This window comes from Narcine bancroftii, chromosome 4 (assembly GCF_036971445.1).
Source record: "Narcine bancroftii isolate sNarBan1 chromosome 4, sNarBan1.hap1, whole genome shotgun sequence".
NCBI lineage: Eukaryota > Metazoa > Chordata > Chondrichthyes > Torpediniformes > Narcinidae > Narcine > Narcine bancroftii.
This window is the reverse complement of record NC_091472.1, coordinates 216,682,074-217,258,789: the sequence shown is the minus strand read 5'-3', so window position 1 is coordinate 217,258,789 and position 576,716 is coordinate 216,682,074. Positions and strand designations below refer to the sequence as shown.

The following is a 576,716-nucleotide window of genomic DNA, read 5'->3' as shown; positions in this document are numbered from 1 at the left end:
GAGAGAAAAATTGGGTAACTCAATACAATTCCAGCATTCATTTATAATGCTGTTGACCCATATCTCAAATCCATTTACCTATCTTTCTTTTATGTCCCTTGACACTATTACCTAATAAAAATATATTGATCTTAACCTCAAAAGATTCAATTAACCTAGTATTTAATCTGGTGAAATCAATTCCAGGTGGCATAAAGCTTTCTAATTTTTCTCGTTTGTTTAACTTCATGATTATTCACCTTATTTCTGGATCCAACTATCACTAGAGAGCTTTTCTGACCTACTGAATATGAAAATCACTTAAATAACTTTGATTTTTATTACTGATAAACCTTCTGAATGCAAACTAGAAACTATTTTGCAAAGTGCAATGTTTTTTTCTCACTGCACAAGGAAATTTAATCAAAAGCCTTGCCCTTAAATATCTTCTTTCTTCTTCTTTGGCTTGGCTTCGTGGATGAAGATTTATGGAGGGGGTAAATGTCCACGTCAGCTGCAGGCTCGTTTGTGGCTGACAAGTCCAATGCGGGACAGGCAGACACGGTTGCAGCGGTTGCAGGGGAAAATTGGTTGGTTGGGGTTGGGTGTTGGGTTTTTCCTCCTTTGTCTTTTGTCAGTGAGGTGGGCACTGCGATCTTCTTCAAAGGAGGTTGCTGCCCACCGAACTGTGAGACGCCAAGATGCACGGTTTGAGGCGATATCAGCCCACTGGCGGTGGTCAATGTGGCAGGCACCAAGAGATTTCGTTAGGCAGTCCTTGTACCTCTTCTTTGGTGCACCTCTGTCACGGTGGCCAGTGGAGAGTTCGCCAAATAACACGATCTTGGAAAGGCGATGGTCCTCCATTCTGGAGACGTGACCTACCCAGCGCAGCTGGATCTTCAGCAGCGTGGACTCGATGCTGTCGACCTCTGCCATCTCGAGTACTTCGACGTTAGGGATGAAAGCGCTCCAATGAATGTTGAGGATGGAGCGAAGACAACGCTGGTGGAAGCGTTCTAGGAGCCGTAGGTGATGCCGGTAGAGAACCCATGATTCGGAGCCGAACAGGAGTGTGGGTATGACAACGGCTCTGTATACGCTTATCTTTGTGAGGTTTTTCAGTTGGTTGTTTTTCCAGACTCTTTTGTGCAGTCTTCCAAAGGCGCTATTTGCCTTGGCGAGTCTGTTGTCTATCTCGTTGTCGATCCTTGCATCTGATGAAATGGTGCAGCTGAGATAGGTAAACTGGTTGACCGTTTTGAGTTTTGTGTGCCCGATGGAGATGTGGGGGTGCTGGTAGTCATGGTGGGGAGCTGGCTGATGGAGGACCAGTTTTCTTCAGGCTGACTTCCAGGCCTAACATTTTGCAGTTTCCGCAAAACAGGACGTCAAGCGCTGAAGAGCTGGCTCTGAATGGGCACTCCACCTAAAAGCTCCTTTGCGCAGGCACGAGGACAGGTCCACGTCCTCCCTCTCCACGTCCTCCCCCTCCACGTCCACCCCCTCCACGTCCTCCCCCTCAAAAGATGCTCACAAACTCAAGCTAGCATGCTGGAACATCAGAACCATGCTAGACAAGGCTGACAGCCACCGACCTGAACGTCGGTGTGCCCTCATTGCACATGAACTCCTCAGACTTGACATCGACATAGCCGCTCTCAGTGAAGTCCACCTGGCAGATGTAGGCAGCCTCCAAGAAAGCGGCACGGGCTACACACTCTACTGGTCTGGCAAGCCTTTGGATGAACGACGCCTATCTGGTGTAGGCTTCATGGTCAAGAACTTCATTGCCTCCAAACTCGAAAACCTTCCGACAGGCAACTTGGACCGAATCATGTCCGTGCGACTCCCCCTTCAAAACAAGCGTCGCATCACCCTCATCAGTGTCTATGCTCCAACCCTCCAGGCGGAACCAGCAGAAAAGGACAAGTTCTACACTGACCTGCGCAACCTCATCCAACGCACCCCTACAGCCGACAAGGTTGTCATCCTTAGCGACTTCAACGCTCGTGTCGGCAAAGACTCAGAAACCTGGCCAGGAATCCTGGGCAAGCACGGCGTCGGCAAGTGCAACGACAATGGGCGCCTCCTGTTGGAGCTCTGCGCAGAATAGCGGCTTATCATTACAAACACCCTTTTTCAGCAGAGGGACAGCCTGAAGTCTACCTGGATGCATCCCCGATCCAAACACTGGCACCTCCTGGACTACATCCTGCTGCGAGAAAGTGACAAACGAGATGTGCTCCACACCAGGGCCATGCCCAGCGCGGAATGCCACACTGACCACCGGCTGGTTCGCTGCAAGCTCAACCTTCACTTCAACCCAAAGCCCAGGAACAGTAAAGCCCCCAGAAAGAGGTTCAATGTTGGAAACCTGCAGTCAGACGAAGCGAGAGGAAACTTCCAGGCAAACCTCAAAGCAAAGCTCGACGATGCAACCCGCCTCACGGACCCGTCCCCTGAAACCCTCTGGGATCAGTTGAAGACTACCATACTGAAATCCACTGAAGAGGTATTGGGCTTCTCCTCCAGGAAAAACAAGGACTGGTTTGACGAAAACAGCCAGGAAATCTAGGAGCTGCTGGCAAAGAAGCGAGCTGCCCACCAGGCTCACCTTACAAAGCCGTCCTGTCCAGAGAAGAAACAAGCCTTCCATCGCGCATGCAGCCATCTTCAGCGCAAACTCCGGGAGATCCAAAATGAGTGGTGGACTAGCCTCGCCAAGCGAACCCAGCTCAGCGCGGACATTGGCGACTTCAGGGGTTTCTACAAGGCTCTAAAGGCTGTGTACGGCCCCTCACCCCAAGTCCAAAGCCCGCTGCGCAGCTCAGACGGCAAAGTCCTCCTCAGCGACAAGATCTCCATCCTCAACCGATGGTCAGAACACTTCCAATCTCTTTTCAGTGCCAACCGCTCAGTCCAAGATTCCGCCCTGCTCCAGCTCCCTCAACAGCCCCTAAGGCTAGAGCTGGATGAGGTACTCACCCAGGATGAGACATATAAGGCAATCGAACAACTGAAAAGTGGCAAAGCAGCAGGTATGGATGGAATCCCCCCAGAGGTCTGGAAGGCTGGCGGCAAAACTCTGCATGTCAAACTGCATGAGTTTTTCAAGCTTTGTTGGGACCAAGGAAAACTGCCTCAGGACCTTCGTGATGCTACCATCATCACCCTGTACAAAAACAAAGGCGAGAAATCAGACTGCTCAAACTACAGGGGAATCACGCTGCTCTTCATTGCAGGCAAAATCTTCACTAGGATTCTCCTAAATAGAATAATACCGAGTGTCGCCGAGAATATTCTCCCAGAATCACAGTGCGTCTTTCGCGCAAACAGAGGAACTACTGACATGGTCTTTGCCCTCAGACATCTCCAAGAAAAGTGCAGAGAACAAAACAAAGGACTCTTTGTTGACCTCACCAAAGCCTTCGACACCATGAGCAGGAAAGGGCTTTGGCAAATACTAGAGCGCATCGGAAGCCCCCCAAAGTTCCTCAACATGATTATCCAACTGCACGAAAACCAACAAGGTCGGGTCAGATACAGCAATGAGCTCTCTGAACCCTTCTCCATTAACAATGGCATGAAGCAAGGCTGTGTTCTCGCACCAACCCTCTTTTCAATCTTCTTCAGCATGATGCTGAACCAAGCCATGAAAGACCTCAACAATGAAGATGCTGTTTACATCCGGTACCGCACGGATGGCAGTCTCTTCAATCTGAGGCGCCTGCAAGCTCACACCAAGACACAAGAGAAACTTGTCCGTGAACTACTCTTTGCAGACGATGCCGCTTTAGTTGCCCTTAAATATAACCATATAACAACTACAGTATGGAAACAGGCCATCTCGGCCCCTCTAGTCCGCACCAATTTAAGAGAAATCCACTAGTCCCACCTACCCACTCCCTGTCCATAACCCTCCAATCCCCTCACATCCATGCACTCATCCAACCTTCTCTTAAATGACAAAATTGACCCTGCTGCAACTACCTCTTCCAGAAGCTCATTCCACTCAGCCATCACTCTCTGAGTGAAGAAGTTTCCCCTCCTGTTACTTCTAAACTTTCGCCCCGTAACCCTTAACTATGACCCCTTGTTCCAATCTCACCTACCCTCAAGGGGAAGAGTCTATTCATATCTACTCTGTCTATCCCCCTCATAATTTTAAATACCTCTATCAAATCCCCCCTCAACTTTCTACGCTCCAATGAATAAAGACCCAGTCTACTGAATCTTTCTCCATATTCTAGATACTGCAATCTCGGCAACATTTTAGTAAATCTTCTCCGCACTCTCTCCACCTTATTGATATCCTTCCTATAATTTGAACACCAGAACTGCACACAAAACTTGACCTCACAATGCCTTGAACAGTCTCAACATCACCTCGCAGCTCCTGTATTCTATGCTTTGATTTATAAAGGCCAGCATACCAAAAGCCTTCTTCACCACCCTATCTGTATGAGAAATGGTCAGATATTTGATTTTTATGGAATACTGCATACTTCTGCATCTTACATGCCCATGATGCAATTACAGTGAGATTACATGTTCTAATTCCCCTTTCACCACCTTTGTTCACAAACAGAAGCATGCATTCGCAATGATGAGCCCGACTAGTACACAGCTTAAAAGGACAGCCCAACCAAATGTGTACATCACACACACGACCACACATGCAGAGTGATTGAAAGGCAAACCTTCTTTCCCCGCACCCCCTCCCCCAGGCTGCTCAAAATCAACCATTATGGCTATCAAAACATCTTACAAGTGAGATGCTTTCCACTAATTTGGTTACAGTTACCTTGGATGTACTAAGGACAATAGGCAAGGTGCTATCTAATTATGTTTGGATGTTTTTGCTCCTAATGATAGATACAGATACGGTTGATAATGTTGATTTAGCCAGGTCATATGATTTAAGGAAACGCAAATATTAGGGAAAGTCTTGATGAAAGGTCTCGACCTGGAATGCCGACTCTCCATTTCCCTCCATGGATGCTGCCTGGCCTTGTGAATCCCTCCAGCAAATCGTTTTCTGATGGCCTACGTCCTCAGTAACGATTGGTGCTGCACCCTAACGCAGACAAATTCCAGTTGGTGAAAATGTTTTGCGAAGGCAGAATTTTAGTCCTTCACTGTCGTCAAGATCATTGAGTTCCTTGGCCAAATTAATTGACATCAATTGAAGATCTCAGGATACTGATGACAGGATATTCAGCAGTAGTAATGCCATGATAAATGCCAAAGGGAGTTACTTTGTTCCTGACGAAAGGCCCAGCCCCGAAATGTTGGTTACCCTTTACTTTAAATGCATGCTGCCTTGTTTCTCCAGCATGTTTGTGTATTGTGCTTTGGCTCCTATGATTGGCAATACCCAAAAGCTGAAATGTAACATGGTTCTTATCAATCTATGTTTGAGTATCATCCAAGTCCTTCTGCTCATGGGTGCTAACAGCATCCTTTTACAAACCATGATTATATGGAATGAGATCTGCTATAATCATGAACCGCAATTCCTGAGCAAGATATCTAAAGAATAAAGCCAACTCCTGATCTCCTGCCATGCAACCAGCTATTAAGTTGTGTTTTAAAATTGGTTCTAATACTATGGATTTTTCTTCATAATAATCTTGCCATTTACATATCTACATCACCAATATTCATCAAAGCTCCCTCTGGTATCGCATCAGTGACCTTTTATAAATTCAGCTACATTAGCCATTCATGAGCTGGCCGACATAAAATCCGTACAGACTCTCTATGACAAACTATCTCTGTGGTCAGACACATTCGCCAGCACTAACCCTGCCATCACACCTCATGGAGGACAGGGGAGGATAGTGGAGGTGAATGGCATTAAAATTTGGGAAGCATGTGCTGACCAGACATTTTTCACAGCATTGTTGCAAGAACAAAGTCCTGCCTTGGGGAGGCAGGATCGTAACATTAATCCAGTAAAATTCCTAAAATCCAGACTGCTCAGGGATGAGGTCAGTCCAGATTTTCGGATTCTGTGGCACTTATGCACACATGCACGTAAAAGGCAAGAGTTGTCGAGAAGTCCGGACTCTCGGATGGTCCGGATTTCAGGCGAGAGTTTTTGAGAAGTCCAGATTCTCCAGTGATCCGGATTTCTGGCATCCAGATTTTCTGACTTTTACTGCATTTACATCCAGCTGACGCACTGCATATGGGAGCCCAATTTACATTTAACAGCTGCTGATTGAAATCCCTATAGCAAAGAGAAGGGCAGGACACTGGGTTGTGTTGGGTTATTTATATGTGTTTGATGAATTCCCCCATCTCCTAATTCAATATTAAGTCAGTGTGGCATTAAATGGATACGAGCAAGTAAGACATGATGTAGTGACTGCTGCCATTCCTTATTGTATTCATCAATATGTACCTGGTGGGCTTGGATTTGAAAACATGGCCACAATTCACAATGTAGTACAGATGGGAAGATATGATCTGTTTACATATTCGTAGCCTGACCACATGTCCTATTGTGGTTTTATCCTACTTTTTACAATTTTTCTGTGATTTCACTACAAAGACGATGAATGTAAACAGTTGTATGGAAACAATGTGAAGAGTCATCCTTTCGAAACTGCACAGCAGTTTCATTCAAACTGCACAGCATCCTACAGAGTTTGGCAAAATCAATATCAACCTCGATGTATAATAAATGCTGAGAAGCATTTCTGTCCATCAGTATTGATCAAAAGCATTGTTTCAAGTTGCTTTAGATCTATGTAAGGTGATGCAATCAATGATCACATCTGCTCTCTTGTTTACTCCTGTGAACGGATCATTTGGATGCTGCCGACTCTAAATAGAAAATGGGTGAGAAGGAATATTATTGTCACCTTTCACTGTCAAGAAAAAGAATCTGTCATGACCAAGGTTGCCATGTATTTCATAAATATTAGCTCACCACTTCACAAGAAGAGATGCAGATGCTGAAGCTATTATATGTTTATCATTTTCTTTGGGTAAATATTGATACAGTCTATATATAAATATACACTTAGAATTAATTTCTTACATGCACACTACACTTTTGAGGAATATTTCAGTTATCTTTCCATGGTTTTATTGGATTTTTTTTAATATACCACTCCTGTCATTCAAGCTGCAAACAATATGAATCTACTTCTGTAAATTTTGAACACACAGAGCCGATTCTGGCCATCGAGACCCAAGCCTCCCAATTGGACCCATTTAACCTGCAGCCCCATAGTTTTTGGAGGGTGGGAGGAAACCCGAACACCTGGAGGAAACTCACTCGAATCATGGGGAGAACGTACAAATTCCTTACAGACTGCGCCAGGTTCAACCTGGCGGTGTAATAGTGTCACGTTAAGCGCAATGGCCACTGTGCTGCTCTAAATGAACAAGCATTCAGTTCTCCTGTGTTTAGTCAGGGAGTAGAAACTTTGCTTTGACACAGAATAGCTATTTCATTTTAATCGCACTTCTCTTCATAACATTCGTTCCCTTGCAGAGGTACTGTATTTTCACAATCCAACCAAAAGCCAGACTTTGTTGAGACATGTACAAGACAAGACACCATAGAAGAGTAATATTCACCTCAGCTCTCCATATAAGAACCAATCATCTGTAAACACACAGGAGATGCTGTAATCTGGAACGAAACACAATCTATGGGAGGAACTCAGAAGGTCAAGCAGTATCGGTGTGAGACAAAGAATGGTCAGTGTTGCGGGGCAGAACCCTTCATCAGGTCTGACAGTGTGAGGTCAGGGTGGAAAAGGTAGGATCGGTGGGGGATTGATGGACTGGGGAGAGGTGAAGGATAACGGTCAGAGGCAGTTGACTAGCAGATGCCAGATAAAGGGAGAGACAAGCAAGGAAAGCAAAGGAAGATGAGCCATACAGGGCAGGATGGGTGAAAGGTAGAGACAAAGTCTGCCAGTCGCGGAATCTAACCAGAAGATGAGAATAAAGTTCAAGGTTCAGGTGGAATAGCCAGATAAAGTTGGGGGTGGGGGGGGGGGGGGGGGAGGGAAAGAATCCAAGAATCCAAAAGGGAAAGAAGTGGAAGAGAACAGAACCAAAGAGTGGGAGGAATGGGAAAAGGGAGAGGAAGGGAAAAGGAGGGGGAGGAGAAGAAAGAATGGAAGGAAGGGGATTCGTGACCTGAATATGGGAAATTCAGTATTATACCATCAGGCTGCAGACTAGCCGGGCGGATGATGAGGCGTTGCTCCTCCTGTTTACGTTGAGCCTCACCCTGGCCATCAGCTGTAGTGCTCACAGAGGCGCATGATTCAGGTGAAGTTAATGGAACTGAATCTGAAGAGGAAAGTACAACCAACAGCTAAACAAATTTCTCCCCAAACCACATTGTGCTTTGCCGCATGATATCCTGCGAGAACATTAAACCAAAAATGAACACGCAGACAGACTGTATGCTCTGTGCTACCAATCAAAATTGAATTACTTTCCCACCATGCTGTGCCTCAAGTAAATAATCGTCACTTTTGTTCTCGAGTTTCATTTGCAATTTTCATTGTAATAGATAGAAAGTTAATATAATAATTGGTTTTGACAAAATCAAACTGTGGTTAAAGTACCTAACTGAATGTTGAATGAAGGAAATTGGTATTTGAAAGTAAATTATTTCCTTAAAGTAATGGAAAATCATATCTTATTCATAAACATGTGTGACTCATTCACAATAGTATGACCAAACAAGCTCATACTGATTTTGTCGCCTGCCTCAATAAAATAAAATATCTAGAGAACTGATTACAGCTGATGGATTTGATCAATGGAGTCTGCAAGCTTCTTCCTGTTTTGATTTGGGTAAGATTCTAAAACATTTTGAATTATCCTTTTGAATTGATATCCTAATTAGTAATGTGCAAAAGATAGAATTGTTTGTTTTTGCACATACATATCTTGCTTTAATTTTCGGGCTCTTGCACTTCTTTCTGAACATCGAGGAACACTCACTCCCACTATAGTATTTTTAATAATTGACGATGAAGAGAATGATGGAAGTTTATTGTCATATACATAAGTACAATGCATGGTTGAACCACAATAGGGCGACACAATTAGTGTAGTGCTTATCGCAACGTTGTTACAGCAGCAGAGAAATTTTGAGAGGCGCTTCAGGCAATTTCTATCGATGGTGAATCTGTCTGCCTTACTGCAGGCAAAAGCAATTTCGTAATATGACACTGTTTTATTACAATGACAATATATTGAATCTTGATCTTGACGATGTATTTATATTTATTATCTCTTTTTCTGTCTTGGTATTTTGTGATAATTCACTTTCTGTGACTTTGTGATCCTGGGCACTCGAGTATCTAAATCAGGTCATTGAGCTGCTAGTCTTGCTCATCCTGCAACCAAGTCTCATTTATAGCAATAATGTCGTAATCCCATGAGCCAATCCATGCCCTAAACTCGTCTGCCTTACCGGCAAAGTTCCTTGCACCTTGGAACATTTCTATCACGTACAAACTTTTGATTTGTATCTATACGGGCAATTCTCACATGGCCTTTATCCTCCTCCTCCTCACTATCCAGTCTAACATTCTCCCCCCCCACCCCCACCCCCTCCACCGATTAGCCTGATGTAGATGATCCCATAGTCCAAGTGATCTCAAGCAGAGTGGAGGGTTAGCAGATGGGATCTGCTACAAACCTGTTGTGTCATGGGTCCAGGTCCTTTCTGAGACACAACCAAATTCTCAACAGTGGATGTAAGTGGCACCTCGTTGGAATCCAACAGCAGCCACATTTTCATGCACAGTTTCATGCATAAACCACCGAGCATCATTTTTTTATACTCAGTGACATACAAGAAAAATTTATTGTGTTTCTATATCTGAATAAATTGTCAGATTGACTCTTTCTTTTTGTATGTTGTGTCACAAATTGCTAGTTACTGTTCCTGAATCATTCCAAAACAAATATTACTACATTCCACTCATTTTTCACAAAGAAAAGTTCAAGTAGGATGTATTATTTGTGATTCATAAATAAATAAATGGGCTATAAAAGTCAGTATCTCTCTGAGAATGTTGGTGCATATACACGTTATGCAATCTATATGGCAATTCTCATCGAACATTGAACATAGAACGCTGCAGTACAGACCCTTCAGCCCTCGATGTTGTGCTGACCCATATATTCCTTTTAAAAAGTACTGTACACAACCCTCCCTACCCCGTAATCCTCTCTTTTTCTTCCATCCATGTGTCTGTCTAGGAGTCTCTTAAGTGCCCCTAATGCTTCAGCCTCCACCACCATCCCCGGCGAGGCATTACAGGCACCCACAACTCTCTGTATTAAAATTAAACTTACCTCCCCCTAAACATCCCTCCCTTCACTTCATACTCATGACCTCTGGTGTATGCTATTCCTGCCCTGGGAAACAGGTGCTGGCTGACCTCATAATCTTGTATTGTCTCTATTGTCTCCCCTCAACCTTCCTCACTCCAAAGAAAAAAGTCCCTGCTCTGTTAACCTTGCCTTATCGCAACGTTGTTACAGCAGCAGAGAAATTTTTGCTGGTCTCGGAGTAGCCTATGGTTAGGATTAGGGTAGCATGGGAAGTTTCAAGAGCTTGATAACTTTTGGATAAAACTGCTTCTGTACCCACTGTCTGAAAGTACCAAAGAGTTTGTGACAAGGGTGATTGGGGTCCTTGTAAATGTTGGCTGCCTTCTTGAGGCAGCATCTCATCTCTGTAGGAGGTTGGTTTCCATGTTGATACCGTCAACTCCGCACAGGCTTTGAACAGCCCATTAAAGAAGCCAACAGTAGTTCTATTTAAGAGGCAACAGTAGTTCTATTTACCAGGCAACATCCTGGTAAATCTCTTCTGCACCCTCTCCATAGATTCCATATCCTTCCTGTAATGAGGTGACCAGAACTGAACTCTAAGTGTGGTCTTACCAGATATTTGTAGAGTTGCAACATGACCTCTCTACACCTGAACTCAATCCCCTTATTAATGAAGCCCAACATCCCACAGACCTTCTTAACTACCCTATCAATATAAGTTGTATCCTTGAGGGATGTATGGATTTGCACCCCAAGGTCCTTCTGTTCATCCACACTCTTAAGTAACTGACCATTAATCCTGTACTCAGCCTTCTGGTTTATCCTTCCAAAATGCATCACCTCACACTTATCTGGATTGAATTCCATCTGCCACTTCTCTGCCCAACTCTGCATCCTGTCTATATCCTCTTGGAACCTTCAAAAACCTTCAACTCCATCTGCAACTTCTCCAAACTTCATATCATCTGCACACTTTCTGACCCATCCTTCTGCCTCTTCATCCAGGTCATTTATAAAAATCTCGAAGAGCAGGGGTCCCAGAGCAGATCCCTGCAGCACCACCAGTCACTAACCTCCAGGGAGAATACTTTCCTTCCACTCCTACTCTCTGCTTTCTACATGCAAGCCAATTTATTTTATCCCCACAGCCAAAGTTCCATGGACCCCATGCCTCATGACTTCTGAACAAGTTTTTCATGGGGGACCTTGTCAAATGCCTTAATAAAATCCATAAAGACCACATCTACTACCCTACCCTCCTTTGTTACCTTTTCAAAAACCTTAATTAGACTCATGAGACATGACCTTCCCTTCACAAAGCCACGCTGACTATCCTTGAGTAGACTGTACTTCTCCAAATGCTCATAGATCCTATCCTTAAGAATCCTCTCCAATAGTTTACACACCACTAATGTAAAACTATAATTCCCAGGATTCTCCCTATTACCTTTTTTTAAACAAAGGGAATACATTTGCCATTCTCCAATCCTCCAGCATCTTCCCTGAGACCAATGAAGACTCAAAGATCATAGGTACTGCCCCAGCTCTCTCTTCCTTCACTTTTCACAGCAACCTGGGGTATATAGCATCCTTCTTGTTCACACCTGACAAATTTAGCTCGATCTATCCCTCTTGCAGTAAGGAGATACCAGTTCACATAAGGGAGTTGAAATCACCCATAACTACAACCCGATATTTCCCACACCATTGCAAGATCTGTCTGCTTATCCAGAGTGCTTTTTGGGGCCTGTAAACTACTCCCAGCACCATAATAGCTCCCTTCCTATTTCTGACTTCCACCCACAACGACTCAGTGGACACTCCCTCAGCAGCGTCCTTCCTTTCTATAGCCGTGATACTATCCTTGACCAGTAATGCCCCCCCCTCCTCTCTCATCCTATTCCTTTTAAAACACCTAAACCCTGGTACTTGCAACAGGCAATCCTGCCCATCCTCCAGCTAAGTGTCTGTAACAGCCACAACATCGTAGATCCACATATTGATCCATGCTCTAAGTTCATCCCCTTTATTCCTAATACTCCTAGCATTGAAATAGACACATTTCAACCCCTCTAACTGGCTACATTTGAGTTTTGTCACCTGCCTGTCCTTCCTCACAAATTCAGAACACACTGCTTCATGTTTTTGATCTTCTGCCCTATCCCTTGCCCTCACATTCTGGTTCCCATCCCCCGCAAAACTAGTTTAAACCCTCCCCAACTGCTCTAGCAAGCCTGGCCGCCAGGGTATGGTCCCTCTCCAGTTCAGGTGCAGCCCGTCCTTTTTATACAGATCAGAATTTTACTAGAAGAGATTCCAATGATCCAGAAATCTGAACCCCTGGCCCCCCCTTCAGACACTCATTCATTGGCCACAATTACCCTCTCCTGCACATGGCACAGGCAGTAATCCCAAGATTACCACCCTCTAAGTCTTACTTTTTAAGTTCTTTCCTAACTTCCTATATTCCCTCTTCAGAACCTCATCACTATTCCTATCTATGTCATTGGTCTTCTCGTGGACCACAACATTTGGCTGCTCCCCCTCCCTCTCCAGAATGCTGTGAACATGATCAGAGACATCACTGATCCTGGCACCTGGGATGCAACATACCATCCAGGGGCCTCCACCTCATTCACAGAATCTCCTATCCACTCGTTTAACCAATGAATCCCCAATCACCATAGCTCTCCTCTTCCCCCTTCCTTTTTGAGCCAAGGAACCAGTCTCTATTGCAGAGATGTGACTGCCACAACTGGTACCTGGCAGATGATTCCCCCCACCCCTCCCAACAGTTTCCAAAACAATATGCTTATTGTTGAGGGGAACAGCCACATGGGGTGCTCTGCACTGTCTGCTTATTCCCCTTCCCTCTCCTAACAGTCACCCAGTTATCTGCCTCCTGACTTTTAGGGGTGACTGTCTCCCTGAAGCTGCTCTCTATCACTGCCTCTGCCTGCTAAATGATCCAGATTCCATCCAGGTCCAGCTCCAGTTCCCTAGCTCGGTCTCCCAGGAGCTGCAGCTGGATGTACCTCTTGCAGGTGTAGTCATCAGGGACAATTGTACTGCCCCAGATTTCCCACATCCCACAATTGAAGCATTCTACTGCCCTAGCTGTCTCCATTAACCCTTCCTAATTTAAAAACAAATATCTTATCTGGCCTTACCTCACTAGAATCAAGCTCGTCCTCTTCTCGCCAAAACCTTGTTAGCCAAAGCCTCTAAGTCCCACTCCTACACTGGACCACACTCAACTGGCCACTCCACTTGAGCTACACCTCTTTTTATTTGTCACTGCCCCTCATCTTTATTACTCCTCCCACCAATCACCGTTGTGAAGGTCAAAGGCAATAGCATAGAAGTCATTCTGAGTTCTTGAAGCCTTTTGATCTCTAGAGCCGTCACTACCAGGTCAACACTTAATTTTACACCCAACCCCTCCACCTCCTTAACTTGCCCTCCTCTCCATTTTAAACTGCACTCACCTCCAGCTGGTTCCCGACCATCACAGCTCTCCCGAGTTCCTCGCGCCCCCGCTTTCAGCGACGTTCCAGAAATTACAATGGCCCGAGTCCCCGCTCTGCTCCCTTTAAAACTGCACTCACCTCCAGCTGGTTCCCGACCCTCACAGCTCTCCCGACTCCCTTGTTCCTCCTCTTTCAGTGACAGTCCTGAAATTACATATGAATTAAAATGAGGGAAGTAAATCAATGGGGATCAATTTCTCTTCAGGTAACATTATATGCATTACACATCTGACAACAGATCCAATTTTCATTTTCTTTGACTTTAATGAAAAGAAAAATCACTGGGGGTTGAGGCAGAGGTGGAGGAGTTGGGTGTAAAATTAGGTGTTGATCTGATCCAAATCATTAAAGAGCTCAGAATAATTTCTATGCTATTGCCTTTGACCTTCACATCTCTGCTGGAGTTAAATGAGACTTCTTGTCACACTTGTCAGATGGAGGCCCATCAGTTACTCTTTAGACTGAAACCCAAGACCAGACAGACACATAAATGTCATTAACAATAAAAGAGAAAGCCATGTATGATTTTGGGTCCCTTATTACAAGGTGGATATAACAACCCTGAGGAAAATGGAATAACTGTGCACGAAACTTTGGTCCAAAGAGGTGGATTAACAAGGTCATGTTTTTTTTTCAAATGAGAATGAATTTAAGGGCACCCTTGATGTTACTGTATATTCGAGAGAGCAAGGAACAGAAGGAAATATTACCAAAGATAATGAAAAGAAAGGTGACTCCTTTTGATGGCAGACACCAATATAAATCCAATATGACCCTGTTTCTTTTCAAACTTACGAAATGCACACAGTCCAAGGAAAGTTAAATTCTGAATTTAGCACACAAATCCAGTAATATCTTGGAAGCCTACTTACGATGCTCAGAAGTTGTCAGTTTTGCCAGGCTAGCCCCAAAACAAATTGTAAGAGAGATAGATTATTGCTTTGAGCTGCATATTAATTATTTAAGTGCTCCCAACTGCACATTTTCTGTGATACCTTCTAATGTAGTTTCCCAATCTCTTGTTATCCAAACCTCCATAGTTTCCTTCATTGGGATAAACTGTTTAGATTGAATTAAATGACCTTCAGTTTTGGTCTAAATTGTTATCATATTCTGATTACACTTCCCAGATGCCTCATTACTGATTATTATTAATTAACTATTATTTTACAATGCCAGCTCTAATCTGTTCCCTTTTTGATTCCTCGACATGCGGATCAAGAAAAGCATTTTGTATCAACCCCATCAATTTTTCCTTCCATAATATTATTAAGTTGGTTTGCCTAGAATAATAATAGGTTAATGCAGGAGCACATTTGTGTTGTCCAACTTGTGCCAACACTTTATGAGGGAGTTGAGCACCTTCCCTTGCAGGCTCTTCGTGGACCATCCTAACCCATGGCCAAACTGCAGTACTACAACATTCTGCGAAAGGATCTTTTTCTCTAATTCCTAGTATGCATTCTCTCATTCGTAGGGATCCAGATAAAACCAGCAAGGCTTTCACGTGGATAACACAGACAAGATTGAGCGACACAGTTAGTATACCAGTTAGCGCGATGCTACTACCGTGACAGCGACCAGGGTTTGAATCCGGGGTGGTGTTTTAAGAATTTATATGTTCTCTCTGTGTCTGTGTGGGCTTCCCCCGGGGACTTTGGTTTCTTCCCACTGTTCAAAACATACTGGGAGTGTAGGTTAATTGGGGGTTATTAGGCTGCATGGACTCATGGGCTGAAAATTTTTAAATTTAGACACAGAGCATGATTCAATGACACCATATCCATGATTCATTGGTGTATTGGAATGCTTTGCAGTAATAGCCCGGGTAGCAAACTAACACTTCCAACTGAATTTTCAAAAGGAGATCTAATGTAAATTAGATTGCAAAAACACTTCTGCAGGTGTGATTCTGCCCTGAGTGCATTGTTCAAAATTGGTATAACTTTAAAGTGAGTTATTATTAAAGGCAACCTAAGTTACTTGGCCAATTATAAACAACATAAGGAGCTTTCAAAAGATCAGAGCAAACCAAGATGAGGAAATACAGATGGAATTTAATGTGAATAAATGTGGAAAGTGCTTTAGAATACAAAGTACCACATGACTATTCTTTGAGGTTAAGACTCAAATCCAGGTATTTGTTGGATAGATTTTTACATAGTCAAGCAATTGAGGGATATGGGTAAAGGCAGGTTGGTGGAGATGAAACTCTCATCAGATCAGCCATGATCTCATTGAATGGCTGAACAGGTTCAATGGGCCAGATGGCCTTCTCCTGCCCCTCTTTCTTATGTTCTTATGACTCACAGCCTTGGCCCCACCCCTGAACTTTGCAATGCATGTGAATCCCTTATAAAGAAAGCTAAGAAAGTAGAATAATGAAGCAAGGGAGTTTTACACATACTGCACAGTACTTTTAGTTCATAAAACTGAAGTGGGCAAATTTAGACAATTCAGTGCTGATTGGTGTTGACCAGCTATACAAATATTTGAATATCTGAAATCCATGAGCAGTTTGCAAGTAATAATCAGCGTCTCCGTTCTTACGAAGTCCCAACTTTGAACTGCCCTTGTCTCATAGCCGTCAATGGACTGTTGATTGAGAGGCCCTGCTGCTCCCGCTTTCATGGTTGATGAGGCCGGCAGATATTCTCTCAGGGAAAATCTCCTCCCTCACAAGGGCGAGTGAATTGTAGACTTACCACTTCCAACCCACATACCGATGAAGGAGGAAACGTAAAAGCTGTGTATTGAAGTGCTCATCGGAGCGCGGTTCCATCAAGAGTGAGGAAGGATCAACAAAGAGATAGACAACAGACTCGCCAAGGCAAATAGCATCTTTGGAAGACTACACAAAAGAGTCTCGGTGGCCAGTGGAGAGCTCGTCATATAACACGATCTTGGGAAGGCGATGGTCCTCCATTCTGGAGACGTGATCTACTCAGCGCAGTTGGATCTTCAGCAGTGTGGATTCGATGCTGTCGGCCTCTGCCATCTCGAGTACTTTGATGTTGGAGATGAAGTCGCTCCAATGAATGTTGAGGATGGAGCGGAGACAGCGCTGATGGAAGCGTTCTAGGAGCCGTAGGTGATGCCGGTAGAGGACCCATGATTCGGAGCCAAACAGGAGCATGGGTATGACAGCGGCTCTGTACACGCTGATCTTTGTGTGTTTCTTCAGGTGATTGTTTTTCCAGACTCTTTTGTGTAGTCTTCCAAAGGCGCTATTTGCCTTGGCGAGTCTGTTGTCTATCTTGTTGTCGATCCTTGCATCTGATGAAATGGTGCAGCCGAGACAGGTAAACTGGTTGACCGTTTTGAGTTTTGTGTGCCCGATGGAGATGTGGGGGGGCTGGTAGTCATGGTGGGGAGCTGCCTGATGAAGGACCTCAGTTTTCTTCAGGCTGACTTCCAGGCCAAACATTTTGGCAGTTTCCGCAAAACAGGACGTCAAACGCTGAAGAGCTGGCTCTGAATGGGCAACTAAAGCGGCATCGTCTGCAAAGAGTAGTTCACGGACAAGTTGCTTGGGGGATTGAGTTCAGTAGTAGAGAGGTCATGTTGAAGCTCTACAGTCACATTAATCTGAATGTTTATGATTTATGATGAAGATTTATGGAGGGGTATGTCCACGTCTGCTGCAGGCTCGTTGGTGACTGATAAGTCCAATGCGGGACAGGCAGGCACGGTTGCAGTAGTTGCAAGGGAAAACTGGTTGGTTGGAGTTGGGTGTTGGGTTTTTCCTCCTTTGTCTTTTGTCAGTGAGGTGGGCTCTGCGGTCTTCTTCAAAGGAGGTTGCTGCCCGCCGAACTGTGAGGCCCCAAGATGCACGGTTGGAGGCGATATCAGCCCACTGGCAGTGGTCAATGTGGCAGGCACCAAGGTGCTGAGTCAGAATACCCAAGGGAGATTGAAAACTTGGCTGAATGGTACACCAACAACAACCTCACACTCAATGCCATCCAAACTAAGGAGCCAATTGTTGACTTCAGGAAGGGAAAGCCAAAGGTGTAAAATCCTGTGATCCTTGGGAGATCAGAGGTGGAAAGGGTAAGAAAATTTAGGTTCTTGGGAGTCACTATCTTGGAGGATCTTTCCTGGACCTAACAAATTAATGGCATCATGAAGAAATCATGTCTACTTCCTCAGGAGTTTGTGGAGGTTTGGTATGACACCAGAAACCCTGGCACATTTCTACAGAGATGTGGCAGAAAGTATGCTGACTGGCTGCACTATATTCTGGTATGGAGACACCAATACTCCTGAATGTAAAGCCCTCCAAAAGGTAGTGGACACAGCCAAGTTTTCAATCTCCCTTGGGTATTCTGACTCAGCACCTTTCTTTATACAATCCACTACCATGGTATCGTTGGTCCCAGTTTGGAATTAGTATTCATGCTATTTACAAATAGAATAAAAATAGTAAATCTAGAAAATCTCTCTTCCAAAATCTGCAGTCACGTTAATCTGAATGTTTATGATTTATGACATCACATTTCTAACATCTCATTCTAAATCATGGACTGGTTGGACTTTAGGATTTGAACTAGAATTGAACCTTAACAGCCGAGGACTTTACAGGCAAAACCCTCTCCACTATCAAGAGCATCTACAGGGAGTGCTGTTGTCAGAGGGCAGCAGCAATTATCAAAGACCCACATCATCCAACACACACTCCGTTCTCACTGCTGCCATCAGGAAAGAGCTAGAGGTACCACAAGACTCTCCCCCTCCACCATCAGACTCCTCAATGACAAACTCAATCAGGGACTCATTTAAGGACTCTTACTAGTGCACTTTATTGATTTTTTAAATTCTCTCTGCATTGCAGTCAGTTTTTTTACACAGGGTCGGTGCCAAGGGTGGGGGGGGGGGTGCATCTGTGGAAATTGCCGCCCCCAAGTGAGGTGCTATGCCCCCTGTATGGTCACGGCCATCTCTCACCATCAGGCCCACCCCCATCCCCTCCAGCATCACTAGCAGGCATCAAGCTTCACTAGCGTCTAGCTTGACGCATGGTAGCGACTCTCCACCCACTCCAGGCCACATCACTAGCATCTATGTTAACAGCACACCCCCCCCCAAGTGAGTTTATGAGCACTGCACTGTGACCCCATCTAACATGCTAGTGCCCCTCTAGCTTTCATTATGGTGCCAACCTTGTGTTTACATTTGTTGTCTGTTTACATGTATAGGCAGCAAACAGTTTCTTTGCACTACCAATAAGTGGAAATTCCCCCTCACCCACAGATAAAAGGATCTCATAGTTGTATGTGATGTTATGTATGTACTCTGACAATAAATCAGAAATCTGAATCTGAAGCCATTCAGAAATGTTGGCATCAACAAGCAAACAGATCTCAACACTGTTCACAACTGGAATGTGGTAGGAAAGACAGGATGACCAGACTCTGTTGTGGAGTAGAGCTAGGAATATGAACCAATATTAATCTTTGTCTCCTGTTTCATTTGACAAAAGTAGTTGAATAGAGTCTGGTCAATATTAAATTATATTTTCTTCCTTATACCCTAATGGCTTATGATTTCTATATTATTTTTCTGTGGAGTATCTAAAAGTCATGACCATAACAGTATTATATCTGTTTCCTTTCCTTTTATCAGTAGGCTAAAGTCTATGATATCTGGTTATTTCAACGAAATGGGTTGGAACTGGTCAAGTTCACATTTACCAAAAATATTTTGCTTGAAACTCTGCAGTCCCACACCTGTTTATTCTGGCTGCCAAGGATTTACAGTTATGCACTTCAGCCATATTAATTTTGGGAGTTGGACACAAACAGCAATCTCGTAAAATAAAATAAAAGCTCGTAAAATTAAAAAGAAGCTCACAAAATGTGAGTCCTTAACTGGTTAGCTGGAGCTGAACTTCGATTAACAGTTCTGGGATAGCACCTTTTCCTCTAGACATACCTGTAATGGTAGAGATGGCACAAGTCGAGAGGATTCAAGGACAAGGGGTACCTGCCTCCCAAAACATAGATCTCACCAAAATTCCAAGAACTTCATCTCTCATTGCCATTTACCTCAATCTTTGCCAACAAAGGCAGATGGAATAGAATTTGTTTGTCATACATGTTAGAACCTGCATTTCTGTTTAAGGCTCACACTGCTTCTTCCTCTCAGAACTAACTCAATAGCAGTAACATTTCTTATACATCAACATGCAGTGTCTTCCTTGTGTCAGCATATAACCCACATAATTTCAATGTGAACTCTGAGGTCTATACAACTCCCAATTACATCCAGCAATCAATTTTACTCCATAATTGAATCACTCATACAAAACTTGACATGTAGCATACAGAATAGTAATAAATCTCAATTGGATATTGGTCAGATGGAAGCCATGGGCAGACATAGGGCAGATGCAATTTAATGTAGTGTATTTTGGCAGAATCAATACAGAAAGGAAATATCATATAACTGGAGGATTAATTAACCAACTAAGGAGAGATTTGTTTTGTGAGCCAACCTGTTCTTATGAAGACTGAATGTCAACTAACTGATATATCTTTCTAACTCGCCTAAGTGTAACATCAGGCCATAAGTGCTGAAGCTGATCTCTGCAAGGCTTCCATTTTTATAGTGCACTAACGCAACACTTCAGCACCTTCCAAAAATCCACAAACAGGATTTCTTCTGGCAGATTCAAATTTAAGGCTCTTCCTGATGAAGAGTTACAGCCCAAACGTTGACTATCTATTGCTTGCCCAGGGTTGCTGTCTAAGCCACTGAGCTCCTCCACTATTTTCCGAGTTGCTCAAATTTAAGGCAGTTCTTTTCACCTTTATTTTTTTTTATTTGATCCTTTGTCTTATTCTATACCTCTATCTACAATTCTAATCAAATCTGCTACTCGGACAGTTCCTTGATCATATTGGTTTTGCTATGGGGAATCTAACACCTTCAACACCCACTGAGAAGATATGGAAATCCTCTGCTTCATCTGTGACCACTGTGAGCTCCCTATTCACCCAAACAAATGTCTCACTTCTCCAAATAGAGGTAATGAGTGTGGAAATCTGCATGGTCCCTGTTAGGCACTATCAGTTGCTCCATTAATTACAGAGACAAAGACTGAAGGGAACGATAGGCTTTATTACACATGAAACTACTGGCCTGGGTCAAGACAAGGAAAATGAGGAGAGGAAGAGGGGACTCAACCTTTATGGCTTGGGTCACAGGGGAGGAGACCAGAGAGGAGTCAAGGAGAGGATGTCATCAGGAGGGCAGGCCAGTTTGTACACACAACCATATCATTACATTCACCCCTCTTTTTAAATAGAAACCACTGGGAACAATCACAAGAGAGAGGAGGGGAAAAAAAGGGGGCAGGCGGAAAGGCAGATGCTCCCTCAGACTAGAGGTTTAGTCGCACGGGTGACTTCCTCCTTCTGCCAGACCACCGAGGGGCCGGCGTGTCCATGCATTGCTCTTCCAGAGAGGAGGCCATGGCAGGAGAGTCCAAGGCGGGAACCGTCAGGGTCGGGGTGGGAGTTTCGCTGCCTTACGGGGGGGTAGACTCCCAGGAGTCCAGTGGTGAGTCAGGTGGCTCAGACTCCAGCGTTGTGCTCCTGTGCAGTGCGATCTGATCCGCAGTCTGGTCGGTGGCCAGCAGAGCCGTTTTGGGGTCTCCAGCCTTCGCCAGGTCTCGGATCAGTATTGTTCCTCATGGCCATCAGGATACCTCACAAACATGTATTGGGGGTTGGCTTGAATAAGGTTCACCACTTCCACCAGTGAGTAAATCTTATGGCCCCTGACATGCTTCCATAGTAGAACCAGCCCTGGGGTTGCGAACCAAGGGGGATTGATGAACTGTTTCCGATCTCCTCAATCTGCATCATGGAATTTGTAATTGGGTGAGGGCTGGCTTGATCCAGGGTTACTGATGCCAGGACAGGCATCTCATCGTCGTTGTCGGTGGGGAGGCCCGTCCAAGATGGCGACCTCCATGTTGACCACACTGCCCTTGTCGGACAAAAAGGGGGAAGTGAAATCGTTGTGGGCAGAAGTGACATCATTGATGTGGTAGGCCACAGCGTAAAGGTTGGCAGCGGTAACAGGTATGATGGTGCTCCCCCTCTTACCGCGCACGTGGTCAGTACCGGAAGTTCCTCGGGCACACACGCCGTGCTGCTTCTGGATGGGGTTCTGGGCCTGCAGACCTTCTGGTAATGGCCCTTCTTCCCACAGCCCAAGCATGTGGCTCCTTTCGCGGGGTAGAGGCGTCTTGAGTGCTTAGCCTATCCGCAGAAATTGCATCTCGACAATGCCAGCATCACCGCAGCAGTGGTCGGGTCAGTAACTCCCGACGCTGAATCTTAGGATGGCGGCCCTCATGGCAGAACATACGTGATAGGCCCACTTCTGCCAGTGATCGACTCCAGATGGCGCTGGGCCGAATCTAGAGTTCTGATCAGTCGGATCGCCCTTTTTAGAGGGAGTTGATCCTCCTTGAGGAGACATTGTCAGGTATAGTCCAACCTCAATCCTGACACACAGGTGTCTCGGACCAGATCTTCCATACACTGGGTTAACGATATTGTGGCCATGGGGTTCCCCAGACTTTTCCTAGTGTGTCCAAGGATCAGATGAACTCTTCAGCGGACTCACCAGGCTGTTGTTTTCAGGATGCCAGCTGGTAATTGGAGTAGACTTCATTCACCTTTGGCTTGTATAGTGTCCGTAGTTCAGCCATCGCCTCAACGTAGCTCGCGCTGCTTCGGATGGCCTGGAAAGCCCTCTGGCCGACTCGCACCTGAAGGACCTTCAGCTTCTTCTCATTGGAATCGACCACTTCAGCGGCGTCGAAGAAATTATTGAAACAGTTCACCCACTGTTTGAAGAGTTCAGATGTGACCGGTACTTGGGGGTCTACCTCTAGCCGATCGGGGCACAGCAACTTCTCCATTTCTAGAGACCTTAAAAAATCATGTGTAATAAATTTTTGGGCGCTACCAGTTGCCCAATAATCACAGAGACAAAGACTAAGGGGAACGATATGTTTCTTTACACACGAGACTGCTGGCCCGGGTCAAAGCTAGGGAAAATGAGGAGAGGATGAGGGGACTTAAACTTTATGGCCTGGGTCATGTGGGAGGAGTCCAGGGAGGAGTCTAGGAGAGGATGTCATCAGGAGGGCGGGCCAGCCTGTACATACAATCATATCATTTCACCCCCTTCATAAGACATACCATATATTTTGGCATGTGCCAACCCCCATTTTTCAGCCTAACTTTAAGGGTTTTATGGTGTGTCTGGCATATAAATCAACCCCCATTTTTTGGGCCATCCGGGCCTCCCAGAAACAACCAAAATCTTTTTAAAACACCTCAATCGCAAGTAACAATGCTGTAAATTAAGTAAGTAAAAATCTCGGCCTACCAGTCAGCCCAAGAGGCTGGAGCAGCGACGTCATGCACTGAGCAGGAGCAGGAACCTCGGCCTACCAGGCAGGAGTTGCGACGGTGACCTCAGGGTCCCAGGTAGGAGCAGTTATGGCGGTGCCCAGCAGTGAGGAGGTGTTGGCGAGCGACGACAGTGGGGAGGTGCGTCCAGTATTGACTTATACACCAAATTGACATCAATCTGGGATTTATTTTGGTGAATTTAAAGTCTCAAAAGTATATCCAGCATTTAAGTCAAGCATTTAAGCATTTTAAGAATTTTTTTTTTAAGTTTTCATGACTCACGCACCAAAATATACGGTATGTGAAATATTTTGTGTTCTGGTCAACTGGGATATTTCTACCATCTCTTTCCAGCACAATGATTGCAATCACCTTGATCATTGTAATTTTTGTGCAGCCATTCTTTCTCACAAGGTCCAACTCGACTCCCTTCCTTTCCCTTGATTCTCCACCTCCATATCTGGGACTGTCTTATCAATCTATAGCAACAATGCAAACCACATTGCGATCATGTAGTAAAAGCACAATGCTGGAGAAACTTAGCAGTTCAGTTAGTGTACTTTATATAGCAACGAATCAAGCCATTCATTAAGGGAACACAATGAATGGCTGAAGCCTGAAATGTTAGTTATATATCTTTATTTTTGCTATATCAAGGACATTGTTTGACCTGCTGTTTCTCCAGCATTGTGTTTTTACTACAATCACAGTGTCTGTAGGCTTTTGTGTTTTGCTCTTGTGACTGTCTTAATTATTTATTCTCTCTTCTTGCTTTCTACAAGGGAACCAGGGCAGCAGGGTTAGCATTAATGGTTAGCGTAACACCATTACAGCGCCAGCAACCTCGGTTCGAATCCAGTGCAGTCCATAAGGAGTATTGTATGTTCTCCCCATATGCCTGCAAAGGTTTTCCCTTGGTACTTTAGTTTTCTCCCCTCCAAAATGTACAGCAATTGTAGATATTTGGGCAGCATGGGCTCGTGGGCTGGTATGGCCTGTTACTGTGTGGTATGTCTAAATTAAAATTAAAATTAAATCTTTCCTATCCACATTTCTGCACCTGCCACTGTATTCATTCTCACAATATGCCCCTATTTAAAAAAGTGCTCTTGGTACATCTTCCAGTTTCTCATTCGAGGATTCCCTGCCACCTACATTATCACTTTGCTGCCTCCTTCATTGAATGGCCATCAAGTGCACCCCCTGGTTGGATGTTTCGTTCTTCATTCTACCCTTGACTACGTAGCCAAGTTCGGCTCCAACTCAACCTACAGAATCACCGATGTCGACTGAACACCTGGAAATGATAAGACCTAATACCGAATGGAACTCAAAAATCTGGTTGGGGTGGGGGGGGGGGGGGGGGTTCCAGAACAACAATCACCAATCCCAAGCAGCTCATTGTTGATTTTAGGAAGGAGAGGTATGAGACCATGCACCTGTCTACATTGATGGGTTAAAACCTTCAACCTCTCCTGTGAGGCGACCAAGAAGAAGGCACACTAATGCTTCTGCTTTCTAAGGAGTCTGAGGAAATTTTGCATGAACTTCCAGAAATGCACCTTGGAAAATATACTGACTGGTCGCATCTCAGCCTGGCATATGAATGTGACTACCTGGTAATGCAGCAGGTAGCAAACACAGCCAGGTCCATCACGGGTTTGGACCTCCCATCCACTCTAGATGTCTGTGTGAGGCTGCATCAAGAAGGCAGCTGACGTCATAAAGGACCCCCATCACCCTGGCCACAACCTCTTCTCGCTGCTCCCCTCGGGCAGAAGGTACAGAAGCCTGAAGACCAGCTCCTCTAGATTCAAGAACAATTTCTCTCCAACATTGACCAGGCTCCTGAACCTCCCCTTGTTACATTCATAATGATCTGCTCTCACACCACAAAAGGGTTGTCTTCACTATTGCAGTCATTTTCTTGCAGTAGGATTTATGTGGTATTTATTATTTTTTTGTGTGTTTATTGCCTCTGTGTTCTATTGTAGATTGTAAATTTTTGTAGTTTTCAATGACCTGTTCAACTGTAAGAATTTAGGTGCATAAAATCGTACAATCTGTATGACAGTAAACATTATCATTCTCATGTAATGCCATATGTCTGCAACAACTTCCATATTTCTCACCACCTCCAATCTGACAGTGCCACCAACTGCCATTCCACCTTCCAAAGAAACAGTTCTTCTTGTAGGTCTGGCCCTCGCATTCCCACAGCACCTAACCATGCAAACACATGACATGCCACATCCCTGCCATTTTCTTCCTTCCTCTCCACTGATCAGGGCCTACGTTGCTCTAAGTTGAATCGGCAATTTATCTATGCATTTTTCAATTTCATGTATCGTTTCCACTGCACATACTGCAAAACACCAAGGAGGTTAAGTGACCTCTTTGTGGAACAGCTCTATTCAATTTGCAAGCTTTTCCCAGACCTTCTTTGCCAAAGGATTCTAAGCTTCACAGGCTGAGCCAGCATTTAATTGCCTGTTCTTAACTGCCCTTGACAAGGTGGTTGTGAGCTACCTTCTTAAGCTGCCGCAGTCCTTAAATTCTGGGTGTGCCCAGAGTTATGAAACTGTGCACAGAGCGAGTCAATGAGAGACGATTAAAACAGTGGTTTTCAACCTTTTTCTTCCCACTCATATCCCACCTGAAGCAACCCCTTACTAATCACAGAGCCCCGATGGCAGAGGGGTAATTCAAGTGGAATGTGAGTGGGAAGAGAAAGGCTGAGAACCACTGCGTATAAACTGCAACTCACTCTGCATCCAAGGTGGAGAGAATGAATGGTTGTGGATAGGGTGCCTATCAGGCAAGTTGCTATGCCTTGTATGGTTTTGCATTTTTTCAACATTGCTGAAGTTACAGGCAAGTACAGGGTATTCCATCACGCTTCTGATTTGTAGATGGTGGGCAGAGTTACTCTTCACAGGATTGCAAGCCTCACGAGTTTATTGTCACATACATTGTATAATGTTTAAAGGGACTGAAATTCTTACTTGCTGCAGCCACAATAGTATATATTACATTAGTTTTAAAAGAGATAATAAAAAAGATATATAATAAATATTCACATTTACCACAGTGTTACAATATTTCAACCAGGCCTTTTTGTGATGTCGGAGTATTTTATGACTCGTGTGGTAAGGGAATGTTCAAGATCCTGATTGCCTTGACAAAGGGCTCAGGCCCAAAATGTTGGCTGCCATTTACTTCCTATAGGCACTGCGTGACCTGCGGAGTTTCTCCAGAACTCTTGTGTATTGCACTACAATCACAACATCTGCAGACTTTCCTGTTTAAGCGCAGCGAGAAACGCTTATGACCAGGAGGGTAGAGGTTCTTTGTGATTTTGACCGCATTCTTGAGGCAGTGCAGAAAAGTCATCAAGGGATGAGAGAGTAGAGCCGTTGATGGACCTGGCTATCTTTGCTACCTTCTGCTGTGTTCCTGGGCACACAAATGACCAAACCAGGTTGTGATGCAGCCAGTCAATATATTTTCCACAGTGAATTTTAGAAGGTTGATCGAGTATTTGGCAGCACGTCAAAATCATCTCAGACTTCTTAGAAAATAGAGGTTTTGATGTGTTTTTTTTTGCTGTTATCTCGATGTGCTGTAGAAGAATGATTTATATCTCTTATTTTAATGCTTTTGACTTATATCTCAATGCAAAAGCTTTTGCTTTTAACACAAGATGGCTGACAAACCTTTAGTGTGGCATAAAATGGCTGAAAACAGTTAGACAGCTGCAAATATGACCTTGCAAACATGCTTTGAGAATTGTAGTAAACTGGGATTCACGAGAAGTGTACTGTACTAACGACTGGTCCCACTTCCAAGCTCCTCCCTGATGGGCCCGTATATAACCTTGGTTTCCCGCCTAAACCCAGAACCCATCTGAAGTCTATTCATGAACCCTAACTGTGTTGTAAGCTAATAAAAGCATTTGTTCTCCCTCCAGTCGAGTGTGAGCTTTTATCTACGCTACAATTTTATTAGCTTACAACCAAGGATGGAGGCGTTGCTCAAGCCCAGTATGTTGTTAATAGACCCCCAGTCCCCCAATGCTGAGGAGTTCCTATATTAGCTGGACTGCATCCAGGCCTACCTGAATATGACCAGGGACATCTTTCACACAGATGAGCTCCGGAGGTCAGCCCTCATCTCAAGGGTAGGGATGAAGGGGTACGCAGTGGTCCGACACTGCCCAAAGTATGAGGCCACCGTCGAAGCGCTAAAGGCCCACTACATGAAGGCCCCCAACGAGGCTCGCCCTATGCCGCCAACAGCCCGGAGAGTCAATTGATGACTACCTGCTGGATCTGCGGACACTGGCTAAGAAGTGCAGGTATGAAGCCACTTCGGGGCATGTCCAGGAAGATGAACAGATCCAGGACACCCTAGTCGCAGGGGTCCGCTCAAGGTATGTGAGGCAGCAACTGCTTGAGTTGGGAAGGAAGGACCTCGCTAGCCATATCGAGCTGGCCAAATCACTGGAACAGGGCAGTCTTGAGAACGATGATCTGGAGGCCAGCGAACTCATGCTCTCCAAGGAACGGTGGCCCTGCTCTAACGGCTGCCGCTTCCCGAGCCCGGGAGTGCTTTTTCTGCAGCAAGGATCAGCACTTCCGTGCCCGCTGCCCAGCCAAAGACTCGGTGTGTTCCAGCTGTGGGAAGAAGGGACATTGGGTGAGGGTCTGCAGCATGAAGGGAGGTCCGGGGAAGTCCACAGCCTGTACTGCTCCTGGACTCACCCAAGATCACCTGCTGTGCAACCCACCGCCTACGGAAATGGCACGTAAAGCTCAGTGGCCATCTTGAAGCGGCTCAATTTCGAATTCAGCGCCATCATCAGAGGAGGAGAAAGAAGGAGGGCGACCATCTTGCCGCGCCACAAGGTAAGCACCATCTTACCTGCACAGGTCGACTCAGGATGGAGGGGCCACTCAAAGGAAGAACATGACGTCTCCAGCAAACTGGCATTGCTGATCCTCGACCAGAATAGACCTCACCAGCTCAGCAACTCAATGGTGATGGTGAAAGTAAATGGACATTCGACCAAGTGCCTGATTGACACGGGCTCCACAGAAAGATTCATAGACTCATGGATTGTGCGAAAATATAACTTAAAAATGTACCCCTCTAATTACTGAATCTTTCTAGCATTCCAGTCCCATTCGGCGTGTGTACAGAAGCATTGTATAGTTCGTCTGTCATTTGAAGGGGGGCGGGGGAATTTTTTAAATTTTGCATGTACATTTTTAGATGAATTGTGTGCTCCAGTATTGTTGGGTCTGGACTTCTTGTGTTACCTTAAAAGTGTGATCTTGGAGTTTTATGGTCCCCTTCCCCCGATAACGGTTCGGAACAGAGGGCCCTCAAAACCAGAACCCACTTGCAGCCATTCCACGCTAAACATCGACCCTCCCCCCCCCACCCCCCACCTCTGCCCCAGCCCATGGAGAGAGCAAGTGGTGCTTCTAAAGGGGGAAAACAAGTCTAGGTTAGTGATTGACTATAGCCAAACAATTAACTCCTGGACACATACACCCACCCTTGCATTTCGGATATGGTGAACAATATCATGCAGTCTATTCGACCAACAACCTGAAAGCTGCCTATCACCAGCTGCCAATCCATTCCAAGGACTGCCCATACACAGCATTTGAGGCTAATGGTCGACTCTATCAGTTCCGGAGTGTCCCTTTCGGTATTACCAATGGGATCTCTATTGTCCAATGGCAGATGGACAGGATGGTGGACGAGTGCAGGTTGAAGGCTACCTTTCCTTACCTTGACAATGTCACCATCTGTGGCCACACCGTGGAAGACCATGATGCCAATCTCCAGAGTTTTCTCCATGCAGCGAGATCCCTGAATCTCACCTACATTTCTAACAAATATGTACGACTGGCTGTTTTTGGTTACATGGTGGAGAATGGTGTCATTGGTCCCAACCCTGATAGGATGCACCCACTGTAGAGCTTCCCCTCCCTGGAATCACAAAAGCTTCGAGGAGTTGTTTGGGGTTTTTCTCATATTACGCCCAGTGGGTCCCGCAAGACACCAACAAGGTTTGTCCTCTCTTAAAGGCCACCACTTTCCCCCTTTCGGCCGAAGCCCAGATGGCTTTTAATTACCACTGAAGTCACATTGTGAAAGCCACCATGCTGTGGTGGATGAGAATGTATCTTTCCAAGTAGAAGGTGACGCTTCAGACATGGCTGCTACTCTCAATCAGGCAGGAAGGCCAGTTGCATTTTTGTCACAGATGTTCCAAGGCCACGAGCTCCAGAACCCATCTGTGGAAAAGGAGGCTCAGGCCATCATAGAAGCCATAAGGCACTGGAGACACGACCTGGCTGGTAGAAAATTTACGCTCCTCACTGACCAGTACTTGGTTGCATTCATGTTTAATAATGCCAAGAGGGGAAAAATCAAGAATGACAAAATAGCTAGGTGGAGGTCAAACTCTCCACCTACAGTTTTGACATCACCTACCTGCCAGGGCCCCTTAACGACCCTCCAGATGCCTTGTCCAGGGGATGCTATGCCTCCGCATAAACCGGTCAACTGTGGACCATACACAATGAGCTCTGCCTTCCAGGGGTCACCCAGATGGCTCACTTTGCCAAGTCCCACAATTTGCCCTACTCGGTAGAAGACATCAAGGAGATGACCAGGTCATGCCATGTGCGCTGAGTGCAAGCCGCACTTTTTTCACCCCACGAAAGCCCACCTGATTAAATCATCCAGGCCCTTCGAAGAGCTCAGTATCAATTTTAAGGGGCCTCTCCCTGTCACAAATGGGAATACCTGTTTTCTCTCGATCATCAATGAGTACTCCCGCTTCCCATTCACCATCCTGTGCCCAGACACATCCGCCTCATCTGTTATGAAGGCCCTAGACTCTATTTTCACCATTTTGGTATCCTGGCTATATTCATAGCGACTGGGGTTCGGTCTTCATGAGCTGCATCAGTACCTGCTGGTGAGGGGCATCGCATCCAGCAGGACTACCAGTTACAACTCCCGGGGGAACAGGCAGGTAGAAAAAGAGAATGCCACGAGCTGGAAAGCTGTCAAACTTGCCTTGAAGCAAAAAGGCCTTCTCGACTCACACTGGCAGGATGTCCTCCCTATCGCACTACTCTGCACTGCAACCAATGCTACCTGATCTCATGTTTACATTCACTAGTCCTGGTCCGGCCCTTCTCAAGAAACACATGAGGAGAAGCAAGACCCACCCCCTGGTGGAAAGGGTGAAATGGCTCCATGCCAACCCCACGTATGCCCAGGTGGAGTACCCGGATGACAGGGAGGACACCGTCTCCATCAGGGACCTGGCACCCACCGGAACCAAACATCTGTTGCCTCAGGTACCCCACAAGCTACTGAGCTCTTTTTCCCCACTCCCACCCAAGGCCTCAGGGGATCTGGTTCAGGAGGAAAGTGAACCCACCTCTATCATCAAACCAAAGCCCCAGCCCACTACCCTTCCATCACAGCTGGACCAGGAGGTTCAAGGAGCCGACACCCCCCCCCCCCCCCACCCCGGTGCTAAGGTGCTCCACCAGAATCTTCAGACCCCTGGACCGCCTAAGTCTGTAAATAGTATTGTAAATATTTCTATTCCTGGCTTCTGATCCTCGTTCTCTTCTTCCACAGACCCTTAATTCTGAAGGAAGGGGTGAACTGGGATTCACTAGAAATGTCCTGTTCGGACGACTAGCCCCACATCCCCCAGGGTCCCGAATATAACTCTGGTTTCCCACCTAAACCCAGAACGACTCTGAAGCCCGTTCATGAACCCTACCTGTGTTGTAAGCTAATAAAAGCATGAATTCTCCCTCAAGTCGAGTGTGAGCTTTTATCTACGCTACAAAGAACAGGCACCAATTGTGCAGACTTTTCAAGGACAGATACAATGAGAAGCAAAGATAAAGTTAGCATAGCGTCGTCCTATTTTGTCTTATGAAAAGTAAACACCAAAAAGCTAGGTGTCGGGGCTGGGAAGCCATTTTTTTTCATACATAGAGTGATGTAACATTAAGAGTGAGGATCATTCTGCCCCTTACTCACTTGAAACTGTATAAATATAGAAGCAACCATCTGTATCTTTGAAGTGAGAGCTGAGACCTCAGGGCGATGTCTGTTGAGACATCCCCTGACTAGTCATCCTCACTTCCCATGTATGAATTGAACATTTATACTCAGATCTACATGCTGTGAAGAGAGATTTTTGCTGTGTGTTCTTTTGCAGCCTGATTTAATTTCAGAGGTACGGGCTGACTCCCACATTGCTGGCTCTTGGAGACGCCTTCTGGTTTGTGAACACCCAGCAGGAACATGAACGCACCAACCCTCTCCACCTTTAATTCTATTAGTGTGCTGAAGTGTGTGGACCTTCGGCCTCCCCTTCCTAAAAATCAACAACAGGCTCCTTGGTCATGGTGATGTTGAGAGGAAGGTTGTTGTTCCGGCATCACTCAAGCAGATTCTCCATCTCTACCCTATACTCCGTCTCATAATTTCCCGTCAACAACAGTGGTGTGATCAGTCAATTTATAGATTCCTTTGGATCCAAACAGCAGTGTGGTTCCTGCGTGAACGTTCAGCGCGGCGGAGGTTAGGTCATTGATTCACCTTGATATAGGGGCCTGCCAGTGAAGAAGTTTAGTTTGGTCATACAGTGCAATGGAGCTGAATGCCAAGCTGTAGTCAAGGAGCAACAGCCTGATGTAGGCAGCAGGTGATCGAATCCAGAGTGGAAGGCCAGTGAGGTAACGTCGCCCATTGACCTATTGTGACGACAGCCGAACTGAAGTGAGTTCAGGTCCTTCCTGAGGTAGGAATCGACCTGATTCAAAACCAAGCCACTCCTCACAGTAGATGTAAGTGCCGCAGTGGTGACATTCATTGAGGCAGGACGCCTTACTCTCCTTGAGCACTAGTATAGTCGATGCCCTTTTGAACGTCTGACTGTTCCACAAAAAAGCTGTGGCTAATTGGTTCACACAGATTTTTAAAGACAATCTGGGGAGCAATATTGTGTAAATCACCTTATTTGTATCCGTGCCCTGCCTCGCATCCCTGCATGTTGCTTATTAAGCTTAACGTATATACACAAGAACAGCAGCTCAGCTTTAGATCAGGCACCTAATAGCATTTCCAACTCAACATCCAGATGAACATTAGCTAAAACCCTAATTTTCTCCCAGTTCCATTGACGAGAATTGCTGATTATATTTCTCTCCACGGCACTGGCTGTTGTGACACATCAATGATTTATGGTTTCATTTCAAAGTTCCTTCATGATCACTGATTTTCAAGCCATCTTAGCGGTTCTATTCTGAAAGCCAAGCAAGATCAGAGGATATCAGGAGCACCCAATCAGATGTCTCTGAGGATAGTCTGGCAATTTGATGAAACTGCTGAGAAAATCTGGTGGAAATCAAATTTTGGTTTCAAAAATCAAAGAATTCTTGCTGTTTTTGACCTCAGGAAAGGCAATGTGTTCAATTGGGAATTGCCCACTTCACTGAAGTTTTGAAATCCTTGAAGGAAAAAGAGATATTTGGCACTAGGATATCAGGGTCTAGCCCAGTGGTGGATATTGACCCCTGGGGATCAACAAACAGTGGGGGGGCGGGGGGAAGGGATCCATTGCACTTTTGTACTCAAAAGCAGAGGCATGTCTACAGAAAACAGCGCCTATTGCAGGGATGTGACCGACCTTGCGCAAGCGTTGGCCTTGGTAGTTGTATTTGGTTTTGGCCTCTTAATAAATAGAGAGCAAAAGACTGACAGAGCGGAGAAGGAGGAGTATGTGTCAACACTACCATCCCCCCCACTCCTCCAGCGCCGTCCGGTTCCACCACCATTCCCCACCCCCCCCCCCCACCATCTGGTGCCGCCAAACACACCTTGGAGTTGGGGGTCGTTGAGGGATCAAGGATTCCATGAAGGGGTCGATGATTTAAAAAGTGTGGGGACCTCTGGTCTAGCCATTTTATAAAGAAAATTAGAATCTGAGAATCTTCGCCTGAGAGGAGAGACCTGACTGATATATTCAAAATCTTGAGGCTTTTTTCAGTACCAAGCAAGAGGAACCATTTTCTCTGAAATAACAATTGTAAACTTACAAGCTAAAGAACCAGGGAGAAGCAAATGAGATCTTGGACCCATGACCTGACAGCAAGGTGAAATCAGATTCTACAGAATCTTTCAAAAGTAATTGGATTTGTTTCTGAAAGACAAAATTGGTAGGCCATTCAGGCCTTCAAGCCTGTTCTGTCATTCAATATAATCATGGCTGATCCTTCATTACAATACCATTTTTTCCACAATCTCCCATACCCTTTGCCCCTTTATGTCTTCTGCATCTAGAAGTGTATTTATCTTTCTTTAAAAATGACTTGGTTTCTTCCACCTTCTATTGCAGTTTCACAAATGAATAAGGTTCTCCTAATCCCAGTCCTAAATTTCTTTCCATGCACAACCTGAGGCCATTACCTATCTTTCTAGATAATCCAGAAAAGGGACAGATTTTCCCCACTTCAAGACTGTCTTGCCAAGTTTGATCAATATAAGCCTAGTCCACACAATCTCTTCTCATAGACGAGTCTCACATGCTCAGGAATTAGTGAGATGATGCTTTGCTGCGATTCCCCCCCTTTCACAAGTATCAACATCTTAGGCAAGATCAAAACTGTACAGAAAATCCTGAGTGTTGTCTCACCTGGCCCTATCAACCTTGTTCCTGCACTCAAATCCCCGTGCTGTGAATGCCAGTGTGCCATTTGTCATCTTGAATGCTTGCTGTTCCTGTAGGTTTTCTTTCAATAACTGAAGAACAAGACAACTCTAGTTTCTTTATACATTAACGGTTCCAAATCTAACACCCTTTAAGTAATGCACCGCTTTCTTTTTTACCAACTTCACATTATACCATACACATCACATTTTTGCCTGCACACTTAATCGGTCCAAGACTCTTTTCATTCTCCTCACAACCAATTCACTGTCACACAAAACTGTAAAACATTATTGTGTTCCTTTCTGAATGGATGACATAGTTAGCAGAGCGGTGAGCGCACTGCTGTTACAGCACCAGCGGCTGGCGTTTGAATCCAGTGCTGTCTGTAAGAGGTTTTTACATTCTCCCCATGTCTGCATGGGGTTCCTCCAGGAACTCTGGTTTTCTCCCACCCTTCAAAACCTATCGAGGTGTAGGTTAATTGGGTGTAATTGGGCAGCATGGGCTCGTAGGCCAAAATGGCCTGTTACCGTACTGTATGTCTAAATTGAACATTTTTTAAAATTACATTCTATTCCAATATCCAAATCAATGATACATTGATATGCACATTATTATACCTATCTGGGCCATTAAGTCCTAATCTCTGCTTCATGTTGAATTTGTAGTTATTGAGAAATGAGAGAAGGTTGTGGGACAAAACTTCAAAGTGTTTCTAAATGCAGTTTAGCCTCCTTCAGTTCAGTAAAATTGGATGATTCTTGAAGGACTCCACTCTGGATATTTAACAGAGCTCTGTCTTTCAAATGGGAGGTGTGCATTGTGCACAGCCATATAACCATATAACCATATAACCATATAACCATATAGCCATATAACCATATAACCATATAACCATATAACCACTTACAGCACAGAACAGGCCAGTTCGGCCCTACTAGTCCATGCCGTAACAAATTCCCACCCTCCTAGTCCCACTGACCAGCACCCGGTCCATACCCCTCCAGTCTTCTCTCCATGTAACTATCCGGTTTATCCTTAAATGTAACCAATGATTCCACCTCAACTACATCTGCCGGAAGCTCATTCCACATCCCTACCACCCTTTGCGTAAAGAAATTTCCCCTCATTTTCCCCTTATAATTTTCCCCCTTCAATCTTAAACCATGCCCTCTAGTTTGAATCTCCCCCACTCTTAATTGAAAAAGCCTATCCACGTTTACTCTGTCTGTCCCTTTTAAAATCTTAAACACCTCTATCAAGTCCCCCCTCAATCTACGCTCCAGAGAAAAAAGCCCTAGTCTGCACAACCTCTCCCTGTAACTCAAACCTTGAAATCAAGTAAGATGTTGATCCCCAATATTGAATACTTCAATTCTGAAATATATTCAAATACAGAAAGCATGCATTAAAAGTAAAATAGAGAAAATAATTACCTCCATGTAATTGAACATGAAATCAAAATCAGAATTTGAGGTCATGAGCAATTCATGAAATTCAGTGTTTTGCGATAACATCATATAGTGCAAACATTTATGTTATAACATTACTGTATAAAATAAAAGAATCTCAATAATAGAGCACAAAAGTAAGGCAGTGTCTTTGGTTCATTGATTATTCAGGAATCTGATGGCAGCAAGGAAGAAGCTGTCCTTGTGCCACTGAGTGCTCGTCTTTAGGCTCCTGTACTTTTTCCCTGACCATAACAGAGTGAAGAGGGCATGGCCTGGGTGATGGGGGTACTTGAGGATGGAGGCTGCTTTTATAAGACACTACCTGATGTAGCTATCCTTGATGGAATGAGGTCTGGTGCCTGTGATGTCACAGGTCGAGTAACAACCCTCTGGAGTTTATTCTTGGCTTCTCATACCAGGCAGTGAAGCAACCAGCCAGAATGCTCTCCATGGTACACCTGCAAAGGTTTACGAGAGTCTTCAGTGACAAACTGAATCTCCTCGGACATCTCTCAAAGTATAGCCACCAGCAATACTTTGTGCATTGGCACTTCCATACCAGACAGTGATGCAACCAGTACAAGCCTTCTTTGTGATTGCATCAACATGGAGGCTCCAGGACAGATCCTCAGAGATGTCGACACCCAGGAATTTGAAGTTCTTGGCCCTCTCCACTACTGAGCCCTCGATGAGAGCTGGGCCATGTTCCCCTGACTTCCTCCTGAAGTCCACAATCATCTCCTTGGTTTTGTTGACATTGACCACAAGTCAAAGAGCTGATCTATCTCCCTCCTGTTCGCTTTCTCATTGCCATTTGTGACTCTGTTGACAACTGTGGTGTCATCGACAAACTTGTAGATAGCACTGGAATTGAGCCTGGGCACACAGTTATGGGTGTATAATGAGTTCTATTTTGTCTTATGAAAAGTAAATATCCAAAAGCTAGGTGTCAAGGCTGGGAAGCCATTGTATAGAGCAGTGGGCTAAGCACGCATGCTAAGTACAGGTGAATCAAAATTTATTGTCATGAACATGTGCCACAAAATTTGTTGTTCAGCAGCAGCATCGCAGCGACAAAAATTGCTCATTTACGTTTTTTTAATAAATAAATTATTGCAAAAGGTGAGAAAAGGCGAGGTGGTGCCTGTGGTTCATTGTTCATTCACAGATCCAATGGTGGAAGGGAATAAGCTGCTTTTGTTGGATGTTTATCTTCAGGCTCTTGTATCTCCCTCCTTATGGTACCAGTGAGAATTGGGCATGGCCTGGGTGGTGAGGGGCATTGATGGAAGAGGCTGCTTTCTTGAAACTCTACCACTTGTAGATCCCCTTAATGGAGTGAAGACTAATGCCCATGATGCCACTGGCTGAGTTCACAATTCTCCGTAGCCTTTTCCTGACCTGTGCATTGGCACCTCCATACCAGACAGTGACGCAACAAGTCAGAATGCCTCCACAGTGCAAGCCTTCTTTGTGATTGCATCAACATGATGGCCCTGGGATAGCTCTTCAGAGATGTTTACATCCATGAATATGAAGTTCTTAACCCTTTCCACTGCTGACCCCTTGGTGAGGACTGGTTTGTTTCATCACTCAGGTCACATTAGGATGGCATGGTTGTTATAGCGGGGAGTGCAACACATTTACAGTGCCAGCAATTGGGACCAGGGCTCAAATCCCATACTGTCTGTAAGGAGTTTGCACATTCTTCCCAGGTCTGTGTGGATTTTCCTTGGGGGCTCCGGTTTTCTCCCACCCTTCAAAACGTAACGGGGGTGTAGGTTAATGGGGTGTAAATTGGGCAGCATGGACTCGTGGAGCCAAAATGGCCTGCCTCTGTGCTATATATCTAATTTTTTTTTAATTTGGACCACAAATCTTTTTCATAAGGTTAGCTTCCTAAGAAAAACAAATGGGGGATTATGAAAGACATCTTCAAGCTGAACACAAATATAATTTTAGATTTGCTATATCTTTTAGGAAGTTAAGAGAAACATGAAATGAATTTAGCATGTTTAATAGCATAATGACGCTGACACATTGCATTAGTTCAACAGACCTAAAAATATTTTGCTGCTGATTTGTACTCAGCATCTGATGCCTCTCATGTCAGTGTCTAACAATAGTCGGCCAGCAACAATTGATTCCTGTTGCCCTTATACTGCTTTTCCATGGTCCCAATGCCCTGGTGAAACCTTTCACCATGTTCGTCACTGACAGCACCAAGATCAACAGGGAGGAAGTCCAAGTGTAAAGGCAGTGAATTAATTTTCAATGACATGTAGCACTGCATGGTTTTGAATGCTTAAAGGTGACTTAAAATATGACAGGAAATCAGAAAAAATGGGTTATATCTAAAAAATGGTACATGATAGGAAAATGTTAAGGTGATTTTCGTGATCAACATCCCAAAATCCATAAAATACACCCAAAAGTGTTCAGGAAGCAAAATCTTCATTGTCCAGTGTAATTAACAATAGATTAACTGGGTAACAACTGTTTGATGCAGCCTACTGTAGTTTCCAACATTACATCAAGGATTTAATTTCAAAAAGTGCTTTAATGTCGTGAAATATCCTGAGAATATGATGGTGAAAATTACTGCAAAAATATGTCGCTTTAGTTGTCAGATCACCTCTCAGTCTTTTCTAATGAACAGAGTCTTAGCCTGTTCTGTTTTAATCCAAAGCATAAAAATACTGAAGGAACTCACCTGGTCATCCAACATCCAGAGGAAGTTTATAGGTAGAAATATTGCTGACATTTTAGGCCTGAGACCTTCTTCAAGACGTGAGTGAAATAAACAGGTATCAGAGTTAAAGGCTGGGGAAAGAAAACAAGAAGACTGGGAGGGGGAGGAGTCCAGACCAACAGGCAAAAGGTGTTAAATGGACATGGTTAGAGGAAAGGGTCTGAAAGGAGACGGAGGGAAAAGGGAAGAGAGAGACAAGATGGGAGGTTGATTTAACAGAAACCAGAGAAGTTGACGTTAATGGCATCCGTTTGGAGGGTGCCCAGACAGAAGATGAGCTGTTCTTCCAATTTATGTGTGATCTCAGGCTGGCAGTGCATGTGAGACCGTGCATAGATATGTAAGCAAGGGAATGGGTCAATTGATTGAAATGGATGACCACTGGGAGATTCATGTTATTGCAGCGGGCAGACCCAGGGTACTCATCAGTCTCTCTGATGTAAAGGAGACCACAACAGGAGCATCAGGTGCAGTAGAGGACCCCTGTAGGTTCACATGAAAGTTGTGTCAGTTAGAAGGACTGTTTGGGACCCAAAATGGTGGTGAGAGAGGATGCTTTGGTATAGATGGAGCATCTCATGCAGTCACAGGGGTAGGTGCCAAGGGGGAAATGGGTGGCCAGCAAGGAAATGGGGCGGTGAATTGAAATGGGTGGCAACTAGGAGATCCCATCCTCTCTGTCTCTTTCTCTCCCCCCCTCCTTCTCTCTTCTTTTCCCTCTGTCTCCTTTCACAGAGCCAAAATCAAATTTCTCCTTCCCTGTTATAATATCTAAGTAACACCTTTTGTTTGTTGGTCTGTACTTCTCCCCTTCCATTCTTCCCTTAGTCTTTAATTCAGTCATCTTTTTTTTCCAATCGTACCTTAAGGAAGGGCTCAGGCCTATATGTTGTCAGTTATATATGTTGTTACATACCAGACAGCAGCAATAGAAATGAGCTCAGTGCTATATTTAAAATAATATTTTTAATTATTAATAAACTATAACATAACACTTTATCTAATTTAACTAACTTACATAAACTTAACTAAACTTATCTACACTTATCTAACTTAACCTCCAACTAAGCGGGAATATACTGCTGTGTGTGTTGAATACCCCATGCCACAACAGTTCAAGGCACAATACTTGGAAGGCAGTTTCAAAGTTCAGTTTTAAAAATTCAATATTGACACGTACACTTGAAATTGATGCAACACGCAGGCTTTAAGGTGGATGAGACCAGCAGGATTTAAAGGAAATTATCAGTGGGTGGAAGAGTCCGGGGCTGTCAGAATGTTTATAACTCATGAAACCCTTGTTGAGGTGCTTCCAACTAAATGTCCTGTTTGGACGAGTGCCAACCAAAACTCCTCTCTTCTTTGGCGTAGGGAGACACGATGCAAGTGATGATCACAAAGCTTCCAGAACCCTTTTCGTGGATTAGCTGAACTTAACTGACTCTCACTCTGGTCACCATACAAGTGCAGTATTTATTCTACAAGTAGAACCCTTTTCGTGGGTCAGTCAAACAAAAGTGATCTTTACTTTTAGTTAGACACAAAGTGGCTTTCATATTCCTCTATAACTAACAGAAGAAAATCAGACAGATTGCCTATATATTTATTCCTTTATAACTAACAGGAGGAAATCAGGCAGAATGTCTATAACCTTGTATAAGCCAATCCAGCAAAGTATTTCTTCTTCAGAGCTCCTGTGCTGTCTCCTTAAAATGGCCCCCACACAAAGCTATGTATTCAGTCTTAATCTGTAGGTCACATGATCTCTTCAGCTAGGTTTTAGGGACACTGCCTTGCTTCTCTTCTCACTCTGCAAATGCATCCATTTAGTGATATGCCGTCTTCAAAGCCTGCTGCCAGTTCACAGACATTTTTCAAAATGTGCAGACTTTTGTTAAATCTGTTCTCTTCAAGTAGCAGTCCCACACAAATGAAAATGAACTGAAAAATGGGAGCATGTCACAATGTATCTTTATCTCCTATAAACCCTTCAAGTCTGCTTGTGTTTCTCCAACATTTCTGTGTTTTGACTACAATCACACTGACTGAAGACTTTCACGTTTCACTGTTTTAATTCAAATGACTCTTAGTTTGTGAAAGAGGAAAATATTAATGTTTTTGTAAAATCAGAACTGCTTTTATAATGTTTTATATTTACCATTTTTGCTTTGTAGAACAATTGTTTTTGATTTCAGATCCTATTGAGTTCAGAGTATTTGCAATATCAGTATCTTGCCAAATAAAGTATGTGTAGTTGCATTTTGATAAAAGGACAAGACAGAATTGATCTACCTATCCCAATGAATTTACGCAGAATTATGAGGGGCATGGATAGAGTAAATGCAAGCAGACTTTTTCCACTGAGAGTAGGTGAGACAAGAACTTGAGGGTGAGGAGCGTTTGGCAGCTCTTGGGTTATATTCATTGGAGTATAGGAGAATGAGAGGAGATCACATAGAGACATTTTGTATTTTGAAAGGTTTAGATAGGGTGGATGTGGGCAAGAGGTTTCCCTTGGTGGGTTAATCGAGGACAAGGGGTCATAATCTGAAAATTAGAAGTTATCCATTTAAAACAGAGATTAGGAAGAACTTCTTTAGCCAGAGGGTCGTGAATCTGTGGAACTCGCTACCGCATACAGCAGTGGAAGCCAGATCACTGGGAGTATTTAAACAAGAAATAGACAAGTATCTCATTAGTGAGGGCATCAAGGGATATGGGGAAAAGGCCAGAAATTGGAAATAGTGTAGATTAGCTTAGTGTAGATTTACGGAACAGATTCGATGGGCCTAGTGGCTGCCTTCTGTTCCTTGGTCTTGTGAAATGTCAAATGTTTAAAGGGGGAACTTCATCACACAGAGAGCGGTGAGAGTGTGGAGTGAGCTGCCAGCTGAATTGGTGAATGCGGGCTCAATGTTGGCATTGAAGAAAAATTTTACATGAATGGGAGGGGTATGGAGGGACATGGTCTGGATGCAGGTCAGTGGGACGAGGCAGAATAGAAGTGTGGCACTGACTACACAGGCTAAAGGGGCTGTTTCTGTGCTGTAGTGTTGTATGGTTCTGTGGAGTATCATTGTGAATTCCAAACAGGCAATGCCTAAGGCCCATATTATGTTATTCCCTTTGTGTCCACTTATGTATTGATCTCAGCCCTCAATGACTCAATGAGAAAATAACTGCAGCCCTAAGAATAAGTAAAAATTTGCAATACTCCTAAACTGCTAACCCAGAGCTCTGGATTTTTCAGCCTGAAGATACAGCGTCAATCTTATCAGGTTCTCTAAATGATGTATACCTCAATGACATTACTTTTCATTCTTATAAACATCACGCAGTATTACTCTATCTCCCTTTATTGGCCAGTCCTCTCATAACAGTATTTTTTTTTTAATTTCATTTGTAAACTTTATTCATAAAATATATATATACAATACAATCAGTACAAGTCTTTCCTTACATTCACAGTCCCATCAAATCTAATGCGGCAAATCCACCCACTCGCAAATCCACCCACTCGCCCTCTTTCCACTATACTCCCGTGAGATGCCAACTCTTCGGTCGCAAGAGCCTTACTTTGCAATCTTCTCCTGTGATAGCTCCACGCGTTTCAGTGTGTCCCTCCGCGAATAGACCTGCATCTTGAAATATGCCAGTTGGCAACGTTCACGTACGGGTGCCTTATTGTACTTGAAACTCTGGGAAGACCAAAGTGAAGTTGATGATCTTCCTGCAGCAGTTTTGCTTGGTCTGCGGAAATCTAGTGTATCTAAACTACACTGCCTCAAAGGCAAATATGTACCTTCCTGGATACAAAGACAAAATGCACAATGTTTTCTACATGTGATCACATTTTAATAATTGAAGCAACATTTCTTGGACTCCAATATTGTTGCAATGAAAGCTAACATTTTACTTACCTTTCCAACTTTGTTTATGGAGACACAAGAGACTGCAGTTGGTGTAATCTGGAGCAAAATAAATCAAACTGCATGAGGAATTCAGCAGATGTCCTGATGCAGGGTTGTGACCCGAAACTCAAGCATCCCTCTGCTTCCACGGATATTGCCTGAGTTCCTCCATCAATGTGTTTGTTTACATTTCATAAATCACAACACCAAGACTTACTGACAGATGCTGTGCTATCTGCCAATCACTACTCTGTCAGTGGTACCCTTGCGGACCTCAGTTGTTATGCCATTTGCCAGGTGTACCTTACCTTAGGCCTGAGTACACTATTCATTTCCATGGGGATTCTGGCTGCAGATTAGAAAAACTATTCTTTCCTCAATTTACATTTGTTAAATGTTTCTTTGATTACTTAGATCAGTGGTTTTCAAACTCCCCCCCCCCCCTAAATTCACATTCCACCTCAAGCAATCCCCATACCATAGGGTCTCTGTGATTAATAAGGGATTGCTTAAGGTGATATATGGGTGGAAAGAAAAAGTTTGAAAACCACTGTTTTAATCATCCCTCATTGACTCATTATGTGGATGGTTTCAGAACTCCAAAGGAAATGGGCCAATGGCAATTTTTCTCAAGCAAAATATTTCAGTAACAATTGGGTCTAGAGCAGTGATTCTCAACCTCCCCTTCCCACTCACACACCACCTTAAGCAATCCTTCACTGATCTCAGAGCAATTATGGCATGGGGATTATGTGAGTGTAGAGAGGGAAGTTTGAAAACCACCGACTTTGATCAATATTAGTTACAAATATGGGAAATGGGTGGATAGTGTTTAGGGCTGTAGAATGGGATATAGCAAAACACGAAAGTCTGCAGACACTGTGACTGTAGTAAAAACACACCGAATTCAGCCAGTCTTTTCAGCGTCTACAGGAGACAAGGCAAATAGCACCTTTGGAAGACTACAAAAAAGAGTCTGGAAAAACAACCACCTGAAGAAACACACAAAGATCAGCGTGTACAGAGCCGTTGTCATACCCACGCTCCTGTTCAGCTCCGAATCATGGGTCCTCTACCGGCATCACCTACCCAACCCCAACCAACCAATTTTCCCTTGCAACCGCTGCAACTGTGCCTGCCTGTCCCGCATCGGACTTGTCACTCACCAACGAGCCTGCAGCAGACGTGGACATACCCCTCCGTAAATCTTCGTCCGTGAAGCCAAGCCAAAGAAAGGAAAAGAAGGAGACAAAGATATATCGCCGACGTTTTGGGCCTGAATAAGCAGAATAAGCCAGAAACAGAAAATCTCAGGAAGTCCCAGAATTCAGACAATGGGGGAGGAATCCAGACCAACAAATGGCATTAATTGGATGTGATAAGGGATGAGGTGAGAGTTGATCAAGTTTGTGTGAAAGGAGACAGAGAAACAGAGATAGGGAAAGGCAATATGGGAAGTGGTGTGGGGTGGGGGGGGGGGGGGGAGTGGTTTAACAAAAGCCAAAGGAATCAATATTAATCCCATCCAGTTGCAGGGTGTATGGATGGAAGATGAAGTGGTGTTCCTCCAATTTACAGGTGGTCTCAATCTGGCAGTGCATGAGGCCTTGTCAGCAAAGGAATGGAATGGAGAATTGAAATGGGTGGCCACTGGGAGATCCACGCTGTTGTGGCAGATGGAACCGAGGTGCTCAACAAAGCAACCTCCCAGTCTGCGTCGTCTCTCCGATGTAGAGACCACAACGGGAGCTCCGGGATATAGACATGATGAAGAGTGTGACGGAGAAGTGGAAGATGGAGTTCAATGCAGAGAGGTGTGAAGTGATACACTTTGAAAGATTAAATTGGAAAGTGGAGTACAATTTAATGGCAGAATTGATTGTAGAATGGAGGAACAGAGGGATCTTGGGGTCCAAGTCCATATATCCCTCAAAGTTGATACAATGGCTAAGAATCCATGTGGTATGTTGGGCTTCATTCATCAGAGGATTGAGTTTGAGCCAAGAGGAATATTCCAGCTGTAAAAATTACTTTTATACCACACTCAAGAGTATTGTGTTCAGTTCTAGACTCCTCATTACAGAATGGATGTAGAAATGTGCAGAGGAGATTTACCCTGACGCTGCCTGGATAAGAAAACATTGAACAAGGTTAAGCAAGTTAGTGCTTTTCTCTTTGGAGTGAGGGAGAATGAGAGGTGATTTAATACAGGTATACAAGACCAGGAGAAACATAATAGGGTGGACATCCAGCACATTTTTCCCAGGGCAGCAATGGCCAATACCGGAGGACATCTGTTTAAGGTGAGTGGAGGAAGGTTTAGGGGAAATAGCAGAGGTGATTTTTTTTATTTACACAGAGAGAGCGGGGAATCTGAATGCATTACTGGGGGTGGTGATAGAGGCTAATACAATCAGGATATTTAAACGACTGGCAATGTGTACAAGTCCTGGCCCATAGCACGACCTCTTTGCAGAGGCCGTGCCAGACGTACCTGCTCGCCACCATCTTAACAGTAGTCCTGATGGCGGGGTGAGCCATGTTATGGACTGAGTCAAACACTCGCCTCCTCCATGCGGCTGGAACAACAGGCCGAGGTTTACCCACCAAGGTGTCACAGAGCAGTGTGCGATTGCTGCGGGTGATCTGGACATCCTCCAGGTGTAAGCCGATGAGCGCTGTCCTATATGCTGGAATGTCAGGATCTGCCTGCTGTGCCTCTGCCAGGGCCATATAGTCGATGCTAGGGTTAGGGTCGTGCACTGCCGAGATAGCTGGCCGAGATAGGGCCTCAGCCACTACGTTGGATTCAAGGTTCGTAATAAATTCAGAGATGTAGGACAGGTGCCACTGTTGCCTGGCTGACCATGGGTCTGACACCTTACAGAAGGCGAATGTAAGGGATTCCTGCCCTCCAAGAAGCATCTAAAGTGCCGAATTGCCAGGTGTAAGGTTAACAGTTCTCTGTCAAAGGCACTGTACTTAAGCTCTGGTGGCCTAAGGTGTTTACTGAAAAAGGCCTGCAGTTCCCAATATCCATCAACCAGCTGCTCAAGTCCACCCTCGACCTCTGTGCTGGAGGCATCTGTGGTGAGGGCAGTCGGCGCATCTGTCCTGGGGTGAACGAGGAGGGCGGCGTTGGATAGGGCATTCTTTGTGGCCTGGAAGGCCTCGGTGGCCCCTTGAGTCAATTGTAAGTTATTGTTGGGCCTTGCCATGAGGGGAAGGAGTGGGCTCATGATGCAGGCCGCTGCAGGTATGAACCGGTGATAGAAGTTGGCCATACCTGCAAACTCCTGTAGCCCTTTCATTGATGAAGGCATAGGGAAAGAACAGATAGCCTCCACCTTCACTGGGAATGGTCTGGGCCCATGACAATCAATTCAATGGCTCAGGAAATTGATAGTCTCTTGGCCAAATTTGCACTTGGCCGGGTTGCTGGTGAGGCCAAAATTACTCAACCTGGAGAACAGCTGCCATAAGTGGGTGGCGTGCTTGGCACGGGTGTGGCTGGCGATTAGAATGTTGTCGAGGTAGACGAATGCAAAGGGCAGATCCTGCCCACTGCATCCATCAAACTCTGGAAAATCTAAGCTGCGTTTTTTTAACCTGAAGGGCATGAGAAGGATTTCAAACAATCCAAAGTGGGTTATGAGGGCCATCTTTGGGATGTCCTCTGGGTGAACCGTGATCTGGTGATAGCCACTGATGAGGTCCACCTTTGAAAATATCCATGCCCCTGTAAGTTTGCAGTAAAGTCTTAAGTATGGGGCACGGAATACCTGTCCAGAACAGTAGCTTCTGGAATGTCCGGGTGTGTACCAGTTGATGTCCCTTGATGTTCACTAGGAGAGAGTGGGCCCTCAGGAAGTCGGCACCTAAAAGTGGATGCTGTACGGCTGCCACGGTGAACTTTCAGGTGAACCGGCAGTGCCCGAAGCGGGGAGGGCATGGGGTGGGTGCCAAAAGTTTGGATATTTGAGCCATTTTCCGCTCAGAGTTTTCAGCGCATTTTACCACAGCGAGCCTTGAGGCTGGTGGGGAGGATGACACTGTATTGTGCCCCAGTGTCCACTAAGAAGTGTTGACCCGACAGCGAGTCCTGGATATGTAGGAGGCTTTGCAGTTGGCTGGTCGTCACAGCCATTAACGACGGCCGGCCTAGGCATTTCCATGGAACGCGCAGGAAGAGCGGTATCACTGGATATTGGAGCCCCACCGTTGATGATAATAACAGTATCGCTCACCAGTGGAGCATCTTATTTGGTTGGTCGGTCAGTTGGACAGTCGGTGTTCCTCGTGGCCGGGTGCTGTTGGTGAGGTGTCAACACCTGGTCAATCAAAGCAGAGGTGTCGCTATTCACCACCCATAGCAGGTCTGCTCGGGCAGACACCTTTCTGGGGTCCTCGAAATCCTCCTCTGCGATGATGTCCTCGGGCAGCCTCTCTAGGAAGATCTGCTGGAACAGCAGGCAGGAGGTGCGGCCATCACAGAGAGTGAGCAGGTCGCTCGTGAGGGCGGATGGAGCCCTGTCCCCCAAACCATCGATATGCAGCAGACGGGCAGCATGCTCACGCTTTGAGAGTCCACATGCTGCTGGAGAAAATCGATAATCCAGGCTGCCGTGTCCTGGTCAAGGGCGCTGACTACATAGTGGTAGCACGTGCCATCCTTGAAGATCCATCGAATGGCAAACTGCGCCTCGGCTTCCTGGAACCACGCCCATCATTGGGCGGTCTAGAAGCAGGGCAGCTTCAACGCTATGGAATTGATCTTGGGTTGTTGCTCCATCGTCGGGTTCAAAATACTGTTTGGACTGGTCGGGGTCACCACTGTAGCGGGTCGTTACTGCTACAGCCAGGTTACAGCTCATGGTTATAGCTCCTGGCCTGTAGCTCAAAACTTGCAGAAGAAAGAAGACACGTACACTGGTGGAGTGTATTTGACACTGAGTTTATTCAGGGGCACCTCTGCCTTTTATAGTGAGCTCGGCCACATCACCTCTGGGGCGTAGCTTGAGCTGGCTGGCCACTGATTGGTCGGTTCCAGCATCCAGGCCCTGATTGCCCCCCCCCCCTTCACCGCGATCCACCAGCAGAGGTTGACCAGTTTCACTGTTTCACTGGCCTATGAAAATGGGCGTCTCAGCCCGAGCGAGCTTTTGCCAGTTGATGGCCATTTCGGGTGTGGGCCCGAGGTGCAAGTCATGGGTTGCTACACTATAATGTTCCATATCAGAGGAGTTTAAAAACTATTAAAATTAATTGAAGACTTTGTCATAAGGCAGGCTCCAGCTTTGATTCTGCTACAACTTCACCATTGAACTTAGGGTTCATCGCAGAGGAGGATTTCGAGGACCCCCAGAAAGGTGTCTGCCCAAGCAGACCTGCTATGGGTGGTGAATAGGGACACCTCTGCTTCGATTGACCAGGTGTTATCACCACACCAACAGTACCCGGCCACGAGGAACACCGACCGGCCATCCGACTGTCCAACCGACCGACCAACCAAATGAGATGCTCCACTGGTGAGCGATACTGTTATTATCATCAATGGTGGGGCTCCAATATCCAGTGATACCGCTCTCCCTGCGCGTTCCATGGAAATGCCTAGGCCGGCCGTCGTTAATGGCTGTGATGACCAGCCAACTGCACCCTAACAACCCTCTTGAGCCCAATGTGCACATACAAGTTTTCAAACTCCTGGGGAATTGCTTCCAATCAGCAAAACAAACTCGGTCCTAAATCTAAAAGCAAAATATTGAAATCAATACCAAGGGGCTTCCAGAATTTGCACAGTATGAATAAAATGGTGACCTGCATAACCTGCTGCCTTTGAATGCATGAGAAATAAAGATCACAGAGTCAACAGCTTTTGTTCTCAACAGTATTCTTGTTTTTGATACCTCCTTCAATCTTCAATCTGCATAGTTCATGGAAATTATCAGCCTTAGCTGAAGAAAACATCCTGCTTCGTCAAACAGAAATCTCAGGCATAAACATTAAAGGAAACTGAAGAAATATACAGCAATATTTACTGACCATTCTTGTCACTTTTAACTCCCTTTACAGTCTTCCACCTTGCTTCACTGACTGTGGCCGGGGAGGCGGGAGGTTGCTCCCTTTCAGTGCAGTCACCTGCTCTTGGCTATACTGGAATATGGGCCGGCACAGCATCAAGCGCCGAAGCACTGTGCTATGGATGGCCAAACGCACATCTAGAAATGAATGTCCAGGTGATGAGAGTACCTTCCTGAGTCACAGGATCATGGTGGCTGGATGTTGAGGTCATTGCCAGAGAGTCCATCATGGGAAGAAAGATGAAGCATATATCAAGAGAGAGGACAGTGCTTTCTTGCTCCACATTGTCACTAGAACTCTCTTGCACCAAGAGGGCTTGGGTTTAAGGTGAGAGGGGAAAGAGCTAAAAAAAGGATTTGGGGAGCAAACCTTTCACATAAAGGGTGATGGGAACAAGCTACCAGTCGGAGCAGTAGAGACAGGTACAATTGTGACATTGGAAAGACATCTCAACCAGTATCTGGGCAGCAAAGATTTGTCAAACGCAGGTAAATGGATGGAAAACAGTCACCATGGATATATTGAGTCGAAGGCCAGTTTCCGTTGATATAACACTAAAATAAGTTCCCTTTGTTCAGACTAGGTAAGTGCGCATAGAAAGGTCTACAGACACAATACTAGGGAAAGTGTAAGTACTGGAAGGTCCACCCTTCTGCATTTTTTTTCTATATTCTCACATCAAAGTGGGTGGTAAATCTGTGGTTGTGGAGGCCAGGTCATTGGGTGTATTTAAGGAAGAGATTGATAGGTTATTTATTAGCCAGACCATTAAAGGTTATCGGGAGAAGGCCGGGCAGTGGGGCTGAGAGGGACAATGGATCAGCTCATGATTAAACGGTGGGGCAGACTCGATGGGATGAATAGCCTATATCTGTTCCTATGTCTTATGGGAGGTACAGATATCATAGTGGTTAGCGTAGGGTTGTTACAGTGCCAGGGACCGGGGTTCAAATCCGAGTGCTGTCTTTAAGGAATTTAAACGTGTTTCCCAAGTCGGCCTGGGTTTCCTCCCACCCTTCAAAATGTACAGGTAATTGGCGTATTTGGGCTGCATGGACTCGTGGGCTGGAAGAGCCTGTTACTGTGCTGAATGTCTACATTTAACATTTAAATTTAATTTTTTTTAATTGATATAACTTTTTTCCACATGCCATTACAGCTCTCAGCTCATTTTTCAGCCAAAGCCAATTCTATTGTCACCACACTTATTATGTTGTCAATATAAACCGTGAAAGGCTGTGGCCCCAGGACTGAGTCCTGTATGGATACCCCTTGACATCAATGCAGCAGGTGGCAAAGGGTGGTATTAAAGTACTCCGGTAAAACTGAAGTCAAATGCTTGAGTGGTGGAGTTCTTTCCTAACACAGAGGGAGAAGAGTATAGTTGTCAGAGTTCATTCAGTTCAGTTGCAGGATATCAACGAAGAGGTTCCTCAGGGCTGCGACATAGGCCCAACGATCTTCAGGTGCTTCCTCAATGGTCTTCTATTATAAGGGCTGAATTGGCAATGTTCTGTGATGATAGTCCAATGTTGAATTCCATTCAAGAATCTGCAGCAAATAAAGCAGTCTATGCTGACATGAAACATGATCTAGACCACCCATTCTCAATGGGGGGCCATATGTTTCCCCCCCACAACTCCAGGGGCCACAGTACATTAAAGGGTGGCCATGGACTGAAATCATAAATTATTTTCTTTATTTTTTTTTCATGTAGTTGGTAGAAGTAGTGAAGAAACCAACGAAACAAATGCTTCACAGGGAAGGGGGCCCATAAACTTTGAGCAGATTCCTAAGGGGGCCATAGCCGTAAAAAGGTTGAGAATGGCTGGTCTTGACAACATTTAAGGCTGATAGGTAGAAAATAGCTTTTACATGATTAAAGTGCCGGGCCATGGCCATTTCCAACATGAGACATCTAACCCCACATTCTTGGCTTTCAATGACATTAGCATTGTCAAGTCCCCTGCCATCAATATCCTGGGCTCACCATTGACCAAAAACTCAACTGGAGCATCCACATGAAAGCAAAAGGCTATCAGAGGTTGTCTATCTTCTGTTGAGTAACTTGCTACTTGATCCTGCCAGGACTTTCCATCATCCACAAAGAAAAGATCAACAGTTGCCTTGCCTGAATGACTGCCATGATAACGACTCTGTCAAAAACCTCACAGCATTCTGAACAAGAATTTCTGGCACCAATCAACCATCGTAAACATTTCTCTTCACCCACAGAATAGAGTGACTGGTGTGTAACAGCTCAAAAATGTACTATTCTGACAGCATCTCCTGCCACCAAAATAAGACAAGATGCATGAGAACATCGCCAATGTAAGTTCTCCTTCACATAGTGCACCATCCTGACCTGAAAATACATTGCTAGTCATAAATTCTGGAATCCCCTCCCCATCAACACTGTGGGATTAACTCCACCAAAGGGACTGCAGCAGTTTAAGGAAGCAGTTCACCATTTCCTTCAAGAGAAGAACATTAACTACTGGCCTTGTGATACCCAAAATTGAATCTTTAAAAAAATGTATCAGCCTAATAACCAGTTTTCATTTTACACATAGTTTTTTTTTTAAAGCAGCTCTCTATCCACACTAATATGGTTCAATTTTGTCCCCACAACTACCGAGTCTATATCATTAAAAAAATCTTCTCTATGAAAGCTTCTAAACTGCCTTTTAAAAATTCAGAAAGACTACATCCACTGGCTTTCCCTTATCTATCCTGCCATTTACATTCTCAAAAAACAAAAATTGCCAAACATAATTTCTCTTTCATGAGGGAACATAAACTCTGCCAATTAAGCGATGATTTACTGTTACCGGCTCGTGAATAATGTATTGAGCATGTTGTTAACAACAACTAGCCAAGATAATTGGCCAGTGGTTCCCTATGTTCTCTCCATTTTCTTGAATAATGATGTTACATTTACTCCATCCATTCTTTACAGAGTTGCAGCTTCTATGGAATTTTAGGTCATTAATGGTAAATCTTCTTTTACAGCTGCCACTTACATTTCAATTCTTTCTTTTTCAATATTTTTATTAACATTGAAATTTCACATCCAAAACTACAGAATGCATATATTAAAAATCTAGAAGGTACATTGCACTTAAATCATATCATCCAAAGTACCCTACATTTTAATCAAACAGATTATATTGTATTGATATTTTATTATAAAAATGCAAAATCTAAACCCACTACCAAGAAAAAAGCTGTTTAACCAAAGAAAAGGAAAACCAATTTCTTATCAGTGAAAAATTATCTCATTAATCAACCCTTCTACCTTCATAGAAGATCAAAGATATTAAAAGTAATTCAAAAAGGGTCCCCAAACTGTTTGAAATTTGAATTTAAATCAGAAAATGAGCACCTAATCTTACCTTATAATTCTAGCAATCAATTATTTTAACCTCTTCAGTTTCTCCAGTAGTTTCTCCTCAGCCATTTTAATTCCTCACATAAGCAGATTCTTGGTTCCTGATATATTCAATTATATTTCTTCAGTGAAGGCAAATTCCACAAATTGATTAACCCCTCATTGTTTATTTTGAATGATAACTATAATCGCAATATTCTTTATTGCTCACACCTTTCGACTTTCATGTAAATTTGCACATCATTTTCTGTTTATTAATTTCCTCTAACAATCCCCATCCTTCGCCTTTACGAATTTCTGATTATTCATGGCTGCCTCCTAAGTCTTCCAATTCTCCAGTTTACTACGATTCTAAGCAACATAAGAGGCTGGTTATTTTAATCTAATTCTTCCCTTGGCCTTCTGAAATGGCCTCCTGTCGCATCATGCTTCCCAAGAACATGGATTTAGTGGAGATTGTGAGTTACATACTCAAATGTTTATGAGCGATTATCTCCCAGCAAACATTTCAATCGACTTTCACAGTCTACCTCAGCCAGAATGGGTCTTGTGCTGAAATTATGTCATTCAAGTTCAAGTTTCCAACTGAACAATGTCGCATTATATTGCTGGAATCTGAAAGGGATAAATCCACTCTCTCCTAATTGTGAAATCATGCTTAATCAATCAATCATTAGTGGTGCCATACTTATTATTTATGGATGGAATGGCATTATTACAAAGGCCTTGCCTTAATTGCAAATAAGCTTCATGGGATTATGGCTTTTGTGGACAAAGCAGACAAATTTGCAAAAAGTACTATTGACTTTGTGTTAATAGGGGCAATTTGTAACAGTCAGCAAACATATTCATTTTTGGAGATGTTAATAGTTTAATAATTTTTTTTTAATTTGTATGTGGGAGTTGAATTGCAGCTCATTTTGACCCAATCTGCTGTTCTCCAGTTGGAGTGAGCAATTCAGTGAAGCAGTATTTGGCAAAGGTGGATGTGGAAGGAGAGCCATTTTGTTCTTTTGCACCACAACAGCTCCAAGCACTTCCCTGCCCAGCCTTTGAACGGCAGGGTGGGCTGTCTCTCTGAATCCAATGCATGCAGGTCACCAAACTCACCAACATATCCACTGCCAGATGGATTAATCCACCTTTCAATGTCCCACAAACACCAACCTCACCCACCTGCTCCAATCATTCACATGCACTCTTACCCTACCTAACGGATGCAACCTAATGCACCTGCTCCCACCCTACCCACTTGCTCCGACCCAGCCTACCTGCTCCAATCATATCTATCTGCTCCAACCCTACCCATTTGTTTGATCCCTACCCACCAGCTCCAACCTGACCCTCCTGCTCCAAACCAGCCCACCTGCTCCATCCCTACCCACCTCTCCATCCCTACCCACATGTTCCAACCCTGCCCTCCTGCTTCAAACTAGCCCACCTGCTCAAACACTATTCAGCTACTCCAAACCAGCCCTACCCATGTACTCCTTATCGCTCCACTGGTGTAAGACATTGCTGAGTTGCTAAAGGAGGAATAAGTATTCCTTGAAAGCCTTGTCTCCTCTGCTGTTCTGTTGTCCTTTGATCTCTAAATATCATTGGGCATCAATATAATAACTACTCTTTGAGGAAAATTACATCATACCTTTGAAAATAATACAAATGGAATAATTAATGAAAATATTTGATCAAGAGCCTTTGAGCACGTGTCTACAACTCACTGGAAAACCTTTTCACCATATAACAATTATAGCACAGAAACAGGCCAGTTCAGCCCTTCTAGTCCATACAGAATACCTTCTCCCTCCTGGTCTCATTGAACCGCACCCAGCCCATAACCTTCCACATCTCTCTGGTCCATAGACACATCCGACTTTTCCTTAAAATATTAAAATCGACCCTGCATCTACCACTTTGGCCACACTCCCAGCACCCTCTGAGCGAAGAAATCTCACCCCACCCCCCCACCCCATGCTTCCCTTAAATTTTTCCCCCTTCAAACTCAATCCATGTCCTCTTGTCTTAGTCTCCCCACTCTCAATGGTGTATGCCTACCCTCATTTACTCTATCTTCCCCCCTCAAATACCTCTATCAAATTACCCCTCAGTCTCTGCACTTAAGGGAGTAAAGTCCTCGCCTGTTTAACCTTTCTCTGTAATTCCAGCCCTGAAACATTCTTGTCAATCTTCTCTGCTGTCTCTTCAGTTTTCCTATAGACTATCCTTTTTTAAATTTTGATCAGAATATTTTTTTTAAAATATTCAGTGCATTGCATACCCCCAAAATGTGTCGGTCGGGCTGTGTTTGGTTACTTCCAGAAAGAGGTTGAGTGGAGCGTCGGAAAAATTAAACGACAGGGCCTTTCTCGTGCACATAATGCCTGGGACCTCTGACCCTTGTATAGCAGATGACTGATCAATCTTATTAGCTTTGGAACCCGAGTTGTCCATAACGCATCCTTCAGCATGCAGGCCGCCCTTACCATTATACCATGTAATCTATCATCTTACAAAATGTAAGATTGAACGGCAGCGCAAACAAAGAGTAAAATATTGACTGGATATTTCTGGATCGTTACATCGGTGTCCAGTGTTGCCAATCGACCCCAGCAAACTGCACATTTTGCTGCATTTGTGAATCAGGTCTCCAAACTCGCGTCGTGTTAAGGAAGAAAGGGTTTGCATTTACAGCAGGAGCGTGGTGGAGGAACTCAACAAGTCAGGTTAGGGTTAGAGTTTGAGAAGCAATAGGGCAGTCGAGGCTTCTATGGAAGTTATATCATGGTCTTCCTGACATCAGCAAACTACTAATTTGAAGACGATCACCGCTACATAATGAAGCAGCCGGATAACATCGGGCTTTCCCAGTCAGACGACAAGCTGGACTTTCCTTTGGCTGGTGTTCTTGACTGAGAGTGAAGGTTCTTCGGCTTCAGGGCAAACCCGTCCGCGCCCCGTTCTTCTTCGCAGCCCTTCCTCGGACACCTGATGATTGAGGCAGACCTCAGATCGGATCTGGCATATTCCCCCCCCCCCCCCACCCCCACCCCCACCCCAGCTGCGCGACGCTCGCCGCCGCAGGAACCCATCAACCTGGATGACGCGGGGATAGACTTGAACTCAACATCTTCGGACACCAAGAATAGATTCTGCCACGACCGAGGATGACATTGGAAAACTGTGCTTCGCGCCAAAGCTCGCCTCCGACCTCAAGGAGGAGGCCGGTGGTGCGCGGGAGAGAGAGACCCGCCATTCATATGTCTTTCAAAGCAACGGCTTGGGAATGGTATAATTTTACAAGGGAGTGGTTAACGGGCTTTTGAAACCTGTGCGATAGTATTGAAGATCAAGGGTGCTGTTGCAATCTATTCTTTGAAAGCAGCTGTGCCATCCTGGGAAAACCGCTTTTCCATCAAGAGCCAAGTTCAGCCGACCTTTCCCTGCTTCGGCTGCTTCCAGTGAAACTATATCATCGATCCTGGCTGGGAAAGTGTGTGGGCAGATCCGCTGCCTTGCAGCAACTATTCGTGTCTCTTTTTTAAAAAATCCCATACATTTTTTGCTGTAATTGTTATCTGGTTATTAGTTGGCACGCATCCAGCCCTGGCAAACACTGGTGCGGATGTTCGGACACTGTCCGTTCACCGGCCGCATCGTTAGCATCAAGGACAAGGAACGCCCAGTCTTCGCCAGGATCCCTGATAAATACTCGCACCTACCGCGTTGGACACTCCATTCATTCAGCAGCAGGTGCTGCGTCAGGCTTCGTTCTGACTGAGGGAGCGAGCTGATTATTAAAGGCTGGTAAACAGTGAAATTTATCACACTTAGCTGCGGAGGCGAGATACACGGCTCGCAAAGACACTGCAACATTCTTGGCACTCACTGCGTGAATCTTTAACGGCCTAAAGGTCTAAACGTGAATGCTCCTCTCCGACTGTTCAGAACTGATACAGGAGATGAGTTGAGTTCGTTTAAAAAAAAGCAGATGCGATGTGTTATCCCCCGACAATATTCTTCCATTGTTTGTAGTATATGTAGCCAAATCATAGCGTGGGGGAAATTCCTCATCACCTTTATAGGCAGAGAAAAAGCTGCCGTTTTTTTTTCCTCGCAGCCTCGTTTAAAAGAGGTCCTCTTGAAAATTGATCCCTTGGTGTCGTTAACAGTGCGCGCAGTTTCACCTCAATTGCACCAGTCGAATGAGATTGATGCCGTTCAATAGAGCTACGTGTCAATCGCATTTTTCCCTCTGAATTTAACTTACTATGAGAAATACTGTATATAATTGAGCATTTTGAACTGCACCGGGGAACTGGCCACGCTCAAAAACATTGATGTCAGATGCACTGACAGTGGGTCGGGGCACTGGCGTGACAGATTTAGGAGCCGCTTGTCACTCGTTTCTTGCACGGCGGCGGCTCGACTCTGAGCAATGAAAGCGCGGCTTGCAGTGAACCCAACAAGCAAGGCGAGAGGTCAGGGTGGGACAGCTCATTCGCCCTTCCAAAGCTGCGGCGGCCACACCGGCCCGCCCACGTGGAGGACACTGGCTCCCCGCTTGGCTGCAAATACGCGCTCCTGTCACCGGTGCGAGCTGCGAGAGTTCAGGGGGAGCCGCGGAGATGCGACTCTCTGGTGGGGGTGGAAGGGAAGGGGGGGGGAAAGAGAGAGAGTAAAATAAACAAACAAAATTATGGGCTGCACTGACCTGCTCAGTTGAGTTGAGAATCTAAGTTTTAAAATATTGACTGGAAGAGAGAAGCTGGCTGCATTTCCACCTTCTTTCTTGTTAGCTGGAGCTGATAACGACCTCCTTACTTGGTAACCATTGGGTTAGGGACACGACCCTGATTAACGAACCCCAAAAGAATTCTAAGAATCGTGGACTTGTATGGAGCAGTCTGTTCCAATGTTCTGGAAATCAAGGGGTTCAGACTGTCTAAATATATGATTTGTCAGCCACGAGGCAGACTTTCTTGGGGTGACAAGAAAGTTGAAGATCTCCTGCTTTGCAAAGAGATTGCAAACAACCAGAAATCCACTTTAACAGTTAGTTCCATTTTAAGAACAGGGCATTTAGCACCCCCTTCCCAACTGTCCAACCATCCATTTAAATCACGGCCGAGCCCAATACGTTATTGCATTTTCTCAACAACAACAAAAAATTCTTTATGCTAAATTTGAACATTTCAGCCGAACTGAAAAAAAAAACTCCAGATGTCTGTCGAGTGTTTCCTGACATCAGGCGGATCACGCCCTCCGTCCATTCACACCGCCCCTAGATATTTCTCCCAGTAAGTACCTTTACAGGTCACTATCCAATCTGCCACCGCCACATTTCAGGAAGCGCATAGTTAAGTCCCCAAGTAATTTCTCCGCATCTCACCTTTGACCTACAAGACCAGCTCCCGGTCCCTCTGCTCCAAGGAAAGTGGGTTTTTTTGCCCCTTCCTGCGTGGGTAGGAGAAACGGTAAGGAGTCGTCCCTCTGAGCTTACTCCGCCATCCAATAACACAGGCTGATGTTCCGCCTCCGCGCCACTTTCCTCCACACACGCTGACTTTCTTAATAAAAGAAACTCCGTCGATTACTTATCCCGAATGTACTCAGCGGCTGAAACTCTTGAGCAGAGGATTCTACAGATTCTCTGGGTGAAGACTTCATTTTCTGAGCCCCTGATTTTGAGATTGTGAACCCCCCCCCCCCCCCATGCCCATCCCTCTTATCAATAAATAACCCACAGCTTTAATGAAAATTGCTGACCTGCTTTCCCATCAGTAAGTACAGGCTCTTGAGGAGTCACGTGATGGAGTAGTGGCCGGTAGGGTAAAACCAGCTCTCTATAGAAAAAAAGTCTAAAAAAGACAAAGTTCAACAAATATAAAATATAAGAAATAGAAGATAAAGTTGCAGAGAAGATGGCACCCAAGAAGGAAAAAGTAAAAACAACAGGAAAAAAGAAAAATCACTGGAAAAGAAAGAAGAAGGCCTTACCTACATGAAGGAACAGGGAGCCATGGTGGAGAAGAACACCTGATCTCCGATCGGCCAGTGCTGGCCCCACGGAGTGCGACCCCCCCGACCAGTGGACTGCAAAAATGGCTCTCTGAGCCAAACAAAAGTGCGCAATCAAAGGTAGACGGGAGGGGGACTCGGTCACTGCATGATCAGCTGAGGGACGCCCGACACCAGGGCTCACAGCTGGAGGATGAGGAAGGCGGCAGGAGAGGGAGTGAGGTACCAAGCAAGAAAGAAAGTCAATGGGGTGAACAGCAAGAAGAGCAGCAGCAGGAGGCCCGACAGATGAGCAGCCCAGAAGGGGAGGACCAACAGCAAGAGACCCAGCAAGAAGAGGCCCGACAAAGTGATACAAGCAACTCATCAGAAAAATCAGAAGAGATACAGTGAAGAGAAGAAGAACACAAAAACACGTACAGACACAAAAGAAGAAGAAGAAGACCTTTACAGAGAGATAGAAGGTAAAAACAGATGGACAAAATATAGATAAAGCTTTTTTTTAAGAACAAATTAGAGCATTAAAAGAATGGTTGTCATTAGAATTTAGTGCAATTAAAAGAAAAATGAAAAGAACAGAAGATAAAATGCAAAGTTTAGAATGGGTCATGACAGAAATAGGGAAAAGAGGAGAAAATGTGGAAGAACGAGAAACAGCTGTAGAAATGGAAGTAAATGACTTAAGAGGAAAATTGGAAGAAAGTGACAAAAAAATTAAAGAGACACAAGAGTTGTTATCTCAGAAAATTGATAAGTTGGAAAATTATAGTAAGCGAAACAACATAAAAATAGTGGGCCTGAAGGAGGGTGAAGAAGGCACAGACATGAAGAAATTTATAAAAGGATGGATCCCAAAGGTCCTGGGAACAACAGAAATACAGGAAGAAAAGGAAATAGAAAGGGCTCACAGAGCACTAGCTCCGAAACCACAGACACATCAAAAACCAAGATCCATCTTAGTAAAATTTTGAGATCTATGACAAGAGAAAATATACTGGAATGGGCAAGGAATACAAGGGTCAAAAAATATTTTTTTTACCCAGACATAAGTTTTGAACTCTTAAAGAAGAGGAAGGAGTTTAATACGGCAAAATCGATCCTATGGAAAAAAGGTTATAAATTCATGTTAAGGCATCCAGCTGTGCTTAAATATTTATACCCAGGGAGCAAAACAGACTGTTCTCGGATCCGAAGGAAGCACAAGAATTTGCAGAGCGTTTGCAGGACAGAAGGAGAGATGTAATAAGAATGAAGAATGGTGATGAAGTATATATAAAGATGTAAAACAATATATATGTAAATAACTAAAGAGGGAAAAGAGAAGGGAAGGAAGGAAGGGAAAAAAGGGAGTGCTTTGTTATATGTGTTAAAACAGTGTTTTCTGGAGGGGTTTGGGAGGGAGAGAATAACCATCACTGCGAAATCAGTTGACACTTGCGAACAAGATCGCAATCCAAATTGAAAGGGGAGTTGTGGTCGCCCAGCAAGGGATAAGGGGCAACTCAGAGAGAGGGGGCATTTGGGGTTAAGGTAATATTGGGTGTGGGAATTGTTGAAGTGTTTTATGTTTTAAATGTGTTGTCATACATTGAGTTTAAAAAGGGAAAACAGAGATGAAAATGGGGAAAAGGGGGATGGAGTTGGTGAGGATGCGGAAAAGAGGTGTAAGCAAGATATAAGATGTCCACATTGAATTACATGACTATAAACATTAATGGAATACATAACCAAATTAAAAGGAAGAGGCTATTAAATTTACTGAAAAAAGAAAAAAATAGATATAGCATTTGTGCTGGAAATGCATCTAATTGAAGTGGAACATACCAAATTAAAGAGAGACTGGGTAAGACACGTAGTGGCAGCATCCTATAATTCAAAAGCAAGAGGTGTAGCCATATTAATTAATAAAAATGTACTATTCAAAATAGAGGAGGAAATAATAGATCAAGCAGGGAGGTATGTAATGATTAAGTGTCAGATATACTCAGAATTTTGGAATTTGCTCAATATATATGCAACTAATGACCCAGTGGGCTGATATTGCCTCCAACTGTGCATCTTGGCACCTCACAGTTCGGCGGGCTGCAACCTCCTTTGAAGAAGACTGCAGAGCCCACCTCACTGACAAAAGACAAAGGAGGAAAAACCCAACACCCAACCCCAACCAACCAATTTTCCCTTGCATCCGTGCCTGCCTGTCCTGCATCGGACTGGTCAGTCACCAACGAGCCTGCAGCAGACATGGACATACCCCTCCATAAATCTTCATCCACGAAGCCAAGTCAAAGAATGAGGAGGATCAAAAGTTTATGCAGGATATTTTTTTTAAGATTGTAGATACACAAGGAAATATATCGATAGGAAGGGATTTAACCTTAATTTGGATCCAATGTTGGATAAAACTGGACAAAAGACAAACAAAAAGAATAAAGTAGCCAAATTTATGGTTAATCAATGCAGGAAATGAAACTTATGGATATATGGTGGAGGCCACACCCAAGAGAGAAGGAATATTCATATTATTCAAGTAGGCACAAAACTTACTCAAGAATTGATATGTTTTTGTTGTCAGCCCATATTCAAGTGAGAGTTAGGAAAACTGAGTATAAAGCTAGATTACTATCTGATCATTCACCCCTGTTATTAGCAATAGAACTGGAGAACATCCCACCAAGAACATATAAATTGAGATTAAACTACATGCTATTTAAAAGGCAGGAATTTAGATAGTGTATTAAATGCCAAATTGAAACATATTTTGGAATAAACACGGAATCATTTAAAGACAAATTTATATTACAAATGTACAAGGTGGAGAAGAACATAATGAAAACAAAGCAAAAGTATTATGAACTGGGAGGAAAAACACATAAAATATTAGCCAGGCAACTTAAAACAGAACAAGCTAAAAGAACTGTATTGGTATCAAGGAAAAAGGACAAATAAATTACATATATAAGCCAACAGAGATTAATTAAAATTTTAAGGAATTTTATGAACAATTATACCAAACTCAGAATGAGGGGAAAGATGATAAAATAGAGGAATTTTTAGCTAAAATTGAACTGCCGAAATTGCAAGAAGAGGAACAAAACAAACTGATAAAACCATTTGAAATGTACAGGATTTATTTAAAAAGCTGCCAAACTATAAAATGTCAGGAGAAGATGGATTCCCAATAGAATTCTATAAAACATTTAAAGAGTTATTAATTCCTCCTCTCCTGGAAGTAATGAACCAGATAGAAGAAACACAAAACTTGCCAGATTCATGTAAGACAGCAATAATTACAGTAATACCAAAGACGGGGAAGAATCCATTAACACCAGCATCATATAGACCAATATCTCTTCTTAACTCAAATTATAAAATAATAGTGAAATTATTAGCAAACAGATTGGCCGATTGTGCACCAAAAATAGTAAAACAAGACCAAGCTGGATTTATTAAGAAAAAACAAACAGCGGATAATGTCTGTAAACTTATTAATCTAATTCATGCAGTTCAAGGGCATAAGAAACCAACAGTGGCTGTTGCTTTAGACGCAGAAAAAGCCTTTGACAGAGTAGAATGGAACTATTTATTTGAAGTATTACAGAAAAATACTACCAGAAAAAAAAATATTAATTGGATTAAAGCATTGTATAATGGGCCGTTGACGAAGGTAACAGTAAATGAATATGCATCAAGCCAATTTAAATTAAGTAGGTCAACTAGATAGGGATTTCCATTATCCCCTTCACTGGAAAAACTGATAAGAACAGAAAATAAAATAAAAGGGATAAAATTAAAGGAGAAAGAGTATAAAATCAGCTTATTTGCATATGACATAATAGTATTTTCTTTGGCTTGGCTTCGCGGACGAAGATTTATGGAGGGGGTAAAAAGTCCACGTCAGCTGCAGGCTCGTTTGTGGCTGACCAGTCCGATGCGGGACAGGCAGACACGATTGCAGCGGTTGCAAGGGAAAATTGGTTGGTTGGGGTTGGGTGTTGGGTTTTTCCTCCTTTGCCTTTTGTCAGTGAGGTGGGCTCTGCGGTCTTCTTCAAAGGAGGCTGCTGCCCGCCAAACTGTGAGGCGCCAAGATGCACGGTTTGAGGCGTTATCAGCCCACTGGCGGTGGTCAATGTGGCAGGCACCAAGAGATTTCTTTAGGCAGTCCTTGTACCTTTTCTTTGGTGCACCTCTGTCACGGTGGCCAGTGGAGAGCTCGCCATATAATACGATCTTGGGAAGGCGATGGTCCTCCATTCTGGAGACGTGACCCATCCAGCGCAGCTGGATCTTCAGCAGCGTGGACTCGATGCTGTCGACCTCTGCCATCTCGAGTACCTCGACGTTAGGGGTGTGAGCGCTCCAATGGATGTTGAGGATGGAGCGGAGACAACGCTGGTGGAAGCGTTCTAGGAGCCGTAGGTGGTGCCGGTAGAGGACCCATGATTCGGAGCCGAACAGGAGTGTGGGTATGACAACGGCTCTGTATACGCTTATGTTTGTGAGGTTTTTCAGTTGGTTGTTTTTCCAGACTCTTTTGTGTAGTCTTCCAAAGGCGCTATTTGCCTTGGCGAGTCTGTTGTCTATCTCATTGTCGATCCTTGCATCTGATGAAATGGTGCAGCCGAGATAGGTAAACTGGTTGACCGTTTTGAGTTTTGTGTGCCCGATGGAGATGTGGGGGGGCTGGTAGTCATGGTGGGGAGCTGGCTGATGGAGGACCTCAGTTTTCTTCAGGCTGACTTCCAGGCCAAACATTTTGGCAGTTTCCGCAAAGCAGGACGTCAAGCGCTGAAGAGCTGGCTCTGAATGGGCAACTAAAGCGGCATCATCTGCAAAGAGTAGTTCACGGACAAGTTTCTCTTGTGTCTTGGTGTGAGCTTGCAGGCGCCTCAGATTGAAGAGACTGCCATCCGTGCGGTACCGGATGTAAACAGCGTCTTCATTGTTGGGGTCTTTCATGGCTTGGTTCAGCATCATGCTGAAGAAGATTGAAAAGAGGGTTGGTGCGAGAACACAGCCTTGCTTCACGCCATACCTAACAGAACCAGAAATACCAATAAAAGAATTACATAAGAAATTGAAGGAGTATGGAGAAATATCGGGGTACAAGATCAATGCAAATAAAAGTGAAGTGATGCCAATGAGTAATGTGGATTATACAGAATTTTAAAAAAGAATTACCATTTCAATGGCAAGCACAAGCAATCAGATACCTAGGTATCAGGTTAGATAATAACAAGCCACTTGTACAAACTAAATTATCAGCCACTAATAAAGAAATTGCAGGAAGACTTAGAACATTGGAAAGAATTACTGCTAACATTGATAGCAGGATAAATTGCATTAAAATGGATGTTTTCCCAAGGATACAATACTTATTTCAATCATTGCCAATTCCCTTAACAGAGAAATTCTTTAATGAACTAAAGAGAATAATAAGGAAATTCTTGTGGAAAGGGGGGAAACAGAGGGTTAGATAAATTAACAGAGAGGTATAACCAAGGTGGTTTGCAGTTACCAAACTTTAAAAATTATTATAGAGCCACACAGATTTTTACCAGACAAGGGAAATACCAGATTGGACTAAGATATAATTAGATAAAATAGGGGAGAATGTACTGGAACATATACTTTATAAGTGGGATGAAAAGCTGGTGCAATATAAAAGCTCACCAGTATTGCATCATTTACTTAATATATGGAAGAAGATCAATTTAGAAAGGAAAAAAATGAATTACCAAATACCAAAATTGTCAATGACACAAGATCCACTAATCCCTTTTACAATCGATAACCTTTCATTTAGAGGATGGGAGAGAAAAGGAATCAAAAGAATAGAAAATTGTGTTTTGGAAAATAATTTATTAACTAACATTTGAACAAATTAACTACAAATATGTTATAACTCACGGTACAACGTTTGCATATCATCAACTGAAAGCTTATTTAAAGGATAAATTGGGAAACAGACTGAGATTACCAGAAGGAAGCAGCTTTGAATATGTGATTACAGACACAATGATAATTAAAAGATTTATAATGAGCATTAAGCTGCAAGATAAGGAAAATGATGAAATAAGCTATAAACCCAAACAAAAGTGGGAAAAGGATTTAAACATAAAGATAAAAAATGAAACATGGGAAAAGTTATGTTCTGGAACAATGAAGAATACAATAAACACAAGGTTACACCTGATACAGAATAATTGGCTACAAAGGTTATATATTATGCCTCAAAAGTTAAAAGAATGGGATCCAACATTTTCAGATAGATGTTTTTGCTGTAAGAAGGTAATGGGAACAACAATACATGCAAGTTAGGCATGTACAAAAGTGAAAATGTTTTGGGAAGATTTAAATCAGATATGAAATAAAATCACAAAAAATAACGTACCAAAAAATCCAGAGATCTTTCTTTTTAGTAACATAAGAAGTAAGGAATTGGGCCTCAAACTGGATAAAGCGCAAAAAAGATTTATTATGATAGCCTTAGCAGTAGCAAAAAAATCAGAAGAGAGCCTAAGAGTACAGCAATGGTACATGGAAATGAATAAATGTATTCCATTGGAAAAAAATAACAGATAATTTAAAAAATAAAGTCACATTATTTGAACAAATTTGGGAACCGTACATGGAACATAACAGAGAGGGGTTGCTTCAGACCTCCACCCCCTAAAATGATAAGAAGGCAAAACAACTTGATTCAGTGTATAAAAGTAGATGACACATTTTTCTTGTTTATTTTTCATTGTGTGAAGACATTGTTTCATGGTTTCATTGTATTGTATATGTTGAATGTTTATTGGTTTTGGAGAGGGTGGGAAGGGGAGGGAGAAAATGCCACTGCGTATATTTAATGACAAAGGTTTCTATATATTTTGGTTGATAAGGTTCACAGTGTGAAAATTTTTTTTTTAATTTTAAAAAGTAACTACAGGCTCTTGCAAATGTCTCGCTAAATCGTTTTCCGATCATGTCCAGGCATGAAAAGGTCACGGAGTATCAAGTGCACTCGCCTGAATTAATGAACCCAGAAGCCCGAATGTTTTCATTTTAATTTCCAGTTAGGCCCTTGATTTGTTGGCCTCAACGTTTTGGCTCCAAGCAGGTGTATCCGATGCATCGCGCGTGTCTGGCCCTATCCCTGCTTCCTCTCAGGCCTTGACGTCGTTCCAGGACCGGAGGGAAAACACTCGGGACAATGATTCTCCCCTCGCTACCAAAAACACGAGAACATTTCCACGAGGACATGCAGCGCTCGCAGTTCGTTTATTCAAGGTCCTCCACATTATAATCAATTTTTAACTACAAGTAAAACATATGGGTTCTGTCCTCACTCACAGCAGGGTACTCGTGATCTTTTAATGGGGAGTCATTATTGGAAATTATTTAATGCGATATTTGCAAGAAGCCTCATCGCGGGGGATCTGCCGTTTCCCAACTGGGAAATACTATCGCTCTCCACGTGAAAGCCACTAATAAGAAAGCCACTTTCTACATTGCCGTTCTTTCTTCTTCGCTTAGGTCAACTGGTGATCATGGCCAGCAACGATGGAAGCGTGAAGATTCTGGATCTGCCCACTGCCCAGTTGCATCGTCTGGTGGGCCATGAGGATGCTGTGCAGTGCGCACTGTTTGACCACAAGGCCGAGTGTGTGGTATCAGGAGGCTCTGACGGAACGGTCCGCCTCTGGACATGAAACCGCCTCGGCTACTTTCTGTCCGACCTTTAAGTACCTTCCGCTCCCTCTAAAACAGCAAATTTGTTCCTGTTCGGTGGGGGGAGAAATTGAATAATTGGTGGTCCGATCTTCTGAATTTTGTACCGGGAGGTGCATCAATCCGTGTTACTTAATAAAACAAACTTTCTGTAAATTCCCCATGTGTTTTGCGTCGAATAAATCAGCATGTATTTTTTACTGATATTCTGGTTACTCCCTTGAACACTGAATGCACACTGTTATCGTGTACATCCTTTCCGCTATTCTGATAGTTCAACGTGATGGTATAAATTGAAGGGTTCTGGGTTCCAACGCGCTAAAGGGGGTTTCTTGCTGATTATCTCTAAAAGAGTAGGAGGAGTTGTTTTAGAAGCAGCGACCCAAAGAGAATTGAATAAATAATGGAAGGAGAGAACATTTCAGAGCCCTTGAGCATTATTCTGCGATAAAGTGAATCGCCCTTCAGATATGATACGATGGACCGAATGGCTTTGTAGTCCCTGGTGTTGTTAATTAATTCCGCGGCGTGGTATGAGAGAAAGCCAGTAAGCAATTGGCAAAAGAAACATTTAATTGAAATGGTCCTGACTCGAAGACATCTTACGTGAGGGATGAAATATTGTCAACAGCTTGGGCCCATTTTCCAATCGAGTTTATACCTTGCCTAACAATGACGCCGAATGACCGTACTGTATTCCTTGAACTCACTTGTTCCTCGCACCTTTTAAAGGCGCCTTGGCCCAAACCTACAGTATGACCTCGAGCTGATGGGACAAATCAAAAGCGACCGGCAGCAGCGTGCGAATGCAGCCAGAGGCAAACCCAGAAGACGGACGTATCCAGCAGAATTCCCAGGGGAGGGGAATGAGATGTCCCTGCAGCGGTGAAAGAATTTCAACCATTCCTGAGAGCTGAGTTTAAGCTTCGTTACACAGACACATACAAATCGCTTTCCTGAGCGATAGGTTTGGGGCAAATCTTCTCCACGTTTGATCCGCATTCTGTTGGATAAATCGCCAGTTTACACACTCGCTTTGGAAGATCCCGGTACCGGGAAGAGCAGAAAGCAGCTCACGCACAGCCGGGTTAAGGCGTTGGGCTCGGAGCGCTCTCCGTGGTGCTGAAAAGCAGCATTTCCTGCCTCGTCGGGGCTTTATTTAAAGATGATGGTCATTTGGTCTGATCAGATCGAGTCCTTCCTAGCAGAGGGAAGCGGGAGCGTAGAGCGAGAATGCAGGTGGTGTTAGCGTCTCCGGTGGGACTCTGCGCCGCCTTGTACACACTCACAACAGGCATACTTCACAAGGCGTCAGCTTCCACTGACACTGCACCGCTCCGAGATTCCAGTCAAACCTTTCAAACGACAACTTTATTACCGGCTGACCTTCCAATTGGGGGGAAAAGAAGTCAGGGAATGCCTAAGTGATTTAATTACCTGTGTCTTCGGGAGCTGCTGCTTAGCGATCCTTTTGCCTTCATTGGAGATGCGCTGTGCGTGAACAAACGTGAGTTGACCATAAATCATCTGCAAGAGAGCACAGCGTTTGAAGTTGATTCGGACGAGGTACCTTCGATTTATTTCTTTCTTCTAAACATTGTCAATATAATGCACTGCCTAAGGGTGCTGTTTTCGTTAAAGGGTGGATTCTGGTGCCATTTGCGCAGTCGAACTTGTAAGAGGGGAATGCGGTATACTAGCAACTGGTGTCAATTTCGCTCCGGTTTTTATTTTCCTTATCAGTTCTTGGGATTGTATGTTTGCATATTGAAGGTCACTTCCCACGAACAGATCGCAATTACTGCACATAACCATCTCACACTGTCGCTCGCTGCTCTTCCTTTCCCACTTAAACATTGCTGGTAATAAGCAATAGTTTGGGGAAATGCAATAAATCGGACGCAGGGTTTGCCCGCATAGCCAAAACCCGCACATTTTCCACTTTGATGTAACATTGAATCGGGAAATTAAGCATTTCTATTCTCAAGAAGAACGAGGCCTTCTCTCACAACACGAGGGATCTCCCCCCCCCCCCCAACATCCCATCCCACCCCACCTTTAAAAAAAAACACGTTTTACATGCGTGCTGTGGTGAATGGCGATTTTCGAATAGCGACTTTGACCTGGCCCATCCCCGTTCGAAGTTGGTACTGCTGTTCGAACATTGGCTCACCCTTGCCCTGTGCGCGCTCTCGGGATGGAAGGTCGTGAGTTCAAGCCCCCTCCAGAGACTTGAGCGCCGAATCCAGACTCTCAAAGCCGGTGCAATGCTCAGGGGGTGAAAGAGGGTCAGTTGACACCTTGCAGTACTCTCTAGGGAGTATAAAGCATCCATGTCTGCAGGAGCGTTCTCCCGCCGCCCGAACCAACGTTGTTCGTTAAACCAGCTGCTGAGATGCGATCTGTTCATTTGTCGCATTTGGGGATGCCCTCTGAGCAAATTGCTCCCTCTTCGTTTTCTCCATATTAAAACAGTAACCTCACTTTAAAAGTAAATAAACTTCACGGGATGGAACATTCCGGGCTCCAGGCACCATAGGACCAAGTTTTTCTTTTCTGACTGAAGTTATTGTTTTCTAGTGTTTTCTATTGTTTTCATATGTTTTCTAGTCCGGGATTTATGGGTGGCAGGAGCCTGGTCCGGAGCGGGAGTTGATGGCCAAGCGAAGGCACTTGTGGACTATGGTTCCCGGGCTTCAGGCAGCCTGTGTCCTGCTTTTGGTCGCTCCGATGTTGGTCACCCCGGCTGCCTTCAGTCAGGACGATGACTCGGGAGGCGACAGCACGCAGACGGCTGCCATCAACGACAACATGGACTTCGACGACTATCGAGGCAAAGGCTGCGTGGACGACAGTGGGTTTGTGTACAAACTGGGAGAACGCTTTTTCCCGGGCCATTCGAACTGCCCGTGCATGTGCACGGAGGACGGGCCGGTGTGTGAACAGCCGGAGTGCCCTCAAATCCACCCGAAGTGCAGCAAAGTGGAGCACAACGGCTGCTGCCCCGAATGCAAAGAAGTGAAAAACTTTTGTGAATATCGGGCGAAAACCTACAAAGTGCTGGAAGAATTTAAGGTAGGAATCTTGGGCATCAGTTAACGACCGCTTCAATTAGAACGTTGAACTTACAACGGGCTTGACACGTAGAAGTTGGATTAACGTGGTATGTTTGTGTATGATATTATATATGCACACACACACACATGAATATACTGTATATATAAACTGTATGTTCCATATATATAGTATATACTGTATGTTCCATATATATAGTATATACTGTATGTTCCATATATATAGTATATACTGTATGGCTGTACACACACATGATGAATAATCTGAGCCTCGAATATATACGCACGTTATACAACTCCTCCCATTCTTTATTTGGATATATTGGGATGAGAAAAAAAACTTTCTTCTCTAACATCTTCTCCAGCTTCCACCCCCTCCTCCGAGTCTCTCTCTCTCACTCCACCCCCCCCTCCTTTTTTTTCTCTCTCACTCCCGTCCTGGAGCCGCCCCTTCCCTCTCCAGTCAGACCTACGCCCTCTCCCATCACTTCTCTGTCTTTTACCCTCTCACCAATGCTCACCTACGACCCCCTTACCTGCCGGTCTGTGCTCCTCCCCTTGCCCCTTCCTCCCTCCTCTCCACCACCGACCTTTTCATTTTCTTCAGGCTCCCTCCTGCTTTTCCCTCACACGTGATCCTCTGCATCCCTCCAGAAGCTGCGTGACCTACAGTATATTCCAAATACCGTTCTGATTAATATGTGAAAGCCACACCCCCCCCTCCAAAGTTAATACCATCAACAATGTTGTAAATGTATTCTCGTGTTTATGGGTCGCAGTTCGGCATGGAGAGGAAACCTGGCAGATTTATTGATTCTCTTAAAGCTCCCAGCGGTATTAGACACGCGATGAATCAGCTTTGCTGGACAGAGCATTAAAGAACTAGGTTAATTTCTGCTCTGACACGTCCCCATCACTGCAGCCACATCTGCTGCGCCCTTGCAATCCAATCCTGGACATCGTGATTGCCTGCCAGTTTTATGGGTCTGCTGTTTCACTGGGGCGTGGCTGCACAGCGTGCGTGAAGGATTCGAAGCTGGTCTCGGCGAGCAAAGCTTGGGGCCTGGACGCTCAGTAAAATCTCTGTGGTTGTTTCAGCCGTCTCCCTGTGAGTGGTGCCGATGTGAAGCCAGCAGCGAGGTGCACTGTGTGGTCGCTGATTGCGCCGTCCCTGAGTGCGTCAACCCCGTCTACGAACCCGAGCAATGTTGTCCTGTGTGCCAAAACGGTAAGTTGCTCGCCACGTTAACCAGTCTCTCACACACTCACTCTCACACTCACTCTCACACTCACTCTCACACTCACTCTCACACTCACTCTCACACTCACTCTCACACTCACACTCACACTCACTCTCACACTCACACTCACACTCACACTCACACTCACTCACACTCACACACACACACTCCTAAAATTCACCTTTGAAGTTTTGAGTTGGTAATGGACTTCAGAGCAGGTTAAGATTCAGGCATAAGAGGTCAGCCATCTGACCCACTCTGCTTGCTCCACCTTCAATAAGATTGTGGATGAACTGGCCTTGGTCTCAGCTCCACCTGCCTCCCTTTTCTCCAGAACCCTTAATTCATCCATCTATCTGTGTCTTAAACACTGTTAATTAGGGAGCCTCTACTCCTTCACTGAGCAGAGAATCCACAGATGCACCATTCTCTGGGAGAGATTTACCACTGTCTGGGAGAAACACTTCCTCTTCATCCCCATCTTGTATCTACTCCCCTGAATCTTGAGGTTCTGTCCCTTGGCTCTAATAGTTTTGGATGATCTAAATAGTCACGAATGACCTATTTCTATCTTTTTAACTATAGAACATTACACCACAGTACAGGCCTTTCAGCCCACGATGTTCTGCCAACTTATATAAGCCTACTCAACAACATTACCTACCTCCACCTATAACCCTCCATTTTTCTTGCATCCATGAGCCTGTCTAAGAGTCTTGAAAATGTTGTTGCAGCCTCCACTACCACCCCTGGTGATGCATTTCAGGCGCCTACTACTCTATGTAAAAGAAAAAAATGTACTCCTGACATTCCCCCCCATCCCCCCCCAAACTTTCCTCACCTCACTTTATACAGATGTCTTCTGGTTTTTGCTATGGTTGCCTTGGGGGAAAAGGTGCTGCTGTCCACCCTTTCTATGCCTCTCATAATCTTATAGACCTCTATCAAGTCAACTCTCATCCTTCTTCATTCCAAAGAGAAAAGCTCCAGATCTGTTAATCTTGCCTCATAAGTACTCCAGTCCAGGCAACATCCTGGTAAACTTCCTCTGAACCCTCTTTTAAGCTTCCACATCCTTCCTGTAATGAGTCAAACAGAACTGAATACAATATTCCAAGTGTGGTCTCATCAGATTTTTATAGAATTTCAACAGCTCAATCCCCTGACTAATAGAGCCATAGAACACTGCAGCACAGAAACAGGCCTTTCAGCTCTTCTAATCTGTGCTGAACCATTTTATTTTGCCTAGTCCTACTGACCTGCACCCAATCCATAGCCCTCCATACCTCTCCCATCCATGTACCTGTCCAAATTTTTCTTAAATGTTAAAATTGAGCCTGCATTCACTACCTCAGCTGGTAGCTCATTCCACATTCCCACCATTCTTTGTGTGAGGAGGTTACCCCTAAACCTTTCCCTCTTAACTCATGTCCTCTGGTTTGTATCTCAGCTACCCTCAATGGAAAAAGCCTAACTACATTTACTCTATCTATCCCCCTCATAATTTTAAATACCTCTATCAAATCTCCTCACATTCTTCTATGCTCCATGGAATAAAGTCCTAACCTGCTAAACTTTTCCCTGTAACTCAGTTCCTGAAGTCCAGGCAGCATCCTAGTAAATCTTCTCTATTCTCTTTCTATCTTATTGATATCTTTCCAGTAGTTAGGTGACCAAAACTGCACACAATACCCCAAATTTGGCCTCACCAATGTCTTATACAACTTTGCCTTAACATCCCAACTCCTATACTCAATATTTCAATTTATGAAGCCCAATATGCCAAAAGCTCTCTTTACAATATCCACCTGTGACACCACTTTCAGCCAATTTTGTATCTGTATTCCCAAGTCCCTCTCTTCTACTGCACTCCTCAGTTCCCAACTATTCACCATGTATGTCCTTTCTTGGTTTGTCCTTCCAAAATGCCACACCTCGCACTTGTCTGCATTGAATTCCATCTGCCATTTTTCAACTGATTTTTTTTCCCAGCTGGTCCAGATCTCTTTGCAAGCTTTGAAAACCTTCTTCGTTGTCCACAGTGCCTCCAATCTTAGTGTCATCTGTAAACTTGCTGATCAAATTTACCATGTTATCATCCAGATCATTGCTAAATGACAACAAGCAATGTCCCAGCACCAATCCCTGAGGCACACAAGAAGTCACAGGCCCCCAGTCTTGGAAGCAATCATCCATCACTACTTTGGCTTCTCCTGTCGAATCCAGTTCAGTATTTCACCATGAATACCTGCCGTCAGAACCTTCCTGACTAACCTCGCAAGTGGGACTTTGTCAAAGCCTTTCTAAACTCCATGTTGACAATATCCACAGCCTCTCCTTCATCTATCTTCTTGGTAACCTTCTAGAAAAACTCTATAAGATTGGTTAAACACGACCTACCACACACAAAGCCATGTATACCATCCCTAATCTGTTTCTGGCTATCCAAATAATTGTATATCTGATCTCTTCCAATAATTTACCTGCTACTGTTGTCAGATTCACTGGCCTACAATTTCCAGGGTTAGTTTTGGAGCCTTTTTTAAATAAAATGAGCCAGCCCACAATCCTCTGGTACCTCACCCGTGGCTAAAGTTGCCATAAGTCTTCTTAACTACCTTAACAACCTGCCTGGCAGCCTTGAGACATCTGTGAATTTGGACTCCAATTTCTTTCTATTCTTTCATATTCTTTTTAAAATATTTTTATTGAGTGTAGCATAATAATTGTACATGAAAAGTATACTAAGATAACAAAAAGATGTAATATCATATACATAACACAAATTAATATCAATGTAATTCATCCATCCAGATTTGTTGATTTAACATCATTTCTTAAAACTAATTCTGGATAGAAACCAATTGAGTTACATATCCCAACCCTTGGTCAAAACACAGAGTAATATCTCTCTAATTTGATGATATGATCCAGGACAATCATAATTAAACCCATATATAATTCATTTATCTTTTTTTTAAAAAAAGCAATAAATAGAAAAAAGGAAACAAAAAAACACTTAAACTAAATATAATCTGCCCCCTCCCTCTAATCAGTGTTACCTTGTAGAAATGTATGTAAAGATATTGATCTTGAGAAACTAGACAAAGAATCACCGGAGTATCCAAACTTCTTAAATCTTTCAGTCATGATAATATTCTATGAATGGGCCCCACATCTCGTCAAATTGAAAATTCCACACCCTTGAGAAACCTGCCATTAACCAAATACTCCACCTTCAATTTCCACTTTCCAAACTTTACACTTATCTGGGTTGAACTCCATCAGCCTCTACTCCGCCCAGCTCTGCATTTTGCCTGTATCCAGTAGTAGCCAACGACAAACGTTCACGACAAACTATCCACAAGGATTTCTTGCCTCTGAATGAGTAGGGGCTACACAAAGAGAGTGAAGTGCTAAGGTAGCTAGCGGAAGAGGGAGTAACTGGCTCTCTAGTCAGAGACCACATCTGACCAAACAATTGCTTCGCCTGAACCAGTGGAAAAATCTTTGCACGACACGTTTCAGTATGAAGGTGAAATATGCCCCTGTAACTTCAGGCTCATATCAGAGCAGGGTCTTAGTGCCAGAGGCTATAAATGATAACCATGGTCATGACTCTTTATGTCTTGTCAGGCAAGAGCTGGAAATATGGCATCTTACAGTTTAATCTTAATTGTGGGTTATAGGAAATCATGGGCTTCATTAGAAAGTTTGTGGATAATACAAAAGTGCCTGGCTCTGTAGATAGTGAGGACGGTTGCCAAACATTGCAGCAGGATCTTGATTGATTGGGCAGGTGGGCTATGGAATGGGTGATGTAATTTAATACAGAGAAATATGAGGTGTTGCACTTTGCAAGATCTAGCGTGGATTGGAACTACGCAGTGAATAGAACATAGAACAGCATAGTTCAGCCCACAGCCCAATAACCTACTCTAACAACTGCTAAGAATTTTCCCACTGCATAATCCTCCATTTTTCTCAATTCCATTTACCTAATAGTCTATTAAAAGATCCACCAACATAGCCACCAGTGCATTCCACTCTCTGTGTGAGTGTATTTTGGTCAATATGGTTCATTGTGTGAAAAATTAAAAAAAATTTTTAAAAAGAGTTCATCTCTTACATTCATCCAAGCACCTTACAACTATGCTCCATTATGTTAGCCATTTCAGCCCTGGGAAAATGCCTCTGGCCATCCACGTGATCAATGCCTCTCATCATCTTATTCACGTCTATCGGGTCACTCTTCATCGTCTATTGCTCCAAGGAGAAAAGACTCAACCTATCCTCATAAGGCATGCTCTCCAATGCAGGCAACATCCTTGTGAATCTCCTCTGTGCCTTCTCTATAGCATTCACATCCTTTCTGTAGTGAGATACCATGCACCTTACGAAGTGTAGCAGCTTTGAATATCCTGTGGACATGGACCCCAAAATCTCTCAGTTTGTCCACGCTGGTCAGAGACCTCCCATTAACATTGTATTCTGCCTTCAAATTATATCAACTGACGTGAACCACTTCACCCTTTGCTGGGTTAAACTTGATCTGCCACTTCTCAGCCTAGCTCTTAATCCTATCAATGTTCCTTTGTAACTTCAACCAACCCTTCAGACTATCCACAACACAATCAACTTTTGTGTCATCCACAGACTTATTAACCCAACCTTCCACTTCCTCATTCAGGTCATTTTTAAAAATCACAAAGTGGAATGATCCCAGAACAGATCCCTTGGAACATCACTGGTCAGCCCCTGGCCTCCATGCAGTATATGAACTATTTACAATCAACCTCTGCCTTCTCTGGGTTAGACAATTCTGTATCCATAAAGCAAGGCCTCTTGGATTCTATGGCTCATTACTTGCATGGGGAACCTTATTAAGTGCCTTACTGAAATCTAGGTACAGTAATCCACCTTAATCAATGTGCTTTGTTACATCTTCAAAGAATTCAATCAGACTCGTGAGACATGGCCTTCCCCTGACTATCCTTAATCAAATTTTGACTCTCCAAATGCTTCTCAGGATCTTCTCCAACAGCTTTCCCACCACTGAAGTAAGACACATTGTGATATATTTTCCGAGGTTATCTCTACTCCCTTTCTTGAACAGAGAAATAACATTTGTAACCCTCCTGTGCCCAGTGGCTCAGCAATCCCCATCCTTGCCTCTCACAATAGCTTTGGGTAAATTGTATCTGGTCCTTAAAGCATTTCAGTCCACTTTAAGTCACCCTCACGATTGCCAAAGTCCTTTCCTCTGGTGAACGCTCAAGCATTAAAGAGCTTCGTGTTCTCCTCCGACTCCATGCACAAGTTTTCACGATCACCCCCTGATGGGTTCTTGATCTTCACATGCTTGTAGAATGCCTTGCGATTTTCCTTAATCCTGCTTGCTGAGGCTTTCTCATGGCCCTTTTCAGTTCTCCTGTCCTTTCCTGAGCTCCTTTCTGTCTTCCTAGTAATTCTCTAGAGCTTTATCAATTCCTGTCTTCTTAAAACTCTTGCAAGATTTTCTGTTCTTTTTTAACTAGATTTTTGACATCCCTTGTACACAATTATCCTTTCATCTTCCCCCACCTCAATGGAATATAGTTGTGCAGAGTGCCACATTTCTGTTGCACATGCTGGACGGCACAATTGGCATAGCGGTTAGCGCAGCGCCTTTATACCACCAGCGATCGGGAACGGGATTCGAATCCCACGTTGTCTGTACATTCTCCCCATGTCTGCGTGGGTTTTCCCCAGGGGCTCTGGTTTCCTCCCACCGTTCAAAATATACTAGGTGTGTAGGTTAATGGGGCATAAATTGGGCCAAAATGGCCTGTTACTGTGCTGCACCGTATGTCTAAATTTAAAATCCCCAAATACATCTGCTCCCAATCTCCTGCTGAACAACATCATATTTTCCCCGACTCCCAATTAAATGTTTTCACAACTTATAACTTGTCTATTCCTGTCCTTCTCCATCCAGCACTATGGTAAAGGAGAGAGAGTTGTGATTCTCTGAAATGTTCACTGATCTGGGAAGTGTTAAAAGCCAAATAATCCAGGAGCACGGGCATCTCAGGTTGATAGGGAGGTCTAAAATGCTTTGGGCTTTAACAATCAGATGTCGTTTTGCAGTTGTATAAGACATTGGTGAGGCTCCATTTGGAGCATTGTGTTCGGTTTTGGTCGCCAAGGGTCTGAAAGCGACAGCAGGTGAAAATTTAGAAGACCAGCAGTTCGGCATTCTCCTCTACTCAGCTACTGACCTTCAAAACTCCAAAACATGTCAGGGATAATTCTCTCAGCAGTTCGGCATTCTCCTCCACTCAGCTACTGACCTTCAAAACTCCAAAACATGTCAGGGATAATTCTCTCAAGGCATTATTTAACTTCATTTGCAACATTATACCTAATACAGTGAGAGAGGTTCTTCTGTGAGTAGTCTAACAGATTATAGAGCCCTACAGCATGGAAACCGGCCCTTTGGCCCAACCTGTCTACGCTGACCAAAATGTCCCACCCACCTAATACCAGCTGCCTATGTATGGCCCATATCCCTCTAAATGGATCTTAGAATCAGAATCAGGATTTATGGTCATGAATATATTCATGACCATAAATAATTTGTATTGACTGTAGTCTTCCGATATGGAAGTCAAGGGTCCAGTTGCAGAGGGGGTTACAGAGGCCCAGAGTTCGTAGCTTCTTGACCAGCACTGAGGGAAATTCATTGTTTTGCGGCAGCGTCATAGACCAAACTTTCATATATACCCCCTTGCAAAAATAGTGTAGGAAAAGTCAAAGTTAGGCAGTGTCTTTGGTTCATTGATTGTTCAGGAATCTGATGGCAGTGGGGAAGAAGCTGTCCGTGTGCCGCTGGGTGCTCGTCTTTAGGCTCTTGTACCTTTTTTCCTGATGGTAGCAGAGTGAAGAGGGCATGGCCTGGATGGTGGGGCTCTTTTGAGGATAGAAGCTGCTTTTATAAGACACTGCCTCTTGTACATGCTCTCAATGAAGTGAAGACTGGTCCCCATGATGTAGCCGGCTGAGTTAACAACCCTCTGGAGTTGTTTCTTTTTTTAAAATATTTTATTTATAATTTAAAATCATATAATATGAATTATAACATATTCATACATATATTATATATTTGAGTAAACCCCCCACACACCCCCCCCACATTCACCCCACTAACACCCTCCCTCCTCCCCCTTCCATCTACAAAGAAAGAAGAAAGGGGATCATCATTTAAAGACAGCAATAATCAACTTTTTAGCTGTGGAGTCTGAGACATCCACTGGAGCGGACCAAAAGATCAAATCTTCATACCAAGAGTTTTTAAATATGGGCTCCATACTTTAAAAATAAAAGATATTTATCCCTCAAATTATACGTTATCTTTTCTAAAGGAATACAGGATTTCATTTCAGTTTGCCATCTTTGCATTCCTAAAACTAAATCCGATTTCCAAGTAATAGCCAAACACTTTTTAGAAATGGCCAAAGCTAAACGTCAAAATTTAATTTGATGCATCGTCAATCTCAGTCCTAAAGCAATTGACTTAATGTCCCCTAATAAAACCAACATTGGATCAAATGGTAGACTTACTTTTAATACTTGCTCCAAAAACAATTTAACTTGTATCCAATATTTCTTAACTTTGGAACAAAAACAAATCGATTGGGGGAAAAAAAAGTATCTGTCTCTTGTCCCCATCTAAAACACAAATCTGAAGAAATTAATTCAAATTTCTTTAATTTCTGAGGGGTTAAATACAATTGATGTAAAGAATTATATTGTACTAATCTATATCTTACATTTATAACCTTAGTCATATTATCCTTACATGCATTTCTCCAAACATTTTCATCTATCTTTCTATTGAAATCAAGTTCCCATTTCATTCTTGATTTGTGAACATTCAACTTGGGCATTTTATTTTGTAATAAAACTTATATTTCTCAGAAATAAACTTATTTGTTTCTTCCTTAGTAAGCAATAATTCCAAAGCAGATTGTCCAGGTAATTTTAAATTATGATCTAATTTTCCCAATAAAAAAGTTTTAACCTGATAATAACAAAAAAAAATTATTGCTAGGAACTTGAAATTTCTCCTTCATTTGATTAAAAGATTTTTTAAAAACTTCCCTGCTTCAGAACAATCTTCTGGAGTTTTTTCTTGTCCTGTGCGTTGGCACATCCATACCAGACGGTGATGCAACCAGCCAGAATGCTCTCCACATTCACCAGTAGAATTTTTGAGAGTTTTTGGTGACAGACTGAATCTCCTCAGATACTTCACAAAGTATAGCCTTTGGTGAGTCTTCTTCATGATTGCATCAACATGGAGGGTCCAGGACAGATTCTCGGAGATTTTGAAATGCAGGAAATTGAGGTTCTTGTCCCTCTCCACTGCTGAGCCCTCGATGAAGACTGGGACATCTTCCGCTGATTTCCTCCTGGTGTCTTCAATCATCTCTGTGGTTTTGCTGATGTTGAGCACAAGGTTCTTGGCATGACACCACTCAGTGAGCTGATCTATCTCCCTCCTGTTCGCTTTCTCATTGCTGTTTGTGATTCTGCCGACAACTGTGGTGTCATTGGCAAATTTGTAGATAGCATTGGAATTGTGCCTGGTCACACAGTTATGGTGTATAATGAGTAGAGCAGTGGGCTAAGTACGCATTCTTGAGGTGCGCCTGGGTTGATAATAAGTGAGGACGAGATGTTGTTTCCAATTTGTATTGACTGTAGTCTTCCGATATGGAAGTCAAGGGTCCAGTTGCAGAGGGGGTTACAGAGGCCCAGAGTTCGTAGCTTCTTGACCAGCACTGAGGGAATAATGGTATTGAAGGCCGAGCTGTAGTCGATGAAGAGCAGCCGTGTATACGAGTTGCTGTTTTTGAGATGATCCAGAGCTGAGTGGAGAGCCAGTGATATTGTGACTGCTGTGGAGCGATTGTGATGATAGGTGAATTGCAGTGGGTCCAGATCTTTGCTTAGGTACGTGTTAATTCTGGCCATGACCAGCCTCTCGAAGCATTTCATCACAGTGGATGTTAGTGCTACTGGGGAATAGTCAGAGGCAGCTCACACTACTCTTCTTGGGCACCAGAATGATTGATGCCCCTTTGAAGCAGCTGGGAACCTCCAGCTGCATTAATGAACACTCCGGCTCATTGGTTGGCACAGATTTTCAGCGTAGCCTTCCAATTTTATCTTAAACATTGCAATAGGACCAGCCTCGACCACCTCCCACCCTCAGGTACCTGTTAAATCTCTCCTCCCTCACTTTAAACCCATGTCTGCCAGTTACTGATTTCCCCCTACTTGAGCTCTGCATTTTCCTGATTTCTTCCTCTCATGATTGTGCACAGCTCTGTGATGTCATGTCTTATCCTCCTGTGCTCCAAGGAATAAGGTTCTAGCCTGCTCAACAATCTCTAACAATCATGCAACTGTGGAGTATAGAGATAATAAAAAGATAATAAAAAGAAAGATCATTTGATATCCAGGGAGGATACTGTAGTGGGGTTCATTTAAGTGCCCGACTCTCTGGGGAAGAAATGATCTTTAAACCTTTTGGTCACACTTCTGAGTCTTCTTGATGAAGGTCTGGGGTGTGACGGCACCTTCAGTGGTCGGCTGCCTTTCCTCGGCAGCGGGAGATGAAGACAAGAGTTCACAGAGGGGAGGGAAGTGTGTGTTACGTTCCAGGTTGCCTTCACTACCTTGTGCAGCTTCTGATCTTGAGCAGAACAGCTTCCCATCCCAGGCTGTGATGCATCCAGCAAGTCTGCTCTTGAAGGTGCATCTGTGGAAGTTGTTGAGGGACGGGGGAAGGGACGTGCCAAACCACCTTAGTCCTCTAAGAAAGTGGAGACGTTGCTGTGATTTTTTTTTTGGACCGTGGCATCAAGATAATGTAGCAGTTGATAATGGAAAGGCGGTAATGTGTCCACACTCTGTGTCCCTGTGAAGTTAGCAAAACATTCCGAGTCTAACAGTTAATATCAATTAGTAGAGAATGAAGGAGGTTGGTGGTTGTTCAGCTCTGGAGGAACTGTTTCTGAGTTTAATAGTATGTTGGATGGAACATGGCAATTTCATGATTTTGACCATGTGCAAGAGGCTGCTGAACATCTCCATCTACATCAGTGGGTCTCAAACCTTTTCTTCCCACTCACACCCCACTTTTAGTCACCTCTATACCATCGGGGCTCAATCAGGGATTACTTAAGGTGGGATGTGGGTGAAAGAAAAAGTTGGAAAACCACTGTTTTAATCATCCCTCATTGACTCGTTCTGTGCACCATTTCAGAACTCCAAAGGAAATGGGCCAATGACCATTTTTCTCAAGCCAAATATTTCAGTAACAATTGGGTCTAGAGCAGTGATTCTCAACCTTCCCTTTCCACTCACATCCCACCTTAAGCAATCCCTTACTAATCACAGAGCACTGACGGCATAGGGATTACTTAAAGTGGGATGGGAGTAGAAAGAAAAAAAATTGAAAACCACTCCTCTACATCTTCAGAACTTCAATCATGAGATTGTGGAGGGGGTTTCCTGACTCCAATTACCCACTCCCCCCCCCCCCCCCCACATCCCCAACCTACCCATCCCCACTTACTGAGCCAAAATCTTTAATGAAATGCCATGGAATCTTGGCCCTCACTCCAGAATTGCGTCAGCTGGATTGAGTTCCAGGATATCTGAGCTCACTTTCTGCAGCCCACTGTCATCCTGTTTCATCACTGCTGTTTGTAGCCACAACACACTGCAATCAAATATATTTAACAGCCCGCATGAAATTGACATGCTGCCAGCATGTAGAGCAATTGGCAGATGTCACTCCTGCCTCCATATCCCCATACCCATTTTTGAAGGAGGGTCATCAATTTATCCATATTAAGGCCACTAAGATTCAGCTGCTGTTTTAATCCTCCACAAGAGTGATATAAACCAACCTTGTCAATCCACTCGAATGTTTTTCACCGTCAATCATTAATTACCGATGCTCAGCGGAAAACAAGAAAAATCAACCAGCATCAAGATTTCTTCCATAACATCCATAACGACATTAAACAGGACCGAATAGGTTCTGGCAGATACTGAATAAAAGATACACTGAAATTAGCCAGCAGGGCACAGGATCCATATCGCCAATCCATCACTGTTATAAAAGACCTTGCAAGCCAGTATAGGAAATCACTTCTGCACAGAAAGCAAGAGCCTTCTTCACCAACTCATGGAGACTGGGTATCAATACTTAAGTATGATAGATTTAATCGGTGAGGGTGTCAGGGATGTTGAATTGGATATAGCTTAACTTCATTTAAAATTCATCAAATATTAATTATTTTATCAACTAAATGGTGGAGATCTGAATGGCTTCCCATAATGCATCTGTTTCTAACGCTTGAGCAATATCGCCATTAATTAGCTCTCCAACAAAGTATAATTATTATTCATGATGTTTAAGTTTCCTGAGTTAGAGTTCGCCTGGGTTCTTTGGTGATAAGATTGTCGGGAACTATGTAGCGGACTACAAGAGGTTGACTTCTTCGGCATTATCCAACCATTGGAAGATGAATCCCCATGCACAAGGGCAGTGTTCCCTTCCTGTTACAGCTTGTGGATCTTCAAGGCAGTGAATACACAAATTTTAGTCATTGTTTTGATTCCCTGTGCTCTGTAAGAGGACTAAGTGCTTGGGATTTGTTATTCCTTCCTGCTATTATTTTATTCCTGTGTTTATTCATTGTTCATATCAATTATTTTCAGAACTCATCCTGATTCAATATTCGTTTCCAGGAAAGATCCAGCCTGTGATCCATCCTAATGTAAATGCCAGAAACAAGGATTGTAAATCCTGATGCAAAGTGATTATTCAGTACATGGCCTACTTCCTTTATTTTATGATATTGGCTTTTCCTGGGCTGATGTGCCCAGATCATATTTAACTGCAATTTGTAAAGGTTCATGATGGACAAATGAGACTAAAATTACACAAAGGAGCTAGCATTTGAAAGCAGAATTCACTTTTATGGTTTAATTTTTCCTTTAAATGTAGACAGGCAGCAGGAAACAGGCCACTCCAGCCCACAAGCCCAAGCCGCCCCATTATACCCAATTCCTCGGAGCATTTCAAATGGTGAGATGAAACCGGAGCCCCCGGGGAAAGCCCATGCAGACAGTGCTGCATTTGAACCCTGGTCCTGATCGCCAGCGCTTCAGCAGCGTTGTGACAACTGCTACGCCAACCGTGCTGTATTGATTTTTTTTCTCCAGTACACAAACTCTTAAAACCTTAATTCAGTCCATATCTCATTCTCCGGCATGAAGCCGCCCAAAGAACTTATCAAAATGATGTTAATCCACTGAACTTAAAGCGGTACCGTGCAGGAATACGGCTCACTGTGCCTGCGCTGACAGTGATGTCAATCCAAACTAATCCCATTTGCCATTGGATGATCTATGTCCTCCCCATTCCCTGCCTATCCATGTGCCTGTCTACATGCCCCTCTGAAACATGTTTCCAGCTTCCTTGACAGCCCATCCAGGCACCTACCACTCGGTGTTCAAACTTTGCCTTGCACATGTCCTTTCAACTTTCCCCCTCTCATCTTAAAATTCCACCTCGGGGGAAAAAAAAGACGATGTCTCTCATAATTTTATACGCTTTTGTCAGGTCATCCACAAGCAGTGTGAGTGTGCCCAACCTTTTCTGAAGGCTAATATACCTCTTAAAAGCCTACAGGATGCTGGTCATATTGAAACTAGCACTGCAAAGTGGCCTGTCCAAAATTTTATCCAGCTGCAACATGACTTCCTTATTTTTGTTCCCAAATCCATGATTGGCACCGCCCTGTCCACATGTGTGGCCACTCTCAGGAAGCTATGGCCTTGAACCCTCTCTACGGCAATTAGTTTTTTAACCTGAATTTGGCCAAATGTAACACCTCACACTTGTCTGGGTTAAACTCCACTACCATTTCTCTACTCAAATTTCCAACTGATCTATATCCAGTTGGGTCATTTGACTAGCTTCTTCCCTGTCCGCACATTGATCAATTTTCATGTCAACTGCAAACTTGCCATTCCTGATGAAGGGCTTTTGGCACGAAACCAACTATCTGACCTGTTGAGTTCTCCAGCACTTTGTATATTTCTCTTACTAATCAGACCACTAGCATTTTTATCCAAATCATTTTTATATCACAAACGATAGAGATTCCAATGCTGACTCTTTGTTGACCATAGGCCATAGACCTCTAAGCCAGGAAACCCCTCCACCACTATCCTCTGTCTTGTCATACCAATCCAGTTTTATATCCAACCCACTGTGGAACCCATGTGATTCAATCTTCAGCATCAACCTGCCATGAGCGACCTCCTCAAATGTTTTGACTACAATCCATCTTTGCAAAACTGGCAAAAAAATGTTTACCATGTCTTGATACCATTTACCATCTGAATCAGAAAATTGGCATCTGCTCAGATTGTAAATCTGCCGCTGAGCCTCTTGCTGGTCCACTGCTGTGGACCTCTCAGTGTTAACTTGTTAATCCTGTGGATAATTAAGTTACCTATTTTTGTAATCCAATTCTAATTTGTTTCTTAGACAATTAACAGTAACAGGCCTTTCCGGCCCACAAGTCTGTGCCGCCCAATTGCACCCCATTAACCTACAATCCCTGTACGTTTTGGAGGGTGGGAGGAAACTGGAGCCCCCACGCAGATACGGGTGAGAATACAATGCATGCACTCCTTACAGACAGCGCCAGATTCGAACCCAGGTCACTGGTGCTGTAACAGCGCTGTGCCAACCGCTATGCTAACCGTAGTAGATCCAGACTAAGTCTTGCAAAGGCTCAGTGCAAGTCTGCATTCATTTTTGTTATTCTCATCTGCCATTCAATCCATTGGGTCTGTGCCAGCTTTGCACAGCAGTAATTTACTTATTTTTAAATGTAATTTTTTTTAAATGTAACATTTGCACAATAATGCTGTGCAAAATAAAACTTATGATGTTTATGGCATTAAATTCTGATTCTGAACACCCAGTTGTTCCCATTTGTTCAGCTGTAACCCAGTTACTTCCTCTTTTGCTACTCTCTTTCACCACCACCCTATTTGCTGTCTAATCTCTCTCACTTTCGGAAAACTTTCTCTTCATTCTTCTCCATCCTGAAACTTACAGGACCAGTCACTGCAATGGCAAGCAAAAGCATAGTAAAGAAAAATAGGAAACTGGAGGGGCATTAGTGGTAATGCTTGGAAAGTTATGTCTGTTTAAATCTGGAGAAAATTCAGCATAATGTCACGAAAATCAAGATTTCTTTTGATAGGACTTGGGGCGCATTTACAGCTCACTAGCATAATTTGACTAATGAGGTGCGACGATGAAGGTCGCTGGGCGTGCTCGTTTGGATCCCCTGAGGCCACTTGTTCGGATTTAACACTACACACAATATGAATTTTAACCTCGATTACTGTGGGTTTGAATTTTTTTCCTTTCATTTTACATCCTTGTCTCCTACAACACTGTTATCAACACTTAATACACTCTATGTATTATCATTCTTTGGATTTAGAACTAAGTCATATTGCTACTGTACCATATGTTATCATTTGTGAATCTGCAAAGGTTTCATTGCAATTGATTTACTGCTTTTTTGTTTGCTTTTCTGATAAAAATAATTTTTTAAGAACGAAAGGTACGCCTGTTAACAAGCACATCATGTAAAATAGGTTGCTATCCAGATTTGTTTACACATTCAACACAGTAATAGCCGATCTGGCCCACTAGCCCGTACCATCCAAATACCCTATGATGCAAGAATCTATATCTTCTAATATTCTTTTCACATGCCAAAAATGTAGTATTTCCTAACTTAACATTCTGTACGGTTGCACGTCAATTGTTATTTTGAAATGAGCCGCATACACACACATCTGTTAACATTTGTAAATGTAAGATGCTTGTCCCATGTACATTTATTGCAAGTATTACATTGTCTCAGTTTGTATTATTTGAAGAGGACACTTTGTACCTTGCTCGTCAGCCGATTAATTCCCTGCCTGTACTCTTTCTCCATGAAACACTGCGTTTTATTTAGAGTCACGGAGTCATACCCTGGCCCTTCAGCCCAATTTGCCCAACTGATCAAAAAGTCCCACCCACACTAATCGGACCTGGCTGCATTTGCCCTAAATCCCTCTTAAACCCATCCTATCCAGTTTGTTTGTTCCAGTATTTATCCAATTCAGTTCCTAGAAAGATAATCAATATTTGTAGGCTTGGAAATAATTTTTATTTTCCCAATTCAAAATAAAATTAAATTTGTTCAGAATTATTTGAGATAATTTGGACATACAGTGTTTAGATAAAATCTTTGTTCATCCAAAGACTTATTTCACATTGCTAAATTTAGCTTCTGAGGCAAGTGACCATTATTTGAAAAACTGAAATCATTTTTAACAGTAATTAGTGGCAGATCTTATGGAACTTTGCATTTCAAAAGTCAACAGTGAGAGGATTTGTAAAACTCAGTCGTATGAAACAAGCCTCATTTGGGGATGGTTTGAGCCCTGCGTGAAAAAAATTGTCCCCTTGTTTTCTATGTAGATCTAGTTTGAAATGTATTGAGTGGAACACAAAAAGTCTGCAGATGCTGTGATTGTAGTAAAAGCACAAAATGCCAGAGAAACACAACCGGTCACAGAGCATACTTTATGTAGTTCAGATAAAGATACACAACCAACTTTTTGAGCCTGAGCCCTTTGTCAAGGTGTGATCAATATGTAGGCGGGTGCCTGAATAAATTGGCAGGAGCGAAGCAGAAGTCTACAGGCACAAGGTGGATATGTGAGGGAGGAGGGAGGGGGAGGTGGGTTGCGGTGTGGGAGGCCAGAGCATGGAGGTGATGGGTGGGGAAGAGGTCATTGAATGCAGTTTGGCAACATCTATTGGCTGAGGGCAAAGCAGATGATTCATGACATCAGTTGGCACACCAACTTCACACTCTCTTACCGGCCCAACATCTCACGTGAACAGCGAAACAAAGCACCATCCAAACTCCCTTGTAGCTTGCACAGAGGAATATTTTTTCCAGTTGAACTATATGCCCTATGGGTGCTTTTACCTCCTTGCCAACATTTCATTTATTTATACAGTATAGAGAATGCCCTGATTGATATTGAAAGGATTTTCCGATGACTTCCAAGACAAATATTTCTAAGGCCTATTACCTCCAGACACAGCCGTCTGGTCAGGCACAGAAAGGAGAATGACCAGAAGCCTATAGAACAGGGCAAACTAATGGAAGAAGCAGAAGAAAATGGCTCTCAGAACAAGGCTGATTACACAAAATGTTCCTGAGGCAAAACGTTTGAGTGAAAATGTGATTGCTTGAGTGATGTAACTCCCTGGAACCTCCTTTTCACACTGATATTCCATGGCAGCAAGTTGAGCTTGCACATCTGCAGTCGACAGCGCAGATATTGGTACCAACCATCAGATTTCATTTGTTGATGGTTTCAGGGCTATGTTCATGACAGTGACTGCACTTCCTATGTTAGAGAGGAGGGGTTATAATTTACTTTGATATCAAGATTCATTTATTGTCATGTATTAGTGCAGAACATGCAATATTACACAAAATTGCCTTCTCCCTGCTGTAAGGCAGAGTCACCATTAGTATCCGCCAGATCCCCTTACAGTGAGAAAAATAAGCATAAGAGAGTCCCTTCAGAGACACTGAGTGTCTGTGGATTCACCTTCCGCACTCTCACAACTGTGTAGACTACTGCTTGATTCATCAGCGCGAGCATCGGATCCAAATCCCTGATGCGATCAGGGGGCCTTCAGTGCCTGAGGTCCTCCAGGAGCCCTTCTTGGCCTCAGCACCCTTCAAAACCTTGCTCTGATACCCGGTTCCCATGATCCAGCCTCCAGCAGCCTGCAGCAACTGTGGTCCCCTGACAGCAAGTCGCCAGCACCCTGCGTGAGTCCCTCAGCCACTGAGCCTCTTGCTGGTCCACTGCTGTGGACCTCTCAGTGTTAACTTGTTAATCCTGTGGATAATTAAGTTACCTATTTTTGTAATCAATCTATACCTTAGAACATAGAACACTGCAGCACTGCACAAGCCCTTCGGCCCTCGATGTTGTGCTGACCCATATATTCCTTTAAAAGAAAGTACTAAACACCCCCTACCCTGTAAACTCTCTATTTTTCTTCCATCCATGTGCCTGTCTAAGAGTGTCTTAATTGTCCCCAATGTTTCAGCCTCCACCACCATCCCTGCCAAGGTATTCCAGCATCCACAACTCTCTGTGTTTTTTAAAAAAAACACAAACAAACTTACCCCTGATGTTTCCTTTCACTTTTTATTCGAGTCCTCTGGTGTTTGCTGTTCCTGCCCTGGGAAACAGGTGCTCACTGCCCACCCTATCTATACTTTGCATAATCTTGTAGTCCTCTATTAAATCTCCTCTCATCCTTCTACACTCCAAAGTGAGAAGTCCCAGCTCTGCTAACCTTGCCTCATGAGACTTGTTTACCAATCCAGGTAACATCTGGTAAATCTCTGCACCCTCTCCATAGCTTCAACATCCTTCTCGTAGTGAGGTGACCAGAACTGAACACAATACTCTAAGTGTGGTCTTAACAGAAATTTGTAGAGTTGTAACATGACCTCTCTATTCCTGAACTCAATCCCTCTGTTAATGAAGCCCAGCATCTCATAAGCCTTCTGAACCATCCTATCAACCTGTGCAGTGACCTTGAGGGATATATGGATTTGGACCCCAAAGTTCCTCCGTTCATCTACACTCTTAAGTAACCGATCATTAACCCTGTACTCAGCCTTATGGTTTGTCCTTCCAAAATGCATCACCTCACACTTATCCTGATTGATCTCCTTCTGCTACTTTTCTGGCCAACTCTGCATCCTGTCTATATCCTTTTGTCACCTTTGACAACCTCCAGCTCTATCCACAGCTCCTCCAACCTTCGTGTCATCTGCAAACTTACTGACCCATCCTTCCACCTCTTCATCCAGGTCATTTACAAAAATCACAAAGAACATCACTGACCTCCAGGCAGAATACTTACCTTACACTACTACTCTCTGCTTTCTACTGAAAGCCATTTTTTTTTCAAAACCCTATGCAAAATCTGAAACAGATAGTGTAGAAGGCTAGGACAGGAAAATATAAGGGTGCTAGGGGACTTTTGTTGTAGAAAATAAGTTGACATAAACTTGTTAGCATTAACAGACAAAGGAAAATAGCCAGACATCATGCAATAGCATAACTGAAACTGTATGCTCAGCTACAAAGATACGTAACCTGCTTAGTTGACTACAAAGAGATATTGTAAAAGACCTAATGAGAAGCAACCAAGGGATGTTCCGAGCCAAGACCACTGCACAGAGAGTCTGATGTTGACCTTGAAAACACTATTTAAAGTGAATGAAACTCAGTATTAACTGAGTGGGTATAGCAGAAAGAATTGAGTAGCAACAGCTGCTACTCCTTTATGCTCCCCAGTCCCGCTAGCAATGTTTATGTAGCTCATTTGGTCTGCTGTTGTGTCATCCTGTGGCTATACAGCGCAGGCCAAATTTAACATTGGCATAGTCGGCAGGATCTTGCTTGGACCATCGGGACATCTCAGACTGAATAAGAGGCATATGGAGTTATCTTGCCAGTAACTAGATTCTGCAATATAAACAGTAAAATTAAGTTAATCAAGTTTTTGTAATCATGACCTTTGAAAGTATAAAACCTGCACCAAAATCATGCTGAAGAGATCGGCTTTGACTGGTCTCCTGCTGTGCATCAGTTTTAATAAATCACCCATTGTTTCGAACTTCAGCTCCATAGGATATTTCTATTTGCTCCTCTGGTTAATAAAGGGTTTATGAAGTGGAGATGTCAAGGATCAAGAATCAGAATTCCTGGAAGAAAGATGGTGCAGAAGGAGTTCAGGGCAGGGGGAGGGGGAGGAGGAATGCATTAAAGTGTGTTGACTTTGTGGAAATGAAGTTAAAAATGAGGAGTAGTGGCAGAGCTATGGAATAGTGAGACATCCACATGGTGTGAGGTGAACTGATTTTATTGTTTGAATTCACCGTGTTGCCCAAAAGAGATGCCCACTACTGGTGACGTGTGCGCCAGCTTCTGGCAGTGTCATCAGCGCATTGCAGCATCACATATTGGCCAGCGGTGTGCCTCCCGGAAGCAGGGAGTTCCCTTAGTCCACATGTGGCGTCAACTGCGGGCTTCTCCTCGGTAGTGAAGGGGGGCCTACGCTCTCTTGGGTCAGCTGACTGGTGCGGCGATTCGGCCTGCTACAGAGGGATTACTTTAGGTAGCTGTTTATGGTAACTGCAACTCCCCACAATGCAACATGTCAGAGAAAATGCCTTGCTGGTGAGACTACTGCAGTGCTGCCCTCTGGTATATGAGATATCTGCTTGTATGTTCAAAGATCAGTAAGTGCAAAGCAAACAAGGGACTCAGCTGTCCCAACTGTGTCCAATTTTTATTGCCCAGAAATGCCAAGTGACTAAAAATGAAAGGTGACAAAATATATTGATTCTTTCAGAATAAGAATGAGAATTTATTGTCATTAAAATTTGGGGTTTTGTGGCAGCATCACAGTTCAAACATACATATTATAACCATCTTACAACATTACTATAAATTAAAAGATTAAATAAAAAAAAATAGGGAACGAAAAGTAAGGCAGAATCTTTGGTTTATTGGTTATTCAGGAATCTGATGGCAGCGGGGAAGAGGCTGTCCTGTGCCGCTGAGTGCTCGCCTTTAGGCTCCTGTACCTTTTCCCCGATGGTAGCAGAGTGAAGAGGGCCTGGGTAGTGGCAGGGGTCCTTGAGGATAGAGGCTGCATTTTTAAGACACCGTCTCATGTAGATATCCTCGATGGAGTGAGGTCTGGTGCCTGTGATGTTGCAGGCCGAGTTAACAAGCCTCTGGAGTTTATTTTTGTCTTGAGGGTTGGTGCCTCCATATCAGGCAGTGATGCAACCAGCCAGAATGCTCTCCACGGTACACCTGTAGAAGTTTTCGAGAGTTTCCGTGACATACCAAATTTCTGCAGACACTTCACAAAGTATAGCTGCTGGTGAGCCTTCTTTGTGATTGCGTCAATGTGAAGGCTCCAGGACAGATTCTCAGAGATGTTGACACCCAGGAATTTGAAGATCTTGACCCTCACCACGACTGAGCCCTCGATGAAAACTGGGTTGTGTTCCCCTGACTTCCTCCGTAAGTCCACTGTCATCTCCTTGATTTTGCTGACGTTGACTGCAAGGTTGTTGTCGTGACACCACTCAACAAGCTGCTCTATCTCCCTTATGTACACTTCCTCATTGCCGTTTGTGATTCTGCCGACAACTGTGGTGTTATTGGCAAACCTTTAGATGGCATCGGAACTGTGCTTGGGACAATTTATTAATTGCAACATAAATTCCGTAAGAATGAATTTCATTCCTTGTCTCAAATATTTGGGTAGTGATTTGTGAATTCCATCGAGGTAGGATTTCCAACACCTGAAATGCTATAACTTTTTTAAATAATTTTATTTTTTACCATATCAACCAAAATATATACAAACGTTTCTCATTAAATATACACAGTGGCATTTTCTCCCTTTTTTACCCCTACCCTCCCTCCCCCCTTCTCACCCCCCCTCCAAAACCAATAAATATTCAGCATATAAAATACAATAAAACCATAAATCAATGTCTTCACACAATGAAAAATAAACAAGAAAAATGCGTCATCTGTTTTTAAACACTGAATCAAATAGTTTTGTCTTATCATTTTAGGGGATGGAGGTCTGAGGCAAGCTCTCTCTGTAATGTTCCATGTATGGCTCCCAAATTTGTTCAAATAATGTGACTTTATTTTTTAAATTATATGTTATTTTTTCCAATGGAATACATTTATTCATTTCCATGCACCATTGCTGTATTCTCAGGCTTTCTTCCATTTTCCAAGTTAACATTATACACTTTTTTGCTGCTGCTAAGGCTATCATAATGAATCATTTTTGTGGTTTATCCAATTTGAGGCCTAATTCATTACTTCCTATGTTACTTAAAAGAAAGATCTCTGGATTTTTTGGTATGTTATTTTTTGTGATTTTATTTAATATCTGATTTAGATCTTCCCAAAAAGTATTCACTTTCGTACATGCCCAAATTGTATGTATTATTTTTCCCATTTCCTTCTTACAGCGAAAACATCTATCTGATAATGTTGGATCCCATTCTTTTAATTTTTGAGGAGTGATCTATAACTTGTGTAACCAATTATACTGTATCATGCGTAACCTTGTGTTTATTGTTAACTAATATGGCTGCACCTCTAGCTTTTGAATTATATGATGCTGCCGCTACGAATCCTACCCAGTCTCTCTTTAATTTGTTATGTTCCACTTCAGTTAGATGTGTTTCCTGCACAAATGCTATATCTATTTTTTTCTTTTTTCAGTAAATTTAATAGCCTCTTCCTTTTAATTTGGTTATGTATTCCATTAATGTTTAAAGTCATATAGTTCAATGTGGCCATCTTATATCTTGTTTACACCTCTTTCCATTTCCTCACCACCATCCTTTTTCCCATTTTCATCTCTCGGTTTTCACTTTTTAAACTCAATGTATGTCAACACATTTAAAACATAAAATACTCTAACATTTCCCACACCCAATATTACCTTAACCCCAAATACCCCCTCCCCCCTCTGAGTTGCCCCTTATCCCTTGCCGGGCAACCACAACTTCCCTTTCCATTTGGGTTGCGATCTTGCTCGCAAGCGTCAACTGATTTCGCAGTGATGGTTATTCTCCCCCCCCAACCCCCCCAGAAAACTTTTTTTCACATATAACAAAGCTCTCCCTTTTTTTCCCCTTACTTCCTTCCTTCCCCTCTCTTTTCCCTCTTTAGTTCTTTACAGATATATTGTTTTTACATCTTCCTTTTATATATACTTTATCACCTTTCTTCATCCTTTTTACATCTCTTCATCTCTCCTCTGTCCTGCAAATGTTCTGCGAATTCTTGCGCTTCCTCCGGATCTGAGATCAGTCTGTTTTGCTTCTAGGGTATAAATATTTTAAGCATGGCTGGATGCCTTAACATGAATTTATAACCTTTTTTCCATAGGATCAATTTTGCTGTATTAAACTCTTCCTCTTCTTTAAGAGTTCAAAACTTATGTCTGGGTAAAAAAATATTTTTTGACCCTAGTATTCCAGTGGTTTATTATCTTCTCTAATTTTATTCCTTGCCCATTCCAGTATATTTTCTCTTGTCATATATCTCAAAATTTTACTAAGATGGATCTTGGTTTTTGATGTGTCTGTGGTTTCGGAGCTAGTGCTCTGTGAGCCCTTTCTATTTCCTTTTCTTCCTATATTTCTGTTGTTTCCAGGACCTTCGGGATTCATTCTTTTATCAGTTTCTTCATATCTGTCCTTTCTTCATCCTCCTTTAGGCCCACTATTTTTATGTTGTTTCGCCTACTATAATTTTTCAACATATCAATTTTCTGAGCTAACAACTCTTGGGTCTCTTTAATTTTTTTATCACTTTCTTCCAATTTTCCTCTTAAGTCGTTTACTTCCATTTTACAGCCATTTCCCGCTCTTCCACATTTTCTACTCTTTTCCCTATTTCTGTCATGAGCCGTTCTAAACTTTGCATTTTATCTATTCTTTTCATTTTTCTTTTAATTGCACTAAATTATAATGACATCCATTCTTTTAATGACCTCATTTATTCTTCAAAAAAAGGCTTTATCTATATTCTGTCAATCTGTTTTACCTTCTATTTCTCTGTGAATATCTTGGTCTTCTTCTGTGTTTGTGTCTTCTTCTCTTCTTTGCATCTATGTCTCTTCTGATTCTCCTGATGAATTGCTTGTATCACTTTGTCGGGCCTCTAATGCTGACCCTCTCGTTGTTGGTCCTCCCCTCCTGGGCTGCTCATCTGTCGGGCCTCCTGCTGCTGCTCCTCTTGCCATTCACTCCGTCGACTTTCTTCCTCTCCTGGTTCCTCATTCCCTCTCCTGCCGCCTTCCTCATCCTCCAGCTGTGAACCCTGGTGTCGGGCATCCCTCAGCTGGTCGTGCCTCCCTCAGCTGGTCGTGCCATGGTTGCCTGCTCCTCAGCTGAGCTCCCCTCCTGTCGGTGTTTCCTTTTACCTTTGATTGCACTCTGCTCATGTGCAACTCCTTGTGCATGCGCAGTTCTGCACTTTTGTTTGGCTCAGAGAGCCATTTTTACAGTCCACCGGTCAGGGGATCGCAGCTCTGCGGGGCCGGCACCAACCTCGGAGATTGGGCGCTCTTCGCCACCACGGCTCCCTGTTCCTTCATGCAGGTAAGGCCTTCTTCTTTCTTTTCCGGTGACTTTTCTTATTTTTACCCCGTTGTTTTTACTTTTCCCTTCTTGGGTGCCATCTTCTTTCTCTTCTCTGAAACTTTATCTTCTATTTCTTATACTTTATATTTGTTAAGCTTTGTCTTTTCTTGACTTTTTTATCTTTTTTTCTGGAGAGGGCTGGTTTTACCCTACCAGCCACTACTGCATCACATGACTCCTCCCCCTGAAATGCTATAACTTGTAGTTTAATTTAGTGCAATTAAAAAAAAAATGAAAAGAACGGATAAAATCCAAAGTTTAGAATGGATCATGACAGAAATAGGGAAAAGAGTAGAAATGTGGAATAGTGGGTCAACTGTAGATATTTGAAGAAGTTTGAGTTAATTAAAAGAGCCCACATAAATTTATGTTTAATCATCCATTTATTTTTTTGACAGGCTCATGGGTTGATAAAGGGAAGACAGTGGGTGTTGTCCACATGGACTTTGAGAAAACCTTTAACAAAGTACCAGATAAAAGGTTGATTAACAAAATTAAGGCTCAGGTCAGTTTTGGCTTGAAGTTGCACTCTATAATAACTGACTCACAGGAGACAGAGACTGATCCCTGTTCCCTAAGGGTTAAAACTGGCAACATTGTGCCTTTTGATAGTGGAAAATGGTTATGGAAAAGTGTTTGTCAGCAATACAAACTGGGAATGAGATCATATGGATAATAACCATTGATGGAACTGGACGCAGGCTGGAAGAAGAAGCAGATTGGCCAGGTGGAATTAAATACAGAGATAGGTATGGTTGGTGTAGCAGTCAGCGCAACACCTTTTCAGCGCCAGTGATCGGGACTGAGGTTTGAATCCTGCGCTGTCTATAAGGAGTCTGTACGTTCTCCCCGTGTCTGTGTGGGCTTTCCCCAGTGGCTCCATTTTCCTCCCACCGTTTGAAATGTGCCGGGAGTGTACTTTTGGCAGCATGGGCTTATGGGCCTTAATGGCCTGATACCGTGCTGTATGTCTAAATTTGTATGTGCAGTGTGTATGTGGTACAATTCTAAAGAGTGTGCAAGAATACGAGGGACATTGGAGGGGCGGGGGTTCATATGTAGATCTTCAAAGGTGTCAGAACGTATGGCAAATGCGGTCAGCCAAGCTGATGGGATGCAAAAACAAGGAAATTATGTTACACATATGTACTTGATGCTCTGGATAAACAATGCCTGGAGTATTGTGTACAGATCTGCTTGCCACTGATTACATTTAAAGTTTATTTAAAGCATGGGTTGATAGGTTTTTCATTAGTAAGGATGTGAAAGAATAAGGGGAGAAGGTGAGAGAATGTTGTTGAGGGGAAAATACGTCGACCATGATTTGAATGGCAGAACAGGCCAAATGGCCAAATTCTGCCCTATATCTAATCGATTTAATAACCAGGAAGGAAATGGAAAGTTTATTTTTTATTCAGTGAGTTATTAATATTCTGCAATTGAAGAGATGATAGAGGGAGGATCAATTCCACCTTTCGAAAGCAAATGGGGAAAAATAGTGGGGAAACGACAATTTGCAATGATTTCAGGAAAGCGGATGGATTCGGCACTAATTGTTTTTTAATTGAAATAGCCCGCACAGCCACAGCGAACAGAATGACTGTAGAATTCTGTGATTAAGGTATTTCCCAGACTTTAAATTAGCTGCATTAATTTAACGCTCTGATATAACCATGGAGCTGTGCAGCATAGAATCAGACATGTCTCAGTTAGTCCCATTTTGTCTGCATATGGCCCATATCTCGCTAAAGTTATCCATGTGCCTATCTAAATGCCTTTTGTGCTGTCATTATATTTGCCTCTACGGCTTCCTCTGGCAGTTTGCTCAATTTATGGACCACCTACTTGCGTGAAAAACTTGCCTGTCAACTCCCTTTTAAATCCCTCTTCTCCCACCTTACACTTGTGTCCTCTAGATTTAGACTCTCCCTTTCCCCTGGGAAGAACCTCTCGGGATTCAGGAGCTTCCATCAAAAGCCTCCACAGTACCAACAGTCCCTGCTTTACCATCTTACAGGTGTCAGAAATTCATCCTTGCCGAATTTTCAAATCACAACCCAAAAATTTGAGGCCTGGAGTAAAATTTGCTCTCACAGAATTTGTCAGGAAAAACGTAAACACGATAAAAATATATGGTGGCTGCCAGACTGTAATGGCACCGCTGTTACTGGTGCAGACCCGTGGAAGGTAGGGAGCAAAGTCACAGAGGTCTCCGTGGGGTCCAACCACCCAGTCCGACTGCTGCCGGCCCTGTACAAAGGCCTGTTAAAAGAGCTGGCGGTGGTTGATTTTGAAATCCCACAACCCCAAAAATGGGGACGACTGTGGTCAGCAGCGGCGACGTGGGGTTCCAGACTCTGAGGAAGCAGAGGGCTGGCGCAGGACACCAGAAAATGGGGTGAGCACCACCGTTTCAGAAAGAGAGGTATTGGAACCGGAATGTAAAAGGGTGCTGGAGGCTTTCTGATTGTGTCAGAGGTGTGCATGTGGAGGTCCGGTCACTAATGGTTCGGACTGAAGGCTATGTGGGTGTGAAGGCTGCAAGAGCATTGGAGGTGAATCCACGTACACTCAGTGACACTGGGGGAACTCTTTTTTGCTTCTCTTTCTCAGGGTGTAAGGGGCATCGTGCCTAACTAAAGGAAATTTTGTGTAATATCACATTTTCTCTTTTATTACATGACAATAAAATAATCTTGAATCTTGAAACTTTATTTTTCGATGCACATTTCTTAATGCATCCACAAATGGCACGGTTTGGCGTTACTGAAACATCACAATACCTAAGGAACACAATCCCCACCATAATTCAAGGCTCACCAGTATTGATCTAGGATCTCATTCTGGTGCAAGATGTGTTCACATTTAAATGGATCCATTTAATGGGGGCAGGAGATTGAAAACCACAAGGAGACAGGTTCAAGTGAGGTGAATAGATTTTTAAATTTCCATTATCTGGTCTCCGAATAAGTTAGAAATAATTGAGGGGGATGTTCCACTTATTTCAGCAATAGTTTCCTATTTATAACTATTTTATTGAACATTATTATTCCTGCGTATATATTTGATGATACATTTGAATTTATTTAAATTATTTTCTTTGATGATTCGAATTATCCTGAAATGTTTGCAAATTACCGAGGGTTGACACACTTCCCTGGAAAAATTGCCCTCTGCTTCCACTCACGTTGGAAGCTGACAACCGGCTGGTTGCTCACTTTGAACTGGGGGCATCATTTTACTTTCACTGAAGACAGAGAATGCTGGGTGTTCTGGTGTTATCCACTGTTACGGGTTTTCCATCCCACAGAGGATCATAAGTAAACATATTACAATCTCAAATGTATCATTTTTATTTCATTCTAAGATACAGCACGATAACAGGCCCTTCTGGCCCATGCCGGCGAAACGCCCCCATGTAACCAACTGACCCCGTACGTCTTTGGAGGAAGCTGGTAAACCCATGCAAACCTACAAATTCCAAACAGACAGCACCAGATTCGAACCCTGGTCACTGGCGCTATAAAAGCTTTGTGCCACCCATTTTGTTTCTCTGAAAGTTTCTTTACATTTTGCAGGAAACAAGGTAGAAATAAAAGGTAGAGTTTTCTTCCAATTCTGGCTTCAGTTTAATTAGATGGGAGGAGTTTATTACAGTTTGTAATACACATGTATAGAAATCTCTGCTTGCAAGCTTCAGGCTAAATTTGGCGGATGACTGGTGCACACTGGAGAAGTTCAATCTCGAAGATTTAGGATAGATGGACAGTTCATTAACTCTTTTTTTTATTGAGAGAATAGAAATAGTCATAAAATGAACCTGCATTTCACAGTGACACTTTCACAACCTCAGAATGTCTCAAAGCTCTTTAAAGCCAGTCAACATTTTACAAAGGGCAGAAAATTCATTGCGGTAGGAAAGTCAAACCATTAATTGAAAATGGGAATGGAGAAGGTGAAAGGGCCTTGCATCTGACTAACGAGCACCCAGGCTCGGTTTTTGGGGGAAGGGGAAATAGGGGATGTAAGGGGTTGTTTGCATCTAGATTCCAGAAGGGAATTAATGTTGTCTTTCAACAAAGTGCACTGAAACTGCTAGCCATTATCCATAACATAATTACCTTGTCATCGATATTCCTTAGATGCAATCTGGAATTTTATAGCCTCAACAATCTTTATCGTTGGACTGATACATGGAATGAATAATTCAGATGTTTTCAATGACGCATTGCTGGAAAAGAGTGCAAGAATATGTTCCTGCACAAGTCATTTAATAATCTACTGGGAGCTACGTAGCTGAAGAATAAACAAAATATCTCAGTGGAGATGGCAGGTTTTGGGCTGACTTGGGAAAGATGTCATCACTTGCCTTGGGGGTCTGAGTTATCCATCTTGCATAGTTGTAAAAGGATGACTGAGCTTTCTCTACATGACTGGTGGGACGAGTTAACTAATATTTACAACGCTGGTGTACAGTATGTAGTTGATGGCATTAGTAAGTACATATAGAGTGTTTTGGGAGGTAATGGGAATAATCGCAAACTAGAAATATAATCAAGTTCAGATGTAAATATAATTTCAGTGAGGAATTTATGTTACCATTTGAAGATTTCTACCTTTTAAATACTTTTTGCTTACTGGTACTGTTTGCAATACGTATTGTCTGAATTAATCTGAATTTATTTTCATGAACATGTCATGAAATGTGTTGTTTTTCAGCCTAATTACAGTCCAAATATTGCTATAAATTGCATTTCAAAAATAAATAGAAGAAAGTGAGGTCGTGTCGGTGGTTCATTGTCCATTCTGAAATCTGATGGCAGAGGGGAAGAATCTGCCCTTGTGCTGCTGGGTGCTTGTCTTCAGGCTCCTGTACCTCCTTCTTGATGGTAGGAGACTGAAGAGGGCATTGCCTGGATGATGAGGGTCCTTGAGGATACAGGCTGCTTTCTTAAGGCACCGCCTCTTGTAGATGTCCTCAATGGAGCAAAGTCTAGTGCCCGTGATGTTGCTGGTTGAGTGAATAACTCTTGGGAATTTTCTCCTATCCTGTGCATTGGCACCTCCATACCGGAAAGCTGCTTTCCACCTGTAAAACTTGTCAAGAGTCTTTGATGATGGACCAAATCTCCTCAAACTCCTCACCAAGTCCTAGTGGTTGGCGAGTCTTCTTTACGATTGCATCGACTTGTAGGCCATCAGGATAGATCCTCAGAGATGGTGATACCTGAAGTCCTTGACACTTTGTTGCACAGATGTTCCATTCTGCATAACAGTTATACTGGGGTTACACAGTTTGACCACTTGTGTTTGAGGAACTAGGTACATGATGGAGCATAGAGCCAAGCCGTTAGCTAAGCTATTTGGTAAGAGTGTTTATGCTTCGTGTCAGCTTCCTACCAACCAACCTCATCCATCCTTTCTTTCTTCCTCAGGCGCTCTGTTGAAAGGTCAACCACCTGAAACACTACGTCTGTTTCCCTCTCCATTGATGGCGACTGGCCTGCGGGGAATCTCCAGCTTTTCCAATTTAATTTTTTGACGTTAATTTCCATGTTCCTTAAAATCCCTGTTATTTGACTTAGCCACTCCTTTTGGTAACAACCTTCACATGCTAACCATGCAGTCCATAAAGAAGATTCCCTTAAATTTCTCATTGGATATGAGTAATTATATATTTAAAGGTCTTAGTTTCGGAACCCCCACCACCCGCAGAACACAAAAATTGACAACTACAACCAGACCTTATCCTTGTTGAGAAATTAGCTCATTGAACTGATACAAGCCTTCGTGTATTTTGACGATCAGATGGTGTAGATTAAACACTCATCCTATCTCGTGGCCATGTGTGAACAAGAGATTCAACTTATTGCTTTTAAGATTATTCAGTGTAATAAAATCATTTACAGCAGATTTCACCTGATTACCAGTAGTCTGATTTACCTCCACCTCAGAGAGATAATAAAATTACACATACTTAATACATGAAGTCATTTAGGTTTTAGTTAATTGAACCCCATGGAGTTAAAGTATGACAACGTAGATATGAAACAGATTGAGAGATAAAAATTAGCGTGCTCCTTATACATTGTGGCCAACTACTGTATTGCATCACTTCCCTATTCGATTATCCCACTTTCCCAAAAAGACTAAGAGCAGATCTGAAGAACATGTTTATTGACAAAATGTATGGGGTTGTTGGTTAATTTGAGTATAATTAGGTAGCATGGGTTCAAATAACTGGAATCAACTCCTTCTATAGAATATAGAACTATACAGCACAGGAAAAGGCCCTTCTGGTCTGTGCCAAACTATTATTCTTCCTAGTCCCAGTGACCTCCCATACCCCTCTAATCTATGTACCTGTCCAAATTGTTCTTAAAAATTAAAATTGAGCCAACATTCACCACTTCAGCTGGCAGCTCCTTCCACACTCCCACCACTCACTGTGTGACGAAGTTCCCCATAATGATCTCTCTGAATCTTTCCCCTTTCCACCTTAACTCATGACTCTGGTTTGTATCTCACCTACCCTCAGTGGAAAAGGCCTACCCACATTTACTCTATCTAGACGCCTTATAATTTTAAATACCTCTATCAAATCTCCCTTCATTCTTCTACACCCCAGGGAATAAAGTCCTAATTGGTTTAACTTTTCCTTGTAACTCAGTTCCTGAAGTCCAGACAGCATCTTAGTAAATCTTCTCTTTCAAACTTATTGACATCTTTCCTTCAGTTAGGTGACCAAAACTTCACACACTACTCTAAATATGGCCTCACCAATGCCTTATACAACTTTACCATAATATCCCAACTCCTATACCATATTTTCACTCATATAACACACACATGTATATCACATGCACATAACGTGCATAAAATCATAAAATGTGTAAAAATATTTTGATATAACACACATATAATACGTGGTTGTTGTATTCTAAATTCCGAATGGCAAAAGCAATTTGCATTTAAATGGAACATGAAATAAAGCACATACCAATTTCTGCCGCAGTTAATCTCCCAAAATTAACACCCAATTAACTTCCCCAGAGGTATCAATCACACATTATGTAGATGATATCCTGTCGCAACACATTAACAAACTTTAGAGAGGAATCAATTAAATAGATTGAAGGCAGGCTTTAGGACTAAGCAGGATTTTAACTCGAATGTTGTCTCAAATCAGAGGCACTTGATTTTTTAATCTCCTCCCTCAGGGACAGGTCTGGACAATTAACATTGATAAGGTGCAGTGCCCGAGCCAGAATATCCTGTTTATAGGAATACCATGGCATTCAGTACAAAGAGATATTCCCAAGATCAAAATTTCTCACGTCCACTATAAATTGTGACCATTCTTTCACTGCCGCTAATACTTTCTCATGCTCCCAGGCTAATATTCCCAGGCTCATTATAAATTGTCGGCACATCTTTTTCATGGCCACTATAAATTGTGCGCATTCTTTCAACATGTAAAAATGTTCTTGTATAGCGCACATAATGGCATGGGGTAGGGGGGAAGCCTGGTTTGTAAAATAACGCATATAACATGCGCATTATATGCATGACAATACAGTACTCAGTACTTTGATTTATGAAGGCCAATGTGCCAAAAGGTCTCTTTGCCACACTATCTACCTGTAATATGACTTTTGAAAAATTATGTACCTGTATTCCCAAGACCTTCTACCACACCCCTCACTCAGTGCCCGACCATTTACCCTGTATGTCCTTTCTTGATTTGTCCTTCCAAAATGCAACAACTAACATTTGTCAGCATTAAATTCCATCTGCTATTTTTTTCAGCCCATTTTTCCAGCTGGTCCAGAACCTTCTGCAAGTGTTCACTTCTGCAACCTTCTTCTTCGCTGTCCACAACACCTCCAATCAAAGTATCATCTGCAAACTTGCTGAACCAATTGACCACATTATCATCCACATCATTGATATAGATGACAAACAACAATGGTCCCAGCACCGATCCCTGAGACACACCACTAGTCACAGGCTTCCAGTCTGAGAAGCATCATCCACCACTACTCTCTGGCTTCTCCCATCCAGCCAATATTGAATTAAATTTACTACCTCCCTAGCGTTGGAACCTTTCTGACTCACCTCCCAAATGGGACCTTATCAAAGGCCATGCAAAAGTTAACGTAAACAACATCCACAGCCTTTCCTTTGCCATCTTCCCTGGTAACCTCCTCAAAAATCTCTAAAAGATTGGTTAAGCATGACCTACCATGCACAAAGCCATTTTGACTATCCCTAATCAGTCTCTGGCTATCCAAATAATTGTATACCCAATTTTTAAGAAACCTTCCAATACCATAGCTACTATAATTTCCAGGGTTACTTATGGAACCTTTTTTAAACACTGGAACAACATGAGCTACCCTCCAATCCACCAGCACCACACCTGTGGCTAAAGACATTTTAAATATTTCTGCCAGAGCCCCTACAATTGCTATACTAGTCTCCCTTAAGGTCTGAGAGAATATCTTATCAGGCCCTGGGATTTATTTACTCTTATTTGTGTTCAGACAACAAGCAACTCCTCTCTTTAATCTGTATCAGTTCTATGTCTCACTGCTTGTCTTCCTTAGACTCTGTGTCAGTTTCCTGGGTGAAAACTGATGTAAAAACCCCATTTAAGATCTCCCCCATCTCTTCTGGTTCCATACAAAGCTGAACACTCTTATCTTCAAAGGGACCAACTTTGTCCCTTACTAACCTTTTGCTCTTAATATACTTGTAGAAACCCTTAGGATGTTAATTTTTTTAAATTTAGACATACAGCATGGTAACAGGCCACTTCAACTCACAGGTCCATACTGCCCAATTTACCTACACTCCCAGAATACATTTCAGACAGTGGGAGGAAACCAGAGCCCCTGTGGAAAATGCGCACAGACACGGGAAGAATGTACAAACTCCTTACAGACAGCGCAGGATTTGAACCTTGGTCATGATCGCTGGTGCTATAAAGGCGTAACACTAACCACTATGCCAATCATGTTGCCCTTCACATTAATAAATGTGAACCTTCCTGTCTTCTTTTAACCTTCCTGACTTCCTTAAGATTTTTCTTGCATGCTTTACACTCCTCAAGTACCTCATTTGCTCCATGTTGCCTATATTGCTATACACCTCTCTCTTCTTCCAAACCAGATCCCCAATATCCCTTGAAATCCAAGGATCCCTATGCCTGTTAACCTTGCCTTTAATCCTGACAGGAACATGCAAACTCTCTACTCTCAAAATGTCACCTTTGAAGGTCCTCCACTTACCTCGCATGTCCTTGCTCGAAAACAACATCACAATCCACGCATTCTAGATCCTTTCTCATTTCCTTGTAATTGGCCTTTCTCTAATGTAGAATCTCAACCCAAGGCCCAGACCAATCCTTCTCCATAATTAACTTGAAACTAATGGCATTATAATCATTGTGCTGCAAATAAAAAATAATATTAACATTAAAAGAAGTTTGAATGATCTGCAACAAAGTCAAGGGCAACTTTCAAAAGAGAATAGGATAAAAGCAAACAGAAAGAGTTGCAGGGCGTTAGAAAACAAAGTATTTCAAGAGCTTGCATTGTACCACTGCAGGAGTATATAAGCCATAAGACATAGGAGTCAAAATCGGCCCATCGAGTCAGCCCCACCATTCAATCACGAGCCGTAAGGTAAGGGAGCCCATCAAAACCACTGGTACACCAATGTAACCACTTGTCAATATGGGCTCTTGTTAGTCCTGGGTTCACCTGTCAATCAGCACCGGGGTCTCAGTCCCATCTATCAATTCGGGCTCCGCTGGTCCCAATACTACCTGTCAATCAATGCTCGTGCGTGAGTCTGAGGTCTGCCTCCTGCAGCAGAGCACACGTGAGGTTTACTCCTGAGTACCTTGACTGTTTTATTAAAACATTTTATTTATCCTTTTGTAACTAACAGACTTTTCAAATTATTTGGGGCTAGCAGGCGACTTTTGTAAGTTTTGTTGGTTTTTAATGAAGTTTATCCTTTGCTCTCCAATCAACCACCAACTAGTGTACTCCCAGCACATACCTGGCAGATAAATTTAGAGTATGCGAGGGCTTATCCGAATAAGAGTCTTCATTGCGACAGATGTAACAATGGGGATGCTACATGTTTTGGATTTGTTCGAGCCTTAGAAGACAGTGGACAGAGATTTTTCAGACTTTATCAATTATTTTTGACTTAAACTTGGAGCCTAATCCTTTAATTGCTCTTTTCGGCACCGCTGGAGAGAATGGCATGACTTTAATGCCATCTAAATTTCTTATGGCAAGTCGTGCAATCCTACTTGGGTGGAAGGACACTGCCCCACCCACTCACGCCCAATGCTGATGTGAAATTATGTCTTGCCTTAATCGAGAGAAAATCCGATGCTCTGTCATTGATACGAAGATGAATTTTCAAAATATGTGGGGACCATTTGTGAACTATTTTCAGAACTTCTGGAACAGATGATAATTTTATGTTCTTTTTTTTCCACACTTTCTTTTTCTGAAGCAGAGTACCTAATCTTCTCAGCATACAATTCTGGTCTAGGTAGTGGGGATAGATATATATTATGATAAAATATCATTCTTTAATCTAGGGTTTAGAAGCGATGAGTGATCTGGGCACTGATTATTACAGCTCTCTATAAAGTGTTCTGTACTTATTATGTATTCCATATACATCATGTATCATAAAAATTGAAAAAGAAAGAATAAGTGAGGAAATTATGCCCAAAGGCTAATAAATGGAACAATTTCACTTTATTCAACGAAGGATGAGGGGTTATGGGGTGGGGGGGAGGGCTGGGGGTGGACTTACTAAAGCTCAGCCTAGAGCCTGAGTGGTAGATTATCCGCCAATGCCCGGCCTTCTCCTTGTAACCTTCGCTGCCCTGGCTAATCAAGAACCTATCAGTCTCTGTCTTAAATATTGGCCTCCACAACTGCCTGGGGCAACAGATTCTGTAGATTTACCGTCCTCTGGCTGAAGAAATTCCTATGCTTCTCTGTTCTAAGCAGGCATGCATTCCTGGATCCACAGCTCCATAATTCAATTTGGATTTGCCTCAGAGCCCACAGTATTTAAGTGTCCGTTTGCAACCTTAGCGATTAATTGGTGTTTGGTGGAAGAATGTGGGAACGTCCAAATGCTCTATGCCAGTGAACCCCATTTAATTTCATAAGCTAATTCAAATATTTACTTCAATGGAAAACATTAGATTAAATTGTCAATGTTTAAAGACTAGTTTTTCCCATTATATTAGATTTTTCAAATATTTTGAGGACAAGAAGATACATTTATTAAGATTCAAGATTCTTTTATTATCATGCAATAAAACAGTATCATATTACATGAAATGTGCTTTAATCTGCTGTAAGGCAGACAGATTCGCCATCAGCAGAAATTGCCTGGCGCCCATGGCCAGAGAAAGGGAAGCAAAAGAGTTTCCTTCTCCAAAGTCTGTGGTTTGGCCTCCCACTCTCACAGCCCCCACAGCCACACAGACCCAGATCACACCATCAGCAACCCAAGTTCCAGATCTGAACTTCCCACATGATCAGGAAGCCTTCAGCACCCTTGGCACCCTCTCACACCTCGGTTCTGATACCTGGTAGCACTTTCGCCAGTGTCGAGCCAGGTGTGTGTCCTTTGCCATCAGTCCCCAGCAGTCTGCAGTCCACGTGGATTCCTCACCCTCGAGTCACCAGCAGCCCACCGCCTATGTGCTCTTCAGCACACAGAGCCTCTCACCGGTCTGCCGCAGTGGTCATTGTCCCTTGGGATCTCTCCTCTGCTTCTCTTTCTCAGGCTGGGAGTAGTTTCCCTGTTTTTTTGGTGCCTTGTGCTCATCCTCTGCTTTGCCAGAGTCTGCAACCCTTTGAGGCTGTTGCCGAACACAGGACGCCATCTTGGGCCCAGACCCCACGGTTGCAGGATGTTAAACAATTAAGCTCCTGTAAGCATCTTCAAAAATGGAGGCTGTGAAATTTCAACCACTCAAAGCATCAGGCCCCACAGTTAACTACCTCTGTGATTTCTCGTCCTCAGATTTGCGTCGCATTCCCAGTCATTAATTCTCAAAGCATGCGTTTTCTCTTCTTATTTCAGGCCCCAATTGCTTTGCGGGTTCCACCATAATCCCAGCAGGGAAGGAGGTGAAGGTGGACGACTGCACCATATGCCAGTGCGCTCAGAACGGAGACTGGTGGAAGACAGAGCGACAGGCCACTTGCGTCAAACGAGAATGCGAGCGACTGTGAACTGGGTGAACAGCTGCTCCACTTTTAACTAACTGTCAGCAATGCAGCGCCACAGCGTGCTGCGCAGCCAAGACAAATTGCCTAGCTCCATACGTTGAAATAGTTGCCGGAAGATCTAGATTCCTGGTACAAATTCTGTTTGGTGAAACGCTATTTTTTTTTTAACATTTTTCGCCATCTCATATCCGACCTGTGGGTGCTATTTTGGTTGAAAGTTAAATGAGGATTTTAACTGCTGACTACCAATTTTTGTGGTTACTTTTATGTTGGATGCAACTGCTTCTTGTGTCATCTTAAGGATTTTGGGTTTTTTTCACCCTGGTCTTCAAATACACCGCCTGTTTGCACTTAATATTAGAAGCTGCTTGCAGGCAAACTACGAGACTTCCTGTTTCAGCTCTGACTTTGCTTTATCTTAACAACGACCAATGGAGGAAATGCTGTCACATGAAAACTGTTCATTTTATAATCCGATCCACTAATGTGTGCCTGAAAATGTAAATGAGAATATTCCAATGAAAAAATTTACAACGTGGAATTATAGCGCAATTGTATTTAGTGTGGTTAATAAGCATATTCTATGAAATATATTATTTTGTTAATTATAAATGGTGACATTCTGCAGAATCCATTTAAATTGCCTTTTTTAAAGAATTGAGGAAGCCATTAATTTTGAACACTACATTTAGCACATCGCCTACATCTTTAGCAATTGCACCAGGATAGAATTTCCACCATATCCAGTAAAATCCCTGTTATTTAGATTCAAGCAACCAGCAGCCTTAAATATTCAGCAAAAAAAATCACAGAATATAAATTAGTAAAAAAAATACACAAGTTTAAAATTGGCACCCCTACCGTTTCACATAATATGCAATCTCAAACAACCGGAAAATTCAATTATCCGGCATCTACCAATTCCATTAGGTGCTGGATGCCAGGGATTTGCCGTATTATGTTCTGGTAGCATTTTAAAGCGATTTGGACTGAAGACGCCTGATCAGTATCGATGTGAACATGTTACATGATTTTTTTTTGTTTACAGGGTGTAAACAAATTAACGACAAGGCCAGTATTGCCCATCCATAAATGGGCTTGAGAAGATGGTCAGTTGCCAGTTTTGTACTCCAAGGGTGATATTGGTTGGATATGCATTGGGCATGATTTGACTTGAAGCCTGGTAACTATTCACCTGTGAGTCTAATGTCAATGGTAGGAAAGGTACTGGAAAGAATTCTGAGAGAGGATTAAAAAGTTGGGGACTAAATTGGAGACAGCCAACAAGATCTTGTCCAACCAAATTGATTGATTTCTTCAAAGGGTTAACAAAGAATATCAATGAGGGCAGGGTAGTAGATGTGGTTCACCTCGGCTTTAGTAAGGCCTTAACTTGGAAGAATACTGCCATCACTGACGATGGTGGTGAAAAATTTTCATCTCATAATGATTAAGATAGATAGAGAGAGAGAGAGAGAGAGAGAGAGAGAGAGAGAGTGGTGATCTCTTGCACCTTCTGGCCTTGTCCTCAGCAGCAGAGATGGTGGTATTCTTTTTACCATATAACCATTTACGGAGCGGAAAGAGGCCATGTCAGCCATTTGAGTCCGCACTGGTTCACTAGAACAACTCCACTAGCTCAAACCTCCCACTCTCCGCCAATAACCCTCCAATCCACTCACCTCCATGTACACATCCAACCTTCTCTTAAATGACAGAAGGGACCCTGAAGCAATTTGGAAGATCATTCCATTCTGGCACCACACGCTGAATGAAAAAGCCACCTCTAATATTTCTCCTAAAGTGTAGCCCCCTTACCCTTAACTCATGGCCTCTTGTTCAAACCTCCCTTTCCCTCAGGGGAAAGAGTCTGTTTATGTCTAGTATATCTATTCCTTTCATAATTTTAAATACCTCTATCAAGTCCCCTCTCAGTCATCTACGTTCCAACGAATAAAGTCCCAGTTTCCTTAATCTCTCCCTGTAAGACAGACAACATCCTTGTAAACCTTCTCTGCACCCTCTCCACCTTACCTATATCCTTTCTAAAATTTGGAGACCAGAAATGAGCACAGTACTCCAAACCTGGCCTCACCAATGCCTTAAACAGCTGCAGCATCACTACCCAGCTCCTATACTTTAGACTATGATTTATGAAGGCCAGCATACAATATGCCTTCTTTTAACCACCTTCTTTGACATGAGAATCCACCTTCAGTGAACTCTGTACCATAATACCCAGGTCCCTTTGCTCCTCTGTGTGCCTCAATGCCCTCCCCTTAACCGTATATGCCCTATTCTGGTTATTTTTACCTAAATGCAACACCTCACACTTGTCTACATTGAATTTCATCTGCCATCATTCAGCCCACTCTTCCAAACAAACCAAATCCTTCTGTAATCCAAGAAAATCTACCTCACTATCCACCACTCCACCTATTTTCGTATCATCCGTATATTTGCTTACCCAGTTAACCACACCCTTGGCGATGGTCGATGGTCCTCCATTCTGGAGACGTGACCCACCCAGCGCAGTTGGGTCTTCAGCAGCATGGATTCGATGCTTGCGGACTCTGCCAGCTCGAGTACTTCGATGTTGGTGATGAAGTCATTAGCCTTACTAAAATCCAAATAGATCACATTAACCACTCTACCTTCATCCATCTTTTTTGTCACTTTCTCAAAAAACTCAACAAGGTTCGTCAAACATGACTTTGCTTTTACAACCCCATGCTGGGTTCCCCTAATCAATCCCTGCCTATCTAAATAACATCTCGAAGAATACCCTCCATAACCTTCCCCACCATTGAAGTCAAACTTACTGGCCGATAATTACTTGGCCTACACCTACTGCCTTTTTTGAACAATAGAACAACATTTGCAACCCTCCAATCCTGTGGTACCACCCCCTCCTCCAGTGATCTTTGAAAAAGTCCTGGGAAAAATCCCATCAGCACCAGTAGACATCCACCTTAATTGACCCTCGAAGCTCCAAAACTCTCGCTTTACTAATCCCTATCCTTTCCATAACTAACCACTTTGCCTCTTTTATCTTGAATAGCCCAATGTACCTTTCCCTTGTGAATACGGATGAGAAAAAAATTGTTCAATATTTCTCCCATCTCAAATGGTTCCTGACATAGTTCACCTGTCCCATCATCGAGTGGACCTATTCTATCGTTAACCCTCCTTTTACTGTTCACATATCTGTAAAAATCCTTAGGATTCACCTTCGCCTTATTAGCTATGGACACCTCACACCTTCTTTTTGCCTTTCTAATTTCCCTCTTAAGGTTCTTCCTGCAATCTAAGTAATGATCATACATCTCCTCAATCCCTTGTTTTTTATATTTGATATAGGCCTCCCTCTTGTCCTGAACCAACTTCTTAATTTCACCAAAAAACCATGGCTCCCTCGAACCTTTAGTCTTCGCCTTTGGCCTGACTGGAACATAAAGATCCTGTACTCTCAAAATCTCACCCCTAAATTCCCCCCAAATTTCCTCTACATCCTTTCCAGCAAAATAGATCAGCCCACACAACTCTGTGCAAATCCCTTCTCATTTCTCCAAATCTGGCCTGCCCTTACTCAAAGACCTTCAACCTCAGACACAACCTATCCCTTTCCATCATTAAGCTAAAGCTAATGGACCCATGATCATTGGATCCAAAGTTCTCTCCAATGCTTACCTCCATCACCTGCCCCATTGCATTCACAAACAACAGATCTAAAACCGCTCCCCCTCTATTTGGCGTCTCAACATATTGCTGCAAAAAACAATCCTGAACACAATGCCTAAATACTAAGCCATCCAGCCCTTTTACTGACTGCTTTTCCCAATCTATGTTTGGAAAATTGAAATTCCCAAACAACACTCCCCTATTTCTACGGCATCTCACCTATTTCCTTGCACATTTGCTCTTCTAGTTCCCTTTCCCAATTTGGAGGCCTATAATATACCCCCATAATAGTAACCTCACCCTTCTTATTTTTCAGCTCTACCCTGCCTCCCTTGACGAGCCCTCCAGTCTACCTTGCCTCAGCACTGCTGTAATATCCTCCCTGACAAGTAATGCCAGACCTCCCCCTCTTAATCCACCAACTCTGTCACATCTAAAGCAGCAAAATTCTGGAACATTCAACTGCCAGTCACAATCTTCCTTCAACCACGTCTCGCTAATGGCCACAACATCATAATGCCACATGTCAATCCACGCCTTTAGCTCATCCAGCTTCCTTACTACGCTCCTCGCATTAAAATAAATACATCTCAGGGATCTCCTACATCCTACCTTCTGCACATTCTCCTCTCTTCCATTCTCACAATTTACACTACAGCATCTTTTCACTACTTCCTGCTTTTCCTCCCTCAAATTATTTAAACTTGTCTCTTTCCTTAGTCTACAAACCCTCACCCTGCTGCCCTACCTAATTTGAAACCGTCCCCAACCATACTAGTTTAGCCCCACCCCCCCCCCCCCCCCCCCACACCCGACAGCCCTAGCAAGTGCCCCCATCAGGAGACTGGACCCTCTGGGATTAAGATGTAACCCATCATTACAGTATAGGTCCCATCTTCTCCAAAAAAGGTCCCAGTGGTCCAAGAACTTGAAACCCCGTCTCTTACTCCACCCCTTTATGGGAGGTATCTCTGGAATAACATTGGCAAATTGCTTCAGTGGCTCCTCAGGGTGAAGCATCTTCAATAACTATTTGCATAGATGAAAGACAATGCTTAGAGAGATGCTCTGGCTATCAGTCAAGTGGCCTGACTCCAGGGAGGTGTTCAACTTGTTAGTACCGCACTTGGAAGAGTATTCCTGCACATGCCTGACACACAGATGATAGATAGTATGGCAAGTGACATTGGGAACTTAAATAATATCCATCCTCTGTCTGGTTCTTCAAGTCAACTTATTTATGTGGCTGATTACACTTCTGGTGAATGGTGACTCACCCTCGCTAGGACGTTAACGTTAAGTGGATAATGCCCAGCTGAATGTCAGTGGTGGGTACTTAGCTTCTCTTATTGAAGATGGCCACGGGGCAGGTGTTCCTTGACTTCATCAGCATGCCCAGGAACAGGCTGCTGCCTGAACGAGAATGGAGCTGATCGCTCAGTAGGAGCTTTGCAAAGGGAAGGGCATTGATGAAGCGCTGATGGTCGAGCCGGTGGCAGAGCTCTGAAGCATAGCAATATCCCAAGTCTGAGGTTATTGATTTCCAACAACCACAATTATCTTCCGACATGCTTGGTGCAATTCGGGGCAATGGAGAGATTTTCTCCAGATTCCCATTAACTGTAGGTTTACCGGAGTTCCTTGATAGCCCAATGTTAAAGGCAGACGTTCTCACCATAACCTCAGGATTTCAGTCCTTTTATTTTTGTTTACACCTAGTATTTCAATTGTCTTGCCGGAATCCAAACCATTAGGTGGTGTCACCTGCAAATTGCTTACTCGGAGTCATATATTTTTCATCAATATTTGCAGACTTGGGAGCGAGAACTAATTGAAGAGGTAGGTGACAGTCTTGTGCAGGTTTCCATAAATAAAGAGGAGGTGCTCAATACCTTAGTAGGCTTAAAGATGCATAAATCCCCAAGATCATATGGGATTTATCCCAAGCAAATTGCTGGGACTCTGGTAGAATTTTTAAAATCTTCAATGACTGGCAAACATGATGCCCCTTTTAAAGAAAGGTAGCAGGGAAAACTATCGACCTGCGAGTCTAATATCAAATGGTAGGAAAGATTCTGGAAACATTTCTGAGGGAATGGATTACCAATCATTTAGAAAGTTGGGGACTAGGTCAGAGACAGCCAACAAGGCTTTCTCAAGGTCAAATCCTGTCTCATCAAATTGATTTAGTTCTTCAAAGATGTAACAAAGAATACCGGGGGGGTGGGGGGGTGGGGGAGGTGAGAGCAGGGTAGTAGATATGATTTACCTTGGCTTTAGTATGGCCTTGACAAGGTCCCCACATTGGAGACTGGCTCCAAAGATTAAGGTGCATGGGATTCAGGGCAAGTTGCAAACTGGACCCAAATTTAGTGTGGCAGTAAGAGACAGAGAGTGAAGCTTTTGGAATTGTGTGCCTCTAACAGGCAGCGCAGTTAGCGTAGTGGTTAAAGCAATGCTATTACAGTGCCATCCACCCAGGTTTGAATCCAGTCCTCTTTATGAGGAGTTTTCACATCCTCCCCATGTCTGTGTGGGTTTCCTCCAAACAGATTAGGGGGGGGGGGGGGATTGTAGGTTAATTGGGGTATGTGGGCCGCACGGCATCATGGGTGGAAGGGCCTGTTACCAAGCTGTATGTCTAAATTTAAATTATTATCTAGTGGTACCCCACAAGATTCACTGGTGAGATAGTGTTGCTTGCAATGCAAATGAATGAGCTGGATTTGGGCATGTGAGGCTTTATCAACAATTGTGTGATGACACAAAGATTAATGTGGAAGGATTCAGAGAGAGCAATACCTAAGTGAAATGGGCTGAAAAGATGGGGTTTTATCTGCACAGATGAGGTGATGCATTTTGGTATTAATGAGGCCAGGACATGAACTATGAATGGTAGAGTTTTAGGAAATATGGACAAACAGAGGGACTTTGAGATACAAGTCAATGAATCTTTGCAGGTGCCAACCCAGGCAGATAAGATGAGTTGAAAGGCATAAGATCATTGAATACCAAAGCAGAGAGATTATGTTCCAACTTTATAAAGTACTGCCTGCAGATCTGCTCACCATTCCTTACGAAGGATGTGATAATGTTACAGGGAAATTTGTCAGCCTTTCACTGGGATGGAACAGTTATGACGAGAGGCTGGAGAAGCAGTCTGTTCTCCCTGGTGTGAAGGAGGCTAAGAGGGGACATGATTGAAGTACATAAAATTAGGCTGGGTACAGATAGTCTGCAGGAACCTCTTCCCCATATCAAACATAGATTTAGGGTAACAAAGAAGAGATTTAGAGGGAGTTCTTCATCCAGAGAATGGTAAGTCCCTGGAATTCACTGCTTGAGAGAGTGATTGACAGCATTTATCTAGATGAGCATGAATCTACTCAGCGTAGAACCATTTAAACAGGCCCTTTGGCCCTTCTAGTCTATGCCAAACTTTTTTTCTGCCATGGACCAAGTGCTGGGAGATGTGATTAATACAGAAGGATGCCTCTGAATGACATGCATGTTGATCAGAATGCCCTCTGTGTGATTCTATGATGTCTGCTTCTTTATCAGGCCAGACACAGCGTCATCTTCCTCTTCTTCCTGGCCCTTAAGTCCTCAGTCTCTGAATTTGGCCACCACATTTTCTGCTGATACCTGGCCATTTTGCATGACAGGTGTCCAGCAATGGGATTCAGCTCTGAAAACCCCTGGCATTCAAAGACTAACCCCACCAAGACACTGAGGTGGGGCTCCACATAAATGCCAGTTCCATGCAGAATTCGAGGTGACTGTGATGCGAGAAGATTATTGCTGTACAGAATACTTTCTAGGAAAGTATTAATGAACAGAGTGACCTTCAAAGCAGAGGACACAACCTTCCCGGTCACCTCCCCCTCTTCTGGGAGAAGAGTTTGAAAGTACATACCTCCAGATTCAAGGACAAATGCATTTCCCTCCCATTAGTATCGGATGATGCCTTTCATTGCTCATCTATATTTTTTTAATACTATACCCTGCACTTTTGCAACATTATATGCTTTTGTTTTATTGTAACATTATGTTTTTATTTTACTTCAGAGGAAATTCAGGAAAAGGCATGCAATTACCAAGGTGATGGTGCATGGATGGGGCATTGTGGGATAAGGGGCCCTAGTGAATGGATAAAGAGCACAAGAACTGGGAACTTGGCAGATGGAGTGGAGCAGGGCAACCAGGGCCCCAGTGATAGGAAGAGCTCACATGAGTGGAAATTGAGCCAGATGCCAATCCATCAGGATTTCCCAACAGTCCAAGATTATCAATTATCAATGGTCCTTTTATTATCAAGCAATAAAACAAATAATGTACTTTACTCAAAATTCATTAACTTCTTCCTGCCATAAGGTAAGCAAAGAGTCACCATGAGTATTGTTCAGCACCCCTAACTACTGTAAAACCTCATTAGAACGCAGTAGTTGGGGTGCATGATTTCATACCGCATTACAGCTGAGTCGCGGAACAGATGCATATATGTCAGAGTGCCCACAGATGTGACTTCCAGTACCATGGCTTTATATAGTGATTCTTGAACATACTTGTAGTTAAATTTTCACAAGTTGAGCCAAATAAAAGAACATAATTAATGCGGCACTATTTGATCAAACTCCGTGTTAAATAGGTGAGAAGTAAATCGACTCGCAATAATGGAGGTAATTTATGCAGATTAATACCTTCATAGAAACTCAATTCAAGCTGTAAATATACAAAATGTCAGTCAAACACATCTATTAAAATAAGTTAAGTATTTATAATTTCAATTGGTTCCCTTTGTCATCTTGATCAAAGAAACGGATTTTAAGGGGAAAACACATATCGATAATCTGTCAAACCCATCCTTTTTTCCATCAATTTATCTTTCAAAATTTGCAAAGTTTGGGGCCCACAGACACTCGCGCTATAAGTGATTCCATGGATTAATGAATTGCATTCTAATGAGGTTTTATTGCATAAGAGAAAGAGAAGCAAAAAGGGAGTCCCTTCAGAATCACTAGCCCCTTTTCCACTGGAACCTTGTCTCAGGAATTGACGGCCAGTTTACCAGTTAAGGGCCCAGTGGAAAAGGGAAACAAACAACAGGCCGGGGATTGAATGCCTCAACCCCTATTCACATCCCCAACATCAGCTAACTCCAGCATACTGATTAAACCAGTGGAAAAGGGATAGGTTGCATCCCTGGACTATTGTTGAAGGTAGACTCTCCTATCCCCAGTGATGACTTGTGGTCAGTGGAAAACCAGTTTGTGTCCTGGTTAAAAGTGGCCCAGTGGAAGGAGCAAAAATGGCTCCTTTCACTGCATGGCCAATTCACTGGGATGCCACTGGGAAAAGGGCTACTGAGTGTCTGTGGATTCACCTCCAGCGCAGACAATTCGGCAGCCCAATCTCCAGGTCAAAACCTCGGATACGGTCAGGAAACCGCCAGCACCAGAGGCCCTTCCGAAGCCCTTTCTGCCTCCAGCACCCCCTTAAATCCTGGCTCCCACGAGTCAGTCACCAGCACCCCGCAGCCCATGTGGTCATTCAACCACAAGTCACCAGCAGCCCTCAAACTCAATGGATTTTTGGAAAGTTACTGCAGATTGAGTGAGTAAGAAATTAGCAAATGGAGTTTATAATGGAAACATTTCTGGTAATTTATTTCAGGAAGAGGAATCAAAAGGCAGATTCTATCAATGACATAAATTGCAAATGAGGGATCTGTGCCTTCTTGTGTATGAATCAGTTAGCAGACAAGTGCTGCAAGTAGTTGAGAGGGCAATTGTCATCTAAGTGAAATTTAGGGTTGGAAACTAGAAATAGGGAAGTTGTTGACCATTGTACAGGCTGTTGGTGAGGCCACATATAGAATACTGTTGCATTTGGCATGGTTAAATGTAGTGCCCACACTGGGGGAGATGATGCAGTCTCGAGGGGAAATGCAGCAGCCAATCTGGCTGCCAAACTCGCTGCCCACTAGACTCACCTCATAATACCACAGGGAGACAGATTCCTCATGGGGTAGATGGTCCTGCCAGATGTGACAGATTAAGTTGTGTTTGTATTGCATATCGATATGTTTTGGGGAGATAAATTGGGGCAGGCTTCTTAGTGTAGGTCGCATACAAACCCTTCAAAAGAGATCTCATTTAAAATACTGGAGCTCTGCTCAAGCCAGACAGGGCAGCTCCTTAGGGGCTTTACAAAAACTTTGGGGAGTGCCCAAGAGACTTTTGAAAAGCAACAGATGAAAGAGATCGGAGGAGTAGTTCGGAGCCGCAGGCTGTCAGGATCATATGGTTTTTGCAAGCAGAGAGAGATGAACAGCTTTTTCTCTGTCTGTCTGTGTGTTAGTGTGTGTGTGAATGTGTGTGTGTGTGAGAGAGAGAGAGAGAGAGAGAGAGAGAGAGAGAGAGAGAGAGAGAGAGAGAGAGAGAGGGAGAATTCAGTTCTGTAGTTCTACAGTTCAGCAACAGCAGCTGGGACTGGAACAGGACAAGCTGGCAAGCTTGTGGAAAACCCCATTTTGAAGGTAGGTTGTGAGTGCTTAGTTCAGCCAATTCAAAGCCCTTGTGGCTGCCTAATGTTTCACTTGAAATAAGAGAAAGAAAAAGGAACTTTGTGGTGACCTGAAAGAAAGAGGTCATCATCTGGAAAACCCTGATGGGGCAAGTTTCTTTGGCTAGACACTGAATTGGCTGATTAAAAAGGAATTAGTTGTGGGTGTCCAGCGAACAACAGTTCTCTGTCTGAAAACCGACAAGAACCTTCCTGAGCGGTAACCATTTACCTTTCAAGCACCAAAGCCTGGTGAACTTCATAAATGTTAAATGCTTTGCATAGTATAAGAATTGTCTGCAACCAGTGAACTTGGAGGAATGAGAAGTGAGATTGGACTGTAAACCAAAGAACTTTTCTGAATTGACACACACATTACATACACGTGCGCTTAGAATTAGAAGGGGGTTAAATTAGGTTAGTTAAGTTAATAGTGATAAGTTAAGGTGTGATTCTATCTTCATGTTTAAAGATAATTAAAATCAACTTTTGTTTAAGTAACCATTTGTCTTGTGTGAATATGTATTGCTGCTGGGTTTTGGGGTCCTCTGGGCTCATAACATTTTGGGGGGATTGTCCTTTTGGATTGAAAATTGGAGTTTTAGGATCTTAAAATTTTGGTGTTATTGTAATTTATTAGTTAATTTGTTTTTCCAAGCTAATATAAAGCTTGTGTGTGGAAAAACAGCAGCAATGAATGTTGATACATTTTTGTCACAACCATCACCTGCAGAGCTGCAGAGCAAGAGAAAGGAGGAACTGATAGTTATTTCTAAAGCATTAAAGCTGACTAAAGTCAGGCATTGGATGAGGAAAGCACAAATACAGAGGATTATAGTGAAATATATCGATGATGGAAAATTTGCTGAGAAAGATTTAGAACATTTTCCAGAGATCTTTTGAATTGCAATTGGTGTTGGAGAAACTGAGGGTGGAGAGGAAAGAGTGAAACAGAGGGTGTTGGAGGCTAGGAAACAGAGACAATATGAGGCAGACCAAGTTGGAAAACAAAGAGAAGAAGCTGAAAAACAAAGAGAAGATGCTGAAAAACTGAGGATATATGAAGCAGAGGAAGCTGACAAACTGAGAGAGGATGATAAAAGACAAAGAAAATGTGACTTGGAAAAGATTGAAAGGGACAGATGGTTTCAATTAGAGAAGGTAAAAATTGAGATGGAGGGAGGTAAGAGAATTGAGGCTGTAACTCCTCAGGAGAGGTTTTTGGCTAGTAGAGAGGTAAATGTAGTTCCTCCTTTTGATGAGGGAGATATAGATATATAGGTTGCTGAGAGCTCAAGATGACCAAAAGACAAATGGCCTCTTATGCTCCAAAGTGTATTGAAGGGAAAAGCACAAATTGCATCCTCTAGCTTGACTACAGTGCAAGTGGCAAATTCCTTCTTTCTTTGGCTTGGCTTCGCAGACGAAGATTTATGGAGGGGTATGTCCATGTCTGCTGGAGGGTTATTGGTGACTGACAAATCCGATGCAGGACAGGCAGGCACGGTTCCATTGGTTGCAAGGGAAAATTGGTTGTTTGGGGCTGGGTGTTGGGTTTTTCCTCCTTTGTCTTTTGTCAGTGAGGTGGGCTCTGCAGTCTTCTTCAAAGGAGGTTGCTGCCCGCCGAACTGTGAGGTGCCAAGATGCATGGTTGGAGGCGATATCAGGCCACTGGCGGTGGTCAATGTGGCAGGCACTAAGAGATTTCTTTAAGCAGTCCATGTACATCTTCTTTGGTGCACCTCTGTCTCGGTGGCCAGTGGAGAGCTCGCCATAGAACACAATCTTGGGAAGGCGATGGTCCTCCATTCTGGAGATGTGACCCACCCAGCGCAGTTGGGTCTTCAGCAGCATGGATTCGATGCTTGCGGACTCTGCCAGCTCGAGTACTTTGATGTTGGTGATGAAGTCATTCCAATGAATGTTGAGGATGGAGCGGAGACAGCGCTGATGGAAGTGGTCTAGGAGCCGTAGGTGATGGTGGTAGAGGACCCATGATTCGGGGCCGAACAGGAGCGTGGGTATAACAACGGCTCTGTACACGCTGATCTTTGTGTGTTTCTTCAGGTGGTTGTTTTTCCAGACTCTTTTGTGTAGTTTTCCAAAGGTGCTATTTGCCTTAGCAAGTCTGTTGTCTATCTCTTTGTTGATCCTTGCATCAGATGAAATGGTGCAGCCGAGGTATGTAAACTGGTTGACCATTTTGAGTTCTGTGTGCCCGATGGAGATGTGGGGGGGCTGGTGGTCATGGTGGGGAGCTGGCTGATGGAGGACCTCAGTTTTCTTCACGCTGACTTCCAGGCCAAACATTTTAGCATTTTCCGCAAAACAGGACGTCAGGCGCTGGAAAGCTGGCTCCAAATGGGCAACTAAAGCGGCATCGTCTGCAAAGAGTAGTTCATGGACAAGTTGCTCTTGTGTCTTGGTGTGAGCTTGCAGGCCCCTCAGATTGAAGAGACTGCCATCCGTGCGGTACCGGATGTAAACAGCGTCTTCATTGTTGAGGTCTTTCATGGCTTGTTTCAGCATCATGCAAATTATGATACTGTTAAACAAGCAGTATTGAAAGCATATGAGTTGGTTCCAGAAGCGTATATACGAAAATTTAGGAGTTTGGTAAAAACATGGAACAAATCTTATATGGATTTTGCTCTGGGAAAATCTGTATATTTTGACCATTAGTGCATCTCAAAAGGAATAAATAATGATTTTGACAGATTGAGAGAATTGATATTAATTGAAAAGGTGTGTTCCAAATGAGATTAAATTGTACATGGATGAGAGACGTGGGAACATGGCGGAAAACGGCGAGATTAGTGAACAAATTTGCCCTAATTCACAAAAATACATTCCAGAATAGTAAGAATTTTCAGAGAATTAATGTGGAACAGATGAATAAGCCCGTTCAGAAGGTTAATGTGGAGCAGACTTGTAAACCTGAAATTAAGTCTAGAGTGAATGTTAAGAGAAAAAATGAAGGTAAGTTGGAAAAAGACAGAACTTCTGGATTTGTATGTCATTTTTGTAAGAAACCTGTTCATGTTATTGTGAATTGTCTAGTATTGAAAAAGAGATGAGAAAAGGAGGTTTTACCAGAAGCATGTATTCAGACAGTTGAATTTAAGGAGAGCAGATGTTCCAAACCTGGTAAGGGTGTCATGGATGTTTTCAAACCTTTTGTGTCAGAGCACTTGGTTTCAGTAAAGGAGGGAGAATCACAGGTTCCAATTAAAATTCTTAGAGATACTGGGGCTGCTCAGTCACTGTTGGAAAGTGTTTTAATTCTGGATCAAAGGACTGACACAGGGGAGACAACTTTGATTAAAGGTGTTGGAGATGAGGTAGATTCAATATCTCTTCACAACATAGTGCTGAATTTGGAATTAGATAAAGGACCTGTTGTAGTAGGAGCAATTTCAAAGTAGCCCATGCAGGGTGTCTCATTTTTAGTAGGGAATGATTTGGCAGAGGATAAAGTTGGGTCAGTTTTGAGATTAACAAACTAACCTAGTAAGAATGAGATTGAAGAGGATTGTGAGCTATATCTTGCATAAGCTGTAAGAAGGTCTTTGGGTAAGAAAATTATGAGAGCTGAGGAAGATCCATTTGATAGAGACTTCCCCAGAACATCTGAAAGGGCAGGTTAATTGTGAGAGTAAGAATTTCACTTTGTCAAGTAAAGAGTTAATTCAACAACAGAAAACAGATACAGATCTTATTGACTTAAGGGACAAAGAAGTAAGTGAACAGGTGATTAAAGAAATGGCTTGTGGATATGAATGAAGGGTAAATTGTTAATGATCTGTATCTGATCTGTATCAGAGGTGTTAGTTGTTGACAAGGTTGAGGAAGTTATGGATTATAAGATTATGGAAACAGAATCTTGTGAGGGTAACATTAAAGAAACCATGGTTCCTGTGTGCCTGTCTATCTCAGCAATTTTGGAAAATTTGGAGGAAAAGTTAGGCCATCTTAAGTCCCCAAAACAGATGCAGGAATTAATTTTGAAATATACAAATTTGTTTCCTGGTGTGCCAAAAAGTTCATGACGTGGACGTGAGAGAAGCAAGATCCATAAAACAACACCCATATAGAATAAACATTCAGTAGAGTAAAATCATGGATCAGCAGGTGAAATATATGTTGAGAAATGATATTATTAGACCTTTGAACTCAGATTGGAATTCTCCTTGTATTCTGGTACCAAAACCAGATGGAACTGTTAGGTTCTGTATAGATTACAGGAAGGTTAATTCAGTAACCAAAACAGATTCTTATCCTATTCTGAAAATAGATAACCGTATTGACAAAATTGGGAAAGCTAAATTTCTTACTAAGTTGGATTTGTTGAAGGGTTACTGGTGTGTGCCTCTAACTGAGAGAGGAAAGAATATTTCAGCTTTTGTAACTCCATCTGGTTTATATGAGTATGAAACATGTCCCTGCAACATTCCAAAGGATGATTAATTTGATAATCTAAGGGTTAACACATACAGATGCATTTGTCCGGGCACAGAGAGAGCAGCAGCGGCCCCGGCCCCGGTCCGGGCAAAGGGTAGGCGGCGGCGGCCCTGATCCGGGCAGGAGCAAGGGGGAGACGGCGGCCCCGGCCTCGGTCGAGTGAGGCAGGCGGAGGCCCCGATCCGGGCAGAGAGTTGGAGGCGGCGGCCCCAGTCCGGGCACAGGGAGAGCTGCGGCGGCCTCGGCCCCGGTCCGGGCAGTATGGACCGACCTAAGAGGGGAGGCAGACCCCTCCAGCCCGGGTAAGAAACCTGCATAGGAGAAGGCCACTCCGATATAAAACCTACGACCCAAGGACCTCGCTGCCACGTCCCAGCTTGCTCGGCCACGGCACACGAACCATGGGTGTAAAGGGTGGGGCCAGTACTGCGCGCACTGCACTCCACCTAAAAGCTCTTTTGCGCAGGCCCGAGGACAGGTCCACGTCCTCCCCCTCCACGTCCTCCCCCTCCACGTCCTCCCCCTCCACGTCCTCCCCCTCCACGTCCTCCCCCTCCACGTCCTCCCCCTCCACGTCCTTGCCCTCAAAAGATGCTCACAAACTCAAGCTAGCATGCTGGAACATCAGAACCATGCTAGACAAGGCTGACAGCCACCGACCTGAACGTCGGTCTGCCCTCATTGCACATGAACTCCTCAGACTGGACATCGACATAGCCGCTCTCAGTGAAGTCCGCCTTGCAGATGTAGGCAGCCTCCAAGAACGCGGCGCGGGCTACACACTCTACTCGTCTGGCAAGCCTTCGGATGAACGACGCCTATCTGGTGTAGGCTTCATGGTCAAGAACTTCATTGCCTCTAAACTCGAAAACCTTCCGACAGGCCTCTCGGACCGAATCATGTCCATGCGACTCCCCCTTCAAAACAAGCGTCGCATCACCCTCATCAGTGTCTATGCTCCAACCCTCCAGGCGGAACCAGCAGAAAAGGACAAGTTCTACACCGACCTGCGCAACCTCATCAAACGCACCCCTACAGCCGACAAGGTTGTCATCCTTGGCGACTTCAACGCTCGTGTCGGCAAAGACTCAGAAACCTGGCCAGGAATCCTGGGCAAGCATGGCGTCGGCAAGTGCAACGACAATGGGCGCCTCCTGTTCGAGCTCTGCGCAGAACAGTGGCTTGTCATTACAAACACCCTTTTTCAGCAGAGGGACAGCCTTAAGACCACCTGGATGCATCCCCGATCCAAACACTGGCACCTCCTGGACTACATCCTGGTGCGAGAAAGTGACAAACGAGATGTGCTCACACCAGGGTCATGCCTAGCGCGGAATGCCACACTGACCACCGGCTGTTCGCTGCAAGCTCAACCTTCACTTCAAGCCAAAGCCCAGGAACAGTAAAGCCCCCAGAAAGAGGTTCAATGTTGGAAACCTGCAGTCAGACGAAGCGAGAGGAAACTTCCAGGCAAACCTCAAAGCAAAGCTCGACGATGCAACCCGCCTCACGGACCTGTCCCCTGAAAACCTCTGGGATCAGTTGAAGACTACCATACTGCAATCCACTGAAGAGGTACTGGGCTTCTCCTCCAGGAAAAACAAGGACTGGTTTGACGAAAACAGCCAGGAAATCCAGGAGCTGCTGGCAAAGAAGCGAGCTGCCCACCAGGCTCACCTTACAAAGCCGTCCTGTCCAGAGAAGAAACAAGCCTTCCGTCGCGCATGCAGCCATCTTCAGCGCAAACTCCGGGAGATCCAAAATGAGTGGTGGACTAGCCTCGCCAAACGAACCCAGCTCAGCGCGGACATTGGCAACTTCAGGGGTTTCTACGAGGCTCTAAAGGCTGTGTACGGCCCCTCACCCTAAGTCCAAAGCCCGCTGCGCAGCTTAGACGGCAAAGTGCTCCTCAGCGACAAGATCTCCATCCTCAACCGATTGTCAGAACACTTCCAATCTCTTTTCAGTGCCAACCGCTCAGTCCAAGATTCCGCCCTGCTCCAGCTCCCTCAACAGCCCCTAAGGCTAGAGTTGGATGAGGTCCTCACCCAGGATGAGACATATAAGGCAATCGAACAACTGAAAAGTGGCAAAGCAGCAGGTATGGATGGAATCCCCCCAGAGGTCTGGAAGGCTGGCGGCAAAACTCTGCATGCCAAACTGCATGAGTTTTTCAAGCTTTGTTGGGTCCAAAGAAAACTGCCTCAGGACCTTCGTGATGCCACCATCATCACCCTGTACAAAAACAAAGGCGAGAAATCAGACTGCTCAAACTACAGGGGAATCACGCTGCTCTCCATTGCAGGCAAAATCTTCGCTAGGATTCTACTAAATAGAATAATACCTAGTGTCGCCGAGAATATTCTCCCAGAATCACAGTGCGGCTTTCGCGCAAACAGAGGAACTACTGACATGGTCTTTGCCCTCAGACAGCTCCAAGAAAAGTGCAGAGAACAAAACAAAGGACTCTACATCACCTTTGTTGACCTCACCAAAGCCTTCGACACCGTGAGCAGGAATGGGCTTTGGCAAATACTAGAGCGCATCGGATGTCCCCCAAAGTTCCTCAACATGATTATCCAACTGCACGAAAACCAACAAGGTCGGGTCAGATACAGCAATGAGCTCTCTGAACCCTTCTCCATTAACAAGACTGTGTTCTCGCACCAACCCTCTTTTCAATCTTCTTCAGCATGATGCTGAACCAAGCCATGAAAGACCCCAACAATGAAGACGCTGTTTACATCCGGTACTGCACGGATGGCAGTCTCTTCAATCTGAGGCGCCTGCAAGCTCACACCAAGACACAAGAGAAACTTGTCCGTGAACTACTCTTTGCAGACGATGCCGCTTTAGTTGTCCATTTAGAGCCAGCTCTTCAGCGCTTGACGTCCTGTTTTGCGGAAACTGCCAAAATGTTTGGCCTGGAAGTCAGCCTGAAGAAAACTGAGGTCCTCCATCAGCCAGCTCCCCACCATGACTATCAGCCCCCCCACATCTCCATCGGGCACACAAAACTCAAAACGGTCAACCAGTTTACCTATCTCGGCTGCACCATTTCATCAGATGCAATGGTTGACAATGAGATAGACAACAGACTCGCCAAGGCAAATAGCGCCTTTGGAAGACTACACAAAAGAGTCTGGAAAAACAACCAACTGAAAAACCTCACAAAGATAAGCGTATACAGAGCCGTTGTCATACCCACACTCCTGTTCGGCTCCGAATCATGGGTCCTCTACCGGCATCACCTACGGCTCCTAGAACGCTTCCACCAGCGTTGTCTCCGCTCCATCCTCAATATCCATTGGAGCGCTTTCATCCCTAACGTCGAAGTACTCGAGATGGCAGAGGTCGACAGCATCGAGTCCATGCTGCTGAAGATCCAGCTGCGCTGGGTGGGTCATGTCTCCAGAATGGAGGACAATCGCCTTCCCAAGATCGTGTTATATGGCGAGCTCTCCACTGGCCACCGTGACAGAGGTGCACCAAAGAAAAGGTACAAGGACTGCCTAAAGAAATCTCTTGGTGCCTGCCACATTGACCACCGCCAGTGGGCTGATATCGCCTCAAACCGTGCATCTTGGCGCCTCACAGTTTGGCGGGCAGTAACCTCCTTTGAAGAAGACCACAGAGCCCACCTCACTGACAAAAGGCAAAGGAGGAAAAACCCAACCCCCAACCCCAACCAACCAATTTTCCCCTGCAGCCGCTGCAAGCGTGTCTGCCTGTCGTGCATCGGACTTGTCAGCCACAAATGAGCCTGCAGCTGACGTTGACTTTTACCCCCTCCATAAATCTTCGTCCACGAAGCTAAGCCAAAGAAAAAAACACTAAAAAACCTTCCCCAATTTATCTCCCAAAAACATATCTATATACAATACAAACACAACATAATCCATCACATAGACATGAGCTAAGGGCACAAAATGCAGAAGGACATCTCTACCGAGGAACACGATTTATGGAAACGAGAGGGGTGCGCACTCAGGCACCAAGTGGACCTCTGGCTCATGCCTCTTAGACAAGTTTGTGTACCTGATGCATTTTTACCCTTGTTGCTTACATATTTGCATTCGCTGACACATGCGGGAAAAGAGGGAACGATGAGAATGGTGAACGAGATGTGGTGCCACCCAAAAATTCACCGGGAGGCCCTGAAATGACTTCTGAATGCTAGAAAATGAATCCTGGGAAATTAATACAGGTGCCCCAAGGGGGCTACACCAAGGCTATCACGCTTGTGTGTATACAGTTTGATTTCATTGAAATGCCAAGAGTACATAGTCATAAGTATTGTTTGGTAATTTTAGATGTACTTAGTAGATGGATTGAAGCAATACAATACAGCTGAAACTACTGTCCTATTGCTCGAACTGAATTTATTTCCAGGTTTGGGTTACCAGAGATGATCAGCTCTGATAATGGTCCAGACTTTACAGCCAAGGTTAACGAGGAACTGTGTAATCACTTCGGTGTTAAACAGCAGCTACTCACCACCCACAAGCTGCTTGAATAATTGAGAGAGCAAATGGGACCCTGAAGAATAAATCTACTAAACTAACAACTGGAACAGGATAAAATTGGGTTAAAATATTGCCTTTAGCATTGTTTGAAATGAGAGTAACCCTCCACAGTGTTACAAAGTTGTCACCCGCTGAAATACCTTTTGGAAAACAGATGTGGACCCCTTGGGGAGCGAGGATTAAAGTTGGCGCTACTCTCGCCTTCCACGCAATGAATGAAAAGATCATTTGTTATGTCCCACAATTATGCTTTCAGATATGCACCAACAGGTCAGAAATATGCCAAGACTGCAGCCCGAAGGAATTGATCAGCCCATGCTCCGCCCCGGAGATTATGTTCTCGTAAGAAATTGGGAAATCACTGGAAAGGGCCCTTCCAGGCTTTACTCTGCACGCTGACGGCGGTGAAGGTGGAAGGAAATCCGACTTAATATTTAATTTGCCACTTCTCTGCCCATTCTCGTAATCTGTCCAAGTCACTGATCTTTGCAACATCTGCACACTTGGCCACAAAGCCATTCATTCCATAGTCCAAATTATTAGCATACAACATAAAAAGAAGTCGCCCCATCACCAACCCCTGTGGAACACCACTAGCAACCAGCAACCAATCAGAATCTGATCCTTGTATTCCAACTCACCACCTGTCAATCAGCCAAAGCCCTGCCCATGCTCATCTTGTTAAGTTGCCTCCTGTATGACACCTTATCAAATGGCTTTCGAAAATCCAAAAATACAACATACACTACATCTCCCTTATCCAGCCTGCTTGTTACTTCCTCAAAGGATTCCATTATGTTTGTCAGGCAATGTTTTCTCTTCAGGATAGACTTTAGCCTATCTTCTCATGTGTCACCAAGTGCTCCATCACCTCAGCCTTTACAATCAACTCCAACATCTTCCCAACTATCAACATCAGGCCTAACTATCTATAATTTCTTTTCTGCTGCCTCCCTCCCTTCTTGAATGGTAGGGTGCCATTTGTGATTTTCTAGTCCTCCAGGACCATGCCAGAATTTATTGATTCCAGAATGATCATTACCAAGGCTTCCACAATCTCTACCTCAACTTCCTTCAGGAGCCGAGAGTGCAATCCATCTGGTCCAGGAGACTAATCCACCCTTTGACCATTCAGTTTTCAGAGCACCTTCTCCCTTTAAATAGTAACTGTGTTCACTTCCCTTCCCTGATACCCTTCAACATCTGGCACACTGATAATATCTTCCACTCCACACTAAATTTTAAATTTAGACACAGCAAGGTTACAGGCCATTTCAGCCCATGAGTCCGTGTCATCCAATTTACACCCAATGAACCTACAACCCCCAGTATGTTTCAAACAGTGGGAGAAACCGGAGACCCTGGGGAAAACCCACACAGACAAAGGGAGAACATACAAACTCCTTACAGACACCCCTGGATTCGAACCTCGGTCCCGATCGCTGGTGCTGAAATGGAGTTACGCCAACCACTACACCAACTGTGTTTGCTGGAGGAACTTGGAGGTCAGACAGCTTCTGCCCGTGAATCAGAATAGCAAACCCAAGGATCTACAGCTGCACCAAAACAGGGGGCTAATGGAGAGAGGTGGCGAGATGAGGGCTCCTCTGGTCAAGGCACCAGGAACTGGAGATCATTGTCTGAAATAAAGGGACCCCATTAACCTCCCAATCTCTCATCATTAACATAGCTGCCTGCCCTTCTGACCTTCGTCACTAGATCAGATCCCCCCTTGCCATTCAGGTTAGCTTGTTCTGTATCAATTAGACACCATCTTTCCTATGTCACAATGCGGACGAAAATGCTTTTGGATACCGAGGTCACAAAGGGTGCTACACAAATGTAAGTCTTCCCTCACAAAGAGCAGTGCAGGTAACCAGAAATTTAATGAGATTTCAAAGCCACTCACTTCCGAGTCAATTCAACTCAAGTTTAGAAACCGATCACTGGTGCTGTAAAGGCGTTGAGCTAACCACTACACCAACCGTGCTGCCCCTACTAACACCAAAAAGGGTTCCTCTGGGCTTCCATACTATTGAGAATCCTGCCATTAACCATGTATCCTGCCTTCAGGTTTGAACTTCCAAATGCATCACTTCATATTTATCCAGATTGAGCACCATCTCCCACTTTTCTGCCAACTCTGCAACCTGCTGTAACCGTCGACAACCTTCTGCACTATACACACCTCCAACCTTCATGTCATCTGCAAATTGAGTCTAAGAAAGAACTGATGCTGGCTTTTTGGAAGAGCACAAAGGTGCATGTTTCAGGGACTGGATGGGATATATTTCAGGTTATTGAAAGAGGCATGGTTAATGTAGTACATAGCCAATGCTATTATAGCACCAGTAGCTCGGAATCAAATCCACTGCAATCTGTAAGGAGTTTGTACGTTCTCCCTGTGACCTGCTCAAGTTTCCTCCCATTCTCAAAAAAAGTACAGAATTCCAAAGTTAATTGGGTGTAATTATGTAGCATGGGTTTGAACAGCCCAGGCCCAAAACATTAGTCAACCTTTACTTCCTATGGATGCTGCGTGACCTAATGAGTTTTTCCGCCACTCAATGATAGCATCTGAAAATTTTCTTGCTTAATTTTAATGATCAGCTTCTACCCTGTGGTAAATAAATTATTAGAAAGATTATCCCAAACAACATTATGTATATTTAAAAGGAATATTCTGATGAATAAAGATTGATACCCCTCTTAGATTTAGTTTAAAAGAAAGAATGATGGTGCTGCACCTTCCACCATAACATCAGGTATGAATCATCGCTGCTATGAATATGATTCTTTCGTAGAAATATAATCACAGCTTTAAGTTATTTTTAATGTGAGGCCACTTTCCTTCATTTGATTGGACGATTTAGGCCATTCACATTCCAACAGGGGAACTTAATAGGATTAGCCATGGTCATTCAGTTATAAAACATAAGTACTAATAGTAATACCACTTTCAAAAATTTCAGTGCACAGGTTGTGCAGCATGCACAACAACCTCTGGCCTGCAGATGGAACCAAAAAAGCTATAACAATGAAGCACCATGACAACGCAAAGCACCCATGAACCCACCCACCCCCCAGTCTTCTCCAGTCCCACTCTCCTGAGGCTGTTGAATAGACCAATAGCACACCAATTAAATCTCAAAACCCACTATCATCCAGTGAGATTCAATGTTTCTGCTCAAAAGCAGAAAATCTCACAAAAGCTGTTCATACCAGACGTGTTTAGACTAAATCACAGTACACATCAAAAAAAGTTAGAAGACATCTTATAAAGGTTTTAACAAATCTGTTACAAGATTTTAAATTTTTTATCCCATTTTGATAGAAAAGTCAATTGTAAATACAATCAAAGTGTATCGAATTCAATCAATTTGCAATAATAATGCCTTCCCTGAGAAAGCTTCCAAAACAACCATTCAACAGAAAAAGGAGAAAGAAAATGTCATTCAAGACTTGGAGTGGCAAGACAGACAACTTCACCACCGCCAAGAATTGCCTAAGCACCTCTTACAGTCAGAATTACAGATGGAGAGAGAGAAGCAAAAGAGAGGTCCTCCTCCCCACAGAGTCACCAAGTGTCTGTAGATTCACCCCATCACTTCCGCACAGAGTCTAGTCTAAACCATTGGCAACCTGAACTCCAGATCCGAATCTCCGATATGATCAGGGACCCTTCAGTGCCCTCAGCACTTCCTCGCATCCCCATTCAGATACCTGGCACCCCTCCAGCCAGTTCGAGGCAGTTTCCAGCTTTCCCCAGTTTAGCATGAGTCTCCCGACATCAGTCTCCAGCAGTACGCAGCTTCCGCGGGTTCCTTGTCTTGAATTGCCTCCAGCCCGCTGCATGTACTGGTCCCTCAGCCACAGAGCCTCCTCACTGGTCCGTCGCTATGTTCACCATTCCCACGGGTCATCTCCTCCACTTCTCCCTCTCAGATGGGAAGTTATCTTCCCGTCCTGTGGTGCTCTGCTCCAGTCCTCCACTTCTCCGGAGTCTGCAACCCCGCATGTCTACTGCTGATTAGTAGGCACTGCCATTTCAAACGTCTTCCTCAATGGGCCGTTCAAAGCCCATGTGGCTCCAATGTCAGTTGACTCGGTGGCTGGACCCCACAGGAGCACTGCATCTCTGCTCCCCCACTCCCCATAGGTCCACACCAGTGGCAGAGAGATATTACGATATCTTGATTATCTTAAATTATCTTTTTTGATATTAATGTCTCTTTGGAGACTTCTATCTTAGTTATATGGGATACTGTGAAGGCTTTTCGTATACTGTTAATAAAAAAATGAACTGTAATATAGAAAGATCTGAGTTAATTAAACAAATTAAACAATTAGATCAACAATGCGCTCAAACTAAAAGCACAGATGTAAACAAAAGATGATTGAACTTAAAACTAAATGTGATTTTCTCTCAATATATCCAGTCAAATGCCAACTTTTGAAATCTAAAAGTCAATTTTACATTCATAGTGATAAATCTGCTAAACTTTTGGCCAACCAACAGAAAGGATTTCATACTAAGTGGCATATTGTAAAGGTTCTTAAGATAATAGTATCATAACATTGTTGGGATACCCATACAGTAAGAGGGCTGGATGGGCTAGAGTTTGTCACATGTGTGCAAGATAGTTTTCTTAATCAATACGTAGAGGAACCGACTCAGGATGGTGTAATACTGGATCTCCTGTTAGGGAACGAGATAGGTCAGGTGTCTGAGGTTAATTGGGTCTAGTGATCACAACTCTATTGGTTTTAGGGTAGTTTTAGGAAAGAGCAAAGAAGGGCCTAAAGTTGAGATTCGAGATTGGAGAAAAGCAAATTTCGAAGGAATGAGACTTTGGGGAGTATTGAGTGGGACATGATTTTTTCAGAAAAGGATGTAAATGAAAAATGGAGAATATTCAAAGAAGAAATTTTGAGGGTACAGAGTAGATATGTCCCAGTGAGGATCAAAGGAAAGGCTGGAAGTCATAGGGAGCCTTGGTTTTCGAGGAATATTAGAAATTTGGTTAGGAGAAAGAGGGAGGTGTACAAGAGGTATAAACAGCAGGGTGATGAGAAATTGAAAGAGGACTACAAGGAGTGTAGAAAAAAATCTTAGAAAGAAATTAGAAAGGCCAAAAAGAGGCTTGAAGAGGCTTTGGCAGACAGAGTAAGAATAAATCCAAAGGGTTTCTATAGGTACATTAAAAGTTAAAGATTAGTGAGGGATAGAATTGGACCCCTTGTAGATAGGGAGGGTACGCTATGTGAAAAGTTAGAGGAGATGGGGGAAATTTTAAATGATTTATTTTCCTCGGTATTCACTAGGGAAAAATATATTGTACCAGTTGAAGTAAAGAAAAATAGTGGGGAGGTCATGAATCATATAAGGATAACCAAGGAGGCAGTGATAGCAGTTAAAAGTGATAAAGGTGGACAAATCTTCAGGTCCGGACAATGTATTCCCAAGGACACTCAGGGAGACTAATGTACAGATAGTGGGGCCATTAACAGAGATATTTAGGATGTCACTGGTCACGGGGATAGTGTCAGAGGCTCATGTTGTTCCGCTGTTTAAGAAAGGGTCCAAATGTAAGCCTGGAAATTATAGACCTGTGAGTCTGACGTCTGTGGTGGGTAAGTTGATAGAAAGTGTTCTGAAGGATGGCATTTACAAATATTTGGAAGAACAGGGATTAATAGGTAGTAGTCAGCATGGTTTTGTCAGGGGTAGATCATGCTTAACAAACCTTATAGAGTTTTTGGAGGGGGTTACAAAAAGGATTGCTGAAGGGAAGGCTGTGGATGTTGTCTATTTAGACTATAGTAAAGTTTTTGACAAAGTTCCCCACAGGAGGTTAGAAAAAGAGGTGGAGGCATTAGGTATAAATAAGGAGGTAGTGAAATGGATTCAGCAATAGTTGGATGGGAGGTGTCAGAGAGTACTGGTAGAAAATTGTTTGTCAAATTGGAGGCCGGTGACTAGTGGAGTTCCTCAGGGATCGGTTCTGGGTCCACTATTGTTTGTTATTTTTATTAACAATCTGGAAGAAGGGGTGGTGATTTGGATAATTAAGTTTGCAGAAGATACAAAGATTGGTGGTATTGTGGGCTATAAGGAAGATTACCGTAGCTTAAAAAGAGATATAGGAAAGCTAAAGAGGTGGGCTGAGAAATGGCTGATGGAATTTAATACGGATAAGTGTGAAGTGTTGCATTTAAGGAGTGCAGAGCAACAAAGGGATTTAGGAGTTATGGTAAATAGTACCCTCAAGGCTGATACTCAGGTAGATGGTGTGGTGAAGAAGGCATTTGGAATGTTGGCCTTCATAAATCGGAGTATTGAATTCAAGAGTTGGGATGTTATGATGAAATTGTACAAAGCATTGGTGAGGCCAAGTTTGGAATACTGTGTGCAGTTTTGGTCACCAAATTAAAGGAAAGACATAAACAAAATAGAGAGAGTGCAGAGAAGGTTCACAAGAATGTTGACAGGATGTCAGGGTTTGAGTTACAGAGAAAGGTTGAGCAGTCTGGGGCTTTTTTCTCTGGAGCGTAGAAGATTGAGGGGGGATTTGATGGAGGTATTCAAGATTTTAAAAGGGACAGAGAGAGTCAACGTGGATAGGCTTTTTCAATTAAGAGTGGGGGATATTCAAACCAGAGGCCATGGTTTGAGATTGCAGGGGGAAAATTGTAAGGGGAACATGAGGGGAAATTTCTTCATGCAAAGGGTGGTTGGGATGTGGAATAAGCTTCTGGCAGAGGTGGTTGAAGCAAGGACATTATTTACATTTAAGGAAAGAATGGATAATTACATGGAGGGGAGAGGATTGGAGGGGTGTGGACCAGGTGCTGGTCAGTGGGACTAGGAGGGTGGGGATTTGTTCAGGCATGGAGTAGTAGGGCCAAACTGGCCTGTTCTGTGCTGTATATGGTTATATGGTTATATAGATCATTCTGATACAAGTGAAACATTTTAAAGATTCTATTCCAAACTATACTCCTCTGAATGGCCTAGACCTGTTGAATATCCCCAAGATTTCTTCTGACACTCAAATTAGACTGGATGAATCTATCTCACAAGAGGAAATAATGGTTGCTATTTCCTCTTTACAATCTGAAAAGGCCCCTGGACCCTATAGGATTCCTGTGGAATTTTTCAAATTATTTTTTCAATTGCTCATACTTTACATGAGTGTGATGTTTGCAGATTAGTTTAAATTGGGTAAATTCCATATTTATTTAATGAGGCTTGCATATCTTTAATTGTGAACAAAGTTAAAGGTCCTCCTAAATGTTCCTCCCATTCACAATTTCTTTACTAAATGTTCACGCTAAAATTTTAGCCAATAGGATGAACAACATTCAACCATCAGTTATTTCTGAAGATCAATAAAAAACAATATTCCTATTTTAATATACATCACTTAATGAATATGATATACTTGCCCTCTGGAAAACCTTCTGTGTGTATTCTTTCATTGGATGCAGAAAAAGCTTTTGATCAAATAGAATGGGCATATCTATTCACAACTCTTGAAAATTTTGGTTCTGATTTTATTAAATGGGTTAAATTATCATATTCAAGGCCATCTCCCACAATTCTTACTAAACTATAACAATTTCAGCCTTTCAATCTGTAATGAGACACTCATCAACAATGCCCGTAAATTCCCTTATTTTTTGATCTGTCGATTGAACCATTGGAAAATTGCATTTCATGAGTGCAAGGACCTCTTGGGGATACAGAGGGAAGGGATAGAACATGAGGTCACCCTTTATGGAGATGATCCCTTACCTTGCATTTCAGATCCAGTTGCCTCCCTCCCCCAGGTGTCATTTCTTTCACAATTCCATCAATTTTCAGAATATAAATTGAATTTGCATAAAAATGAACTCCTTTCATTGAATATACCTGTATGAATATATGATGGTTTTCCTTTTAAGATTGTTATAAGTCAATTTACCTAACTTGATATTACAATTACAAAGAATCATAAATGATCTTGCCATGCTTAAACAAGTGAAGCATTCCCTGACCCAATGCTCACCTTTGTCTACATCTTTCTTCTTCTTTGGCTTGGCTTCGCGGATGAAGATTTATGGAGGGGTAATGTCCACGTCAGCTGCAGGCTCGTTGTGGCTGACAAGTCCGATGCGGGACAGGCAGACACGGTTGCAGCGGTTGCAAGGGAAAATTGGTTGGTTGGGGTTGGGTGTTGGGTTTTTCCTCCTTTGTCTTTTGTCAGTGAGGTGGGCTCTGCGGTCTTCTTCAAAGGAGGTTGCTGCCCGCCGAACTGTGAGGCGCCATGATGCACGGTTTGAGGCGATATCAGCCCACTGGCGGTGGTCAATGTGGCAGGCACCAAGAGATTTCTTTAGGCAGTCCTTGTACCTCTTCTTTGGAGCACCTATGTCACGGTAGCCAGTGGAGAGCTCGCCATATAACACGATCTTGGGAAGGCAATGGTCCTCCATTCTGGAGACGTGACCTACCCAGCACAGTTGGATCTTCAGCAGCGTGGATTCAATGCTGTCAGCCTCTGCTATCTCGAGTACTTCGATGTTAGGGATGAAGTCGCTCCAATGAATGTTGAGGATGGAGTGGAGACAACGCTGGTGGAAGCGTTCTAGGAGCCGTAGGTGATGCCGGTAGAGGACCCATGATTCGGAGCCGAACAGGAGTGTGGGTATGACAACGGCTCTGTATATGCTAATCTTTGTGAGGTTTCTCAGTTGGTTGTTTTTCCAGACTCTTTTGTGTAGTCTTCCAAAGGTGCTATTTGCCTTGGCGAGTCTGTTGTCTATCTTGTTGTCGATCCTTGCATCCGATGAAATGGTGCAGCCGAGATAGGTAAACTGGTTGACCGTTTTGAGTTTTGTGTGCCCAATGGAGATGTGGGGGGGCTGGTAGTCATGGTGGGGAGCTGGCTGATGGAGGACCTCAGTTTTCTTCAGGCTGACATATGGAAAATGTGCAACAAAAACAACCATTATATCCGTTGCTGCAGGAACCAAATGCAACAAAGCAAGGTTCATGCAATGGATGAAAAAGGGATAGAGGAATTCTATGTAGATGTTGTGAATGAAAACAAGAAAGAAAACAGAGACTAGATGTTGAGATTAAAAGTGAATGACGTATACATTTCAGTTAAATTGGATACTGGAGCACAAACTAATGTAATATCAGAGACTGATTTTAAGAAGATTAGATCCAGACCAAAGATGTATGGAAAAAAAGTGAAGGTGACAGAATATTCAGGTGTCGATACACCAGTGTAAGGAGAATGCCTGGTCAAAGTGAAACACAAGGACAGAGAGAAAATGCAAGCATTCATCATGGTACCAAAGGATGTACAGGCCATACTAGGTTTAACAGCCTGTGAGAAACTGGACCTGATGAAAAGAGTCCTCGCTGTGGAAAGCAAAGGAGAGACAGTCTACGATTAATTTATGAAGTAGTACAATGACCTATTTGAGGGTCTAGCTGCCTTCCAGGAGAACACACAATCAAAGTTGATAAACGTGTACCACTGATAACGCATCCATACAGAAAAGTTTCATTTGCACTTCAAAAGCACCTAAAAGCAGAGTTGAACGGGATGGAAAGCCTGAAAGTGATTCAGAAGATAGATGAGCCAGTGGAGTGAGTGGCTTGTTTCAGCATCATGCTGAAGAAGATTGAAAAGAGGGTTGGTGCGAGAACACAGCCTTGCTTCACGCCATTGTTAATGGAGAAGGATTCAGAGAGCTCATTGCTGTATCTCACCCGACCTTGTTGGTTTTCGTGCAGTTGTATAACCATGTTGAGGAACTTTGTGGGGCATCCGAGGTGCTCTAGTATTTGCCAAAGCCCTTTCCTGCTCACGGTGTCGAAGGCTTTGGTGAGGTCAATAAAGGTGATGTAGAGTCCTTTGTTTTGATCTCTGTACTTGGAGCTGTCTGAGGGCAAAGACCATGTCAGTAGTTCCTCTGTTTGCACGAAAGCCACACTGTGATTCTGGGAGAATATTCTCGGCGACACTAGGTATTATTCTATTTAGGAGAATCCTAGCGAAGATTTTGCCTGCAATGGAGAGCAGCGTGATTCCCCTGCAGTTTGAGCAGTCTGGTTTCTCGCCTTTGTTTTTGTACAGGGTGATGATGATGGCATCACGAAGGTCCTGAGGCAGCTTCCCTTGGTCCCAGCAGAGCTTGAAAAACTCATGCAGTTTGGCATGCAGAGTTTTGCCACCAGCCTTCCAGATCTCTGGGGGGATTCCATCCATACCTGCTGCTTTGCCACTTTTCAGTTGTTCAATTGCCTTATATGTCTCTTCCCGGGTGAGGACCTCATCCAGCTTTAGCCTTAGGGGCTGTTGAGGGAGCTGGAGCAGGGCGGATTCTTGGACTGAGCGGTTGGCACTGAAAAGAGATTGGAAATGTTCTGACCATCGGTTGAGAATGGAGATCTTGTCGCTGATCTTGCCATCTGAGCTGCGCAGCGGGCTTTGGCCCTGGGGTGAGGGGCCGTACACAGCCTTTAGAGCCTCATAAAAACCCCTGAAGTTGCCAATATCCTCGCTGAGCTGGGTTCGTTTTGCAAGGCTAGTCCACCACTCATTTTGGATCTCCCGAGTTTGCGCTGAAGATGGCTGCATGCGCGACGGAAGGCTTGTTTCTTCTCTGGCCAGGACGGCTTTGCAAGGTGAACCTGGTGGGCAGCTCGCTTCTTTGCCAGCAGCTCCTGGATTTCCTGGCTGTTTTCGTCGAACCAGACCTTGTTTTTCCTGGAGGAGAAGCCCAGTACCTCTTCAGTGGATTGCAGTATGGTAGTCTTCAGCTGATCCCAGAGGGTTTCAGGGGACGAGTCCATGAGGCGGATTGCATCCTCGAGCTTTGCTTTGAGGTTTGCCTGGAAGTTTCCTCTCACTTCGTCTGACTGCAGGTTTCCAACATTGAACCTCTTTCTGGGGGCTTTACTGTTCCTGGACTTTGGCTTGAAGTGAAGGTTGAGCTTGCAGCGAACCAGCCGGTGGTCAGTGTGGCATTTCACGCTAGGCATGACCCTGGTGTGGAGCACATCTCGTTTGTCTCTTTCTCACACCAGGACGTAGTCCAGGAGGTGCCAGTGTTTGGATCGGAGATGTATCCAGGTAGTCTTCAGGCTGTCCCTCTGCTGAAAAAGGGTGTTTGTAATGACAAGCCGCTGTTCTGCGCAGAGCTCGAACAGGAGGCGACCGTTGTCATTGCACTTGCCGACACCATGCATGCCCAGGATTCCTGGGCAGGTTTCAGAGTCTTTGCCGACACGAGCGTTGAAGTCGCCAAGGATGACAACCTTGTCGGCTGTAGGGGTGGGTTGAATGAGGTTGCGCAGATCAGTGTAGAACTTGTCCTTTTCTGCTGGTTCCGCCTGGAGGGTTGGAGCATAGACACTGATGAGGGGGATGCGACGCTTGTTTTGAAGGGGGAGTCGCATGGACATGATCCGGTCCGAGTGGCCTGTCGGGAGGTTTTCGCGTTTGGACGCAATGGAGTTCTTGACAATGAAGCCTACACCAGATAGGCGTCGTTCATCCGAAGGCTTGCCAGACAAGTAGAGTGTGTAGCCCGCGCCGCGTTCTTGGAGGCTGCCTACATCTGCAAGGCGGACTTCACTGAGAGCGGCTATGTCGATGTCAAGTCTGAGGAGTTCATGTGCGATGAGGGCAGACCGACGTTCAGGTCGGTGGCTGTCAGCCTTGTCTTGCATGGTTCTGATGTTCCAGCATGCTAGCTTGAGTTTGTGAGCATCTTTTGAGGGGGAGGACGTGGAGGGGGAGGACGTGGAGGGGGAGGACGTGGACATGTCCTCGGGCCTGCGCAAAGGAGCTTTTAGGTGGAGTGCAGTGTGCGCAGTACTGGCCCCACCCTTTCCACCCATGGTTCGTGTGCCATGGCCAAGCAAGCTAGGACGTGGCAGCGAGGTCCTTGGTTCATAGGTTTTATATCGGAGTGGCCTTCTCCTATGCAGGTTTCTTACCTGGGCTGGAGGGGCCTGCCTCCACTCCTAGGTCGGACCATACTGCCCGGACAGGGGCCAGGGCCGTCGCTGCTTTCCCTGTGCCCAGACCAGGGCTGCCACCTCCTTCTTTCTGCCCGCACCGGGGCCTCCGCCTGCTTCGCTCTGCCGAGGCTGGGGCCACCGCCTCCCCCTCGCTTCTGCCCGGACCGGGGCCTCCGCCTGCTTCACTCGACCACCTCCCCCTCGCTTCTGCAAAGGTGAAATGTGACCCGTGGGAGATGGGAGTGGAGGGGGGAAAATTGAACCTTAAGGGACAGGGATGAGAATGGATGGGGTGGGGTAATTTGAAAGGGGGCCAAAAATGAATTTGGAAAGGGGAAGCAAAAAGGATACAGGAGAGAGGGAACTCATTGCCTGAAGTTAGAAAATTCTATGTTCATATCATTGCTTCTTACGGACTGCCCGGGTGGAATAGGAGGTGCGGTTCCTCTAGTTAGGTTCCTTTAGTTAGGTGTATAATTCTATTAAAATGAATATTTTACCTACATTTTTATATCTTTTTCAATTTGTTCCAATTTTTGTTCCTAAATTTTTTTTTTTACTTCCTTGACTCAGCTATATCTTCTTACGTATGGAAGGGTAAGCATCCTCACCTTAATAAAGTTCTTTTACAGAGATCTAAGAGAGATGGTGGAATGGCTCTGCCTAACTTTAGATTCTACTACTGGGCTGTCAATATACAATGTCTTATATTTTGGTCTTGTTTTCATAATCACTCTGACCACCCATTATGGGCATCAATGGAGCTAAATTCCCCCCAAAATTTGTCTAATTGTCTAATTCTTGGCTTTTTGCTTCCATTTTGAATTGTTAATAGATAATCCCTTTGTTAAATATTCTATGAGAATTTGGACACAGTTTAGAAGACACTTTGCGTTTCATAATTCCTCTATTTCAAGCCCCATCGTATCCAATCGCTTTTTTCAACCTTCTTTACATGATGCTAATTTCCAGAAATGGTACAGAGTGGATTCAAAGTTTTAAGGTCTGGTCATTGATGGATATTTTGCATCATATGAGCAGCTTTCTGCTAAATTTAACTTGCCCAAATCTCAATTGTTTAGATATTTGCAAGCCTTGAATCACAACTATCTGATTTTACAGATAATCTGAATCAAATTTTGTAGATGAGTTATTTTATTTTAATGTTTTCTCGTAAAGGTTTAATATCTACTATTGACAAGAAACTGTAACGCTTAAATCAGGCGTCATTAGGTAAAACGTAAAATGCTTGGGAACAGGATTTAAATTTGACTCTACAGATGTAGAGTGGGACATAATTATTAAATTAGTTATGTGCTCGTCATGGTTTATTACAATTTAAGGTTGTACATGTGTTTAAGGATAAATTGTCTCGTTTTTACTCTGATTTGAGTCCCTGTTGTGACAGGTAACAGAGCAGAGAAACGGCATTAATTCATATGTTCTGGACTTGTCTTTGTTTAGAAAAATACTGGAGGGAGGTTTTCCGCATTTTGCCTACAATTTTTAATATAGACTTAATACCGAATCTTTTGGTGGTCCTCTTCACTACAATGGGAGGGAATCCCATTCTCTGTCCCCGGCTCAGAGTCAGGCTATCTCTTTGGGTGAGGCTTGCGATTTTACTTCAATGGAAGGATGCTGCCTCGCCTATTCACCATCACTGGTTGTGTGACATCATGTCCTGTTTGACCATGGGAAAGATTCGTTATTCAGATGCAAGATTTCAGACGTTGTGGGGGGGGGGGGGTATCACTTTCTTACTTTATAATTTCACTTCAATGTAATTGAATTGTCGGACTCGTATCTTTTCCATTTTCACAATTTTTAAAATCTTCCTTTGTTTTTTTATTACTAATATAGCATCAGGTAACATGGTTAGGGAGGGGTATTGAGTTTTTTTGTTTTGTTTTTGTCTCTCCTTTTTTGTTATTCCTTTTTTCTCTTTTAGCTTTTTCTCTTTTTCATATCCTTTTTTTCTATTGGTTTTCTTGTTTTCATAGGCCAATATTATTTGGCCTATGAACCAATTTACATTTGATTGTGATATACTGATTGTTTTATTCATTATGTGTAACAATCCATATCATTTTATTGTATTCTATTAGTATTGTAAGATCTTTATTAAAATTAATCAAAATATTTTAAAAAAGAAATAAAGAAAATTTATTGGAGGAGGGGCTTTAACAGAGATCTTTGTATGTTCTTTTGCAGCAAGACAAGGTCCCATGTGGTACCTTTATGCAAGATGAGAAATAGGACCGATCCAGGAAATTATAGGCCACTGAGCCTCATATCAGTGGTAAGATAACTATTGGAGAGAATATTCAAGGATAGGATTTACACACATTTGGAAACTGTGGTCAGGTTAGGTAAAAATACAATGCTGGAGAAAGTCAGCAGGTCAAATAGTGTACATTATATCGAAAATATACCAACATTTTGGGCTTGAGCCCTTCATCAAGGTATAAGCAAAATGTAAGCAGGCACCCAAACAAAACAGTGAGGGGACTGGGGAGAGAGGTAGGGGGAGGAAGTAATAGGTGGATAAGGGAGGGAGGGCACCTCCAATCTTTCTTGAGCAATCCCAACCTTACTGTCACCCTCACAGACAAGGATGTGCTATTGTGATCTGGCACACTAACTTCTATCTTGCCAAGGCTAGATGACAGCTCTCAGACTCCTCCTACATACACCTTCTGCAGAACCCCACCAAAAAACATCAAGCCAACTACAATCTGCAGGACCATGTTGTTAATCTCAACAAGTTCCTTCGTGCAGTGAACTGCATGAACCTGACTTATGGCAAGGACAAATGTGTCTTCCAGACATCACGACTGGCCATCCTTGACTGAGTTGTTGAGAATGGCATAATTGGGCGCATGTGTCCTTTGATGGAACTACCCTAAAAGCACTGAAGAGATACCTCAAGTTCTTCTCTTACTAACTTGAATGGGTCCACAATGTGGACAAGATTCGGCCACTGGTCAAGGATGTTTCCCCTGACAAAAGAAGCCCAAAAGGCATTTGAACAGGTCAAAGATGACATTACCAAGGCAACCATGCATGCAATAGATGAGTCAACACCCTTCCAAGTGGAGACTGATGCATCTGACTTTGCTCTGGCAGCCACTCTCAACCAGGTGAACAAGCCCGTTGCCTTTTTCCCACATACCTTCCAAGGCCCTGACATTCACCACTCCTCCGTTGAGAAGGAGGCCCAGGCTATTGTGGAAGCAGTATGCCACTGTAGGCACTACCTCGCTGGAAAAATGGTGCACTCTTCTCAAACTCCAGTGAGCAGTCGCATTCATGTTTAATAATAAACAAAGGGGGAAAATCAAAAATGATAAAATCCTCAGGTGGAGAATCAAACTGTCTACTTACAACTATGACATCCTCTACAGACCTGACAACGAACCCCTGGACCTGCTCCGCAAGTGTCACAGCCAATCTAAGACAGACCCACTGGTCGAGAGGGTCCACTTTCTCCATGCCAAACCCCAGTATGCCTTCTTTGCCTTCCCTGATAGGCAAGAAGACACGGTCTTGATCCAAGACCTGGCACCATTGGGATCCCCCTGACCACTTGTGACTTTCAACAGATAATCTCCCCTACTCCATCCTTAGGGGTCCCCGAATCCTCGGCTGACCACCCCTTACCCCAGGCTACTATTGCTACCAATGATGTACCAGCTTCACACCCCCTTATACCACCCCTCAGTGATCTGTTAACAGGCTAACTCCTCAACCTGATCATGATGTTATGGCAACTCCCCTCCCAATCTTTGCCACAGCGCTCACTGTGATAGAGGAGACCCCCAGAGAGACTTCATCTATAAATGTGTTATAGTTGCTTCACTGTTTTTTTTCTCAGCCCGCAGTATTCTTCCTAAAAAGGAGGGAAGAATGTGGCACACTGTGATTGGCTGCTACTGACTGGACACACCTCCCGAGACCGACCCTACCCATAGCCCTTTGCAGGTCACCCCCTTCCTTTTGTTCTGATCAGTCAAGGAGGTGGATGGTGATCCAGTCTTTAGCTATTAAAAGCCTTTACTCGGCCTTTTGTGAATTATTGATGGTACATCAATTTTTGGAGGGTGGGAGGAAACTGGAGTACTCTGGGCAAACCTCCACATATGTGGAGAGAACGTACAAACTCCTTACAGGCAACTGGATTCGGACCCGAGTTGCTGGCAATGTAATGGCATTGCGTGAGCCGCCCTTGGCTGGCGCTAACAAAAGGAGATTGGTTTCTGTAGCCTTGAGAACTATGACACATTGGAGATGTTTTGAAAAGCCTATAGCCATATATTTACCACGATTAGAAAAAAAAACTGCTAACTTTTAAATTTTCCTCTTCAATGGTGAAATGGGTTTGCAATTGTACTGCTAATCACCAATATTTCCACCTGATTGTTTTCAAATTAATGTTATTGAGATGCAACAAATCCCATACCACTTGGACTAAAGAGATAAGCAGGCTGGGTATGATTCTATTGTTGTAATGTTCCTTTTATGGGAACAACCGTTTCCAACTCACCAATTTTTTCATTGAGTTGTCAACTGTGTTGAGATCATTTAATCTGACTGCTAGTTTATCTTTTAAACACAATTGCCAAGTTTACAAGAGGACCAGAGAATAATGAAGACTTGCTGTGAAATCTATGATTCTGTTATTCACAGAGAATTACTATATTTCGTGGAGACGTAATTCAGTGAACGATAAGGCAAAACATTCACACTGGAATTATACAAAGCGCTGGGTAAATCTTCACAATAAAGGGAGTAAAACTGGGCTCAGCAGCACCTGGCTTTTGAATTTGTTTCTTTAGATTGGGGCGGCCCGGTTTGCGCAGCGGTTAGCGCAATGCCTTTACAGCGCCAGCGATCGGGACCGGGGTTTGAATCCCACGCTGTCTGTAAAGAGTTGGTACATTCTTCCCATGTCTGTGTGGGTTTGGGGCTCTGGTTTCCTCCCACAGTTCAAAACGTACCAGGTGTTGTAGGTCAATTAGGTGTAATCGGGCTGTGTGGGCTTGTCAAAAGAGCCTGTTCCCATTTTTTTTTAAATACTAAAAATTTAATTCGCCCATCTGTGTGGATGCGTATTTAGGAAATGGATCCTGCTTCAATCCACATCGAAGCAGTGAGGGCCATGAGAAATACATCAGTAGGATTCCAAGCATTGGGTTGGATAAACTTGGGTGTATAGGATGCTGAGGGGAGACTTATCATATAATGAGAGGTATTGATCGAGTGAAGAATCAGAACCTTATCCCAAGGGTTAAAGATTCACACATCAGAAAACGTGTTCAAGGTGAGGGGAGGAAATTTAAAACAGATGTTTGGGGAAGAAATCATAGAATAATCACTGGCAGGCGTTAAACGAGAAAGTCTGCAGATACTGGGGTCGAGTATTACACACAAATTTGCTGGAGAAACTCTGCTCGACTTGCAGTGTCTATGGCTAGGCCCTTTATCAGGTGTAATGCAAAAACAGGCAGACCCCTGTTCTACCCTCCCACCTGCCTCACCTTTGTCTTCTTACCTGTTAGCCTGTGACCCTCCCTCCTTTCCTCTCCTCCTCCCCATTCCCCCACCTTCTAATTCAGGCACCTATCTGTTATTTTTCTTATGCCTGACGAAGAGCATAATTTGGTAACCTTATTTAGATGACTTAAAAGCCCAGACTGTATAATTTATTTTGATAGTTGTCATTGAGTATACACCTTATTAGAAATTTAATACTTTTAAAATGATGTGACTCCTGTTGCTTTTTCTTTTCTATTTTCTTTTCTTTTATCTCCCTCTATTCCAATGGTTCTCAACCATTTTCTTCCCACTCACATCCCACTTTAAGTAATCCCTCTGCCATCGGTGCTCTGTGATTAGTAAGGGATTGCTTAAGGTGGGATGTGGGTGGGAAGGGAAGGATGAGAATCACTGCTCTAGACCCCATTGTTACTGAAATATTTGGCTTGAGAAAAAATTGTCTTTGGCCCATTTCCTTTGGAGACATGAAACCATGCACAGAATGAGTCAATGAGGGCCGATTAAAACAATGGTTTCAAACCGTTTCTTCCCAGTCTCATCCCACCTTAAGCAATTCCTTACTAATCACAGAGCACTGATGGCATAGGGATACTTAAAGTGAGATGTGAGTGGGAAAAAAAAGGTTGAGAACTACTGCTCTATTCCCTGCCATCTGTCCCCTTTTCTTTCCAATCTGGGGAGGGGGCACTGGGAGAAGAGGGACTCTCCTTTCCTTTTTTTTCTGGACCTTATGAATGTTTTCTATGATTTTCTATTCAATGTATTATTGTTATTACAATAATTGAGTCATATATTCTGCATTTTCTTAAAACAAATAAAATATATTTTTTTAAAACCATCCCATTTCTCTGACCACAAACCTCTCGAGGAAGTGTACAGCAACCAGTCACACATCACTCTTCTGACTGTGGGAGGAAACAGGAGAACCTGGAAGGAATCTCCACAGTCACCAGGAGAGCATGCAAACTTCACATGGAGAGCACTATGGGTCAGGATCAAACTCAGATGGGTGAGGAAATAGCTCTAGACACCTTGCTAACTCTGTCAGCTTTGCCAGTAGCTGCTTCATTGGTTGGCATCCCTCCGATGGTTCTGCAGATCTCCAGAGTGAGTAAGTGGACAAGGGCGTGTAATAGACAAAGAGCAACTGTTGACAGATGGATGGAGGAACCATCCTCCCCCTTGTCAGTGTTATTTTGTGTCTCAATGGCCAAGCCATAGTGGTATATGTAACGTTCAGTTGCTATAACAGTAGCGTGTGACTAATTTCTTTCTGCATGCCACTATAAATACTTCAGAATACAGGTTTCTGGGCTTTCCAATTCTACGGAGAATGCTAGAATAGCAAAATACAAAGTAAGTTCCTTAATTAATAAAGTACCTTCCTTCGATTCTTGAAAATTCTGGCTGAACTCCAGTGAATCTGAGGAAGATGCTGAGACATGGCGTCAGAAGTGTTCATAAAGTTATTAAATTTAGAAATGTGAGAACTGCGTTGTAAGGATGTAGTGATCGTGGTTGCAAGGCAACTAGCAAGGCCTTACTGTCTGATTAGACTTGGCTGCCACCAGGGGCTGACACAGAGCAGGAGACACCATTGTATGCAGAGCAGTGATGGAGACCTGCAGCCTCATGTGCTGTTTACAACAACTTTAAAGTAAAGAAATTTTCCATGTGTTGTCTAAGAACCCACACATATGAATACAAGATGAAACATGGTGTCAGAAGTGGTACAAAGGAAATTAGAAGGAAATACATTAAAAGTTAAAATCTAAAGTCAGTAACTGATCAGTGAAGGGAAGCTAACACAGTGAAAATTGGAAGGATTACATCCACCAGCGAAACTTCAGCTGACAGGTAATGTGGCTGAAAATTGGAACAGATTTAAGCAGCATTTTGGATTGTATTTAGTGGCAGTCGGAGCAGATGAGGAAAGTGATAAAGTGAAAGCGTCAGTTCTCTTACACGCCATGGGTGTTGAAGCCCTGGAGGTTTACAGTAACTTCACAATTGCTGTTGAAAGAGACAAAATGAAACTGGAAAAAAAATAATGGAACAGTTTGAGGCATACTGCATATCTAAACGTAATGTGATGTTTGAGTGGCACAGATTTTTCATATGTATTCAGAAAATGGAAGAATGTATTGATCCGTATTTGACTGAATTGAGAAACAGAAGCAAAATGTGTGAATATGGTGGACTGACCAACTCGATGCTAAAAGATTGACTTGTATCTGGCATTCCAGACAATAGTCTAAGGGAAAGACTGCTAAGAGAGCAAAATCTAGACCTGGAAAAAGCCATAGCACTCTGTAGAGCTGCATAAACTGTAAAATTGCAGGCAAAAGAGCTGTTCAGTGAAACTAGCTGCAACATGGATGCAATGAGCAAGAACAATTGTAAACCGTTTAACAAAAAGCACGTCAAAGTGGAAAGAGAGCCATGGCCAGCAAGAAAAAAGGTAAGGGACAATCAAAAGCCATGTCGTTGATGCGGTACACAATACCAATCAAAAAAGTGTCGACCTGTGGTGAATGTCTGCCAAGTTGCCTGTCTCCCCTCTGGTGAGCCTTGCTGTACTAGCATTGGCTGTGCATTATCTCTACTGTTAAGGACATTCCCCTTGGATATAACTGTATATGCACCTATATGAATACAAGATGAAACATGGTTTCATTATTGTACCATGAGTTTCTGCTAATAAAAGCCATGATTATTGTTTGACCACATCATTTTTGTCTACTTCATCAACTGGCACTTCAATTTTATTAGCAGAAATGGATGCAGCCTTCAAGCCAGAGCGGCTGATAATCGACCAGTCTGCCCCGAGGGCCAGAGAAATTTTCAACCACTAGATTGCTTGTTTCGATTATTACATGGCTCGAAAAAATGTGGTCGATGAGGTGATACAGTGGGGCCACCTGAACTCTCTGCTGGGTGAGGTCCCTTTCACCGTAATGCAAGGAGCTACCACTCTGGCTATACCCTGGGAATGTCTGACTGCTTACTATGTGGTGCTTGCTCAACACCAGTTGCTGGCTAGATGCCAGAAACTCAGGGAAAGTGATGCTGCCAGTGCACTGGCTCTCAATTCACTCAATGTAATGTCAGGCCAGTCAATGTGCAACAGCATCGCAATGCCTTAAAGCTGGATGCTTTTGTCAATGGGATTGACTCCAGTTACATCCAACAGAGGCTGCTGGAGATGGAGCCCTTAACCTACGACCGGGCAGTCACTCTAGCCAAAACGCTGAGAAGTGCCATGCGGTCCAGTGAAATGCTAGAAACCGAAAAGGAAACATCCAGGAGTGTTGGAATCCCAAAGGAAAGAAAAGGACAAACTCCTGAAAAATGCTATTTCTGTGATAAGAGCTGGCACCCCAGACAGAAGTGGCCGCTTCGATTTGCTACCTGCAGCTATTGTGGGAAACTCAGCCACTTTGCTAAAGCGTGTAAGGCAAAAAGTACTCCCACTGATAAGAAGAAGAGAAGCACCAAGAAAATGCATCCTGGAGCTGCAGGAATGGAAGACAACTGTGAAAAGGTGGAATCTTCAGATGAGTAGGCTGAATCGACTTCAAGTGATGGCGAGGTGAGATCCCTGTGACAGCTCAATTGACTCCAAAGCTTGGGGGATGTTACGGCCTGGAATGATCGTCTATGAATGGGGAGGTGAATGGTGAGACTCTTGATTGTCTAATAGACTTGGGGAGTACTGACGGCTACATCCACGAGAGAGTTGCCAGAGCCTTAAATTTGCGGAGATATCCAGCGAACCGAAAGATTTTGATGGCTTGTAGGGAACTTGCAAAAACTATACGGGACAAGTGTAAAGTTACTTTAAATTTGCAGGGATATTGCCTGGCTGATGTGTGGCTCTTTATTATGCCGGAGCTCTGCGCCCCTGTGGTACTGAGATTAGATATTCAATTTCAGATGAACAATGTAGTTTTAAATTTTGGTGGGCCACTACCTACATTTACCATTCCCCGTGCTAGTTACTGCGGTCTGTCCACATTAAAGATCAAAGCTCCTTCCCTTTTCAGTGATTTAACCCAAGTGTCAGCTGATTGCCACTAAGAGCCGTTCTTACAGCAAGTTTATCAAAGCTGAGACCCAGAGACTGCTTAAAGAGGGAGTAATTGAACATAGTAAGACTCTGTGGCAGGCCCAAGTGGTAGTCGTGAAAAATCACTCTAAGAGATGACTGGCTATTTACTACAGCCAGACAATCAACCGTTACACGAACCTGGATGCCTACCCCCTGTCACGCTTCAATGAAATGATTCATCAGATAGCGCAATACAAAGTGTACTCCAGTATCGACCTCCAAGCAACTTATCACCAAATCCCTATTAAGAAAAGGGAATGACTCTATACGGCTTTTGAGGCTGATGGGGGGTTATATCAGTTTAAAAGGGTACCTTTTGGGGTCACTAATGGTGTGTTCATGTTTCAGAGGGAAATGGATAAGATTGTTAGGACGTATGAGTTACAGGGTACGTTTCCCTATCTGGATAATGTCACTATCTGTGGAAAAACACAGCCTGAGCACGACAACAACTTAAAGAAATTTTTAGCAACAGCTAAAGAACTCAACCTTACATTTAACAAGGGCAAATGTGTGTTCAACGCGACAGAGCTTCCCATTCTGGGCTACATTGTCCGCAAGGGTGAAATCCGCCCCGACCCGGAAAGAATGCCCCCTCTTAAGAAGTTACCACCCCTCAAATTCAGCAAAAGCCCTTTAAAGGTGTATGGGATTCTTAAAGGTGTATGGGCTCGGGACTATGCCATGAAGGCACGGCCTCTGTCTGACACAAAATATTTTCCTCTCTCTCCAGTGGCCTTGAAGGCTTTCGAGAAAATTAAAGCTGATATTGCCAAAGCTGGACTCTCGTCCATTGACAAGGATGTCCCATTCCAAGTGGAAACTGATGCCTCAGATTATGCCTTGGCAGGAACCCTTAATCAAAAGGGCAGACCTGTGCAATCTTCTCCCGCACGTTACGCGGACCTGAACATAAACATCCTGCCATTGAAAAAGAAGCCCAGGCTATTATTGAAGCTATTCGCTACTGGAGACACTTTCTAGCTGGCAGAAAATGTGCTCTTGTCACTGATCAGAAATCTCTAGCCTACATGCTCAGTACTAAACACAAAAGTAAAATCAAGAATAATAAGATGGCACGCTGGCGAATAGAACTCTCAACTTATAATTATGAGATCCAGTACAGACTGGGCAGATTAAATGATCCCTTTGACGCATTGTCACGATCTGCTGCTGGTGCTCAGCTGGAGGGGCTAAAAGAGATTCATAGCAGACTGTGCCACCCAGGAGTCATGAGGTTCTTCCACTACATAAGTGCTAACGACCTTCCTTACTCTCTGGAAGAGGTCATGAAACTGACTAAAAGCTGTCCTGTTTGTGCAGAATGCAAACCGCAATACTTCAAAGCTCCGGAGGCCACTCTCATCAAGGCAACCCGACCTTTTTGAGAGGATTAGCTTAGATTTTAAATGGCCGTTACCTTCCAACAACAAAAATGTGTATTTCCTTACTGTAATTGACGAATATTCCAGGTTTCCTTTTGTGAAACCCTGCCCTGACGTCTTGTCAGCGTCTGTCATTAAGTCACTTGACAGAATTTTCAGCATTTTTGGTTTTCCCAATTACATTCATACCGATAGAGGCTCAGTATTCATGAGCGCTGAACTGCAGCGAGCCCTGCTACAAAAGGGGATTGCCACCAGCTGTACCACAAGCTACAACCTGCAGGGCAATGGGCAGGTTGAAAGGGCTAATGCTACAATCTGGAAGACTTGCTTTAAAAACACATGGTTACCCTGTTACCCAGTGGCAGGAGGTGCTGCCTGAGGCATTACATTCTATTCGATCATTATTGTGTACTGCAACAAATCAAACACCTCATGAACGTATGTTTGCCTTTCCTAGGAAATCAGGAACTGTGATGGACTGGCCAGCCTGTTTATCTGAGCCTGGAACCGTGCTGCTGAAGAGCCACGCTCGGACACGTAAAACAGACCCCCTAGTCCAACCAGTTCAGCTACTACATACTAACCCCAACTATGCTCATGTTAAATTCCCAGACAGGAGAACTGACATTGTACCCCTAAGAGATCTGGCCACTCCTGGTTCGCCCCTTCCTTGCACCCCTATTCAGAGTGAGCCTGAGAGGTTGGAATCACCACCCCAGCCTGTGACCCCTAGTAAGCTTTCAGATAGCCATGCTGAGGCTCCACTGCCTCACACTGTCGATTCTTGAGTGGGTCCAGGTCAATCCTTCCCAAACTACAGACCCAGGACCTGTACCAGTTCCCAAGGTTGCAAAGGAGCCACCTGTTTTAAGACAAAGCACCAGAATTCATAAACAACCTGATAGGCTGACATATTCATAAAACATCTCATTATATTTTGATTGCTTGCTAAATACTGGCATATTTTGGCTGTTAGAGTATCTCAAGGGCAAACATGGTATCCATGTATAGCTTGCTTCAGTCTTTCTTAGCAGCTGTCCTTTTGATTTGAACCCTTCTTCTGCCAGGGGAAGATTGTGGTGAATATCTGCCTGTCTCCCCTCTGGCGAGCCTTGCTGTACTAACATTGGCTGTGCATTATCTCTACTGTTAAGGACACTCCCCTTGGATATAACTGTATATGCACCCATTGTCTTTCATTATTGTACCATGAGTTTCTGCTAATAAAAGTCATGATTATTGTTTGACCACATTGTCTTTGTCTACTTCATCAACTGGCACTTCAATACCATATGGTATCTTCTTTCTTTGGCTTGGCTTCGCGGACGAAGATTTATGGAGGGGTAATGTCCACGTCAGCTGCAGGCTCGTTTGTGGCTGACAAGTCTGATGCGGGACAGGCAGACACGGTTGCAGCGATTGCAAGGGAAAATTGGTTGGTTGGGGTTGGGTGTTGGGTTTTTCCTCCTTTGTCTTTTGTCAGTGAGGTGGGCTCTGCGGTGTTCTTCAAAGGAGGTTGCTGCCCGCCGAACTGTGAGGCGCCACGATGCACGGTTTGAGGCGATATCAGCCCACTGGTGGTGGTCAATGTGGCAGGCACCAAGAGATTTCTTTAGGCAGTCCTTGTACCTCTTCTTTGGTGCACCTCTGTCACGGTAGCCAGTGGAGAGCTCGCCATATAACATGATCTTGGGAAGGCGATGGTCCTCCATTCTGGAGACGTGATCTACCCAGCACAGTTGGATCTTCAGCAGCGTAGATTCGATGCTGTCAGCCTCTGCTATCTCGAGTACTTCGATGTTAGGGATGAAGTTGCTCCAATGAATGTTGAGGATGGAGTGGAGACAATGCTGGTGGAAGCGTTCTAGGAGCCGTAGGTGATGCCGGTAGAGGACCCATGATTCGGAGCCAAACAGGAGTGTGGGTATGACAACAGCTCTGTATACGCTAATCTTTGTGAGGTTTCTCAGTTGGTTGTTTTTCCAGACTCTTTTGGGTAGTCTTCCAAAGGTGCTATTTGCCTTGGCGAGTCTGTTGTCTATCTCGTTGTCGATCCTTGCATCCGATGAAATGATGCAGCCGAGATAGGTAAACTGGTTGACTGTTTTGAGTTTTGTGTGCCCAGTGGAGATGTGGGGGGGCTGGTAGTCATGGTGGGGAGCTGGCTGATGGAAGACCTCAGTTTTCTTCAGGCTGACATATGGAAAATGTGCAACAAAAACAACCATTATATCCGTTGCTGCAGGAACCAAATGCAACAAAGCAAGGTTCATGCAGTGGATGAAAAAGGGATAGAGGAAATCTATGTAGATGTTGTGAATGAAAACAAGAAAGAAAACAGAGACTAGATGTTGAGATTAAAAGTGAATGATGTATACATTTCAGTTAAATTGGATACTGGAGCACAAACTAATGTAATATCAGAGACTGATTTTAAGAAGATTAGATCCAGACCAAAGATGTATGGAAAAAAAGTGAAGGTGACAGAATATTCAGGTGTCGATACACCAGTGTAAGGAGAATGCCTGGTCAAAGTGAAACACAAGGACAGAGAGAAAATGCAAGCATTCATCATGGTACCAAAGGATGTACAGGCCATACTAGGTTTAACAGCCTGTGAGAAACTGGACCTGATGAAAAGAGTCCTCCCTGTGGAAAGCAAAGGAGAGACAGTCTACGATTAATTTATGAAGCAGTACAATGACCTATTTGAGGGTCTAGCTGCCTTCCAGGAGAACACACAATCAAAGTTGATAAACGTGTACCACTGATAACGCATCCATGCAGAAAAGTTTCATTTGCACTTCAAAAGCACCTAAAAGCAGAGTTGAACGGGATGGAAAGCCTGAACGTGATTCAGAAGATAGATGAGCCAGTGGAGTGAGTGAGTTCACTCTTTCTTGTGGACAAAAAGAATGCAAAGCTTCCTAAGCTTTGCCTGGATTCAAGAGACCTAAACAGAGCAATAGAGTGAGAACACTTTAAGCTTCTGCTGCATGAATAAGTCATGTCATAGTTTGCAAATGCAAAGTTTTTCAGCAAGTTAGATGCATCATCAGGATTTTGGAAGTTAAAATTGGATGAAGCAAGTTCAAGACTATGCACTTTCAATAGTCCATTTGGCAGATAGATTCCTAAGGTTACCATTCGGAATTGCCTCAGCTCCTGAAATGTCTATGAACACCTGGACGGAGTTGATGCCTCAATGGATGACATCATAGTCTGTGGAACCATGAGAATGGAGCGTGATGAGAGACTAAGGAAAGTGCTGGAAGCAACAAGGAAAGCAATCCTGAAGCTGAACAGAGAGAAATGCCAACTCAGGGTGACAGAACTAACATTTGTAGGAGATATTATTGGCAGTGAGGGCATCAGACCAGATCCCAGAATGGTATCTGCTATTGGGAACATGCCAAGGCCACAATGCAAAAAGGAGATTTAAAGGAATGGTCAACTATATGGGTAAATTCCTATCCAACCTCTCAGAAAAGATGGGTCCATTGCAAAGACTAACAGAAAAGAACATTGAATGGGAGTGGAATCATGAACATGAAAAGTTAAGGAGTTAACTAAAGAAACTGCTCACAGCGGAACCAGTTCTGAGGTTTTACGACCCAGCGAGACCCATCAAGATATCATCAGATGCATCACATAGTGGGCTCGGTGCAGTTCTTCTGCAAAAATATGATGACTGGCAACCCATTTGTGTATGCATCACACTCATTGATTGACGCAGAGATGCAATACGCTCAAATTGTAAAGGAGCTGCTCAGCGTCACATACGCCTGTGAAAGATTTCATCAGTTTGTGTCAGGACAAGTAATCAGTGTAGAAACTGACCATAACCCCTTGATTGCATTGTTCCAAAAGCCATTAAATGAATTTCCATTGAGAATACAAAGAATGATGATTAGGCTCCAACACTATACACTGAATGTAGCGTACACTCCAGGTAAGCGAATGTACACAGCAGACATGTTGTCAAGAAAACTCACAAACACCAAAATGCATGAATATGTGAACACCTTCGTTGTTGAAGACATCATCTACAAAGGAAGCAAAATCCTTATCAAAAATAGTCTGAGAAAAGAGATGCTAAAAAGGATCCATGGAGGACATCTTGGAATCGAAAAGTATAAGAAAAGAGCACGAGAGGTGATGTACTGGCCAAGAATCAACAATTATATTACAAATGAAGTGTAAAACTGTACAATATTCCGGAAATATCAACCACTAAAGCCACAACCAGCACCATACAGACCTTACCAGAAGGTAGGTGCTGACCTATTCGAATATCAAAGGAAAAACTACCTTGTAGTCACAAACTATTACTCCCTGTATCCAGAGGTGTGTAGACTGAACACCACCACAGCAGATGCTGTAATAATAGGTATGAAAGCCATATTCTCCATGGACCCCAGTTTTGCAATTTAAAGTTCCAACAGTTTGGCAAAAAGTGGGATTTTGTACACATCATGTCAAGTCCTCATTTTCCACAGTCCAATGGTGTAGTGGAAATATCAGTACAGATAGTGAAAAGACTGATGAACAAGGCAAAAGACAGTGGGACAGACTTCTACTAGAGCATGCTAGTATTCCTCACAACGCCACTCGACTGTAGTATGTCACCAGCACAACTCCTTATGAGACCAAGATCAAACCTACCCATTCAGGAGAACCTCCTAAAAACAAAAGAGGGGGAGAAAGTGAGGAAATTCAAAGAACAACAGAAAGAAAAGCAAAAGTATTACTTTGACAGAGGAACAAAAAACCGACCGGAACTCTACACTGGTGACCAAGTAAAGCTAAAAGACAAAACAAACTTATGGACTCAGAAGGGAACTATCTTTAGTGAAGTCCAGCCAAAATCATGCACCATTCAGACAGATGAAGGTGCTGTTCTGCGAAGAAATCATCGGGATCAGCCACAGTAGATGGAAAGATTGATATTGTTGAACAACCTGAATGCACAGCTGAGAAGACATCATCTGAGGCAACAACTCAGATTCAAGGACAATCAATCAAGAGATTGTCAAGACACGTGAATCCTCCTAAGAGAATCATTGAGTGAATTTAAAGACTCCTGTTATAGAATGAAGTAGTGCTATCTAATCCGCTCTTCAAGTAAAGGTGAACACACAAAACAAGTTTAAAAAATGTTAACAATGTTGATAATAATGAAAATGTAAGTTCTTGGTGTTAAAGTTAGAATTGCAGAGTTCTACAAAGAAAACATGTTAGTTAAAAGTAAGCTACTTTTGTTTTAAGAATGGGAGATGTAATGATAGTGATCATGATTGCATGCAACTAGCAAGGCCTTACTGTTTGATTAGACTTGGCTGCCACCAGAGACTGACACACAGTATGCAGGATCCGTAATGGAGACTTGCAGCCTCATGTGCTGTTTACAACAACTTTAAAGAACCTTTTCCTTTGTACATGTGTTGTCTAAGAACTCACACATACGAATACAAGATGAAACATGAATGCCCGTTACGATCCTTTCAAATTGAGAGACCAAGTGCACATGCCTTCAGAGACAACAAACTGTGATTCAAGTGACATAGCACTGTGGAAAAATGAAGGCATCCAAACGACAGGATTTCAATGAGAATCAGATCAAAAATGGGGGTCAAGGAAGGAGCAGCTTCAAATGATTTTTGCAGATAAACCAGGTTACCATGGGGAGAGAAATGTATCACGTTATAAAGCCGAAAATATTTTTTAAATACATTAGTGACATCACAAGGACTCACTAGCTGGAGCAGTGGTTCTCAACCTTTTTCTTTCCACTCTCATCCCACTTTAAGTATTCCCTATAACATCGGTGCTCTATGATTAGTAAGGGATTGCTTAAGGTGGGATGTGAGTGGGAAGGGAAGGTTGAGAATCACTGCTCTAGACCTAATTGTTACTGAAATATTTTGCTTGAGAAAAATGGTCATTGGCCCATTTTCTTTGGAGTTAAGAAACCGTGCACATAACAAGTCAATGAGGTACGATTAAAACAGTGGTTTTCAAACTTTTTCTTTCCACCCACATACCACCTTACTAATCACAAAGCACCTATGGCATAGGGAATACTTAAAGTATGTAAGTGGAAAGAAAAAGGTTGAGAACCACTGAGCTGGAAACTGGATTCCTGGAGGGAGTTCAAACTGAGGGGAAGACCACATGAAGTGAGAAATAATTCTGGAAAAGTGCAAGGAAACATCGAATGACCAAGAGCAAGGCATATCAGAGCCAGCACCACCAGGCTGAGGAATAGCTTCTTCCCACGGGCAGTGAGAATGGTGAATGACCAAAGGAACTGCTCATCTGAGACTCTAATCATCACTAAACAATATTTATTTACTTACTTACATGTATATTTGTTAGTCTCTATGTGTGTTATGTCTGGTTGGTGTAATGGAGGATTTAGACCAGCTTATGCAAGAATGTATACATGTGAATCAGAAGACATAATCTAATTTACACCATGAGGCCCAGAGATGCAGTTGTCTTTTGTTGGTCGCAGACTGTCAGGCGAGACCTTGAAGATAAGTAAACCATTTTTTCAAAGTGATAAGCTATGAGTAAACAATTTTTGGGTAATATAAGCCCTGGTCACACTGCTGAAGTTTGAGACTCTCTGAGGGGTGGAAATGTTTCTCAGCAAGAAGAAGAACTTCTAGAGTCCAACCAACGTCCCGGTCGGGGGAGGTGGAGAAGCTGCTACCGGCGCCCCGACAACCTACTCCAAATGTGCGGTTGTTGCCTTGCTTCGACAGTTGGGACCAGTCCAGACATTGATAAGTATAATTGGGAAGGGCTTGCATATTGCAATTTGAAATCAGCTTTAGATTTAGTAATAAAGATTTGTATAAACTTAAGTGCTCTCAGCGTGTGTCTCTGTTTTCTTTCGGTAGCTCAAACACTGTGACCAATCTAAAACGAACAAAGTGAGGGGTTCAAGTTTATCAGAACAGTTGGATACCTACATGTTTTACACTGAGGACCGGAAACACTTCATCAAATAATACTTGAGCGATTGGATGAGAATAAACTTGAACTGTTTTTTTTTCTTATTTTTGATGATGTTACAATCCTAGAGGACCCCAAAGCCCAGCAGCAACAGACAAATGGTCACCCAAACAAAAATTGTTCCTAATCATCTTTAAACATGAAAACATCAACTCATCACAACTGACCTAACTAACCTAACTTAACCCCATTCTAATTCTACATGCATGTATTGTGTGTGTGTAAGTTCAGAAAAGTTCCCAGATCTACAGTCTAATCCCACCCCCCTCCCCACCACCCCTCCAAGTTCACTGGTTGCAGGCAACTCATACTGTGCACAGAATTTAACATTTATTAAGTTTGTCAGACTTTTGTGCTTGAAAGGCAAATGGTTACTGCTCAGGAAGGTTCAGTTTTCAGAGACAGATTTGTTGTACGATGGACACCCAGCCATTTCAGTGATGTGCCAAAGAAACTTGCCCCCTCAGGGGCACCACAGAGTTCCTTTTTATTTCTCTTATTTCAAGTGAAACATTAGACAGCCAGTCCTCTCTTCTTGCATGAAACACAAGGGCTTTGACCAGGCTGAACTAAGAACTCACAACCCATCTTCCAAATGGGGCCTTCCACAAGCTTGCCAGCTTGTCCTGTTCCAGTCCCAGCTGCTGCCGCTGACTGTAACTCTGTAGAACTGATCTCTGTCTCTGTCTCTCTCTCTCTCTCTCTCTCTCTCTCTCTCTCACACACACACACACACACACACACACACACACACACACACACACACACACTCACAGAAAGAAAGCCTGTTTGATTCTCTCTGCTTGCAAAACCACATGACAACGTTCGTTGGATTGGGCTGCTGCCGCTCGGAGGGCAACAGAATTGGTGTTTCCCAAAGCGATCATTGGAGGAGGGGTGAGGAGAGACTGTTAGAGCAGTAAGTAAATTGCCTGAGGGCCAATAAAATAAAAGGAGTGAAAGGTGAGGGAGCGGCCAGTGAGGAGCGGCTCAGTGAGTGAGTGGGGCAGTGAAGGAGTGGAGACTTGAGACTTTGGCTCGAGGGACTTAGGCGCAGAGAAGCTGAGGCACAGGTAAAGGGGTAAGTCTCTTTTTTCTTTTTTCATTTAACTCAATCATAGGCGGTCATTTTAGACATGGCAGGTGAGCTCAGTCCCGTGCCATGCTCCTTTTGTGCTATGTGAGAACTCAGGGTGACTGACAGTGTCCCTGGGAACTACATGTGCAGGAAGTGAGTTCAGCTGCAGCTTCTGATTGACCGTATGATGGCACTGAAGCTGCGCATGGACTCATTCTGAGGATTTGGTGGATAGCACCTTTAGCGAGTTGGTCACACCACAGCTTCATAGAGTTGAGGGAGATAGGGACTGGGTGACCAAGGGTAAGAGTAAGAACAGGAAGGTAGTGCAGGAGTCTCCTGTGGTCATCTCCCTAAAACACAGATATTCCTCTTTGGATGTTGTTGGGGGAGATGGCCCATCAGGAGAAGGCAGCAGTAGCCAGGGTCAGGGCACTGTGAGTGGCTCTGCTGTGCAAGAGGGCCAGAAAAAGAGTGGTAGGACAATAGCCATAGGGGATTCAATTGTAAGGGGAATTATCAGGAGCTTCTGTGGCCGTAAATGGGACTCCCGGTTGGTGTGTTGCCTCCCGGGTGCAAGGGTCAGGGATATCATGGAGCAGCTGCAGGGCATTCTGGATGGAGAGGGTGAACAGCCAACTGTTGTGGTCCATGCTGGTACCAACGACAAAGGAAAAAAGCAGGATGAGGTCCTACAAGCAGAATTCAGGGAGCTTGGAAGGAAGTTAAGGAGTAGGACCTCTAGAGTAATAATCTCTGGATTATTGCCAGTGCCACGAGCTAGTCAGAGTAAAAATTGCAGAATAGATAGAATGAGTATGTGGCTTGAACAGTGGTGTAGGAGGGAAGGGTTCAGATTCTTGGGGCATTGGAATCGGTTCTGGGGCATTGGAATCGGTTCTGGGGCAGATGGGATCAGTTCAAACAGGATGGTCTCCATCTGGGCAGGGACAGGGTCAATGCCCTCGGGAGAGTGTTTGATAGTGCTGTTGGGGAAGGTTTAAACTAATGTGGCAGGGGGATGGGATCAGGAGTAGAAAGGATGGAGGGGTTTAGCATGAGGGAAAAAGTCAAAGATAGGAGGGTGAAAAGCAAAGGAGGCAGGCAGGTAACCTCAGGGCAAAAATGTAAAAGGGGCATTTTACAGCATAATGGTGATAGGGTTAAGGCTCTGGTAAAAATATGCTTGAAGGCCTTGTGTCTTAATGAAAGGAATATTCGTAATAAGGTGGATGATTTGAATGTGCAGATAGCTGTAAATGAATATGATATAGTTGGGATCAGATACATGGCTTCAAGGGGACCAAGGATTGGAGCTTAACATTCATGGATTTTCAATATTCAGGAGGGACAGACAGAAAGGAAAAGGAGGTGGGGTAGCATTGTTGGTTAGAGAGGAGTTAAAATCAATAGAAAGGAAGGATGTTAGCTTGAATGATGTGGAATCAATGTGGGTAGAGCTGCAAAATGCAAGGGGGCAGAAGATGTTAGTGGGAGTTGTATGTAGACCACCTAACAGTAGTAGATAGATTGGGGATGGCATTAAACAGGAAATTGGAAATGCGTGCAACAAAGGCAAGGCAGTTATAATGGGTGACTTTAATCTCCATATAGACTGGATGAATCAAATTGGTAAGGGTACTGATGAGGACGATTTCTTAGAAGGTATACGGGATAATTTTCTAACCAGTATGTTGAAGAACCAACAAGGGAACAGGTCATTCTAGACTGGGTTCTGAGTAATGAGGAAGGGTTAGTTAACAATCTTGATGTGCAAAGCTCTTTGGGCAAGAGTGACTACAATATGGTGGAATTTTACATTAGGATGGAAAGTGACTGGGTTAATTCTGTAACTCAGGTTCTGAACTTAAAGAAGGGTGACTTTGAGGGTATGAGACGTTAATTGATTAAGTTAGATTGGCATATGTTACTTAAAGGATTAACTGTAGAAAGGTAATGGCAAGCGTTTAAGGATCACCTGGATGAAATACAGCGTTTGTTCATCCCGGTTTGGAAAAAGAATAACTCAAGGAGGGTAGTACATCCTTGGATAACAAGGGAAATCAGGGAGAGTATCAAGTGTAAAGAGGAAGCGTATAGACTAGCCAGGAAAGATAGAATACCAGAGGATTGGGAGAAATTCAGAGTTCTACAGAGGAAGACAAAGGGATTAATCAGGAAAGGCAAAAGAGATTATGAGAGAAAGTTGGCAAGGAACATAAAAAATGACTGCAAAAGTTTTTATAGATATGTAAAGAGAAAGAGACTAGTAAAGATAAATGTGGGTCCCTTGCAGTCAGAAACAGGTGAATTGGTCATGGGGAACAAGGACATAGCAGACCTATTAAATAACTACTTTAGTTCGGTCTTCACTAGGGAAAATATGAATAATCTTCAGGAAATAATAGGGGACCATGGGGCTAATGTGACGGAAGGACTGGGGAAAATAAATGTAAGTTATGAGGTTGTGTTGGATAAATTGAAGGGATTAAAGGCAGACAAGTCCCCAGGGCCAGATGGTTTGCACCCCAGAGTGCTAAAGGAAGTAGCCCATGAAATAGTAGATGCATTGTTAATAATTTTTCAAAACTCTTTAGATTCTGGAGTAGTTCTTGAGGACTGGAGAGTGGCTAATGTAACTCCACTTTTTAAAAAGGGAGGGAAAGAGAAATCAGGGAATTATAGACCAGTTAGCTTGACATCGGTAGTGGGGAAAATGTTAGAGTCAGTTATTAAAGATGTGATTGCGGCACATCTGGAAAGTGGTGAATTCATTGGTCAGAGCCAGCGTGGTTTTATGAAGGGAAAATCGTGTCTGACTAATCTTATTGAATTTTTTGAGGATGTAACTAGTAGAGTGGATAGGGGAGAACCAGTGGATGTGGTTTACCTGGATTTTCAGAAGGCTTTTGATAAGGTCCCACACAGGAGATTACTATACAAACTTAAGGCACACGGTATAGGGGATATGGTATTGAGGTGGATAGAGAATTGGTTGACAGATAGGAAGCAAAGAGTGGGAATAAACAGGTACTTTTCGGAATGGCAGTCAGTTACCAGTGGGGTCCCACAAGGCTCAGTGCTAGGACCCCAGTTATTTATGATATATATTAATGATTTAGATGAGGAAATGGAAAACAGTATTTCCAAGTTTGCAGACGACATGAAGCTGGGTGGGATTGTAAGTTGTGTAGAGGCTGTTAAGAGTATGCAGGGTGACTTGGACAGGTTGGGTGAGTGGGCAAATACATGGCAGATGCAATATAATGTGGATAAGTGTGTGGTTATCCACTTTGGAGGAAAGAATGGGAGGGCTGAGTACTATCTTAATGGTATCCAATTAGGAAAAGGGGAGATGCAAAGAAACCTGGGTGTCGCTGTGCATCAGTCATTAAAAGTGGGCATGCAGGTGCAGCAAGCAGTAAAAAAAGGTGAATGGTACGTTGGCGTTCATAGCAAGAGGATTCGAGTACAGGAGCAGAAAGGTATTGATGCAGTTGTATAGGGCCTTGGTGAGACCTCACCTAGAGAATTGTGTTCAGTTTTGGTCTCTTTATCTGAGGAAGGACATCATTGCCATGGAGAGAGTGCAGAAAAGGTTTACCAGATTGATACCAGGGATGGCGGGACTTGCATATGAAGAAAGGCTAGAATGACTGGGCTTGTACTCAATGGAGTTTAGATGATTAAGAGGAGATTTAATAGAAACGTTCAAAATTCTTAAGGGATTTGACAGGCTAGATGTAGGAAGATTGTTCCCAATGTTGAGCAAGTCCAGAACCAGGGGTCACAGTTTAAGGATAAAGGGGAAATCCTTTAGGACTGAGATGAGGAAGAATTTTTTCACTCAGAGGGTGGTGAATTTATGGAATTCTCTGCCACAGGAAGTGATTGAGGCCGGTTTCATAGTTATATTTAACAGAGAGTTAGATTTAGTACTTGTGACTAGGGGGATCAGGGGGTATGGAGAGAGAGCTGGAAGAGGGTACTGAGTGGATGATCAGCCGTGATCAAAATGAATGGCGGTGTAGACTTGAAGGGCCAAATGGCGTATTCTTACACCTATTTTCTATGTTTCTATGTTTCTATGACCCTTCCAGACAGAAGGTGGCTCCGACAAGTACTTTCACCTGTTGCCTTTTTGTAAACAACAATCCATTAGTGAAGCCTCTTGGGCACTCTTCAAAGCTCTTGCAAAGGCTCTGAGGCCCCGATGTGTCCAGCATGAGCAGAGCTCCAGTATTTCAAACAAGATCCGCCTTAAACCCTAACTCACACTAACAAACCCTATCCAATTTATCTCCCAAAAACATATCCATATTCCATCACAATGAAGGGCCCAGACCTTACTCATGATAACCCTTTACTTCCCATGGATGCTGTGTGTCCTGCTGACATTCTCCAGCACGTTGGTGAATACCGAGAGTGTGCTTCATTACTGTAAACACCGATTCTTCTGTGAGATGCTAAACCAGCTCCCTGCCTTGTTTCTCAGGTGCCAACTCTCCACCTTTTTTGTTATTTTAATGATACAGCATGGTAATGGGACCTTCTGGCCCATGAAACCCGTGCCACCCAAAAATTCACCAAATAAACCTACCAACCTGTACGTTTTGGTGGGAAGAAATGAGAGCACCTAGGGGAAAAAAACCCAAAATTTTAGCTCAAAGTAGGGGGTCGCATTATACACGTATATTTATGGCAGCACGAGTCAGACGGGTGAGGGAGAAGAGAGACGGCAACGCGAATCGGGCGGGTGAGGGGGAAGAGAGTCCGCAGCATGAATCAGGCAGGTGAGGGGGAAGAGAGAGACGGCAGCATGAATCAGGTGGGCGAGGGGAAGGGGGGTCATATTATACACAGGGATAAAATCTTTCTCCCTTTTTCCCCTCAAAATTGGGGAGGGTCACATTATACTCCAAACGCATTATACACGCATATTTAGAGTAAGTGATGTGGGCCAGCTATTAGGGTTAGGGATATAGATTTGTGGGGTCATACAGCGTGGAAACAGGCCCTTTGGCCCAACTTGCTCGTACTGATCGAAATGTCCCTCCCACACTGCAAAATGTTAGATGGTGAAGCTGTGAACATAATGGCAGGAGTTTTACACACAATCTAAGGAACAAGTTGTCAAATTCCAGTGTGAGACACCATTGCCCCACCAAACAACAACATGAAAGGTTACAGTTGATGGAGAGTCCACTGAAAACCAAGGAAGGAAATAAAAATCTATTCACGCGTTAGACATTCAATCTAATTCTGCCTGCATTGTGGAGGATGTGAGGCAGCACTGACCTGTGAATTGAACGGGTAGGAGAATCTCAGCAGGTCACGCAGCATCCATAGGAAGTAAAGAGTGACCAACGTTTCCAGCCTGGGCCCTTTGTTGGGAATTGAGGGAGAAAAAAAACAGGTAGGGGTCTGGATAAAAGCATGGGGGGTGGAGGAAGGGGCAGGAGGAGAGGGGAAGAGGGAGGAGTGCAAGGCAAAAGGTGGATGCAGGTCGAAGAGATAAAGGCTGAGAGGTGGTAGGGTGGGGGAGGCAGAGGGATGAGTGATGCAATTGGAAACTTGAAGCAAGACCATCCTATTCCAACCAGCACAAGTGGAACCTCTGGGTGACTTGGAATCACTCACTGTATGCCCAGGGGTTCCAATCACCTTGCCATCATTGCCCCAGCGGTGATCAAAATGAGTGGTTTGCCAGTTCGCTTTTGGAAAGGTGTCAAGCTCTGTGACACAAATGTGGATAATTCTGTACAAGGGTCATAACAATGGCAAGTTCTACGATTACTTGTTAGCGCAGAGGCAGATTGCTTTATTCCTCATTGTCTGATGTTTAATACAGCAGGCTACACCGTCACTTTAAAACTGCACTGCCATATATCCAGATCCTAAATGTGAGTATGATTGAACAAGCCCACTCAATAATTCCTCTCATGGAACCAAGTCAAGGCACTTCTCGGACACCATAAATATATTCCGCAGGGAAAGCTGAACTGGTGAATGCAGGCTCAATTTTGACATCTAATAAAAATGTGGACAGGTACGTGGATGGGAGGGGAATGTAGGGGCAGACCATTGGAACTCAGCAGAATAATAGTTTGGCACAGACTAGAAGGGCTGAAGGGCCCATCTCTGTGCTGTAGTGTTCTATGGTTCTCTGCTTCTAATAGGGTTTTGTACAACTGAACAAGACCAAATTAAAATAACACCAAAAAAAAATCATTAATGGATTGTGAGAAAAAGGAACATTCTGCCACAGAAAAGATTACAGGATGAAGTTTGGAGGTTTAAATGCAACTCACAACATGTTAAGGAGGTGAACCTCATGTTGGCTTGCATTGCCAAGTGGTTGGAGTTTAATCAGAAGGTGTTGTGACACTGGTACAGGGTGTTGGTGAGGCCAAACCTGGAATATTACATTCACCCTTAGCCTCTTGCCTATAAAAATAATGTCATCATATATGATTAAAGAATAATGTTTACAGACATTATTTCCAGTGGTCACAGTTTTTGATTATTCTTAAAGATGTAAGTTACGATGTCAATTTTACCTTTTCACTTTTTCCACCTGAATGTTTTTCTAAAGTTTAGATATACAACACAGTAACAGACCATTTCGGTCCACTGGTCTGTGCCGCCCAATTACACTCAAATAATCTGCAACCCCCAGTACATTTCGAATGGTGGGAGGAAACTGGAGCCCCTTGGGAAAAACCCATGCAGAGATGGAGAGAACATATAAACTCCTTACAGACAGCACGGGATTCGAACCCCAGTCCCAATCGTTGGCACTGTAAAGGTGTTACACAAACCGCTACGCTAACTATGTTGCCCCTATTGGCAAAGTAAGCTGATTGCATCTTGCACCCACATCACCTCCAGCCCCAACACACACATATATTCATTGTGGAATAAAGGTCTGCTTGGTGTAGACTCATATAGATTGATCAATGCTATCGATGCCCACATGTCCCTTTCTGCTTTGTGAAAGAATGCTGAGAGGGTTGTAAATACTTTAAGAGAAGTGAGGGGCCCTATGCCTACCGTTTAATGCATATGACCTATTTAGATTTGCCTATCGTTTAATGCATATGACCTATTTAGATTTGCCTTTCCAAAATGTAACACCTCACACTTATCTGTATTAAATTCCATCAGCCAATTCTCAGCCCACACCTCCAGCCTTCCTAAATTACCTTTTAATCTACAGTAATCTTCCTCACTGTCCACAACACCACCAATCTTTGTATCATCCGCAAACTTGCTTACCCAACTCTTCACCCCTACTTCCAGATCGTTAATATATATAACAAACAATAGTGGACCCAGGACCGATCCCTGAGGAACTCCACTAGTCACCGGCCTCCAATTGGACAAACAATTTTCTACCACTACTCTCTGACACCTCCCGTCCAACCATTGCTGAATCCATTTCACTACCTCCTTATTTATACCTAATGCCTCCACCTTTTTTCCTAACCTCTTGTGGGGAACTTTGTCAAAAACTTTACTAAAGTCTAAATAGACAACATCCACAGCTTTCCCTTCATCAACCTTTTTTGTAACCCCCTCGAAAAACTCAATCAGGTTTGTCAAGCATGATCTACCCCTGACAAAACCATGCTGATTACTCCCTGTCAATCCCTGTACCTCCAAATATTTGTAAATACCATCCCTCAGAACACTTTCCATCAACTTGCCCACCACAGACATCAGACTCACGGGCCTATAATTCTCAGGTTTACATTTGGACGCTTTCTTAAACAGCGGAACCATATGCGCAACCCTCCAATCCTTTGGCACTACATTTACTGGAAGTGCTGTCTAAATAGAGCTCAAGGAATTATAGAAGTCTCTTTCCATCCAGCACACAGCATCCTTGACCCACTACCATCAAGAAGGAGATGGAAGAGGATCAAAATCAGAACTGCCTGGCTGGGGAATAGCTTCTTCCCCCAGGCAGTGAGACTAATGAACCATGAACCATACCAATATTTAAATACCTGTACAGATAAACCCCACTTTACGAATACTTGCTTTATGAAAATTTGTCTATACGAAGAAACCCATGTTCGCATTTATGAATAAATTATAATTGTTTTTTGCTTTTATGAAAAGTTCCTCCAATTGTAGTCGATTATGGTTTTTAGACTGCAATGTTGGGAAAATTGCAGAAAAATTAACATAATTACTGCCTGTGTGGTCATTCACACTGGGTGCCTTTTTTTAAGACTGCAAGTCCCAGGGGTTGGACAGTTGCAGTCGAGTGGATGACAAACAATGAAGTTTTCCAGTACAATTTACACTGCAGGCTTCCTACAAAAAGTTGTCGGGGGTCCTGTAGGATAAATCGCGGTGCAGAAATTGACTCAAAATTCCTGCATTTTCCTTTTCAGACTGCTCGTGTAGCAGCAAAATTCCTCGATTGTTCCGTTACACGTCTGCAGTCTGAAAATCATAATTGGGTCCTCGCGTTACGAATTTGTGGTTTACAAACGGTTTCGCAGGAACACTCTACCTTCGTAAAATGGGTATACCTGTGTATTGATTTTGATTATTTACAAGATCATTATGTATTGTGTGTTGTTGTGCATGCACCATGGACTGGAGAGATGCTGTTTCGTCAGGTTCTAATATGCACGAACAGTTGATAATAAACTATATCTCAAGCTTAAATTTCAGCATTTACAAAGACAGAACAAATGGTATTATGGGCATTTTGGTACAGGTATACTGCATTGCACCGAGTCAAAAAGATATACACAATGGAAATAGGCCTTTCAACCCAACTGGTCCATGTCAAACATGGACCTCTTAGTCCCATTTCCCAGCAGTTGGCCCGTATCCCTCTAAAACCCATGAGGTCATCCAAATTGCTTTTAAACCTTGTAAGCCTAGTTGCCCTGACCATTTCCTTTAACAGCCCACTCCATCTACCCACAATCCTGTGTCTGAAAAAGTTGTCCCCTTTAATTCTTTACCCCTCGCTGTAAACCTGTACCCTCTCTTACTAAACTTCCCTAAGTTGGGAGAATGACAGGAACCATCTCATCTGTGCCCTGGATAATTTCATAGACCCCTATAAGGTTACTCCTCAGCCCCCTACCCGACAGGAAGAACATTCACAACCTCTCCAATCTCTAATTCAAGTTTTACAGTCCCAGAAACATTCTGATGAATATTTTCTGCATCCTCTCTAGCTCCTTCCGACAGCTGGGCGAATGGAACTGCCTACATTACTCCAGGTGCAATCTCACCAACACGTGGAGCATGACGTCCCATCTCTTGTAGTCGATGCCCCGACTGATGAAGGCAAGGTGTCACTTGCAAGCTTCACTGTCCTGTCTTAACTGTGTTCCTGCTTGCAAAGAACTATGTTTCCTATACATCTTGGTCTCACTCATCTACAGCACTCATTGAGGTCCTGCCTTTCATTGAGGAAGTCCTGCCCAAAATGCAATCACTTCGCACTTGCATGAGTTAATTTCCATCTGCCATTCCTTTGTTCACCATCCTTATTGAACTAGATCCTATTGGAAGCTTAGACTGCCCACACCAGCAATCTTGATGTTGTCTGTAGACCTATGAATCATAACAGCTACATTCTCATTCAAATATACACTCGTGTAGAAGTCGAATTTTGTGGACCATTTCTTAATGTTAAATTTGTGGGGTCAACTTTTACATGGATGCTACTTTTGAGGGGCTGAAATTCACACTGGAATCCAAAATACCCCATCAGTAGCAGAAATCCCAATGATCTCTAAACCAGGGTTTCCCAAACGTTTTCTTTCCATCCCCATACCCCTTAAGTAATCCCTATGCCATCGGTGCTCTGTGATTAGTAGGGGACTGCTTAAGGTGGGATGTGGGTGGAAAGGGAAAGTTGAGAATCACTGTTCTCGACCCAGTTGTTACTGAAATATTTTGCTTGAGAAAAATTGCCATTGGCCCATTTCCTTTGTGGAGTTAATTAGGTATGATTAAAACAATGGTTTTCAAACCTTTTTCTTTCCACTCTCATTCTGGCTATCCATGGAATGATGATGATGGCTCCTTTCAGTCAGTTTGTGGGGTTTATACCCTACTCTTCAGAGAGGAACAGGGTGTGTGTAAATGGATTTTAGGTGAGTAGGGTATTGCACAGGTCCAGACCCACCCTCTCAACATCCCCTCCCAGATCCATCAGCATGGTGAGGTCCAAGATAGCTGGGGGAAGTTCTGTTGCAGTGAGCGGACAGACCAAAAGTCAATACAAGGGATGTCCTCCCCATGCTTCGCGGCGCGTGATTGCTAGATGGTCCTATGAGAGAGTTAACGCCCGAGGGAAGTTTAGGGTAAGCTCCTTGTTTTACACAGAGAGTTGCGGCACCAGCCTGTTATCGTGCTGTATTAATTTTTTTTTGAAAATTAGACATACAGCACGGTAACAGGACAATTCAGCCCCACGAGCCCATATGCCCCAAGTTCCACCCCATTAACCTACATCCCCACTATGTTTTGAACAGGGGTGGGAGGAAACCGGAGCCCTCAGAGAAAACCCACGCAGAAGTAGGGAGAACATACAAACTCCGTACAGACAGCGCGGGATTTGAACTCCAGTCCAGTCCCGATCGCTGACACTGTAAAGGCTTTGCGCTAACTGCTACGCCAGCTGTGTCTAAATTTACATTCAAAATTCAAGTTGACCACTTGCTTCAGTGAATGAAGCTTTGTAAATTATAGGCCTCTCCCCCAAATGGTCAAAAAATCATTATAGCAAGAATCCGTAAATTGGATGTCGATAAACTGAGGATTTACTGTGTATTCTGCATATCTTGTTGACAGCAATTCCTTAATATTACTTATTAAAGTGCATGGCAGACAAATTGCATAGTGTTCTCAGTTTTCAAGTCAAAACATTTTTCATGTTACAAGAATAGAAAATATGCAATGTAATTTTCTCCACCTCATATATTCTAACTATGAGGCAATTAAAATACAATTTATATGTAATTTTCCCATGTATACATAATTAATTGTGTTTGCAATTAATGCAGTGGCTTGCTTTTGGACTTTTCAGACGATTATGGAATGATAATCACAAATGATGCAGGCACAACAGGAGAACACAGACAGGAGGTGATTGGCAGATGAATCAACAGGAGATGTGCTTTAAGCAGTGTGTGAGATCCTGAAAGTTTGGAAGGAAGTTTAATTGTAACTTCCAAAAAGGAATTTGGTAAGTGCTTGGAAAGGAAGTGGTGACAGAAAAGGAATTACAGGATGGAAACCATGACTTAGAAGCTATAATTTAGCACGGTAGACCCCAGGAGATGTCACAGAAGCACCATGGAACAAATGTCCGCTACAAGAACAGGGACCTGTTAGTGGCCAACCATTTTAATTCTGCAGCCCTTTCCCACACTGACACAGCCTCGTGCACCGCCAAACCAAGCCCACCTGGAAATTGGAGGAGCAGCACTCTGGGCATTCTCCCAGCTGGCAGCAATGACATCGACTTCTCCGGTCTCGGTTGAATCCCGCCCTCCCCACCCCCCACACTGGAATCTCTCTCTTTCCCTTGTCTCTCTCTCTCTCTGTCTCCTTTCCTCCAGCTCCCATCCCCTTCCCTCTCTGTTCAGAGAGCTACCTCCCCCTGCAGTGAACTAAAACACATTGACTATGCGTAGTTCAGATGGCTGGCTGCTCCCCCGGCTCCAGCTTCACCTAACCCAATATAAACCCTGGTTTTCCCGCCTTACCTCAGATTCACCTGAGGACTATTGTGTCTATCAGCCATTGATTGTAAGCCATTAAAAATGTGTTTGTACTTCTCACTTGTCTCTGAGTGTAATCAGTCGCGTTACATCCCCATACTCTGTTTTTTCCTCCTGCCCTCCCACCTATGACCTCTTACCTGATAGCATGTATTCCTTCACCTGCCCCTTCCTCCCTCCTCTCATCCCCTCCTCACTCACCCCCCCCCCCACCTCTTTATTCAGGTCCTTTCTTTCTACTCATACCTTGACCAAGCCCGAAACGCTGGTTACCTTTTGTAGCACGATCAAGAACCACAAGCAGGGCACCGAAGCACGAGATCAAAAGCTTTAATGTCCTGAAACGTCCAGCATCTAACTGCAAGCTTCTGGCCCGGATCCAAGGCTGGAATTGAGGGAAACTACGGGGTGGAGTTATGAGGTCAGAGGCAGGCCAGCCTGATCAGTCCAGTGAGGTCCACCACCTGCATTACTGTGTTCCACCACATGTTTTACTTCCTACAGATGCTGCATGACCGGCTGAGTTTCTCCAGCAATTTTGGGGTTTTGCGCCACAATCACAGAATCTGTTGACCCTACGAAAATGAAATTTGTAGTAAAAACACACACAGAAATGCTGAAGGAACTCAGCCAGACTTTGAATGTCATGTCTCCAGGCCGCTTCAAGGTAAGCAAGGTGGGAGATGGGTGCAACAGCTGGAAAAATTTAGGAAAATAATTCCTGACCTTCAGGCCCTGATGCACACGCACACATCAACAGTGGGACAGCGTTTATACCTTAAGCAGGACCATCATGCTGAAAGACCGCTTAGAGCAGTCATTCTCAATGGGGGGCATACCACACCCCCACCCCAGGGGCCACAGCACATTTAAGATGGGCAACAGACTGAAATCATGAAAGATTTTTGTATGCAAGTCAGCAAGAGGGAAGTACGGAAGGAACCAACTAAACCTGGCTGCTTCACTGGGAAGGGGGCCCACAAGCTTTGAGCAGAATCCAACAGGGTTGAGAATGGCTGAATTAAACCATGCATTAAAGATCTGCCCACACGTGCAGATCATGGTTCTTAGCTGCCTTCACAACCTCCAGGTCGAGAATGGATGGAAATGAACATAACACTGAGAAAAAGCAGCAATGTTTTAATCTAAAGCAAATGCTTTAACAATCTAAAACCTTGCTAAATACTGAACTGTAGCAAATCCTAGTCCATGGCTTATAGATCAATAATGACACCTTTGCATGCTTGGTAACTAATGACCGCTCAATAATTCACCCAAGGCAGGAATTGATATCCATTAGGCATAAATCATCCTTAAACACAAAACACCATCATGCAAAGCTGTGATCCATTAATATCTTCATGAACAGAAATAAGCCATCTTATTACCCTTCGAACATGAACAGGGAAGTCTGCAGATGCTGTGATTGCAGTGCAATGCACGCAAAGGGCTGGAGAAACTCAGCAGGTCACGCATCATCCATGGGAGCCCATGTTTCAGGCCTAAGCCCTTCGACAAGGCACGAGCAAAGAGCAGGCAGGCACCTGAATAAAATGGTGGAGAGATGAGAGGAGTTCAAAGTTGAAAGTTCAGATTTATTGCCTGAGGGAAGTTTAGGGGAGACATCAGGGGTAAGCTTCTTATTTTACACGGAGATTTGCGGATGCCTGGAATACCTTGCCAGGGATGGTGGTGGGGGCTGAAACATTAAGCAAATTTAAGAGACATGGATGAAAGGAAAATGGAGAGATATGGCGTAGGGAGGGTTTAGTTTTTTTTTGGAAGGAATATATGGGTCAGCACAACATTGAAGGGTGAAAGACCTGTACTGTGTTGCATTATTCTATGTTCTATGACATCATCTACAACTTTGAGATTCTTTCTCCTGTGGGCCGGGTGGAATTTCATATTATCGGTAGAGAGGAAGGGGGATTGGGAGAAGCACAGGCCAACGAGGCATGAATAATGAAAAATAATTACATTACAATGACGTGGTAACAAATATAACTTACGTTGTAGCACTTTGGGTTACTTTCAGTTTTCAATACTCAACACGGACCTGCAATGAATTTAGGGGACCACTTAGAATGATGTGCATACAATTTAGTCTAGAATGGCTAAAGCATAAATATTGGCCCCCCCGAAACCCAAGAAATCCTTTTGTTCTGAGAGGGAAAATATGGGCTCTGTTTGCTGTTCTGTTTAAACATGGGCCACACAGCTGCCCACCTTACGTGGAGCTTGCACCTTCACCCTGTGACCGTGTGAGATTCCCCCCCCCCACCTGGGGGATTTATTAGTTTCCACCCAAAAAGCCAAAGGCATGCCAATTCTTCGCTGAGTTGGCTGGTGGGGAGAGAGAAGGGGTTAGGAAGTGTGGAAAGTGATGGGAGTGTAAGCTGTGAGTGTATTGATTGGTATGGAGTGTTCCTTACCAGAGGCTGAAGGGACAGTTTCCTTGGAGTGATGAAGGATTTGGCAATTGAGAGTTGCAAACATTGGGACTGTTGTTCATGGACACCACCCCTGTTTATACGTTGCCTTATTATCTATGGATGACATTTTCCAAGCTTTCGTATCTCCCAATTTCAAAACGACATCTTCACAGAAATATAAGCGATGATATTCCAAATTACTGTCTTATTAATCCAATAAATTAAACTTCGTAATTGCAGCTCTAAGTAGCTTTAATTCATTGATGAAACGAATAATATTTTGCATAACTTTGCATTGAGACTTTCATAAGATGAGAAAACAAAGCATACTGTACAATAATAACAATATTTCACTTTAAACAGATATAAAAGAAATAATCCAAAATTAAGATGAAATAAAATAATTAAGATACATTCAAAGAAAAGTATCTCGAGCTCAGGAATCTGTCATGGTTCTCTGAAGAATAAGAAAGAAAGCTCCCCGTCCGCTTGGATACTATGACATATGATGTCATAGTAACTATGGTAACACTACAAACAACACTTCCTTAAAGAGGGTGCAGAGAAAATGTTGCCTGGATTGCAGTATCGAGAATACAAAGAAAGATTGAGTAGACTGGGTCTTTATTCAGTGGACCGTAGAAGGTTGAGGGAGGATTTGATAGAGGTATTTAAAATTATGAGGGGGATAGATAGAGTAGATGTGACTAGGCTCTTCCCCTTGAAGGGAGGGGAGATTGAAATGAGGGGTCATGAGTTAAGGGTTAGGGGGAAAAAGTTTAGAAGTAACATGAGAGGGGGCTTCTTCACTCAGAGTCGTGGCTGTGTGGAATGACCTTCCGGAAGAGGTGGTCGCAGCAGGGTTAGTTTTATTATTTAAGAGAAGGTCGGATAAGTGCATAGATTGAGGGGATTCAAGCAGGTAGTAGGACTAGAGGAGATCATTTAAATTGGTGGGGTCCAGAGGGGCCAAGATGGCCTGTTTCCGTATTGCAATTGTTCATGGTTATATGATTATATGGGATAGCCATAAAATTAACAAAAATTTTTTAAAAACCAAGGTTTTAACCTTTACATTATCAAATACTCAGAACTAGTATTTTATGTTATGTTTATTGGAAACACTTCATGGCGCAGGTTAATTTCAATATATTGGCACGGTCTACCCCATTGGGACAGCTTTAAGGCCAGAAATTATGCAATCCTAAACAAAACGAATGAAAAAAGACCCTGAAACAGCTCATTTGTAAGGCAGGGGTTGTATCCTTTAGGCGGAAACCTGGTTATGTATCTTTATCTTTGCTGTATAAAATATACTCTTTGACACTTCTTGGTTTCTCCAGCATTGTTTTTTTACACTAATTTCCTTTGCTACTTCCTGTTCATCTTTTCTTATAATTTTCTTTGTTTATTTCTAGGTTTTGATGTTGACCAAAACTCATTTATCTGCTTAAGGAATGGGAGGCCATTCAGCCTTCAGTCCTGAAACTATCCCTTCAATCGATCAGTCCATGACTGATCGCTATTTCAAGGTTCCTTTTATTGTCACATAATAATACATAAAAATGTAACATACATGATATACATCCACTTTCGTCTGCTGTAAGCAATGCCCTGTACCCCGAATAATAGGAGAAAGAAAAGCAAAGAGGGTCCCTTCGGAGACAATGAGTGTCAATGGGATCCGCCTCTTGCCTTCCCACAGTCTCTGCAGCCACACAGACTCCTGTTGGGTGTATCGGCGACCCAAGCTTCGGATCCCAACCCGCCCCCCCCCCCCCCCCGCACGAGACAATCAGGAAGCCTCTAGCGCCTGAGGCCCTTCGGGAGCCCTACTTGTCCTCAGTTCCGATACCTGGTTCCCACGAGCCTGTGTGGGCCATATGGCAGCAAGTCACTGGCATCTATTTGACCTCCATCTTCTCCTTGTTCCAATCCATCAACATCCATGTTGATCGAAAGCCAAGCAATCTGCTGCTTGAATGTCATCTTTTCAATAACATTCCAGTTCCAAAAGTTTTCAAATGCACATTTTATAGCTGCTGGAAATGAATCCTGCGCTTGAACAGCTGAGATTTTTTTAACATTCCAGACCCTCTGTGACCTTAACCATTTTTACCATAGCTGTAGAATGCATTTATATTGAAGATCTAGAAAGCCAGTTATCTCAACAAAATGGTTGCACAGGGTGTAATATTGGTTTGGAGCAATCATTCTATTAATGGGGTGGTTCGGTTAATGTAGTGGCAGCGCAGCTGGTGTAGCGGTTAACACAACGTTGTTATGGTGCCAGCAATCAAGACCATGGTTCAAATCCCGCACTGTCTGGAAGGAGTTTGTACATTCTCTCCATGTCTGCGTGGATTTTCCCCGTAGGCTCCGGTTTCCTCCCATCCTTCAAAGCATACCAGGGGTTATAGGTCAATTGGGCGGCAGGGGCTCATGGGCCGAAAGGGTCTGCCACTGCACTGTACGCCTACATTATCTGTCGTCCCTTCAAGGCTTTCCACTTTGGCGCAAAGAAGGGTGAGAGGTGACTTAATAGAGGTCTACAAGATTCATAGATAAGGTAGACAGCCAGCATTATTTTCCCAGGGCAGGAGTAGCAAACACCAGGAGACATTGGTACAAAGTGAAGGGGGGAAAGTTTAGGGGAGACATCAGGAGTAAGTTGGGTTTTTTTACACAGAGGATTTTGGGTGCCTGGAATGCATTGCCAGGGGTGGTGGTGGAGGCTGGGACAATAGGGGCATTTAAGAGACTCTTTGATGCATGCATGGATGTAAGAAATATAAAGGGTTACGATTTAGGGAGGGTTTAGTTTGTGGGCTGAAGGGCTGAAAGGCCTGAAACGTGTTGTAATGTTCCATATTAAGGATTGTGCTAACTGACTAACTGTTCATTAGGTTGTAACAATCTGGATAGGAAGTTCTAAAGACCATCTGTGAAGGGCTCTTGAATGAATTACACTCTGCTCTCAATATGTATAATTCTGCATTCCATTGGAGTTTTCAGAGCTAAGCAAGCCCTCAGCGCACACAGACTTCACACAGCTGCAAAGATGAGGAAGGTCAAAGAATTAACACTGACAAGGCTGGTAAGGACATCAAGTTACTTCCCAAATACATTGTGGCAAGACTGACATAAAGAGAAAAGGTAATGTATGTGGAATGAGTGTGAATGAAAAAGATAATCCCAGTGGCAGTCCAGATACTAACTGGTTACATCGGAAGCCTTGCAGTTAACAGTAATAAAAAGGCACATAACCTTTCAGACCAGATATCAAAAGGCAAGAAAGTTGACTGGGATCAAGTGCAGTACATCAACGTGCCTGGAGAAACTCAGCAGGTCATAGGAAGCAAAGGGCAACCAATGTTTTGGGCCTGGGCCCTTCTGTAAAAACAGCCAGATGCTTTGTTGTACAGAAGGTCATCTGACCTTTCCAGCAGGAAACAGGTTGGCAGTCACCTCACCTGTCAATCAAGGTTAGATCCACCCACAGGCGAGGCTGCCACACAATTGGTTCTCAGAGGTCACATGGGTGCACACCCCTCCCAGCCCTATTGGTTCTCATAGATGCACCTCAGAATCAGAATTTATTGTCATGAACATGGCCTGAAATTCATTGCTTTGTTGTAGCATTACAGAGCAAATATTGGTATATAGGATTACTTTTAAAAATAAATAAATTAGTGCAAAAGAGAAAGTGAGATGGTGTCAGTGGTTCATTGTCCATTCAGAACTCTAATGAAGGAGAAAAAAGGCTGTGTTTGTGCCACTGGATGTTCATCTTCAGGCTCCTGTACCTCTTTCCCAATGGTAGCAGTGAAAAGAGGGGATGATCTGGGAGGGGAGGTGAGGGTAGAGGCAGCTTTCTTGAGGCTCCGCCTCTTGTATACATCCTTAATGGACACTGATGCCTGTGATAGTGCTGGCCAAGCTCACAACTCTCAATAGCTTTTATCCTATCTTGTGCATGGGCACCTCCGTACCAGACAGTGATGCCACCAGTTAGACTGATCTCCACGGCGCACCTGTAGAAATTTGCAAGAGTTGTGTTTAGTTCTTGTTCTCCCTGAGCCGGCCACCCTGCCTCTGAGCTGGCTGCAATATAAAGCCCACTACATGGGCCAACTCGCTCTCTTTTAACCTTGAAATGACCCCTGAGCTCCAGTCCGGGTTGTGGGCTGTAGACGATGCTGATGAATCAGTTGTGAGGTGTATGTTGGTGTGGTGAATATTATAGCATGCACCCAGGAGAGACCACTGCCTTTCACCAATTGTAATTGTAACTAGATTAGTGTTCCTGTGTTAATCTATATTCCATGCTTGTGTATTGTAGAGGGGTGGTGGCTATTGTTTGTATAACCTGTGCATAACAATCAGGAATTATGATTATTATTGATTAATGATTAACTCAGTGAATGCTGTGGTTAGCACAATTCTGTTACAGTGCCAACGAGATCAGGACTGGGGCCCGAATCCCCCAGTCTTATTTTTTCAGTCTTTTTATTAACATTTCATAATAAACACAGCATAAGGAGAATAGAAATTACCCAATTAAAATGGTCTCTCCAAATCTGCATATATAAATTCCAAAGTGAAAATATGACATATCAGAAATAATTCTCCTAACAAAGAAAACAGAGATAAAGAAATATTTATAATATATATTAAAAAACCCAACTAATCTTCTAAAAAATATATAATAAAGTAAATTAATAAAAACAAACAACTGAGCAGCCTATCCCAAGGATCTGTCAAATAGTTTAAAACATAGCTGTGGTCCAAACCTACAGGTAACAAAAACGGCAAGAATTATATTACATCTGGAAAGGAAGAGTTAATTCAGTTATCTTTGAATTACCAGGCAGGAAAGTTGCGAAGGGTTCCAGGGAGATAGTTATTGCTTGTTGAACAACCCAAACAGAAGTGTCTTCCAGAAGAAATGTCTTCTTTCCAGGTACTTCTCACGGAGTTCTTCTCATCTTCGCCACACTGGGTAGACTAGCCACCACTCCTGATTTCTACAGAGAGTACACTCAGGCTACCATATCAGAACACTGCCCAGTCTTGAAAAAGGGAGTCTTTTCCGCAGGCTCATCTTCTGTCCAGCTTTTTCTCAGACTCCCTTCAGTTATATCCCATGAAAGTCACCTACATCTGTAATTCCAAAGAGAGCAGTTAAGGGGTTAGGTTGTAATTAAATAACCAGTATCATTGATAGAGTTTTAAAAATATCTTTCCAAAATTTTTCTAACACAGGACACGACCAAAACATACGAGTCAATGAAGCCTCATCAGTATCACAAGTAGAGCTTTATTAGGAAAGATGTGAACTAGTTTATCTTTAGACATATAAGCTCTATGAACTATTTTAAACTGTATTAAAGAATGACGTGCACAAAGTGAAGAAGTCTAGTAATTCTTCCCCATGTTTCAGGAGATAATGTTAGTTGAAGTTCCAATTCCCATGTTTGTCAAATCTTATCCATGGGGGCATCTCAAATTTAATATAAGAATATAAATAATACCAATGAAACCCTTCTGAAAGGGGTTTAACTGAAACAAATTGTCAAGTAAATCTGGTTGATGTAATGTTAGATAATTAGACATTACCGTACTCAGGAAATTTATTCCAAAGTGGAGGAAAGGCTCTAGGAGATGCAAATGGCAGCCGTGGCTAACTAATGAAATCAAGTGTAATATCAAATCCAAAGGGAGTAAGTATAGGATAGCGAAGCGGAGTGGGAAGTTAGAGAATTGGGAAACCTTCAAAGAGCATCAGAGGGTAACTAAGAAAGTCATAAGAGAGGGGAAAATGAAGTACGAGAGGAAATTAGCAAATAATATAATGGAGGATAGCAAAAGCTTTTTTAAATATGTGAAGAGGAAGAAATTGGTTCGGTCTAAAATTGGTCCATTAAGAATGGAAAAGGGTGAAATTATTACCGGAAACAAGGAAATGGCTGAGGAATTTAACAAATACTTTGCAACTGTCTTCACCAAGGAGGATATAGGTTATGGTCAGTTAGGGGGTAGTGGTCATGCGGTATCAAGAGACTTGGGGAACTTTCCTGGGGAAGTAGGGGATCTAATGGATATCCGGATCCAGAAACAGGAGGTTGTGAGTAAATTGTTGGGACTGAGGGCTCTTAAATCCACAGGGCCTGATGGGCTGCATCCCAGGGTGCTTAAAGAAGTTGCTATGGAAATTGTGGAAGCACTGGTCGACATTTTCCAAAGTTCCATAGATTCGGGGGAGGTCCCTGAGGATTGGAGAGTGGCTGATGTGGTGCCGATTTTTAAGAAGGGAGGGAGGGAGAAAACGGGAAATTATAGACCGGTCAGCCTGACATCGGTGGTGGGTAAGATATTGGAGTCTATCATAAAAGGAGTAATAGCAGAACACTTAGGCAGAAATAATAGTATAAGGGCTAGTCAGCATGGATTCCTTAAGGGTAAGTCATGCTTGACTAACCTTCTGGAATTTTTCGAGGATGTGACAAAGAGGGTGGACTTGGGAGAGCCAGTGGATGTGGTGTATTTGGACTTCCAGAAGGCCTTTGATAAGGTACTGCACGGGAGACTAGTGGGCAAGATCAGGGAGCATGGTATTGGAGGTAAGGTGCTGACATGGATAGGAAATTGGTTAAGAAATAGGAAACAAAGGGTTGGGGTAAGCGGGTCTTTTTCAGGATGGCAGGATGTGACGAGTGGAGTGCCGCAGGGATCGGTATTGGGTCCTCAGTTGTTTGTAATTTATATAAATGATTTGGATGAGGGGATTATTAATAACTTGAGCAAATTTGCAGATGACACGAAACTGGGTGGCGGTGTGGGGTGTGAGGAGGATGTCATGAAAATGCAGAGGGACTTGAACAGGTTGGGGGAGTGGGCTGCTGAATGGAAGATGACGTTTAATGTAAGCAAGTGTGAGGTTATCCATTTTGGGGGCAATAATAGGAAAGCTGAGTATTATTTAAATGGAGACAAGCTAGGGAGGGGGAGGAGCAAATGGATCTGGGAGTACTTGTTCACTGGTCACTGAAGACTAGCATGCAGGTTCAGAAAGCTGTGAAGAAGACTAATGGCATGTTGGCTTTCATAAAGAGGGGATTGGAGTATAGGAACAGAGACGCCCTTCTGCAGTTGTACAGGGCCCTGGTGAGACCCCACCTGGAGTATTGCATCCAGTTCTGGTCTCCAATTTTGAGGAAGGACGTACTAGCTATAGAGGGTGTGCAGCACAGATTTACAAGGTTAGTTCCAGGGATGGCGGGATTGACATATGCTGAAAGGCTAGAAAAACTGGACTTGTATCCGATGGAGTTTAGAAGGATGAGGGGGGACATGATTGAGGTATACAAAATTATCAGGGGGATAGACAGGGTGAAGTCGGATTATTTGTTCCCAATGATGGGGGAGACGAGGACTAGAGGGCATAGTTTAAGAATACAGGGTAGGCCCTTTAGGACGGAGATGAGAAAACATTTTTTTACCCAGAGAAGTGTGAATCTGTGGAATGCTCTGCCACAGAGGGTGGTAGAGGCAGATTCGCTGATTATGTTAAAGAGAGTTAGATAAGACTCTAGTGGGCAAAGGAGTTAAGGGTTATGGGGATAAGGCTGGAAAGGGGTACTGATGGTAGTGATCAGCCATGATCTGTAAAATGGCAGTGCTGGCTCGACGGGCCGAAGGGCCTACTCCAGCTCCTATTGTCTATTGTCTATTGTCTATTGAAATTTCTAATCTGTAGATATCTTAATAAATGCATGTATGATCGATTATATTTAATAGAAAATTGTTCAAAAGAGATCAAACCCCCATCAGCAAATAAATCTACAAAATAGATAATTCCTTTAATCTTCTGAATAAGGAAGATTCGGTTAAGATTAGATGATGTAAAAAAAAAAATTAAGATATATAATATTAGCCAAGGCAAAAAAAATTTAGTCCAAAAATCCTTCGAAATTGAAACCCATTATGTAACAAATATTTAATAATTGGATTGGAAGTATATTTATTGATCTTAGATAGTCTAAAAGGTCATGCTAAGGCATAATTTAAATTTTCAAAAAATAAGATTTAATAAATTAACTAGCATCCAATGAGTATGATTTGGATGCTACTGTTTGGTATGTGTATATGCAAGTATTTTCCTTGTTGTGAATTCTCTCTATGTAAATAGAGACTATAGTTGACTATGAACCTGTGTCCAGGACTTTTTAATTTAATTTAATTTAGACATACAGTATGGTAATAGGTTCTTTCGGCCCATGAGCAAATACACCCATTTGCATAACCCTGGTGAAGAATGGTGAAAGATGGAGGAAACAGAAGGATGCAGAGAAAACCCGGGTAGACACAGGGAGAATGTACAAATTCCTTACAGGCAGTGCCAGATTCAAATCCTGGTCGATATAGATGACATTTTCCTTATTCTAATATATCCTAATTTCACAAGACAAAGGAACAGAAGGTGCCACTTGGCCCATCGAGTCTGTTCCAAAAATCTACACTAAGCTACTCAACACTAGTTCCAATTTCCGGCCTTTTCCCCAATTCCTTGATGTTCTCACTAATGAGATACTTATCTATTTCTTGTTTAAATACTCCCAGTGATCTGGCTTCCACTGCTGTATGCGGCAGTGAGTTCCACAGATCCAAGACCCTCTGGATAAAGAAGTTTTTCCTAATCTCTGTTTTATATGGATAACTTCTAATTTACAGTCTATGACCTCTTGTCCTCAATTCACCCACCAAGGGAAACCTCTTATCCTCATCCACTCTATCTAAACCTTTCAAAATACGAAATGCCTCTATGTGATCTCCTCTCATTCTCCTATACTCCAATGAATACAACCCAAAGTATCATCTTCCAAAGCATGAGCTGCGATATCCCAAATTTCAATTTCTTTCATCCAACAAATCAAACTCTGTAGCTGTTACTTTATGTAGTTTTAATTCATTGATAGAACAGATAAACATCTTGTATAGCTTCACAACAAGATTTTCATAACGATGAATAACAAAGCATTTTCTGTATGATACAAAGATATATAGAGATGCACAAAGGTATTTAAAGAGATACAAAAATATGTAGAGATACAAAAGCTTAAAGAGATACAAATTCAAAGAAAAATTTCTCATGCTCACGCTTCCTTCACATCTTATAGAAAAAGAGAGCAAGCACTTAACCTGGGTGGATATTATGACATATTACATCATAGTCACTATGGTAACCCTACAAACAATAGTTCTCTTAAAGAGACAGGGTCAAAATTAACTAAAAATCAAAAAACACAAATGTTAACCTTTACAATCAATGGCGCTGTAACAGCATTGCGGTTACCATTAGCTAACCTTGCCGCCCCTCTACACTAAGCGTGCCACCCCTAGTTACTTCTTAACCCCTTCCAACCTATTGTCACATGCCTGAGTAATAAGGTGGGGAAAGAGGAGGGGAAGGAGGAAGAGGAGCACAGGTTAACAGGTCCTAAGTGGATGCTGGTGGGTAATAGAAACTGAGAAGTGATAGGGGAGAGAACAGAGGGCTAAGAAGGGTACCTATCTGATAGGACAAGGAAGGGAAGGAGGAAATGAGTTGGATAAAAAGAGACAGACTTCCCTTCTCCACACATTCTTCATGACTGCAAAGAGGTGGGCAACCGTTTCCACTCTACCGCAGTCATCTTGGGGACAACTTGTGTTGTGGGTGATATTCCGGTTGTACAGGAAGGATCCGTGAGGGCCTCCTCTCACTGCTAGCCAGGCCAAGTCTTGGTGCAGAGGTGAAAATTTTCCTGTTTCAATACAACTTAAGATATCGAAAACAGAGCAATCACTCTGAGCGCCACTGGAGACAACTCACCGAGACCACCTTAGAAGGATCTATGAACATATGATTCAAAATGTATACTTTAGAGGCAGGCTTGACATTTCATTGCATATGCATAGAACAAGTTTGGAAGACAATGACTCCAAAGGAATGCTGAAGAATGATTGCAAAATTTAAAAAAAGCTCCACTTTGGAGCATAATGTATTTGAAGGTCAGGTGAAGATTTGTCTATTGGCCTGGCCCAGCAAAGGCAGAGGATCTAGCCAGGAGATCCAGTCAATCAGGATTGCAGGGCACAGATTTCTACATCACCATTCCAGACGTCTCCTTCAGGTAATTGAGAAAATTAGGTAATTAAGCTCTTAGTATTGAAGAGGGGATATGGGCACTGTTATGAGCCCAGAGGACCCCAAAACCCAACAACAATAGATAAGACAAATGGCCACTTAAACAAAAGTCACTTTTAATTATCTTTAAACATGAAAACAGAATCACACTTTAACTTATCACTGTTGACTTAACTAACCTAACTTAACCCCCTTCTAATTCCAAGCGCACGTGTTTGTAATGTTTGTGTAAGTTTAGAAAAGTTATTTGGTTCACAATCCAATCTCACTTCTCATTCCTCCAAGTTCACTGGATGCAGGCAATTCTTATTCCGTACACAGAATTTAACATTTATAAAGTTCACCCGGGTTTGGTGCTTGAAGGGTAAATGGTTACTGCTCAGGAAGGTTCTTTTCAGTTTTCAGAGAGAGATTAGTTGTATGCTGGAAACCTAGCCACTTCAGTGCCTTGTTGAAGAAACTTTCCCCCTCAGGGTTTTCCAGATGATAACCTCTTTCTTTCAGGTCACCACAGAGTTCCTTTTTGTTTTTCTTATTTCAAGTGAAACATTAGACAGCCAGTCCTCTCCTCTTGCACTGACTAGGCTGAACTAAGAACTCACAATCCATCTTCTAAATGGGGTTTTCCACAAGCTTGCCAGCTTGTCCTGTTCCAGTCCCTGCTGCTGTTGCTGGCTGTAACTCTCTCTCTCTCTCTCTCTCTCTCTCTCTCTCTCTCTCTCTCTCTCTCTCTCTCTCTCTCACCCCCCTGGGAGAAACCCTGTTTGACTCTCTCTTCTTGCAAAACCACATGATCCTCCTAGAACAGTAAGTTCCCCTCCAGACAGAAGGCAGGTTTGACAAGCTCTTTCATCTGTTGCCTTTTTGTAAACAACATTCCATTAGTGAAGCCACTTGGGCATTCTTCAAAGCTCTTGCAAAGGCTCTGAGGCCCCGATGTGTCCAGCATTAGCAGAGCTCCAGTATTTTAAATAAAATCTGTTTTAAAGTGTTTAAATGTGACCTACATTAAAAAAACCTTCCCCAATTTATCTCCCAAAAACATCTATATTCTGTCACAGCACCAATATTAAATGCTCAACAGAGGAACTAAAATCTTTTGCCACACAGACTTCTGCAAGAAAATCCAGCAGTTAACAATCCACCATTTAGATGGTTATCAGCATGAAAAGAAAGGGAACGGGTCCATATAGCAAACAGGTCTTGAGCATTTGATCAAGTATCCTGAAACACTTGACTGCCACATTTTTCTTCAAGCTGTGAAAGGCCACAATCTACGTCAGGATACATGCTATTGGAAATACTGTCCTCGGGAGACCTAGGCTGTTCATCTCAATTAGGAGGCAGAGTGAAGCCCAGCCCAATTCAAAGAGCAAACATCACAACACAAGCCTCTGGGTGAAGAGCAGCATTCAACACAATGGAACTCGTGAACGAAGACCTCCAGATGAAAAAGGGCAGAAACCATGGAGCTGGATGGTTCTAAGAGTTAGCGTGTGTGGGTTGGTGAGAAACAGCTCCATCTGGATAGTGCTCCAAAGACTGGAAGATCAAAGACGTTCAAAAGGTGAATTGTTGCAGGAAAATGCTCACGGGATATTGTGGGCTGCAACAATGTGTCCAGAATATTTGATACTCGAGAAAACTTCAGGTGAATCCTAGTAACATCAAGACCGAGCTATTAATAGCATTTTTCTTCATGGTCAATTCTCAGTTTCACGCTGTTTTAGCAGTAAGTGCAGCAGGCGTCCCGAGCACAACAAGCTCTTGCAGATAGCAAATGGCAGAGTGATCAGGAGGTGTTGATTTAGGACACCCATTTTCAACAGAGCCCTCCCTACCCCGACCCCCCACCCCAGGGTCCACAACACATGTAATTAAAAGCCTTGTGTTCTATTCACTTCACATAAATATTTTTTTAAATGTCATTGACAGGAGTAGAAATCAAACCGTCTGCTTCTCAGGGAAGGGGAGGCCCATAAGCTTTGAGCAGAGCCTTAAGGGAGGGCCACAGCTAAAAAAAATGGTTGAGAATGGCTGACTTAGGAGATAAAGATAGGCCAGACACCAAAATATCATCAAATTGTGGATTATGTGATAGTAGTTGGCCTCATCTGCAGCAATGATGTGTTGCATTAGAGGGAGGAGGTTGAAAGGCTTGCAAAATGGTACGAGGACAACTTCAACATGGACAAGACAAAATAAGTCATCGTGGATTTCAGGAGGATGAATGTCGACCATTCTCTGCTACACATCAACATTTTGGAGATTGTAATGGAGCACACAAAGTTTCTTGGTGTGCATATAAGGGATGACCCATCCTGGACTCACAACACCTCCTCATTAGACAGGAAGGTGCAGCAGCACCCACACTTCCTAAGGAGGTTGAGGAAAGCAAGCTGACACCATCTTGACAACCTTTTACAGGAGCATAGTTGAGAGGATCCTGTCTGGCTGCATCGCTGTGTGGGACGGTAGCAACAAAGCATCGGACCAGCAGTCCATACAGGGGATTATTAAACCAGCTGAAAGGATCTCTGAGGTCGCCCTTTCCTCATTTACTGGGAGTGGTGTCTAAATAGAGCTCAAGGAATTATAGAAGACTTTTTCCATGAAGTGCTGAGTATCTTCAGCCCACTACCATTAGGAAGGAGGTACAGGAGCATCAAACTCAGGACTGCCAGGCTGGGGAATAGCCTCTTTCCGCAGATCGATGAAGAGTATCCTGTAACTGTGACAATCTTACCAAATATTTAGATATATGGATTTGGATTATTTACATGATCATTATGTACAGTGTGATGTTGTGCGTGCGCCATGACCTGGAGAGATGCTGTTTTGTCGGGTTGTACGTGTATAACCGGAAGATAATAAACTTGTCCTTAAAAGACAATTCTTCCGTTCTTTCAAGTGAGATCTTTGGCATCCACCCAAAAGGCACATGGGTCTTTCGAAAGGCAGCAATGAACACAGATAGTGTGGCCATGCCCACATAAAAGGTTGGTGTAAATGAAAGGTGAATCTCACAAAAGAAGGAGGAAGAGTTCAGGAGGAAAAGCTAATGGCTCAGTTGCCAGCAATAAAGTGATAAAAATTAGAGCTGCAGACAATATCAGAATTAAACCACAAGAAAGGTGTGGCAGACAGGGAATTGATGTACATTGGGCGCACAGCAATGATGAGAGAACTGAACAATGAGAGAGCCATGGAACCATAGAACAACTGCAGCAGAGAAACAGGCCCCTCTCGTCTGTGTTGAACCATTTTTTCTTGCCTAGTCCCACTGACCTGCACTCAGTCCATAGCACTCCATACCTTTCCCATTCATGTGCCTGTCCAAATTTCCCTTAAACAATAATATCTAGCCCATGTCTACCACGTCAGCTCATTCCACACTCCCACCACCCTCTGTGTAAAGAGGTTTCCCCCCCCCCCCCATGTCCCCCTAAACTTTTCCCCTTTCACCCTTAACCTATGTTCTCTGGTTGGTATCTCACCTACCCTCAGTGGAAAAAGCCCTTCTACATTTACTCTGTCTATCCCCTTCATAATTTTAACCACCTCTATGAAATCACCCCTCATTCTTCTACATTCCAGGACAACATCCTAGTAAATTTTCTCTGCACTCTCGCTATCTTATTTATAGCTTTCCTGTAGTTAGGTGACCATAACTGCACAAAATACTCCAAAATTGGCTTCAGCAATGTCTTATGCAACTTTAACATAACATCCCAACTCCTGTACTCAATACATTGATTTATGAAGGCCAATATGGCAAAAAGCTCTCTTTACCACCCTATCTACACATGACACCATTTTCAGGGAATTATGTATCTGTATTTCCAGATCCCTCTGTTCTACCACACTCCTCAGTGCCCGACCATTCACCGTGTACGTCCTTTCTTGGTTTGTCCTTCCCAAATGCAACACCTCACACTTGTCTGCATTAAATTCCATCTGCTTTTTTCAACCCACTTTTCTAGCTGGTCCAGATCCCTCTGCAAACCTCCTTTAATGTCTACAACACCTCCAATCTTAGTATCATCTGCAAATTTACTAATCAAATTTACCACATTATCATCCAGATCATTGATATGGATGCCAACCATCAATGGTCCCAGCACCAATCCTTGAGATACAGCACTAGTCACAGGCCTCCAGTCTGTGAAACAATTATCCACTACTACTCTCTGGCTTCTCCCATCCAGCCACTGTCGAATCCAGTTCACTACTTCACCATGAATGCCTAGCGTCTGAACCTTCCTGACTAACCTCTCATCCAGGACCTTGTCAAAGGCCTTACTAAAGTCCATGTAGACAACATCCACAACCTTTCCTTCGTCAACTTTCCTGGTAGCCTCTTCAAAAAACTTTATAAAATTGGTTAACAACAATCTACCATGCATAAAGCCAAGCTGACTATCCCCAATCAGTCCTTGGCTATCCAAATAATTTTATATCCAATCTCCTAGAACACTTTCCAATAATTTACTTATCACTGACATCAGACTCACCGGCCTATAATTTCCAGGGTTTCTTTTGGAGCCTTTTTTAAACAATGGAAGAATGTGAACTACCCTCCAATTCTCCGGCACCACACCTGTGGCTAGGGACATATAAAAAACTCCTGTCAGAGCCCCTGCGATTTCTACACTAGTCTCTCCCAAGGCCCGAGGGAATATCTTGCCAGGCCCTGGGGATTTATCCACCTTTATTCACTTTCAGACAGCAAGCCCTTCCTCCTCTTTAATCTGCATAGGTTCCTTCTGCTTGTTTTCTTTACTTCTCACTTCCTTACTGTGCCCATTTCCTGAGTGAACATTGAGGAAAAAAAAGCTCTCCCCCAAGTACCTACTTTCTCGATGCAGCCTATACCTGTTGTAAACCTCTCTTCTTCCAACCCAGATCCACAATATCCCTTGAATTCCAAGGTTCCCTAGACCTTCTAACCTTGCCTTTAATTCTGACCAGAACACACAGACTCTGTACTCTCAAAAGCCACTTTCAGGTGGCCAGAACACCCGGCTGTAAAGCCCCCTATTCTGCCCTGTAATGGAGGATTAAAATCATGTGCTCAGATGCTTGTTTGCTTATGTGAAACCGACGACACTGGGGCCACACTCAGGTCACCTTACTTTCAGAATTAGCAGATGTAGTTAAACTCAGCCATGGTGATTTATCTGAAGATACACTTTGAAATGGAATTCCACTGTGAGGCCCAGGGAAAGCAGTTGTCAAATAGGACACTCTGAAATTGACGAATTGGTCACAACCTGTCTTGCTCAAGAAGTTTTAATGAGTCTTTGCAAGAAGTTTTAATAAGTCTTTGTATCTACGAGATAAACCAGGATATCATAGCATCCTGGTTCCATAATAATTAATCTTCTAAATTATAGAATAGTATGTTCAGCTTTGATTTTGACTGACAAATGTTAGAGGGAGTGGGTGCATGATTAATTGTTTTTGGGGTATATAAGCCTGTGGTCCTGCTGCTGAAGTTTAGACTCTCCGAGGGATGGGAACATCCCTTGTCAAGAAGGAAGAACAGCCAGAATCCGAGCAACGTCCCGGTCAGGGGAGGTGAAGAAGCTGCTACCGGCACCCCGGCAACCTACTACAAGTGTGCCGTCATTGCCTTGCTTTGGCAGTTGGGACCAGTCCAGGCGTTGTTAAGTATGATTAGGCAGGGCTTGCATATTGTAGTTTGAAACCTGCTTTGAATTTGTAATAAACATTTGTGTAGACTCAACTGCTCTCGGTGTGTGTCTCTGTTTTCTTTCGGTAGTTCAAACACTGTGACCAATCTAAAATGAACAAAGTGAGAGGTACAAGTTTACCCAAGACATACCCCAATGCGGCTGTCGGGTGGCCACCTGAAAGTAGAGAACCTGGCCCCAAGGAGCACTTAACTAACCCTCCTCTGGTAGGTATATTCTCCTGCTCGGAGCATCCCCCATTGCACCTGAACGCAGCATCATGAATTCAGCCCAAGACACAATCCTAAGATGTATAATATAGATTTAATATCCTATTAAATATTGTTTCTCATGCCACCAGGTAGGTAACAAGTTAACAACAGCGCCTTACATTTAGTTAGTGAGTTTAACGTCGCAAAGCGTTTATTCGGTTTTAAGAAAAAAACTACTTTGGGGCATTAGATTACCTAATCAAAAACTCGGTAAAAAGTAGTACATTGCTTCCAAAACTCAGAACCTTGACAACTAAAGGTAGGGCTGCCAAAGTTGGCACAATTAAATGCTGACATAAATAAGAGGTTAAAATTAAAGGACTGAAGATATCTCAAAAGAGATACATGGCTTGGAGAGGGGAAGGGAACACCGCAGTGACTACGGCCACAGTCCACAGGAGCCGCGTTCACTCGGACATAGCTCTCCTTCAGCTGGCATGTTCAGGTGACAGAAAGGCGTCTTCTCCGTGGCCACCTGAACGTCCCAGCTGCACTCCCCCAGCTGCATCTGCCGGCGCATTATCTTCATCCGAACACTTGAAAGCGGCTAATATTTCATCTTTGAAAGTTCTCCACTTACCTCACACAACCTTGCCTGAAAACAGCTTATCCCAATCCTAATTCTAGATCCTTTCTCATTTCCTCAAATTTAGCCTTTCTCCAATTTATAATCGGAACCCAAGGCTTGAAATTAATGACATTATGATTACTGGGTCCAAAATATTTCCCTCAGTCACCTGTCCTATCTCGTTCCCTAATAGATCCAGTATTGGTTTATAAAACTTTCCTGAACACATTTGACCAACTCCGTCATCCAGCCTTTTTACAGAATGGGAGTCCCAGTCAATATGTGGAAAGTTAAAATCCCCTACTATCACAACCTTATGTTTCCTGCAGCTGTTTTCTATCTCTCTACCGATTTGCTCCTTCAATTCTCATTGACTCTTGGATGGTTTATAATATCATCATACCTTCCCAGTTCTTCAGCTCCACCCATATAGCCTCAGTAGATGCCACTCCTCTCGCTTTCATCCCCCCTATTCTATCGCGTCTAATGTAACCAGAACATTGAGCTGCCAGTCCTGCCCTCCTGCAACCAAGTGTCACCAATGGACACAATGTCATAATTCTACGTGCCAATCCACAAGCTGAGCTTATCTGCCTTTTCTACGATACTCCTTGCTTTGAAATAGATGGACCTGAGAACATTTCCACCATGCTCAACCCATTGACTTCTCATGGTGCATGTATTTTAACGTCATCTTTTCCCTCCTCCACTCCTCCAACTGTTCTGGCACTCTGGTTCCCCTCCCCCTGCAAATCTAGTTTAAACCCCAATAGAGCAGCACTAGCAAACCTTCCCGCAGAGATATAAATCCCCTTCCTGTTTAGAAGAAAACCATCCTGTCAGAAAAGGTCCAACCTTCCCTGGAAGAGAGTCCAATGACCCAGAAACCTGGAGCCATCCCTCCTGAACCATGTCTTTAGCCACGTGTTAAGCTGTATTATCCTCCTATTTCTGACCTCACTAGCACGTGGCATGGACAGCAAAACTGAGATCACAACCCTGGAAGTTCTGTCCTTTAATCTAGTGCTTAACTCCCTGAACTCTCCTTCCAGGACCTCCTCACCCTTCCTACCCACATCATTAGTCCATACATGAACCAGGGCATCCAGCTGCTCCCCCTCCCTCCTGAACTTGATCTGAGATATCTCAGACCCTGGCACCAGGAGGGCAACATACCATCCGGGATTTTCAATCTCCTCCACAGAACCTGCTAACTATGGAATCCCCTATCATTACAGTTCACCTCTTCTCCTCCCTTAGGCACAGGACCAGACTCCATGTCAGAGACCTGATCACTGTGGCTTGTCCCTGGTAGGCCATCCCCCAACAGCATGCAAAATGGTACACTTGTTATTTCAGGGGAATGCCCACAGAGTTAGAATAAGGGAGTAGACTTTTCAGTGGCACATTCAATTCACCAATGCCCAAATGTGAGCCTATTAACCTTTCCATATTGGAGACAAGTGCATCACCTTCGAGTTCCTCACAAGCACTCTCAAACCTTGAGTACTCCTTATGAAGGCTTAATTGGTCAAACACATCCATTCCACCCCCCCACACACACACAAACCCCCACCCCCACACACACACCCACCCCCACCCAGACACACACACATATCCACACCCACACACAGACACACACTCCCCCACACCCATCCCCCCACACCCATCCACCCCCACACTGACGCACACACATCCCAACTCCAATCCCCACACAAACACCCACACCCAGTCACATACACATATCCACCCCTCACACAGACACACACACACACACACACACATCCACCCCCACACACAGACACACAGACACACACATACCCACCCCCACACACAGATACACACACCCCACACCCATTGCCCCCACACACACACACCTTCACACTGACACACTGACACACACACACATCCCAACTCCCACCCCCACACACCCACCTACACCCACACCCACCCCTTCACAAACCCACTCCCACCACCACCTCCCACGCACACCCAGACACACACATATTCACCCCCACACACAGACATATCCACCCCATACACAGACACACACACCCCCACACCCATTGCCCCACACACACAACCCCACACCGACACACACACACATCCCAACTCCCACCCCCACACACCCACACACACACCCTCCCACACACACACCCACACACACCCACACCCACCACTCCACACACCCACTCCAACCCCCAACCCCCACACAACCACCCACATACACACCTACCCCCACCCAGACACACACACATATCCATCCCCACACACAGACACACACACATACCCACCCCATACACAGACACACACACCCCCAGACCCATTGCCCCCACACACACACCCCCACACTGACACACACACATCCCAACTCCCACCCCCACACACCCACCCACACATCCTCCCACACACACACCCACCCACACCCACACCCACCACTCCACACACCCACTCCAACCCCCAACCCCCACACAACCACCCACACACACACCTACTCCCACCCAGACACACACACATATCCATCCCCACACACAGACACACACACCCCCAGACCCATTTTCCCCACACACACACCCACACCGTCACACACACACACACACACACACACACACACACACACACACACACACATATCCACCCCCACACACAGACACATACACACATACCCACCCCATACACAGACACACACACCCCCACATCCATTCCCCCACACACACCCACCCACACCGACACACACGCACATATCCACCCCCACACACAGACACACACACACATACCCACCCCATACACAGACACACACACCCCCACACCCATTCCCCCCCCACACACACACTCATACTGACACACAAACACATCCCAACTCCCACCCCCCATTCAACCACCCACACACACACCCACCCACACCCCCCACACTACCACCCACACACACACCCACCCCCACCCAGACACACACACATATCCACCCCCACGCACAGACACATACCCATCCCATACACAGACACACACACTCCCACACCCATTCCCCCCACATACACTCACACCGACACACGCAACATATACACACACACACCAACACTGACACACGCATAACATACACACACACCCCAACCCCCATCCCCACACACACACACACACACACACACACACACACTGACACACACACATACCCCAACCCCCATCCCCACACACACACACCGACACACACACACACCCAACCCCCATCCCAACACAGACACACAACATACACACACCCACACACACACCCAACCCAACCCCCATCCCACCCCCCCCCCACACACACACACACACACACACACACACACACACACACACCAATCCCGATCCCAACACCCACACCAACACACACACACACCCCAATACCCATCCCCACACGTACACACACCCCCACCCTACCCCCACCTCCACACCTACCCACCCACACACACACAACCCCTCCCCACACACACACCCCAATCCCCATCCCCACACACACACACCCCCACCCTCATCCCCATCCCCACCACTACACACACATTGACCCCCACCCCTCCAGACACCCACTCCCACCCCCATACATACACCCACCCACCCCCACCCCCACCCAGACACACACACATACCCACCCCCACACACAGACATACACACCCCCACACCCACCCTCACCCAGAGACACACACACTCAACTCCCCCCACACCACACACACACACACACATACGTGCATGTTCAGTGTTAATATAACAGTTGCCTTGACACTCCTTTTAAATGGGTTTTCTGCACGCACATACTGTGCTGGACATACCAACAATACACAATGCTTTTTATTTATTCATTTTAAAGGATCTGAGTCCCAAAGCAACATAAATTTATTAAAAGATCTCCAGAAGAATATGGTGAGGTGATTGATTGAGTCACTGAAGTTAAGCAGTCGGTCACCAGGTTTCGACCCTGAGATGAAGAAGGAAAGTGATCCATTTCCAAAGCTTGAGCGGGCTCTGCAGGTGGTGGTTTCCATTCTTGAACTCCATACAAAGGAGCTATAGAATCATACTGTGGGGAAACAGTCCCTTCAGCCCAACTCGCCCATGCAGACAAAAATATCCTACTCACAAATATCCTGACTGCATGTGAGCCATATCCATCTAAACCCATCTGTCCAATTTCCTCCTTAAAGGTTCCAGTACTACCTGCCTCAACTGCCTCCTTCAGCAACCCATTCCATGCACCTCCTGTGTGAAAAGATATCCCTTGGGTACCACCTTGGCCTTCATTAATCAAAATACTGAGTACAGGAGTTGGGATATTACAGTGAGGTTGTACAAGATATTGGTGAGGCCAGATTTGGAGTATTATGCACAGTTCTGGGCACCAAACTACAAGAAGGAGATCAGTAAGATTGAAGGAGTGAGGAGAAGATTTACTAGGATGTTGCCAGTCTTCAGGAGTTAAGTTGCAGTGAAAGATTAAACAGTTTAGGACTTTATTCCTTGGAGCAAAGAAGAATGAGGGGAGATTTTTTAGAGGTTTACAAAATTATGAGGGGGATAGACAGGCTTTTTCCACTTGGATTAGAAGAGATAAATACAAAAGGACACAGCTTTAGAGTGAAAGGGGAAATGTCTAGGGGGAACATCAGGGGGAACTTCTTCACTCAGTGGTGGGAGTGTGGAACAAGCTGCCATCTGACATGGTAAATGCGGGGTCACTCTTAACTTTTAAGAATAAATTGGATAGATACATGGATGGGAAAGGTCTGGAGAGTTAGGGACTGGATGAAGGTCAGTGAGACTAGTGGAATGATGTTTTGGCACAGACTTGAAGGGCCAAATGGCCTATTTTCTGTGCTATAGTGATGGGGGGATGTTGTATGATATTACCGCTGACAGTCAGTGGAGACCTGTAGGGTGTGGGTGATGGGGGGATGTTGTACAACATTGCTGCTGACTGGCAGTGAAGACCTGTAGGGTGTGAGTGATGGGGGAAAGTTGTACGACATTACCACTGACTGACAGTGGAGACCTGTAGGGTGTGAGTGATGGGGGAAAGTTGTACGACATTACCACTGACTGACAGTGGAGACCTGTAGGGTGTGAGTGATGGGGGGAAGTTGTACGACATTACCACTGACAGTCAGTGGAGACCTGTAGGGTGTGAGTGATGGGGGGAACGTTGTTTGACATTACCATTGACAGTCAGTGGAGGCCTGTAGGGTGTGGGTGATGGGGCTACGTTGTACAACATTACCGCTGACAGTCAGGTGGTTAAATGGTCCGTCCAACTCTTCTATCGCACAAAGTTATGGATTTCTTACTAATCCAGGCCTCAGTGTTATTGCGCTATTGCTGCCTGGAAGAGCAGACTGCTTCAATTGCTGAGAGTTGCAAACATGCCCATCTTATGTGAAAGGAAGGTCATGGCTGGATCTGCTGATTATGCGTTTGTGTGTTTGGTTGGTCGGGGTTTGGCAACTGGCCCGCTGAAGGAATGGCACGATTTTTGCATGGTCGTTATGTGTGACAGGATTTTTTTTTCCCCTGTTGTGAATCTACATTTGCATTTCTTCATTTGAGTTAACCCTTTCCTGATGTAGCGCCTCTCAATGGTGCAGCAGGGAGAGCCTTATTAATATTTATCACACAGCACAGCTGAATAAAATTACAGCTTTGGGCACTGGTGCATTACAATGAAGAGAGGACTTGAATTTACATCGGACTTATATATCCTCATAGCATCCCAAAGCACATCACAGCCATCTCAATAACTTCTGAAGTCTGCTTGCCCTTATCACAACAAGTTTTCTGCAACGCCGGATTCTGATTTTAAAAAATGGCCTGATAATCCAAGGGGTAAAAAAATCGATGGACATCGATCACTCCCCACATGAAGCTTTAAGGGTGGCGTGATAGGTGGAGTGCTCAGCACAACCTTGTCACCACTCTAGCGAGCTGGGTTTGAAACCGGGGCTGCCTGCTGGGAGCCTGTATCTTCTCCTCGTGACCGCATGGGTGCTCCACTTTCCTCCCACATCCCAAAGACATGCATGATTGGTCACCTGTGGCATGTCCAAAATTAAAAGCAAATCTGATTAATTTAAAAATGCCGGGGGGCGGGGGGGATGGATCCAAGGGCCAAAGACCGGGAAGAGTTCACACTTGCCTCCTGTTTCCAAGGTACAGAGCGTTTCTTGGAGGGAGGGAGGGTGTTACATTCCAAAGGGGAGTGTCGGTGTTTCCAGGTCACGGTTTCGCAACGTTGGGGGTGCTTGACTGCCAATGAACTTGCCAGTGGGAAGGTAAAAGCAGGTGAAATTGAAAACGGATAATGGTGTCACTATTACAATATTGATGGTCTAGAGCTGGCTGCAAGTGAGATAAGAGAGGCTGAAAGAAGCCCGTGAGCGATTGTGGGATCCATAACTCCTGTGTTCGATGAGTGTGGGGCTATCAAGAGCCAATTGGTATACAAGCCTTGAACCTACTTGAGAAGGGTTGAAACCTCAGGCCCGACAGCAGCAGAAAATCTCAGTTGGCTCTCAGATCTGATTTAATTAAAAATTCAAATAAAGCTCTTATTTGCCTTCTTGGGCAGATATCATGAGCTGCTGGGCACTCTGTAGGGAACAGGGGATCCCTGGCTAACATTCAAGCCCGATCATTTACTGCTGTCTGTGGGAGATGGGGTATCATCTGCTGCCATTCCCACAATGGAATAGTCAGGAGCATGGCAAAGTTCTCCATTGGCTCTGAAGCATGGAGAAACTTGTAAGGTTCTGCAGAACTCAAATCTTCTTATTCCACATGATCCTCCCTTAATCAGACCAAACCTTGCTATTCTTGGCTGTGAGATACCCCCAGAGGTAGTTCACTGCATGGGACCTGTATGCCCATTGCTGATTCTCCATCTGTCTTTTTAGCAGGATGCTATTAATATTCCCTAATGTTAACCCCCTTGAATCCAAAATAATACTGAATACTGGGCTATTATCTGGAAAGATGGCAAGATTAGTTAAGTTTATCGTCATCTAATTGCACGTTCAGCTTTTTTAAATTTTTTTAAATTTTTCACACTATAAACCATATTGACCAAGATACATACAGACATTTTTTCTCTTGAATATATAGTGTGATTTTCTCCCTCTTTTCCCCCTCCCTTCCCTCCCTCCCCCACCCCCTTCCCATTTATTTGAAGTTCAATCTATTAAACCCGTTAAACAATGTTGTCACTTAATAAAATTAACAAGAAATTTTACTGAGTCAGTTCTTTTCGTTGTCTTCTCCTTCTGTCATTTTAGGTGGTGGAGGTTCATGGTAGGATTTCTCTATTGTATTTCATGTATGGCTCCCATATTTGTTCGAATATTGTGATGTTATTTCTTAAATTATATGTTATTTTTTCTAATGAAATACATTTATTCATTTCTATGTACCATTGTTGTATTCTCAAGTTGTCTTCTAATTTCCAGGTTGACATAATACATTTTTTTGCTACAGCTAGGGCTATCATAACAAATCTTTTTTGTGCTCCATCCAAATCGAGTCCAAATTCTTTATTTCTTATATTACTTAGGAGGAAGATCTCTGGGTTTTTTGGTATATTGCTTTTTGTGATTTTATTTAATATCTGGTTTAGATCTTCCCAAAATTTTTTCACTTTCTCACATGTCCAAATTGCATGAATTGTTGTTCCCGTTTCCTTTTTACAGTGAAAACATCTGTCTGATACTGTTGGGTCCCATTTATTTAACTTTTGAGGTGTGATGTATAGCCTGTGTATCCAGTTATATTGTATCATATGTAACCTCGAGTTTATTGTATTTCTCATAGTTCTGGAGCATAGCTTTTCCCATGTTTCATTCTTTATCTTTATGTTTAGATCTTGTTCCCATTTTTGTTTAGGTTTACCGTTTGTTTCCTCGTTCTCCTTTTCTTGCAGTTTGATGTACATATTTGTTATACATTTTTTAATTATCATTGTGTCTGTAATCACATATTCAAAATTGCTTCCTTCTGGTAACCTCAGACTGTTTCCCAATTTGTCCTTCAAGTAGGTTTTCAGTTGGTGGTATCATGAGTTATATTATATTTATCCTTCATTTGTTCAAAGGATAATAATTTATTTCCCGTAAAACAATTTTCTATTCTTTTGATCCCCTTTCTCTCCCATTCTCTGAAGGAAAGGTTATCTATTGTGAAAGGGATTAGTTGATTTTGCATCAATATTAGTTTTGGTAGTTGGTAATTTGTTTTATTCCTTTCTACGTGAATCTTCTTCCAAATGTTGAGCAGATGATGCAATACTGGTGAATTCCTACGTTGCACCAATTTTTCATCCCATTTATATAGTATATGTTCAGGTATCTTCTCCCTTATTTTATCTAGTTCTAATCTGGTCCAATCTGGTTTTTCCCTTGTTTGATAAAAATCTGATAGGTATCTTAATTGTGCGGCTCTATAATAATTCTTAAAGTTTGGTAGTTGTAAGCCTTCTTGTTTGTACCATTCTGTTAATTTATCTAGTGCTATCCTCAGTTTCCCCCCTTTCCATAAGAATTTCCTTATTATTTTCTTTAGCTCCTTGAAGAATTTCTCTGTTAGGTGAATTGGTAATGACTGAAATAAGTATTGTATCCTTGGGAAAATGTTCATTTTAATACAGTTTATCCTTCCTATCAGTGTTAGTGGTAAGTCTTTCCAATGCTCTAAGTCGTCTTGTAATTTTTTCATTAATGGATGATAATTTAGTTTATATAGATGGCCGAGATTTTTATTTAGTTGTATACCTAGGTATCGTATTGCTTGTGTTTGCCATCTAAATGGTGATTCTTTCTTAAACTTTGTGAAATCCGCATTATTCATTGGCATTGCTTCACTTTTATTTACGTTAATCTTGTATCCCGACACTTCTCCATATTCATTCAATTTCTTATGTAATTCTTTTATTGATATTTCTGGTTCTGTTAAGTATATTATAACGTCATCTGCAAATAGACTGATTTTATATTCCTTCTCTTTTATTTTTATCCCTCTTATTTTATTTTCTGTTCTTATCAGTTCTGCTAGTGGTTCTATAGCTAACGCAAACAGTGAGGGAGATAGTGGACATCCCTGCCTTGTTGATCTGCTTAAGTTAAATTGTTTTGATATATATCCATTTACTGTCACTTTCGCCAATGGCCCCTTATATAATGCTTTAATCCAATTAATATATTTCTCTGGTAGGCTGAATTTTTGTAGTACTTTGAATAAATAATTCCATTCTACTCTGTCAAAGGCCTTCTCTGTGTCTAAAGCAACCGCTACTGTTGGAGTTTTATTTCCTTCTACTGCATGAATTAAGTTAATAAATTTACAGATATTGTCCGTTGTTTGTCTTTTTTTAATAAATCCAGTTTGGTCTAGATTTACTATTTTTGGTACATAGTCGGCCAATCTGTTTGCTAATAGTTTAGCTATTATCTTATAATCTGTGTTAAGTAAAAATATTGGTCTATATGACGCTGGTGCGAGTGGATCTTTCCCTGTCTTTGGTATTACTGTAATTATTGCTCTTTTGCATGAATCTGGTATGTTTTGTGTTTTATCAATCTGGTTCATTACTTCCAGGAGGGGAGGAATTAATAAGTCTTTAAATGTTTTATAGAATTCTATTGGGAATCCATCCTCTCCTGGTGTTTTATTTTTCGGTAGTTTTTTTAATATCTCCTGTAATTCTTCTATTTCAAATGGTTTTATTCATTTATTTTGCTCCTCTGTTTGCAATTTTGGTAGTTCAATTTTAGTTAGAAATTCACCTATTTTGTCTTCTTTCCCTTCATTTTCAGTTTGATATAGTTGTTCATAGAATTCCCTGAAGTTTTCATTGATCTCCATTGGATTATATGTAATTTGTTTGTCCTTTTTCCTTAATGCCAATTCCATTCTTTTAGTTTGTTCTGTCTTAAGCTGCCACGCTAGGATTTTGTGCGTTTTTTCTCCTAGCTCATAGTATTTCTGTTTTGTCTTCATTATGTTCTTCTCCACCTTATATGTTTGTAGTGTTTCATATTTAATTTTTTTGTCTGCCAATTCTTTTCTTTTAGTTGTATCTTCCTTTATTGCTAATTCTTTTTCTGTATTTGTTATTTCTCTTTCCAACTGTTCTGTTTCCCGATTGTAGTCCTTCTTCATCTTATTTACATAATTTATTATTTGCCCTCTGATGAACGCTTTCATTGCGTCCCATAGTATAAACTTATCGTTCACTGATTCTGTATTTATTTCAAAGTATATTTTAATTTGTCGTTCAATGAATTCTCTAAAATCCTGTCTTTTAAGTAGCATGGAGTTTAATCTCCATCTATACATTCTTGGTGGAATGTCCTCTAGCTCCATTGCCAATAACAGGGGTGAGTGATCTGATAATAGTCTAGCTTTATATTCTGTTTTCCTAACTCTCCCTTGAATGTGGGCTGATAACAGGAATAGGTTTATCCTTGAGTATGTTTTGTGTCTACCTGAATAATATGAATATTCCTTTTCCTTTGGGTGTTGTTTCCTCCATATATCCAAAAGTTGCATTTCTTGCATCGATTTAATTATAAATTTGGTTACTTTGTTCTTTCTGTTAGCTTTTTTTCCAGTTTTATCCATGCTTGGGTCCAAATTAAGGTTAAAATCCCCTCCTATTAGTATGTTCCCTTGCGTATCTGCTATCTTCAAAAAGATATCTTGCATAAATTTTTGATCTTCTTCATTAGGTGAGTATACATTGAGTAAATTCCAAAATTCTGAATATATCTGACATTTTAGCATTACATATCTCCCTGCTGGATCTATTATTTCCTCTTCTATTTTGATTGGTACATTTTTGTTGATTAATATAGCTACTCCTCTGGCTTTTGAATTATATGATGCTGCTGTTATATGTCCTATCCAATCTCTCTTTAATTTCTTGTGTTCCACTTCAGTTAGATGTGTTTCTTGTACGAATGCTACATCAATTTTTTCTTTTTTCAGTAAATTTAACAGTTTCTTCCTTTTGATTTGGTTATGTATTCCATTAATATTTAAAGTCATATAGTTCAACATAGTCATTTCATACTTTGTTTATCTTTCCTTTCCGTTTCCTCATCACCACCTTCCCTTCTTATCCATTTCTGCTTTCATTTTTTGAACACATTATAAGACAATATTTCTAAAACATAAAATATTTCCACTATTCTCATATCTAAAATTCCTTTAACCCCAATAGTCCCTCCCCTTTCTCAGTTGCCCTTTGTCCCTTGTCAGGCAACCATATCTCCCCTCTCCATTTGGATTTGCAAATCCACTCGCAAGCGTCAACTGATTTCCCAGTGACTGTTATTCTTCCCCACCCAGCCCCCCCAGAAAAGATTTTAATCTTCATATATAACAAAGGTCACTCTCTTAATTCCCTCCTTACTTCCTTTCTTCCCTTTCTTTCCCTTCTTAGTTCTTACTTATACTCTATTTATATATATATATATATATATATATATATATATAGTTTGTTGTCATTTTTGTTCTTGTTACATCTCTTCATCTCTCTGTCTGTTTTGTAGTTGTTCTGCAAATTTTCGTGCTTCTTCCGGATCTGAGAATAGTTTGCTTTGCTGCCCCGGGATAACTATTTTAAGTACCGCTGGGTATTTTAACATAAATTTATAACCTTTTTCCATAGGGTCGTTTTTGCTGCATTAAACTCCTTCCTCTTCTTCAGGAGTTCAAAACTTATATCTGGATAGAAAAAAAAATTGACCCTTGTATTCCAGTGGTTTTTTGTCTTCTCTTATTTTTTTCATTGCCTTCTCCAATATATTTTCTCTTGTTGTGTATCTTAGGAATTTTACTAGAATGGATCTTGGTTTTTGTTGTGGTTGTGGTTTAGGGGCTAATGTTCTGTGTGCCCTTTCTATTTCAATTTCTTCCTGTAATTCTGGCGTTCCTAGGACCCTGGGGATCCATTCTTTTATAAATTCTTTCATAATTTTGCCTTCTTCATCTTCCTGAAGGCCCATTATCTTTATATTGTTTATTCTATTATAATTTTCCATTATATCTATCTTCTGAGCTAACAGCTCCTGTGTTTCTTTAACTTTTTTTTATCAGATTCTTCTAATTTCTTTTTTAAGTCATCTACCTCCATTTCTATGGCTGTTTCTCGTTCTTCCACCTTGTCTACTCTTTTTCCTAATTCTGTCATGATCATCTCTAATCTATTAATTTTTTCTTCTGTACTTTTTATTCTTCTTTTTATTTCATTGAATTCTTGCGTCTGCCGTTCTTTTACTGTTTCCATATATTCTTTAAAAAAAATATCCATGTACTTGCCCTTCCCTTCATCTTCCATTTATACTTGTCTGTTTCAGCTGTGGAGATTTACTCCTCAGCTGGTCCCCCCTCCCGTCAGCGTTGTTTCTGTCTTGTGCATCGCACATGCGCGGTTGCGCACTTTTGTTTGGCTCCGTGAGCCATCTTTGTAGCCCTGAGTTTGGGGTTTCCACTGACCTCAGGGAGCGGGCTTCTCTCTCCACGGCGGGCTTCCTCGTACCGGTAAGGCCTTCACCTTCCTCTTCCGACGTCCTTCCTTCTTCTTTTCTTCCTGTTGTTTTTGGATTTTCTTTCTTTGCTGCCATTTACTCCACACTTTCACTTTCAATTTGTTATGGTTTCTGTGTTAGTGACTTTGTTTTTTCTCTACCTTTTTTTTACTTTTCTGGGGAGGGCTGGTATTTTCTTACCAGTCACTACTCCATCACGTGACTTCCTCCCTGCACAAGTTCAGCTTGACAAAATGACGTTCTCCAGTTCTCGGGGCAAAAACATGCAGGCACACAACTAGACATCGCACACATACAGGCAAGATACAGTTCACATATACAAATAAATAAATAGATATTGTCTTGTACAAATTGGATGGTTAGTTTTTTTGGTCATTGCGCATTCTCACTGCCCATGGGAAGAAGCTGTTCCTCAGCCTGGTGGTACTGGTCCTGATACTCCTCTATCTCTTCTCTGATGGGAGCAGCCAGAAGATGCTGTGTGCAGGTCCTCAATGATTTTGAGCGCCCTCTTCAGGCAATGATCCCAGTAGATCATGTCAAATGGGGTGGTGGGGGGGGGGAGCGGAAGGGAGACTCCAGTGATCTTCTCTGCCACCCTGATAGACCATATCTCTCTTAACTTTCCCTACCCATATGCATATCTAAATGTTTCAGATTATATAGGATTATGAGAAACATTGTTCGGATGTACAGCCACTACCCTTTCCCCCACCATTTTATTCGGGCGCTTGCCTATATTATGCCCATACCTGAATGAAAGGCTCAAGACCAAAATATTGTTATGCATCTTTGCTATATAAACTATGCCAATTGACCTGCTGAGTTTCTCTAGCATTGAGTTTTTACTTCAGTCATTGCATCGGTAGACTTCTGTGTTTTATACCCTTTGTCCAGGGCGACATCAGCAAACACCAGAGGACATCCGTTTAAGGTGAGTGGAGGAATGTTCAGGGAGGTGTTAGAGGTGAGTGTTTTTTTATAGAGATTGGTGGGTGCCTGGAGTGCATTCCCAAGGGTGGTGGTGGAGTCTGATGCAATTGGAACATTTAAAAGACTCTTAGATAGGCACACGGATGTAAAAAGATGGTGGGAAATGGGCATGTGATAGGGAAGGGTTCAATTATTGTGGAGTGGGTTCATACAGGCTGGCCTAAGTGCCTGTAATGTGCTGCACAGTTCTCTGTTCTTAAACATCTCACCTTCACAGGCACGAGTCTACCTCACTCTCACTGCAACCCTCACAGCCCTGTTGCAGGGCAGCACAGCTAACAGAACTAAGATTGGAGGCATTGTGGACAGTGAAGAGGTTTTCAAAGCTTGCAGAGGGATCTGGACTAGCTGGTAAAAGGGCTGAAAAATTGCAGATGGAATTTAATGCAGTCAAGTGTGAGGTTTTGTGTTTTGGAAGGACAAACCAAGAAAGGAGGTACATGGTAAATGTTAGGGCACTGAGCAGTGCGGTAGAACAGAGGGATCAGGGAATACAGATACAGATGACAGTGGCATTACAGGTGGATAGGCTTAAAAAGAGTGCTTTTGGCATATTGGCCTTCATAAATCAAAGTATTGAGTTCAGGAATTGGGAAGTTATGTTAAAGATATATAAGACATTGGAGAATTGTGTGCTGTTTGGTCACCTAACTACAAGAAAGTTATCAATAAGGTAGAAAGAGTGCAGAGAAGATTTACTAGTTACCTAGACTTCAGGAATTGAGTTACAGGGAGAGGTTTAGGGCCTTATTCCCTGGAGTGTAGATGAATGAGGGAAGATTTGATGGAGGTATTTAAAATTATGAGGGGGATTGAGAGAGTAAATGTAGACAGACTTTTTCTATTGAGGGTAGGTGAGATACAAACCGAAAGATGTGGGTTAAGGGGGAAAGGGGAAAAATTTAGGGGGAACATGAGGGGGAACTTCTTCACGCAGAGAGTGGTGGGAGTATGGAATGAGCTTCCAGCTGAGGTGGTGAATGCGGGCTCAATTTCAACATTTAAGAAGAATTTGAACAGGTACATAGATGGGAGAGGCGTGGAGGGTGCAGGTCAGTGGGACTAGGAAAAAAATTGTTCAGCACAGACTAGAGGGGCTGAGGTAGCCTGTTTCTGTGGTGTAATGGTTCTATGGTTCCATGGTTCTAACTGTTGGTCCACATCCCTGCTTCAATCCTGACCCTTGGCCCTGCAAGGGCGTGGGTTTCCTCCGGAGGCCCCAGTCTCCTCCTGCAGCCCAAGGCATTCAGATCAGCAGGGGATGGGGATGGATACCGTAAAGTGGCGTGAGCTTGCAGGCAAATGGCAGAATCTAACACGGGGTCAGTGGAGCCTGCCAGTTAGTGCAGAATCTGTGGGCTAGAGGGGCTGCTGTGCATTCTCTGATTCCGCAATCTCCATGAGAAGCAGGAACTCCAGAAAGGGTAGAAGGGGGTGTCGGACTCTGGCCTTACCTTACTCTTAATTTAGTCTATGTGTGGTCTGAGTCCAGCATGTTCTTTGAATGAAGTGATAGGAGAAGGTATTCAGTTCAACAGTCAGTTTATTACACAGCACAAGAATAAAACTTAACAGAGCTCTGGGTCAGTCGTTAGTTCATAGGTCACCTGCACAGTGAGCTATTCCCCAAGACTGACCCCTATTGTCCAGTTGGCTCAGTTTATATAGATCAACCTTATCATACAGAACAAAAGTTGGCTTCCTTTGCTAGATTTCATTATCATACAGAACAAAAGTTGTCTTCCTTTGCTAGATCTTTTTGCATAAGGGTTATGATAAGTCATCTCCTGTTTTGCAGATATCTGGGGTGTAGCACTCCCATCTTAATCCTCCAGGCCAGACTATCCTGTTGATTGGATCAGAAATTAATTCATCCCCAGATATTTCTAATCACCATTCTGTTCCTGTCTGGCCAATTTCTGCTGTACTCTTTAACACCTCCTCATGCCTTAATCTTCCTCCTAGACTGGTTTTCCATTCCCTTTGTTTCTTGCAGGCCATTCTTTGTTCTGGTCTGGCCTGTGTCTCCTGTGCTACTCCCCACCTCCTTCAGTTTGAGCATTCCTCCTACATCGTTTTATGCATTTCCTCTCCCTGTATTTGGGAGCAGACAATTTTGCTCAGCCAACTTTGCTCCATGCTGTGATTGCCACTTAATCACATTCCTTTTTCCCTGAAACATGCAGTAAATATAAAATTATTAATTAATCATTTCTTTCATAATGTTTTAACCTCTAGATTCCAACAGTCCCCCTTTTGGTCTCATGAAAATGAGACCAACCACCAGTTAACTTATGGGACCAAGACCTCAGGAGTTTTTGCAAGGACCGGCATCTCCGACCCCTTGTTAAACTTAACCTCACAAACTTGGCCATTATGAACACACTTCATTCCAGTGGGGGCCCCAACACAGTGTTCAGGAATGTCAGTCCAATCCGCAAAGTACTGTTTCGGTTCATTATGGGCCTCCCAGGCTGATCACAAACACTTTGTACAGTTGTTTCCTTCTCCAGATGCTTCAAGGGCTAGGAACAACATCACCCATAGTCCCCACATAGTATTCATCGCAGCTCCCTTCATTGTTTTGATGCCAATAAATGGATTATACCGTCAACCACTGGTATACAGTCACCGTAGTCCAATAGTCTCTTTAAAAATGGACGAATTAAGTGTTCTTAGTCCGTGGTTTCTTCACAGAGTCCCAGTCATCTCCGTTCGAATCTGTTCCAGTGTTCGTGTTGGTGGGTCCGTTGCTGTTCACTGACTCCAATGATACCACGTCTCGCCTTTTCCCCTGTAGTCGACCCGCGTGGGACATCCTCTCCACCACTCTGTAGGGTCCTGTCCATCTGGGCTCCGACCACTTTCTCTTGATGACCTTTAGCAGAACCCACTCCGCGACTGAAGGTATCAGTGTTTCCCCTTTTCTGTTGGGACTTGTGACCTGTTGTGAAAAATCTGACACCAGAGCCGTTAGTTTATCATAATGAAGCTTGCATCCCATTGAACTTACCTCATTCTTCGTGGTCTGAATTCCGGCTCCCGGTCCTGGAAACTGGTGCCCTGTTTGTAGTTCATATGGAGTAAATCCTGACACAGAACTTACCGAACTCCTTATTGACATTAATGCCAGGGGCAACGCATCCACCCAATTTAGTTTGGTCCGTGCCTGTACTTTCCCGATCTTACCCTTTATTGTTTGGTTCATCCTCTCCACTTACCCTTGGGATTGTGGATGGTACACCGTTCCAAAGGCATGTTTCAATCCCAACATTGCTTCTACCTCCTGTAGATCATTATTCTTAAAATGACTTCCATTATCGGACCTAATTTTTCTAGGAAATCCATGTCTCGGAATATACTGGTTGATCAGGAATTTACATACCGTCCTTGCATCTTCTCTTTTGGCAGGGATTGCCTCCGGCCACCCTGTGAACACATCTACTGCTACTAAGAGCTATCGATAGCCACTTACCCTCTCAATCATGTCCGTATAATCAAGTACAATTTCCTGCCCTGGTAACTTAGGTAACGGGAACTGTCCTTCATGTGGTTTACAGTCGCCTTGACATTGAAAGTTATACATACCTCACACTCTCTAATATGGTTCTCCACCATCGCCGGCAGGAAGGGGTGCCACCAATGTATCAAGTACCTTATCATCTGCTTCTTTCCACAGTGTGTTAGCCCATGCGCCTCCTCGAGGAGGGGTTTCATGAGTCCAGATGGTAAAACTGGCCTCCCATCTATCGATCTCCATAGTCCTTGATCCTTGGTTGCCCCCCTTTCCTCCCATACCATCCTTTCCTGAGGTGATGCCTTTTCTTATTCCTGTACTATTACTTCTACCCTACACGGTGGTAACAAGTCATGTGATGTTCTGTCTGCCTGTATCATAATAAACTGAGGGCCGTATCCTGCTGCCCTTTTAGCGGCCATGTCCGCTTCCTGATTTCCCCGAGCCACCATCGTATCTGTTCTATCATGTCCTTTACATTTAAGAACTGCTAATGCCCTTGGTTTCAGGCGGGCCTCCGCCAGTTTCCTAACGTCCTTCTCGTATTTAATTGGGGTCATTGCTGCTGTTAAAAACCCACTTCTAATCCACTGACTAAGCTCAACCTGTATCGTCCCTACCACATATGCCGAGTCTGTATATATATTGACCTCCTTCCCTTCTGCCCATTCTAATGCTGCTATCATTCCCTGTAGTTCTGCGAGTTATGCTGACTCCTTTCCTCTCACTGTCCCTGTAATGATTTCTTCAAATCCTCCTGTAGTTTTTCGTACCACCGCATAGACAGCTTTCAATCCATCTGTGGGGTGTCTGTAACAACACCCATCTGTAAACAAGGTTTCATCTGGTTCTGTTAAGGGTGTAGCCTGTAAGTCAGGTCTTATTTTAATATCCTTCACTACACTCTTCTCACAACCGTGTGGTTCTCCCTCTCCCATATTGTCTGCCATGTTAATGCCTTCATGGGTAAACGTAACATTTGGAGCATTCAGGATCTTTTCTAGTCTCGTCTGCCTTAGCGAAGTCATTGTAAATGCTGTCGAGCTCACAAATGCTACAATACTGTGTGTTGTTAATACCGTCAGGGCATGTCCCATCACTATGTGTGCCACCTTTTGTAAAATCTTTGCTACCCCCGCTGCATGTCTCGTGCATGGTGGGTGTCTGTCTTCAGTCGGATCTAGTGTTATTGCCGGGTGCCAACTCATATTATTCCCTTGTGGTGGCTGCGGTGGCTGCTGAATCATCTGGTTCGCACCCTTTGAGGAATTCTTTTTTGTCTCATTTGCCTTTTTCCTAGCCTCTTCCAATTGAAGCTTAAGGAGTTGCACTTGTGCCGACTCCGTAGTTTGTTTGTCCTCCTTTTGCTTAGCCCTGTAACGTTTCATGTGATGGGTCAAATGTTTTTCCCATTGCTCACTCGAGCAGCCAGGAATATCAGGGTTATTCTCTAATGCCTCCCTAACTACAGCTGGCAGTCCGCTCGTTACTGCAGCCCTAAAGAGTGTAGTCTGCAAGGGTTCTGTGGCTGGGTGTACTCCTGCTTTATCCATCCAACTCTCCTTACACTGACTCAAAAAGGTCAAGATCTCCTCATCCTCTGACTCCTTTTGTCTATTGTGAGGAGTGGGGGTGGTGACATTCCTACCGAGAAGGCATTCTCAAGTGTCTGTTCTTACTCTCTCTCATTTTTTTCCAGTCGCATACTAGTTTCCCTCACTTTACATACATCATTCTGTATTTCCTTTGTTAACTCCTTCATTTCCTCCACCCTTTCCTGCATAACTCTCTTAAGTCTCTCTTTCGCCTCCTGGAGTTCGTGACCTGCTAATTCAGTGACATTCACTATTCCCTCATTTATCTGCATCACTGGCATCTGGGCAATAGGATAAGGTGGTGGCAATGTCTCTGGTAACTTTGGATATAGCGGGGCTGACGGCTTAACCTCCCCCGTTTTCTCCTTTATGATAGGGGATCCCTTTTTAATATCATGTTGAAGGTTCGCTTCCACAGCCATGCAAGCCAATGTCATATTGTGTAAATCTGCCCTTCTCTGTTTCTTCACTTCTTTCTGATGTTTAAGCCTTCTTCTATTCCATATAGATCTTTGTCCCTTTGCCTCATGTTCCTGTACCTCCTTGGCTGCTTCCCTCTCTGCTTCTCCTAAGTACAGTACCAGCCGGATTTTTTCAAACCCTCGTGGTACCTTCCCCTGACTCTGCAGCTCTTTCCATATCTGTTCGTAAAGTGCAATAGACTGTACCTCCTCTCCCTTCGGTATTCCTCCCAGTAATTGATTCCTTGTTTTTTCCCACTGTCGGTTTACAGATGGGGGAACTCCTCTGTCTTCCCCAAGCTCTTGCCCTATTTACTCCTTCCATCTCTGTTCTGATTTTTAACCCTTTAGACTTCGTACTTCACTGGGTCTCTCCCCTGGTAGAATTTTGCCACCCTGCAATCTACTTCGACCCTTCCCACGTTATTATAAACACCAGCGGCACACTGTACACAATCCTTAAACAAATACTTATTATAAACTATTATGATACACTATACAATTCTTAAACAGATACTTATACACTATAGAAGCAAATAACTATAACACAATACACCTTATACAGATACTCATTATACACTACTATGGTACACGATCCTTAATCAAATACTTATTACACACTATAGAAACAAATAACTATCACAATACACCTTATTCTAATTGGCCAAGTGTCTAAACCTATCTCTCGAGATCGCTACGAGGGGACTCCAACCCCGTTCTACTAGGGGGACTCCAACCCCCTTTCTACTAGGGGGACTCCAACCCCCTTTCTACTAGGGGGACTCCAAACCCCTTTTTTCTACAGGGGACTCCAACCCCGTTCTACTAGGGGGACTCCAACCCCCTTTTGTTTTATTCTTTGGCTTTAATGAGGGCTTTTGCAGAGTAGTGACAACACACAATTTTATCGTTGCCAATAGCAGAACTTCGTTTAAACAGGCGTCTGCTTACCTCCCTTTGTAGAATGGTCACTTGTTGTTATCACCACACCACAATCGACCGGTGTTTCGTATCTTTTTCTTCCGTCACTTCTCCATCTTCATCACGTCGGGGTCACCAAATTGTCGGACTCTGGCTTTACCTTACTCTTAATTTAGAATATGTGTGGTCTGAGTCCAGCGTGTTCTTTGAATGAAGTGATAGGAGAAGGTATTCGGTTCAACAGTCAGTTTATTACACAGCACAAGAATAAAACTTAACAGAGCTCTTGCATAAGGGTTATGACAAGTCATCTCCTGTTTTGCAGATATCTGGGGTGTAGCACTCCCATCTTAATCCTCCAGGCCAGACTATCCTGTTGATTGGATCAGAAATTAATTCATCCCCAGATATTTCTAATCACCATTCTGTTCCTGTCTGGCCAATTTCTGCTGTACTCTTTAACACCTCCTCATGCCTTAATCTTCCTCCTAGACTGGTTTTCCATTCCCTTTGTTTCTTGCAGGCCATTCTTTGTTCTGGTTTGGCCTGTGTCTCCTGTGCTACTCCCCACCTCCTTCAGTTTGAGCATTCCTCCTACATCGTTTTATGCATTTCCTCTCCCTGTATTTGGGAGCAGACAATTTTGCTCAGCCAACTTTGCTCCATGCTGTGATTGCCACTTAATCACATTCCTCTTTTTCCCTGAACCATGCAGTAAATATAAAATTATTAATTAATCATTTCTTTCATAATGTTTTAACCTCTAGATTCCAACAGGGGAAAAATGTTCCTTCAAAAGGAAAGGAAATCAGGCAGATCTTTTTGACAGCATGGTTGCACCAATTGAACACTTGCTAACTGGAAACCCGTTGGACACTGATGGAAATAAATGAGGATTCTTCCTTCACAAAGTGAGCCTGGTCTTGGAGTTAAAGTGTTTTCCTCTCAGTCACATGACATAATACTCTGGAAAGAATAGCTGCTGGATTAGCATTTGCGGGAGATCAGGTGACAGTCATTGCAATTCATTCACTTATGTTAATTGTGCTGGGATTCATGGGCTGAACAATTACACTTGCTAATGAAAATGGGCCCTTACTGTCACAGTTTGCTAGACAATCAGGCAGGGGGTGTTTTTATGGAATATCCTTCCATCCAAAGAATTAAAATGAGAAATCTGTCCTTTTTAACCTCTTCAGGGCTGGTTTTAACTATAATAGAAACCTCCGGTCAAGTAATGAGATCGGTAGGGAGGGGGTCCATCTGGTTTGATGAATTCCTGATCAGCTTAAGGCCCGGGAGCGGGCCTGTTGAACAGCAAGGCACAAGCTAAAGTCAGGTCAAGGCACCCACTTCACCCAAGCGACCAGAGTAGGGCAGCACGCTGAGCGAGGGGTTAGAATCCATTGTGTCTGTAAGGTGTTCTCCCCCATGACCTGCGCGGGTTCTCCCCAGATGCTCTGGTTTCCTGCCACCCTCCACAACATATGGGGTGAATTGGGTGTCATTAGGCGGCAGGGGTTTCATGGGCCGGAAGGGGCTTCTACCATGCGGCATTGTTAAAAAATTTTAAAACACCAGCCGTCATCCATTATTACTCTGCCCCGACCTCTCTTCTCAGCACCGCTTCTAGATGTTGATAGCCACCTGAACACAGAATCGTCGAAATTACCAGCACAGAAAGAATCCAGTCACTGTGCCCACCTAATTTTTTTTAAAATGTAGACATTACCAACACCAACCAATTTTCCCCTGCAACTACTGCAACCGTGTCTGCCTGTCCCGCATCGGATTTGTCAGCCACAAACGAGCCTGCAGCTGACGTGGACATTTACCCCTCCATAAATCTTCGTCTGCGAAGCCAAGCCAAAGAAGTGGGTTGTATAAAGGAAGGGGATGAGTCACTATACAGGAGGGAGATTGAAAACTTGGCTGAATGGTGCACCAACAACAGTCTCACACTCAATGTCACCAAACCCAAGGAGCTGATTGTTGACTTCAGAAAGGGAAAGCAAGAGGTTACAATCCAGTGATCATTAGGGAATCAGAGGTGGAGAGAGTGAGCACATTTAAGTTCTTGGGAGTCACCATCTCAGAGGATCTTTCCTGGACCCAACACACTAATGGCCTCATCAAGAAAGCAGGTCAGCATCTCTACTTCCTCAGGAATTTACGGAGACTGCAAACCCTGGCAAACCTCTACAGAGGTGTGGTGGAAGGTGTGCTGACCGGCTGCATCATGGTCTGGTGTGGGGACACCAATAGCCCTGAGGGTAAAGACCTGAAAATGTTAGTAGACCTAGCCCAGAACATCACAGGCAAAACACTCCCCACCGTCGAGAACATCTACAGGGAATGCTGTTGTCGGAGAGCAGCAGCAATTATCAAGGATCCACACCACACAGCACACGCTCTGTTCTCACTGCTGCCATCAGGAAAGAGGTACAGGGGCCACAAGACTTGCACCACCAAGTTCAGGAACAGCTGCTACCCCTCCATCATCAGACTCCTCCACAACAAACTCAAACAGAGACTCATTTAAGGGCTCTTACTTGTGCACTTCATTGATTTTTTTTCTCTTTGTATTGCACAGTTTGTTTACATTTATTTATTTCTTTACATGTTCACACGATGTATAGTTTTTATTTGTACTGCCAAAAGGTAGTAATTCTGCCTCAACTGCAGGGAAAAGAATCTCAGGGTTATATGTGATGTCATGCACGTACACTGTCAATAAATCTGTCCTTCCGGCCCATGACCCCATGCCGCCCAAATACCCCAATGAAACTACAACCCCCCCTCCCCATATGTTTTTAGAGGGTGTGAGGAAACTGGAGCATTTGAAGGAATCACACGCAGACACGGAGAGAAAGTCCAAACTCCATTCGAACCAGGGTAGCTGGCGCTGCAACAGTGCTGTACTAACTACTATCCTAACCATGCCACTCATGAACATTATCTCAAGGGATGAGTGGCTAATAAAAATTTATATTTCTTAACCTATCATATGGCAATCAATGTAGAAACTCCTCAATGGGAAAATGTTGCAAGGCTGAAGTCAGAGGAAGAAATACACTAAAGTGCTGGAGAAACTCAGCAGGTCACACAGTGTTCACAAGAAGTGAAGCATAACCAACATTTCGGGCCTGGGCCCTTCGCCAAATATACATCACCCATATTTCATTTTGCTTCTGCCTGGTATGGAGGCACCAATACCTCTGAGCGAAAGCCCTGCAAAAGGAAGTGGGCATTGCCTAGTCACGGCTTGGCTGTGCGAATGAAGATTTATGGAGGGGGCCGTCCACGGCTGCTGCAGGCTCGCTGGTGGCTGACGAGGCCAACGTAGGATGGACGTGCCCGGCCGCAGCGGCTACGAGGGAAATTTTGTTCTGGGTTTGGTGCTGCTGTGTCATGGTTCTTCCTCCGTCTCCTTTGGTCCTCAAGGCCAGCCCTGTGTGCGTTCTCGAAGGAGGAGACTGACCAGTGAATGGCCACACGATCGGAGGCTAGAGCAGACCCCTGGCGAATGTCAAGGTGACAGGCACCAAGGGATTTCTTCAGAGAGTCCTTGTGCCTCTTTCTTGGAGCCCCTTTATCATGGTGGCCAGTGGAGAATTTGCCGTACAGCACGGTCTTGGGCAGGCAATGATCCTCCACGCAGCACGGTGTCGATGCTAGTAACCTCCGCCTGTTCAAGGACTTCAACATTGGTGATGAAGTCACTCCAGTGGATGTTAAGGAGGCAGCGCTGGTGGAAGCACTCGAGGAATTGTAGGTGGTGACGGTAGGTGACCCACAACTCGGAGCCATCCAGGAGGGTGGTCAGTACAGCGGCTCTGCACACACTGACCTTTGTACCTTTCCTCAGGTGCTCATTGTTCCAGACCCTCTTGAATGTGCTGTTTGCCTCTTTATCGATCTTGGCATCTGACGAGATAGTTCACCCCAGGTAGCTGAACTGGTGGACTGTCTTCAGGGTGGGGAGGGTGGCACTCTTCCTGAGGTGCAGGCTGACTTCCTCAAGCTGACTTCCAGTCCGAAGAGCTTGGCAGTCTTGGCATAGCAGGATGTAATGCGCTCCAGGTCTGTCTCTGTGCGGGCCATAAGGGCAGCATCGTCGGCGAAGAGTAGCTCTCGAATGAGTTGCTCCAATGTCTTGGTGTGGGACTGCAGTCGCCTCAGGTTGGACAGGCTGCCGTCGGTGTGGTATTGGATGTCGTCATGAAGGTCTTCTGTAGCCCTTTGGAGCATCTTGCTGAAGAAGGGCTCTGAGAGGTCTTTGTTGTGCCTGACTTGGCCCCTCTGATCTTCATATAGCTGGATGACCATGCTAAGGAACTTTGGGGGGCATCCCAGTCGTTCCATGATTTGTCACAAACCTTTCCTCCTCACAGGGTCGAACGCTTTAGTAAGGTTGACAAACGTCACGTACAGTTCCTACACATCATTTGGAGCTGCCTGAGAACAAATAGCATGTTGATGGTGCTCCTGTTGGCTCTGAAGCCATACTGACTCCCCGGGAGCCAAATGATGGGCAGCAGTCTGTTCGGGAGTACTCTTGTGAGGATTTTCCCGTGACGGAGAGCTGAGTTGGAGCAGTTAGACTTTTCTCCCTTGTTCTTGTACAGGGTGATGATGACTGCATCACAGAGGGCCCGTGATAGTTTGCCTTGTTCCCAGCAGCAAACTCATGGAGTTTGGTGTATAATGCTGGGCCCCCATGCTTCCAAACTTTTGGTGGGATTCCATCGACTCGTTACCTTGCCACTTTTCAGCTGCTCTTTGGCCTTGACAGTCTCTTCTAGGGTTGGAATCTTGTCCAGTACTGTTTCCTCTGGCTGTTGTGGGATGCAAGGAATTGTTGAGTCTTGGGGCTGAAGAGAGTCTGGAAATGTGCCGACCACTGGTTCAGAATGGATGCCTTGTCTGAGTAGAGCGCCTGGCTGTCTGCACTGCACAAGAGACTCTGGACTTGGTGTGAAGGGCCGTACACCGCCTTCAGGGGTTTATAAAACCATCTATAGTCACTGATGTTTGCACAGAGATGAGTTCTCTCTGCGAGGTTGGTCCACCTCACATTCTGAATCTCTCGAAATGTGAGCTGGAGATTGCTGCACTCAAGGAGGAAAGACAAGACGGCTGGTGGGCCAATCTCTTCTTCGCCAGCAATTCTTGGATCTCCTGGTTGTTTTCATCGAACCGGTCTTTGTTCTTCTTTGTGGAAAACCCTAGGATTTCTTCAGAGGTCTGCAGGATGGTGGCTTTTAGGAGCTTTTTTTCCAAAGCACTTCTGGAGAGGGACCTGTGGGGAAACTGGGATCCTCAAGCCTCGAGTGAAAATTCACCTGCAAGTCAAACTGGAATTTCTTCCTTGGAGCAACTCCACTCTTTGAACTTGGGTTTGAAGCGGAGGCCGAGTTTGCAGTGGACAAGGTGTTGGCCTGTAAGACATTCTGCGCTGGACATCACTCGGGTGAGTAAGACATCCTGGAAGGTTCTTGGGAGTGACCATCTCAGAGTCACCATCTCAGAGGATCTTTCCTGGACCCAACACATGTAGATGTAGTCTTTGAGGTGCCAATACTTGTTCTGAGGATGCATCCAGGTTGTCTTCAGACTGTCTTCCTGCTGGAAAAGGGTGTTGGTGAGCTTCTACACCACGCAAATCTCTACAGAAGGCACCCACTGTCGTGACAGCTTCCAACACCATGTTTTCCAAGTCCTCCTTTCCAGGCTTCTGGATCTTGGCCTACTCTGGCATTGAAGGCACCAAAGATGATGTCATCTGCAGGGGTGTTCTGTGTGAGGTCGCGCAAATCAAAACTTATCTTTTTCTGCAGGATCCGCTTGAAGAGTTGGGGCGTACATGCATGCAACTTGGTTCGAAGTGGGAGGCACATGGAGTTAATGTAGCTGGAGTGGCCCACTGGCAGGTTTACAAGTTTGGAGGCAATGGAGTTCCTGGCCATAAAAGCCAACACCAGTAGGGCGTCTCTCAGTCCCTGGCTTACCTGACCAGTACAGGGTGTGGTTGGCGCGATTTTCTTGAAGGCTGCCTTCCTCTGGGAAGTAGATTTCACTGAGAGCAGTGATGTCAATATTCAATCTTGAAAGTTCATGTGCAACTAGAGCGGAGCATCGTTCTGGGTGGCCACTGTCTGCTACATCGAGCATGGTTCTGATGTTCCAGCGCGTGAGCTTTAGTCTTTGCTCACCATGTGAGACAGGTGTGTACCTTTTCTTTTTTTATTGTTGCTTGACTGCATTTGAGGATGTCTGTTGACCACGGCTAACCAACTGGGGGAAATGGAAACAAGATTTGGTTAAGCCACTTTTTCTCGGCTCCTCTGCATGTGGAGCATGTGGAGCCTAGAGAAGGCTGCTTGGTCATTCAGAGAGCTGCCGAATGCTGGGGTTAGCATCAGATGACCCATACACCTGAACGGCCTGCATGCAGGATCAGAACTGTGGCTTCCAGTGTTATCTTCCACCTGCTGTGATGGATGAGAATGTATCTTTCCAAGCAGAAAGCGACGCTTCAGACGTAGCCCTGGTCACTACCCTCAACCAGGCGGGCAGGCCGGTTGCACTTTTATCGGCCACGAGCTCCAGAACCATCTATGGAAAAGGAGGCTCAAGCCATTGTAGAAGGTGTGAGGCACTGGAGACACTACCTGGTGGGTAGGAAATTTACACTCCTCACTAACCAGCACTCTGTCATATTAATGATTAATAATATCAAGAGGGGCAAAATCAAAAATGACAAGATTACTAGGTGGAGGATCGAGCTCTCCCCCTACAATTATGTTATTGTCCATTGGCCAAGGGCCCTTAATGACCCTCCAGATGCCTTATCCAGAGGAAGCTGTGCCTCTGCACACACCAACCAACTGCGGACTCTGCATTATGAGTTCTTCCATCCAGGGGTTACCCACATGGCTCATTTTGTCAAGGCACACAATCTGCCCTACTCCATGGAAGACATTAGGGAAATGACCAGGTCTTGTCAGGTCTGCGCAGAGTGCAAGCCGCACTTCTACCACCCTGCAAAGGCGCACCTGATCAAGTCATCTAGGCCCTTCGAACGGCTCAGTGTCGATTTTAAGGGACCTCCCCCCTCCACGAATGGGAACATTTTCTTCCTCTCGATCATTGATGAGGACTCCCACTTCCCATTCGCCATTCCATGTCCAGACACGTCCACTTCGTCAGTCATAAAGGCCCTAGACTCCATTTTCGGGAATCCCAGCTTTATTCGTAGTGACCAGGGCTCATCCTTTATGAATGACGAGCTATGTCAGTACCTGCTGGCGAGGGGCATCGCATCCAGGAGGACCTCTAGCTACAACCCCTGGGGGAACGGGCAGGTTGAAAAGGAGAACCCCACAGTTTGGAAGGCTGTCAAACGGCCCTCAAGTCAAAAGGTCTTCCAGATTCACACTGGCAGGATTTCTCCTTATGGCACTCCACTCCACCCAGTCACTACTATGTACCATGACCAACGCTACTCCTCATGAGCTCCTATTCAATTTTGAAAGAAGGTCGGCATCAGGAACTACACTCCCAATCTGGCTCACCACTTCAGGTCCAGTCCTTCTCAGGAAGCACGTGAGGAGAAGCAAGACCAACCCTCTGGTGGAAAGGGTGAAACTGCTCCACACCAATCCCATGTACGCCTATGTAGAGTACCCAGATGGCAGGGAGGACACTGTTTCCATTAGGGATCTGGCACCCACCGGAACAGAGGATACATTGCCTCAAGTGCCCTGCGAGCCACTGAACTCATTCTCGCCACCCCCCCCCCCCCCCCCACCCAGTCAGGGCCTCGGGGATCTGGTTCAGGAGAAAAGTGCATCCCCCTCCACTGTTGAGCTGGAGACCCCGCCCACCACCTCCCTCACAAGGGGGCCAGGAGAACATGGAGCTCAAGGCCCCCCATTGCTAAGGTGCACCATCAGGATCTCCAGACCCCCAGACTGCTTAAATCTGCATATTTGTAAATAACGATATATTTTTCAACTTTTTTTCTGAACCCAAGTTCTCTATCTTCATTCACAGACCCAAAATTTACAGGAAGGGGTAAACACAGTGAACTGGGATTCACTGGTAGTGCGTTGTTCTGATGGCTGGCCCCACCTCCCAGCTCCACCTCCATCTGCTCACATGGTTTCCCGCCTAAACCCAGAACCCTTCCAAAGTCGACTGTGAGATCCTACCCATAGTGATAAGGTAATAAAAGCATTTGTTCTCCCTCCAGTCATGAGAGCTTTTCTTTGCCCTACAAATATACATTTGGATGTTCTGGGACATGGCCCCTTGCTGATTGTATCTGAGGCTCCTCCTACTGGCCCCTAAATAAAGGCAACTCTGCCACAGCCCGCTCCTCAGTCAGGGCAGTCAACTAACCTGGGCGGACATCCATTCTGTAGTGAATAAAAGCCTATCAGTTTGAAGTTATTAATGGTGCATCACACGCCATAAACAGATTTCCCCAAGTCAAAATGGCCTGTTCAAGTGACCCATATCGTATGACTGCAATTCGTTCATTTCATTGTGCAGTCACCCTAACACTATCCATAATTAAACTAATGGAATTCATGCTGTATCTGGTCATGAACGTACACCATTAAATATTTTATTGTTGGGGAGGCATGGTTAACGTCATGGTTATTGCAACTCTATTGTAGTGCCAGCATCATGTCTGAAAGGTACATGGTATCAGCGCAGTACAGGCCCTTCAGCCCACAATGTTGTGCCGACCTACTCCAAAACAATTTTTCCTGACCTCGCACCCATAACCCTTTATTTTCCTTCCATTCATGTGCCTGTCTAAGAGTCTTTTGACTGTTCCTGTTGATCCAACTGGCAATGCTCTCCGAGCACCCACCACTCTCTGAGTAAAGAATATTACCTCTCCCATCTCCTCTCAACTTAAACAGATTTGCTATGGTCTGCCCTATCTAAGCCCCTTACAATCTTATATATTTCCATTAGGTCTCCTCTCAGCCATCATCCCTCCAAAGGGAAAAGCCCTGTCAACTTTGTTTCATGTGACATATTCTCCACTGCAGGGAACATCCTGTTCAATCTGCTCTGCACCCTCTCCAAAGCATCTACATCCTTCCTGTAATGAGGTGACCAGAACTAAAGGCAATACTCCAAGTGTGGAGTATATAATGTTACCGTGCTCTAAATTATTACTGGCCTGTTATTTAAGATATCTGACAGAATTTATGTGAAGTCTTCAGTGTTATGATTATTTATAGGCTGAGTAACCCCTGCACTTCTGAACAAAATGCTGAAAATTAGATGACATTTCTACAATCCACACAGATGTGAGCCTGAAGACCTGAGACAGCAGTATCATTAACTGCAATACTTCTATTCTAGATTAGTTCAGTGCCAGGACACCTCGACCACTTCAAGAACTTTCAGTTTCCTGGCCCAGACAGCCTGATGTTCACTCTGGATGTCCAGTCACTGTACACTTCATCCTCGAAGTTCCGCATTTCTCTCTGGATAACAGACCTGTGATAGTACAGACCTATCACCAATGTACATAGTTACAGTATCTAGAGTGTAATGACTGTGCTTACAGCGACGATTGGCTGAGAGCTTAGCCACGCCTACTGTCTGGGCCTTAAAGGGTTGTGTCCCTAGCCAGGTCGGATCATTCCGGACTGGTCGGCCACCTGTGAAGAGCTCCTGTCTTTTGCTAATAAAAGCCTTGGTTTGGATCAACAAGTCTTTGGTTCTTTCGACGAGCTCTACAATTTTATTAGCAAAAGACAGGAGCTCTTCACAGGTGGCCGACCAGTCCGGAATGATCCGACCTGGCTAGGGACACAACCCTTTAAGGCCCAGAGTGTAGGCGTGGCTAAGCTCTCAGCCAATCGCTGTAAGCACAGTCATTACACTCTAGATACTGTAACTATATACATTGGTGATAGGTCTGTACTATCACAAGACCCAAGCAGTCCCCCTCCACCACCACCCTCCTCCACCTGGCTCTCACTCTTAATAACTTCTCCTTCAGCTCATCCCCACTTACTTCACATCGGAGGGGTGGATGCTTGTCCCCCTTCCTCCCTCCTCTCCTCTCCCCCTCGTGGCACCCCCACCTTTTTTCTTACAACAGCAACACAATAGAACACAGTAGAAGTAGATTCCGGCCGTTTCAATGTGTGCCTGCCAGTTACACCCAACTAACCTACAACCCTGTACAATTTATTCTACCTGTTTTCCCTTATTTCTGAAGAAGGGCCCAGGCCCAAGATGTTGGTAACCTTTCAATTCCTATACATGCTGTGTGGCTACAAAAAAAATTAAAATGTAGACATACAGCACAGTAAGAATGCATTTCGTTCCACAAGCCCGCACTGCCTAAATTAAACCCAATTGACATGCAACCCCCCACCCCCCGGTACATTTTGAACAGTGGAAGGAAACCAGAGCACCCAGAGGAAACTCGAGCAGGCACGCGGAGAATGTACAATCTCCTTGCGGAAAGCCCAGTCCCCAATCGCTGGCACTGCGCTAACTGCCACGCCAAACGAATGTGACCTGCTGAGTTTCTCCAGTACTTCACTAGAGTGGGAAGGCAACTGGTTTTGGAGTGGACTATTTGGGCTGCAGGGCCTGTTTCCACACAGAAAAAACTCTCTAAAGGAAATGACATGGTCCAGGTATCTCCCCACTGGAAACAGATTGAAAAGAATGTGCGTTTCCTAACCTGAGCATTGATTAATTCAAAGCATACTGGAATATGGGGATATACAGACAAAATCCTTGACAAATCTTTGCACAGTGCATTTGTCCACACTAGACTGATTGAAAGGATGTAGCGTTTAGATATTTATTGAAAAGAACCTTTAATTAAAATATTCAGTCCAGGCAAAATCATCTCAGGACATCACAAAATGAGGAGGACGAGTAACCATGGCAGTCGGTCCAGTACACAATGTCTCTGTGATTATCTGATCACCTTCGAGAAGCTTGGTAGCTCTTTATGACAGCACTGAAATCTCCAGGCATCTGTCTGGGGCCTCAGTACTCCTGGCAACAGAAAATAGGCAATGACTCATCCTCATTTCAAAGAGAGCCCAGTCCCATTTATTTCACAGAACCCCAAACATTACGGTTGCAACGGTTGCAAGGAAAAATTGGTTGGTTGGGGTTGGGTGTTGGGTTTTTCCTCCTTTGTCTTTTGTCAGTGAGGTGGGCTCTGCGGTCTTCTTCAAAGGAGGTTGCTGCCTGCCGAACTGTGAGACGCCAAGATGCACGGTTTGAAGCGATATCAGCCCACTGGCGGTGGTCAATGTGGCAGGCACCAAGAGATTTCTTTAGGCAGTCCTTGTACCTCTTCTTTGGTGCACCTCTGTCTCGGTGGCCAGTGGAGAGGTCGCCATATAACACAATCTTGGGAAGGCGATGGTCCTCCATTCTGGAGACGTGACCTACCCAGTGCAGTTGGATGTCCACAATAGTCTAACTTTTCCCTACCTCGCACCCATAACACTCTATTTTTAATCATATCTGCATGGTTGTTTAAGTCTTTTAAATGGCTGTCCACCACTACTGCCAGCAACACATTCCAGGCATCCACCACTCTCAGTAAAAAGCTTGCCTCTGATCTCGCCCCTATACTTTCCTCTGCTCACCTTAGACCGATGTCCTCTGTGCAGTGAACTGGGATTCACTGGTAGTGCGTGGTGCTGATGGCTGGCCCCAGCTCCCAGATCCACCCCCATCTGCTCACATATAACCCAAGTCTCCAGCCTAAACACAGAACCCTTCTGAAGATGACTGTGAGACCCTACCCACAGTGATAAGCTAATAAAAGCGTTTATTCTCCCTCCTATCGTGAGAGCTTTTATTTGCGCTACACTCTGGTGCCCCAAGTAAAAACTCCTTATAATCTTATCTACCACTATTAAACCACCTCTCATACTTCGTTGATCCAATGGGAAAAGTCCCAGCTCTGTCAACCTTGCTTCATTTCCAGGCAGCGTCCTGGTAAATCTCTGCACCTGCTCCAAAGCTTCCACATCCTTCCTGTAATGAAGTGACCAGAACTGAGCACAATATTCCAAGTGTAGTCTCACCAGAATTTCATAGAGCTGTAACATTACCTCATGGATCTTGAACCCGGTTGCTGCAGAGATTGGAGGTCAATCCACAGGACCAGAAGAGTGGCAGAGAAGATCCACCCCATCGGCGTGATCTACGGGGATTGCTGCCTGAAGAGGGCTGAGAATTCCTTCCAACTTACTCACAGCATCTTTCAGCTGCTCCCATCGGGGAAGAGATACAGGAGTATCAGAGCCAGCACCACCAGGCTGAAGGAACAGCTTCTTCCCACAGGCAGTGAGAATGGTGAACAACCAAAGGAACTGCTCACACGAAACATCTGAGACTCTCATTTGTACAAAACAATATGTATTTATTTAATTTTATAGATATGTGTGTTATGTCTGGTTATGTGTCTGCATGACGACACAAAGATAGGAGGCATTGTGGAAATCGAGAAAGATTTTCAAAGCTTGCAGAGGGATCTGGACCAACTGGGAGAATGAGCCAAAAAATGACAGATGGACTTTAATGCAGACAAGTGTGAGGTGTTGCATTTTTGAAGGTCAAAACAAGGTAGGAATAACACAGTAAATGGTATAGCACTGAGGTGTGCGGAGGAGCAGAGAAATCTGGGAATACAGATACATTGTTCTCTGAAGGTGGACAGGGTTGTAAAGAAAGCTTTTGGCATCTTAGCCTTTATAAATCAAAGTATTGAGTTTAGGAGTTGGGATGTTATATTGAAGTTGTTTAAGACATTGGTGAGGCCAAATTTTGAATATTGTGTGCAGTTCTGGGCACCTAACTACAGGAAGGATGTCAATAAGAATGAAATAGTGCAGAGAAGATTTACTAGGATGCTGCCAGGTTTTCAGGAGTTGAGTTTCAGGGAAAGATTAAACAGGTTAGGACTTTATTCCTTGGAGCGTAGAAGAATGAGTGGAGATTTGATAGAGGTTTACAAGAAAATGAGAGGTATAGACAGAGTGGTTGTGAGTACACTTTTTCTACGTAGATTGGGGGGAAAATAAATACGAGAGATCGGAGTTTTAAGGTGAAGGGGGAAAGGCTTAGGGGGAACATTAGGGGAAAGTTCTTCACTCAGAGAATGGTGGGAGTGTGAATCCCAAAAACTTATCAATATCCATTGTTGCTGTTTTTACACACACACAAGCCTTTTAATTGGCTTTAGAAAAGGAATTTAACCAAACAAATCGAAAATCAATTGATCAATAAGCTCCAATTTTGGTTAGATCCTGGACGAGGCCCACATTTGTTACATCATAGACTAGCAGCCATAGAAATCCACTAAGACAATGGCATCTTTAAAAATATTTTTAAAAAAATATCTATTGATATAACATCTTGCTTAAATCTAAACTTTTCCCAAACTATGCGCAAATGTGTGTGTGTGTGTGTGTGTGTGTGTGTGTGTGTGTGTGTGTGTGAGTGTGTGTGTGTGTGTGTGTGTGTGTGTGTGTGTGTGTGTGTGTGTGTGTGTGTGTGTGTGTGTGTGTGTGTGTATTAGCCAAAATATTACAGCTTATGCACAATTCTGAAAAGTCCATTCAAAGTTCAGTCTTAGAAATCTTGGGTTGAACCTCAGAACCTTTAAGCTGGTGTTCAGAAGTAATTATGAAGTAGGTGAGTCACTAAGTCACCAGACTTCTCAAAACTCACAAATTCTTGGTGAGTTGCTTTCAGAGAAATGTTTCTTCATACGAATGATTTGTCTGTCTTCCTTGCATAGGGGTTACGAAACTTGTGACTTTCACAATGCGATGCTTCCATGCAAGGGTTAAATGAAATGATCATTAGGATGGTCACAATCCAAATACTGTTTCCTTTACTCAGACATGTGTCAATCAAAAGTGACCATTACAATGGCCAACTGCTCTCCTCTAACAAGGAGAAACAGCTGAAGTGGCCATCTCGCCTGAAGTCACTCCAATTCTGTCTTTCCAGATAACTTTCTGATGAACTAAAATGTTGCTTTTTCAAGTGACTTGTTTGATCAATACTGGTTTTCAGTTTCAATTTCCCAAAAGCAAGTCATAAGCAGGTGACCTTCTCTCTCTGAACAGATGTCTTCTTGAGTAAACATCCATTGTTATTGTCTTTCAATTGAGAACAATAATGCTGTTTACAGCTTTGAATTAGGTGCCAGGCTGTCTGTTCAAAACACTGTTATCTGTGAGAGTCTTTCCCTGTTCCAATCCCCAAGGTAACCTTACGAAAAAGAAACCTTAAATAAAGATTTTTAAAATAACATAGTCTGCAATAATATTCAGATATGCCTGGGATCTTTCTATAATGGGTGGCATGGTTAGTGTAGCAGTTAGCGCAATGCTGTTAGAGCACCAGTGACTGGGGTTTGAAGCCGGCGCCATCTGTACGTTCTCCCAGTTTCTGCAATGGGTTTCCTCTGGGTGCTCCGGTTTCCTCCCACCCTCCAAAAACATGCATGTGTTGATTGGGTGTAAATGGTCATCATGGGCTCATGGGATGAAAGGGCCTGTTACTGTGCTATATGTCTAAATAATTTTTAAATTAATTTTAAATTTAAACCTTTTCAATTTAAAAAAAAAGCAGTCAGGAAGCTCTTGTGACCAGGAATGTTCTTATGTGTACAGCTGATTCCCAATGAATGCCTACAGACAAGAATACTGTAAATATTGTGATCCAAGAATATTCCAATCAACCACAGTTCACTAACAAGACCTAGGGGTCCAATAATAAGGTGTAAACACAAAAATCTGCAGACCATGTGGTTGAAGTAAAAACACAAAGCTGGAGTAACTTAGCAGGTCAAATAGTGTCCTTTATATAGCAAAGATAAAATTACAGAACTGACATTTTAGGCTGGAGCTCTTCATCAAGGTATGGAAAGATGTCAGCAGGCGTCTAAACAAAAGGGTAGGGGAGGAGGGATGGTCACAAAGGCTGAAAGGCAGGAGGGAAGGGACAGCAGCAATCAAGGGGAGGAGGAATGGTGGGGTGAAGGGAGGGGGAAGAGAAGGAGGAGACTGAAAAGGGAAGGGAGGGGGAATGGGGAACAGGTTAGCAGAAACCGGAAAAGTCGACATTGATGCCATCCGGCTGGAGAGAGCCCAGATGGAAAATCAGGTGTTGCTCCTCCAATTAGTGGGTGGTCTTGGTGGAATAGTACATAAGGCCATGGACAGACATGTGGGTTTGGGAGTGTGACACAGAATTGAAATGGTTGGCTACTGCGAGGTCTCTGTCACTGGTGCGGATGGAGTGAAGATGCTCAGCGAAGTGATCTTCCAATCTGCGCCCAGACTTTCTAATGTAGAGGCCACAAAGGGAGCACAGGATGCAGTAAATCAGTCCTGCGGATACACAAGTGAAGTGTTGCCTCACGTGAAAGGCCTGTTTGGGGCCCTGGACCATGGTGAGCGAAGAGGTGTGGGTGCAAGTGTGGCATCTCCTGCAGCTACAGGGGAAGGTGCTGGGGTGATTGGTAGGGAGGGATGAGTGCACAAGGACTCTCAGAGGGAGCAGTCCCTTTGGAAGGCAGAGAGGGGAGGAGTGAGGAAGATGTGTCTGGTGGTGGGATCCTGTTGTAATTGCTGGAAATTCTAGAAGATCATGTGTTGGATGTGGAGGCTAGTGGGGTTGTAGGTGAGGATAAGGAGGATTTGATGTTTGTTGCATCTGGGGGCAGAGTGGGACCGAGGTGTGAGATGATGTGAGGGTGCTGAGGGCTTCCTGATCATGTCAGAGATTTGGATCTGGAGCTCGGGGTTAGCAATGGTTTGGACTGGGTCTATGTGGTTGCAGATGCACTGGAGGCAAATTCATGGACACTCAGTAACTCTGAGGGAAACTCTCTTTTGCTTCACTTTCTCCAGCTGTAAGGAGCAATTTCTGCTGATGGTGAATTTTTGTCTGCCTTACGATGGACTAAAGGAAATTTCATGTAATATTTCATTTTCTATTTTAGTATGTGACAACAAAAGAATCTTAAATCTAATGACACGTTTCTTTGGGTAATGTTTCAAGTATATGAAGGATGTAGTTCTGGCCTTAGCCAGTAGGGGTGCTGCTGAGCTACTCAATGACGAGCTTGATGTTCTCCAGACAAGAGACCATTGTTATGAGCCCAGAAGACCCCAAAACCAAGCAGCAATAGATATTCACCACGACAAATGGTTACTTAAACAAAAATTGTTTTAATTATCTTTTAACATGAAAACAGAATCAAACTTTACTTTTACCTTACTTAACTTAACCAACTTAATCCCCTTCTAATTCTAGGCACACATGTATGTAATGTGTGTGCAAATTTAAGAAAGTTCTTTGATTCACAGTCCAATCTCACATCTCATCCCTCCAAGTTCTCTGGTTTCAGGCAATTCTTGTACTGTGCACAGAATTTAACATGTATAAGGTTCACCAGGCTTTGGTGCTCGAAGGGTTACTGCTCAGGAAGGTTCTTAGGTTTTGTAGAGAGAAATGTGTGGTTCCAGGATTTCCACAACTGAGGTACCACCATTAGTCACCTCAATGTCTTGCTGATGAAACTTGCCCCATCAGGGTTTCTCCAGATAATGTTAGGTCTGCTTTGTTCATGAATGAGTGAGACAAACACCAGGCTGAGTCGAAATCAGGGTTCTTTGTTCTTTATTACCGGATTGTAACACTTGCGACTAACAAAGTTAGTCGGAGAATGCATTCTGCCGTTATCAGCAAAATGGTGATTTTTTATACCCTTGGATATGTGCTTAGAACATCATCATATCATTACTTGTCCAATGACTAAAACTGTTGCTATCCTTTCCCTGCTAGCTTCCTGCCTCTCAATCCATCAATGTCTCTCTTATCTTGTAAGTACAAGGATGCATTCACATCTTGTTACAGCCCTGTACATTCCCATCTCATGATGTTTTACCTAACAGGAGTACAAGGACACCTCCCCTTCTTGTTACTGCCCTGTACAGGGTAACTCCCTACACATTCCCATCTCATGATGTTTTACCTTACAATAATAACTTCTTTCTTTCAGGTTACCATAGAGTTCCTTTCTGTTTCCTTTATTCCAAGAGAAACACTAGACAGCTCATCTTCTCCTCTTGCATGACACACAAGAGTAGGCCATCCTTCACTCTGGAGCTTCTGTTTCAGTTCCAACAGGCTTCTCCTGGCTGACACTCTTCAGTCTCCCCCCCACCCTCTCTCTGAGACACTGAGACTTTCAAACTCCCAGAAAGCCCGTGTGACCCTCTCTCTCTCACTTGTAAAAAAAACCTGTCCTTTCCAGCAAAAAATAGAAGTCAGTCTTGCAGTTCATCTGTTGTTTTTACACATAATCAAGAACTCATTGGTGACCTTTCTGTGATCACTCCAAAACTCTGCAAAATACTATCAATAGACATCATGACTCCTGCTTGTTGCTTGAAAGACAATAGTCCATTTATTTCCAGTTTCTGTAAAGTCACTCGTAACATGAACTCTCCAGTATTTTCAACTAAGATCTGTTTTAAAGTGTGTGTATGTAACCTACTCTATCTTTTCCAATTTATCTCCCAAAAATATTCTGTCACACCATCCTGTGATTCTTCCATCGCAGAGCAGCACAGATTTATCCAGTAAAGGGGAAGGGTAGGTCGCCGTCGGCAGGATATGGGTTAGGTTTGATCAGGTTCCACGGAATATCATGGGGTCAAGGGCATTGCTAGCTTTGTTGTTCTATCCCCACCTGTGATGGGACTGATCTGCCCATAGAAGAAGGCATACCCAGATGGTGATGGAGTGAGGGACATCAAATGGAAGGGGTGATTCTGCCAACCCAACTATGATGACCTGCTGGACAAGCCTATAGAATGCTCCCATAATTCAGGCATATGGCCAGAGGTACAGAGGAACATTTAGTCTTGGCCTGTCATTATTTGGTTTTATTTTTTTGTAATTGCCCAGGATCTTTGATACAACTGAGATGTGGACAAAGCCGCTTCAGGGGTACTGGAGGTATGGAGTCAGCCCAGACTGGTAAGGACAGATTCCTTTATGTAAAGTGAATTTTATAGTCTCATGATCACCACTATTCCCAATCTCTTCCAGAGTAATTGGTTAATTGCATGGCAAGAGATAAAGAGTTAACGATTCTGATAGACTTTATAAAGAAAAAAAATGCACTTAAACAAACCCCCACCCCAGTGAGGAGATTAAAGACTCAGAACGTTAGTCCAGGCCAATGCATTACATATCCAGGGTAATAAGCCACCAGGACTCCTGTACCTTTAATAAATGATGAGCCTTTCTCGTGGATAAACACTTACAGCGGTGGACCGTTTCTCTGAAAGGTCCCGGCGACCTGGGGCCTCAAAGAATTTCACCGATGGTCTGTCTGCTTCAGACTGTGTAGCAGAACTGGCTGTGAACTCACAGAAGCATGCCCCTGTTGAAAACGAATTCAGAATGTGAATTGTTATGAACTTCCTCTGAGCTTTTTTTTTCCCCTGAGGAGTTTAATGCTTCAGTATTTCTGTTTAATTGCCAATGCACTGAACTGAGGATTATATTCGGTCAACAGCATTAAGTGCTGAATTAACATTAACATTTTGTGCTCATGGCCATTTTCATCCAGTGCTTAAGTTTTCAGTGTTTCCCCAGGCAATAGACACTCTCAAATTCTGACAGAATATATGAAAAGCAAAACAAAAGCAGGATCTAAGAATATTAGAAGGTTATAGGTAGAGGGTGGGGAAGATTAGATTAGATTGTTGAGAAGTAGGTTTACACCGTGGGCTGAAAGGCCTGTACTGTGCTGTGATGTACTCTATTTCACATCTTGGAAAATCTGAAATGAAAACAGAGAGTACTGGGAACACTCAACAGTTCAGAAAGAAGGAATATTTATGATGGTCTTTATAATGCGGGAACAAGGAAAATGACAGCAATTAAACAAAGGTTTAGTGTAACACTATTAAAGGTAAAAGTTCTATTATTGTCATGTAATTACTACTGTGACAGATTATGATATATTTTATATTGTATATAGAATGTTTTAAAGGAGATTAATTGTGGCAGGTTTTTTAAAGAGTAGGGCACATACAAAAACTTCACAACAGATCTCATTTAAAATGCCAGAGCTCTGCTCAAGCCAGACAGTTGCCTGAAATTGAAAATAAGTATTATGAGGCAAGGTTAGTGGAGTTAGAACATTTCTCTTTGGAGTGGAGAGGGATGAGAGGTGACAAGATTCTGAAGAGGCATAGATAAGGTAGACACTCAGCATCTGTTTTTCTTGGGGCAGGAGTAGCAAACACCAGAGGGACGTGTGTGCAAAGCGAAGGGAGGGAAGTTTAGGGGAGACGTCAGGGGTGCGTTTTTGTTTTACACAGAGAGTTGTGGGTGCCCGGAGTGCATTGCCAGGGATGTTAGTGGAGGCTGAAACATTTAAGGGCATTTAAGAGACTCTTAGACAGGCACATGGTTGAAAGGAAAATTGAGAGTTATGAGGCAGGAAAGGTTTAGTTTTGTTTTGTAGGAATATGTAGGTCGACACAACATTGAGGGCTGAAGGGCTGTAGGGGTATAAAAAGGTGTTTCGGCCCATGATCTGTTAATTGAACATGATGCCCAAATTAACCTAAACTTTGCACATGATACGTACCTTGCTGTTTCCTTAAAATTCAGCTTTACTCTGTAGTTATGAAATAACGAGCTAATTAACAATTGGCTAATTAGTGTAGCCAATTAAAAGAGGGGTAGCTCAAGCAAAGCAGCTAGTGTGTGTGTGGCTCAGGGTAAGAGTGGGACTTTGAGGTTTATTCTCATCTGACTGTACATATATTCTTTTCTTTGGCTTGGCTTCGCAGACGAAGATTTATGGAGGGGTAATGTCCACGTCAGCTGCAGGCTCGTTTGTGGCTGACAAGTCCGATGCGGGACAGGCAGACACGGTTGCAGCGGTTGCAAAGGAAAATTGGTTGGTTGGGGTTGGGTGTTGGGTTTTTCCTCCTTTGTCTTTTGTCAGAGAGGTGGGCTCTGCGGTCTTCAAAGGAGGTTGCTGCCCGCCGAACTGTGAGGCGCCAAGATGCATGGTTTGAGGCAATATCAGCCCACTGGCAGTGGTCAATGTGGCAGGCACCAAGAGATTTCTTTAGGCAGTCCTTGTACCTCTTCTTTGGTCCACCTCTGACACGATGGCCAGTGGAGAGCTCACCATATAATACGATCTTGGGAAGGCGATGGTCCTCCATTCTGGAGACGTGACCTACCCAGCGCAGTTGGATCTTTAACACCGTGGATTCGATGCTGTCAGCCTCTGCCATCTCGAGTACTTCGATGTTAGGGATGAAGTCGCTCCATGAATGTTGAGGATGGAGCGGAGACAACGCTGGTGGAAGCGTTCTAGAAGCCGTAAGTGATGCCAGTAGAGGACCCATGATTCGGAGCCGAACAGGAGTGTGGGTATGACAACGGCTCTGTATACGCTAATCTTTGTGAGGTTTTTCAGTTGGTTGTTTTTCCAGATTCTTTTGTGTAGTTTTCCAAAGGCGCTATTTGCCTTGGCGAGTCTGTTGTCTATCTCTTTGTCGATCCTTGCATCCGATGAAATAGTGCAGCCGAGATAGGTAAACTGGTTGACTGTTTTGAGTTTTGTGTGCCCGATGGAGATGTGGGTGGTGCTGGTAGTCATGGTGGGGAGCTGGCTGATGGAGGACCTCAGTTTTCTTCAGGCTGACTTCCAGGCCAAACATTTTGGCAGTTTCCGCAAAACAGGACATCAAGCACTGAAGAGCTGGCTCTGAATCGGCAACTAAAGCGGCATCGTCTGCAAAGAGTAGTTCACGGACAAGTTGCTCTTGTATCTTGGTGTGAGCTTGCAGGCGCCTCAGATTGAAGAGACTGCCATCCGTGCGGTACCGGATGTAAACAGCGTCTTCATTGTTGAGGTCTTTCATGGCTTGGTTCAGCATCATGCTGAAGAAGATTGAAAAGAGGGTTGGTGCGAGAATGCAGCCTTGCTTCACACCATTGTTAATGGAGAAGGGTTCAGAGAGTTCATTGCTGTATCTGACCCGACCTTGTTGGTTTTCGTTGAGGAACTTTGGGGGGCATCCGAGGCGCTCTAGTATTTGCAAAAGCCCTTTCCTGCTCACGGTGTCGAAGGCTTTGGTGAGGTCAACAAAGGTGATGTAGAGTCCTTTGTTTTGTTCTCTGCATTTTTCTTGGAGCTGTCTGAGGGCAAAGACCATGTCAGTAGTTCCTCTGTTTGCGCGAAAGCCGCACTGTGATTCTGGGAGAACATTCTCGGCGACACTAGGTATTATTCTATTTAGGAGAATCCTAGCGAAGATTTTGTCTGCAATGGAGAGCAGCGTGATTCCCCTGTAGTTTGAGCAGTCTGATTTCTCGCCTTTGTTTTTGTACAGGGTGATGATGATGGCATCACGAAGGTCCTGAGGCAGCTTTCCTTGGTCCCAGCAGAGCTTGAAAAACTCATGCAGTTTGGCATGCAGAGTTTTGCCGCCAGCCTTCCAGACCTCTGGGGGGATTCCATCCATACCTGCTGCTTTGCCACTTTTCAGTTGTTCAATTGCCATATATGTCTCTTCCCGGGTGAGGACCTCATCCAGCTCTAGCCTTAAGGGCTGTTGAGGGAGCTGGAGCAGGGAAGATTCTTGGACTGAGCGGTTGGCACTCACCGAAACAACGTTTCTCTGGACCATGGTGCATGTCACATGCAATACGTCACATGTAAAAAATCACATATGCACAAAAAAATTAATTGGAAAGCTCTGCTACTGTGCCAGCAAATTAGACCTGGGTTTGAATCCCGCGCTATCTGTAAGGAGTCTGTACGTTCTCCCCATGTCTGCATGGGTTTTCCCCAGGGGGGGCTCCAGTTTCCTCTCACCCTTCAAAACGTACCGAGGGCTGTAGGTCAATTGGGTGTAATTGGGCGGCACGGGCTTATGGGCTGAAAGGGTCTGCTACCATGCTGTATGTCTAAATTTAAATTTAAAAAATTAAAATAAAATAAATAACTCAAAATATTTAGATCTTCGAAAAAAACATACAGGGGTTGCACCCAGCTGAAAATTAAAAGTCAGTACTGAACAATGGATATCTTCAACGTCTCACTCTGGAAGGGCGCGGTGCCCATCTGTGTCAAGCATGCCTCAATCATACCTGTGCCCAAGAACCTGCCTTAATGACAATCGACCAATAGCACTTACATCAGTGGTTTTCAAACTTTTTATTTTTACTCACATATTACCTAAGTGATCCCAATGCAATAGGTGCTCTGTGGTTAGTGGTATATGAGTGGAAAATAAAAGTTTGAAAACTACTGACTTACATCAACAATGAAGTGTTTTGAAAGGTTGGTGTTGAAGCATATCAGCTCCTGTCTGAGCGGTGACATAGATCCATTCCAGTTCACCTACTGTACAACAGGTCTACAGTGGATGCATCTCACTGGCTCTACGCAAAGCCCTGGAACACCTGGACACCAAAGATGCATTCATTAGGATGTTCTTTATCAACTACAGTTTGGCATTTAACACCATCATCCCCTCAAAACTGATCAAACTCCAAGACCTGGGACTTAACATCCCACTGTGTAATTGGATTCTGAATTTCCTCACCTCCAGACCACATTCTGTGGAGATTGGTAAGAACATCTCCATTATCTCCATAATTACTGGAGCACAACAGGGCTGCATTCTTTCCCCGCCCCCCCCCCCCCCCCCCCCGCCACCTATTCACTTTACACCTTTGTCTGTCTGGATCGGTAACACAATCTACCAATTTGCTGACAATAGTACAATAGTGGGTTGTATAAAGGAAGGGGACGAGTCAATGTACAGGAGGGAGATTGAAAACTTGGCTGAATGATGCACCAACAACAACCTTGCACAGAATGTCACCCCAACTAAGGAGCTGATTGTTGACTTCAGGAAGGGAAAACCAGAGGTATAAGATCCAGTGATCATTGGGGGATCAGAGGTGAAGAGGGTGAGCAAACTAAGTTCTTGGGAGTCACTATCTCGGAGGATCTTTTTTCTGGACTCAACTCACTAATGGCAACGTGAGAAAAGCACGTCAGCGCCTCTACTTCCTCAGGAGTTTGCAGAGATTTGGTATGACATTGGAAACCCTGGCAAATATCTACAGAGGTGTGTTTAAAAATGTGCTGACCAGTTGCATCACAGACTGGTATGGGGACACCAACACCCCAAGAGCATAAAGCCCTGCAAAAGGTAATGCATACAGCCCAGGACATCATGGGTAAAGCCCTCCCCACCATCAAGAACATCTACAGGGAACGCTGCCACCCAACATATGCCCTGTTCTCACTGCTGCCATCAGGAAAGAGGTACAGGTGCCACAAGACTTGGACCACCAGGTTCAGGAACATCTGCTACCCCTCCACCGTCAGACCCCTCAACGACAAACTCCAGCAGGGGCTCATTTAAAGACTCTGACTTGTGCACTTTATTGATTTTTTTGTTTTCTCTTTATTGGACAGTTTGTTTACATTTGTTATCTGGTTACAGTTCCTTATTTTTTTACGTATAAGCACTGTACAGTTTTTCTTTGCACTGCCATTAAGCGATAATTCTGCCTCACCTGCAGGAAAAGGAATCTCAGTGTGGTATATGATGTCATATATGTCATCTGACAATATATCTTATATCTGTAGGCTTTAATTGGGCATATCATATTATTCTTGTGTAATAGTTGATCTTAGGTAAACATTGATCTTTTATTAAGCCCCAAAATTATGTATTATCTCTATATCATATGTAAAATTCAACACCCCCCCTCCCATTTTTGGCCCCGACTGCCTGCTCATCTGAACTCCTGATGCCTTGCCTGCCTGCCCACACCCCGACTACTGATCCTTGCCCCAGCCGCCTGCCCAACGCCAAGACCGTGGAGCATTTCCCCAGCCATCTGAGCTCCCAACACCCTAAACGTACATCCTTTTCCCAGTTGCCCGCCCACTGAAGGTCCCGACCCCCCGAGCACGGTCTTACTACCCTGGTCCTGGCCATCCAAGCTCCCGACAGGCTTGAACGACACAGGTACTTACCGTGATCAAAAGTAGTAATCCGTGCAAATGTTGACCACCACCCTGCCCCCCCCCCCACCCCCCCCCGGATTGACCCAAAAAACTGGTCTCCAAAACTTGACTGTTACACGAATATATAAGGTAATTGGGCAGCATGGGCTCGTGCTGTATATCTAAAAAAATAATTTACTTGTTCAATTAACAAGAGACCCAATGTTACATACAGGCTACCATTCCTCAACCTCGCAGCCTGCAGGAAGAAGCTATTTCCTAGCCCGGCAGTTCTGATTTTGATTCTTCCTGATGATAGTGGGTCAAAGATAGGGTCCTCAATAATTCTTTGAACCCTATTGAACCAATGTCCTCAATAGAGGAAAGGGAGAACCCCAGGGATCTTCTCGGCCATTTTGACAATCCTCTGGTTTGACTTCTGGTCCGATCCACAATGATGTAGCTAGACAGACCTCTCATCTGTGCTCCTGTAAAAGGTTGCTTTTTGTATCTGCTGCCGGCCATAGATCCAAATCCAGGTTAGTTGTACATCTCCCAAAGACAGAATAGACCAGTGTTCCTCAACCTTCCCTTCCCACTCACCTGCCACGTTAAGTAATCCCTATGCCATCGGTGCTTTGTGATCAGTAAGGGATTGCTTAAGGTGGAAGATGAGTGGGAAGGGAAAGTTGAAAACCACTGCTCTAGACCCAATTGTTACTGAAATATTTTGCTGGAGAAAATTGTAATTGGCCCATTTCCTTTGGAGTCATGAAACTGTGCTCATAACGAGTCAATGAAGGATGATTAAAACAAGTGTTTTCAAACTTTTTTTTCCCACCTTAAGCAATCCCTCACAGAGCATCGATGAAATAGGCAATACTTAAAGTGGTATGTGAGTGCAAAGAATAAAGGTTGAGAGCCACTGGAATAGACAATGTTTAGCTTAAACAGTGTTTCTGTTAAATAGAGAAGAACCATAAACACCCCAAATCCTGGATTAGTGCCAGTGGGACACATTACAAATCCTCGTCAAACACACAATGCACTCGTACTTATCTGTAGGATATGTTGCCTGTACTAATTGCCTTCTAACGTGATAGCAAGAGATGTAATAGTCCAGCTTCAACTGGGAACTTGTCTAATTGATTCAACAGTCAAAATATTTCAATGTTCTTTTGTGTACTGTGAATGTACCACTTACAACCAATCAATTACTTTTTTTTCTTTGCCAAACGAACAATGCATTGATTGGCACAGATGGTTCAATCAACGCTACAGGGCACAGAGATTTTTATTTTAAACATGTGTCCCTTTAAATGTTTTGAGATTGCCTGTTCAAATCAGACGCATTGTCAATCCACCTGCCATGTTTCCAACTCTCACTAAGTGCAGGACAATCTGGCTAATTATGTACCAAACATGTCATTAAGCAGGTGATGATGAAAGGTCTCTTGGATGGTGTCATACGGAAGATCACCTGACATCTGCAGTAGGGAACAGGTCGGAGGTCACCTCACCTGCCAACCAAGGGTTAGATTGTCCCACAAGTGACGTTGCCATGCAATTAGTTCTCGCAGATCACACCTGAGTTGGCTGCAGTGTAAAGCCCACCATGCAGAGCAACACACTCCCTTTTGGCCTTGAGATGATCCTTGAGCTCCACTCCAGGTTGCGAGCCATGGACCATGCTGGACGGCTGATTGTAAGGGATCTGATCCAGGTGGTGAGGTGCGCACGACACTGAAGAACCAGTTTTGAGGTCTATGCCGGTATGGGGTGGGAGCTATTTTGGCATACACCAGGGAAAGACCACTGCAATTCACCTGTTGTAATTAGAGGTAGATTAGAGTTCTTGTGCTATTCAGTGAACCATGCTTGTGTATTGTAGAGGAGTGGGGGGAGGGGGGGATATTGTTAGTTTGTGTAACCCCAGCATCTCATTCAAGGGTTGCAATTATCATTGTGTGTTTGTGTGTGTGTGTGTTCCATGTAGTGCATTCCCCTGTGTGTAAATAAAGATTATAGTTTACTTTGAACACATGTCCAGAATTTGTTGCCTCCTGAACCCTCCGAGCTTGTTCTCACCATCGCAGACGGTGTTATAAATTGACACCTATTGACCAATACATTACTCACCATTGTACAGTTTGGGTTTCACCAGGACCTCTCAGTTCTGGATCTCTTCACAGCCTGAATCAAGACATACACTGTTGTCCAACTTACATTCATGGTAATATTCAACCACGTGTGGCATTGCAGTCAGTGCAATGCTAGTGCAGCACCAGCGACCCGGGTTCAAACCTGGCACTGCCTGCAAGGAGTTTGACCATTCTCCCTGTGATCTTCACAGGTTTCCTCTGGGTGCTCTGGTTTTCTCCCGCCTTCCAAAATGTGCCAGAGTTGTATGTTAATTGGTACGTTTGGGTGGCGCGTGCTCATGGGCCTGGAGGGCCTGCTACCATGCTGTACGACTGAATTTATAGGGTACCCTGGCAAAAATAATCAATGGGCATCAAAAGGAAATTGAAGTCATATCTCACACAAAGCAAAATAGCTGAGGTTGCCAAATGGCAATCATCGCAGGTTTTATAGAATCACAGCAGTAGTCCTCAGTTCAGTAACCGGAACCCAGCAATCATTGAGCACTTCATCAATGTCCTTCATTGATCACACTACACTATAGGAAGGCTATCAATAAGAGTGAACAAACTCAAACTCTGAGCCAGATGTTATTTTTAGACTGTAATGTCAAGAAAAAAATTAACATAATTACTGCCTGTGTGGTCATTCACACTGGGCACCTTTTTAAGGCTGTAAGTACCTGGGTGCAATAGTCCTGGTGGGTGGATATGGAGTCGAGTGGATGAGCATCAAAGAATTTTTCCAGTATGATTCACACTGCAGGCTTCCTCCAATTAATTGCAGGGGTCCTGCAGGATAAATCACGGTGCAGGAATTGACTCAAATTCCTTTTCAGACTGCCTGTGTAGCGGAAAAATCCCTTGATTATGTGCAGTCTGGAAACCATAATTGATTCATGACATTCTAAGCACAGGCTATTCAAACTATCTCCAACTTGCGTTCTGAATTTGGAATTTTTCTCTGGAAAAACCAGGGGAGGCAGCATTTGGGTCAACATCAATTCATCAGATGTGACGGTCTTGCTCCCCCGACCTAGAACATCTGGTGATCAAGTGTCGCCCATTCTACCTGCCGAGGGAGTTCACCTGGTCTCAGTGTACATTCCGCCCCAGGCTAACATGAGGATGGCAATGCAGGGACAACACATCCAGATACCTTCCCAATTATTGTCAGAGACTTCAATGCATCACACACCAATAGCCAAGTGTAAAGACTTCCAAAAGGTAGTGGACACAGCCCAGGACAATTAAGATAAAACCCTCTCCACTATCAAGAATACTGACAGGGAACACAGCCGTCGGAGAGCAACAGCAATCATTAAGGATCCACACCACCAAGAACATGCTCTGTTCTTACTGCTGCCGTCAGGAAAGAGGTAGAGGGGGCACAAGACTCACAACATCAGGTTCAGGAAAAGCTGCTCCCCTTCCACCATCAGACTCCTCCACAACAAACTCAATCAGCGACTCACTTAAAGACTCTTATTTTGCACTTTATTGATTTCCTTTTTGTTCTCTATTGCACATTCAGATTGTTTACATTTGTTATTTACAGATTTTTTTTACATTTACGCTGTGTACAGTTTATTTTTGCACTAACAATTAGTGATAATTCTGCCTCGCCTGCAGGAAAGTGAATCTCAGGGTTCTATGTGATGTCATGTATGTACTCTGACAATAAATCTGAAATCTGAATAGTTGCATTGTTACGCACTATGTTATTGTGCTATATGAAAAAAAATTAAAGTAGACGTGGCTTTTATACAAGAAACTCATTTAACAGAAATAGAATATATGAAATTAAAGAGAGATTGGGTAGGAAGGGTATTCTCTTCTTCATTTAATTCTAAAGCTAGAGGAGTGGCAATATTAATAAATAAGAGCCTACCAGTTGAAATATTGGATGTAATGATTGATAAAGTGGGGAGGTATGTGATGATAAATTGCAAAATATATTCTGAATATTGGACCTTGATGAACATAGATGCACCAAATGTAGATGATGGAAAATTTATACAGGATATTTTTATGCAGTGGAAAATAATTGTGAGAGGAGATTTTAATTTGACCTTTGATTCGAAGTTGGATAGATCAGGGGGAGTTATGGCTATAAATAAGGTAATAAAAGATGTAAAAAATTTTATGAATGAAATGAAACTTGTTGATAGTTGGAGGAAGATGCATCCTCGTGTTAGGGATTATTCAGTCTATTCTTATATTCCTGTATAGACATGTTCTTAATCTCTGCTCAATTGCAGGCAAGAGTGCATAATATTGAATATCAAGCGAGGATATTGTCTGACCATTCACCTTTAGTTATGTCATTTTTACTGGAGGTGCAAAATATAGGTTATAAATGGAGGTTTAATGCCACATTGTTAAGAAGAAAGGATTTGTGTGAATTTATAAGGCAACAGATAAAACTTTTTATGGACATGAATGAACATTCTATAACTAATAAGTTTGTGGTTTGGGATTCTTTGAAGGCTTATTTAAGAGGTCAAATAAAAAGTTATATGGCCAAGGTTAAAAAAAAGAATAGATGTTTGAAGTTAATTATTTGGAAAATGAAATAATAAAGATGGAAAAAGAATTGCAGAATCAAGTAAATGATGAGAAAAGGAAAATATTGGATATTTAAAAATTCGGACTTAACACAATACAAACATATAGAGGGATATAAGATGAACCTGACAAAAATATTATGAGACCACACAAAGCCATGGTTCTCTATAAATGTGCTGTGACCTGTGTGTGACCCGGCACCAACCCACAGCTAACTTGCTACGAATACAGATACAATATTTTAACTCTATAATTTACTTTACTAAGACAATTTCAAAAACAAAACATACTTTAATATTAAATTAAAAGATTAACACAAATCCTTCCCATGGAGAAAATTTTGAACTTTGAACAGGTCAAAGTTTTAAACTGCAATCTCCCATTTGTATTTCATAGATTTCACAGCCTTAAACAATATAATGTAAATAAATATAGCAGAAACATATAAATTCCACATCTAGATAAAGCAATGACAATGTCATTATAATGTATTTTAACCAAATCATACTCCTGCAAAATTAAACTCTCTACTTATTTTTTAAATTTTACTGAGAGATTATGGTCAATATAAACATTGCTTAATCCCATACCAGTGCCAACATATACTTCAAAATGTTGCAAAGCTAATAGAAGAGATAATCATTATTTTCCAATAGCAGAATAATTCATTTGGGTGCTTCTTAAATGTCTTGGATATATATGTGGTGATAAGTAATTACACCATTAGGGCACCAGGGGTCATCCCGGTGACCTTGTATAAAAATCAGTCCAGAGCTACAGTCTAGCCTTCCAGGTTCGTCTTGCAGAGAGACAAGACCTCTTAGTGTACATATTAGTTTATTAAAGCTGTCTTATATTCACACTGCTGGTGTGGTTATTGTCAGTACAATTTACGCCATTGGATTTTCAACACCATCATAGTCATTTTTTAAAAGAATACAGCACTAGCTGGATTTTAAGCACAGGATTAGGACATACCAGGTCTCTCAGTCTGTCAAATGCTTTCTGACATGTGGCTGTCCATGTAAACTTCTCACTCTTCTTTGAAATATTAGTCAAGTGAAGAGCAAAATCAACAAAGCCTTCACAGAACTTGGCATAACATCCAACCATTCCCAAAAACTCTCCTACCCGTGGGCAGATAAAATTCAAAAATTGTCTGAACATGCTCCAATTTTCCTTGGCCCACAACATAACCAAGAGAACTCACTTGAGCATGACAAAAATTCAATCTTAGCTGAATTAACATTAAAATTGGCTTTCAAAAATTGACCAAACAACTTTTCTTTAAAATGACTTTTACAAGAGGCTTGTGTGTTGTTACATGCTCTCTCAAACTTTTAACATTATTTACCTTAGATGTTATCTCACTGTACCCAGAAAATCTTGCTCCAAGATGACTAAACATTGTTGAGAGCAAATCAACAAGTGTGACAAGCCTTTACAAAATCTCTTAACATTTTTTTTTAATTTGGCCAATAAAATTGTAGGTGGTTTCCTTTCCCCCAAGATGCCACCGAAAAGCATTTTATGAGCCATGTTCAAAACCTCATCTCTATAGTCTCTGGGAACTACAACCTGGTGAGCCACTGCCCATTCTTCATTAGCAATAATCTTGTGTAACCTCATTAATAAACCATCTTTGAAATCATATCCAACTGGCACTTTGTTAAATTCCCTCACCAGAGAGTGCTTTCTCTCTAACAATGCAAGATCACTATCTATACTTTTTTTTCCTATTAATTTTGATCTGGCATCCGACAAATCCTTTTCCAGCTGCTGTGCCCTGTCACAGACTTTTAAATCATTTTGGACATCACCTTGCATTGATCAGGATTTAGGACAGGTCCACCATCGTCCACCAGCCCCTTTCACCCTTGCAAGTGATCCCAGGAATTAAACCGCCCATCGGCCTTTAAAGTGTCTAGTGTGAAAGCAGAATCGGTTCAATGCCAGCGTCATCTCACGCTGGGGACTGACGGCCTCGACTCCCAGTACAATCCCCAACATCTGCAGACGCTGACGTTGCAATCAGGCAAGAGTGAAGTGGGTAGTTGCATTATGGGATTGAAATTACTCATGTTTTCACAGGAGTACAGGAAGAAAAGATTAAAATTAAGGTATAAACTTTGCCCTGGGAAAGTCGCAGTGGGGGAGAGAGAGAGGGAGAGGAAATAAATAGAAATAGCAGACAATTTTAAACAGTGTGGGAAAATTGGTAGCGTTATAGCACACAATTTATAAAGACCGTGGGAAAAAGCAATAGCGGACCTGACTTCCCAGAATGCCGTGCGACGGAAACACCCCTCCATATATGCTCTGTGGCTGCAGCTAGTCATATAGCCCTTTCTCTGCTGCACGGCATTCTGGAGGAGTTTCTCCCCCATGGTATTTATAAATTGTACGCAATAGTGCTACCAACTTTCCCACCCTGTTTAAAAATTGTCTGCTGTTGTTCTTTATTGCTAGCCCTTTCCCATGATCTCGTATAAAGGTTTATATAGGTCGACACAACAACAACAGGGGCTGAAGGGCTCATACTGTGCTGTACTTAAAGTTTAATTATGTTATAATTAGGCATGATTAATTTTGTTCAAATATAAGGTCGTAATGCATTGATCAGGATTTAGGACAGGTCCACCATCGCTCAATGTGTCATGACGTCACCAGTAGAAGGTAGAACAGTCCTAACCCCGGGGATGGCTCCTTGCAAGTGTGAAAGCATTCAGTGTCCCAGTTAGGACTGGTCAAATGTGAAAAGCCAAACCCCCATTCCTATCCCAGGACACTGAACTGCTAATTTAGAGGGATGCAAGTGTGAAAGGGGCTAAAGTCACTACTTTCAAGTTTAAAATCAGAATTCTGACTTAACAAAGAAATATTTAAAATGACTGGTGATTGAGAGTTAATCTCTTTGATCTCACAATCAGTTTGCTTTTGCACCTGATAAATACTGAGGAAACCTGGATCTATTTTATCGTAGAGGATGAACACTAACACTGTAAGAGTCACATCACACTTGAGAGTGGTTCATGGGCAGTGAGACGCATTGTATCAATACACGACCCTGTAGATGAATCTGAGTAATGAAATGTGCTGTTAAACTTACAAGCCTTTCTAGTGTTTATTAAGACCTCCCATGGTACAACCTGGACGCAACATGGTGGCAGCGGTGGGATAGATCGAAGCCCACACCATGTAGAAAAAAAATTGAAACAAACACTGAGAGAAGAAAACAAAGAAAAAAAAAACCATTATCTGATCACCAGTGCACCCAGTAATAGACGGGGAAGCCGACAAAGTATAGAGGCTTTCAGAAAGTTCAAGCAGAATTGCAACCCGGCATCCAAAAGTTCCCTCAAGGGAGCTACACCGGAGGAGAAGGTCAGTTACATCCTTCTTTGGACAGGGGAATGAGCTGGGAGCTGGCTGAAGAGGAAGAAAATAACCCAGAAAGGATATTTGAAAAATGTTCATTTTGTCTGGAATCGCGCCCCAACCATAGAATAAAGCGAGACGAGTTCCAGGGATTGAAACAAGAGCCTGATGAGTCAGTAGATAATTTCCTCACAAGGCTAAAGAACATGGCAGCAAAATGCAAAAGAGGAAAAGACAGCTTGAAACTAGCAGATGCCATAGACACAACTCGGGCCTTCGAGGCCACTAGGAGGCAAATGCAATCTCTCTCCGTGCAGGCCAACACGCAACACAGAGATAGAAGGGTCGATGCCGTAAGGCGCACTCAGAGAAAGTTGCAGACATCTGAGAACTGCAGAAAGTGCGCCAGAATACACCCCTTCAATGACTGCAAGAAATGCCCCACGTATGGTTCAAAGAAGCAAACCGACAATATTCAACTTGAAAATAAAGTTGGACACTAGATCACAAAGCAACATCCTCCCACTCAAACTGTACCGTCAGATGTTTCCCGAGAACATGGTGAACGGGTATCCAGAGGAAAACACACTTGAAGCCGAAATGTTACGCTCACAGGCTACTGTGGCCCAAGATTAAACAACTAGGAAAAGTCCAAATAAAAGGCAAACATAAAGGAAAGAGCATCATACGCACGTTCTTCATGATTGACCTGACGGACCAGCAATCCTAGGCCTGAATAGTTGTCAGGAATTACAGATAATCTCTATAAACAATGAGATGAGGGAGAAGAAAATGTCCAAGCAGATCAATAGTGATACCTCACTTGAGCAATGGCCTCCAATCACAAATAAGTCCGAGCTCAAGGACATGTACCCTGAATGCTTCGATGACACAGTCGGGTGCTTTGGGAACTTTGAATACCACATAACTATAGACCCAAAATACAAACTAATAATCCATGCTCCACGGAAGGTACCAATAGAGTTGAAACAAAGGCTAAAGCAGGAGCTCGAAGAAATGGAAGAAAAACGAGCGATAGCAAAAGTGGTCAAGCCAACCGACTGGGTGAACTCCATTGTAGTAATGGAAAAACCGAATGGCCGCCTAAGGATATCTCTGGACCCCAAAGACTTAAACCAAGCAAAGAGGTCACTATCCAATACCAACACTGGGTGACATCACTTCTGAACTAGTGGGATCCAAAATCATTAGTAAGCTAGATGCAAAGAATAGATATTGGAAAGTGAAGCTGGATGTAGAATCAACACTGCTAACTACTTTCAACACTCCATTCGGCCGGTACAAGTTCCTTTTGGCCTAAAGGTGAGCCAAGATGTCTTCCAGCAAAAGAAAGATGAGACCTACGGTGGATGCAAGGGTGCAGTTGGCATCGCAGATGATATCCAGATCTTTGGTAGAGACGGAATAACCCACAACCTTCACCTACTCGAAGCCATGGAGAGAACAAGAGGGGCCAGCATCATACTCAATGCACACAAGTGCATCATTAAGGAGAGGAGAGCCATTTCTTCGCGATGGTGTACGCACCTGAAGGGGTCGGGCCAAGCCCAGAGAAGGTAACAGCCATTGCTGAAATGGAGCACCCAAGGGGCATAAAGGAACAAAGAATCTTCCTCGGCCTGGTCCAGTACATGAGTTCCTTCATCCCACACATGGCAGAGCACACTGCCAACCTCAGAGAGATGCTGAAAGAGGATGTGGAGTTTCAGTGGTCACCATTGCTTCAATGAAATTTCAACGCTTAAGGAATTGATCTGCAGAGAAGTAGAACTGAGCTACTACGACAGTAAAAAAGCTGTCACATTGCAAGTTGATGCTTCCATCAGAGGCCTTGGGGAAGAGACCACAAAGGACTAGGGGCTGCTGCTGCTCTCCCAACTGGTGATACAGGGATGGCCAGAAAGAATAAACAGGTGCAGCCTACAATACACCAGTATTGGTCTATCAGGGACGACATATCCTTGGAGAATGGGGTACTGCTGGCAGCAGGGTCTTGGCTGATAATACCAGAGACAATGCAAAAGGAAATTCTCCAGAAAATACACCAAGGCCACATGGGAATAGAGAAATGCAAACTTAGAGCCAAGTCAGCAGTTTACTGGACAGGCATGTAGAAGGACATTGAAAACATGGTGACTACATATCCAGCATGCCAGAAATGCAGAGATGATATTCGCAGAAATACCCGCCAGGCCATGGTACACAGTGGGAGCAGACCTGTTCACAGAAAACCAAGAGTGGTATCTCATTGTGTCCTGCTACTACTCCAAATTCCCCTTCATCAGGAAAGTGAAGGACCTGAGAGCACCAACCATTACTGTTGCAGTACGAGAGCTCTTCATGGAACAGGGGATACCCGAACAAGTGATATGTGACAATGGGACCCAATTCACATAGCGTGAGTTCAGAGAAATGGCTGCAGAATATGGGTTCACCATCACTACTTCATCGCCACATTACCCCAAGGACCATGGATTCATTGAGAGGCATGTACAGACAATTAAAGGCACTCTCACTACGGGTCGAGAGACAAAAGAAGACCCTTGCCTTGCTCTCCTGTCACTGCGAGCAATACCCTTCTGCGAATATCATCTCAGCAGAACTTCTGAACGGCAACCCTGCCAAGCAAAACCTGTCCACCAGACGGCCAAGAGGAAGTAAGAAGAAAGTTGACTACCATACAAGAGGGAAGTTGTCAACATTACAACAAACATGCACAAATGTTACCAGAATTCTTCACAGGGCAGCATGTGCATGTTCAAGAGCCAGTGATAAAAACCTGGAGTCCAGCAAGGTTTGTGAGAAAAGCTGAGATGTCATTCAGACAGAATCTGGCAGGCAGATGAGACAAAACAAGATCCACATTTGCCCGACACCAGATGTGACAAAAAGCACCAGAAGCATCAACAGCTTCTGTAACTCCAACAACTTGTGAGGGAACGCGACGCGAAACCCAGACCAACAACTCCACAACGACTGCACAGCGAGCAGCAGGAGAACCGTAAACCAAACAGTCGCAGCAAGGTCCACGAGGTGGAGAAGCAACATCCTACCACCAGTGCGATTCCACTGAAAAGAATATAGAACCACAACTATGTAAATACAATAGTTAATTTGTAGTCGCAATTGCAGATAAAGAAGCAGTAAGGATTTATTTTTAAGAAATTTTAAATTCTACTAAATGTTTAAAACGTTAATTTTTTTCTTAAGAAGGAAGGTTGTTATATACTGAGGAAACCTTGGACTATTTTATGCTAGAGTATGAACACTAACACTGTAAGAACTACATCACACTTGAGAGCGGTGCATGTGCGGTGAGACACATTGTATCAATATGCAACCCTGTAGCTGAAGGTGAGTAAAGAAATGTGCTGTTAAACTTACAAGTCTTTGTAGTGTTTATTAAAACCTCCGATGGTGCAACCCACACACAGCACTTGACAGCTTGTTTGTTTTAATCTTTCTGCTGCTGTACCTTTCAAACTTTCTTTAAATCAATTTTCTTCACAAGGTTTTAGACATAACTTTTAACTCGGGCTGCACAGCTTTTTCTACACTGGCAACAATTGGACACTTTACTGCCGAGACAACTTTATCTCTTGACACAAAAGGTTTGCATTCCTTCCTACTTTTACCAACAAGTGCCTTTTTACTTCCCAGTATTTCACCTCTTTTAACACAAGCATCTGGTGCTACTGGTTTAGGCTCTCTTCTTTCTCTTCAAGAAAAAGCAATGGCCATATGACCAGCTTTCTTAGAACAATTACAAAATGAACCAAAAGGTTTTCCCCACTTCTACCTTTAAAAAAGGTATTTTGGGCACAAATTTCACATTATGATCATTGTCTGAAAACATAGCAGAATTGTGGCCCTTTTGAAAAGTTTCACGGCTTTAATTTAAGATCTGGATTTAACACATCACAACCGGCTGTAACTTTAACTGAATTTTTCCAAATCTGAATTTCTCTCTCCAATTCTTTTTTTTTCTAGCTCTGAGCTTTTTTTAACTCTGGCCTCCCAGCTTCCTCTAATCTGTTTTTCTATCTTTCTTTTTCCCTCCAACTTCCATTTCACTTTCTCTTCATCCACCTCTCTCGCTCATGCTCTGTCTCAGTGGTCCTCAACCTTTTTCTTTCCACTCACAGCGGCCGAAGGACTCACTCCAGGCTGTGGGCTGCTGGCGACTGGCTCATGGGAGCCAGGTATCGGAACCAGGATTCGAGAGGGCGCTGAGGGCAAGAAGGGCTGCCGAAGGGCCTGAGAAGCTGGAGGCTTCCTGATCATGTTGGATCCAGAGCTCGGTGGGGGGGGGGGGGGGGGGGGGAGGCGCAATGAATCGAACAGGAGTCCGTGCGGCTGCAGAGGCGAATCCACAGACACTCAGTGTCTCTGAAAGGGACTCGCTTTTGCTTCTCTTTCTGTCTTACTGTCAGCTGATATTAATGGTGACTCTGTCTCCCTTACGGCAGACAGAAGGCAATTTTGTGCAACATTATATGTTCTGCACTATTATTGACAATAAAGGAGTCTTGAATCTTAAGTGGAAGGTTCTGCGACTGGAGCTAATGCAGAGAATAGATATTCCAATGCAGGTGTTGCTGGTGTGTGTGACCTGAGGGTCTCGGTGTTAATGATCCTTCACACTGATCCAAAAGCACCCTGGATTACAATGAAAAGGAATTGAGGCAGATATCATTTGCTGACTCTTTGAATGCCACTAAGGGAAAAGGCTTTTTTTTGACAAATTTTGATTTTTCCAAAGCAATAACTAAGCCAACTGATCGCTGTGTTCTAACCTTCCCCACTTGCTGGCCAAAGGCTCACACAAGGGCGAGGTGGCTTCTTAGCACAGTGAGCCTACTCTCCTGTTTAATAAGACCCCTACAATTTCTCCATACTCCCAAGCTCTCTCTCATTGCTTGGATGCCCGCTAAGTCTCTGCTTAAAGTTTCTGGCCCCACCTGGGGGGAGGGGGGGGGGGGGGCGGAGGGAGAAAAAAAAGCAGAACGACAAAAGATCAATTTGTTACCAAGCATCAAATGCGTCTCCCCTGGTGGAGGTTGAAAAAGGAGCCCTTTAAAGGTCAAAGTAGCTCTCGAATTACTTGACTGGTGATGGAAAATCAGAGCCAAGTCGTTTCTGTGATGGATGTGGCAATCTGACACCTAACCAAAGTTACTCTGTGGCACCGCTGACGATAATGTAGAGTCAATGGGGTCATGGACTCACAGAGTAACTCTTCAATTTATGAAACCGATGAATTCCCAAGAAACAATTTGCGCCGTGAGGTTTTGTAAATTGAGAAGGATGGATGAAATGCATTTTGGCACAGTTCATTCCTAGGCACAGAGAGAGTGCGCCCTTTCTGCAAAAAAATACTTTTTGAATTAAGTCGCGTTACAGGGAAAAAAACAATAATTGATCCAATATTTGTAGATTGGATCTGGGAGAAGCAGGTTTCTCCCTGACAAGATTAACATTTGCACATGGAGGGAGGAGGTGACAATGCTGTTCCAGTGCAAGCATCCTGGTTCAAATCTGATGCTGTCAGTCAAGAATTTGTTTGTTCTTCTTGTATCTGTGTTGATTTTCCCCAGGTGTCCTGGTTTCCTCTCACGTTCCAGAGATGTACGGGCTATGTTAACCATGCCGCGAAAAGGGAAAGGCATGTTAACTGGGGAGATGAGCAAAGCAAGCAAAGATTTGCCATTAGTATTGCCCAGCAGTGAAAGCACCGAAATGCGGGAGGAACTCAGCTGGTTTATTCAGTATCGATAGGAGACAAAGATATATTGTCAACGTTTCAGGCCTGAGCCCTTCTTTAAATATTAACATTATGAAAAAAAAAACACATATCCCCCCTCAAATTCCTCACAATTACAATATTTACAGTCCATCTTTCCCCCGAATTACATTTAATCCCAGAGCAGTGCCAGGGATCTTACAAAATCCATTGCCTCCCTTGGGTCGTAAAAAAACTTTCCCTTCCCGCCTTCAGTGTGGCCGGGTAAAGGAGGGTGAACTCGATTCCTTTTTGTTTAAGGCTCTTTTTAATCGGGCCAAATTCCCTCCCGCGTTTCAATAGCTTGTCTGGGTAGAATAAAACCTCTCCCTCCTCATATTCCACCGGACCCCCCCCCCCCCCCCCCCCAACCCAGCCTTTGCACCCACCACCACTGTCTGTAAAACCTTCTCTCCTGGTAGTGAAGGAGCCATACCAGGATGGAGTGTGGGCATTGGTTTGGTCCTGGACGGTGGTGGGGGGTGGGGGGGGGGCCGCGGTGGGTAGAGACCAGTGAGCCCATTCTATTTCCAGGTTATTTCCACTTTATTCCCTCCCCCGGTGTATCTGAGATCCACTTTTTCAGAAACTCCACAGTGCCTTACCCTCCTTCACCTCTACACGTTTAACCGTGTTCCTCCTGCTGATATTTTCTAAGGGATCTATCTTCTCCCACATCTTTACCCGATCCCTTTCCCACGCATCATTTTGTTCTTCCTCTTATCCACTCTTTCGTCTATTCTCTCAATTCTCTCTCCCATTTCAGGTCCCCTTTCTATCAGGTTTTCCAGCTTTTCTTGGATTGCCCCCTGCCCTGCCACCAGTGTCTTCATAGTTCTTTTTATCAGGCCACTGGTCTCCAGTATCTCTCTGGCCAAAGGCACCAGGCCCTCTGCCCCCTTTATCTGTCTTTACCCTCCCTGTAATGTCCTTCTTTTACTCTCTCATTCTTTTTCTTTCTCTTTCTCCTCTGCCTCACTTTCTAACTCCAGGCCATCCCACCACATTATTTTCCTGCCAAATCCCCTCTGGCCATCTCGGACCTGACCTCTTTGCATCTGCCGGTTGGAGCGGCCTTACCAGGTAAGACCTTGTCTTCAACTTCACTTTTACTTACAGCCCATGGGGTCTTTCCCTCCACCTCAGCTCGACTCTCCCCGACCTCGGTTCGCCAAATCTCCCGTGCCCGACAGTGCTCCTGCAACACTAGCGTTGCAGTCCACTCCTCCTTGGCTTGGGTCCGCTGACCTCAGTCCTCTGAATCTCCCACGCCCAAAAGCGCTCCCATCGCCGCCCACTTTGCTGTCGACTCCATCTTGGTTCAGTTGCCACCGATCGCGGGCCATCAAATCTCTTGCGTTCCTGCCTCTTTGTTCGCGACCTTCCCCCAGCCTCCTCAAGATCCAACCTTATTGGGGCCATCCTGTTTCTCCCTCCTGGGCGAGTCTTGTCCTCTTGGGAAGTTCAGGGCTCCACTGTCATTGCTGCCCAGCGCCGATGTCTTATTAGGCCGCTGGTTTGCCTCTCCACCTCCACCACACGGTGTCTTTTCCTCCATCCTGTTTCTTTGTTCTTTTTCCCATCTCTTTTCTTTCCCTTCTCACTCTTTCTTCTATTTGTATTTTTGGTTGTCTTCCTTCTTTTTGGGGTCTTTTTATTTTAGGGGACCTCCTTAATTCTCATTTCCTCACAGTGCCTGCAGTCTATCTTGTTTCTCCCCTTACAGTCCCCTTACAGTCAGAGAAAGAGAAGTAAAAGAGATTCCCCCTTCAGAGACATTGGGTGTCTGTGGATTCGCCTCCAGCACTCCAGCACTCCTGCGGCCAAATCCCAAACCTCCGACGCGATCAGGAAGCCTTCAGGGCCTGAGGCCCTTTGGGAGCCTTAGACTGGAATGGCGATCAATGCCCAGGACCTCTGTGACTCTCGAAGCCAGCCGTCATAAACTGGATACCCCGACGAGTAGAAGGGCTCTCTATTGATTGTAATACTGGATCTTAGACACATATTTGTTAGTCTTTCATATTGTTAATCCCATTTACCAGACACCTCGAAAGCCAGCTTATTTCACCGCCATATCCGCTGTCCCCGTAACCACCACTACTTATTCCCATGTGTTATCCAGTGGCCCTGAGCCAAGGGATGCAAAAGTGTTTTCATGTGTTAGGTGTGGAAGTGGAGTGGTCAGGGCCACCGTCACACTGCCCAGGGATTCGGATCTAATCCTGGTGGGATCTCTGTGGAATTTGTACACTCTCCCTGGGAGCATGTGGATCTTTATCTAGGTGCTCCAGTTCCTTATTTCCATGGGTGTACTGGTAAGTTATTTGGCCACTGTAAGTTACCCCCAAGTGTAGGTAAGTGGCACAGACATCAATGGGTTGCTCATAGGCAGTTGAGAGAGAAAGGTGCAAAATTAGCAGGAGGAACAGGACTGTTCTGCTGGTTGGCAGAACTTGAGGGGCTGAATAGCCTCCCTTAAAACCAGATGAAAAGAGGACCTGGCTCTGACCACCAGGCACCCATTTTCTCTCATCCCATTCAACTCTCCCCTCGTTCCCATAAATTCCCTCCAGATCCAACACCACCCTTCCCCTCCCCACCACACTCTGAGGACAATTTATCACAACCAAATTAACCTTCAGAGCTTCACAGGGTGTGAAAGGAGCACCCAGAGAGAAGCCGTGCGGTCACAGAGGGAGCATGCAAACTCCACAGAGACAACACCGGGGTGGGGGTGGGTGCAGAGAGCAGGATCGAACCTGGGTCACTGGAGGCGATGGCTTAAACATGACTGGTCCCATGCCGCGGTATCGTAAGTGGAGTATCCCAAAATGCCGAGGTTCTGGAGAAGACATGCCTGCGGCACGGGAGTGATGCGTGACAAGTTAATCTCAAGTCTGATACATGGGCAACTGAGATCGGGCAATGTGTGAGTGAGAAAAGCAAGCATGAGTGAGAACGCCATGGGATGGGATATTATGAATTCCATTCCCAGACACAAAATGACGCTCTCTTAAATGCTTTGAATAAATCTTCCAGTCTCCCTTGCTCTTGTGTGCAAGAGGTTTGCTGAAGATTTGGTCATGGTGTGCGGCAAGGAATGTTGATTGCTTTGGGAGAGTGCCAGTGAAGCATTAGAATTGGAACAATAAACTTGTCAGGAAAAGCAATGCTCTTCACACTTTTAAATCCCCCTGTTATTCGGAACGCAAACAACCAACCACAAAACAAAAAAAAGGAAACAGTTAAATATTAAAATTAATAAAAGTTTAAAATTGTAAATGTTCTCAGAAGCCACACACAACCCCCTTGCAGTGGAGCACCCTGGCTGTGCCCTGCCCGCAACACTTGTGCTTGAATAAAATGGTGGCAACCAGGATGAAGGGCTGATGCCGCTCCCAACGTGTCTCCCCATTCCTGGCCTGGTAAGACTCTATATTAATTACCTGTAGACACGGGGGGAGGAGGGGTTCATTATGATGGTGGCTGGCACGGTTAGCACAACGCTGTTACAGTACCAGAGACCGGGATTCAAACTTAAATTTAATTGTTGTAAGTGACAGGAATTACATGATTAAAATGAACTTTACATAATCAAGGATGACAATACTGATCTTTTTTTCCAAATGACTTGACACTGGCTTTTTAAACCATTTATTCTTTTTTTTTTTTAATTTTTTTTTTATTTTTCACACTATGAACCATATTAACCAAAATACCTCCTGCTAATTTTGCAACTTTCTCTCTCAAATGCCTATGAACAACCCATTGATGTCTGTGCCACTTACCTACACTTGGGGGTAACTTACAGAGGCCAAAATACACACAAACATTTCCCTCTTGTATTTCCCACAGTGTCATTTTCTCCCCTTTCCCCCCCTCCCTTCTCTCCCTCCTTCCTACCCCCCTCCCTACCCATTAAACTTTTAACATATACAATACAATAAAACCATTAACAATGTCATCACACAATGAAAATAAACAAGAAAATTGTGTCATCTACTTTTACACACTGGATCAGTTCATTTCGTCTTCTTCTCATTCTGTCATTTTAGGGGGTGGAGGTCCGTGGTAGGCCCTCTCTGTTGTGTTCCATGTACAGTTCCCAAATTTGTTCGAATACTGTGATGTTATTTTTTAAATTATATGTTATTTTTTCCAATGGAATACATTTATTCATTTCTATGTACCATTGCTGTACTCTCAGGCTCTTTTCTGATTTCCAGGTTGATATTATACATTTTTTTGCTACAGCTAAGGCTATCATAATAAATCTTTTTTGTGCTTCATCCAAATTGAGGCCTAGTTCTTTACTTCTTATATTACTTAGAAGAAAGATCTCTGGATTTTTTGGTATGTTGCTTTTTGTGATTTTATTTAATACCTGATTTAGATCTTCCCAAAACTTTTCCACTTCCTCACATGCCCAAATTGCATGTACTGTTGTTCCCGTTTCCTTCTTACAGCAAAAACCTCTCTCTGATACTGTTGGGTCCCATTTAACTTTTGGGGCATGGTATATAGCCTGTGTAACCAATTATATTGTATCATGCGTAACCTCATGTTTATTGTATTTCTCAAAGTTCCGGAGCATCGCTTTTCCCATATTTCATTTTTTATCTTTGTTTAGAACTTGTTCCCACTTTTGTTTGGGTTTATAGCTTATTTCATAATTTTCTTTCTCTTGCAGCTTGATGTACATGTTTGTTATAAATCTTTTAATTATCATTGTGTCTGTAATCACATATTCAAAGCTGCTTCCTTCTGGTAACCTCAGCCTGCTTCCCAATTTCTCCTTTAAGTAGGTTTTCAGTTGGTGGTATGCAAACATTGTACCGTGACTTATACCATATTTGTACTTCATTTGTTCAAAAGATAATAAATTATTTCCCAAAAAACAATTTTCTATTCTTTTGATCCCTTTTCTCTCCCATTCTCTAAAGGAAAGGTTATCTATTGTGAAAGGGATTAGTTGATTTTGCGTCAATAATAATTTTGATAGTTGGTTATTTTGTTTTTTTTCCTTTCTACGTGAATTTTCTTCCAAATGTTGAGCAGATGGTGCAGTACTGATGAACTTCTATGTTGCACCAGCTTTTCATCCCACTTATAAAGTATATGTTCCGGTACCTTCTCCCTTATTTTATCTAGCTCTAACCTGGTCCAATCTGGTTTTTCCCTTGTTTGATAAAAATCTGAGATATCTTAATTGCGGTGCTCGATAATAATTCTTAAAGTTTGGTAGCTGTAAGCCTCCTTTTTTGTACCATTCTGTTAATTTATCTAGCGCTATCCTCGGTTTCCCCCTTTCATTAAGAATTTCCTTATTATTTTCTTTAGCTCATTGAAGAATTTATCTGTTAAGGGAATTGGTAACGATTGAAATAGATATTGTATCCTTTGGAAGATATTCATTTTAATGCAATTTACCCTTCCTATCAGTGTTAGTGGTAAATTTTTCCAATGTTCTAAGTCATCTTGTAATTTCTTCATTAATGGCTGATAATTTAATTTGTATAGATGGCCTAGATTATTACCTAGTCCACTACCTCGGTATCAGATTGCTTGTGTTTGCCATTTAAATGGTGATTCATTTTTAAACTTTGTGAAATCCACATTATTCATTGACATCGTTTCACTTTTATTTGCGTTGATCTTGTACCCCGATACTTCTCCATATTCCTTCAATTTCTTATGTAATTCTTTTATTGATAATTCTGGTTCTGTTAAGTATACTATGACATCATCTGCAAATAGACTGATTTTATATTCCTTCTCTTTTATTTTTATCCCTTTTATTTTCTGTTCTTATCAGTTCTGTCAAGGGTTCTATAGCTAAAGCAAAAGTGAGGGAGATAGTGGACATCCCTGCCTAGTTGACCTGCTTAATTTAAATTGGTTTGATATATATCCATTTACCTTCACCTTTGCCAATGGTCCCTTATATAATGCTTTAATGCAATTAATATACTTCTCTGGTAGGTTGAACCTCTGTAGTACTTTGAATAAGTAATTCCATTTTACCCTGTCAAAGGCTTTCTCTGTGTCTAAAGCAACCGCCACTGTTGGTGTCTTATTTCCTTGTACTGCATGGATTAAGTTAATGAACTTACAGATATTGTCCGTTGTTTGTCTTTTCTTAATAAATCCAGTTTGACCTAGTTTTACTATTTTTGGTACACAGTCGGCCAATCTGTTTGCTAATAGTTTTGCTATTATCTTATAATCTGAGTTAAGTAGAGATATTGGTCTATACGATGCTGGTGTTGGTGGATCTTTCCCCGTCTTTTGTATTACGGTAATTATTGCTGTTTTACAAGAATCTGGCATGTTTTGTGTTTCTTCAATCTGGTTCATTACTTCCAGGTGAGGAGGAATTAATAACTCAAATGTTTTATAGAATTCTATTGGGAGTCCATCCTCTCCAGGTGTTTTATTGTTCGGTAGCTTTTTAAATATATCCTGTATTTCCTCCATTTCAAATGGTTTTATCAATTTGTTTTGCTCCTCTTCTTGCAATTTTGGTAGTTCAATTTTAGCTAGAAACTCATCTATTTTGTCTTTTCTTTCGTTCTCAGTTTGGTATAATTGCTCGAAGAATTCCTTTAAGTTTTAAACCATTTATTCTTAATGCAGATGCATTAGTTAGGCATTGTGAGAGTGAGACTCAAGCAACCGGAAAATTTGCATGTCCGGCATCCACAATTCCCGTACATGCCGGATACTGGGGTTTTTACTGTAAAAGGCCATTGGCCAAGAAGCTTCTCCCTCCAGAGACACCAATTGACTTGCTGAGCACTATCAGCATTTTCTACTTTTACTTTTTCCAACAGCCGAGGATTCTTTTCACTTCATTTGTTTTTTTTAAATAGAGATGCAGCACAGTTACGGGCCCGCCTGGCGTACGAGTCTGTGCCATCCAAACACACCCATCAACCTACAAATGCCAACCATGACATTGCTGGTCGAGAGAGGGTAGACGTGGCTTGTTAACTGTGGAGAGAATTATAAACTATTGCCAGAATTGAGTGATGCTGAAGTCAGCTGCAAATGTGAAATAATAGAGGTATTTACAAAGAAAGACATGTTAAAATGGCAGTGCACAAGGTTGCACCTAACACTTCAGCTCCTTACAAGGGTGGAATCCCCAACCCATTACCTACTGTCCATAGCCCCTTTCACACTTGCAAATGATCCCAGGAATTAACCGCCAATTGGCCTTTAAAGTGTCTAGTGTGAAAGCAAAATCAGCTCAGCGCCTGTGTCATCTCACGCCGGGGATTGACATCCTCGAACCCCAGTACAATCCCCAGCATCTGTAGACGCCGGTGTTGCAATCAGGCAAGTGTGAAATAGGTAGTTGCATTGTGGGGTTGAAATGACCCAAGTTTTTGTGTGAGTGCAGGAGTGTGAAGGAAGAAAAGATTAAACTTTGCCGTGGGAAAGTCACAGTGGGAGAGGGAGAGAGGAAATAAATAGCAATAGTGGATGATTTTTAAACAGCGTGGGGAATTTGGTAGCGCTACAGCGCACAATTTATAAAGACCATAGGGAAAAAAGCAATGGTGGACCTGACTTCCCAGAATGCCTTACGGCAGAGAAACCCCCTCCATTAATGCTCCATGCATGCAGCCAGGTATGGAATTCTGGGAGGGCAGGTCTGCCATCGCTTTCTCCTACGGTATTTATAAACTGTACGTAAAATTTATAAACTGTACGTAATAGTGCTACCAACTTTCCTATGCTCTATATATTAAGCAATATAGCACTACTAACTTTCCCACCTTGTTTAAAAATTACCCGCTGTTGCTATTTATTCCTAGCTCTTTCCCCACGGTCCCTTATAAAGGTTTATATAGGTTGACACAACAACAACAGAGACTGAAGGGCTCATACTGTACTGTACTTAAAGCTTAATCATGTTATAATTATGCATGATTAATTTTGTTCAAATATAAGATCATAATACATTGATCTGGATTGAGGGCAGATCCACCATCGCTCGATGCGTCATGACGTCACCAGTAGAAGATAGAACAGTCCTAACCCCGGGGATGGCTCCTTGCAAGTGTGAAAGCGTTCAGTGTCCCAGTTAGGAGTGGTCAAGTGTGAAAACTCAAACCCCCATTCCTACCCTGGGACACTGAACAGCCAATTTAGTGGGATGCAAGTGTGAAAGGGGCTTATGACTGTGAAACACTCGTCCAACTAAGAAACTAAGAACCGGATTTCAAACTCGCGGATCCGACTGGGAAGGTATTGAAGCAGGGAACAGAGACTGCCGCAAAACTCAGAGCGGATCACTAGAGACGCGAGAAAGGGCGTTGGAGATGTGTGGGTGGCTGTCAGAGGTGCTGTGCGAGAAGACAGAAGAGCGGAAAGCGGGCCGGCATCATAATTAGACTGAGAGTTAACCCCCACCAGACCAGCGCACCTGATGATCATACTCTCAAATGGAAGATCGCTGGAGAAGAAAATGGATTACCCGAGGCTGCATCTGAACCAGAGAGAACTGCAGGGTGGCTGAGCTTTGGTGATTACACAAATATGGCTTCAGGACTCCATTCCAGACTCAGCGATCCAGTTGAATGGCCTATCTGCTTCAGGGCAGACAGAGACACTGCTGCTCCTGGCAAGACTCGGGGAAGAGATTGCATTTGCATCAGAGAGCACAAATGTCTCTGATGTAAAGACTTTCTGCTCAGGAGAGTTAAGTAACTGATGGGGAAATGCAGACCCTTCTACCTGCCCAGGGAATTCTGAACCACGCCAACGGCTGCAGTTTACGATTGCCTTCAGCTAATGAGAGTGAATCGTAGATGTCCCACCCATATTGGAGTTGGAGACTTTAACCATGCTAATCTGAAAATAGTCTTACCTCAGTTTCAACAGCATGTCAACTTTGCCATCAGAGGAGAGAACACCCTGGATTGGATGTACACCAAAGTCCCTAGTGAGTACAAGGATGCTCCTTGGCCCCATCTCAGATTACATATCCGTTTGCTAACCCTGGTGTACAGACCGCTGGCAAAATGAACTAAGACAGTTTGCAGGGAAGTCAGGATGTGGCTGGGTGGAGGGGTGGCGAGCACAGCAGTGCTATAGGATACCTTTGAGACCACGGACTGGAGCTGTTTCAGGGAGGTGGCTACCTACAGCAGTCATGTAAACATCAGGGAGTACACGAGCACAGATAACTGGCTCAGTTATCCTTTAGGATGTCACTGAGATCAAACACTTCACAACCCAGGGTTAAATGCAGAGATCTGGACACTTTTCAGAGCTCGTGATGCTGCCTTCAGGATAAGATGTGATTTACCGCAAGAGGGCTCGCAAAATCGTCGAGATCCACATCATCCCGCCCACAGCATCTTTCAGCTACTCCTGTCGGGAAAGAGATACAGGAGTATCAGAGCCAGAACCACCAGCTTCTTCCCATGAGCAGTGAGAATGCTGAAATACAAACCCACCGAGGCTCCACTACTTATTCAACCATATTTATTTTTATACATGTGGATACGAATCGTTGGTCTGTATGTGTGTTACGTCTGGGTGTGTGTCTGCTTTTGCACCGAGGACCAGAGAACACTGATTCATCGGGTTGTACAGGTAATTCCCCTACTTACGATGGTCTGACTTCAATTTTTTCGAAGTTACAATGGCTCGAATCCGTGCTTTCAATTTCGTATTCAAAATTTAATTATAAAATATGGTAGGTGCGGTATTCTTTTTCAACTCACGATTTCTTTTAGACTTACGATGGGTTTGATGGAACATAAGTTGAGGAGCACCTGTACTTGTTCAATTGGATGAAAAATAAAGTTGAATTTAAAATTATAGCACCTCAGGATATCAGGAAGTCCCTTGCAGCCGAATAAACACTTTTAATGTGTGGCCATCAGTGCAATACAGCAAAGCAAACCTCTGCATTACCTGGAACATGGAAAATTTACCAAGTGGCTTCACAAAAGGCCTTATTCGATGAAAATGTTATGCTTGGCTACATCCAAATGTATTAGGACAGATGATCAAAAGCATGGCCAAACACTAGGATTTAAGGACTGTCTCATTGATGGAAAGTGAATTTGAGAGGACAAGATCGAAAGAAAGAAGAGATTTCAGATTTATAGTCAGAGTACATACATAAACAGTAAAGAAGGTTTTCAAAGGGATCTGGACCAACTGGAAAAAATGGCTTTGAAAATGGAAGATGGAATTTAATTTTTAAAATTTAGACATACATACAGCACAGTAACAGGTCATTTAACGCAATTTACACCCAATTAATCTACACCTCCGGTATGTTTTGAACAGTGGGAGGAAACAGGAAGCCCCCACGCAGACACAGGGAGAACGTACAAACTCTTTATAGACAGTGCAGGATTCAAACCCCGGTCCCGATCGCTGGTGCTGTAAAGACTTTGCGCTAACCGCTAGGCTAACCGTGCCAAGTGTGAGGTTTTGCATTTTGGAAGGACAAACCAAGAAAGGACATTCACGGTGAATGGTAGGGCACTGAGGAGTAAGTAGAACAGAGGGATCTGGGAATACAGGTTTTGCACATAGTTCCCGGAAAGTGGCATCACAGGGGTATCAGTTTGTAAAGAGAGCTTTCAGCATAAATCAAAGTATTGAGTATAGGAATTGTGATATTATGATCAAGTTGTATAAGACATTGGTGAAGCCAAATTTGGAGTATTGCATGTAGTTTTGGTCACCTAACTACAGGAAAGATATCAATAAGATTGAAAGAGAGCAGTGAAGATTTACTAGGATGTTACCCAGTCTTCAGGAACTGAATTACATGGAAGGGTTAGGACTTTATTCCCTGGAGCATAGAAGAATGAGGGGAGATTTGAACCTTAAAATTATGAGCAGGGTTAGACAGAGTAAATGTAGATGGGCTTTTTCCACTGAGGGTAGGTGCGATACAAACCAGAGAACATGGATTAAGAATGAAAGGGAAAAAGTTTAGGGGGAACATGAGGGGGAACTTCTTCACACAGAGAGTGGTGGGAGTGTGGAACGAGCTGCCAGCTGAAGTGGTGAATATGGGCTCAATTGTAACATTTAAGAAGAATTAGGACAGGTACAAGGATGGGAGGGGTAGGGAAGGCTATGGATTGGGTGCAGGTCAGTGGGACAAGGCAAAAAAAAAAGGTTTGGTCCAGACTAGAAGGGCTGAAGGGGCCTGTTTCTGTGCTATAAATATTCTAAGATCTTTTTTCTATGGAAGAGGCAAAATTACCACTTATTGGCAGTGTAGATAAACTGTACTCAACATACAAAAGTAAACTGCAATAGAGAGAGAGAAAAAAAATCAATAATGTGTAAAGTAAGAGTCCTTACATGAATCTCGGATTGAGTTTGTCGTTGAGGAGTTTGATGGTGGAGGGGGAGCAGCTGTTTCTGAACCTGGTGGTGTGAGTCTTGTGGCACCTGGACCTCTTTCCTGATGGCAGCAGCGAGAAGAGAGCATATCCTGGGTGGATCCTTGATGATTGCTGATGCTCTCCGATGTCAGCGTTTCCTATAGTTGCTCTCGATGGTGGGGAGGGTTTTGCCTGTGATGTCCTGGGGTTTGTCCACCACCTTTTGTAGTAGGGTTTTACACTCAGGGGTATTGGTGTCCCCTCATGATGTAACCATCAGCAAACTTCCCACCAAACCTCTAGAAATTTGCCAGGGTTTCCGATGTCATACCAAATCTCTGCAAACTCTGAGGAAGTAGAGGCAATGATGTGTACCTTCTTCATGATGCCATTAAGCAATGGGTCCAAGAAAGATCTTCTGAGATAGTGACTCCCAAAAACGTAAATTTGCTCACCCTCTCCACCTCTGATCCCCGAATGATCATTGGATTGTACATCTCTCGTTCAGATCCTTGGTTTGGAGATTAAGTTCAATGATTAACTGGAGATTGAGTTTATTATCATCTGACTGTACATATACTACCAGACAAAACAGTGTTTCTCTGGACCACAAAGCACAGCACATAATAATCACATATATACATGAAGGCATCATTGAAAATAAATACAGGCATGTAATCTTTAATCTGAAATCCAAAAACCAAACATTTTTTCCATGGTTTTGCACACCAAGGCTCACATTTGGTGTCAAACATAACCCGACAGACCCATGTTCAACTCACCCATGAATATCTCATGTCAGTAATTAGTGGAACCTTAGGGAATCCTTACTTTCTCGGTGCCAGTGGAGAAAAAAGTGCCTCTGATTTGCTGCATACAGATACCAGATTTGTCGTAGATGACCTGATGTGTACTTCCTGGACCCGCCCTCCCCCCCCCCCCCCCGCCCCCACGGCCAGCACCGCTGCAGACATCCCCATCCAGTGCTACCACAAACCCCCCTGTCCAATGTCCGAATCGGGAGCTCGGATGGGTGGTAGGTTGTTGGGGTGAGGATCCATGGTTGGGAGTTTGGATGGGTGGGTGGTCAGGGGTTTGGATAGGTGGGCAGGCAGGCATCCAGGCTGAGGATCCGGAGCTGGGAGCCCGGATGGGCAGGCTGCTGGGAGTTCCGGTGGGCGGAGGTCTGGGGTGAGGGTCCTCTAAAGAAGCATTGGGAGCTCCAGTAGGTGAGTGGCTGGGGTGTCAGGAGCTACGGTTGGTGGACTGCTGAGGGGAGGGCCTGCTGTCGGGGCATCGGGAGCTCGGATGGCCACCATAAACCCGCCCCAGCACTGTCCAGTGCTGCCGCAAACACTGCGCCCGCCCCCCCCCCCATCCAGAGACCCTTCTAGTTGGAGTGTCTTTGTTTTGTGCGAATCTGAAATCAGCACAATTACTTAACGTACCATCATTATTATTGTCCGAAAAAGTCCATATTCCGAAAAATGTCTAGTCCGAAGGGTTTCAGATAAAAGATTCTGTATCTGTATATAGAAATATTTTGGGATAATTGGGTTGGTTTACAAGATACTCTTCATCAATCTCACAGCCTGTGGAAGATGCCTGCCAGTCCCGTTCAATCACTGATGGAGAGAAAAAGCCATCATCACAGGTGAACTATGAAATTCAGTGGTGATTGAGTAACAAAAACGGGGAAATTGAAGATTCCTTGGAGAGCTGCGGGCTTGGCGAGGACAGCGTTGGGGACAAAAGAGGCCGTGAAGGAATTAAGGTTGGTAACTGAATGCAGGTCATTGAGGCTGTGGGCAAAATGGATCTTAATATGAGCAAGTGGTTGATGAGATGCTCATGGAGACCAGAAAGAGGAAGGCTGGCCAGGAGAATGCTGGAATGGCTAATAGACAAGAGGAACTGAGTTACAGGAAACCACAGACACTAGCTCACTTTCTCAGCATTCACATTTAAAAAAAATAACTTAAAGCAATATTTACACCTGTGATCGCTGCTGCAAAACAATGAATTTCATGACACATTAAATTCTGATCCTGAGAGTTGCTGGCAACTTCGTGAATCAAAGCATTGAGTATAGGATTTGGGATATTATGGTGAAGTTGTGTCAGATGATGGGGAGGCCAAATTTGGAGTATCATCTGCACTCTTTAGTCACCTAACTATAGGAAGAATATCACTAAGTGTGAAATAGTGCAGGGGATATTTACAAGGATGCTTGTGGGGACTTAAGGAACTGAGTTACAGGGAAATGTTAAACAGGTTAGGACTTTGATAGAAGGCACCCAAAATTAGATAGAGTAAATGCAAGCAGGCCTTTCCAACTGAGGTCAGGCGCAACAAGAAGTCATGAGTTAAGGGTGAAAGGTGAGATATTTAGGGGGGAACCTCTTCACGCAGAGAGTGGTGAGGGTGTGGAACGAGCTGCCAGTGGAAGTGGGCTCGATTTCGACATTGAGGAAAACTTTGATAGGCACCTGGATGGGAGGGGTACAGAGGGGCGCGAGAGGGGAGTAGGTTGATGGGATGAGGCAGACTAAAGGTTCAGCACACTAGATGGGCCAAAGGCCCTGATTCAGTGCTGTAGTGTTCTGGAGTTCAAAAGCGGTTGAGCTGGGAGAGAATTGGATGTAACAATGAAGACGAGCCTCTCATTCCTTCATTTTCCAGGATGGTGGCATTTTGGCAAAGCCAATATTCATGGACCTTCCTTAATTGCCTTTACTGGTGGCGGTGAGTCACTTTCTTGAACCACTTGTCGAACAAATGGCCACGCCGCTAATAGGTGGATGTGAAAGGATGGGCTTCTCACTGAAACCACAAACTATTTTCAGTAAAGCCTTCAAATACAGAAGGCACAACTGTACCTTGAACCATCAGCATATTTAGCTAATATTAAAGGACTCAACAAATCTGGGAATTAAAAGTCTGCACAGTTACCATTCCTGAAGCATGGTGACTGTTTTAAAGAATGGACAAGGACAGGGTAGACAGAGGGATGTAAATCATTGAAGTTTGCCGGACAAAGTTAAGACGATGTAGAAACACAGGTTCTTCAGCATTTTCTTTTTAAGATACTTTTATTAGTCAAGTCGCATTTATTTGTCATTCATACCATAAACCTTGCAGTGTATCGTGAAAACGAGATAGCATTTCTCCGGACCGTGGAGCTGGTTAATTACATGGACAAATTACCTCAGAAACTATTTTATAAATTACATATCGTAAATAACATATTACTTATAACTATCACGTTACTCCTGTGTCCCTGGAGTTCAGAGGCCTCAGGGCTTGGGGAAAAAGCTGCCTCATAATCTGGTCATGAGGGCCCGAACGCTTCGGCATCTCTTCATGGGTGGCAGGAGGGAAAACAGATTGCAGGAGGGGTGAGTAGAGTCCTTCATGATGTTTATCGCTTTCCTCAAACAACGGCTGTTATAAATGTCCATCATGGCAGGGAGAGAGACCCCATTAATCCCCTCAGCAGCCTTTAATATCCACTGCAGGGGAAGAGTCCCCAATAATCCCCTCGGCAGCATTTAATATCCACTGCAGGGAGATAGACCCCAATAATCCCCTCAGCGATCTTTAATATCCACTGCAGGGAGAGAGACCCCAATAATCCCCTCAGTGATCTTTAATACCCACTGCAGGGAGAGAGACCCCAATAATCCCCTCAGCAGGGAGGGAGACCCCAATAATCCCCTCAGCAGCCTTTACTATATTGTATTTATATTATTACAAAAATTACAGTATGATTATATAATGAAATACAAATTATAAGAAAGAAAAAGCAAAAGCCCATAAATTAAAAACTTCTGTCACTATACAAGGATTGGAAAAAAAACTGAAGTGTGGACATCAAGTGATGACAACCTGGAAACAGAGCACAGTAATGAAGTATATGGCAACCCTAAAACTTTAGATTATGATAATAGTCCATTTAATCAAAATTGCACATCTGGCTACCAATGAAGTAAAAGATAAAATTCAGTTTTGAGTTGAAGTCAGTAAAATATCATCTTCTTGACATGATCCAAAAATAACTATTAAAGGACAAGGTTCCAATTGAACTTTAAGAATCACCGATAACGTTTGAAGAAGCATCTTTCCAAAATTTTTCTGAACTAGGGAAAGTCTGAAACGTGAATCAAAGCCTCAGCAATTTTACATTTGTCACATAGAGGATTGATATCAGAGTGAAAACAAGATCATTGAATTCAGACATATGTTCTTCAGCATTTTAAATTAAATTATGGTACAACAGACAGATTTGTGTAAGCTACTGGGTAAGTCACTCACCAGGAAGGGCACTAAAGCCTGGAAGATAATGCAAAACTGTACTCAGTCAACACTTGGTTACCTGCAAGCTATTGTCCTTACATGGCAAAATAATAATAAGAGATGGAGGTATTTTCCAGAGTCCCTTTTTGTGCATTTTGAAGGGGACTCTGATACATTCATGCAAGGATAAATTTGGAGGAATGTGGCAGTTCTCTCAGAGATGACACTGGGAAGGAAGTGACTACTTTCATTGCAACAAGGTGAAATAATATGATTCGAATCCATAAAGTCATTGACCTGACTGACCAACTCATCTCAGGCAATACCGGTGCTGCATCAAGCGGGAACATTTTTCAATCCCTAATCTTGCTCCTGTTCCACGTGATCTACAAAGATGATCTAAATTATCCCAAAATTACAGAATAAACAAGTCGACAACAGTATCAATTATAAACTTTATTGGTTTTCCTCATTTCAGTGATATTTCTCAAGAACATGGGCAGTGAATAGTGTTAATTCTGGGCCAAACAAAGTACATGATTTGATAACCAGTAAATTAACAATGAAAGAATCAGGGCATCTCTACAATATTGGCACAACAGCATGTCCAGATTCAATCACACGGATTTCATTATTCTTTTCATCTTAAAACAAATCTAGTGTGAAAAATCTCTGGAGTGAGATACAAAATAAATCTTTTTATTGAACTAGTTTAATTTAGCATAATGAGAGTTAACATAGCAGAATATAAGTGAAGTTAGCAGAGGAAGGTCATTATAAAGCACTTTTTGCAGTGATTCATTTAAGAAACTTTGACCCACAATTTTAAAGGCACATTAACAATATTTTTCATAATTTTTCATCAATACCACATGTTTTATAAAATAAATCAGTTACCTATTTGGACATTGTTCCACTAGTTCTCAGTGACCGGAAGCAGTTCAAAGGATTTCACACAGTTAATCAGCCAGGCGGAATGGGTCGTCCACACTTTGCCCAGCCTTGTCTTTTCAGGCTTGTAGTTACTGCTTTTGTCATAGATGATGTACTGGGTACAGAATGTCTGGTCAGAACCAGCTCGAGCATGGTAGGCAACAGTATTGATGCTCTGGGTGACGTCACTATCGGGCTTGGGCTGACGGGTGAGGACCAGGCCTCCACCGATCTTGGCCAACTGAATAAGATCTTCCTTCTTACAGCTTTTGAACATGCCCATGAAGTAGAAGTGGCAGCCATCAAACAGCTTTGGCAGCTAACAATCAGCAAGACATAACCCTATCATTACCTTCACGCAAAAGCAGGGAATAATAATGTATTTCAAGCAGCACAAAGACTGAAGGCTATAGGCATAAACAGAAAAGACCTCTTACAGAGAGGTGGCTAAACTCACACAGAGGTATGAGGATGTGGGATAGGAGCACACAAACATATTTAAATGACTTTAAATATTCGCCATCGTAAACACAAGCCCATGGAATAATTTTGAATTCAGTGACAATATTCCGCACAAGGCAGCATAAATGTGACTGAGAAGGAGATGGAGGGAGAGAGCTGCTCAGAGTATGCACACCACTCTATTCGGCACAGAAATTGGGTAGAAGCAGTGGCCCGCCACCACACACCCACCCCCAAACACACCTTTTTCTTTTTCACTCTGTCCACCCTCCCTCGTCCTCCCATTCTCTCTCAATAAGTTGAAGTCAAATACAACATGGCGGCCACCAATGCCAGCTCTCACAAGAGGTTGGCCACCCCTGCCATAGGCGCAGTTACTGTAGATATGCCCTTGTTTTCAAACTCACGAGTTCAATTGGCTATCCCCCCTCCCGGCATTTATTAACCCCTTGGATAGTCCCATCGACCCCTAGGGGTTGATATCGACCCTTTGGAGAGCTTCTGCTCTAATGGATGCTCTGCTATAGAAAAGCACCCAAAGTCATGCAGGGAACAGCAGGTGACCAGCAGCTCAATACAACCAACCTCAACCATCTATGGCTCAAACCTCCTTGACAATAGGGTTAGCATGGGCATTGAGGCTGAATGGACATCAAAGAAATCAACCAAAGCAGCCTCCACATTAAGAACCAACAGAGTACAATGGAGTTCCGTCAGAGGACCCGAGATCTACGGTTGCAGGAAGAAGCAGACTATGCAACGCCTTAACATCATCTCGCTACCCAAGGTCCTAAAGCTTTGCCTTGTGGCAAATGTGGAAAAATCAAATAGAGCAAAAGGGTGTCTCATGATCAGGGTGTACAAGCCACTCTCCAAGTATAGAAGTTTTGCCAGGAATCCCAATCCCCCATAAATTCATCTACTAGTTCTGGACCCAACTTTTGGATCTACCTACGATGGAAACATCTTTTTTGTGTGTACGCATCTGGACGGTTATAATTTTCTAAAAAACAATTAATAGAACATGACAGCACCGTATAGGCCCTTCAGCCCATGAAGATGATGTAAAGTGACTCCACAACAATCTAATTTTTCCTGACCTCACACCCTCTATTTTTCTTACATTCATGTACACGTTGAAGAGTCTTATGAATGTCTCAATTGTCCCTGCCTCAATTATCAGCCCCAGCAAGGAAGTTCATGTACCTACTACTTAACCCTGACTTCTCCCCTAAATTTTTCTCCAGTGTCCTTAAACAGATGACTCTGGTATTTGCCCCGTGAAAAAGGTCCACCCTATCTAAACCCATCATACTCTTCTTGTCACCTCTCATGCTTGGTTCTCCAAAGAGAAAAGCCCTAGTTTTGTCCAGCCTTGCTTCATATGACATGCTCTCTAATTCAGGCAACATCCGGTAAATCTCCTCTGCAACCTCTTCAAAGCGCCTCCATCCTTCCTGTAATTCTAAAGCTATACACTAAATTCCCACATGATCCGCTTTAGGGATTCGATAAATACAACCTTAGACTGTCCGGCGTGTGGTGCAGTTACTGTTGCCACTTCAGAGTTCCAGAGGTACAGGTTCAATCCTGCCCTTGAGGCTGACAGTGTGGGCCAGGACCCCAACAATGATGGGTTTCCCTCAAGTCCTCTGGGTTTCTCTGGGTGCATGGAAATGAGAGCTAAATAGGACTGATAGGAGCCAGTTTCAATGGGCCAATGGTTTCCTTCTATGCTGAATCAAGCCTGGAACCAATGGCACTGCACTTCATGAAAAGCAAGATAGATACAGGCAATATTGGTCAACTAGTTTGGTGCTGGGAGAGTTAGTTTGGGATGTGATGCCCTGCTTCCATCTTGATATTATTGCACATCAGAGGAAGTTCATATCAACATTACTTTATCACTACATCACATTGAAATTAACATTAGCCAAATTACTGAGCAGGGTAACAAATATTTATACTGATATTTTTAAGCTTGTGAATTTATCTTGATGCTATGGCACTTAAAGAAAGCAGAGATCCAAATCATTTTTAAAAGACCTACGGTTGCAGGAAGAAGCACTGCATGACATAAAAAAAAAATGCTCGATGATTTGTCAGCTTAATACTGTAATATCCATTGTTTAAAAAAAAACTTTAATATTACCTGGTGCTCTCGATTCAGGCGCCCACGTTTGGGACCAGTCATGCTGCTTATCTCATAGTCTTCTTCTGAAACTCTGCCTTCGCTCTCCAGACAAGCTGTCACCCCTTGACAATTGAGAAGAAAAGCATTGATGTTAACAACTTGACTGCACATGGAAGCAAATTCCCTTCATGCTTAGTATATAGAGATGATGTTCTGCTGCCCCCGACAGCATACAGAAATGATTTGGAGTAGCAAGGATGCACCATGATTAAAACATAGTCAGACTAAGGCCTTGCTTGCAAAAAATAGGCAAAAGTTGGCTCGCGCTGCCCCATGCAATGAAGTGTTAGGAGGATGAAACGGCAATGTTAATTTATCTTCCTACAATGGTTAATGACTTGCAGCTAATACTGTGAGCTAACTCCAATTACTGGCTGCGAAACAGCACCAAATCCCTGACAGCCTGCCCTCGTACAACAAAGAACAATAATAGAAGTATCAAATGTCAAAAAACAGTCCCTGAAGATCACTAAAGCTTCATATTCTTTGCTTGCTGCAAAAGGTTTCTTTAGAAAACATAGAAAAATTCCATTGACAGAAAAATGTGAAATGATGTGATTCATGGATAGGATGCTTTAAATTTACATTTAAAAAGGATCAGACGAGAATTTTTTTTATTGATTTTATTTTTTAAATTTACAGCATGGCCATTTAAACCATACTACAATCCTTTAAGTTTTTTTGAAGGGTGGGAGGAAACCGGAGCACCTGGGGAAAACCCATGCAGACATGGGGAGAGCATACAACTCCTTATAGACAGTGCTGGATTCACTGGCACTGCACTAACTACTGTGCTAACTGTGCTGCCCACTGAGTGGGCAGGGGTTCAGGAAGGTAAGGAGAGGGAAATGAGATTAATAGGATGGCTCCCCTATTTAATAGGATTGAAAAACTGGCTGCAAAATCAAGTCAATGAAATTAAGAAAAACGGAAACAAAACCAGAAAATGCTGGAAATGCTCAGAAGGTCAGGCAGCACCTGTGGAGAGAGAAACAGCCATTATTTAATGCCAAAAGTCATGATAAATTATAGCATAGATTGTATAGATTTGCTTTATTTTCTTTTTACACATTTCAGCAGCAAGAAAAGGGTTAAAAAGGATATTTTTTTAATGGGATGTGTTAAAGAAATTGTTTTCTTTTACTAGTACAGCTGCAGTACATTAGAACCAAGGCCATGCTGTTTTCAAAACTCATCTTAGATGTTTTGCTGTACAAGCGATTTCCGGTCATGTGAATACTGCAGTTGTGAACAGGCTGTAAAATTAGAAGTTAAGCCATATAAAAAGGCTTGTGCCCATCTGTGCATGGGCTTTCTCGCAGAAAGACCCTGTTGTAAGTTATAACAGGCCTTCTTGCGTTGACAGAGCTTCCACTTTGCAAAGCTAATGAAGTTGTGTTGTGCTTTGATTATTTATCATCCAAAGTCAACAGTCATGCTGATGAAAGGTCTTTGACTTGGAGCTTTCACTCAGATTTTCTCTCCACTGATGCTGCCTGACTTGTTGAGCTTTTCTAGTGTTTTCTGTTTTTGTCCTAAACAAACCACTTTGTTGACTTGAAGTCTGCTGGAATAATGGATCCACCTTAAAATCAGAGTTGTCGAGTAAAGAAAACAACTTGGATTACTTTTCATTTCCCCAGAGTTGGGCAAAATTTGTTCATCTTGCCACAGCTATTGGCGTACTGACCTTTTCTGAAAAATAGCGATGAGAACAATGGAATTAATCATGGCCCTGGAGAGACCAATTTATTTCACGACCAGGCATGGAAGTGGTACATTATTACAGGCTTGCATTGGAGAATAACTCAGTGGTGCTAGTGCACTGACCCATTATTAATGGTGAAATCCAGTGTCACTAGCTCTTGGGCTTTTAAATACCAGAAATCACACACCCAATTTATCCATGCTAAGGAGAGTGGATCTTAATAATGAAGACAACCCTTGTTAATGTCACCCATGTTCTGCCCCACAACCCCCATTTCAATGGGTTGGATATCAGCTCACTTTAAAAAACAGGACATAGTACAGAACAGCCCAGACTCTTCGGCCCACAACATTGTGCCAACCTACGTTAACCTAACCCTACCCTCCCTTACACTACATATACCCCAATCCTGTTTTTCTAACAGTAAGAGTCTCTTAAATGTCTCTATTGTATTGGTCTCAACCACTACCCCTAACAATGCATCCCAGGCACCCACCATTCTTTATGTAAAAATAAAAAAATTCTGACATTTCCCCTAAACTTTCCTCCACTCACCTTAAGTAGATTTCCTCTGATGTTGCCCATTGTCTTGATGGGGAAAAGGTGATGGCTGTCCATTCTATCTAAGCCCCTCATAATCTCCATCCTCACCCCCATCACGCCAAAGAGAAAAGCCTGGGCTGACAGCTGATTATTTCGACTATCTTAATTATGAAACTCTGCAAAATTATTGAGTGAATTTCTCATTCCCTCTAGCCACTTCAAGTACCACACAATCCCCTTTTGAATGTGCTTCGGCCAGCTTTTCAGGCAGTACATTCTGCATTATTACACAGTGGATCTCCTCCAGTTCCTTCTGGTCTTTTGCCAGCTAGATAGATAATATGTTACTGGAAATACTCAGTAGGTCAGGCAGTGGGTCAATTAGAACTTGGCTCATGGTTTTTTTCATGATCCCTATTTAACAAATGCAAAATAGATTATAGGAACAGCAACAAAATGTATATTATTAATTGTGCCACACATGTTAAAAATTATAAAATGCTCTTTATAATCCTCAAAATAATTGGATGCACTTTCCATGAGTATTTACTAACAGGGTGCTCGAATCTAATTTAATCTAATTCAAAGGTGCTCAGGGCAAAAAATGAAACAGGCAGTTTGGGTACAGCAAGCTCTTTAATAAAACAGATGTTATTTTACTATACATAAAAGAGATATTGGCTGAAGGATAATTATTGATCAGAATATTGGGAAGAATTCTGCCATTATTCAATGTAATGCCTTGGGTCAAATGTTGAACTATATTTGTAAATCAGATGGTTGACAATTCAATGTAGCAGAGACCCGTAGCTTGCAGCTACAATTCATCAAACTGTGAAAGGAAATCATGGACGAGCTGATTCCTCAAGACAAAAAGAAAGTTATCAATCACACTTGATGCTAGACTGGAACAGATTAGTCTGATCAATTGATCAAACAATCCATAACGTGTCTCAGCATGCAAGAAAGAAAAGGCACCAATTGAAGGATACTTGTCCAGAACATGGACAATTGACTTGGATTGGTGCCACAAAAGGAAGATTGGGAGTGAGTTTTAGCTCCTTCTGCATATTCCCCAGTATCTGATGTAATATTGGCTTCATTAGAAGCTGGTCCACTGATAAATTCAGTAAGATAGAAGGGTTATTTGGTCTCAAAAAAAAACACCATTAGGAACACCTCACAAATCTTTTCAAGGATAGGAAATAAAACCAGAGAGTTATTGGATGCTGTAATAATGCCACTTAAATATGTTTGTATTCAAATATTCTAGATTATTACAGTGCCCTCCATGTTTGGGACAAAAACACTATTTTCCTTTAAATGCTCTGGTTCTCCAGTTTTAAATTTTCAATCAAACAATTCAGATGTGATTAAAGTGCACATTCCAAATTTTATTCAAGGTTATTTGTATATATTTTGGTCTGACCATGTTGAAATTACAGCACTTTTTATACATAGTCCCCTCATTTTGGCACCATAATGTTTGGGACATCTAACTTCATAGGTGCTAGTGATTACTCAGGTATGTTTAATTGCTTTGTTGGTGTAGGTATAAGAAAGCTAGGCTTGCTTCTGGCTATTTTTCTGTGACAGTAATACAGTAATTTATCACAGTAATAAATCCAAAAAATAATATAGTGAATATTAACTGCCCAATAGTAAAATCTCAAATTTGGTAAGGCCACACCATCATCTTTCTTAGGTTTCTGTAAGTGAAGCTTATTCAATCTGGAACCCTTACCGTTCCAAATATAAGATGAAATCTTAGAATCAATATTATCACAATAAGATTTCAGAATAAAAATTGGGACAGCTCAAAATACGTATAAAAATTTAGGTAATATCATCATCTCAACAGCATTAATACACCAGCCAAAGACAAAGTCAATGTGGACCATCTAGTAAGATTGTTTCACAAAATCTAAAAAAGGAGAAAAATTTAATTTAAACAAATCTTTAAATTTCCCACTGATTTTAACACCTAAATAAGCCAAATATTCTATAACAATCTTAAATGGCATATTATCATAAATGAGATCATGCGAGTTTATTGGGAATAATTCACTTTTGTGAAAACTTAGTTTATAGCCAGAAAAACTCCCAAAAACCGAGTTAAGAGAGCATTGCAGGGATAGAATTAGCAGGATCTGAAATATGGACTGAAAGATCATCTGCTTTTAGAAACTTTATGTACTTCTTCTCCTCTACTAATACCTTGAATCTCATTTTAATTACGGTGTGTAATTGCAAGGGATTCTAACACCAGATTAAAAAGTAAAGGGCTGAGGGGATAGCCTTGCCTAGTACCTCAAAACAATTTGAGTGGGGAAGATTTTTAATTATTAGTAATAACTACAGTTGGTTTAAAATAAAGTAACTTAATCCAGGAATTAAACCCAAAACCAAAATTGAACCTTTCCAAAATTTCAAACAAGTATTTCCATTCAACTCTATCAAAAACTTTCTCTGCATCTAATATTCCAGGAAATCAATGCCATTTTTTCAAATGTTACCTCCTCTATGTCATTCAGCTCCAGTGGCTTTCCTCTCGTTATCTGCCATTCTGCCTCTCTCCATCTTATTGGAACCTTTTATGATTTAACACAGATCTTAGCCCAATTGGTGGGTTTTTCCACAGATGCTGCTTAACTGAGTTCTTAGATTTCGGCTTTTGTTTCAAGTCGGAGCCATTGCAATTTTATTTGTTTTTTTTCAGGCTTCTCCATTCAAGGAAGAGACATCGAGTTTTGCAGCACATTAACAAGTCTTTCAGCCCAAGATCAAGCAATCCTAACCTCTCCAATCTAATTATATCGTAGTAAAAACTTTGTGTGGAACATTCTGCATTCTGTACTCTCTCCAAAGCTGCAACCTCCTTCAGATGAAACTGAACAAGTGTTCACATGGGATTAGTTACTATTTCCTTGGTTTTCATCTTGTGGCTATACTTAGGAAGTCTAGAATTTCACATGCTTCAGTAATCTGTGCTGTCAACCACTGACGGAAAAACGACCCCCAAACTCCCTGCCTTGTACCACTTTTCAAAAATGCACCATTAACCTAACATACAGTGGGAGTGATCGCACAGAATGGCAGGAGGGACCAAGTCCTAGAATTAGTTGAAAAGATTCCTCATTTGTGGTATTTTTCCATTTCCAACACAGACTTCCTGACATTTGGAAATCTGAAGTAAAAAATGCAACATGCTGGAAACACTAGCGAGTCAGGAAACATGCACGGAGAGATGAAATATTAGTGCCTATGACCTTTGGATTGGAAAATGTACACATATGACAGTTAATAAAAAAAGAAAAATTGCAAATACTGGAAATCTGATATAAAAACAGATGGTCCGTGGAGAGAGAGAAAACCACAGATAATTTTCAGGGTCCTGGGCATGAACTCTTTCTCTTTACACAGATGATGCTTGACCTGAGTGTTTGATGACATTTAAAAATAGAGGCAGGAGAGATTAAATAACAAAATGGAAGATGATACAAAAAGAGATGAGAACAGGAAAATAAAGAAATAAAAGATGAATCTCGAGGAGATGTAGGGAGCAATAGCAGAGTTGTACTGATTAGGAAAACAACTATGGTCATAATTTGTTGAACTGAATAGTGTCTGAATGGCTGTTAAAGGAAAGCAAAATTAAATAAAAAGATGTTGTTTGCTCAAGTTTCCTCTAAACTTTATCAGCCTGTCATAGGAACGTGAACTTAGAAGGGGACGACTGGAATTGACACAGAGGCAAAACAGGAAGCTAAGGATCATACATTCAAACTGGTTTTTCACAAAATAACATCCCAATCTTCCAGGTATAGAGAAGGTTGCATCATGGAGATGCAAATGCAGTTGCCCGTTAGAACCAGATTTCCTGAAGATTTCTCTTAACTAATTGGAGGTAAGGTGCTGACATGGATAGGAAATTGGTTAAGAGATAGGAAACAAAGGGTTGGAGTAAATGGGTCTTTTTCAGAATGCCTCAGGGATCGGTGTTGGGTCCTCAGTTGTTTGTAATTTATGTTAATGATTTGGATGAGGGGATTATAAATAACATGAGCAAATTTGCAGATGACACTAAACTGGGTGGCGGTGTGGGGTGTGAGGAGGATGTAAGGAAAATGCAGAGGGACTTGGACAGGCTGGAGGAGTGGGCGGCTAAATGGAAAATGAATTTCAATGTGAACAAATGTGAGGTTATTCATTTTGGGGGAAGTAATAGGAAAGCTGAGTATTATTTAAATGGAGACAAGCTAGGGAGTGGGGAAGTGCAAATGGATCTGGGTGTACTTGTTCACCGGTCACTGAAGGCTAGCATGCAGGTTCAGAAAGCTGTGAAGAAGGCAAATGGAATGTTGGCTTTCATAAAGAGGGGATTGTAGTATAGGAACAGAGACGCCCTTCTGCAGTTATACAGGGCCCTGGTGAGACCCCACCTGGAGTATTGCGTCCAGTTCTGGTCTCCAAACTTGAGGAAGGACATACTAGCTATAGAGGGTGTGCAGCGCAGATTTACAAGGTTAGTTCCAGGGATGGCAGGGTTGTCATATGCAGCAAGGCTAGAAAAACTGGACTTGTATCCATTGGAGTTTAGAAGGATGAGGGGGGACATGATTGAGGTATACAAAATCATCAGGGGGATAGACAAGGTGAAGTCTGATTACTTGTTCCCAATGATGGGGGAGACGAGGACTAGAGGGCATAGTTTAAGAATACAGGGTAGGCCCTTTAGGACGGAGATGAGAAAGCATTTTTTTACCCAGAGAAGTGTGAATCTGTGGAATGCTTTGCCACAGAGGGTGGTAGAGGCGGATTCACTGACTATGTTCAAAAGAGAGTTAGATAAGACTCTTGTGGGTAACGGAGTTAAGGGTTATGGGGATAAGGCTGGAAAGGGGTACTGATGGTAATGATCAGCCATGATCTAAAATGGCGTTGCTGGCCCGACGGGCCAAATGGCCTACTCCAGCTCCTATTGTCTATTGTCTATTTATCTTAAAGCACTCCACTTTTATGCAAAGACATTTTTCAAACATTTTCCTGATGATTGAGACAATATCCAGAATCCCATGCAAGAGAGCCAATATTATGGTGTCAAAATAATATTTACATAATTGGGCTCTTTTGACAATATGCTCAGGAGGATTTGACATCTAATTTAAGACTTGCAGAAGTTGCATGAATTGTTGCAAACAAATCTGTTACAGATTTTAATTGCTCAATATTAATAGTATTTCCCCTTGAATGACAATATGAACGGTTTTATATAAATTTGGGGAAGTTAATGAATATTATTTAGACCCCATGGAGCCATATTGACAATTAACTAATTAGTTAATTAACCAATTAACTAATAAATCACAAAAACTCCAATTTTCAATCCGCAAGGATGAGCCCCCATAAAATATTACAAACCAAGAGGACCCCAAAACCTAGCAGCAACAGATATTCACCAAGACAAATGGTTACTTAACAAAAGTTGCTTTTAATTATCTTTAAAAATGAAAAACAGAATCACACTGTAACTTATCACTATTGACTTTACTAACTTAACCCCCTTCTAATTCTAAGCGCACGTGTATGTAATGTGTGTGTAAGTTCAGAAAAGTTCTTTGATTCACAGCCCAATCTCACTTCTCATTCCTTCAAGTTCACCAGTTGCAGGCAATTTTTATACTGTGCACAGAATTTAACATGTATAAAGTTCACCAGGCTTTGGTGCTTGAAGGGTAAATGGTTACCGCTCAGGAAGGATCTTGTCAGTTTTCAGAGAGAGCTTCGTTGTACGTTGACACCCACAACTGATACCTTTTTTAAATCAGCTACTTCAGTGTCTTGCCGAAGAACTTGCCCCCTCAGGGTTCTCCAGCTAATAACCTCTTCTTTCAGGTCCCCACAGAGTGCCTTTTTGTTTCTCTTATTCCAAGTGAAACATTAATCAGCCAGTCCTCTTTGACCAGGACATCTTCCAAATGGGGCTTTCCATAAGCTTGCCAGCTTGTCCTGTTCCAGTCTCAGCAACTTCTTGCTGGTTGTAACACTGTCAAGTGATCTCTGCTTCCCTCTCTCTCACACATACACACACACTGAGACTGAGAGAAACCCTGTTTGACTCTCTCCGCTTGCAAAATCACGACCCTCTTAGAACAGCTCCAGACAATCTGCGGCTCCGACAAGTTCTTTCATCTGTTGCCTTTCTCTAAACAACAATCCATTAGTGAAGTCTCTTGGGCACTTTCCAAAGCTCCTGCAAAGCCCCGACATGTCTAGAATGAGCAGAGCTCCAGTATTTTAAATAAGATTTGTTTTAAAGTGTTTGTATGTGACCTACACTAAAACTTGCCCCAATTTATCTCCCAAAAACGTATCTATATTCTGTCACACTATGACTGTCAATGACTTGGTGGGATAATAGGATGCACAAAACAGCCACATAAAAAGAGAGTCAACAAACTATAGTGAACAATTCTGAACAGATTGTTAAACAATACAAATTGATTTCTCCATTCAAATACACATATATTTTAAATACAATATGTAGCAATAATGAGAAGTCATCAAATTAAATAATCCATCCTCTCACATTCACCTCCTGCCAGCTACACACACCACTCTACATTACTCTGCCCACTGGCGACATCATTTTATGGCCACAGGTTTGGTCTCCCTCACAAGTACAAGAAGCAGGAAGTGGATGTTGATCTTTTAAAACAAATTACATCTGTTAAATCAGTCTGGGATCTTCAGGTTGCATTTAATTATTTGACCCCCAATAATCAATGATGGAGTCATGTAGCTATCTAGATTCGCAGTCCAGACTTGCAGTCAGGGAACCTGCAGGGGCTGCCTTATGGAAACCAGGAATCGGAACTGGGGCTCGAGAGGGTGCTGAGAGCAAGAAGGGCTCGCCAAGGGCCTTGGGAGCTGAAGGGTTCTTGTTCGTGGTGGCTTGAATCTGGAGTTTGGCATGCCAATAGTTTGAACTGGAGTCTATGCAGCTGCAGAAGCCACGGGAGCTCTGAAGGCAAATCCACGGATACTCAGTGATTCTGAAGGGACTTTTTTTGCTTCTCAATACACATACACACAAATAATACATATGCAGGGCAAGTATTATATCTATAAAAATAAATATTATGTTGTACAAATGAGAGTTTCAGATGGTGAGTGTGAGTAGTTCCTTTGGTTGTTCAGTTTTCTCATTGCCCGTGGGAAGAAGCTGTTCCTCAGCCTGGTGGTACAGGCTCTCATAGTCCTGTATCTCTTCCCGAAAGGACCAGCTGAAAGATGCTGTGTGCATGGTGGAAAGGGTCCTCAATGATTTTGTGCGCCTTCTTTAGACAACGAACCGGGTGGATCACAACGATGGGGAGGGGAGGGAGACCCCAATGCTCCTCTCTGCCACTCTTAAAGTCCTGTGGATTGACCTCTGATCCATTTTTCTGCAGCAACTGTACCCCACTGTGATGCAACCGGCCAGGATGGTCTCGATAGAGCTCCTACAGAAGGTTAACATAATGGTGGCAGGTAGCCTTTCCTGCTTCAGTCTTCTCAGGAAGTGTAGTCACTGTTACGCTTTCCTGACAAATGAGATATTGAGTGACCACAATAGGTCACTAATTAGGTGAACTCCAAGGAACTTAGAGCATAGAACATTACAGCACAGTAGAGGCCCTTCAGTCCTTGATGTTGCGCTGACTCATATATTCTAGTGGTGCTCTCCATCTCTCCACTAGAGTCATTGCTGTGTAGCGGAAGGTGTTCGTTCCTGGTCCTCCTGAAGTCCACGATCATCTCCTTTGTCTTGTCCATGTTGAGACTCAGGTTGTTTCTCTTGCACCGTTCCACAAGATTTTCTACCTCGTCTCTGTAATGCGACTCATCCTTGTTGCTGATTAGGCCAGCCACTGTTGTGTTATCTGCAAACGATGGTACTGTTGGAGCTGGATCAGGCATTGCAGTTGTGGATCAGTAGTGTGAACTGGATCAGGCTGAGCACACAGCCCTGAGGTGCTCCAGTGGTTGACGTGATGGTGCTTGATGTTCTGCTGCCAACCCGGAAAGACTGTGGTATTTCCATTAGAAAGTTAGGATCCAGTTACAGAGAGGGGTGGTTGAGTGCCAGCGAGGACAGCTTCTCCACCAGACTCTTGGAAATGATCGTATTAAATGCTAATCGGAAGTCGATCAACAGCAGCCTGGTGTATGAGGCGTCGTTCTCCAAGTGGGGCAAAGTGACAAAGCTATAGCATCGCCTGTATAAACATTTCCTCTATAGGCAAAATGAAATGCATCCAGCATCCCTTGGAGGTGTGGTTTGAAGCATTCCATCAACTGATGCTTGAAGCATTTCATAATGGTGGAGGTCAGTGCCGAAGGGCGGTAGTCATTGTGGCCTGTTATTGTTATTGGGTACTGAGATGATGGTGGCTGTCTTGAACCCTGCAGGAACGATGGACTGCTGCAGTGAGATGTTGAAGATGTCCATGAAAACCTCCAGCAATTGATCTGCACAGTCCTTCAGTACCCGACCAGCTGTTGTCTGTTCCCACTGTCTTGTGTGGGTTCACCTTGGATAGGGGACCCGCTCATCAGTGGGACACGGAGCTTTCTTTGGCATCATCCTGTTCTTCTCATCACACCGTGTATAGGTTTTCAGACTGTCCAGAAGGGAGGCGTCAGTGTCCTTAATATGCAAAGTAATATGCAAAGTTGACTTGTGATCCATTATAGTCTTGATCCCTTGTCACATGTGCCTCATAATGTCAGTGTCACACAACTTTCTGTGGATCTTCTGTGCGTACCTTCGCTTTGCCTTATGGATTGCATGGGAGAGTTCAGCCCTGGCTGATCTTAGTGCCATCCTCTTCCATTCTAAAAGGTAGCATCATGAGCTCTGAGAAGGGCCCGGGTGTCTGCATCCAATCATGGTTTCTGGTTAGCCCTGGAAGCATTTAATCTTGGAGACATCCTCATTGCACTTGCTAATGTTGTCAGTCACTGAGCTCTGTTTCCATGACCACTGTAGGTGGCTGCCTCCCTGAAACAGTCCAGTAGTCCAGTCTGTGGCCTCAAAGCAGTCCTGTAGCACTGCTATACCATTCCAAACCCCCTCCCCCCTCCCCACCATGTCCTCATCTCCCTGCGAACTGACTTAGTTTGCTTTGCCAGCGGTCTGTACAATGGGGTTAGCAGGACAGATATGTTATCTGAGTAAACAAGGTGGGGGCGAGGCATTTCATAATAGTGCAGCCTTGTATGCACCAGGGACGTAGGTGTGCACGTGATCCAGGGTGTTCTCTTTGGTGGTCAAGTTCACATGCTGTTGAAACCGTTTTTAGGTTGGCGTTGTTGAAGTCACCAGCAATGATCATGGCACCACCAGGGTAGGAAGTCTTGGCTTCAAAGATGGCACTATAAAGCCCCTTCAGGGCTTCACCCTCGTTAGCCAAAAGCAGAATTTAGACTGCGGCAATCAGTGTGGCCGAGAATTTCCTGTGCAGGTAGAAGGGTCTGCATTTCACCAGGAGGTACTCTATCTCTGCTGAATGCACAGACCTTCTCCTTGAGTCTTGCCGATTGCAGGGTTGGGGATTTCACCATTGTGAGGAGCCGAAGTGGCTGCAGCAACCTCGTGTGCCACCATCTTGATTTAGATGTGGAGAACATACATACTCCTTATAGACAACGAATCTTTGGCGCTGCAACAGTGTTGCAAAAACTGTTACACTATATGTGTTCTGCACTACTACATAACAAAAAGAAAAGAATCTTGAAATCTTAAAATTGTTATTGCAGTGTGATTGACTACACACATTATGTGAGGCCATTTTGCTGATGTTCACACGATGGAACAGAATTCCTGAGTCTTAGATTAAAATTGAAGTAAAACACAGCCCCTCACTATAAACTGCCATCCAGTTTCCTCCTTAAACAAAACCTAATATGGGCAACTATATTTTTCCATAATCCATTCTTCCCCCACCCTACGAAAATTGAGAGGGATTGATAAGTTATTTCTAATATTTTTAATGACAATTTGCATCAATGCAGGGAACAGGAAGAATATACATCCCAGTGACTGAGGAACCAACACAGGCTGTGGGCTGCAGATGACTTGTGGTTGAAGGATCCACACATGACACGAGGGGTTGCAGACCCCAGGGCTGCAGTGGACCGGCACAGGGCACCAGAAATGGGGAGACCACACCATGTTGAGAAGGAGAAGCAGAGAAGGTGATGACGGTAGCAGACCAGCAAGGGACTCAGTGGCTGAGGGACCTATAAAGGCTGCGATCAACATGCAGTCGGGAACCAATATGAATTGTGGGCTGCTGGAGACTGAGTCATGGGAACTAACTGGAATTCAAGAGGGCGCTGAAGGCTTCCTGATCCTATTGGAGGTTTGGATCTGGAGCTTGGGGTGCCAATGGTTTGAACAAGAGTTGATGAGGCTGCAGAAGCGCTGGAGGTGAATCCACGGACACTCAGTGTCTCTGAAGGGACTCTCATTTGTTTCTCTTTCTCCTATTGTTAGGGGCAGGGGCGCTGGGTGAAGATTCTGTATTATGGCAGATAAAAGTCGGAGTACAGGTATCCCCTGCTCTCCGAAAGTAGAGGCTCCTATGAAATGTTTCGCAAGCCGAAATGGCATAAAGCGAAGAAGCAATTACCACTGATTTCTATGGGAAAATGTTTCAGCGTTCCCAGACCCAAAAAATAATCTACCATATCACACATAAAACTTAAGATAACACTAACGTAGAGTAAAAGCAGGAATGACAAGATAAATACGCAGCCAATATTAATGTAAGTTTCGCTGCTCAGGGTGTGCGCTGCCTCTATAACAGCTCACTGCAAAACAAGCGCTGAACGCTATTTTCGCTTTTTGCCTTTTCTCATAAAAGTGAAAATCCTCCGGATTTCTTTCGGTTAGCGAAAAAAGGTACTAATGTAGGTCTTTTGTAAAAGCCAAGTGGTGTAAAGCAACCTTTTGAAAAGTGGGGAATACCTGCATATCGGGTTTATTACATTTTAATTGTATTATTATGTGACAATAAAAACAACCTTGAACTAAGGAATGTCTGCTCAGTAGGGTACCAATTATTTTGTACAATTGTTAATTAGCATTGTTTAACAACTCACAGAGAACAAATGGATACAGCTCTTACTTAATCACATAAATAGGTTTGTTACCATTCCCCTCTGAGATCACTGGATATAAACTCATTCTCAGCAATTTGCATGCGCCATTGCCTCTATATGTATTTGTGACTGTATGGAGCCATTTGCAGACAAAAAGCATTGAAAGTGTTTTATGAAATCATTATCAGATATAAATGGGCATCAAACCAAGGAGGTGGGGTGGGGGGGGGGTGGGGGTGGGGGGGGGAGGAGAGATATTTGAATAGGTAATTAAAAGCTTAGTTCAAAAGATGGGTCCTAAGGAAGTGGAGAGACATCATATAGAACAGGGCAGGAAATTACAAGTATGTGGTCAAGACAGCTGAACGTCTGGTCGCCAGTACTGCAGTGTAGGGAAGGGTGGCGGATGCACAATCACTCTGAATCAGAGAGGGGTGACTGGAGGTGACAGGGAAAGGTGGGGTCATAGTTTGACTACAGAAAGATGGCTGTTGATTGGAGGTGTTGGGCAACTGAATGGCGCGGTTCGCAGGGAGCAATGCATTATCTCAATGCATTTATAGGTTTAAAGTTGAAAGGTAAACAGGTCTCTGGTAATAAAGTCATTAAAGATCAATTATCATTAAGCTGGGTTACTGCAGGCTGAAGCCCAAATCTTGGATGTCAGTGTCCCAATAAGTAATTGCAGACCAGTTTGAAGATTAACAAATATGCATAATATTAGTCAGAACCCGCTTGTGTTTCAACTAGGGAAATCAAACGATGCCCGATTTCTTTACCATTACCATTTTTATACAGCCTAGGCCCTCTGGGGATAAATAAGTTTGGCGTTGAAATTTATGGAGCAAAAAATTGAATTCTCCCCATTCTCACTTTAATGGTAAATGTTTTTTGGAATTCAATCTGTGTTACTCGACTTTTTCAATACGAAACAGCCAATTGAATTGGTTGATGTGACTGTCTCCCCTGAACTAAAAGAAATAGCTTATTTCAGCAGACTTTTTTTTCTGTCAAATCTATGATTGACTTTTAAATCTGCTGTAATGGAGGAGGATGAGAATTTTTCGAAGCATTACCAAGGAGGTAGGAAGTTGGGATGAATTATTCAGAAATTGGATTTCATATATTACTGCTGCATTTAATCCCAGTGGGTGAAATCCTGCCCCCGGATCTACTCGGAAAAAAGTGCTGTGCTCTTGATAAGCTCAATGTATCAACCCTTTGCTGTGAAGGGCATCATCTCTTAAAGGCACACATCCATGGCCCTCAGACTCTCTCATCTCTTACCCCCCCTCCCCAACCCAACTCCCCTCTGAGCCCCCCTTTCTTCCCACACCTTTAGCCTTCAGACTTTCTCATCTCCAACTCCCCTCTGAACCCCTGCCCTCACCCTCAGACCTCCTCTACCTGCCACCTCCACCTTAACCTACCCAACCCTCCACCTCTACCCTGAGCCCCCCGCCCTCTCTATTCAATGTTATCCCCTACCCCGATAACTTTTCCGGCGTGTCCTCCTATCTTTATCCACCCATGACCTCTTGCCTGTGGCCCTGTGCTTCTCCCCTGCTCCTTCCCCATCCCCTCCCCACCATTTTCTTCACCATTCGAAGGGTCGAATGACCTACTCCTGCTCCTATCTTCTATGTGCGTCTGCTTTTAGCTCATACCTTTGTTGTGAGTGGAGGAAACATGGCCTCCCTGCCTGTCTGGAATATATGCATTGTGGGTGGTCATATGTCGTCCTCCCTGCCTGAAACGTATACAGAAGTCACATCACCTGTCAATCAAGGTTGGACTCCGGCCATCCATTTGTGCACACCTTGCCACTAGCTAATTTAAATTACTTAGGGTCATTAATGGCTAGAAGCACAGATTAGCACTATATATAACACCAACACACAGCACATTCTTACTCTCTGCCTCATGGTCCAAGCCCCGGATATTGCTCCATGCCAGGTAGCTACTGCGGATATTGCTGGAAGTGTTGTGGGTAAGGTGAGCCATAATACTGTGATAGATCAATACTTGAAGAGAGCCGCACCCCCACTGGTATAGGGAACCGGATGTATGAGTCCCTGTTTATCATGTGTCTACTCAAGTTTGTGACCGTGTCGAGTATTGGTTCACTATTGTCGGAGTCCAACCAAAGTCCGATGTGAATGTCTCTATCATTGCTTAAATGAAACAGTGATCGAGTACCGTTTAACATCCTCCCTGTTTGTCTCCCATGTGTTCATTAAAGTTACATGTGATTATAACACTTGTGTCCAGACTCATCTCTCTGTGAACCCTCCGAACCTGATACTCTTCCCAAAATGACAACCTTGATGAAGGGCTCAGGACCGAAATATCTTTATTTGCTACATAAAAAATGCTACATGATTTACTGAGTTTCTCCAGCATTTTTGTGTAAGCAGCAAAAATATATTATGTCTAAGACAGAGCGAGCTGGGTAAAAGGAAATCCTAGATTTAATCAAAGGGATTCGGTTCAGGAAACACATGCCAGATGGTGGTCTTGGAGTGCCAGTGGAAACAGGAGATCTCTCATGGACATTGTTTGCAGAGCCTGGTTGGAGAGTTATCACTTACTGAAGTGAAGCAGCGTTGAATGCAATTTCATGATTGCACAAGGTATGCTAAGCGGAACACCATTATCCAAACACGCACGCACACACACACACACACACACACATGGTTCTCATTATACAAACTTGCTTCATGCATGTCTCCACTGGTAGGATTAATGCAAAGCTGACTCAACATCTACCTCCTCCATTTACATTAAGACCTTAAGGAATAGGAGGGGTCACCACATAAGAGGCAGACCCTCAGCAGGGGAACAGACCAGTTTCCTCCTCACGGAGTTGACAGCCCAATTACCTCATTATTGGGCCTGCTTGTTAACATTGTGATTATTTATTTCCCTTTAATCACCAAAGACCTGCTCGTTACCATCTGTACTGCTGCGTCTCAATAAAGATGTGTACCCCAATTAACCCACCAACCCTATATGTTTTGAAGGGTGGAGGAAACCCACACAGGTCATGGGGAGAACAGACAAATTCCTTACAGACAGAGGCAGATTCAAACTGGGGCCGCTGCTGATGTATAGCACTGCACTGCTACACTAATCGTGCCACCCACGGTTCTGTTTTGTCTGTTCAGTGGACCACTATTCTCTTTCCTGAAAACATGAGGAAAGTGAGGTGGAGCAGGAGGGAAAGGTTGCATCTTGTGCCTGACAATCACAACACCGTTCGGGATAAGCACAGTGAGGACATGTTGGTGAAAAAGTAGAGAGAGATATCAGGCACTGGTGGGATGCAATCAGGCAACACGACTATGTAATCTGGGCGAGGGGCTCTTCAGAGGGAAGGTCTATGCCACGTGGCAGGGACTGTCACAGGCTGCTCCACCTTGTGGAAGGGCTAAGGAGGGAAGAGACCCCTAAACAATGGATCTAGCCAGTGCTGTGGCTGACGAGGGATGACTTGGAAAAGTCTGAGCCTCTGCCATATCCATCAGCAATTATTTCATAAGACTTCCAGTGCTGATTATCGCCTCAGTTCTCATCTCCTGCCAGATATCATAGCTAATACCGAGGGATAGAATCTGACAACAGGCAGGGAAATCAAGTGGCTTCATAATGAGAGGAGACACTGCTTAACACTGCCCTCTGAGAATCTCCCTTTTATTATGGAGTGTAAAATCTGAGAGCAAGAGTGTGAAATAATTTGAACCAGCTACCACAGGCTGTGAAATGTGCTTCTGCTGCTTCACCAGTTGGACCCCATCATGCTACTGGAGTGGCTAAAATTATCTACAGTTGGGATATCCCAAGGAGTTGCACATTGCTGAAGGACTTCATTTGCTTTAAATATTAGTGCCCTCTCTCCAAAGTGTCTTGTTCTACATTGAATGCCAACATAATCAATACAGTAAAATTCTCATTATCTGGCATTGAGGAAAATCAGATGTCAGATATGTGAATTTTTCATTTGACTGAGACTGGCCTGATAATGCCTAAATAATAAAACTGCATTAAAAATATACCATTTAAAAGACAAAAGACAGTGTAAAATTTCAAGTAATTTGGAAAAAAAAATTATTGTAGTCTTTAATTACGTAAAGTTCACTTTAATCAGCTAATTCCCACACAACTTACAACATTTTAATTTGAACCCAGTCGCTACACTGTAACAGTGATGAGCTAGCCGCTACACTAACCATGGTACTGCCATAATTAACCCCTCCCCTCATGCTACAACCCAAATCACCTCCACCCCAGTGTCCCGGTCAGGCCCTCAATGCTCCTTCCCCGGGCTGACAACCTGACTCACCCATACTAACGTCCTGGTCAGGCCCTCGGCACACCTTTCTTGTTGTGACAACCCGACTCACCCACATGCAAGTGTCCCAGTCAGGCCCTCAGCACACCTTCCTTGTGCTGACAACCTGACTTACCTCCACGTGTCCCAGTCAGGCCCTCGATGCACCTTCCTTTAAATTTGAACCACAGTTGCTGGCACAATAACAGCGCTGAGCTAAGCATTATGGTAACTGTGCCACCCTCATAATTAATCCCCCTCCCCCAAGTTTACAGATAAAGCCTTACTAACATAATAATATACTAGAAAGGATAAAGACTATTTATAGGGAGTCACTTTGGGAGAGTCGCCTCAGAGGGGAGCGGCATCGTCTGGCTCTTCATCTGGGTCACCATTTTATTCAAACACAACTTTATTGAAACAGGCGGGACATGACCAGGGAGCTCCACTAGCTGAATGTTTCCTCTCAATGAGTTGAGTGTTGCCTTGGAGAACATTTACAATTTTAAACTTTTATTTAAAACTTTATTTATTCTTCTTTATTTTAAATTCAATTCTATTTTATTTTGCTAATTGTTTGGGTTTCTGGTTGAGTGAGAGCTGGATAATGGGGATTTTGTTTTACTGTACATAGCAATGTGCATAACTCTCAGCTAATGTGTCTTCAACACTGACTTCACGCCTGACCAATTTTGAGCAGTTCAATGGATTTAAGATTCCGAACAACGCTTACACCTTCAGGGAATACTGATCCAAAGATCAGTGGGATCAGAGTTGCCCATATGGGGTGCCATTCATCAGGAAATGCAGAGATTTTGAAGTTATACTCAAGGAATCATTTGGTGATGAGTAAAATTCACACCAGTGTCACAGGAATTCTCAATAAGTTAGCAAAGAGATGGTCCCGTTTTATACAATGGGGATCATCATTTATAGGGTTCCTAATCTGTACAGACAATACCTTCTTCCAACCTCTCATCCAATCTTCTTTATTCTCTTGCTCTGATTGCTCTTTCGATTGGATCTCACCTCCCTCAGATCTGCCAACTACTCTTCCTCCAGCAATAACTCTGATTCTTATGGCAAGGTGGTACATCTCTCTGGCAAAACTTTCAACATCAAGAAAACAGACAAAGAACGCTGCCGTCGGAGAGCAGCAGCAATCATCAATGATCCACACCTGCCATCAGGAAAGAGCTGCAGGTGCCACAAATCTCGTACCCTCAGGTTCAGGAACAGTTGCTCCCCCTCCACCGTCAGACTCCTCAACAATAAACTCAGAGACTCAATTAAATACTCTCCAATTGCACATTATTTAATACTAAATATTTTTATGTATTTGCAGTTTCTTTATATTTCTTTCTTTGTTTACATTTATCTCTTTTGCATCTTTTTCTTGAGTACATTTTTTTGCACTACCGATAAGTAGAAATTCTGCCTGACCCACAGGAAACAAAGATCTCGGCGCTTAATGTGATGACATGTATGCATTCTGACAATAAATGTGAACGTTGAAAACGTCATGATGAACTCTTCTCACTCGATTGAAATATACAGCAATGTGTCATCAGACTGATTAAATTATAATTTTTTAAATTAAATGGTTATTTTAAAAAAAATTTAGACATAGCGCATAGCAACAGGCCCTTCCGGTCCACGAGACTGTGCTGCCCAAATATTCCAATTAACTTCCGTCTTTGGAACATGGGAGGTAACTGGAGCACCCGCAGGAAACCCAAGCAGGTCAGGGATGAATAAACAAACTCCTTACAGACAGTGCCATATTTGAACCTGGGTCCCCGTCGCTGTATAGCGTTGTGCTAACTGGTTCACTAATGGTGCTGCCCTGATGTAGCCTTTGCTCAGCCCTCGATTGCTGCTGTGGTTGAAGTTGGTGGATACTTGGGGGCATGCCACATGATGACGTGGGGCCAAACTGCAAATCCCTACTCTCCTTGATAAAGTCGAAAAAAAGTGACAGAAAAGGTTACAAAAGTTATGGAAAATAGAAGAAAGAAGTGTTTAAAGATATTTAGAACAGATCAACGTGCCACTAAAGAAAGACAAAGCTGCTACAGTGACACAAGAAACTGAACAAGAAAAAGAGCAAGATAAAGAAGAGAGGTAAACCTTAAGGAAGGATCCTGGAGCTGTCTGGAAGGTAATATCCAAGGGAGATAGGCCAGAAGCTGGGGAGACCTTGGACAATGCTGTTCAGGGTCTCCCCCAACAATGGCTGACTACATCAGGAGAAGTGACTCTGCACATGTGCAGAACACAGAAAAACAGAGGCAATTTTAAATAAGATTCCGGAAGTGTTCAGCTCCAATGAACAATAGGAGGACCTGGAAGAACAAGGAAAATATCTAGAACAAGGAATTTTGAAGAAAAAAAGGGAAAAAAATTACAGATATTTCTATGTCTGCAGCTGAAATGAAGAAGTGCATGGAAGCTTTTCAGCAATCTATGATGACAATGGCAGATGAAGTTAAAAAAAAAGAGAAAATTGAGAGATTAATACCATAGATGGACATGAGATTTGAAGTGGTGGATAGAAAAATTAAAGGCAATGAATTTGAGATTCAAGGCATTAAAGAACAGATGAAGAAAGTGCAAGATGAAGCTGCTCCAAAATGTGATCAATTAATGCAAAAAATAGACATTTTGGAAAAATTTCAGTAGAAGGAATAACATCAAGATTGTTGGACTTAAAGAAGGTGATGAAGGAGGTCAAGACATAAAAAAGTTTTTGCAACGTTGGATACCGGAATCTTTGGGACAGGCTGAATTTCAAGGAGACCTGGAGATTGAGAGACCCATTGACCACTGAGACCAAAGCCACAACGTGATCAAAGGTCTCGTCCAATATTTGTTCAATTCCTTTGACATGAAGTGAGAGAGAAGATTTTGAAGTTGGCAGCAAAGCACGCTAAAGAGAGACAATTTTTAAAAAAAGGGTGAAAAGACCACTGTGTACATTTAATGAGAAACATTTGTACATATTTTGGTTGATATGGTTCATAGTGTGAAAAATTAAAAAATTATATATAAAAAAAGAAAGACAATCACCTGTGATGTATAATGGAAATAAGATTTTCTTTTATCCAGACATATTTTGAATTGTTGAGAAAGAGGAAAGAGTTTAATACAGTTAAAAATGTATTAATCAAAAATCAACTCCACAGAGTAAATATTTCCTGCACTTCGTAGACAAACGAAGAATATTTGCTTACCATTATAAATTCATGTCTCACCTTCTAAAGGATCATTATTTACTTTTGCAACTCTCTCCCTTTATTCTTATTTCTGTGCAGAAGCTCTTTCAATGCCTTCACATTTCTTGCTTCTTTACTGTCATGTTCTTTTTACCTGCTTTCATTATTTTAAGTTATTGTTACTTTCCTTCTCTTTGGCCTCAGAACTACTACTGCCATCTTAATCTTTTTCTTTCAATCCAATCATTTTTGCTACTTATCAATAACTTTTCTAGTGGATCCTTTATTCCTCAAAATTTCTATGAAACATATTATTTATTTAAACCTGGTACTAAATGTCCTTCAATCTAATTTCCCAATGACATTCCTTCTGTTGCACTCTGCTTATTATGTATTATGATATATTATCATATATTAGTATATATTATCATATATTATGATACATTATCATATAATATCATACATATGTCATTACTTTGTCCTTCTTTTAACTTTCTCCCAGTCTGCATACAGTCTCTCCAATGTAGAGGAGACAACAGTGGGAGCACCAGATGCAGTAGATGACCCCTGCAGATTCAGAAGTGAAGGTTGCTTCACTTGTAAGGACTGTTTGGAACCCCGAATGGTGGTGAGGAAGGATGTGTGGGCGCAAGTGGATCATCGCCTGTGGCCACAAGGGTAGGTGCCAAGGGGATGATTGGTGGGGAGGGAAGAGTGGACAAGGGAGTCACAGAGGGAGTGAACCCTGCAGAGGTGGAGAGGGGAGGAGAAGGGGATATGTGTCTGGTGGTGGGATCATGCAGTTGATGGCAGAAATGGCGGAATGGCGGAGGAGCATATGTTAGACACAGAGGCTGTGGGATGGTAGGTGAGGACAAGGGGTTTCTTGTCCATGCTGTGTATGTCTCCTTTCCTCTAGTTCTGTCTCTCTCTTCCTTTTTCTCCACAGAGCCCAAATCAATTCTCACCTTTATCATATCCAAGTAACAACTTTTGTCTGTTGGTCTGGACTCCTGCCCCTCCTATTCCTTCCCCATTCTCTCTCTAGTCTTTATTCAGATGCTGCTTGCTTTTTGCTCACACCTTGAAGAAGGACTCAGACCCAAAACATCCATACTATATCTTTACCTCCTATGGATGCTGTGAGACCAGTTGAGTTGTGATTTTACTATAATCACAGCATTTGCAGACTTCTGTGTTTCACTCCATCTATCTTATCGACTGGAAGTTCTCTCCAGAATAGCAACAAGGAATACAAACTCAAAAATAAATACTGAAGGACTTCCAGTTGGCTACTCATGGGGTAAAATCAACAATCTAATGCTCCTTCTTCTTTACAGTTCTACTATCTACTCAGCTCTTTATTTTACAATTAATGTCCCCCATATTACTTGCCTTTCTTTCTTCTAATTATAATTGCATAAGAAATGGCTACATCAATCAAATTTTGGAAGAAAGAAGTATTAACAAATCTGTCCATGGAATCTATCATGGAGGCACTTAATCAGCACAGACAGATGATAACCGATGATCTTAAAGAAGTCTTGGGTCAGATTAAAACTAAACTTGACCAAGTCCAAAAAATAACTGAAGAACGCAATGAAATTTTGACAACGATTGAGGGGAATCTGGGCAACTTAATTCAATGTGTTGATGAAAGCAATTTGAAACCAATGAAGAAAGTCATTGATCTGAAAAATAGGAGTAGATGACAAAATTTGTGCATCTTGGGCTTGGTTGAGTCTAAATTTTTGTTTGGACTTGCTTTAAGAGGTCTTTGGTAAGGAGTTTCTTTCATTTCCCCCAGTGATTGGTAGAACACATTGCTCTTTATTACCTGAGCTGGCTCCTGGGCAGAGACTTCATTCAGTTGTACTTTGGCTACTTTATTATCAACTGCAGAGGGATATTTGAATATCATAGAAAGTATATCAGAATTGTAGATGATTACTATATTGAAGTCATGAAGCAGTGCGGCGAATACAAAGAAGTAATGTCGGAGCTGTACAAATGCGATTTAAAGCCTTCCTCGTCTCTGCATTACACTTTTTAATGGTTAGAAGATTATGTTATATTCTGCTCAAGAGGCTCGGTTCTACCTAAAAGACTTTACTACTCCATTGTGCCCGGAGGGAACTTCCAATTGAAGATTGAAGATGATGGACTATTGCTATCTCTAAGGTTTTCTAATACTTATTACAAAACATCTTTTGGACATGTATTGGTGGATTCTTTCTCCTGGGAAATTTCTCTCTTTAGTTTTTTTTCTGGGACAATAAACTTACTAGGGTTGTACTGATGTAAGTATTTTTTTCTCTTTTCCTTTTATTAAGTTGTTAAATTAATGAGAAGAATACTTAGGTATACATATTTTTTTTATATAATATTGGTTCAATATTACCTTGATGCATTTCTTTTTATTAAAGATATTGAATTATTAATCTTTATGGGGAAAAGTTCATGAGAATTTTTCAATTAGTTATTGTTTTGATGGTAGCCATAATAGGATTAATCATTGTCTGGAAGAGTAGTTCATATTTGCATTTGTAGCATAAGAATTTATGCCAACAATCCAGTAAGGAGAATTAATTGGGTATAAACTGTTTTGGTTGTTGTAAAATCTCTTGCATCTTTCTGGGTTCAGGAAGGGAGGGGTGGGAGGTTGGGGTATTTTCTTTTTATCAAGGTTGTTATGACTTTAGGAATATGATTGAACTTTGTCTGTATAATGAATTTTTACATCATATCACCAGTTTCTCATTTTTACTGTAAGGCTGCCATCTGATGGCTAAATATTAGTTGTAATCATCATTCTTCATTAATAAGGGAAATGTATGGATAAATTTATTAATTTTCTTACTTGGAATATAGAAGGTATGAATAATCTGGTTAAAAGGAATAAGTTATTTTCTCATATTATTAAACAGCTTAAAGCTACTATTGTATTTTTACAAGAAACATTTGTACTTCTGATAATTCCCCTCTTATGGTAAAGTGGAAGGAGCAACACGTATACTCTTCCTTCCAGGCTAAAGCCCAGGGGTGGGGAGGGGGGGGGGGCGTTGTTTAATTTTTTTTATATGAATCAAAATATTTCTTTTGTCCATCACAAAATCATTCCAGATATAAATAGTCAATATGTTTCAGGGAAAATGAATAATAAAATGGTAGTTTTAGCTAATATTTATGCCCCTAATGCATGATGCAAGGTTTTTTAAAAGTTTTTCTTCTTCCTTATCGGATCTGAGTTTATACTCTCTCATACTTGTTGGTGATTTTAATTGTTGATTAGATCCTGCTTCTCTTAAACCCGCTATAATGAATAAATCAGCCTCAATAATTAATTATTTTCTATCAGATGATGGCATTTTTTAAAATCCAAATAGTAGAGTATTCCTTCTTTTCATGAGTTCCTCGAACTTATTCGCTAATTGATTACTTTCTTATTGATAATCAACTGATCTCATTGACTCATTCCTGTAGTTTTCAAACTATGGTAATATCAAATCATGCCCCTGTTGCGTTACCTATGACTTTTCCTGGCTTTACTCAAACAAAGAGACATTGGCATTTCAATTCGAATTTACTGTCAGATAATGACTGTGAAATTTATGGAGAAGCAGATAACATTTTTTTGATACAATTCGCCAGAAACTTCGTGTCTGTTTGGGATGCTATGAAAGCTTATCTGAGAGGGAAAAGTTATTTCTTATACTGTGAATTTAAAAAGGAAGACCAATAAAGAGAGATTAGAATTAATTAATCAAATTAACCAACAACATGCTCAAATCAAAAATCCTAAAAAAAGTAAAAAGCGAGTTAAACTTCAAACAAAATTTGATCTTTCAATGTATCTGATTGAAACCCAATTGTTGAAGAGTAGGAGTAAGTTCTATAACCATGATGATAAAATCAGGCAAGCTCTTAGCTAATGAGCTGAGACGTTTTATAGCCAAGCAGCAAATTACAAAGATATGAAAGGAGATGGTAACATTACTACAGATCATTCTGAGATAAATGACACATTCAGAATTTTTTTTCTCAACTTTACAGTTCTGATTTTACAAACAATAATAATTTGATGGAAAATTTCCTGGATTGTCTAAATATTCCCATGTTTTCTCTGCATCAACAAATGAGACTATATTGTACGAAGCAATAGTTGCTACTATGTTTTCCACTACAATTCCCTCCTCTACTTTTCTACTTTGTTTAGATCAGCCTCAGGTAATAGTATACTATCTACCCATGGAATGTAGCTTGCAAGTCAAATGCTGCTTCAAAGAAGAAACATACTGTAACTCTATCAAGGATGCATTTTGAAATTACCATTTTAACAGCAGTTTTTTTTGGCGAGGAATTCCCATCTAATAATTTTGCTGGTAAGTTTCTAATTGCTATCTTGAATTAAATACAAGTTGTTTTGATATTTTTGAACTCATGGTTCCCAATATTTTCAGCAGAATATTGACTGAAGGAAGTGTTAAGTCAGAGACATGGAAACACTGACCATTTAACTGTAGAATAAACTTATGATAGAATACATAAACATCTTTGTTAGTGTTAAGAATTTAAAGTGAGAGGGATTTAGTACAGCCATTCAAACTGATTTTTGGCTTTAGCCCCCTTAGGGCTTTGCTCAAAGTTTATGGGCCCCTTCCCAGTGCAGCAGTCACATTTAGTTGGCTTCTTCTGTACATCTCTCCTACTGACTACATGAAAAACAACAAAATTTGTTACGTGACGTAACATAAATATAAATGTAATATGCCCCCTGTCAAAAACAGCTGGTTTAATCAGCCTGGATCCATTTTCCAATATCACTATCAATATTAGAAAGCTGCACTGCAAAAGTTTTATCAGGGGTGTAACATATAAGAGTTCTATAGCACAAAAATAGTACCATGGTTGAAGTAGCAGTTAGCACAACGCCTCTACAGCGCTAGCGGACCATGGTTCGAGTCCCGCACTCTCTGTAAGGAGTTTGTATCTTCTTCCCGCGTCTATGTGGGCTCTGGTTTCCTCCCACCATTCAAAACGTACTGGGGGTATAGGTTAACGGGGTGTAAATTGGGTGGCACAGACTTGTGCGCAAAATGACCTGTTACTGTGTTGTATGTCGAAGTTAAATTTAAAAAGCATTCCTTGGGTTCTCAATGGCAATTATGTGACCAACTGTGCCTTAAGCGACTCAATCTTCAAAGTTTATTTTCTTATTGTGATAGTTAATTAAACTTAAATGGATGCAACATCTTTTGAAATGCTCATGCCTTATTATAGGCAAGATCAAAGAAAGCTCTGAGAAATCCCCAATTCTGAACTGAATCTTCGCTGATGCCAAATAAAGGCTTAGAGCTGGGTGCAAGGTTAGTGTAGCTGTTAGTGTAACGCTAATTACCCAGGTGCTCTGGTTTCCTCCCACCCTCCCAAACATATGAGGTTGTACGTAAATCTGGGTGTAACTGGATGGCACGGGTTTAAATGACCAGAATCGGCTTCTACTGTGCTGTAAATAAAATTTAAATATTTCAGAGTGGCATTGTTGGTGTAGCAGTTAGCATGACACCTTTACAGTGCCAGCGATTGGAACCAGACTGGGACTCGAATCCTGTGCTGTCTGTAGGAGTTTGTATGTTCTTCCCCGAGTCTGGTGTGGGTTTTCCCCGGGAGTTCTGGTTTCCACCCATTGTTTAAAACGTACTAGGGTGTAGGTTAATTGGGTGTAAATTGGGTGACACGGACTCATGGGCCGAAATGGTCTGTTACCATGCTGTACGTCTAAATTTAAATTTAAAAAACAATTTAAACAAAGATGGCAAACCAAATTGCTCAAAAACCCACCAACAGCTTCTATCCACCATTTTAGGCCTCAACAGTCCTTCCAAATGAAGGACTAGGAATCTGCAGGGGTCATCTACTGCATCCAGCACTCTTGTTGCGGAGAGACTGGATGCAGACTGGGAAAAATCTTTGGTGAGCACCACTGCTCTATCCACAGCAATATCGGGAATCTCCCAGTGGCCAACCATTTTAATTCCATGTCCCATTCCCTTACTGATATGTCAATGATTGGCCTTATGCACTGCCAAACCAAGGCCACTGTAAACACCTCATATTCCATCTTGGCATTCTCCAATTGGATGGCATCTCTGGTTTCCATTAGGCCACTCTCCATCTATCTTTCACATCCCTCTGTCCCTTTTCCTCCAGCTCTCCACATCCATCCTCTCTGGTCAGAGAACTACCCCCTCCCCCAAAATGTTCTCAGCATTTCTTTTGTGCCCTCCCACCCATGTCCACCTACGATCACGTGTGGTCCTCTCCCTGCCCCTTCCCTTACCATTTTATTCAGGTGCCTGCCTGCTCTTTGTTGATGAAGGGCTCAGGCCCAAAACGTTGGTTATGTATCTATCTTAGCTACATAAAGAGACAATCTGAGGCGCCTGCAAGCTCACACCAAGACACAAGAGCAACTTGTCCGTGAACTACTCTTTGCAGACGATGCCGCTTTAGTTGCCCATTCAGAGCCAGCTCTTCAGCGCTTGACGTCCTGTTTTGCGGAAACTGCCAAAATGTTTGGCCTGGAAGTCAGCCTGAAGAAAACTGAGGTCCTCCATCAGCCAGCTCCCCACCATGACTACCAGCCCCCCCACATCTCCATCGGGCACACAAAACTCAAAACGGTCAACCAGTTTACCTATCTCGGCTGCATCATTTCATCGGATGCAAGGATCAACAACGAGATAGACAACAGACTCGCCAAGGCAAATAGCGCCTTTGGAAGACAACACAAAAGAGTCTGGAAAAACAACCAACTGAAAAACTTCACAAAGATTAGCGTATACAGAGCCGTTGTCATACCCACGCTCCTGTTTGGCTCTGAATCATGGGTCCTCTACCGGCATCACCTACGGCTCCTAGAACGCTTCCACCAGCATTGTCTCCGCTCCATCCTCAACATTCATTGGAGCGACTTCATCCCTAACATCGAAGTACTCGAGATGGCAGAGGCCGACAGCTTCGAATCCACACTGCTGAAGATCCAACTGCGCTGGGTAGGTCACGTCTCCAGAATGGAGGACCATCGCCTTCCCAAGATCGTGTTCTATGGCGAGCTCTCCACTGGCCACCGTGACAGAGGTGGACCAAAGAAGAGGTACAAGGACTGCCTAAAGAAATCTCTTGGTGCCTGCCACGTTGACCACCGCCAGTGGGCTGATAACGCCTCAAACCGTGCATCTTGGCGCCTCACAGTTTGGCGGGCAGCAACCTCCTTTGAAGAAGACCGCAGAGCCCACCTCACTGACAAAAGGCAAAGGAGGAAAAACCCAACACCCAACCCCAACCAACCAATTTTCCCCTGCAACCACTGCAACCGCGTCTGCCTGTCCCGCATCGGACTTGTCAGCCACAAACGAGCCTGCAGCTGACGTGGACATTACCCCTCCATAAATCTTCGTCCGCGAAGCCAAGCCAAAGAGCTACATAAAGAACTCTGTGTGTCTTGCTGAGTTTATCCAGCATTTTTGTGCTAACTCTATCCATTCCGTTCTTGAATGAAGTACCTTGACAACAGGTACTGTGTAAATGGCACCAATCCTTGCCTGAGTAAGAACATGGAAAATCAGCAGGACGTGACCATTGGCGCCTGCTCAAACCATTGAAGAAGATCGCAGCTGATCTGGCTCTGGACTCAGCTCCACTTTTTACCTGTAACCCTAATTCCCCAACTTTGCAAAAAATCTATCTGCATTTTAAATTTATTCAACGAGATAGACTCCACTACCTCCCTGAGGTTTACCACTCTCTGGGAAAAGCAGTTCCTGCTCATCTCTGTCCTAAGCCTACTCCCCTGAACCTTGAGGCTAATTCCCCAAGTTCTAGACTCACCTACCAGTGGAAACAACTTTCTAGCCTTTCCATAATTTTATGTTTCTAGAAGATCCCCTCTCATTCTCAAGTAGTCCCAAATGACTCAATCTCTCTTCATAGACCCTCATCTCTGGAATCAATTTGGTGAACCTCCTCCGTATCGCCTCCAAATCCAATACACCTTTTCTCAAGTTACCAGAACTTCATGCAGTACTCCAGGAACGGCCTCACCAATATCCTGTGCAGTTGTTACAGAACCTCCTTGCTCTCAAGTTCAATCCCTCCAGCAGTGAAGGCCAACATTCCTTTTGCCTTCTTGATAACCTGTTGCACCTGCAAACTAACTTTTTGTGATTCATGCATAAGAAATTCCATCAGTCTGCATGAAGCATGCTGCAATCTTCCACCATTTAAGTAATAATCTGATCTATATTTCCTTCCAAAACAGGTGACCACTCATTTACCAATATTGCCGGACCTATCCCCACTCACTGAACTAACCTAGTCAAGATCCTTGAAGAGTTTAAGATCATTACCTTACAAGAAAAACTAACTTATACTTTTGAGAGTCCAGAAACATGCAGAGCAATTCATGCCACTTAAAACCTTTTGAAGTTTAATCACATAAAATGTAATAAACCTGGCAATTTACACTGAGCACCATACGACAAATGGTGGTGATTTTGACCAAGTTGTATTAGTTGAAGAATCAATAGCAAAGTAAAGGGAATAATTCTGCTCTTCAGCTAATCCCATGGAGGCCTTTGGCTTCATCTGAAGGTTAGATTGTAGGTTTCTTTTACATTTCATCCAAAACACTGCATCTCTGACAGGCTCCATACCGAATACAACCGCTTATTATACATCTCACCAGGAACCCACAATCTAGCTTGAGACAAGAGCTCTATTTACCACTAGGTCATAGAAGAAGAGAACTAATGGGAAAAGCCTCTGGCAACTGCCTGGCATTGTCCAAACTTGCAGAAAAGAGGTATCACTAACAGAAGCAAGAGCATAGTGAGATAAACAAAAACCAAATATCGACTGTTCTTTTTCTTCCTCTGATGCTGCCAGACCTGCTGAGTTACTCCAGAGGACTATGTTTAGCTTCATATTCCAGCATTTGTGTGTCTTGTGTAGACAAAGGCCATTACATTGCTTCAATTATTAACAAACAAAGGCAAAAGCAGAATGATCAAAGATTGCAGAGAAATAACATTTCTTTTGTCTAGCTGGTCATCTTTGGTGCCTTCCTTGCAGTATCCCCTTGCTCATGGGTGGAACTTCCACCATTAGACTGCAGGCAATGGATGACCATCGACGAGTTTTTACCGTGCGATTTACACTGTGGGATTCCTCCAAAAAAAAGTTGCAGGGGTCCTGCAGGATAAATTGCAGGGCAGGAATGGAATGAAAATTCCCACTCGCTCTCACTGGTATGTAACACCCCTCTCTGCAATCGGATCCTGGACTTCTGAATGGAAATACCACAATCTGTCTGGGTCAGTAGCAGAATATTGATCACAGTCACGCTGAGCAAATACACCTCAGGGCTGTATGCTCAACCTGCTTGTGTTCACGCTACTGATCCATGATTGCATCGCCAGGTCTGGCTCCAAAAATGTCATCAAGTAGTTTACTTCATTAGCAACAACAATAAGTTGCACTACCAAGAAGAGGTGGAAAATCTTGTGAAAAGGTGTGAGAGTAACAACCTGAGTCTCAATGTGGACAAGACGAAGGAGATGATCATGGACTTCAGAAGGACCAGGAATGAATACCCTCCACTACATATCAACAACTCTGTAGAAGAGAGAGGGTAGAGAGCACCAAGTTCCTTGGAGTTCACTTAACTAGTGACCGATCATTGACACTCAACATCTCCTCATTTGTCAGGAAAACCCAACAGTGGCTGCATTTCCTGAGAAGACTGAAGTGGGCAAGGCTATCGGCCACCATTATAGTCACTATCTCAGAAGATTTTTCCTGGAACCAACACACCAATGGCATCATGAAGAAAGCCTCTACTTCCTCAGGAGTTTGCGGAGGAGCTAATGGGAGTTGTTCAAGTGAACTGGTATGGACTTGAAGGGCCGACATGGCCTGTTTCCGTGCTGTAAACGGTTATATGGTTATATGTGCTTAATCTTAATGCAGGTTTTACCAATACTCGCTTTACTCAATTCGCTGTTATTGAGGCCTCGTGCGCATCCTGAGCTGCTCTTCCTCTCTCCCCTACATCCCAGTCTCCTGTACTTCCCACCACCCCAACCTCCGAAGACAGCCTAAATAACTACACGGTACGTACCTTATTTCTTCTTTATAGGCTGTGTAGTCATCTTATAATTCTTGCTTTTGGTTATTTTATGTTTTGGGTGTTATTTGGTGTGATTCGGTAGACTATTTTTTGGGTCTGCGAACAGTCAAAAAACTTTCCCATAGAAATCAATGGTAATCACTTCTTCGAACTGTAAGGTTCTGTGGGAACGCTTTAGTTTCGTAAAGCAGGGTATACCTGTACCTGAAATTTTTGATGCAGTGTATAGTTTTGCTTGATGAACAGAACGGTGCAAAAAAGTAACAAAAATAATACAAACAGATAGAACAGAAAAACAATAAACCAATGCAAGGAAGAACATAATTCGTAACAGAATCACCACACAACACTTTAGTGATATAAACCTGGTCATTTTTCAGCCTAATTTATTACTTCTCTTTGCCGAGTTAAACCGACACAAAATGTAATTTGCAGTGAAACATGAACCGCAATTTATGAAATCAATAATGTTTTCCCACTTTTCTCTGAAAATTGCTGAGCATGTAACTTAAGTGAATATTATTTCAGGACCAGTGTGCTTTTTTATCTAAAGCACAACTTAAATATAGCAGTACACTCTATATACTCTAAAGACAAGTGTGCATTGTTGAAGTAGAAGTATAAATTGCTGGAAACATTCAGGTGGCTGCTGTGGGAAGAGAAACAGTTCAGATTTCAGGTCTGCACTCTAAATTGGACTCAGGAAAGAGAGAAACCAACTGAGTTTTCAGTGGCAGTTAAGATGGAGTGGGGGGATGGGTAGAACAAAGAGACTATCAATGATAGGGTGAGACCAAATGAGTAAATGAAGCAGTGGTCGCGGCAGTTAGGATCAGATTATGCTTCTATGTCTCATATGAACAGCGTGGAGGTGGGAAGTGCCCAGTAGGCCTGAATCAGAATGAATGAAAGACACAAGACTGAAAGAGTGCAGAGATTGACAAGGATGTATCGGGCTTGAGGAATTGAGTAACAGGGAAAGGTTAAACAGGTTACGACTTTATTCCCTGGAGTGTAGAAGAACGAGAAGAGATTTGATAAAGGTACACAAAATTATGAGGGGTAAAGATAGAGCAAATGCAAGTAGACTTTTTCTGCTGAGGTTAGGTGAGATACAAACAAGAGTGAAAGGGGAAAAGTTTAAGGGGAACATAGAATAGTGGGAGTGTAGAACGAACTGCCTGGTGAAGTGGTAAATGTGGGCTCAATTTTAACATTTAAGAAAAATTTAAGCAGGTACATGAATGGGAGAGGTATAGACTGGGTGCAGGCCAGTGGAACTAGGCAGAATAATAGGTCAACACAGACTAGAAGGGCCAAAGGGCCAGTTTCTGTGATGTAATGTTCTATGATTCTATATTTACCAAAAGTTGGAGAATCAGTAAAGAATGCTGAATACCGCACAATACACCAACACAAGTCACATAATTTCCATTTTCGCCAACAAGATACCACCACAGACACACAATCCTCTTCTCTTTAGCATCTTAAAGGGATGATTTCCTTTCCAACTTCCTGAGTCCACTCTTCAATGTTCTACCTACCACTCTGTCTAATCACACCTACCTTCGTAAGCACAGGAGAAGCAACATTTGTCCATTCACCTATTCCCCTCCCACGACACAAGCCAAACTGCTTTTCCACAGAACACAGCAATTCTTCTTCAGATCAAGAGCAGTGCAATTAACTGTTCATAACTCAACCTCCTCTATGTTGGAGAAATCAAAGACAGTCTGCAGGATTGACTCTGAAATTCCAGTTACTTGTCTGCTTAATTCACCATCTTAATCCAACGTGACCTTTCTATCTGTGGCCTCTTGCACTGTTACAGCGAGCTGGAGGCACAACCAAAGGAATTGATCACACTACCCATCTGAGATTCTCGTTGGTACACAATAATATGCATTTATTTATTTTTATAGATAAAATACTTGTCCTGCATATGTATTGTATGTGTGTTATGTCTGGTTGTGTGTCTCCATGTTTTACACTGAGGACCAGAGAATGCCATTCCGTCGGTTTGGACATACAATCAGATGACAATAAATTTTATCTGACATTTGGCATGTTGCAGCTTTTCAGACTCGATAACAAATTCTTTATCTTTAGTCTTATTTATTTTTAACGTTTATTTGAGATATAGTGAAAAACTTTGCTTTGCATGCTATCAAGGTAAGTCAACCCATGCCGAAGTACAATAAGAAATGTAAACATAAAACAAAAAAATCAGAGTATAATGTCACAGAGTAAATGTCAGGCTTTTTGAGTTTCTCTAGCACCTTTGTGTGCTGCACTCGACCTCTGACCATAGACATTCTTGTTCAACTTCAGCTAAAACCGTGCAAGGGCTACAATGAGGCAGGATTTGCAAAATCAAGAGATCTTTGCTTTTAAATGAATGAGTGGTCTGTTCAAGAGCCTTTACACAGCATAAATTCTGTTAGAAGCAGAGCAGATGCAGGTGAAATGGAATGCGAGCTCTGAGCCTGCAATAGTTCATCATAAAATTGTGCAGGAAATATGCAAATGGAGTTTACATTATTTCATGGCAAATACCAGGCAAGAAGTAGATGCAAAAATCACATAATTAGTTAACATAAAGCGCAAAGGATTTCTGAGGAATGCATTTAAAACGGGTTCAAGTTCATTATCATCTGACTATACATTTACAACCAGATGAAACTGTATTTTTCCAGTCCACTGTGCACACACACATCCTACATATTACAGCTGTTACAGTGCCAGCAACACAGCTTTGAATCTGGTGCTGTCTCTAAGGAGTTTCCCTGTGTGGGTTTTCGCCGGGTGCTCTAGTTTCCACCCACCCTTCAAAAACATATGGGGTTGTAGGTTAATTAGGTGGCACTCGGTGGCCGGAATCAGCTTCTAACGTGTTATAAATAGCATTTAAAAAATATAATTTAATATGAAGGCAGTTATGTTTTTCAGTCGTCTTGTGTAAGTCTGGCATTGTTCCTTCTGCAGTTAAACGCTAACATGAATTAAAGTGCAATTACTTTAATAGATTACTTACACTGCAATTCCACAAGCCAGCAACCAGAGATGATCCCCATCAAACACTTCATGGTACAAGGAGCCTGACCACTGGGAACAATAATGTGCGTCACTGAAAACAAATAGAAAATCAAAACTTGTGGTTAAAAATACTTTCAAACAGACTATAACATAATAAATTATTACCTTTCTTTCCCAATGGTCTTCGGTTTGCAGTTCAGGGTCTGATAGTTCAGATAATAGGATTTGTCCATTCATAGAAGATAAAATGGAGCAGCCACAACCAGCAAGTTGAATTACATCAAGGGTACATAGACCTTAAACTATGTTCCATTACATTACTGAATTAACAAGTGATGAGTTACGGAATGTTTCTTGTTCACCTGGTAATATTGGAACTGACAGTTGAAAAGCAGGACAAGCCTAATGGCTATGAAATCTCAAAGAAAACACTGTCTTGATAGAAATACTCAAGTGGCATATACGTATTTGCACAGGAGATGATTTAAGCCCCTCCTAAATTACCCATTAATGGGTGAACAACTGATCAGGCCAATGCTTGGGATATAGTTGATAAAGAGCTGCAGATATAGAAATCTTAAAATTTAAAAATAAACAGAAATAAGCCGGAAACACTCAGCAGGTCAGGCAAGGTCTGTATAAAACAGTTACAGGAGAAGACCATCAGAACTGGGGAAGAGAAGAAACAAGTTAGCCTTCAGTTGCAGAGAGCATGGGGATAGGAAAAAGGGCTTCCTGCATTCATACAGAACTTGAAATGTTCATTAAGACACAAGATGCCTAAAATCCTGAAATCTGACGCCTCAACCCCAATTTCAAACTCGACCTTTATTTTATTTTCATTGTGAAAATATTTTTGCAGTATTTTCTTGATTTCCTTTCAAAATAAAATTAGACTATAAGAATTAGGAGCAGAAGTCCACTCCTCTATTTCATCATGAGCTAATCCATTTTCCAACTCAGCCCCACTCCCCTGCCTTCCCCTATAACCTTTGATGCCCTGACTATTTCAATAACTATCATTCTCTGCAATAAATACACCCAGAATATGTAGTACCAACAGACGACCTAAAATAATAACAGAAAATAAACTCTTGGTTCATGCCCTGCATTTAGTACAGTGAAGCTAAAAATTGTTCATGCTATTGGGGTGGGGTGGGGGCAGTTATATTGAAAAAACATTTTCAGCTGCTAATGGAATTCCCAGTGGGTGCTGAGGACTGAAAACGTGAGTGATATCGTCCTACTGTGAGTTAAGCCTACTTTCAGTACCACAACATTGATTTTCTGTGCACTGGTAGGAAGGAATTTCTAAGCCAGGATGTCAACAGACAAGACCAAAGTTGCCATTCAGCAACTCCCAAACCAGGGCCTGCTGGCTACTCTGGAAGATTAACAAGGAAGGGACTCTAGTAGTTCTGGTTGGAAATGGAAAGAAAATTAACCTTCCAATCACTCTCCAATTATCTATATTTGGGAAACACACAGCACACACTTAGAAATATTTAAAGGCATCAATGGATTCAACTATGACACATCTAAGAATTAAGTCATCTGCGTTGACCAGGTGCTTCCAATTTGACTTGGACCAAAAAAATTAAGGAAAGGCACAGACTTCTAGCCAGTGACAAAAGGAAGATAGGAAAGGAATAAATATGTCCAAATGTGTTAACTGCCATGGTGCTGAGATAGTTAGATGGAGAGTGGCCTAATGGCAAAAAATAAGTCAGTGAGATAAAAAGAACATGACTGCAGTTTTTAATGTGATGGATCAGCCCTTGAAATAAAAATCCATAAACAATTCTTCTCTTGCCACAACAATTAAATCCACAAACAGTTTTATTACCATCCAACAAGTTAGTGAAAAATCTGATTGAACCATCTTCCACCATTATGTCTACACAGATCTTAACATCAGACAGCCACTCAAAATTTTTCATCAGGGAAATACTAATTCATAAGATGACGCCTTGGAATATTTTACAATTTGCCCTACTCTTAATCCAGATTTGTTCACTTTTTTAAAATTTCAAATATCATACATAATTTATATATATTTTTTGTATTATATAGTTAACTTCACTTTATGGATAAAAGTGGTTTGGTATTGATAAATTGTGGGAAATTTGAATTAAAATGATAATTAGGTTTTTTTTAAAAAAATACAGTAATTGCAGTAGAGCTTAACAGAGGATAAAACAATATTCATTTCAAGATTATTTTATTGTCATATAAAACAGAAAATGTGATATGACACGAAATTTCCTTTAGTCTGCCATAAGGCTTTGCTATCAGCATAAATTGCAATCACAGAAAGATAAGCAAAAGGGAGTGCCTCCTTCCCCCCACCCCCCTCCATCAAAGTTATTTCTTCTTTCTTTGGCTTGGCTTCGCGGACGAAGATTTATGGAGGGGGTAAAAAGTCCACGTCAGCTGCAGGCTCGTTTGTGGCTGACAAGTCCGATGCGGGACAGGCAGACACGATTGCAGCGGTTGCAGGGGAAAATTGGTTGGTTGGGGTTGGGTGTTGGGTTTTTCCTCCTTTGCCTTTTGTCAGTGAGGTGGGCTCTGCAGTCTTCTTCAAAGGAGGTTGCTGCCCGCCAAACTGTGAGGCGCCAAGATGCACGGTTTGAGGCGTTATCAGCCCACTGGCGGTGGTCAATGTGGCAGGCACCAAGAGATTTCTTTAGGCAGTCCTTGTACCTTTTCTTTGGTGCACCTCTGTCACGGTGGCCAGTGGAGAGCTCGCCATATAACACGATCTTGGGAAGGCGATGGTCCTCCATTCTGGAGACGTGACCCATCCAGCGCAGCTGGATCTTCAGCAGCGTGGACTCGATGCTGTCGACCTCTGCCATCTCGAGTACTTCGACGTTAGGGGTGTAAGCGCTCCAATGGATGTTGAGGATGGAGCGGAGACAACGCTGGTGGAAGCGTTCTAGGAGCCGTAGGTGGTGCCGGTAGAGGACCCATGATTCGGAGCCGAACAGGAGTGTGGGTATGACAACGGCTCTGTATACGCTTATCTTTGTGAGGTTTTTCAGTTGGTTGTTTTTCCAGACTCTTTTGTGTAGTCTTCCAAAGGCGCTATTTGCCTTGGCGAGTCTGTTGTCTATCTCATTGTCGATCCTTGCATCTGATGAAATGGTGCAGCCGAGATTATTTAGTGTTTGTGGATTCACCTCCAGCACTCCTGTGACCTTCAGTGCAAACCATCAGCAACCCAAGCTCCAGATGCAAACTTCCGACACAATCAGGGAGCCTCCATTCCTCTCGGCACCCTCTTGCATCTTATCTTGGTTTCGATACCTGGCACCCCTTCAGCCAGTCTCCAGCGGTCAACTGCCTTCTGTGCATCCTTTGGCCGCAGTCGCCAGCAGCCTGCGCAGGTCTCAAGTCACCAACAGCCTGCTGCCACCTGTGTGTTCTTCTGCCTCAGACCCATTTGCTGGTCTGCTGCCTTGGTCACCGCCCTTTGGGTAATCGTCCCTGCTTCTTCTCAACGGAGGGCGGTCTTCCTGTTTTCTGGTGCCCTGCGTCAGTGCTCTGCTTTCTTAGAGTCTGCAACCCCTCGTGGATGCTGCCGTAAATAGGAACAGCCATATTGGGGCCCCAACTCTGTGGTCGCAGGGTTTTAAAATGAACTACCTTCAATGGGCCATTTACAGCCTATATGGAGTCGACGGTAGTCGGACCCGGCAGGAGAGCGCTGAGTCTCCACTCCCTGCTTTCCCTGTGACTGCATCAGCACTGCCGTTATGGCGGCACCACCATTTTCTTTGGCCCATGATGTGCTGACCTTTATAAATCTACTCCACATCAGTTGAATCCTTCCCAACTTCATATCCCAGAGACCTCATTTTTCTTACATCCTCTTGTCTATCTAAGTCTTTTGAATGTCCCGATTGTACCAGCCTCTACAACCACCCCCAGCAGTGCATTTCAAACACAGACCACTCAGTGTGAAAAATAAACTTACCTCTGACATCTCCCATAAACTTACCTCCACTCCAAACAGGTGTCCTCTGGTCATCGCTATTATTGCCCCAGGAAAGAGGTGTTGGCTGTCCACTCTATCTAAACCTCTCATAATCTTATGCCCCCCCCCCCCATTAAGTCACCTCTTCTCCTTCGTCATTTTAACTTGCTCCCTGAGACATGTTCTCCAATCCAGACAACATCCTAGTAAATCTCTGCATTTTCTCTGAAGCTTCCACATCCTTCATACAATGAGGTGACCAGAACTGAATATTACAAGTGTGGAAAATCCAACATCTTAGCATATAATTTGACTTTTGATATTACTTAAAAATTTAAAAGTTGGAATTATTCTCTCACAATGTTCCACCTTGAAATTTAATCATTTTTCTAAAGTTGGAACATGGAAGCCAATTTATTGACAGCAAGTTTCAACAAAGAGCAATGTGATAATTGACTAGATTTTTTAATTAATAATTCAGGAATGTATATTGTCTGCTCTTCTTTAAAATTATTCCACTGGGAGAACAGTGCACTTTCCTTAAACATATCTAACACAAAGAATGTTTTAATTAGAGAAATAATTTGAACTTGTTATTTTGAGGACCACCACCAACAACCATCTTGTTAGGCATATATCCTCAACTGAAATAGACACATTCAGTGTCATCCAGTCAAAACTTGAAGGTGTCATACTTACAGATGGTAATTTATCATGATTTATTCAGATTTTCCTGCTTGACTTTAACAATACATAATGGCACCATTATGCATATTTCAGCAATTTCTCCAATTTTAAAAAAAGGTGCTTGTCAGAAAGAAACTTTCAATGAAAGGTGTGGAAATTTAAGTCATATTATAACAGGATCTAAGCATGCACATGATTCAGAAATTGCTTTGCCCATAAAATTCAGGACAAATTCAAAGTGTCCACTCACCATTTCTGCAGTGTGCCTGCGACCATCAGAAAAGTGATAGAAAGTTTCAGCAACAGGAGTAGATTTGTTCCATAAGAACCTGATGAGCGATTTGATTTCCCCAGGGATTACTTGGCTCCAAGACTCTTCATCACATCCTTGGTCCAATCATGCCAGCAGAACTGAATTCCAGAGGCAAGGCAAGAGTGACTACCCTTAACATCAGGGCAATATTCAACCAAGTATGCATTAAGGAATCGTAGTGAAATTGAAGCCAGTGTACTATCCAATAGCTAGATTCACACCTAGCCCAAAGGAAAATGCTTGAGGTTGCTCAAGATTGGAAACAGGTTGTTTGAAGGAAGAGGAATGTTAGGAAAATAGAATGTTTTTAAATGTGTGTTGACAAGAATCTAGGACATGCATATTCCTGTTAGAGTGAAGGGTCCAACATGCATATGGAATTTTGGCTGACTATTCAGGCTCTGGTCAAGAGCAAGAAGGGGGCATGGGGGAGGTATAAGCAGCTGAGATCAAACGTGTACCTGGAGGAGCTTTGGGAACTGCAGAATAAACTAAATCAGAACATTATGAGGGCAAAAAGGTGACAGAAGAGAGATCTGGCAGATAACATTAAAGATGTCCTGAGATTAAAGGGAAAAAGTGCAATCAGAGAAAAATATGGGACCCCTCAGGAATCAATGTGGTCAACTCTGTGTGAAGACACAGGAGATGGGCAAGGTCCTCAACGAGTACCTTTCCTCTGTTTTTACTTGGGGCAGTCAATGGTCAGTATTGCGTATGAGGAGTTGCCGAAGATCCTCATGTTTATGAAGTTAGACATATCTCCTGGATCTGATCAGATATATTCCAAGATTTTATGGGAGGTGCCCTTACTGAGATTTTTGAGTCATCATTAAGTACAGGTGAGGTGGCAAAAGCAAGGAGAAGAGCTGGAGACATATATATATGGATTTCAGCAAGGCATTTGATAAGCTTCTACATGGTAGGCTGCTCTAGTAGTTTAGATCATATGGGATCCAAGGTGAGATAGCAGAATGGCTAGAAACTTTGCTTCATGGATAAAAGCAGAGGGTTGGTGAAAGGTTGTTTATCAGACTGGAGGCCCGTGACTAGTGCTGTGCCACAGGGATTGGTGATGGGTCCCTTGCTGTATGTCATCTTTATCATTGATTTAAATGAAAATGCACAAGGCATGATTAACCAATGTGTGGATAACACTGAAGTATCTGGTAATTTAGATAGTGAAGATGGTTACCAAAGATTGCAGTAGAATCTGTCGGGCAGATGGGCAGAGGAATAGTTGATGGAATTTAATACTGTGACAAAATATACAGATATGTTTTGGGGAGATAAATTGGGAAAGGTTTGTTAGAGTAGGGCACATACAAACACTTTAAAACTTGGTTACAAAAAGGCAACAGATGAAAGAGCTTGTCGGAGCCGCAGATTGTCTGGAGCTGTTGTAGGAGGGTCATTTGGTTTGGGAAGGAGAGAGAGTCAAACAGGCTTTCTTTCTGGGTGAGAGAGAGACATACAGAGATCACTTCTACAGTGTTACAGCCAGCAATAGCAGTTGGGAATGGAACAGGACAAGCTGGCAAGCTGTGGAAAGTTCCATTTGGAAGACGGCCTGGTCAAAGCCCTTGTGGTTCATGCAAGAGGAGAGGACTGACTGTCTAATGTTTCACTTGGAATAAGAGAAACAAAAAGGAACTCGGTTGTGACCTAAAAGAAAGAGGTTATCATCTGGAGAACCCTGAAGGGGCAAGTTTCGTCAGCAAGGCACTGAAGTGGCTGATGGAAGTAAATCAGTTGTGGATGTCAATGTACAACAAATCTCTCTTTGAAAACTGACAAGAACCTTCCTGAGCAGTAACCATTTACCTTTCAAGCACCAAAGCCTGGTGAACTTTATAAATGTCAAATTCTGTGCACAGTATAAGAATTGGCTTCAACCAATTAACTTGGAGGAATGAGAAGTGAGATTGGACTGTGAACCAAGGAACTTTTCTGAACTCACACACACACATTACATACACGTGCACTTAGAATTAGAAGGGGGTTAAGTTAAGTTAGTTAATTAAAGTTGATTCTGTTTTCATGTTTAAAGATAATTAAAATCAACTTTTGTTTAAGTAACCATTTGTCTTGGTGAATATCTATTGCTGCTGGGTTTTGGGGTCCTCTGGGCTCGTAACAATACAGAGAAATGTTATGTTTTGGGTAGAGCCTATAGTGAATGGTAGGGATCTGGGGAGAGCAAAGGGATCTGTGAGTACAGGAATACAGTACCTTGAAAGTGGAGTCACAGATAGGTGTACAAAAAGGATTTCAGCATGTTGGCCTTCAACAGTGAGAGATTTCACTATAGAAGTTAGGAAGTCATGTTGCAGTTGTTCAAGACATTGGTGAGGCCTTATTTGAAATATCATGTTCAGTTTTGGTCACCGTGCTGGAGAGGGTACAGAGGAGATTTACAAGGATCTTGCTAGGACCCTGAGGTATAGGGAGAGGTTGAGCAGGCTGATAAAACAGAATCTTCACTGACAATAAACAGTTCAATTCAATCTTGCTTGGAATATTGTACTCGACGGAGGTCCTAAAAACTAAATTGGCTAAGTAAAAAGAATCACAGCTGCTGTTATTAATGAAGATGTATAGGGAAATCTCATGACTTTAATGCACATCTTCCATCCAACTGCAAATGCCAATCCTTATCTCCATTTAACCATTGCTTTCAGTTTATCTTGGATTTGAGAGCTTGTTACTACTGCTTGCTTAGTGACAGTGACTTTTTTAAAAATTCATTCAAGGAACCTCGGCCTCACCACTGAACCAGCACTAAAATGTTGATCACTGGCTTCCCTTGTGAAGGTGTGGGTATATGCCTAACTCTGTTAGGGAGGGAGGTTCTTGGAGGGAGTTGATGGAGAAAATAGGGTGGTTGGGAGTTACCAGAAATTGAAGGCTGGAGTTAAACACCCTCCCACTCCCATCTCTGGGCTCCATTCCTCCTCCTTTCCGTACTGCTGCAATACCCTCTCTACCTGTCCATCAACAATTCCTTCCTTCCTTCAGCTCCTCACCCTCTTCCTTTTCTCCATCCTTTCAGGGTGCATCTTCCTCAGTCCCCTGCCTCTCCCTCCTATCACCACCTTATAAGTTTTCATTCCATTTCTTTCTGCCCCCACCTGCTCCTCTTCCACCTTCAAATTTTGGCATTGCCCAATTCTTGCCATTCCTGATGTTGGGATTCAGCCTGAAACATTGACTAGTTGCTGCCTTTTAATGACCATCGACCAGTAGCACCTACATCAACAGTGATGAAGTGTTTTAAAAGGTTGGTGCTGAAGCAGATCAGCTCCTGTCTGACATGGATACGTTCCAGTTCACCAAGCGTAGCAACAGATCTGTGGCGGATGCCATCTCACTGGCTCTACACAAAACCCTGGAACACCTGGACAGCAAAGATGCATACATCAGGATGCTCCTTATCGACTACAGTTTGGCATTTAACACCATCATCCCCTCAAAACTGATCAGCAAACTCCAATTCCTAGGAGTTAACACTCCACTGTGCAATTGAATCCTGGATTTCCTTGCCTCCAGTCCACAATCAGTGAAGATTAGTAAGAATTTCTCCTCCACAATATCCACAGCAACCACAGGGTTATGTTCTTAGCCACCTGATTTACTCACTTTACACCTACAACTGTGTAGCTCGGTAAGACAATAAAACCATCTATAAATTTGCCAACAACATCACAGTAGTGGGTTGTATAAAGGAAGGGGATGAATCAGTATACAGGAGAGAGATTGAAAATTTGGTGCACCAACAACAACCTCACACTGAATGTCACCAAAACTAAGGAGCTGATTATTGACTTCAGGAAAGGAAAGCCAGAGATATACAATCTAGTGATCATTGGGGAAATAAGAGGTGGAGAGGGTGAGCACATTTAGGTTCTTGGGAGTCACTATCTCGGAGGATCTTTCCTGGATCCACAAAGACACGGGGAAAACATATAAACACCTAACAGACAGTGGCGGATTTGAACTTGGATCACTTCCGCTGTAATAATGTTGCGCTATCCGGAAAACTGATGCAGAAGTATTAGAGCCACATTCACCAGCCCAAGGAACAGCTTTTCCCCACAGGCACTGAGTCTGGTCAATGACTGTTGAACTTCTGAAACAACTCCCCATGACTACTATTTATTAATATTTATTTTGAATACATGGACATCAGACATTTATATAGGTATCTGTGTCTATGTATAGTTTGCCTGTATATGTGTTATATCTGCACATATTTTTGCACTGTTTCTTGTACTAGGTTGTACTGGTACAATAGGATAATAAATGAACTTGAATGGGAAAGGAAAACAGATAGAAAGGTGTAATAGTAAAGCAATCTTTAGCCCCTTTCACACTTGCAAGTGATCCTAGAAATCAAACGCCAATTGGCCTTTAAAGTGCCAAGTGTGAAAGCAAAATCAGCTCAACACCGGCATCAGATGATGTCATCTCATGCCAGGGATTGATGGCCTCAATTCCTAGTTCAATCTTTGCACGCCGATGTTGCAATCAGCCAATTGTGAAACGGGTTATTGCATTGTGGGATTGAAATGACCCAAGTTTTTGCGTGGGTGCAGGAACGTGAAAGAAGAAAAGATTAAATGAAGGCATAAACTTTACAGTGGAGGAGAGAGAGAGAGAGTGAGAGGAAATAAATAGCAATAGCAGACAATTTTTAAACAACGTGGGAAAATTGATAGTGCTATAGCGCACAATTTATAAAGACCATGGTGAAAAAAAGCAATGGCAAACCTGACTTCCCAGAACGTCATGCAGCAGAAAAACTCTCTATGAATGCTCCGTGCATTCAGCCAGACATACAGCCCTTTCGCTGCTGCATGGAATTCTGGGAGGGGAGGTCCGCCATTGCTTTTTCCCATGGTATTTTTAAATTGTATGTGATAGCTACCAACTTTCCCAACCTATTTAAAAATAGTCCATATTGCTATTTATTGCTAGCACTTTCCAATATAAAGGTTTATATAGTTTGGCACAACAACAAGAGGCTGAAGGGCTCAAAGTGGGCTGTACATAAAACTTAATTATGTTATAATTATGCATGATTAATTATGTTCAAATATAAGATCATCTGATCAATGTATTGATCAGGATTTAGGACAGGTCTACCATCACTCAAGGTGTCGTGATGTCACCGGTAGAAGGCAGCACAGTCCTAACCATGGGGATGGCCCCTTGAAAGTGTGAAAGCGTTCAGTGTCCCAGTTAGGACTGGTCAAGTGTGAAAAGCCAAACCCCCATTCCTATCCCAGGACATTGAACGGCCAATTTAGTGGAATACAAGAGTGAAAGGGGCTTTTATTTTTTGATGAAAGGTCTGAAACATTGCCTCTTCACAGACGCTGCCTTACCTGCTGAGCATTTCTTGCATTTTAGTGCTAGATGAAAGTGAGGGTCATTGAGATAGTGCATGGTAAGCGATGAGCTGGAAGTGAAGAAATAAACAATGATAATCTGTGAATAATTAAAGTGCCAGTAGACAAAAGGTCCAGATCACCTCAGTAATTGATTAAATTCATCGTTTGCCAACTCATTTATCACAGGATGAAACTGGAAGCAGCCAAGACTGCAGAGGACAGCAAAAAAACACTAAAGGTGACGCATCATAAAATGCATTCCACAAATGTAAAATCAGTCACGGAGCTAAACGAGCGGGAGATTTGACTGTAAAAGGCATGATTTCATTAGGACGAGATGACACGATGCCGGAACAGTATTACAACTGCAACGCAAAAATAAAGGTAGGAAAAGCAACGAGGATGGAGCCTTTTACTTTTCCCAATGGATTTTGCTTCATTTAATGCAAGCTTCCCTGCAATACCTGACTTAACAGTAAATATTGAGGAAAGGGAATTAATTAACCTAAGGCTTTTTTGTTACTTTTTAACAATACAGCACAGTAGAAAGGCCTAATGGTCCATGAAACCAGTGGTGCCCAATTGCACCCAATTAACTTACAACCTTGTACAGTTTTGGAGGGTGGGAGGAAACTGGAACACCCAGAAAAATCCCACAGAGGTCATGAGAACGTACCAAATCCTCCCAGACAGCGGCGGATTTGAACCTGACTCCGTAAGAGCGTTATGCTAACCACTAGGCTAACTGTGCCGCCCCTAATTTCCTTACATCCGTCACCTGTGCAGGTTTTTAATCACCCCTTAATAAATGTAAGTGAACTGTGTGTTTAGAATTCCAATTTCTCTAAATCAAAACCAAGTCTGACATTTTAACTCTTTACATGCAAAACTTATTGTTGTTCAAACCAAATAATGAGTTGCTTGGTGAAGATCTCAATTTAAAACAGCGACTCCATTTCTCTCCACCCATTGCTGCCTTGCCTACTAAGTTCCTCCAGGGCTCTGGTCTGGATTCCAGTGTCTTCAGTCTATTGCACCTCTCATTTTGTTTAGTTTTAAATTGGTCTTTCAGCTTAATCGTCCCATCCGTAAAATAATTGTGCTTGTAAATTTCAGTGGTTTTCCTCAGGAATGATTCAAATTCAGATTTCCCTCAAGTGGTCATTACAGGATCAAAGCCGAGAGATTGAGTGATGCAAAAGGTAGCTTAGAAGATGCTGAAGGTTGGTTGTTGGCTGAGAAAGGTGTGAATACTGTATATAATTATGTAATAGTCGATCTCCACCTTTTTTAAAGGCGTTTTCCATATGACCTGTACAAAGGCCGACCCCTTTTGCTTTTTCATAGTTGACCCACTTATTTGGCCACGATCACCCACCCATCCGAACTCCCGACGCCCCAACTGTTGGCCCATCTGAACTTCCAATGCCCTGATCGTAGACCCTTGCTCTGGCCACCAGCCCTCTCAGAGCTACCGACTCCTTGGCAACAGACTCTTCTCTAGGTCCTGGCCACCCGCCCATCTGAGCTACTGACACCCCGAACACGGATTTACCACCCAGTCCCGGCCATCCTCCTGACTCCCCTAACAAGGACTTACCACTTGGTCCCGGTCATCTGAGCAACGCTTGAACAACACAGGCACTTACTGCAGTCAAAAGTATGATTCCCCCCACCCCTCCCCCCAGTATAAAAGTAGACCTGAGAAATTGCTCCAAGAAATTTGACTATTAAACGAGAACATACGGTAGGAGGTAAACAAGAACAGAGAGAGAAAATAATGTTATAGCTGCAAGATGCAGGAAACTGCAGTTGCTGGAAGCCGAACAGAAAGAAATTGCTGGAAATACCACCTGTGAGTCATTCCCTGCATTTTTTAAAATTCCACACCTGTCTCTCAAAGTGGCAGCAATTTATCATCTCTCTCCTGCTGATTGACGTGGGAATTTTCCAGCATTCTGGTTTATCTCAGATTTGAAGCAACTGCAACATTTTGTATTCCAGACCCAGGAGAATGTTTCCTTTCTCTCCTCTGATGTCATTCACCTCATTCTAGTAACACCTTCTCTTGACAGATCAGTTCCACTTAACAAGCTGTCACCATGTGTGCCAGTTGTTGTAATTGTAATAACAATTCTTTTCTTACCTCACCTGCTCTGTGAAAAAAGTCTAACTTTTTGTGCTTTTGCTGAGAGGTCATTAAAGTGGAAGATTAACTATTTCACAGACGCTACCTGATCTGCTGAGAATTTCTCCCATTTTTTTTTCCATGTGCAGCATGACAGACTAACTGGTGAGCTGGAACAAACCAATGCTTTATAGTTAGAAGACTGTTAATGCTGGGATTCAACATGGATTAATATGATGTCTGCAAGTGTATACAACCTAGCACAACCATTTAGATGAGATAACATTTCAAAGTTAAGTGGGAAAAAGCTGAGCAGAAATGGAAACAGTGTACAGAGTACTGATGGAGACTGCAGATGCTGGAAAATGGAGCAAACAAACAAACTGCTGGAGGAACTCAGCAGAATGAGCAGTATCCGTGGAGGGAAAAAGCAGTCGTTTTTTTTTGTCCAACAGTCCTGCTGCAGCTTTGTTTCCTGTATCAAAGGAAATATATCTCTGCTTGGTCCGTTCATCTCTACATGGAAATGGGTTATCACCTGACCTCCTTCATATTTCTAGAATTTTCTGTTTATATTTCACATTTAGAGCATCAGCAGTAATTTGAATTTGGAAAGGATATGCTTACAGTCAAAGTGATGTTAAATTTTAAATTAAAAATTTTAAATTTAGACATAGAGCACAGTAACAGGCCATTTCGGCCCATGAGTCCATGCCGCCCAATTTACACCCAATTAACCTTCAACATTTTGAATGTTAGGAGGAAACCTGAGCCCTCGGGGAAAACCCACACAGACACAGGGAGAACGTACAAACTCCTTACAGACAGCATAGAGTTCGAACCCCAGTCCTGATCACTGGCGCTGTAAAGGCATTGCACTAATCGTGACGCCAACCGTCCCGCCCAAGTTCTTCCACCATTCATTTGTGGGCTGAAGGGTTTGCCCTATAAAAAGGATTGAAATTGCTCTGATTCTGAGAGGAACTAGTGGATAGATTGCTTGTTTGCAGAATCTGGAAGCTTCAGGCTGTAGACAATAGGACCAAGGCAAAGAAACATTTCCTTGAATCTTCGATAATCTCTAGATTAGAGGGCTGTGGATTCTCAAGCACTGAGTATATTGAAAGTTAAGAGCAATATGTATTTGAGAATTAAGGAAATCAGGCCCTGAGTATCAGGTGTTACTGAAAGGTACCCTAATGTACCTAATGTACAAGTTTACCATGATGTACAAGGTACAAGGTACCCTAATGTACCCTAATGTACAAGGTACCCTAATGTACCTAATGTACAAGTTTACCATGATGCACATCTACACTAATCCCATTTGCCAGCATGAGGCTCATATCCCTCCATGACTTTCCTATCTAAATACCTGTCTTTTCAACATAATAATTGTATCTCTCAACCACTTTCTCCGGCAGCACGTACCAGATAAATACTCCCTCTGAGTGGAAAGCCTTACCCCTCAGATCTCCATTGAATTTCTCCCCTCTCATCTTAAACTGATGCCTTCTATGTCTAGACTCCTCTACCTTGAGAAAAAATTATCTCTATTAGCGTAGGCCAGCATGGTTAGCGTGACACTATTACAGTCTCAGCAACCTGATTTTGAATCCACCGCTGCCTATAAGGACTTGTACTTGGACTTCCTCCCACCCTCCAAAATATAAGAGATTTGGAGGTTAATTGGTGTATTTGGGTGACATGGGCTCATGGGCCGGAAGGGCCTGTTACAGTGTTGTATCTCTAAATTTAAAAAATTGAGTCCTATCTATGCCCCTCATTGTTTTATAAACCTCAATCAGACCAACTTATCCAATGTATCTCCAACCCTTCATTCGACACAACATCCTGATGAATTTTTTCTGCACCCTCTCAATTACTAATGGAGTGCAGCATTGTAATGTTGTACACAGTACTCCAAGTGTGGACTAACAAGGCTTTATATAGCTGAAAAATGATGACTTGTGTTGAAAGAGAGCAAAGGTTCCCAATATTGGGCTGCAAAGAACCATTTAAACCACACATCAAACTTCGCCACAAGCAGTACCATTAAATGGATTTTTCAGGAAATTTTTATCATTATGTTCACAAAAACCATTTGTCCTGCATTACTGCAGTACCAATTGCCTGGTTGGATTACAGAGCATTATAAAATGGCCTGGAAATCAACATAATCACATTTCACTTCAGGAAATTGACTTTCCATGTGCATTGTACTAAATTGAAGCGCATTATGCAATCAAATGTTTAGATCACAGTATCACAACCACTTTTTAGCTTTATAAAGCCTAATTCCATACTTTGAGATCTTTCATGTTTGAAATCTCTCTCCCTTAAACTCTGTGACATCAGCCTTATTAACACCTGCTTATTCTTCTTCTGCCAAGTCCATTCACATTTTTTATACTCACAAGAAAGATGCTGTTAAGTTAAAACTCAGTCATCACATAAAAGTTTAACTGACAAAGCATTTCCAAAAATAAATTGCCATTTGATTGATCTTTTTGCCTACTGTGTAAGAACTATAAAATGTGAGCCCTTTGTTTCCTTAAGCCTGCCTTGCCTTTCATAAGATCATGCGTAATTTGATCTAACTCTGACCTCAATTCCATTTTCCAATTCCTGTCACTTCTAGAGACCAAAAATCCTTGCAAATATGGAACAAATTAGAGCGATGCAGCACACTATTACTCAAATATTCATCTGTACCCCTTTCAGAAATCTTCCTTATTTTCAACCTCCAGCAAAAATATGCAATTTCCACCCATTTTTTTTTTAAATTTAGACAATCACCCCTCAAGCCTGTGCTCCCCAAATACCTCAATTAACCTACAATCGCCAGATGTTTCTATATCCCTACATTCATCTTTGACCAAGCCACTAGGATAATATTTTGACTACATTTGCAAATAAACATACCTGAGCTGTTAAATTCAATGCAATGACTGACTTTTCGTTGCTTTATTAATCTGTCAATTTTATTCTTGTCAGCTGGAAGGAGTCCACTTCCCAGTAACACGATAGGTTCATCTCTTCGTTGGCTCATAGATACCTATTTATTGTAAGAAGCAAGAGAATTTCCTCAAATAAGACAAGGCAAACATTTTGCTCTTTAATGATTAAAGATGCATTTACACCAAGGATTAATAATTGCCTTCTCCCAACCCTGCTTATAAGCTTGTCATAAAATAAAATATGTTATCTGATATGAAAATAAGCACCAAATAACTCATACACATTATATAAATATTAGAAAACCCTTCTAGTAATTACCATCCCTTCTAGAATCAATATGTATGATTAAAATTAAAGGAATGTGATGAATAAACTAGAAAGGAAAATACTTAAGACCAGGTCAAGCCCAAGAAATGAAGCATCAACCAGGTATTCATTCCTAATCACTGAGAGCTCATGGACATTGGAAGAAGGAACTGCACTTTTCCATGTGAGCTGCTAAATTGGAAGTCATTTGGCTGACACACAAAAAATTTAAAATTTAAATCATTGAAGACTTTTTTTAAACACACTGAAAGAACCACGGCCAATGCAGAATACGCACCGTAAAGCACGGCTCAACCCCTGGATTTTCATCTTTGGGGGAATGCTGCAGAGCGGCAATCAGTTCTTCAGATCTTGCATAATCGATTGGCCGTAAACCAAAGATATTTCTGAGGAAACAACAAAGATTTCTAAAAACTTGCACTTGTCAGATTTATTCCCCACTGACAAAAAAAAATGTAGAGATCAGTGTTCAATTCTTCATTATTTTTTTGAGAAAAACCACATTTCGTGATTTGGAATAACCAGATTTATCACAAAGAAAATATTGAGCGAAAACTAGAAAGCAGATAGATATCCATTTTCAAACACCCTGCATAGGAAGTTCAGCATGTGTACCAATATTTTAGCACTAAATCTGAATGATCATCCATAAATTTTATCCATAAATTTTAAACAAGTTCTAATATCTGTACAAATGGTTTAAGGAACTAAATGACCTTAAGGTTCTATTAGGTACATGGATGGGAGAGGTCTGGAAGGGTATGGAACAGGTGTAGGTTGGTGGGATTAGCACAGTGGTTTTCAAACTGCCCCCCTAAACTCATACCCAACCTTAAGCAATTGATAGGCCAAAAGTGCTCTGTGATTAGTAAGGGATTCCATAGAGTGGTATGTGAGTGGGAAGGGAAGGTTGAGAACCACTGCTCTAGACCCAATTGTTACTGAAATATTTTGCTGGAGAAAAATTGTCATTGGCCCATTTCCTTTGGAGTTCTGAAATCACGCACTTAACAAGTCAATTTGATACTGTGGTTTTCAAATTTTTCTTCCCACTCACATACCACCTTAAGCAATCCCTTAGGGACTGGACAAAGTGGAAACTCTCTGTCTACCTTACAGTAGACAAAAGTTAAAGAATTTTATATATGTTACATTCTAAGTGTAGTATTGCATGACAATAATGGAACCGTTACCTAATCACAGAGCACTTATGGCATTGGGAGTGCTTATGGTAGAATGCAAGTTTGGAGGGGGGCAGAAAACCACTGGACTAGCGGAATGATGTTTCAGCACAGACTAGAAGGGTCGAATGGCCTGTTTTCTCTGTTGCAGTGTTCTATGGTTTTACCTGTGCCTGTTCGAGAAATCGAGAATTTTTAATGAAAATCTGATCTGATTGATTATAAAGATTTGAACAGTTTATAATTCTGATTCCTTGAATGTATTAAGGCTGCAAGGTAATATCAAGAAATTCATGCATAAAAGGTAACAAATTCAAAGTCCAAAGTACACAATGTTTAAGTAGATCAATATAAAAAAACTATTGATTTTAATATTTAATAAAAATATTAGAGATGAATGGGATGCAAGATCAGCCATTCGCTGGGATATAATTGTTACCATCTAGGGTAACTTGAAGAAACATTGGACTTCACAGTTAGCATAGCAGTTAGTGCAATGTTATTACAGCGCCATGGACCCAGGTTCAAATCTGGCACTGCCTGTAAGGAGTTTGTACATTCTTTCCGTGTCTGCATGGGTTTGCATCAGGCGCTCCCATCTTTCAAAATGCATAGGAGTTGTAGATTAGTTGGAGTATTTGGGGTGGCATGAGCTCGTGGGCCAGAAGGGCCTCTTACTGTGCTGCATATTTACATTAAAAAAAATAAATTGTAAATCTGATTGTCAAAATTTAAGAAAAGGAAAAATTTACTTGTACAAAGCCAGAATTACAAAATGTAATGTATATTAATTAATTTGGCAAACATTTGAATTACTTTAACATACACTTCAGTAATGTAGAAATTTTACTAGTTACACATACAATTTAACAGGGAGAGTAGCAAAGACCCACCACACCGCTTCTAGATGACGGTTTCCCTTACGAGGAGAAATTGAGTGGACCAGGCTTGCAGGGACCTACAGGGAGTAGGTCTAGTAGGGACCAGACCTACAGGGAGTGTAGCAAAGACTCACCACACGGCTTCTAGATGGTGGTTTCCCTTATGAGGAGAAATTGAGTGGACCAGGCTTGCAGGGACCTACAGGGAGTAGATCTAGTAGGGACCAGGCCTACAGGGAGTGTAGCAAAGACTCACCACACCGGTTCTAGATGGCGGTTTCCCTTATGAGGAGAAATTGAGTGGACCAGGCTTGTATTTTCTTGTGTTGAAAAAAAATGGGAGGTGATGATACTGAAACTCTCAAGATTTTTACAGGGCTTGTCAGGGTGGATGTTTCCCCTGGCTGAGGAGTTTAGAATCAGGAGAATAGTGATTAGGCCATATAAGAATGAATGAATGACCAAGAGTTTTTAAAAAACAAGTTTATTGACATCACCATTGAACAATGAACACTTACCAAACTTCTTACTTGCTGCAGCTGAACAGGAAGAAAAAATATAACAGTATACTTGTGGTGTAAGAGCATTCCCTGGTTCGTGTAACAGGGGGAGGTTCAAGAGCCTGATAGTCATTGGAAAGAAACTGTTCTGGAACCGAGGTGCAAGTCCCCAGGCCTCTCCCCAAAGGCAGCAGCGAGAAGAGGTTATGACCAGGGTGATTGGAGTCCTTTATGATGTTAGCTGCCTTCTTGAGGCAGCATCTCACATAGATGTCTGCAATGGATGGGGGAGTCAGAGATGGTCCCAGTTTGGATGTACCACAGGGAAACAATCCAATGAAATCTAAAAGCAAAATCCAGGGCAGCTATTCTCAACCTTTTCTTGGCTATGTCCCCACCCCCTTAAGACTTTGCTCAAAGTTTATGGATCCCTTCCCTGTGAAGCAGTCAAGTTTTGGTTTCTTCCGTATTTCTCTCCGACTGACAACATTAAAAAAAACAAAAAAAATTATGTTACATGAGGCAAAAAGAATACAAGGATTTTACTTAAATGTGTTGTGGTCTCCAGGGGGGAGGGGGGTGCTTTGGGCCTGTAGGGCTCCCGTTGAGAATGATTGCTCTACACTATGGATAAATTCTTGATATGTTACCCACTGCATGCTTATTCTCATAATGTTAACGTTTTTCAATGTACTCTTGTAATTCAAACGTCAGAATGAAGGGGTGGAACGAGCTGTAAAATTTTCTCAGTTCCTTTTAATATTATCAACACCATGCTTACAGCACAGGAGATGGCCTTTGACCAACAGTGCCAGTGACCTAGCTTTGAATCTAACTCTGTCTGTAAGGAGTTTGTACATTCTCCCTGTGTCTACGTGTTTCCTCCCACCCTTCTAAACGTACAGTGGTTGTAGATGAATTGGGGTATTTGGGTGGCACGGATTTGTGGGCTATAAGGGCCTATTAACATACTGTATACATGAATTTGTCCCACGAGAACACTTCATTCTTTTCTTTCTACAGTTATGGTAAAGAAGTTCAATTCAGATGAAAAGTCTCTGCATGGAAAAAGTTCAGTGTGGTTCATACTAAAAGAAAATCAATTTGCGATACAGTACAACTCCGATTATCCAAAATCAGATTCTTCAAAATCATCAGTTATCCAATTTAAAAAAAAATTCAGATAAATGAGGATATCCGAAACAAATCAGAAATCCCCACCTATCCAAAATTTTTCGGAACTGAACTGACCAGGGTTGCTAGGCTCCTGGCGGCAGCAGCGGACCCCCAGCTCCAAGCAGCAGCAGGGACCTCAAACTCCCGGGCAGGACTGGGTCTCTGACTCCCGGCAGGAGTGGGGCATCTATGGGGAGGTGTCAGCAATTGGCGGTGGCCAACAATTATTTTAGTGAGAATTAAGCATTATTTTAATGCTTAAAAAGCCTTACCTTGTTGTTTGTCGTTGTTTAAACACTGTTACAAGTGATTTGCTGTTGTTACTGGGCTATCTTTAAAAAAATGACCAGTTCTCAAAAAAAAACTGGGCTATCTTTAAAAAAATGACCAGTTCTCAAAAAAAAACTGGGCTATCTTTAAAAAAATGACCAGTTCTCAAAAAAAAAGTTTATCCAAAAGAGGCCTGGTGCCGACCATTTTGGATAATCAGTGTTGTACTGAATTACATAACTCAAAATGTGATTTTTTTTTCCCAGTAAACACAGCAGCATCACAGCCACCTTATATTAATACAGTGAACAGAGATGTTGTTTACAGAATCCAAGGATGATGGGTGTGACAGGAATTTGACACAGAAACTGGTTATCAGCCCCCATCTTGACAACCTTTCACAGGAGCACAATTGAGTGTGTCCTGCTTGGCTGCGTCATTGTGCAGCATGGTAGCTGCAAAGCATAGGACCGCAAGTCAATACAAAGGATCATTAACACAGCTGAGAGGATCACTGTGGGCTCCCTTTCCTCTATAGCTGACATTTACTGGGAGTGCTATCTTTTCCATCCAGTGCAGAATATCTTCAACCCACTACCATCAATAAAGTGATTAAGGAGCATGAAAATCAGGAATGGCAGGATGGGGAATAACTTCTTCCCAAGGCTGTGAGCCAGATGAACAGTATCCTGTAAATATGACAATCATCCTAAATACTTATAAATAGTTGTTATGTAGATAAATATTGGGAGATTTTGGTAAAATTAGAGTAGGTTACATACATATACACATTTTAAAACAGATCTTATTTTAAATACTGAAAAATTCATAATCAGTGAACTTTACAGAAACTATGGAGAATGCTATGCACATTTCACAATTAGGCAGTAATTGAAATGATATCAAAAGATTTCTTGGACTGGAGAAACTTTGACTGATTGCAAGGATCTATGAAGTGCTCACAGAAAGGTCACTCCTAGGTTCTTGTTTACCTAAAATAACAGATGGGAACAAAAGACTAACTCCTATTGTTTGCTGGAGAAGGTGGGGGTTTTTGTGGCAAGTGAGAGAATGAAGGACATGTGGCTAGCAGTTTGGTATCTCAGATGAAGAGAGGGAGAGAGAGAGAGAGAGAGAGAGAGAGAGAGAGAGAGAGAAAGAGAGAGAGAGAGAGAGAGAGAGAGAGAAAGAAGAGAAGAGAGAGAGAGAGAAGAGAAGAGAGAGAGAAGAGAAGAGAGAGAGAGAGAGAGAGAGAGAGAGAGAGAGAGAGAGAGAGAGAGAGAGAGACTGAACAGTCACAGCTGAAGCAAGCAGGAAAAGCTTGTTGGAACTGAAACAGAAAGCTCCAGAGCAGTGGATGGCTGGAAGTGCTATCTGTCTAATGTTTCTCTTGGAATAAGTGGAACAGAAAGGAACTCTGTGTAGCCTGAAAGAAAGAGGTTATCATCTGGAGAACCCTGATGGAGCAAGTTTCATCAGCAAGACATTGAGGTGACTAATCATGGTACCTCAGTTGTGGAAATCTTGGAACAACATATCTCTCTCTGCAAACCTCCAAAGAACCTTCCTAAGCGGTAAATAGCACCGAGCACCGAAGCCTGATGAACTTTATATATGTTAAATTCTGTGAACAGTATAAGAATTGCCTGCAAGCAGAGAACTTGGAAGAAGGAGAAGTGAGATTGAACTGTGAACCAAAGAACTTTTCTTAAATTTACACACACATCATACATGTGCGCTTGGAATTAGAAGGGGGTTAATTTGGGTTAGTTAAGTTAATAGAGATAAGTTAATGTTTGATTCTGTTTTCATGTTTAAAGTTAATTAAAAACAACTTTTGTTTAAGTAATCATTTGTCGTGATGAATATCTATTGCTGCTGCATTTTGGGGTCCTTTGGGTTCATAACACAGTAAACTCCCCGTTATCTGGAATTCAAGGAACTGACAGCCTCAAGCAACTGGCAAAAAAAAATTAGCAGAAAATACTGTAAATAAGTTTAAAAAAAGCATCTAAAATTGGCACCCTCTAGTGGTCAGATTGCCAATCTACACAACATGCAATCTCAAGCAACCGGGTAATTCAGTTATCCGGCATCTATAAATAACCATAGTTACTGGATACAGGTTTTAATATATATTAATTTTGATAATTTTGTGATCTTTATGTCCTGTGTATTGTATATTTTTGTGTGTTGCACTATAGTCTGGAGAGACGCTGTTTCATTGCATTGTATATGTTCAATCAGATGATAATGAACTTGAAACCAAGATCCTTCAAGAAAGGTGCAAATTATCTGCTAATTTTTCATGTGATTTACACGATCACAAATAAACACTAATCTTTTAACATATTCATCATTGACACGCTGATGGTTAAAAAAGCAACTCCTTAGTTCTCAAAAATATATCTCACAACAAAGACAACAAAAGACAATGCCTCAGATGTCCCACCTCACCACAGCAGCCACAACTCCAACAGATTCTTGCTGCTGGAACTCAGCAAACCTTCCCTCACCTGTTCCATGACACCCACCACCAAATACATCCCATTTGCTGCTTTCACCCCCACCCCCCCCACCCCCCCCCAAATCCTCCAATGCTCACAATTATAAATTCCATTGTCTCTCAGTGATTGCAAGTTACTTTCCTCAGTTTCCACTGCTGCTATTGAGTGACCTGTTGGGACCAAGGGAGAGAAGGGAGGAGATGGTATTTAGGGAGAGAATAGCTGGAGACAGAAGGAAGAGTGAAAGAGGAAGGGAATGAGGAGGGGGAAAAGGTGGAATGGGAAGGAGAAAAGGAAGAAGGGATGGGAAGAGTTGTCAGAAGGAAAATAGGGAAAGGAATAAGATTGAAGACAGGAAATGGCTCAATCAATATCAAAAAATTAGAAAGGGTGAGTGTGTGAGAGAGAGAGTGAGAGAGAGAGGACAGAGACGAGAGACAGGGGCAGAGGGGTGAGAAGGGAGTCGGGGAGAAATGTGGGAAGTGAGAGAATGGTGGGCAAGGCGAGAGAAAGGCAGGGGGTGAAAGAGAAAGGTGAGGGGCTAAGATTTGTTCAATTCAAATTTTGATTCTTGCTACTGAGTTGCAACATCTATACCACCATTCCCAAAAGGGTTAATATGATATTGAAGCCAACAACAAATTAACACAATAGAATAAATCCAGCAACCTTTGGGTTAGCACCAAGACAAAACCAATTATTCAAAGATTTCTTGTTATCATGAAAAGCCATCTGATACTTTTGCAGGGACAGAAACCAGGCCACCTCCAACAGCATCTGCAATCAGCTCTGGGCTTCTTTCCCCCTTTATTTTTGTAATTTCACCGATTCCATTGTAGTCTTATGGATGCTGCACATCCTGGATTTGCAAAGCAGAGGACACCTAATTCTGTAAAGTGGAAATTTGAGCCCAATGAAGTCGAGAAAGAACTGACAAGGGACGCCAATGAGGATGAGAAACACACAGAATCAGCTGCGAGGAAAGGAAGAGAGTCCTTGTCCGAGGCAATAGCCAGAGCTCCAATTCAGGACGAAAAGATGCTGCGTAAAATTCACAGTGAATTATGATGAGAAAGCAGAATTCTCCTCAAATTTCAGGCTGGTATCCAGTGTCATTAGTTTATTTTGCCTGAGGGATAGAATAATATGTACTTGGATATTATACGGCAGAATGTACTGTAAATTACTATGAGAGGCCATTACATAATAAACGAATTAACGCTGCAAAACAGTTTAGCATTTTTTGCATAAATCAGGCAATTTTACACAGAGTAGTGGGGGCCAGGAATACATTGCTGGAGGGTAGAACAATACGGGCATTTAAATGACCCTTGGATGCAGGGAAAATAGACTGTATGCTTCCTCAGGAGTTTGTGGAGGAGCTAGTGGAGTTGTTCAAGTGAACCGGTACGGACTTGAAGGGCCGACATGGCCTGTTTCCGTGCTGTAAACGGTTATGTGGTCTTGATAAAGGGTTCAGCCACAAAACGTTGACTGACCATTTCTACCCATTGATGCCACCTAACCTGCTCAGAAACCAGGCCTGTTTTGCATACCTTCTTTCCTCACGCCCAAAACATTACACAATAAAATAACCTTGCCAGGATCAGAGTTTTCCTACTAACAAGCAGTTCAGGAGCTCCAGTAATGCAAACCGAATGCATTAATAGGGTAAACAAAACTGAGATAGTGACTTTAATAAAGATTTCTTTCAATTGCAGTATTAAAACAAACCACTCACAAGTTAATGGGAGCCTTAATAATTGTTCTATCTCCGGTCTCTGTTGATTGAGATAAATTTTTCCTGTTAATTTGGAGAGGGTGCTTTTGGTCTGAGCTCCTTGTAGTATTATTTTGATTGGACAAACATGAACTTATTCATAATTTGGCAATTAAGTCATCATAGCTCGCTGCTTAATAATGGTCCTGGTCTGAACAAGCTTTCAGTTTAATGAAGGCTATTTCCAGAACTCTCTCCCAAGTTTGCATTTTTTTTAAATTATCCATTTGTCAGGTTACGTCTGTTAAACCGATACTGATTCCACATAGACCTCCCTCGTCATTCTCAGTTGGTCTCAGAGTCCTGCCACAGACAATATCCTGGACGACAGTTACTGCATCATTGCTATTTAGCTCGTGTACATGGTGACTTTTTAAGGGGCCACTTGGGACATGTAAATTTGACCTCCACTCATCTGAGATAGAAAATTGCTAACACTAATGAACAGTAGCCTTTCCTGTTCGAAGTCTGCACTGTGGCCATAAATTGACTACAATCTACAGGACAAGGTTAAACCGAAGGATTTTTAATTTTTTTTTAATTTTTCACACTATGAACCATATTAACCAAAATACAAACATTTCCCTCTTGTAAATAGACAGTGTCATTTTCTCCCCTTTATCCCCCCTCCCTTCCCTCCCTCCTTCCCACCCCCCTCCAAACCCATTAAACGTTCAACATATACAATACATTAAACCCATTAAACAATGTCATCACACAATGAAAATAAACAAGAAAATTGTGTCATCTACTTTTACACACTGGGTCAGTTCATTTCGTCTTCTTCTCATTCTGTCATTTTAGGGGGTGTAGGCCCTCTCTGTTGTGTTCCATGTACGGTTCCCAAATTTGTTCGAATACTGTGACATTATTTTTTAAATTATATGTTATTTTTTTCCAATGGAATACATTTATTCATTTCCATGTACCATTGCTGTACTCTCAGGCTCTCTTCTGATTTCCAAGTTGACATTATACATTTTTTTGCTACAGCTAAGGCTATCATAACAGATCTTTTTTGTGCTTCATCCAATTTGAGGCCTAATTCTTTACTTATATTATTTAGAAGATCTCTGGATTTTTTTGGTATGTTGCTTTTTGTGATTTTATTTAATACCTGATTTAGAACTTCACAAAACTTTTCCACTTTCTAACCGAAGGATTTTTCAAAATTAAAATGACACAGAAATACAAAAAGATATGGAATACTTAAATAATCAATACTACTTGGTAGAGAAACAAAAAACATTCTTTAATAATAGAATTGCAAGTAATAGGGTGCTTATCGTACTTCTGTTTCAGTCTGCTTCAGTATCTGCATCTGAAGTGACAGGACCATAAAAGTGAGAGAGGATCACTAGGGTCTCTGCCTTCCACCCCCCCCCCCCCACACACAATTGTCGTGATCTACTGGAATCACTGTCTGAAGAGGGCTCACAAAATCATTAAGGATCCCTCCACTCAGCATCTTCCAGCAACAAGTGTTGGGAAAGAGATGCAGAAGTATCAGAGATAGACCCATCAGGCTGAGAAACAGCTTCTTCCCACGGGCAGCGAGACCACTGAATGAACAGCTCACACAATCCCTCCAAGACTCTACTATTTATTTAACAATATTAATGTATTTTTATATATGCACTGTACATAAATCACTTGTAAATCTGTGGCCTATGTCTGTATAATGTTTCTGCGTGTCTTTACACCAAGGACCAAAGAACGCTGTTGTACAATTGAATCATAATAATAAATTTGATCTTGAATAGAATGACAGAAGCTCCTGAAATTTCTTATTTGTGATGAGTTCAGAGAAAATGGTTTGTTTGGAATAAATATCACATACTCGCTCTACTCCTGCAGCCATAAAACAAAACTGCAGGTTTTTCCGGCGTTTCAGCTGTTGCACTGAAGGCTTGGTGCTCCAGCACATTTTCCAATGTTTCAGCTGTTGCGCTGAAGGCTCGATGCTCCAGCACATTTTCCGGCGTTTCAGCTGTTGTGCTGAAGGCTTGGTGCTCCAGCACATTTTCCGGCGTTTCAGCTGTTGCGCTGAACACTTGGAGCTCCAGCACATACTGCATTTCTTCCCCAACTGTTCCAGTAAGATGGAAAATGGGCATCCAACTGACAGCATGGAAAACTGCCCCATCTACAAAACAGCAGGATCATTCAATCCGCCACACCATGAGCCTGCTCACAATCAAAGATGAAGTGGAAACCCATTTCAATTCCTCCCCCCATTCCCATGCTGACATATCTGCCCATCATCTCTTGCACTGGCAGATTGAGACCACCCACAAATCAGAGAAACAACCCCACATCTTCCGACTCAGCACCCTCCAACCAAATGGCATTAATGTCGACTTCTCTGGTTTCTGTTTGCCTCTTCCCCTGTCTCCTGCCTTCCCTTTCCCCATGTCTCCTTTCCTCCAGTTATGTCTCTTTCTCTTTTCCTCTGCTCTGCATTTACAGAGCCACTCCCCTCCCAGATCAAGTCTCACTCCTCCTTCTCTGTTCTCCTATGCATGTTCAGATACGGCCTCTTGGCTGTTCGTCTGTGCTCTTCCTCCTACCTTTTCTCCCCTGCTCCCCCAGCCTTTTTATTCATGCACTTGCTCACTATTTGTTCATACCTTGAAGAAGGGCTCTGCCCGAAAAGTTGGTTATATATCTTTACCTCTTATGGACGTTGCGAGACCTGCTGGGTTCCTCCAGCATTTTTGTGTTTTCACTACAGTCACAGCACCTGCAGACTTTCAAGTTTCACTGAAGTGATATTGTTAACGGTTTTATCATACGTTCACCGGATTAGTTGGTGCTACTGCAGAAGCACTTGCTACCAGATCACTGCAGCCTCAATCCAAATTCAGCAAACACTGCTAAATTTAGAGGGAAGTGAGGGCGGCTGCTTTTTAAACAAGAATGGAGCATGAGATTGAGTATTACATCAAGAAGCCCAATGAAACAAAAATAAACATCAGTGGAAATCAGGAGGAAGGCTTGCCATGGTTTTCAGTTATACCTGGCACAAAGAAAGATGGTTGTGATTAAGGGAAGCCAATCACTGCAGTTCTTCGTGGGAAGGTTCTGGACCTAACTATCTTCATTAATAACCAGCTATCAGATCAGAAGTAGGGAGGATCACTGATGACTCTCAATTTCATTTATAACTCATCTTAAAACAAAACTTACCAATCTCCAACAAGAGCTTAACATTTAGGCGTTTTGAACACCAAATAATGCCTACCCCCAAAACTGCCTTTGGCACTTCATGGCATTCCCATTGCCAAGTTCTGGCGAGCCACATCTCGCCATGGCCAGAATGCTAACTTCATGAGCCACAAGTTGCATGATCACAAGAGCAAGCTCAAGCCATGATTCCCCAAAGCCTTTCTGATACCCATGGGACACATAATGTAATGAATAAGACACCTGCCTTGCTCATTTGACACTTGAACTCAAGATCACAATACAGCTAGTGTGACTTGTATTGCCCACCAAGTTAAACATTCACTCCCTCCACAAAGTCCAGTACTTGCTGTTTCGTTGACAAGATGCAGCACTTCTTAGCTTCTCCAATCACTGGCCACTATAGACTTAAAAGATGACCAAACACACATGAATGACACTACCTGTAAATCTTCCCCCATGTCACGCTCCCCACCCCTCAGTTTGCCTCCATCCTTCTTTATCACAGGGGAAATTTCCTATCGCATGTAAATGTTATATGAGGGTGCTGTGGGATGACCATCAACAATAAAAATGTATGAGCTCAAAAAGGGATCACTCCATTGCCCCTCACAAAATTACAGATATTTTTGGCACCCCAGCTCTTGTCCTGAGAACAAGAACTTTGAGCATTTTCCCTTAAATAGTCCAGGACATACTGACATCCAACCAACAACATGGAAAACTCCCCTCTCCATATAACACAATGAAAGTTGAAACTAAATAATACCCACACACAGGGAAGAAGAATATTTAAGTGTTGAAATTATTTCCAATGCTTTACCTATTAGATTCACTCCTTGTAATTGAAGGCATCCCAATGTGCTTAAATTAAAATTTTAAATATAGAAATACAGCATGGTAATGGGCTCTTTCGGCCCCTGAGCCCGTGCCGGCCAAATATCCCAATTAACCTAAAACACCCATTCATCTTTGAAAAGTAGGAGTAAAACTGGGCACCTGAAGGAAATCAAAGCAGACACGGGGAAAACGTAGAAACTCCTTACAAACAGCGCCAGACTAGAACCAGGTCGCTGATGCTGTAAGAGTTGCGCTAACTACTATTCTAACCGTGCCGCCCTATATGAATTACATTATAAGACACAAAAGTGCTTGGGAAACTAAGGTCATACAGCATCTGAAGGAAGCAAAGGGTTACCAACATCCCTTTGTCAAGATTGCACTGCAATCAGAGTCTGCTGACTTTCCTGTTTCACTGGATTACTTTGTAGCCCAGTACATTTAAACAGCATGTGTCTTATGTTCAGAGATGATCCCAAAACAGCAGTGCAATTATTATTCCATGCAGTTTTGCAGGTGTTAGCTGAGGGAAGAATGATGGGAAAGAATGGCAATAAAGAGAGCTCTTGGCTCTTCAAGCTGGTTCGCAGGGACCTTACACCACAGCCCAAGTTGAACACATTGGCAGCACAGATTCCTTTTCCAATAGCCCTGCACTCATCTTAAAATGTGGTTTAATTCCCGTGCAGCTATAGAAATCTTGTATGTTTTGAATTGGTGGTAAAGTCGCTGAAAAGATAATTTCTAATACAGTCGTGAATGGTTGCCACAAATATCATTTAGTTTGTTGCTTCTGTTAACAATCAATAGCTTTCAGTACGAGGCTGCATAAATAAATGAAGGTTATATAGGACTCCCTGAATAGTCATTTTGAAGGCTAGCATAGAAGCAATGGGCTGTGTAGCCTCCATCAATACAGAGATGATTCTGTTCTTTCATTTAAAGTATGATAAATATCCAAAAATGCAAACAGTTTGGCCAGGGCAATCTGAAATAAATAGAGTAAAAGCCCTGTTATCTGGAATTCAAGAAACTGTCAATCTCAAGCAACCGGCAAAAAAAAAAAAGGGGGAAATAAATAAATAAATAGATGAAATGAAACAAGTAAGAATAAATAAAAATGCAAAAAGTGTAAAGTATATGTTTTATGAAGTAACACATAAATCTTTGATGAAGATGGGAGCAAATATTCAGCCAGTGGAGGGCCTTGGTCGTGTTTTGCTTGTAAGCAGCTGTTTGAATTAAGTTGTGTTTGAATAAAATTACATCTCCCAGGATGAAGAGCTGGTTGATGTCGTTCACCATTGGGGGGGAGACACTCTTAATGTGTCTCCTTATCCTTGCTTTAGTGAGTGTCTTTATTAGTATACTATTAAGTTAGGCTTTATCTGTAAACTTGGGGGAGGAGGGGGTTAATAATGTAAATGTTTGTTTTTCGGTAGGCTCCTTGGAGGGGGAGGAACCTGCAGATGCAACAATGGTTAGTTTTCAAAGAATGTGATTGAAAATAAAGTAAAATGCTTTCTTCTTCTTTGGCTTGGCTTCGCGGATGAAGATTTATGGAGGGGTAATGTCCACGTCAGCTGCAGGCTCGTTTGTGGCTGACAAGTCCGATGCGGGACAGGCAGACACGGTTGCAGCGGTTGCAAGGGAAAATTGGTTGGTTGGGGTTGGGTGTTGGGTTTTTCCTCCTTTGTCTTTTGTCAGTGAGGTGGGCTCTGCGGTCTTCTTCAAAGGAGGTTGCTGCCCGCCGAACTGTGAGGCGCCAAGATGCACGGTTTGAGGCGATATCAGCCCACTGGCGGTGGTCAATGTGGCAGGCACCAAGAGATTTCTTTAGGCAGTCCTTGTACCTCTTCTTTGGTGCACCTCTGTCTCGGTGGCCAGTGGAGAGCTGCATTCACGCAAGTGAAGTCTATTCAGTGCAAGTAAGTATAGTATAGTAGTTTTGTCTTTTAAACTGCTTATTCTTAATGCAGGATTGAAATGACAAAGATGGTTACACATCTAATGGGAGAGTGCTGATTGGTCTCATGAATGAGTTGGCTGAAAGACCGCATTTATGTGATGTACTATTCTATGACACATATTCATTAAAGATGAGGAGAGAGATCTACTTTACCCAGAGTACTCTTTTAATATTTGTACAAAGAACATAACACAAGTGTTCTAATTAGCAATATTATAACTTACATTTATAATTTAGAGATACAGTATGGCAACAAGCCCTTCTGGCCCTTGCCACCCAAATACACTAATTAACCAAATACCCCATGCATCTGCTTGGAGGGTGGGAGGAAACCAGAGCACCCGGAGGAAAGCCATACAGACACAAGGAGAATGCACAAACTCCTTAAAGACTGTGCCGGACTTGAACACGGGTCGGTGGTGCTGTAATAGCATTGCACCAAGCATCAGCTGAAGAATGAGATCGGGATTGCATTGCTGGGCCAACCTTCTGCTTACCCTGAGCATTTTCCACCTTGTGGTACAGCAACATTTCCTTGACTTAGCTTACGAGGCATCACTGTCTGTTTTTGCTGCTTCCTCACTTGTTCACAGGCTCAGAGTAGTCTTTTCGACCATTCATTTACTTCTCTATTATCAGCCCCAACTTTTAGTCTCTTGAACAATGTGTAATATTTGCAACTTTATAAACTTTTATTTCTAACCAAGGCTATTGTTAATTTGAAAATCAAAAAGAAATTGCAGATGATAGAAATCTGACATAAAACAGAGCGTATTGCAAACACTCAGCAGATCAAACAGCAAAACAGGTTGACATTGGTTTCAGTTAGTTTCCTTAGTTTCAGTTAACCATGAATGAATCACAATTTCATCATTTTCCAATAAAATTATTACTTTAGATGTCTGCCATTACTTATCTACATTTATATCTTTGCATCTAATTTTCAAATCCACTCTGATAACTTGTCTAATTGTTTTTAAAGGTTATAATTCTGATTTCAGCCTTTAGTTCATCCACTCTCAATATGTCCATTTATGTTATTATTTCCCAGACAATTCTTTGCAACAAAGTCATTAATCCTGTCTCATTACACATGGCCAGATCAAAATAATCAGCTGTCTGGTGAGATCCATCCAATCTGTTGCTTCAGAATTTAATCTCAAACATATTCCATGAATTTACTTGTAGTACAGCTCAAATCAGAGAAATAAAGGAAAGATCTACAGAATGGAAAGCAAGAAAGACTTAATGACAATATTTGATGGCCATGAGAGGCAAATTATTTAAAACAAAAATATAGATATAGCTTGGGAAAAGGTGAAAATGGAAACAAAATAATTATTTTCCAAATTACTGACTGGATGTGACTGGAATCCCAAAGTCATGGACATCATTTGTCATCACTGCATTTGACCCTCAGACACACAGGAGACCACATCAACAGTGAGCAGTTAGGCCTGTCTGTTAAATTCATAATTAATGACTCGCTGTGAGGAATGTTCAGGCCTTGGTTGAGAAAAAGAACCAATTGTTTGTTGTTCGATTCACATCCTGCATAAAATTAATTGATATTTGTTTAGTTCCAGCAAACCTCGACCCAATATTTCTCCGACATAGATGGGAATATTCTTTTTTTTCCCCTTTTCAAACATGCTTATGAAAACCTGAAAAAAAATGAAAGGGGAAGCTCTACTTTATACTGGAGTACTTGTAAAAATAATGCATGCACAGAACATACAGACTAATTAACAACTTTAGAAATAGTCAGGATATTTCAGATTATCTTTGCTGAGCCAAGATTCTATCTAGCCAGGTTTAGTTCTGCCCTCCAGCATCCAGCCACCTCAACCTTTCATGAAGCCAACTCATTAGTACTGGTATGGAGCTGCTTTCAGATCAGGAGCAAGAAAGAAATATAGCCATAAAATATTCACAGTTGATGGGCCTGCTCCTCTGTTGGATAAAGCTCCCTCTACAGTTTCAAGCTAAATTAAAATTCCAGAAGCAAGTGGCTGGCTATTCAATAAATATGGAACAGTTTCCCCTTGGGGGTGGCAGGCAGTGATTCGTGGATTGGCGCTGCATGGTTCTTGACCTGGGCCACAAATACTGCTGCATTCTGAATTTTTATAACCTCCCATTCTTCTGAAGTCTCCTATGAAACCTTGGGTAGAATGCGTACAAAGTGAAGCATTTGATTCAGAATACAGAGCTTCTGCTCAGAGGCAGATTTTGAAGGGCCCAAGATGCAAAAAAAAGGCACTCTGTACTTTGTAGAATCAGCATTGAAAGTAGATTATCAAAATTAGAGATTTCACCCGTTCCCCTCCCCACAGCATATACTCAAATTGAATAATACACATTAAATGTAAAGTAATAGAAAATTGATTACTTACACAGAAGAAAGTATCATAACAGAAAAAATGGCATTTATATGGGCTACCTGAACATCATGTAAGTTTATAACTGATTCATTGGTTATCATGCATATGGGAACATGGACAACTGAGAGAGGAAATTCTCACTCCAGAAATTATTTTGTAAATGGCCACCAACAAAAAGTAACTAAGAAACAGCAGTAAAGAGAAGAGTGTGCAGAAAAGGTGCAAGGTGATGAGATAAAATAATAGCCAGAGGGATTACAGAGACACAGTACATTCAAAAACGGGTCTAAAAGGTATTGTACTTAAATGCATGCAGCATTAGAAACAAGGTGGATGATCTTGCAGTACAGCTACAGGTTGCTGTGGGCATTACTAAGTCATGGCTAAAAGATAGGTGTCATTGGGAAATGAACATCCAAGGATACACTGTATTTCAAGGATAGGCAGGGAGGTAGAGGGGGCGGCGTGACTCTGATGGTAAACAACAATAGTAAATCACTGGAAAGAAGGGACATAGGATCTGAAGAAGTGGAATCCTTATGGGTGGAGTTAAGAAATTATAAAGGTAAAAGGCTCTAAATTATAAGGTTTTTTTGGGGTCTTTTTTCTCTCTTTTGAATTTTATAATACAATATATAACTACTGTTCAATTGTGCTTAATGTAAACATAATAAAAATATTTTAAAAAGAAAGAAAGATAAAGGTAAAAGGACCCTAATAGCAGTTGTATACAGGCCTCCAAACACCAGCCAGGATGTGTTTACAAAATGCAACTGTAAATAAATAGATAAGGGATGTCAGAAGGACATGGTTACGATAATTATGGAGGATTTTAACATGAAAGTAGATTGGGAAAGTCAGGTCAGTATGGATCCACAGGAGAGAGAGTTTGTGGAATGCCAGCGGGATGGCTTTTTGGAGTAGTTTGTTGATGAGTCCACCAGGGGATCGGCTGCTCTGGACTGGCTGCTGTGTAATGAACCAGAAGTTACGGTAAAGGAATCAGAGAAGTTACGGTAAAGGAATCCTTAGGGCGGTATGGTTGGCAGAGTGGTTAGCGCAACACCTACATAGTGCCAGCAATTGGGACCAAGGCTCAAATCCTGAGTTGTCTGTAAGGAGTTTATACATTCTCCATGTTTATGAGTGGGTTTTCCCTTGGAGGGAGTCCAGTTTCCTCCCACATTCAAAAAGTACTGGGGGTATAAATTAGACTCGTGGGCAGAAATGGCCTGTATGTCTAAATTTAAAAATTAACAAATACCTTAGGAGGCAATTATCACAATATGATTGAGTTCACTTTAAATAGGAGAGGCTGAAGTCCAACGTATCGGTATTTCAGTGGGGTAAAGGAAATTACAGTCGCATGAGAGAGGAACTGGCCAAAGTGGATTGAAAATGCCACACTCATGGTGAAGCCAGTAGATCTGCAAAGGCGAAATGAGGAAAGTGCAGAATGCCAAATAGAAAGAACATGGTGAATGGAAAAATGAGGCTGACGATGTAAAAGCTAAAGAGAGGACATAGAAGGAAGCAAAAATTATTAGGAAGATAGAGCATAGGGAAACATTTAAAAACTTAGAGAAGGCAACTATGTGGTGATTGGGAAGGAACAGATGAATTATGAAAAGAGGTTAGCAAGAATATCAAAGAGGATACTAAAAGCTTTTATAAAAATATAAAAAGAGTGACCAATGTTGGCATAGGACCAATAGAAAATGACACTGGAAAAATGATAATGGGAGACAAGAAGATGGCAGAGGAGCTGAATGAATATTTTGGATCAGTCTTCACTGTAGCATACCCAGACTCTCATGGCTCTCTCGGAAGAGAAATTAGTTGGTTGAGATCACGAGAAAGAAGGTACTTGGGAAGCTAAAAGGTCTAAGGGTTGATAAGTCTCTGGACCAGATGGAATGCACCCTCGGGTTCTGAATGAGGTAACTGTCGAGATTGTGGAGGCATTGGTAAAAATCTTCCAGGAATCAATGGATTCTGGCATGGTTCCGGTGGCCTAGAGGATCGCAAATGTCACTCTGCTATTTAAGAAGGGAGCAAGGCAGCAGTTAGCCCAGTGGTTCCCAAACTTTTTCTTTCCACTCACATACCATTTTAAGTAATCTCTATGCCATCAGTGCTCTGTGATTAGTAAGGGATTGCTTAAGGTGGTATGTAAGTGGCCTGCCTCACTCGACCGAGGCCGGGGCCGCCGCCTCACCTTCGCTCTTGCCCGGATCGGGGCTGCCGCCTGCCTCACTCGACCGAAGCTGGGGCCGCCGCCTCCCCTTCGCTCTTCCCCGGATCGGGGCCGCCGCCGCATACCCTCTGCCCGGACCAGGGCCGGGGAAGCCGTTGCTTTCCCTATGCCTGGACCGAGGCTGCCGCCTCCTTCTTTCTGCCCGGACCGGGGCCTCCGCCTGCCTCACTTGACCGAGGCTGGGGCCGCCACCTCCCCCTTGCTTCTGCCCGGACAAGAAGTGAAGCAGGCGGAGACCCCGGTCCGGGCAAGAGCGAAGGGGAGCCGGCGGCCCCAGCCTCGGTCGAGTGAGGCAGGCAGCGGCCCCGATCCGGGCAAGAGCAAAGGGGAGGCGGTGGCCCCCGTCCAGGCAGAAAGTAGGAGGCGGAGGCCCCGGTCCAGGCACAGGGACAGCAGCGGCGGCATCAGCCCTGGTCCGGGCAGTATGGTCCGACCTAGGAGGGGAGGCAGGCCCCTCCAGCCCGGGTAAGAAACCTGCATAGGAGAAGGCCACTCCGATATAAAACCTACGACCCAAGGACCTCGCTGCCACATCCCAGCTTGCTTGGCCACGACACACGAACCATGGGTGTAAAGGGTGGGGCCAGTACTGCGCGCACTGCGCTCCACCTAAAAGGACCTTTGCACAGGCCCGAGGACAGGTCCACGTCCTCCCCCTCCACATCCTCCCCCTCAAAAGATGCTCACGAACTCAAGCTAGCATGCTGGAACATCAGAACCATGCTAGACAAGGCCGACAGACACCGACCTGAACGTCGGTCTGCCCTCATCGCACATGAACTCCTCAGACTTGACATCGACATAGCCGCTCTCAGTGAAGTCCGCCTTGCAGATGTAGGCAGCCTCCAAGAACGCGGCGCGGGCTACACACTCTAATGGTCTGGCAAGCCTATGGATGAACGACGCCTATCTGGTGTAGGCTTCATGGTCAAGAACTCCATTGCCTCCAAACTCGAAAACCTCCCGACAGGCCACTCGGACCGAATCATGTCCATGCGACTCCCCCTTCAAAACAAGCGTCGCATCACCCTCATCAGTGTCTATGCTCCAACTCTCCAGGCGGAACAAGCAGAAAAGGAGAAGTTCTACACTGATCTGCGCAACCTCATTCAACGCACCCCTACAGCCGACAAGGTTGTCATCCTTGGCGACTTCAACGCTCGCATCGGCAAAGACTCAGAAACCTGGCCAGGAATCCTGGGCAAGCATGGTGTCGGCAAGTGCAACGACAATGGGCGCCTCCTGTTGGAGCTCTGCGCAGAACAGCGGCTTGTCATTACAAACACCCTTTTTCGGCAGAGGGACAGCCTGAAGACTACCTGGATGCATCCCTGATCCAAACACTGGCACCTCCTGGACTACGTCCTGGTGCGAGAAAGAGACAAACGAGATGTGTTCCACACCAGGGTCATGCCCAGCACGGAATACCACACTGACCACCGGCTGGTTCGCTGCAAGCTCAACCTTCACTTCAAGCCAAAGCCCAGGAACAGTAAAGCCCCCAGAAAGAGGTTCAATGTTGGAAACCTGCAGTCAGACGAAGTGAGAGGAAACTTCCAGGCAAACATCAAAGCAAAGCTCGAGGATGCAATCCGCCTCACGGACTCGTCCCCTGAAACCCTCTGGGATCAGCTGAAGACTACCATACTGCAATCCACTGAAGAGGTACTGGGCTTCTCCTCCAGGAAAAACAAGGACTGGTTCGACGAAAACAGCCAGGAAATCCAGGAGCTGCTGGCAAAGAAGCGAGCTGCCCACCAGGCTCACCTTACAAAGCCATCCTGTCCAGAGAAGAAACAAGCCTTCCGTCGCGCATGCAGCCATCTTCAGCGCAAACTCCGGGAGATCCAAAATGAGTGGTGGACTAGCCTCGCCAAACGAACCCAACTCAGCGCGGACATTGGCGACTTCAGGGGTTTTTACGAGGCTCTAAAGGCTGTCTACGGCCCCTCACCCCAAGTCCAAAGCCCGCTGCGCAGCTCAGACGGCAAAGTCTTTCTTAGCGACAAGATCTCCATCCTCAACCGATGGTCAGAACACTTCCAATCTCTTTTCAGTGCCAACCGCTCAAGAATCCGCCCTGCTCCAGCTCCCTCAACAGCCCTTAAGGCTAGAGCTGGATGAGGTCCTCACCCGGGAAGAGACATATAAGGCAATTGAACAACTAAAAAGTGGCAAAGCAGCAGGTATGGATGGAATCCCCCCAGAGGTCTGGAAGGTTGGCGGCAAAACTCTGCATGCCAAACTACATGAGTTTTTCAAGCTTTGCTAGGACCAAGGAAAACTGCCTCAGGACCTTCGTGATGCCATCATCATCACCCTGTACAAAAACAAAGGCGAGAAATCAGACTGCTCAAACTACAGGGGAATCATGCTGCTCTCCATTGCAGGCAAAATCTTCGCTAGGATTCTCCTAAATAGAATAATACCTAGTGTCGCCGAGAATGTTCTCCCAGAATCACAGTGCGGCTTTCGCGTAAACAGAGGAACTACTGACATGGTCTTTGCCCTCAGACAGATCCAAGAAAAGTGCAGAGAACAAAACAAAGGACTCTACATCACCTTTGTTGACCTCACCAAAGCCTTCGACACCGTGAGCAGGAAAGGGCTTTTGCAAATACTAGAGCGCCTCGGATGCCCCCCAAAGTTCCTCAACGTGGTTATCCAACTGCACGAAAACCAACAAAGTCGGGTCAGATACAGCAATGAGCTCTCTGAACCCTTCTCCATTAACAATGGCGTGAAGCAAGGCTGAGTTCTCGCACCAACCCTCTTTTCAATCTTCTTCAGCATGATGCTGAACCAAGCCACGAAAGACCTCAACAATGAAGACGCTGTTTACATCCGGTACCGCACGGATAGCAGTCTCTTCAATCTGAGGCGCCTGCAAGCTCACACCAAGACACAAGAGCAACTTGTCCGTGAACTACTCTTTGCAGACGATGCCGCTTTAGTTGCCCATTCAGAGCCAGCTCTTCAGCGCTTGACGTCCTGTTTTGCGGAAACTGCCAAAATGTTTGGCCTGGAAGTCAGCCTGAAGAAAACTGAGGTCCTCCATCAGCCAGCTCCCCACCATGACTACCAGCACCCCCCACATCTCCATCGGGCACACAAAACTCAAAACGGTCAACCAGTTTACCTATCTCGGCTGCACTATTTCATCGGAAGCAAGGATCGACAACGAGATAGACAACAGACTCGCCAAGGCAAATAGCGCCTTTGGAAGACCACACAAAAGAGTCTGGAAAAAACAACCAACTGAAAAACCTCACAAAGATTAGCGTATACAGAGCCGTTGTCATACCCACACTCCTGTTCGGTTCTGAATCATGGGTCCTCTACCGGCATCACTTACGGCTCCTAGAACGCTTCCACCAGCGTTGTCTCCGCTCCATCCTCAACATTCATGGAGCGACTTCATCCCTAATATCGAAGTACTCAAGATAGCAGAGGCTGACAGCATCGAATCCACGGTGTTGAAGATCCAACTGCGCTGGGTAGGTCACGTCTCCAGAATGGAGGACCATCGCCTTCCCAAGATCGTGTTATATGGTGAGCTCTCCACTGGCCATCGTGTCAGAGGTGGACCAAAGAAGAGGTACAAGGACTGCCTAAAGAAATCTCTTGGTGTCTGCCACATTGACCAGCTCCAGTGGGCTGATATCGCCTCAAACCGTGCATCTTGGTGCCTCACAGTTTGGCGGGCAGCAACCTCCTTTGAAGACCGCAGAGCCCACCTCACTGACAAAAGACAAAGGAGGAAAAACCCAACACCCAACCCCAACCAACCAATTTTCCTTTGCAACCGCTGCAACCGTGTCTGCCTGTCCCGCATTGGACTTGTCAGCCACAAACGAGCCTGCAGCTGACGTGGACATTTACCCCTCCATAAATCTTCGTCCGCGAAGCCAAGCCAAGAAATGTGAGTGGGAAGGGAAGGTTGAGAATCACTGCTCTAGACCTAATTTTTACTGAAATGTTTTGCTTGAGAAAAATTGTCATTGGCCCATTTCCTTTGGAGTTCTGAAACCACACACAAGTCAATGAGGTATGATTAAAATAGTGGTTTTCAAACTTTTTTTCACCCACATACCACCTCAAGCAGTCCCTTACAGAGCACCGATGGAATAGGGAATACTTAAAGTGGTATGTGAGTGGAAAGAAAAAGGTTGAGAGCCACTGTATTAGCCTGACATCAGCGGTTTGAAAGCTGTTTGAGTCTATTGTCAAGGATGAGATTACAGAATACTTGGAGGTGCATGAAAAGATATGCCAAAGTCAACATGGTTTCCTTAAAAAAAAATGATGGCTGACAAACTCATTGCAATTTTTTGAAGAGATCACAAGTAGGATAGACAGGGAGATGTGTATTTGGACTTTCAAAAGGCCTTCGACAAGAGGCCACACATGAAGCTGTTAAACAAGATGAGAGGCCATGGAATTACAGGAAGGACATTAGATGGGTAGAGCATCAGCTAATCAGCAGGAAACAGAGAGTGGGAATAAAGGGATCCCACTCTGGTTGGCTACCAGATATCAGTGGTGTTCTGCAGGGGTCAGTGTTGGGGTCACTTCTTTTTTCACTGCATATAAATAATTTGGATTATGGAATAGATGGTTTTGTGTTTAAATTGACAGATGAAACCAAAATAGGTAGTAAGGGAGGTGGTGCTGAGGATTCCAAAATGCTACAGAGAGACTTGGATAGATTACAAAAATAGGCACAGAGGAGGCAGATTGAATATAATGGTGGAAAGTGTACAGTCATGCACTTTGGTAGAAGAAATAGATGAGCAAACCATTATTTACAGAGAGAAAAATCCAAAATTCTGATATGCAAAGGACTTGGGAGTCAATTCATTTCTAGAGGAATAGCATAGAAGAGCAGGGATAAGGCTCTAGAAAGTACTGGTGAGACCTCACTTGTAGCACTGTGTACAATTTTGGGCACCAAAATTTTCTTATTTGAGAAAAGACATGGTGGTTGTGATGTACTGCAGCAGCAGTAAGCAAACACAAACATGAAGTCTGTACAACGGGCTTTATTTGGCTAAAAGTCTCTGCTACAGTAGTGCCTGTGATGGTGTCTCCCGAGTGACTGGCTCAGGACTACATCCCAGTCGGGTGATTGACAGCCAGCTGGGTGGAGTTAGCCCCCTAGGGGTCTATTCAGGTTGGCTTATTGACAGCTGGCCAGGTGTAGTCTGTCGTCCATTGGTCTTCCTGCAGGTACAGAGACCATCCCCAGCAGTAGCCTAGTGGTGCATCACCACAGTGGCATTGGATCAGGTTCAGAGAAGACTTACTAGACTGATACCAAGAATAAAAGGATTAGAATATGAGGAATGATTGTCATCTCTTGGACTCATTGGAGTACTGAAGGGGCAACTTCATAGAGGCATTCTGAATGCTGAAAGGCCTGGACAGAGCAGATGCGGCAAGGATTATTCCCATGGTAGGAGATACTAGGACAAGGGGGCATAATTTCAGGTTAAAAGGGTGTCAATTTAAAACACAGATGTGGAAAAATGTCTTTAGTCAGTGTGTTGTCAGTCTGTGGAACTTGTTGCCATGTGCAATTGTAGAAGCGAGGCTGTTGGGTGTATTTAAAGCAGAGATTGACAGGCATTTGATTAGGCAGGGCATCAAGGGTTACAGGGAGAAAGCTGGGGTGTGGGGCTGAGTAGAAGGATGGAGCAGCTCATGATTAGAAAGGCAGTGTAAACTGATGGGCCAATGGGCCTACATCTGCTCCAATATTTTGTGATCTTTTGACAATTGCGGCGAGATTGTCAAGGAATCATCACCTTGGGGTTTATCCACAGTAGGATATCAGAGCCTCATTCTCTATGAACTATTAGCCCATTGTTTGGGCATCATGTATTATACTTGTATATTTTTTTTAATTTAGAGACACAGCACAGTAAACAGATCCTTCTGGCCCATGAGCCTTCACTACCTAAATACTCCCATGTGACCAATTAGCCTACTAACCCTGTATGTTTTTGGAAGGTGGGAGAAAACCAGAGCACCCAAAGGAAATCTGCAAGGACAAAGGGAGAACATACAAACTCCATACAGACAGCACTGGATTTGAACCCAGGTCGCTAGCACTGTAATAATGTTGTGCTAACCGCTACATGAACTTTGCTGACTATCAACAATTTCAAATGATAGAATGAAAACGTGAAAGCAAGTATCTAAATCCATTCTGACACTTAATGTTGAAAAACCTCAACTCAATTGTGAGCTAAACTTACAATGAATTTAATAAATAAGAAGTCTGCACAAAAGTAGCTGTTATTTGCAGAGCTGCAAGTGGAAAGCCAAACATTGCTTCAGGGTAAGGCAAGAACAGCTAGAGGCTGAACCTGACAAAGATTTATGAACAGTGTGCAAGTTAGAATAAGGATTTACAGGTTAGAAGTGATCACGTGCATGTTTAATAAAAGAGATATCTGATCTTGCAATGGCTTTCTCCCCTTAGTTTTGACATAAAGAAGCTGAGCTGGAAGACAAACTGTTTATATAAACTTACATTCAAAGACCAACACTGACTAAACTTCGAAATTATTTTTGCTGGGGCAGGTTTTCCAAAATGGCCACATTTGTTTGAACTGAAACCACCCATATTAACATTTGGAAAAAAGAATCCACTTGTGGCACAGTTGGCATAGTGGTTAGTGCAACACCTTTACAGTGTCAGTGATCGGGACTGGGGTTTGAATCTCGCGCTGTATGTTCTCCCTGTATCTGCGTGGGTTTTCCCCGGGGGCTCTGGTTTCCTCCCACCATTTGAAATCTGCCAGGAGTTGTAGGTTAATTGGGCAGCACTGACTCATGGGCCGAAATGGCCTGCTCCCGTGTTGTATGTCTAATTTTTTTTAAAATTGCGTTCTTGAAAACAGATTTGGAGTTAGAATTGTGGAAACATCTTTTGATGTACACATGGTCTGATGAACTGAGCTGCTTAATGAGTATTATAAAGCTGTGAAACTTCATTGATTAGATTATTAATATGCCATGGTTTGAATCTCAGACATACGCTTTCATTCAAATTTAGTGGAACAGTTAAAACTTATTAAATGACTCATGTGGTTTTCAGCAATGATTATAATAATTAATTTAACACTCTTTCACATTCCTGAAAACCCCTGAGCAGCTAATGAATGGAGATTTGGCACATTACCAATCCCTTCAAGCTTCCACTCATATTAAACATAATTGTTTAAAGCATAGCAATGCATAACGGGAATTACAGCTCATTTACTCTCATCTCGTAGCTCAGGGCTTCTACTGTCAGCACACGGTCTCAGGGCATTTGAAGGAGCAACAGGCTCCTCTCGCTTGCTTCCAGCCACTGTGACCCATTCCAGGCTAGCAATGATGATTAAGATTTTCTAAGTGTGTTTACCCTTTCAAACATTCTATTGCTTTATCCTGTCCAAAAATAAAGATACAGCTATAACTATGTGTATGCTGAGTCTGTCAACCAATGAAATGGACTAATATCAGATTAAACATTTGAGATGCTGAGCTTGCATCTTCCTCCAATGTCCTGGGGAAAACGGAATTATTTATTTTCTCCTTTGATTTTTTTCAATCCATCTGGAAATGTGAATTGTCAAGTATCAGGATGGTTTGACATAATTTTCATTAATAAATTATTTTCTGTTAAAAAAAAGTCCCCAGAGAATGATACATTTGTGACTTCATTAGTATTTTTTTTTTCAAAACTGGTGCAACACTTTATTGTGGGCAGAACAAATGGTGATGGAATTAATTGGTTAAAACACTAATAAGTATCACGTTTATCTGGGAACTATTGACTTGAGTAGAATATCCACATTGTTTGGACAGAAGCAGGAATTGTTAATATATAGAAAGACAGTGACTTCACTGTGATAAATGTTCTAGGGTACAAAAACAAGCTTCTGAATAAAAATTATTTTTAAAATGTGTTGTTTATATTCAGTTTTCTGGTGCCCAAGATGGGCAATTTTACTCGGTCAGGGGATATAGCAAATCAATTGCTGGCACTCAGAACCACAGTAAATTTATTGACATTAGAATTATTTGCTGCTACGTAGATTAGAAAGCACACACTAACATTTGGAGCCTGGATGTCAGATTAGCTTCTGCTTAAGCAATAAATATGCCTCTCAAAGTTTTAAGAATAAATTGAATAGGTACATGGATGGGAGAGGTCTGGAAGTTTTTGGAATGGGTGCAGGTCAGTGGGACTAGTGGAATGATGTTTTGGCACAGACTAGAAAGGCCAAATAGCCAGTTTTCTGTGCTGTAGTGTTTATTGGTTCTATGTTCAAAAGGGTTTCAAGCCACTTAGTCCATCTCTCTCTCTCTCTCTCTCTCTCTCTCTCTCATGGCAATCAGAAACTGAACCAGATTATTTCCAAAACTAATCAAATCTGACCAATCACCAAAACCTCAATTGCATGGTTATCAAGGCCCCCAGGAGTTCATATACTGTTTGTCATGTAGTAAAATAGGAATGTAATATTACATGGCATAGCGCAGACAAAGATTCTCCATTAGCATTTGGACTGCCTAATGCTCCTTACAGTCAGAGAAAGAGAAGCAAAATAGAGCCCTCCAAGAGTCATCAGATGTCAGTAGATTCGCCTCCAGTGCTCCCACAGCCTCTGCAGTGGCACAAGACTCCAGTTCAGTTCAAACCATTGGCAACCAAGCCCAGATCCAAACCTCTGACACGATGAGGAAGCATTTAGCACCATGGGCTGCTCGGAAGCCCTCCTTGGCTACAGGATCCTCTTGAATCTCGCTTCAAATGCCTGGTTATCATGAGCCAGTTGCCAGTAGCCAACAGCCTGTGAGTTTCTCACCTGCAAGTCGCCAACAGCTCACTGCCTGTGTGTGGCCTTTAGCACCAGAGCCCCTCACTATTCTGCCATTGTGGTCACCATTCTTAGGGTGGACTCCTCTGCTTCTCAAAGGAAGGGGTGTCCTCCCCGCTACTGGTGCGCTGCGCCAGTCTGCTGTCCTCCAGAGTCAGCATCCCCTTGTGGCTTGTAAGGTAAAACATCATGAGATGGGAATGTGTAGGGAGTTACCCTGTACAGGGCAGTAACAAGAAGGGGAGGTGTCCTTGTACTCCTGTTAGGTAAAACATCATGAGATGGGAATGTACAGGGCTGTAACAAGATGTAAATGCATCCTTGTACTTACAAGATAAGAGAGACATTGATGGATTGAGAGGCAGGAAGCTAGCAGGGAAAGGATAGCAACAGTTTTAGTCATTGGACAAGTAATGATATGATGATGTTCTAAGCATGTATCCAAGGGTATAAAAAATCACCATTTTGCTGATAACGGCAGAATGCATTCTCCGACTAACTTGGTTGGTCGCAAGTGTTACAATCCGGTAATAAAGAACAAAGAACCCTGATTTCGACTCAGCCTGGTGTTTGTCTCACTCATTCATGAACAAAGCAGACCTAACAGGCTCCTTAAACAGATGGTGTAAAGCCTTCATGGAGCCGTTGGCAGTGGACTCCATGGGGGAGGGCTCGGGTCTGCACCCCTAGCAGTGCTGCCACTATAGCAGCTCCTGCACGCTGTAATTTTTTGTTTTGTCTGAGAGTCCCTGGTTTGCTTTTGACTCAGCTGCATACTGCAATCCCATTCCAATCTATAAGCCTCACGAGCAATCTTCCTCTCTCTTGCACTCCCCCCACCCCATTCAATCCAGGGAGTCCTAGTTGCTGACCAAACTCATCTGAGAAAAAGGCCATCCCTTGTGCAAGTCAATGATTGGCACCATCGGTGTTGCCAAACCTGCAGGTCCATATCCCAGAAGTGCTTCTCTGCAGGTCCCATTAATGGCATAAATGTTGATTGGCTTTTCCAAAATATACAGTCAGAAGGAGCTCCTTAGATTTGACCATGTTCTCAGAGAAGGACTGTGTTCTGTGACATCCGTCTAACTACAGTGCAATCCCCTCAAGCATTATGCACATTACTGATACCAAAGTTATCTGGATGGAATTGAACTCTTTTTAAAATATTGGATGTCATAAATCAACTTTATGTCTCAGGTAGACTCTAATGAGCTGTTAAAGATTTGGCCGAGACATTTCTTCCACCATCCCATGCATCCTCAGCTGGTTATCGTCCAGAATGGCTGCCCTCATTATTTTGAACCAAATAATCCAAAATAAAACCCTTCGATATTCATTGATTTAACTGAATTCTGACAATTGAAGCTCTTTAAGTATGAAGATCAATAGAATGAACACATTCAGCGCTCTCTCATACCTGGTGTACAGTTCTTTGACAAAGAGGCAAAAGAAATAATAGTAACAAAGATTATTTCATTATGTGACAACAGCTTTGTCTTTTTGAGGGCACTTTAAAAAAAAGATATGAAGAGCTAAGTAATACTGGCCCCGATTTAACCCAGAATTAACACTCAGTGGCTCCTCCATCTGCACTTACCTGGGTCTGGATCCAGAAGACTAACTTGTTGGCACAAGCAATCTTGACACCCTGTCTATATTCCAGTAGTAGCAGATCAGTCAGGAAGTCCACTCTCCAACTCTTTGTCAGCCAACAAAGTCCCTGCTCCAACGCTGCCAGCTATGAAGGTAATTTTGTTGTTTCAATTGTCTCCAACATTTGGAAACATTTAAAAACCCTTAAATTTAAAGGGTGCATTGGTAGTTTTGTTATTGCACGAATTATCCAGAGGACTGTGCTCAATTCCCACCACCAGAATTTAATTTCAATTGAAACCTAGAAATAGAACAATAACTCGCCTTGGTAACAATGTGAAATAGAATGGGAAGAACATTGAAATTTATTGCTGAACAAGTTTCGATGGTGCAGAGCTTCCACTCCACAAGTTATGACCGTTTCATGGAAGCCTCTACAACCAACTGAGAATAGCTATTAAAAGGAGCCAGCTAGCTACTATAGCAAAACATGAATTGCTACATTTTGAAAATTAGAAATGTACCTCAAAGGACATTTTAAACAGCAATAGAGCAGAGACATCTTGTGTGCACCTGCACATGTGTTATGCAATTTGATGAAACACAGAAATTATTATTTTCTGTCTGGTAGGGCAGATCATAAAAAGTAAAAGTTTGTATGTTTTAATGACCTTTGCCAGCCCACAGAAGGATTCCCTTCCTCAACACACTTTTATTGGAAAGATTTTAAGCAACTGATTGGCTGGAATTTTAGAAGCAGCACAGTCTGGAAATGTAAGAGTTGTTTAGCTCAGAAACAGCACCTTCAGCCCGCAGTCCTCGGCAGTCATCAAGCACTCAGTTATGTCAATCTTATTTTGAAGATTCAAATTTCCTTTAATGTCATGTAAAACAGGTATAATATTACATGAAATATACACAATGCTGGAGAAACTCAGCAGGTCAACAGTGTCTTTTATATAACGAAGATAAAATTACATAACTGACGTTGAGCCCTTCATCAAGGTATGGAAAAATGGCGGAAGGGGTCCAAAAAAAGGGTAAGGGGGGGGGGAGATCTGGTTCCAAAGCCAAGAGGTAATAAGTGGAGAAGGGAAGGAGGGCATTGCAGCAAGCAAGGAAAGAAGGGAGGGCTAGGTGAATAGAGAGGGAAGGGGGTAGAGAGCTGACAGGGAGGAAGGAAAGGCAGGAGGGAAAGGGGAGCAGGTTAGCAGAAACTGGAAAAATCGATGTTAATGCTTTGGCTGGAGAGAGCCCAGAAGGAAAATCAGGTGTTGCTCCTCCAATTTACTGGTGGTCTTGGTAGGATAGTACATGAGGTCATGGACAGATATGTGAGTGTGGGAATGTGACACAGAACTGAAAAGGTTGGCCAATGGGAGTTCTCTGTTACTGGTCCAGATGGAGCAAAGGTTCTCAGCAAAGCGATCTCCCAGTTTACACCCAGTCTTTATGATGTAGAGAAGGACACAAAGGGAGCATCGGATGCAGTAAATCAGAACTGCAGATTCACTTGAAAGCCTTTTTGGAATCCAAGACTGTGTTGAGGGAGGAGGTGTGGGCGCAAGTGTGGCACCTCCTTGCAGCACAGGGGAAGGTGCCGGGGGTTGGGGGGGGGGGCACACGATTGGTGGGGAGGAATGAGTGCATGAGGGAGTCATGGGAGCAGCAGTCCCTACAGAAGGCAGAGAGGGGAAGATGTGTCTGGTGATGGGATCCTGTTGTAAGTGTTGGAAATTCCAAAGGATAATGTGTTGGATTTGGAGGCTGGTGGGGTGGTACGTGAGGACAAGGGGAAATCCTGTGTTTGCTTGGTCTGGGAGCAGAGGGGGCCAGGGCAGATCAGAGGGAAATGGAGGGGATGCAGGTGAGAGCTGAGTTGTTGGTGGTTGAGGGGAAGCCACGTTTGTGGAAGAAGGCAGACATTTCAGAAGCTCTTGGGAACAGATGAGGTGGAGTTGGAGAAATTGAGAGAAGGGAATAAAATCCTTGCAAGGGACAGGGTGTGAAGAAGTGTGGTGTAAAAGAAGTAGAAATAAGTCCCTGTGTGTTCTTCAGCTGCAGAGCTCCTCACCACCCTGTTGGTCGTCCCCAGAGTCTGCAAACCCTCATGGCTGCTATTATCTCTTTTATCTGCTTCCAAACTGTCCCCAGTTTCCATCACTTCCTTTCAGATTCTATCAGTCCACTGGTGACTATGTACAGTGGCCGATTAACCAAACAATCTGCACAACTTTGGAATGTCAGAGAGAAAAACATAGAACCTCAAGGAAACCAACATGGTCTTAGGAAGAATGTGCATGTTACAAACATAGAGCAGTGGAGGTCAAGATCAAATCCAAGTGAGTAGAGAAATGTGGCAGGTCTCCTGGTTGTGCCATCGTGTGGACTTATCAGTACATTCAGAATCAGAATTATTATTATGATCAAGTCAGGAAGTTCATTGTTTTGCGAGAGTATCACTGTGCAAACATTCATTTCAACCACTTTACAAAAATAAATAAAAATAGTCCTCTAAAAGTCTAAGTAAGACAGTGTCTTTGGTTCACTGATTATTCAGAAATCTGGTGGCAGCAGGGGAAGAAGCTGTGCTTGTGCCACTGAGTTGTCGTCTTTAGGCTCCTGCACCTTTCCCCGATGGTGGCAGAGTGAAGAAGGGTGGGGGTCATTGAGGATAAAGGCTGCTTTTTTGAGACACTGTCTTTTGTAGATGTACTCAATGGAGTGGAGACTGATGCCAGTAATGGTGCTGACCACGTTCACATCTCTATGTAGCTATTTTCTTGTTCTTTGCCTTGGCACTTCCATACCAGATAGTGATGCAACCAGTCAGGGTGCTCTCCACGGTTTCTCCCATATCTGTCTTTGGTAACCTACCAAATCTCCTCACAAAGCAAGCTCCAGGACAGATCCCCAGAGATGTTAGCACACAGGAAGCTCTTAACCCTTTCCACTGCTGACCCCTTTATGAGGACTCCCCTCAGACTCCAACACTCTTGAAAAAGCAATGAGTTTGTGCAACCTCTCAGCTGATACACTTCAACCCAAGCAACATCCTGGTGAGACAGAAGTGATTGCAGATGCTGGAGCTTTGATGAAGCGTTCCATCCTGAACACTGACAATTATTCTTCTCCCACGGATGCTGCTCAACCTGCTGTGTTCCTCCAGCAGACGGTGTTTTGCTCCAATATCGTGGTGAACTTCTTCTGCACCCTCTCCAAAACATCCACATCCTTTCTGCGGTGTGGCAACTAGAACTGCAGATCATACTCCATAGGCTCCATAGGGGACCAAACTAAAGCTACAACATGCCAACTTTTCCACTAACCCGACCAATGAAGGCAAAGAGGCCACGCACCTTCTTTACTATCTTTTCCATTTGTGTTGCCATTTTTAGGGAGTTGAGGAATTGGAGCCCAAGATCCCATTGTCACGTCATAATACATTCAAATTGTAACATGCACAATAAATGTAAACTTTTGTCTGCCAAAAGGCAAATGAAGAGTTGCCATGAACACTGCTCCTAACAATGGGAGAAAGAGAGACCCTTCAAAGTCACTGAGGGTCCAGGAATTCACCTCCAGCCCTTCCACACCCTCTGCACCTGCATAGACTCCTGCTCGATCCTTCAGCATTCTGAGCTCCAGATCCAAACCTCGACACCATCAGGAACCCTTCAGTGCCAGAGGCCCTTATGCCCCTCAGCTCCCTCTCAAATCCCGGTTCCGATACCTGCTTCCCATGAGCTAGACTACAGTAGCTGCAACCTGTGTGCATCTTTCGACCATAAGTCGCCAGCAGCCCACAGCCTGTGTGAGCCCTTCAACTGCAAGTTGCCAACAACCCTAATCCTAAAGGTCCTAAACCTCCAAGCACATACTGTAGATTTCCTTCCCACAGTTAACCTTCCAAAATACACCTCCTCATACTTGTCTGGTTTAAACTCAAATGACCTGTACCCTGCTGAATCCTTCAACAACCTTCCTCCCTATCTGCCACTCCAATTTTTATGTCATCTGCAAACTTATGAATCAGTTCACCCATATTTTCATCCAAATCATTTGTACATACACGGATTCACCAGGTTATGGAAGACCTGACTCATAGAAATCTGATTTTCCGGAAAGTCTCCCATAGAACCTGAAATAAGTGCAAACAAATAACGCCTCCGTGAAAACAAACTTGACCATGGATTGTTGTGGCATCCTCAGATTTGAAAGAAACATCAAATAATTTATGCTGAGCATGTTTGCAGGGGTATCCATCCTTGTATTTAAACTCTGGTTGGGTTAAAAGAAACATTTTTTTGGAATTTCATTGATTCTGCTGAAATTTGGCCTTGTTATGAAAGCTTGTGGTGAATGGGCGCAAAGGAGGAAACTTTCCATCATCGACTTGTTTTCCCTACCTGAGAAATTGCTCAGTTCTGACTTACAGCTAAATTAGTTCTCAGAAACGAATCCTTTATGTAACCCCGTGAGTTGCTGTGGTCCCAGCACTGATCCTTGCAGGTCACCATTGGTCACAGATCTTGAGTCAGTAAAACATGCCATGAGGTCTTCCAGGCAAGATTATCCAAGATGTCCAAAAAAATATATCTTCATCTCTGCCATCAACTCAGCCCTCACCTGCACATCCAAGAGGTACCCATTTGATGACAATAATAGGCCTCACTGACCTCCACCATTATGAAATGCTTCGAGAGTTTGGTGATGGAACACATCAAAGCATGGCTCCGAGAGACGCTGGACACAGTTCAATATGCCTTTAGAAGAAATGTTTCTACAGCCTTGTCATTTTTCTCTGCCCTGACCCACCTGGAGAACGATGCTCATCGACTTCAGCTCAGTGTTTAATACAATCATTCCCCAGAGGCTGGTGGAGAAGCTGTCCTCGCTAGGATCCTGGCATTTCAAACAGAAAGGCCACAGTTTGTCTGGACAAATAGCAGAATGTTGAGCACCATCACCCTGAGCACTGGCGCATCTTAATGCTGTGTGCTCAGCCCACTCCTGTTCATATTACAGACCCACGACTTCATCACCAGATTCAGCTCCAACTGTGTCACCAAGTTTGTAGATGACACAACATCAGTAACAATGATGAGTTGCACTACAGAGAAGAAATGGAAAATCTTGGGGAATGGTGTGAGAGTAACAACCTAACTCATGAAGGAGATGATCATGGACTTCAGAAGGACCAGGAATGACCACCCTGTAGTCAACAACTCTCTAGTAGAGAGCTCCATGTTCCTTGGAGTTTACTTAAACAATGACCTATAGTGGACACACATTTCATCACTTGTCAGGAAGGCATGACAGCGTCTGCATTTCCTGAGAAGACTGAAGCGGGCAAGGCTACCAGTCATCATCACGTCAACCTACAGGAGCTCCATTGAGAGCGTCCTGGCTGGCTGCGTCACAGTGTGATACGGTTGCTGTAGAGAAATGGATCAAAGGTCAATCCACAGGACCATAAGAGTGGCAGAGAGGATCACTGGAGTCTCCCTTCCCCCACATCGGTGTGCTCTACCAGGATCGCTGTCTGAAGAGAGCATGCAAAATCATTGAGGACCCCTTCCACCCTGCCCACAGCATCTTTCAGCTGCTCCCGTCGGAAAGATCCAGCACCACCAGGCTGAGAAATTGCTTCTTCCCATGGACAGTGAGAATAATGAACGACCAAAAGAACTGCTCCCACTAACTAGCTGAGATCCCCATGTTCACAAAATGATATTTATTAATTAATTTGTATACATATATGTGTGAATACTTGTGCTGCCTATGTCTGTGTGCATGAGATGCTAGTTCTGTGTCTGCTTGTTTTGTACCAAAGACTTGATATCCTCCATTACCCGTACATCTGCTTTGGGCCCCTCCACCCCAAGCGCAAAGGAGTTCATGGGCAAATGATTGGTTGTATATCTTTACCTCCAATGGATGCTGCAAGACTGGCCGAGTTCCTGCAGCATTTTTGTGTTTTTTACTACAATCACAGCATCTGCAGACTTCTGTGATTCACTCCACCACTCCCCTTCTAAGATCAAGCCAATTTTGCATCCAACTTACCAATTCATCATGTGACAAATGCTGCTGATGGCATGATCATGCTTAATAAACATAGCTGATCTGTCTGGAGGAGATGCAAGTGGAGGAAAGTAAATGAAAGATTTTTTTTTTAAGTTGCTGGAAATCAAAATTAAGAGAGGATTCTGGAAATACTGGTACCATAATGCAATCAGCAGGTTGAGCAGCATCAGGGGCGAGGGAGCATGTCTGGTGAGAAAGCCCGGATAATGGGACAAGCAAAAATGATTTATTTGCAATTGCTGAATTCAATACTGAACCCCAAAGGCTGGTAGGTTGAAGAAGTGCTGTATGTTGAGCTGATATTCTGTAATGCAAATTGCAAGTTCACGGAACAGCATGTTGTAGCAGGCCAAAGTGCAGGAAGTAAGCGTGCAAGCGAGATTCAGATGCTGCAAGCTCAGGAACATCCCTGCGGGCTGAAAACGCAAACTGACTTCATGTGACAGAGCCAAATAAATAAATAAAGGGTTGGCTCGCCATAAGGGGTTCAGACACAAACCAAGGAACCTGAACAATTTCACGAAGAGTATCTGGAATGTGGGAAACGAGAATGACCACGTGCTTCCAATGAGGAGATTTCATGGAACTTCTGCATTCTCTCAAGCTTGAATTGATACTGGAGTTCAGAGGGAGTTGGGAGAAGAGAGGGAAGGAGCTCCAAATTCAATTTAACTTGGCCGCTGCATTTTATGAGTAATTCATTTCAAAATCTTGGGAGTACCCAATTCCCTTTAGTTCCGCATCATAATTTGATGAGCTCCAGAGATGGCTAAAAAGCCTCGTGGCTTAGCACAATTACTGAGAACAAATAGTACCAATGGGTGTTATAAAGAGGCTGGTACATCTATTCAAGTTTGTAGAAAAACATTAATCAACCTGGGAGGTGTTTTATGCAAATATACAAGGATCTTTTAAAAGCAAAAACTATAATTTTGTTACTGCAGGCCCATTCATTTGATGCGCTGGCACACATCAAGATAAATTGTTTGTTATGCTACTACATGATCCATTTTTCTTGTCTTAAGTAACTCAAGGTGCTTGGAAAGTCGACGATTCTCAAGCTGCAAATAAGAATGGAGAGACAAGACACTGGAGGTGCTGGAATCTGGAGCAAAAACAAAACTGCTAGGGGATCTCAGCAGGTTGAGCAGCATCTGTGGAGGCAAAGGAACTTGCCAGAACCTGGACCACAAAACAAGTTGCTGGAGTTTTCTGACCTACTGAGGCCCTCCAGTAGCGACAAATAAGAGAGCGTGGCAGGTTTTCAATTCTGCAAGCCCATAGGCTTATTGACCTCATTCTAAATATTTTTCTGGAGAATATTGTGTTTAATACTGCATGACAGCCCTGTCTGAATCAAGACTGAAATAAAGTCAATCGGAGTGAATGCACTTTCCAATCAGCAAGTATAGCTTCTCCTGCACACCTCCCTAGAGATACTCTCCAAAAAAATAAATGATGGTAGGTGTATTTAAAAGAAACCTGTTAAAAGCACTTAAAGGATTGTTCACCAGAGAATTTGTAATTGATTTTCAACTTTCAGAAACCAGAACCATTTCCAGACTACGTCTAAATCATTTTAATGGACCGTTTCTGCACTTCTGTATATTCAGGCTAATGTACACCTTTTATCAAATCATTTAATGAAATTGTATCATTGCAGCACCATCTAAGCAAAAAGAAAATTTCTGAATATGCTTTTTCTACCAACATCATCAATTTTTTTTTAGTCCTTGACTCCAAAAAAAATCATTTAACAACTGCTGTCCACCAAGTCAGCCCCCACCCCCCCAAAAAAGTGACAAACAATTGGTCAAAATGTTTTTGGATAGAAATCAATCATATTCAAAGTAACTGTGTTGGGTCACTTTAAAAAAAAAACTGAGGGGTTGGCACACGATGCAGTAGAGTCAGGAAGTGGAAATCTGACTCTCCTGGGAATTAGTTAAAAAAGTGCTAAATAAGCAAATTACTTTTAACCAAAACTATTAAAAATTCCTTAAGAGCTACTCTACAATGATATAAGAATGTCGCCCAAAAGAGGAAAAAATGTCGTTGGCCCATCAGGAACACAAACAGAACATCAACAAGATAAAAGAAACAAAGCTTACTGTCTTGATGGATCCGGGAATTGGGGTAAGAACTCATCCCCAGATGACTTGGGCCCCTATGGAGGCTGTCTGACACTCCACAGCACCATCAGAGCCACTTCTTTGGGGTGATGGCGTCAAAGAAGCCGAACTGTACATGCGCTGGAAGGCACGCATGTGCAGAACAGAAGAAATCCAAAATGTCGCTGGAGCCAGCAGTGCTTTTGCTGAATCCAATAAATATCAACCTTTAGAAAGGAAGAAATGTATCTATTTTAATCACAGGCCAGCGATGAGGATAATGATGAAGGTCAAAAAGAGGAAGAAACAAAGCAAACAAAAGTTTCCAAAGATAAAGGTAGGAATCTTAAAATGTTACAGGAAGAAGACTGCACCAATGCTGAGCTAACCAACTGAGAGAGATGAGAGCAGACATGACAAATTCAGATAAATGGATGAAGAAATTCTTTGCTATTGTATATAAACTGCAAAAATAAATTGGACAATGTGGATGAAAGAGTTAAAATTGTGGAGGAGGTACAGGACAAAATGGAAAATGAGAATGATGCATAGGCCATTGAAAAGAAGCAACTATGGGGAAAGTTGATTTATTAGAAAATTTAACTAGAAGAAATGATATTAAAATTGTAGGTCTTAAAGAAGGTGATGATCCGATAAGAGTTTTTCCAAAGATGGATTCCAGAGGTCCTGGGACCAGAAAAATTTGAAAATATTGAAATTGAAAGGGCCTGTAGAGCTTTGAGACCTCAGCCTCCACAAGATCAGAAACCAAGGTCTATACTGATAAAATGTCTTCGATATCAAGACAGAGAAAATATTGGCACAAGCAGCACAAGGAGCTAAAGAAAGACAAAGTGCTTTGGAGTTTCATGGAACCAAGATGTTTTTCTACCCTGATAAAAGTTTGGAATTGTTGAAGAGAAGATTTTAATATGGTGAAACACGCCTTATGACAAAAAGGTCACAGGTTTGTTTTGCGCCATCCTGCCACTTTGAAGGTTTTCTTGCATGGAGGACAGACAAGTTCTTTACAGAACATGCCCAAGCATAGGAACTTGTGGAAACACTGCCAGTTAATCAGCAAGATGGAGACTGAAAATGCTTTGATTAATAAAGTGGTTTTTTTTTTAAACTTCTGCAAATGCAAGATGATATATGTAACCATCTTTGGGGTGGGAGGTGGGGGAGAGGGTAGAGGTGATGATTTGGACTGACCACTATTGACTCATATTTATTATAAATATAAATTGACTATGTATAATTCTTTTATCTTTTTCTTACCTGGATTGCCAAAGAGGACATCCCTTAACACAGTAGACAACAAATATCTAAATTGTCGAGGAGGTGCAAGGAGAGAGGTGAATGGGAAATATTGCTAGATTTGGACTAAATTAAATAACAATGAGTATTATTCTGAGTTTTTTAAGTTTTAATGTTAATGGGATAAACAGACATGTGAAGAGGAAAAGAATATGGACATACATTAAAAAAAATGAGAGTAGATATAGCTTTTTTTACAAAAGACCCATTTAATTGAAACAGAACATCTGAAATTTAAAAAGAGACTGGGTGGGATATGTTACAGATTCTTCATTTAATTCACAAGCAAGGAGAGTGGCAATCATGATAAAGACGACCCTTCCAGTTAAGATACAGAATGTAGTGATTGATCCTGTGAATATATATGCACTGAATGTGGATGACAAAAAATTTATACAAGAAACATTTCTTAATTTGACACGAGCACATTAGAATACAGTTTAAGGAATAATATTGAAATATTTGAACAAATATGGGAGCCTTACATGAAACACAATAGAGAAAACCTACCGGGGACATTCACTACCTAAATTAACGAAAGGAGAAGGAAATGAAAAGAATTGACTCAGTGGAATTTCTTGTTTATTTTTATTGAATGACAACATTGTTTGACTGGTTTAATGTATCCTAGATTTTGTACTTTAAATGGACAGGGGGGGGGAGGTAGGGAGGGTGGGATGGGAGGAGGGGGGGGGGGAGAAAATGGCACTGTATATATTTGTCGATCCTTGCATCTGATGAAATGGTGCAGCCGAGATAGGTAAACTGGTTGACCGTTTTGAGTTTTGTGTGCAGACAAAAGAGTCTGGAAAAACAACCAACTGAAAAACCTCACAAAGATAAGCGTATACAGAGCCGTTGTCATACCCACACTCCTGTTCGGCTCCGAATCATGGGTCCTCTACCGGCACCACCTACGGCTCCTAGAACGCTTCCACCAGCGTTGTCTCTGCTCCATCCTCAACATCCATTGGAGCGCTCACACCCCTAACGTCGAGGTACTCGAGATGGCAGAGGTCGACAGCATCGAGTCCACGCTGCTGAAGATCCAGCTGCGCTGGATGGGTCACGTCTCCAGAATGGAGGACCATCGCCTTCCCAAGATCGTATTATATGGCGAGCTCTCCACTGGCCACCGTGACAGAGGTGCACCAAAGAAAAGGTACAAGGACTGCCTAAAGAAATCTCTTGGTGCCTGCCACATTGACCACCGCCAGTGGGCTGATAACGCCTCAAACCGTGCATCTTGGCGCCTCACAGTTTGGCGGGCAGCAGCCTCCTTTGAAGAAGACCGCAGAGCCCACCTCACTGACAAAAGGCAAAGGAGGAAAAACCCAACACCCAACCCCAACCAACCAATTTTCCCTTGCAACCGCTGCAATCGTGTCTGCCTGTCCCGCATCGGACTGGTCAGCCACAAACGAGCCTGCAGCTGACGTGGACTTTTTACCCCCTCCATAAATCTTCGTCCGCGAAGCCAAGCCAAAGAAAAAATATATTTGAAAAGGAAAAAGTATGTATCATGGTCAATGTGGTTTATGGTGTGAAAAATAAAAAAATTTAAAAAAAACAAAGGAGAATAGTCTAATAGCTGAGGATTTTAATTTTTGTTTTGGTCCAGTTTTAGATAGATCAACTAGAGTAATAACAAGGGCAAAGGCAGCAAAAGCCACCCTGACGTTAATGAACAACTTGAATTTAATAGACATATGCAGAAGAATGCACCCAAGAGAGAGAAACTACTCTTTTTATTCAAATAGACATGATTCTTATTCAAGTTATTTTTAATATTGGCACATCTCCAAGGTAGAATTAATGAAGTTGATTCAAGGCAAGAATTTTATCAGATCATTCACCTTTATTAATGACAGTTAATGACAGATAAAGAAAAATAAATTTATAGATGGATATTTAATTCAATATTATTAAAAAGGCCAAATTTTTATGATGTTTGTCAGAAGGCAAATACATCTTTCTCAAGACTAATTCTAATTCGGTTAATAATACATTTATTTTATGGGATGTGATTAAAGTATATTTAAGAGGACAAATTATGTTATACTTCTAAAATTAAGAAAGAGGTAGACCAATTGGAAAAAGAGATAACGTTTAGAAAAAGAAAAAGTCAGACCTCCGAGGAAAAATGTAGAAAACATAAATAAGAAACTACAGTATAATCTTTTTCTTTGGCTTGGCTTCGCGGACGAAGATTTATGGAGGGGGTAAAAAGTCCACGTCAGCTGCAGGCTCGTTTGTGGCTGACAAGTCCGATGCGGGACAGGCAGACACGATTGCAGCGGTTGCAAGGGAAAATTGGTTGGTTGGGGTTGGGTGTTGGGTTTTTCCTCCTTTGCCTTTTGTCAGTGAGGTGGGCTCTGCAGTCTTCTTCAAAGGAGGTTGCTGCCCGCCAAACTGTGAGGCGCCAAGATGCACGGTTTGAGGCGTTATCAGCCCACTGGCGGTGGTCAATGTGGCAGGCACCAAGAGATTTCTTTAGGCAGTCCTTGTACCTTTTCTTTGGTGCACCTCTGTCACGGTGGCCAGTGGAGAGCTCGCCATATAACACGATCTTGGGAAGGCGATGGTCCTCCATTCTGGAGACGTGACCCACCCAGCGCAGCTGGATCTTCAGCAGCGTGGACTCGATGCTGTCGACCTCTGCCATCTCGAGTACTTCGACGTTAGGGATGAAAGCGCTCCAATGGATGTTGAGGATGGAGCGGAGACAACGCTGGTGGAAGCGTTCTAGGAGCCGTAGGTGGTGCCGGTAGAGGACCCATGATTCGGAGCCGAACAGGAGTGTGGGTATGACAACGGCTCTGTATACGCTTATCTTTGTGAGGTTTTTCAGTTGGTTGTTTTTCCAGACTCTTTTGTGTAGTCTTCCAAAGGCGCTATTTGCCTTGGCGAGTCTGTTGTCTATCTCATTGTCGATCCTTGCATCTGATGAAATGGTGCAGCCGAGATAGGTAAACTGGTTGACCGCTTTGAGTTTTGTGTGCCCGATATATAGGGCAAAGAAAGCAATAATGCAAACTAAGCAGAGATATTATGAGTTAGGTAAGAGGGCCCATAAGGACCTTGCTTAGCAGTTGAAAGCAGAACAAGTTTCAAGAACGATTAATAGAATTGAGTTTGAGTCAAATGCATCTACCTATAAACCTCAAAAAATCAACCAAGCTTTTAAGCAATTTTATTGAGTTATATGAATCAGAGTCACAGAGAGATGATAACAAAACAGAATACTTTTTGTCACAAATAAGTCTACTAAGTTAAGTTTACAAGAGCAAGAGGAGCTGTAAGCTCCCTTCACCCCAATGGAGGTGAGGGAAGCATTGAGCTCATTGCAAAGTAATAAATATCCGGCAGAAGATGGTTTCCCGCCTGAATTAAGAATTTAAAGTTTTGTTGATTTCTCCTTTTATAGAAGTAATAGATCAGGTGGCAGTAACACACACTCTCCTGGAATCTTTTTCTACAGAAATAATGGTAATACCAAAAAAGAGAGCCTTTAAAACCAGCATCATAAAGACCTATTTCATTGTTACATGTAGATTATGAGATAATTGCAAAAAAAATCAGCTAAAAGATTGATAAAATTCATACAAAAGTTGATAAATATGAATCAGACAGGGGTTGAACAGAAGAGACAATTTAACTAGATTACTTAGTATTATACATTTGGCACAAAAGAGGTGAGATTTAAATGCGGCAGTGTATTTAGATGCTGAAAAAGCATTTGATAGATTAAAATGTTTTTTTTTTGTTTAAGGTGTTTGAAAGATTCAGGATGGGACAGCTATTTGCAAATTGGGTTAGAGCCTTATATAATGAACCTAATGCTAAAGTTGTAACAAATGGACAGGTTTCATCACCGTTTCAGTTAACCAGATCTAGTAGACAAGGATGTTCATTATCAACTACTATATTTATTTTAGCAATAGAACCTCTTGCAGAGCTGATTAAATTGATCCTGATATTAAAGGATTTAAAGTTAGTCAAGAGGAATATAAAATAAATTTATTTGCTAATGATGTTTTGATTTATTTGACAGAACCAATTGGTTTGTTACATAAATTATATTTAACATTGGAGGAATATGGGAAAGTATTGAGTTATAAAGTAAATTGGAATAAAAGTGAAATTATGCTCCTTACTACAGGAGATTATACTCAGTCCCAACAAGATTCCTAATTCAAATGGCCGGTGAATGGAATAACATACTTAGGGATACAGGTAAATAATAAATTAAATAATTTTTAAATTTTGAATTATTTACCTTTACTGAAGAAAATTGGGGTAGATACTCGCTATAACATTATTGACAAGGGTTAATTGTGCTAAAATGAATATATTCCCTAGTGTACAATACTTATTTCAAACATTGCCAATAATGTTACCACAAAAGTCTTTTCAAGAGTTAAATAAATATAAGAAACTTTCTTTGGAAGGGTCAGATGTCTAGAGTTTCTTTAGATAAACTGACGTGGAAGTTTGAGTTAGGAGGATTACAGTTACCAAATTTTAAAAAACACTATTATAAGGCAGGTCAAATCAGGTTTCTTGCTTCATTTCTTGATGAGGCAGAAAAGCTGGCATGGATTAAAATAAAAATAGATAAAATAGGAGAGACAATATTGCATGACTTTGTATATAATCGGGAATTGAAATTAATATCTGGGGAGAGGGAAGTACCTTTGTTGAAACATTTAATTAATATCTGGAATAATGTAAACAATGAAACTGGAACAAGGGGGGGTTGTCCTTCCTAAAATGCCTTTGATACAAAATCATCTTATCGCATTCACAATGGATAATCAATTTTTAAACATTTGGTCTCGGAAACAAATTAGATATGCAGTGCAACTCCGATAATCTGAAATCAGATTCTCCAAAATCCTCAGTTATCTGAAATGTTTTTAAAATTTCGGATAAATGAGGATATCAAATATCCTCATTTATCCAAATTTTTTTCGGAGCCCAACTGACCAGGGACCTCAAGCTCCCAGCGGCAGCCGCAGCGGACCTCAGCCTCCCGGTGGCAGTACGGACCTCAAGCTCCCGGGCAAGAACGGGACCCTCGGGCTCCCAGCACGAGTGGGGCCTCAGTGAGGAAATGTCGATGATCAGTGGTGGCCACCATTTTTTGGTAAGAATTAAACATTATTTTAATGCTTAAAAAGCCTTCCATTGTTGTTTGTTGTTGTTTAAACACTGTTACAAGTGATTTGCTGTTGCTATTGGGCTGTTTTTTAAAAAATGACTAGTTCTCCAAAAAAAACGTTTATTCAAAATAGGCCCAATCCTGACCATTTTGGATAATCAGAGTTGTAGTGTATAGAAGATAGTTAAGAAGGAAGAAATTTAATGTCATTTTAACAATTAAAAAATAAATATGGATACAAAATAATGCACTGTTTTATTATTACCAATTAAGGGCTTATTTAAGAGGTAAACTGAGTTTAACAATGTTATTCCAAAATGTGGTGATGTGGAAATCCTGATTCGCAATAGACATATAAAGAAATGTATCTCAGTTATGTATACGTTATTGCAGGGGATACATAGATCCATACAGTGATGGGAGACAGATTTAAATATTTATATTGATGAACAATACTGATCAGTTATATTGATATTATGACAAACACTATAAATGTTAGATACAGATTAGTTCAATATAATTTTTTACATCAATTAAATCTCACACTACAGAAGTTGTTAAATAGATTGTAATCAGACTTATCAGACCAGTGTTTTAGATGTGGCCAGGAGAGATGGGTACTTTTTTTTTTACATTCTACTTGGTCCTGCCCTAAAGTGAGACCCTTTTGGATACATTTGACAATTTTTTAGAACAGGTTACAGGTATTAAATTCCCACAAAAACCAATGTTATTTAATTAGGTAATATTAAATGGATTAGACCAAAATTGAAATTATCTATATATCAAAAAGAATTTGTAAAGATTTCCTTGGCAGTAAAAAGAAAACGTATAGCAGTAACATGGAAATTGGACACCCATCCAAGTGTGGAGCAATGGAACATAGAAATACATTGCTATGTTTCTCTGGAGAAGATTACTTATAATCTGAGAAGTAAATATGAAGTACTTTTGAAAATTTGGCATATGTATTTGTGGGAATTAATTTATAGATGTTTTCTCTAAACTTCAAACCTCGTTAACCTCCTTGGAAGTATTAAAAGATACAAATGATCTGAGCTGTGATTTGAGGGATGTCCGCTTGCAGCCAGGTTTCTACTCTTGTTTTTCTTACTTTTCCTTATCTCTCTTTTTCTATGCTTTATCTTTTTTTCTTTTTTCTTTCCTTGGGGTTTTGTTAAGAGGGAGGGAGTTAGGGGTTGGGGATTTATACCATCACGTATAATGGATTCAATATTAATATCTGACTACTGTATTTTACATTTGGCTATGACCACATGCCCCGGTCCGGGCAGTATGGACCGACCTAGGAGGGGAGGCAGGCCCCTCCAGCCCCCTCCAGCCCGGGTAAGAAACCTGCATAGGAGAAGGCCACTCCGATATAAAACCTACGACCCAAGGACCTCGCTGCCACGTCCCAGCTTGCTTGGCCACGGCACACGAACCATGGGTGTAAAGGGTGGGGCCAGTACTGCGCGCACTGCACTCCACCTAAAAGCTCCTTTGCGCAGGCCCGAGGACAGGTCCACGTCCTCCCCCTCCACGTCCTCCCCCTCCACGTCCTCCCCCTCAAAAGATGCTCACAAATGGCAAAGGAGGAAAAACCCAACACCCAACCCCAACCAACCAATTTTCCCTTGCAACCACTGCAATCGTGTCTGCCTGTCCCGCATCGGTCTTGTCAGCCACAAACGAGCCTGCAGCTGACGTGGACTTTTTACCCCCTCCATAAATCTTCGTCCGCGAAGCCAAGCCAAAGATGACCACATGTATGGATTTTTAAAAATAATTTTACTTTTAAAAATGGACCAAACAGTCGTCCTTCACATCATTGTCTGCAAAACATGTTTAATTAGCTAGTTCTGAAAGTTAAAACTTTGAAGTTAGGAACAAATGCATCTACATGCTTTTAATTCATGAGAGAGTTTAATAGGGCAGATGGAATGAAAGCATTTGCACTTGTCAGGATGCATAAAAATGGATTCACTGAGTCCAATTAAAAAGAGTGAATAATTAATAAAGTAGATACACTACATTGCTCCAAAAGAGTACCAATCTGACAGTGTTGTAATGAATTTCAGCTTAGATTTTCATGTTCATCTCTGGAAAGCAAAAAATCAACTTTGAGGCAAGAGTGCAAGCAACCCAGAAACAGCTGACATTAAAACAAATTTGAATAAAAATTGTTTATGAAACATTTCTTTCAAATCTAAATCAAAATGACATCTCTCACTGGAACATCACAGTACTAAATATCCCAGAACGGAATTGCATTACAGAAACAACTGTAGGGAAAAAATAAAGGCTACTTCCAAACTTATGATAGCCATACCAAGATAGGATCAAAGGCAGGAAGTGTGGGGCACCTCTGATGGAAGGTCATTGACGAGATATTGAGCCAAATTTTCTCTCTACAGATGCTGCCTGCATTACTGAGCATCTGAAGCATTTGGCTTTCATTTACAAAATTGCCAATTGGAGATTTGTGATGCAGTAGATAGAAATGTTATGTTAGCTTTTTATATTACTTTCACCATTGCTTTCTAGTTTTAATTAAGATTTCTAACATATTGAAATTCCCAGGAGGGAAGTCCCCCGATCTGCTCCTTCAAATAATTAATGATGAAAAATCATTTGAGCACAAGATTTGTAGTAAAGCTAGAAGACCATAAGACCATATGTCCATAAGACATAGGCGCAGGAATCGGCTATTCAGCCCATCAAGTCTGCCCCACCATTCAATTATGAACTGATCCATTTTCACATTCAGCCCCCAATACCTGGACTTCTCCCCATAACCTAATCAAGAACATGTCAATCTTTGTCTTAAATACACCCAATGACCTGGCCTCCACAACTGCCTGTGACAACAAATTCCAAAGATTTACCACCCTCTGGCTGAAGAATTCTGACGCATTTCTGTTCTAAGCAGGTGCCCTTCAATCCTGAAATTGTGCCCTCTTGTCCTGGACTCTCCCATCATGGGAAAAAACTTGTCTACATCTACTCTGTCCTCACCTTTCAACATTCAAATGTTTCAATAAGATCCCCCCATATTCTCCTAAATTCCAACGAATACAGGCGAAGAGCTGTCAAACACTTCTCGTATAACTGTTTCATTCTCAGAATCATCCTAGCAAACTTCCTTTCAACCCTATCCAACTTCAGCACATCTTATCTTGAATGAGAATTCACAAGTACCTTATAAAGGCAGGGAAGCAGACAGTTCCTGAGGAGTTTCCTGATTGATACGCACCAAAGTATCCTTCTCATATACAGACAAGGGTGGTGCAGTTGTGGTTTGGCGCACTGACCTTTGACAGCTCTCTAGGCACCTCCTCCTATCAACCCCTCCCACAGGACCCCACCACCACCCATCAAACCACTGTCTGCAAAACCAATAAATAACATAAAATATTTACTTCCACCAGTGTCTACAGAATTTTGTGATTTACTTCTCACATGGCCAAACTTCTCACAATTCTACCCCACTGTCTACGACCATTGAAGGCTTAATACTGAATACAGTTCCTGAAAAAATTTCCAAATGTTTCATTGACAGTCAAAAATCAAGCATGACTATAATACAAAACAGTGTCCAAATTAATGTCTACCAATATGAAGAATGCCATTTAGTCGAATGTGGAGCAGGTGTACAAACGTGGCAAAGAAAATTCAATGAAGTGAAGACAGAATGAGTGGAAGTTAAAACAGGAAAAGGGAATATAAATCTAACATACAGTATACCAAACATATGACAGCCACAAAGGCTGCAGTTTGAAAAAGTTCAAATTTATTGTCAGAGTACATACAACCTTGAGATTCTTTGTACAGTGGGCCAGGCAGAATTTCTACTTACTGGTAACTGTAAACTGTACTCAAGAAGAAAGACGTGCATACAAACAAGAAAAATGTAAACAAGAAAAAACAAACTGACTCTGCAAATAGAGAAAAATATGACATTCAGTAATAAATCATCTGCAAAGTAAGAGTCCTTAAATAAGTCTCTGATTGAGTTTGTTGTTGAGGAGTCTGAGGTTGGAGGGGTAGCAGCTGGTCCTGAACCTGCTGGTGCCAGTCTTGTGGCACCTGGACCTCTTTCCTGATGGCAGCAGCAAGAATAGAGCGTGCACTAGGTGATGTGGATCCTTGACTGTTGCTGCTGCTCTCTGACTGCAGTGTTCCCTGTCGACTTTCTTGATGGTGGAGTGAGTTTTGCCTGTGATGCACTATGCTGTGTGCACTACCTTTTGCAGGGCTTTCTGTTCAGAGGTATTGGTGCCCCTATACCATGCCGTGATGCAGTTGGTCAGCAAAAATAATGAAAGTTAGAAAGCAATTATGTCACATATCCAGGAGAGAATTTAATTTCAATATGTTTTTCAACCTTTAAGGGCAACTAAATGTTAATATAAAACCCATTTGCCTTGTTTTGAGTCAAAAGCTGCAAATCCAATAGTGTCAAGCGAAGCAGATAGTCAGATAATATAACAGCTCTGGAGAGAACTGACTGCTCCTCCTCATCTTCAGTAATGGATTCATTGAAGCTTTTCCAGTTGCATTCCTCCTTGTCTTCCTCTATTCAGTCCAGTTTACACACCATCTCTGCACTGATGTCCTAATCATGCACACTTCTAATTTCTGACTGCAACACCATCAGGCACATACCCCTCTGGGGATAGATAAAGGGGGACTTCTCATATTGGCTACAAATTTATCTTCCAGTTTATTCCATTCTTGTCCTACTGCCATGACTAACTAAAAAATTTGTTCTGGGTTCATATCTTTCCAATTTCAAACAAGCATAATATAATTATGCAAACTTCCTTTCACAATCATCAAAACACTTTGCAGGCAAAGTAATTTTGAAAAGCAGTTGTAACTGTATTTAGGAATGCTTCCATTTGCTTTTCTCCTTCAAGTGTGGAATTTATTTCTTGTAACATACACAGTACACTCAATTGATATATAAAGGGCAGAGGTGTCACTGATTTGCAAACAGGAAAAAATAGCAGAATAATTTACCAATTAGCCATTAAAATAGTCAAGTCTCTTGAAAGCTACAAAGAGTCTTTCAAACAACTTTTCCCCTTACAGTAAAACCCATGGTATTCAGAATTCAAGTAAGAGGAAATTGAGGAAAATAAATTGTAAAAATAAATAAAATAATAGGTTAAAAAATATGCTAGTTAAAATTGTAACAGTACTATTTGCATATCCACCAGATTTAGTTGATATCTTTCAATTGAATCCTTCTCAGAAAGGATTAATTGGAATTATATAAAATAGATAATTAAATTATATCCAGTACTTCATAAGATTAAAAAGGGAACTGGAATTTGCAAGACCCTTATCGGAGGATCTATGGGACAAGATTTTTAAACTGGTAAATACCTCTTCCATATGTGCTGATAATCATTAATCCAATTCAAAGAGGTGCATTGTGTTCACATGCCCAAAGATAAATTGGCTAGTATTTTTTCTATCGTTAACCCTATTTGTGACAGATGCAAATCTGAAATTGCTACATTGACACATACATTTTGGTCTCATTCATCCTTAGAAAACTACTGGAGGAGGAGTCACGTGATGGAGTAGTGGCCGGACGGTGAACTCCAGCCCTCTCCAGAAAAGTCGGGAAAAACGAGAGAAAATACAAAGGCACAGAAATACAAGTTAAAGAAAAGTGAATATAAAGGTGGAAAGAAGATGGAGACAAAAGGAGAAAAATCAAAATCAACGGAAAGAAGAGAGGAAGAGAAGACAACGGAGGAAAAAGGTGAAGGCCTTACCTGTCCGAAGAGGCCCGCTGCGGAGAGAAGACCCCACTACCTCAGGTCGGTAGAAAGAGAACTACAACAATGGCTCACAGAGCCGAGTAAAAGTGCGCAACCGCGCATGCGCGACTCCTCGCGCATGCGCGATGCGCATACAAAAAAACACACCGACGGGAGGGGGGACCAGCTGGGGAGTCGATCTCCACAGCCGGCAACGACAGCTGCAGAACACCTGCAGCAAGAAGACACCACAGAAGACAATGGAAACAAGAAAGAAGAGGAGGAAAGGGCAGCAAAGAAACAACAGATGGTCAACCTAGAGGAAGAAGAAGAGGAAGAGGAAGAGTACAGGGAAATAGAAGAAGAAAAGATAGGCAAGGTAAAGGAGGTACTTGCTCTTGTTAGAGGATACATGGAGTCATTTAAAGAATGGCAAACACAGGAATTCAATGATTTAAGAAGAAGAATAAACAACACAGAAAAGAAAATAAATAAAATGGATATGACCTTAACAGAAATGGGGAAAAAAATGGACAAGATGGAAGAACGGGCAATAGCAGCAGAAATGGAGGTAGAAGACTTAAAAAAGAAATTGGAGGAATCTAATAAAAAAACTAAAGAGACACAAGAATTACTAGCCCAAAAAATAGATATAATGGAAAATTATAACAGAAGAAATAACATAAAGATAGTGGGCCTTAAGGAAGATGTAGAAGGCAAGAATATGAGGGAGTTTATAAAAGAATGGATCCCTAAGGCCCTAGGATGTCCAGAACTACAGCAAGAAATGGAAATAGAAAGGGCACATAGAGCATTGGCCCCTAAACCACAACCACAACAAAAACCAAGATCTATTGTAGTAAAATTCCTAAGATATACTACAAGAGAAAAGGTGCTGGAGAAGACAATGGAAAAAGTAAGAGAGGGCAACAAACCACTGGAGTATAAAGGGCAAAAAATCTTCATTTATCCAGATATAAGCTTTGAACTCCTAAAGAAGAGAAAAGAGTTCAATGCAGCAAAAGCGATTTTATGGAAGAAAGGATATAAATTTACACTGAAGCATCCTGCGGTATTGAAAATATTTATTCCAGGACAACAAAACAGACTATTCTCGGATCCAGAAGAAGCACGAAAATTTGCAGAACAATTACAAAAATAGACTGAGGGATGAAGACGGGTAATGAGAGCAAAAATTATCACGATTGATATGTATGTGGGTAAAGACAAAAATAGACTGAGGGATGAAGACGGGTAAGGAGGGTAAAAATGACCACGATTGATATGTATGCGGGTAAAGAGGTATAAGAGTGAATAGAGACAACGGGCATATGTGAAAGTATCTGTAATTAGAGGAAAACATAGAAAGTATAGACAAGAATTAATAAGGGAAGGTAATGGAATAGAGAGAATAAGGAGGGAACTAAAAGAGTGACCTTTGTGACATATAAAAAACGAAATCTTTTCTGGGGGGGGCTGGGTGGGGGGAAAAGAGCGGTCACTGCAAAATCAGTTGACGCTTGCGAGTGGATTCGCAAATCCAAATGGAGAGGGGAGATGTGGTTGTCCGACAAGGGATAAAGGGCAACTCAGGAGGGGAAGGGGAGATTGGGGATAAAGAAGATAGAAATAGGAGAATAAGGAAAATGTTGGATGTTGTAGGAATGTTGTATGGTAAAGAGTTGAAAATAAGAAAACAGAAATGGAAAAGGAGGAAAGGTAATGATGGAAAAACGGAAAGAGAAGATAAACAAAATATAAAATGGCTACGCTGAACTATATGACTCTAAATATTAATGGAATACATAACCAAATTAAAAGGAAGAAACTACTAAATTTACTGAAAAAGGAAAAAATAGATATAGCATTTGTCCAAGAAACACATTTAACTGAATTGGAGCACAAGAAATTAAAGAGAGATTGGGTAGGACATGTAACAGCAGCATCGTATAATTCAAAAGCAAGAGGAGTGGCTATATTAATTAGCAAAAATGTGCCATTTAAAATAGAAGAGGAAATAATAGATCCAGCAGGGAGATATGTTATGATAAAATGTCAGATATATTCAGAGCTTTGGAATCTACTTAATATATATTCACCTAACGAAGAAGATCAAAAGTTTATGCAAGATATCTTTTTGAAGGTAGCTAATACGCAAGGGAACATACTAATAGGAGGGGATTTCAATCTGAATTTGGATCCAAATATGGATAAAACGGGGAAAAAAATTAACAGGAAGAACAAAGTAACCAAATTTATAATTAAATCAATGCAAGAAATGAAACTTGTGGACATATGGAGGAAACAAAACCCAAAAGAAAAGGAATACTCATACTACTCGACTAGACATAAAACATACTCAAGGATAGACCTATTCCTGTTATCAGCCCACATACAAGGGAGAGTTAGGAAAACGGAATATAAAGCTAGACTATTATCGGACCACTCACCCCTGTTATTGGCAATAGAGCTAGAAGACATCCCTCCAAGAATGTATAGATGGAGATTAAACCCCATGCTACTTAAAAGACAGGATTTTAGAGAATTTATTGAAAAACAATTAAAAATGTACTTTGAAGTAAATACGGAATCAGTGGAAGATAAGTTTATACTATGGGACGCAATGAAAGCATTCATTAGAGGGCAAATAATAAGTTATGCAACCAAGATGAAGAAGGACTATAATCAGGAAACAGAGCAGTTGGAAAGGGAAATAATAAACATAGAAAAAAAATTAGCAATAAAGGAAGATACAACCAAAAGAAGAGAATTGGCGGATAAAAAAATAAAATATGAAACATTACAAACATATAAGGTGGAGAAGAATATAATGAAGACAAAACAGAAATATTATGAACTAGGGGAAAAAACACACAAAATCCTAGCATGGCAGCTTAAGACAGAGCAAACTAAGAAAACGGTATTGGCAACAAGGAAAAAAGACAAACAAATTACATATAATCCAAAAGAAATTAAGGAAAACTTCAGAGAATTCTATGAACAATTATACCGAACCGAAAACGAAGGGAAAGAAGGGAAAATAGATGAATTTTTGACTAAAATTGAACTACCAAAACTACAAATAGAGGAACAAAATAAATTAACAGAACCATTTGGAACAGTAGAAATACAAGAGATAATAAAAAATTTACCAAATAATAAGACACCAGGAGAGGATGGACTCCCAATAGAATTCTACAAAACATTTAAAGACCTAATAATACCGCCCCTCCTGGATGTAATCAACCAGATTGATGAGACACAAAACTTACCAGATTCATGTAAAACAGCAATAATTACAGTGATACTAAAACAAGGGAAAGATCCACTCTCACCAGCGTCATATAGACCAATATCTTTGCTAAACACAGATTATAAGATAATAGCTAAACTATTAGCGAACAGATTAGCAGAACAGGTACCGAAAATGGTAAATTTAGACCAAACTGGATTTATCAAAAAAAGACGCACAACAGACAATATTTGTAAATTTATTAACTTAATTCATGCAGTAGAAGGAAATAAAGCACCGGCAGTAGCAGTTGCTTTAGACGCAGAGAAGGCCTTCGACAGAGTAGAATGGAATTACTTGTTCAAAGTATTGCAAAAATTCAGTTTACCGGAGAAGTATATTAATTGGATTAAAGCATTATATAAGGGACCGTTAGCGAAAGTGACAGTAAATGGACATGTATCAAAGCAATTTAACTTAAGCAGGTCAACGCGGCAGGGATGCCCACTATCACCATTATTGTTTGCGCTAGCTATAGAACCACTAGCAGAATCGATAAGAAGAGATAATAATATAAAAGGAATAAAAATAAAAGACAGGGAATATAAAATCAGTCTGTTTGCGGATGATGTGATAGTGTACTTAACAGAACCAGAACTATCAATAAAAGAACTATATAAGAAATTGAAGGAATATGGAGAAGTGTCGGGATACAAGATAAACGTAAATAAAAGTGAAGCAATGCCTATGAATAACGCGGATTTCTCAAAATTTAAGGAGGAATCCCCATTCAGATGGCAAACGCAGGCAATAAGATACCTAGGTGTGCAAATAAACAAAAATCTAGGCCAATTATATAAACTCAATTACAATCCACTAATGAAAAAACTACAGGATGATTTAGAGCATTGGAAAGAGCTACCACTAACACTGATAGGAAGGATAAACTGTATTAAAATGAACATTTTTCCAAGGATACTATACTTATTTCAGGCATTGCCAATACAACTGACAGAAAAATTCTTCAAAGAGTTAAAGAAAATAATAAGGAGATTTTTATGGAGAGGGGGGAAACCGAGGATAGCACTAGACAAATTAACAGAATGGTATAAACAAGGAGGCTTACAATTGCCAAACTTCAAAAATTATTATAGAGCCGCACAATTAAGGTACCTATCAGATTTTTATCAAACAAGGGAAAAACCAGACTGGACGAGACTAGAATTAGATAAAATAGGGGAAAAGATACCTGAACACATATTATATAAATGGGACGAAAAATTGGTACAACATAGAACTTCTCCAGTATTACACCATCTCCTCAATATATGGAAGAAGATACATGTAGAAAGAAATAAAATAAATTACCAAATACCAAAACTAATATTGACGCAAAATAAGCTACTCCCTTTTACAATAGACAACCTTGCCTTTAGAAAATGGGAAAAAAAAGGGATTAAAAGAATAGAAAATTGTTTTTCAGGAAGTAGATTCTTATCCTTTGAACAAATGAGAGATAAGTACAATATAACGGGAGATACAGCGCTGGCATATTACCAACTGAGATCCTACTTGAAAGATAAATTAGGAAGCAACTTGAGTTTACCAGAGGGAAGTAACCTTGAATATGTGATTACAGATACAATGTTAATCAAAAGATTTATAAAAAATATGTATATTAAACTGCAAGAAAAGGAAAATGAGGAAACAAATGGTAAAACTAAACAAAAATGGGAACAAGATTTAAATATAAAGATAAAAAAGGAAACATGGGAGAAGTTATGCTCTGGAACGATGAGAAATACAATAAATACGAGGCTGCGTATGATACAATATAATTGGTTACACAGACTATACATTACACCGCAAAAGTTAAATAAATGGGACCCAACAGTATCTGATAGATGTTTTCGATGTAAAAAAGAAAGGGGAACAACAATTCATGCAATCTGGACATGTGAGAGAGTAGAAAAATTTTGGGATGATCTCAATCAGATATTAAATAAAATAACAGAAAACAATATACCAAAGAATCCAGAGATCTTTCTCCTAAGTAACATAAAAAATAAAGAATTTGGAATTGACTTGGAGGATGCACAAAAAAGATTTGTTAAGATAGCCCTAGCTGTAGCAAAAAAATGTATTATGTCAACCTGGAAATTGGAAGATAATTTGAAAATACAACAATGGTATATAGAAATGAATAAATGTATTCCATTAGAAAAAATAACATATAGTTTAAGAAATAATATCGAAATATTCAAACAAGTATGGGAGCCTTACATTAAATACAATAGCGAAAACCTACCGGGAACAAACATTACCTAAGTTGATGGAAGGAGAAGAGAAGAAAAAAATGGACTCAGTAGAATTTCTGGTGTATTTTTGTTGAATGACAACATTGTCTAACTGAATTAATGCAACCTAGATTGTATAACTAAAATGGATGAGAGGGGGGAGGGATGGGGGGGTGGCTTGGGAGGAGGGAGGGGGGAGGGAGAAAAAGTCACTGTAAATGTGTGGAAAAGAAAAAGTGTATATCATGGCTATTGTGATTTATGGTGTGAAAAATAAAAAATTTAAAAAAAAAAAAAAAAAAAAAAAAAAAAAAGAAAACTACTGGAAAGAAATTTTTCATATCTTTTCAACTGTACTTCAGGTGGAGCTGAGACCTAATCCAATAACTGCTCTTTTCGGGGTTATTGACCCAGACATAGGGAGTTTTTCTATACCTGTTCAATGGGTTGTGGCCTTCTCTACATTGTTGGCTAGAAGAGCCATTTTATTCAAATGGAAAGACTCCAGACCTCCAACAGTGTTTTAATGGTTCTCTCATATTATGTCTTGTTTAAGTTTAGAAAAAAAATTAGATATCACGTATTTGATTCATTGGTGAAATTTGAAGATACATGGCGATATTTGTGTCTTATTTTCATATAATGGAAATGCTTCTAATATGATTAGATGTACTCACTCTTCCAGACAAGATAGAGTCTTTTTGATTTATGGTAGGAACTAAAAACTACCAAATATGTAACCCTCAGGATAAATTGCACAGCTGTTTATTTTTTATTAGAGTAGGTTAGCTGTGGGTTTTTTTTATATATACGATACTTTTGATTGTTTTTCATTTTCACCCATTGCAGTGGAGATGGAATCGAGTGCATACTGTTTGAAGATTTATATTAATCTATATACATATGTGATATTGTATTTTCAGTTTTGTTCCCTTTTCTTCATTGTATTGTATTTCTTATAAAAACCAATTTAAAAATTGTAAAAGTAAATGTTCTCTGAAATAACACATAAATCTTTGGTGAAGATGGGAGCAAATTTTCAGCCAGTGGAGGGCTTTGGTCGTGCTTTGCTCGTAGCAGCTGTTTGAACAAAGTTGTGTTTGAATGAAATGACATCGCTGAGAATGAAGAGCTGGTTGATGCTGCTCACTGTTGGGGTGACCCTCTTAAAGAGTCTCCTTATACATGCTTACAAAGAGTCTTTATCATTCTGAGTATATTATATATTAGTAAAGCTTTATCTGTAAACTTGGTTGAATAGGGGTTAATTATCTATATTGTTATTGTTCATCTTTCGGGCACTCCGTGGAGGGGGAGGAACCTGTAGATACAGCGACAGTTAAATGTTTTCAAAGAATGTGACTGAAAATAAAGTAAAATGGTTTGTTTTTGATCATTGTAAGTACAGTATAATATTTTTGTCTTTTAAATAGTTCATTCTTAATGCAAGTGTATTTGTTAAGCATTGTAAGAGTAAGTCTCAAGCAACCGGAAAATGCACTTTTACAGAAACCTACCAATCCCCATAGGTGCTGAATACTAGGGGTTTTACTGTATTTGAAGTTCTTTTAGTAAGAGTCTCACACTATAAAAAGTGGCTATTCTGCCCATTAAGTCTTTGCTGGTTTTCATAATCCCATTCTTCTGCTTATTTCTTTGTAATCTATTCATTCTCACACATTAATCAACATCCCGATTCTCCTACCAGTCACTTCTACTAGCGTGACATACAGTAACCAATTAATCTACCAACCAGCATGTCTTTGGGATGTGGGAGGCAACTCAGGGAAAAACCAAGTTGTCACAGGGAGATCACCCATTGCAGTGGAGATGGAATTGAAATGCAGGCGCCAAAAAGATAATCAGGACCTAATTTGAGTAACTGGAGCTATGAGGCACCAGAACAGCTGCATCCAACACACTTTCACCCATTCTTCTTTTCTACTTTTTTATCTTAGATCCAAGCAGAACAGATTATGTGAAGAACTGCTGCATAATTCATAAGCTCCATAATTAATTAATGGCTTGAAATGCTGCAAACTATTGAACTGAAATTTGGAAAATTTACAACGGCCTTCAATTGTTTAACAATGAAAATGAGCTTATTGTCATATACATTGTACAATGAAATTCTTACTTGCTGAAGCCAACCAAGCACCTAATGAAAAAAATAACTACAGTAAAACCCCTGGTATCTGCCACCTATGGGGATTGGTAGAGATTGAGATTGCGTGTTGCAAGATTTGCGAAATAATGGTGAGACGTGCCAATTTTAAACCAATATTTTTATAACTATTTCCTTTCCACAGTATTTTTTCCAGTTGCTTGAATCACATTTACAATGCCTAACTACTACACCTGCATTAAGAACAAACAGTTTAAAAGACAAAAAAAATCTCAACTGTACTTACACTGAACAAATTTTACTTGCATGAATTTATAAACCTTAAAGAATTTTACTTTATTTTTAGCCACATTCTTTGTAAACATTTAACTGTCTCTGCATCTGCAGGTTCCTCCCCCTCTATGGTGCCACCTGAACGCTGAAAAATAACAGTATAGATAAATTAGCCCTCCTCTCTTCCAAGTTTACAGATAAAGCCTCTGACTGGGGAGACTCTTACGAGGCAGGGATAAGAAGACACTTTAAGACAGTCACTGCGTCGGTCAGTGACATCAACCAGCTCTTCATCCTGGGCAACGCCATTTTATTCAAACACAACTTCATTCAAATAGCTGCTATGAGCAAAGTACGACCAAGGCACTCATCTGGCTGAATATTTATTCCCATCTTCATCAAAGGTTTATTTGTGACAGCAGAGGACATTTATTTTACAATTTTAAACTTGTATTTAAATTTTTATTTATTTTAATTTCTATTATTTACCTCTGTTTTGTTTGAGGTTGCTGGTTGCTTGAATTCTGGATATCAGGGGTTTTACTGTACTTAGCAGTTTATCTTGTCTGAAAGATTATTTCTCCAGGTTAAACCTTTCATCATATTTGTCACTGACTACACCAAGATCAGCAGGGAAGAAGCCCAAGAACGAATGCAGAAAATCACCGGATATTTTGGTGGACAAGACGACACTTGAAGCACCCGAAAAAAACCCAAAAAAAGGGCTTGTCATTTAGGCCAGATACATAAATGGTGACTTTAAAGTTCTACTCAAAATACCACTTGATTGGTTTCATGCCGGAGGTGTAAGTTAATGGGGTGTAAATTGGCCAGTACGGACTCGTGGGCCAAAAAGCCACCCAGACTACACCCTACAGCAATTTTTTAAGCTACTGGTATATTAAAAAAAGCTACTGTAGTGTACTCAATTTTTATTTGACCAATAAAAGAAATGTAAAATTTAAAAAAACACATCAAACACATTTAAAATCCTTGAAAAATCATTAGCTTCCTCATCAGAGACAAAAAACTCATCAAGCACCTCCGGAGTCTCACTGTATACACTGTCAACATATGGGTCCCAGTCTGAATATGGTGAGGCGGCTTCGTTGTCAGGGTCTATACCATCAATTGCACTGGAGATATTGCACTTTTTGAAAGATTTTAAAACTGGTTAAAACAGAAGCTAGCAACAGACTGAACTATGCTTTGTGACGGTGCTTCACCTACCTACCGGCCTTGCCCACCAGCTCAGTCAACACACATATCGTACCAGTAGCTTTGGGGAGGGGGTTGTCTTATACGACCGATGAGCTTAAACCATGAAATTCAGACTGAAGTTAACGTCTCACCTTATCTCAAGGTTGCCTTATCCACCAAAATATATGGTAAATTCAATGCATGTTGCACTTCATAGATTTGTATGTTTGAAGTCGACTTAGTATGACAGGAAATCACAAGAAACAGGTTATATCTGAAAAATGGTACAGTACATGATAGGAACATTTTGTGATCAACAACCCAAAATCTCTAAAATACACACAAAAGTGTTTAGGAAGCAAAATCCAAGTTGTCCAGTTTTATCATCCGATTGCACAAGTACCACCTGGTAAAAACATGCACCATCAGATTCCTCAACAACAAACTCAATCAGGGGCTTATTTAAGGCCTCTGACTTTTGCACTTTATTGATTTTTTTTTCTCTCTGTAGTGCAGTTTGTTTACATTGCTTTATTTGTTTACATCTTTATGTTGAGGTTTTTTTTTTGCACTGCTTATAAGTGGTGATTCTGCCTTGCCCGCAGGAAAAAAGAATCTCAGTGTTGTATGTGATGACGTGCTTGTACTGTACTCTGGCAATAAGCCTAAAATCTGAAGCACACATACAGACAAATGACACCTGTGCAGTATACAAATACATATACAAAAATAAATATTGAATAAAAAGACTCAGAGGGATTGTGTGAGCAGTTCATTCAGCAGTCTCACTGCCTGTGGGAATAAGCTGTTTCTCAGCCTGGCAGTACTGGCTCTGATACTCCAGTAGTTCTTTCCCGACAGGAGTAGCTACTGTGGGGTGGAAGGAGTCCACAACAATTTTGAGAGTCCTCCTCAGATTATGATCCTGGTAGAACACGTCAATGGGAGGCAGAGAGAGATCCCAGAGATCCTCGCTGCTGCTCTTATAGTCTTGTGAATCGACCTCCAATCCAATGCTATACCACACTGTGATGTAGCAACCGTAGCACACTGTGATGTAGCAAGCCAGGATTCTCTCGATAGAAAATTGACAGAGGGCGACAGTAGCCTTGCCCGCCTCAGTCTTCCCAGGAAGTGCAGCCGATGTTGCACCTTCCTGACAAGTGAGGAGATGTTTTGTCCAGGATAGGTCACTTCTTTAGTGGACTTCGGGAATCTTGTGCAGTCTATTCTCTCCACTGCCAAGATAATAATGTGTAATGGAGGGTGATCGTCCCTGGTCCTGCATAAGTCCACAATCATCTTCTTTATCTTGCCCACGTTGAGCCTCAGGTTGTTCTTCTTCTTTCTTTGGCTTGGCTTCGCGGACGAAGATTTATGGAGGGGAATGTCCACGTCAGCTGCAGGCTCGTTTGTGGCTGACAAGTCCGATGCGGGACAGGCAGACACGGTTGGAGCGGTTGCAAGGAAAAATTGGTTGATTGGGGTTGGGTTTTTCCTCCTTTGTCTTTTGTCAGTGAGGTGGGCTCTGCGGTCTTCTTCAAAAGAGGTTGCTGCTCGCCGAACTGTGAGGCGCCAAGATGCACGGTTTGAGGCGATATCAGCCCACTGGCGGTGGTCAATGTGGCAGGCTCCAAGAGATTTCTTTAGGCAGTCCTTGTACCTCTTCTTTGGTGCACCTCTGTCATCGTGGCCAGTGGAGAGCTCGCCATAGAGCACAATCTTGGGAAGGTGATGGTCCTCCATTCTGGAGACGTGACCTACCCAGCGCAGTTGGATCTTCAGCAGCATGGATTCGATGCTGTCGGCCTCTGCCATCTAGAGTACTTAGATGTTAGGGATGAAGTCGCTCCAATGAATGTTGAGGATGGAGTGGAGACAACGCTGGTGGAAGCGTTCTAGGAGCCGTAGGTGATGCCGGTAGAGGACCCATGATTCGAAGCCGAACAGGAGTGTGGGTATGACAACGGCTCTGTATATGCTAATCTTTGTGAGGCTTTTCAGTTGGCTGTTTTCCCAGACTCTTTTGTGTAGTCTTCCAAAGGCACTATTTGCCTTGGCGAGTCTGTTGTCTATCTCGTTGTCGATCCTTGCATCCGATGAAATGGTGCAGCCGAGTTAGGTAAACTGGTTGACCGTTTTGAGTTTTGTGTGCCCGATGGAGATGTGGGGGGGCTGGTAGTCATGGTGGGGAGCTGGCTGATGGAGGACCTCAGTTTTCTTCAGGCTGACTTCCAGGCCAAACATTTTGGCAGTTTCCGCAAAACAGGATGTCAAGCGCTGAAGAGCTGGCTCTGAATGGGCAACTAAAGCGGCATTGTCTGCAAAGAGTAGTTCACGGACAAGTTGCTCTTGTGTCTTGGTGTGAGCTTGCAGGCGCCTCAGATTGAAGAGACTGCCATCCGTGCGGTACCTGATGTAAACAGCGTCTTCATTGTTGAGGTCTTTCAGGTTGTTATTCTCATACTATTTCACGATATTTTCCACCCCATCTCTGAAGTGCAACTCATCATTGTTGCTAACGCGGCCAACCTCTTTTGTGCCATCTGCAAACTTGATGACTCTTTTAGAACTGGACCTGGCATTGCAGCCATGAGTCAGTCGCTGAGCACATAGTCCTAAGGTGGTTCAGTGCTTAGCATGACGATGCTCGACGTTCTGCTGCTGACCCGGAGAGACTGCGGTCTTTCCATTAGAAAATCTAGAATCCAGTTAGAGAGGGCTCTGGGATATGACTGTATTAAATGCCAAGCTGAAGTAGATGAACAGCAGCCTGGGATATGAGGCGCCATTCTCCAGGTCGGTCAGGAAAGATTGGAGGGGTGAGGCTATAGCTTAATCAGTGGAATGGTTCCATGTGTAGGCAAAATGAAATGAGTGAGTGTCTCTGGGAGATACGCTTTGATCCGTTCCATTACCAGACACTCAAAGAATTTTATAACGTGGAGGTCAGTGCCACTGGGCCATTATCTTTGAGGCCTGTCTTGAAACCCTCAGGATTATGGACTGCTGCAGTGACATGTTGAAGTCTGTCTGTACACATCTTCGGTCCCCGACCAGGTATGTTATCTGGAACACTGAGCAGATTATAGACTGCAGAATCAAGTCCTCAAAGTCTTATTTTTCTATTTCACTACAAAGTCAATTACAACATCCAGGAAACCCCCTCACGTAACACCATACCTGGAGCCCCACTGAAAAAATGTAATTTGTAATTATTGATAAATGACATTTTCCAGAAAACATATGAATTTAGAAATTTATGATGGAATTGCTGTAGTCGTGACATTTTTCTTTTTAAAATATTTTTATTGAGTTTAACATGTAAGCACACATACAGAATTGACATTTACATAGTAATCCATTTGTATACGAGTAAGCGGGCACAAAAAGTAGATAAAACTACATCAATAATAGCTTATAATAGTTCAAAAACATTTAATTGAAATGATCTATGCAACCATGTTAAACCCATTTGTTGAAGTAACTTGTATAAAAGAAAAAAGAAAAAAATAACTAAAACTAAATCTAATCTACCCCCTCCGTCTAATCAAGGTTACCTTATATAATTAATTTTTAAAAAATCAATAATGTGGAACCACTGGCGACCCCCATAGAACATGTAATGAACAACCAGAAAGATTCAGTAATTGTTAATTCTTCCAGTTATAAAAAAAATTCTAATAATGGGCCCCATAATTTCATAAATTGGAATTCTCTAGCTTTAATATATCTAATTTTCTCTAAACTTAAATAGGACATTATATCAGGTAACCACTATGTATGAGTAGGGAATGAATCATCTTTCCATTTCAATAAAATTGCTCGTCTGGCTATCAATGTGGTAAAAGCTAAAACTTTTTCCTGAGATGTCGATATAGGTTTATCTGGGTCATGAGAGAAACCAAACAGAGCAATTCACAGGCCAGGTTCCAAATTAATCTTAAGAATCGCTGATAAAGTTTGGAATCTCTTTAAATATGGGCACTCCCAAAACATAGAGAAGCTTGAAAAATTGTACATTTCTCACATAGTGGATCAATATCTGCCTAGAAACGAGATCATTTAAGTTTGGACATATGAGTTCTGTGGACCACCTTAAATTGTAATAAGAAATGCCTTGCACAAAATGAGGAATCATTAATCAAGCTGAGAGTAGAGCAGCAATCTTCATATCTGAAAAGTTCAAATCGCATTCCTAATCGTTCTTGATCCCAGCCATGGGAACTGATTTTAAATCCAATAAATTATTATAAATACAAGATGTTAATCCACCATGGAAAAAAAAACATAAATTTAAAAAAAATCAAGAGTATTACTGTTGGCAATTCATGGAAAATCCAAAAACCTAGACTGAACAAAATGTCAGTGCAGGAAACTCAACGGGTAATCTGTGCATGGCATAGATTCTTCCAGCATACATATTAGAACATAGAGCATACAGCATCGTACAGGCCTTTTGGCCCTTGATGTTGTGCAGACCCATATATCCCTCCTTAAATCCTGCCTACCACATAACCCTTCATTTTTCTTTCATTCATACGTCTGTTTAAGAGACTCTTAAATTCTCCCAATGTTTCAGGTACCACCACCATCCCCAGCAATGCATTCTAGGCACCCACAACTCTCTGTATTAAAAACAAAATTACCCCTGATGTCTCCCTTAATTTTGTACACAAGTCTACTGGTGTTTGCTGATGCTGCCCAAGGAAACAGGTGCTGGCTGTCCACCCTATCTATGCCTCTCATAATCTTGTATATTGATCAGGACGTTTTTATGATACCTCTCTTTTGAAACAATTCCTGGAGATCTTTTTGTGTTCATCTGATGGAATTGATAGCCTCAAATTAACATCCTTACCAAAACATGACATTTCAGACTACGTAGCACTCCCTCAGTGCTGCACCATTGAATCTATACAGATTCATGCACTCAAACTTCTGCCGACTCTATTCCAAATGAGTCAGTCTGACAATAATCACAGATAGGCCTTTCCATTTCTCTCATTTGTATATGCATTTTTTCTTGAGTACAGTATATTTTTTATGGACCACCGATAAGTAGAAATTCTGCCTGGCCTGCAAAAAAGAATCTCAGGGTTGTATATGATGCCATGCACGTACTCTGACAATAAATCTGTATTTTGTGAGGTGGCATTATTTCAAAATTCACACCTATTAAGAAGAGCAACATACTTATCCTGCTTCAACTGGAGGATTGCGTATGCTGGTTGAAATGGTCACACTGGAAATAATTTTGCAGGCGTACACATAAGTACAACTCCAAAATCCTCCTTTATCTAAATGTTAAATTTGGATAAATGAGGAAATCCAAAACAAATCAGAAATTCTCATTTATCCAAAATTTTTTCAGAACCGAACTGACCGGAGACGTCAGACTGCCAGCGGCAGCATAGATCGCTGGCTCCTGGTGACAGCGCGGACCTCAGGCTCCTAGCAGCAGCAGGGACATCAGTCTCCCAGGCTGGAGCATGGACCTCGATCTCCTTGCAGGAGCAGGGCCTCGGTGGGGAGGTGTCGGTGAGCTTTAAACAATTTAATGAAATGAAGTTTCTCACATTTTTCATTGCACATTATATCACTAATACTGGCTATCTGCACTACTGATCACTCATAAATATTCAAACAAACAAAGCATTTTCAAAATTATGTTTATTTCTCAATAAGGTCACACTTAATCACATCACCTCTTTTTTAATTTACTGGGTTGCTGAAAGAAACAGCTTGAAAGTTCAGGTGTCTGTCTTGACTGTTTACTTTGAATGCCCTCCCAGATCAAAGGAAAAAAAATGTGCATTCCATTACCTGCAAATTAAGCCATGTAATGAACATGGAGTGTGCAGTGCAAGTCATGGCCTGATTAGCATTCCAGCTTTAAACAGGTTTTCAAGATACGAATTTGAAATGACAGAATATGAGCAAAGGAGAAGATGGAGATAAATGCATGCATCAATAAGGCAAGTTGGATTACATTTTATCCATGTGCGGAAAAAAAAAACGACGAACATCTGAGCCTGCATAAATCAAGTGAAAACCACATTTCGGAACTACTGTTTGTGCTCCAACTTCAGGGCTGAACTGAACCAAAGGGATTTAGACTAAAGCATAAAAATTGAGGACACGGATTCAGCAGTTATGAGGATATTCAAATCTCTGAAGAGCGGTGATCACTTTAAACATGGAACCTTTGCTCATACTTCAAAGCATGGGGAACTCGTGACATTTTACTGTTTTAGCAAATCACTACATGCTAATTCCCATCATTATATTGTCCCAATTCAATGTGGCTCTTCTTCATTGTAACATTTTTACAAAAGTACATCATTCCTGCATATGATAAGCTAATATTGATATTACACACCAAATTCCACGCAGAATTTGCATCAAATTTCTCCATTGGTTTCATCTGAGATGAACTAAGACGTCAGACCATAATAATATAACTTTTTAATCAGCATATTATTTCTGCCATTTTTGGGGCTATCTATTAGTCTTCTGAGGTAAAACACAGGATTCTGTTGACACTGTGGTTAAGTGAAAAACCACACAAATGCTGGAGAAACTCAGCAGGTCAAACAATGCTTTTATTTAGCAAAGGTAAAGATACATCCCCAATGTTTCAGGCTTGAGCCCTTCATCAAGGTGATGTCCTGGGCTGTGTACACTACCTTTTGCAGGGCTTTACACTCGGGTAAATCTCGAAAATTTGTAGAAACTATGGCTGAAGTAAAAACACAAAATGCTGGTGAAACTCAGCCTGCCAATACATTTGAACTTTTGAGTTTTATGACTCTGGTTCTTCAACTCATCTTCATGACCTTTCACCCTCTAATATGGAACTTACAATGCTATAGTCATCACTGTACATCCAATCAGACCTTAGAGAAATCACTATGGATTTTCCTGGGCAAACATCACTGTCAGAAAGGATGCAAACTTCTTAAGGAAGGTATAGGGAAAGATAACAGCTCTCCCCTCCACCTATTTTTTTCTCTTCTGCCCTGCCTGTTGGTCTGTTCTCCTTCCCCTGCCACTCTCCCCACCATTTTCTTCAGGCGCCTGCCTGTGTTTTGGTCACATCTTGATGAAGGACTCAGTTCTGAAGTGTTGGTCACATATCTTTGCCATAAAGAACGCTGCGAGACCTTCTGAGTATCTGCAGCACTTTTTCAATCTTTCTTGTTTAACTCTAATGGAGCATTATCCTAATGAAATGCTGAGAACGTGGTCTTGTAACAAACAAAGAAATTTCACCAAGAGACAAGGATAAGACCTGACAACACCAGCTCTGATAGAGACACCGGCGCCCACTAAATCATATCATTATCCAAACAGGAGATTGGAAAAACCCACACCCACACTGATGAAATGGCTCCAACCTAATCTGATCTGCTGTTTCCAATCAACTGACTCCAAACCAACAGTAACAACAGAAACACTATTGCAATATTGATGGTCTCAAAGATTCAAAAAAGGACACTGTTGGTGCCTCACAGAATGTCCGCCATGTCTATCCTGAAGCATCTGTGAAAAGATTCTTAGCTTCTCTACTGGAAAATGTCAGGACATGCTCAATGAATAAGACCAGAAGATCTAGGAGATAATTAACCACAAGCACAAGACCTTCTTTAATTTAAACTGCACTCCAATTAAACTCCAACAAAATCAAGTTCCAATGAAAGAGCTTTTGAACTAAAGAGAGTTGGATGAAAGAACACAGCAGATCCAACAAATGAGATGTATGGATCCTCCAGTGGTGTGAAGATGGTTCAACAGAAAGGCCTTACCTCGGTGTGAATTGGTAATGGTAAAGTGTAAAAATGACAGAATGATGGTCAATGTGTACTCATAAAAACCCCTTTCATCCAACCAATGACATGTGTGCCCATGTCACCAACACCAAGCATATTATCCAGTTCAATCCTGCTGCTACCCCAGACCACAAAGAGTTGAACAGTCTTGTGCCAACTGTAAAGCAACATCCAGATGCAGTAAAGGAACTGCTTAGCTCCGATTATCCAGCCGTTATGAACCCGGAGAATACTTGATGATCTTTCTTTTTTAGTGATTTATTAGCTGATTTGAATGAGTAACTCTTCCCACTAGCATGGTTATATTGTTAAAATAATCATGTGAAAATCTACATTTTCAACCGTTCAACTTCATAAATTCAAAATGAATCAAATCAGAACAAAATAGTCCATGGTTCACAAAATAGTAGTCACATCCACTATTTCTGAAATTACACATCTGTGCAAACATTTCACTTCCAAGCAAACAATTGTTTGGTATGTCAGGGTGACTGTAACCACTTCACTATTGGAGAAATCTGTTTTCAAAAAATGTGAAGGAAAGCTGAAAAAGTAAACTGTCTGGAGAAAGGTTGTTGACGATGGAGGGAATGAGGCTACAGGGTGGTGGATGGAGAGCCAAGAAAGTGGGCTGCTTTGCCTTGAGAGGTATTGAACCTTCTGGGTTTTGTCAAAGATGCACTCATCCAAATAATGTCAGCTATTCCAATGACAAAACACAGTCTACTGGAGGAACTCAGTGGGTCAAACAGTATCTGTGGGGAGAGAACAGTCGATGTTTTGAGCCAGAACTCTTCATCAAGCCAAGCCTGCGAATGTAAATAAGTGATGCAAGTGTAAAGAGGACATGGTGGGAGGAGGATTGGTGAACCAGGGTGAGCAAAAGCAGGTGTCATAGATTGGCATGTTCCAAAGGGGTAGAGAGAGAGGCAAGAAAAAAAAGGGGTCAGGTGGACTGAGATTAGTCCTAGAGGATGGGTGATTAGAAGTCAGTGTTAGCATCTAATAAGGTGAGAATGGATATAAAGATAGACCAGATGGAAATGAAAGGGAGAGAGGGAGGGCAAGAGAGCAAAGAATCAAGTGGGTAGATAGGAATGGAACCAAAATAGAAGGGAGATGAAAATGGGGATGGGGCTGGCTGGGAAAGGGGACTGAAATAAAAAACAGGGGAAGGGGCAAGAGTGGAAATGGTACAGAAGAAAAGAGAGCTGACTTACTGCATGAAATTAACAAAATATGTTCATACCATTGGGTTGCAGACTGCAATGGCAGGACTTGAAGATCATCCCCCAGTTTGCATTGGGTTTCGTTCTGGCAGTGGAGAAGACCGAGGACAAACAGGTTGGTGTGGACATGGGGAAGGGAGTTTACAACCCTGTTGTTATTTGGATGAGTGCAACTTCAACAAAACTCAGAAGGTTTAATACATCTCAAGACAAAGCAGCCCACTTGCTTTGCTCTCTGTCCACCACTCTGTAGCCTTATTCCCTCCATCAGGGATCTAAACTCCCTTTCCCATTCCCACACCAACCTGTCAGCCTTCTCCCGATGCAGGTGGAAGCACTGGGAGTCCCAAGGAGGTGGATGGGGAGGGATGAACGGACAAGGAAGTCAAGCAAGGAGTAACCCCTACGAAAGGTAGAAAGCGGTGGGGAGAGCTAGTTGTGCCTGACATTGGGGTCTAGTTGGCAAAAATGACACAGGATGACGTGCTGAATGTGGACGCTGGTGGGGTGAAAAGTGAGGACAAGAGGAACCCTCTCCCTGTTCTGTTTGGAGGGAGGGGAAAGTAAGAGTGAAACTCAGAGATGGAGGAAATATGGGAAATAATAGTGTTGTCCACAGCAGAAGTGGTGTTGCTTGAGAAAGAAGGATATTTCAGGCTGGAATGGAAGACCACGTCTTGAGGGCAAATGCGGTGGAAGCACTGTTCCATCACACTCATTTACATGCCTTATTGATGGTGGAAGGTTTTGAGAACCCAGGAGCTGAGTCATACTCAGGATACAGGTAGCAAAAAAATGAGGAAATGGCCAAGCATTGAACAAATATTTTGTGTCAGTCTTCACATGTCCAGCATGCCCAAGTGCAGAGTTAAGGATGCAAATGTTGGGGAGGGCCTTGATAAAATAGTTGTTACAAAGGAAGTACTGATGGAGAAACTAATGGGACTAAAGCCAGACAAATCACCTGGTCCTGATGATATGCATCCAAGGGTTCTGAAGGAAATGGCAGAAGTTATAGTTGATGCATTGGTGGTCATATACCAAAATTCCTTGGATTCTGGGCAGGTCCTGGCAGACTGGAAGACAGCAAATGTCATGCCACTTTTTAAGAAGGGATGTAGGCAGAAGACTGGAAATTATCGGCCAATTAGCTTGACGTCTGTAGTTGGAAAAATGCTTGAAGCCATCATTAAAGATGAAATAGTGAAACTTTTGGAACGTAAGGGTTCAATCAGGCAGACGCAGCATGGTTTTAGAAAGGGAAGATCTTGTTTGACAAACTTGTTAGAATTCTTTGAGGATGTAATGGGTGCAGTGGATGGAGGGGAACAAGTTGATGATGTGTATTTGGATTTCCAGAAATCGTTTGATAAGGTGTCGCACAAGAGACTTATCAGTAAGTTACAGGAAAGTGGAGTCCGGGGAAGTATATTGCCATGGATCGAAAATTGGTTGTCTGACCGGAGGCAGAGAGTCGGGATAAGTGGGAGTTTTTCAGGTTGGCAGAGAGTGGTAAGTGGGGTGCCGCAGGGGTCAGTGTTAGGCCCACAACTGTTCATCATTTACATTGATGACTTGGAGGGGACAAAATGTGGTGTAGTTTGCGGATAACACCAAATTGAGTGGAAGAGCAAATTGTAATGAGGATGTGGAGAGTCTGCAGAGGGATATAGTTAAGCTGGATGAGTGGGCAAAGGTCTGGCAGATGGAGTACAATGTTAATAATTATGAGGTTATCCACTTTGGCAAGAAAAATAAAAGCTAAATATTATTTAAAGGGTGAAAAACTACAGCATGCTGTTGTGCAGAGGGACTTGGGAGTGCTTGTGCATGAATTGCAAAAAGTTAGGTTGCAGGTGCAGCAGGTTATTAAAAAGGCAAATGGAATGTTGGCCTTCATCGCTAGAGGAATTGAATTCAGGAGTAGGGAGGTAATGTTGCAACTGTATAAGGTACTGGTGAGACCGCACCTGGAGTACTGTGTCCAGTTCTGGTCTCCATATTTGAGGAAGGATATACTGGCTTTGGAGACGGTCCAGAGGGGGTTTACTAGGTTGATCCCTGGGATGAAGGGGTTGACTTATGTTGAAAGATTAAATCGTCTAGGATTGTATTCGCTCGAGTTCAGAAGAATGAGAGGAGATCTTATAGAAACATATAGGATTATGAAGGGTATGGATAGGATAGATGTAGGAAGGTTTTTTGAGCTGGCCGGGGAAACTAAAACAAGAGGACACAGTCTCAAGATTCTGGGGAGTAGATTTAGGACAGAGATGAGGAAAAATAGTTTTTCCCAGAGAGTAGTGAATGTTTGGAATTCTCTATCCAGGGAAGTGGTTGAGGTTGCTTCATTAGACATATTTAAAATTTGGTTTGATAAATTTTTACATGATAGAGGAATTAGGGGATATGGGGAGAAGGCAGGTAGGTGGAGTTAGGTCATTAATTACATCAGCCATGATCTTATTGAATGGCGGAGCAGGCTCGATGGGCCATTTTTGGCCTACTCCTGTTCCTACTTCCTATGTTCCTATGTACCCAGCTTCTGACCTGTTCAGGTAGCCACAATATTTATGTGGCTGATCCAGATTGGTTTCTCTGGTCAATGACCTCAGCCCAAGATGTTGATGGTGGGGGAACATTTGAGCAGTAAGACTGTTACTGCTACAGCGCCCACGGCCCGGGTTCAAATATGTAGAGTTTGTATGTTCTCTCATTGACCTGCATGGGGTTCCTCTGTGTTCTCCGGTTTCCTCCCATGTTCGAAAGACATACAGGGTCAGTAGGTTAATTGGTCAAGTGGGTGCATTTGGAAAGTGCAGATTTGTGGCCTGTTACCATGCTATATATCTAAGTTTTTTTAAAATATTGTCGGCAGATGGTTACTCTTTCTTGTTTTTTTTAAAATTTTTTATTTTTCACACCATAAATCACATTAGCCATGATGTACACTTTTTCTTTTTCACACATATACAGTGACTTTTTACTCTTTCTTGTTGATGGTCAGTTTTTCTGGCACGTGTTACTTGCCACCTATCAATCCATGGCGGCATATTGATTTGGTCTTGCTGCATGCAGGTATGGACTTCTTCACTAATTGATGCATTGTAAATAGAATTGAGGTGAGCAACCAAATATTCCTACAACTGACCTTATGATAAAAGATTAACCAACCTCAGACACTGCCATGAAGATCTCCTTCAGTGAAGTCCATTGGCAGGTATGATTTACCTCCCAAAACCACAGCCATTTTATTTTAGAGGAGGTACAACTCCAACTCTTGGAATCCTACTCGCAAAGTCCATCATCTTCATTTTGAGTCTGTTTTCCCAGCGTCACGCTTGATCAAATACTGTCTTAATGTCATGGGCAATGGCTCAATGATGCATATTTGATCCAATGGTCTGATCAGGCCTAAAGCGGAGTTAGCTGTGAGAAATCCAAACTGTACATCGATGAGCAGATTACTAGAGGGTATGTGTGGCTTGACCACATTGGCATCATTGCCTCATTCTTCCGATTTTTGAGAACTGACCCACTGCATCGCAGTTAACTGGATTGGATTTGTTCTGAGATCTGGGCATGTCTGAGCAATTTCCCATTTATCAGGTGTTGTCAGTGCTGTAATTGTCCTGAAACAGGTAGCGGGGTGGTTACTGATGGAGAACAAATTTCAGCACTCCAGCCTGGGTCTCATCCAGTTCCAGTTCCCATTCAGTGATAATTGAAGCAAAATTCACACATCAACTACTTTTTAAAAATCACATTTTCAACATTTCTGTACACAGTACACTAAAGAAAAGGAACTGTCTACGGTGATGCTTTATTGGTCTAGTTTTACTGCATGTTCTTTGTGATTCTTCTCACCCAACGTGTAGCTTATATTTTAATCTAACCTATTTTCCATTGTATTTGCTTCAATAAGCATTTTGAACAGAGAATTCCTTTGTTGCAGCATGTTCTAAAATCCATTTAATCAACTGCATGTGCATTTTCACTGACCAGTAGAAAGAGAGCATCATTGTTTCAGGATTTTCCTTCATAAACTGGAAGAAGCATCTGCACTTCCCACCACAGCCTCTGATTCCTCCAAAGTGGCAATTTCCAGTGGCACAGAACCTCCAGGAAAGGAGACAAGTTAACACAAGAGGAATGGGTATCACGCTGACTGCACTTGTTAAATGATGTGTTCAGTATTGCTCGTTCTTTAAAATGCTCAGAAAAAAAAACCAAGACAGACAAGAGGCTCAGGAAGAGCCAGCAGAATCACAGCACAGTGAGGGGCTCAGCTGTTCAGGCTGCAGGTAACTTGCGGTCGGGGAACAACTGGCTTATGAGAACTGTTGAGCTCAGAGGACCCCAAAACCCAGCAGCAATAAAAATACACCAAGACAAATGGTTACTTAAACAAAAGTTGCTTTTAATTATCTTTAAATATGAAAACAGGATCAAACTCTAACTTATTACTATTAACCTAACTTAACCCCCTTCTAATTCTAAGCACATGTGTATGTAATGTGGGTATAAGTTCAGAAAAGTTCTTTGATTCTCAGTCCAATCTCACTTCTCACTCCTTCAAGTTCACCAGTATCAGGCAATTCTTATACTGTACACAGAATTTAACATTTATAAAGTTCACCAGGCTTTGGTGCTTGAAAGGTTACCGCTCAGGAAGGTTCTCGTCGGCTTTCAGAGATATTTGCTGCTCATTGGAGACCCACAACTGATTCCTTCTGAACAGCCATTTCACCTCTTTCTTTCAGAGTTCCTTTTTGTTTCCCTTATTTCAAGTGAAACATTTAGGCAGCTGGTCCTCTCCTCTTGTATGGACCACAAGGGCTTTGACCAGGCTGAACTAAGAACTCACAACCCATCTTCAAAATGGGGTTTTTCCACAAGCTTGCCAGCTTGTCACATTCCAGTCCCAGCTGCTGCTGCTGATCTGTAGAACCGAATTCTCTCTCTCTCACTCAGAGAAAACCACATGACCCTCTTAGAACAGCACTCTGCATTCAGACAGACTGTGGCTCCAGAACTAATCTTCTGAGTTCGTTCATCTGTTGCTTTCCAAAACAATAATCCATTACTCCACAGCATTCCAATTAACACCTACTTGTGAAATCCTTATAGGCATTCTTCAAAGTTTGTGCAAAGGCACTCGGAGCCTGAACTGTCTGGTGTGAGCAGAGCTCCAGCATTTTAAATGAGATCTGTTCTGAAGTGCTTTTATCTGTATGTGACCTAAACTAAAACACCTGCCACAATTTATCTCCTTTAAAACATATCTACATGCAATATAAAATATAACAGAACCCAAAGGCTCTCAGGCACTGAAAGCTTCCTGATCATATCAGAGGTTTGGATCTGGAACTCAGGTCACCATAGAATCGAACAGGAGTCTGTGTGGCTGCAGAGGCAAATCTACAGATACTCTGACTCTGAAGGGACTCTCTTTTGCATCTCTTTTTCTTGTCTTGTAAGGGGAAACTATCTGCCTTATGGCAGGCAAAAGTTAAAATACATCATTATGTTACATTTTTAATGTATTATTACGTGACAATAAAAGGAACCAAACTTTGGATGTAATTGAAATTTGTTGCAAGGAGCACTAGAATTTTGAGACAAGTTAGTCTGATGTTTGAGTCCTTGCTAACTATAAACTAGCTGCCTACAAAAATCAACAGTAACTACATTTGGACAGTAACCAAATGTATTAAGGCATATTAAGAATGCAAATAAAGTTCCTTCCTATAATTTGGCTCCACTACAAAGGCTGTCAAAAATCTGAACAGAACAAATGTATGTTCTGTCCATGTTCACCATCAATCTACTACTGATACAATGATTTACACAATATCAGCAGAAATGAAAGTTTCATCAAAAGCAATTAAAAATATTCCCATCTGTATTTTTGACTGTTAATGTCAATACTCCAAGTGCAAACTAGATTTTCTCCACGCTAAAATTGAATCAAAATTTCTATTACAATCTCACTTGATATTCTCATACCAACAGAATTTTAAAAACACACATTTCTTTTTTGTAATCAAGCTGTTACCTCAAACCATTTTCAATAAGGAAGAAATGTATTCCGGCAGACTGAAGCATCTTTCATGCATGAGGTTGCTTCAGAGAACCCATTGGCAGGACTGATAACGTGTGATTCAGAACAACTTAGGAAATGCATAATCTCCAAAGCAGATCAGTACAAAACATAACATACAACACTCCAAACATAATGCACACATTATTTCATTTTGAACTTGCAACTCAGACAGTTCTAAAGTTGAACAAAAAAGGTAAAGCCATCTTTTAAAAAAAGTTTTTAAAAAAAACTTTTGCTTCAGAAATATTTTGGATGATAATGAGAGGACATGAATTTAAACTCATTCACCACGTATGTGACGCAAAGTATGAAATTTGGCTTGAAACTATGAGAGTCTGTTGTAAGATTAATGTCTTCTGCTGCTGAACCAACCAGTTAATTCAAAGGTCCAGTGGTCTATAACATTTCATTAGTTTTCAACAGTTCACCAAGAAAACTGAGAAGTAGTAAGCTCTTCAACCTTCTCTGTACCTATTAGGCCAACGATCTCATTGGAATAATTTTACAGGGAATCAAGTTAGAAGCAACTTGCTTCTTACAAGGTCCTTCATGAACAAGAAACGGAGGAGAGTAAAAGATCAAAAGCAGTCATATAAAACTAATTTGGTTGCCTACTGAAGAAGGTTACAAATCAAAATGGAAGCATTTAAAAATGTTGACACTGATTAAATTGAGAAACCTGGTAACAAATACCCAGGAGGAAATTGCCATTTTTGACATCATGAAGGATCAAAGTCATTAAAAACATTTTGAATAATTAATATACTTGTTAATGTTTATCATCTTACTTCTTTTGCATTGCGAGGCTTTACAATATTCTGTATTGGACCAATAGGTATTGATGATTCATTTCTTGGAGCATTATATGTCATTCAATTTGATCATAGCTTATTTTAACTGTACCTGTCTTGCCAACATTCACTTAATAACCATTTCATCAGAAAAATATGATTGGGTGCCATGCCAATTCTCCATTCTGCTAATCCTATTCTCCACTGGTCAAAAAGAAAGCAATATGGAATGAGATTTTGAAAATTATGTCCAAGTCCCCATGGTGATATTGAATCCATGATCTTCTGATAGTGCAATGCAAGAACTGCCACTAAAACAAGATTAATGAGTAGTTCTTGTGCAAATATGAGTTGTCAAACTGTCACAGCTTTCAATCTGGATTCAAGAACAAGGAACTGAGCTTCATGCACATAGATTTAATCATGGGCTGTTGACAGCTTACCTGCTCTTGGGCATGCATAATGTCACTAGATTAGGAAAGTGTGGATGTACGTACTTCAAGTAGCCAGATTCAAAAATGTGCAATGATTACACTGGACAACTAAGGTTTTGTCTCCTGAACACTTTTGGGTGTATTTTTATGGATTTTGGGCTGCTGATCATGAAAATCACCTTAAAATTTTCATATTGTGTACCGAATTTTAGATATAACCTAATTTTGTGATTTCCTGTCATATTTTAAATCTACTTCAGCATATAAAACCATGAAATACAACATGTCATTGAAGAATCATTTTTTGCATTCACACTTGGACTTCTTTCCTGCTGATCTTGGTGCAGTCAGTGATGAACATAGTGAAAGGTTTTTCCAGGAGAATGCCACCATGCAAAAGCGGTATCAGTGCAATGAGAATTCATCAATGCTGGCCGACTATTGTTGGACACTGACAAGACAGGCATCAGATGCTGAGTACAAACAAAAATCAGCAACCAAACAGTTTTAGGTCAGTTGAACGAACGCAATGTGGCAGCGTCATTATATGATTAAATACGCTAAATTCAATAAAAGTAATTTATTGTTTACCAAACTTCCTACGTGATACATCAATTCGTTACGTCATCGAAGACTCTCTAAAACTTCTACAGGTGCACTGTGGAGAGCATTATGGCTGGTTGACTGCCTGGTACGGAGGTGCCAAATCTCAGGACAAGAAAAACCTCCAGAGGGTTGTTAACTCGGCCTACGACATCACAGGCACCAAATGACTCCATCGAAGACATCTACATGAGGCGGTGTCTTAAAAAAGCAGGCTCTACCCTCAAAGTCTCTCACCACCCAGGCCATGGCCTCTTCACTCTGCTTCACCGGGGAAAAGGTACAGAAACCTAAAGATGAGCACTCAACAGCACAAGGACATCTTCTTCCCTGCTGCCAACAGAATCCTGAATAATCAATGAAACAAAGACACTGCCTTACTTTTCGTGCACTATTTTTAAAAAATATTTATTGTTGTAAGATGGTCTATAATGGGCATGACTGCACTGTGATGCTGCCGCGAAACACCGAATTTCGTGACTTGCTCATGACAATAAATTCTGATTCTGAAATTATCTTTGTGTTCAGCTTGACAATGTCTATAATAATCCCTAATTTTTCTTTTCAGGAAGCAAACCTTTTGAAAAAAATTGTTGTCCAGTGTAATTATCATTCTTCTATGGAGATGAAAAGTGATGCATAACTTCAAGAAAATTAGAAACGTCATTTTTAAAAAATAATTATCATCGATTAATTATATCAATTAGCGCAATGCTATTACAGTGCCAGGGACCTGGGTTCACCATTGTTATGGTACTGCTGAGCTCAGCTGTATCAAAAGGATGGTTGAACCTGATCATTATAAATAATCAATATTCTGACTGCTAATCTAGGTGAACCATTAAACTGATGATTTTAAACAAGTCCAGTTCTATAATGCCACTTTAACAAGTGGTTCTCAACCTTTTATTTTATGCTCACATACCACTTTAAGTATTCCCTATCCAATGGATACTCTGTGATTCGTAAGGGATTCCTTAAAGTGATATGTGGGTTTTTTACCCCCTCCATAAATCTTCGTCCGCGAAGCCAAGCCAAAGAAAAGATGTGGGTAGGAAAAAAAGTTTGAAAGCCACTGTTTTAATTGTACCTAATTGACTTGCTATGTGCTCGGTTTCATAACTCCAAAGGAAATGATGGGCTAATGACAATTTTTCTCAACCAAAATATTTCAGTAACAATTGGGTCAAGAGCAGTGATTCTCAACCTTCCCTTCCCACTCACATCCTGTAGAGCTCGTCGAAAGAACCAAAGACTTGTTGATCCAAACCAAAACTTTTATTAGCAAAGACAGGAGCTCTTCACAGGTGGCCGACCAGTCCGGAATGATCCGACCTGGTGAGGGACACAACCATTTAAGGCCCAGACAATAGGTGTGGTTTAGCTCTCAGCCAATCGCTGTAAGCACAGTCTAGATACAGTAACTATATACACTATGTGTATATGGATCGACAATGAGATAGACAACAGACTCGCCAAGGCAAATAGCGCCTTTGGAAGACTACACAAAAGAGTCTGGAAAAACAACCAACTGAAAAACCTCACAAAGATAAGCGTATACAGAGCCGTTGTCATACCCACACTCCTGTTCGGCTCCGAATCATGGGTCCTCTACCGGCACCACCTACGGCTCCTAGAACGCTTCCACCAGCGTTGTCTCCGCTCCATCCTCAACATCCATTGGAGCGCTTACACCCCTAACGTCGAAGTACTCGAGATGGCAGAGGTCGACAGCATCGAGTCCACGCTTATGAAGATCCAGCTGCGCTGGATGGGTCACGTCTCCAGAATGGAGGTCCATCGCCTTCCCAAGATCGTATTATATGGCGAGCTCTCCACTGGCCACCGTGACAGAGGTGCACCAAAGAAAAGGTACAAGGACTGCCTAAAGAAATCTCTTGGTGCCTGCCACATTGACCACCGCCAGTGGACTGATAACGCCTCAAACCGTGCATCTTGGCGCCTCACAGTTTGGCGAGCAGCAACCTCCTTTGAAGAAGACCGCAGAGCCCACCTCACTGACAAAAGGCAAAGGAGGAAAAACCCAACACCCAACCCCAACCAGCCAATTTTCCCTTGCAACCGCTGCAATCGTGTCTGCCTGTCCCGCATCGGACTTGTCAGCCACAAACGAGCCTGCAGCTGACGTGGACTTTTTACCCCCTCCATAAATCTTCGTCCGCGAAGCCAAGCCAAAGAAAGATACACTATGTACATTGGTGATAGATCTGTACTATCACATTCACCCCTTCTTGGAGAACTGACCCTGGGAAAAAAAAACAAAAACAAGGGAGAGAATGAAAGGAAGGGGTAGGTCAAGGACTTGTAGCGGTCAGGGGTTCTGACCATCCGGCGTGACCGCCGTGGTGCCGGGATTGGGGTCGCTGGAGTGGTGTCGCCAGCGGGCTCATCGGGTGCGACTGCTCCGTCGCTCAATTACCCAGTCGTGTTGTCGGCAGGGTGGCCCGGGTCATTGGGGTGCTGTTGGTCCTTCTGTTGCGGCACGGGGTCTGGGGAATAAAGAGTTGGGGAAGGTAGGGTTGGGAGGTTTGCTGGGTCTACCGCGTCCTGAGCTAGGTCCCGCACCAAAACAGTGTCCTCCCGCCCGTCTGGGAAATCAACATAGGCGTAATGTGGGTTCGCGTGGAGTAGAGTCACTCAGTCGACCAAGGGGTCGTTCTTTGAGTGCCGGATGTGGCGTCGCAAAAGGACGGGGCCAGGGACGGTGAGCCATGCCGGTACAGTGGTTCCTGATTCGGATTTCCTCGGGAAAAGGAACATCCTTTCGTGGGGGGTGGCATTTGTTGCAGTACATAGGAGGGAGCGGATGGAGTGTAAGGAACTAGTGAGAACCGCCTGCCAGTGAGAGGTGGGGAGACCTTTAGACCGGAGAGCCAGTGTAACCGCTCTCCATATGGTGGCATTCTCCCTCTTGACCTGGCCGTTACCGCGTGGGTTATAGCTCGTGGTCCTGCTTGAAGCAATACCATACTCCAGAAGGTACTGTTGCAGCTCTGCGCTCATGAATGAGGACCCCCTATCACTGTGGATGGAATTGGGGTACCCGAAGATGGTGAAAATACTGTGAAGGGCCTGTATCACGGAGGTGGCAGTGGTGTCTGGACAGGCCACAGCGAACGGGAAGCGGGAGTACTCGTCGATGGCTGTAAGGATGTAGATATTACGGTTGGTAGACGGTAAGGGCCCCTTAAAGTCTACGCTAAGACGCTCGAAGGGGCGGGTGGCTTTGATAACGTGGGAGTTATCCGGACGGAAGAAGTGGGGCTTGCATTCAGCGCACACCGAACAGGGTCGGGTCATGGAGCTGATCTCCTCGACTGTGTAGGGTAGGTTGCGCCCCTTGACAAAGTGAGCAAACCTAGTGACCCCTGGATGACAGAGCGCCTCATGGAGTTTCCGTAGTCTGTCCATCTGTATGCTGGCACACGTCCCCCTGGAGAGCGCGTCAGGCGGGTCGTTGATCTTACCAGGCCGGTACAGGATGTCATAGTTAAAGGTGGAGAGTTCGATTCTCCATCTGGCGATTTTGTCGTTTTTTATCTTACCACGTTGGGCCTTGCTGAACATGAAAGAGACCGCGCGTTGATCAGTCAACAGTGTAAAGCGCCTCCGAGCGAGGTAATGTCTCCAACAACGCACCGCTTCAACTATGGCCTGGGCCTCCTTCTCGATCGAGGAGTGTCTACTCTCCGGACCCTGGAGGGTTCTGGAGAAGAAGGCTACAGGACGACCGGCCTGGTTCAAGGTGGCTGCCAGGGCGAAGTCAGATGCATCGCTCTCTACTTGAAATGGGACAGACTCATCGATCGCGTGCAGCGTCGCAGCAGCGATGTCGGATTTGATTCGATCGAAAGCCGCTGTGGCTTTGGTCAAGAGGGGAAAGGAGGTGGTCTTGATAAGAGGACGCGCCTTGTCGGCGTAGTGTGGAACCCATTGGGCGTAATACGAGAAAAGGCCCAGGCAGCGTTTGAGAGCTTTCTGGGTATGTGGGGGAGGGGTAAGTCCATTAGGGGATGCATGCGCTCAGGATCTGGCATGACTATCCCGTTCTCCACCACACAATCTAGAATAGTGAGTCGTGTGGTCCGGAAGACACACTTGTCCAAATTATAAGTCAGGTTCAGCCAACGGGCAGTTTGAAGAAATTTGTCTCGGTTGGCGTCGTGGTCCTGCATGTCGTGGCCGCAGATGGTGATATTGTCCAGATACGGGAAGGTAGCGGTTTGCCCGTTCTGGTCCACCATCCTGTCCATTTCCCGCTGGAAAACCGCGACACCATCCGTGACCCCGAATGGTACCCTGAGAAATTGATATAGCCGCCCATTCGCTTCAAAGGCCGTGAATGGTCGGTCCTCGCAACGGATCGGGAGCTGGTGGTTGGCCAAACGTAGGTCAATAGTGGAGAAAATGCGGTATTGGGTGATCTGGTTCACCACATCCGTGATGCGTGGCAGGGGGTACGCATCCAGGAGCGTGAAGCGGTTAATGGTCTGGCTATAGTCGACCACCATCCGTAGTTTTTCCCCATTCTTGACAACCACCACCTGGGCTCTCCAGGGGCTTGAACTGGGTTCGATGATGCCCTCATCCAGCAATCTACGCACCTCACACCTAATGATTTGCCTGTTTTCGTAACTATATTGCCGACTTTTGGTGGCCACAGGCTTCTAGCCAGGGGTGAGGTTTGCGAAGAGTGCTGGCGGGGCAATCCGGAGTGTGGAAAGGCCACAGGATTGGTCCCGGGGCACAGGGGCGGGTTGCTCGGGTGCTTCGGGGGTGGGGCGATGGCAGACCGAGAGGGGGGCGTGGGGTCCCCCAAAGTGTAGGGACACCGTTTGGAACTGACACTGGAAGTCTAATCCCAGCAACACTGGGGCGCACAATTGGGGAAGGACGAATAATTTGAAGTGGGTGACCGTTACGCCCTGTACTTCCAGCGTGGCGATGCAATACCCCTTTATCCCAGTCGAGTGCGACCTCGTCGCTAATGAGATCCTCTGGGTAGTGGGGATAATGTCAAGTCCCCAACGGAGAGCCAGATCTGGCTGGATAAAATTGTCAGTTGACTCAGAGTCAAATAAGCAATTGGTGTAGTGTCCATGCAGTTTAATCAGTTCCATTGCTCTGGTGAGGGGATGAGAGCATTGCAGGTTTAGTGTTATTGAAGCAGTTGACAGGGGAGTTTTGCGCGATGACGTCACGCAACGGGATGACGTCACGCAACGGGATGACGTAGTCAACGCTCGAGGAGCAGGTTGGAGGACCTCCCGGAAGTGCTGTTGTGGCGGCGTTGGCGGGTGAATGGTAAGTAGTGGGGTTTGTAGTTGCTCGCGAATCGCGGTGGGTAGGTCGTTGGTCGCGACGGTCAGGCCCTGGCGGTCTTCGGCGATGGACGCTAGGGTGAGTACCTGGTTGGCCGCAGGGGTGGCTGTGGCGGCGGTAGCAGCGGCGGTAGTGTTGGCCCCGGGGGTGTCTGTGGCGGCGGTAGCAGCGGCAGTAGCGTCGGCCCCGGGGGTGTCTGTGGCGGTGGCAGCAGCGGCGGTAGCGTCGGCCCCGGGGGTGTCTGTGGCGGCAGCAGCAGCGTCGAGTGTTCCGCACGGGGGCGAGAGGCGGGCCAACACTATGGTTGCGAGGGTGGGCTGCCCCTTCTGGGTTCGGCGTCTCCGTGACGTCAGGCGTTGCCGTGCAGGGGAGCCCTCGCTCTCATTGGACGAGAGCTCTGGGGAAGAAGAGTTTGAATGGGATAGTGGCGATTGGACTTCACACGAGGCACTGTGTTTGCTGGCGGCCATTTTAGACCTACAGACTGTAGCAAAGTGGCCCTTTTTAAGGCACTTCTGGCACCTGGCTTTTCTTGCTGGGCACTGGGACCTGCTGTGCTTGTTCCTCCCGCAGAAATAACATTTTGGGTTCGCACAGGGCAGGGTAGCAGCAGCCGACAGGCCGTCAGTATCTCGGGGGGTGGTAGGGTAGAAAGGCACTCTACTCACATCAGAACGAGCTGTCCAGTCCCTAGAGAGCTCATTTGACTTTAAGGCTGCATCCTCCATTGTGAATGCAATCCGGGCCACGTCCTCTAGTTTTTCTACCCATTGTTCGAGTAAGCACAGCCTCACATCATTCGATCTGAGCCCGGCCACATAGGCATCCCGGACGAGATAATTTGTGATCTCGGCAGCAGTTTTGTCCACAGTTACAGTCCTTGCCCAATGCCTTTAATACTTGTAAATATGCCCTGCTGGATTCACCGGGCTATTGCTTCCTCGAAGCAAGCACGAGCCGGGCATGAACTCTGTTCACCGGTTGATCATACAGTTCTTTCAGTACCTTTATGGCTGCGGTGTAAGTGGTCTCATCCTGGATGTTCTCGTAGACTCTCAAGGACACCATAGACAGCAATGCTGTTATCCTCCTCCACCTCAATGAATCTCAGGAAGTTTTCAAAGTTCAGCAGCCAGAAGTTAAAGGCTTTGAAGGCTGTAGCTGACTGTGGGTCGATATCAAGTTTTTCTGGCCGAGTTAAAAAAATTCTTTTTTTGCTAATAAAATTGTAGAGCTCGTCGAAAGAGCCAAAGACTTGTTGATCCAAACCAAGGCTTTTATTAGCAAAGACAGGAGCTCTTCACAGGTGGCCGACCAGTCCGGAATGATCTGACCTGGTTAGGGACACAACCCTTTAAGGCCCAGACAATAGGTGTGGCTTAGCTCTCAGCCAATCGCTGTAAGCACAGTCTAGATACAGTAACTATATACACTATGTACATTGGTGATAGATCTGTACTATCACACATCCCACTTTAAGCAATCCGTTACTCATCACAGAGGACCGAAGGCATAGGGATTACTTAAAGTGATATGTGAGTGATATGAGAACAAAACAAAGGACTCTACATCACCTTTGTTGACCTCACTAAAGCCTTCGACACCGTGAGTAGGAAAGGGCTTTGGCAAATACTAGAATGCCTCGGATGCCCCCCAAAGTTCCTCAACATGGTTATCCAACTGCACGAAAACCAACAAGAGCAGGTCAGATACAGCAATGAGCTCTCTGAACCCTTCTCCATTAACAATGGTGTGAAGCAAGGCTGCGTTCTCGCACCAACCCTCTTTTCAATCTTATTCAGCATGATGCTGGAACAAGCCATGAAACATCTCAACAATGAAGACGCTGTTTACATCCGGTACCGCACGGATGGCAGTCTCTTCAATCTGAGGCGCCTGCAAGCTCACACCAAGACACAAGAGCAACTTGTCCGTGAACTACTCTTTGCAGACGATGCCGCTTTAGTTGCCCATTCAGAGCCAGCTCTTCAGCGCTTGACGTCCTGTTTTGCAGAAACTGCCAAAATGTTTGGCCTGGAAGTCAGCCTGAAGAAAACTGAGGTCCTCCATCAGCCAGCTCCCCACCATGACTACCAGCCCCCTCACATCTCCATCGGGCATACAAAGCTCAAAACGGTCAACCAGTTTACCTATCTCGGCTGCACCATTTCATCGGATGCAAGGATCGACAACGAGATAGACAACAGACTCACCAAGGCAAATAGTGCCTTTGGAAGACTACACAAAAGAGTTTGGAAAAACAGCCAACTGAAAAGCCTCACAAAGATTAGCATATACAGAGCCGTTGTCATACCCACACTCCTGTTTGGCTCCGAATCATGGGTCCTCTACCGGCATCACCTACGGCTCCTAGAACGCTTCCACCAGCGTTGTCTCCGCTCCATCCTCAACATTCATTGGAGCGACTTCATCACCAACATCGAAGTACTTGAGATGGCAGAGGCCGACAGCATCGAATCCACGCTGCTGAAGATCAAACTGCGCTGGGTAGATCACGTCTCCAGAATAGAGGACCATAGCCTTCCCAAGATCGTGTTCTATGGCGAGCTCTCCACTGGCCACCGAGACAGAGGTGCACCAAAGAGGTACAAAGACAGCCTAAAGAAAGCTCTTGGTGCCTGCCACATTGACCACCGCCAGTGGGCTGATATCGCCTCAAACCGTGCATCTTGGCGCCTCACAGTTTGGCGGGCAGCAACCTCCTTTGAAGAAGACCGCAGAGCCCACCTCACTGACAAAAGACAAAGGAGGAAAACCCAACACCCAACCCCAACCAACCAATTTCCCTTGCAACCGCTGCAACCGTGTCTGCCTGTCCCGCATCAGGCTTGTCAGCTACAAACGAGCCTGCAGCTGACGTGGACATTACCCCTCCATTAATCTTCGTCCGCGAAGCCTAGCCAAAGAATGTGAGTGGAAAGAAAAAGGCTGAGTACCACTGCCTTAACACATTTAATGTGTTTAATTTACCGGCAGCATGGTTAACTTAGTGGCTAGTGCAATGCCACCACAGTGGCAGCGGCCCAAGTTTGAATCTGGCATTGTCTGTAAGGACTTTGTATGTTCTCCCCATGTCTGCATGGGTTTCCTCTGAGTGCTCCTGTTTTCTTCCACCCTTCAAAATGTACAGGGGTTGTTGTAGGTTAAAATGGGGTATTTGGGTGGCACAGGTTCATAGGCCAGAAAGGCATGTTACCATGCTCTTTATCTAAATGTTTTTAAAATATCAACATATTCAACCGATTTTGCCAAAATGTGCCCGCAAAATCAGAAATTAAGCAGATGAGACACAGATCCCACTGCTACAACTGTAATTTTTCAAACAGCTTTTAGACATGCTGTGATTATCAGACTGGCTTATTATACACCAAGTCTGGTCGACTGCCTTCCTGATGACAGCTTGGAGGAAAAAAAAATCACTTCCTATACGGCTGAAGAAGAGTGGATTAAATTTTCCTGAGCTGGTGACAAAATACTTTGGAAGAAAGCAGAGTTGTTGAACTTTTAATATGATGGTCACATAATGTCTGCACCTCAGAATCATGCAGGTAAATGTTGGCCTGAGAAGGAGTTTTACAATTTTTTCAATTCCTGCTCTGCACATATTTCAGTACAACTTCACATTCACCAGTTGAAAAGACCCGTTAATACATTTTGCAGCATCAATACCTCTTTGGAAGGTTTATATGCTATCTTATTTGAAAAATCGTGTTCTTTCCTGCACTAACTCACTCTGTGATGTTCAGGGTGCTACCGAATTACCGATCCGTGCATGGATGTGGACTTGAAGCCAGGTTTGTGTTTTTTCAAGTTCATCTGTACAGATACAATGAGGCAAAACAGCATTCCTCTGTCTTCTATCCTCCAGCTCTGCACATCCCCTTCCCTTTCCACTCACAGAGTCATGCCCCCAACACCTCCCCCCCCCCGTTTGCTGATGTGCCCTTCCTTATCCATCTATTAACTCTTGCCTGTAGGACTGTGCTCCTCTCCCTGCCCCACTTTGTTCAAGTGCCTGCCCACATTTTGCTCAGTCCTGAAAAGTTAATTTTGTGTCTTTATTTTTGTTATATAAAGTGACCTGCTAAGTTTTTCCAGCATTGTTTTTATTTCAAGTCTATGCTGTTGTTTTTGCTGTTTTGGTAACCTTTGAATTTCTTCTCCAGTTCCCTTTCCACTTCATATGCTAAAAGTACTGCAACAACCTGACCTAAAAGATGATTTTGAGAATATAATTTTCAATAGTAGCACATTTTTAACACTTAAAGGGAGTCGCAGTGAGGAGCAATCTGATAGTTCACTGACATTGTTTGAGAACAAGAATTTACAAAAAATACCAATGTTTGTCCTTTGCTCATTTGAGATCACGTGTACTTGTTGTTACTTAAAACACATCGATGACTTAATTAGAAAAAACTCTCTGGTCTAGGCTACCCTTACTTCATTTCACACTTGAAGTGAAGAAACAACTTTGAGAACTGAGTGCCATGAATTCAATTATCAGCAAAATCCTATTCTATGAAAAAGCCATAAATATATAAAAAAATGTTTTAGCCCAATACAGCTTCACACCAGAGAAATGCAAGATAAAATCTTCCAATAAGAACACTATGAAAGTATAAATATCCTTTTGTGAATTGAATAACTTCTTAAATGGCGTACAGCAAGACAATTTCTTAAAAAAAGCATGTCCCAATTCAAATATTTTGGAGATGACTAATTTCACAATAATCCAACAGACAATATTCATTTGGGGGAAATCCATTTTCTAGGTTTGCAGTAAACATTTATTTTTACATTTTATGGCTTCTTATGTTATTTGTGTGTTTTATGTAGTATACTTGGGAAGCTACTGCAAGTAAGATTTTCATTGCATTTATACTTGTCAATCGTTCATTAATGCAAGGATATTTTGAAATAGTGAAATAGCAGTCCAACAAATTAGCAGAAGAGTTATAGGGTATCATGATTTCAGATTTATTGCTGGAGTACACACATGACATCACATACAACCCCGAGATTTCCTTTTTCTGCAGGCACGGCAGAATTATCACTCATTGGTAGTGCAAAAAGTAAACTGTTCATAGTGCAAAACATGTAAACAACATGGCTGAGAGAACAAAAAGAAAATCAATAAAGTGCATGCACAAGAGTCCTTAAATGAGTCCCAGATTGAGTTTGCCATTGATGAGTCTGATGGTGGAGGGGTAGCAGCTGTTCCTGAACCTAGTGGTGCATGTTTTGTGGCACCATGACCTCTTTCCTGATGGCAACAGTCTCTGTAGAGGTACTCAATAGTGGGGAGGGTTTTGTCTGTGTCCATTACCTTTTGAAGGGCTTTAAGCTGGTTTTCCGTACCAGACCGTGAGGCAGACAGTCAGCACACTTTCCACCACACATCTGTAGAAACTAGCCAGAATTTCTGATGTCATACCAAACCTCCACAAACTTCTGAGAAAGTAGAGGCACTGATGTGCTTTCTTCACGATGCCATGGTGTGTTGGATCCAGGGAAGATCATCCAAGATAGTGACAACCAAGAACTTAAATTTGCTCACCTTCTCCACTTCTGATCCCTCAATGATCACTGGATTGTACACCTCTGGTTTTCCTTTCCTTTAGTCAACAATCAGGACCTTAGTTTGGGTGACACTGAGTGTGAGGTTGCTGTTGATGCACCATTCAGCCCAGTTTTCAATCTCCCTCCTGTATGCTGATTCATCCCTTTTCTTTATACAGCTCACTACCATGGTGTCATCGGCAAATTTGTAGAAGGTGTTAGTTTCGTACTGAGCTACACAGTCGTAGGTGTAAAGTGAGTAGAGCTGGGGGCTAAAAACACCACCCCTGTGGTGCTCTGGCACTGATGGAGATTGGGAAGAAGTTCTTACCAATCTTCAGATTGTGGTCTGGAGGTGAGGAAATCCATGATCCAATTACACAGTGGATGTTAACCCCCCCAGATCTTGGACTTTGCTGATCAGTTTTGAGGGGTTGATCGTGTTAAATGCCAAATTGTAGTCAATAAAGAGCACCCTGATGCATGCATCTTTGCTGGCCAGGTGTTCCAGGGCTTTGTGAGAACCAGTGAGATGGCATCTGCTGTAGACCTGTTACTACGAAAGGCGAACTGGAATGTACTCATGTCACCGCTCAGACAGGAGCAGATATGGTTCATCAACAATTGAAGATAGATACACTAATAACTATAAAATCATGCTGTCTCCTTGCTAAATATTTTCCACAATCGACGGCACCTGTGCTAGTTACTGGATGTTTGCATCAGGACGGGGTTCAATACTGCAATTTTTTATGCAAAGGGAAAATGGCAAGGGTTTCTTTGGAAAAACTGACTTGGAAGTTTGATTTGGGGAGTTTAACAACTTTCCCATTTAAGAATTATTATAAGGCTCCACAAATGAGATTTATTAATGTACTGTTTGGTGTAGATAAAGTTCCTGCTTGGGTCAGTATAGAACTTAGTAAAATAGGAGAAATAAACTTACAGGATTTTATTTATAAATGAAATTCTCAATTGTTAGTAGGAAGCATTTTGAAACATTTGATTAAATTATGAAATAAAATTGATTATGAAATAGGCATGAGAGGTTTCGTTTCACGAAAGATGCCTTTATGTCAAAGTAGACTTTTTCAATTTTCTATGAATAATCAATTTTTGAGGACTTGGATGTGGATGAGTATTGAGGCTAGAGGATTGTTTTGAAGCTGGAAGATTTATAACATTTGAACGAAGGAAGACTAAATTTAATGTGCTTCATAATATTTTGCTATTATCGCTAAGGCTTTTTGGACTGAAAAAAATAGACCTAGCTGGAGTGAAATGGAATTACTGAATCGTAATAGTAATGAAGTAAATTTATCTTTGTAAATGTGTTATTTATTTCAAAGGAAAGTCCCCAAAATAGGGGTGCATAAGTCAAGATTAAGATGGGAAGTGGATTTAAATAGACAAATAGGTGCGAAAGTTGGATGGAATTATGTAAAGATAATATGACAAAAATTATAAACGTTAGATAGCATTTGGTTCAATATAATTGTTTTTGCATCAGTTATACCTGGCTCCTCAAAAATTAAAAAGATTGAACCCTACATTATCAAATTTGTTTTTTTAGAAGTGGATGAGAGACTGGATCAGTTTTGCATTCTGCTTGGCAGTGTCCTAAAGTTAAACACCTCTAGGTGGAAGTTGGTAATTTTTAGGAAGGAATAATGGGAGTCAAATTCCAACATGATCCAATGCTATTTTTATTGGGTAATATTAAGATTAGAAGACCTAAATTAAAATTAACGACTTATCAAAATGAATTTGTACAAATAGCTTTGGCAGTTTCTAGGAAGTGTATAGCAACAACTTGAAAATTGGATACAGACATTTAGGGATAGAGAGATGGAAATATGGAACTTCGTAGCTGCATTCCACTTGAGAAGATCACTTACAGTTTACAAAATAAAAATCATGAATTTCATAATATATGGTGTTCATATTTGCAAAATGTGGGTATGAATGTTTAATAGACTCTCTGAAGACGTCATTTCTTGGTAACCTCCAATATTAAATTTTATGATATATATAGTTTATTCCCTTGACACTCTCAAGTCCTCCTTTTCCTATCTTCTTTCTTTTCTTTTTTCTTTTTCTGGGATTCTGGGGAAGGAGGAGGGTTTGTATACCACATGTATAATCTTTGAAAGTTTTTTTATTGAATTAAATGTAGTTACTGTTGTGGTTTAAAATGTGTAAATAAAATATTCCAAAAATAATTGCAAGTTCTATTCGGTACTTAGAGGCATGCAGCATTTTCCAAAACAAAGATGAGCTGTGGGTACAACAACCATGGGAAATTGTGTCCTAATCTTACCTGACCTGATCTAATCTAACCTGCCTTGACACAGAATATTTGTCTTGCATGTTCCAGGGCCCAATGAGAAGTTCTGCTCCGACAGCACAAATGCAAAGCCCAGCATGCTGGGATGCCATCCGATAGTTTCCATCAAAGTGCGAGCCAGTGGTACAGAAATTCACGTGGCTGCCACCCTGAATCTGTGCCACTGTTAAGAAGGCTTCACTGCAGTCCAGCCAACTATCCTTCAATATAGTCTGTGAAGTGCTGTGTTACCAATTAAGGGTGTGGCAATGGCTTTGAAGAGTAGGCACCTGGTCTCTGTCATTTTTGCTCCCAATCTGGTGCCTGTCAACAAGGTCTGGGCAGTTAAAACCATGGCCAAGAAGGCCCGAACTACTACACACTGTCATTATTATCGTTAAGAACACGCTGCAGTATTTTTGAGAGAAAATAGACCCCTTTCCATGATCCAAACTGCAGGAACTGGAGAAACGCATAGTCGTAACATCAAATTACATTAATTAATCCAACAGAGGAAAACTGAAGAAATAGGTGAATCATTTTTCTTTATTTAAAGCATGAGACTTTTGATTTAATAAATCTGGTTAAAATTAGATTTGAGAAGCACTGTGTGTTTGGAATTATGAAAGGCAAAAAAAAGACTGGGTGAGAACAAATGCAATGTTGACTACAAGAGAAATAAGGAGAGTGGGGCCAGTGGTGGAGACATAGCTCCTCGAATTGATCTGTGAACGGCTAGTCTCAAAGCTCAGATGAAAGGGTTAATTGCTGCCTCTCTTAATCCTGCTGATTCTAGTGGTGTGCAGGTGGCTGTAAGTGCAAGTTCATTACATGGCAAGGCTGCAACTGTAACATACACGTGTGCTCTTTAGGGCACTGGCAGCTGCTCATGAACAATCTGTCTAGTGAAGCCTCATTGGAGGATGGTGATTATTTGCTTGATTATTTCCCCACACCTCCAACTTTTAGCCATTTGTACATGGCTTCCTGATTGACAGCCAAATTGTAAGCCTTGAACTTGGAATAAAGGTGAGAGAACTGAAGCAGAAAGTTGTGAATGAAAACATCCATTGGGATATTGTGAATGGACAAGAATGATGAACAGAATATAGATGCAAACCAATTTAAATCAAGGTAATGGAATCCCTTCAACTGGTGGTATTTCCAGTGCACTTTTAAGCCATTGGTCATGCAGTCAGTACAACCTTCCATAATGCGAAGCGTACTGAGAAAGTCAAAACTTAAGTAAGTCCTTTCCTCCTGCTTCTTCCAGTCATTTGGGAAGGAGCTGAAGGAAAGAAGCAACAATTTCACCTAGTGCGCTCCTTGTCTTTTGGACATTGACTCCTGCGCTTCAGTGAGCTCATCAGCAATGACTTGGAGCTGAAATCCCAAGGTTGGTGAGATTCTGCTCTGGAAGACAATTCTGTAGAGATTGAATAGTTTTTCATGAGCTAATAAGATTAATTCTACTCCCGTGGAAAGTTATGGTGAGAAAAATTGAATGTTAGATACAGTACGTTTCCGATCATCCAAAACACTCAAAAGCGGATGTGTTTCGGTTAACTACATTTTCTGGATATCTGAGAAATGCCTTTAAGAAGCCCAGTTCAAGCAGCAGAATACTTGCATCGGCCGTCAACGATCTTGACACCTCCCCCCACCCCCCCACTGCTGCTTGGAACCTGCCTGGAGCCCAAAGTCCCCGTTCCAATCCTGACACCTCCCCACCACCATCACTGAACCTGCCCGGGGACCCGAGGTCCCAACTCACCATCCCACCACTGTCTTGCAACCTGCCCAGGGTCTCTGCTCCAATCCCAGATACCTCCCCACCACCATCGCGGAACCTGCCCTGATCCTCGTTCTGATTCCAGCCCAGTAGCATAAGCATTAAACAACAACAAAGAGCAAGGGAAGGGTTTTCAATCTGAAATAAAGTTTAATTCTTACCTTGAGTACACGAGAGCTCCATTGGATTCAAAATGGTGCTAACAGCCTGTCAGAGTCCCACTTGAGCACGACAGGTAAAAAAAAATCAACTATTTTTCCAACTTGTGACGTCATGTCACCACTGAAAATTTTCGCGGCAACTGAGAATTTCACTAAAGTGGCTTTTGGATAATTGTACTGTACTACTCTTCTCTGCGATTAATTCTGCTTAAATTGAATTCAAGTCTGGTGGCTGAAGAGGCTATGGGATTACTGGAGGCAAATCCATGGACACAGTGAATCTTAAGGGATTTGCTTTTCCTTTCTCTTGTACTGTAAGGGGTGCCAGGTATTACTAATGGCAAGTCTTTGCCTTATGGCAGGCAAAAGTTGAAGTATGTTACATTTTTAATGTATTACCTAACAATTGTAGACCTTGTAGACCTGTTGGTTAGAATCATGTCTTGAAGGCCATCATGAATCAAATGCAAGACTGAGACGAGTCAACAAAACACACAATTCAGCTTCCAAAGCATCATATTCCCATCTTATTTCCAAAGGGATATTTCATACTGCAAATGGATCATTGTTACTGAGAATTCATGAAGTACCATTTACATCACAGGTTACTTCAAACCACTCCACAGCTAATGTAATATTTTGAAGAATATTCACTGTTTTAAAAAAAAACATTTGCAGACTTCAAGGCCCTTCAAACAGCAATTAAATATTAAATTGTGCATCATTATGTTTTGAGGGATAAATCTTAGCCATGACATTAAGAACTTCTTGGACTTTGCTGAATTAGTGCCAAGGGACCCTTTATCGAGGACAGCAGTTAAAAAGTCTCTGCTCAGTTTCCCATTCAAAACAGACATCTCAAAAACATTGCAGTAATGATCTAGACAGGTATTTGTCTAGATACCTGTGCTCAAGTCTCTGGAGTGAGCTTTGAACACACAATCTTCTCAAAATAAGGATCTACCAAGGAGGCAAAAATCTTGGTGTGTAATGAATTAAAGCAGCAGCAGTTAAAACACAACTCCTATGAGACAAAATACACAATTGTTTCCTTTATTTGCAGCAAATACTAACACATAGCTCTTCTAACTATAAAAAAGTATATGTATCAGGTATGCATACAAGTTTAACATTACTAAGTTTAAAATATGTTACCGTGCTAGATTTGTTAAAAAGAGATTCCACTGTTATCAAGTATTCTAACCAAAATAAAAACAAATTAGCAAACAGATTCAGCTGGATCATTGACTTTAAATGGCTTTAGCAGGAGAATATATGGAAACTCCCTCTGTATCTGGCATCAATTTGGATTGGTAGATGCCAGATAAATGAATTTTCCAATTGCTTGAGATGATGTGTTGCGTGATTGTCGAACTAACCATTAGGGACCGTCAATTTTAAACTTGCGTATATTTTTATTTATTGTTTTTCTGAGATTCTTTTTGCTGGTTGCTTGGGGCTGCCAGTTGTTTGAATTCCAGATAATGGGAATTTTACTGTATAAGAATGTTAATACATCAAGCACCTTTTAGAACAGACAGATACAAAAACTTTGTCGCTTACATCTTAATTGACACCAACTCATGGTTGCCTATCACTTATGCTCATTAAAGCATACTGATTCCTTATCATACACTAACTCCATTTAAAAATCCATAGATGCTTGGATTCAGAACAAATTATGGCATAGAGGATCAGATGGATGTGAATTGGAAAAAATGGAACAGTCTGATCTTTTGAACTGTCCCTACTTACTCTTGTTTGCAAAATCCTCTAAGACCTATAGATCTAAGATCTATCTATACCTTTTTATTCCTGTAATTTACTCCACTGTTACAACCAAGAAAAACACGAGTTCCTCCAATTTTGGCCTCTAAAACATGTTTAGCTTCAATAATCGAGAGCCATGACTTTCAGCTGCTCAAATCCCAAGACGCAGACGGGTAGGTCGCTTCGTTGAGCACCTCGGCTCTGTCCGTTGCAATAATGAGGATCTCCTAGTGGCCACCTATTTCAATTCCCCACCCTTTCCCTTGCTGACATGTCTGCCCATGGCAGACTTCATTATTTGAAAAATATACATTACACACAGAAGTATTGTCTAAAAAAAAAACCAGATACAATAAACCCACAGTATCCAGCACTTATGGGGATTGGTAGATGTCAGATAAGTGAATTTTCCGGTTGCTTGAGACCTCTGGGTGGGGTGGGGGGGGGGGAGGGGAATTTATAACACTCGGGGTTTTTTTTTAAACCTTTTCTATATTTTTGTTTTGCCAGTCGCTTGAGGCTACTGATTGCTTGAATTCCAAATAATGGGGATTTTTACTGTAGTTAAATCTGAATCCTAGAGAACTTGTACACCTGCTCATTCAATGATATTTCAAGACTAAATAAATAGAAACAAATTGTAAAATTAAATTTGCTTTTCCCTACAGCTTTAATTCATTCTCAGTATATTAGCATTTTGAGCACGATGCCATTTCCCATCTCCAGTTATGCTGAAAAGATTGCTAGGTCTATTTTCTTTTTAATTCACAGAAGTATTCCCAGAAGTGACTTGACAGAAATGAGTGATTGCAAATTAGCTATGAATCAAATTGGTGTAGGTTCATAATCAAACACAAGACTAGCTAAAGATTACAAATATGTTTATTAGTGAATTAGTTGTTGAATTTAATTGGCTATAATAATGCAAGTTGCATCAATGTTATGAGAAAATAGAAAATACAACACAGAAACAGGCCATCTTTGGCCCACCTAGTCTGTGCCAAACTGTTATTCTGCCTTGTCCCACTGACTTGCACCCAGTCCATATCCCTCCCATCCATATACCTGTCCAAAATGTCACAATTGAGCCTGGATTCAGCACTTCAGCTGGCAACTCATTCCACACTCCCACCTCTCTCTGCGTAGAGATGTTTCTCCTAATGTTCTCTTTAAACTTTCCCCCTTAACCCAATTCCTGCAGTTTGTTTTTGTTTTATAAATTGCTCTCAACCTCAGTGGAAAAAGCCTGCTTACATTTTACTCCATCTTCTCTTTCTTTGGCTTGGCTTCGCGGACGAAGATTTATGGAGGGGGTAAAAAGTCCACGTCAGCTGCAGGCTCGTTTGTGGCTGACCAGTCCGATGCGGGACAGGCAGACACGATTGCAGCGGTTGCAAGGGAAAATTGGTTGGTTGGGGTTGGGTGTTGGGTTTTTCCTCCTTTGCCTTTTGTCAGTGAGGTGGGCTCTGCGGTCTTCTTCAAAGGAGGCTGCTGCCCGCCAAACTGTGAGGCGCCAAGATGCACGGTTTGAGGCGTTATCAGCCCACTGGCGGTGGTCAATGTGGCAGGCACCAAGAGATTTCTTTAGGCAGTCCTTGTACCTTTTCTTTGGTGCACCTCTGTCACGGTGGCCAGTGGAGAGCTCGCCATATAATACGATCTTGGGAAGGCGATGGTCCTCCATTCTGGAGACGTGACCCATCCAGCGCAGCTGGATCTTCAGCAGCGTGGACTCGATGCTGTCGACCTCTGCCATCTCGAGTACCTCGACGTTAGGGGTGTGAGCGCTCCAATGGATGTTGAGGATGGAGCGGAGACAACGCTGGTGGAAGCGTTCTAGGAGCCGTAGGTGGTGCCGGTAGAGGACCCATGATTCGGAGCCGAACAGGAGTGTGGGTATGACAACGGCTCTGTATACGCTTATCTTTGTGAGGTTTTTCAGTTGGTTGTTTTTCCAGACTCTTTTGTGTAGTCTTCCAAAGGCGCTATTTGCCTTGGCGAGTCTGTTGTCTATCTCATTGTCGATCCTTGCATCTGATGAAATGGTGCAGCCGAGATAGGTAAACTGGTTGACCGTTTTGAGTTTTGTGTGCCCGATGGAGATGTGGGGGGGCTGGTAGTCATGGTGGGGAGCTGGCTGATGGAGGACCTCAGTTTTCTTCAGGCTGACTTCCAGGCCAAACATTTTGGCAGTTTCCGCAAAGCAGGACGTCAAGCGCTGAAGAGCTGGCTCTGAATGGGCAACTAAAGCGGCATCATCTGCAAAGAGTAGTTCACGGACAAGTTTCTCTTGTGTCTTGGTGTGAGCTTGCAGGCGCCTCAGATTGAAGAGACTGCCATCCGTGCGGTACCGGATGTAAACAGCGTCTTCATTGTTGGGGTCTTTCATGGCTTGGTTCAGCATCATGCTGAAGAAGATTGAAAAGAGGGTTGGTGCGAGAACACAGCCTTGCTTCACGCCATTGTTAATGGAGAAGGGTTCAGAGAGCTCATTGCTGTATCTGACCCGACCTTGTTGGTTTTCGTGCAGTTGGATAATCATGTTGAGGAACTTTGGGGGACATCCGATGCGCTCTAGTATTTGCCAAAGCCCTTTCCTGCTCACGGTGTCGAAGGCTTTGGTGAGGTCAACAAAGGTGATGTAGAGTCCTTTGTTTTGTTCTCTACACTTTTCTTGGAGCTGTCTGAGGGCAAAGACCATGTCAGTGGTTCCTCTGTTAGCGCGAAAGCCGCACTGTGATTCTGGGAGAATATTCTCAGCGACACTAGGTATTATTCTATTTAGTAGAATCCTAGCGAAGATTTTGCCTGCAATGGAGAGCAACGTGATTCCCCTGTAGTTTGAGCAGTCTGATTTCTCGCCTTTGTTTTTGTACAGGGTGATGATGGTGGCATCACGAAGATCCTGAGGCAGTTTACCTTGGTCCCAACAAAGCTTGAAAAACTCATGCAGTTTGGCATGCAGAGTTTTGCCGCCAGCCTTCCAGACTTCTGGGGGGATTCCATCCATACCTGCTGCTTTGCCACTTTTCAGTTGTTCGATTGCCTTATATGTCTCATCCAGGGTGGGAACCTCATCCAGCTCTAGCCTTAGGGGCTGTTGAGGGAGCTGGAGCAGGGCGGAATCTTGGACTGAGCGGTTGGTACTGAAAAGAGATTGGAAGTGTTCTGACCATCGGTTGAGGATGGAGATCTTGTCGCTGAGGAGGACTTTGCCGTCTGAGCTGCGCAGCGGGCTTTGGACTTGGGGTGAGGGGCCGCACACAGCCTTTAGAGCCTCGTAGAAACCCCTGAAGTCGCCAATGTCCGCGCTGAGCTGTGTTCGTTTGGCGAGGCTAGTCCACCACTCATTTTGGATCTCCCGGAGTTTGCGCTGAAGATGGCTGCATGCGCGACGGAAGGCTTGTTTCTTCTCTGGACAGGACGGCTTTGTAAGGTGAGCCTGGTGGGCAGCTCGCTTCTTTGCCAGCAGCTCCTGGATTTCCTGGCTGTTTTCGTCAAACCAGTCCTTGTTTTTCCTGGAGGAGAAGCCCAGTACCTCTTCAGTGGATTGCAGTATGGTAGTCTTCAACTGATCCCAGAGGGTTTCAGGGGACGGGTCCGTGAGGCGGGTTGCAACGTCGAGCTTTGCTTTGAGGTTTGCCTGGAAGTTTCCTCTCGCTTCGTCTGACTGCAGTTTTCCAACATTGAACCTCTTTCTGGGGGCTTTATTGTTCCTGGGCTTTGGCTTGAAGTGAAGGTTGAGCTTGCAGCGAACCAGCCGGTGGTCAGTGTGGCATTCCGCGCTAGGCATGACCCTGGTGTGGAGCACATCTTGTTTGTCACTTTCTCGCACCAGGATGTAGTCCAGGAGGTGCCAGTGTTTGGATCGGGGATGCATCCAGGTGGTCTTAAGGCTGTCCCTCTGCTGAAAAAGGGTGTTTGTAATGACAAGCCGCTGTTCTGCGCAGAGCTCCAACAGGAGGCACCCATTGTCGTTGCACTTGCCGACGCCATGCTTGCCCAGGATTCCTGGCCAGGTTTCTGAGTCTTTGCCGACACGAGCGTTGAAGTCGCCCAGGATGACAACCTTGTCGGCTGTAGGGGTACGTTGGATGAGGTTGCGCAGGTCGGTGTAGAACTTGTTCTTTTCTGCTGGTTCCGCCTGGAGGGTTGGAGCATAGACACTGATGAGGGTGATGTGACGCTTGTTTTGAAGTGGGAGTCGCATGGACATGATTCGGTCCGAGAGGCCTGTCGGAAGGTTTTCGAGTTTGGAGGCAATGAAGCTCTTGACCATGAAGCCTACACCAGATAGGCGTCGTTCATCCGAAGGTTTGCCAGACCAGTAGAGTGTGTAGCCTGCGCCGCGTTCTTGGAAGCTGCCTACATCTGCCAGGCGGACTTCACTGAGAGCGGCTATGTCGATGTCAAGTCTGAGGAGTTCATGTGCAATGAGGGCAGACCGACGTTCAGGTCGATGGCTGTCAGTCTTATCTAGCATGGTTCTGATGTTCCAGCATGCTAGCTTGAGTTTGTGAGCATCTTTTGAGGGGGAGGACGTGGAGGGGGAGGACGTGGAGGGGGAGGACGTGGAGGGGGAGGACGTTGAGGGGGAGGACGTGGACCTGTCCTCGGGCCTGCGCAAAGGAGCTTTTAGGTGGAGTGCAGTGCGCGCAGTACTGGCCCCACCCTTTACACCCATGGTTCGTGTGCCGTGGCCAAGCAAGCTGGGACGTGGCAGCGAGGTCCTTGGGTCGTAGGTTTTATATCGGAGTGGCCTTCTCCTATGCAGGTTTCTTACCCGGGCTGGAGGGGCCTGCCTCCCCTCCTAGGTCGGTCCATCTAAATCCCATGTAAACCTCTGTCAAATCTCCCCTCATTCTCTGACACTCCAGGGAATAAAGTCCTCACCTGTTTAACCTTTCCCTGCAACTCAGTTCTTCAAGTCCCCACAACATTTTTGCAAATCTCTTTCAACCTCATTGATATCCTTCCTGTAGAATTGTTTATATTAAAAAAAACAATGCCACAAGTATAAATTTCATAACCAACAGCTGAAAACAAATTATTTCATCTCCATCCTGATTATTAGCAAATCATTGTCATATGGTCTCATTTGTTTTCTTCAGTTATATTTCTACTTTACCATTCTTCTGATAACCACAAGGCTAAAAGCAAAATTCACTGCTTATGAAAATAACATTTCAAACTTTTAGAGCCTTGCAGTCAAAATGAACAATTGCAGTGATGTGGAAATTACATTCATTTTTAAAACCAGCCTATGGCCCACAAATAAGATTCCAACCAAATTTACAGGAAATTTGAACCAACTAAACAATCAAACAGCTTCGACAAATGAAGTTTGTTTGGGTCTTCTGGAAAATTGTTTGCTGAATGCGTAAGCATTAAATATCTATGAACATGGATGGGACAGGGTTACCATTGACAAAAGCAATTAACAATATTTTTATTCAAATAGATCCACATTTTCTCCCACTGACATTGTTTTAATGTATAAGGTGCTCTAAAAAATGTACTGAATGTTTCAGTTAAACTCCATGAATTGCTGTTGGAATTCTGTTGAACCTTCAGATGATTGGACCCGACTACATGCTCACCTTCGCAAAACCTCAATGAAAATGGTTCTGAACTCGATAATCAATTCTGAACATCTTGATCTGCTTCATACCACTCCATGGGTCAACAGAACATCTTTCAGCTCTTCAAATATCAGAAAGCTTTTCATGAAATAGATTAGAGCGGTTAGCGTAGCAGTTAGCGCAATGCCTTTACAGATCCAGCGATCAGGACGGGGGTTCAAATCCCACGCTGTCTGTAAGGAGTTTGTTCGTTCTCCCTGTGTCTACTTGGATTCTCCCCCGTGGGCTCCAGTTTCCTCTCACTACTTGAAACATAGCCAGGGTGTAGGTTAATGGGGAATAAATTGGGCAGCATGGACTGGTGGGCTGAAATGGCCTGTTACTGTGCTGTATGTCTAAATTTAAGAAAAAAAATTAATTTACTGCATCAGGCTCACAGGCCTATATTTAAAAAAAACAATTAGGAATTTATTCCCCATTATTTAAACTGAGGAAGCAGACTCAACGAAACTGGGGCCAAATCAAAACACAAACATTTGCAAAAATCTGTAGTGGATCTTAGGGGCATCTGCCTCTGCAGCCAGGCCTTCTGCAATGGCTCGAGTTCTTATTAGGGAGAACTTCTGAACAGGATAGTCAAAATTATTCAGGTGCCCGCCTGCTTTTTGCTCATAATTTGGCAAAGGGCTCAGCTTGAAGCTTTGGTTGACCTTTGTTTCTTATAGCTGCTGCGTGTCCTGCTGAGTTTCTCCAGCACTACAATCACAGTATTTGCAGACTTCCCTGTAAGTCAAAATTAGTGCAGCCTTTTCCCACTGCTGCTTTATACTACCTAAACCAACATATAAATGCAAAATATTAAAAACACTAAAGAGTCCGAGGTGATTTGTCAAGTTGTCAAACACTCGACCAAATTCTACAGGTGCATTGTGGAAAGTATACTGACTGGTTGCTTCATAGCCTGGTTTGGTCATTTCAATGCCCAGGAATGCAGAAGGGCTGACATAGGTAGCAAACATAGGTCCATCACATATTCTGACCTCCTATCCACTGAAGACATCTCTAAGGCACTGCCACAAGGAAGCAGCCATCACAAAGAATCCCATCACCCTAATCACAAATACTTTCAAGCCAGAAGACCAGAAAAATGGTAGCACTGTCAGAGCAGTTGTAACAGAAGCACTACTGGTAGTGCGGACCCAAGAGAGCAGCGAGAAAAAAAACAGCGCTGTTCTGCAGGGTCCTACTGCCTGGTCATGTTGTCAACAGCTCCATACAGGCTTTAAACAGCCTGTGAAAGACCTAGCAGTGTTTTATTTTAAAAATCCTGCAACCACAGATGTATGTATCCAGGATGGCGGTGCCTGCGCTGAGCAGCGTACTACAAGGGGTGCCGACTCAGGGGAGCAGCAGTCTAGTGCTGGGCACCAGAAATGGTGAAAGCACCCTGCCCCACAAACCCCCTCCCTCCATTTGAGAAGGAGAAGCATGTGAAATGAACCTACAGGAAGGTGACCATGGCAGCAATCAGCGAAGGCCACAGCTGCTGAAGGATCCGCACTGGGAGCAGCAGGGTGATGACAACTTGCAGACTGAGGACTCACTCCAGTTTTGCAGGCTACTGGCAACTAGCTCATGGGAACCAGGATTCAAGAGAGTGCTGAGGGCAAGAAAGGAGCTCCTGAAGTCTTCCTGATTGTATTGGAGGTTTGGACCTGGAGTTCATGTTGTTGATGAAACCAACTGGAGTCCGTGCAGCTGCAGGGGCTGTGAGAGCGCTGGAGGGGAATCCACAGACACTCAGTGACTCTGCAGGGACTCTCTTTTCCTTCTCTTTCTCTTATTACTAGGGGCGGTGATGCTCATGGTGACTTTGTTTTGTCTTACATACTCTTTGTCTGACATACTCTCAGCTTTTGCAAACAAAAGCTAAGAGTATGTCATGTATATTACAATTTTATGTATTATTTGACAATAAGAGGAACCTTGAACTTCCAAGTTCAAGAACAATGTCTTTTCAACAGCTATCAAGCTCATGAACCTCTCTTTGTTTCACTAATCATAGACTGCTCCAACACCACAAGAGGACTCTGCATTATTCCAAGTCATTTTTATCTTGCACTAGGATAACAGAATATTTATTATCTATCTTTTGCATTGATTGTTTCTCTTTAATTCAGTTTACACATACATTTGAAGTCTACATTTTAAATAAAGAGTACAGTACATGTTTGGCTCCAGCGAGTAGGAATATCAATGCATGTGTACATTGTACAATGCGTATGACAATAAATTCATTTTGGATTCCTTCAGTTCTTGGATTAAACCCAATATTCCCACCCGAGATCAAAGAGGTAAGTCTTGCAAACATTAGTAAACAAAGGAAGAAATAGCACAAGCATTAATTCTTACACTTAGATCTTTAGACTTACAATCCTCTGGACATTTAATTTTTTTTGCCAAATTATGTAAACAATTAAACTTAAAATTACAGCATTAAAATCTGAAATTTCAATAGTATTGATGAAATCATTTGTGTCAGTTCATTCCAAGTTGGTTCTCAAAATTGAACATAATTTTCTTTTATTACTATAACAGAAATGAAAGAACAGTACGAAACAGGATCAAAATTTGAATCATGATTGTAACTGACAGTTCCATTTGGATTTATTTCCAATAACACTGCTACTGCATTGTCCGCCTTGGCTATTCCACCTGTTTTTGACATTAGAATTCTCTCAATTTAATAATTCCCAATTCAGACTGCATCCACATTCCATAACTCCAAATCTCCCTTAAATGTGGAAATATCATTTTGGTGTTGCAAGTCAGGATGGGAAAGTAACTTTTCACACTGGAAAAAAATAATATTCACATTTATCAGGGTCACCTTTGCAAATTAGACATTTTCTCAGTAATTTTCCCTTAATAAGGTTTCAGTAAGGTTGTGATTCCACTAAAGTGAACCTTAATCTGCTGTTTGATAAGGTTGTTACTGTTGAGGAGTGAACAATGAACAGTAATATTAACAGATCTGCAGTAACCCCATTCACCATGTCTTCCAGACTTTTGTGCAACACAGAAAACATCACCAAGCAATAAAGTTTGGCCTTTTTAAAAATTGCAACAATTATTTTGAATTATAAAAATTAAACATACTGTTTAATTCTTACCAACATACAAAAATTGTTTAAAAAACCCTTATTTTATGGCGTTCAGATTATTTGCCATTCATGCTCTCCTGGGCATTGTATATTATCAACACAGTATGAATAAAATTGTCAACACCCCTCTTATTAGTCCTTGCAGCAAATCAAGCTGCTTGTCAATCTAATCTAACTTTAAAAATCAAAAGGCAAGCAGTCGTATCCAATTTTCAGCACTTTCCTTCAGATCAACTCACATTTCCCTCATTAGATGCAATCTCGATAAATAAGACAACTGTATTATAATGAAACAAACTGGATTGACAGGCTGTTATACACTGGAATAAAACAATCAATTCAATTTTACCCTGACAAAATTACATCTATGGTGAATCACGAAGAGGCAGGATGGCATTCTGACTATCTGTATTCTGTAAGCAGCTGTGAATTTATTTAATTGTCTCCCCTGCACTATTTTCAAACCTTCCCACCCTCTGAAACTCTTCTTGCTATCAACGGAAGCCCATTTTTAAAATGAACTTGGAAAAAAACCAAGAGAATAAAGATTAACTTACATAGATTTCAATTGAAATAGTTAATTTTAATAAATTGAAGAAGCTGAGTATTACTATAAAACTGAGGATCCATGTAGAGGAGCAGTCATTGTCAGCGTGGACTGACTCAGAGCAGTAAGACTGGCTCAACAGGCTTTGGCGAGAACAGGTAAGAGATGAGGAGTTGAAATAAGAACAAAAAGGATTCAGCCGGTAGGTACAGGTAGGGGGAGGTTTTAGGTATCATATATTTTACTTCTCTAATCATAAACAGTGGGGCGGGGAATGATCCACTTGCAAAATGTAGGTCATTAGGGAAGCCAGCAGTATCTCTGAAGACTTCATCTGCAAGCAGTGTATCCAGCTGCAGCTCCTAATAAGCCAAGCTAAGGAATTGGAGCTGGAGCTGGAGCTGGATGAACTCCAGATCATTCGGGAGGTAGAGAGGGTGATAGACAGGAGTTACAGAGATACTATCACACCCAGGAGGAGGGTAGATGGTGACAGTCAGGAGAGAGAAGAGGGAGGCAGTGCAGGGCATCCTTGTGGCTATTCCGCTCAATAACAAGTACAGAGCACTCCAATTATCCAAAAGCGGATTCTCCGAAATCCTCATTTATCTGAAATTTATTTTGGAACCGAATCAACCTCACAGGTTGATTTTTTTAAAATGCCAACATAAAATTAGAATGACAATTGTCCTCGTTTCAGGTAACTCCCTCCCCATCTCTTTCCATTTCTTCTTTACCTTCCCCTTTTGACTTTCTCTCCAACACTCCTTCTCAAACTGTGTGCCGCTGTCTCCCAGCCACAAGCGGTTAGAAGAATCCCTTGTCCTGGCATCATCAGGAGAGCGCCCTCCCAGGAAGGAGCAGGAACTTGGGCTCAGTGGCATTCCCTCCCCTTCCTTCCTTCCCTCCCTCCCTCCCTCTTATGCACAATAGAGCTCCCAACACCAACTCTGAACCCTCCCCTAGGCCTACTATTGCACACTGGACACCCGGTGTGAGTGTGCGATAGGCTTAGGGAAAGACTCTGGTGTCAGGAGCTCCGGTGATCCGGGAGACAGGAGCCCACCAAATTGCCAGTGAGTATTCCACCAGCCTGGGAAGCCTCCCTGGGGATCAGTAGCAGTGGTGGGGAGGTCTTGGTGATCAGTGGCGGCAGTTAGGACTTGTCAGGGATCAGCATTTTTTTGGTGAGAATTAAACATTATTTTAATGCGTAAAGGGCCTTCCCTTGTTGTTTATTGTTGCTTAAACATTGATACAAGTGACTTGCTGCTGCTACTGGGCTGTTTTTAAAAATTGACCAGTTCTCTGATTAAACTGTTTATCCAACATAGGCCCGGTCCCAACCATTTCAGATAATCGGAGTTGTACTTTATACCTTTTTGGATACTGTCGGGGGTAAACAATCTACAGGGGACAAGCCACGGCAATCAGGTCTGTGGAAAGGGAAGGGAGGAGAGGTGAGCTGTAGTGATAGGGGAATCCCTAGGGGGGCAGATAAGAGGTTGGTGGTGTGTTCCCTCCCTGGTGCTAGGGTCCCAGATCTCTCAGATTGAGTTCACAGTATTCTCAGGAGGGAGGGTAAGCAGCCAGACGTCATGGTCCATGGAGGGACCAATGACGTGGGTAAGAAAGGTGAGAAGCTACTTCAAGAAGAGTTCAGGGAGTTGGGCGCTAGGTTGAAAACAGGACCTCAATGGTTGTGATCTCAGGATTGCTAGCTGTGGCACGTGCTAGTGAGGTTAAAATATTTTAATTGGCCTTAGCCATGGCTGTGGTGCCAGACAACTGGAGGGTAACTCAAGTTGTTCCTTTCTTAAAAAAAAAGCCTCTCAAAGTAACCCTGGTGTGACAGAGTATATAGATATGTTTTTGGGAGATAAATTGGGAAAGGTTTGCTACCTGATTGGTTGTGCAAAAACTTTAAAACAGATCTTATTTAAAATACTGGAGCTCTGCCCCATGCTAGACATACTGGCTCCACAGCTTTTGCAAGAGCTTTGGAATGTGCCCAAGAGACTTCACTCATCGATTGTTGTTTACAAAAGCCAACAGAAGATCTTGTTGGATCTGCAGATTGTCTGGAGATGTTCCAACAGGGTCATGTGGTTTTGCACGTAGAGAGTCAAACGGCTTTCTCAGAGAGAGAGAGAGAGAGATAGAGAGAGAGAGAATGAGAGAGGGAGAGAGAGGGAGAGAGAGAGAAAGAGAGAGAGAATGAGAGAGAAAGAGAGAGATAGAGAGAGAGAGAATGAGAGAGAGAGGGAGAGAGAGAGGAGAGAGAGAGAAAGAGAGAGAGAGAATGAGAGAGAGAGAGAGAGAGAGGCAGTGATCACTTCTACAGTGATACAGTCAGCAACAGCAGCTGGGACTGGAACAGGACAAGCTGCAAGCTTGTGGAAAGCCCCATTTGGAAGATGGGTTCAGCCTGGTCAAAGCCCTTGTGGTTCATGCAAGAGAGGAATGGCTGTCTAATGCTTCACTTGGAATAAGAGAAACAAAAAGGAACTCTGTGGTGACCTGAAAGAAAGAGGTTATCATCTGGAGAACCCTGAAGAGGTAAGTTTTGTCAGCAAGACACTGAAGTGGCTGTAGGAAGTAAATTAGTTGCTGATGTCCTGGAACAACAAAGCTCTCTTTGCAAGCCTACAAGAACCTTCCTGAGCAGTAACTATTTACTTTTCAAGCACCAGTGCCTGATGAACTTTATAAATCTTAAATTCTGTGCACAGTATAAAAGTTGCCTGCAACCAGTGAACTTAGAGGAATGAGAAGTGAGATTGGACTGTGAACCAAAGAACTTTTCTGAACTTACACACACACATTACATACACGTGTTCTTAGAATTAGAAGGGGGTTAAGTTAGATTAGTTAATTAAAGTTGATTCTGGTTTCATATTTAAAGATAATTAAAAGCAACTTTTGTTTAAGTAACCATTTCTCTTGATAAATATGTAATTGCTGCTGGATTTTAGGGTCCTCTGGGCTCATAACACTGGAAATTATAGGTCGGTGAGCCTGACGTCAGTAAATTTAATTTTTTTCTTAAATTTAGCCATACAGCATGGTAACGGGCCTTTTTGGACCACAAGTCCATGCCGCCCTAATTTACACTCAATTAACCTACACCTGAACAGTGAGAGGAAACCAGAGCTCCCAGGGAAAACTCATGCAGACAACTGTACAAATTCCTTACAGACAGCACAGGCTTCGAACCATGTTCTCAATCGCTGACGCTTGTAAGGTAAAACATCATGAGATGGGAATGTGTAAGGAGTTACCCTGTACAGGGCTGTAACAAGATGTGAATGCATCCTTGTACTTACAAGATAAGAGAGACATTGATGGATTGAGAGGCAGGAAGCTAGCAGGGAAAGGATAGCAACAGTTTTAGTCATTGGACAAGTAATGATATGATGATGTTCTAAGCATGTATCCAAGGGTATAAAAAATCACCATTTTGCTGATAACGGCAGAATGCATTCTCCGACTAACATGGTTAGTTGCAAGTGTTACAATCCGGTAATAAAGAACAAAGAACCCTGATTTCGACTCAGTCTGGTGTTTGTCTCACTCATTCATGAACAAAGCAGACCTAACACGCTATAAAGTTGTTGCGCTAACCGCTACACCAACCGTAGCACACAAAGTTATAGGTAAATTACTGGAAGATGTTCTAAGAGATTGGAGAGCCAGGGACTGATTAGGGATCGTCAACACGGCTTTTGTGCGTGGCAGATCATGTTTAACCAATCTTGTAGAGCTTTTCAAGGAGGTTACCAGGAATGTTGATGAAGGAAAGGCTGTGGCTATTGTTTACATGGATGCCCATACCTCGGAGCTGAAAACCCTGCAAAATAAGGTGGACATAGTCCAGCATATCATAGGAGAGCAGCAGCAACAATCAAGATTCTACACCCAGCACACGCTTTGTTCTCGCTGCTACCATCAGGAAAGCGGTCGAGGTGCCACAGCTGTTACCCCTCCACCATCAGACTCCTTAATGAGAAACTCAATCAGGGACTCACTTAAGGATTCTTACTTTTGCACGGTGTTCTTTTTCTCTCTGCATCGCACAGCTTATTTACATTTGTTTGTTTACATGTATATGTATCTTCTCAAGTACAGATTTTTGCACAACCATAAGTGGTAATTCTGCCTCACTCGCAGGAAAAAGAATCTCAGGGCTGAATGTGATGACATGCATGTACTCTGACAATAAATCTGAACTTTGAACAGGGAAAAAGAGTCAATGCTATAGTTGTAGGAAATTCTAATGAAGGCGATTGACTTGAAACAATTACTGATGATCTCTCCACAGAGACTGTCTAACCCAGAGGATTATCTGTAATCTGTTTTTATTTCAGATTTGCAGCATCTCCAGTTTTTTTTAATAAATTTGGATGAAGTACATATTCTTTGTCCAGTATGGGGATAATTAACTGTAAAAGTCTCAGGCTGTGAAAAAATTTTCAATGACTTTTACAAAGCACCCAGAAGGAAAAGAGGAACATCAACAATGTTGGAACAGTGTGGGAGTTAATACCGAGAAGTCAAAACAAGAATAAAATACCAAAAGAAGTGGCAACCTCCATCAGGTTCCAATGTATATTCGCCAGCAAAAATATATTTTGCGACTCCCAAGACATCTCAATGTGCCTTACAGCCAATAAGTAATTTTAAAATGTACTCACTGGTGCAGTAAAGAATATCATTGTTTATTTGTCATAAAATACCTAGTACAGTGAGAAAGGTTTTTAAAAAAAAAACTCTGTTGATGTGTGCTTTCACATTCATAAGTCTTGCTTGGAGAGGCATGTGTATCCAGGCAAGATGGGTCTTCAGTGGGTTGGTGTTTTTTCTAGGCAATGGGAGATGTAGTCCATGGATGGAAGGGAAACGTGTTATGTTCTAAGCTGCATTCACCACTTTCTGGAGATTTCAGAACACTATTTTACAGAGTTATAAAATGCCAGCAATAAGACATGGCACGAGTAAACCTCTATTTGAAACAGCCTGGGGATAGCAGGTTACTTTTGGTGAAATGTTACACAATGGTGAAGAAAGTTTCCAGTGTAGCTTGTCCACTGTTCAAGAAACTAATAATAGCTATACTTTTCTGTGCTGCAGGCATTGAACAAATAAGCATGGGTGAAAGATCATAAAATTGTTACGGTCGAAGAGACAATTGGAAGATTTAGATGGACCACACACACAGGAAAGTAGTGTCAAGATCAAAGCAGAGGAGGTCAGTGTGCTGGAACAAGCTCAAACATTGCTTGGGAAACATCCCTTTGTATTATTTTTGGAAGGGATTAGAAATAGTACTTCTGCTCAGCAATGAGAGGACAAGAGACGGGGTAGATGTTGCAGGAATGTTCAAGTCATTGTTCAGAGAGCTGTAAATAGTAGTCTGAGAGTTGGTAGGGATTGTGGGGGGGGGGCGCTTCTGCACTAAATGTTGTCTACATGAATAAATGTTCAGCACTGGTTGATGCCGTGATGGTTATCAGGTCCACATATAATGATAGTTCTCTGGCCTAATCAGAATTTGAACCATGGTGATTGTCAGACATTAAGTGTCTGTTTGGGCTGTTTTTAAAGATAGAGGATTTCTTCCTCTTCCAATCTCAGGTAATGATGTTCTGCATATAAAAAAAATCTCCTCTAATCCAATCATCTTAAATCCATTCCCTCTAGTTATTATCCCTTCTGCTGAAGGAGGAAGGTCATTCCTGTTGACTCTATTAAGCCCATGATAACTATTAACACCTCAATTGCATGTTGCCCGACCACCTCTGTTCCAAAGATAACAATGGTAGTCTGGCCAATTCCTCATCATTGATGAATTTTACCAGCCAAGTCAGCATTCTTGGAATTCCTCTTGGATGGCTCTCCATTCATCACCCTAAGCATTTGTTCCCTCTTCCATGACCACACCATGGTAGCAGTACACATCTACACAATGAGCCACATTCAGTTGCCAAGGCTACATCAACAGCATCTCACAAACCCATAATTTTACTGCAGACAAGGAGGACTGATGCATTCCCACAGTGCCTGCAGGCACTCCTTCACCCTGACTTGGACACATACGACTGGTCTAAGTTCCAAAACTCCCCTCCAACTACACAGTGGAAAGTCATTTACCAGAAGGATTTTCAGCAACACAAAGAAACATCTCCAATTTCTGACACAAAATTAGGGAAGAGCATTGAATGATCTTTTTGGCAGTGGTGTCCCATTCCATAAATGAACAGAAAAACTAGCGCAGTGTCCTCTCTTGCAGAACTACATCCTCCAGACAATGTGGAAAGACCAAATTACAGTGTTCATTTCGATTCTATTTCAGATTGATGACCATTTATCAGAAATGTAACAGTTTGACATAAAGCAAGTCTTAAAGTATGGAGATGGGAAAAAGGAAGACAAAGTAGAAATAATAGAGTAGAAGATATGAAAGATTGAAAGACAAAATGAATGATTATCCAAAAGTTGCTTTTTTAATCTTCCTAATGAGAGTTCTGAGTTTCTCCAGCACTTTTCTGTATTTACTACAATCGCAATATCAGCAGACTTTCTTGTTTCACTCTTATGACTGATTATCCAAGGAGGTCACCCGCCAGTGGTAACTGGGAACATTTGAGGTCCAAAAGTGTAAATGTAGAAGAATTATTTGAGGAACGTGCAGTGAAAGCTGGTTTTTACAATTTTAGACAAATACCATACAACATTCTGACCCTTATTCCTCATGCCTTTTTCCTGTAGATCTCTGGGTTTTTTAAACTTTTCTCATCATGTAGGAAGGGCCTTGTCAAAAGCTTTGCTGAAAACCCATATGCGCTGACCTCTTCAAGGCATCTCACCTTTTACAAATTCAATTAGTGCAGACATGACCTTCCCCAACAAATCCAAGCTGACTGTTTGCAATTAAACATATCTTACTAAATGACGATTTATAATGATCCTCAAAATATTTCCATTCACTATTTCACAACCAATATTAGAGTCACTGGCCTGTAATTACCTTGTCTATCCCTTTCTCCATTTTTAAACAATACAATTTCAGCAAAATTCCAGCATCAAGTCCTCATCCAGAAAAGAGGGGAAAATAATTTGCTGAGAAACTGCTATTATCTTTTTTTGTTTCTTTTAAAAGGCTGCAATGCATTTCATCAGGGCCTCGCAATTTATTTTCCTTCAAGACATGGTAAATCTCTGAGCATTCCCCCTCTGCTTAATTCATGAAATATTTCACAAATCTCTACCTTAATTTGGACTTCATAGCCCTTCCCTTCTGCAAAAATGGTGACAAATAATCAAGAGCCATTTCAATATCTTCAGCTACCATATTCATGTGACCTTTTTGGTTTCTTTTCTTAACATCATTTTTTTTAGGTCTATAAAACATCTTCAGGATTTTGAGTCACACATGAGATTGTAAATGCAACAAACAATCTGCTGGAGGAACTCAGTGGGTAAAAAGAATAGTCGACAATTCGGCCAGAGCCCATCGTCACCTTTCACTTCAAATCCAAGTTACAGTCATGGGCATTTGCATACGTCTCATCCTTTTTTTTAGCTACATAGAACAGTATTTGTTTTGAACATACCACCCCCCCACCCCCACAAAAACATTTCCTGGATGGCCCTTTTACACTGCCCTTAAAAGACAGGAATTAACCACCTTTTAACCACTTCACTTACCTGTGTGAACGCGGCAAACACAGGAATGGGGGGGCGGGGTGACTTTCAACCAGGTAATTACCCACCAAGGTAGGTAATATCAGAGCCAATGCCTTTCACATCTTTTGCACCAGGATTCAGGTCCCTATGTAAAAGGTTGCATTGCTTTTAAACATGGGTCGTTCACTCGCAATTCAGTAAAAGGACTGACTGATGACTACATTTGAGACTACTTCCTGCACTTGTGCAGAACTCAACAATTTTATCAACTTCACCACCTATCTCACCACCATCGAGTGACTGAAATGGCCCCTCCACGTGAAGCAAAAATTCACATGCAGCTCCTCTAACCTACTCTATTGTACTCTGTGCTCCTGATGTAGCCTCCTCTACATTAGTGAGACCAAATGCAGACTTGGAAACCATTTGGCATAGCATGTACACAGTATCTGAAATGCACATCCTGCACTCCCAGTTACATGTCATTTCAAATCCACTTCTCATTCTCACACCTGGGATTTCTCTGCTGGCAAAGTGCAGCCCCAACATAAACCAGAGGAAATACACTTCGATTCAGTCTGCACTGTACAGCCCAATGGTATGAACATGGAATTCTCTAATTTCAGGTTATGAGCCCCTTCTCCTCTTCTGTATCACTCTTCTTCCCCTTTCTCTCCCAGCCTGCCCTTTTCTTTGCATCAGCAACCTCCTGTGTCTCTCCATCTTTCAGGTTTGCTTAACTTCACACAATTTTCTTCCAGGTTCTCTTTTTTATTTATAAATTTTCCATTTAATTTTACCCCTGCATGTTCTATACTACTGAAAGGTCAGTATTTTTGGATTTACACTAAAATGCTATAAAAACTCAGCAAGTTACACAGCATTGTTTATGTTGCAAAGATAAAGATCCATAACCAACATTTTGGGCCGGAGACCTTCATGAAGTATCTTTCCAGAATTTCTTTTATCCAACAAAACATATCTCTTGACCTTCTAGATTTCAGAGTTAAACCTTATTTGTTCTGAACCCTCACAATCTGTGGAAATCAAACTTCTGTAATTTGTTCTAATATAAATTCCTAATTATAGCCCAAAAGGTTATGTTGAAGGCAAAAAAAAAAAGTTCCCACCTCTTCACCACATCTAAAATATGGTCTGATTTCAATTTATTTAATTTCCTGATGGCAACAGTGAGAACAGAGCAGGTGCTGGGTGATGTGGATCCTTGATGATTGCTGCTGCCCTCCGTCATCAGCTTTTCCTGTAGATGTTCTCAATGATTGGGGAGGGTTTTGCCTGTGATGTCCTGGGTTACGTCCACTAACTTTTTCAGGGCTTAATGCTCCAGGTGTCCTCATACAACACCATAACTACCTGCAGGATCTGTTATCACATTTTGTACTTTAACTGGGAGATTCTTATGCATCAAAATTGCTATTCCTCTCACCTTAAGGTTAAATGAAGAAGCTAAGACTTGCCCCACCCAGTCCCTCTTTAATTTTTGATGTTCTTTATGAACTAAATGGGTTTCTTGTAAAAATGCTACGTCAATTTTCATTTTCTTAATATAATCTAATTTTCTCTTCCTCTTCACCGTCCCGTTAATTCCATTAAGATTAAAACAAACTTTAATGCAGTGGTTCTCAACCTTCTTTCTTTCCACTCACATACTACTTTAAGCAATCCCTATGCTATCGGTGCTGTGATTAGTAAGGGATTGCTTAAGGTGGAATGTGAGTGGGAAGGGAAGGTTGAGAACCACTGTTCTAGACCCAATTGTTACTGAAATACTTTCCCCATTTCCTTTGGAGTTATGAAACCATGCACATAACAAGTCAATGAGGTACGATTAAAACAGTGATTTTCAAACTTTTTCTTTCCACCCACATACCACCTTAAGCAATCCTATGGCATAGGGAATACTTATAAAGTGGTATGTGAGTGGAAAGAAGAAGGTTGAGAACCACTGATTTCATGTATTATTCATCTTTTCAAGAATTCTTTTTGATATCAAAATACTCTTCAATCACCTCTCGCTTCATATCTTCCTTAACAACTAACCAACTTGCATTCTCCAAAATGACAAATTCAACATGACCCCATTTGAAGATAGGTTTTGAGTTCTGAGTTCAACCTATCCTAAATCTCTGTAGCCAATTGCAAAGGTTGTGGCTGGTTATTGTGTTTCAATAGACAATAGACAATAGGAGCTGGAGTAGGCCCTTCAGCCCGTCGAGCCAGCACCGCCATTTTACAGATCATAGCTGATCACTACCATCAGTACCCCTTTCCAGCCTTATCCCCATAACCCTTAACTCCTTTGCCCACTAGAGTCTTATCTAACTCTCTTTTGAACATAATCAGCGAATCTGCCTCTTCCACCCTCTGTGGCAGAGCATTCCACAGATTCACACTTCTCTGGGTAAAAAAATGTTTTCTCATCTCCGTCTTAAAGGGCCTACCCTGTATTCTTAAACTATGCCCTCTAGTCCTCGTCTCCCCCATCATTGGGAACAAGTAATCCGACTTCACCCTGTCTATCCCCCTGATAATTTTGTATACCTCAATCATGTCCCCCCTCATCCTTCTAAACTCCATCGGATACAAGTCCAGTTTTTCTAGCCTTTCAGCATATGTCAACCCTGCCATCCCTGGAACTAACCTTGTAAATCTGCGCTGCACACCCTCTATAGCTAGTATGTCCTTCCTCAAAATTGGAGACCAGAACTGGAATATGGGAAAAAGAAGAACTCTTGTGGTAACCTGGAAGAAGTTATCCTTTGGAAAAACCCAAGAGGGGGCAAGTTTCTTCGGTAAGACACCTCAGTGGCTGATTAAAGGAGATCAGTTTGTGTGTCCAGTGAACAATGAATATCTCTCTGAAACCAATAAAAACCTCCCTGAGCCGTAACAACTTAGGTTAAAGCATCAGAGCCTGGAAAATATAATATTTGTTCAATTCTGTGCACAGTATGGAAGATTGCCTAGTGATCTTGGAGAAGTGAAAAGTGAATGATTGGACAGTGAAAAAGAATTTTCCTGAACATATAAACATTACGTACACATGCACTTAGAATTAGAAGGGGATTAAGTTGTTAATAGTAATAAGTATTGATCTTATTATTCTGTATTAAGAAAATAAAACCAGTTTTGTTAAAGTAGACATTGTCTTGGTGAATTTCTGTTGCTGCTGGTTTTAAAGTCCTTTGGGATCAAAATTCTTTCTGATTAATAGCAAACAAATATGTATTCAATATTATTTTATTAAACTTATATGTTTTCACTACAAACTACTGTATACATTCAGGACAGAATTGAGACATGGATCGTGGTAAAGGGAATGATACAGTGGGTAAATGTTACACATATATTCTGGCTGTAACTAACAACAATGTAATTAAAAGAGTGAATTTAGCGACTTCATCCCTAACATCGAAGTACTCGAGATGGCAGAGGCCGACAGCATCGAATCCACGCTGCTGAAGATCCAATTGCGCTGGGTAGGTCACATCTCCAGAAATGGAGGACCATCGCCTTCCCAAGATCGTGTTATATGGCGAGTTCTCCCCTGGCCATCGTGTCAGAGATGCACCAAAGAAGAGGTACAAGGACTGCCTAAAAAAATCTCTTGGTGCCTGCCACATTGACCACCGCCAGTGGGCTGATATCGCCTCAAACCGTGCATCTTGGCGCCTCACAGTTCGGCGGGCAGCAACCTCCTTTGAAGAAGACCGCAGAGCCCACCTCACTGACAAAAGACAAAGGAGGAAAAACCCAACACCCAACCCCAACCAACCAATTTTCCCTTGCAACCGCTGCAACCGTGTCTGCCTGCCCCGCATCGGACTTGTCAGCCACAAACAAGCCTGCAGCTGACGTGGACATTTACCCCTCCATAAATATTCGTCCACGAAACTGTTTCATTATCTAATAATTAGAATGTGAATGTCAAGTCTAATAGCTTTACATAAACTATCAGGCACTTTTTTTATATTTAGATATACTGCACGGCAACAGGCCCTTCCTGCCCATGAGCTCATGCTGCCTAATTACTCCCAAATTACCTACAACCACAGTATGTTTTTGAAGGGTGAAAGGAAATTGAAGCTCCCAGAGGAAACCAATGCAGTCACGGGGAGAAAATACAAACTTCTTACAGACAGCGCCGGTTCGAACACTAGCGCTGTATCAGTGTTCCATTAACCATATCACTAGAAAGACAACTTGGTACAGAAATGTAATGCTAGGACACTTTTGAATGCTTTCATGTTGCTCGGGGATTTATGAATCAAAAGTACATTATCCAGGTTCCTTTATTGACATGCACATAATATACATTTGTTTACTTTGATTGCCCGTAAGGGCACAACTCTGATTATGATCTTAAAACCCCACCAGTCAGGTCATTATTCTTTATGAACAATAATACAATTTAAACCTCAAAATATTCAGGAGTTAGAGTATTATCTGACAAAAATTCATGTTGGATATCCTTAGAAAGAATAGCATTTCTCTTTCAATGTTTGATGATACTAGTTATGTCAGCCAATTATTATTACATTCTCTAAGTTCTGTAATAGAGACCAGCATAAAACATTATTATTTGAATTGGATACCTTGTGGGTGGTAGTTGGAGCAGGAATGATAACTTACATTGCATCTTGAGAAGCTCCCTGTAAGACGAGCAGCTTAACGACATCCACGTGCCCATTCTTTACAGCATCATGTAAGGGAGAATCATTTTCATATCCTGGCGTGTTCACAAGTACACCAAATTGCAGTAACAGCTGTACAACTTTTACGTGACCATGATTACAGGCTTCATGCTTAAAAAAGAACAAAAAATTATTAATGACTCAAGGAGGTCCCACACAAAGATTACGATGATAATGCCCATGAATCCATTTTCTAATGCATTGTAGCTCATAGAATTCATCATATAGAGCAGAACCTGGCTGTTTGGCTGACCACGTCCATGCCAACCAACAAGGACCTATCTAGACTATATTTTAATGAACAAAGTTTTGGTCAGATACTTGTTAAATGTCGCAAATCTCTGCCTGCATTCCCCTCAACAAGTTTGTTCCACATTCCAACCAACCTCAGTGAAAATAATTCTGCAAATTCCCTAGACTTCTTCACTTTACTCAAAATCAATATCCTCTCATTTTTGACAGCCCTCCAATGGGAAATGGTTTTCCACTGTCTCCTGAGTGTACGCCCTTCACAATTTTGAGTAGCTCTATCAGGTCTCCCTCAGCTCCTCTGCTCTGAGAAAAACAAAATCCAGCTCAGCTATTTTCTCCTCTTTACTGAAACACTCCATCACAGGCAACATCCTGTTAATTTTCCTCTGCAGTCAGTTACATTAATGGCTTGTTTCGATTTGGTGGACTCTTTGTGCATCCATTAAATACAGTGGCCACCAGCAATAGTTTACCAGTAGCACAGTGTCATTTTGCACATATCCAATTTCTCATGGAGACACAAACCAGGAAATATCAATTGGTCTCAATTATTATTTTACTGCGATAAACCAAAGATTTTCTTATTCAAGGTTCAAGTTTATTATCATCTAATAGTATTCAGTATATACAACCTGATGAAACAGTGTCTCTCCAGACCATGGTGCACGCACAAAAACACAATACACAGTACATAAGGATCACAGAAACAATCAAAATAAATACATATAAATATTTGGTTTGATTGTCATGGTTACAGGATACAGTTCATCAGTCTCACAGCCTGCGGAAAGAAGCTATTCCCCAGCCTGGCTGTCCTGATTTTGATGCTGCTGTACCTCCTTCCTAAAGGTAGTGGGTGAAAGATACTGTGCACTGGATGGAAAGGGTCTTCTCTAATCCTTGAGTCCTATTTAGACAGCACTCCCAGTAAATGTCAAGAAGTAAGAATGCCCCACGGGCTTGCCATTTAAAAAGGTGCCATATAGATCCACATCTTTAGTGGCATCAGCTTTCAATTGATAAACTATGTTGTGTTTAAATAATCGTTTGTTTTTTTTTTGAGCATCTCATAGGAATTTGACACTGGAAATAAAATCCTTTTTTTGGGAGGAAGGTCATTTTTACTCCCTAACATGCTGTGCATTTCGCAGAAGACAAAAGGACTTTCAGAACACATCCTAACATAAAAAACTTGGCATTAAGGAGCAACTAAACCACCTGAATGAATGTTATCCTTCCAATTTCTGATCTGGCAATTCCCACTCAGTTTTTCCAGGCAAGGATTTCTATTGCATTGATTTGAAAAGTTAAGGCTGTTTCTCCCTCCGAAGTACGTTGAATATTTTCACCACTTTCTTCTTTTCACTCTTATGTTGCATAACCTTAACGTATGAGGACCCCCGGGCAAAGTTATTGATATACTGTACGTCTTAATTGATCATACAATGCCACTCTATCAAGGAAAAGAGGTGTTCAGTAAATAAATCAGAGACTAAATATTTAATTGTAACTATTATTGCAGCTTCATCAATGCAGAATAAAATGCCTGGTTCCTGCATAAGTGGCACAATACTGCAAGAAACAATTAGAAAGACAAGTAGAATATTGGCCTTTAACAGGTAGACCTTTAGCTCTATGACCTTTCATCAACCTAATTCTCTCTCCACAGATATTATCTAACCTGCTGATTATTTTCAGTATTTTATTTTGAAGTTTTATGTTCCACAATTGCTGCTACTCCGATCTAAACTGTTTCTCCTTATCTAGTGAAATAAAAATCGGACAATTGCCATGGCTTTTGCTAAAATATGTACATCTCTCCTCGAAGAAACTGTGTTGTAACAATCCACGAAGACATAAATATTAAGCTATTGACAAGAAAAATTTAATGAGTAAGTTCTTTTAAGTTATGTTTTTTTTAAATCAGATGTGAAGGTTCCAGAAAGTGGCTTCACTCATTGGGCAGCAGAGTTAGCATCGCGCTATTACAACGCCAGCGACCCAGGTTAGAATCTGGTGGTGTCTGGAAGAAATATGTACCATCTCCATGACCTAGTATGGGTTTCCTCCCACCCTTCAAAATGTATGGGGGATGCATGTTAATTGGGGTATTTAGGTGGCACAAGCTCTATATGTCGAAATGAAATTATTATTATAATACACACCAATGGTGTCCATCCTGCATTGTCTTTGATGTTTGGGTTGGCTCCATTTTCCAAGAGCTCCTCCACTGTTGCAATGTCACCCTAAAACAAAGTAGTATAACCAGATTAGCATTACACACTACCTACACATATTTAACACACATATTAATACAAGTCCAATAACTCGTGTCGCATGGTTATCTGGTCAACAATTTACTGGCAATTTTGCAAATTATAAACCTCACATTTCATTCCCATTAACATGCTAAGAAGTTCAGATTTTATTATCCTTGCCTTACAAACATTTGACAAGTCACAGACTAAGCCTACTGTCCCATTCAGCAAGACATTGGCTGACCATCAACCTTCCCTCTTCTACCATAATCGCACGGGTCATGCATCGCTCTAAATCAAAAATTCCAATTGTATTCGACCACTGGCAAGAAATTAAAACTGACTGATAGACTGCTTCCTCTTTTCTGTCAAAAGGGCAATGTGCTTATCTTAATACATTTGGTTTCGAAAAAGCTACTCCAGGGGAAAATGTCTTAAATTGATCCTACTGCGTGCTCTTTCAACATAGTCAGGTCATGACTCCCCCCCCCCCCACCCTTTTCTAATCTTCATCCAATTCCCTTTATGATCTTTGAATGTTGGGCAGTGATTTCTAAATCTTAAGGCCTCTGACGGGAGGGATGCCCCTGCGCCGTGGCCTCCAACGGTGGGGGGGGGAGAAAACATCGACGCCCCTGCACCACGGCCTCCGACAGGGGGGACGCCCCTGAGTAGCGTTCTCTTCTCATTTTAGTTACTGTCTCTGTTATTGATTATTAGACTGTTCCAAAATGAGTTTTTTTTAATAACATAAAATGCACTGGGTAGCTTTGCATGAGAGCACAGAATCTCTGCACTAGCTACAGATTATTTGTGCCCTCTTGAATTATTTCTTTGTCAAAAAGCTTCATTTTCACATAATTACAAATATCTTTTGATTTTTTTTTCATTCCCTTTCCTGTGCTTTAAGGCTTTTTTTCCCCCTAGTACCATTAAGCCACTGAGAACCACAAATTACAAGGGAGATGGGTCAATGGAGTGGGTTTGCACTTTCAAAGCCATTTACCGTATTCTAATAGTAAGATACAATTCAGCATGGTTTACATTCATTGTTCAGGATGGACAGTTATCGATCGAAAAGATAATTATTTTTTTCCCAAGTAGGCTTTTGGGGGTGTTTTTAACTGTTTTAAATAAGTAAAACCACTAATATTCTAGGTGCAATTACTGAAGAATGTCAATGAGAATTTGGAATGGGCAGGGCAATTTACAACAAATTTTAAAAAAAAAACTTTTTTTTTTATAGCTTGTTAACCTCCTGCAAGAAGCAAACCAAAAGAATACACTTTTGGGTGCCAGGGTTAGCAATAGCGGTTAGCCCAACGCTACTACAGTGCCAGCAATCCCAGTTAGAATTTGGTGCTGTATGTCAGGAGAATGTACATTCTCCCTGTGTCTGCGTGTGTTTCCTTCAGGTTTTCCAGTTTCCATCCACCCTTCAAAAATGTACAGGGTTCGTAGGTTAATTGGTGTATTTGGGAACCACGGACTGGTGGATTGGGAGGGCCAGTCACCGTGTCATACATCTAAATTTTAAAAGAATTAAATTTTACATTCATGAAAAAGATACCAACAAGTGCTTGAGAGAACAGCAATGCAACGGATTATTCTATTTGAAAACATGATAACCCGAGCACAAACCAGACACCCAGATCTGTCGGCATAAATAAAATGTTGATCGGTATGTAATTAGGGGTGTATTTCCCAAATAGAAGTGCAAAATATGGATCCTCTAAAAATTCTGGTGCCTGTTGACATTGGAGCTACTTCCTCTCAGCCAATGAATGCATGCTCCTACACATTGTGTCAGCTTTCAGTGGTGTACTGTACCTTAATAGAAGCGATGTGCAACGGAGTCTCACCCTTGTGATTTCTTTTCATTGAGGGAGTAAAGGGAGAGATTGGAGTTGTCGCACAACTTCCAGTCAAGTGGTTTTTAGGTGTAGAATGTGGTGTTTGAGGAGACCTCTGTCTCCCATGCCGTTTTCTCTCACTGCTGCCTCTGTTTGATGGGGTGTTACACCTATTTTCTGTGGAAGAATTTGATTGTGTCTCATTAACAGCCACGATCAACTCGGATTTAGCTCGTTGCGGAACAGCGGATTCTTTAAGTGTGTCTGATTCAGTTGGTTCACGAACATTTGTACTGCCACTTGCTGCCAACCTTTCAAGGCAAGAACTTGGATTTTGTTTCATCTTTTTTGAGGGAGTTTTCAAGTTGGAAGCTGTTGACTTTCTTGATCTTTTAGCACTGGTATGTGCTGTGGATAAAGGAACAAGATGTTCCTCCTCCTTGAAGATTTGGTTCAACCGTCCTGGAGAACTACCTTCACAACTGAGAGCTGCTGCATTGGTAAGTGCTGCAGAAGGATCGTCTCCTTGTATTTTGTTTACGGTTTCTACGCTGGAGTCAATGATATTGTTAGCAGTTGAAACTGCATCTGAATGGCCCAATTCTTTAGCAGTCTCATCTTGAACTGATCTTTTCTGATGACTAAAAATCATTGGTTCACTGAAAAATGAAACAACTCTGTCATGATCCAGTTTTTCAGGCCTGTCATTGTCTCTCTCTACCTTCTTGCTTGTGCTTTTTCCAAAACCCCAATCTTTATTGGCATCAGTCAATTTTTTCCTAACACCCCGTTTTGACTTGTCTGAAATTTTCCTCTTTGGAGAATCTTGTGGAGGAGATGGTGATGACAAGAATTCAAATGTAGATGATGTTCCATTAAAATCAGAACTTGGATTTATTTTCTGATCCTTCTTTAAAGCGTTCATATCCAAAACATAATTCATTCTTCTGCTGCGTGGACTAAACGATGTTCTTATTTGCCACTTTTTACCAGTTTCTCTTTCAGCACTCATTTGTGGTGTAGCTGGGTTACTTTCATCTGATAAAAATGAACAAAAAACAATTTTAAAATGTTAAAAAAATTCAATAAATACACTTCTGGAGTGAGGGCTAACTTTCCTTAATCATTGCCCTCTGCCCCATTTCTCCTTCCTTTGCAAGTGCCTTTTTCCCCAAGGAACAGGATTAAGCAAAATATTCTGATTTTATCCAAACCTCTGCCTCGTCTCACTTTTCTAATGCCCCAGAACCCATTTCTTGTCATTCCAACTCTTGCCATCATATCAATTGTTAAAGATGTCTATCCATTTAGCGACTAACCCAAGCTTAAGCTGAAAACTAGGAAAAAACCATTTGGTTATAACTATCTGAAAACCTAGACACATGAGCATATTTTTCCAAATGACCAAGTTCTCTTTTATCCTCCTTAATGCTGGACCAAGCTAAAAAAAAAAGGCCTTTTAAATTTATCAACAAAACAGAATAAATGGAAAGAATACAATAAGCAAGTTCCACCAAAAGCCCTCACTTGTCTTACATGTGCTTCGTTAAATCATATTTGTTTCAACACAATGAGACCATTTTGACCTATCAAGTTAGAGTCACAGAGACATAGATCACAGGAAAAGGCCCTTCAGCCCTTCAAGTCTACGATGACTACCAAGCATCTGTTTTTACTCTCATCGAGCCCATTTCATTTTCTCATAATTCCTATCATGACCCTCAGATTCTACTGCTCATCCACATATTGAGGGGAACTTAGTGGTCAATCAACCTATCAAACTGTATGTTTTAAGAATGTATAACCAGAACACTCAGAAAACACACACAATCTGAATTTCTTAATGTGCTACGTGGCAATGTCACCAAAGTATCAATTGCACAAATAACAAGATGACTGTGATGTGTCTTGCTCCATCCGCAAAAGGTATTTGTAGATATATTAGCAGAATCATTTGTTCTCAAATGTTTGACTCCTGATAAAACTATGAAAAATTGTCTTTAAAACAGTTAAACAAGAAAGTCTGTAAATGTTGGAATCGAGTTCAATACACAAACAAGCCAGAGAATCTACTTTCAGTTTGATTAATGATTCCTCATTTTTTGCAAGACATTGCTTTTTACAACAATTTAAGGTGGTGCATAGAACCCTTATGTCCAAACTTTCTATGCAGATATTGATCCATTTTGAAAGAATAGTAACATTTTTGAAGCTTTTCTTATTCATGTGTTTTAGGAATGTCCAAATTTAAATAGATTCTGGATAGAGATTCTTCAAACACTTACAACAATTTTCAAGATTAATTTGGATCCCTGCCCATCAATTGCTCCCTTTGGTTTCTCTCGTGACTCAGATAAACTTTTATCGGCATCTCAGGAAAAAAGTTTTAGCTTTTACAACATTGATAGTCAAACAAACTATTTTATTGAAACAGAGATTCATCCCCTACTCATTTGCAGTGGTTTATACAATGTAATGTCCTATTTAAGTTTAGAGAAAATCAGATATAATATTCAAGATATAAAGTTTCAATTTATGAAACTATGGGGCCCATTCTTAGAATTTTTTTTTAATTGGAAGAATTAATCATTACTCTGGGTTCCGATGATTCTTTGCATGTCCTCCGGGAGTCACCAGTGGTACCTCATTATTGTTTTTTTTTTAATTACTCAACATACAAGGTAACCTTGATTAGAGGGAGAGGTTAGATTTGTTTAGTGTAGTTTGTAATTTTTAGGTTATTTTCTTTTTTATTTTATCAAATTCTTTCAATAAATGGGTTTTACATGATTGGATACATTAATCAATAGTTTGAGATACCACAAGTAACTATTGATGTAGCTTTATATTTTTTTCTTTTTTTTTTGCTCTGTGCTTACTTGTATAGAAATAAATCAAATGTAATTCTCAATTTTTTTAATGCTGATAATGTGAAAAAACTATAAAAATATTTTAAAAAGAAAGAATCTCAGCAGGTCATTCACCATCTATAGAAACGGTAACCAACTTCTATGGCCTGAGCCCTTTGTCAAGCTATGAGAGAAAAACACAGGAAGGCACCTGGAGAGGAGGAGAGGAGGGAAGAAGAGGCTGGGATAGGAGCAAAGGCTAACAGGTAAGATGTCATAGGTAGATACAAGGCAGGAGGGAGCTAGCTCAGAATTGGGTTTATTGTCATAACCATGTGTCACAAAATTTGGTGTTTTGTGGCAACAGATGCAAAATTGTAATAAATTATGGGGCCCGTTCTTAGAATTTTTTTATAATTGGAAGAATTAATCATTACTATAGGTTCCGATGATTCTATGAAATATTAAAAATAAATAATTAGTGCAAAAAATTTTTTTTTAAATCTGAGGTAGTGCCTATAGGTTCTGAAGACCACAATCATCTCCTTGATTTTGCTATTGTTGAGTGCAGGTTGTTGGCATGACACCATTCAATGAGCTGATCTATCTCCTCCCTTTACTCTTCCTCCTTGCCATTGGTTATTCTGCCAACCACTGTGATGTCATTGGCAAATTTGTAGAGAGCAATGGAATTGTGCCTGGCCACACAGTCAAGGGTGTAGAGTGAGTAGAGCAGTGGGCTAAGCACGCATCCTTGAGATGTCAGTGAGGTAGAGATATGTTTTCCGATCCACACTGATTGGTCTTCCAATGAGGAAGTTAAGGATCCAGCTGCTGAGGGAGGAGCAGAGGCTCAGGTTTTGCAGCTTGCTGACCAGTAATGAGAGCACGATGGTTTTGAAAGCTGAGCTGTAGTCAATGGAAAGCAGCCTGATGTGCATATTGCTGTTGTCCAGATGATCCAGGGTTGAGTGGACAGCCAGTGAGATTGCATCTGCTGTGAAACAATTGTGATGGTAGGCAATTAGAAGTGGGTACAGCTCTTTACTTCGGTGTGAGTTAATTTTGGCCATGACCAACCTCAAGGCATTTTATTGCAGTAGATGTGAGTGCTACTGGACAAGAGTCACGGAGGCAGCTGCTCACTTTCCTCCTCTTGGGCACCCGTATGACTGATGCTCTTTGTGAAGCAGTTGGGAACCTCCGACTGCAGTGAAAATGTCAAGCTAGTTGGATGGCACAGATTTTCAGTACCCTGCCGGGTACACCTTCAGGGCCTGATACCTTGCAAGGGTTCACCCTCTTACAAGGTGTTTTTGACATTGGCCTCTGAGACAGATTCTGCAAGGATTTTCATTTATACCATTGAATTCCCCTTTTCCAAATGAGCATAACAGGTGTTCAGCTCATTGGTGAGTGAGGCATCACAGCCATTTATGATGTTAGGCTTCGCTTTGTAGGATGCAAGTTTTTCCTTAGCTAGTGAATATATGATTCTGTTTCTAACTTAACATGGAATTGCCTCTTTGCTGATAAGGTGGCCTTGCACAGGTCGTACCTAGACTTCTTGTAGATACCAGGTCCACCAGTCTTAAACGTCATTGACCTAGCCCTCAGCAGGTTGTGAATCCTCAGTTTCACCCACAATCTTTGGTTGGGGTACTCACAGAATGAGTGCATGGGAACACACACTCACACAGGTGCCGATGAAGTCGTGGACAGCTGTGGAATATTCATTCAAGTTTGAAGATAAATCCCTGAAATACCCTCCCCCATTACCTTAGCTTTTTTTCTCTTCTACTCTCCCACCTGTATCCATCTATGACATGTTAGCTTGTGCTGCTCCCTGTCCCTTCCTCTTCTCTGACCCCACCGAACCCCAACCTTTTAATTTAGGCTCCTGTTTTTTGCTGATACCTTGATGAAAGGCCCAGGCCCTTGACTTCCTGAAGGTGTAGCGTGACCTGCTGAGTTTCTCCAGCACTTTTGTGCATTGGTCTCCATTAAAACATTTTGACTGTGCTAAAGGTTGGACAAACATTCCTATCTTAGGCAATCAGGAGGGAAAATAAGTAGGCCACTCTCTCTCACTTCATTCGGGTGCATGTTCACAAATTATTTCAAGTAGTAATGGAAAAATATAACAAAAAGAATGATGCAAGGTTGTGTTGTATTATGCAGAAATCTACAACTAGTTCAGTAAAGCACACAGATGTGCTGTAAGAATGTGCTGTGATAAAAATATTTTGCTCCAGGAAGGTTCAAATAATACATGCAAAAGGCAAAATATTCAAACTTGAATGGCTACAACCTTTAATTCAAATCTGGTAAGGTATCTACAATTTCCAAAATTACTGCACTCTGAGCAGGGAGAATAAGAACTCAACAGATCCCATTATAATTCCCACTCAAGATTTGCTGTCATCGAGCTGAAGTAAAACAAGCATTCAGATGCATTGAAGCAATCTCACAGCCTGCAATTCAACAAATAATAAGGCAAAAAATATCAAGCACACTGGCATAAAGCTTTGCTGAAGTCAATTTTCTTTCAACATTTATCAATTGAAGAAAGACTAACCATAAATTAATGCCCAATCCTGAAAGCCTTGGTTTAAATCACCAACCTCCAGTGTTATTGTTCCATGTACTGAATGGTTGGAGTTGAGCAGCTAGGTTCCTCTAATTACATAAAATTACCGCAATTACGCACATTAAATAATAAAGTACAAATAAAAGAACCATTCAAAAGTATGATCTGAGCCTCAAATATATAAAAATGACAGACTACCTTCTGAAGTGTAATTATTTAGAATTAAATACAGGTCATTTCACACAATTGGGTTTGAAATTGGGTCAGGTACTTATTCTGTTCATATTTACTTGGAAATAAGTACAATGAACTGACCCTTTTGTACTCTGCCAACATTTTTCTGTCCAACTGCTACCTGACAAAACATAATTTCCTACTTAATCAAGATACTGCTACAATAAAAGCAATAAATGTAACATGGCAGAATATTTGCTTCTATTCATTATTCCAGTTGATAACTTTTTTTTAAATTATGCCACAGACACAGGATGTCATTGCCTTGATACTTCTGCACAAATACTCACACTATCTAACTTAATCGTACTTGTTTTAAGTGCTTTATCTCCAGACAGGGAAGCAGAAACTTTGAGTTTTTACTATAAAATGTACATGCAATGTTACAGAAAAATGCAATTTTTTTGGACAGGGATGCCTTGTCCAGTTTACTTAAACCATGAATTAGCAAGAAATTTGATTTCAACCTTGTCCTCATTAAACCAGCCACTATGAAACTATATTGGCTCATGGTAGAGAAAATATATGGATTTCAAGTTAACATTTTTTTCAATTTTCTTTCTTCAAGGCTGACTTGTTTGACTAAGGGATGGTGCACTCGTCTCTGGGTTTAGCAGCTAACATCATACCAAAACCAGTGGTAAATAGGATGTACAGACTTTCATTTACATGGAGCCTTCAATTAAAATAATTCATTACAAGTCCTTAATTCTTACTCAACTACTGATCAGACATTGTACTAAGGCATAGTTAAAGTCATATAAAGTTTACACCTTTTCTTAACCATTATTTCTTCTCAAAACTACTATTGAAGACAGTCAATGCAATAATTTCACAAAAAAATTAGAACTTGTATTTAGAACCATAGAACATTGCAGAACAGAAACAAGCCCCTTCGGCCCTTCTAGTCTGTGCTGAATCATTTTTCTGCCTAGTCCCACTGACCTATACCCAGTCCACACCTCTCCCATCCATATACTTGTCCAAATTCTTTTAAATGTTAAAATTGAGCATGAATTCACCCCTTCGGCTGGCAGCTCATTCCACACTCCTAACACTCTCTGTATGAAGTTCCCCTCATGTTCCCCCGAAAAGTGAAAAAAATGATGAAACTTTGAATCAATTAATGTTGCAGACTGAAGTAAGGTGGTTGTCAAGAAGTGATAGCTTGCAAAGACTTGTTGACTTGTATGACTCAACTGTAGAGTTTCTTGCAGATGTGAACCCGTCACTATGTAAGTGTAAGAACCATCTGTTCTATTTGGCAGACCTACTGTATATTCGAAATTTAATGAAGTACAGAAGCATCTGCAAGGTAAAGATATTACAATTATTCAAGCCCGAACAATCCTGAGAGGTTTCAAAGTCAAAATAGGGCTATTTAAATCTTCATTGGCACATAGAGATTTTAAGTATTTTACAAGCACATCAATTGGAAGAAGATGAAAACATTTCAGACTGGGATCTGGAGATATACATAACGCACCTTGAAAATGAAGAGAAGACCTTAAAAAATGTTTCGAGTACCTGGAGAAAATCCATGTAGCTGACTGGATTGTTACACCATTTGATTTGGAAATGGGAAATGCAGACATTGAATCTCACTTAGAAGATTAACTTGTTGATTTGTATGGATCTCTAAACTATTGGAGCAATGTAAATACTGCTGCTAAATACCCCAAGCTTAGTGCAGTGGTTAAGCCATTTTAACTTGCATTCCCAAGTACATACATGGTTAAAGCTGGTTTTAGCCATGGAAATGTGGTTATAACAAAGCAGAGGAACAGACTGAACCTGGAAGAGCGTGGTGACTTGCGACTAAAACTCAGTCTCTGACCAAATATCAATTCTCTTGCTGATGCTCATTGAACACACCCTTCCCATTAATGATGTCAACCCCAATTCATTTTATTTTTGATGTATTTAATATTACCTTTTTTATTTATGAAGTTTTTCTCTCATTATTATTAATGTTGGTTTGGTATCAAAACTGGAGGCAATGAAAATATATAGTATAAGATCCAGGAAGTTCAATTTGTCAGTCTGTCACAAAACTCCTCTGACACAATGGGACCAAATGTAACCAAACGTGGAACATAGATTATACCTATGCCAAATGACAGCAAACAGACATTCTGCTCTCCCTTTCTTTTTGTTTGCGAGGAGTGTTGGAGAGCATTCGGTGAGAGGGAGTTGAATTACATCATAATTATGACATCTGCACCAAAAGGCAGCAAATTGATTCTCCTCTTTGTGTATTTCCCCATATTTCATGGGACAAATTCATTTATCATGCTGTTTTACCACTTATTTTGGTAAGTTTTAACACTTTTATGTGGAATTCCAATGATATTTAATATTTTGCATATTTCTCATGATTTCCACAATGACAGTAAGAAGATTTTCCTTTTGTATCCCTATATTTGAGAGATACTCACAAGGCGGGAGGGGATACAGAAAAACAATCTCGCAGGGCTTGGTATGCAGTTTTCCTTACTAATGCATATGGAAACTGCACGTATACTTATTTATTTGCTTATTTGTTTGTACATGCCTGGGGGTCGATCAAGGATCAAGGATTCCATGAAGGGGTCGATGGTCTAAAATGTTTGAGAGCCCTGTATTAAGGTATTATAATTCACATTAAATAATATCTTCCCATTCTCCTTATTTTCTCATTTTAAAAAATACATGGAATGAGAGAAGGGGTCATAAAACAGTACTCTACTCATCTGTACATTCAATCAGACCACTACATTAACTGGGCCACCCTTCGCTAACTGTGCCTAATCTAGAATTACCTAGTTTCCCCAGTTCATATTCATTAAATTGTGTAAGTTATAAAAGCTTAAGAAATGTTTGCACTATGATCCGAATTTCATGACTTGTTCATGACAATTAATCCTGATTCTGGTTCCCAAATCAAGAACATTATCACAATGTTTGGACCTTTCAAAATGTCCGACGAAAACCAGCTTTTAACATCTTTAGGCCCTTTTATAGAGTGAAAAAATGCAAACGTAAAGATGGAGAATCTCCGCCCTTACATTGTAGAATTTACCATCATAATTGCTCCGTGACACTGACTCCAATCCCTCTTCAACCTAGTGGAGCGGAGTACTCTGCATGCATCATAAATGCATTGCCGCTACAAGCGGTTGGCTATGGGTGGGCAAATTATGCTGTCAGCCCACGACCCAGGAGCCACCACCAGGGTGATTGCTTCTAGGGTTAGGGCTCCCTCCTGCCACCCAGAAATGTCCTCTTCTCAATCCCTGGAGCTGGAGAGAGCCGGAGGCCCAGCGGGGGCAAGGAGAGTCAAAGTCCACCGAGCAGCTGGGGCCTGAGGGCGAAGGGACCCGGGTGCTGAGCTCCACAGCCTGGGAGGAAGGAGGACAGATGCTGAGGAGTGAAAACGGAGAAGCAGAGCCGGGGAGTCCAATGAATGCAAGAGGGGAGTGAAGAGCCAGAGGGGCAGTGCCAGGTAGAAGAGCAGGAAGAATGATCAATAGCCATCTTTGTTACCCATAATCCACCACACAGCTGGAACCATTCTTGGCCATTACTTTGTGTGTTTGTTAGACGTCATGGTGACAGCAGCATTACTGCACCACTCGCCCTGCCTCCATAAGCTCAGAAGGACGCTACAAGGCAACGCTCTTCATAAAAGGGGCACAAGAGTAGCCTTTTAGGGCTGCTCCATAAAAAGGTAAGTTCTCAGTGGATGGAGCTGGCCGCGAGGCGGAGACCTGGCATAAAAACACCTTTTTTTCTTCCTACTTTGCTGTTATTTAATTTACATTTATTATTGTGAATTCCCATGCACAATTGGTTGCTTTAGAATACTGCAAATACTGACACCTAGAAATTATTCAACAAATTCACTGCTTTCTTTTCATTTATAATATTGTAGCTATCAGTTTGCAAGGAGCCTACAGGACTCTGGCCAATCTTAAATTTAAATGCAGTAACAGGACATTTCACCCCATGAGCCAATGCCGCCCAATTAACCTATAACCTTCCAGTATGTTTCAAATGGCGGGAGTCCCTGGAAAAAACCCACACAGACACAGCTTGGGAATTGATCCTGGTCAACCTCTCTGGCACTGTAATGGCACTGCACTAAACACTACGTCAGAGGTGCTGCGCATTTTTCTTAATATAACCATAAAAATATCCCTTGCTTTTTCTTCTCTCCCATTTTTACAAATTTTACTGTTTTAGTGGCACCTTTTCTAACACAGTTTGGCGGGCAGCAACCTCCTTTGAAGAAGACCGCAGAGCCCACCTCACTGACAAAAGGCAAAGGAGGAAAAACCCAACACCCAACCCCAACCAACCAATTTTCCCCTGCAGCCGCTGCAACCGTGTCTGCCTGTCCCGCATCGGACTTGTCAGCCACAAACGAGCCTCCAGCTGACGTGGACTTTTACCCCCTCCATAAATCTTCAACCGCGAAGCCAAGCCAAAGAAAATTTCTAACTATTGCAAGAAATTCACTAGTTATTTCCCTATTTTCATTTTATAATTATCCCTTACTTGATTTGTCAATGGCTTTTTTTTTAATTAAAGAAGCAATATGCTCTTGCCTCTTAGAGGTAGAAACTGGTTTTATATTCCAAATTATTTTTTAACACCTGATTATTTTCTTGTTTTATGGATTAGCTGAATTTCCCCATTTACCATGGCTAGTCTTAAAGCAGCCAATTTACATGTATTCCTTTCAAGCACTACACTGAACACAAATGTCAAATAAATCTGGATCATTAAGTCTAACACAATTTATTCCTTAGTTTTGGCATAATACCTGTATAAACTAAACAAATTCTCAAGACAAAACAATGAACAATAAATCAATATAATTTCTGTGGAAAAACAATTTGAAAAATATAATTATTTCATCATCATGTAACAGAAGATCAGAAAAATAATTGGGCACTTAAACAAGAGCATACTAAGTGCATCAATGGTTCAAACAAATTAGCTTTTGCAAATTCTGGTAATTTGTTTTCTTCACTGAAAGACTACACAGCAATCTCCAATAAGAACAGGATAGTAGCATTAACAATTATCCAGATTATCTTGCAGGTAGACCACTCTTTCAAACATAGTACAAAAACCTGTGAAAGACTGACTGCATGGATTGGATTTTGTAACCAGGCTGAACAATGACATGGGGCAATGAGCTGCTCAATCAATTGCCAGCTGTCAGAAATGCATCCGTGCATCATATGAAAGAAACACGCTGTGAGAATCAAATTTTAGCTTGCAATCAGGGATCGACAAATGTACCAATCTTGTAGTATGTAATTCCTGCTAGCTTGAAAGGAGCAAAAATAGTGGAATAAAATGAAAATGATAGAAGCTAAATTCCATTTGAAGAAAGGGCTCTGTGGCAGATTCTCTAAAAAGAAAATGATAAACTGTTCTGTAGTGCAATAGCTTAGCAGCCTAGTAGCAATCCTAATTATCTTGATTCACAAAGCCTCCTTGAAATCACCAAAGCGAGCCAAGCTGTCTGTACCTTGAAAATAACATCATTTAAACACAGACGTTTATTTTTTTCCCCCAATCAGAGCAGTATCAGAAGGATTTGCAACAATTTTTTTAAGTGCCCTACAGATCTGTGGCTGTGGATGGTAGTCAAGGAATTATCTTTCTCTTCAGAATTTCTCCATTTCTGGGACAATGAATATCCATGTACTTAAAAATATAGAACAAGAATGGAACAAAACATTAAATGGCCTCCAAAGTTTGGAACAATTTTTTTGAACGAGAACGCAAAAAAAGTAAGTAGACCACATGGTCCCTGAGGCCTGCTCTACCATTCAACTCGATCAGTTAATCAAGTTCAAGCTTATTAACATCTGACTGTACATAACAACCAGACGACACAGCATGTCTCTGGATCACAGTGCACACACAATACACAGCACATAATACTAACATATAGACATAATAAAATAAGTATGTACAAATATTTTGCAATGATTTACTCAGTTACAGGATATTGTTCAACAATCTCTCAGTCTGCAGTTAGAAGCTATTTCCCAGCCAGGCAGACCTGATTTTGATGCTCCCGTGCCTCCTTGGAAGTGGGTCAAGGATTCTGTGTGCTGGACGAAAAGAATCCTCAATGTTTTTTGAGCCCTATTTAAGCAATGCTCCAGGGAATGTCATCAATAGCTGATTTGATCATCCTTTATATTGACTTCCGGTCTGATGCTTTGCAGCTACTGTATCACATTGCTTCAACTTTCTTGTCCTCCATCACCCTTAATTATCCAGCCTTTTAAAAACTGGTCAACTACCTCCTTGAGTACCAACATTGAACTGGCCAACATGAGCCGCAGAATAGAATTCCACAGATTCACCATCTCAAAAATTAGCAGGTCTTGAATAGATTTTTAAAAAATTAAACAAGATCCCAACTCAAATACTTCAGCTTTAACTGAATGGGGAGGGGGACATGGTCAAACAACTGATCCCAGAAAGGAATTTTCCATTTAAAATAATTCAACAATCGAATTTTGAGTATATTAAATTGAAAAGAAATATTGGTGGAAAAAGAAACATGGTCAACGCTTCAGGGTGAAGAACCTTTCTCAGAACTCTAAAAGTGAGAAGACATCAGTTTTAAGGTGCAGAAAAAGTAGGTGCAGGGAGAATAGAACCAAAGGAATGTCTTCAAATGGAAATATCCAGAGCGTCTAAAATGGAGATCACTTTACAAACCTGACTGATTCAAAGATTAATGATGGAAGATGAAATAAAGGCAATAAGGCCTCTAGCATTCAGTCTGCCCTTGTGGCTAAGAAGGGAAGGAAGGAGAAGAGGTGAGATGTAGTGAAGGAGATTCCATAGGGGAACAGGTGAGAGATTGTTTGGAAGAGATAGAGAATCCGGATGGTATGTTGCCTCCCTGGTCCCAGGGTTCGAGGTATCTCAAATCAAGATCAGAGAGGAGAGAGGGTGAGCAGCCAGATGGATTGGTCCACATAGGGACCAATGATGTTGGAAGGAAGGGTGATGAGGTCCCTCTAAGAGATTTCAGGGAGTTAGGCACTAAATTGAAGGACAGGACCTCCAAGGTTGTGATCTCAGGATTACTACCTCTGCTACGTGCAAGAGCAGAGGATAGAAATAAGAACATACATGGTAAATGGTAGAGGACTGAGGCATGCGGTAGAACAACTGGATCTGGGAATACACATACATAATTCCCTGAAAGTGGCGTCACAGGTAGATAGGGCTGGAAAGAGAGCTTTTGGCACACTGGCCTTCCTAAATTAGTATAATTAGTATTACACATAGGAGTTTGGATATTATGGTAAAGTTGTACCCGACATTGGTGGAACAAATTTGTAGAATTTTGGACACCTAACTACAAGAAAGATACAAGATTGAAAGAGTGCAGAGAAGATTTACTCGGAAGTCACCCGGACTTCAGGAACTGAGTTACAGGAAAGGATAAACAGGTTAGAACTTTATTCCCTCAAGTGTAGAAGAGGGAAGATTTGATAGAGGTATACAAAATAATGAAGAGTAAATGCAAGTAGGCTTTTTCCACTGAGTTTAGGTGTTTTCAGTGCTGTAATGTTCTGTGGTTCTATTGTTCAATGAAGGGAGAGAAAAATGAGATGTTTAAAAGTTATGGAATGCATACAAGATTACTGCAGAGAAATGAAAACAAACTCAGTGTCCGTAGAGAAAGAAAAATCTGAAATAACATTGTCGATAGATAACGTTAAGCGGAGTATTGTAATGGTCAATGGTCATTTTAAAGATGGGTGCCTTGTATGCAGTGAGTTGTTGCAAGGCCCCGTACCAGAAATTTAGTTTTTTAGGGGTATATCAGTGCCACGAACTTCAACATGAGAAACATGTTTAAAGTTTACTGATGATCAAAAACTAGTCAGGCTTGGAAGAATTTCTCGGCTGCAGAAAGATATTAATTGGTTGGGCACAATGTGTAAAATTGAGTTCAATACCGAGAAGCCGCAGGCAATACATTTAAAGAAGACAAAATGGATGGTAAGAGTAGAAATCTATAGATTCACCGTGGATGAGAGGATAATAAAGGGAATGGATGAAGGGATTAAAAGGCATGCTAGATACTTGTCTTAATCAGACAAGGCACAGAAGAGCAAGGAGCTCTTCCTCTGATTTATTGATAGGCCACAGTTGAAACACTGTGCATTTTGGTAAATACACGCAAATAAAAACATGAAGGCACAGAGATTTAGATGGATGCTACCAGGAATGAAGAATTCTAGTAATGGGGTCAAACTGAGTAGATTTTGATTGCTTTCTTTGGAGCAAAGACGACATTTAATTGAAGTGCGCAGAACTATTTGATATTTAATCAACTTTGAATGGAGGAGAGCTATTTCCCATAGGAGTATCAATTAACTACAGGTTAAAGATTGGAATTAACTGGCAAGATTAAAGGGGTACTGAGGAAAAAGGTTTTCCCCCAGACAAAAGTAAAAACACAATACTGGAGAAACTTAGCAGACCAAACAATATCCTTTATATAGCAAAGTTAAAGATACTTTTCGTGCTTGAGCACGTCGTCGGGGTATGGAGAAATGTCAGCAGGTGTCTTTCTAAAAGGGTAAAGAGGGAGGGGTGGTCGCAAAGGCAGGAGGTAATAGGTGGAGAAGGGAGGGAGGGAGAGCACGGGGAGGAGGGATGGCTAAGTGAATAAAGGGGGAAAGGATTGGTTATCAGAAACCGGAAAAGTCCTTGTTAATGCCATCCAGTTTAAGAGTGCCCAAACAGAAAATCTATTTAAATTTACTGTAGACATACAGCACGGTAATAAGCCATTTCGGCCCACAAGTCCATGCCACCCTATTTATATTCAATTAACCTACACCACCCCCCCCCCCCCTCCACCCTGTACATTTTGAAATCGGAGCCCCCAGGGAAAACCCACGCAGACACGGAGAGAATGTGCAAACTCCTTACAGACAGCACAGGATATAAATCCTGGTCCTGATCACTGGCTCTGCTAACCTCTATGCCAACCGTGCTGCCCAATTTACACTATCCATAAAATTCATAAATCCATAATTAGATGATAATTATTGACTTCAGGAGAGGGAGCAGGTTCCACACCCCAGCCATGTTAATAGTGCTGAAGTTGAAAGAGTAGACAGCTTCAAATTCTTAGAAATAAATATCTCCATTGATCTGACCTGAGATAAACACGTTAACACGATAATCAAGAAACACCTCCACTTCAATGCAAGGAATGTTTAGGAAAGATAGATATATGAAAGGATGGATCAGCATGTGGAGTTATGACATTCTAGAAAAAAATGACAGCACTGCTAGAGCTGCTGTAACGGCAGTGCTGATGCTGGTGAGTACCCGCAACAGTAGTTTTATTTAATACTGCAGCTGCGGTGTCTGTACTCAAGATGGCGGCGCCTATGATTGGCAGCAGACATGAGGGGTTACAGACTCTGGGGAAGCAGAGGACTGGAGCAGGGCACCAGAAAAAGAGACCACCACGTTTGAGAAGAAGCTGAGGAGACGATCCACAGGACAGTAACCAAGGCAGCGGAGCAGTGAGGGCTCGAAAGCTGTTGGTGACAAGGTGGAGTCCATATAAGCTATGGGATGCTGGCGCCTGTAGTTGAGGGTTTCACACTGGGCTGAGGAACGATGCAAACTAGCTGAAGGGGTATCAGATATTGGAACTGGGATGCGAGACAGTGTCGAAGACACTAAAGGAGCTTGGACTGGACTCTATGTGGCTGCATGGGCACTGGAGGTGATTCTCAGGGGACTCCCTTTCATTGACTGTAAGAGGTGCTTCAGGCAATTTCTGCTGATGGTGTATGTCTGTCTGAAGGCAGATGAAAACAAATTTCATGCAATATTGCACTGTCTTTATTACAAGACAATAAATTGAATCTTGAATATTCTGTTGTATTTTAGATGAGATGGAGGGAGAGATGAAATGGAGAGGGGTGCATTGCAAGTCAGGGAAAATATCATGGTGGTGGTCAGGCAGGACATTGAAAGGCTTGTCTACTGAAGCTATAGAGGTTCAAATGAGAAAGGGATGGCAACATTAATGCAATTATATCACAGACTTCCCAATAGTCATTGGGAATTGAACGAACTAAGTTGTAGAGAGATGGCAGACAGTGGCAAGAAACAAAGTTGTAATAGTAGATGATTTTAACGTTCACCAACATCGGATGGCACGGTAGTGCAATGCTCTTACAGGGCCAGCGGTCGGATCAGATCCAAGCGCAGTCTGAAAGAGGTTTGTATATCCTTGCTGTGTCTGCGTGGGTTTCCTCTGGGTACTCCGGTCTCCTCCCACCGTTCAAAACATATCGGGGGTATAGGTCAATTGGATGTAATTTCAGGCAGCAGAGGCTCGTAGGCCAAAAGGGCCTGTGATCCTGCTCCACCTCCAAATTTTAAAAATTAAAATTAAATTAAAATTATCCACAACACTTCCAGCCTTCATTCCATTTGCAAATTTATTGTTCTATCCTTTTAACTTCTTCATCACAAAGAGCATGGGACCTGAGCAGATCCCTGCGAAACACCACTAGGCACTGACCTCCAGGCAGAATACATTCCATCTGATGTTGAATGATTAACTAGGCCAAATGCCACCAGACTGTCAAATATCTTTCCTGTATTCTCTCTGGTCATTATCTGATACATGACCTACCACCATAAGCAAATTTGAAGATAGAGTTGGAACAGTATTTAGCTGTGCAGTTGAGGGCACAGAGTGAGTATATTTGGGGACTAGGTACAGGTCCTTAAGTGTACGTTTACCCCCTGCGTATTGTCGCCGCCGGAGGCCCGAGGTCCTGTTGCTGCCGCCGCCGGAGGCCCGAGGTCCTGTTGCTGCCGCCGCCGGAGGCCCGAGGTCCTGTTGCTGCCGCCGCCAGAGGCCCGAGGTCCTGTTGCTGGCGCTGCCGGTGGCCCGAGGACCTGTTGCTGCCGCCGCCGGAGGCACCACTTGGGAGATGTTGGTATCTACCTTCATAGTTTCAGGTCTATCAGACAAGAAGTCATAGATGCAGTTGAAGAAGTCTACAACCTGAAGTTTGCAAGTGAGTTTGCTGGGATGATGTCTTGAAGGCAGAGTTGCGGTCTATGAACAGTTGTCTAACATTGATGTCATTTGGCATCTAGATGTCTGGGGCCAAATGGAGAGCCAATGATATGGCATCTGCCATCAATCATTTGGGCCAGTAAGCGGATTGAGGAGAGTCAAGGCTGGCTGGGAAACTAGTCTTGATGTGACCCGTGACCAGCCTCTCAAGGCGCATCATGACAGTGGATATCAACGCCTCTGGTTGGTAGTCATTTAAACTTGTTAGAATACTTTTCTTCGTTAACTGATACGATGGTCTCCGTTTCTGGACCAATCCACTCAACTTCAGCAGCAATGATCAGGAATTGCTTGTCAGGGTTGGCGTGAATGTCTTTCTGCTGGCTCCCTGTTCAAAATGAACACGTCGAACCCTTTGGGGAGAGTTTCACTGATGAATGATGTGCTGCTTAGCCTTGCTTTGTACTCCATCATAGCATGCATGCCCTGCCATAGTCACTGTGTTTGTGATGTTCTTTTGTGACACAAACTTGGGGCACTACAGAAATGATGAGAGGATTTTGATCTCTTTTTGCAGTACCCAATATTTGGCATCTGTCGTGACATGATAGAGATGGAGCAGATTTGGAGTACTGGGCCATGCACCAGGTATCCCCATAATCTGGCTGTGACAACTATGTGTCCAGAGACTCACCCTGTACAGTGCAACACTCTAACCTAACAACTGAATCACAATCAATTTTAGCAGGTCATTAGAGTGCAAAGGTGTTTTATCAAGCAATGGTTTATTTGCACTGAGCCTTCTACCACTCTACCTTCCACTTTCTACCCAGCTGGCTTTCCTGGTGGTTGTGAAAAAAAACATAAGGTTGTGGCAGAGGAGTGGAAATGAGATAGGAGGTTCAGATAAGGGAACAAAGTCATCATCAGTTTCAGTCCCATTGTTGGCCACAGCTCAGCAGTACTGCCCCATACAAGTATCCTCCATGCAAATAAGGTGATGCCAACATCCTATCAACTTGCCAGTTAAATTTTATATGTTTTTAATATACAAATTAAATGCTTAAATATAAATTTCGATAGAACACGGTACAGGCCCTTCCATCCCATGAGCCCATGCTGCCCAAATACCCCAATTTTACTAACAACCCCTGTACTTTTCGAAGGGTGGGAGCACCCAGAAGAAACCCACAAGCTCTGTAGGCAGCACCGGATATGAACCCGGGTCGTAATAGTGCTGTGCTAACCACTAAGCTAACAATGCCGCCAAACTGGTATTGTTATTAACGATGTGCTGCCTCCAAGAGAGAAAGGGAGCTGTGTTAGTGGATGTTGCACAAGAATGAGGAACTGGGAGTGTATGCAAAGCAAGAAGCATGCACCAGTACTGAGGGTCCACGAAGCTATGAATGTTCAGTAGGAGGCCAGACTGATAAAACCATAATACATTGGGAAACATCATGATCAGGTTTCTCCTGAACTTCAAAATCATTCAAAGTGCTTTGACTGACATGAAGTTGTCCTCACTATCAGGGGAACAGCAACACCTGCAGAATATGGAGGCCAACTAGCAACAGTATTTGCAGCATTTTGTTTCACCACATGGGCATATTTTAGCAGTTGCTAAAAGTTGAAACAAAAAGTAAAGGAAATGGCACTTTGTCCTGGATAATGCTGCTTTGCACACAGCTAAAAACTATATGCTTTTTGGTCAGTCATTCAATTTCAAAACATTGCATTTGCATAATCTACAAGCATTATTCTCACCATGGAATATAGAGTATTAAACCACAGTCTGCTACACATATTCCATAGAATCCAATTGCTGCAAAAATCGTCATCACACTGCAGTAGTTCCAACTGAATTGCAGAATAAACAGGTAAATCACAAAGAAAGTTGTGAACATTGCTCTGGGTCCATAAGATGCAGAAGAAACAACTGCTAGCACATCAGCCACAAAGCATGAAAAATACATGTCGGGTACAATTATCTTGAGGCGACAAGAATTTAGAATCCTTTAACGGTGTCAAGGTTGGCTTTACAAAAACTCAGTCAATGGGAGCATGCTGTCCCTAATATATTTTTCACAGGAGAAATCAATGGCCCAGTAAGCCCTACATTTCTTTCCAAATCCCATAAGCAAACTAGAAATTGAAAAGGAAAAGAAAAAAACCACAGATGTTGCAAATCTAAAATGAAGTATCCAGCAAATCAGATTAAATCCCAAATTATTGCTCAAGATTGTGGCGCCTGTGCTCAGCATCGACCATGAAGACGTGCAGACTCCAGGGGAGCAGAGGACCGGGTCAGGGCACCACAAATGGGGAGAAACACCCCCTTGTGAGAAGAGAAGCATGAGAGACAACCTTACAGGATGGTGATCATGAGAGCAGCCCAGCGAGAGGCTCTTCAGCTGAGGGACCCATAAAGGCTGTGGGCAACGCGGTTGGAAAATCCGCAAAGGCTGCTGTACACTGATTCATAGTGGGCTAGGTGTCGGAGTCAGGATTTTGAGAGGGTGTTGAGGACAAGAAGACTCTCAAATGGGCTCAGGTGCTGAAGGCTTCCTGATTGTATTGGAGGGTGGGACCTGGAGCTCGAATTGCCGATAGATCGAACAAGATGTAATTCATCATCATGGCCCTTCCCTTCATGAGCGAAGATGAACACTGTGCCTTGTAACTCTTCTGCCCTCACAGAATTTTTTGTAGTTGTTGGCACAATCACGGAACGCCATGCAATGCTATTTTTGCAAGGTCCTCCCAGTCAATATGGTTGACATGGAATAACTGGAGATCACGCTTGATTACATCTTTGTAGCGAAGACGTGGGCGGCCAACAGGTCGGGGAACATCTGGTAGCCCACCGTAGAGGACATCTTTGGGCAATCTTTGGTGCAGGCTGTGAGCACGGATGATTGAGTAGAGGTCTGCACTTCCAGTCTTGGACATTTGTGACTCTGTCGCGCCATGAGTAGCCTAGGATGGATCTGAGGCAGCGGAAATGGTATAATTACATGGCAATAAAAGGAACCTTGTACCCATGGAAAGAGTAGCGACATACAACGGAGGCTAGAACCCTTGTGCTATATTAAAGAATTGCGACATTGCTGAAGATGCCATCTGCAAATGTTAAACTGAAGTTACATTTATGCTTATTAGGAGACACAAAGGATCACAGCACTGTTCAAACCCAGCAGACAAATTTTTCCTGCTGTCCTGGACAATATTTATTCCTTTGATCCAAATCACTACACTGTTAAATGGAGCTTTACCAAATGGCTATCATGCTTGCTACAGAGGCAAACACATTTATAAGGCTGTAAAGTGCTTTAGAACAGGATATGATTGTGCAGGGAGCAGATATAACTTCATCCAAAATGCTATGCCAGAATTAGTTGGATCTTTGAATAAGAAACGTATCATAACTTATAATTATGGCATCATATACAGTAGTTCCTCAAGATCTTATCAAAATGAGCAAGATTATTTGTGCCCAAGAGTCAGCCATTGATCTGCATCAACATCACTTTGCATATGCAATAGAAGCATTCAAAACAGTAGGAAGGGTCTTTCTAAAGAGAACACAGGACCAGGCAGATATACCAGGCAGCTTTGGCCAAATCTTGATCTCAGCCATTTAGGAAATACATTTCAATTAACCCAAGTTCAACAATGAAAGCAAAATTGTCAAAGATTATATCTAACTTAATTAAATTCTTGCCAGTTTTGTGCCCTATGAAGGGAGAGATGTTATATCAATATTCACTAAAATGTGGTAAGCAATTCCGATCAGGTCCTTGCAGAGACTCATGGGGAACAATTTCTGTGATTATCATGGATAATTAAATGCAATTAACAAGTTTAAGCAGCAATGTTACGGAAAAGAATCTCATTTTTAGAGACTATCATTTTGTGGAATTCCTCTGAAAGAGATAACCAATCAATTGTGCAAGGCACACAGTAGCCAGAAGTAACCTTCTCAAAGCTGAAGTGCAGGTAGTCCCCTGACTTACAACCGTAATGGGGGCCAAAGGATTGGTTGTAACTCAGGTTGGTCGTAAGTCCGATTCACTCCACCGCGCATGCCCAAGATCATGCAACATTCAACAAATGAACCTTTAATAGGGGCCTCAGGCTGCCAGGAGGAATGGGGATCTTGGTGAATGAGGAGCAGGGACTTTGGGCTGCCATGGGAGCGGGGACCATTGTTTGCAGTACTTTCAATACAAAATATGTACTTGAACAGTAGTTTTAATAAGATTTTTTTTTCCATTTTGGTCGTATGTGCGGGTGGACGTAATTCGCGTAGGTCGAAAGTCGAGGACTACCTGTATAGTCAAGTTTTTTGTCATCTGATTGAACAAGTACAACTCGACAAAACAGTGCTCCCCAGTCCTCGGTGCAAAAACATGCCGACACACAAAAAGACATAACACCATATAGACAAATAATACATATGAAGGACAAGTAATAGCTATATAAAAATAAATACTGTTTTGTACAAATTAGAGTCTCAGATGTTCAGTGTGACTGGTTCCTTTGGTTGTTCAGCACTCTAACTACCCAGGGGAAGAAGCTGTTTCTCAGCTTGGTGGTGCTAATTCTGATGCTCCTGTATCTCTTCCCTGACAGGAGCAGCTGAAAAATGCTGTGTGCAGGTTGGAAGGGATCCTCAAAGATTTTGCACGTCCTCTTCAGACAACGACCCCGGTAGATCATGCCAGTGGGGAAGGAAGACTCTAGTGATCCCCTGCCACTCTTATGGTTCTGTGGATTGACCTCTGATCTATTTCTCTGCAGCAATCATACCACACTGTGATCCAGCTGGCCAGGACACTCTCGATAGATTTCTTATGAAAGACTGTCATAACGGTGGCTGGTAGCCTTGCCCGCTTCAGTCTTCTCGGGAGGAGCAATCGCTGTTGCACCTTCCTGACAAGTGAGGAGATGTTCAATGTCTACGATAGGTCACTAGTTATGTGAACACCAGAGAACTTGCTGCTCTCCACTCTCTCTACTACAGAGTTGTTGATGTGTAGTTGAAGGCAGTCATTTCTGGTCCTTCTGAAGTCTACGATCATCTCCTTTGTCTTGTCCACATTGAGGCTTAGGTTGTTACACCAGTTCACAAAATTTTCCACCTCTTCTCTGTAGTGTGACTAATTGATGCAATCACAAAGAAGGCTCACCAGATGCTGTACTTTGAGAGGTTTCTGTGGAGATTCAGTATGTCACCGAAGACTCTCAGACTTCTTCAGGTGTACCATGGAGAGCATTCTGGCTGGTTACATCACTGCCTGGTGTTGAGGGTCCAACTCTCAGGACAAGAATAAACTGCAGAGGGTGGTTAACTCAGCCAGCGACATCACAGGCACTAGACTTTACTCCATCGAGGATATCTACATGAGACTGTATCTTAAAAAAGCAGCCTCTATCCTCAAAGACCCCCACTACCCAGGCCATGCCCTCTTCACTCTGCTACCGTCGGGGAAAAGGTACAAGCACTCAGCGGCACAAGGACATCTTCTTCCCCGCTGCTGTCAGATTCCTGAATAATCAATGAACCACAGACATGGCCTTACCTTCCGTGCACTATTTTTTTTATAGTAAGGTCATAAGATGGTTTGATGCTGCCGCAAAAACCAAATTTCATGACTTGTTTATGGCATAAATTCTGATTCTGTACAAGCATCGTGGCATTAGCAAGTGCAGTCTTCACGTTGTTGGAAGCAAGCACAGGTCTTTTGGACATGGACTTATTGGATCCACAATACCGACTGCTGACACAGCTCCAGTCCATGGTCTCAAAGCAGCCTTGCAGCACTGTTATCCCACCACCCCCCCGCCCCCCCCCCCCCCCCCCACATGCCCTGTCCTGATCTCCCTGTGAACTCACCTGGTTTGCTTTGCCAGCGGTCTGTACACCAGGGTTAGCAGGACATATACATGATCCAAATCACTGTTATATAGTTATCATGAATGTTCTCTGCTCAAAATTAAAATCACAAAACTGGCTCTCCTTACAGTCATCGCCACAAATTGTAATAGGTCGTTGACCTTCTCTATCTCAAAGTGCCCTCACAAAAACCAACAAGACAATGATTTCAAATAGAACTTAGAGAAACAACAATGCTGTATTCAATCAGGTGCAAATACAGAAGAAATCATAATCATGCCCCTTCCATTGAGTCCACCCTCCAGCTTACTCATTGTTTTTAAGAAATGTATATAAATATACAAGTTCAAAGTCACGTTTATCATCTAACTGTAGACATGCAACCAGACAAAACAGCATTTCTTGGGGACCATGGTGCACACACATACACGCACAATCCATAGCACATGATATTCACATATATACATAATGATATAATATGAAATAACTATATATATAAAATATATTGAATGTTTATCAATCTCAGAGCCTGTCACAAGAAGCTGTTTCCCAGCCTGGCAGTTCTGATTTTGATGCTCCTCTACCTCCTTCCTGATGGTAGTGGGTCAAAGATATTGTGTGCTGTATGGAAAAGGTCCTCAATATTTCTTTGAGCTCTATTTCAGAAATATTCCCGGTAAATGTCTTGAATAGAGAAAAGCGAGACCCCAGTGATCTTCTCAGCCATTTTGATGATCCTTTGCAATGACTTCTGGTCTGACGCTATGCAGCTAACGTACCGGATAATGACTTGGTCAGACAGGATGCTCTCAACTGTGCTCCTGTAAAATATTTACTATACAATATTTTTAAATTGCAACAATGGAAATGCTTCATTAATTCATATGTTTTGGACATGTCAGAGTCTTGAGAAATATTGGAATGAAGTATTTCAAACTTTCTCTGCACTTTTTAAAGTTAATTTTAAAAATAATCCCTTAACTGCTTTATTTGATGTTGTTGGAGTGCATGACACAAATTTAACAGTATCAATCTGCATGTATTATCTTTAATTTCCCTTAATGCGAGGCAGGCAGTGTTGCTCAGATGGAGGGACATTACCCTGCCTATTCATGCTCAATGGCTTTGTGACCTCATGTCATGTTTAAACTTAGAGAAGATTAGACACTCAATTTCCAATTTGAATTCAAATTTTCAAACACTGTGGGGATCCTTTTTGAATTACTTTAATAATCTCTGATTTGAAGATTAATAAGATCATTTATCACTGATAAGAATTCTGCCTTTTTATTGGTCAAACAGCTTCTTTCTTGGTAGTGGGTTTAGATTTTCTTTCTTCATATATATATAATAAAATATTAATAAAATGTAATTTGTTTCATTGAAAATGTGGAATACCTTGGATGAAATGATATGATTTATAAGTGTAATGTATCTTTTCGACTTTTAACATATATCCTTATGTACTCTACTTTTTTGTGAAATTTTAACATTAATAAAAATTTTGAAAAATATTTTAAAATAATACTCATTTCCTTTTTAATTTCTAAATGACATGTATAATGAGAACCATTCGATCAGAAAATGGAAAGAAATCAAAGAGATGTGAATTAAACATTAAATTAAATTTAAATTAAACCATACAGCATTCTTCTGGCCCATGAACTCTTGTCGCCCAAATACACCCAATTAACTTCAACCCCAGTATGTTTTGGATGGTGGGAGGAAACCAGAGCACCCAGAGGAAACCCACAAAGACATTGGAAGAATGTACAAATTGCTTAGACTGTGCCAGATTCAAACCCAGGTCTCTAGTGCTGTAATAGCATTGCACTAACCTTGCCACCCCCAAAAAGTTGTTTTTTAATGGAGAGGCATGAGAAAACAAGATAAAGAACCCAAACATTAATTACATGCAATTTTCTTCCTTACAAGCAAGGTTTAATAATCTGTTTTATAAATGAATTTTAAAGAAGTGTTCAAATGGAAGTTTGGGTTTACCTGATGACCTGACCAACATTGATTTAAGAAATTTCTTCATGATGGTAGATTAAAAATAGGGATATTTTCCATCTAATTTATCCCTATTTTTAACTCACTTTTTAGTTATCTGTTTAAAAATAGGGACCTTAGAGGGCGAAATGAGGCAAGATAGAACAAAATTAACAGCAAGTTATCAGCTAAGGAATTTTGTGCATTTAAATAAGGGCCCAAATTGTCTTGGGTCTTAAGAAAAAATGAAACATACAAAATGGGTGCTGAGAGGGCTGCTGGAATAAAAGCATTCTGTCAACAAAAGGAACTGTTAAAAGCTGGGAACTCACAGCCAATCTGAAACGTCATTTCAGTGGCATGTCTGGAAGTTTGAAGGCCACATATCACCAACAAGGTGAGGCTACAAGAAGCCATTGAAATACTAATCAAATATTTTGATCCACTGGCATTTACATTTCTTATTAGAAGCAGGCAAAGGTAGCCATTTGTCTATCTTACAATTGGCCTTCTCCTGATCCAGAAGCATCTGTTGAGATAAGTTCTCTGAGCCAGCATTCCAGTGGAATTATCCAGGATCAACAGACAGCCTCGGCCAGCAGCAACTCAGCGTCAATAACCCAAGGCAACGCAGATTGATTGCTGCAAAACCAGGAGGCACATATCTGTGGCAAATTTGGGATGATACCCAAAACTATAAAAATGCACTTTGTTAGCAAACTCCCAACTATGTCAAATAAGCTGCATGAAGCTTATTGCAATGGAACTTAGCTTTCAGTTCCTTTCTTTTGGGGAATCTGGGCATGGCTGGCTTAGCCAGCAATGCCTTTGCGATTGCCCTTGTGGTAGTACTAGCAATAAAACTGCTGCAATCATTCTGGTGAATGATTTCAGAAGGAGCTAAGTGAAGGAAAATCCTTGCAGTTCTAAATCAACATGTTGGATAGGAACTGCATGTTCCCATGTGCCAATTCCCTTTTCCATTTTGGTGGTAAAATCAATGGGCTTAAGAGGTTTTGTTAGTCATCTCGGTCAGCCATTCTCAATCTTTTTCTCGGCATGCCCCTCTGCCCCATGACCTTTAAGTTTATAGGTCCCGTCCCTGTGAAGCACGCAAGTTTTGGTTTCTTCAGTACTTCTCTCCTACTGACTATTAAAAAACAAAAAATACTTCTGTTACATGAGGTGAACAGTGAATAAAGCTTTTATTTTTTTTAGTTTAGACATAAAGCACGGTAACAGGCCATTTCAGCCTATGAGTCGGTGCTGCCCAATTTATACCCCATTAACCTACACCCCCAGTACGTTTTGAACAGTGGAAGGAAACAGGAGCCCCTGGAGAAAACCCATGCAGACACGGGGAGAATGTACAAACTCTTTACATACAGCATGGGATTCAAACTCCGTCCCAATCACTGGCACTGTAAAAGTGTTGCACTAACTGCTACGCCATTTTTTTACTTAAATGTGATGTGGCCCCTGGGTTTTTTTTGGGGGGGGTTGCGTAGGACCCCCATTGAGAATGGTTGTTGCAGGTAGCTAACACTACAGCTACCATGCAAGTGTGGGGAAGGGAATAAATGTTTAAGATGATTTTGGGGCTATCAAATGAACTGCATTGTCCCAGATGAAAATAGACCTTACTGAGTGCTGTGGGAGTGCACGCGGGGAGTATTCCATTGTAGCTCCATATGTATTACAGATGATGGAAAAGGGAAGAATCACTCACTGCAAGACATCCAGACGCTGACACACACGTTGCCTCAGTACTTGCATGGCTAGTTGAGTTTTGGATTAATGGTAACTCTCTGGATAGAGGACCTGGCAAAGATGAATTTCATGGTTTGGGGATGGTTATTACCTATCACTTTCATGTTTTATTTCCAGAGTTGCAGCAAATGGAACTGAATATTACATCCTAAGTGAACATCCCCACCTCACACACAATGAAAAGTAGATAATTAATAAAGCAATTTATTATAGTTATTTTTGGGATAAGGCCACAAGGAACATCCTGCAGCAATATCATGGGATCAAGATAATTGACCTTCAACAAGCAGAGCCATCTTCCCTTGCAAGGTACGATTCCAACTATTGAAATGTCTCCTCCTCAACTGCACGCTCTCAAATGCTGCCTGGACATTAAGGGCACTCACTCTCATCTCGCATCTGAAATTCAGCTCTCATTTGAATCGAGGCAACGATTAGGACTAGAGCTGAGCGATCCTGGCCAAACTAAAGCCCCCAGCACCCCCCAAACCCCTAGCAAGTTGGCCATTAGTAAAAAGATTACTGATGACAACGTACTGCTTGATAGGACTGTCACAATAACTTCCATCACTTTGTGGATGACAGATTTTGGTGGTATTTCGCCAAACCAATGCAGCTTGGGTTTTTCTATTTTTGCAGCCAGGAAGTAATTGGGCAACTTTCCACACTGTCATTCTCTACAAAGGTAATTCATTCTATTGCATTAGGAAATTATTATAGACACGATATTACACAAAGTCAGTCATTTTTAACTGCCTAAAGAATTCCGTAACTTAACATTAACTGTGCCAGCAAGAAATAATACATAATACACAACAGTAATTGAAAAGCCTAAAACTGCAGATTTTTTAATTTTAAATTTTTTTAAAATTTAAACACACAGCACAGTAGCAGGCCCTTCCGGCATATGAGCCCATGCTGTCTAAAAACCCCAATTACTCTACAAGCCTGGTATGTTTTGAAAAGTGGGAGGAAAGTCACACAGACACAGGGAGAACATACAAACTTCTGACAGACAGTACCAGATTAGAACCAGTGCTGTAATAGCATTACACTAACTGCTCTGCTACTGCTAGAAATCAGAAATAAAAACAGAAAATGGTAGAAATACTCTGCATGCCAGGCAGCATTTGTGGAAAAATAAACAGAATTAATGGCCTTCAATCTGAAATGTCAACTTTGTTTTATTTTGTCTCCTGAGTATCCACCATACCTGCCTATTAATTATTTTAATTCATTCTCATAATCCAGGCAGAGCTCCCCCCTAATTGCTCTCGAGACAGTGGTGGAACTGTTTGAAACACGTGAAGGTATTCCACAGTGCTCTTGGGTAATATTTTCACAATTTAGACCCATTTCCAAGCAGTGGATAGGAATTTGCAGACGGTCGCTTCCTCGTGTACTCTTCCTTGCCTGATCCTTCTGCAGATTTGGGATGTGTTGCTGGGAAGCCTGATAGAGCAACTGCCGTGGCACCTTCTGCAGCTGTGCATTGACAGTGCAATAAATGAATGGGTAGGGTGCTGGATGGGATGTCAACTAAGCTGGCTTTTCGGGTGGCAATTTTCAAGTTACTGGAATAACAGATGGCAGAAAGACCCATGACGTCAGAGGATGAGTGCTTTGCCACAGAAGACCCAGCATCTAGCCTTCTCTTGTCACCATAGTGTTTAGAAGGTTAATATAGATGAGTGGCTAATCAATGGTGACAATCCAAATGGTCATTCTTTCATTAGAGATCATCATTACCTGGCATTTTTGAGATAGGAATGTTATTTGCAACAAGTCAGCTCATGTGTGAATATTGACCAGGTCTTGCATGGACTGGTTCTTCGGAAAGGAATTACAAATGGAATTGAACATTGTGCAGTTACCTTATAATGGAAGAAAGATTGTTGATGAAACACCTCGAGTCGATTGGGCCAGTGGCTGGAGTGACAACAACCATCGGCGTTTGTCCAAGGTTTCATGGTAAAACTGAATTTTTTTGACAAAAAATGAGTGGAGTGTTTATCCTTTGATGCCCCTGAACTTCAGTTTTACCATGATACGGTTATCTATCCATTGGTCAAATGTGGCCTTGATATCAAGGAAAATTCATCTCACCTTCCCAATGAAATTTAGATCTTTAGCCCATGGATGTACCAAGGCAGTCATTTCTTTCGTTAGACCATGGATATAAGAGCAGAAGTAGGCCACTCCACCATTCCATCATGAACTGATGCATTCTCTCACTCAGCCCTCTGTTACTCCCAGCTGAGTGTGTCTACTCCAAGTGAACAAACATTATCTGAAGCAAAAGGTAGTAAGAATACTTTGGATCAGCAATGAGCTGAAAGAAAACTTCTCAGCCAAACCAAATGATGAACCCTCCTAGGGAGGGCTGGTACATTACAGTGGCAGATATCAAGGGGCAAGAATATCCAACAGTGAGTGAGTTGGAGGCTCCAATGCTCTAGCCAGAAGCAGGCTAGAAGAAATACGATACACTCAACTTGCTCATCATTTGAAAATCTAGCCTAATAAAGTACTCCGCCTTAAAGCACGAAAGAGCCATACAGAAATGGCAGCAAAGAGCGGCCAGCCAACTCGACAAGAAGAACAATCTACAGAGCGTTGATGGTTCAGGACTATTAGCTTTACACTCTCCCAAAGCAACAGCTATCAAATGTAGGTTTCTAATTTCTCCATTGCCGAAGATCATAATCAGAATTTATTGTCATTAACAAGTCATGAAATTCGGGGTTTGCAGCAGCTTCATCGTGAAAACATTCATATTATCACCATCTTACAACAATACTCTTTCTTTGGCTTGGCTTCGCGGACGAAGATTTATGGAGGGGTAATGTCCACGTCAGCTGCAGGCTCGTTTGTGGCTGACAAGTCCGATGTGGGACAGGCAGACACGGTTGCAGTGGTTACAAGGGAAAATTGGTTGGTTGGGGTTGGGTGTTGGGTTTTTCCTCCTTTATCTTTTGTCAGTGAGGTTGGCTCTGCGGTCTTCTTCCAAGGAGGTTGCTGCCGGCCGAACTGTGAGGCGCCAAGATGCACGGTTTGAGGCGATATCAGCCCACTGGCGGTGGTCAATGTGGCAGGCACCAAGAGATTTCTTTAGGCAGTCCTTGTACCTCTTCTTTGGTGCACCTCTGTCTTGGTGGCCAGTGGAGAGCTCGCCATATAACACGATCTTGGGAAGGCGATGGTCCTCCATTCTGGAGACGTGACCTACCCAGCGCAGTTGGATCTTCACCAGCGTAGATTCGATGCTGTCGGCCTCTGCCATCTCGAGTACTTCGATGTTGGTAATGAAGTCGCTCCAATGAATGTTAAGGATTACAATACTATATAAAATATATATATATATATATATATAGTATATTTTATATATATATTCTTTCTTCTTTGGCTTGGCTTCGCGGACGAAGATTTATGGAGGGGGTAAATGTCCACGTCAGCTGCAGGCTTATATATTATATATATATATATATATATATATATATATATATGCGCTCTAGTATTTGGCAAATACTAGAGCGCATCGGATGTCCCCCAAAGTTCCTCAACGTGATTATCCAACTGCACGAAAACCAACAAGGTCGGGTCAGTTACAGCAATGAGCTCTCTGAACCCTACTCCATTAACAATGGCGTGAAGCAAGGCTGTGTTCTCGCACCAACCCTCTTTTCAATCTTCTTCAGCATGATGCTGAACCAAGCCATCAAAGACCCCAACAATGAAGACGCTGTTTACATCCGGTACCGCACGGATGGCAGTCTCTTCAATCTGAGGCGCCTGCAAGCTCACACCAGGACACAAGAGAAACTTGTCCGTGAACTACTCTTTGCAGATGATGCCGCTTTAGTTGCCCATTCAGAGCCAGCTCTTCAGCGCTTGACGTCCTGCTTTGCGGAAACTGCCAAAATGTTTGGCCTGGAAGTCAGCCTGAAGAAAACTGAGGTCCTCCATCAGCCAGCTCCCCACCATGACTACCAGCCCCCCCACATCTCCATCGGGCACACAAAACTCAAAACGGTCAACCAGTTTACCTATCTCGGCTGCACCATTTCATCAGATGCAAGGATCGACAATGAGATAGACAACAGACTCGCCAAGGCAAATAGCGCCTTTGGAAGACTACACAAAAGAGTCTGGAAAAACAACCAACTGAAAAACCTCACAAAGATAAGCGTATACAGAGCCGTTGTCATACCCACACTCCTGTTCGGCTCCGAATCATGGGTCCTCTACCGGCACCACCTACGGCTCCTAGAACGCTTCCACCAGCATTGTCTCCGCTCCATCCTCAACATCCATTGGAGCGCTCACACCCCTAACGTCGAGGTACTCGAGATGGCAGAGGTCGACAGCATCGAGTCCACGCTGCTGAAGATCCAGCTGCGCTGGATGGGTCACGTCTCCAGAATGGAGGACCATCGCCTTCCCAAGATCGTATTATATGGCGAGCTCTCCACTGGCCACCGTGACAGAGGTGCACCAAAGAAAAGGTACAAGGACTGCCTAAAGAAATCTCTTGGTGCCTGCCACATTGACCACCGCCAGTGGGCTGATAACGCCTCAAACCGTGCATCTTGGCGCCTCACAGTTTGGCGGGCAGCAGCCTCCTTTGAAGAAGACCGCAGAGCCCACCTCACTGACAAAAGGCAAAGGAGGAAAAACCCAACACCCAACCCCAACCAACCAATTTTCTCTTGCAACCGCTGCAATCGTGTCTGCCTGTCCCGCATCGGACTGGTCAGCCACAAACGAGCCTGCAGCTGACGTGGACTTTTTACCCCCTCCATAAATCTTCGTCCGCGAAGCCAAGCCAAAGAAAAAAAAAACAAAGAAGATATATATATATATATATATATATATGTGTAGAGTCCTTTGTTTTGTTCTCTGCACTTTTTTTGGAGCTGTCTGAGGGCAAAGACCATGTCAGTAGTTCCTCTGTTTGCGCGAAAGCCGCACTGTGATTCTGGGAGAACATTCTCAGCGACACTAGGTATTATTCTATTTAGGAGAATCCTAGCGAAGATTTTGCCTGCAATGGAGAGCAGCGTGATTCCCCTGTAGTTTGAGCAGTCTGATTTCTTGCCTTTGTTTTTGTACAGGGTGATGATGATGGCATCACGAAGGTCCTGAGGCAGTTTTCCTTGGTCCCAACAAAGCTTGAAAAGCTCATGCAGTTTGACATGTAGAGTTTTGCCGCCAGCCTTCCAGACCTCTGGGGGGATTCCATCCATACCTGCTGCTTTGCCACTTTTCAGTTGTTCAATTGCCTAGTATGTCTCTTCCTGGGTGAGGACCTCATCCAGCTCTAGTCTTAGGGGCTGTTGAGGGAGCTGGAGCAGGGCGGAATCTTGGACTGAGCGGTTGGCACTGAAAAGAGATTGGAAGTGTTCTGACCATCGGTTGAGGATGGAGATCTTGTCGCTGAGGAGGACTTTGCCGTCTGAGCACCGTAAGCAGGAAAGGGCTTTGGCAAATACTAGAGCGCATCGGATGCCCCCCAAAGTTCCTCAACATGGTTATCCAACTGCACGAAAACCAACAAGGTCGGGTCAGATACAGCAACGAGCTCTCTGAACCCTTCTCCATTAACAATGGCGTGAAGCAAGGCTGCGTTCTCGCACCAATCCTCTTTTCAATCTTCTTCAGCATGATGCTGAACCAAGCCATGAAAGACCTCAACAATGAAGACGCTGTTTACATCCGGTACCGCACGGATGGCAGTCTCTTCAATCTGAGGCGCCTCCAAGCTCACACCAAGACACAAGAGCAACTTGTCCGTGAACTACTCTTAGCAGACGATGCCGCTTTAGTTGCCCATTCAGAGCCAGCTCTTCAGCGCTTGACATCCTGTTTTTCGGAAACTGCCAAAATGTTTGGCCTGGAAGTCAGCCTGAAGAAAACTGAGGTCCTCCATCAGCCAGCTGCCCACCATGACTACCAGCCCCCCCACATCTCCATCGGGCACACAAAACTCAAAATGGTCAACCAGTTTACCTACCTCGGCTGCACCATTTCATCGGATGCAAGGATCGACAACGAGATAGACAACAGACTCGCCAAGTCAAATAGCGCCTTTGGAAGACTACACAAAAGAGTCTGGAAAAATAACCAACTGAAAAACCTCACAAAGATAAGCGTATACAGAGCCGTTGTCATACCCACACTCCTGTTTGGCTCCGAATCATGGGTCCTCTACCAGCATCACCTACGGCTCCTAGAACGCTTCCACCAGCGTTGTCTCCGCTCCATCCTCAACATTCATTGGAGCGACTTCATCCCTTACGTCGAAGTACTCGAGATGGCAGAGGCCGACAGCATCGAATCCACGCTGCTGAAAATCCAACTGCGCTGGGTAAGTCACGTCTCCAGAATGGAGGACCATCGCCTTCCCAAGATCGTGTTATATGGCGAGCTCTCCACTGGCCACCGTGACAGAGGTGCACCAAAGAAGAGGTACAAGGACTGCCTAAAGAAATCTCTTGGTGCCTGCCACATTGACCACCGCCAGTGGGCTGATATCGCCTCAAATCGTGCATCTTGGCGCCTCACAGTTCGGCGGGCAGCAACCTCCTTTGAAGAAGACCGCAGAGCCCACCTCACTGACAAAAGACAAAGGAGGAAAAACCCAACACCCAACCCCAACCAACCAATTTTCCCCTGCAACCGCTGCAACCGTGTCTGCCTGTCCCGCATCGGACTTGTCAGCCACAAACGAGCCTGCAGCTGACTTGGACATTTACCCCCTCCATAAATCTTCGTCCGCGAAGCCAAGCCAAAGAAAGGATATATATATATATATATATATATATATACTATATAAAATATATATACATATATATATATACAACAATATTACATAAAATAATAGTGCACTAAAAGTAAGGCAGTGACTTTAGTTCATCGATTATTCAGGAATCTGATGGCAGCTGGAAAGAAGCTGTCCTTGTGTCACTCAGTGGTCGTCTTTAGGCTCCTGTACCTTTTCCCTGATGGTAGCGGAGTGAAGAGGGCATGGCCTGGGTGGTGGGGTCTTTGAGGATAGAGGCTGCCTTTTTCAGACACAGCCTCATGTCGATGTCCTTGATGGAGTGAAGTCTGGTGTCTGTGATGTCGCAGGCTGAGTTAACAACTCCCTGGAATTCATTCTTGTCCTGAGAGTTGGCGCCTCCATACCAGGCAGTGACACAACCAGCCAGAATGATCTCCACAGTACATCTGTAGAAGTTTACAAGAGTCTTAGGTGGCAAACCGAATCTCCTCAGACACCTCACAAAGTCCAGCCGCTGGCGAGCCTTCTTTGTGATTGCATCAACGTGGAGGCTCTAGGACAGATCCTCAGAGATGTTGACCCCCTTAATCCTCTCCACTATGAAACCCTGGATGAGGACTGGGTCATGTTCCCTTCTTCCACAAGTCAACAATCAGCCTTCTTTTGCTGACATTGAGTGCAAGGTTGTTGTCATTACACCACTAGGGCACCAGGGGTCATCCCGGTGACCTCTAGCCTTCCAGGTTTGTCTTGCAGAGAGACAAAACCTCTTAGTGTACATTTTAGTTTATTAAAGCTGTCTTATACTCACACTGCTGTTGTGGTTATTGTCAGTACAGTTTAATAAACTAATAGGATAGCTACTACGATGGAAGGTGCTTCTGCTCCAACGCGCATTCCCAACCACCTGGAGACTCTTCCTGAGGAATGGAATCTGGGGACGACTAGCTCACGCGTGGTTCCGAGGACAGAGATAGCGAGGAACCGCTGTACTAGAATCATGGTGGAATGCAGGGAAGACCACAGAAGTACGATAGGGCAGGTAAGAAACAGCCAAGAGCCCTCCCTGCCTGCCCGTGGGTTCACCGGTACAGGCGCCCCCGTCCGATCAGAAAGGGACCACTACAAGTGCGGGTGGAAGGATCTCCACAAGTCATGCTCCCGATCGCCACGTATGTGCAGAATTCCCAACCGCTCCAGAGCCAGGGAAAGCAGACACCGCTACCGTCACTCCCCCAGCAGCAGTTTCCCCAGTACCACGGAGACTTGACGCTACCGCTGGGATCCCCCCTAAGCCCGCTGCAAATGTTCCAAAGCCAAAGTCTCAGCCAATAGCCCCAAGCACCCAGGTTATTCTTCCAGCAGACACAAGCCCCACAAAGGCTCTACCAGCAGCTCCCAGTACCCCAGGGTCCACTCTTGCTATACACCTAAGGGACCAGAGACTGCGGCTTAGCCATGTGCTGCGACCAGAGAGGCTGGACCTCAACCCCAGAAATCCCGGAGCAGCACGCATTTCGGCCGCTGGCAGAGATGCTTTCTGAATTACATGGAGGGTGCCGAGGCATCGGATAAAGAGCTATTAATGCTGCAGTTACCCCAGCAGGGAGACCCTTATACAAGATGCTAGGTCCTACCAAGAAGCAATGAGCATTTTACAGAGGCATTACAGTAAGGGGCATAGCGAACTCCACTCCCGGTACAGGCTCATGGCCAGGTCACAACAAGTAGGGGAGTCCGCCAGAGACTTTATACTCTCTCTGAAAGACCTGGTGAGAGGCTGCAACTTTAAAGCAGTATCAGCTCAGGAGTATGCAGAGGACATTATTAGGGACAGAACTGTAGCAGCTGTTGGAATCTAGGGATTAAAACATTATGAAAGAAATGATTAATTAATAAGTTTATATTTACTGCATGGTTCAGGGGAAAAGAGGAATGTGATTAAGTGGCAATCACAGCATGGAGCAAAGTTGGCTGAGCAAAATTGTCTGCTCCCAAATACAGGGAGAGGAAATGCAGAAAACGATTTAGGAGGAATGCTCAAACTGAAGGAGGTGGTGAGTAGCACAGGAGACACAGGCCAGACTAGAACAAAGAATGGCCTGCAAGAAACAAAGGGAATGGAAAACCAGTCTAGGAGGAAGATTAAGGCAGGAGGAGGTGTTAAAGAGAACAGCAGAAATTGGCCAGACAGGAACAGAATGGTGATTAGAAATATCTGGGGATGAATTAATTTCTGATCCAATCAACAGGATAGTCTGGCTTGGAGGATTAAGATGGGAGTGCTACACCCCAGATATCTGCAAAACAGGAGATGACTTGTGATAACCCTTATGCAAAAAGATCTAGCAAAGGAAGACAACTTTTGTTCTGTATGATAATGAAATCTAGCAAAGGAAGCCAACTTTTGTTCTGTATGATAAGGTTGATCTATATAAACTGAGCCAACTGGACAATAGGGGTCAGTCTTGGGGAATAGCTCACTGTGCAGGTGACCTATGAACTAACGACAGACCCAGAGCTCTGTTAAGTTTTATTCTTGTGCTGTGTAATAAACTGACTGTTGAACCGAATACCTTCTCCTATCACTTCATTCAAAGAACACGCTGGACTCAGACCACACATAGACTAAATTAAGAGTAAGGTAAAGCCAGAGTCCGACACAGCCATATGATCCACTGAGACGGGACATAGATTGCTGGAGAAAGGAATGGTGGGACTATTGCAAACGCTTTAGAAAGCAGCAGGAAAGAAATGGAGGAGTACTCACACGACCCTGGGGCTGGGACAATTGTCATACTGCTGGACTCTCTAGCCCCACGAAAAGAAAAGTATGGTGCCTCACAAATTCACAGCAGCAGCAGCACATCTTGAGGGTCCAAAGTGCTTTTTCTGTGGACAAAGTAAGTACCCCAGAGCCCTCTGCCCAGCCAGAGAAAATGACTGTTCCAACAGTGGAAAACATGGGTATCATGCAAAAGTCTGCAGAAGCCCCAAGGCCACAGCCAAGGCCCATTCTCATGCTAATGAGAGGCAGAAAGCTCTACTTTCTCCACAGACAAACAGAAGAAGAATGCCACGTGCAGCCGGCCATCCTGGACAAATGCTACAAAGCAGAGGACACAGTCTTCAGGAGATGAATATGATGCCGAGTACTATCGGATGGAAGGACAGAAAGGACACGTCAGACTTGCTTCCCTACGCATGAATCAGGCGAGTCCACACAATTTATCTGACGCCACTGTGTGCATCAAAATTAATGATGTGAGGGTAAATTGCTTAATAGATAATGGAAGCACTGAAAGTTTTATTGACTGGTATTAACCGCCTTGCCCTACCCACGTCCCCGAGTGAGCACCAGATCCTGTTAGCAGCCAGCAGCCTTGCGGCTGAGGTAAAACAGTTTTTCTGGGTTACTCTAGAAATCCAGGGCACAAAATACGAAGGGTTCAAATTACTAGTACTCCCTCACCTCTGAGCCCTGGGTTAGCTTTTCAGTGCCAGTTAGAAAGCATTACAATAGTGTACAACGGGCCGACTTACGAAGAAACACTGCAGCCTGTCTGTCCTAAACATAGAACCCCCTCCGCTGTTCACACACCTGACCCCAGAATGCACACCAATAGCCACAAAGAGCAGGAGGTACAGCCCGAAGGATAGAGCCTTCATTAGGACAGAGGTCCGCAGGCTACTACAGGAGGGCATCATAGAGCAGAGCACCAGCCCCTGGAGAGCCCAGGTGGTTGTAGTAAAGTCAATCAACAAATTCAGACAATCAACAAATTTACACAACTAGATGCCTACCCCCTGCCACGCATAGCAGACATGGTCAACAACATTGCGCAGTATAAGGTGTTCTCCACCATAAACCTGAAGGCAGCATACCACCAACTGCCCTTTAGAAACAGTGATCGCATTTACACGGCATTTGAGGCAGATGGCAGGCTGTATCAATTTCTGCGACTTCCCTTCGGTGTCACCAATAGAGTATCCCTGTTTCAGAGAGAAATGGACCGAATAGTAGAGGAGTTCCAACTGAAAGTGGTGTTCCTCTACTTAGACAACATGACAATCTGTGGCCACACTCAGGAGGATCATGACACAAATTTAAAATGCTTCTTCAAGGCAGCCGAGGAAAGGAACCTAACGTACAACAGGGACAAATGCGTCTTTAGTGCCAGGAAATTGCCAATCCTGGACTACATAGTGCAGAACGGGGAAATCAGCCCAGACCCAACCTGTATGTGCCCTCTCCTAGACCTCCCAGTGCCACACACACTGAAAGCATTAAAAAGGTACTTGGAGCTGTTCACTTACTATGCCCAATGGGTCCCCAACTACACTGACAGGGCCCGCCCACTTATAAAAGCCTCAGTTTTCCCACTGTGCCCAGCAGCCACCAGAGCATTCAGGGACATTAGGGATCATATCGCTAAAGCTACCATGCAGTCCATAGATGAGTCAATCCCGTTTCAAGTAGAAACGGATACATCCGATATGGCTCTGGCCAAACTAAAACGGATGACCGGTGGCCTTTTTCTCACGAACCCTACAGGGGTCAGAGGTAAGACACTCAGCAGTAGAGAAGGAGGCCTTAGCCAATGTGGAAGCAGTAAGGCACTGGCGACATTATCTGGCGTGAAAACACTTCACCCTCGTCACGGATCAATGGTCTGTGGCTTTTATGTTTGATAACCAGAAGAGGGGGAGAATTAAGAACGACAAAATCCTGCACTGGCGGATAGAATTGTCTACATTTAACTACAACATTCTATACCGCCCCGGGAGACTCAACGAGCCCCCGGACGCTCTGTCCAGAGGCACATGCCATCCTTAACCACACATCCCAGTTGCAGAACTTGCACAATGAGCTGGGCCACCCGGGGGTCGCTAGACTGTTTCACTTCATTAAAACCTAAAACCTCCCATTTTCAGTAGAGGAAGTGAGGTCAATGAACAAGAACTGCCCCATCTGTACAGAATGCAAACCGCAATTTTACCGGCCAGTCAAAGCCACCCTGATAAAAGCTACCAAACCTTTTGAGTGCCTCAGCCTCGATTTTAAAGGCCCGCTCCCGTCCAATTATAGAAATGTCTATTTCCTAAACGTAATAGATGAACATTCCCATTTCCCCTTCGCAATCCCGTGTTCTGATGTATCAGCAGCCAACCCATCTTCAGCATATTTGGGTACCCAAACTACATACACACAGAAAAGGGTGCTGCATTCATGAGCAGAGAAGTACAGCACTACCTGCATGAGAGAGGGATTGCTACCAGCCGCACTACAAGTTACAATCCCAGGGGGAATGGACAAGTCAAAAGGGAAAATGCCACTACTTGGAAAACGGTCCTCTTGACTTTAAAAGCAAAAGACCTGCCTGTTACTAGATGGCAAGAAGTGTTGCCAGAAGCCCTACACTCTATACATTCTTTGTTGTGTACTGCCACTAACATGACCCCACATGACCCTATCTTTTCTTTCACAAGGAAAGCCACGACGGGCACAGTGCTGCCTAAATGGATGATGACACCGGGACCTGTTCTCCTCCGGAAGCACAGCAGACCCCACAAAGTGGACCCGCTGGTGGATCAAGTGGAGTTGAGGCACGCGAACCCTCAGTACACTTTTGTCACATTCCCAGATGGAAGAGAAGACTCGGTGGCCACCAGGGATCTCACACCGGCCGGAAGTGTGAACAACGCGGAGGAAACACAGATGTCTACGGATCAACAAGGAGCGCAGCAGCAGTCACTAGAACAGTCGTCCATCGAATCACCCCAGAGGACTCTACCACCCACCCCAGAAATCAGGACCCTGGGTATGCCCGCCACACAAAATATCACCACCCTAGACGATGGCAGGACCTAATCCCATACAAGAGGATCCCCAGCCCACATGGCGAACCAGTACTCCCACTCCCAGACCTCCACCAAGAAAGGCCGAAAGGCAGACTGCACTCCCCACCCCTATACCACTACCGAAGAGGTCCAAAAGGCAACGGAGCCACGAAAAATTTTAGACTTATGAACTTACAAACAAGGGAAGGAGGACGGGGGGGGGCGGGGCAGAAATAACAATTTTTTAAGGGGGGGGTGAATGTGGTGATATATAATTGCACCAGGGGTCATCCCGGTGACCTTGTATATAAACCAGTCCAGAGCTACAGTCTAGCCTTCCAGGTTTGTCTGGTAGAGAGACAAGACCTCTTAGTGTAGATATTAGTTTATTAAAACTGTCTTATACTCGCACTGCTGGTGTGGTTATTGTGAGTACAGTTACACCATTCAACGAGCTGATTTATCTCCCCCCTGTACGCTTCCTCATTGCTATTTGTGATTCTGCCGACAACTGTGGAGTCATCAGAAAATTTGTAGAAAGCATTGGAATTGTGCCTGGCCACATAGTCTTGGGTGTATAATGAGTTGGGTTAAGCACACATCGTTGAAATGCTGCTATGTTGATAATCACGAGGAGGAGACGTTTCCAATTCATACTAACTGTGGTCCTCGATGAGAAAGTCAAGGATCCAGTTGCAGATGGGCCTAGTTTGTAACTTCTTGACCAGCACTGAGGGAGTAAAGGTATTGAAGGCTGAGCTGTAGTCAATGAAGTACAGCCATATATATGAATTGGTGTTTTCGAGGTGATCCAGAGCTGAGTGGAGAGCCAGTGATATTGCACTGGCTGTGGAGTGTTTGTGGCGATAGATTGCAGATCTGTAAAGCCGATCTAATTTGATGTTAAAACCAATTAGCCAAAATATAAAACTTTGCTCGCCTTCTCCTGATTGTCCAAAGGTGTTAAGGTGCACAAATCAAAAACCCAAAAGAGCAAAGGCAAATTATGTAGTCTACACGACGAGGTTTTAATGAAAATCTGTTGCATTTCTGGAGAGAATATGGTGTGATTGCATCATGAAAATATTGGCAAGTATTATTTGATCAAACCAAAGCAGCCAAGTACAAGTTTTGGAACTGAAAAATTCTCACTGAAAAAGATAAAATACAGTTCTTTCCCCATTCCCCCCCCCCCCACCACCCCCATAACACTTCAGTTTATCTCTTTTCTATAACAGAATCACGCCAAAATATTTAATGACAATTTAAGAAAAAAATGACACCAAATCACATGAAATATCGAAGGCTTGCACAGAAAGGCAAATTTTAAGGAGTGCCTTTGCAAAAAAAAGACATGATTTGGTGGGGAATTGAAGAGCTTAGAACCTTGGCCACTGGAGTCAAGGTTCTCATTTGTGCAATGATAACATTCAGTCTGGTACAAATGGGCAAAATTGCAGATAGCTTCAAAAGTTATAAGCCTGGTAAAGATTACAGAGATAGTGGGGGTGGCGGTGGAAAGAGGTGAAAGGCCATGAGGAATCTAAAAATAAGAATTTTAAAATCGAAGTCCTCCTTACATTGGAACCAAAGTTCAGATTTATTTTCAGAGCAGACACACATCATATACAATCTTGAGATTCTACATGAGTAGTTCTAAACCAGTGGTTCTCAACTTTTTTCTTTCCACTCACATACCACTTTAAGTCATCCCTATGCCATCGGTGCTCTGCGATTAGTAAGGGATTGCTGAAGGTGGTATGAGTGGGAAGGGAAGGTTGAGATCCACTGCTCAAGACCCAATTGTAACTGAAATATTTTGCTTGAGAAAAATGGTCATTGGTCCATTTCCTTTGGCGTCATGAAACTGTGCACATAACGAGTCAATTAGGTACCATTAAAACAGTGGTTTTCAAACTTTTTAAAGTGGTGAGTGGAAACAAAAAGGTTGAAAAATTCTGCTCTAACCTATACCCAAAAAGATAGATGTGTATACACAAAAAAGAATGTAAACAAACTGACTGCAAATACAAAAACATATTAAGTAATAAATAATGTGGAAATGGGTCTCTGAGCCTGGTGTACACGGGTCTCTGAGCCTGGTGTACACGGGTCTCTGAGCCTGGTGTACACGGGTCTCTGAGCCTGGTGTACACGGGTCTCTGAGCCTGGTGTACACGGGTCTCTGAGCCTGGTGTACACGGGTCTCTGAGCCTGGTGTACACGGGTCTCTGAGCCTGGTGTACACGGGTCTCTGAGCCTGGTGTACACGGGTCTCTGAGCCTGGTGTACACGGGTCTCTGAGCCTGGTGTACACGGGTCTCTGAGCCTGGTGTACACGGGTCTCTGAGCCTGGTGTACACGGGTCTCTGAGCCTGGTGTACACGGGTCTCTGAGCCTGGTGTACACGGGTCTCTGAGCCTGGTGTACACGGGTCTCTGAGCCTGGTGTACACGGGTCTCTGAGCCTGGTGTACACGGGTCTCTGAGCCTGGTGTACACGGGTCTCTGAGCCTGGTGTACACGGGTCTCTGAGCCTGGTGTACACGGGTCTCTGAGCCTGGTGTACACGGGTCTCTGAGCCTGGTGTACACGGGTCTCTGAGCCTGGTGTACACGGGTCTCTGAGCCTGGTGTACACGGGTCTCTGAGCCTGGTGTACACGGGTCTCTGAGCCTGGTGTACACGGGTCTCTGAGCCTGGTGTACACGGGTCTCTGAGCCTGGTGTACACGGGTCTCTGAGCCTGGTGTACACGGGTCTCTGAGCCTGGTGTACACGGGTCTCTGAGCCTGGTGTACACGGGTCTCTGAGCCTGGTGTACACGGGTCTCTGAGCCTGGTGTACACGGGTCTCTGAGCCTGGTGTACACGGGTCTCTGAGCCTGGTGTACACGGGTCTCTGAGCCTGGTGTACACGGGTCTCTGAGCCTGGTGTACACGGGTCTCTGAGCCTGGTGTACACGGGTCTCTGAGCCTGGTGTACACGGGTCTCTGAGCCTGGTGTACACGGGTCTCTGAGCCTGGTGTACACGGGTCTCTGAGCCTGGTGTACACGGGTCTCTGAGCCTGGTGTACACGGGTCTCTGAGCCTGGTGTACACGGGTCTCTGAGCCTGGTGTACACGGGTCTCTGAGCCTGGTGTACACGGGTCTCTGAGCCTGGTGTACACGGGTCTCTGAGCCTGGTGTACACGGGTCTCTGAGCCTGGTGTACACGGGTCTCTGAGCCTGGTGTACACGGGTCTCTGAGCCTGGTGTACACGGGTCTCTGAGCCTGGTGTACACGGGTCTCTGAGCCTGGTGTACACGGGTCTCTGAGCCTGGTGTACACGGGTCTCTGAGCCTGGTGTACACGGGTCTCTGAGCCTGGTGTACACGGGTCTCTGAGCCTGGTGTACACGGGTCTCTGAGCCTGGTGTACACGGGTCTCTGAGCCTGGTGTACACGGGTCTCTGAGCCTGGTGTACACGGGTCTCTGAGCCTGGTGTACACGGGTCTCTGAGCCTGGTGTACACGGGTCTCTGAGCCTGGTGTACACGGGTCTCTGAGCCTGGTGTACACGGGTCTCTGAGCCTGGTGTACACGGGTCTCTGAGCCTGGTGTACACGGGTCTCTGAGCCTGGTGTACACGGGTCTCTGAGCCTGGTGTACACGGGTCTCTGAGCCTGGTGTACACGGGTCTCTGAGCCTGGTGTACACGGGTCTCTGAGCCTGGTGTACACGGGTCTCTGAGCCTGGTGTACACGGGTCTCTGAGCCTGGTGTACACGGGTCTCTGAGCCTGGTGTACACGGGTCTCTGAGCCTGGTGTACACGGGTCTCTGAGCCTGGTGTACACGGGTCTCTGAGCCTGGTGTACACGGGTCTCTGAGCCTGGTGTACACGGGTCTCTGAGCCTGGTGTACACGGGTCTCTGAGCCTGGTGTACACGGGTCTCTGAGCCTGGTGTACACGGGTCTCTGAGCCTGGTGTACACGGGTCTCTGAGCCTGGTGTACACGGGTCTCTGAGCCTGGTGTACACGGGTCTCTGAGCCTGGTGTACACGGGTCTCTGAGCCTGGTGTACACGGGTCTCTGAGCCTGGTGTACACGGGTCTCTGAGCCTGGTGTACACGGGTCTCTGAGCCTGGTGTACACGGGTCTCTGAGCCTGGTGTACACGGGTCTCTGAGCCTGGTGTACACGGGTCTCTGAGCCTGGTGTACACGGGTCTCTGAGCCTGGTGTACACGGGTCTCTGAGCCTGGTGTACACGGGTCTCTGAGCCTGGTGTATACAAGTCCAATAATGGAGGGATAGCAACTGTTCCCGAACAGGGTGGTTCGAGCCCTGAGGCACCGATACCTCTTTGCTGATGACAGCAGCAAGAACAGAACATGTCCTGGGTAGTGTGGATCCTTGATGATTGCTGCTGCCTTCCGATGGCAACGCTCCATGTAGATTTTCTCAATGATGGGTTGAGTTTTACCTCTGATGTATTGGACTGTGTCCACAACCTTTTGCAGCCAGTCAGCACACTTCTGACTACATATCTGTAGAAGTTTGCAAAAGTTTCCAATGAAATACTGAACCTCCGCAAACTCCTGGGGAAGTAGAGACGCTGACTTGTTTTCTTCACGATGACAGTGTGTTGGGTCCAAGAAACGTCCTTCATAATAGTGACTCCCAGAAATTTAAATTTGTTCATCCTCTCCATCTCTGATCTCTCAATGACCACTGGATTGTACACTTTTGGTTTTCTGCTACTTGGTCATGGTGACTGAGTGCGAGGTTGTTGTTAGTACACCTTTCTGCCAAGTTTTCCATCTCCCCCTGTATGCTGATACATCATTTCTTTTTATATAGCTCACCACTGTGATAATGCCAGCAAATTTGTAAATGGTGCTGTTGTACTGAGCCACACTGTCATAACCTCCTGCTCTACTCACTTTACACCCAAGTATGCAACCCTGTGGTGTTTCAGTGTTGATGGAAATTGTGGAGATGTTCTTACCAATCTGCTCTGATTGTGGTCTGGAGGGGAGGAAATCCAAGATCCAATTACACAGTGGGGTATTGAGCCCCAGGACATGGAGTTTGTTGATTAGTTTTGAGGGGATAATGGTGTTGAATGCTGAGCTGTCATTGATAAAGACCAACCTGATGTATGCATCTTTGCTGACCAGACATTCCAGGGTTGGGATGGGATCTGCTGTAGATCTATTACTGTGGTAGGCAAAATTAAACGGATTCAGGTTGCAACTCAGACAGATGCTGATCTGCTTCTACACCAGCCTCTCAAAGTACTTCATCACTGTTGATGTGAGTGTTACTGGTTGATAGTCATTTGGGCAAGCTGCCACGCTCTTCTTGGGCGCCGGTACAATTGAGGCCTGTTTGAAACAGGAGGGTTCCACACCTCGATGGGATTAAATGTTGAAGATATCCGTGAATGCAGTGGCCAGTTAGTCAGGACAGGTTTTCAGTACTCGGCCAGGTACTCCATCTGGACCAGATGCTTTCATTACATTCACTCTTGTGAAAGCAGCTCGCACGTCATCCTCGGACACTGACCACAGACTGGGGATGCGCAGTGGTTCTTCCTTGTTCTGGTATTATGAATGAACATTGGAGTGATGGTTGAATAGGCCCAATTGCGAGAGGCATCATATTTAACATGGGTTAAACCTCTAGTTTTGAATAAGGAAAGTCAACCGGGAGTACCTTGGAACAGTCAAATTTCCAAAGGTGCTCCGTAACAAATTATTTTAACACCAGCTGCATACAAGCAAAAAGGATTTGGGCAATATGACAAAAGTGAATGGCACAGATAGGAGAAGAAAGTCGATCTCAGGATCAAATACGAGCCCAAATTTGCAGAGTTGGTTTCACTTTCAAACAGTAGCCAGATTGTGGTCGAAAATATTTCTGCCTTCCCAACATTTAATTAACATTTCTATTCATCCAATCCTGGATGCAATACAGTCTGAAAATTGAGGTCAAGAAGGGTGTTATAGAGGTAAAGTTGAATGCATTTCAATGTTAATAAAGCTAATTAGGTGAAATGTAAAAGTTTGCTGACTTGTACTTCTAATTGTCCCAAGGTTGAGCAAAGGCAAATTATGCTATTTGCACAATCATGTTTCAGTGGAAATCTGTGGCATTTCTGCAGAGAGGTTTGATGCATCATGCCAATATTGGCAAGTGCTTTTTGATCAGACTAAAAGAAACAATTAAGTACAATCATTTTCTTGCTGAACTGAAAAATTCTCTTGTTGGCATACATGTGAAAATTAAAGCCACATTTCTGATTGTTTCGATCTCTGGAGGATACTGGAGTTGATGCTGCAAGGTCAAAAAGAGAAACTGTTGCTATTGATCCTCTTGTGTGTACTGGATAGAGAAGAATAGAATCAAGCAAGTGAAGTACCACTCAGATGGATGACAGTTGAGAAATGCTGAGAATAGTCCAGCGGACTTTGGCAAAGACTTCTGATAGGATGAGAAGAATGAGGAACAGGTCACTTCTGTCAAAATTACATTAAATTTAATTGAGTTGTTTTATTACTGTGGCAATGGTAGAACATGATTGGACAACTTAAAACCACCAGTTCTGAAGAAAAGGAAACATTTTTTTCTAGTGGTTTCAGCATGTCCCAAAAGGTTCAAATGCAAAATTAAATTAATGCAACTTAATTAAATTTAAATTGGATGTACAGCATGACAACAGGACTTTCTGGCCCATGAGCCCGTGCCACCCAAATACCCCCCCCCCCCCCAAAAAAAAACCTACGATACCATCATACTTTCAAGAGTGGGAGGAAACCAGAGAACCAGGGAAAGCCGATGCAGACACAGTGAGATTGTACAAACTCCTTACGGACAGTGCTGGACTCGAACCTGGGTAGCTGGTAAGTAAGTGTTGTGTTAACCACGTCGCCTATTAATTTAAAGAAATTTAACGTGTTAAACTAACACTATGAAATTGAAATAATTTAAAATCAGCAAGTTAATGGTCCACCAGGATCAGAAATCAGAATATTGATTATTTATCGTCATATCACGTTCAGCCATTCTTTCTATACATCTGAGCACATCACTACTGTAACAATAAATACCAGTCTTGGCTCTTTAATTTAACCTTGATTGGTGCTGCTTTAATATCAGTCAGTAGTCAGCAAAAAAAAAATAGGCAGACGACTGGAAAGCGGAAAGTTATTCACCCTTCAAATTACAACCATGTCCAATATCAATTTCCAGAAAAATGATTTAATCAGCTAAAGCAACCATGGAAACTCCATAAATTCATGCAAATTGCAATCCCATTAGAAGATTTAACCAGAAACAGCTCACATATTTCACAGGGCAGCAACACCTCCACAGCTTGTCTACGAGAGAAGATATCCTAATAAAAATAAGCCTAACACTTCTAAAAACTGGGCCCGACAAGGGAGGTCAGGACCTTCGCTGCTCCAGGATTCCTCTGCCACTTCAGACTCCACCTGAAGCCGGCAACCCAATCATTTGCAAGAGAGAACAAGATAATTTCATGTTCCTTAGTCAACCTCTCTGAATTATTCTGGCAGCTGGTAAGCTCGAGTAGAATGGCAGTATTGAAACTGAGCCTCCTGCTACCGACTTATGGGAAAGTAAATTCTCTAGGAAGTTCTCCATGTTAAAATCTGCCCATTGTGGTTTATTGGTCACCTCAGGTCAACCAAAATTTACTAAAGTTTGTCTAAACACCTGTAGTTTCTGAATGAATTAAGTTTTTCAAATTTTTGTTCAAATAAGTTCCAATAACTTTGATCCATTTAAGAGATTCAAGAGGCCGAACTTTCCATGTTCATTATGTCACTTAACACAAATGCAAGAGTGAAAGTGACCTCAGTGTGCTGTACACAGGAAAAGGATCAAACATCATATATTTTTCTCTTCCCCATAGAGAATTACAAATTAGGGGTAGTAATCTTCTCTTAAGTTCACTTTCCACAACAGCAACTGATTGCAAAGCATGTACAAAAAGAATTGAGCACATGTGGTCAGGAAGTTATTTAAGTATTCAATATATGGATTATTTCAGAGTGCAACAATTAGGAAAATTTTATATCTTTAGTAATTTCATGTAATGTTTTATTAACATTTGCAATACTTGCATTTACATTATTTTTATTTAGTGATATTTTGCCAGGTTTTGAGAGTTCCGAGTTAGGCTACTCGCCAAGCATCGTTGATTTTCCCCACCTGGACAGGCTCAGATCACATGCAGCAAAAAGGGGCTGTTATGAAAATATTACCTACAGTGATACAACGAAGAACATGCAAACTCCACGCAGTTAGAGCCAGAGGTCAAAAGTGAACCCTGCTCACTGTAGCAAAGAGATAACAGCTCCACTAGATGTGCCATTGCACAACCCAAACATAACATTAAAGCTGCAAAAGATACGGTTCTGTTTCAGGCAGTTACCAGGGTGAAGAAAAGAGTTACATCATAGAACATTTCAACCAATATATTCCTTTAAAACAGAACGTGGCCCTCCCGAGCCCGTGGCCCTCCCGAGCCCGTGGCCCTCCCGAGCCCGTGGCCCTCCCGAGCCCGTGGCCCTCCCGAGCCCGTGGCCCTCCCGAGCCCGTGGCCCTCCCGAGCCCGTGGCCCTCCCGAGCCCGTGGCCCTCCCGAGCCCGTGGCCCTCCCGAGCCCGTGGCCCTCCCGAGCCCGTGGCCCTCCCGAGCCCGTGGCCCTCCCGAGCCCGTGGCCCTCCCGAGCCCGTGGCCCTCCCGAGCCCGTGGCCCTCCCGAGCCCGTGGCCCTCCCGAGCCCGTGGCCCTCCCGAGCCCGTGGCCCTCCCGAGCCCGTGGCCCTCCCGAGCCCGTGGCCCTCCCGAGCCCGTGGCCCTCCCGAGCCCGTGGCCCTCCCGAGCCCGTGGCCCTCCCGAGCCCGTGGCCCTCCCGAGCCCGTGGCCCTCCCGAGCCCGTGGCCCTCCCGAGCCCGTGGCCCTCCCGAGCCCGTGGCCCTCCCGAGCCCGTGGCCCTCCCGAGCCCGTGGCCCTCCCGAGCCCGTGGCCCTCCCGAGCCCGTGGCCCTCCCGAGCCCGTGGCCCTCCCGAGCCCGTGGCCCTCCCGAGCCCGTGGCCCTCCCGAGCCCGTGGCCCTCCCGAGCCCGTGGCCCTCCCGAGCCCGTGGCCCTCCCGAGCCCGTGGCCCTCCCGAGCCCGTGGCCCTCCCGAGCCCGTGGCCCTCCCGAGCCCGTGGCCCTCCCGAGCCCGTGGCCCTCCCGAGCCCGTGGCCCTCCCGAGCCCGTGGCCCTCCCGAGCCCGTGGCCCTCCCGAGCCCGTGGCCCTCCCGAGCCCGTGGCCCTCCCGAGCCCGTGGCCCTCCCGAGCCCGTGGCCCTCCCGAGCCCGTGGCCCTCCCGAGCCCGTGGCCCTCCCGAGCCCGTGGCCCTCCCGAGCCCGTGGCCCTCCCGAGCCCGTGGCCCTCCCGAGCCCGTGGCCCTCCCGAGCCCGTGGCCCTCCCGAGCCCGTGGCCCTCCCGAGCCCGTGGCCCTCCCGAGCCCGTGGCCCTCCCGAGCCCGTGGCCCTCCCGAGCCCGTGGCCCTCCCGAGCCCGTGGCCCTCCCGAGCCCGTGGCCCTCCCGAGCCCGTGGCCCTCCCGAGCCCGTGGCCCTCCCGAGCCCGTGGCCCTCCCGAGCCCGTGGCCCTCCCGAGCCCGTGGCCCTCCCGAGCCCGTGGCCCTCCCGAGCCCGTGGCCCTCCCGAGCCCGTGGCCCTCCCGAGCCCGTGGCCCTCCCGAGCCCGTGGCCCTCCCGAGCCCGTGGCCCTCCCGAGCCCGTGGCCCTCCCGAGCCCGTGGCCCTCCCGAGCCCGTGGCCCTCCCGAGCCCGTGGCCCTCCCGAGCCCGTGGCCCTCCCGAGCCCGTGGCCCTCCCGAGCCCGTGGCCCTCCCGAGCCCGTGGCCCTCCCGAGCCCGTGGCCCTCCCGAGCCCGTGGCCCTCCCGAGCCCGTGGCCCTCCCGAGCCCGTGGCCCTCCCGAGCTAGTGACCTTCCCGGGCCCGTGACCCTCCATTTTTCTTCCATCCATGTGCTTGTCTGAGAGTCTCTTAAATGCTCTTAATGTTTCAGACAACACCACAATCTCTGGCAAGACATTCCAGGCACCCATAACTTATCCCTGATGTCTCCCCTAAACTTCCCTCCCTCAATTTGTACAGATTTCCTCTGGTGTTTGCTATTTCTGCCCTAAATATCCACCCTATTTACGCCTCTCATAATCTTGTAGACCTCGATTAAGTCTCCCCTCATCCTTCTACACTTAAAGAGAAAAGTCCCAGCTCTGCTAACCTTGCCTCATAAAACTTATTTTTCAATCCAGGTAACACCATGGCAAATCTCCTCTACAAGTATGGCCTCATCAGAAATATGTAGAGTTGCAACGTGACTTCTTAACTCTTGAACTCAATCCCCCTATTAATGAAGCCCAATGTCCCATAGAACTTCTTAACTATCTCTTTCCTCAGTGCCCACAGAAACCTGAGTATATCGTGACTGGCCCAGGGACTAATCAATCTTAATATTTTTAAGGAGATCCAACACCTCTTCCTTAATCTCAACTTTGTCCAGCACACAAGCCTGTTCTATTACAACCTCATCCTGATTGTCCTTTTCTCTTGCAAATACTGAAGCAAAGTATTCATTTAGGACCTCCCCATCTTCCTCCACCTCCAGGTACATGTTGCCTCCTTTATCCTTTAGCGACCCCTCCTTCATTCTCGTCATCCTTCTGTTCTTCACATACACACAGAACGCCTTGGGGTTCTCCTTAATTCTACATGCCAAGACCTTCTCATGCCCCCTTTGAACTCTCCCACATTCTTTCTTAAGTTCCTTCCTGGCTACCATACATTTCCCATGAGCCCTTCCTGTTTCCTGCTTCCTATATGTCTGCTTCCTTCTTCCTCTTGTCTAGCTGCATCATCTGTTTCATTAACCACTGTTCCCTTTCCCTACCACCTTTTCCCTGTCCCATTGGGACAAAACTATCCTGAACCCTGCACAACTTCCTCCACCTTAGTTCTGTACTTTCACCCTTGAACATCAGTTTCCAATTTACTCTCGCTAGTTCCTGCCTCATCCCATCATAATTAGACTTAGAAAGGACTTAGTTGATGCAGGCTCTGAAAACCAGGTTTCTGGTACAAGGTAAACATGCCTGCATACAAGGCGAACAACCATTACAGCTCTGCGTCAATTAACTTTCAGTTATTCAAGCAAAAGTTGTATGAGATAGCTGTTAAATGAACAAGTTTAAACTGTCCATTTCAGAGGAATAAAATAATTTCTTCATTCACCAACTCCAATGTGATTGCATCCATGGAGTTCCATTCTTTAGAGAGATGAAGCAAAGATCCAACTTCCTCCACAGTACTGGCAAACTATGATTGCAAAAATAAAGTGTAGAAGTACTGCAAAGCATGAACAAAAAAAATACAGTATTTTATAATAAAACAACATTAAAACCAAACATTCTAATTAGAAGATCAAATGATATGGTATGACATTGGAAATCTTGGCAAGGGTTTTGTACCAGTCAGCCAAGTTTTCAATCTCCCTCCTATATGCTAACTCATTGCATTTTTTTAAATGCAACCTAGTACCATGGTAGGTGATGTTATTGTCATTCCAAGACACACAGTCATAGGTGTAGTGAGTAGGGAAGGGGGCTAAGAATGCATCCTTGTGGTTCTTCAGTACTGATGGGCATCGTGGAAGGGATGTAATTACCAATCTTCACTGTGCCCTGGAGGTGAAGAAATCCAGGATCCAATTACACAGTAGGGTATTGAGTTCCAGGTCTTGGAGTTTGCTGATCAGTTTTGAGGGGATGATGGTGTTAAATCCCAAACTATAGTCAATGAATGCATCTTCGGTATCCATGTGTTGCCCTCAGGTTTTCTATTTTATCAGAGACAGGAAAGACAAATCTCAGTTGTTTCTACACTGAGACCTGGCTAACAGAGAACACACTGCTATCCAACCAGATGGCTTCACCATTCATAGACTGGATTGGCACTCAGATTCTGGCAAAGAGAGAAGGAGCAGAGTGGTGCATGAACACTGGGGTTATGTCAATCTCCTGCAGTACTACCTTGGAGCAAATCTCGATTAAATGCAGACCCTTCTATCTACTGACTCAAGCAAGTCCTGTCACCGTTCTTCAGCCTTCTGTAACCACCTTCCATCTGTCCTGAACTCCGGAGCCTCTTTTTTTAGGCTCTGTCTGTACGAAAGCAGAAGGAGCACAGCCAGGTGATCAGATTTGCCAAAATGTGATCTCGGGAAAGAATGGTAAACCTTCCTTATCTTGGTGTAGCATTGATCAAATGTGCTTGGACTTCTGGTACAGCAGGTGACATGCTGCTGGTAATTAAGACAGGCCTGGTTAAAGTCACCAACTAAGATTTATAGTGCTTCAGGTTGGGCCTTCTCTTGTTTACTGACCACAACATGCAACTCCACAAGTGCCTGTTTGTAATTGGCATTGGGAAGGATATAAACTCCAATGAGAATCAATTACAAAAACTCTCAGGGTAGATAGAAGGGTCTGCATTTAATCAAGATTTGCTCCAAGGTAATACAGCAGGAGATTGACATAACCCCAATGTTCATGCACCACTCTGCTCCTTCTCTCTTTGCCAGAATCTGAGTGCCAATCCAGTCAACGAATGGTGAAGCCATCTGGTTGGATAGCAGTGTGTTCTCTGTTAGCCAGGTCTCAGTGTAGAAACAACTGAGATGTGTCTTTCCTGTCTCTGATAAAATGTAAAACCTGAGGGCAAGGCTGCTTTATTTTCCAGTGACTGGATATTTGCCGTAATATGGACAGTAAGGGAGATCTCAGACCCCTGCACTTAAGTCTTGTTTGGATCCCAGCCCTCACTCCAGCTTCCTTTAAAGGAAGCACTGCCATTTTAATATTGCCTGTTCTTGTGTGACATTCCTTGAATTCTGCTGAAATCAGGGCAATTGTCTTTTCCAATCACATCTAACTGCAAACATCTTCATGCACAATATTTCTCCAGACTGAAGGAGGCAACAGTGATTTTAACATACAATCGGTTTCGAATTTCATCTAATGTGCAGTAAAATTAAACCTCATGTCTACAATTCAAATCATTTTATACAATAGCCTACCAGTGGGCAGTCAGATAATTAAGAATATAGAGGTCAGCTATTCATCACTGTCTGATGTAAATGTCCATAACTGACACAACATTAATGTCACTCAACGGATCATAGCCCATTGTTTAAATCACAGATTTGATTTAATGAAAGAGATGCAGAAATATACATCATTCACAAATTTAAGTTTGACACATTACTTATTAATGTTGCCACAGAAGAAGAGGAAGAAGACGACCAAGCTCTGCACAGAAGAACAGAAAGTAAAATAGATGGACAGTATATAGATAAAAAAAATTTCAAGAACAAATGAAAGCATTAAAAGAATGGTTGACATTAGAATTTAGTGAAATGAAAAGAAAAATAAAAAGTACAGAAGAAAAAGTGAGTAGAATAGAGCTGGTCATGACAGAAATAGGGAAAAGATTAGAAAATGTGGAAGAACGAGAAACGGCTGTGGAAATGGAAGTGACTAGCTTAAGAAGGAAATTGGAAGAAAGTGACAGAAAAGTTAGAGTCACAGGAGATGTTAGCTCAGAAGTTGGATATAATGGAAAACTATAGTAGGCGAAACAATATAAAGATAGTGGGCCTAAAGGAAGATGAAGAAGGCAAAAAATATGAAAGAATTTATAAAAGAATTGATCCCAAAGGTCCTGGGAATGCCAGAAATACAAGAAGGATTGGAAATAGAAAGGGCACACAGAACACTAGCCCCGAAACCACAATCACAACAAAAACCAAGATCCATTTTAGTAAAATTTCTGAGATACACGACAAGACAAAATATACTGGAGATGGCAAGGAATAAAATTAGAGAAGACAAATCACCATTGGAATACAAGGGTCAAAAAATATTTTTTACCTAAAGAAGAGGAAGGAGTTTAATACAGCAAAATCGATCCTATGGAAAAAAGGCTATAAATTTATGTTAAGATATCCAGCTGTGCTTAAAATATTTATCCCGGGGGAGCAAAACAGATTGTTCTCGGATCAGGAGAAAGCACGAGAATTTGCAGAATGCCTGCAGGACAGAAGGAGAGATGAAGAGATGTAACAAGAACAAAGAACGATGACAAACTACATATAAAGATGTAAAAATAATGTATAAGTAAGAACTAAAGAAGGGAAAGAAAAGGGAAGTAAGGGGGGGAAAAAGAGGGTGAGCTTTGTTAAATGTGAAGATAAAAGTCTTTTCTGGAGGGGGTTGGGTGGGAGAGAATAACAGTCACTGTGAAATCAGTTGACGCTTGCAAGCGGGTTCGCAATCCAAATGGAGAGGGAAGTTGTGGTTGCCCGGCAGGGGAAAAGGAGCAACTTAGAGGAGTGGGGGGACATTTGGGGTGAAGGGAATTTTAGATGTGGGAGTTGTTGAATTATTTTATGTTTTAGAAGTGTTATCATACATTGAGTTCAAAAAAGGAAAATTGAGATGAAAATGGGGAAAAGGGGAAAGTGGTGGTGAGGAAGCGGAAATGAGGTGTAAACAGAGTATGAGATGGCCATGTTGAATTATATGACTATAAATATTAATGGAATACATAACCAAATGAAAAGGAAGAGGCTATTAAATTTGCTGAAAAAAATAGATATAGCATTTGTGCAGGAAACTCACCTAACTGAAGTGGAACATAATAAATTAAGGAGAGACTGGGTAGGGCACGTAACAGCAGCATCATATAATTCAAAAGCTAGAGGTGTAGCTATATTAATCAATAAAAATGTACCAATCAAAACAGAGGAGGAAATAATAGATCTAGCAGGGAGGTACGTAATGATAAAATGTCAGATATATTCAAAATTCTGGAATTTGATCAATATATATGCACCTAATGAGGAGGATCAAAAGTTTATGCAAGATATTTTTTTGATAGAAGGGGATTTTAACTTTAATTAGGACCCAAAGTTGGATAAAACTGGACAAAAGACTAGCAAAAAGAATAAAGTGGCCAACTTTATGCTTAAATCAATGCAGTAAATGAAACTTATGGAGGAGGCAGCACCCAAGGGAGAAGGAATACTCATATTATTCGAGTAGGCATAAAACATACTCAAGGATTGATATGTTTTTTGTTGTCAGCCCATATTCAAGGGAGAGTTAGGAAAACTAAATATAAAGCTAGATTGCTATCTGATCATTCACCCCTGTTATTAGCAATAGAACTGGAAGACATCCCACTAAGAACATATAGATGGAGGTTAAACTCCATGCTACTTAAAAAAACAGGAATTTAGAGAATTTATTGAACGCCAAATTAAAATGTACTTTGAAATAAATAAGAAATCAGTGAAAGACAAATTTATATTATGGGATGCAATGAAAGCCTTCATTAGAGGGCAGATAATAAGTTATGTAACTAAGATGAAAAAGGACTACAATCGGGAAATAGAACAGTTGGAAAGGAAGATAGTAAGTACAGAAAAAGAACTAGCAACAAGGTATGATATAACAAAAAGAAGAGAATTGGCAGACAAAAAAATAAAATACAAAATATTACAAATGTATAAGGTGGAGAATGAAAATGAAAATAAAGCAAAAGTATTATGAGCTAGGAGAAAAAAAAACAAAATATTAGCCTGGCAACTTAAAACAGAACAAGCTAAAAGAACTGTATTGGCATCAAGGAAAAAGGACAAACAAATTACATATAATCCAATGGAGATTAAGGAATTTTATGAACAATTATACCAAACTGAGAATGAGGGGAAAGAAGACAAAATAGAAGAGTTTTAGCTAAAATTGAACTGCCAAAATTGGAAGAGGAGCAAAACAAGTTGATAAAACCATTTGAAATAGAGGAAATACAGGATATATTAATAAAGCTGCCGAACAATAAAACACCTGGCAAGGATGGATTCCCAATAGAATTCTATAAAACATTTAAAGAGTCATTAATTCCTCCTCTCCTGGAAGTAATGAACCAGATTGAAGAAACACAAAACATGCCAGATTCATGTAAAACAGCAATAATTACAGTAATACCAAAGACGGGGAAGAATCCACTAACACCAGCATCATATAGACCAATATCTCTACTTAATTCAGATTATAAGATAATAGCAAAACTATTAGCAAACAGATTGGCCGACTGTATACCAAGAATAGTAAAACAAGATCAAACTGGATTTATTAAGAAAAGACGAACATAATGTCTGTAAGTTTATTAATCTAATTCATGCAGTTCAAGGAAATAAGATACCAACAGTGGCTGTTGCTTTAGACGCAGAAAAAGCCTTTGACAGGGTAGAATGGAATTATTTATTCAAAGTATTAGAGGTTCAACCTACCAGAAAAATATATTAATTGGATTAAAGCATTATATAATGGACCATTGGAAAAGGTGACAGTAAATGTATTGAACCAATTTAAATTAAGTAGGTCAACTAGGCAGGATGTCCACTATCTCCCTCACTGTTTGCTTTAGCAATAGAACCATTAGCAAAACTGATAAGAACAGAAAATAAAATAAAAGGGATAAAAATAAAGGAGGAGTATAAAATCAGTTTATTTGCAGATGACATCACAGTATACTTAAAAGAACCAGAAATATCGATAAAAGAACTACATAAGAAATTGAAGGAATATGGAGAAATATCGGGGTCAACGGAAATAAAAGTGAAGTGATGCCAATGAGTAATGCAGATTACACAGAATTTAAAAAGAATCACCATTTAAATGGCAAACACAAGGAATCCGATACCTAGGTATTAGATTAGATAATAATTTAAGACACCTATACAAATTAAATTATCAGCCATTAATGAAGAAATTACAGGAAGACTTAACATTGGAAAGAATTGCCACTAACATTGATAGGGAGGGTAAATTACATTAAAATAAAATTTCCCTTAACAGAGAAATTCTTCAATGAATTAAAGAGAATAATAAGGAAATTCTTATAGAAAGGGGAGAAACCGAGGATAGCGTTAGATAAATTAACAGTGGTACAAACAAAGTGGTTTGCAGTTACCAAACTTTAAAAATTATTATAGAGCAGCACAATTAAGGTATTTATCAGATTTTTATCAGACAAGGGAAAAACCAGATTAGACTAAGATAGAGCTAGATAAAATAGGGGCAAAGGAACCAGAACATATACTTTATAAGTGGTATGAAAAACTGGTGCAATATAAAAGTTCACCAGTACTGCATCATTTACTCAATATATGGAAGAAGATTCACTTAGAAAGGAAAACAAATTACCAACTACTTATTAATGTTGCTAATACAAAAAGGAAGTAATTTATAAAACAACATTTTGGCTTTCCAATCTCAACAAAAAGAACACTTGCACGTGAACATTTCCAAGTAGAAAGTTCTATCTGCGTGATACACGGAAGAAATATTCCTATTGATCAAGATTCCCTCTACACCTTTAGATTGCTAAATGAACCGTTTAATTGAAAAGACAATTCAACTGAATGCTAAGAAAAAGAAATGCATGAAAGGTTGGCCAAAATGTAAATATATTGTCCAGAAAGGAATGAGAGGCCTCAGAAGCAATGGAAACCTTATTAAATGCGAAGCAGTTAAAAAATGCAGCATTCATTGTGAATATGAAAGTAAAACTACTGAGAGGTTCATGGATTGTACAAGACTCTATTCAAGTGACTTATCAGTACTCAGTTACCAAAAAGCCCAGTAGACATCAGACCACCAAGCAGAACAATTGCTCATTTTAAGTTTCAATTTGTACTGATAATTTAAAGCTTTGATGCCTCACTCTATCAGCCTGCTTGGTTTCTAAGTTAATAAAATCATTGTTTAAAAGTTCAACGTTTTAATTCAACACTACATTTCCAATTTTTGTATAGAGTTGAAAGGGTAAATGTCAAATACCTGACAATACAGATTTCAGATTGTGATATTGAACTCAAGGCAAATCATTTCATTTGCACAAATTTAAAGTTAGACCTCAAACTCACAGAGAGTAATTGTTAGATTAACTCACTACGACACCAAAAATATTTGTCATTATAACATAAAATGCAACTTTTTGTTAAGATCATTTTCAAAGCTTTCTAATTTTGGCAACAGTCTGTTTTAAAGTTATGCTAATATATCCATTTGTGAAAAAAATTCAGTCAACCTAGCGGAAAGCTTTTAAAATAGCAGAATCAAGATAATTTCTTTCAAACTGCCTCATTGTCAGACACAACATGGGAAACAGCATTCTCAAGTTCTTACCTGGAGAGCCTTTGCTATTTAGAAGAGCTTGAAGTTGACTGCACAGTTGGATGATATTGTCCAGCTGTCGATTTGGCTGCAGATCTTTTACCCAGGCCGGTGCACGACATACTGGACAGCCATTCCCAAGACGATCACCAATGCAAGCACTGTAAAGCAGCACAGACTTTAATTTGTACGGAAATGCTCACCATCCCTCTTTATCAGATCATTAGCTTATTTTCTTGACTTTTGTAACGGTCACCTTTCCCCATTTCAAAGATATGCCAAACAAATTATTTTTATGCAAATACAGCTCTGAGAACTGGGCACCCTCCAACTGGAAAAACACATCTTCCTATGGATTCATGCACTACCAGACTGAGACCAGCCACAAATATGAAAAACCATATCTAGGCACTCATCTGGACGGCATTAACACTGACTTCACCAGCTTCTGTTAGCCAATGCTACCCCACTCACCCATCTATCCCGAGGTCTCCTTTCCTCTTGCTCAATCTCTCTTCCTTTTTCCCCTCTCTTTTCCCCCAGCTTTACATTCAGAGTCAAACCATTCCCCCTCCTTTCCTCCATATCAAATTATTATCTTTTGCCTGTTGGTCCTCCCCTACCCTTTAAATTCAGACGTTGGCATGCTTTTTGCTCACACCTTGAAGGCCTCAGGCCCAAAAAGTCAGTTATACATTTTTACCTGCCATGGACTCTGCGAGACCTGCTGAGCTCCTCCAGCATTTTTGTAGTTTTACTACAATTGCAGTATCTGCAGTTTTGGGTTTCACTGCACTGTTTCCATACCAGGTTACTTTTTTATTTCTGCAAAACTATGAGCCTTACAGCTATTCCCTTGAACTAAATGAGAACATTGTGATTCAACACAATGTCTCCCAAGAAGCTGAAGGAAATTCAAAGTTTAAATGTTTCGTCAGCATAAATACATATATCATATACGATCCTGAGATTCTGTTTCTTGTCAGCCAGGCAGAACTTCTTATTTCTGGTAACCGGTAAAGTGAACTTGAAAAATGTACAGACAGGAAAGAAATGTAAACAAATGACTGTGTATATGCAGCAAAAAAGACTGTAATAAATAATGAGCAAAGTTATTGTCCTTAAATGAGTCTCCAAATGAGTCGGTTGTTCAGGAATCTGATGGGTGAGAGGTTGCAACTGTTCCTGTACCTGGAGGTACGAGTCTTGTCCTCTTTCTTGATGGAAGCAGCGAAAACAGAACGCGTCCTGGGTGGTGTGGCTCTTTGATGATTGCTGATGCTCTCTGACGGCAGCATTCCATATAGATGTTCTCGATGGTGGGGAAACTTTAGCCTGTGATGTACTGGGTTATATCCACTACCTTTTACAGAGCTTTCCGCTCAGAGGTATTGGGACCTCCATACTAGGCCATGATGCAGCCGGTCATCATACATTGCTTTCCCAAGGTTTCTGATAACACATGGAACCTCCACAAAACCTGAATTAGAGACGCTGACATGCTTTCTTCACAATTCCATTAGTGTGTTGGGTCCAGGAAAGGTCCTCCAAGATAATGACTCTCAGCAATTTAAATTTGCTTACCCTCTCCACTTCTGAATTAAAATTAAATTTAAAAAAATTAGAAGGAATTCTGCAAATGCTAAATATTCTAAAAAAAACAAACAGAAAATGCTTCCAATGTTCAAAAAAAAAAATTAGCGAGCAGGCACAGGAACAAAAAGAGGGGACCTGGCTTCCCAAGGTAAATGGCTCACATAGCTCATGTATCAGCTCCTCTGTGCCAGTTCCCTAAAGCCCTAAATTCCTCGATATGTTTTTTAAAAATCTGCTTTATGTGTCTCCAGTGATCCACCCTCTGTAGAAAATACAAATCTCTGCTTTAATTGATCCCATCTTGTAACATGCTTTGCTGCGCAACTTCGCATCAATGACAGGGATCTCCCAGCAACCAACCAATTCAATTCTGCTCCGACATGTCCGTCTGTGGCCTCATGCACTCCCAAACCAAGGCTACCCACAAATTAGAAGAGCAACACCTAATATTTCATCTTGCACTCTCCAACCAGATGGCATTAACATCGATCTCCAGTTTCTGCAACCCCACCACCCACCCTCCTGTTCTCCCTTTCCCTCTGTCTTCTTTCTTCCAGTTCTCCACTTCCTTCCCTGTCCATTCAGAGCCATACAACCTTCTCCTGTTGGCTGGTGTGCCCTCCATCCCTTATCCACCTGTGGGCCTGTACCCTTCCCCCTGTCCCTGCAGCTCCCCACCACTATTTTGTTTGGGTGCCTGCCTAAATTTTGCTCATACCTTGAAGGGCTCAAGCCCAAAGTGATGTCTATGTACTTTTATCTTTGCTGAAGAAAGTACATTGTTTGACCTGCTGAGTTTCTCCAGCATTGAGTTTTTAACTTCAATCACGGTGTCCGAAAACTTTCATGTTTTGCCCTTGCTGTCTCATTTGACATTCTCCTGTTAGTAAAGAACATTTCAATACCTGGGGGACACAAAAGATGGCGGTAATGACTGAGGAAGGATATGTGGCTAACTGGTCCCTGTCCAATCCCTCCCACCATGTCAATACAAAGAGGCTTTTTCCACTGAAGTTAAGTGAGATACAAGCCAGAGGACATGGGTTAAGGGTGAAAGGGGAGAATTTAGTGGGAACATTGGAGAGAATGTATTCACACAGTGAGTGGTGAAAGTATGAAACAAGCTGCCAGTTGAAGTGGTGAATGCAGGCTCAAATTTTAACATTTTAGAAAATTTGGCCTGGTGCATGGATGGGAGGGGTATTGAGGGATATGGACTGAGAGCAGGTAGTGGGACTAGGTTGGCACAGACAAGAAGGGCTGAATGGCCTGTTTCTGTGCTGTAACATTCTATTCTGCTCTTATCTGCTGTGGGCCCACTGCAATTTGCCTGCTATCACTATTATTCCACAGCTGATACAATTTCACTGGCTCCCCACTTAGCCCTGGATCACCTGAGCAACTGCAATATGTACTTTTCATCGATTGTAGCACAGCTTTCAACACCATCATCCCTCAGTACTAGTAATGGGATGGAGGTGCTAATGCTCAAGACAGGAAAAAGCTATAGAAGATTGTAAACTCAGCCAGAGCCATCATGGCATTGTCTTCATTTCATTCAGGACATTTTTAAGAGGTGGTGCCTCAAGAAAGCAACATCTATCATGAAGGGCCCTCACCACCAAGGTCATGCCACTTTTTCCATTGCTGCCATCATGGACGTGGTACAGGAGCCTGAAGACGCAACTCAACGTTACAAAAACAGCTTCTTCCCCTCCGCCATCAGATTTATGATACACTATGAACCTATGGGCACTATCTCATTTTTTCTTTATTGCCCTACTCATTTTTTTATCTTGAATTTACACAATTGTAATTTATAGGAATTTTGCACCTTGTTCAATACCATACTACTGACGCAAAACAACAAATTTCACGACACGTTCCTGACAATAAACCTGATTCTGATTCCATCTTCCCTCTACCCCCCTCAGTCTTGATAGTAGTCTTGATTGTTACTCCCGCATTATATCTTCTTTGACTTGGCTTCGCGGATGAAGATTTATGGAGGGGGTAAATGTCCACGTCAGCTGCAGGCTCGTTTGTGGCTGACAAGTCCGATGCGGGACAGGCAGACACAGTTGCAGCGGTTGGAGGGGAAAATTGGTTGGTTGGGGTTGGGTGTTGGGTTTTTCCTCCTTTGCCTTTTGTCAGTGAGGTGGGCTCTGCGGTCTTCTTCAAAGGAGGTTGCTGCCCGCCAAACTGTGAGGCGCCAAGATGCACGGTTTGAGGCGATATCAGCCCACTGGCAGTGGTCAATGTGGCAGGCACCAAGAGATTTCTTTAGGCAGTCCTTGTACCTTTTCTTTGGTGCACCTCTGTCACGGTGGCCAGTGGAGAGCTCACCATGTAACACGATCTTGGGAAGGCGATGGTCCTCCATTCTGGAGACGTGACCCACCCAGCGCAGCTGGATCTTCAGCAGCGTGGACTCGATGCTGTCGACCTCTGCCATCTCTAGTACCTCGACGTTAGGGATGAAAGCGCTCCAACGAATGTTGAGGATGGAGCGGAGACAACGCTGGTGGAAGCGTTCTAGGAGCCGTAGGTGATGCCGGTAGAGGACCCATGATTCGGAGCCGAACAGGAGTGTGGGTATGACAACGGCTCTCCCGCATTATATATGGTTTCTATAAAAGAGAAAAAACCCTCTGAGCAGACAACTTCAAAAACACTGATATATAACAATGAAAAAGGGAGGGAAAATGTGAGCATTCAGACATAAAAATCTGATACAAAGCACAGCAGAGGAGAGTGGGAAAGAGCAAGAAGTCATAGGCAGAATTGTCAAGATCACATGAATTAATGAACTATTTAAAATTGCCTTTTCAGTGAATTTTGAGGCATGTACAGGAGGCATTTAACATGTGTGGGTGTGTACATGACTTGTCTGTATCAGCAGCAGTTTTAATTGCTAAGAAAATTATGATCAATTATCACTGTATTAAGACATTCCTCACTGACCTAATATCTAATTAAACTCAGAATTATCTGAGATTTTCATTTGAAATTGCTTTGATAATGGTGCTCTAGTGAAAAACAATTGTTACTTGTATTCAGTTATGCAGGAGTCAATGCCCAGCAAATTTTTTTATTTCCTAGCTGAGGAGAGCATGAATGTCAGGATGACCTCCTCTGGAAAAAAAACAGGCCATTGTGGCAGCCGATCACAGCGGCGATCGAGCTGGCGCTCTGGGTGGAAAGTGCAACCAAAGGCCAGCAGCCCGTGCAGCAGTACTAGCCCTAACAAGCGAACCAGCGGGTGAATGGCAGGGGCAACTTAAAGGCCAGCGACCGCAAAATGGCGTTGGCCTTGCTGCGCAGCCAACAGACAGGGTCAGTGCGCAGGGAAGGGCATCATTATGCAGAAAAGTGCCCGCGCACGGGAAACTCGCCTTCGTTATGCATGTTGTGATGTCAGCCAAGGGGACCCCTGCGGGAACAGTGCAAGTATAAAAGTTGGGCCTAATAAAACTTAGAGCTTAACATGACTACACTACGTGTATGTCTTCTTTCGAGTAGCTCGCGGCTACAATTGGTGATCCCAAAGGTTTAGACGGCATCTAAACCCAGCGATGAGTGAACAAGCAGCAGTCAACACAGTCACTCTCAAGCTGCCAACCTTCTGGACAAATTGACCACACGTGTGGTTTGACCAGGCTGAGACACAGTTCCAGATCCGGCAGATCACATCAGAATCCACCTGGTACTACCACGTGGTGAGTGCCCTGAACCAGAACACAGCAGGCTGGGAGCCAACTTCATCCAGGAGCCCCCATAGGAAGGCGCATACACCAACTTCAAGGACTTGCGGAACGAATCCTTCGGGCTCTCATGGCGTGAGAGGGGCACATCTGCTCCACCTGGACAGACTAGGGGACAGGCCCCCATCACTTGTCATGAACGAGATACTGGCCCTCCTGGGCAAACATGGGCCCTGCATCATGTTTGAGTAGGTATTCCTGGAGCAACTGCCCGAGAATATCTAACTGCTCCTGGCTAACGTGGATTTCAGCAACCCCCAGAAAGTCGCAGCACGAGCAGATGTTCTGTGGAAACAGAGAGAGTGTCTGGTATCCGTGGGGCTCGTCACTAAACCCCACAGCCCACCGGTGCAGGCTGCCATGCACGTTTCAGGGAAACACCGAGGCCAGCCGTCACTAATGGCCATAATGGCTGGCCACCAAGACAGCCCCCTGTACATTTGGGACCGCCAATCCATACGACGCTTCCTCATGGACACAGGAGCAGAGGTCAGCGTCAGACACAGGAGCAGAGGTCAGCATCCTGCCCCCATCGGGACAGGACACCAGGAACAGGCAGTCAGGCCCCACACTGAGGGCTGCTAACTACAGCACGATTCGTGGGTGTTCAAGTTGGCCGCAGTGGAACAGCCATTCCTTGGGGCAGACTTCCTGCGCGCCCACAGCCTGCTAGTGGACCTCAAGGGAAGAAGATTGGTCCACGCCAAGACTTTTCAAACCTTCCCCCTCAAAGACACCAGGCTCCCAGCACTCCACCTAGACTCCATACCAGAGTTCCCTAAAGTGCTAACCCCCCCGCCTCCAATTCACCAGGGTGATACCCCAACATGGAGTACAGCTCTACATCCTGACCCACGACCCGCCGTTCCACGCAAGGGCATGACGCCTTCCTCCAGAGAAGCTCCAGCTGGTGAAGGAGGAATTCAGGAAGCTCACCATTGTACGGCGGTTGGACACACCATGGGCTTCTCCCCTGCACATGATACCCAAAACAACTGGGGGCTGGAGACCATGCAGCAACTACTGCCAGCTCAACGAGGCCACAACACTGGATCAGTAACCAGTGTCCCACATCCAGGACTTCGTGGCTAACCTACACCTTCTCCAAGGTGGACCTTATATGGGGATATCATCAGATCCCAGTATACTCAGCCTCTTCGAATTCCTCCAAATGCTGTTCAAGCTAAAGAACGCCACACAGACCTTCCAGCGACTCATGGATGCAGTGGGCCAAGACCTGGACAGCACCTTCGTGTACCTGGACAACATCCTGGTGGTGAGAGGGAACCAACAGGAGCACATGGAATACCTCCACAATCTCTTCACCTGACTGAGTGAGTTCAGCCTGACGATCAACCCAGCCAAATGCCAGTTCAGATTGGAGGCCATCAACTTTCTGGGCCACAGGATAACCATAAAAGAAGTCACACTGCTACCCTGTAAAGTGGAGGCCACCCAGAAGATTCCCAGACCCAATACAACCAAGGGACTACAGGAGTTCATGGGGATGATCAATTTCTATCACAGGTTCATCCCCTCAGCTGCCCAGATCATGTGGCCCTTGTTCGCTCGAATGGCAGGAATGCCGAAGGAGATCACCTGGGACAAGGAGTCAGCAGAAGCCTTCGTGAAGGCCAAAGAAGCACTCGCGGTCACCACTCTCCAGGTCAGTCATTCCAATGGCCCTGACGGTGGGTGCCTCAGGAACGGCAATCGGTGGAGTTCAGGAGCAGAAGATCGAAGGAATTTGGTGGCCGCTGGCTTTCTTCAGCAAACATCTGTGGCCTCCAGAACTGAAATACAGCGCTTTCGTCAGAGAGCTACTTCAGATACTTCCTAGAGAGCAGGTCCTTCACACTTTCACAGATCACAAGCCCCTGACTTTCTCCTTGGCTAAGATCTTGGACCCCTGGTTGGCCCACCACCAACGACACCTGTCTTACATCTCGGAGTACACCACAGATGTAAGGCACGTCTCCAGCATGGGCAACTTGGTGACCGATGCACTGACCTGGTAAAGTATCCACGCACTATCAAGGGAGTGGACTTCGTGGCACTGGCGCAGCAGAAAGATGAGGAGATGCCCAATACAGGACTGCAGCTCCAGGACATCCCAGTCGCCACAGGTAACACCACCCTCCTGTGTGACGTGGCCTCCGGTCAGATCAGACCCATTGACCCGGCAGTTTGGAGACGACAGGTTTTCGATTCCATCCACGGACTGGCTCACCCATCCATCAGGACCACGGTCCAGCTGGTGACCAGAAAATACATGTAGCATGGATTGCGGAAACAGGTCAGCGGATGGGCGAAGGCATGCACAAAGTGCCAAACAACCAAGGTACAGCAGCATACCAAGACCCCACCTCAGCACTTCGAGCCTGCAGAACAAAGGTTCAACCACATCCATATGGACATAGTATGACCCTTGCCAGTACCTCAGGGTTTCCGCTATCTGTTCACGATCGTCGACTGTATCACCAGGTGGCCAGAAGCAGTCCTGCTGGCGGACACGTCCACAACCTCGTGCACCAGTGCCCTCATCTCATCCTGGGTGGCACGATTCAGGTTACCGTCCCACACCACATCCTCCGACAGAGGGATCCAGTTCACCTCTAGTCTATGGTCCCACCTCACCAGCCTGTGGGGTGCTCAGTTACATCACATAACGGCTTACCTCCCATAGTCCAATGGGTTGGTGGATCACATCCACAAGCACTCAAAACCGTGCTCATGACCGGACTTCAAGGACCCAACTGGATAGACGAGCTACCATGGGCACTGTTGGGCATCCACATGGCATCTAAGGAGGACCTCAACATCTCTTTGGCCAAACTTGTCTACAGAGCTCCACTGGTGGTCCCGGGAGAATTCGTACTATCCCCAGGTGGACAGCAGGATGACTCTGCAGTGTTGCTCAGAAGGCTAAGGAAAAGAGTTGGCAACCTAGCTCCAATTCTACCTTCCAGGTACGTACATGTGAGGACCAACATACCCAAAGGCCTGCAGGACTGTGAGTATGTTTTCATTCGCAGGGCTCCATATCGTCCACCGCTTCGGAGGCCATACGAGGGTCTGTCTGGGTCATCCGCAACAACGTGGCCACGTTCGAGTTGGAGGTCAGAGGCAAGACAGAGGTCTTCACCACAGACAGGCTGAAGCCGGCACACCTAGACCCCGCGCACCCGGTCGAGACACCAGGTCCATGACGAAGAGGCAGGCCACCGAACGCTGAAGAGAATTTGCCTCCAGGCACCAAGGACAATACCGCCAGTTCTAGGGGGGAGGGGGTCATGTGGAAGCCCGCCACGGCAGTGATCGAGCTGCAAAGGAGTGCTGTGTCTCTGCTCACGGTTATCCGTGGGTTCACGCCAGCAGCTCTGGCACGCGGGAAACCCACTTTTGTTATGTGTGTTGAGAAGTCAGCCAAGAGGGGGGGCCACAGTGGGAACAGTGCAAGTATAAAAGTCAAACCTGAGCCCTAATAAAACTGAGAACTTAACCTGACTACACCACGTGTGTGTTTTCTTTCAAGTAGCGTGCGGCTACATCATGTCACATTTCTTCACAGGGGCATTGCATGTAATATTTAATTTTGAAATGCAGCCTAGAAAATAATAATATGCTTTCATGATTGGGTCATAAATCAATTCGTCCCTTCCTAGTCTTTTGTGGAAACAATTGCAAAATCTGGGAGCATGACTCTAAAGTAGCCATTCTCAAAAAGTTGAGAATAGCTGCTCTGAGGAGTGTTACACAAGTGTTTTTCAAAGTGAACCAAATTACCAACCCAACCAAGTGCACATACTTCAAAATGACTGACATCTTTTATTCAAGTTGGCAAAATTAATGTTACTTTATTTTCTCCAATATGAGATGAGGACATGCTTTTAGTCTCATGCCATCCCAATGCAACGAATACTGTATTGCCACTGTTGCAAATATCCCCAACAGAAAGAGAAAAAAAAAGAACCACTTGTCACTGTAAGTTGAGAAGCTCTGGGTCATAATACTTCTGCATTAATAATTAGAGTGGCATGGTTGGCATATCAGTTAGCGCAACACCTTTACAGCGCCAGCGATCAGGACTTTGGTTTGAATCCCGCACTGTCCGAAAGAAATTTGTACGTTCTCCCCACGTCTGTGTGTTTTCCTGGGGGCCCCAGTTTCCTCCCACTGTTTGAAACGTACCAGGGGTACGGTAGGTTAATTGGGTGTAAATTGGGCAGCATGGACTAGTAGACCGAAAGAGCCTGTTACTGTGCTGTATGTCTACATTTTAAATTTAAAGAGATGCATTGAATGCCCTTGCTCGGCATCAATTACTGTGACTACTACAAGCATTGTAAGGGCCAGCAATCTTTGCATTCCCAGCAACAAAATAAAGTGTTGAAAGAACATCGCAGGTCAAGCAACTGTGGAAGCAAAAGGATCCCCAGCAGGCCCAATGTTTCTGCCTGTTCTTGCCCCACTGAACTGATCTCCTCCTGCCCCAACTGTTTTCTGTCCCCCTTATTCAGTCCCTTTCAATCTATATCCAGGCCACGTCACAGGCCCATCTTCACCACCTTGATACACCTCTACCAAAATAACTTAGCAGTGCCACCAGAGCTACTGGTGCGAACCCACGGAGAGCTGTGAGCAGAGACACAGCACTCCTCCGAAGGGTTCTACTGCCCAGTCCAACTACTGACCGCTCCATACAGGCTTTAAACAGCCTATTAAAGGAGCCTACAGAGATTTATTTTAAAAGTCTGCAACCACGGGGTCTGGACCCAAGGTGGCAGCCTCTGTATTTGGCAGCGGCCTTGAGGGGCTTCAGACAGAGGAAGCAGAGGACTGACACAGAGCACCAGAAAATGGGAAAACCCCGTACCCCAATTGAAAATGAAAATCAGAGAAGACAATCCTACGGGATGGTAACCATGGTGGTGGACCAGCAAAGGGCTCTGTGGCTTAAGAACACACAGGAGGGAGGCTGTTGGTGACTTAAGGAGAGAAACTCGAGCAGGCTACGAGCTGCTGGTGTCTGTAGTTAAGGCGCTCGCACCAGGAACCGGATTTCTGGAAACTGGCTGAAGGGGAGGCAGCTTTCGGAACCGAGATGGTGCAAGGGTGCTGAGGACTTCCTATCGTGTCAGAGGTTTAGATCTGGAGCTTGGGGTTGCCGACAGTTTAGACTGAAGTCTGTGTGGCTGCAGAGGCTGTGGGAGCACTGGAGAGGATCTGCAGACACTCAGTGACTCTGTGGGGGAACTTTCTATTGTTTCTCTTTCTCTGAATGCAAGGTGTGCCAGACAATTTCTGCTGATGGCGAATCTTTGTCTGCCTTAAGGTAGACTAAAGGAAATTTTGTATAATATCACGTTTTCAATCAAAACATCTTGAAGGTCTTAGGGCCCTTTGCTTCATTATGGAATAAATATTCAATCAGTTCCCCATCCGCCAACACTCATCCGCCCGGCAGAACTTGTTCTTACCTTGAACGAGTTCTATTTTTATTCCTCTCACTTTCTGCAAATGAAAAGAGCACTTGTCTGGGCCATTGGTATGTCTGATCAACAAGGTGCAGTCCTTGTTCCAAGCCCACTGACACCACTCCTCAACTCTTTCTCCACTACATCAGTGACTGCGTTGGTGCCATGTCCTGGACTTGTACAGAGCTTATCAATTTTATCATCTGCACTACAACCAAGCCTCAACTTCACATGGACCATTCCTGACCCCACCTTTCTGGATGTCTCCAACACCAAATCAGGAGAAAGTATCCACTGACAAATGCTGTAAATACACCAATGCTACAGCTACCCTGACTGCCCCTCTTCCCACCCAGTCTTGTAATACTGTCACCCATCTTTCGGAGTTTCTCCGTCTCTATTGCATCTGTTCTCAAGATTAGGTTTTCTGTTGCAGGACCATCGTAAATGTGCTTTTTCATGAAACATAGCTTCTCCCTCTACCACAGTCAATGGAACCCTCAGTTCATTTCTTCTACTTTACAGAATTCTACTCTCACCCACCCCCTCTCCCCACCAAGAGAGAGCAGTGTTCCCTTAATTCTCCTGTTTCATCCAACCACCCTCCAAAATATAATTCCCTGCAACCACGAGGTGGAACACCAGTCCTTCTACCAACATACGTCCGCTCTTCATTGACTTCAGCTCAGCCTTCTACAATATTATTCCTTCAGTGCTGGTCAACATTCCAAACCCTGGCATTCCCCTCTACAACTGGATCCTTGACTTCCTCATCAGAGGAAACGTCTCCTCCTCACTGATGATCAATACAGGTGTATCCCAAGGATGCATGCTTAGTCCTCTGCTCTACTCACTATACACCATGACTGTGCAGCTAGGCACAATTCCAATGCTATCTACAAATTTGCCAGTGACAGCACGGTTGTTGGCAGAATCACAAACAGTAATGAGGAAGGGAGAACAAAAGTTCTAGAATTAGTACATTTCATTTACAAAAATTGAAAAAAGATGGAGATATGGCCCCACCTAATTTTAGATTTTATTACTAGGCTGTTAATATTATCTAACTTTTTGGATTTTCTTATTCTGACAAATTGGATCATTCATTATGGACAGATTTCAAATCAAAATCTTTACAGCAGTATTCAGCAGCCTCTTTATTGGGTACCTTTCTTCCATTTAGTTTTTCCAAGATCAATAAGAATATATCTAATCCAATACTCAAACATATATTGTGAATCTGGTTCCAATTTTGGAAATGTTTTAATTTTTAAACATTTGTTTTATCTCATGCTCTCACTCATAATTATTTTTTTCAACCATGAATAACTGATCAATCTTTCTCTACATGAAAAATCAAAGTTATTGTTTCTTTTGCAAATTTATTTTGTTTTTTGAAAAGCTGGCAAGTAAATACAACTTTTAGTATTTAGAGATTATTTTTTTCTTTGGCTTGACTTCGCTGACGAAGATTTATGGAGGGGGTATATGTCCACGTCAGCTGCAGGCTCGTTTGTGGCTGTCAAGTCCGATGCGGGACAGGCAGACACGGTTGCAGCGGTTGCAGGGGAAAATTGGTTGGTTGGAGTTGGGTGTTGGGTTTTTCCTCCTTTATCTTTTGTCAGTGAGGTGGGCTCTGCGGTCTTCTTCAAAGGAGGTTGCTGCCCGCCGAACTGTGAGGCGCCAAGATGTACGGTTTGAGGCGATATCAGCCCAATGGCGGTGGTCAATGTGCCAGGCACCAAGAGATTTCTTTAGGCAGTCCTTGTACCTCTTCTTTGGTGCACCTCTGTCACGGTGGCCAGTGGAGAGCTCACCATACAACACGATCTTGGGAAGGCGATGGTCCTCCATTCTGGAGACGTGACCCACCCAGCGCAGCTGGATCTTCAGCAGCGTGGACTCGATGCTGTCGGCCTCTGCCATCTCGAGTACTTCGATGTTAGGGATGAAGGCGCTCCAATGAAAGTTGAGGATGGAGCGGAGACAACGCTGGTGGAAGCGTTCTAGAGGACCCATGATTCGGAGCCGAACAGGAGTGTGGGTATGACAACGGCTCTGTATACGCTTATCTTTGTGAAGTTTTTCAGTTGGTTGTTTTTCCAGACTCTTTTGTGTAGTCTTCCAAAGGCGCTATTTCTTAAATACCATTTTACTGTATTTTATATACCATTTGTATATCCACCAGATCTACTTGATAATATTTTTCAATTGAATCCTTCTCAGAAAGGATTAATTGAAATTATATGATAGATTATTGAACACGTCCAGTACTTCACGATGAGATTAAAGATGCTTCGGATCCTGAACTTGCAAGACCCTTATTGGAGGATCTATGGAACAAGATTCTTAAACTAGTGAATACATCTTCAATATGTGCCTGACATTCATTTATCCAATTCAAAGTGGTGCAATATGTTCACATGTCCAAAGATAAGTTGGCTTCTATCTTTTCTAATATTAACCCTACTTATGACATGCAAATCTGACATTGCTACATTAACAAACGTCTTGGTCTTGTCCATCCTTAGAAATCAATTTGAAATAAATTTTTCAAATCTTTTCAACAGTATTTCACGGGGAGTTATGACCCAGTCCAATAACTGCTCCTTTTGGGATTATTGAACCAGACATAAGAATTTTTTCTGTACCTGCTGAAGAGGTTGTGGACTTTGGTACATTGTTGGCTAGAAGAGCCCTCGTATTCAAATGGAAGGACTCTAGACTTCCAACAGTGTTTCAATGGTTTTCTCATATCATGTCCTGTTTAAGTTTAGAAAAAAAATTAGATATCATGTATTTGATTCATCAGTGAAATTTGAGGATACATGGTGACTTTTTATGCCATATCTTCATTTGATGTAAATGTTTTTAATGTGATTAGATGCAGTCACTCTTCCAGATGAGATATATCCTTACTTTTGTTTTTTGATTCATGGTACAAATCAAAAGCTACAAAATACTTGTAACCTCATGATAAGCTGCTCAGGTGTTTGTTTTTGATTAACTTTTTTTTTAAAATAGAGTAGGTTAGGTGGGGTTTTTATATATTTTTGATGTTTTTTTCTGTCTTCATCCAATACGTTTTAAGTTTTATCTTGATACATATACATATATGATATTGTATTTTCAGTTTTGTTCCCTTTTCTTCATTGTACTGTATTTATTACAAAAAACAATTTAAAAAGATTTTAAAAAAGAAAGAAAAATCAGCTAGTTGAGTGGTCTCACATCAACAACCTCCACTCAACATTAGCAAAGCCAAGAAGATTATGGACTTCAGGAGTAGCTCAGGAGAACACGATCCAGTCCTCATCAAGGGCTGAGCAGAGAGGAGGTTCAAGGACATCAAATTTCTGTGTGTCAACATCTCTGAGGATCGTTCGTTCGATGCAATCATAAAGAAAGCTCACCAGCAGCTGTACTTTGTGAGGAGTTTGAGACTTGGCACGTCACCGAAGACTCTTGAAAACTTCTACAGGTATACTATGTATACATTCTGGCTCTTTGCATCACTGTCAGGTACAGAAGTGCCAATGCTCAAGACAAGAAAAAACTCCGGAGGGTCGTTCACCCGGCCTGCAACATCACGGGCTCCAGTCTTCGCTCCATCAAGGACATCACCACCCAGGGTCAGAGCCCAATCTTAACTGACACTCCACCTGCAAACCATAACTTTGAGTGAAACAAAAAGCATACCAGGTATTGGCAGGTGATGTGACTTCCGAATTAGTTTCAGGCAGGGTGGCCACGTGACCACCAGAAGGAGGCCATGCCTCCTCCACACACAACAGATGCTGCCACAAAACAACAAATTTCATGTCAGGTTCATGACAATAAATTTTGATACTAACCAGCTCAAGCAAAGGTTCACATGCACTCCCCCTTCCAACATCATTTTGGGCATTCAGTGCCCTCGTTGCATCCTCTACAATAGACAAGCCAATATTTTATAGAATACCTGTGCCCTCCTTAGCTCCTGGTTGCATGCCATCCCAACTCCACTTCCTACACCTGTCTTGCTGTCCTTCACCTTCTGCATTGCCAGGGTGAGGCCAAGTCAAAGAACTGCAACTCGTATTGCGTCAGGAATGCAGACTTATATACTAATCTTAGCTCACTGATATTTTATGTATCCTGAAATTTGAAAAGAATCAACAGTATTTTTCTCCAACATTCATTCTCAGATGGTGGTTAGATCCTGACAGCACACTGATATCGATAGTATTATCTTACCGGCAAAACACATGCTCGCAACCTCCAAGACAGACAGGCTCCTGAAGCAGGCTGCAACTGAAACATGGAGACACAATGATCAAAACTTATTTCACAACAAACAATGTACACACGTGCTCCATGACCAAGTAATTACACAAATTTAAAAGTAGAAACATGCATGGAACAAAAATATTTTATTGCAAAGCAACCATACAAACCTGGTAAGATAATGACCAGACTGTCATAGACCATAGAACAGTCCAGCAGAGGAAAAGGTCCTTCAGACCCCATGTCTGTGCCAAACACAATGCTTAAATTTAACTAACATCTTGCTGCTTGCACCTGGTACTTGTCCCTTCACTTTCCTGTGTCATTTTATTTTTGGCCTTATTGTTAAGTGACTTTCCTGAAATTATAAATGTTGACCAAGAATACAGAATACCTATTGTCCTTAAAGTGAAACACCAGGCCTATTAAAACTTCAATAATCCACTACACCATTTTTCAGAAATTTGGATAGTTTGGCAACTGGTTCCCCACAATCATTTTAAACACCAGAGACCTATTACCACACTTGCTTTAAACTCACCTGCTTCGTGAGAAAAGTTATTATCACTAAAGAAGAAAGGTGAATTAACCATTTAATGTACAAATAGGAATAGCAGCCAACTGTCTAGAAAATCTGCTGGTCAAGCAACATTGTTTGAAGAGTGCTGGATTATGAGTTTTATAAAGAGCGCGTGGAACATATAAAACAGAACAAAAATAGGCCCGTAGGCCAGAATGCATGAACTGAATATGATGACAAATTTAAACAAAAACTCTTGTTGCTTTAATATGATGCATATTCCTCTATTCCCTGCATATCCATGAGAATACCTTGGACCCTCAGTTGTATCTGTTTCCACCACTTTCCCTGGCAGAGCATTACAAGCACATGCCACACTCTTGTTGATAAAAACTCACCCCACTCCAACTTAAAACTTCTCTTCTAGAATATGACATTTCTACCCTGGGTAAAAGATTCTGACTATGCCCAATCAATGTCCTTCATAACTTCTACCAGGTCTGATAATCCGGGAAAAACAACCCAAGTTTATAAAACCTCTTCTTGCATCTCATATTTGTAGATGGTGTTATTGTCAGAGAGCCACATAGTCAAAGGTGTAAACCACCCACTATCCACAACATCCACCTTTAGACCCCCAGTGACCCCCCTCCCCAACTTCCATGGCCCCCCCCCCCGTGACCCTTCTCCCCAACCTCAATGGCCATCCCTGTGAGCCCAACCTCTATGGCCCCCCCAGTGACACCTCTCCCCAACCTCTATGGTCCCCCAGTAATGCCTCTCCCCAACTCCTATGCTCCCCCCAGTGACCCCCCTCATCTACCCTGGAACCCTCACCCAGTGAACACCCTCTCCGGGTCCCCCCGTGAAACCCCCCCCCCCCATTACACCCCCCTCTCCGGGTCCCCCCCGTGACAACCCCCTCTCGGAATACCCCCCCCCGTGACACACCCCTCTCCAGGTCCCCCCCGTGACACTCTCCCCTCTGGTTCACCCCAGTGACAACTCTCTCCAGGTCCTCTCTCCCCAAGTGACACCCCTCTCCGGGTCCCCCCCCCCTCTCCGGGTCCCCCCCCCCCCTCTCCGGGTCCCCCCCCCCCTCCGGGTCCCCCCCCCTCCGGGTCCCCCCCCCCTCTCCGGGTCCCACCCCCTTCTCCCGGTGGAGGTGGCCTGAGCCTGTCAGCTATATCCGGCGGCCAGCGGTCGGGCCTGATTCCGCTCCGGAGCCCACGAACTGTACCCACCACTTGGAGCACTTCAGCATGGCGTGCAGCGCGGCCGCCGCCTCGCCTGTCCTCGCCCACGCCGGATTCAACCCCAGCAAGGCCTCCGGACCAGGCATAACCGGCTCCCCCAACCGCATCCCGGCTCGCGCCAAAACTCCGAACCGGGAGAGGGCAGGAACTCTCCGATGACAGGCAGCCCGAGCGCGGGGGGGGGCCAGGTTGATGGACAGCCGGCCGGACGAATAGTAGCCGCAGGACATCCCGAGGGGCGGAGCCCCGCTAAATGAACAGCCCGACTGGCGAATAGTTACCAGGGGGGCATCCCGAGTGCAGGGGAGGGGCGAGGCCTTTTCGATGAATGACATCTTGAAAGGCGGAGCCTCGGGCCATCGACGGGCGGGAACCACTGAACTGTCTGGCGTTTGGACGTAGCGGGACCTCCTGAAGGGCGAGCGGTTGGGAGCAGGGTGATTGACAGGGAACAGGGTGATTGACAGGGAACAAGGTGATTGAAAGGAGCAGGGTGGTTGACTGGGAGCAGGGTGATTGACAGGCAGCAGGGTGATTGAAAGGAGCAGGGTGATTGACTGGGAGCAGGGTGATTGACAGGCATCAGGGTGATTGACAGGCAGCAGGGTGATTGACAGGGATCATGGTGATTGACAGGGAACAGGGTTATTGACAGACAGCAGGGTGAATGACAGACAGCAGGATGATTGACAGGCAGCCGAGAGATTGACAGGCAGCTGGGTGATTGACGGGCAGCTGGGTGATTGACAGGGAGCAGGGTGATTGACAGGGAGCAGGGTGATTGACAGGGAACAGAGTGATTTACAGGCATCAGGGTGATTGACAGGGATCATGGTGATTGACAGGGAACAGGGTGATTGACAGACAGCAGGGTGATTGACAGACAGAAGGATGATTGACAGGCAGCTGAGAGATTGACAGGCAGCTGGGTGATTGACAGGCAGCTGGTTGATTGACAGGCAGCTGGGTGATTGACAGGGAGCAGGGTGATTGACAGGCAGAAGGATGCTTGACAGGCTGAAGGATGTTTGACAGGCAGCAGGGTGATTGACAGGGAACAGGCTGATTTACGAGGAGCAGGTGATTGATAAGCAGCCATGTGATTGACAGGGAGCAGGGTGAATAATGGGGAGCACAGGGTTTGACAGGTCAGGGTGATTGACAGGGAGCAGGTGATTGACAAGGGGCTGGGTATTTGACATAACAAGGTGACTGTCAAGGAGAAGGGTGAGTAATGGGGACCAGGTGATTGACATATCAGGGAGATTGACAGGGAACAGGGTGATTGACAGGGAGCAGGGTATTTGACAGATCGGGGTGATTGACAAGGAGCAGGGTAATTGACAAGGAGCAGGATGATTAACAGGGAGCAGATAATTGACAGAACAGGGTGATTGACAGACAGTGTGAATGACAAAGAGACACCAATTCATAGGGAGTAGTGAGATTGATAGGGTGTACCTGAAAGACAGAGCAAGATGATTGGCAGGGAGCAAGGTGATTGACAGGCAGCTGGATGGTTGACAGGCAGCCGAGAGATTGACAGGGGGAGGGGTGATTATTAGGGAGCTCGGTAAGTGACAGAACTGGGTGATTGACAGAATAGAGTGATTGACAGAGAGCAGGTGATTGACAGGGTTGACATGGAGAAGGGTGATTGACAAAGAGTTTGACAGGGAGTGGGGTGATTGATAGAGTTTGGGTGATTTACAGACAGCAAGGCAATTGATAGGAATCAAGGTGATTGAGAAAGTGTAGGTGATTGACAGGGGGCAGGGTCTTTGTCAGGCAACAGGGTAGGCATTCAACGAGAGAGGGAGTGGTGTCCTTGAGCAAGTGGCAGGTGACTTTGGTTTCAGTACAGTAGAGTCTGTGGTAATTAATTGAGACCAATGAGGCAGGAGGAGCAGCAGTCTATGGAGGGATTTGGGGCCATGTGGGTGGGATATCCATAATGATCAAAAACACGGATGAGAACTGTTTGTTTATTTTATTGGATAAATTATACATTCGGAAGTATTATAATCTTAAGTATAAAAGTACTGTACTTACTGGGAGTTGCAATGTTATGCACGGCCAACTTCCACCCTGATCTCAAACTTACCTGGTCCATCTCCAACAACATTCACCCCTTGTAGAACCTCTCTGTCTCCATGTTGGTATACAAGCTGTCCACCGACATATATCTCAAAGCCCCCAACTCCCTCAACTATCTTGACTACACTTCCTTACACCCTGTCCCCTGCAAGAATTCCATCCCCATCTCTCAATTTCTGTCTCTGCCTCATCTGTCCCCAAGATGAGGTCTTCCAGTCCAGATCTTCCGAACTGTCTGCTTTCTTCCACGAACGTGGCTTCCCCTCCACCACCACCATCAACTCAACCCTCCTCCATCTCCTACTCCTCTGCCCTGCCCCCTCTACCCCCCAGACACAACAGACACAAAATTCCGCTTATCCTCACCTACCAGCCCAGCAGCCTCTGCGTCCAACACATAATCCTCTGGAACATCCGGCACTTACAACAGGATCCCACCACCAGACTCATCTTTGCCTCTCTGCCTCCCGTTGGGACTGCTCCTGCCGTGACTCCCTCAGGCATTCTTCCTTCCCCACCAATTGCCCTCCCGGCACCTTCCCCTGTGGCCACAGGAGGTTCTGGACTTGCCCCTGCACCTCCTCCCTCACCACTGTCTGGGCCCCAAACTGGCCTTTCACATAAGCAACACTTCACCTGTGTATCTGCAAGACTGATTTTCTGCAACCGGAGCTCCCTTTGTGGCATCTATATCGGAGAGACTGGGCGCAGATTGGGAGATCACTTCACTGCGCACTTTTGCTCTGTCCGCACCAGTGACAGAGACCTCCCAGTAACCAGCTATTTCAGTTCTGTGTCAGACTCCCACACTCACATGTCTGTCCATGGCTTCATGTAATATTCCACCAAGACCACCTGCAAATCGGAGGAGCAACACCTTATTTTCCGTCAACTTTTCCAGTTTATGCTAACCTGCTCTTCTCTTCCTCCTCCCGCCTTCTGCTAATCTGCTCTCCACTTCCCCCTTCCCCTTTCCTTCCCCTTTCAGTTCTCCTCCCTCCCTTCCCCCTCTATTCACCCAGCCATCCCTCCTCCCCTTGATCACTGCTATCCCCTTCCACCCTTCTCCACCCATCACCTCCTGCCTGTGCGAACACACCTCCTTCCCTCTACTCTTTTGTATGGGCACCTGCTGACATTTTTTCATACCTTGATGAAGGGCACAAGCCCAATATATTGGTTAATGCATTTTTATCTTTGCTGCCTGACCTGCTGAGTTTCTCCAGCTTCGTGTTTTTATTTCAACAGCAGTGTCTACAGATTTTCATGTCTTCTTGCTCTGCCATTCATCCTGTTTTTCTAAGTCTTCAGGGAACACTTGTTACATTTATCAAACATGATTTCACTTATCGTAAAATCATGTTGATAACCGTCTAATTCTATTACACTGTTTAAGTTTTTTGAAGTATAATCATGTTGTGATGTAATACATTGTAATACATTTGTTAAGCAAAATCTATAAGACCGTAAGATATAGGAGCATAATTTGCCATTCAGCCCATTGACTCTGCCATTCCATCATGAGCTGATCCATTCCCCCACTCAGCCCCAGTCCCCTGCCTTCTCCCCGTAACCTTTGATACCCTGGCTATTCAGCTACCTATAAATCTTTGCCTTAAACACACCAAACGCGTGGCCTCCACACCTGCCTGTGATAGAAAATTTCAGACGTTCACCACCCTCTGGCTAAAGGAATTCCTCTGCACCCTTCAATCCTGAAGTTGTGCCCTCTTGTCCCCTGCCACAGGAAACAACTTTGCCACGTCTACCCTGTTCAGGCCTTTCAACATTCAAATTGCTTCTATGAGGTCTCCCCTCATTCTTCTGAACTCCAGGAGTTCAGCATGAAAGTCATCAAACATTCCTCCTCTGCTAATACCCTCGTTCCAAGAATCATTCCTGTGAATCTTCTATGAACCCTCTCCAATGCCAGCACAACCTTTCTTAAATAAAATCTTAATTTAACTCCAAGTAGCCAAATGACAAAAAAATAAAATTATTTTTAAAATAGTATTGGTTTGATCAGAACTAACGTTCCAATATTTTGCAAAGCTGTTGAATCAGATTGTAGCTGTTAAAATGATCTGAAATGTGCTCATTTTTATTGCCAAGCTTGGGTTTACTTGTTGAATGAGTAACTATTAATATGCACTCCTTCATAATGATGACGTGATAGAATTAGCCCCAACTTTTTTTTAATATTCAGATAAGGAGTCTACCCTTTTAACCGGGACAATAATGGGGATTGGCATCCACCTAGAAGATCTACAAAACAAAAGATTTCCCTGGAAAAAAGAACAGAGGTCAGATAGCAGGCATCAAGCAAGACAATCTGCAGATGCTAGGGAAGAGCGCAATGCCCGCACGTGCTGGAGAAACATGTAGCATCCTGAGGAAGTAAAGGGCAGTCAGCATTTTGGGCCCCATTAGAGTCAGGATTCTGGATAAACAGGTAGGTGTCTAAACAAAAAGGTGGGAGGGGTAGGGCCGGAAGTGGGAGGAGCACAGGCTAATAGGTAAAAGCTAATCAGGTGGATTCAGGTGGGAGGGCAGAAGACAAGGATGAGAGGGGGGTGGAGGGGAAGAGGGCAGAGGGCTAAGAAGGGTGGCCCTCTAATAAGAGAATGAAGGGAAAGGGGTGGGAGCTGGAGGAAAGGGGATGAATGAAATGGTGGGGAATGGGGGCATTCAAATAAAATTTTAAAATTATTTTTAAATTTTGACATGCAGCAATGCTACATTAATTCATACATTTTGGACTTGTTCGAGCCTAGACAGAGATTTTTCAGACTTTATCAATTATTCTTGACTTAAACTTGGAGCCTAATCCTTTAATTACTCTTTTCGGCACCGCTGGAGAGAGCAGCGTGACTTTAATGCCAACTAAACGTCAAATAATATCTTATGGCAAGACGTGCAATCCTACTTTGGTGGATGTACACTGCTCCACCCACTCACGTCCAATGCTGATGTGAAATTATGTCTTGGCTTAATCGAGAGAAAATCCGATGCTCTGTCACTGATACGAATATGAATTTTCAAAATATGTGGGGACCATTTGTGAACTATTTTCAGAACTTCTGGAACAGTGACAATTTCGATGATAATTTTATGTGTCCGTTGCTCCTGACAGGAGCGGCTAGTGACGAGAATGTCATCCAACTATATAAACACAAAATCCATGCCCAGCCTTCCGTGTCCATGAGTCGTTGAAAGATCTGGGCTGCATTCTTCAAACCGAAGAAACTCGAAAAGCCTGAATAGGGTAATGAGGGTTGTTTTTGAAATGTCTGGATGAACTGGGATTTGATGATAACTGCATACCAGGTTGATCTTGGAAAAGATCTTAGCACCGAGTAGGTTCGCCGTAAAGTCCTGTATGTAGGGAACTGGGTATCGATCTGCCGTTGTAATCTCATTAAGGCGATGATAGTCCACATAAGGCCTCCAACCACCAGATGCTTTGGGAACCATATGAAGTAGGGATGGGCTATCAGAGCGCCGAACTATGCCCATCTCCTCCATTCTCCTGAATTCCTCCTTGGCCAGCTGGTGTTTGTCTGGAGGCAGCCTGCGTGCTCATGCATGAGGAGGCCGTCCATTTGTTGGGATACGGTGCTTGGACTAGACCACCGTGAACTGCGGAGTGACGATGCTCAGAAATTTAGCCAGGATTTTGGCATACTCATTCTCCGAGAGGGTCACCAAGTCAAGGTGTGGCTCAGGTAATGCAGCTCAAATGTCTTCAAATTAACCAGACGGTGACCTTTTAGCTCCACTAGGAGGCAGTGTGCTGATAGAAAGTCGGCACCAAGCAGCAGCTGAGACATGTTGGTGATAATAAAGGACCATCTGAATCAGAAAGAGCCAAAGGTGAGTAGTATTGTCCTAACCCCATGTGTTTTGATGCTGCAGCTGTTGTTGGCGGCCATCAGGGAAGGCCCCTTCTTTCCAGAATGCGAAAGCGGGCTAGATTGAGGAGCAATACACTGACCTCTGCTCCTATGTCGACAAGAAAATGCTGACGTGAATGCCAATCCCACAGGTAGAGGAGGCTGTCCTTGTGGCCAGCTATCATTGCTACTACCGATGGCCAGCCTTGGCATTTCCCAGGTCTGTACGGGGGTTGAGGGGGGGGGGGGGGGGTCGGTACCAGCGGGCCGCAGCTCCCCACCTTTGGTGATAATAGCATCACTGCTCTCTCCCGGTGCCTCTCGCTGCCGAGTCTAACCCACACCTCCGTCAGGGTTAGGTAGAACTTGTACCCTTTAGTGTGGCTCCACCACACACCACACGACCAGCAGCCGCTTTCCCATGCTGTTTGGCATGCCATAGCTCATCCACGCGGGCTACCAGTCATTGGGGATCACTGAAATCTTCATCTGCAAGGAGCAGAAGGATGTCCTCTGGCATCTGTTTGGAATATCTGCAAAAGCGCCAGTATCTCATCTATCAGTGCAGAAGCATGCGGTCACCTAGGCCTTCCATATGAAGGAGCCTTGCCACCCTGTTGCTGTGGTAAAATCTGAAAGTACAAGTAAGAAGAGCTTTGTTAGCTTCATACTCATCGTTGGCTGGAGGCTGGCATAAGAAGTCAACTATGCATACTGCAGTGTCCTGATCTAGCGATGCGACAGCATAGCAATATTTAGTAGCGTCATCGCCAATCTGTCGAAGGTGAAACTGGGCCTCTGTCTGCTCAAACCAAACTGGTGGTTGGGATATCCAAAACAAAATGGTAGCTTGAGCACAACAGCATTCTGTGTATCTATAGCTCGATCTAAAAAATAATTTGGGCCATCAGGGTCTCCACTGTAGCGAATGGTGCAGGGGACAAAGCACCACAGATGTCGTCTGTGAGATGAACCAACAGAACTGTTTAATGGAACCTTCGCAGGAATTTAAGTAAATAATTTGAAGCATAATCACCATCACCTGATCCCAAAAGTCACACGCCTCCCAGAGTCCTTTGTGGCCCCCTCACAGCCACCGGGAACTCCAAATCCTGCAGGGGCCCACAACTATGGATGCCAGTTCAACAATGGAGTGGTGCAGTTCGCCACAGGATCACAGTGTTGGTATCAGGCTTTGCACCTGCTTCAGCCTTTTCAACGTTGGTGGCAAGGAGAGCTAGATTACTCAAATGGAAAGATTACAAACCTGTCTACTTTACTTCAACAGCTTTCCTCCATTATGTCATGTTTAGATTTAGAAAAAATTAGAAGTTGACCTTTAACTTCAGAAAAAAACCTGGTGACTTTATTCAATATTCTCGTATGATTCAAACTAATCCACAAAATTGAACCACTTCCAGTTTGTTTTGTGTTTACTCAGGAAGATTCTCTCTCTACTTACTTTGAAATTAGTCTCAGAATGGATTGACCAGTTGTTTTTCCTTTTTGAGGTTTTTTACAATCTTTTTTTACATCGGAATTAGATGGCTTTTTTTTGTTTTATGCATTAACTTTTTTATTTCCTGACTAAATATCGGGAATCGTTGAATTAATTTGAAAGTACTTGATTGTCATATTCAAGGACAATGTATATTACTTTTTCATATTTTCTGTGTATTCTATGATTTTTTTTCTCTTTTTTATGGAAAATTAATAAAAAAGATAGAAAATGTTTATATAATTCTTTAATACAGAGTTTAAAAGTGATTAGTGATATGGGTACTGATTATAACAGCTCTATATAAAGTGTTGTGTTCCTTTCTGTACTTGTGTATCCATATACATCATGTGTTTATCTGTTATATTATTATAAAATCAATAAAAGAAAGAAAAGCATACCGCAAGGTAATAGGCACTCTCGGCCAATGAGCCTACAAGTCAAATGACCTACAAGCCCTGGAATGTTTTGAAGGGAACGAGGAAACCATAGGCGCAGGGAGAACGTGCAAACTCCTTGCAAGCAGTGCCAGATTCGAACCTGGGTTGCAGGCACAGTAACAGCGCAGCGCTAACCGTGCCACATTTTGCCAAATTTCCATTGAATGGTGGGCCTGTGGAGAACACAGAGGGACAAAGCAAGGAAGAAGTGGGCAAATAATCAAATTTTTAAGTAAATTATTTTATTGACGATAGAGTGGCACGCTGTACAGCATTCAATGTGATGGGTCTTTCCACCCAAGTTCCAAAAGTGGGTGCGTGCGATCGGGGTCAGGGCCAACGGCTCCATTCTCCATGACGCAGCCAAGGATGGCCGGGCAGGTTGTTTGAAGTACACATTTACCCTTATTGTACACGAGGTTAAGACGTCTGGTGGTCTAGAGAAATTTTGGGAGGTTGGCATCATGATCCTGCAGGTCATGGCTGCAAATGGTGGCGTTGTTCAGATATGGGAACGTGGCCTGCAGCTCATACTGGTCTATCTTTTGGTCCATCTCCCACTGGAAGTCCGTGGTGACGCCAAAGGGAACCATCACAAAATGGTAGAGGTGGCCACCTGCCTCGAAACCAGTGTATTGGAGGTCCTCCAGGCGGATGGGAGCTGGTGGTATGCTGACTTTAGGTTGATGGTGGAGAAAACCTAATATTGAGTGATTTGGTTTACCATATTCAATATGCGGGGAAGAGGGTAATCAATGACCATTCTGTTTTTCTCCCCATTCCTCACCACCACCACTTGGGCTCTCCAATGGCTGGTGCTGGCTTCAATGATCCCCTCATTGAGTAGCTACTGTACCTCCAACCTAATACAGGCCCTGTCCCCAGTACTGAACAGCCTACTTTTGGTGGCAGTGGGTTTGCAGCCGTGATTGAAGTTAGCAAACAAAGTTGGAGGTGTGCTGAGAGTAAGAAGGGCTCCCGAAGGGCCTCGGGCGCTGAAGGCTTCCTGATCGTGTCGGAGGTTTGGATCGGGCTGCTGAAGGATCAAACAGGAGTCTGTGTGCTTGCGGGAGCTCTGGAGGAGAATCCACGGGCACTCAGTGTCCAAAATGACTCTCATTTGCTTCTCTTTCTCCTAATGTTAGAGGCACCGGGCAATGCTCATGGAGACTCTTTGTTTGCCTGTATGGCAGGCAAATGTTAATGTTGCATTTTCCATGTATTATTACGTGACCATAAAGTGAACGTTGAGCCTTAATTTTAAATACATTTCAATATTACGGTTCTAAAGTAAGTGCTGGTAACTTTAGTTTTGCTTCAATTTCCCACATGACAAGTTAAAGGGCATTAAATGTGTTAGGCAAGAAGTGCCTTCTCATTTGTAAATAAAACAGCAACATTCTCATCTGTTTCACATGAAGCACAGATCCAGAAATTTTAGATTCTCCCGGAGCAGATATAGGGAGGTGTAAGCAAGTTAGTTTTGACAAAACGTACCAGGGGTGTAGGTTAATTGGGTGTAATTGGGCCGGAGGGGCCTATGACTGCACTGTACATCTAAATTTAAAAATAAGAACAAACATGTTTCGCAAAGTAGTCCTTTTGCTCTCTTTGAAGAGAATAGTTGCTGCTGAGTATCAAACTATTTGTGCTCCAGTTGCTTAAACGTGGATTAGCTTGCCATCTTTACAAATCTCAGCGCTAAATAGTGGAAAAGAGACAATGATCACATCTTCATTATCTGCTGCTTAAATGGTGGAACGCAGAAGAGGAAACGGAAAACGTGTGGTGGAGTTATTATCACTCTGTAATCATAGTGACTGTAACAAATTACACTGAAATAGAGCCAGAAAAGTGCTTACAACATGTCAGATCCATATTGAATGTGAGTGGGGTTTCAGGACTGGAAGACGATACATGTACTATGTTAAAGTAAAGCACGGAAGTCTGCAGACACCATGGTTTTTTGTTTAATTTTTTTATTTTTCACACTATAAACCATATTTATCAAGATACATACATTTTCCTTCTTGAATATATACAGTGTTGTTTTCTCCCCCCCCCTTCCCTCCTCCCCTCCCTCCCTCCCTACCTCCCATCCAATTTATTTGAAGTTCAGAAAATAAGATACATTAAACCCGTCAAACAATGTTGTCACTCAATAAAAATAAACAAGAAATTCCACTGAGTCAGTTCTTTTCATTCTCTTCTCCTTCTGTCATTTTAGGTGGTAGATGTCCCCGGTAAGTTTTCTCTATTATGTTTCATGTATGGCTCCCATATTTGTTCAAATATTGTAATGTTATTTCTTAAATTATATGTTATTTTTTCTAATGGAATACATTTATTCATTTCTATATACCATTGTTGTATTCTCAAGTTATCTTCTAATTTCCAGGCTGACATAATACATTTTTTTGCTACAGCTAGGGCTATCATATCAAATCTTTTTTGTGCACCATCCAAATCAAGTCCAAATTCTTTGTTTTTTATGTTACTTAGGAGGAAGATCTCTGGGTTTTTTGGTATATTGCTTTTTGTGATTTTATTTAATATCTGGTTTAGATCTTCCCAAAATTTTTTCACTTTCTCACATGTCCAAATTGCATGAATTGTTGTTCCCATTTCCTTTTTACAGCGAAAACATCTGTCAGATACTGTTGGGTCCCATTTATTTAACTTTTGAGGTGTAATATATAGCCTGTGTATCCAGTTATATTGTATCATACGTAACCTCGTATTTATTGTATTTCTCATAGTTCCTGAGCATAACTTCTCCCATGTTTCCTTCTTTATCTTTATGTTTAGATCTTGTTCCCATTTTTGTTTAGTTTTACCATTTGTTTGTTTCCTCATTCTCCTTTTGCAGACACCATGGTTGAAGTAAAAGCACAATGCTGGAGAAACTCAGCAGGTCAAGCAGTGTCCTTTATATAGCAAAGTTAAAGATACAGAACCGATGTTTCAGGCTTTCCATTCATTCCTTCATTTCCATTTCCTTCCACTTTCCAGTTCCCCGCAATCCCAACTCCCCTTGATTGCTGCTGTCCCCTCCCTCCCTCTTCCACCTATCACCTCCTGCATTTTGCAACCACTCCTCCCCCCTCCCCACCCTTTTGTTCGGATGCCTGTCGACCTTTTCTCCATACCTTGATGAAGGGCACAGGCCTGAAACATTGGTTATGTATTTTTATAAAGGGCACTGTTTAACAGCTAAGTTTCTCCAGCGTTGTGTTTTTACAGATATAATGTATTCCCTGCAGTAACTTCAGGGTAAGTGAGGGAGCGCTTGTATGTTGTGCATTACTTTGGATTTAACCATAGCATTCAGCACCGTGAACTGTGCAGGTCCTCTATTTACAGCCCTCTAAAATATAGAAGCTTACCAATCAAATTACGACTTGTGTGCTCTCTCGATGACAACATAAAGATTCAATTTGATGAGTTTAATTCAGTCAACTTTAAGGTGGAAATAGTGCAAAGTGAGACCTTACTTCTTGACCATCAGAATCTTTATCCTGGAACACCTGAACTGAAAGTTTAATAGCACAAGCAAAATACAAATCTGGTGGGAAACTCTGCATGAATTATAAAGTCTGAAAGTGGCTTTTCAGGGGGCATTTATAATCAGAATCAGAATTTAAAAACTTAATGTCATGAACAAGCCAAATTTACTGTTGATGTTGTCCTTGTAACGCACTACAAAGTTCTACCTCAAGGATTTTCAAGAGCTGATCAGCATCAGCAAAAAGAAGACTGTTCTACTCTGAAAGAATATTTCAAAGATCCATTAATTTCCCACAAACATAGAACACTACAGCACAGTACAGGCTCTTTGGGTATCAATGTTGAGCCAACCCATATATTCCTTAAAAAAGTACTAAACCCTCCCTACCCCATATCCCTCTATTTTTCTTTCATCCATGTATCTGTCTTCTTCTTTGGCTTGGCTTCGCGGACGAAGATTTATGGAGGGGGTAAAAGTCCACGTCAGCTGCAGGCTCGTTTGTGGCTGACAAGTCCGATGCGGGACAGGCAGACACGCTTGCAGCGGCTGCAGGGGAAAATTGGTTGGTTGGGGTTGGGTGTTGGGTTTTTCCTCCTTTGCCTTTTGTCAGTGAGGTGGGCTCTGCGGTCTTCTTCAAAGGAGGTTGCTGCCCGCCAAACTGTGAGGCGCCAAGATGCACGGTTTGAGGCGATATCAGCCCACTGGCGGTGGTCAATGTGGCAGGCACCAAGAGATTTCTTTAGGCAGTCCTTGTACCTCTTCTTTGGTGCACCTCTGTCACGGTGGCCAGTGGAGAGCTCGCCATATAACATGATCTTGGGAAGGCGATGGTCCTCCATTCTGGAGACGTGACCCACCCAGCGCAGCTGGATCTTCAGCAGCGTGGACTTGATGCTGTCGACCTCTGCCATCTCGAGTACTTCGACGTTAGGGATGAAAGCGCTCCAGTGGATGTTGAGGATGGAGCGGAGACAACGCTGGTGGAAGCGTTCTAGGAGCCGTAGGTGATGCCGGTAGAGGACCCATGATTCGGAGCCGAACAGGAGTGTGGGTATGACAACGGCTCTGTATACGCTTATCTTTGTGAGGTTTTTCAGTTGGTTGTTTTTCCAGACTCTTTTGTGTAGTCTTCCAAAGGCGCTATTTGCCTTGGCGAGTCTGTTGTCTATCTCATTGTCGATCCTTGCATCTGATGAAATGGTGCAGCTGAGATAGGTAAACTGGTTGACCGTTTTGAGTTTTGTGTGCCCGATGGAGATGTGGGGGGGCTGGTAGTCATGGTGGGGAGCTGGCTGATGGAGGACCTCAGTTTTCTTCAGGCTGACTTCCAGGCCAAACATTTTGGCAGTTTCCGCAAAGCAGGACGTCAAGCACTGAAGAGCTGGCTCTGAATGGTTGAGCCAACCCATATATTCCTTAAAAAAGTACTAAACCCTCCCTACCCCATATCCCTCTATTTTTCTTTCATCCATGTATCTGTCTAAGAGTCTCTTAAATGCCCCTAATGTTTCATCCTCCACCACCATCCCCAGCAAGGTATTCAAGACACCCACAACACTCTGTGTAAAAAATGTACCCCTGATGTGTCCCATAAACTTCCCTCCCTTAAGTTTGTACATATGTCCTCTGGTGTTTGATATTCCTGCCATGGGAAACAGGTGCTGGCTGTCCACCCTATCTATCCCTCTCATAATCTAGTAGACCTCTATTAAGTCTCCTCTTGTCCTTCTACACTCCAAAGAGAAAAGTTCCAGCTCTCCCAACCTTGCCTCATAATACTTGTTTCCCAATCCAGACAACATCCTGGCAAATCTTCTCTGCACCCTATCCATAGCTTCCAAATCCTTCTTATAATGAGGTGATCAGACTGAACACGATTCTCTAAGTGTGGTCTTACCAGAGATGTGTAGACTTCTCTACTCCTGAACTCAATCCCCCTATTAATGAAACCCAGCATCCCATAGGTCTTCTGAACTATCCTATCAACCTGTGCGGCGACCTTGAGGGATGTACGGATTTAAAACCCAAGGTCCCTCTGTTCATCCAAACTCTTAAGTAACCATTAACCTTGTACTCAGCCTTCTGGTTTGTCCTTCCAAAATTCATCACCTCACACTTATCTGGATTGAACCCTAACTCTGCATCCTGTTTATATCCTCTTGTAACTTTTGACAACCTTCAGATCCATCCACAACTCCTCCAACCTCTGTATCATCCGCAATCTTGCTAACCCATCCTTTCGCCTCTTATTCCAGGTCATTTATAAAAATCAAAAAGAGCAGGGGAGTCCTAGAACAGATTGCTGTCACCGACCTCCAGGCAGAATCCTTTCACTACTTCTCTCTGCTTTCTTCCTGCAAGACAATTTTTTATCCACACAGGCAAGGTTCCACTGATCCTTTGCCTCATGACTCCAACCAGGGATGAAATTACAAGTGAAATGGCCGGTGCAAAGTTTTTCACTAAATTGGATGCATCCCAGGGTTTCTGACAAATAAAACCGCATGATGATACCACAAAATACCGTACATTTAATACACTGTTTGGCCAATACTCCTGTCTGAGGATGCATTTTGGAATTTCCTCAGCTCCAGAAGTGTTCCACAGAACAATGGAGCGCATCAGAGAAGGCATAATTGGGGTACGTGTGACATGATCGTGTGGGGATCACACAGAAACAACACAAGAGCTCATCAAAGTGCTACAACATATCCAGAAGTATGGATTAAAGCTAAACAGAGACAAATGTCGGTTTGGTGTGAAGGAAATTACCTTTCTGGGAGATAAACTCTCAGAGGCAGGTGTGGAGCCAGACAAGAGCAAAGTGAAAGTAATTCTAGAGATGCCCAAACCCATTGACAAAAAAGACATATTTAGAGTGCTGGGAATGATCAATTTCATTGGTAAATTCATACCAAACCTGTCTTCCAAAACAATGTACCTGAGGAGTTGATACATGACAAATGTAAATTCAAGTGGACAGCCAACCACGAGGAAGAATGGGGATGACTGAAGACCTTTCTAACTACCAAACCAGTGCTTTCGACATTTTTATATCTATCCAGAAGGATGAAAATATCTACAGACACTTCAAAAGGTGCTGTACTTCTTCAGGCTGTGGAAGAAGATTGGAGGCCAGTTGCCTATGCATCTAGGATGATGACAACATCTGAATATCAATATGCACAGATTGTGAAAGAGTGTCTAGCTCTGGTCTATGGACTTGAGAAATTCCACAGTTATGTATATAGTCTACCAACATTCGTGGGAGAGGCAGACCACAAGACATTAATAACAATAATCAAGAGAAATGTCAGAGATGTCACTGCAAATCCAAAGACTGATGATGAAGCTACAATGTTATGACTTGGAATTGGTGTACACACCAGGGAAACATATGTGTTAGCTGGTGCATTGTCCAGGACAATGATGCAGAGTGAATGACACAATGAGAGTTCCACAGAGACAGATGTGAATCTCCTCATAAACCTGATCACTGAATCTCTTCCCATATCTGACACAAAATCCAAGGAGATCGCAGCTGAAACAGAAAAAGATACAGATCTACAGAAGGTCATCAAGGATCTGAATGAAGGGTGGTCTAGAGGTGAATGTCAGCCATACAACATCAGAGCTGAGCTGAATGTTGTCAATGGGCTTCTACTCAGACAGAGCAGAATGATTATTCCTCAATCACTACGATGAGATGCTGAAAAGGGTGCACGAGGGGCACCTTGGAATGGAAAAATGCAAGAGGGGCCAGAACTGCTCTTTATTGGCCAGGGATAAATGCTGACATTGACAGGATGGTTTCAAGCTGTGAGATTTGTTTGAAACATTATGCAAAGCAGCCAAAGGAACCCATGACCATAGCTGACTTACCAGCAGAATCATGGCAGAAAGTTGGGACTGATCTGTTCTACGTGGATGGAAAGAATTACTTGCTGGCTATTGACTTTCTATCGAACTATCCGGAGATGGTGCTGCTTCCTAGCTTGTCTGTTGCTTGCGTTATCAAATAGATGAAATCAATCTTAGCGAGATATGGAATTCCTCAAATGGTCTCCAGTGACAATGGACCATGCTACAGCTGTGGAAAATTCCAGAACTTTGCAGAAGAATATGATTTTCAAGTCCTCTGCATCCACAGTCAAACAGTAAAGCAGAGAAAGGAGTTAACATAGTTAAACAGTTGCTGAAGAAAGCACTAGACAGTGGCTCAGATCTGTATCTAGCTTTACTGAGTTACAGAGCTTCATCACTTGAACATGGCATGTTCACTGAGCTTCTAATGGGACGTCGACTACGCACCACACTACCCTATTCTGCATATCCAAATAAGAACAGATGTCAAACAGAAAGAAAAGCATCTGCAGTGGAGAGAAAAAGCAAACTATGACAAGTCAACAAGAAGCTTAGGGCCACTGGCACAACAGTGAGACTCAAAAATTCCAACACAGGACAAAGGCCCATTGCTCTGGAGGAAGTAAATCCAGGATTCTACACTGTCAGAACAGAGGATGGTCAAATACTGAGGAGGAACTGAAAGAGCCTGCTGAAAACACCAGAGACACTGCAGAAGATCCAGCCAGCACAGCAACAGAGGAAATACCACCAGTGCTATACAGTAGTGGACCTGCAGAGCCCACACAAGCACCTGTGTTAAGAAGATTCATACGTATTATAAAAGCACAGGACAGACTGAATCTCTAAAAGAAAAAGAATTGCACACTTAAAAAGTTTGTGCTGCTGATGTTGTATTTACGTTTGTGTGGAACTTTAAATTGAATTGAATATTGTATTAGTGTAACATGTTGTTAGATTGAACATCCCAAGGAAAGGGAATGTAATGGTAGAGTGCTAGTGATCCTCCTGACCACTAGAGGGAGTCAGAGACTATTATTTTGCAGTTGGGTTGGATTCAAGATGGATTCCCCCACATGGTCATTGTTACAGAGTTCTGTGTTGTGTATTGGCCTATGTGTTGTGTGGTTTTGTGTTGAAAAGTAACAGTGCCTTAGAGAGCTAAGGTAAAGGTGGACTGCTGAGAGAGTGGGAGATGGACTGAGCATGTGTAGAAAATTATCTAGAAATTTCTGGACTTGGATGATAAATCACCACTGGGGGTGCTGTGGAGTGGAAGAAGGCCTAGACCATGAGTCATGGTCTGGAGGTCAGTTTAGAATGTTGGGATTTCAAAAAGGATGAACATTCCAAGGGCAGCCAGAAGTTGTTCCTCTCTCTGCAAGCAACACAAGACAACTTCGAATTTTGTGCTCTCTCTCTCTCCCTCTCAAAGATCTTTTGGCTTCAGTTTACCAAACAAAATGAATTTTGATGATGATCTTTGCTTCGGTTGAGATTGAAGTTTTGTGTGTTTTGTGTTTGTTTTGTGTCTAGGTCTTTCTGTGGGCTGGTTGGAAATATAACTTAGACTTTAATTACATATGTTATATTTAGGCTGGGAAATTTATTAGTTTTACACTGTTATAGAGATTTGCATAGTAACCAGTGGGCATTGTTATAAAAGGGGAGATTTTGAATTAAAGTTTGAAGGTGAAGTTTTGTTAATAAAGTAATTGTTCATCTTTACCCCTGTGTGATATGCCTTCTTTGTGGTTGCTGGTTTGATCTTGTAACAGTCATAAACGAGTAATAAAGTATATTTGTTTTAAAAGAATGCAAATTTCTTTATTACAATAACAATAAACATCACAGTAGTACCTCTGTACATCATTGGAATGTAGTAGGAAACAGAAGCGCTCAGAGAAAATCCACATGGACAAACTGCTTACAGAAATGGTGAAAAATTGTGGAGGTGAGAGAGAGAGAGAGCTCTGAACATTGTCGTGCATGATTTGTGTAAAGGCTAGTATGCAAATACATCAAGTACTGTATATGCTCATGTAAAAGTCGATCTCATGTCAAAGTTGACCCTTTATTTTTGGCCAAAAATTCTGGAATTTTCCAGATTTCTCACGTAAAAGTTGGCAGATCAAGAGTGCAAGTACCTGTACATAAATGTTACAATGAGGAGATGAATAGTTTAGGTGACTGAACTATTTGTGGACGTGAGTGCTAGAGAATTCTTATCACTTTTTATCATAATTTTTCTTCCTCTAAAGCAAGGATGGCCAAACGTTTTTGGTTGTGGGCCACATACTGAAAAATATAAGGAGTCACAATATTAAGCCTAGAAGTTTACAACCAGTTACACCACAAGAAAAATTGTATTTTTAGACCAGAAACCCCCTGTGCTATTGAAAATATATTTATTATCAAACAACTATACGACACTACTGAACAGTTTAACTGTTGACATTACAATAGTTTTTTGGTGTGCTCAGAATTCTGTATCTGCTGCTCTTAAATTTAATTTAAATTAATAGAATAAAACTCTCATTCAAAAAGCAGTGCAAAATAAAAAGCTGGATGCAAAATAAGAACAGGAGAAAAGATCAGGAAAGGGACAAGGCCGTCTCCAACATTCCTCCACAACTCTCAATGTCATGAAAACTAAGGAAGGTTGACTTCAGGAAAGGAAAGCCAGAGGTGTACAATCCAGTGATCAGTGGGGGATCAGAGGTGGAGAGGGTGAGCAAATTTTAGGTTCTTGGGAGTCACTATCTCGAAGGATCTTTCCTGGACCCAACAAACCAATGGCATGGTGAAGAAAGAACGTCTGGTATAAATAAGTTTATTTCTAAGATGTATAAATTACTGCAAAAAGCAGCTCCTAAATTTGGAATTCATAAATGAAGATAAAGATGAGAAGTTGATTTAAATAGACGAATAGATGAAAATGCCTCAAAAATTCAAAGTTCAACCCAATATTATTAAATTTATGTTTTAGATGTGATCAGGAAGTTGGTTCGTTTTTGCTTTCTTCTTGGGAATGTTGTAGAGCAGTGGTTCTCAACCTTTTTCTTCCCACTCACATCCCACTTTAAGTAATCCCTATGCCATCGGTGCTCTATGATTAGTAAGGGATTGCTTAAGGTGGGATGTGGGTGGGAAGGGAAGGTTTGAAAAAAATAAAGAATTTTTTTTTAATTTTAAAAAAGAAAGCAGATCAGCGCCTCTACTTCCTCAGGAGTTTGCAGAGATTTGGTATGATGCCAGAAACCCTGGCAAATTTCCACAGAGGTGTGGTGGAAAGTGTGCTGTCCGGCTGCATTATGGTCTGGTATGGGGACACCAATACGCCTGAGCATAAAGCCCTGCAAAAGGTAGTGGACACAGCCCAAGACATCACAGGCAAAATTCTTCCCACCATTGAGGAAATCTACAGGGAACATTGCCGTTGAAGAGCATCAAAGAGACAGGACGCAGACCGGGAAATCGCTTCATTGAGCACCTTCGCTCTGTCCACTCCAATGGCACCCGTGGCCATCCATTTCAATTCCTCACCCAATTCCCACACTGATATGCCTGCCCGTGGTCTCATGCACTGTCAAACTGAGATCACCTGCAAATTTGGAGGCACAACACTTCATATTCCATCTAGGCACCTTCCAATCAGATGGCATTAACATTGGTTTCTGTTACACACCTCCTGTCCGCCCCCCCATCTCTTCCATTCCCGTAACCATATGTCTCCTATCCATCTCTCTTTCCCTTTCCCTCTGTCTCCTTTTCTCCAGCTCTGCATTCACAGAAACACTCCCTCTCCCGATCAGTTCACACATATCCTCTCCTGTCCTTCTATCCATGACCAATTATCGCCATTTGTCTGTTGGTCCTTCCCCAGCCTTTTAATTCAGGCATTGACCTCCTCTTTGGTCACACCTTGAAGATGAGCTCAGGCCCAAACAATGGCTGAATATCTATGGACGCGGTGAGACCTGCTGAGTTCCTCCAGCAATTTTGTGTTTTCACTTGATTTCCAGGTTACATTAGCATGTCGATTCAACCAACTACCTATTCACCATTACATATCTTCACCCAAAATGGACATGATCTGAAGTTTGTTTCATCTTTGTAACCTGTTCAAAGTTCAGATTTATTGTCAGAGTACATACATGACATCACAAACAACCCTGAGATTATTTTCTCTGTGGGCCAATTATCGGTCGTGTAAACTGTACTCAAGAAAAAAAAGATAAATATACGAAGCAAGAAATGTAATCAAAAAAAGAAATGTAGACAAATTGACTGCCTGCAATAAGTTAAAAAAAAAATTCCGTAACAAGCAATGTGCAAAGTAAGGAACTTTAAATGAGTCTTTGATTAAGTCTTTTGTTTGGGAGTCTGATGGTGGAGAGGTAGCAGATGTTCCTGAGCTTGGTGGTACACGTCATGTGGCAGCTATAACTCTTTCCTGTTGGCAGCAGTGAGAACAGTGAACGTCCTGGGTGGTGTGGATCCTTGATGATTGCTGCTGCTCTTCAATGGCAACGCTCCCTGTAGATTTTCTCAATGGTGGGAAGAGTTCTGCCTGTGATGTCCTGGACTGTGTCCACTACCTTTTAGAGGGCTTTACGTTCAGAGGTATTGGTGCCCCATACCAGGCCTTGAGCAGCCAGTCACCACACCTTCCACCACACATCTGTAGCAATTTGCCAAGGTTTCCAATGACAGACTGAACCTCAGCAAACTTCTGAGAAGGTTGAGGCGCTGGCTTGCTTTCTTCATGATGACATTAGTGTGTTAGGTCCATGAAAGTTCCCTCACCCATCTATGATTGAAGGAAGGAAGTCTGTGCTACGTAACAGATCATTATGATTTAACCCTCTCAGTCCATAAGACCATAAGATATAAGAGAAGAAATAGGCCATTTGACCCGTCACATCCACTCTGCCCTTCCATCATGAACTGATCCATTCTCCCACTGAGCCCCATTCCCCTGTCTTCTCCCCATAACCTGTGACACCCTGACTACTCAGATAGCTATCAATCTCTGCCTTAAATACACCCAATGACCTGCCTCCAGCCGCCTGTGCAACTTTCTGGCTAAAAAGAAATCCCTCTGCATTTGTGAGATTGATGAACGGTATTCTGTAATCTTGGATCTCTTATAAATGGGCACCCTTCAATCCTCCCGTCCAAGGGAAACAACTTTGCCACATCTACTCCATCCAGGCCTCTCAACAACTGAAGTGCTTCTCAGAGGTCTGCCCTCATTCTTCCAAACTCCAAGGAATGCAGTGCAAAAGCTGTCAAACATTCCTCGTATGCTCATCCCTTCATTCCAGGAATCGTTCTTGTAAATCCTCTCTGAAACCTCTCCAATGCTAGCACATCCTTTCTTAAATAAGGAGCCCCAAACTGTATCCAGTACTCCCAGTGAAGCCTCACCAGTGCCTTATAAAGCCTCAACATCACATCCCTGCTCCTATATCCTATTCCTCTAGAAAGGATTGCCAGCATTGCACTTGCCTTCATCACCACTAACTCAAGCTTCATGGTATCCTGCATGAGGACTCCCACGTCCCTTTGCACCTCTGAATTTTGAATTTCCTCCTCAATGAAATGATAGCCTGTCCTTATAGTCCTTCTACCAAAGTGCACGACCGTACACTTTTTAACATTTTATTTCATTTGGCACTTCTACATCCATTCTTCCAATCTATCTAAGTCTCTCCACAGCCTCTCCATTTCCTCATCACTACTTCCCCTTTACCTATATTCACACCATCTGGAAAGACAGCCACTTATTCTGCAATCCAAATAATTGACACACAGTGTAAGTCCTTCTATCAATCTGGCATCTCTGTGCTTTTTTTTACATTCAATTCAGCTAAAAAAAAATGCTATTGTTATTTCTGGTTAGGCAGCATATTGATCGGTATCTGAGAAACAGAAAGGTGCAAGGTGACTTTGACCTTGGAGGAGAAATTATTTATCTGCCTTTGCCTGGGTCCTGAGGCCATTTTCAAACCTCGAAAGCCAGTTTCCATCAGTGTCGCAACTACCCCTGTCAAGGTACATTCCCAGTCATCTTGTACCGGGACGAACAAGTGCATTCTGAGATTGCCTTTGACAAGATAAAGTGCTGCAAGCCATTTCACATGGCTGTCATTGAACAAACTTTGACACTGTGTCAAATAAGGGAATGTTGGTCCGAATTATTCTAGATGTAGCTGGTAGCTTTGAATGCCAGTGTTTAACCATTCAAAGGGAATTAGACCTTGATTTGAAATCTGAAATTTCATTATTATTAATGGGGATGGGATGGGGTGGGGGTATTGGTTGTTGGCCTGCAGATTACAACGTAATGAGGAAGGTAATTTAATTTTTTAATAACTTTTGCTTTATTTACAAGTTATTCATTTTCCAGATACTTCAGATGGCTCAGGGCAACACAGAGATTCTCCTCCTCTCTATCGACTCCGTCTATAACTAACTGTCACAGCCTTGGGATAAAAAGACAGCATATTGTCGTATCTAGAATATGGAGAAAGATTGAGTCGACTGGGTCTTTATTCATTGGAGCGTAGAAGGTTGAGGGGGGATTTGATAGAGGTATATAAGATTATGAGGGGAATAGATAGAGTTCATGTGAATAAGCTCTTCCCCTTGAGGGTAGAGGAGATTGGAATGAGGGGTCATGAGTTAAGGGTTAGGGGCAAAAGCTTTAGAAGTAACATAAGAGGAAGCTTCTTCACTCAGAGAGTGGTGGCTGAGTGGAATGACCTTCCAGAAGAGGTGGTTGCAGCAGGGTCAATTCTGTCATTTCAGAGGAGAACGGATGAGTACATGGATGTGAGGGGGTTGGAGGATCACGGACAGGGAGCAGGTAGTTGGGACTAGTGGAGTTCGCTTAAATCGGTGCGGACTAGAAGGGCCGATTTGGCCTGTTTCCATACTGTAGTTGTTATATGGTTATATTGAAATACTCATTTCACCCCGGTCACCGACTCTTCATCCCTGCACCCCATCAGGGAGAAGAGTCACGAGTATCTGGTCATGCATCGCCAGATTCAAGGACTGTTCCTTTCCTGCTGTGATCAGACTCCTGAATGAACCCCCTCCCAAAATAATAAGATTATTGCTCCATACCAACAGTTCTCTCTCTGTAATATTGCACTTTTGTTTTGCTATGTACGAGATGTCTACTGGTCTGCTCGCAAAGCAACCTCTACCACTACATCTTGGTACATAAAACCAGAAACTTAAACTTAATTTTTTTTCCTAATTATTTTGTGTTTGAATAACTCTAATTTTTGATTTTGTTTTATTGAATTTTCAACTTTAATAATTTTAAATGTCTCAGAAGGTCACTTAGACTTAAATTCATTGACAGCTTTGACGGGAGGTGGTTTCAAATAACAGGTAAATGGGAACTAGCTTTTCTATTTTCCTATCATAACCAGATTTAAAAGTAACTTAAATGTCTTATGAGTCAGGTTGTACTGGTAAACATCATGTATTTTTGCCTTGCAATCGAATACTTTGAGTGCCTTCTTAATTGGGAACCATACTTCAAGGTTCAAGGCTCCTTTTATTGTTCCACAATGATGCATGAAAATGTAATATACATGATATACTTCAACTTTTGTCTACCTTAAGGTAAACAAAGAGTCGCCATGAGCATTGCCCAGAGTCTGTAACAGAGAGTCCCTTCAGATTTCAAATTGCCTTATAAAATGGGATTATCCGGGTCATTTACTAGGTTGAGGACCCAGGTACAGGACTATTTGAAAGGGTCAAAGGGGGTAAAATCTACCCGGGTTGAAGACATACTTCGGAGGTGGTCAGGGAACCCAGTAAAACTTACCCTGGTGTTCTCCACCTATTAGAAAAGGGAAATGGCTCACCCGATTACTTGGAGCTTTAAATAGAAGGAACACAGGGAACAGGGGATTCCCTGTGGTCACTCACCACGTCATCACAGAGGCGGAATCCCCCTTAAATTGTTGGGTTGCTGACATAACAGGAAGGTTAGGCTGCTATTTGAAAGGTGGGCCTCTCCACCCCCACCCCCCACCCCCCTCTGCAACTGGATCCTTGACTTCCTCATCGGAAGGCCACAGTCAGTCTGAATCAAAAACGTCTCCTCCTCACTGATGGTCAACATAATGCTTAGCCCATTGCTCTATTCACTTTGCCCTCATGACAGTGTGGCCAGGCACAATTCAAATGCCATCTACAAATTTGTCCACGGCACCCCAGTCATCGGCAAAATCACAGAGGCCGATGAGCAAACAGGAGGGAGATAGATCAGCTGGTTGAATGGTGTCACCACAACAACCTTGCATTCAAAATGAGCAAAACTAAGGAACGGACTGTGGACTTCAGAAGGGGGAAATATAGGAGAACACAAATCAGTCCTCATTGAGGGCTCAGCTGGTTAAGAACTTCAAGTTCTTGGGTGGCAACATCTCTGAAGATCTATCCTGGGGCCTCCATGTCAATGCAATCATGAAGAAGGCTCGTCAGTTGCTATATTTCATTAACAGTTTGAGGAGATTTGGTATGTCACCAAAGACTCTTACACATTTCTCCAGGTGTGCTATGGAAAGCCTTCTAACTGGTTGCATCACTGTCTGATATGGTGTTGCCAATGAATAGAACAGGAAAGAACTACAGAGGATTGTAAACTCAGCCAGTGCCATCATGGGCATCCGTCTTCACTCCATCGAGGACATCTATAAGAGGCGGTGTCTTAAGAAAGCAGCCTCTATCCTCAAGGACCTTCAACTCACAGGCCATGCCCTCTTCACACTGCCACAATCGGGAAGGAGGTCCAGGGAGCTGAAGTCGGACACCCAGCAGCACAAGGACAGCTTCTACCCAAGACCATCAGATTTCTGATTGGGCCATTGAACCATAGACTCAAACTCACTTTCTCATCTTCTGCAATATTTTTTTTAGCAGCAATGCTACTGCAAAACAACAAATTCCATAACATGTTCATGACAATTAAATTCTGATTCTAATTCTTAGATCAGATTGTAAAAGAGTGCTTCATGAATCAAAGCTTTGAGTGTGGGATTTTGGGTATGATGGTGAAGTTGTACGAGATGTTGGTGTGGCAAAATTTGGAGTATTGTGTGCAGTTCTGATTACTTACCTACAGGAAGGATACCAATAAGATTGAAAGAGAGCAGAGGAGATTTACAAGGATATTACCAGGGCTTGAAGAATTGAGTTACAGTGCAAAGTTAAACAGGTTAGGACTTTATTCCCTGGAGCGCAGAAGAAGGAGGGGAAATTTGATAGAAAGGTTTACAAAATTATGCTGGGTATAGATTGAGTAAAAGCAAGCAGGCATTTTCCACTGAGGTTAGGCTAGATAACAAACCAGAGGGCATGGGTTAATGGTTAAATGAGAAAAGTTTAAAGAGCACCTTAGGGGGAACTTCTTTACCCAAAGAGTGGTGGGGGCGTGAAATGAACTGACAGCTGAATAAATAACTGCAGGCTAAATTTTGACATTTCACCAAAAATTGGACCGGTACATGGACGGGATTGGTATGGAGGACTATGGACTATGGACTGGGTGCAGGTCAGTGGGTCTGGAAATAAAAATAGTTTGGCTCAGACTAGAAGGGCTAAATGGCCTGTTTCTGTGCTATAGTGTTCTACTTCAGGACCACCAGAAGAGCTGTCTGCATTACTGAAACGACATCTTTTTTTTCTTGGACTTTCTACAACTGTGAATATTTATTTATCTGCTCATTTATAGTCATCCTCTGATCTGTGTTGGCAAATTATGGTATCCTATTATAGTTGATGTTTGTTACATATGTGTGTGGCTGCAGGGCCGGATTAAAGTAGTAGCAAGAGAAGCAAATACTACAAGTTCTGGATTTCCAAGGGCCCTCACATTTATGTACAATGAAATATGGGAAATATTTTTATTTTGTCTTTGTGAACAGCTATGAGAACCCACATGAATAGTGTGTTAATAACCCTGATTAAAGGTGATTATTGGCTAAAATCGCTAACCTTAAATTTAATTGGGGTTATGAACACAGACTATCCCTGGCAGCTCGCGGAGGCAGCTCAATACAGGACCCCCTCTGCCAGAGTCAGTGCCAGGGAATCGCAGAGGGCTTCCAGCTGCATGAGGGTTTAGAGGCAACGAAGATGACCACTGATCCTGCATGCCACCGGCCCGCCGCCAAAGCCGCCATTTTAACAAGGAGAGGTTGTGTCCCCATCCCCTGTCCCACTGGGCAGGGAGAGGTCCCCATCCCACTGGGCAGGGAGAGGCCACGTCTTCCAGCCCCGTCCCCCATCCCACTGGGCATGGAGAAGTCCCCTTTCCTCATCAAGGGAAGGGGAGGGGAGTAATTTCTGTGGGGGTCCTTCCCTCCTCACCGGGCATGCGCCAGCTGACACTATTTAGGAACATGCATCCACCAGCCGTCACAATTTAGGGCCCCTTAAAAATATTTGCTATTGTCCTCGCAATACCTTAATCCGGCACTGTGTGGCTGCAGCAAGTAAGAATTCTGGTATATCTGTACTTCATACTTTGTGTATGACAATAAACTCTCATCTTAATGTTAATTAAATAAATAATCAGGCATCCATTCTCTTGTTATTGGTTGGACAAAATTGGCAAGAGAAGAGGGGACTCCTCTGTTTCCTGATCAAGTGACCTTTGTATGGAATGCATCCAACGCACACAAATTTTAGTACAAGGTTTCACTGGTCTCATGCTCTGTCCAAAGTGGGCAACTTATGAAATGAGACATGAAAATCTGCAGATGCTGGTATTGCAGTAAAAACACAATAAGTAGTAAAGAATCTAAGCTGGGGAGCTGCATTGTCGGAGGGGCTGTCTGAGGCCCGCTTCTCAAGTTCAAGCTCAAGTTTATTATCATTCGGGTGCACAAGATCACAAGAAAAAGGAGCACAAGCAGGCCGTTTGGCCCATCGAGTCTGCCCCGTGAAACCTGCCTGAGCTAAACTGCTCTCGCATCTAGTTCAATGTTCCGGCCTTGTCCCCGTATCCCTTGATACCCTAACTAATTAGATATCTATCAATTTCCCCCTTTAACTTCCTCCAAAGATCCTCCCTCCACAGCTGCATGTGGCAACAAATTCCACAAATCCATGACCCTCTGGCTAAAGACATTTCTCCTCATCTCTGTTGTAAATTAGTACCTTTTTAATTCTAAGATTGTGCCCTCTTGTCCTGGAATCACCCAACAGGCGAAACATCTTATTTACATCCACTCTGACCAATCCATTCATTATTCAAAATCTTTCTATGAGATTCCCTCTCATTCTTCTAATGAATAAAGTCCAAGTGCCGCTGGGCATTCCTCATTCTCATTCCTGGAATCATTCTGGTAAACTTCCTCTGTACCCTCTCCAATCTTGCTATATCCTTTCTAAGATATGGGGCCCAAAACTGCACACAGTCACTCCAAATGAGGTCTCACCAGTGCCCCATAGAGTCTCATCAACACCTCTTTATTCTTATACACAATCCCCTTTGAAACGAATGCCAATAAGCCGACCAAAGAGTGTTCTCCAGCCCCCAGAGCAAAACGTACAGACGCACCACCAGGCATACAGATAAGCAATACACATGCAAGTCAAATATACATTTATAAAAATAAATCAATAAATATTGCTCTGGAAATGCGAGAGTCTCAGATGGTTGATGTCAGCAAGTCCTTTGGCCGTTCACCATTCTCACTGCCCGTAGGAAGAAGCTGCTTCTCAGCCTGGCTCTGATACGCCTGTATTAAACTGGTTAAAGCAGTTTAATTTTCCTGACTCTCCGGAATTACACTGGTGACAACACTTCATTGGATATCAAGAGGCACTTTGAATATCGAGAGGTCTTGGAAATACTTTAGAGCACGCTCTTTTATGTTCTTTGAGCTTTAATATCCTCCAGCAGTAATGATATCAACTGTGCCTTTTGTAACTCTGCACGTGGTTCTAAGAGCAGGACTTCAAAGATTAAAATGGAAAACTGACGCCACCGCAGCCGGCAGTCACCCGTGAGGTGATGTCATGTCATAACTACAGCTGGGATGGGGGCACAATCTCAACAGCCACCACATAATTCCGATGGCTGAAGTCCAGAGGCATAGGGAGGTGACTTGTCCCAGGTTTAACCCACCCTCAGCTCCCAAACCACGGCCTTACAGCCCTTCAGTTGCTCACAGATACCCTTCAAGTTTGCCTCCACCACACTTTTTTCGGAGTATTTCGAATTCCCACCAGTCTTGATGTGCCACAACCTTTTCAAGTTAAAGCTTATCAACATCTGACTTAGTATCACGGCTAGCGCAACGCTATTACAGCGCCAGCAGCCTGGGTTTGAATCCCGCGCTGTCTGGAAGGAGTATGTATGCCCTCCCCGCGTCTTTGTGTGTTTTCTCTGGGTGCTTCAATTTCTTCTCCCCCCTTCAATATGCGGCAGGGTCATAGGTTAATTGGGCATAATTGGGTACCACAGACTCATTTGATGATTCTGTATGTCTAATTTAAATTTAAAACATGCAACTCCATAAAACAGCATTTCTCCAGACCACAGTGCACATATATACACACTATACACAGTAAATAATAATTACTATATATGCATCAAGATACATAAATAAATAAATATATAAATTTTTTGGGATGATTTACTCGATACCATTCATCAATCTCACAGCCTGCAGGAAGAAGCTATTTCCCAGCCTGGCAGTCCTGATTTTGATGTTCCTGTACCTCCCTCTTGTTCCTAGTGGCCTGAAGATATTGTGTGCTGAATGGTAGGGATCCTCATTAATTATTTGAGCTCTTTTTAAGCAATGTTCCCAGTGAATTTCGTCAATAGAGGGAGATCATAGTGATCTTCTCAGTCATTTTGATGATCCTCTGTATAGGCCTCCGGCCTGCTGCTGCTCCTTCCTGACTAATGGGAAGGTGTTGGGAGTCCAGGATAGGTCATCCATTATATGCTCGCCAAGTAACTTTGTGCTCTGCACAAAGCCATTGATGTGTATGGAGAGTGGTTGACCTTCATCCTCCTGGTCCACAATCATCTCCTTTGTATTGTCCTTGTTGAGACTCAGGTTTGATGTTTTTGCATAACCATATAATAATTACAGCACAGAGCCAGGCCAGTTCAGCCCTTCTAGTCCATGCCAAACTTCTTCTCCCACCTAGTCTCATTGACTTGCACCCATCCCATAACTCTCCATACCTCTCCCTTCTATATACCTATCCAACTTTTCCTTAAATATTAAAATCAAACCCGCATCTAACACTTTGGCCTGAAGCTCATTCCACACTCCCACCACCCTCTGAGTAAAAAAATTCCCCCTCAGGTTTCCCCTAAACTTTTCCCCTTTCAATCTCAATCCATGTCTTCTTGTTTGAATCTTCCCCACTCTCAATGGAAAAAGCTTGTCTATGTTGACTCTATCCATCCCCCTCATCATTTTAAGTACCTCTATCAAATCACTCCTCAACCTTCTACGCTCCAGGGAATAAAGTCCCGGCCTGCTCAACCTTTCCCTGTAACTCAAGCCATGAAACCCCAGCAACATTCTTGTAAATCTCTACACTCTCTCTTTTCTGTTTATATCCTTCCTATAATTTGGCGACCAAAACTGTACAGAATATTCCAAATTTGGCCTCACCAATGCCGATGCAACTTCAACATGACATCCCAACTTCTGTACTCAATACTCTGATTTAAGAACATGCCAAATGCTTTCTTCGTCACATGTGACTCCACTTTCAGGGAATTGTGTACCAGAATTCCTAAATCTACTGCATTCCTCAATCGTCTACCATTTAACGTGTATGACCTTTCCTACCAAATTGTAGCACCTCACATTTATCAGTATTAAACTCCATCTGCCATCTTTCAGCCCACCCTTCTTACTGTCCTATATCCCACTGCAAGCTTTGATAACTTCCTTCACTGTCCCACAAAACCACCAATCTTAGTATTATCTGCGTACTTGCTAATCCAATTTACCACCCTATCATCCAGATCATTAATATAATGACAAACAACAATGGACCCAGTACCGATCCCTGAGGCACTCCACTAGTCACCGGCCTCCAATTTGACAAAGAATTTTCCACCACTACCCTCTGGCATCTCCCATCCCACCATTGTTGAATACATTTCACTACTTCAACATTAATACCTAATGATTGAACCCTCCTAACTAACCTTTTATGTGGAACCTTGTCATACTTTGATCATTATACCAGTTAACAAATTTCACAGGTTAATGGCCTCTAAACAATGGGGAGGAGGTCATTTTTCTCATGGCTAAGCAAGAGGCCACCTGTTCCATTGAGACTGTGTTGGTTCTCAGAACATTTCCACCAGTCCTACCATCAACTCCACTGGATTTTGCCACCACCCAGTGATACTTGGGGTAATTTACAGGGCCAATTTAACCTATCACCAGCACATCTTTGGAACATGGAAGGAAACCGAGTCTCTGGGTTTAAACCCACACAGAGAATGTGCAAATTTTACCTAGACATGGTCGGAATTGAACCTGTGTTTCTAGAAGCAGTAGCCACCAAGCTATCCCATTGTAGAATTATAAAGTCATGCTGCACAGAACAAGATGCTTTGACCTACCCAATATATCAAGCATTCATCCAATGTTACTCACCCTGCAGTTCCATCAACTCTACCCAGATTCCATCACTCTACTCCATGTTGTAGCAAAAATTCAATGACCAATCAACTCAGCAATGTGGGAAGCCAGAGGAGCAGCCAGAGGAAACCCATATCATCACAAGAGGAATGGACAATCTCCACAGAGTAGGTATCTGAGATTGGGATTGAACTTGGTCACTAGAGCTGTGTCTTGGCTGCTCCATCTGTTGTACCACGGGGGCTGGGCCACCTCATTGCGGGACTCCAGGCTCTAAAGGTTGCTTTAAGGCAGTGGCTTTCAAACTGCCCCCCCAAACTCACATTCTACCTTAATTAATCCCTACGTCATCAGTGCTCTGTGATTAGTAAGGGTTTGCTTAAGGTGGGATGTGAGTGGGAAGGGAAGTTTGAGAATCACTGCTCTAGATGTAATTGTCACTGAAATATTTTGCCTGACAAAAATTGTCATTGGCCCATTTCCTTTGGAGACATGAAACCCTGCACAGAACGAGTCAATGAGGTATGATTAAAACAGTGATTTTCAAAATGTTTGCTTCCTGAAAGAACATTGGGGATTATGATCACTGGAGTCTACACGCCCCATCGATCAGATCTACCGGGATCATTGTCTGAAGAGGGCGTGTAAAAACATTGAGGACTCCTTCCAGCCCGCACACAGCATCTTCTAGCTGCTCCCATCAGGGAGGAAATACAGGAGTATCAGAGACAGCACCACTAGGCTGAGGAACAGCTTCTTCCCACGGGCATTGAGAACGGTGAACGACCAAAGGAACCAGTCACACTAAACATCCAAGATTCTCATTTATTAATATTTATAGCTGAAATACTTGTCCTGCATATGTTTTGTTTGTCTGTTCATGTGTGATGTCTGGTTGTGTGTTTTTGCACCGAGGACCGGGGAACGCTGTTTCGTTGGGTTGTACTTGTATTCTCCATTAACAATGGCATGAAGCAAGGCTGCATTCTCGCACCAACCCTCTTTTCAATCTTCTTCAGCATGATGCTGAAACAAGCCATGAAAGACCTCAACAATGAAGACGCTGTTTACATCCGGTACCGCACGGATGGCACTCTCTTCAATCTGAGGCGCCTGCAAGCTCACACCAAGACACAAGAGCAACTTGTCCGTGAACTACTCTTTGCAGACAATGCCGCTATAGTTGCCCATTCAGAGCCAGCTCTTCAGCGCTTGACGTCCTGTTTTGCGGAAACTGCCAAAATGTTTGGCCTGGAAGTCAGTCTGAAGAAAACTGAGGTCCTCCATCAGCCAGCTCCCCACCATGACTACCAGCCCCCCCCACATTTCCATCGGGCACACAAAACTCAAAACGGTCAACCAGTTTACCTATCTCAGCTGCACCATTTCATCAGATGCAAGGATCGACAACGAGATAGACAACAGACTCACCAAGGCAAATAGCACCTTTGGAAGACTACACAAAAGAGTCTGGAAAAACAACCAACTGAAAAATCTCACAAAGATTAGCGTATACAGAGCCGTTGTCATACCCACACTCCTGTTCGGCTCCGAATCATGGGTCCTTTACCGGCATTACCTAAGGCTCCTAGAACACTTCCACCAGCGTTGTCTCCGCTCCATCCTCAACATTCATTGGAGCGACTTCATCTCCAACATCGAAGTACTCGAGATGGCAGAGGCCGACAGCATCGAATCCACGCTGCTGAAGATCAAACTGCACTGGTAGGTCACGTCTCCAGAATGGAGGACCATTGCCTTCCCAAGATCGTGTTATATGGCGAGCTCTCCACTGGCCACCGAGACAGAGGTGCACCAAAGTAAAGGTACAAGGACTGCCTAAAGAAATATCTTGGTGCCTGCCACATTGACCACCGCCAGTGGGCTGATATCGCCTCCAACCGTGCATCTTGGTGCCTCACAGTTCGGCGGGCAGCAACCTCCTTTGAAGAAGACCGCAGAGCCCACCTCACTGTCAAAAGACAAAGGAGGAAAAACCCAACACCCAACCCCAACCAACCAATTTTCCCTTGCAACCGCTGCAACCGTGTCTGCCTGTCCCGCATCGGACTTGTCAGCCACAAACGAGCCTGCAGCTGACGTGGACATTACCCCTCCATAAATCTTCGTCCGCAAAGCCAAGCCAAAGAAAGAAGACTTGTACAATCAGGTGACAATAAACTTGACTTGACAGTGGGCTTCTTTCAGCACCACGAAGCATTGTGTTGCATTGAATTTTCTTGAGGTTCTCTATGCTAAATGTGCAGTCCAATAGCATCAACATCTCATTGGTTAAATTCCATTGACACCAATGAGAATAAGGTCTGTGCCCAGTACATGCCTAGATGAAAACATTCTTCCAAAGTGCTGCCGCTATGGACATTGCTTGTGTACTAGATAATCAAGTGGAAATGATCGCAAAACCATTTATGTTAGTAATCCCAGCCAGGATCACCTACATGTAAAAGAAAATGGTGGCACTGCCAGAGCTACTGTAATGGCAGCGCTGCTGCCAGTGTGAACCCAAGAGAGTGGAGATACAGTGCTTCTCCGAGAGGTTCATCTGCCCAGTCCTAATGCTAGTGTCTCCCCGCAGGCATTGATCGGCCTGTTAGAGGAGCCAATGGATTTTTTTAAAACTAAAATCCTGCAACCACATGGTCTGTGCCCAAGATGGCAACGCCTGTGCTTGGCGGCAGCCACGAGGGGTTGCAGACTCTGGGGACTGGCGCAGGGCACCAGAAATGGGAAGAAACACTCCCTATTGAGAAGGAGAAGCATGGGAGATGACCCGACAGGATGGTGACCACACCACCAGCTCAATAATGGTCTCGGTGGCTGAGGAGCCCACACAGGCTGTGGTTGAGGCGGCCGGGGGTACCGGGCTACTGGAGACTCGCTCATGAGAACCAGGTGTCGGTGCTGAAGGCGTCCGGAAGGGATTCGGGTGCTGAAGATTCCTGATCGTGTTAGTGGTTTGGAACTGGAATTTGGGTCGCAGATAGATCAATTTGGAGTCTGTGTGGCTGTGGCAGGGCTGGAGGCGAATCCACGTACACTCAGTGACTCTGAAGGGACTCTTGTTTGCTTCTTCTTCCCTTGTACTGTCAGAGGCACCAGGCCTTAAATCAGACAGAAGGCAACTTTGCGTAATATTACATGTTCCGTCCTCTTACATGATGTGGTAAACCACTGTTAGACTGTGATTGGCTGCTGCCGGCTAGATACGCCTCCCAAGACTGATCCTACCCAGTACCCAGTACCCCTTTGCATGCTTCCCATTCATCCTGCCATGATCAGTCGATGAGGTTGGCTGCTGCTCCAGTCCATAGTCAATGAAAGCCTGTCGGTTTCATAACCTCAGTCCTTTGTGGTAATTGATGGTGCATCACATGAACATAAAGTAATCTTTTTGAAGATGGAGTGTGTGATAGTACAGATCTATCACCAATGTACATAGTGTATATAGCTACTGTATCTAGACTGTGCTTACAGCGATTGGCTGAGAGCTAAGCCATGCCTATTGTCTGGGCCTTAAAGGGTTGTGTCCCTAGCCAGGTCGGGTCATTCCGGACTGGTCGGCCACCTGTGAAGAGCTCCTGTCTTTTGCTAATAAAAGCCTTGGTTTGGATCAACAAGTCTTTGGTTCTTTCGACGAGCTCTACAGAGTGGCATTGCACCAGTCATTGCCTCTTGCTTTGTTGAGCAGCTGTTCGAGTGGGATCCTCAGGCTGATCTCCAGGATGCAGCATCAGTCCTGATATCGACCTTGAAACTGCCTTTGCTCTTCAATATCACATCCTCATTACCTTCCTGCTCCTGACCCTTCCTTCTCTTCGTGGAGGATTCCACATGGATCTTATGATGACAAGATGACGGGGCATACAGTAGGCAATAGTGATCAAGCAGGGACTATGTCACACATCTATTTTGTCCAGGCATCGGAATATTACCTTGAGAGATATAATGGCCCTTTCCAGTTGGACCCTGTTAATACTCCCACTTGCTTTGAGCCGCACCAACTGCAACCTGGATTTTAGCCTCTGAGTATCTGAAGGGGGTGCTCCTCAGGTTCTGGATGTGTTTCAGTCCCACACTCCTGATCTTCGGTCACCTGAATCTCCCAGTCAGATTGCTCTTGAGCCTGGCCAACTTGGCCATTCAGGCATCAGGGCAATAGGCTGCTGAGGGTTTGGCCCAGGTTGACTGACTGCCCATCTCCGGGGGAAACACCAAGTCCATGTGTCACTGGAGAAGGAGCATGGGCATGATGGGGGATTCCTGGGACTGGTGGGCACCACAAGTGCTCAAATGTGTCCTGCATGGTGTTGACCATATCATAACGTTTATGTGTATATAGTTGGAACTGAAATACTCTAATATTGCATATGTGATTTTTTTTGTAATCACTGAATAAAACACTTTTGTCAAAGGGAAAATAAAAACTGGATCCCGGAGGAGGTGCAACCGACCCACTAAAAATGTCAGGAAAGCCTTTGTGTGCAGGTTGTGATTGGACTATGCAAGATCCAGTCTTTCACGGAGCCATTCTTTCTGAGGTTTGGGTTCACTTTGGGCCTGGAGTACAAAATAAAGGCCGTCGACCATAACTGAGACCTTTTGGGAGACAATGATTCTCAAAATTCCTTGGAGACGTTGGAGAGGATTCAGAGGAGTTTCACAAGGATGATTCTGGGAATGAAAGGCTCATTTTGAGCATATGAGGAGCATTTGGCAGCTCTTGACCTGCACTTGTTGGAATTTAGGAGAATGGGGGGTGGGGGGGAATCTCATTGAAGCATTTTGAATGTTGACAACCATGGACAGAGTAGATGTAGAAAGGTGGTTTCCCATGATGGGAGAGTTGATGACAAGAGGGCACAGCTTCAGGATTGAAGAGTGGGCAGTTAGAACGGAGATGGGTCAGAGGGCGGGTGGAATTTCTTCAACAGGAGTGTGGTAAGTTGTGGAATTTGTTGTGGGATGGAGGCGTTTATTATTAAATATTTATTTTCTGTATAGCACAGTCAGGTTGTTTACATGTCTTTCTTTGTTTACATTTCTCTCTTTTCTTGAGTAGAATAAGTAGAAATTATGTCTGGCCCACAGGCGTAAACATCTCAGGATTGTATGTGAAGCCATGTATCTCCTCTGACAATAAATCTGAACTTTGTACTTTGCATATATGCAGTAAAATCCCCGTTATGCAGAATTTAAGCATTTGGCAAACTCAAGCAACCGGCAAACAAAAAAAAAAGCAAGGAAATAAATAAAATAAATAAATAAATAAATAAAGATTCAGCCAGTGGAGGGTTTTGGTCGTGCTTTGCTCGTAGCAGCTGTTTGAATAAAGTTGGGTGAAACAGAAATGGCGTCGTCCAAGATGAGGAGCTAGTTGATGCCACTCACCGTTGACTGCCTGCTTAGCAAGAGTCTTAGTAAGCGGTTCTCTCCCTGCTTAGTAAGAGTTTTTATCTTTATTAGTTTATTATTATGTATATTAATAAGGATTTATCTGTAAACTTGGGGGAGAGGGGGTTAATTATCTACAATAATTATTGTTCATCTTCTGAGTGGCTCAGTGGAGAAGCAGCGATGGTAAAATGTTTTTCAAAGAATGTGACTGAAAATTCTTTAAGGTTTATATTTTCATGCCAGTGAAATTTGTTCAGTGTGAGTACAGTATAGTATTTGTGTCTTTTAAACTGTCTATTCTTAAAGCAGGTGTTAAAGTAGTGTGGTCATTACTGCTACAGCCAGGTTTTAGGACCTGGCCTGTACCTCGAAACCTGCAGAGGAAAGAAGACATGCAAGCTGGTAGAGTGTATTCGACACTGAGTTTATTCAGGGGCAACTCTGCCTTTTATAGTGAGCTTAGCACGTCACCACCGGGGCGTGGCTTGAGCGGGCTGGCCACCAATTGGTCGGTTGCAGCATCGTGGCCCCGATTGGGCCCCCTGTGATTCGCCGGCAATGGTTGGTCAGTTTCACTGTTCCACCGGCAGCCTGTGGAAACGGGCGTCTCAGCCTGCGTGAGGTCTTGCCTGTTGCCGTGTTCGATGACCATCTCCGGTTTTGGCCCAAAGCGCAGGCCGCTGCAGTGTTCTAGTCAGTCTTGTAAGAGTGAGTCTCAAGCGACCGGAAAATTCGTATCTCCAGCATCTACCAATCCCTGCAGGTGCCAGATACTGGGGGTTTCACTGTACAACAAAGTTCTACTGAACGTTTTCTTCAGAATTGTCACTACCTCCATGGCTCTAACATTCATCAAATTGATCTTGACAATGACATTTCAGTTGCTGTTATCTTTCATGCCATACAGGGAAATGCTCTAAAGTTGAAACTCACATGCTATGGTCTTTACAGCTTGATCTTTGTTTAAAAACCATGTCAAAGAAACCAAGGTTTATCCAGTACAATTATTGGAGGTTATAACTGGAAATGTATCATTTTTGCATGAGAATTACAATTTATAGCTAGACTATCATGGTTGCACATTGAGAATTGTCAGTAAATTTGTTTGAATTTTGCTATAACCTCTGATAAAGAAGAGGCCAACAACATTAAGTCTTTTCCAATCTATTTTCTGCTTGGGTTTCACCGGGATGTTGGACACGGTGAAGAAAGTACCAGTAGCTCTTCAGGCTCTGCCACCCTTTAGTTAAGCTGCGATGGCACATCAGTGTGTTTGAGGCTTGGGAGCAGCTGGTGGAAACCCACGCAGTCGCAGAGAGGAGACGCAAACTTCACACAGGCAGGCAGGCCATTTCAATTCCCAGCCCCATTCCCACGGTCTGCCTGTGGTCTCATATGCTGCCAGACTCAGATCGCCTGCAAATTGGAAGAATAACGCCTCATCTTCCATCTGGGCACCCTCCAACTGGACAGCATCTCTAGATTCCGCTTGCGTCCCACCCCTCATCGTCTCTCCCCTTCCCCTATCCCCATGTCTCCTTTCCTCCAGTTCTGCATTCACAGAACAATTACAGCACAGAAGCAGGCCACTTTGGCCCCTCTAGACTATGCTGAAGCACTCTTTCTTGCCTAGTCCCACAGACCTCCACTCAATCTATAGCCCTCCATATCTCTCCCATTCATATACCTGTCCAAATTTCCCTTAAATGTTAAAATAAAACTCACACCTTCCACTTTAGCTGGAAGTTCCTTCCACATTCCCACCCCTCTCTGAGTGAAGAAGTTCCCCCTCATGTACCCCCTAAACTTTTCCCCTTTCACCCATGCCCTCTGATTTGTATTTCATCCACCTTCAATGGGAAAAGCCCATCTACGCTTACTCTGTCTATCCCCCTCATAATTTTAAACACCTCTATCAAATCAACCCTCATTCTACTACGCTCCAGAAAATAAAGTCCTAACCTGTTAAACCTTTCCCTGAAACTCAGTCCCTGAACCCCAGGCAATATCCTAGTAAATCTTCTCTGCACTCTTCCTATCTTATTGATATCCTTCTGGTGGTTGGGCAACCAGAACTGCGCACAATACTCCAAAATTGACCTCACCCATGTCTTATAGGGCTTTAACATAACATCCTAACTCCTATGGTCAATACTTTGATTTATGAAGGCCAAAATGCTAAAAACATTCTTTACAACCCTATGCACATGTGACGACACTTTCAGGGAATAAGGTATCTGTATTTCCAATTCCCTCTGTTCTACCACAGAGCCACCCCGATCAATTCTCACCCTTCCGTTCGTCCTCCTGCCCATGTACGATTATGACCTTTTGCCTGTTGGTCTCTGCTCCTCACCTTGCCCCTTCTTCCCTCTTCCCCCAGCCTTTTTATTTAACCTACTATGGACACTGCAGGATCTGCAGGGTTCCTCCAGTGGTTTTGTGTTTTTACAACCATCGTAGCATCTGCAGTCTTTTGTGAATGACTGCAGGCGTGGTCGGGATCAAACCTGGTTTCCCAGTGCTGTGAGCCAGCAGTGATCACTGTGACTCCACTGCGTCACCCCCCATCAATCACAGAGAATTCATCTAGTTGATGTCCACACAAGGCATTACAGAAACCTTCTATCAGTTCTTCACAGATTAAAGGTTGTTGTGTTGAGTTGTTCTGCTTTGAACGGAAACTGACCTCTTTGGGTTAACTGGATTCAGTCTTGTGACAAACCGTAGTTCTGGGAAACCTTCTGCTATCTCCATGGCAACAAATGGAGGAGAACACTGATGGTATTATATTGACTGGTAACCAGGTCAGAATTACTTTCATGCTTTTACAAAAGAATAAAATGTCATCTCAGAGCAGGCATTAAGTATTTCATGAAAAAGAAAGGAATTAATCTGAGGTAAAAATGTCTCTATCTTTTTCTGAGTAATGTATTAGTAGAGAAAGATAAAATCGTGAAGAGTTTGAGATGTTCAAGATGATTAAGGAACTCAATGATGAGAGAGAGGATCCAAACCTGGGATATCAGGGAATTAATTCCTTATAAATCCAAAATTCTCCCGAAGGACCACATTCATAGAACCGTAGAATATTACAGAACAGGAGCAGGCCCCTTTGGCCCTTCTAGTCTGTGCTGAACCATTTTTTCTGCCTGGTTCCACTGACCTGCAGGCAGTCCATATTATATCTTTATCTTTCCCATCCATGTACCTGTCCAAATTCTTATTGTATGTTAAAATTGAGCCTGCTTTCACCACTTCAGCTGGCAGCTTATACCACAACCCCACCACTCCCTGTGTGAAGAAATTCCCCTTATGTTCTCATTAAACTTTTCCTCATTCACCCTTAACCCATGTCCTCTGGTGTCTATCTCACCTATCATCAGTAGGAAAAGTCTATCTATATTTGTCTATCTGTCTAATTATAACCATATAACAATGACAGTACGGAAACAGGCTATGCCAGCCCTTAAGTGAAACTCCACTAGTTCCACCTACCTGCTCCTCTTCATAATTTTAAATACCTCTATCAAATCTCCCCTCATTCTTCTATGCTCCAAGGAATAAAGTCCTCACCTGTTTAATCTTTCCCTATAACTCAGTTCCTGAAGATCAGGCCACATCCTACTCTCTTTCTATCTTGTTGATATCTTTCCCGTAGTTAGGTGACTAAAGATATTTTGATTTATGAAAGTGCTCCCATACATACAATGGCCCGATTTACAACTTTTCAAAGTTATGAGATTTTGAATCTGTACTTTCAATTTTGAACTCTGATCTGTTCCCGCGCTTGCGATATTTGGAGCACTACTCTCTTGTGATGTCGGGCAGCATCATGCGAGAGTACCATACAGCCTACTCTCTTGCGATGCTGACTCAACCATGCTCGCAGTCTCAATGCCCAGTGTGCTTTCAGCTGTGTGCGATAATTGTATTTTCCAGTATGTAGAAGAGACTAAGTCGGTATGCGAGGGCTAGCATTAGTACGCCTGCCACAGCGAGTGGCTGAGTTAGAATGTGCATGACAGTGCAAGAGATTGTTTATGTGCAAGGAAAAGAGTAAGTGGGGGGCTAGCCAGTGCACAGGGGCAGAGTGAGCTTACATACATGGAAGAGAGTGATTTGGACCGAGGGGCCGATCCAAGCACCAGGATTTATTTCTCATGGACAAAACATAAAGAGGCTGTGCTAGATCAAACATGTGTAATGTCATACAAGCAAAAACACATAAACAGGAATGATTTACAAGGATTATATCAGATATTATCAGTAGTAGCAAAAAACAAAGGGTTTGCTCTCTTGATAAAATCCAAGACCCAAGAAAATATGATTTCCTTTAGTCTACTGTAAGGTAGACAAAGATATGCCAAAACACATGGATGTATAGGTTGATGGGGTGTAATTTGGGCGGCACGGACTCACAGGGCAGAATTGACCTGTTACAGAGCTGTATGCCTAATGCAATTTAAAGTTTTTTTTAAATAGCAGAAATTGCCCGGGGCCCCTTTGAGTCAGAGAAAGAGAAGCAAATGAGAGCCCCCCCCCCCCCCACCGAGTCACCGAGAGCCCGTGGTTTCACCTCCAGCACTCCCTCAGCCTCCGCAGCCACACAGCCTTCAGCTCAAGCCATCGGCCACCCGATTTCCAAGCTGCAAAGTTAACTAAAAAGTAGAGTTGGTCAAGGAAGAGTTGATAGAGTAGATAAAGACAATTCAACTGGTAGGACTGAGAGAAAAGAGACTGGAATATCAGAGAGTACTAAAGGAATCGGATCAGGAACTTTCACAATCCTTCCTAAAGCAGAGAGAAAGTGGAGCTGACCACTGTTGGGGGGAGTAGTTAAGGCAAGTGGCCTAGCCCAGCCATTCTCAACCTTATTCAGCTTATGATCCCTCTAGGACTCTGGTTAAGGTTTGTGGGCTCCCCTTCTCCACGAAGCAGTCAAGCATTGGTTTCTTCCAAACTTCTCCCGACCGCATTTAAAAAAAAACATTAAAAGTATTTGTGTTTTACGTGAAGCAAAAAGAAAGCAAGGCTTTTACTTACCGTAAATATGCGTGTATAATGTGAAAAATTTTGTACCAAAATTTGAGCTCAAAGTAGGGGGTCGCATTATGCACACATATTTATGGCAGTGCGAATCGGGCGGGCGAGGTGGGGAGAGAGACAGAAGCGCGAATCAGGCAGGAGAGTGGGAAGAGTGATAGCAGAATGAATCGGGCAGGTGAGGGGGGGAGATAGATGGCAGCACGAATCAGGCGGGCAAGGGGATGGAGGTATTATACAGGGGGGTAAAATTTTTCTCCCTTTTTCCCCTCAAAAATGGGGGGTGGTCGATTTATACTCGAAACGCATTATACATGCATATTTATGGTAAATGTGCTGTGGCTCCCAGTTGAGAATGGCTGATCTAGATACAGGTCAGGAGAAGGAAAGGAGAGCAAAGAAACGGGCAGGCTTACAGGATGAGAGGAAGCACAGACATGTCATAAACACTGGTCAAATGCCTGTGGACCTCAGGTAATTGCATTGATTTAATTCGACTAAAAGGTAAGATAAACATTCTTCCTGCAGCCATCCATAGTTGTCAAGTTATTTTCACCTTCATTTGATGGCAACATGCCTAATTTGACATCATTAACGCAGAGATTGTTCCTCTCCACCCCTGTTTGACAGCAAGATATCCTTTCTGCTGATTCCACCCTCCTCTGAACTTTAACAGCTGGGATGAGGCAAGAATGTCACAGGGGGACATACAATCTGATCACTTCCATTTCCATGTGTGCCAAGAAATAATGAAATTAAAATTAATTTAAACTGCATGCAGCAGGGAGAATACTCAGAGAGCTAATGTTTAATGCACAAGGCAAGCACGCAGACAGACACTTAATCGATTTTCTGTGTAGCAAGGCTAAAATAAAAATTAACATTCAGAAAGAATAGCTGAGCTTTTGAAAGTAACCAGCGTGGTGATCCCCTATGCTCATGTGTCTCTTCTTGAAAGGGTGCCCGTTGATAAGAGCAAAGGTCTTTTGCATAATGTGCCCAGTCTAAACGGAAACCCACAGCAGCAAAACAACAGCTTTCTTGTACATAGCGTAGAAGTTGGCACCATGCTGACACAGTGTCGGTGATGGGGGCTTGATTCCTGCGCTGGCAGTAAGGAGTTTGTACATTCTCCCCATGTCTGGTTGGGTTTTCGCCAGGGGTGCCGGTTTCCTCCCACCATTCGAAACGTGCTGGGGGTCAATTGGGCGTACAGGGAGTCCACAGGTTATGCACGTCTGACTTACAGACAGCTCATACTTATGAACAAATTGACCCTCCAATTCGCGCATGCGCGTAATGTTACTGTGAGCTCTGCTGTGCAAATAATTCTGATGCAAACTCCAGGCTTTAATTAGCTTAAACTTGTACACACCAGTCTCAGTATCTTTGCTGGCTCCATGTGTCTGTCCCCACAGGGGGTGACTCGAGGCTTTATACGGGCTGGTGATTGACAGCAGGCTGGTGGAGCCAGCCTCTCAGGTTGTCTCCCTGCAGGTACAGTGGTTTCCCCCTGTGGTCGGCTGGTAGGAATGTGGCCAGTGTAGTGGTTGTATCACCACAGTTACCTCACGAATGCCCCTTCCGGTATGCAAGACATCAATGCAACGAGAGTGTTAACTTTTAATCATCATCTTTTTTTTCTATCTAAACTGTTTTAAGAACTGTTACTTCAATGCTTTTTTACAGTACCAAGACAAACATTTGACTAACTAACGCTAAATAAAAACCACATGTACCTGTTCCGACTTATCCACAAATTCGACTTAAAGATAGGAACAGATCTCGTTCGTAATCCTGGGGGTCCCTGAAATTGGGCTGTATGGGCTCGTGGGCAGAAAGGGCCTGTTACTGCACTGTCAACTCTATGTATGTCTAACAAAATCTAAATTTTAAATCTTTAACTTGGAAGAAAAATGCTATTCTTACAGCACTCATACATGTACTTTATGATGTATTTATCAAAATCACTGTCCAAATGTTTCTGGTACTCTGGCCACTTCATCGGGAAAACTGGTAACTACCTCTGGAACGTCGTCTGGTCCCTTAGGTTGAGCAACTCGTACTGGGTTTCCAACCACTTCACTCGGTGCCACTCTGGATTGGTACTTTTTGACACCAGACACGTTTCTTTTGTAGAGGACTCCAGCTGGAGACCTGACTGTCACCATACTGCCACTTCTGGATACAACAGTGTAAGGTTGATGGTAATAAGGTGTGTCTAGCTTACCACCACTTTCTTGCCTCACAAGAACATTATCTCCGGGCATGATGTCTGAGTACCTGGCCCCACGTCTCGAGTCTGCATCCAGCTTTGCTGCCCCCTTCTTTTCAGCATTGTGGTCCCTCATCTCCTGGTCATCCCTGATTTCCTTCAGTTTGGGCATTTTTATGCGGATTTTCCTCCCGAAGAGTACTTCTGCTGGACTTTTTCCTGTGGTTGCATGAGAGATTGCCCGATAGACAGCTACATAGGATAGCAATGCTTCTCTCCAGTTCTGTCCTTCTGCATGAGCGATCCGTAGTCGTTTTTCGATGGACTGATTTTGTCTCTCTACTTCTCCGTTGGCTTGTGGCCATTTAGGAGTTATTTTGTGATGGTGGATGCCTGTGGTCCTCATATATTCAGCAAACGTCTCTGAGATGAACTGTGGTCCATTGTCAGAGTATAGCGTAATAGGCAATCCATGTCTCGCAAAGATCTCTGCCAACGCTTGTATCGTTTTTTCAGTGGTCGTTGACCTCATCACAGAGTACTCATAGTATCTGCTGTAGTAGTCCACCACTACCATAATTGACTCGCCAGTTGGTAAAGGTCTGAGAAAATCAACAGCTACATCGATCCACGGTCCTGTCGGGAGTTGCGTACTCCGGATCGGCTCTGGAGGATTACTCCTACTTGTGAGTTGACACCCATGGCAGGTTTTGACGAATTTCTCCACATCTTTATCACAACCTGGCCACCATACTTTACTCCTGAGGTTTTGCTTGGTACCAACAATACCTAGGTATCTTTCATGAGCTAATGATACAATCTTCGGTCTCAACCTCTGTGGTATCACCAATCTACAACCCCTCAACACACACTGCCCAATGCAACAAAGTTCATCTCTAATGGGAATATATGCCTTGTTAGTGCACTTGTCCCATTGTCCACTTTGGATACTTTCTCTAACTTCCATGAGTTCTGGGTCATGTTTGGACTCCCTCTCGACTTCCCTCGTTGTCACAGCTCCCGGTGTCGACTGGATAGTTACGAAGCGTACAAAGCTCTCTGCTTCTGTCCCCAGTTCTGACTTGGATTGTGGACATCCATCTTTCAACAATCTGGACAGCGGATCAGCAATGTTCGCTTTCCCAGCAATGTGGACTACTCTGTACTTGTACGGTTGGAGTCTGAGCACCCATTGTTCTATCCTGGCACACGGTTTGGACCTGGCGGCATAGATCACCTCCAATGGTTTATGGTCCGTGATGAGTTCAAATTCAATGCCATACAAATATGCATGGCATCTCTTGCAGGCCCATACAAGTCCGAGTGCTTCTTTCTCTGTCTGAGAATATCTCCTTTCAACGTCTGTCAAAGATCTGCTGGCATAGGCAATGATTCTTGGTCCCTCATCATGCGTCTGGACCAACACGGCTCCTAAACCAACAGGGCTAGCATCCGCTATGACTTTGGTTGGTGCATCCGGATCATAATACCCAAGAGTATCGGCATTCGTCAGACTTTGTTTCAGAGCTGTGAATGCTTCCTTCTGCTCAGGGCCAAAATGGAATGATACACCTTTCCTGGTTAGTTTCCTCAGTGGTTCTGCCAGTGTAGCAAAATTAGGAATGAACTTTGCGTAATAATTGACCAATCCCAAGAAACTCCTCATCTCCGTTGCATTCTGGGGTTCACGTGTATCGGCAACAACTTTCACCTTGGCATCAGCTGGGTTCAGTCCTTCCCGTGTAAGCCTGTGTCCCATGAAGTCCATCTCTGAGACACCGAACTGGCACTTGTCTCCATTCACAGTAAGGCCTGCCCCCTGTAGTCTGGATAGCACAAGCCTCAACCGTATGTCATGCTTTTCCTGTGTAGCCGCATGGACTATGATGTCATCAGAAATGTTGGCGACTCCAGGAATGCCTTGAATCACTCGATGGATTTCGTACTGGTAGATTTCAAGAGCTGCATTGATGCCGAACGATAGCCTCTTGTACCGGTACAATCCACAGTGAGTCACAAATGTTGTCACGTCCCTGGATTCTGGGTCCAGCTCTAGTTGATGATAGCCCCATTTTAAATCAATTTTTGAGAACACCTGACTAGTTGTTAACTCCTGGAGTACTTCTTCTACTGTTGGTATGGGGTGTCGTTCTCAAATTATAGCTTCATTGGCCATCCTCATATCAACCCACAGTCTCATGTCACCATTTGGTTTGGGCACGATCACTACTGGGCTGACCAAAGATCTCCTTTACCTGAAGACGAGTAATTTTTCACTGCACACTTGTTGAGTGTTCTACAGGTTCAATAATGTCTTGCTCAATCAACTCTTTGATTTTGGCCTCGACTTTCCCACGAAGTCCAAATGGGGTTCTGCGCACTGGTTGTGCCTTGGATTTGACCATTTTGTCCACTGCTAGCTTTAGTTGTCGACCTTTCAGCTTTCCTACTCCCTGGAAAACTGCAGGGAATTCTTGCTTCATATCCTCGTATGACTGAACTGAATTGACACGAGCTCCAATATGAAGTATTGCCAGGTCTTGCACCATGGGTCTACTCAGCAATGGTTCTCCCCTCTCGTCTATGACAACAAACTCTGCTTCGGTGTGCTTGTCACCAGCTTCAACAGTCGCAGTAAAACATCCAATGGTCTGCAATGGCTTGGTTGCTGTGTATGGATACAGTTTCTTTGAACACTTCTTTGACGTACAAATGATCTTTTTTTTTCAATTTCTCCCATAAGTGTCGGTCAATTACATTACTGTCACTGCCTGAGTCTACAATGACCAGAACTGTCACACCACCAATTATCACTGGGACTTTCTCATGATGGTCATCATTCAATGTAAACTGATAGTATTTCTGCCCATCCTGGTTGTCGTCATCATCGTCACTTACTGGGTGACCGTTTCCCCATCTTCCTGTTTTGTTTTGCGAAACAAATGGCGTTGAAATGTGGCATTCGGTGTCACTACATAGTGTGCATTCAATGTATCTACAGCTTTCTGGTATTCCTCCTTCCTTCCAGTATTCGAAAGTGTCTTAAAAGTTTCCCGAACTGCAGGTCCTGCGGTGAAGAGAAGTAACGCCCTCCGCTGCGCTTTCTTCTCCGCCGTACTCCCATCAAGAAATAGGCCACGACTGTCGGCGTAAGTTTTGAACTCTTCAAGCTTCACTTCACGCTTACAGTGCTTGCATCACCCGTCGGGTCAAAATGAGGAACACCGCAAAGTGCTAGAAATTCAGCTCCAGTGACTGCCATGATGAAACGTTCCAGCTCAAAGCCACAGATTCAAAATCCAAAATGTTTCTCCTCATCACCAATGTCACATTTGTGGCCCGAAATGTGAAATTGATAACAGCATCAACACATGATTTACCTGTTGAACATCAGCATGTCTTTATTTCTCTGCTTCCATTATTCCACCATTTCGCGCCTGCATACAACACTCGCATGCCCTCTCACTTCCGGTCAGGTTAATAGCTCAACCTCTATCTGCATACATCTCATGCATATTCATTATCATGACAGCTTCCTCCAAATATTTGTGGGGTCCTGCAGGATAAATCGCAGGGCAGGAATTGACTCAAAATTCCTGTACATTCCTTTTCAGACTGCCCGTGTAGTGGCAAAATTCCTCGATTGTGCCGTTACACACCAGCAATCTACAAACCATATTAAAAGTGCAGACGTGTTTAAGGGGGGATTTACAGTGCTTGGCATCGTACAAGTGGTTGAGAGAGATCTACAAGCCCAGCATTGAAGGAGAAGAGCTTGTAAAATACTACCTTGCATGAGAATAACAGATGGTTGCATGCCAGTTATAAGGCAATAGGATGCTTTCAGCTACATCAGTAGGGTAAACTTAAGTGATTCACATAACTACCTGAAGACGAGTAATTTTTCACTGCACACTTGTTTCAACGCAGTAATTTTTCAGAGGCGTTTTCCCGTGGGGTTTCTGTTGTCCACAGAAATCTTCACTGTCTTGTTGGCAAACTTCCCGTACCACTTTGCATTGTGACAGGAAGAAAGATTTGCTCATTATATTATAACACCACACATTTCCTGGAGTGCACTTCACTGACAAAAGGGGAAAGCAATAAAACACTCATTGTATCTCTGCATTCCCAGAGCTCCACTGGAAAGCACTTACTTTGATATTTTTTTAGTTCACTTTTGCAGCTAGGAATTACATCAAGTAATAAGCCTGATTGATCCACCGGCTAAGTACACCTCACCTTTGGGACCTCTGTTCCAAACTAGTCCAAATTGCAATAGACAATATGTGCTGGAGTAGGCCACTCGGCCCATCGAGCCAGCAACGCCACTCATTTAGGTCATGGCTGATCTTCCACTATCAGTACCCTGTCCCTGCCTTCTCCCCATAACCCTTAATTCCCCTGACCACAAAAACCTTATCTAACTCCTCTGAACCCGCCTCCACCACCCTCTGTGGCAAAGCATTCCACAGACCAACAACTCTCTAGGTTAAAAAGAAATTCTCATCTCTGCCCACATTCTTAAACTATGGCCTCTAGTCCTAGTCTCCCCAGCATCAGGAACATGTAATCAGTTTCTATTGTGTCCAATCCCTTAATAGTCTTATATACCTCAATCAAATCTCCCCTCATCCTTCTAAATTCCAACATATACAACCCCAATTTATGCAACCTTTCGACATATGTCAATCCCGCCATCCTGGGAACTGACTTTGTGAATCTACGCTGCACTCCTTCAATAGTGAGAATGTCCTTCCTCAAATTGGAGACCAGAACTGGACACAATTCTCCAGGTGTGGTCTCATCACAGTCCTGTACAACTGCAGAAGGACATCTTTACTCCTATACCCGATTCCCCTGTTTACGAAGGCCAACATGCCATTTGCTTTTTTCCCAGCTTGTTGAACCTGCCTGGTAGCTTTTAGTGACTGATGTACAAGTACACCCAGATCAAGTTGCACTTCCCCACTCCCTAACTTGGCTCCATGTGATTAAAGATTTCATTTGCATTATCAATCCTCTAGGAAGTTAGTTAAAGCAGGATGTGGCCTCAGACCGACAATGGCCCTTGTACTGAGTTAATGCTACCCCAATCCCATCACTGGCAATCTCAATCTAATCTGCCATTTGGCATCAGGAGTGAAATGTGCATAGAGGTGCAGCTGGGGCAACCTGAAGAGATCTTCTCTACGAAGATCGCTGTACTTTATTCCTTAGTGAAGGACAAGGAGACTTTAATGTGGGCCAGCTTTCAGGAAAACCAGGAGAACACAAACCAGTCCTCATCAAGGGATCAGCAGTGGAAAGGGAAAAGATCTTCAAGTTCCTGGGTGTCAACATCTCTAAAGATCTGTCCTAGGGCCATCATGAAGAATGCTCACCAGTGGGTATGCTTGATGAGGAGTTTGAAGAGATTTAGTACTATGGTGGTATGAGGTTTTAGGCCACTGTAATAACTGTATGTACTGGCCTGAACCGCCCCTTCCTTCCCTCTGACCCTTCCCAGGACATTCCCTAATAAAAGTCCCGACCCAAGACCTGCTCGGATCCAGCCCAGATGCTCGCTGAGCCCCAGCTAATGTCTAAGCTAATAAAAAGCCCTTTGACTCCAATCTACTGCCTCGCCGGTCCCCATCAAGTAAGTTACCAAAGACTCTTGCAAATTTCTTCAGATGTAATATGGAAAGCATTCTGACTGGTTATATCACTGTCTGGTTCAGAGATGCCAGTGCACAGGGCAGAAAAAGACGACAGAGAGTTGTGAACTCAGCTTGTGCCATCACACAGCACCAATCTTCACTCCATCAATGACATCGACAAGAGGCGGTGTCTTGAGAAAGCAGCCTCTATCCTCGAGGACCCCAACCATCCAGGCCATGCCCTCCTCCATCTGGAAGGAAGTCCAGGAGCCTGAAGACGAGCACCCAGAGGCACAAAAGCAGCTCAACCCTCGGATTTTTGAATGGACAATGAACCACAGACACCACCTCAACTTTTCTTTTGAACTAATTTTTCAACACGATTTATAGTCATCTTTGCACCTGTGGTGCTGCCACAAAACAATGAATTTTGTGACACACGTTCGTGTCAGTAAATCCTGATTCTGATGCTGAGCTCCTGATCGGCTCTCAGTTCACCGTGCACTCCCTGAAACTTCTGGACCATCTGCCAGGTGGAAGAAGACAGAAAATCCCATTGGCCCTTCGTTTGTTGTAAGGTACGTTAATCAGTTTAGAGACATTACTGGAGCTGATTAATACAAAAGAAAAAGGAAGTCTCAGCTTATTGAGAAATTATAATCAGTTATAGAGGGGAGGAGCATGAGAACCAATATCAATAAGACTCCATGTTCTTAAAAGTTATAATACAGAAGAGTTACAGGCAAGTCAACTGTTAGTGTTCTTTGTACGATTTTTCTTGCTCTTCCTATTTGAATCTCACCAACATAACCATTCCTTTTAGTACTTGTTCGGCTTTCTCTTAACTGACCAATCTATACATCTCAACTACTTCATGTGGAACCTGTTCGTACAATCTTGCACCTCCTTTGGGGTTTTGAGGTTTTGTGTCTTCATTGGCTTTATTTGCCTTGAGGCCCTTTATCAAGGCTCCTTTCTACTAGTTGTTGCTCCTTATATTATCACATAATAATACATTAAAATACATGATGTATTTCAACTTTTGTTTGCCATTCCTTGCGGTCAGAAGAAAGAGAAGCAATAGAGAGTCCCTTCAGAGCCACTGAGTGCCCCCCCAACCCACGCGCCCTCCGCAGCCGCACAGACTCCTGTTCGATCAGTCGGCCGCCCGAGCTCTGGATCCTGAACCTCCGAGATGATCAGGAAGCCTTCAGTGGCCAAGGCCCTACGGGAGACCTTCTTTCCCTCAGCACTCTTTCAAATCCTGATTCCGATACCTGGTTCCCAGGAGCAACCCCTTGGCCTGTGTGGGCCCTTTGACTGCAAGTCACCAGTAGCCCGCTGCCTGTGTGGGTTTGTGGCCCTGACTACAAGCCAGAGTGTCTTCAGTGCAATTCTGCCATGTTGCCACCTGCCTCCGTGATCCATGCATGCTTACAGATAGTCCAGAAGGTTCAGCATTCCGAACGATGTTCCTGAGCTCCATGTGCATTGACCACCAGCAGCACTGACCCACTCTCTTACAAGTCACCTCATCTGACAACAAAATTAAGCAAAGGGCTTGGCCTGAAACTGTCGGTTACCCTTTTCTTCCTAGAGATGCTGCGTGACCTGCTAAGTTTCTCCAGGACATTTGTGTCTTGCACTACAATCACAGCCTCTGTTTTAAAAAAAACCCAATATATCTTTTCTTTACCAGACCGTGAGCTTCAACAATTCTCGGACATCAATGCCACCCAAGTTCCCATTCACCTGTCATCCTTCTGTCCAACCCCCACACCCTTGCGATGTTCTTTACTATTCTCTGACCCCAAATAATGGCCTTTGCCTGATCTCTTTCAAGCCGAGGACTTTCAGCCGAGAGTACGGGTAGCACTCAGCACATCCGACAGCATCTGCGGAGAGAGCTGTAGAGTTTCAGAGTGAAAACCCATCATCAGTTCCAGCACCTGATCTTTATTCTGGTTTCCAGTCAATATCATCTTAGGCTGATGGGAAACCTTCCCTCACTGCATCCATCTCTGCCTGCTTCTTCGGGAAGGTGCTGGTCGCTCATTCCTACTTCCAGCCTGTTATCTCTGTCCCAAGGCTCCCACACCATTCCAATGAAGTCAAAGGAACATCTCTTGTTTCTAGATTCAACAATGGATTCAATAATTTGACAGCACATCTCCATAACATTTTTGTTCAGCTGACAACAATGCTGCCATTCGTCTGTGGGATCATAAGGAACGAGGTACAGGAGCATGAAAATCAGGATTAATTTGATTGTGACCTGATCTGATTTTCAGATTCATGAAATTGTTACTTCCGTTTGCCTTCTACAGGAAAGCTCTATATTATTCCTCTCCATAGAAACCACGGCCTATTGAACATTTCCACTGTTCCCTTGTTCTATTGTGAGAAACCACTTTGATTTGGCCATTCCCACCTGCTGACATTTTAAGCACTTCTATTATAATCTATAACCTGAGGCAAACAAAAAATGGTCAGGCATTAAATTTGATCCCAACCCTCTGAAATATCAATATCTCTCCCAGAAACTGCAGGAACCTGTTCATCTGAGTTAGAAAAATGCTTGAATCCATAAGGAAACTAATAACAGTGCACTGAGAGAATAATATTATTGTGCAGTCTCAATGTGGATTGATGGAGAGGTGTTATCCGGAGGATTATCCAACAGGTTGGACATGAAACTGTTCCAAGCAAAGGCTAATCCAAGTGCTTGTTCCTGGAGGGTCATCTGACCAGGCAGGTCGAAAGACATTTCCCCATGTCAGTCAAGGTTAGCCCAGCCCCCAGGTAAGTGCATGCCTTGCTCTAGGTTCCTTTGAATGTCTATGCACCTTGCTCCTATCATCGCCTTCCCTATTTTGGTTGTACCTGAGTCGGCCCCTCCAATTGGCTGCTGCATAACATCCAAAAAATGGCTCTCTTTCCCCTCTGAGAACTAATCAGAGCTCAACTTTAGGTGGTGAGCTGCGGACAATGCTGGAGAGTTAATGGTAAGGTGGGTGTCAGTGCAGGGTGGGGAGCTATAGTTGGTGCATACCTGCAGGACCATTATAATTTATCCTTTATTGTAGCCTTGCACCATATTTCCAATCGATTGCGGTGCCTTCCCTGCCAGTTACCAAGGGGTGGCAGATATCATTTTATACTGACTCTTTGTACTGTCTGTGGGTATCGCATACTGTACTGTGTGTGAGTCTGTGTGTGTGTGTGTGTGTGTGTGTGTGTGTGTGTGTGTGTGTATATGTGTATGTGTGTGTGTGTGTGTGTGTGTGTGTGTGTGTAGGTGAATGTGCAATTGTAATTGTAAGTCTGAGTGTGTGAACGTATGTGTGTTTGTGAGTGTGTGTGTGTGCAGATGTGTGCGAGTATGTGAATATGCAAGTGTATGTGTGCAAGTATGTAAGTGTGTGAATATGCGAGTGTAAGTGTGTGCTAGTGTGTGTGTGATACCCCTGTGGTGATTTCCCCCGCATGTTAATAAAGACTCTTTTCTTTGTGAACACAGTAAGCAGCATTCAGACACTGCTTCTCGAACCCACCGAACTTGTTCCACACATCGCACTGGAATTCCTTGTGATGTATTTGGATTTTTGGGAAGTTTTTTTAGCTGTCCCCCACATAGGAGGAGATTGGTGAACAAAATGTTCAAACTGTAACTGGGGATAATAGGCAAGTGTAAATTGAGATTTAAAGTGAAGAAAACGTCCTGCACGGGTTGGCAGGCTATGACCAGTGGGGCACCACAGGGATCGCCAAGCATTAGCAATCTATCCCAACGATTCATCTGAGGGCACCCAAGGGAATACTTTTCGACAAACCGAACAATTTGGCAAAATCGCTCATTACAATGGGGATGCAAAGATGCTTCAAGGGAAAGCAGACAAGCTGACAGAAATGTGGCAGAGGGAGTACAAAGTGGAATCAAGTGAGATTGTCAAATTTAGAACTAACGCGCAGTATTTGTTTTCCATTGGTGAGGGATTGAGATATCTTAAAGTTAAATTTAGACATACAGCATGATAGAGGCCCTTCTGGCCCATAAGCCTGTGCCACCCAAATGCCCCAATTAATCTACAACCCCTGAGTACCCAGAGGAAAACCACGCAAGGCATGGAGAGAACGTACAAGCTCCTTACAGACAGTGACAGATTCGAACCCAGGTTGCTGGCGCTGGAATGGCATTGCGCTAACCTTGCCACCTCAGTGGTAACATTCATAAAGATCTGAGTATCCTTCGATGCAAATGACTGAAACCTAATGTGCAGGCAATTAGGGAAACAAATGTTGCCCTTCAAGAGGATTTGAGTAAAAGAGTAATTATTTTTTGGACTATAAAAAAAGGGTCTTGGAATAGCAGGAGGATTGAACATGATTTTAGTTTTCTTACTGACACTTTTTATAGGACGAGTTAAGAGAAGATCCACCAGTCTGGTTCTCGTGAAGGCCAGTCTGTTTTGTGAAGAGATTGACTAGGTTTGACCTTTAATCTTCAAAGTTTCGAAGACCTCATTGAATTATAACACTTTTGGAAGGCTTGAGAGTGTAGATGTGGGAAGATGTTCCCCTTGGATGAGGTGTCAAGAGTTAGGGGGGAATCACAGCCTCAAAACAATTGGCAGGCTACTTCAGATTTAAACAAGAAAATTATTGATGAATCCTGGGAATTCCGTACACAGGAGGTTCAATTCTTGAATGCAGAGATCAATCCATTTCTCAGTATGAGATGTCACATTACATGAAATAGGATAGACTATAAGACCACAAAATGTAGGAGCAGAGTTGAGCCATTCGGCCCATCAAGTCTGTTCTGTCATTCAAATAATGGCTCTTGTATTTTCCATCTCAACTCCCTTCCCCCATAAACTTTGGCACCCATACTAATCAAGAAACTATCAAACACTTTAAATCTTCCTAATGACTTGGCTTCCACGGTCGTTTGTATCAACGAATTCCACCGTCTCCTGGCTGAAGAAGTTTCTCCGCATCTCTGTTCTAAGGGGACATTCTAAAGAGATAGGAAATGAGAAATTAGTTCGAAGATCGGCCATAATCCATCTGAATGGTGGAGGAGGTATGAAGGTTACCATTCTCTTATACTTGATATGTTTATTGGTACTGAATCCTCTCATGTTCCAGTGAAGTTCAATGAAAACTTGTGATGGCATTACATCTTTGAAATATATTGCTAACAATATTGGTTCATAATCACCACACCTGCCTTTATTTTGGGTTTCCATCATCCACAATATATTAGCTCTCAGCTTTGCTTCCAGCAGATTACAAGTCAAAGAGCACAGGCATTGCTGCTGGATTTAAAATAAAACAGGAGCAACATCAAGCCCCTGCCCCACTCACCTTGCCGAAGCCTGCCGACAACTCTCGGACACCTATTCTTACCTACCCCTTGAACAGAACCCCACCAAGAAACATCAAGCCACTGTCTCATGCACTACGTCTGGCCTCTCTTCAGCCTCATTCTTTCCCAACCCTTCACTGCCCGGTTCTACCTCCTACCCAAGATCCACAAGCACGGTGTCCTGGTAGACCCGCTGTGTCCACAAGCTCCTGCCCCACCAGACTGGTTTCCTCATACCTTGACAAAGGGCTCAGGCCCCATAATGGTGGTTGTAGATCTTTCCCTCTTATGGACACTGCGAGGCCCGCTGAGTTTCTCCAGCACTTCAATCACATCATCTGCAGACTTCTTTGTTTCACAATAACTTTCATCCACTTGCCTTTGTTGCACATCACTTAATCATCCTTAAAAATATCCAGTTGGGCTACACGGCCTTCATTACATCATTCAAGGCTTATTTGATTCTTACCCTGTTCCATCCTGCCCATTTTTTTGGGAATATTTTATTTAAGTTTTTAAAAAATACTGAATATAGAACTCAATTAATATAATACAATAACATAAAACATTCATAAGGTCCAGGAAAAAAAAGAGAGTCCCTCTTCTCCCAGCATCCCCTCCCCAGATTGGAAAGAAAAGGGGGCAGATGGCAGGGAATAGAGGGAGATAAAAGGAAATAAAGTAGAAGAGAAAAAGGAGCAAAGTTCGACATCTCAGAGTCAGATAATTTTAAAAGTATTAAATTTCTAATAAGGTGTATACTCATTGACAACTATCAAAATCAATTCTCACCTTTCTTTTCATCAGATCCAATTAACACCTTTAGTTTGTTGGCCTGGACTCTTCTCCCCCTTTTCTCTCCCTGATCTTTATTGAGATGCCTTGCCTGCTTTTTGCTGAAACCTTGAAGAAGGGCCCAGGCCCGGAATATCGGTAAGATATCTTTACCTCCTTTGGACGCTGTGAGACTTGCTGAGTTCCTCCAGCATTTAGGATCTGATATGCCTCTCTTAAATTCTTTTGGTTTTGTGATCCATTTCATGTAAGTCAGCCACGATTCATCATAACTGCTTCCCAGTTGGATTGCCTTTCTACACGGATGGAGATGGGGATTGAATTTAGTCTAACCTTGGAATAAGTGATATCCCTTTGTTGTATTAAATCATTTTATTCAATTAGCAGCACATTATTTACATAAAAGCTTGTGGAAATAGACATAATGCAGCTTGACATATAGGGCCTGAAAGGCAGCTGCTAATTTCACAGTGTTTATTGAGCCTTATAAGTAATTTGAGTGGCTCATAACTCACTGCCATATTGTGCATCCTTCCTTTGGTAAAATTTGTAAACGCCAGCATTAACTTCCTTGAAAATTAAATCTTAATAATTGCAGGGATCAGAATGACGCACGAAAGTCTGCAGGTGCTGTGATGGCAGTGGACACACAGAAACTGTTAGAGGAACTCAGCCGGTCTCGCAGGATCTGTCGGAGGTAAAGATAGGTCACCGAAGTTTTGGGCTTGAGCCCTTCTTCAAAAAATGAGCAAAAAGCAGGCAGGCACCTGAATTAAGTGGCAGGGAGAGGGGCACAGGTCACCAGGTGATCATTGGACACGGATAGGAGGACAGGAGAGAAAAGGTTAGAATTGATCGGCGGGGGGCGTGGCTCTGTGAAGCTGGGGGAAAGGAGAGAGAGGGGAAGGAAAAAAAGGAGAGACAGCAAGGAGAAATAGAGAGATGGGGGATGGAGGGGACTAACAGAAAGTGGAGACATCAATATTGGGAACTCCTATCCTGGCCTCTCTCACCCTCCCCTTCCTCCTTTGGATCCCTTTGATCCTCCCACCTCTTGATCCCCCCATCCTCCGTACCCCCCTCTTTGCCCCCACATACCCCCTACCCCATTGACCCTCACTCCAACCCTTGCCTGGTCTTTACCATCCCTTCTCAGAAGCTTCTATGTAGAGATTTCTCCTTCGTTCCCTCTTTGACCACACCTCAACGAGTTCCAAACACGACCTGATGCTGAATTCTTCTTCTGTTGGGTCATCTTGGTGCCAATTTGCACAACCAAGATTCTCCACCCTCCCGTTCCCCCCCCCCCCACCACTACAGACCCCTTCTCCCACCTTATATCTTCTTCCTCTACCCGGACACTTCATTCCAGCCTTCTGCCTGTTCTGGACCTTTGTATTTCTAGGTACTGCGGAGACATCACCATCTTGACCACCATTCCCCTCACTCATTCCAATCTCACCCCCCTCAGAGCGCCTTGTACTCCACTTTCTCTGCACCAGCCCCAACCTCACCATCAAACTCGCGGACAGGGTGGCATTGTTGTGGTCTGGCACACTGATCTCTCTCTGCCCAAAGCCAGACGACAACTCTCAGACACCTCTTACTTCAACGGGGCCCCTCCAAAACTTATCAAGCTACTGTATTACACCCCATCTTCAAACTCATAATTTCCGATCATCTTCCTTTCCACAGTCTCCAGCCTCATTGTTTCATTGCACAGTTCACCCAAGATCCACAAGCCTGGTAGACCCATGGTTTCCACATGCTCCTGGCCAACTGTATTGGTCTCCGCTTACCTCAACTCCATTTTGTATCGCCCCCTGGTCCAGGCCCTTCCCAATGCATCCTTGATACTTCACATACAACTGACAGTTAGGGTGTGATATTAAGTAGATGTCCCTATCACAGCCCAATACTTTCAGTATACTTTTGCCCCTATTTACTGTTTGTGATAGTACAGATCTATCACCAATGTATATAGTGTATATAGTTACAGTATCTAGACTGTGCTTACAGCGATTGGCTGAGAGCTAAGCCACGCCTACTGTCTGGGCCTTAAAGGGTTGTGTCCCTAGCCAGGTCAGATCATTCCAGACTGGTCGGCCACCTGTGAAGAGCTCCTGTCTTTTGCTAATAAAAGCCTTGGTTTGGATCAACAAGTCTTTGATTCTTTCGACGAGCTCTACACTGTTTTAAAAACTTGCAAAGTGATTGCATATTCTCTGTTTTAAATGGATACAAGAGCTGGAAAGGTCAGTAAAAGTGGGAAAAATGGAAAGAAACAAGAAACTCCAGCTAATCCACTGGCAAACCCAATTACGGAGGGCTCATCGGAAGCACTTGAACAAATCAAAGAATTTATCAATGCAGGATGATAGATGATAGGCTTTTGGCGCTGGAAAATCGACTTAGATAGGTCTGTCGTTCTACAGAAGAACAAGGTGATCATTTGACCTCGGTAAAATCTACTTTAAAGGATCTAAACAACCAGGTCTGTCACCTGGAAGACAAGAATGAGAGACGAAAGGTGAGAATTATTGATTGGGAAAGTCAAAGTTGGTGACAGAGCCTGTGTATTATAGGTTACTGAAGATACTGAGACTGGTATTCTTATTAAATTTTTCTCTGATTTGTTGGTAATGGTTTTTGGGGATGAGATGTTTCTGACACCACTGGAGCTTGGCAGAGCACATCGCTCATTATTGCCTAAGCTGAAATCGGGGCAAAAACCATGCTATCAAATGAAGGAACTGCTATCCGTGAAGTCCGTCATAAAGGTACACTCCAACCCAAAGGGAAACAATTTAGAATTATGGAAAATTACTCTCCTGAAGTCACAAAGCAGTGGGCCGTCTACAGGGAAGTTTTGTCAGAGTTGTACAAGCATGGTTATAAACCTTCTCTGCTGTTTCCAGCACATCTTCAAGAAAAGGTTTGGTTTAGTGGAGGATGCTTGGGAGTACATTCATAAATTTCCTGCTCGAATTCCTGAATGGCATTCTCTCTTTTCTTTCTGTTGAATGGCTGTTTTGAACTCTTCATTTGTTTTTGTTTTTAAGGCTTTCACAGGGAAAGTATTGATATTGTGAGCTGATTTAATTTGGAGTGGTTGAAGGAAAAGAATTTGACACACTTTGATTGTAATTATGGTTAAGATTGTTCTATCAAAATGGGATAGTATTTTTTTTACATCTTGAAACATTTAAAAAAAACTTTATGAGAAGTCATTCATCTTTTTTGATGCATATTAAACACAGCTTCTTTTGGTCTGGTATGAACAGTTACAGGGGTAATAATTATTATTTTGCTTCAGAGCAGGAACATCTAATCTCCACTGGAAGATAGGTTTCTAGAATTAATTAATGCATTGTTGGTCTATTTGACAGCCTTAGGGGATTGAGATGGGAGAAGAAAAGGGTTCGTGGGGCTTCCGCATTGCCACGGTGCCTTATTGTTCTGGCTTTTTTGCTTCCAGCTTATGGAGGTTGTACTCTCTGGTTTAATAGGCCATCTGCAGGCCAGAGATCATCATTCATTCTACACAAACTCGGCTCTACACATGCACAGTGGAATCTCTGAAATTAGTTTTACTGCCAGTGTTTACTTATTACAATGATCATAGCTAAACCTATTAAGTTCCTGGGTTGGAATGTGAAAGGCCTAAATCATCCAGTTAAACAAAGGAAAGTGGGTTCACATTTAAAACAACTTAAAGCTGCAATTATATTTTTACAGGAGACACATATACATATCAGCAATGTTTTGCGCCTAATGTCGCAGCAATATCATTTTTTCCTTTCATGCTAAATCCAGAAGAGTATTCCTTTTAGTATACATAATGTTGTTTTGAATTCTAACAGTCATTTTGTTTCGGGGAAATTACACAATAAAATGGTGGTTTTCACAGATCTTTATGCTCCCAATGTTGATGATCCAGAATTTTATTTAAACAATGTTTTACTTCCTTGTTAGATTTAAGTTTTTTTTTATGCATGGATTTCAACTGTTGGTTGGACCCTATCCTAGATTGTTCATCTTCTACACTGGCTACATTAAACAAATCTGCCTCCTTAATACATTCTTTTCATTGGATACAGCATTTCAGATGCCTGGTGTTTTTCTTCTCCTACTAATAGAGAATACTCTTTCTTTTCCCAAGTTCATTACACGAACAAATGTATTGATTACTTTTTCATTGATAATCATTTAATTCCACAATGTTGTAATATTTGATTATGCCCCTGTAACAATGTTCACTGACCCTTCCTAATTTTCCTCAAGGTAATAGACACTGGCATTTTAATTCAGTGCTATTATCAGATAAAGACTTTGTTAAATTTATGGAAGAACATATATTTTTTCTTCTTTGCTACTAATCTTTCCTCAGAGACCACTAATCTGGTAATATAGGATTCATTGAAGGCTTTTCTCAAGGGGAAAATCATTTTGTATACTGTTAGAAAAAAAAAAGACTAATAAAGAAAGATCTGAATTAATTAAGCAAATTTAACAGTTCGATCAACAATGCACTCAAACAAAAATCTCAGACATTTACAAAAAAACAGATTGAATTCAAAACTAAATTTGATCTTCTCTCAACATATCCAGTCAAATGCCAACCTTTGGAATCTAAAAATCAATTTTATATTCATGGTGATAAATCTGGTAAATTTTTGGCCAACCAACTGAGAGGATCTGGTGCTAAGCAGCACATTACAAAGGTTCGTAAAGATAATGGTATTAGACATGATCATTCTGAGACATTTAAAAGATTTTACTCTAAATTATGCTCTTCAGACAGTAATTTGATGAAGAATATTTTAGATATTGAATATCCTCAAGATTTCTTCAAATAGTCAAATTAGATTGGCTGAATCTATTTTGCAAGAAATAATGGTTGCTATTTCCTCCTAACAATCTGGAAAGGCCCGTGGACTCGCTGGGTTTCCTGTGGATTTTAAAAAATTATTTTCTCAATTGCTCACACCTAACTTGAATGTGGTGTTTGCACATTCATTTAAACAGGGTAAACTTCCATATTCATTTAATGAGGCTTGCATATCTTGAATTGTGAAGAAAGGAAAAGACACAACTAAATGTTCATCCTATAGACCGATTTCCTTACTGAATGTTGTCACTAAAATTTTGTCCAATAGGATAGAAAACATTTTACCATCAGTTATTTCTTAAGATCAGATGGGGTTTATTAAAAACCTAAATTCCCTACACATCTTGCTAATGGGTTTAGATTATAATTTTAAATATAATAAAATATAATAAAATGTAATTTCTTTGGATTAAAAATGTGGGGTACCTTGGATGAAATTATATGATTTAAATGAATTTTCTTGGCTTTTAACATATATATTCTGTATTTTTTAATGTGAAATTTCAAAGGTAATAAAAATATTGAAAAAGAAAGAAAACCCAATGTTCCTATTTTAGTATATGCTGCTTAATGAATATTATGTACTTGCCCTCTGGGAAAACTCCTGAGTGTATTCTTTCATTGGATGCAGAAAAAGCTTTTGATCAGATAGAATAGGCATATCTATTCACAATCCTTGAAATTTTTAATGTTGGTTCTGATTTTATTACATGGGTTAAATTATATTCACGGCTATCTGTAATGGAGGATTTAGCGTGCTTTTGCTTATGCAAGGCTGAACCATGTTTTTGCTTATGTAAGGCTGAGGTATCAGTAACCTACTTTGAGAATCATAAATCAGCAGACATAATCTAATTTACACCATGGGGCCCAGAGATGCATGTGAATCAGTAGACATAACCTAATTTACACCATGGGGCCCAGAGATGCAGTTATCAGATTAATCTTCCTGCTTGATGAGTTTGTTGGTCACAGACTGTCAGGCGAGACCTTGAAGATAAGTAAACCATTTATTCAAAGTGATAAGCTATGAGTAAGCAATTTTTGGGTAATATAAGCCATGGTCCCGCTGCTGAAGTTTCAGACTCTCCGAGGGGTGGAAACGTCTCTCAGCAAGAAGAACTTCAAGAGTCCAACCAACGACCCGGTCGGGGAAGGTGGAGAGGCTGCTACTGGCGCCCTGACAACCTACTACAAGTGTGCGGTCATTGCCTCACTTCGGCAGTTGGGACCAGTCCAGGCGTTGATAATTATAATTGGGAAGGGCTTGCATATTGTAGTTTGAAATCAGCTAAAGATTTTGTAATAAAGATTTGTATAAACTGAAGTGCTCTCGGCGTGTGTCTCTGTTTTCTTTCGGTAGCTCAAACACTGTGACCAATCTAAAACGAACAAAGTGAGAGGTTCAAGTTTACCAGAACACCATCTGCCACAATTCTTACTAACCTACAACAATCTCAGCCTTTCATTCTGCAATGTGGTACTCATCAAGGATGCCTGTTAAGTCCTTTATTATTTTATTGAATCCTTGGCAATTGCATTTTGTGAGTGCAAGGACATCTTCAGGATACAGAGGAAAGGGGTTGAACATAAGGTCACCCTTTTTGCAGATGATCTCTTACTTTTCATTTTGGATCCAGTTGCCTCCCTCCACCATTTGATGTCGTTACTTTCACATTTCAGTCAACTTTCAGGATATAAATTGAATTTGCATAAAAGTGAACTCTTTCCATTGAATTTACCTGTATCAATATGTGATAATTTTCCTTTTAAGATTGTTATGTCAATTTACCAATCTTGGTATTACAATTACAAAGAATCATAAACATGTTTTTTTAAGAAAAATGATCTTAAACAAGTGAAGCATTCCCTGACCCAATGCTCACCTTTGTCTACATCTTTAGTTGGCAGTATAATTCTATTAACAACGCTGGTGGAAGCGTTCTAGGAGCCATAGGTGATGCCGGTAGAGGACCCATGATTCAGAGCCGAACAGGAGTGTGGGTATGACAATGGCTCTGTATGCGCTAATCTTTGTGAGGTTTTTCAATTGGTTGTTTTTCCAGACTCTTTTGTGTAGTCTTCCAAAGGCGCTATTTGCCTTGGCGAGTCTTTTGTCTATCTCGTTGTCGATCCTTGCATCCGATGAAATGGTGCAGCCGAGATAGGTAAACTGGTTGACCGTTTTGAGTTTTGTGATGGAGATGTGGAGCGACTTCATCTCCAACATCGAAGTACTCGAGATGGCAAAGGCCGACAGCATCGAATCCACGCTGCTGAAGATCCAACTGCGCTGGGTAGGTTACGTCTCCAGAATGGAGGACCATCACCTTCCCAAGATCGTGTTATATGGCGAGCTCTCCAATGGCCACTGAGATAGAGGTGCACCAAAGAGGTACAAGGACTGCCTAAAGAAATCTCTTGGTGCCTGCCACATTGACCACCGCCAGTGGGCTGATATCGCCTCAAACCGTGCATCTTTTTTTTTTTTTTTTTAAATTTTTTATTTTTCACACCATAAATCACAATAGCCATGATATACACTTTTTCTTTTCCACACATTTACAGTGACTTTTTCTCCCTCCCCCCTCCCTCCTCCCAAGCCACCCCCCCATCCCCCCCCCCCTCTCATCCATTTTAGTTATACAATCTAGGTTGCATTAATTCAGTTAGACAATGTTGTCATTCAACAAAAATACACCAGAAATTCTACTGAGTCCATTCTTTTCTTTTCTTCTCCTTCCATCAACTTAGGTAATGTTTGTTCCCGGTAGGTTTTCGCTATTGTATTTAATGTAAGGCTCCCATACTTGTTCGAATATTTCAATATTATTTCTTAAACTATATGTTATTTTTTCTAATGGAATACATTTATTCATTTCTATATACCATTGTTGTATTTTCAAATTATCTTCCAATTTCCAGGTTGACATAATACATTTTTTTGCTACAGCTAGGGCTATCTTAACAAATCTTTTTTGTGCATCCTCCAAGTCAATTCCAAATTCTTTATTTTTTATGTTACTTAGGAGAAAGATCTCTGGATTCTTTGGTATATTGTTTTCTGTTATTTTATTTAATATCTGATTGAGATCATCCCAAAATTTTTCTACTCTCTCACATGTCCAGATTGCATGAATTGTTGTTCCCCTTTCTTTTTTACATCGAAAACATCTATCAGATACTGTTGGGTCCCATTTATTTAACTTTTGCGGTGTAATGTATAGTCTGTGTAACCAATTATATTGTATCATACGCAGCCTCGTATTTATTGTATTTCTCATCGTTCCAGAGCATAACTTCTCCCATGTTTCCTTTTTTATCTTTATATTTAAATCTTGTTCCCATTTTTGTTTAGTTTTACCATTTGTTTCCTCATTTTCCTTTTCTTGCAGTTTAATATACATATTTTTTATAAATCTTTTGATTAACATTGTATCTGTAATCACATATTCAAGGTTACTTCTCTCTGGTAAACTCAAGTTGCTTCCTAATTTATCTTTCAAGTAGGATCTCAGTTGGTAATATGCCAGCGCTGTATCTCCCGTTATATTGTACTTATCTCTCATTTGTTCAAAGGATAAGAATCTACTTCCTGAAAAACAATTTTCTATTCTTTTAATCCCTTTTTTTTCCCATTTTCTAAAGGCAAGGTTGTCTATTGTAAAAGGGAGTAGCTTATTTTGCGTCAATATTAGTTTTGGTATTTGGTAATTTATTTTATTTCTTTCTACATGAATCTTCTTCCATATATTGAGGAGATGGTGTAATACTGGAGAAGTTCTATGTTGTACCAATTTTTCGTCCCATTTATATAATATGTGTTCAGGTATCTTTTCCCCTATTTTATCTAATTCTAGTCTCGTCCAGTCTGGTTTTTCCCTTGTTTGATAAAAATCTGATAGGTACCTTAATTGTGCGGCTCTATAATAATTTTTGAAGTTTGGCAATTGTAAGCCTCCTTGTTTATACCATTCTGTTAATTTGTCTAGTGCTATCCTCGGTTTCCCCCCTCTCCATAAAAATCTCCTTATTATTTTCTTTAACTCTTTGAAGAATTTTTCTGTCAGTTGTATTGGCAATGCCTGAAATAAGTATAGTATCCTTGGAAAAATGTTCATTTTAATACAGTTTATCCTTCCTATCAGTGTTAGTGGTAGCTCTTTCCAATGCTCTAAATCGTCCTGTAATTTTTTCATTAGTGGATTGTAATTGAGTTTATATAATTGGCCTAGATTTTTGTTTATTTGCACACCTAGGTATCTTATTGCCTGCGTTTGCCATCTGAATGGGGATTCCTCCTTAAATTTTGAGAAATCCGCGTTATTCATAGGCATTGCTTCACTTTTATTTACGTTTATCTTGTATCCCGACACTTCTCCATATTCCTTCAATTTCTTATATAGTTCTTTTATTGATAGTTCTGGTTCTGCTAAGTACACTATCACATCATCCGCAAACAGACTGATTTTATATTCCCTGTCTTTTATTTTTATTCCTTTTATATTATTATCTCTTCTTATCGATTCTGCTAGTGGTTCTATAGCTAGCGCAAACAATAATGGTGATAGTGGGCATCCCTGCCTCGTTGACCTGCTTAAGTTAAATTGCTTTGATACATGTCCATTTACTGTCACTTTCGCTAACGGTCCCTTATATAATGCTTTAATCCAATTAATATACTTCTCCGGTAAACTGAATTTTTGCAATACTTTGAACAAGTAATTCCATTCTACTCTGTCGAAGGCCTTCTCTGCGTCTAAAGCAACTGCTACTGCCGGTGCTTTATTTCCTTCTACTGCATGAATTAAGTTAATAAATTTACAAATATTGTCTGTTGTGCGTCTTTTTTTGATAAATCCAGTTTGGTCTAAATTTACCATTTTCGGTACCTGTTCTGCTAATCTGTTCGCTAATAGTTTAGCTATTATCTTATAATCTGTGTTTAGCAGAGATATTGGTCTATATGACGCTGGTGAGAGTGGATCTTTCCCTTGTTTTAGTATCACTGTAATTATTGCTGTTTTACATGAATCTGGTAAGTTTTGTGTCTCATCAATCTGGTTGATTACATCCAGGAGGGGCGGTATTATTAGGTCTTTAAATGTTTTGTAGAATTCTATTGGGAGTCCATCCTCTCCTGGTGTCTTATTATTTGGTAAATTTTTTATTATCTCTTGTATTTCTACTGTTCCAAATGGTTCTGTTAATTTATTTTGTTCCTCTATTTGTAGTTTTGGTAGTTCAATTTTAGTCAAAAATTCATCTATTTTCCCTTCTTTCCCTTCGTTTTCGGTTCGGTATAATTGTTCATAGAATTCTCTGAAGTTTTCCTTAATTTCTTTTGGATTATATGTAATTTGTTTGTCTTTTTTCCTTGTTGCCAATACCATTTTCTTAGTTTGCTCTGTCTTAAGCTGCCATGCTAGGATTTTGTGTGTTTTTTCCCCTAGTTCATAATATTTCTGTTTTGTCTTCATTATATTCTTCCCCACCTTATATGTTTGTAATGTTTCATATTTTATTTTTTTATCCGCCAATTCTCTTCTTTTGGTTGTATCTTCCTTTATTGCTAATTTTTTTTCTATGTTTATTATTTCCCTTTCCAACTGCTCTGTTTCCTGATTATAGTCCTTCTTCATCTTGGTTGCATAACTTATTATTTGCCCTCTAATGAATGCTTTCATTGCGTCCCATAGTATAAACTTATCTTCCACTGATTCCGTATTTACTTCAAAGTACATTTTTAATTGTTTTTCAATAAATTCTCTAAAATCCTGTCTTTTAAGTAGCATGGGGTTTAATCTCCATCTATACATTCTTGGAGGGATGTCTTCTAGCTCTATTGCCAATAACAGGGGTGAGTGGTCCGATAATAGTCTAGCTTTATATTCCGTTTTCCTAACTCTCCCTTGTATGTGGGCTGATAACAGGAATAGGTCTATCCTTGAGTATGTTTTATGTCTAGTCGAGTAGTATGAGTATTCCTTTTCTTTTGGGTTTTGTTTCCTCCATATGTCCACAAGTTTGATTTCTTGCATTGATTTAATTATAAATTTGGTTACTTTGTTCTTCCTGTTAATTTTTTTCCCCGTTTTATCCATATTTGGATCCAAATTCAGATTGAAATCCCCTCCTATTAGTATGTTCCCTTGCGTATTAGCTACCTTCAAAAAGATATCTTGCATAAACTTTTGATCTTCTTCGTTAGGTGAATATATATTAAGTAGATTCCAAAGCTCTGAATATATCTGACATTTTATCATAACATATCTCCCTGCTGGATCTATTATTTCCTCTTCTATTTTAAATGGCACATTTTTGCTAATTAATATAGCCACTCCTCTTGCTTTTGAATTATACGATGCTGCTGTTACATGTCCTACCCAATCTCTCTTTAATTTCTTGTGCTCCAATTCAGTTAAATGTGTTTCTTGGACAAATGCTATATCTATTTTTTCCTTTTTCAGTAAATTTAGTAGTTTCTTCCTTTTAATTTGGTTATGTATTCCATTAATATTTAGAGTCATATAGTTCAGCGTAGCCATTTTATATTTTGTTTATCTTCTCTTTCCGTTTTTCCATCATTACCTTTCCTCCTTTTCCATTTCTGTTTTCTTATTTTCAACTCTTTACCAGACAACATTCCTACAACATCCAACATTTTCCTTATTCTCCTATTTCTATCTTCTTTATCCCCAATCTCCCCTTCCCCTCCTGAGTTGCCCTTTATCCCTTGTCGGACAACCACATCTCCCCTCTCCATTTGGATTTGCGAATCCACTCGCAAGCGTCAACTGATTTTGCAGTGACCGCTCTTTTCCCCCCACCCAGCCCCCCCCAGAAAAGATTTCGTTTTTTATATGTCACAAAGGTCACTCTTTTAGATCCCTCCTTATTCTCTCTATTCCATTACCTTCCCTTATTAATTCTTGTCTATACTCTCTATGTTTTCCTCTAATTACAGATACTTTCACATATGCCCATTGTCTCTATTCACTCTTATACCTCTTTACCCGCATACATATCAATCGTGGTCATTTTTACCCTCCTTACCCGTCTTCATCCCTCAGTCTATTTTTGTCTTTACCCACATACATATCAATCGTGATACTTTTTGCTCTCATTACCCGTCTTCATCCCTCAGTCTATTTTTGTAATTGTTCTGCAAATTTTCGTGCTTCTTCTGGATCCGAGAATAGTCTGTTTTGTTGTCCTGGAATAAATATTTTCAATACCGCAGGATGCTTCAGTGTAAATTTATATCCTTTCTTCCATAAAATCGCTTTTGCTGCATTGAACTCTTTTCTCTTCTTTAGGAGTTCAAAGCTTATATCTGGATAAATGAAGATTTTTTGCCCTTTATACTCCAGTGGTTTGTTGCCCTCTCTTACTTTTTCCATTGTCTTCTCCAGTACCTTTTCTCTTGTAGTATATCTTAGGAATTTTACTACAATAGATCTTGGTTTTTGTTGTGGTTGTGGTTTAGGGGCCAATGCTCTATGTGCCCTTTCTATTTCCATTTCTTGCTGTAGTTCTGGACATCCTAGGGCCTTAGGGATCCATTCTTTTATAAACTCCCTCATATTCTTGCCTTCTACATCTTCCTTAAGGCCCACTATCTTTATGTTATTTCTTCTGTTATAATTTTCCATTATATCTATTTTTTGGGCTAGTAATTCTTGTGTCTCTTTAGTTTTTTTATTAGATTCCTCCAATTTCTTTTTTAAGTCTTCTACCTCCATTTCTGCTGCTATTGCCCGTTCTTCCATCTTGTCCATTTTTTTCCCCATTTCTGTTAAGGTTATATCCATTTTATTTATTTTCTTTTCTGTGTTGTTTATTCTTCTTCTTAAATCATTGAATTCCTGTGTTTGCCATTCTTTAAATGACTCCATGTATCCTCTAACAAGAGCAAGTACCTCCTTTACCTTGCCTATCTTTTCTTCTTCTATTTCCCTGTACTCTTCCTCTTCCTCTTCTTCTTCCTCTAGGTTGACCATCTGTTGTTTCTTTGCTGCCCTTTCCTCCTCTTCTTTCTTGTTTCTATTGTCTTCTGTGGTCTCTTCTTGCTGCAGGTGTTCTGCAGCTGTCGTTGCCGGCTGTGGAGATCGACTCCCCAGCTGGTCCCCCCTCCCGTCGGTGTGTTTTTTTTCATGCGCATCGCGCATGCGCGAGGAGTCGCGCATGCGCGGTTGCGCACTTTTACTCGGCTCTGTGAGCCATTGTTGTAGTTCTCTTTCTACCGACCTGAGGTAGTGGGGTCTTCTCTCCACAGCGGGCCTCTTCGGACAGGTAAGGCCTTCACCTTTTTCCTCCGTTGTCTTCTCTTCCTCTCTTCTTTCCGTTGATTTTGATTTTTCTCCTTTTGTCTCCATCTTCTTTCCACCTTTATATTCACTTTTCTTTAACTTGTATTTCTGTGCCTTTGTATTTTCTCTTGTTTTTCCCGACTTTTCTGGAGAGGGCTGGAGTTCACCGTCCGGCCACTACTCCATCACGTGACTCCTCTCTCAAACCGTGCATCTTGGCGCCTCACAGTTTGGCGGGCAGCAACCTCCTTTGAAGAAGACCGCAGAGCACCTCACTGATAAAAGACAAAGGAGGAAAAACCCAACACCCAACCCCAACCATCCAATTTTCCCTTGCACCCACTGCAACCGTGTCTGCCTGTCCCGCATCGGACTTGTCAGCCACAAACGAGCCTGCAGCTGACGTGGACATTACTCCTCCATTAATCTTCGTCCACGAAGCCAAGCCAAAGAAGAAAAGAATTCTATTAAAATGAATATTTTACATAAATTTTTGTATCTTTTTCAACTGCTCGAATTTCTGTTCCTAAATCTCTTTTTGATTTCCTTGACTCAGCTATATCATCTTACATATGGAACGGTAAGCATCCTCGCCTTAATAAAGTTCTTCTACAGAGATCTAAGAGAGATGGTGGAATGGCTCTGCCTAACTTTAGATTCTACTATTGGGCCATCAGTATATGATATCTTACATTTTGGTCTTGTTTTCATAATCACTCTGACTGACCATTATGAGCATCAATGAAGCTAAAATCCCCCCACAATTTGTCTAATTCAGCCTTTCTTGGCTCTTCACTTCCATTTTGAAATGTTAATAGATAATCCCTTTGTTAAATATTCTCAAATATGAGAATTTGGGCACAGTTTAGAAGATACTTCACATTTCATAATTCCTTTATTTCAAGCCCCATCGTATCCAATCACTTTTTTCAACCTTCTTTACATGATGCTTATTTCCAGAAATGGTACAGAGAAGATCCAAAGTTTTAAGGATCTGTTATGTACAGTGGAAACTTGGGACTATTTTATGCTGGAGGAGGAGCACTGCAAGAACTGCATCACACTTGAGTGGTGAGCATGCTCAGTGAGACAGATTGTAAGAGCCACATCACACTGAGTGGTGAACATGGTCAGTGCAACAGTGTATTGATACATGTCCGGCAGCCTGAGATGTGAGTAAAATTTGTGCTGTAAACTTACAAGCTTCTCTGACTGTTTATTAAAACTTCCGATGGTACAACCGAGGACATAACATGGTGGCAGCAGTGGGATTGACAGAAACCCACATCAGATAAGGAAAAATTCCCTATAAACTAAAATAAACATGAAGAGAAGGAACAAAGGAAAAAAGCAGCATTACCTGACTACCAGAGCTGGAGAAAAAAATGGCTGCAGTAGCAGCATTACACCCAGTCATGGACTGGGAAGCTGACGACATGATAGAGGCTTTTAAAAAGTTCAAGCAGAAGTGCAACCTGGCATTCAAAAGACTCAAGGGAATCACTCTAGAGGAAAAGGTTAGTTACATCCTTCTTTGGACGGGGGAGCAAGGACTAGACCTGTTTAATAGCTGGGAGCTGGCTAAAGCGAGACGAGTTCCAGGGATTAAAACAAGAGCCTGATGAGTCAGTCGATAATTTCCTCACAAGGCTAAAGAACATTGCAGCAAAATGCAAGTTCAGGGAAATCGAGGAGAGAATAGTTGACCAACTAATCTGGGAAGCGCCCATCCTGAAGT

The 576,716-nt window shown here is 42.9% G+C and overlaps 3 protein-coding genes across 4 annotated transcripts in view; 2 read left to right on the top strand and 1 right to left on the bottom strand.

The window, feature by feature from the left end:
• The window catches only part of LOC138761591 (sperm-associated antigen 16 protein), an 879,716-nt gene extending 814,182 nt beyond the window's left edge, over nucleotides 1-65,534 (top strand). Inside the window, exons 16-17 of one of the 2 annotated variants that reach the window (XM_069933945.1) lie at nucleotides 15,322-15,382; nucleotides 65,181-65,272. In XM_069933945.1, coding sequence (XP_069790046.1) covers nucleotides 15,322-15,359 — 38 coding nt within the window. In that variant the 3' untranslated portion in view covers nucleotides 15,360-15,382; nucleotides 65,181-65,272. Of the gene's footprint in view, nucleotides 1-15,321; nucleotides 15,383-65,180 lie in introns of both variants that reach the window. The other variant, XM_069933944.1, reaches the window with a different exon arrangement.
• A 2,496-nt stretch (nucleotides 65,535-68,030) lies between these two features.
• vwc2l (von Willebrand factor C domain containing 2 like) lies at nucleotides 68,031-105,494 on the top strand. The gene is made up of 3 exons (XM_069930470.1): nucleotides 68,031-68,450; nucleotides 69,548-69,677; nucleotides 105,288-105,494. Exons 1-3 carry the CDS (start codon nucleotides 68,031-68,033, stop codon nucleotides 105,437-105,439), a joined length of 702 nt encoding a protein of 233 aa, XP_069786571.1. The 3' UTR covers nucleotides 105,440-105,494.
• Nucleotides 105,495-260,946: 155,452 nt separating this feature from the next.
• Nucleotides 260,947-507,485, bottom strand: bard1 (BRCA1 associated RING domain 1). Its single transcript, XM_069933942.1, has 11 exons — nucleotides 507,311-507,485; nucleotides 505,517-505,573; nucleotides 490,456-490,604; nucleotides 433,046-434,106; nucleotides 431,123-431,203; nucleotides 428,644-428,816; nucleotides 314,330-314,438; nucleotides 313,690-313,822; nucleotides 298,263-298,355; nucleotides 264,051-264,154; nucleotides 260,947-261,755 (listed from the first exon to the last, which is right to left on the bottom strand). Exons 1-11 carry the CDS (start codon nucleotides 507,427-507,429, stop codon nucleotides 261,420-261,422), a joined length of 2,415 nt encoding a protein of 804 aa, XP_069790043.1. The 5' UTR covers nucleotides 507,430-507,485; the 3' UTR covers nucleotides 260,947-261,419.
• Nucleotides 507,486-576,716: the final 69,231 nt, after the last annotated feature.

Coding starts and splice junctions, on each gene's coding strand:
- vwc2l (XM_069930470.1), top strand. CDS start 68,031: ATGGCCAAGCGAAGGCACTTGTGGACTATGGTTCCCGGGCTTCAGGCA. Junction 68,451..69,547: donor AAGTGCTGGAAGAATTTAAG/GTAGGAATCTTG, acceptor TGGTTGTTTCAG/CCGTCTCCCTGTGAGTGGTG. Junction 69,678..105,287: donor TTGTCCTGTGTGCCAAAACG/GTAAGTTGCTCG, acceptor TTCTTATTTCAG/GCCCCAATTGCTTTGCGGGT.
- bard1 (XM_069933942.1), bottom strand. CDS start 507,429: ATGCGGTTGGGGGAGCCGGTTATGCCTGGTCCGGAGGCCTTGCTGGGG. Junction 505,574..507,310: donor ATGCTGAAGTGCTCCAAGTG/GTGGGTACAGTT, acceptor TCCATGTTTCAG/TTGCAGCCTGCTTCAGGAGC. Junction 428,817..431,122: donor ATGCAGGATGGACACCATTG/GTGTGTATTATA, acceptor TTCTTTTTTAAG/CATGAAGCCTGTAATCATGG.